Below are 575,331 nucleotides of genomic sequence, written 5' to 3'. Positions count from 1 at the left end.
AAACACCTTCCATCGCTGCCAAGGTCTCAGATTCTTATGTGTGACATTTTCATAATTTCAATGTAAATGTGAGTGACATTTCAATGACTATGAGTGACACTTCCGCGCGAGCAAAATTAAGCAATGAAGACGACTGAAGCACAGTAAATATAGGAAATTGCACCCATTTGAGCAACAAGAAACTGTAAGAAGATCTGGAAACTGCTGCAAATGACCTGTGTCTTTGCTGTTACTCAGTATTTGTGATGGCCGCCATTTCTATTCGTCTGCGCTTTGTCTATCGTATATGGCCCAGCGCCATTGTGCGGTATCATTTATGTGTCTTATATCTTTATTTGTAAAGCACTCTAACATCTTTCAGCCCCTCTCTCACACATTGTTCATTTGATTTCTCGTGCTGCTCATACCACTGTAGGGTGCCAGAGCACTTTACACCAGACACACATTGTACCACACAATGACTCTTTCGAGGGTACTCCAGTCGAGCAACATGTGGTTTGTAGCACACCTCCCCTGACAGCAGCTGAAGTGGGTTCATAGGTAGTTATGCAACTGAAGTGATGTGCAGTGCTCACAAGCATGTTGCCTGGTGTACTGCAAGAAGTAGAGCAAACGTTTGAAAAGACCAACTGGGGGCCCAGGCCAGCAGGATATTTGAAAATGAACATATCCCGCAGTGTCACTTTAGTACTAACACAGGCAGCACGCACAGGCTTTAACCCACCGCGCTATCTCACCCATACTATTTTTTTTGTCTAAATCTAGATGCTTATGTGGCGCGAGGGTTTAAGGCTGCTTGAAGAGATGTGTGTGTTGCGTCGCCGTGGTTACGCGCTTGTAATGTGCAAAAGGTCAATTCAAATGATATCATCAGTATCCGAATGACCATTATTAAAACTTCAAAAAGCGTTTCTATTTTGGCCACAATTTTGAACAAGACAAAGACAAAAGGGCGCCAGATATCACTGACTGAGAAAGAGTTCTAACATCATCACCTCACAATCATCTCCCTGCCTGACCGCGCCGCTCGCCGCCATTTATAGAGGCTGGTGGCTCTTACTTGGGCAGTGGTCGCAAGGTCCGGAGGAGTGTGGCGGTGGCGCTCCAAGAATTACTTGATGACACAGCGTCTCTCATGGCAGTGGCTGCGGGCTCAATCAGGCCACTACTGCGCGCTGTGATAATTCGGGTTTGCCGGCCGTCTCATTTAACAGTCACCCTCCTGGCTGGCAGGCCAGTGAGTCCCTGGGTGGGCGGGGCTGTCTAGTGACCCGCAAACTATGTCCTGGCGACCACTGCCCCCGGGTCACTCACTTGATTTCTCTTAGACTCCCCTCAGGTCTGGCATTATTAAATTGAGGGGGTTTAAGGAAAACGGCTGGTGATAGGACCCGTTGGGACTGGTGCGAGTGGCATGCAGCAGTCGCGACGCTGCAAGCACCATATTTGAATACATTTGCGGAGCCGCGCACATTCAGTGGCAGCAGGTTAACCAAGTCTCTTAATTCAGCGTTGTATAAGACATGGACTCCGGTCCGCACTCTGCAGAGGTGCGCGCAAGGCTGGCTGCAGGCAGGTTCAGGCCGTGAGTAACAGCGGGCCCCGGCCACGGCAATTTGATTTTGCCGCCCGGGTCCGCCCGCCTCCAGTGATACTCGTGCCGGCGAGCGCGTGCGTGGTGGTGCAGCGCGTGACTCGCGCGAGGGCTTGCCAAACATTGTGCCCAGGGCCTTCATTGGTAGCGCTTTCGCGCGTGCTCTACAAGATTGACGGCCCTGGGACAGGATGCACTGACAACCACAAACGGGGTAAGACGCGCATGCTGCACTGCAGGCAGCATTTACAAGGTGCGCCTACTCTTCACACGGGGGCCGCGCGGCACTGGCGGAGGCCTTTTTAATTTATTTGGGGACACTGACACTACTGCAGTGTCAGTCAGTGAGTGTCCCTAAATAAATTATAAAGGCCGCTGCCCCCAAAATAGTGCCGCCTGGGGCGGACCGCCCCCCCTTAGCAATGCCACTGCTTAGGACCTCGCCTCAGAGACCGGACAGCACCACATAGGACTTCACCTCAGAGCCCCGACAGTCCAACCTAGGACCTCGCCTCAGAGCCCCGACAGTCCAACCTAGGACCTCGCCTTGGAGGCCGGACAGCACCTCATAGGACCTCTCCTCGGAGCCCGAACAGCACCACATAGGACCTCTCCTCGGAGCCCCTACTGCACCACATAGGACCTCACCTCGGATGCCGGACAGCACCACATAGGACCTCGCCTCAGAGACCGGACAGCACCACATCAGACCTCTCCTCAGAGCCCAGATAGCACCACATAGTACCTCGCCCCAGAGCCTGTACAGCACCATAGAGGACCTCCCCTCAGAGCATGAACAGCACCCCATTGGACCTCGCCTCGGAGCCCGGACAGCACCACATAGGACCTCGCCTCGGAGCCCGGATAGCATCACAAAGGACCTTCCCTCAGAGCCCGAACGGCACCCCATTGGACCTCGCCTCGGAGCCCAGACAGCACCACATAGGACATTGTATCGGAGCCCAGACAGCACCACATAGGACCTCGCCTCGGAGCCCGGACAGCCCCCCATTGGACCTTGCCTCGGAGCCCGGACAGCACCACATAGGACCTTGCCTCGGAGCCCGGACAGCACCACATAGGACCTCTCCTCAGAGCCCGGACAGCACCACATAGGACCTCTCCTCAGAGCCCAGACAGTACCACATAGGACCTCACCACAGAGCCCGGACAGCACCACATAGGACCTTGCCTCGGAGACCGGACAGCACCACATCAGACCTCTCCTCAGAGCCCAGACAGCACCACATAGGACCTCACCTCAGAGCCCCGACAGTCCAACCTAGGACCTCACCTCAGAGCCCCGACAGTCCAACCTAGGACCTCGCCTCAGAGCCCCGACAGTCCAACCTAGGACCTCGCCTTGGAGGCCGGACAGCACCTCATAGGACCTCTCCTCGGAGCCCGGACAGCACCACATAGGACCTCGCCTCAGAGACCGGTCAGCACCACATAGGACCTCGCCTCGGAGACCGGACAGCACCACATAGGACCGTGCCTCAGAGCCCAGACAGAACCACATAGGACCTCACCTCAGAGCCCAGACAGCACCACATAGGACCTCACCTCAGAGCCTGGACAGCACCACATAGGATCTTGCCTCAGAGCCTGGAAAGAGGCACACAGGACCTCGCATCAGTGCCCCTACAGCACCACATAGGACCTCGCCTCGGATCCCGGACAGCACCACATAGGACCTTGCCTCAGAGACCGGACAGCACCACATCAGACCTCGCCTCAGAGCCCGGATAGCATCACAAAGGACCTTCCCTCAGAGCCCGAACGGCACCCCATTGGACCTCGCCTCGGAGCCCAGACAGCACCACATAGGACATCGTATCGGAGCCCGGACAGCACCACATAGGACCTCGCCTCGGAGCCCGGACAGCCCCCCATTGGACCTTGCCTCGGAGCCCATACAGCACCACATAGGACTTCGCCTCAGAGCCCCGACAGTCCAACATAGGACCTCGCCTTGGAGGCCGGACAGCACCACATAGGACCTCTCCTCGGAGCCCGATCAGCACCACATAGGACCTCTCCTCTGAGCCCATACTGCACCACATAGGACCTCACCTCAGAGCCCCGACAGGTCCACATAGGACCTCGCCTCAGAGCCCCGACAGCACCACATAAGACCTCTCCTCAGAGCCCGAACAGCACCACATAGGACCTCACCTCAGAGCCCGAACAGCACCACATAGGACCTCGCCTCAGAGCCCCGACAGCACCACATAGGACTTTGCCTCAGAGCCCAGACAGCACCACATAGGACCTCACCCCAGAGCCCGGACAGCACCACATAGGACCTCGCCTCCGAGCCCTGACAGTACCACATACGACCTCACCTCAGAGCCCGTACAGCACCACATAGGACCTCCCCTCAGAGCCCATACAGCACCACATAGGACCTCACCTCAGAGCCCCGACAGTCCAACCTAGGACCTCACCTCGGAGCCCCGACAGTCCAACCTAGGACCTCACCTCGGAGCCCGTACAGCACCACATAGGACCTCTCCTTGGAGCCCGAACAGCACCACATTGGACCTCTCCTCGGAGCCCCTACTGCACCACATAGGACCTCACCTCAGAGCCCTGACAGCACCACATAGGACCTCACCTAAGAGCCCGTACAGCACCACATAGGACCTCTCCTCAGAGCCCGAACAGCACCACATAGGACCTCACCCCAGAGCCCGAACAGCACCACATAGGACCTCGCCTCAGAGCCCTGACAGTACCACATAGGACCTCACCTCAGAGCCCGTACAGCACCACATAGGACCTCCCCTCAGAGCCCATACAGCACCACATAGGACCTCGCCTCAGAGCCCCGACAGTCCAACCTAGGACCACGCCTTGGAGGCCGGACAGCACCTCATAGGACCTCTCCTCGGAGCCCGAACAGCACCACATAGGACCTCTCCTCGGAGCCCCTACTGCACCACATAGGACCTCACCTCAGAGCCCCGACAGCACCACATAGGACCTCACCTTAGAGCCCGAACAGCAACACATAGGACCTCTCCTCAGAGCCCGAACAGCACCACATAGGACCTCACCTCAGAGCCCGAACAGCACAACATAGGACCTCGCCTCAGAGCCCGGACAGCATCACATAGGACCTTGCCTCGGAGCCCGGACAGCACCACATAGGACCTCGCCTCAGAGACCGGTCAGCACCACATAGGACCTCGCCTCAGAGACCGGACAGCACCACGTAGGACCGCGCCTCAGAGCCCAGACAGCACCACATAGGACCTCACCTCAGAGCCCAGACAGCACCACATAGGACCTCTCCTCAGAGCCTGGACAGCCCCCCTTTGGACCTTGCCTCGGAGCCCAGACAGTGCCTCATAGGACCTCACCTCAGAGCCCGTACAGCACCACATAGGACCTCGCCTCGGAGCCCGGACAGCACCACATAAGACCTCGCCTCAGAGACCGGACAGCACCACATCAGACCTCTCCTCAGAGCTCAGACAGCACCACATAGTACCTCGCCCCAGAGCCCGTACAGCACCATATAGGACCTCCCCTCAGAGCCCGAACAGCACCCCATTGGACCTCGCCTCGGAGCCGGGACAGCACCACATAGGACCTCGCCTCGGAGCCCGAACAGCACCCCATTGGACCTCGACTCGGAGCCCAGACAGCACCACATAGGACCTCGCCTCGGAGCCCGGACAGCCCCCCTTTGGACCTTGCCTCGGAGCCCAGACAGTGCCACATAGGACCTCACCTCAGAGCCCGTACAGCATCACATAGGACCTCCTCTCAGAGCCCATACAGCACCACATAGGACCTCGCCTCAGAGCCCCGACAGTCCAACATACGACCTCGCCTTGGAGGCCGGACAGCACCACATAGGACCTCTCCTCTGAGCCCCTACTACACCACATAGGACCTCACCTCAGAGCCCCGACAGCACCACATAGGACCTCGCCTCAGAGCCCCGACAGCACCACATAGGACCTCACCTTAGAGCCCGAACAGCACCACATAGGACCTCACCTCAAAGCCCGAACAGCACCACATAGGACCTCGCCTCAGAGCCCCGACAGCACCACATAGGACTTCGCCTCAGAGCCCAGACAGCACCACATAGGACCTCACCCCAGAGCCCGGACAGCACCACATAGGACCTCTTCTCAGAGTCCAGAAAGCACATCATAGGACCTTGCCTCGTAGCCCATACAGCACCACATAGGACCTCACCTCAGAGCCCGGACAGCACCACATAGGACCTCGCCTCAAAGCCCGGACAGCAACACATAGGACCTCGCCTCAGAGCCCGTCACACTGCAGCAGCTGATGTAAGTCTTCTCGGATCTCTCTGAGAATCATGTTGGCCCGCTTAGCTAAGTTGTCACAGTCTGTATGATTCTGAGTCACCGCTGCCCTCTCACATCTGGGTGTTTGCTCCTCTGGACAGATGCAGACTTAGGGCTTGACTTTGATCTTGGTGGATGGTATAGTCCGTCACAAACATGATGGATATCCCGTCCGCCCTATGACAAGTTCCATAGGATATAACGGGATTGTATTTTGGCGTACTTACTGGATACGTCACTGTTAGACCTGTCAGCCCTAGGGTGGTCTTTCCCAGTGTTTTTGCCTCATTTTTTCCACCCTCTTTTTCGTTGGCCTTAGGTCTCCGAGCGCCTTCCCATTGCTAATCAATGCTAAGGGGCAGGTGCTCTCTTCTCCCAACATGGCTGCCACAGGCCCCTGCTACTGCGGAGTGGTCTTTTTAGTAGCACCCTAGTCGCCAGGAGCTGGCTGGGACCCTACAACATTGTTGCCACACCAGCCGCCTTTTTCTCCCATAGTTAGAGTAGGGAAGCTCCTAGAACCTTCTAGAACAAGGGTGGGGTCTGTTTTTGCCGCCTTAGAGAGTGGTCACCTGACCTGGGCATACATAAGGCAAGGAGGGAAACTTTTTAGTCAGTTGGAGCGACGCTGACCTGGGGTAACCTACGCAGGAGACTTAGGCTGTAGGGCCTAGTCAGGGACCTATACCACTGGGAGTGACAGGGCTTAGGTGCTGCCTGCCAAGCTGTGTGAGGAACACTGGACAAGCCCACTGAACTGGCCCGGCGGGAGGGGAACCCAGGGACGACCTGCAGTGACAGACTAACCTGCCTTCAGCCACCAACTCAACCCCCCCTCCCTCAAGAAACCAACTACTAAGGGCGCAGGAACCAGCAAGCGCCGAAGAAGATCTCATAAATTCCCACAGGACTGCTGGGGGATGACCAGGTATTAGCGCTGTGCCACCCCTGCGCTCTCTGACTCCACCTGGGACGCCTGTTCTGAACTGGCACTGTCGTGTGGCCTGTCCCACCTCAACCTGCACTGCCCTGAGTCTCTGCGCTCCCCCGCTGGGCTTCGGGGAGCGCTGGGTACCGGCGATATCGCCTAAACTGCGGCCCGGGCCTGGAAGTCCCCCACCCTTGTTGGTGCGCTAAAAGCAAACTCACCGCCGCAGCCCGGCGCCTCTGCCATCTCCAGGGCTCCTGGGGGGTGTGGGGCCCCGCCATCGCCGTCACGACCGCCCCCCCCCCGACCTGGGCCCAGTGGCTGGTGATCCCCCCGCGACGGCCCTCGAGCAAGGAGAGGGCCGCCGGACGCAGGAGTAGGCCGCGCTAGGCCCCGAAGCCGTTGCCCTCATCACGTGACGGGCGGTCTCCTGGACGCCGCCCCTGCCGCCTGCCGATTGGTGCTTGAGGCCGCGCCCCCGCAGGCCGCGCTGCTGTTGGCGGGTTCGGGCGCGCCTCTACTGTGGCCATCACCACCGGTCCCCGGGCCCCAGGAGCCCTCGGAGGGCCCGGGACCGGCCTCTTGTCAGCGCGGGGCTCCCCGACAGCCCCCAGACCCGCCGGAGGCCCCACGAAGCTCTGCTCACCTCGGGGCCTCCCCCGAAGCCCCCTCTCGTCTCAGGCTCACCGGAGAGCCTGCACTGCTGGCGGGGGGGGGCTCCACGAGGAGCGAGCCCCCGCCCTGCCTGGGACCCGCTGCCAGGGCCTTCGCGAGGCCGGAGAAACAGGTAACCCCCGGAGAGGAGGGCGGAAGGCCAGAGGAAGGCCTGGAGCTCGCCCCTCCCCCGGGGAAGGCTGTCATTGAGGCCCCCACTTGTCCCAGGAGCAGGGGAATAGTCCCCGAGAGAATTGGCCAAGTGAAATACTGTGTGCTACTGCAACCCAGGCTGCGGGGGATGTTAACTCTTGCCTGACAGGAAGTTAATGCTTGCCTAATGAAACGCTGATCTTGGCCTCATGAACTGGTCATTTTTGTCTCAGTGGATATTGTTTGCTAATACTTAAAGTTGATTAGTTGCTTTAAATGGCATGTTCATTCTTGCTGAAATGCCCTAATGAAATGCCATGTTTAGCGCCCTAATGAAATGCCATATTTAGCGCTCTAATGAAATGCCATGTTTAGCGCCCTAATGAAATGCCATGTTTAGCGCTCTAATGAAATGCCATGTTTAGCGCTCTAATGCAATGCCATGTTTAGCGCTCTAAGGAAATGCCATGTTTAGCGCTCTAAGGAAATGCCATGTTTAGCGCTCTAATGAAATGCCATGTTTAGCGCTCTAATGCAATGCCATGTTTAGCGCTCTAATGCAATGCCATGTTTAGCGCTCTAAGGAAATGCCATGTTTAGCGCTCTAAGGAAATGCCATGTTTAGCGCTCTAAGGAAATGCCATGTTTAGCGCTCTAATGAAATGCCATGTTTAGCGCTCTAATGAAATGCCATGTTTAACGCTCTAATGAAATGCCATGTTTAGCGCTCTAATGAAATGCCATGTTTAGCGCTCTAATGAAATGCCATGTTTATGTCTAATGAAATGCTCTAATGAAATGCCATGTTTAGCGCTCTAATGAAATGCCATGTTTAGCGCTCTAATGCAATGCCAAGTTTAGCGCTCTAAGGAAATGCCATATTTAGCGCTCTAATGAAATGCCATGTTTAGCGCTCTATTGCAATGCCAAGTTTAGCGCTCTAAGGAAATGCCATGTTTCACGCTCTAATGAAATGCCATGTTTAGCGCTCTAAGGAAATGCCATGTTTAGCGCTCTAAGGAAATGCCATGTTTAGCGCTCTAATGAAATGCCATGTTTAGCGCTCTAAGGAAATGCCATGTTTAGCGCTCTAATGAAATGCCATGTTTCACGCTCTAATGAAATGCCATGTTTAGCGCTCTAAGGAAATGCCATGTTTAGCGCTCTAATGAAATGCCATGTTTAGCGCTCTAAGGAAATGCCATGTTTAGCGCTCTAATGCAATGCCATGTTTCACGCTCTAATGAAATGCCATGTTTAACGCTCTAATGAGATGCCAGGTTTATTTCTAATGAAATGCTCTAATGAATACCAGGATTGTTGATTACCCTGACTCGAAGCTAGATAAAGGCTATTTGATTTCTACTCAAACACCCTGGTGTGGTGTCAGTCATTGCATGCGTTTCCTGTCTCAGTGGATGTGTGTGCTGTATGGTCACTTTACACCTAAGCTTTCGGGTGCCTACCTGCTCGCGCCAAGCTACCCCCAGGGGGACTGGTGACCCCAGTTCCTACAGTCACATTTGTGTCAGAGTAACCCTGTCTGCCAAGATCGTAATCAGCCCTTACTGTCTGCGGGACAGACCTGCAGAAGGGTTCATCTGGCTCAGCGTGCCCACCCCAAACACCAGCCCCTCGGCCTGTCAGCTTCTTGACGGACATGATCGTTTGGAAACGGGTGGCAAATGAGTAGCGATCTCCGCTGGCACATTCGACTTACCTGAGGAGGGCATAGCTGCCCTCATGCAGCATGACAGACTGAGGCCACGCCCCTGGAGTCCCTCCGCTGTAGTCGCTGCCCAGCGCCTGTGCTGTGTGAGACAGCCTTCGCCCAGCCCTGCACGGGTTTGGCAAGCATCACTTTGGCTTCAGATTCTTACACTTAAATTCCACATTTGAAAAGTCGAACTACAAGTCCCAGAATGCAGTGACTGTAGATTGAAGAGTCAGAACTGGCAAGATGTGTCACACATAAGTGGTAACTGTTAATTGTAAATAAATTCTGATGTATTCATGACATAAAAAGGAGCAACAGGAAAGGCCTTTGTTACTGCTGAATGCTACGGATTTGATATTCCTTTCCAGTTTTAATAAACCCCAGTCAGTGACTCCAAGGAACGTTTCGTCGAGAGGCCTTTAAGGAAAGACACAGCACGAGTGTTTTAAGTAGGTGGGGGGGGGGGTGCAAGGGTCCTTCTGTGGAATGAGTCCTGCAGGGTCCGCAGTAGAATCATTCTTGCTGCTGTTAAGGCACGTCCTCTGCTGTGGGGTAAATACTGCCCCTAGTGGATGAATCGCCACTAGCTGAGTCAGTGACTACATTTGCAATACAATGTCACTCAAAGTCTCACACCTGAGTCCAGGAAATGTCACGCATTAGCAAACTCCAAATATAGAAATGTCACTCATAAGCAGATCGGAAGCTTGGCAGCCATTGTGCGGGTGGCCAAGGAGGACCTCTCAGAAGCAGGTTGGGGAGGGAGGGAGGGAGGAGGGAGCCCACCTCTCAGCAGCAAGTGGAAGGAGGGACAGAGCCCACCTCTCAGCAGCAAGTGGAAGGAGGGACAGAGCCCACCTCTCACTTGCAGGTGGGAGGGACAGAGCCCACCTCTCACCTGTAGGTGAGAGGGACGGAGCCCCCCTCTCACCTGTAGGTGGGAGGGACAGAGCCTCCCTCTTACCTGTAGGTGGGAAGGACAGAGCCTCCCTCTCACCTGTAGGTGGGAGGGACAGAGTCCACCTCTCACCTTCAGGTAGGAGGGACAGAGCCCATCTCTCACCTTCAGATAGTAGGGACAGAGCCCACCTCTCAGCAGCAGGTGGGAGAGGAGGGACGGAGCCCACCTCTTACCTTCAGATAGGAGGTACAGAGCCCACCTCACAGCAGCAGGTGGGGAAGGAGGGAGGGACAGAGCCCACTTCTCACCTGCAGGTGGGAGAGGAGGGACAGAGCCTACCTCTCACCTTCAGGTAGGAAGGTCAGAGCCCACCTCTCAGCAGCAGGCAGGAGAGACAGAGCCCACCTCTCACCTGCAGGTGGGGGAGGGACAGAGCCCATTTCTCACCTGTAGGTGGGGGAGGGACAGAGCACACCTCTCACCTGCAGGTGGTGGAGGTACAGAGCCCACCTCTCAGCAGCAGGCAGGAGAGACAGAGCCCACCTCTCACCTGCAGGTGGGGGAGGGACAGAGCCCATTTCTCACCTGTAGGTGGGGGAGGGACAGAGCACACCTCTCACCTGCAGGTGGTGGAGGTACAGAGCCCACCTCTCAGCAGCAGGTGGGGCAGGAGGGAGGGACGGAGCCCACCTCTCATCTGCAGGTAGGAGGGACAGAGCCCACCTCTCACCTGCAGGCTGGGGAGGGACAGAGCCCACCTCTCAGCAGCAGGTGGAGGGAGGGACAGAGCCCATTTCTAAGCTGCAGGTGGGCAAGGAGGACATGTCATGTACAGTTGAGGGAGGAGCAGAAAAATAAGAGAGCAGTGTGGGAGGTACTGAAAAGAAAGATCTAGACTAGTGGTGGGCGGAATTTGCGAAATCCACTTTCGCAAATTATCGCGAAAATGTTAAAAATTATCGCAAACACGCGGAAATATCGCGAAGATGCGGAAGTTTTTTTCCCGCATGTTCGCGAGATTTTCTGCATGGTTGCGGCTCGCCAACTTACCCATGTGGTTGCTCGCGGGAGCGGCCATCTTGTTTTCAGTTGTCTCGCGGTGCATGATCGCGAGAAGAAAGACGTGATCGTGCGACGCATGACGTCACTGCGGGCACGAACTGTCGCGAGACAGAGCAAATGGCTAAAAACAATACAACATCTCATGGAGAACGCGACCGGATCAAGAAAACTTGTCGGCGAACGCAGGGATTCAGGTAAGGCGATCGCACGCGCGTGAGAATGTATTATTTTACAGCGCGAGCAAGAACCAAATTATCGCTAAGCTGCGGAATACGGAAATTTTGACATTTTCGCGCTTTCCGTGGAACGCGAAAATGTCAAATTATCGCAATTTCCGCGAACGGAATGAAATTTTCGCCCAGGCCTAATCTAGACAGAGCTTTAAGTGGGCTGAGTCCGTCGGGGTCTCAAACCTGGTAGTAATTAAAAATTACCCAAAGCAAGAGAGAAAGACATAAAGGGAAGAAAGGAGAGAGATAAGAAAACGATAATGAAGGCAGAAAAGGGGATGAAAAAAGAACCTGTAAGATTAAGCAATTTTAGGGTAGTGAAAGAAACAGGTTATACCAACCTTGGCACCCAGCAATAGGACCCTAAGAAAACGTTTGGGGCCCTCTTATATGCTTTTACAATTTACACACTGACCCATAAAATGTCACCCCCATATTTAGCAGCAGACATCCCTCATGTACTTATTGTTGGCGTAACTATGTCTAAACAACCCTCACATTTACCAGCGCAACCTGACAGCTCACCCTGGAATCAGCTCCACCAGAATCCCGAGACAAAGAACGGACCATACATTTCAAAGTAAGAGGTATCAGCTCGACACCAAAATAAGTGTCAGCCGCACGGTATACAAGGATGAGAACGACATGGTGACAAAGGTAACTCACAAGAGAACATCACATGCAGTTCCAGTCCGAGCTAGCACTTTCAAGAAGACATTGGCCCTCACAAGGAAATATGACAAGTTTGCACAGAAGACGACCAGATTTGTTGTGATTGGAACTGGTAAAAAAAGCACACAATTTCAAATGTTTGGAAATCATTTGTTGTTGTGGTGTGACAGATTTTGATACGTCCGCACAAAACTGATATATGTGGGTGATGAAGGAGCAAGCAGGATTATGCAAGGCGGCCCTTATTCGAAGCGAAACGCGCACAAGTGCAGCATATGCCCGCGCCCACGCGCCAACCACACGTGCCAAGAATTAAAGACAAAGCATTGACCTTTGATGTAAAACAGAAGAAATAAAGAGATGTCCATCTAATGGCAGCAGAAAACCTTGTTTCACTCCCGGCTTCCCAGCTTGACCAAATGTTGTGATCCTAGGCAAGTCTCTCTTGTGATAGATTTAATAGGTTCACAGCCAGGAAGTGACGTTTGATGAAAGTTTGACTACAAGGTCCACCTGCCTCCCTAACCTCATGATAAGACGCTACTAAAGAAATACTAACACAGTGACCAAATGGGTCGGTATGTATGACATGTATGAGGATGGTGAATGGAAGTTTCACAACTGAATGCAAACAAATAGCATACTAATGGGATCCTTCTGACTTCCTGATGAATGCCAGCTAGCATTGGTGTGATGGCTGAAACATGTTGACCCAAAGTTACCGAGGATACTAGTTTCTTTAGTGCATCCACGCCTGTTTTTAACTCCGCAGGGGCCCTTTGGAAATAAAATTAACCTTCAGGACACCATAGACTATTTTAAATCTGGGATCCCACCCAATAACCAAAGACCTTCCTCTGCAACCAAGGTTGAGTCCAACCAGATACACTAGCTACGTGGTGAGAGCCCTTTTAATACCATCGGGTGATCCCCTTTTGGTGATATGGAGAGAGGGTCTAAGCATGGAGGAGGTTTGTTCCAGTTGTTTTTCTATGGTGAAGTGTTTGGGAATGTGAGCAAACCCTGTGTCACTTCACACTCACTCCTTCGTGGAATATAGTCATAAGAATCTAAGCCACATATATAACGCATTGACACGTGGCTTTCATGTGGCTTCTGCCAGCCAGCCACACTCTAACCTCATGCACGAAGAGCTAAAGACAAACATTGACCTTTGACGTGAAATAGGAAAAATAAAGAGATGTCTATTTAGTGACTGAATAGCACAAAGTGAATACCGAAAACCTGTGTGCCGCCCATCACCGCAGTCAGCCAGGTGGGGGCCGCAGTGATGATTGAGGGCTGTCGTCCTGGTGCATTGCTCTATCAAGAAGAGGGCTGTAGCACTGTGTTATACCCTACTTAATTGTATAACATGTAGTCCAGCGCTGCTGCCACTCGCTGCTCAGCCAGAGTGTGAGATGGTCATGGAATGTTGGTGTGCCTGTGATGCGTGGAATGCCTGGGTGTCTGAGTGGATGAGTGTTGGCAGTTGAAGATGGGCTGAGCAGCTAGGGAGGCTGCTCCTGGTGGGGCGGGTACCACACTAGGCTGGCTGGAGTAGAGACAGCTGTAACCTGAACTGGAAGATGAATAAAGAAGACTGATAATACATACTGGCTCCAGGTGTCTTTCTACAGAGATTATAACACACTGTGCAACGCTGTGACCAGAAGGAGATATTTTCCTGTGAGCGCTGTCACAAACCCTATATGCCAGGAGGAACGTCATGGTGATGTGAGAGGGCTGTCACCCTGGAGCAGCGTGCAGCTTTGAAAAAGAAACAAGCCATGACCCGCGGAGGAAGAGCAACGATTCAACTACCCAACAATACAAGAGGACCCAAGACCACCGGCCGGACGCAGAGAGGCTGGAGGAGCGTGTGGACGCCTACCGCCTCTACCGTAGCATCCAGCGTTCTGCTCAACACCGGGCCGCAGACGCGAGGCTGGGCCCTCTGACCCTCCACTCCGGCGAGAGTGAGTAAGACTGAATACTGGGCCGCAGATACTGGCCTTGCTACAGCGCGGAGGCACGTTGACTTTCTCAAAGCCATCATGGAACTTCTAAGACTTGAACCGCTAGAATGCGGTCTCACATTAATGGGGAATAACCTTGATCCTTTTATAGGGAAGTGGATCTTGAGAGCTGAGTTAAGGAAAGCTAGTGTGCCCGCCGTTAGAAGACTGCATATAATATTTGCAGACAAGATGTACAGAGATGCCAGTGCGCCACCCATGTAAAACCTACGGGACGTAAGGTAACGCAAGGCAGCGCAATGGGCAGCCTTGCATATTCCTCCACCTCAAAGCCAGGCAAAAACTATCCTATGAGCTATTTCCTCTTTGCATGTGCGCTTGTTATATCCGGAGTCCAATGCTACTCATGCCCTGCCTGCAGAATCTCACTGTGATGACGTGTTATAGAATGTTGTGGGTCAAATAGTCACAGTTGACTGGGCTGAAGAGCATGCTGGCTGCTCCTGGTGGGGTCTTGATATACTCTTGATCCGTCTGTTGTACCATCTTGAATAAAACTACCTGAAACCCATCTTGCGTACCTGACTCAACCACTACAGTGCTGCAGAATGCGGCACACATGCCAAGAGGAAGTAACGCGGAGACATAGATATATGTCTCCTTGTTACGCCAGCCTCAGGTAGACTCACCAGTTTGGTGCAAACCCTATGTTTACAAGTCTTTGTAAATATGTGTTTGCATCAAAATACATCGATGCATGCACAGGGACGCCCTAGCACCACCCATGTAATGCCCACCTGTCAAAAGGTAAAGAAAGGCAGGCCAATGTGCTGCATTGCGTTAGGGGATTTGTGCGGCATTGCAAATCCCAAAATAGATTTTACATCAGGGCTGTGCCAGAAAAGTGACTTAACCCTGACACAAAATCTGGGCCTCAACTTATGCATCTCTTTTTAAACTGCCACAAAGAAAGTGGCAACAAGAAGAAACTGAAAGTAAATCTGTTCTGGTTAATTGGTTGTAAAAACGGTATTTTGAAAATATCTTATGGGGTTAAGGCACCTGCTGCAGAGCTTGTGTGTTCTCAGTAAATCTGAGTGAAGAATAATTGTTAGATAACTCTGGAGGTTAATGCACTTGCTGGAAAGGTCTGTGTTTTGTCGAGCCTCAGTTTTGACTCAAAGTAGCATAGAGGGTTAATGCAAAGCACATCTTGTAACATGCAGATGAATATTGCACAGTCAGCTATGGAAGCTATGTGACTTCTACACCTTGTAATCCCCCACTGTTTTATGTAACACATCCTGTACATTCATTAACAAACATATAACATATAATTTATTGTACATGTAATAGGCACGTGTTGATGTAAAGCGCTCTGACACCCTACATTGGGATGAGTAGCGCTATACAAGATATAATAGTGGTACTTACATTATTTCAACGCCTCCTCAGGGGAAGTAAGCTTTATATAAATGACATTTGTTTTGTTGTGAATACTGGGAAAGACCAACGCATCTGACCTTCTTGCAGCCCGTGCATCTCTCCTCAACAGGGCCTGAAGGCAGTGAAACTCCGCCTCTCTTGAGTATGTGTGAGGGGCTCTCAAGGGGTGAGCCTTTGTTTCCCCTCTGCTGCAGTCCAGGCTCCTGACTGCTCCCAGCCAGGAGACTGAACACAAGGAGGCCCGATGACCCCTCAGATGCGGCCTTTGTCACGGGCCCAGCAGGAGTCTGAACTGAGAGAGCCCCTCCCCCCCCCCCCCCCTTGCACCTTGTTGGATCGAAAGAAAGGCGCCGGCGCTGCTGGAAGTGTCCCTGTGTTCGGAAATGACCCCGGGGCGAGTTCAGCACAGTATTCGGTGGGGCCGCACTTCCTGGCAGTATCTGTCCACCCTCATACCCCCCACTGGCGCCCTGCTTTTCCTACTCGCTAAATGGGTTTAGTATTAACCAAAACACTATTTGGTGGTGGCAACCCCCCCCCCCCTCCCCCATAGTGTGAATTACAGGGTTTGTGTCTGCAAAATGGCTCTAGGTCTGTTCTCATTTCAACCCGTTGGCGTACTGCCACCTAGCGGCCAGACTGGAAAGTGCTCCAATAGTTGCTCACCTGGTGCTTTGCCCAGTGGTATTAAGCATACATACATGAGGTGTGTATTTACACAGGGCGTGCTCCACCTCAGCGTGATGAAGGAACAGGTGCCCGGATGTACTGAGGGATCCCAGGTGCAGCAAACACGGGCTGAAACGCTGCTTTTGTGACTTGCTTTATCTGAAGGTCCCTAGAGGGGGCGGAGCCCACAGCAACCCCTGAGATTCTTCCGGCTCTTGAAGCCGATTGGTGCAGCTCTCAGAGACCCTTCACTGTGCTAGAGTCACAAGTTGTGTTGAGTTTACGGTGGTTCTTTAACATCCACTGATCGACGGGGGTCAGGCCGCCCCCTAGCTTGAAAACTAGCAGGTCAGGAGTTGTTTCCGTTGTAAAGATGACCAGAATGTCATCGTCAGAGCGGGCGCGTGGGGGGGTGAATCGATTGAATGTGTTCTGGCGGTGGACGGATGTGTACGTTGAGAAGGTGTTTGATGATTGACCCTTGCGGTACTCCTACCTTGAGTTTGTACGATGTGGAGGTGAACGGAGGCATGTGTTGGAGAGTAGGATCTGCTTCACATGTTTACCCCCACTTTTTGCTGGTGTTTCACTGTTTGTCGCCTTTAGTCTGGCTGGGGCCCTGCTATCCAGGACCCCAGCCTAGCTGCTTCCTCTCTAAATTGATTCCTAGTACCTTAGGTACACAACAGATTGGATTCTGAGTGTGAGAAGGTGGCCTGATATATGCTGTCCACTAGTTCCAGTGAGCACCTTGTATCAGTCCAAACAACCCCTTATGGTGATAGGTTAAAGACAACCTTTATTGAAAGCTATCCTAGTGGTAGCTATGGAGAGCAGCCTTCAGGCTAAGTCTTGAAGGAGTGTAAAGCAGCTTGTTTTACCAGTCTATAATCTCTTGAATGATCAAATGAAAGGACAACCACACCAGGTATATATTCAAAATATATTTATTTAGTATAAAACACACCCCTCTAGTCTCTTTATGAGACTGGAGTTCGAAGTACTTAGTTTACAAGTCAGCAATTATCAGTAATTCCACAAATACACGTTTGGGCCCTAGGGGCGTACCAAACCATATACCAAAAAAGTGGTATAAGAACCACGACTGGGATAGACACAAGGCCTAGAGCCTGTAGAATCGCTGCGACCCCAAAGAACCACCCAAGGTAGTGACACAGGGGACCCACGGGGACTGTATGCAGTGTGTAAACACAACCGCAGGTTCCCGTTAGCTTCTATGGGCAATGTCGCGGTTGGAAATTTAAAGATTAGGGACACTTCTAATCGAGACAGGACCAAACCCTTTTGGACTTAAGAAGTTCTAGGGCTAGCACCCACGTGGGCACCAGAGTACTCGAGTTACCTCACCCAGGGAAGCCGGGTGCATAGGTGTCTTTTGGTGTCGGGTCGCGTTGTCGATTTCAATGGGAGCCTTCAAAGAACTGCTGCTACCGTGAAGAGGAGAAGTGTCCGCAGATATCCAAGCCTGGATCTGGGATGGAAGGAACCTGAAAGCAGAGGGGACAGAGTCTGGGTCACTTGCCAGTGACCTAGGGCAGGATGGACCAATGCCCACAGATGTTAGGTGCTTCAGGTGAGTTGATAGGTGTCTTGACTCTTCAGCCACGAGGTCCAGGAGGTGTCGACGAAGTCCGCAAGCCGGATTTGAGCTGTCCCACAAAGTTTGTCGAGTGCTGCAGTATCGGCGACCAGAAAGGACCCAACAAGCCTTGGCAACGGCAAGTCACTGGAATTTAGAGAAAGGACTGTGGTGCAGACCAGCAAGGTCTGAGGGACTCACCCAGTGAGGGTAAGTCAGGGCACATCTGGAGCAACCAGGAACACACAATCAAAAAAGGAGTTGCCTTCGTGGGGACCTGCTAGCCAACGTGCTAGTGATCGCAAAGGAGCCTCAAGCAGTCGCACTTGGAGCTGGGTCACTCGTGGAGTGGAGGCCAATAATCTTCGGTGCAGGAGGTGCTCAAGGCTGGGACTACTCAGAGCCCAATGCACAACTTCGAGGAGGACAAGGAAGATAGTGTTCCATGTCACCCACGATAGCCACGGGCCTCAGCTTTGCTGTGGACTCAAGGTAGCCTCGGGGAAGTCTGGAAATCCACCTCTGATGATGCAAAGACTTCGGCGTCCGGTGGGAGCTTCAGCGATGCAGACCGGTCAGTTGCTTCTTTGGTGCCTGCCAAGCAGGGGAGTAACTCCTTGACCCCAAGGGAGATCTCTTCAGTCTTCTAGTCAGGATAGAACGCCGAAGGTCCAGGATGTATGTTGCAGAGTTTCGTCCAGGGTAATCTCAAGTCCTAGGGACTGGATTCCTATACTTATAGTAAGTTTAGGGGATGGACTAACTCTAAGGCCCCACCTATGGGTGGGCCTGGAAAGAGGGGTGGTTACACCTGTAGGAAGGTGGAATCTGACTATATGGTTGCCCCCACTTTTTTCCTGGTGTTTGAATGGTTTTTGACTAGTCTGGCGGGGATCCTGCTATCCAGGACCCCAGCCTATCTCCTTACTCCCTTAAATGATTGGTGTGCATATTAGATGCACTAGTGATTGGATACTGTGGTACCTTATGAGCCCCTAGTATATGGTACCTTAGGTACCTAGGGCATTGGTACTCCACAGGCCTACCAGGGGCTGCAGCATGTATTATGCCACCCCTGGGAAGCATTCTCAATCTGACACCACAGGCCTGCTACTGCAGCCTGTGTGAGGTAGTGTTAGCACTCCTCACTGAGGTATAGGTTCCTATATCTCACCATACACACACATATAAACCTATCAGCCACCCCTATTGCAGGCCCTATCAATACTGAGGGCAGGGTGCTTGGTTTACTATGTGAGGGGGTGCTTCTGCATGAGCAGGACCTCTCTGCAGCTGGCAGAGTCTATTCTCTGCTGCTGTTTGTGGATGCGGTTAAACCATATACTCTTAAGGGCATTATAACCTCGCGGTAAATGCTAACTTTGGAATGACTGCATCAAAACATGTCGTGTTTGGTGTCAAACAACTTGGAATCATACCCCCATACCAGTAACTGGTGTGGGAGTATGATCCCACCCTTCTAGAGGGGATGACATGTACCCACTGTACTAAACGGTAGAAATCTCCTAGAACCCCGGCATCGAAAAAATGGATGCCACCAGCACAGACACTGGGCTGCCCTCCTGCTGCTGACCAAAACTCGCAGTGGAGGAAGCCACACAAAAGGCATCCTGTCACAGGGAGGTGTCACCACCTCCCAGACAGGATTTAGTGGATTGGAGCTGGGTGGGTGCACTCTTAGAGTGCTTTGAAGTCCTGCACTGGGGGAGCAGTAGGCTCCTCTGTGCATATGCCAGCTCAAACCGGTTCAGGGGCTACCTGCCCCTGCTCTGGCACGAAACTGGACAAAGGGAAGTGGGTGTAACCACCCCCTACCCTGACCCTCCTAGAGGAGTGGTCATAGAGCTAGTCCCTCCCCTATCTTCATTATAAGATAGCAAGCATTGCCAATGCAATTCAGATTACCCTGGACGACGCTCTACAAAGAAGAATCCTGGCCTTTCGACGTTCCACTATCTCTGGAAGACTGAAGAATCTCCCTTGGAGTCAAGGAGTGACTCCCCTGTTTGGCAGGCACCTGTAACTTCAATCGACGGTTGCAAACTTCACCGCTCCCGCCGGAGTCCGAAGTCCCTGCATCCCCTGAAGGGGATTTCCTGACCTCTCGACGGCCATTTTGAGTCCCCAGCAAAGCTGTGGCATCTGGACCCCACGAGTGACGAGGAACAGCAATACCAGGGAACCGTGCACTGATTTTGAGTGCAAACCCTAAACAACGTTCTACGAACTTGTGCTTTGGACCATTTGTAGTACAAGTCCCTAACAGATCTGGTTCCGAAAATCAATGGCCTACCCCGTCTTGAGTGACCGTGGGCTCCTGTGGAACTTTTACTGCAAAGGCGTCTTTGTGGTTACTTGCCTGTTGGCTAGTGACTCACCCGAAGACTTTCTCACCAACTTCAAGGGCTCTCCTGATTGCTCCGGGCCTGCCCCCACTTACCTTTGCTGGGTAAGTCCATCAGACCTTGCTGGTCTGCATCACCGACTATCTTCAGTTCACACAAGACTTGCAGTTGCCAAGGCTTGTTGGCTCCAATCCGGTTTCCGACACCGTCATCAGCTGCAGACAATGTGGGACACTCCGAATCCAGCTGCTGGTCATCGTTGATCCCTCCTGGACCTCGTGAGTGAAGAGACAAATCACCATCGATGACCTGAAACAACGCGACATCTGTGGTCATCCATCTTGCTGGCCACCGGTCACTGGCAAGTGACTTTGAACATTGTCCCCTCAATTTTCAGGTCCTCTTCATCTTCAATCCACCTTCGGATTCCAGCGGACACCTCTCCAGTCGTCACAAGCAGCAAGTCTTCATTGGTCTCCATTGAAAACAGCATCGCGACCCGACACCAAAAGACACCTATGCACCCGGCTTCCCTGGGTGAGGTAACTCGTGCACTCCGGTGCCCAAGTGAGTGTTGGCCCTCGAAATACTTACCATTAAGTGTCTTGCTTGTTGACTTCTTCGAAGTGCCCTAAAACTTTAAAATACAAACCGCGACTTGCTCCATTGTAAGCTATAGGAAACCCGCAGCTGTGTTTAGACACTGCACGCGTCTCCCGTGGGCTTGTTACTTACCTGCTAACACTGCAGTAGTGAAGCCCCAGCGATTCCCAAGGCCCTAGGCTTTGTCATTTTGCAAGTCGACTTGTTAAACCATTTTCTTAGTATATGGTCTGGTACGCCCCTAGGGCTACAGCCATATTTGTGCTTAATTTATTGAGAACTGTTGACATTTGAATGTGTATCTGGGTTCTAATCTCATAAAGAGATTAGTAGAGTGTATCTAGAAATAAATACATATATATTTGATATATATACCTGTGTGGTGTCCTTTTCATTTGGTAATTCAAGAGATTATAAGGTAAAACAAGCTGCTTTACATTCCTCAGAGACTTAGCCTGAAGGCTGCTCTCCACAGCTACCACTAGGATAGCTTTCTTTAAAAGGTTGTCTTAAACCTATCTACCATAAGAGTCGAAATGGACTGGTGCAAGGTGGCCACTATAACTAGGGACCAGCATATGCCAGGCCAACTTCTCACAACACCCATTTCCTTTGTCCAGTTTCATGCCAGAGCAGGGGCAGGTAGCCCCTGCAACCGGTTTGAACTGGGCTATGCACAGGGACAGCAAACGTACCCCCAGTGCAGGACTTCAAAGCACCAGAGAGTGCTCCCGCCCAGCCCCAATACACATCAGCCTGTCTGGGGAGGTGGTCACACCTCCCTTCGACAGGAAACCTATTGCCCAGGCCTCCCCTGCCGGAGTTTCGGTCAGCAGCAGGAGGCCAGACCCATGTCTGTGGCAGAGGCATCCATTTTGTGATGCCAGGGCTCAGGAAAGTCCTACCGGGTTTAGCCAGTGTGAACATGTCTCTCCCTCTAGAAGAGTGGAATGCTACCCCCGCCACCAGAACTGGCGGGGGGGGGGGGTAGTATTCCAAAGCGTTTTTCACCAAACACGACATGTTTTGATGCAGCCATCCCAAAGTTAGCATTTAACAGCCATAAGGAAGTATTTCCGAAAGCTGCAGAGGGGCTCAGCTCATGCTTGGGCACCCTCTCACATAAAACCAAGCACTCTGCCTTCAGGATTGTAAAGGCCTGCCATAGGAGTGGCTTATATGTTTATATGTGTCAGTTTAGGGCAGTGATATAGGTAGCCTATACGACAGTAAGGGGTGCAAGCACACCCTTACTCCGGCTGCAGTAGCAGACCTGTGGTGCCATTTTGGAGTGCTTCCCAGGGGTGGCATAATACATGCTGCAGCCCCTGGTAGGCCTCTGAGGTACCTATGCCCTAGGTACATAGTATACCATATACTAGGGGCTTATAAGGCACTCCAGAATCCAATTAGATATGTACCTAATGTACATGGAAACCATTTTAGAGAGGAAGCAGCTTGGCTGTGGTCCTGATTAGCAGGTCCACAGCCAGACTAAGGTAAAAAAAACAGTGAAACACCAGCAAAAAGTGGGGGTACCCATGTGAAGCAGATCCTACTCTCCTACACTGAGGTGCCCTTATAAGTCCCTAGTATATGGTATACTATGTACCCATGGCATAGGTACCTCAGAGGCCTACCAGGGGATGAAGCATGTATTATGCCACCCCTGGGAAGCCCTCCAAAATGACACCACAGGTCTGCTACTGCAGCTGGGTAAGGTGGTGCATGCACCCTTACAGAGATATAGGTTCACTATATCTATCCATATCACTGCACATATAAACCTATCAGTCACCCCTATGGCAGGCCTTATCAATCCTGAAGGCAGGGTGCTTGGTTTAGTGTGAGAGGGTGCCCCTGCATGAGCAGAGCCCCTCTGCAGCCTTGGGAATCTCTTCTCCGGGGTTGTCTGTAATGCAGCCTGACCATATACTCTTAAGTGTATTATAAACAAACGGTAAATGCTAACATTGGACTAGCTGCACGGAAACATGTCGTGTTTGGTGTCAAACACCTTGGAATCATACCTCCCCGCCAGTAACTGGTGTGGGAGCATGATCCCACCCTTCTAGAGGGAGAGACATGACGGCACCGGTATATCCGGTGCCAGCTTAAAAGAGCCCTGGCATCACAAAATGGATGCTGCAGCCACAGACACAAGTCTGGCCTCCTGCTACTGACCGAAACTCCGGCAGGGGAGGTCTGGACAATAGGTTTCCCGTCGCAGGGAGGTGTTACCACCTCCCAGACAGGCCTTAGTGGATTAGGGCTGGGTGGGAGCACTCTAGGAGTGCTTTAGTCCTGCACTGGGGGCACATTTGGTGTCCCTGTGCATAGTCCCGCTCAAACCGGTTGCAGGGGCTACCAGCCCCTGCTCTGGTGTGAAACTGGACAAAGGAAATGGGTGTAGCCACCCCTCTTTCCAAACCCTCCCATAGGTGGGTCCCCTGAGTCTAACCCCTTCCTTGGGTATAAAGAAGGAACCTCTGTAACCAGAACTTTAGATATTCCTGGGCGAAACTCTGATACTGAATCCTGGACCTTCGACGATCTGTTCAATGCCAGATGACTGAATAATATCCCTTGGAGTAAAGGAGTTACTCCCCTGCTTGGCAGGCACCAAAGACGCATCTGTCCGGTCTGCATCTCTGAAGCTCCCGCCAGATTCCGAAGACTTTGCAACACCAGAGGTGGATTTCCAGACTTCCCAGATGTTGACCGGAGTCCCCAGGATAGCTGAGACCCGTAGCCCTCGTGGGTACCGTGGAACCAGAACCCCTGGACACCATGCACACTTGCAAGTGCATCAGCTTCCCGATGACTCTCGAGACTGTGCATTGGGTTGCTTGTAGCCCAGACCCCGAGCACCTTTTGCACCGAAGATTGTGGGCCTACACTCCACGAGTGTTCCGTGAGCCCGCACTTTGCATTCCCGCTTGAGGTCCCTTTGCGATCCCTGGTCCGTCAACTGGTGGGTCCCTGTGAAGGTAACTCTGACTTTCTTTGGGCTTCCCTGGTTGCTCCAGACGTGCCTCACTCCTCCTCGCTGGAGAAGTCCCTCAGACCTTGCTGGTCCGGACCGAAGCATCTTTCTCCTTTCTGCATGGGTTGCTGTTGCCAAGGCTTGTTGTGTCCAATCCAGGCACCAATGCTGCAGCGCTCGACATGCTTTGTGGGACATCTCGAATCCAGCTCCTGGTTGTCCTCGACGTCTCCTGGTCCTCGTGGCTGAAGAGTCAAGCTTCACCTTCTTCACCTGAAACACCCGACATCTGTGGGCATTGGTCCATCCTGCCCCTGGTCACCGGCAAGTGACCCAGACTCTGTCCCCTCTGCTTTCAGGTTCTTCCCATCTCTGATCCAGGCTTCCCGGCAGCAGGACTTCTTTGCCAGCGGCCATTGAAAACAACGACGCAACCGACACCATTTGACACCTATGCACCCGGCTTCCCTGGGTGAGGTAACTCGAGTACTTCGGTGCTCCCGTGGGTGGTGACCCTAGAACTGTCTAAGTCCAAGAGGGTTTGGTCCTAGTCCATTCCTAAGTGACCCTTAACTCTAAAAATCTAACCGCGTCTTTCCCCGTAGAAGCTAACGGGAGCTCGCGGCTGTGTTCTCACACTGCACACGGCCCCCGTGGCTCTCCTGTGTCACTACCTTGGGTGGTTCCTTGGGGTCCCAGCTATTCAACAGGCTCTAGGCCTTGTGTCTAGTTAAGTTGTGGTTCTTATACCATTTTCGTAGTATATGGTTTGGACCGCCGCTAGGGCCTAACGTGTATTGTGCTATTTTACTGTAATATTTGAAGTGTAACTTATGTGCTTTGACCTCTAGCCTCATAAGGAGACTAGAGGGGTGTGTTTAGGAATAAATACATATATATTATATATATATATATACCTGGTGTGGTCTCCTTTGATTTAGCTACTCAGAGATTATAGACTGGTCAAACAAGCTGCTTTACATTCCTTCAAGACTTAGCCTGAAGGCTGCTCTCCAAAGCTACCACTAGGATAGCTTTCACATAAGGTTGTCTTTAACCTATCATCAATAAGGGGTTGTTTGGACTGGTACAAGGTGCCCACTAGAACTAGTGGACATGATATACCAGGCCAACTTCTCACAGCATGGATGTGATGCTTGGCCGTGGTGATACTCCTACCTTGAGCCTGTACGCTGTCAAGTTGAACGGAGGCATGGATGCGATGCTTGGCCCTGGCGGTACTCCTGCCTTGAGTCTGTACGATGTTGAGGTGAACGGAGGCATGGATGTGATGCTTGGCCCTGGCGGTACTCCTGCCTTGAGTCTGTACGATGTTGAGGTGAAAGGAGGCATGGATGTGATGCTTGGTCCTGGCGGTACTCCTGCCTTGAGCCTGTACGATGTCGAGGTGAATGGAGGCATGGATGCGATGCTTGGCCCTGGCGGTACTCCTGCCTTGAGTCTGTACGATGTCGAGGTGAATGGAGGCATGGATGCGATGCTTGGCCCTGGCGGTACTCCTACTTTGAGTCTGTACGATGTCGAGGTGAATGGAGGCATGGATGCGATGCTTGGTCCTGGCGGTACTCCTACTTTGAGTCTGTACGATGTCAAGGTGAATTGAGGCATGGATGCTGTTGGACCCGGCCTCGTGGCGTGGTCCTGACTTCCCTGGGGTTGGGCCCGTTCCCCGCCCTGGCCTCCACGGGCCACCCGTTCGAGCCGCACGAGGTCGCATACACCTCGGGGCTCCACCATTTTGTTGCCTGCCACGTGACCCTGCACACCAGTCCACCTGACTCCGCTCAACCCGGCCTCGGCCCCAGCGAGGCCCAGAGATTGAGGCACCAAGAACTGGCCAGGGGGTATCACGTGAACACTTCATCGCCCTGGCGGAGGGCGGTATCGATGGGACCCCCAACCGTCCCCACACACCGAGGTGCGATCGGCCTCCATCTCTCCTGGGCCCGGCGCCTCTCCTGCTGGGCGTCTGGCCGCTCCCAACACGGCCTCTCCGCCCCTCCGGGCGCAAGGGTCCGGACTTCAAAGGGCTCCAGGCCTATATCTGGGGCGACCCCGCAACAGACCGGCAGTTGTATCCCGGAGTCGAGAGCCCTGCTGATTGAATCGCGGCCGACCCTACGGAGAAGAACTCTTGCTTGAAACCACCACGAGCCCTGCAGACTGCGTCGCGGCTCCTTCTTGCTGAAACCTTGAAGCCCCCCGGAACATCGGGGCCCTGCTGACGCTGACGCGGCCCAACTTCGCTGAAACCTCCCTTGGAGCCCTGCTGACGACGTCGCGGCTCGAGCTGAGCAGAAACCATCTTGAGAGCCCCGCTGACCTGGTCGCGGCTCTCCACGAACTGAACGCCAGAGCCCTGCTGACGCCGTCGCTGCTCGACCCCTCCGAGTTCCGGAGGCCCTCCAGCTTGAGGATAAGAACTGGGCCCCAGGTACCCTCGTACCAAGCTCCTGCCAAAGACTGTCCCGCTACCCCTTCCCTTCTAAAGAGACACTGAGACTTTTGTGGATCCCTTGATCCCTTTTCGTGTAAATATTGATCCCGTAACCTTTAAGTGCTGATAAAGAATTGCTCGTCTTGAGACAACCTCCTTGAGTCCTGTGTGGTGGTGTTACTGTGCTAGTACATAATAGGAGAAGGATCTCCCAGGAGGCTTCTCTGCAGCGCTCGGCTACTTCGTACAGTGTGGGGGCCCCCCCCCTGAGTGGTCTCGCCGACTTCTCGGGGTCCGCCTTCCAACATTTGGTGGCCAGCGACGGGATCCGAGCCGAACGCAGTACGTACCAGCCAGTAACCCACTAGCTACCCATCCAGACAAACAGAAGTCATGAGCAACCAAGGAAACAACGCGACCACGGAGTTCCAGCCCGAACGGTTGGAGGAATACACGCACAAAGAATTGAAACAGTTCTGCAAGGACAAAGGCCTTGCAACCACCGGCCTAGGTACCAAAGAGGAGATGCAGAAAGCCCTGAGGACCTGGCTGGAGGCCGAGGCAGGCCACTCCCAGGAAGAAGGTCCCCTGCCCCTGACGGTGGCCACATCAACCGCACCGACTCCGGCAACCGGAGGAGGAAAGAGCCTAGAAACCGGCCTCTCCGAAGAGGAGATACGAGAGCGGGAGAAGGTCCGGAACCACGAACTAGAGCTCGCACGACTGCGGCTGGACGGCGAACTCCAGCTGGCGGAAAAGAAACTGGCCCTAGAGCAGCTACGGCTACAAGAGGAGATAGAAGAGAAGAGACGGCACCGAGAGTTGGAGGAAAAAAGACTGACCCTTGAGCACGAGCGAAGTCTCAAAGAGCTCGAAATCAAGGCAAAGAACGGAGGGACCAACGCCCCCAGTAATAGAGACACCCTACCGCCTGCCGAGGCCAAGGTATATATCCCGAAAGATGTCGTCAGGGAGTACTATAAGAATGACGACATCCAACAATGGTTCAAGGCATACGAGGTGGCCATGACCTCCCATCGGGTGCCCCGAAAGGACTGGGGCGCTGGCCTGTGGGGTCGGTTCCTGAGTGAAGGTCGAGACACACTGCTCCAGCTGCCAGAGGAGGTGATGACCTCCTACGACCACATGAAGGAGGCCCTGCTCACCCGCTACGGGCTAACCGCGGAAATGTACCGCCAGCGGTTCAGAGACTGCAAGAAGATCCCGGGTACTACCTGGGTGGAATATGTGGACTTTTTCAGCCGGGCCCTAGAAGGATGGATCAAGGGTAGCAAAGTCACCACCTACGGGCAGCTGGTCGACCTCATTGTTTGGGAACATCTCTCCAATAATTGCTTCGTGGAGCTAAGGCAACACCTCCTCGACAGCAAGATGACCGACCCACGAAAACTCGCCGTCGAGGCCGATCGATGGGTCAACACCCGAGTCCCCCGGAACTCGATGGGAGAGTACCGGAGGAACCCCACCGGACCTCCCCGCCAACGCGGTGGAGGGGGAGGGCCGAACAGGAACCGGGACCCCCCCGCCGGGGCCCCCAGGAGCCCACCTCGAGGGCCGCTGCAGCAACCCCTCTCCCCGAGCATAGCCCGAAGAGGGGCGACCCCAGCCAGAACCGGACCACGGCCCCCAGTAACATGCTACGGCTGCCAACAAACCGGACACTATGCCAGCGATCCGGTCTGCCCCCTGAACCGAAGAAGCGGGGCCGGCGGGCCCCCGCCCGACAGCTGGCGGCCGCCGCCCTGGGGGAAGGAGAAGAAGAAGAAGAAACCCTCGACCGAGGAACCACCGAATGGGAACCGGCGGCCATGTCCCTGGTCTGCCTGGGCAGCCGAGAAATGGTGCCCCGCACCCCCATCCCAAGCAACACCCAGAAGTACCGGCAGCAGGTCACCGTCAATGGACAACGGGCCGAAGCCCTTCGTGACACCGGCGCCAGTGTCACCGCTGTCCGCTGCCACCTGGTGACCCCCGAACAGATCCTACCCAATGTGCTGTGCCCCGTCCGGACGGCCGACAACAGCGAAAGCCTGTGCCAGATGGCCCTGGTCCCCTTCGAGTGGGGAGGGGTGACAGGCCTACTAAAAGTGACTGTCCGCGACGATGCACCAGTAGACTGCCTCCTGGGGAACGACCTGGAGAGTTCCCCCTGGGCTCAAGTGGAGCGACGAGAGCACCTCCGAATGCTGGGACTATCCGAATGGGCCTGCGCCATCACCCGGTCCATGACCGCCCAGGCCCCCCGCTCGTCCTTGGCCCCCGGTGCCGCCCAGCCCGAGGGGCTCGCACCACCCCCCGCCTGCAGCGAGGGGGAGGCGGACACCGACACTGGACCTACTGAACCCTCCCCCGAAGAGATTGCTTCCCTCGGCGCCCTACCAGAACTTGCACAATGGCGCCACGAAGGGGGCCCCACCCGTGAGCAGTTCCAGCAAGAACAGCAGTCCTGTCCCTCTCTCGAAGGGGTCCGACAACAAGCGTCCGCACAAGCCAACGGGGACCAGACCGGCACCCACTGGATCTACTGGGCCGAGGGCCTGTTGTACAGTGAACAGAAAGTGGCAGAACTCGGGGCCAGCCGCGTGTTGGTGGTCCCCCTCCGCTTCCGGGAGTTCCTTCTCAACCTGGCACATGACGTGCCCCTCGCCGGACACCTAGGGCAAGACAAAACGTACAGCCGTCTGGTGACCCACTTCTACTGGCCCCGGATGCGGAGAGACGTGGACAACCACTGCCGGTCCTGCCGGACCTGCCAAGCCAGCGGGAAGACGGGGGGTTGGGTCAAGGCCCCCCTCCAGCCCTTTCCAGCCGTCAGCACCCCGTTCGAACGGGTCGGGATCGACATCGTGGGGCCCCTGGACCCCCGGACCGCCCTGGGCCACCGCTTCATCCTGGTCCTCGTGGACCACGCCACCAGGTACCCGGAGGCGGTCCCGCTAAGAACTGTAACGGCCCCGTGGTAGGCCGGGCCTTGATGGGGATCTTCTCCCGAGTGGGGTTCCCCCGCGAAGTGGTGAGCGACAGGGGCACAAACTTCATCTCCAAGTACATGCGGTCCCTGTGGCAGCAGTGCGGGGTCACGTACAAATTCACAACCCCCTATCACCCTCAGGGGAACGGGCTGGTCGAGCGCTTTAACAGAACCCTGAAGGGGATGATTCAGGGCTTGGAAGAGCCCCTCCGGCGGAGATGGGATGTCCTACTACCATGCCTCCTGTTCGCCTATCAGGAGGTCCCGCAGAAGTCCCTGGGGTTCAGCCCGTTTGAACTATTGTACGGACATCCGGTCCGCGGACCGCTCAGCCTGGTCAAGGAGGGCTGGGAGACGAAGCTCCAAGGCGCCCCTCCTGACGTCTACCGATACCTCCTGACCCTACGAAACCAGACCCGCAAGTTCCGAGCCATGGCCGAAGCCAACCTCGAGGCCAGCCAGGAGGACATGAAGCGGTGGTACGATCGGAACACCTCTACCATCGAGTTCGAGCCAGGCCAGCGAGTCTGGGTCATGGCCCCTGTTGAGCCCTGCGCCCTCCAGGACAAGTGGACTGGGCCCTTCAAGGTGGTGGAAAAGAAGAGCCCCGTCACCTACCTAGTTGACCTAGAGTCCCCCCGGAACCCCCTCCGGGTTCTACATGCTAACAGGCTCAAACCCTACTTCGCCCGGACCGAACTGAGCCTGCTGCTGGCGACCGACGAGGGGGGCGAGGACGACTCCGAGCCCCTACCCAACCTCTTGCAGAACGACGTCCACGACGGATCCATCAAAGGTGTCCAGCTCGCCTCCTCCCTGACCCCGGAACAGCGCATCGACTGTCAACAACTGCTGCAGGACTATGCAGCCCTCTTCTCCCTCACCCCGAGGGTGACCCACTGGTGCGTCCACAACGTCGACACCGGGGACAGCCCCCCCTTGCGGCACCGAGCCTACAGGGTACCCGACCGAGTACGGGCATGCATCCAGGCCGAAGTAGCGAAGATGTTGGCCCTCGGGGTCATCGAGCCCTCTGACAGCCCGTGGGCCAGCCCTGTCGTCCTAGTACCAAAGGCCGCAGCCCCCGGCCATCCCCCGGAGCTGCGATTTTGTGTAGACTACCGGGCCCTGAATGCTGTGACCAAAACAGACGCCCATCCTATACCCCGGGCCGACGAACTCATCGATCGCTTGGGGTCCGCCCGCTACCTGAGCACGCTGGACCTCACCGCCGGGTACTGGCAGATTCAGCTTACCCCCGGCGCCCGAGAAAGATCCGCCTTTTCTACCCCTGATGGGCATTACCACTTTCGGGTGATGCCCTTCGGCATGAAGAATGCCCCGGCCACTTTTCAGAGACTCGTAAACAAGGTCCTGGCCGGGCTCGAGGCCTTCAGCGCGGCCTATTTGGATGACATCGCCGTGTACAGCAACCACTGGGCTGAGCACCTAGTTCACCTCAAGGCCGTCCTGGCCGCCCTCCAAAGGGCTGGGCTCACGATTAAGGCCAGCAAATGCCAGGTCGGCCAAGGATCGGTGACCTACCTGGGCCATCAGGTGGGAAGCGGTCAGGTGGCCCCCCTGCAGCCAAAAGTCGATGCCATCCAGGCATGGGAACCTCCCACTACCCAGACCGCTGTGCGGGCCTTCCTTGGCCTCACCGGATACTACCGGCGGTTCATCCGGGACTATGGGAGCATTGTGGGGCCTCTCACGGAGCTCACCTCGAAGAAGCAGCCCAAGAAGGTGCACTGGACTCCCCGCTGCCAATCAGCTTTCGAGACTCTCAAGGCCGCGATGTGCACTGCCCCTGTGCTCCAGGCCCCTGACTACAGTAAAGAGTTTATCGTACAGACAGACGCCTCCGAATATGGGATCGGGGCCGTCCTGTCTCAGGTTGATGAGAAGGGACTCGACCGCCCAGTGGCCTTCATCAGCCGACGGCTGCTGCCCCGGGAGCAACGATGGAGCACCATCGAGCGCGAGGCCTTCGCGGTAGTGTGGGCCCTTAAGAAGCTCCGGCCCTATCTCTTCGGTACCCACTTTCGGGTCCAGACCGACCACCGGCCTTTGCGGTGGTTAATGCAAATGAGAGGCGAGAATCCCAAGCTGCTGCGACGGTCCATTGCCCTGCAAGGTATGGACTTTTCGGTTGAGCACCGACCCGGCAATGACCACGCCAACGCTGACGGCCTGTCCCGCTTCTTCCGCCTTGACGAGGAGAATCCCCAAGAAGATGGGTGACTCTCCCTGCCTTCGGCTGGGGGGGACGCCTGTTGGACCCGGCCTCGTGGCGTGGTCCTCCTGACTTCCCTGGGGTTGGGCCCGTTCCCCGCCCTGGCCTCCACGGGCCACCCGTTCGAGCCGCACGAGGTCGCATACACCTCGGGGCTCCACCATTTTGTTGCCTGCCACGTGACCCTGCACACCAGTCCACCTGACTCCGCTCAACCCGGCTTCGGCCCCAGCGAGGCCCAGACATTGAGGCACCAAGAACTGGCCAGGGGGTATCACGTGAACACCTCATCGCCCTGGCGGAGGGCGGTATCGATGGGACCCCCAACCGTCCCCACACACCGAGGTGCGATCGGCCTCCATCTCTCCTGGGCCCGGTGCCTCTCCTGCTGGGCGTCTGGCCGCTCCCAACCCGGCCTCTCCGCCCCTCCGGGCGCAAGGGTCCGGACTTCAAAGGGCTCCAGGCCTATATCTGGGGCGACCCCGCAACAGACCGGCAGTTGTATCCCGGAGTCGAGAGCCCTGCTGATTGAATCGCGGCCGACCCTACGGAGAAGAACTCTTGCTTGAAACCACCACGAGCCCTGCAGACTGCGTCGCGGCTCCTTCTTGCTGAAACCTTGAAGCCCCCCGGAACATCGGGGCCCTGCTGACGCTGTCGCGGCCCAACTTCGCTGAAACCTCCCTCGGAGCCCTGCTGACGACGTCGCGGCTCGAGCTGAGCAGAAACCATCTTGAGAGCCCCGCTGACCTGGTCGCGGCTCTCCACGAACTGAACGCCAGAGCCCTGCTGACGCCGTCGCGGCTCGACCCCTCCGAGTTCCGGAGGCCCTCCAGCTTGAGGATAAGAACTGGGCCCCAGGTACCCTCGTACCAAGCTCCTGCCAAAGACTGTCCTGCTACCCCTTCCCTTCTAAAGAGACACTGAGACTTTTGTGGATCCCTTGATCCCTTTTCGTGTAAATATTGATCCCGTAACCTTTAAGTGCTGATAAAGAATTTCTCGTCTTGAGACAACCTCCTTGAGTCCTGTGTGGTGGTGTTACTGTGCTAGTACATAATGGGAGAAGGATCTCCCAGGAGGCTTCTCTGCAGCGCTCGGCTACTTCGTACAGTGTGGGGGCCCCCCCCTGAGTGGTCTCGCCGACTTCTCGGGGTCCGCCTTCCAACAGATGCGATGCTTGGCCCTGGCGGTACTCCTACTTTGAGTCTGTACGATGTCGAGGTGAATGGAGGCATGGATGCGATGCTTGGCCCTGGCGGTACTCCTACTTTGAGTCTGTATGGTGTGGAGGTGAATGGAGGCATGGATGCGATACTTGGCCCTGGCGGTATTCCTACTTTGAGTCTGTACGATGTGGAGGTGAATGGAGGCATGGATGCGATGCTTGGCCCTGGTGGTAATCCTACTTTGAGTCTGTACGATGTGGAGGTGAATGGAGGCATGGATGCGATGCTTGGCCCTGGCGGTAATCCTACTTTGAGTCCGTATGGTGGGGAGGTGAATGGAGGCATGGATGCGATGCTTGGCCCTGGCGGTACTCCTACTTTGAGTCTGTATGGTGTCGAGGTGAACGGATGCGTGGACTTATGGAAAGTCATTGTAACGACTTGCGTGGTGAAGGGATGTGTTGTAAAGACTCATTCATGGTTCAGAAGGCGCTGTAAAGGCACAGCATGTTTGAGGCGCGCTGTAAAGGCACAGCATGTTTGAGGCACGTTGTAAAGGCACAGCATGTTTGAGGCGCGCTGTAAAGGCACAGCATGTTTGAGGCGCGTGTTGTAAAGGCACAGCATGTTTGAGGCGCATTATAAAGGGACAGCATGTTTGAGGCACGCTGTAAAGGCACAGCATGTTTGAGGCGCGCGTTGTAAAGGCACAGCATGTTTGAGGCGCATTGTAAAGGCACAGCATGTTTGAGGCACGTTGTAAAGGCACAGCATGTTTGAGGCGCATTGTAAAGGCACAGCATGTTTGAGGCACGTTGTAAAGGCACACCATGTTTGAGGCACCCTGTAAAGGCACAGCATGTTTGAGGCGCGCGTTGTAAAGGCACAGCATGTTTGAGGCGCATTGTAAAGGCACAGCATGTTTGAGGCATGTTGTAAAGGCACAGCATGTTTGAGGCACATTGTAAAGGCACAGCATGTTTGAGGCACGCATTGCAAAGGCACAGCATGTTTGAGGCGCGTTGTTCAGGCACAGCATGTTTGAGGCACGTTGTAAAGGCACAGCATGTTTGAGGCGCATTGTAAAGGCACAGCATGTTTGAGGCACGTTGTAAAGGCACAGCATGTTTGAGGCGCGCTGTAAAGGCACAGCATGTTTGAGGTGCGTTGTAAAGGCACAGCATGTTTGAGGCTCGCCGTAAAGGCACAGCATGTTTGAGGCGCGTTGTAAAGGCACAGTATGTTTGAGGCACGTTGTAAAGGCACGGCATGTTTGAGGCGCGTTGTATAGGCACAGCATGTTTGAGGCGCATTGTAAAGGCACAGCATGTTTGAGGCGCGTTGTAAAGGCACAGCATGTTTGAGGCGCGTTGTAAAGGCACAGCATGTTTGAGGCGCGCGTTGTAAAGGCACAGTATGTTTGAGGCGCGTGTTTTAAAGGCACAGCATGTTTGAGGCGTGTTGTAAAGGCACTGCATGTTTGAGGCACGCTGTAAAGGCACAGCATGTTTGAGGTGCGTTGTACAGGCACAGCATGTTTGAGGCGAGTTGTAAAGGCACAGCATGTTTGAGGCGCGCGTTGTAAAGGCACAGTATGTTTGAGGCGCGCGTTGCAAAGGCACAGCATGTTTGAGGCGTGTTGTAAAGGCGCTGCATGTTTGAGGTGCGTTGTACAGGCACAGCATGTTTGAGGCGAGTTGTAAAGGCTGTTTCCCGACTCTGTGTGGTACAGAGCTGAGCGGCGGCGTAGAGGTGAATACTGGCCTGGAGGTCCAGTCAAGGGCGCTTTCTTCAGTGTCCGCTTCTTCTAATCCAGCGCTGACTCATGATGCTCCTTGTGTCGACGGTGCTCAACAGGGTAATAGGGGTTATACCCTGCTTCCATCCATCGTCCTTGTAGCTCATCCCAAATGAAATCAGGCAGATTCAGGCCCCTCCCCGGACACACAGCTCATTTATTGGTCAAAAAGGAGTAAATTCTCTTCCCGGAAGTGTGAGATTAGGGGTGACGCTGATGCTGTGGTTTGGTTTCTGAGGAACAGAAGCTCTGGCATTGGTCTGAAGTTGCTAGAGTCAGTCAGGTCCAAGGAATCCCTCCTCGAGGGTCATCGTCTCCAAGACTCCTTGAGTTCTGGCGCAAACGTGTCCATGGTTAGAGCTGTGGCTACATGCATTGTTGGGGCTGCAGCCACGGTTGGCCGCAGTAGTCCCTTGAACGCTTGCGGAGGACGGGTGTGATGGTGACCCAGCAGGGCCACAGGTGAAGGGTCCATTCCTAATAAGGAGTTAAGATGGGGCCTTTCTCCGGAGCCTCGCCTGTGTCCTGGGGTTCAGATGGTTGTTGTGTTCAGCAGAGGTGCAGTGTTTCTGCTTCTGTCACAGAATCCTGGGGTTCAGACCGTTGTTGTGTTCAGCAGAGGTGCAGTGTTTCTGCTTCTGTCACAGAATCCTGGGGTTCAGATGGTCGTTGTGTTCAGTGGAGGTGCAGTGTGTCTGCTTCCGTCACAGAATCCTGGGGTTCAGACGGTTCTGTGTTCAGCAGAGGTGCAGTGTTTCTGCTTCTGTCACAGAATCCTGGGGTTCAGATGGTCGTTGTGTTCAGCAGAGGTGCAGTGTTTCTGCTTCTGTCACAGAATCCTGGGGTTCAGATGGTCGTTGTGTTCAGTGGAGGTGCAGTGTGTCTGCTTCCGTCACAGAATCCTGGGGTTCAGACGGTTCTGTGTTCAGCAGAGGTGCAGTGTTTCTGCTTCTGTCACAGAATCCTGGGGTTCAGATGGTTGTTGTGTTCAGCAGAGGTGCAGTGTTTCTGCTTCTGTCACAGAATCCTGGGGTTCAGATGGTCGTTGTGTTCAGTGGAGGTGCAGTGTGTCTGCTTCCGTCACAGAATCCTGGGGTTCAGACGGTTCTGTGTTCAGCAGAGGTGCAGTGTTTCTGCTTCTGTCACAGAATCCTGGGGTTCAGATGGTCGTTGTGTTCAGCAGAGGTGCAGTGTTTCTGCTTCTGTCACAGAATCCTGGGGTTCAGATGGTCGTTGTGTTCAGTGGAGGTGCAGTGTGTCTGCTTCCGTCACAGAATCCTGGGGTTCAGACGGTTCTGTGTTCAGCAGAGGTGCAGTGTTTCTGCTTCTGTCACAGAATCCTGGGGTTCAGATGGTCGTTGTGTTCAGCAGAGGTGCAGTGTTTCTGCTTCTGTCACAGAATCCTGGGGTTCAGATGGTCGTTGTGTTCAGTGGAGGTGCAGTGTGTCTCCTTCCGTCACAGAATCCTGGGGTTCAGACGGTTCTGTGTTCAGCAGAGGTGCAGTGTTTCTGCTTCTGTCACAGAATCCTGGGGTTCAGACGGTTGTTGTGTTCAGCAGAGGTGCAGTGTTTCTGCTTCTGTCACAGAATCCTGGGGTTCAGATGGTCGTTGTGTTCAGTGGAGGTGCAGTGTGTCTGCTTCCGTCACAGAATCCTGGGGTTCAGACGGTTCTGTGTTCAGCAGAGGTGCAGTGTTTCTGCTTCTGTCACAGAATCCTGGGGTTCAGATGGTCGTTGTGTTCAGCAGAGGTGCAGTGTTTCTGCTTCTGTCACAGAATCCTGGGGTTCAGATGGTCGTTGTGTTCAGTGGAGGTGCAGTGTGTCTGCTTCCGTCACAGAATCCTGGGGTTCAGACGGTTCTGTGTTCAGCAGAGGTGCAGTGTTTCTGCTTCTGTCACAGAATCCTGGGGTTCAGATGGTTGTTGTGTTCAGTGGAGGTGCAGTGTTTCTGCTTCTGTCACAGAATCCTGGGGTTCAGACGGTTGTTGTGTTCAGCAGAGGTGCAGTGTTTCTGCTTCTGTCACAGAATCCTGGGGTTCAGATGGTCGTTTTGTTCAGCGGAGGTGCAGTGTTTCTGCTTCTGTCACAGAATCCTGGGGTTCAGATGGTTGTTGTGTTCAGTGGAGGTGCAGTGTTTCTGCTTCTGTCACAGAATCCTGGGGTTCAGATGGTCGTTGTGTTCAGCGGAGGTGCAGTGTTTCTGCTTCTGTCACAGAATCCTGTGACAGAAGCGCGGTCAGGACTGCACATTTCAAGGCACGTTGTGAAGCTCCTTTGTGGCCCTTGGCTTCAGATGCCCTGTTCGAGCCCTGAGCTCTCTGCTTTTTGATGGACCATGTATAGATTGTGTTGTGTCTTTGAGGCGTCGCGCATGCAGATTGCTTGCGCCGTTGAAGGGTGTGCTTTTGTGCACTTATCTTTTCTTTGTTGTCTTTCATCCAAGGTGTCTTCCAAGCCCTTCTTGCTGCGTGGAAGTTTGCGGGGGATCCCCCTCTTGCATCTGTATCTGTCCTGCAGGTGTTTTGCGGGGGTTCTCTGCCCTGGGATGAGGTGGGTTCCAGGCCCTTCTTGCTGCATGGAAGTTTGCGGGGGATCCCCCTCTTGCATCTGTCTCTGTCCTGCAGGTGTTTTGCGGGGGTTCTCTGCCCTGGGATGAGGTGGGTTCCAGGCCCTTCTTGCTGCATGGAAGTTTGCGGGGGATCCCCCTCTTGCATCTGTATCTGTCCTGCAGGTGTTTTGCGGGGGTTCTCTGCCCTGGGATGAGGGGTCTTCCACGCCCTTCTTGCTGCATGGAAGTTTGCGGGGGATCCCCCTCTTGCATCTGTCTCTGTCCTGCAGGTGTTTTGCGGGGGTTCTCTGCCCTGGGATAGGGTGGGTTCCATGCCCTTCTTGCTGCATGGAAGTTTGCGGGGATCCCCCTCTTGCATCTGTATCTGTCCTGCAGGTGTTTTGCGGGGGTTCTCTGCCCTGGGATAGGGTGGGTTCCAGGCCCTTCTTGCTGCATGGAAGTTTGCGGGGGATCCCCCTCTTGCATCTGTATCTGTCCTGCAGGTGTTTTGCGGGGGTTCTCTGCCCTGGGATGAGGTGGGTTCCAGGCCCTTCTTGCTGCATGGAAGTTTGCGGGGGATCCCCCTCTTGCATCTGTATCTGTCCTGCAGGTGTTTTGCGGGGGTTCTCTGCCCTGGGATAGGGTGGGTTCCAGGCCCTTCTTGCTGCATGGAAGTTTGCGGGGATCCCCCTCTTGCATCTGTATCTGTCCTGCAGGTGTTTTGCGGGGGTTCTCTGCCCTGGGATAGGGTGGGTTCCAGGCCCTTCTTGCTGCATGGAAGTTTGCGGGGATCCCCCTCTTGCATCTGTATCTGTCCTGCAGGTGTTTTGCGGGGGTTCTCTGCCCTGGGATGAGGTGGGTTCCAGGCCCTTCTTGCTGCATGGAAGTTTGCGGGGGATCCCCCTCTTGCATCTGTCTCTGTCCTGCAGGTGTTTTGCGGGGGTTCTCTGCCCTGGGATGAGGTGGATTCCAGGCCCTTCTTGCTGCATGGAAGTTTGCGGGGGATCCCCCTCTTGACATCTGTCTCTGTCCTGCAGGTGTTTTGCGGTGGTTCTCTGCCCTGGGATGAGGTGGGTTCCAGGCCCTTCTTGCTGCATGGAAGTTTGCGGGGATCCCCCTCTTGCATATGTCTCTGTCCTGCAGGTGTTTTTCGGGGGTTCTCTGCCCTGGGTAGGGTGGGTTCCACGCCCTTCTTGCTGCATGGAATTTTGCGGGGGATCCCCCTCTTGACATCTGTCTCTGTCCTGCAGGTGTTTTGCAGGGGTTCTCTGCCCTGGGAAGAGGTGGATTCCAGGCCCTTCTTGCTGCATGGAAGTTTGCGGGGGATCCCCCTCTTGACATCTGTCTCTGTCCTGCAGGTGTTTTGCGGTGGTTCTCTGCCCTGGGATGAGGTGGGTTCCAGGCCCTTCTTGCTGCATGGAAGTTTGCGGGGATCCCCCTCTTGCATCTGTCTCTGTCCTGCAGGTGTTTTGCGGGGGTTCTCTGCCCTGGGTAGGGTGGGTTCCACGCCCTTCTTGCTGCATGGAATTTTGCGGGGGATCCCCCTCTTGACATCTGTCTCTGTCCTGCAGGTGTTTTGCAGGGGTTCTCTGCCCTGGGATGAGGTGGATTCCAGGCCCTTCTTGCTGCGTGGAAGTTTGCGGGGGATCCCCCTCTTGACATCTGTCTCTGTCCTGCAGGTGTTTTGCGGGGGTTCTCTGCCCTGGGATGAGGTGGATTCCAGGCCCTTCTTGCTGCGTGGAAGTTTGCGGGGAATCCCCCTCTTGACATCTGTCTCTGTCCTGCAGGTGTTTTGCGGGGGTTCTCTGCCCTGGGATGAGGTGGATTCCAGGCCCTTCTTGCTGCATGGAAGTTTGCGGGGGATCCCCCTCTTGACATCTGTCTCTGTCCTGCAGGTGTTTTGCGGTGGTTCTCTGCCCTGGGATGAGGTGGGTTCCAGGCCCTTCTTGCTGCATGGAAGTTTGCGGGGATCCCCCTCTTGCATCTGTCTCTGTCCTGCAGGTGTTTTGCGGGGGTTCTCTGCCCTGGGTAGGGTGGGTTCCACGCCCTTCTTGCTGCATGGAATATTGCGGGGGATCCCCCTCTTGACATCTGTCTCTGTCCTGCAGGTGTTTTGCAGGGGTTCTCTGCCCTGGGATGAGGTGGATTCCAGGCCCTTCTTGCTGCGTGGAAGTTTGCGGGGGATCCCCCTCTTGACATCTGTCTCTGTCCTGCAGGTGTTTTGCGGGGGTTCTCTGCCCTGGGATGAGGTGGATTCCAGGCCCTTCTTGCTGCGTGGAAGTTTGCGGGGAATCCCCCTCTTGACATCTGTCTCTGTCCTGCAGGTGTTTTGCGGGGGTTCTCTGCCCTGGGATGAGGTGGATTCCAGGCCCTTCTTGCTGCATGGAAGTTTGCGGGGGATCCCCCTCTTGCATCTGTATCTGTCCTGCAGGTGTTTTGCGGGGATTCTCTGCCCTGGGATGAGGTGGATTCCAGGCCCTTCTTGCTGCATGGAAGTTTGCGGGGGATCCCCCTCTTGCATCTGTATCTGTCCTGCAGGTGTTTTGCGGGGGTTCTCTGCCCTGGGATGAGGTGGGTTCCAGGCCCTTCTTGCTGCATGGAAGTTTGCGGGGGATCCCCCTCTTGCATCTGTATCTGTCCTGCAGGTGTTTTGCGGGGGTTCTCTGCCCTGGGATGAGGTGTCTTCCACGCCCTTCTTGCTGCATGGAAGTTTGCGGGGATCCCCCTCTTGCATCTGTATCTGTCCTGCAGGTGTTTTGCGGGGGTTCTCTGCCCTGGGATGAGGTGGGTTCTAGGCTCTTCTTGCTGCATGGAAGTTTGCGGGGGATCCCCCTCTTGCATCTGTCTCTGTCCTGCAGGTGTTTTGCGGGGGTTCTCTGCCCTGGGATAGGGTGGGTTCCAGGCCCTTCTTGCTGCATGGAAGTTTGCGGGGGATCCTCTTGCATCTGTATCTGTCCTGCAGGTGTTTTGTGGGGGTTCTCTGCCCTGGGATGAGGTGTCTTCCACGCCCTTCTTGCTGCATGGAAGTTTGCGGGGGATCCCCCTCTTGCATCTGTCTCTGTCCTGCAGGTGTTTTGCGGGGGTTCTCTGCCCTGGGATGAGGTGTCTTCCACGCCCTTCTTGCTGCATGGAAGTTTGCGGGGGATCCCCCTCTTGCATCTGTATCTGTCCTGCAGGTGTTTTGCGGGGGTTCTCTGCCCTGGGATAGGGTGGGTTCCAGGCCCTTCTTGCTGCATGGAAGTTTGCGGGGATCCCCCTCTTGCATCTGTATCTGTCCTGCAGGTGTTTTGCGGGGGTCTCTGCCCTGGGATGAGGTGGGTTCCAGGCCCTTCTTGCTGCGTGGAAGTTTGCAGGGGATCCCCCTCTTGCATCTGTCTCTGTCCTGCAGGTGTTTTGCGGGGGTTCTCTGCCCTGGGATGAGGTGTCTTCCACGCCCTTCTTGCTGCATGGAAGTTTGCGGGGGATCCCCCTCTTGCATCTGTATCTGTCCTGCAGGTGTTTTGCGGGGGTCTCTGCCCTGGGATGAGGTGTCTTCCACGCCCTTCTTGCTGCATGGAAGTTTGCGGGGGATCCCCCTCTTGCATCTGTATCTGTCCTGCAGGTGTTTTGCGGGGGTTCTCTGCTCTGGGATGAGGTGGGTTCCAGGCCCTTCTTGCTGCATGGAAGTTTGCGGGGGATCCCCCTCTTGCATCTGTCTCTGTCCTGCAGGTGTTTTGCGGGGGTTCTCTGCCCTGGGATGAGGTGGGTTCCAGGCCCTTCTTGCTGCATGGAAGTTTGCGGGGGATCCCCCTCTTGCATCTGTCTCTGTCCTGCAGGTGTTTTGCGGCGGTTCTCTGCCCTGGGATAGGGTGGGTTCCAGGCCCTTCTTGCTGCATGGAAGTTTGCGGGGATCCCCCTCTTGCATCTGTCTCTGTCCTGCAGGTGTTTTGCGGGGGTTCTCTGCCCTGGGATAGGGTGGGTTCCAGGCCCTTCTTGCTGCATGCAAGTTTGCGGGGGATCCCCCTCTTGCATCTGTATCTGTCCTGCAGGTGTTTTGCGGGGGTTCTCTGCCCTGGGATGAGGTGGGTTCCACGCCCTTCTTGCTGCATGGAAGTTTGCGGGGGATCCCCCTCTTGACATCTGTCTCTGTCCTGCAGGTGTTTTGCGGGGGTTCTCTGCCGTGGGATGAGGTGTCTTCCACGCCCTTCTTGCTGCATGGAAGTTTGCGGGGGATCCCCCTCTTGCATCTGTATCTGTCCTGCAGGTGTTTTGCGGGGGTTCTCTGCCCTGGGATGAGGTGTCTTCCACGCCCTTCTTGCTGCATGGAAGTTTGCAGGGATCCCCCTCTTGCATCTGTATCTGTCCTGCAGGTGTTTTGCGGGGGTTCTCTGCCCTGGGATGAGGTGGGTTCCAGGCCCTTCTTGCTGCATGGAAGTTTGCGGGGATCCCCCTCTTGCATCTGTATCTGTCCTGCAGGTGTTTTGCGGGGGTTCTCTGCCCTGGTATGAGGTGGATTCCAGGCCCTTCTTGCTGCATGGAAGTTTGCGGGGATCCCCCTCTTGCATCTGTCTCTGTCCTGCAGGTGTTTTGAGGGGGTTCTCTGCCCTGGGATAGGGTGGGTTCCAGGCCCTTCTTGCTGCATGCAAGTTTGCGGGGGATCCCCCTCTTGCATCTGTCTCTGTCCTGCAGGTGTTTTACGGGGGTTCTCTGCCCTGGGATGAGGTGTCTTCCACGCCCTTCTTGCTGCATGGAAGTTTGCGGGGGATCCCCCTCTTGCATCTGTATCTGTCCTGCAGGTGTTTTGCGGGGGTTCTCTGCCCTGGGATGAGGTGGATTCCAGGCCCTTCTTGCTGCATGGAAGTTTGCGGGGATCCCCCTCTTGCATCTGTATCTGTCCTGCAGGTGTTTGGCGGGGGTTCTCTGCCCTGGGATGAGGTGTCTTCCATGCCCTTCTTGCTGCGTGGAAGTTTGCGGGGATTCCCCTCTTGCATCTGTATCTGTCCTGCAGGTGTTTTGCGGGGGTTCTCTGCCCTGGGATGAGGTGGATTCCAGGCCCTTCTTGCTGCATGGAAGTTTGCGGGGGATCCCCCTCTTGCATCTGTATCTGTCCTGCAGGTGTTTTGCGGGGGTTCTCTGCCCTGGGATAGGGTGGGTTCCAGGCCCTTCTTGCTGCATGGAAGTTTGCGGGGATCCCCCTCTTGCATCTGTATCTGTCCTGCAGGTGTTTTGCGGGGGTTCTCTGCCCTGGGATGAGGTGGGTTCCAGGCCCTTCTTGCTGCATGGAAGTTTGCGGGGGATCCCCCTCTTGCATCTGTATCTGTCCTGCAGGTGTTTTGCGGGGGTTCTCTGCCCTGGGATGAGGTGGGTTCCAGGCCCTTCTTGCTGCATGGAAGTTTGCGGGGGATCCCCCTCTTGCATCTGTATCTGTCCTGCAGGTGTTTTGCGGGGTTTCTCTGCCCTGGGATGAGGTGGGTTCCAGACCCTTCTTGCTGCATGGAAGTTTGCGGGGATCCCCCTCTTGCATCTGTATCTGTCCTGCAGGTGTTTTGCGGTGGTTCTCTGCCCTGGGATGAGGTGGGTTCCAGGCCCTTCTTGCTGCATGGAAGTTTGCGGGGGATCCCCCTCTTGCATCTGTATCTGTCCTGCAGGTGTTTTGCGGGGGTTCTCTGCCCTGGGATGAGGTGGGTTCCAGGCACTTCTTGCTGCATGGAAGTTTGCAGGGGATCCCCCTCTTGCATCTGTATCTGTCCTGCAGGTGTTTTGCGGGGGTTCTCTGCCCTGGGATGAGGTGGATTCCAGGCCCTTCTTGCTGCATGGAAGTTTGCGGGGGATCCCCCTCTTGCATCTGTATCTGTCCTGCAGGTGTTTTGCGGGGGTTCTCTGCCCTGGGATGAGGTGTCTTCCACGCCCTTCTTGCTGCGTGGAAGTTTGCGGGGGATCCCCCTCTTGCATCTGTCTCTGTCCTGCAGGTGTTTTGCGGGGGTTCTCTGCCCTGGGATAGGGTGGGTTCCAGGCCCTTCTTGCTGCATGGAAGTTTGCGGGGGATCCCCCTCTTGCATCTGTATCTGTCCTGCAGGTGTTTTGCGGGGGTTCTCTGCCCTGGGATGAGGTGTCTTCCACGCCCTTCTTGCTGCATGGAAGTTTGCGGGGGATCCCCCTCTCGCATCTGTATCTGTCCTGCAGGTGTTTTGCGGGGGTTCTCTGCCCTGGGATAGGGTGGATTCCAGGCCCTTCTTGCTGCGTGGAAGTTTGCGGGGGATCCCCCTCTTGCATCTGTCTCTGTCCTGCAGGTGTTTTGCGTGGGTTCTCTGCCCTGGGATAGGATGGGTTCCAGGCCCTTCTTGCTGCATGGAAGTTTGCGGGGGATCCCCCTCTTGCATCTGTATCTGTCCTGCAGGTGTTTTGCGGGGGTTCTCTGCCCTGGGATAGGGTGGGTTCCAGGCCCTTCTTGCTGCGTGGAAGTTTGCGGGGGATCCCCCTCTTGCATCTGTATCTGTCCTGCAGGTGTTTTGCGGGGGTTCTCTGCCCTGGGATGAGGTGGATTCCACGCCCTTCTTGCTGCATGGAAGTTTACGGGGGATCCCCCTCCTGCATCTGTATCTGTCCTGCAGGTGTTTTGCGGGGGTTCTCTGCCCTGGGATGAGGTGTCTTCCACGCCCTTCTTGCTGCATGGAAGTTTGCGGGGGATCCCCCTCTTGACATCTGTATCTGTCCTGCAGGTGTTTTGCGGGGGTTCTCTGCCCTGGGATAGGGTGGGTTCCAGGCCCTTCTTGCTGCATGGAAGTTTGCGGGGATCCCCCTCTTGCATCTGTATCTGTCCTGCAGGTGTTTTGCGGGGGTTCTCTGCCCTGGGATGAGGTGGATTCCAGGCCCTTCTTGCTGCATGGAAGTTTGGGGGGATCCACCTCTTGCATCTGTATCTGTCCTGCAGGTGTTTTGCGGGGGTTCTCTGCCCTGGGATGAGGTGTCTTCCGCGACCTTCTTGCTGCGTGGAAGTTTGCGGGGGATCCCCCTCTTGCATCTGTCTCTGTCCTGCAGGTGTTTTGCGGGGGTTCTCTTCCCTGGGATGAGGTGTCTTCCACGCCCTTCTTGCTGCGTGGAAGTTTGCGGGGGATCCCCTCTTGACATGTGTATCTGTCCTGCAGGTGTTTTGCGGGGTTCTCTGCCCTGGGATAGGGTGGGTTCCAGGCCCTTCTATCTGCATGGAAGTTTGCGGGGGATCCCCCTCTTGCATCTGTATCTGTCCTGCAGGTGATTTACGGGGGTTCTCTGCCCTGGGATAGGGTGGGTTCCAGGCCCTTCTTGCTGCATGGAAGTTTGCGGGGGATCCCCCTCTTGCATCTGTCTCTGTCCTGCAGGTGTTTTGCGGGGGTTCTCTGCCCTGGGATGAGGTGGGTTCCAGGCCCCTCTTGCTGCATGGAAGTTTGCGGGGGATCCCCCTCTTGCATCTGTATCTGTCCTGCAGGTGTTTTGCGGGGGTTCTCTGCCCTGGGATAAGGTGTCTTCCAAGCCCTTCTTGCTGCGTGGAAGTTTGCGGGGGATCCCCCTCTTGCATCTGTCTCTGTCCTGCAGGTGTTTTGCGGGGGTTCTCTGCCCTGGGATAGGGTGGGTTCCAGGCCCTTCTTGCTGCATGAAAGTTTGCGGTGGAAACCCCTCTTGCATCTGTATCTGTCCTGCAGGTGTTTTGCGGGGGTTCTCTGCCCTGGGATAGGGTGGATTCCATGCCCTTCTTGCTGCATGGAAGTTTGCGGGGATCCCCCTCTTGCATCTGTATCTGTCCTGCAGGTGTTTTGCGGGGGTTCTCTGCCCTGGGATGAGGTGGGTTCCAGGCCCTTCTTGCTGCATGGAAGTTTGCGGGGATCCCCCTCTTGCATCTGTATCTGTCCTGCAGGTGTTTAGCGGGGGTTCTCTGCCCTGGGATGAGGTGGATTCCAGGCCCTTCTTGCTGCATGGAAGTTTGCGGGGATCCCCCTCTTGCATCTGTCTCTGTCCTGCAGGTGTTTTGCGGGGGTTCTCTGCCCTGGGATAGGGTGGGTTCCAGGCCCTTCTTGCTGCATGTAAGTTTGCGGGGATCCCCCTCTTGCATCTGTATCTGTCCTGCAGGTGTTTTGCGGGGGTTCTCTGCCCTGTGATGAGGTGGGTTCCAGGCCCTTCTTGCTGCATGGAAGTTTGCGGGGATCCCCCTCTTGCATCTGTCTCTGTCCTGCAGGTGTTTTGCGGGGGTTCTCTGCCCTGGGATGAGGTGTCTTCCACGCCCTTCTTGCTGCGTGGAAGTTTGTGGGGGATCCCCCTCTTGCATCTGTATCTGTCCTGCAGGTGTTTTGCGGGGGTTCTCTGCCCTGGGATGAGGTGTCTTCCACGCCCTTCTGGAGGTCTGTGGCCAGTGGAGGCCTGTGGCCAGTGGAGGTCTGTGGCCAGTGGAGGCCTGTGGCCAGTGGAGGTCTGTGGCCACTGGAGGTCTGTGGAGGCCTGTGGCCAGTGGAGGCCTAAGGCCAGCGGAGGCCTGTGGCCAGTGGAGGTCGGTGGCCAGCGGAGGCCTGTGGCTAGTGGAGGTCTGTGGCCAGTGGAGGCCTGTGGCCAGCGGAGGTCTGTGGCCAGTGGAGGTCTGTGGCCAGTGGAGGCCTGTGGCCTGTGGAGGTCTGTGGCCAGTGGAGGTCTGTGGAGGCCTGTGGCCAGTGGAGGTCTGTGGCCAGTGGAGGTCTGTGGCCAGCGAAGGACTGTGGCCAGTGGAGGCCTGTGGCCAGTGGAGGTCTGTGGCCAGTGGAGGCCTGTGGCCAGTGGAGGTCTGTGGCCAGTGGAGGTCTGTGGAGGCCTGTGGCCAGTGGAGGCCTGTGGCCAGCGGAGGCCTGTGGCCAGTGGAGGTCTGTGGCCAGTGGAGGTCTGTGGCCAGTGGAGGTCTGTGGAGGCCTGTGGCCAGTGGAGGTCTGTGGAGGTCTGTGGCCAGTGGAAGTCTGTGGCCAGTGGAGGTCTGTCGAGGCCTGTGGCCAGTGGAGGTCTGTGGCCAGTTGAGGTCTGTGGCCAGTGGAGGTCTGTGGCCAGTGGAAGCCTGTTGCCAGTGGAGGTCTGTGGCCAGTGGAGGCCTGTGGCCAGTGGAGGTCTGTGGCCAGTGGAGGTCTGTGGAGGCCTGTGGCCAGTGGAGGCCTAAGGCCAGCGGAGGCCTGTGGCCAGTGGAGGTCTGTGGCCAGCGGAGGCCTGTGGCTAGTGGAGGTCTGTGGGCAGTGGAGGCCTGTGGCCAGTGGAGGTCTGTGGCCAGTGGAGGTCTGTGGAGGCCTGTGGCCAGCGGAGGTCTGTGGCCAGTGGAGGTATGTGGCCAGCGGAGGCCTGAGGCCAGTGGAGGTCTGTGGCCAGTGGAGGCCTGTGGCCAGTTGAGGTCTGTGGCCAGTGGAGACCTGTGGCCAGTGGAGGTCTGTGGCCAGTGGAGGCCTGTGGCCAGTGGAGGTCTGTGGCCAGTGGAGATCTGTGGATGCCTGTGGCCAGTGGAGGTCTGTGGCCAGTGGAGGTCTGTGACCAGCGGAGGTCTGTGGCTAGTGGAGGTCTGTGGCCAGTGGAAGCCTGTGGCCAGTGGAGGTCTGTGGCCAGTGGAGGTCTGTGGCCAGTGGAGGTCTGTGGCCAGTGGAGGTCTGTGGCCAGTGGAGGTCTGTGGAGACCTGTGGCCAGTGGAGGCCTAAGGCCAGCGGAGGCCTGTGGCCAGTGGAGGTCTGTGGCCAGCGGAGGCCTGTGGCTAGTGGAGGTCTGTTGCCAGTGGAGGCCTGTGGCCAGTGGAGGTCTGTTAGAAATGGGATTTCTGGTTGGCTAGGGCTTGCGCCAAAGCCAGACAGAAACCACCACTCTAGTCAGGGCTGGGGAGTTACACGCCAAAGATAACCCCTGCTCACCCCCTTGGTAGCTTGGCACGAGCAGTCAGGCGTATCCCTGAGGCGATGTGTAAGGCGTTTGCGCGCGCACCCAGCAACAACACCCAAGGCCCACCACAAAGGAAACTCCACACAAGGTATTCTATAAAAATAGCCTTTGTATTATACACAACACATTAGATAAAAACACACACTCTACAATGTGCCAACAGGCACGGGCAGAATTTACAAGGGATTATATATACAGGGGACAGGGCCACCTGGACCACTGTCCGGAATTAGCACTCTTAGAACATAGGAAATAAAATTACTGTTGCACAAAATTACACCTAGCACACAACCAGTCACTACTGGTATCAGGTAAGTACCACCTACGCAACCCTAACCACCTTAGGAAAATATTGCGCAGGGAATCAGGACCTCACTGGCACCACCTGTACTAGGGAGAAAACAACCACCTAAGTATCACAATACCTGTAGGGGTCTAAGCACATGAACACATGATGCATAACATTCAGAGGTGTAAAGCAAAGCACATGACGCAAAAACACATTCAGAGGTGCAGAAGAGGTACAATGGCGCCAGAACTCACATTAGCCACCACTGTGGCAGTCCCTAGGCCAACTGGCCGTGGAGGGGTAAGGACGCCCTGCGTCCAGAAAAGTCAGGGCGCGCCGGCGCAGGCTGCGCAAACCAGCGCGCACCAAGCACCACCTAAACGTGGCAGTTGCCCACTAAGTGCTGGGCAACTGGAGAAATGCTGGGGCACCACTGTGCCTTCCTAAACAAATATGTAGTACTCACGTGGAGCCTCTCCTGGGCTCTAGCTGTACAAAATGCCCCCTAGAGCCTTCGTGGCTCTGAACGTCACTGTGGGGCAAGGTGGGAGTGGCCCGCTGCCATCTGGGGCCACTCAGTCACAAAAGAAATGCCCCCAGAGCCTCGCAGGCTCTACAAACAATGGGCCCACGTGTTGGAGCCTCACAGGCTCTATCGGAAGAATGCCCCCAACGTTGGAGCTACACGGAGCTCTTAGGCACACCAGGCCCGTGGGAGTCCCTCTGGACTCTAAACAAATAATGCTGGCCGGCGGGGGAGTCCCTCTGGACTCTACAAAATAATCATGCCCCCAGCGATGGAGCTACACGGAGCTCTTATCCAAAATGCCCCCGTTTGTTGGAGCGTCTAGCGCTCTATGCAAATCCTGCCCCCGACGTCGGAGTTCCACTCTGGGGAACTCGTGAGCCTCACGGGCTCTACAAGGGCAAGACCCCCGGTGGAGCTCACTCGCTCTGAGCACGACCCGGGCCGCCCCCACTCACCAGTACTCTGGTTGCGCTTGCGGGGCTCCCTTGAGGGACTCTCGGCGCATCTCCTCCCGTCCTCCGGCTGGGCTCGGCTTCCGCCCGCGAGCCAGGCGACGGACTTCCTTTGCTCCGAGCCAGGCCCCGCCCACGTCTCAGCGCGGGTTGCCTGGCTTCCTGGATGTCCCGGGCAGCGGCGGTGATTCTCTTCGTCACAAGAGGGGTAGGCTCCCTCGTTACAGTGGATGTACGGCGGGGTGGGCACCCGCCGTAAAATAAACAAATAAGCGGGGTGGGCACCCGCCAACGAGCACACAATGCGGGGTGGGCTCCCGCTCGATCCGATGCCCCAGGGGGGAATCCCTACGCCGGGGATTCCCTCGGTTGTGACGGGGCGACACCGGAGCGCGCTGGCAGCGCTCGGGCCTCAAAACGAAGCGCTCCTAGCGCTATGCAGTAAATCCCAGCGCTCCCAGGCGCTACAAGCAAAAGGGTCCAGCAATAAAGCGCTCCTGGCGCTAAACGGCAAATAAAAGCGCTTCCAGGCGCTTGAGGGACACCATAAAGCGCTCCCAGCGCTTTGGGGCAAATTACCAAGTCCAGCAAAGTTCTTCCCTGCATGCAGCAGGGCAGGGGTGGGGGGGGGCAAGGCTGGACCCAGAGCCAGCTCACTGGGCCTCCAGGCAGGGAGGTAGTCCAGGTGGCGGTCCTCTGGTCCAGCAGCAGCAGCAGCCCCCCTCAGGTAAGATCCTGGCAGAGAACAGTTTCTGTGGGGACACAGCCCCATTTTTATACAGGCAAACCCTTTGTTCTGGGTTCAGGGTGAGGGGGAAAACCAGTCGCAGCTGGTTGGGGAGCACCCTTGATGTGCTCAGCCCCTCACTCTATTCACTGGCAGGGCTAGGGTCGTCAGTGTCACCACAGGGGGCGGGGCCAGCATTGTGTGTGGAAAACCCTGTCCTATTCAGGACCCAGGTGTACTCCTCCCACCCATCTAGCTGCTGATCTCCCCATTCACCACTGGGTGACTCATCCTGACTCTGGGGAATCCCTAGCCCGTCACATGACACGACCAGCCAATCACGCGACAGACACACTGCACACAGAAGTGCCCACTTCTAGAAGTGGCACTTCCACACTAGGTACATGCACGCCGCACACATCATCGCGCAGCATTCACTCCCACGAGTCCGCACATACCAAACTCGGGCCTGCACACCCCACGCATCAGGAACTACTAGGGACACATACACTCCCCATGCATTCCTATGGGAGGGCAGGCCTATCTCACCACATGCACTCAGAGCACGCACGCACTTTACCCTGGGACACAGGGAAAGTGCGCAGAGACCAAACAATTACCACACCAAGTCATCAGTAAAAAGCAAAAAAAAGTTCAGGGGTGAACCTGCCAGAAGGGCCAAGTCCAACAAGGTCTGTGGCCAGTGGAGGTCTGTGGAGGCCTGTGGCCAGTGGAGGTCTGTGGCCAGTGGAGGTCTGTGGCCAGCGGAGGTCTGTGGCCAGCGGAGGTCTGTGGCCAGTGGAGGTCTGTGGCCAGTGGAAGCCTGTGGCCAGTGGAGGTCTGTGGCCAGTGGATGCCCGTGGCCAGTGGAGGTCTGTGGCCAGCGGAGGTCTGTGGCCAGCGGAGGTCTGTGGCCAGTGGAGGCCTGTGGCCAGTGGAGGTCTGTGGCCAGTGGAGGCCTGTGGCCAGTGGAGGTCTGTGGAGGCTTGTGGCCAGCGGAGGCCTGTGTAACGCCCTGAACGTCTCAGGATCGTTTAACAGACACGATAATGAGAACGCAACCACTTGTGAAGGTTTAGTTATTTTAATGAAGGCAAAAATAATACAAGGAATAAACAAAGGTTATAGTCACTGGAATCCTCCAGGCTAAGTACGTTACCAGCCCACAGCACGGATGGTCCTAGCCGTCCTCTGCATATATGCCGATCCCGGCGTATGCCAACAGAGGGCAGAAATGAAATGGCCGACAATGCCAATCGGTAGGCTGTGAGGGGCACGAAGAGTGTTGGGGAGAATCGAGGAGTCAGGGAAACACCCAGCCGGGGTCTCTACCTGAAGGGAGCAGCCGCTCAACCTCTTCCTCAGACTGCACCGGGACGCGGAGTCACCTCCTGGTGATGCGTCACCGATACCCCAATCACAAGCAAAGAAGACTGAACCGAGAGCAGCCGCTCGATCGATCCTGTGGACTTCCGAGTCTGTAACGCGGCAAACACCTCCTGGTGTGCGTTACAGCTGGCAGTCCCTGTATCTCTGGTCGGGCTGGGAGTTACGACTCCAACCAGCAAAAGCGCCACTGCGCTTTGACTCAGCCGAGTCTAAAAGCGAAGCTCAATGGTTATCCGGTAGAGCTTCCGGGTCCTTCACAGGTGACGATGGGGCAAGACACGGCCCAGGGAGTAACGACTCGACCTACCTCCGTTCTTGCCTTACTGGAGCACCACTCCGGAACACTGCTCTTCACTAAGCAGGTAGGTCGGTGTAAACACAATATCCGACAGCGTTGTACCTCCCGGTTCCTCCCTTTATAGGGCGTGTTTTCCTTGAGTTATGTAACAGCTCTCCTGTTTACATAAGGGCGTGTTTTCCTTGAGTTATGTAACAGCTCTCCTGTTTACATAAGGGCGTGTTTTCCTTGAGTTATGTAACAGCTCTCCTGTTTACATAACCTCTCAACCGCTAAGCATCCTGGGAGATGTAGTCCGTTTTCGCTGGTTACCGTTTTCCTCCCCTCGCATGACAGGAATTCTTGACAGTACATCCTCCCTCTCAGCGGCTCCCCACGGGTCCAGCGCTGGCAGGAAAACGCCGATGGAACAAGGAGACCAAGCGCGGAGCATGAACCCCTTCAGCCGGTTCCCATGACTGCTCCTCCGGGCCATAGCCTTTCCATGCAACCAGGTACCACAGCTTCCCCCCGCGCCATTTGGACGCCCGTATGCCCGACACTTCATACTCCACCTCCGACTCCACGCATACCGGCCTAGGTGTCCCAGACGGCTTGGAGGGCGCTGGTTTGAGCAATGATACATGAAAGACAGGGTGTATCCGCAATGACTGGGGCAAGCACACCTTCACGTTCACGGGACCCATACACTTGGTAATTCGATAGGGGCCCATGTACTTAGGATGGAACACACTGTTCTTTCGAAACCTCATGTTTCTTGTGGATATCCAGACGTAGTCTCCAGTGCGGTACAGTGGCCCGGGCCTTCTCTTCCTGTCTGCCGCAGCCTTGTATCTTCTCTTGGCCTCTATTAGAACAGCCCTTGAGCGCATCAACGTGTCTTTTATGTGTGCCACCCTGTCCGCTGTGGCGGGAATCCTGTCCTCTCTGAACGGATGTAGAAATGGCAAGAACCTGGGATGTTGGCCATAGTTGCTATAGAACGGAGATGCCTGTGTGGAGCTGTGAGTGGCGTTGTTATAGGCTATCTCTGCAACCCATAGCAAGTCGACCCATTCTTCCCTGCCCTGGTCCACAAAACATCGCAGATACTGTTTGAGCGTTTGGTTCAGGCGCTCGGTTTGGCCGTCCGTTTGAGGGTGGTAGCTGGTGGACAGGGCGGTCTTAACATGCAGCGCAGTGCACCAAGTCTTCCAGAATTGCGCAGTAAACTGCGACCCCCGGTCCGACACGATCACCCCAGGTAATCCATGCAGTCGTACCACATTCTTTAGGAGTAGTGACGCCAATTCCCCGGCCGTAGGGACTCTCTTGCAGGGGATGAAGTGCCCCATTTTCGTCAAGTAATCCACCACCACCAGTATTGCCGTCATCCCCTGGTCTACCGGTAGGCCCACCACGAAGTCCAGTGATATGCTATCCCATGGTCTATCCGGGGTCGGAAGTGGATGTAAGAGCCCTTGGGTTCGGCCATGGTCGGCCTTCATGGTAGCACACGTAGGACACTCCTGACATCCACTCTCATGGTTGGCCACCAGAAATGCCGTCCCATGCTAGCCACCGTTTTTTCAAAGCCCAAATGACCTGCGCATGGAGAGTCATGGCACCAGATGAATGCTTGTTTCCTTAGCCTAGGCGTGGGTATCAATAGGCACCTGCCCTTCAGGGGTATCCCGTCCTTCAGCTGCCATTCTCTGTGACTGAGGAGCCACCTCCGCCATGCGAATGACCTGATCCCTCTCTTTATTCCCCTCAGGAAAGTATCCGGTTGGATAACCCCCAATACCATCCTCGGGGAAATGATGGGATGCTCGGTCGCAGGCAATGGTTCCTTAACTGCAGATTGACGGGACAGGGCGTCCGCCTTCCAGTTTTCCGTCCCCGGCCGATATGTGATGCGGAAGTTGAACCCCGCAAAGAAGATCATCCACCGCAGCTGTCTGGGAGAAAGGTGTCTTGTGGCCGTCATGAACTGTAGGTTCCGATGGTCCGTGTACACCGATACCACATGTCTTGCCCCCATCAACCAATGCCTCCATTCGGTGAAGGCGTCCTTGATTGCGAGAAGCTCCTTCTCCGCAATATGGTAGTTGCGTTCGGCGTCGTTGAGTTTGCGGGACATGTACGCAACGGGATGAAGCACCCCTGTGTCATGGTTGCGTTGGGACAAGATAGCCCCCAGCGCCACATCCGATGCGTCCGCTTCCACCACGTAGGGGAGATCCGGATCGGGGTGAGCCAACACCGGCGCCTTACCAAAGGCGCTTTTCAGGGCCTCAAAGGCTTTGTTCGCTTCAGGGGACCAGACAAACTCCTTGGACTTCCTCAGTAGCTGTGTGATTGGGGCCACCAATCCTGAAAATCCATCTATAAACCGCCTGTAAAAGTTGGCGAAGCCAATGAAACTTTGGACGTCCTTCACGCTTTGGGGCACCGGCCATTCTTTCACCGCCTTGATCTTTCGTTCTGCCATCTCCTGTCCCTCTGGACTCAGCATCACTCCGAGGAATTCCACGGATGTGACGTGGAAGTCACACTTGCTGAGTTTACAAAACAGCATGTTTTCCCTCAGCTTTTGGAGCACAGCTTTGACGTGGTGTACGTGCTCCTCCACACTGGACGAATAGATGAGGATGTCGTCGATATATACGACCACGTAGATATCCAACTCCTCTCTGAATACCTCATTCAAAAAGTACTGAAAGGCTGCCGGGGCGTTGCACAGACCGAACGGCATGACGAGGTACTCAAAAAGGCCGAACCTGGTCTTAAAGGCGGTCTTCCACTCGTCTCCGTCCCTCATGCGCACCAGATGGTATGCCCCTTTCAAATCCAACTTGGTGTAGATACGAGCTTTCTTGACCTGTTCCAGAAGTACACCGATGAGAGGCAAGGGGTACCGATTCTTTACGGTTATCGCATTCAATGCCCTAAAGTCCACACAGGCTCTCAGCTCCCCATTAGCCTTCGGGATGAAGAAGAGTGGCGAGGCGGCCGGAGACTTGGACGGGCGGATGAATCCTAGCTTGAGGAGTTTATCCAGGTACCCCCGGAGATGCACGTTTTCAGGCTCCGTCAGGGCATACAGCCTGCCGCTGGGAACGCTGGCCCCTGGCACCAGGTCGATCTGGCAGTCAAACTGTCTATGTGGTGGTAGCACTTCCGCCTTCACCTCATCAAATACATCCTCAAAACTGTGATAAGCCTGGGGGAGAGCCACATCTTTTTCTGCCGCTGTAGCCACCGTCTGGCTCCCGCTCTCATCTGCGTCAAGGGATTCCGTTCTTATTCCACAATGCAGGATGCAATACGGTGACGTCAGTTCGATGCGATGTGTTGGCCAATCCACAGAGGGGTTGTGTTTCTGTAGCCACGGCAATCCCAATATGACGCCATATTGGGGCGCTCGGATGATGTTAAAATCGATTTGTTCCAAATGGTTCCTCCCACATCTCATCGGAAGGACCCCCGTGTGCTGCCCGATGGGCCCCGTCACCAATCGCCTTCCGTCTACAGCATAGACGTCTTCGGGTACTGCTTTGGGAAGAAGCACTAGCCCTAGCCTGCATGCCTCGTTGTGGTCCATAAACATGCCAGTGGCCCCTGAATCCACCATGGCCACAACGGGTATCCACTGGATGCACTCCCACGTGCACCGTGAGAAACAGGTGTCGTTGTCCCTTAGTGACCGAGTTGGAAAGTGAAGGGATGGATGAGTGACTCCGAGATGCCCCTTCTTTGGTCTGGGAGTCCTCTAGTTTTCCGCCGGTACGTCCACCACGGCTGTTACCGACCGGTTGGCCCGATAACGTGACGTCTTCGGTTTGGCAGGGCATTCACGTACGTAGTGGCCTTTTTTGCCACAATATAGGCACAATCCTTGTTTACGGCGTGACTCTTTCTCCGTGGCTGTGAGGCTCGCTCGTATTGCGCCGATGTCCATGGGTTCTCCCTTGGATGCGGTGGAAGTTTCAGGACTTCCCACTGTCACATAGGATGGACGGGAGTTTCCTTTTCTCCCATGATCCCCCTTTCTTTCACTTAGCCTATGTTCCAGCCGTAATACCAGGTTGATAAGGCCCTCACATGTCTTGGGTTGTGGGTCAATATGAGCCACGGCGTCCTTGAGCTCATCGCACAGCCCGTGATGGAAGAGCGCCGTCTGTTTAGCAACAGGCCACTTGGTTTCCGCAACCAGCCTTCGGAACGCGTTGAGATACTGCACCAGGTCGTTGGATCCCTGTCTCAACTCAAGCATTTCACGGTCCGCCGTGTACGAGTCAGCCCTTCTGTCGAAGACTTTCAGGAATTCCTCGCGAAAAGCACCCCAATCACATAAGATGGGGTCGTCCCTGCTCACCAGAGGTACGGCCCATTGTGCCGCGTTTCCAGCCAAATAGGATATAAGGAAAGCCACACGAGCCTGACTCGTGGGGAACGCCCTTGGTTTGCACGATAAATGTAGCGCCACTTGTGTGAGGAATACCTGCACTGTGTTAGGATCCCCACTGTACCTCTCTGGTGTTGCCAAGGGGACGGCTACCGGCATTTCCACTACTACCGCAGGGGTCTGGTTCGTGAGGGAGGTGCTGGGCGTGAGCGGGTCCAATTGGATAGCATCCAATCTGGCTTTTACATCGGCTGTTTCTTGCCTGGAGGCAGCCAATTCAATTTGCACGGTCGCTAAAGCAGCCAGCACATCATCAAGTGTTGCCATGTCTGTTATCGACCGGGAGACAGTTAGTGTTATTAAGGTCGGATATTTTGTAACGCCCTGAACGTCTCAGGATCGTTTAACAGACACGATAATGAGAACGCAACCACTTGTGAAGGTTTAGTTATTTTAATGAAGGCAAAAATAATACAAGGAATAAACAAAGGTTATAGTCACTGGAATCCTCCAGGCTAAGTACGTTACCAGCCCACGGCACGGATGGTCCTAGCCGTCCTCTGCATATATGCCGATCCCGGCGTATGCCAACAGAGGGCAGAAATGAAATGGCCGACAATGCCAATCGGTAGGCTGTGAGGGGCACGAAGAGTGTTGGGGAGAATCGAGGAGTCAGGGAAACACCCAGCCGGGGTCTCTACCTGAAGGGAGCAGCCGCTCAACCTCTTCCTCAGACTGCACCGGGACGCGGAGTCACCTCCTGGTGATGCGTCACCGATACCCCAATCACAAGCAAAGAAGACTGAACCGAGAGCAGCCGCTCGATCGATCCTGTGGACTTCCGAGTCTGTAACGCGGCAAACACCTCCTGGTGTGCGTTACAGCTGGCAGTCCCTGTATCTCTGGTCGGGCTGGGAGTTACGACTCCAACCAGCAAAAGCGCCACTGCGCTTTGACTCAGCCGAGTCAAAAAGCGAAGCTCAATGGTTATCCGGTAGAGCTTCCGGGTCCTTCACAGGTGACGATGGGGCAAGACACGGCCCAGGGAGTAACGACTCGACCTACCTCCGTTCTTGCCTTACTGGAGCACCACTCCGGAACACTGCTCTTCACTAAGCAGGTAGGTCGGTGTAAACACAATATCCGACAGCGTTGTACCTCCCGGTTCCTCCCTTTATAGGGCGTGTTTTCCTTGAGTTATGTAACAGCTCTCCTGTTTACATAAGGGCGTGTTTTCCTTGAGTTATGTAACAGCTCTCCTGTTTACATAAGGGCGTGTTTTCCTTGAGTTATGTAACAGCTCTCCTGTTTACATAACCTCTCAACCGCTAAGCATCCTGGGAGATGTAGTCCGTTTTCGCTGGTTACCGTTTTCCTCCCCTCGCATGACAGGAATTCTTGACAGCCTGTGGCCAGTGGAGGTCTGTGGCCAGTGGACGTCTGTGGAGGCCTGTGGCCAGTGGAGGTCTGTGGAGGTCTGTGGCCAGTGGAGGTCTGTGGCCAGTGGAGGTCTGTGGAGGCCTGTGGCCAGTGGAGGTCTGTGGCCAGTGGAGGTCTGTGGCCAGCAGAGGTCTGTGGCTAGTGGAGGTCTGTGGCCAGTGGAGGTCTGTGGCCAGTGGAAGCCTGTGGCCAGTGGAGGTCTGTGGCCAGTGGAGGCCTGTGGCCAGTGGAGGTCTGTGGCCAGTGGAGGCCTGTGGCCAGTGGAGGTCTGTGGCCAGTGGAGGTCTGTGGCCAGTAGAGGTCTGTGGAGGCCTGTGGCCAGTGGAGGTCTGTGGCCAGTGGAGGTCTGTGGCCAGCAGAGGTCTGTGGCTAGTGGAGGTCTGTGGCCAGTGGAGGCCTGTGGCCAGTGGAAGCCTGTGGCCAGTGGAGGTCTGTGGCCAGTGGAGGCCTGTGGCCAGTGGAGGTCTGTGGCCAGTGGAGGTCTGTGGTCAGTGGAGGTCTGTGGAGGCCTGTGGCCAGTGGAGGCCTAAGGCCAGTGGAGGCCTGTGGCCAGTGGAGGTCTGTGGCCAGCGGAGGCCTGTGGCTAGTGGAGGTCTGTGGGCAGTGGATGCCTGTGGCCAGTGGAGGTCTGTGGCCAGTGGAGGTCTGTGGAGGCCTGTGGCCAGTGGAGGTCTGTGGCCAGCGGAGGTCTGTGGCCAGTGGAGGCCTGTGGCCAGTGGAGGTCTGTGGCCAGTGGAGGTCTGTGGCCAGCGGAGGTCTGTGGCCAGCGGAGGCCTGTGGTCAGTGGAGGTCTGTGGAGGCCTGTGGCCAGTGAAGGCCTAAGGCCAGCAGAGGCCTGTGGCCAGTGGAGGTCTGTGGCCAGCGGAGGCCTGTGGCTAGTGGAGGTCTGTGGGCAGTGGAGGCCTGTGGCCAGTGGATGAGCAGAGATGGGTGATGCGTTTTGTGTCATTAAAAGCTCACAAAGTGGACTGAAGGTAGAGAGAGGAGGGAGAAGCCGGGCGGCCGAGAGGAACAGTCACACATTCTCTGATTTCCTTTAGTGACAGGACAAAGCACCTTGTGGTGCCGCGGAAAAGGCGGGATACGGCTGGAGCGCCAAAGAGGGTATATTTAATACAAAGTCACACAGCACAGGGCAACGCAGCATGCCACCTTCCTGCGCTGCTCGACAGGGCAAGGATAGGAACGCACTGGGGCAGATTTACAAGCCCCTTGCGCCACTTTTGCGTCACTTTTCCCATGTTAAAAATATCGCAAAAGTGGCACAAGGGGCTTGTAAATCTGCCCCACTGTATTTAACATCATACGGCGCATTCCTGCCTTTTCCCTGCACAGGTCCCTATTGGCAGCCTAGAGCCAACACAGGCCCCCTTGCACTGTCGGGGCCCCAGGGCCGGCCACACGGGCAGCAGTGACCGGCAGGAGCGCATGGATCCTTGGACGCATTGGATGGTTCTGGGCTGCACCGGCATTTTATTCCCTCAGCCCAGTCCTTGAAGGCCCAGGGGTGCTGCTGTCACCTCTGTCACTTTCTTCAGCTCCCTGGGGTTCATTTCAGCAGGCACGGGGGGGGGCTACAGGAGAGAGAACGTGGAACAAAGGAGAGAGAGACAAAGTGGAACGAAGGAGAGAGAGCGAGAGAAGGAGAGAGAGAAACAAAGGAGAGAAAGAGAGAAAGAAAGTAGAACGAAGGAGAGAGAGAGAGAGAGAGAGAGAGGTGGATGGAAAGAGATAGAAAGAGGGAGCAAAGGAGCAGGGTAAATCCTCTGATAATTATCCCAGAAAAGTGAGGTTAAAGGTACTTTCTGGACACTCATCAGCGCCTTGAATGATCCAATCACACAAACACGCTGAGGGCAGGTTTTTGATGCGCGAGTGAAGATGGAGTCTGAAAAGCACTTAAGAAAGAAGTAAATCGTCCTCCTATGTGCAGCCTTTACAGCGCGCTTCAACGCCCCGTTGTGCCTCACAGTCTTGATGTATCACTGCGAGGCTGAGCAGAGGAGAGCTCCTGCGTGAGGCCTCGCAGCGCTACACCCTGGCTGCAGTGCTGGGGAGCGGGCATCAACCTCTCCACCACCCCAAGAACTCACCCCCCTCCAGCGCTCTCCTCAGTATAAGAAGCTAGAGGGGGCCCTACAGGCCTGCGCTGAACTCACCCCCCTCCAGCGATCTCCTCAGTATAAGAAGCCAGAGGGGGCCCTACAGGCCTGCGCTGAACTCACCCCCCCTCCAGCGCTCTCCTCAGTATAAGCCAGAGGGGGCCCTACAGGCCTGCGCTGAACTCACCCCCCCTCCAGTGCTCTCCTCAGTATAAGAAGCCAGAGGGGGCCCTACAGGCCTGCGCTGAACTCACCCCCCCCTCCAGCGCTCTCCTCAGTATAAGAAGCCAGAGGGGGCTCTACAGGCCTGCGCTGAACTCACACCCCCCTCCAGCGCTCTCCTCAGTATAAGAAGCCAGAGGGGGCCTACAGGCCTGCGCTGAACTCACACCCCCTCCAGCGCTCTCCTCAGTATAAGAAGCCAGAGGGGGCCCTACAGGCCTGAGCTGAACTCACACCCCCTCCAGCGCTCTCCTCAGTATAAGAAGCCAGAGGGGCCCTACAGGCCTGCGCTGAACTCACCCCCTCCAGCGCTCTCCTCAGTATAAGAAGCCAGAGGGGGCCCTACAGGCCTGCGCTGAACTCACCCCCCTCCAGCGCTCTCCTCAGTATAAGAAGCCAGAGGGGGCTCTACAGGCCTGCGCTGAACTCACCCCCCTCCAGCGCTCTCCTCAGTATAGGAAGCCAGAGGGGGCCCTACAGGCCTGAGCTGAACTCACACCCCCCTCCAGCGCTCTCCTCAGTATAAGCCAGAGGGGGCCCTACAGGCCTGCGCTGAACTCACCCCCCCTCCAGCGCTCTCTTCAGTATAAGAAGCCAGAGGGGGCCCTACAGGCCTGCGCTGAACTCACACCCCCTCCAGGGCTCTCCTCAGTATAAGAAGCCAGAGCGGGCCCTACAGGCCTGCGCTGAACTCACACCAGAGGCGGCCCTACAGGCCGGTGCTGAACTCACCCCCCCCCCCTCCAGCGCTCTCCTCAGTATAAGAAGCCAGAGGGGCCCTACAGGCTTGCGCTGAACTCACGCCCCCTCCAGCGCTCTCCTCAGTATAAGAAGCCAGAGGGGCCCTACAGGCCAGCGCTGAACTCACACCCCCTCCAGCGCTCTCCTCAGTATAAGAAGCCAGAGGGGGCCCTCCAGGCCTGCGCTGAACTCACGTCACCCTCCAGCGCTCTCCTCAGTATAAGAAGCCAGAGGGGCCCTACAGGCCTGCGCTGAACTCACACCCCCTCCAGCGCTCTCCTCAGTATAAGAAGCCAGAGGGGGCCCTCCAGGCCTGCGCTGAACTCACGTCACCCTCCAGCGCTCTCCTCAGTATAAGAAGCCAGAGGGGCCCTACAGACCTGCGCTGAACTCACACCCCCTCCAGCGCTCTCCTCAGTATAAGAAGCCAGACGGGGCCCTACAGGCCTGTGCTGAACTCACACCCCCTCCAGCGCTCTCCTCAGTATAAGAAGCCAGAGGGGGCCCTACAGGCCTGCGCTGAACTCACACCCCCTCCAGCGCTCTCCTCAGTATAAGAAGCCAGAGGGGCCCTACAGGCCTGCGCTGAACTCACGCCCCCTCCAGCGCTCTCCTCAGTATAAGAAGCCAGAGGGGGCTCTACAGGCCTGCGCTGAACTCACCCCCCCTCCAGTGCTCTCCTCAGTATAAGAAGCCAGAGGGGGCCCTACAGGCCTGCGCTGACCTCACACACCCTCCAGCGCTCTCCTCAGTATAAGAAGCCAGAGGGGGCCCTACAGGCCTGCGCTGACCTCACACCCCCCTCCAGCGCTCTCCTCAGTATAAGAAGCCAGAGGGGGCCCTACAGGCCTGCGCTGAACTCACACCCCCTCCAGCGCTCTCCTCAGCCAGAGGGGCCCCTACAGGCCTGCGCTGAACTCACACCCCCTCCAGCGCTCTCCTCAGTATAAGAAGCCAGAGGGGGCCCTACAGGCCTGCGCTGAACTCACCCCCCCCCCTCCAGTGCTCTCCTCAGTATAAGAAGCCAGAGGGGGCCCTACAGGCCTGCGCTGAACTCACCCCCCCCCACCCCTCCAGCGCTCTCCTCAGTATAAGAAGCCAGAGGGGGCCCTCCAGGCCTGCGCTGAACTCACCCCCCCCCCACCCCTCCAGCGCTCTCCTCAGTATAAGAAGCCAGCGGGGGCCTTACAGGCCTGCGCTGAACTCACACCCCCTCCAGCGCTCTCCTCAGTATAAGAAGCCAGAGGGGGCCCTCCAGGCCTGCGCTGAACTCACACCCCCTCCAGCGCTCTCCTCAGCCAGAGGGGGCCCTACAAGCCTGAGCTGAACTCACACCCCCTCGAGCCCTCTCCTCAGTATAAGAAGCCAGAGGGGGCCCTCCTGCCCTGCGCTGAACTCACACCCCCCTCCAGCGCGCTCCTCAGCCAGAGGGGGCCCTCCTGGCCTGCGCTGAACTCACCCCCCTCCAGCGCTATCCTCAGTATAGGAAGCCAGAGGGGGCCCTACAGGCCTGTGCTGAACTCACCCCCCCTCCAGCGCTCTCCTCAGTATAAGAAGCCGGAGGGGGCCCTACAGGCCTGAGCTGAACTCACCCCCCCTCCAGCGCTCTCCTCAGTATAAGAAGCCAGAGGGGGCCCTACAGGCCTGCGCTGAACTCACCCCCCCTCCAGTGCTCTCCTCAGTATAAGAAGCCAGAGGGGGCCCTACAGGCCTGCGCTGAACTCACCCCCCCCTCCAGCCCTCTCCTCAGTATAAGAAGCCAGAGGGGGCCTACAGGCCTGCGCTGCACTCACACCCCCCTCCAGCGCTCTCCTCAGTATAAGAAGCCAGAGGGGCCCTACAGGCCTGTGCTGAACTCACACCCCCCCTCCAGCGCTCTCCTCTGTATAAGAAGCCAGAGGGGCCCCACAGGCCTGTGCTGAATTCACCATCCTCCAGCGCTCTCCTCAGTATAAGAAGCCAGAGGGGGCCCTACAGGCCTGTGCTGAACTCACACCCCCCTCCAGCGCTCTCCTCAGTATAAGAAGCCAGAGGGGCCCTACAGGCCTGTGCTGAACTCACCCCCCCTCCAGCGCTCTCCTCAGTATAAGCCAGAGGGGGCCCTCCAGGCCTGCGCTGAACTCACCCCCCCCCCCCTCCAGTGCTCTCCTCAGTATAAGAAGCCAGAGGGGGCCCTACAGGCCTGAGCTGAACTCACACCCCCTCCAGCGCTCTCCTCAGTATAAGAAGCCAGAGGGGGCCCTACAGGCCTGCGCTGAACTCACCCCCCCTCCAGTGCTCTCCTCAGTATAAGAAGCCAGAGGGGGCCCTACAGGCCTGCGCTGACCTCACACCCCCTCCAGCGCTCTCCTCAGTATAAGAAGCCAGAGGGGGCCCTACAGGCCTGCGCTGAACTCACACACCCTCCAGCGCGCTCCTCAGTATAAGAAGCCAGAGGGGGCCCTACAGGCCTGCGCTGAACTCACACCCCCCTCCAGCGCTCTCCTCAGTATAAGCCAGAGGGGGCCCTACAGGCCTGCGCTGAACTCACACCCCCCTCCAGCGCTCTCCTCAGTATAAGAAGCAAGAGGGGGCCCTACAGGCCTGCGCTGAACTCACACCCCCTCCAGCGCTATCCTCAGTATAAGAAGCCAGAGGGGGCCCTACAGGCCTGCGCTGAACTCACCCCCGTCCAGCGCTCTCCTCAGTATAAGAAGCCAGATGGGGCCCTACAGGCCTGCGCTGAACTCACCCCCCCTCCAGTGCTCTCCTCAGTATAAGAAGCCAGAGGGGGCCCTACAGGCCTGAGCTGAACTCAAACCCCCTCCAGCGCTCTCCTCAGTATAAGAAGCCAGAGGGGGCTCTACAGGCCTGCGCTGAACTCACACCCCCCTCCAGCGCTCTCCTCAGTATAAGAAGCCAGAGGGGGCCTACAGGCCTGCGCTGAACTCACACCCCCTCCAGCACTCTCCTCAGTATAAGAAGCCAGAGGGGGCCCTACAGGCCTGAGCTGAACTCACACCCCCTCCAGCGCTCTCCTCAGTATAAGAAGCCAGAGGGGCCCTACAGGCCTGCGCTGAACTCACCCCCTACAGCGCTCTCCTCAGTATAAGAAGCCAGAGGGGGCCCTACAGGCCTGCGCTGAACTCACCCCCCTCCAGCGCTCTCCTCAGTATAAGAAGCCAGAGGGGGCTCTACAGGCCTGCGCTGAACTCACCCCCCTCCAGCGCTCTCCTCAGTATAGGAAGCCAGAGGGGGCCCTACAGGCCTGAGCTGAACTCACACCCCCCTCCAGCGCTCTCCTCAGTATAAGCCAGAGGGGGCCCTACAGGCCTGCGCTGAACTCACCCCACTCCAGCGCTCTCCTCAGTATAAGAAGCCAGAGGGGGCCCTACAGGCCTGCGCTGAACTCACACCCCCTCCAGGGCTCTCCTCAGTATAAGAAGCCAGAGGGGGCCCTACAGGCCTGCGCTGAACTCACACCAGAGGGGGCCCTACAGGCCTGTGCTGAACTCACCCCCCCCCTCCAGCGCTCTCCTCAGTATAAGAAGCCAGAGGGGCCCTACAGGCCTGCGCTGAACTCACGCCCCCTCCAGCGCTCTCCTCAGTATAAGAAGCCAGAGGTGCCCTACAGGCCTGTGCTGAACTCACACCCCCTCCAGCGCTCTCCTCAGTATAAGAAGCCAGAGGGGGCCCTCCAGGCCTGCGCTGAACTCACGTCACCCTCCAGCACTCTCCTCAGTATAAGAAGCCAGAGGGGCCCTACAGGCCTGCGCTGAACTCACACCCCCTCCAGCGCTCTCCTCAGTATAAGAAGCCAGAGGGGGCCCTCCAGGCCTGCGCTGAACTCACGTCACCCTCCAGCGCTCTCCTCAGTTCAAGAAGCCAGAGGGGCCCTACAAGCCTGCGCTGAACTCACACCCCCTCCAGCGCTCTCCTCAGTATAAGAAGCCAGACGGGGCCCTACAGGCTTGTGCTGAACTCACACCCCCTCCAGCGCTCTCCTCAGTATAAGAAGCCAGAGGGGGCCCTACAGGCCTGCGCTGAACTCACACCCCCTCCAGCGCTCTCCTCAGTATAAGAAGCCAGAGGGGCCCTACAGGCCTGCGCTGAACTCACGCCCCCTCCAGCGCTCTCCTCAGTATAAGAAGCCAGAGGGGGCTCTACAGGCCTGCGCTGAACTCACCCCCCCTCCAGTGCTCTCCTCAGTATAAGAAGCCAGAGGGGGCCCTACAGGCCTGCGCTGACCTCACACCCCCCTTCGGCGCTCTCCTCAGTATAAGAAGCCAGAGGGGGCCCTACAGGCCTGCGCTGACCTCACACCCCCCTCCAGCGCTCTCCTCAATATAAGAAGCCAGAGGGGGCCCTACAGGCCTGCGTTGAACTCACACCCCCTCCAGCGCTCTCCTCAGCCAGAGGGGCCCCTACAGGCCTGCGCTGAACTCACACACCCTCCAGAGCTCTCCTCAGTATAAGAAGCCAGAGGGGGCCCTACAGGCCTGCGCTGAACTCACCCCCCCTCCGGTGCTCTCCTCAGTATAAGAAGCCAGAGGGGGCCCTACAGGCCTGCGCTGAACTCACCCCCCCCCCACCCCTCCAGCGCTCTCCTCAGTATAAGAAGCCAGAGGGGGCCCTCCAGGCCTGCGCTGAACTCACCCCCCCCCCCACCCCTCCAGCGCTCTCCTCAGTATAAGAAGCCAGCGGGGGCCCTACAGGCCTGCGCTGAACTCACCCCTCCTCCAGCGCTCTCCTCAGTATAAGAAGCCAGAGGGGCCCTACAGGCCTGCGCTGAACTCACACCCCCCCCAGCGCTCTCCTCAGCCAGAGGGGGCCTTACAAGCCTGAGCTGAACTCACACCCCCTCGAGCGCTCTCCTCAGTATAAGAAGCCAGAGGGGGCCCTCCTGGCCTGCGCTGAACTCACACTCCCCTCCAGCGCGCTCCTCAGCCAGAGGGGGCCCTCCTGGCCTGCGCTGAACTCACCCCCCTCCAGCGCTCTCCTCAGTATAGGAAGCCAGAGGGGGCCTACAGGCCTGCGCTGAACTCACCCCCCCTCCAGCGCTCTCCTCAGTATAAGAAGCCAGAGGGGGCCCTACAGGCCTGTGCTGAACTCACCCCCCCTCCAGCGCTCTCCTCAGTATAAGAACCCAGAGGGGGCCCTACAGGCCTGAGCTGAACTCACCCCCCCTCCAGCGCTCTCCTCAGTATAAGAAGCCAGAGGGGTCCTACAGGCCTGTGCTGAACTCACCCCCCCCCCCCCTCCAGCGCTCTCCTCAGTATAAGAAGCCAGAGGGGGCCCTACAGGCCTGCGCTGAACTCACCCCCCCTCCAGTGCTCTCCTCAGTATAAGAAGCCAGAGGGGGGCTACAGGCCTGCGCTGAACTCACCCCCCCCCTCCAGCGCTCTCCTCAGTATAAGAAGCCAGAGGGGGCCTACAGGCCTGCGCTGAACTCACCCCCCACCCCTCCAGTGCTCTCCTCAGTATAAGAAGCCAGAGGGGGCCCTACAGGCCTGTGCTGAACTCACACCCCCCCTCCAGCGCTCTCCTCTGTATAAGAAGCCAGAGGGGCCCTACAGGCCTGTGCTGAACTCACCCTCCTCCAGCGCTCTCCTCAGTATAAGAAGCCAGAGGGGGCCCTACAGGCCTGTGCTGAACTCACACCCCCCTCCAGCGCTCTCCTCAGTATAAGAAGCCAGAGGGGCCCTACAGGCCTGCGCTGAACTCACCCCCCCTCCAGCGCTCTCCTCAGTATAAGCCAGAGGGGGCCCTCCAGGCCTGCGCTGAACTCACACCCCCTCCAGCGCTCTCCTCAGTATAAGAAGCCAGAGGGGGCCCTACAGGCCTGCGCTGAACTCACCCCCCCTCCAGTGCTCTCCTCAGTATAAGAAGCCAGAGGGGGCCCTACAGGCCTGAGCTAAACTAACACCCCCTCCAGCGCTCTCCTCAGTATAAGAAGCCAGAGGGGGCCCTACAGGCCTGCGCTGAACTCACCCCCCCCCTCCAGCGCTCTCCTCAGTATAAGAAGCCAGAGGGGGCCCTACAGGCCTGCGCTGAACTCACCCCCCCTCCAGTGCTCTCCTCAGTATAAGAAGCCAGAGGGGGCCCTACAGGCCTGCGCTGAACTCACCCCCCCTCCAGTGCTCTCCTCAGTATAAGAAGCCAGAGGGGGCCCTACAGGCCTGAGCTGAACTCACACCCCCTCCAGCGCTCTCCTCAGTATAAGAAGCCAGAGGGGGCCCTACAGGCCTGCGCTGAACTCACCCCCCCCCCTCCAGCGCTCTCCTCAATATAAGAAGCCAGAGGGGGCCCTACAGGCCTGCGCTGAACTCACCCCCCCTCCAGTGCTCTCCTCAGTATAAGAAGCCAGAGGGGGCCCTACAGGCCTGCGCTGACCTCACACCCCCTCCAGCGCTCTCCTCAGTATAAGAAGCCAGAGGGGGCCCTACAGGCCTGCGCTGAACTCACACACCCTCCAGCGCGCTCCTCAGTATAAGAAGCCAGAGGGGGCCCTACAGGCCTGCGCTGAACTCACAACCCCCTCCAGCGCTCTCCTCAGTATAAGCCAGAGGGGGCCCTACAGGCCTGCGCTGAACTCACCCCCCCCCCCCCCTCCAGCGCTCTCCTCAATATAAGAAGCCAGAGGGGGCCCTACAGGCCTGCGCTGAACTCACACCCCCTCCAGCGCTCTCCTCAGTATAAGAAGCAAGAGGGGGCCCTACAGGCCTGCGCTGAACTCACACCCCCTCCAGCGCTCTCCTCAGTATAAGAAGCCAGAGGGGGCCCTACAGGCCTGCGCTGAACTCACCCCCCTCCAGCGCTCTCCTCAGTATAAGAAGCCAGATGGGGCCCTACAGGCCTGCGCTGAACTCACCCCCCCTCCATGCTCTCCTCAGTATAAGAAGCCAGAGGGGGCCCTACAGGCCTGAGCTGAACTCACACCCCCTCCAGCGCTCTCCTCAGTATAAGAAGCCAGAGGGGGCTCTACAGGCCTGCTCTGAACTCACACCCCCCTCCAGCGCTCTCCTCAGTATAAGAAGCCAGAGGGGGCCTACAGGCCTGCGCTGAACTCACACCCCCTCCAGCGCTCTCCTCAGTATAAGAAGCCAGATGGGGCCCTACAGGCCTGAGCTGAACTCACACCCCCTCCAGCGCTCTCCTCAGTATAAGAAGCCAGAGGGGCCCTACAGGCCTGCGCTGAACTCACCCCCTCCAGCGCTGTCCTCAGTATAAGAAGCCAGAGGGGGCCCTACAGGCCTGCGCTGAACTCACCCCCCTCCAGCGCTCTCCTCAGTATAAGAAGCCAGAGGGGGCTCTACAGGCCTGCGCTGAACTCACCCCCCTCCAGCGCTCTCCTCAGTATAGGAAGCCAGAGGGGGCCCTACAGGCCTGAGCTGAACTCACACCCCCCTCCAGCGCTCTCCTCAGTATCAGCCAGAGGGGCCCCTACAGGCCTGCGCTGAACTCACCCCCCCTCCAGCGCTCTCCTCAGTATAAGAAGCCAGAGGGGGCCCTACAGGCCTGTGCTGAACTCACACCCCCTCCAGGGCTCTCCTCAGTATAAGAAGCCAGAGGGGGCCCTACAGGCCTGCGCTGAACTCACACCAGAGGGGGCCCTACAGGCCTGTGCTGAACTCACCCCCCCCCCTCCAGCGCTCTCCTCAGTATAAGAAGCCAGAGGGGCCCTACAGGCCTGCGCTGAACTCACGCCCCCTCCAGCGCTCTCCTCAGTATAAGAAGCCAGAGGTGCCCTACAGGCCTGCGCTGAACTCACACCCCCTCCAGCGCTCTCCTCAGTATAAGAAGCCAGAGGGGGCCCTCCAGGCCTGCGCTGAACTCATGTCACCCTCCAGCGCTCTCCTCAGTATAAGAAGCCAGAGGGGCCCTACAGGCCTGCGCTGAACTCACACCCCCTCCAGCGCTCTCCTCAGTATAAGAAGCCAGAGGGGGCCCTCCAGGCCTGCGCTGAACTCACGTCACCCTCCAGCGCTCTCCTCAGCATAAGAAGCCAGAGGGGCCCTACAAGCCTGCGCTGAACTCACACCCCCTCCAGCGCTCTCCTCAGTATAAGAAGCCAGACGGGGCCCTACAGGCCTGTGCTGAACTCACACCCCCTCCAGCGCTCTCCTCAGTATAAGAAGCCAGAGGGGGCCCTACAGGCCTGCGCTGAACTCACACCCCCTCCAGCGCTCTCCTCAGTATAAGAAGCCAGAGGGGCCCTACAGGCCTGCGCTGAACTCACGCCCCCTCCAGCGCTCTCCTCAGTATAAGAAGCCAGATGGGGCTCTACAGGCCTGCGCTGAACTCTAACCCGTGCCAGGCTCTCTTCACGGAGCCTCTGGGAGGAGGAGGAGGACTTTCCAGCATCTTCAGACCCTATCTGTTTGCAAGTCCAAGGCCCCTTCCAGTGTCACCTGTAGAGGGCGCTCGAGGGCTATGTTGGACCGTTCTTTGTTATGTGAGGCAGAGTCATCCGCGTGCTCTGGGGCTGGAGCGCCTCCTGAATCTGGCGCCTCTGAGATAACACCTTGGTAGGAAAGTGTCCGAGGATGAGCTGGGCCCATGTTCAAAGGTTGTGTCTATCGGGGGTGTATGAGGCGTGGCCCCGGCTGTCGAGGCGCTGTACGTGCACCACAGGACCATCTCCTGGGTATTCCACCCACGATGGATGGGGTATATGTACCGCCCTACACCTCGAAATGGTAATTCTACTGGGTTTGCTGGGTCTACATGGAAGAGAATAGGGGCTTACACCCAGAATAAAGAAACACATGGAATGGCTCCCCTCTATGCTGTGCACTTCTGCTTGTGAATTCTTGAATAGTCTGGAGAAGCTCTACGGTAGCGCCACTTCTAAAGGTGCGACATGACGAGACGATTGGGGAAATATTCTTTAAATTATTTCTACTGCTAAGATAAAAACGTTTCTAGAGAGCAATGCTCTAACCCCCCTAGGACTGTAAGTAGACTGCAAGCGCCCCCACCGGCCCCAATACACCAAACCCTGTCTGGGAGGTGGTCACACCTCCCTGTGACAGGAAACCTATTGTTCTGCCTTCCCCCGCTCAAGCTTGGCTCAGCAACATGAGGGCAGAAACGTGTCTCTGGCGGTCAGCAGCCCTAGCTTGCTGTCTGGATCTGGAAGACTGGTACTGGGAGCACTGAGGGCCTCCCGGAGGAGCTTTACAGAGCATGGAATCATACTTCCCAGGGTTATGATTGCAACATGTTTGATACTAAACATGACAGGGTTTGTTGCAGCCAGTTTAGAGATGGTCATTGTCAGTTTAGATATTGTCATCATGTAATGACTCATGGCCACTCTGTAGGAGAGTAGGATCTGCTTCACATGGGTACCCCCACTTTATGCTGGTGTTTCACTGTTTTTCGACCATAGTCTGGCTGTGGCCCTGCTAATCAGGACCCCAGCCTAGCTGCTTCCTCTCTAAAATGGTTTGCATGTACATTAGGTACATATCTAATTGGATTCTGGAGTGCCTTATAAGCCCCTAGTATATGGTATACTATGTACCTAGGGCATAGGTGCCTCAGAGGCCTACCAGGGGCTGAAGCATGTATTATGCCACCCCTGGGAAGCACTCCAAAATGGCACCACAGGTCTGCTACTGCATCCTGGGTAAGGGTGTGCTTGCACCCCTTACAGTGGTATGGGCTACCTATATCCACATATATATATACAGGCACATATGAACCTATAAGCCACTCCTATGGCAGGCCGTGACAATCCTGAAGGCAGAGTGCTTGGTTTTGTGTGAGAGGGTTCCCAAGCATGAGCTAAGTCCCTCTGCAACTTTCGGAAATGGCTGTTCTGTGATACAACATTTACGATTCTTTTATGTTTTGTCTTGTGTATGTACGTCCTTTTTCATTATAGAGTAAACTCGTTTCTCTCCACCATCATATCTCTTGGCGGATTTTCACCTGTGTTTATAAATAATTTTTCACACAGCAGCCCACGGTAGGGTGAACCTTAGCGCGTTCATACCTTCGGGGCCCCCACACCCCCACTCTGGTCCTGATGAAAGCCTGTAGATCACACATAAAGGCAGAAACATGTTGACCGCCATGGAGTGAACCCGGTCTGTTATTTTTTGACCCTCACTCCTTTTTATTTTTTAATTTTCCAATTAGCAAAACTATTAAACAATTTTTTTGACTCAATTGGGAATTTTAAATTCACTGTCACCACACACAATCCCGCTCCGCAGTAACCTGGCGTTGCAGCACACTGGGATGGCATTCGGCCATGCCCGGTGGAGCCCGATGATGAAGCATGTCACCAACCAGGTTGGTGAGTGAGGGCTTTCCATACATAACTTGTATTACCTCCTTAGGTCTGTTTTCCTCCCTGTAACATATTGGGTAGGCTCTGACTCTGGAGACCCGTGCCTTCTTGGATGGTTAGTGCATTCTTGAGACTACACTGACTTCGTTGGTTTATATACTTTCCCTTGAGGGGACCAGTCGTGTTATTACCCTCCCTCTTTTGTTGTTACTTTACATTTTGGCAGCGCACAGCTGTGAGAGCTCATTTGTTCTCCCTTACACAAAGGGGCTCTTTTTTGTCTTAACTTTATCGTTTCCCGGATACTGACAATATGGCCGCTCTCGGTCTCACTTTCTCTGACTCTGACTCTGAGGTCGATGCCATCTTAGCACGTCCCTCCCTATTTGCAGATCCCACTATTTCACAGACGGTTACATATGCCAGTGAATGGGAACAACTCTCGGAACTAAAGAAAAACCGTATACGCACGATACTACACGGCACAATCCTAACGGAATACTTGAGGACTAATACAGCCCCTAGGGGCCTACTAGTTACCAATGCGCCCCGCATCTTCCTCGAGGATGCCACCTTTAGAAAAGAATGGGCCATGATTGCATGGCACTGTACTCGAGACTGGCTCGTCTTGATCATTAAAACAGCAGTACGATTATCAGAGGCAATCATGATTGAGATCACTCAAACAGAGACACAATTCAAGGCCACCCTAACGGGGTTCAAAAAACGGTTAGATGAACTTAACAAAGACATCAATGAATATAAGGAAAATCTAACCCAAAGCAAGGTGAACCAATTTCAAAAAGATCTCAAAAAGTTTGAATTCAACAAGATCTACCCTTACGCAGACCCCTCTTTCGTGGCATTGCGTAAAACCGAGACCTACACTTATGGCTCTGATGATGAGTCATCAAATAGTAGCGGCTCGAGCAATAATAGCTTCAGACAGGCAAGAAGAGGTAGACAAAGGGGTAGAACACGCCCCCCTTTCAATCAATCCCCTTGGCTGAACTTCCCTCCCCAACAAGGTATCATGGGGACACATCCGATGCAGTTCCATTACCCATTCAATCCACAAATAGGTTGGAACCCTGCGTACACGGCCCCCATGTATCCACAAAACCACTTTACACAACCTCCTTTTTTAGAGAGAGGTCAAAGGGGCAAAGGTCGGCGGAGAGGGCCCAACCAAAGGGTCCATTGGATACAAGACGACCCGGTGGGCAACCATACCCGGAGCAAACAACTACAGGATCAAGTGATCGCAGGCCCGAGCACCTCGACAGCCTAATTGTCAACTTATCTGACAAGATTCTAACTACCCATGAGACGACAATATTGGAAAAAGGATTGGGTTTTGTTCCGTCAGCCCGTCCCGACAAATTCCGCCTCCATTGTGAACTCTCGGCTTTCTTTAGAAAATTGAAATTGAAAGCCTTTTTTGAGGAACATTCTTCAGAGGTAGCAGACTCTGATGTAGGTGACACACCTCTACGACCCAAGTCAACGTTCACACCCCCCCCCACACACTATACCAGTGGAGATTGTTACTTTTGAACGTGCTGTATTTACTGAGATTGAGAACATGGACCTTCCCCCCACTTTCAAAAATCTCAAAGCCGATGAATTCAGAGCCATCAACTCTTTACGACAGGACCCGAATCTCACCATCAAACCGGCAGACAAGGGCGGAGCAGTGGTCCTAATGAATACTGCTGATTACGATCATGAGTGCCGTAGACTCCTCAGTGACCGCAAGAACTATACACCACTTCCCAATGACCCCTCTAACGATCTTAAAACCCAGATCGAGAGGGTAGTCGAAGAAGCACTCACTGAAGGCACCATCACCAGACCAGAAGCACGATTCCTTACCGAGAGCCAAGGTACCATTCCATATTTCTATACACTCCCCAAAATTCACAAGGGCAGTCTCCCTCCCCCTGGGCGCCCGATTGTATCGGGGATTGGCTCCCTCCTGGAACCATTATCACGGTTCTGCGACCATTTCCTTAAGCCTCTGGTCCAACAATCATCGACGTATCTTAAAGATACCAAGGACCTGCTCAAACTATTGAACAGTATTCAATGCTCAGAGAACACAATCCTGGTCACACTGGATATTGAGAGCTTATACACCAGCATCCCCCAGGATGAGACCATCCGGGTCCAGGGGGAATCTCTCAATTCCCATCCTTGGGAGTATAGGACTTCTAAGAACTTTATTATCCAATGTGCCACTCTGGCTTTGAAAAGGAACTTTTTCGAGTATCAGGGACACCTATATCTGCAATCCACGGGTACTTCCATGGGGAGTACCTTTGCTCCGAGTGTAGCGGGATTATATGTGTACGATTTCGAACAGAAGTTCATTCTCCCTGATACCAATCCTCATCTACCCTCCATAGGCCTATGGAGACGCTATATAGATGACGTGCTCCTCATTTGGCACGGTGATACCAACGCCCTTGAAACTTTCTTCCAGTGGGTCAACACCTTAGATCCAAATTTGAGATTCACGTATACTTATGACTTTCATGAAGTCATATTCCTTGATGTCCTGATCACTAAGAAACATGGATCCCTTCACACCAGGACACACTACAAGCCTACCTCCAGAAATAACCTTCTGGAGTTTACAGGCTTCCACCCCCGTGCACTGAGGGAGAATCTGCCTTACGGGCAATTCCTCCGTCTTCGACGGAATTGTACCGCTCTGGCAGATTTCAAGGCCCAGTCCAGTGACCTTACTTCTAAAATGACAGCTAGAGGGTATCCTCTCCCCCTCCTTTCAAGGAGTTATAAACGGGCTAGAAACCAACCCAGAGAAGTCCTTCTGGAGGACTCTGTTAAAGACGTCATGTCCATACCACTCACATGCGTCACTACTTACAGCACCCTGTCCAATGCCATGAAGAAAGTCGTCATGAAACATTGGCGTATCATCAACAGCAATAACCGGAGATGGGAAAAACCTTTGTTCTCCTTCAAACGAGCTCAGAGCCTGCGCAACAGCCTAGTACAGACACGCCCCATTACCCAACCTAACACTGCTCAGAGATCCATCACAGAAGCATGGGGTCTCCCCAAGATCACGGGTCATTTTCCTTGCTCAGATTGCAGTATATGCCATCTGACTTCTCACACTACCAGTCTTAATCTGGAACCAGGCAAGGTTTGGACCCAAAATGGCCACACCAACTGCAACACGCCTAATGTCATCTACCTTATCAGTTGTCCTTGTGGTCTACGCTATGTAGGGATGACCACTAGGAAAGTGAAACTCCGTATTTGCGAACATCGGAGCAACATTAGGTGCAAAAGAATCACTACTAAACTTAGTGAACATTTCCTGTCTGCTAATCATACCACTAATGACCTGCACTGGACGGTAATTGAAGCAATTACAACACGCAGAAACACTCAAAAAATCCTTTTCGAGAAGGAACAAAGATGGGTGTACCGTCTGGGTACCAACCTCGTGGGTCTTAACGATAATATACCCTGGGTCAACATACTGTAAGCACGTTTGCATTTACCTATATGGTACCGCTAGCCAACTGAGACCTTTACACCTACTCGGCTGGACCTTATAGGGTCACTTTGTGTGGTTTTACAACATTTCCACCTAGTACATAGTCCTTGTCTGGACCGCCTTGCGCTGTACCCCATAACCCGATCAGCGAAGACCGACAATTGGGGGTTCATGACATGCAGCGTCTCCTGCACACTTTGTCTCCCGCATTGACATTGGCATTTTCCTCTGAGTGAACCTTTGAGCTTTTGTTTCACACCAAAAACCGTCTACTTATTCTGCATCTAGAGCTCCTCCACCCAGGCACACGTTCCTGATGTGCCCAGCGTGTAAAATGATCACTCTCTAGGTACCGCATAAAGTTTTCATCGACGATTTGTCAATGGAAAACAGCGGACGAGCCTCTTTCTTTCCACGCATTCTATTGGCTGTGGCTCAACCAATCACCGCACAGCATTAAGGTCTTGCCCTATCACTGATGGGCTTCCTTTCCCCCTCTGACTCATCGAGGCCCTCCTCTCTTTGCTTATATGTGCCTCACTTCAGATCTCTATACTTCCTGGACCCGGTGGCTTGAGGCATTGCAGGTTCCGAACGGGTGCCGAGCAGCGAGGGCGTAAGTGTACCTTCGGCCTCCTGTATCCTTATGGTAAGGTTTGCAGTGCTTTTCGGCTTGTGTTTTTGTTACCTAGCCGCCCGTGGCCGTTCTTTCTTTCTTTTCCCTTCTAGGGTGTGCCATATTTGCTCGCACCTTCACCCCGGGATCCCTGAGGCGACGAACGGTCTTGCCTCACAGTAAGAACCTTTCTACTCCCCTTGGCATTTCTACCTCCCAGGAATGCTACACGGGCCGCGTTCATTTGTTTCCTGGCCCTCGTTAGTTCTAGTCTCTCACGTAGCATCGAGACTCCACGTTCATTTCGTTATACAGTATTAGTCACGCTATTCAGGCGAAGTCTTGTTTTACTTCCCTGACACCAGTATCTGGCTAATTCTAGGTGCACGGACAGCACGTCTTTTATGCACCTGAGGTACTGATTATTGGCACAGTCCCCATCCATGCACTATGTTTGAGCCTGTAACTGTGGCGCTTTATAATGTTATGACCACGCACATTTACGATTCTTTTATGTTTTGTCTTGTGTATGTAGGTCCTTTTTCATTATAGAGTAAACTCGTTTCTCTCCACCATCATATCTCTTGGCGGATTTTCACCTGTGTTTATAAATAATTTTTCACACAGCAGCCCACGGTAGGGTGAACCTTAGCGCGTTCATACCACCGGGGCCCCCACACCCCCACTCTGGTCCTGATGAAAGCCTGTAGATCACACATAAAGGCAGAAACATGTTGACCGCCATGGAGTGAACCCGGTCTGTTATTTTTTGACCCTCACTCCTTTTTATTTTTTAATTTTCCAATTAGCAAAACTATGAAACTATTTTTTTGACTCAATTGGGAATTTTAAATTCACTGCCACCACACACAATCCCGCTCCGCAGTAACCTGGCGTTGCAGCACACTGGGATGGCATTCGGCCATACCCGGTGGAGCCCGATGATGAAGCATGTCACCAACCAGGTTGGTGAGTGAGGGCTCTTCATACATAACTTGTATTACCTCCTTAGGTCTGTTTTCCTCCCTGTAACATATTGGGTAGGCTCTGACTCTGGAGACCCGTGCCTTCTTGGATGGTTAGTGCCTTCTTGACACTACACTGACTTCGTTGGTTTATATACTTTCCCTTGAGGGGACTAGTCGTGTTATTACCCTCCCTCTTTTGTTGTTACTTTACATGTTCTGTGATACAGCCATACCATATACTCTTAAGTGCATTATAACCTCGCGGTAAATGCTAACTTTGGAATGGCTGCATCAAAACATGTCGTGTTTGGTGTCAAATGCTTGGGAATACTACCCACCCCCCACCAGTTCTAGCAACGGGGGTAGCATTCCACCCTTCTAGAGGTAGAGACATGTTCACACTGATCAAACCCGGTAGGACTTTCCTGAGCCCTGGCATCACAAAATGGATGCCTCTGCCACAGACACGGTCTGGCCTCCTGCTGCTGACCGAAACTCCGGCAGGGGAGGCCTGGACAATAGGTTTCCTGTCGAAGGGAGGTGCAACCACCTCCCCAGACAGGCAGATGTGTATTGGGGCTGGGCGGGAGCACACTCTGGTGCTTGGAAGTCCTGCACTGGGGGCACATTTGGTGTCCCTGTGCAGAGTCCAATTCAAACCGGTTGCAGGAGCTACCTGCCCCTGCTCTGGCACGAAACTGGACAAAGGAAATGGGTGTAACCACCCCTCTTTCCAAACCCACCCATAGGTGGGGCCTTAGAGTTAGTCCATCCCCTAAACTTGGTATAAGTATAGGAATCCAGTCCCTAGGACTTTAGATTACCCTGGACGAAACTCTGCAACATATATCCTGGACCTTCGACTGTCTATCATGACTAGAAGACGGAAGAAATCTCCCTTGGGGTCAAGGAGTGAATCCCCTGCTTGGCAGCACCAAAGAAGCAACTGACCGGTCTGCATCGCTGAAGCTCCCGCCGGACACCGAAGTCTTTGCATCACCAGAGGTGGATTTCCAGACTTTCCCGAGGCTACCCTGAGTCCATAGCAAAGCTGAGGCCCGTGGCTATCGTGGGTGACGTGGAACCTTGACCCCTGGACACCTCGAAGTTGTGCTTTGGGCTCCGAGTAGCCCCAGCCTTGAGCACCTTTGGCCTCTACTCCACGAGTGACCCGTGGGCCAGCTTCAAGTGCAACCACTTGAGGCTCCTTCGCGATAACTAGCCCGTTGGCTAGCAGCTCCCCACGAAGGCAACTCCTTTTCTAATAGGGCTTTCCTGGTTGCACCACATGTGCCCTGACTTGCCCTCACTGGGTGAGTCCCTCAGACCTTGCTGGTCTGCACCGCAGTCCTTTCTCTGAATTCCAGTAACTTGCCGTTGCCAAGACTTGTTGGGTCCATTCTGGTCGCCGACACCGCAGCACTCGACAGACTTCATGGGACAGCTCAATTCCGGCTCGTGGACTTTGTCGATGCCTCCTGGACCTCGTGGCTGAAGAGTCAAGACACCCATCCACTCACCTGAAGCACCCGACATCTGTGGGCATTGGTCCATCCTGCCCTTGGTCACTGGCTCATGACCCAGACTCTGTCCCCTCTGCTTTCAGGTTCCTTCCATCCTAGATCCAGGCTTGGATCTCTTTGGACACTTCTCCTCTTCACGGCAGCAGCAGTTCTTCGCAGGCTTCCATTGAAATCGATGACGCGACCCGACACCAAAAGACATCTATGCACCCGGCTTCCCTGGGTGAGGTAACTCGAGTACTCCGGTGCTCCCGTGGGTGCTAGCCCTAGAACTTCTTAACCCCTTCAGTGCCCATGACGAGCTGGACTCGTCATGGGCTGCGGTGGCGCTGTGCCCATGACGAGTCCAGCTCGTCATGAACTCCGCCCGCTAATACAAAGCGCGGCACTGGGCGGGGAAAGGGGCGGGCATGCAAGGGGTTAAGTCCAAAAGGGTTTGGTCCTGACTCGATTCTAAGTGTCCCTAATCTTTAAATTTCCAACCGCGACATTGCCCATAGAAGCTAACGGGAACCCGCGGTTGTGTTTACACACTGCATACAGTCCCCGTGGTTCTCCTGTGTCACTACCTTGGGTGGTTCCTTGGGGTTCCAGCGATTCTACAGGCTCTAGGTCTTGTGTCTATTCCAGTTGTGGTTCTTATACCACTTTTTTGGTATATGGTTTGGTATGCCCCTAGGGCCCAAACGTGTATTTGTGCTATTACTGATACTTCCTAACTTGTAAACAAAGTACTTCGAACTCCAGTCTTATAAAGAGACTAGAGGGGTGTGTTTTATCTTAAATACATATATTTTGAATATATACCTGGTGTGGTTGTCCTTTCATTTGATCATTCAAGAGATTATAGACTAGCAAAACAAGCTGCTTTACATTCCTTCAAGACTTAGCCTGAAGGCTGCTCTCCTTAGCTACCACTAGGATAGCTTTCAATAAAGGTTGTCTTTAACCTATCACCATAAGGGGTTGTTTGGACTGATACAAGGTGCCCACTAGAACTAGTGGACAGCATATATCAGGCCACCTTCTCACATTGGAGTGCAGCGTGTGGGATTCCAGCTTGCTATTGTTTTACCAGATAATCTCAATTGAATTGATCAACTGAAAACAACTAAAGGTACCTAAGGTACATATAATATCAAGTTTAGCTACAGTAAGTTCTACTGAACTTAGAGTTGTGTGTTAAGGGATAGCACACCCTTTCTACACCTCAAGAGAGTTTAGTAGGCCACACTAGTGTAGGTAGTGCAATACACCACACCACATTAGTAATGTCTAACCAGCCAGGAACCAGTGGGTACCTACCAGGAACCAGTGAGCTCCTCCCCTATAAATATGAGGATCTCTAGTTTGCACAGCTTTAGGGCCTTATGTTCAATTACGAAGCTGAAGACACGCAAAAGTCCATCCACCCAGCATCTCATAAAGATACTGAAACTGGATGATACTACAGGGCCTAGTCGGCCTGATGATGTAGACAGTGTGGGTGGGGCAGCACCTGAGGGTGGGCCTAGGGGTGGAAACTCCCCTGACCCTACCTCTAATGCTGACCAGACTGGTGACAATGACCAGACTCTGGTGAACACAGACCTCCAGGATGAGGAGGATGACATTAATAATGCTCCTTCCTTTATTCCTCCAGATAGGCCTGACAACAGGGCTAGAAGGGATAGATCTCTGTCAAGGGGATCTGTCCAGTCTAATTCCTCTATAGGGACCTCTGTCTCTTCTCACAGAGGGAGGGAAACCTCCCAGGAGAGGAGAGAGAGACTGCTGAAGTATGAGCAAGACAAGTTCAACCCCAGAAAGCAGCAGATGGCCTTAGAAAGGGAAGCCCTGGAGCTCTACAGAGCTAGTATAAAGGAGGGACTAGAGTCCCTTGGTGGCAGCAATTTCCCTACAGATAGGGAGAGGTCTTATGACCATAGAAACCTAAGTAAGATTGTCCCTCCCTACCAGAGTGGGGATGACATCCACAAATGGATAACTGCCTTGGAGAGGGCCTGTAAAGTACAGAAGGTCCCTCAAGGTCAGTGGGCAGCAATCTTATGGCTCTCCTTTGCATACAAATGTAGAGACAAGCTCCTCACTGTAAGAGAAGAGGATGCTGATGACTACAAAGTCTTGAAAAGTGCACTGATAGATGGGTTTGGCCTAACCACTGAGCAATACAGGTTAAGGTTCAGAGACACCCAAAAGGCACATAATCAGGACTGGGTTGACTTTGTTGACTGTGCTGCTAAGGCTCTGGAAGGTTGGTTATTGGGCAGTAAAGTGTGTGACTTCAAAGGATTGTACAATCTGATAATGAGGGAGCAGATTCTTAATAACTGTCAAAATCAGCTGTTGCACCAGTACCTGGTAGACTCTGATCTGACCTCTCCCCAAGAATTGGGAAAGAAAGCAGACAAAAGGGCCAGAACCAGGGTGAGACAGAAGGTACAGAACCAAGGTGGTGACCCAAAGAAGAAAGATTCTAAAAACTCTGACAAGGGTGGTGACAAGGGTAAAGACCAGAAGTCTTCTCAATTGCCCCAAAAATCTTCTTCAGGTGGGGATTCACAGGCTAACAAAGGGAAAGGCCAAAAGAAACCTTGGTGCAAAATCTTTAAGCAGAAAGCTCACTGGACCAGTGACTGCACCAAGGCCAAAGAAAATACTCCAGCCACCACCAATGCCCCCAATGCACCTGCTCCCCCTAGTGCAGTTACAATTGGAGTGGGAATACACAGAATAAGGGTGTAGAAGGGTTGACCCTCGGTTCTGAGATGGACTCTGGCCTAGTCAGAGTACCAACTCAGGCTGTGCTTGTCTGTGATGGGGGCATGGATATGTCCCCCTTTGTGAACCCCAGTAACCTGGGCAAATACAGACAGCAGCCTTTAATTAATGGAGTAGAAGCTTGAGCATTCAGGGACAAATGAGCAAGTGTCACAATGGTGACAAAAGATCTTGTGGATCCTGGGCAGATTATACTTAGTGAAATGTACTAAGTGACCAATGCTAGCAATGTCAGAACAAACCATTCTCTAGCAGTTTTTAACTTCTCCTGCGGAGGGGTAACTGGCCTTAAGAAGTTTGTGGTAAGTGCAGACCTACCAGTACAATGCTTGCTTGGCAATGATCTAGAGACTTCAGCTTGGGCTGAAGTGGAGCTCAGGACACATGCAGACATGTTAGGGATCCCTGCACATGTCTTTGCTGTGACCACGTCACAGGCAAAAATGTCTAAAGCTGGACAGGCCCTGGATTCTGGAATAATGGACCAGGTGCCTCACAAGAGGAGGAGCAGTAGGGTTAAGGCAGAGCCTTCCCACCTGACTCAGAATGCTGATCAGTCTCCTCAGGGTGATGATCTTGAGCCTGAAGAAGGAACTGTCCCAGAGGAGCTTGAACCTGACCAGGTTGAGTTCTTGGGGACAGGGGGCCCTTCCAGGTCTGATCTGAGCCAGGAGCAGAAAACCTGCCCCTCTCTTGAAATCCTCATACAGCCAGCTGCTGATGGGGCTGCTGGGAATGCTAGTGGCACCCATAATGTTTATTGGGATGATGGACTCCTATACTCAGAGAGTAGAGACCCCAAGCCTGGTGCATCCAGGAGGTTGGTTATACCTCTGAAGTTTAGGGGTTTCCTATTGACACTAGCCCATGATATTCCCCTAGCAGGACACCTAGGCCAGAACAAGACTTGGACAGAATTGTTCCTCACTTTCACTGGCCCCACATGTCTGAAGACACAAATGAGTTTTGTCTCTCCTGTGTAACCTGCCAAGCCAGTGGCAAAGCAGGTGGCACTACAAAGGCCCCCCTGATACCACTACCTATGGTGGGGGTGCGGATCCCCAGACAACATCTGGGCACAGATGTTTGCTGGTGGTAGTGGATCATGCCACCAGGTATCCAGAAGCAATTCCCCTAAGGACCACTACAGCACCTGCAGTGGCAAGAGCTCTCTTGAGTGTGTTCTCAAGAGTAGGCTTTCCTAAGGAGGTAGTATCTGACAGGGATGCAAACTTCATGTCTAGTTACTTGACTGCTACGTGGAAGAAGTGTGGCGTGAACTACAAGTTCGCTGCACCCTATCAGCCACAATGCAATGGTTTAGTTGAGAGATTCAACAAAACCTTAAAGGGCATGATCAAAGGACTCCCAGAGAAGCTTAGGCAAAAATTAGACCTGCTCTTGCCCGCCTTTTATTTGCATACAGGGAGGTGCCTCAAAAGGGGGTTGGTTACAGCCCATTTGAACTTTTGTTTGGACACCCTGTCAGGGGTCCATTGTGTTTGGTGAAGGAAGGATGGGAGTTACCTCTCAAGCCCCCAAAGGAAGACATAGTGGACTATGTACTTGGTCTCAGCTCCAGGATGGCTGAGTACATGAAAAAGGCAAACAAAAACCTTGAGGTTAGCCAGGAACTGCAAAAAGCCTGGCATGAACAAAAGGCCGTACTGACTGTTTACCAGCCAGGACAGAAAGTGTGGGTGTTGGAGCCTGTGGCCCCATCAGCTCTCCAGGACAAGTGGAGTGGACCCCACACCAGAGGCGCAACTAGAGCCAAATTTCGGGGGGGGGCTAAGAAAAAGTTTCGGGGGGGGGGCTGAAACTTTAAGCAATAGGCAGAGTGGAGCTGCAGGGGCTCTTAGAAGGGGTGAAACAACAGCGAGGCCTCATTAACATACAAATGGTCTTTTTAAAGACCTGTGAAGTGCTCGGGTGCGGCTGTGTGTGCCCGGGAAGCTGTCTCATCCCGGGCTGCCACACACGACGGGGGGGGGGCTGAAGCCCTTTGAGTCCAATGGGTGTTGCGCGCCTGCCCCACACTATTGTTGAACAGAAAGGTTACCTACTTGGTAGACCTTTGAACCCCTAGGAGTCCCCACAGGGTACTTCATGTCAACAGACTTAAACCATATGTCGACAGGGCAGATGAGCTCGCTCATGGCTACTGATGAAGGACAGGAGGAAGAGAGTGACCCACTCCCTGGCCTGCTTTTTCAGAACCCTGATGATGGGTCAGTTGAAGGTGTAGCCTTGGCAGGCAGCCTCACTGCCCAGCAGCAAACTGACTGCAGGAATCTCCTCAGCCAGTTTAGACATATGTTTTCTCTGACTCCAAGTCAGACCACCTGGTGCACTCATGAAGTGGACACTGGGGACAGCCTGCCTGTGAAGAATAAGATCTACAGGCAACCTGACCATGTCAGGGACTGTATAAGGACATAAGTCCAAAAGATGTTGGATCTGGGTGTGATAGAACCCTCAGTTAGCCCTTGGGCTAGCCCAGTAGTCCTGGTACCAAAACCTCACACCAGTGGTGGAAAAAGAGAGATTAGGTTTTGTGTAGACTACAGGGGTCTAAATGCAGTCACTAGGACTGATGCCTATCCCATCACCAGGGCAGATGAACTGATACATACTTTGGCCTCAGCCAAGTTTCTAAGCACATTTGACCTGGCAGCTGGCTACTGACAGATCAGACTAGCTGATGATGCAAAGCCAAAGACAGCATTTTCTACCCCTGTTGGGCACTACCAATTTGTGGTAATACCCTTTGGTTTGAAGAATGCACCTGCCACTTTCCAAAGGTTGGTGAATCAAGTCCTTACAGGCCTGGAAGACTTTAGTGCAGCATATCTAGATGATATTGCTGTCTTTAGCTCCACCTCGGGGGATCACCTGGTCCACCTGAGGAATGTTTTGGAAGCCCTGCAAAGGGCAGGCCTCACTATCAAGGCTACTAAGTGCCAGATAGGGCAGATTCAGGTTGTGTACCTGGGCCACCTTGTAGGTGGAGGCCAGGTTCAACCATTACCGAGCAAAATCCAGACCATAATGGACTGGGTTGCTCCAACTACCCAGACTCAGGTGAGAGCCTTCTTAGGCCTGACTGGGTACTATAGGAGATTTGTCAAGGGGTATGGATCAATAGTGACACCCCTGAATGACTTAACTTCTAAAAAGATGCCTAAAAAGGTTCAGTGGACAGCTAGCTGTCAAAAGGCATTTGATGACCTGAAGCAGGCCATGTGCACTGCTCCCATTCTGCAGAGTCCTGACTACTCCAAGAAGTTCATTGTCCAAACAAATGCATCTGAATTGGGGGTAGGGGCTGTACTGTCACAATTGAATGATGCAGGTCAGGATCAGCCAGTAGCTTTCATAAGCAGTAGGCTGACCCCTAGAGAGAAACGTTGGTCAGCCATTGAGAGGGAGGCCTTTGCTGTGGTTTGGGCTCTGAAGAAGTTGAGGCCATACTTGTTTGGTACTCACTTCCTTGTTCAAACAGACCATAAGCCCCTCTTATAGCTAAAACAAATGAAGGGTGAAAACCCCAAACTGCTTAGGTGGTCCATTTCCCTACAGGGGATGGACTTTACAGAGGAACAGAGACCTGGGAGTAACCATGCCAATGCAGATGGACTCTCTAGGTATTTCCACTTAGAACATGAAGACTCAACTGGTCAAGGTTAGTTTAATGTCCCTGTGTTTGGGGGGGGGGGGTAGGAGAGTAGGATCTGCTTCACATGGGTACCCCCACTTTTTGCTGGTGTTTCACTGTTTTTCGACCATAGTCTGGCTGTGGCCCTGCTAATCAGGACCACAGCCTAGCTGCTTCCTCTATAAAATGGTTTGCATGTGCATTAGGTACATATCTAATTGGATTCTGGAGTGCCTTATAAGCCCCTACTATATGGTATACGATGTACCTAGGGCATAGGTACCTCAGAGGCCTACCAGGGGCTGAATCATGTATTATGCCATCCCTGGGAAGCACTCCAAAATGGCACCACAGGTCTGCTACTGCAGCCTGGGTAAGGGTGTGCTTGCACCCCTTACAGTGGTATAGGCTACCTATGTCCACATTTATATACAGACACATATAAAACTATAAGCCACTCCTATGGCAGGCCTTGACAATCCTGAAGGCAGAGTGCTTGGTTTTGTTTGAGAGGGTGCCCAAGCATGAGCTGAGCCCCTCTGCAGCTTTGGGAAATCCTTCCTTATGGCTGTTCTGTGATACAGCCATACCATATACTCTTAAGTGCATTATAACCTCGAGGTAAATGCTAACTTTGGAATGGCTGCATCAAAACATGTCGTGTTTGGTGTCAAATGCTTTGGAATACTACCCCCCTGCCAGTTCTGGCGGCGGGGGTAGCATTTCACCCTTCTAGAGTGAGAGACATGTTCACACTGGTCAAACCCGGTAGGACTTTCCTGAGCCCTGGCATCACAAAATGGATGCCTCTGCCACAGACACGGGTCTCGCCTCCTGCGGCTGACCGAAACTCCGGCAGGATAGGCCTGGACAATAGGTTTCCTGTCGAAGGGAGGTGTAACCACCTCCCCAGACAGGCAGATGTGTATTGGGGCTGGGCGGGAGCACTCTCTGGTGCTTGGAAGTCCTGCACTGGGGGCACATTAGGTGTCCCTGTGCATAGTCCAGTTCAAACCGGTTGCAGGGGCTACCTGCCCCTACTCTGGCGCAAAACTGGACAAAGGAAATTGGTGTAGCCACCCCTCTTTCCAAACTCACCCATCGGTGGGGCCTTAGAGGTAGTCCATCCCCTAAACTTGGTATAAGTACAGGAATCCAGTCCCTAGGACTTTAGATTACCCTGGACAAAACTCTGCAACATATATCCTGGACCTTCGACGTTCTATCATGACTAGAAGATGGAAGAAATCTCCCTTGGGGTCAAGGAGTGACTCCCCTGCTTGGCAGGCACCAAAGAAGCAACTGACTGGTCTGCATCGCTGAAGCTCCCGCCGGACGCCGAAGTCTTTGCATCACCAGATGTGGATTTCCAGACTTCCCCGAGGCTCCCCTGAGTCCACAGCAAAGCTGAGGCCTGTGGCTATCGTGGGTGACGTGGAATCGTGACACTTGGACACCGTGAACTTTTGCAGCAACACTATCTTCCTGGTCCTCCTCGAAATTGTGCTTTGGGCTCCGAGTAGCCCCAGCCTTGGGCACCTCCTGCACCGAAGATTGTTGGCCTCAAATCCACGAGTGACCCGTGGGCCAGCTTCAAGTGCGACTGCTCGAGGCTCCTTCACGATCACTAGCCTGTTGGCTAGCAGGTCCCCATGAAGGCAACTCCTTTTCTAATTGGGCTTTCCTAGTTTCTCCAGATGTGCCCTGACTTACCCTCGCTGGGTGAGTCCCTCAGACCTTGCTGGTCTGCACCGCAGTCCGTGCTCTGTATTCCAGTAACTTGCCGTTGCCAAGGCTTGTTGGGTCCATTCTGGTCGCCGACACAGCAGCACTCGACAGCCTTCATGGGACAGCTCGAATCCGGCTCGTGGACTTCATCGACACCTCCTGGACCTCGTGGCTGAAGAGTCAAGACACCCATCCACTCACCTGAAGCACCCGACATCTGTGGGCATTGATCCATCCTGCCCTTGGTCACTGGCTAGTGACCCAGACTCTGTCCCCTCTGCTTTCAGGTTCCTTCCATCCCAGATCCAGGCTTGGATCTCTTCGGACACTTCTCCTCTTCACGGCAGCAGCAGTTCTTTGCAGGCTTCCATTGAAATCGACGACGCGACCCGACACCAAAAGACACCTATGCACCCGGCTTCCCTGAGTGAGGTAACTCGAGTACTCCGGTGCTCCCGTGGGTGCTAGCCCTAGAACTTCTTAAGTCCAAAAGGGTTTGGTCCTGACTCAATTCTAAGTGTCCCTAATCTTTAAATTTCCAACCGCGACATTGCCCATAGAAGCTAACGGGAACCCGCGGTTGTGTTTACACACTGCGTACAGTCCCCGTGGGTCCCCTGTGTCACTACCTTGGGTGGTTCTTTGGGGTCCCAGCGATTCTACAGGCTCTAGGCCTTGTGTCTATTCCAGTCGTGGTTCTTATACCACTTTTTGGTATATGGTTTGGTAAGCCCCTAGGGCCCAAACGTGTATTTGTGCTATTACTGATACTTCCTAACTTGTAAACAAAGTACTTCGAACTCCAGTCTTAGAAAGAGACTAGAGGGGTGTGTTCTATCTTAAATACATATATTTTGAATATATACCTGGTGTGGTTGTCCTTTCATTTGGTCATTCAAGAGATTATAGACTGGTAAAACAAGCTGCTTTACATTCCTTCAAGACTTAGCCTGAAGGCTGCTCTCTATAGCTACCACTAGGATAGCTTTCAATAAAGGTTGTCTTTAACCTATCACCATAAGGGGTTGTTTGGACTGGTACAAGGTGCCCACTAGAACTAGTGGACAGCATATATCAGGCCACCTTCTCACACACTCTATATGTTATAATGGCTGATGCACGTACAACCCGGGGGAATGGACTCCGAAGGTTGCATCTCTCACAGCACAGAGGTGCAGCTGTGAGAGCCGCATTAGAAAGTACATCTCCCAAGGCTTAAGTAACGTTCTCCTGGCTTCACTGTGAGCACCACTCGCCCAGACATTAGCGATGCTTCTCTGGCTCTCCTAGCTTCACTGCGAGCACCGCTCACCCAGACCTTAGCGATGCTTCTCTGGCTCTCCTGGCTTCGCTGCGAGCACCGCTCACCCAGACCTTAGCCATGCTTCTCTGGCTCTCCTGGCTTCACTGCGAGCACCACTCGCCCAGACCTTAGCGATGCTTCTCTGGCTCTCCTGGCTTCACTGCGAGCACCGCTCACCCAGACCTTAGCGATGCTTCTCTGGCTCTCCTGGCTTCGCTGCAAGCACCGCTCACCCAGACCTTAGCCATGCTTCCCTGGCTCTCCTGGCTTCACTGCGAGCACCACTCGCCCAGACCTTAGCGATGCTTCTCTGGCTCTCCTGGCTTCACTGCGAGCACCGCTCACCCAGACCTTAGCGATGCTTCTCTGGCTCTCCTGGCTTCACTGCGAGCACCACTCGCCCAGACCTTAGCCATGCTTCTCTGGCTCTCCTGGCTTCACTGCGAGCACCACTCGCCCAGACCTTAGCCATGTTTCTCTGGCTCTCCTGGCTTCACTGCGAGCATCGCTCGCACAGACCTTAGCCATGCTTCTCTGGCTCTCCTGGCTTCACTGCGAGCACCACTCGCCCAGACCTTAGCCATGTTTCTCTGGCTCTCCTGGCTTCACTGCGAGCATCGCTCGCACAGACCTTAGCCATGCTTCTCTGGCTCTCCTGGCTTCACTGCGAGCACCACTTGCCCAGACCTTAGCCATGTTTCTCTGGCTCTCCTGGCTTCACTGCGAGCATCGCTCGCACAGACCTTAGCCATGCTTCTCTGGCTCTCCTGGCTTCACTGCGAGCACCACTCGCCCAGACCTTAGCCATGTTTCTCTGGCTCTCCTGGCTTCACTGCGAGCACCACTCACCCAGACCTTAGCGATGCTTCTCTGGCTCTCCTGGCTTCACTGCGAGCACCGCTAGCCCAGACCTTAGCCATGTTTCTCTGGCTCTCCTGGATTCACTGCGAGCACCGCTCGCACAGACCTTAGCCATGCTTCTCTGGCTCTCCTGGCTTCACTGCGAGCACCACTCACCCAGACCTTAGCGATGCTTCTCTGGCTCTCCTGGCTTCACTGCGAGCACCGCTCACCCACCCCTTAGCCATGCTTCTCTGGCTCTCCTGGCTTTGCTGCGAGCACTGCTCACCCAGACCTTAGCGATGCTTCTCTGGCTCTCCTGGCTTCGCTGCGAGCACCGCTCGCCCAGACCTTAGCGATGCTTCTCTGGCTCCCCTGGCTTCGCTGCGAGCACCGCTCGCCCAGACCTTACCCATGTTTCTCTGACTCTCCTGGCTTCACTGCGAGCATCGCTCGCCCAGACCTTAGCCATGCTTCTCTGGCTCTCCTGGCTTCACTGCGAGCATCGCTCGCGCAGACCTTAGCCATGCTTCTCTGGCTCTCCTGGCTTCACTGCGAGCACCGCTCGCCCAGACCTTAGCCATGCTTCTCTGGCTCTCCTGGCTTCACTGCGAGCACCGCTCGCCCAGACCTTAGCCATGCTTCTCTGGCTCCCCTGGCTTCACTGCGAGCACCACTCACCCAGACCTTAGCCATGCTTCTCTGGCTCTCCCGGCTTCACTGCGAGCATCGCTCGCGCAGACCTTAGCCATGCTTCTCTGGCTCTCCTGGCTTTGCTGCGAGCACCGCTCACCCAGACCTTAGCCATGCTTCTCTGGCTCCCCTGGCTTCACTGCGAGCACCGCTCGCCCAGACCTTAGCCATGCTTCTCTGGCTCCACTTCAGGTGCTCTGCACACAATGCCTTTTCCTGTGTTCCCTCAGCCCTCACAGCCATGACCAAGCCCTGTGGGGCCCAAGAGAGGGGGCAAAGGTGCTTTGATGCCACCTAATTGTAAATGAACACTAATAGTATTAGAACTTTTAGAGGCTGTAGAATAGGCTGGCAGGGGTCTCACAATCTCCAGGGTCTCTCCACACAGCGACAGCCAGGACACCTTCAGCAGGGGTCTTGTAGCCATGGCTCAGGGATGGACCAATAAAATCTTTTAGCCTACACATCATTGCATTCTGGTAGATTTACATTCACCAATATAGGTTTGGGATGAAAAATCCCAGAATTCTCATTACTGTCAGAGAAATCCCTCAATAATAATGCTTTGTTTGTGCAGCACTCGGGTGCCCTTTTGCTAGGTTTAGCCTGTACCTTATAACAGTTGAAATACAAATGTGACAAATACAAGCGTGACGTGAGTGGCGCCTCTCATTGGACTCTAGCTATTTTCAAAAGTTCTTTCTTTTCATGTATTTCTTGCTCAAACGTCCTCTGTGCCTCACACCTTCTCTCTCACTGGGTATCTGGGAAACTATATTGAAATGTTAACCCACACTTACCACCCCTTAAGGGCACTGTCCATGCTGCACCATGCCTCATCAGGGCTGGAGACATATGCCCACATCACCCCCCCTGATTGAACTCCGGTGGCCCCCCTTGGCGGCCAGCACCCCCGCCTGCTTGGATGTCCAGCTCACACTCTCCAGGGTCTCTCCGCACAGCGACAGCCAGGACACCTTCAGCAGGGGGCAAAGAAGTGCAAGGAACAAGGCAAAGATGCTCTCCATCCGTACACCAAGGATCTGGAAGGACACCCCTGCGTCCGTCTGCACACCCCCAGCCCGGCTCCAATCTAGGAAGCAGCCGAACACTGAGCCCTTTGAAGAACACTCACCATGATCGTATGACAGTCGACTGAGCACATACCCCGCACATACCCCTTCTCACACACATTGAGTGTGTATTTTACCCTCTACAGCTCTTCACTGCCTTTGTCTTAGGTTTACACCATATAAATACCACATAACTAGACATAGAATAACGTACTAGCCAGAAAAAATGTAAAAATTGGATTAATAATATATGTTTGTAGAAACCTGGGCCAAGCCTTTCCACCCGGAGTGAATAATATAGCGTAGTTCCACTTAATGTGGTTTTAAAATATTTCAGCCTATTTTATCAGTGCGATTGTCTTTCTGTTGTTTTTCTAATATTGTATCAGTAAAGTTGATTCATGCAGAATCCCTTTAATAATGCCATAGGATTTTTGTCAATTTATAGTATTTCATGTGATGTCACGCCATACGCAGATTAGGGGGGCCTCTCCATTTCCGCAATGGGCAACAACAACCCTAGAAACGGGCGCGTCATTTTCTCGTAAATATGCAACCATTTTATAGGTTGAGCCTGGGCAGCGCATGCGCTGTTCTGCGAGGCATGCTGTATTCGAGTATGGGCTTGAAGCCCCGCCAACTCCCCGCCCATATTTGTTATTGGCTTGTATTGTATTGTGTCATTGTTCTTCCTAGACGCTGGCTTCTGATTCATCAATAGGCTTTTTATTCCCTCCTTCGTACCGCTGTGTCTTCCTTTGTAACCTCCCATGTGGACTGGCCCTTTTACTTGTGTTGTTACACGGTAGGTCTTATTTAGTCGGTATTTTCTTTAAATAGTTTCTCCTACTGTATAGGCACGACATGCTTTCCTGCAACATTCAGCGCACCATGCGTACTTTCACTTTCCAAGCAGCCGGGGAGAATGATGTCCACAAGGTTAGTCTAGCTTTTTTTCGGGACAGCCTTAGTCGAACAGTATGTTATTTCTGGTGGCGCCTTGGTCTCTCCATCCATGCCTTCTTGGTGGTGTGTGTGTTTTAAGTCCAGCTAACCCTGTGGCCGAACTTCTCGGAGGACGGCTCGGGACACTCTGGACTCGGGACACTCTGGACTCGGGACACTCCGGGCTCTGGACACTCCGAGCTTGGGACAATCTGGGCTCGGGACACTCTGGTCTCGGTACACTCTGGGCTCGGGACACTCTGGGCTCGGGACACTCTGGGCTCTGGACACTCCGTGCTTGGGACAATCCGGGCTCTGGACACTCTGGGCTCTGGACACTCTGGGCTCGGGACACTCTGGGCTCTGGACACTCTGGGCTCGGGACACTCCGGGCTCCAGACACTCCGAGCTCGGGACAATCTGGGCTCAGGACACTCCGGGCTCGGTACACTGCGGGCTCGGGACACTCTGGGCTCCGGACACTCTGGGCTCCGGACACTCCGTGCTTGGGACAATCCGGGCTCCGGACACTCTGGGCTCCGGACACTCCGGGCTCCAGACACTCCGAGCTCGGGACAATCTGGGCTCGGGACACTCTGGGCTCTGGACACTCCTGGCTCCGGACACTCTGGACTCGGGACACTCCGGGCTCTGGACACTCCGAGCTTGGGACAATCTGGGCTCGGGACACTCTGGGCTCGGTACACTCTGGGCTCGGGACACTCCGGGCTCTGGACACTCCGAGCTTGGGACAATCTGGGCTCGGGACACTCTGGGCTCTGGACACTCCGGGCTCTGTACACCCCGGGCACGGTACACTACGGGCTCGGGACACTCTGGGCTCCGGACACTCTGGGCTCCGGACACTCCGTGCTTGGGACAATCCGGGCTCTGGACACTCTGGGGTCCGGACACTCTGGGCTCGGGACACTCTGGGCTCGGTACACTCTGGACTCCGGACACTCCAGGCTCTGGACACTCCGAGCTCGGTACACTCCGGGCTCCGGACACTCTGGGCTCCGGACACTCTGGGCTCCGGACACTCCGTGCTTGGGACAATCCGGGCTCCGGACACTCTGGGCTCTGGACACTCTGGGCTCGGGACACTCCGTGCTTGGGACAATCCGGGCTCGGGACACTCTGTTCTCCGGGTACTCTGGGCTCGGGACACTCTAGGCTCCGGACACTCTGAGCTCGGGACAATCTGGGCTCAGGACACTCCGGGCTCGGTACACTGCGGGCTCGGTACACTGCGGGCTCGGGACACTCTGGGCTCCGGACACTCTGGGCTCTGGACACTCCGTGCTTGGGACAATCCGGGCTCCGGACACACCGAGCTCGGGACAATCTGGGCTCAGGACACTCCGGGCTTGGTACACTGCGGGCTCAGGACACTCTGGGCTCCGGACACTCTGGGCTTCGGACACTCCGTGCTTGGGACAATCCGGGCTCCGGACACACCGAGCTCGGGACAATCTGGGCTCAGGACACTCCGGGCTCGGTACACTGCGGGCTCGGGACACTCTGGGCTCGGGACAATCTGGGCTCGGGACACTCTGGGCTCTGGACAATCTGGGCTCTGGACAATCTGGGCTCCGGACACTCTGGGCTCCGGACACTCCGGGCTCCGGACAATCTGGGCTCGGGACACTCCAGACTTGGGACACTCCTCGCTCCGGACACACCGGGCTCCGGACACTCCGGGTGCCGGACATTAAGTTGGAGTGGACTCTTTTTCACTGTAAGTCTGAGAGTTGTAAGAGTCCATCTGGGTTCCAATGGTCAATGGAACAAAAGTGCAAAAAGAGAGATTACCACAGGGCGGGATCCGTAGAGTTTTAATTTCGAGCAAAAAATGGTAGTTGGTGTGTTTGATAAAAAGAGAAGCGGACGTGGGTTCATGAAGGTGTAATGAAAATATTAGCATATTCGCTGGAGCGGCCCGACATAGAGGACAATACGGGTCATGATGGCTAACATTCGGGAGCAGTGAAAGGGGAATCTTGGAATAGATCATGGGGAAACTAAGTTCCCAATTGATTTGTGTTGAAGTAGAAGTTTTCTTAGAAAATGAATGTCAAAATGGAGCCATTTTGCATAAAAAGTGTTGACAGTATCGCCGGAATGAGCAGTGTTAGCATGTATGATGTCACTCTTGTGCAGTGTTTTTGTTCACTGCTTGAAAGCCATAGTTTTTTTTAAGTTTGTACGGAAATTCGCTTTACAAAAACAACCAGAAAAGTACCTTAAGACATCACGTCAAATGAAATATTCAAGAGATGTTCCTGTATGTGTCCACCATCATCGTTTTAGAACTCTATTCTCATCTTTATTATGTTTCACAAATTAATGTTAGGACATTTTTGGATGACAGAAGGGAGTTTTACTTTCTTTTTCTATGCATCCGGGGTGTTATTTAACAAAAGTTTACACTACGTGCACAGAGAGATACTATGTTTAAAACAACTGTCTTCAAGGCTTCCGCTGTTCACCCGTGCATCTCAAAGTACCTCTTTTCATATCTCTGTGGATGGTTAGTACACAATGTACTAACACCGAGGAGCAGAGACCACATTTGTATCCTTTGTAGGACTGACAATGTGTCTGGCTGACTTCTTTTGGTATTATGCGAGTTAAGTTAGCATTTGCTGGACCATTTTGTATTTAGCTGCCATTTTGTGCCATGATCGAAAATAGGCTTCTGTCTCACACCGTCTGCCTCAGCGGAAAACAGCCTCGATTGTTCTCTTTTTTATTCAAGGTGGAGCTTTGTTGCACTAATGAATAGCTCGTCTTCTGTCTGCATTTCTTTCCTGATATGTCGCCCTGCTCCCACCTCAGAGAGTCGGGCAGGGGCTGAGTAACCTTGAAGCTAAGATGTTGTGTACCCGGTCTCAGGATGGTAGCACATCCTTCTGTAACTCCTTTGTTCATCTGTGCCCAGGCTGGAAAATTCCAGTCTGGGCGTGTCTTAGGGGTGTTGGAAATGTATATCTGATCTTACCTTGTGGACGGGGGTCAGTCCCTCTGCAACTATCTTTGGAGGCTGGTCAGACCGGACTCTGCTCGAGCGAATACAATTAAAATACCTTTGGTTCGTATTCTCTCCTGTCTGACCGACTCTTCATTTGTATGGAAGGCTGAGAGGTGGTCGCGAGTGACCCGGGTGGCCCTAATAGGGTCACTTCCTTCACCTTAGTACTGGAGTGTGCCACGTTCGATGTTGTGATGTTCACCAACACACACACTGACAGGGCGCTATTTTGAACATTGTGTACAATGGTGAATACATGTATGGTGCTTGTGTTACCAGAAATGATCCTGTTGGCCCTTGCTCCGGCTGCTCCATAGATGTTTTTTTTGCCAATAGTTTGATTATGTCGCAAGCATCCCCGGCACATTTTATTAACGCATATCTCTGCGTCGGTACCGGATTCAGACCAGCAGAGGAGAGCATTGCTTGAGAAGAAGGGCCTTATTAAAGAATTATTGCCTTAAACCCACAGCCGCTCCTTTGTGCGCCCCATAGCCTGGTCGCACTACTGCAGCTTGGTTGAAGGCAAAACAATTACAAATACATTTCACAGTTTCAAAACAAATTCAAACGGAGCGTAAATGTATTTGACTAATATATGGAAGAACAGAAATGTTCCAAGCTCCTCCCTTATGTGCGTGGGCGACGGAAGAAGCAACAGAAAAGCATTTTGTGCTTCAAACAACCTGCTGGACAGTAAAGCGCATTCGAGCTCTCCATCAGATTGACGTATTATAGGTTTGGTGTTTTCCATTTTGATGTGTGAGAGGCTATTGTGCGCGTTGGGTCGGTGCGTCGGTGCCAGGATTTCTAATACAGGACTGGGGTGCTAGATTATATCGGTAAGACGGAAGAGAAGCGCGGCTCCTGTGCACGCCATACTATTGGAAGTTATTACACAGTGAACAGGCTGCTGAAAATAAGTAACCTGTGAGTGTACCAGTTTGTTTTTAGGTAATATATTCTAGAAGCTCTGATTGGCTTAGAATTTATCGCACAGGCTAATGCTAGCCCAGTGAAGACCCTCTTAACTCCGCTTCCGTTGCTTCTCGGTGGCCTTGCTTCTTCTGCTTCCCAGCCGAAGGTGCAACTCTCATAGTGCCACTTCTAAATTCGGGTTCCTGATCGCAGTCCTTACCTTCCCTATTCCCCTACGATCATTTACATCCCCCCCGCCCCTTTCCTGCCTTCATTCTTCCTGGTGTGCATTACTGCTGAGTGTCATATCAGGTTATTGATCGTGTTCTTTTTTTATGTGTACGGTCCCCTTGTTTTTCTGCAGCTGGGCTACAACCCTTTCCCACAACCTTGTGCCGATGCTTTAGTGGGTTTTTGGGTCTCGCCTAGGCTGCGCTTGCACTGTCTCTTTGAGACATGCTGCATTCAGGATATGGGCTTTAAGCTCCACCCATGTTTTTAATTGGCTCCTTTGACTGTCGTTTCCAAATGCTTTTGTTTTTTTGGTTAATATCTTTACTAGTCCCTCCTTAGTACCGTCTTTTCTCATGCTGTACCCTCCCATGAGGACTGCGCTTGTTACATGTTTTGTTACTCGTGAGCTGTAATTGACACTTTGCGAGAACTATTTTTCGAATTACATTATCGGAGCATAGCAGCGTGGCATGCCACGCTTCACCTTTTAACAATGGCAGCCGCACAATGTTAGTTTTATTATGCGCGGCTCGCCAAACTTTTGTAAGCAGACTGGCATTCACTCTTTGATCTTGAACCATGGTGGCTGCGTGCCTTTCTTATAGCGCGGCTCGCCCAAATGCTTTGTTTTCAAAATTGTGTTTTTTATATAGTGCAGCATGCCGCGCTTGATCTTTATGGCAGCGGCGCGTCTTGCTTTTATTTTGGCCGGCAAACCCAGCTGTCTTTTTAAATATTCTCTTTTTGAAACAAGAGTGGCACACTGCACTTGTTTTTGTGTGGGGCAGCGGCCCCCTGGTTGTGGATAGCTCTGAGCCAAGGGGCCATGTTTTAGCAGGTCTGGTGCCCAAAGGCTCCTCCCATCCCAAGCAATTCCTTCTCCCTCCCTGGACTGTGGAGGCAGTATCTGGAAGCAACCACTGGTCTTGGAGGGGGGAGACAGTCCTCTCACCAGGCATTTTCTCACTTGCAGTACTTGTGCAGAGCTGGTGAGGGGGCATTCTTAAGGGGGTGGGAGGGTCCCCGGTGAGATGCCATGGGGGTGGGAGGGTCCCCGGTGAGATGCCATGCTACCCCACAGCACCCGATATGAGACCCTGTTCCTATGTATCCATTCTTATTATTTTCGTGTACCTACCTTCTGGTTCTTCTTCCTAATGGTGAAATCCAAGATCTCCGGTGGGATTGGTGCATCCTTAATCTACATGCAAGGCAGGTAGTCTAGAGGGCTATCGAGCGTGCGGCGCTGCACAGGGCGCATGTGCTCCCTGGAGCAGGTGCAGAGCACACAGGGGCGATGTACTACTGTGCCTTCCTACAGACTATACAACCCATAGATTAGGTGCTGTCCCCTTTTAAACATTCTCTGCCCACTTCATATAGGCTCGTTCCTGCTTTATACAGGCTCTGTCCCATTGTGCATGCTCTTCCCACCTTTCTACAGACTCCTTCCCTGTCACAGAGGCCCTGCAACCTCCTTCATACATGCCCTGCCCCCCTACATTGAGGCGCAGCGCCCCTTGTAGAAGGCTACTTCCTCCCCCCACCTTAATACAGGCTTTGCACCTTCATACACGCCCTATCCCACTTCGTTGATGCTCTTTCCCCCCCTACAGGTTTTGCCTCTTCATTCAGGCTCTGCCCCCTTTGATACAAGCACTGCCCCCCTATACAGGCTCTGTCTCCTTCTTTACAAGCTCTGCCACCTTTGATACAGGCTCTGCCCCCCTATACAGGCTCTGCCCCCTTTGATGCAAGCACTGCCCCCCTATACAGGCTCTGTCTCCTTCTTTACATGCTCTGCCACCTTTGATACAGGCTCTGCCCCCCTATACAGGCTCTGCCCCCCCTATACAGGCTCTGCCCCCTCTGATACAAGCACTGTCCCCCTATACAGGCTCTGTCTCCTTCTTTACAAGCTCTGCCACCTTTGATACAGGCTCTGCCCCCCCTATACAGGCTCTGCCCCCTTTGATACAAGCACTGCCCCCTATACAGGCTCTGCCCCCCCTATACAGGCTCTGCCACCTTGGATACAAGCACTGCCCCCTATACAGGCTCTGTCTCTGTTGGAAGGCGGACCCCGAGGAGTCGGCGAGACCACCCAGGGGGGCCCTCACACTGTACGAAGTAGCCGAGCGCTGCCGAGAAGTCTCCTGAGAGATCCTTCTCCTATCACGTACTAGCACAGTAACACCACCACACCGGACTCAAGGAGGTTGTCTCAAGACAAGCAATTCTTTATCAGCAATAAAAAAGGTTACGAGGTCAATATTTACACGAAGGGATCGAGGGATCCACCAAAAGTCTCAGGGTCTCTTTGGATGGGTAGGGGTAGCGGGACAGTCTTTGGTAGGAGTGCGGTACGAGGGTACCTGGGGCCCAGTTCTTATCCTCAAGCTGGAGGACCTCCGGGTCTCGGAGGGGTCGAGCCGCGACGGCGTCAGCAGGGCTCTGGCGTACAGTTCGTGGAGAGCCGCGATCCAATCAGCAGGGCTCTCAAGATGGTTTCTGCTCAGCTCGAGCCGCGACGTCGTCAGCAGGGCTCCGAGGGAGGGTTCAGCGAGGTTGGGCCGCGACAGCGTCAGCAGGGCTCCGATGTTCCAGGTGGCTTCAAAGTGTTCACAAGAAGGAGCCGTGACGCAGTCAGCAGGGCTCGTGATGGTTCCGACAAGAGTTCTTCTCCGTAGGGTCAGCCGCGATTCAATCAGCAGGGCTCTCGACTCCGGGATACAACTGCCGATCTGTGGCGGGGTTGCGGGGTTGCCCCAGATATAGGTCTGGAGCCCTTTGATGTCCGGACCCAGGCGCCCGGTGGGAGAGGCGCCAGGCCCAAGGGAGTTGCAGGGTGATCACACCTCGAGAGAGGAGGACAGTTTGGGGTCCCATCGATACTGTCCTCCGCCGGGGGCGATGAATGGTTCCTGCGGCACCCCCTGGCCAGTTCGTGGTGCCTCGAAGTCGGGGCTTCGCTGGGGTCGAGGCCGGGTTGAGCGGGGTCGCGCTGGCTGGTGCACAGAGTCACGTGGGTGCCAACAAGATGGCGGAGCCACGAGGGGTATGCGACCTCGTGCAGCTCAGGATGAAGGGCCTCGGTGCAGTTCAGAAGGGTGGCCCGTGAAGGCCGGGGCGGGGAACGGGCACAATCCACGGGGGTAAGGACCATGCCACGAGGCCGGGTCCAACAGGCGTCCCCCCCAGCCGAAGGCATGGAGAGTCACCCATCTCCTTGGGGATTCTCCTCGTCAAGGCGGAAGAAGCGGGACAGGCCGTTGGCGTTGGCGTGGTCATTGCCGGGCCGGTGTTCAACGTCAAAGTCCATCCCTTGTAGCGAGATGGACCACCGCAGCAGCTTGGGGTTCTCGCCCCGCATTTGCATTAACCACCGCAGGGGCCGGTGGTCGGTCTGGACCCGGAAGTGGGTACCGAAGAGGTAGGGCCGGAGTTTCTTAAGGGCCCACACCACAGCGAAGGCCTCACGCTCGATGGTGCTCCATCGTTGCTCCCGGGGCAGTAGCCGTCGGCTGATGAAGGCCACTGGTCGGTCGAGCCCCTTTTCATCGGCCTGGGACAGGACGGCCCGATCCCATACTCGGAGGCGTCCGTCTGCACCACAAACTCCTTATTATAGTCAGGGGCCTGTAGCACCGGGGCAGTACATATTGCGGTCTTTAGGGTGTCGAAGGCTGCTTGGCAGCGGGGTGTCCAGTGCACCTTCTTGGGCTGCTTTTTGGACGTTAGCCCTGTGAGGGGGCCAACAATGCTCCCATAGTCCCGGATAAACCGCCGGTAGTATTCGGTGAGACCCAGGAAGGCCCGGACAGCGGTCTGGGTAGTGGGGGGTTCCCAGGCCTGGATGGCATCTATTTTGGGTCGGAGAGGGGCCACCTGCCCGCTCGCCACTTGATGGCCCAGGTAGGTCACGGATCCGTGGCCGATCTGGCATTTGCTGGCCTTGATTGTGAGCCCGGCCCGCTGGAGGGCGGCCAGGACGGCTTTGATGTGAAGGAGGTGCTCTGCCCAGTGGTTGCTGTACACGGCAATGTCATCTAGGTAGGCCGCGCTGAAGGCCTCAAGCCCGGCCAAAACCTTGTTCACCAGTCTTTGAAAAGTGGCCGGGGCGTTCTTCATTCCGAAGGGCATCACCCGAAAGTGGTAATGCCCATCCGGGGTCGAAAAGGCGGATCTTTCTTGGGCGCCGGGGGTGAGCTGGATCTGCCAGTACCCGGCGGTGAGGTCCAGCGTGCTCAAGTAGCGAGCGGCCCCTAAGCGGTCGATGAGTTCGTCGGCCCTGGGTATAGGGTGGACGTCCGTCTTGGTCACTGCATTCAGGGCTCGGTAGTCCACGCAGAATCGCAACTCCGGGGGGTGGCCGGGAGCTGCAGCCTTTGGCACCAGGACGACAGGGCTGGCCCACGGGCTGTCGGAGGGTTCGATGACCCCCAGGGCCAGCATCTTCGTTACTTCGGCCTGGATGCATGCCCGCACTCGGTCGGGTACCCGGTAGGCTCTGTGTCGCACGGGGGGGCTCTCCCCGGTGTCGACATCGTGGACGCACCAGTGGGTCACCCCCGGGGTGAGGGAGAAGAGGGCTACGTAGTCCTGCAGCAGTTGCTGGCAGTCGTTGCGCTGTTCCGGAGTCAGGGAAGAGGCGAGTTGGACGCCCTCGATTGTTCCATCATGGACGTTGGACTGCAAGAGGTCGGGCAGGGGCTCGGAGTCGTCCTCGCCCCCCTCGTCGGTCGCCAGTAGCAGGCTCAGTTCGGTCCTGGCAAAGTGGGGTTTTAGCCTGTTAGCATGTAGGACCCGGAGGGGGTTCCGGGGGGACTCCAGGTCGACCAGGTAGGTGACGGGACTTTTCTTCTCCACTACCTTGAAGGGCCCGGTCCACTTGTCCTGGAGGGCGCCGGGTTCAACCGGGGCCATGACCCATACCTTCTGACCTGGCTCGAATTCTATGGTAGAGGAGTTCCGATCGTACCACCGCTTCATGTCCTCCTGGCTGGCCTCGAGGTTGGCTTCGGCCATGGCTCGGAACTTGCGGGTCTGGTTTCGGAGGGTCAGGAGGTATCGGTAGACGTCAGGAGGGGCGCCTTGGGGCTTCGTCTCCCAGCTCTCTTTGACCAGGCTGAGCGGTCCGCGGACCGGGTGTCCGTACAATAGTTCAAACGGGCTGAACCCCAGGGACTTCTGCGGGACCTCCCGATAGGCAAACAGGAGGCACGGCAGCAGGACATCCCATCTCCGCCTGAGGGGCTCTTCTAGGCCCTGGATCATTCCCTTTAATTTTCTGTTGAACCGCTCAACCAGTCCATTCCCCTGAGGGTGATAGGGGGTCGTGAACTTGTATGTGACCCCGCACTGCTGCCACAGGGACCGCATGTATCTGGAAATAAAGCTCGTGCCTCTGTCGCTCACCACTTCGCGGGGAAATCCCACTTGGGAGAAGATCCCCATTAAGGCCCGGCCTACCACGGGGGCCGTTATAGTTCTTAGCGGGACCGCCTCCGGGTACCTGGTGGCGTGGTCCACGAGGACCAGGATGAAGCGGTGGCCCAGGGCGGTCTGGGGGTCCAGGGGCCCCACGATATCGATTCCGACCCGTTCGAACGGGGTGCTGACGGCTGGAAAGGGTTGGAGGGGGGCCTTGACCCGACCCCCCGTCTTCCCGCTGGCTTGGCAGGTCTGGCAGGACCGGCAGTGGTTGTCCACGTCTCTCCGCATCCGGGGCCAGTAGAAGTGGGTCACCAGATGGCTGTACGTTTTGCCTTGCCCCAAGTGTCCGGCGAGGGGCACATCATGTGCCAGGTTGAGCAGGAACTCCCGGAAGCGGAGGGGGACCACCAACACTCGGCTGGCCCCGAGTTCTGCCACTTTCTGCTCACTGTATAGCAGGCCCTCGGCCCAGTAGACCCAGTGGGTGCCGGTCTGGTCCCCGTTGGTTTGGGCGGACGCTTGTTGGCGGACCCCTTCGAGAGTGGGGCAGGACTGCTGCTCTTGTTGGAACTGCTCCCGGGTGGGGCCCCCTTCGTGTCGCCATGGTGTCAGCTCTGGTAGGGCGCACGGGGAAGCCATCTCTTCGGGGGAGGATTCACTAGGTCCAGGGTCGGTGTCCGCCTCCCCCTCGCTGCTGGCGGGAGGTGGTACGAGCCCCTCGGGCTGGGCGGCCCCGGAGGCCGAGGATGAGCGGGGGGCCCGGGCGGTCATGGACCGGGTGATGGCACAGGCCCAGTCAGATAGTCCCAGCATTCGGAGGTGCTCTCGTCGCTCTACTTGAGCCCAGGGGGAACTCTCCAAGTCGTTCCCCAGGAGGCAGTCGACAGGGGCGTCATCGCGTACCGTCACCTTCAGCAGGCCCGTCACCCCTCCCCACTCGAAGGGGACCAGGGCCATCTGGCACAGGCTTTCGCTGTTGTCGGCCGTCCGGACGGGACACAGCACATTCGGTAGGATCTGTTCGGGGGTCACCAGGTGGCAGCGGACAGCGGTGACACTGGCGCCGGTGTCACGAAGGGCTTCGGCCCGTTGTCCATTGACCGTGACCTGCTGCCGGTACTTCTGGGTGTTGCTTGGGATGGGGGTGCAGGGTACCATTTCTCGGCTACCCAGGCAGACCAGGGACATGGCTGCCGGCTCCCATTCAGTGGTCCCTCGGTCGAGGGTCTCCTCTTCCTCTTCTCCTTCTCCCAGGGCGGCGGCCGCCAGCTGTCGGGGCGGGGGCCCGCCGGCCCCGTTTCTTCGGTTCAGGGGGCAGACCGGATCGCTGGCATAGTGTCCGGTTTGTTGGCAGCCATAGCACGTTACTGGTGGCCGTGGTCCGGGTCTGGCCGGGGGCGCCCCCCTTCGGGCTAGGCTCGGGGAGAGTTGTTGCTGCGGTGGCCCTCGAGGGGGGCTCCTGGGGGCCCTGGCGGGAGGGTCTCGGTTCCTGTTCGGCCCTCCCCCTCCACCGCGTTGGCGGGGGGGTCCGGTGGGGTTCCTCTGGTACTCCCCCATTGAGTTCCGGGGGACCCGGGAGTTGACCCATCGATCGGCCTCGACGGCGAGTTTTCGCGGGTCGGTCATTTTGCTGTCGAGGAGGTGCTGTCTCAGTTCCACGAAGCAATTGTTGGAGAGATGTTCCCACACGATGAGGTCGACCAGCTGCCCGTAGGTGGTTACTTTGCTACCTCCGATCCACCCTTCTAGGGCCCGACTGAAAAAGTCCACATATTCCACCCAGGTGGTGCCCGGGATTTTCTTGCAGTCTCTGAACCGCTGGCGGTACATTTCTGCGGTTAGCCCGTAGCGGGTGAGCAGAGCCTCCTTCATGTGATCGTAGGAGGTCATCACCTCCTCCGGCAGCTGGAGCAGTGTGTCTCCACCCTCACTCAGGAACCGCCCCCACAGGCCCGCGCCCCAGTCTTTTCGGGGCACCCGATGAGAGGTCATGGCCACCTCGTAGGCCTTGAACCATTGTTGGATGTCGTCATTCTTGTAGTACTCCTTGACGACCTCTTTCGGGATATGTACCTTGGTCTCGGCAGGCGCTAGAGTGTCTCTAGTACTGGGGGCGTTGGTCCCTCCGTTCTTGGCCTTGATTTCGAGCTCCTTGAGACTGCGCTCGTGCTCAAGGGTCAGTTTCTTTTCCTCCAACTCCCGGTGTCGCCTCTTCTCCTCTATCTCCTCTTGAAGCCGTAGCTGCTCTAGGGCCAGTTTCTTTTCCGCCAGCTGGAGTTCGCCGTCCAGCCGCAGTCGTGCGAGCTCTAGCTCGTGGTTCCGGACCTTCTCCCGCTCTCGTATTTCTTCTTCGGAGAGGCCGGTTTCTAGGCTCTTTCTTCCTCCGGTTGCCGGAGTCAGTGCGGTTGATGTGGTCTCAGTCAGGGGCAAGGGACCTTCTTCCTGGGAGGGGCCTGCCCCGGCCTCCAGCCATGTCCTCAGGGCTTTCTGCATGTCCTCTTTGGTACCTAGGCCGGTGGTTTTAATGCCTTTGTCTTTGCAGAACTGTTTTAACTCTTTGTGCGTATATTCTTCCAGCCGTTCGGGCTGGAACTCCATTGTCGCGTTGTTTTCCTGGCTGCTCATGATTACTGTACGTTTGGATGGGTAGCTAGTGGGTACTGGCTGGTACGTACTGCGTTCGGCTCGGATCCCGTCGCTGGCCACCAAATGTTGGAAGGCGGACCCCGAGGAGTCGGCGAGACCACCCAGGGGGGCCCTCACACTGTACGAAGTAGCCGAGCGCTGCCGAGAAGTCTCCTGAGAGATCCTTCTCCTATCACGTACTAGCACAGTAACACCACCACACCGGACTCAAGGAGGTTGTCTCAAGACAAGCAATTCTTTATCAGCAATAAAAAAGGTTACGAGGTCAATATTTACACGAAGGGATCGAGGGATCCACCAAAAGTCTCAGGGTCTCTTTGGAAGGGTAGGGGTAGCGGGACAGTCTTTGGTAGGAGTGCGGTACGAGGGTACCTGGGGCCCAGTTCTTATCCTCAAGCTGGAGGACCTCCGGGTCTCGGAGGGGTCGAGCCGCGACGGCGTCAGCAGGGCTCTGGCGTACAGTTCGTGGAGAGCCGCGATCCAATCAGCAGGGCTCTCAAGATGGTTTCTGCTCAGCTCGAGCCGCGACGTCGTCAGCAGGGCTCCGAGGGAGGGTTCAGCGAGGTTGGGCCGCGACAGCGTCAGCAGGGCTCCGATGTTCCAGGTGGCTTCAAAGTGTTCACAAGAAGGAGCCGCGACGCAGTCAGCAGGGCTCGTGATGGTTCCGACAAGAGTTCTTCTCCGTAGGGTCAGCCGCGATTCAATCAGCAGGGCTCTCGACTCCGGGATACAACTGCCGATCTGTGGCGGGGTTGCCCCAGATATAGGTCTGGAGCCCTTTGATGTCCGGACCCAGGCGCCCGGTGGGGACGGAGAGGCCGGGTGGAGGTGGCCAGACGCCCAGCAGGAGAGGCGCCAGGCCCAAGGGAGTTGCAGGGTGATCACACCTCGAGAGGGGAGGACAGTTGGGGGTCCCATCGATACTGTCCTCCGCCGGGGGCGATGAATGGTTCCTGCGGCACCCCCTGGCCAGTTCGTGGTGCCTCGATGTCGGGGCTTTGCTGGGGTCGAGGCCGGGTTGAGCGGGGTCGCGCTGGCTGGTGCACAGAGTCACGTGGGTGCCAACAAGATGGCGGAGCCACGAGGGGTATGCGACCTCATGCAGCTCAGGATGAAGGGCCTCGGTGCAGTTCAGAAGGGTGGCCCGTGAAGGCCGGGGCGGGGAACGGGCACAATCCACGGGGATAAGGACCATGCCACGAGGCCGGGTCCAACAGTCTCCTTTTTTACAAGCTCTGCCACTTTTGATACAGGCTCAGCCCCCTATACAGGCTCTGCCCCCCTATACAGGCTCTGCCCCCCTATACAGGCTCTGCCCCCTTTGATACAGGCCCTGCCCCTCCTATACAGGCTCTGTCTCCTTCTTTACAAGCACTGCCCCCCTATACAGGCTCTGTCTCCTTCTTTACAAGCTCTGCCACCTTTGATACAGGCTCTGCCCCTCCTATACAGGCTCTGCCCCCTTTGATACAGGCTCTGCCCCTCCTATACAGGCTCTGCCCCCTTTGATACAGGCTCTGCCCCTTCATACATGCCCTTCATATAGGCCACACTCAACCCCAGCCCCCTTTTATAGAGGAGCTGTCCTCTTTACAGAAGTACTGTGCCCATCTTACAGACTCTGTCCCCCCTTTATACACGCTGTCTCCCTTCACACAGGTTCTCTCCCCCTTAATACAGGCTCTCCCCTTTCTATAAGCTCTGCCCCTTCACACAGGCGCCGTTGTCTGTATACAGGTTTTGTCCAACTGTATACAGGCTCCGCTCCACTCCACCCGCACCAGTCTCCCAGAGACAAAAGGAACCAGACACAGGATGCGAATACAAGATTTTACTGATAAAGTTAGTTAAAAATATACATCAACTCTGCTAGAAATACTGACGTAGGTCTGTGAAAAGCACAGAAGACCCCTGACCTCGGCAGGGGCCGGAAGGGGGCTGGGGGGCCCGGGGTGCAGGTGGTACTGGGGAGTAAGAGAGGGTGACAGGATAGTGAAGGGGAGAGGAGCGGGTAAGGAGGGAAGGCAGAGAGGGCCTGGACGAGAAGGAAATCATGAACACGACAAACAGGCCGGCAGGGCTGGGGCAGAGTCACGTGGTGTGTATGCCTATATGTAGGGAGGGGGTTATGTGGGATCCACTGACACCCAGCAGCTGCTCTGTGTGAATCCAGTGGTGGTGGGGGCAGTGCTTGAAGTGGGCCGGTTCCTGCCGGGGCTCAGCGCCGGCAGTCCTAAAAAGCAGGTGCTGAGACGGGTCCTATTGGGCTCTCCATTTTTGCCCTCACCCTCAGGGTGGAACAAATCTTAGCTCTGCAGCAGCGCCCCCTTCACTGCCTTTGATGTAACTTCAAGAGACTCGGAGTAGATCTCTCGCAGTTACGTCATTTCAGGACTGAAGCATTTTCAATATTCTTTACAAGGAAGCCATGGCTCAGAAGGTGCTCCTGTGACATCATAACCCGGGCCACCACTGGCTGTCATTGGCTGAGGGGCACTGCCTGTGACGTCATGACACAGGGAGGAGGCGTCATCACTGGTGACGGCGCTAGAAGATCTCACCAGCACCCACCTCCCACCCAAGGCTCCGGGACGGGGCGTGGCCAGAGTGGGTCCAGGAAACGAGGGTGGTCCAGGCCAGACCCCATCAGGGCCACAACTGCGTCTCCCAGACATTTCCGACACAAGGGGACCCTGGCACTGCTCTGTGGACCCACGGGAACGGTGGTCCCCACAGCAGAGTTCACACCTGTCAGAAGGTTTAGACTTGCCCACGAGTGAAGGTGCGCGGGGCAGCCTCTGATAGGCTGGAAGGGCTGGGGCACATGTGCCAGGCAGGCGCTGGTGGAGCAGAGACCTTTGGGGGTAGTTGAATGTGGGACGTTTGAAATCAATGAGCAGCGGCCCCGCCCTCCACAGGGGCGTAACGTAGGCCCCCGCAGCCCTCGCGGTGCTGGGGGGTGCAGGGTTTCTTGCTTTGGAGGGGGCCCTCACCCTCTAAGTCATGCCATTGCATTGCAATGGTGTGGAATAAGAAACAGTCAAGCGCTCGGGAAAGCCACTCTGCTTTCCTGAGCAGGCCCCCACAGTGAAGGGAGGGGGCCCAACTGTTTAGGGGGCCCCATTGAGCCCATTCTGCAAGGGGGCCATCGTTTTGCATTACGCTACTGGCCCTCCAGTCCCATGGCCACCGCCCTCACTTAGGGTTGGGGGATCTGCCCGGTTTCTGACAGTGAATTCTCAGCCAGCTCTGCCCTCAGGAACCTCCCGCCTAAGACCGGCCAATCACAGCCTGTTAAGGGTCAGAGGGCAATAACCAGTGCTTAATTTGAGCCGGTGGTTTCTGGTGTTCAGCACTGGCACTTAAATGCCAGCACGGCTCTTGTGACAGTCTGCCACAGGGTGGCGCTGTCTGCCTAATTTAGAGATGAGAACAACAACAGTTGTTTATTAATCAAATATAGATTAACAACGACAGATGCCGCCACGCAAGCCGCCCGTACAGCTTTGGGGCCTGGAATAATCTGAATTGAAGGACGGTGATGGTCAGTGGTTGAGTTGTTATTATCAGTGGCGGGGATGGCAGGGCCGGGGTGGTTGAAGCTCAGTGTTCCCCTCACAAAAGCCCCGGCACTCACTCTTCTACAAACTAAGCCCGGGCGTGAACATCGTAAAGTTGAGAACAGGAGACAGATAAACGCCGCCACAGTCTGACACAAACCCCCTGTCCATCACACACAGGAAACAAATCCCCAGGGCAGTGCAATGTTTCTCAATAGACCTGACCACTGAGAGGTGAAACCGTGATAGAGAGAGAGTGACAGAGTGACAGACAGCGAGAGACAGCGAGAGAAGAGACGACAAGAGAGGAATGGAAGAGAAAACAGCATACTGTTAAGAGAATGCCGCTGCCCGCGTCCCACGCAGAGGGACATCAGCAGGGCAGCCTTCTAGTGGCCGCCCGTCGGAGCCCTCCCCCCCCCCTGCTCCGCCTCGCTAGCGAGGCCGCGCCTCGGGGAGGGGAGGCCCCCAATGGGTTTGCCTTAGGGAGGCGTGCCAATAGGGTGGGCGAGGCTAGACCCCCCTTTTTAGGCGCCTCACCCCCTCAGTTCTTCCTCTGCTTGGCAGTTAGCAGTTTTATCGATTGTTCATTTATTTGGACTGGCATGCTGTAGGAAGGTGGGATTGTCCCAGCGAATCACTTGCCAACAATGCTGTCACCAGCTACGGTTTGTAGCAGTAACCATTCAGAGACAGTGACATGAAGCAGCCAGGGACAGTGAGCTTATGTTTCCCGTGTGCTGGGTGAGAGCACATAGACAGAGGCTGTTGCCCCCATACTTTCTGATGCTCACAGCTTTTAAGGGCCCATCCCCTCATTAGATACCCGTGATGTCAGCTTGTGTTTATATACGTAGGGAAAGCGGTGAACTCACACGTTACCTTCACCCTGCTTATTGTGCTGTAGCTGTTGGGAACACAATTCTAAGCCAGGAAGGCCCCATATGTGGCCAATTGAAAATTCTTAACAGGATTGCAGGTCCATAAGCGCCTAGTTCACCAATGCCTTGTTACCGGTGCCATATTTTCCAGCCTGAGAAACAGATTTAGGTGTTGCTCTTCTCGCTCAGCCTTTCCTTGAAGCCAGGGAGTTGGGAAACGTTCACAAATTTGGGTCCTCGAGCTGAGAGATATATTCGTCGGCAGCTCAGTCAGTCATATTGGCTTTATCGGGAGTCATGATAAAAGGCGCCCATATAGCAGTTACGTTCAATGTTTTGCCCTGGCGAGAAATCATGCACCCCTCGCAGCAGCAGCAGCAATTCGGGAACCATGATGCTATCAATACATCACCTTTGTAGACGAAGTGGAAATTAAAACTTTCTCCGTGCTAGGATATGATGGGAATCGATGGAATGAAGAATTTCAGCTATGGTTCAATTCTGGCTCCATATGTAGGTGCCAGATCTTCCCATAATTACGTTAGGAAGATCTGCAGTGGCATCGCTAAGAAAGTTAGGAACACCATTCACGTCTAAGCTGAACGGCAGTGGGGCCAAAAGACATCCTTTGTTAGTCTGCCCTGGGCTCCTGAGTAATGTTGCAAATTAATGCCGTCATTTACGGGTTACAGAACAGGACCCATAATTTAGCCCATTATAAGCTGGCTCGCAGGGGCAGGGCACCTATAACAGCGAAGGGAGGAATGGGGGCTCTGGCAGCGACGGAAGCCTCCCCAGAGCTGTGGCGGAGTTACAGGGCGATCTGGAGGCAGAAGGGTAGAGTAAGGGTACCTCTGCGACAGGCGGTACAGTAAGGGTACCCCTGTCAGGCACAGTAAGGGTGCCCGAGCCAAGGTCCGGGAGCCGAAGGAGGTTCTGGGAAGACCGCGACGGCGCCCCATTAGTCCTTCGGGCGGTTGGGGGGCCTGACCAACCGGGGGTGTGCCACAACACGCTCCGCCCCCGTCAAAAGGGACGGGAGTAGTAAACAGATCACGTGATCCAGTGGATGATCTGAAAATATGTGCCGCACTGCCGGGCATCGACCCACCGTGCGTGCTGGCTCGCCAGGCGGGCGGAGCAGCGAGGGGCTGCTTGCCCTGGATCGCCCGTAAGATAACCCACTTATCATCATACTTATGTTGTATGAAATAAATCTGCAGCAGTTCTTCACCCACAATAAAAGTGTCAGTGTAATCCTTGGGTGACGTTGGTGCATGCGTGTTGAGTGGAGCGGATGACGGTGTGGTCACTATGCCGCTGCCCGCGTCCCACGCAGAGGGACATCAGCAGGGCAGCCTTCTAGTGGCCGCCCGTCGGAGCCTGCCCCCCCCCCCCCCTGCTCCGCCTCGGGGAGGGGAGGCCCCCAATGGGTTTGCCTTAGGGAGGCGTGCCAATAGGGTGGGCGAGCCTAGACCCCCCTTTTTAGGCGCCTCACCCCCTCAGTTCTTCCTCTGCTTCCTGCGCCGCTCCTCCTGGCCACGCGAATTCCCACCCTTTCCGCTTACCCTGCGCGGCGGAGGCAGCGCGCTATTGGAATGTTTTAATGTTTTTTCTTGCGTTGCAGGCGGAGTTACAGGGCGATCTGGAGGCCGAAGGGTACAGTAAGGGTACCTCTGCGACAGGCGGTACAGTAAGGGTACCCCTGTCAGGCACAGTAAGGGTGCCCGAGCCAAGGTCCGGGAGCCGAAGGAGGTTCTGGGAAGACCGCGACGGCGCCCCGTTAGTCCTTCGGGCGGTTGGGGGGCCTGACCAACCGGGGGTGTGCCACAACACGCTCCGCCCCCGTCAAAAGGGGCGGAAGTAGTAAACAGATCACGTGATCCAGTGGATGATCTGAAAATATGTGCCGCACTGCCGGGCATCGACCCACCGTGCGTGCTGGCTCGCCAGGCGGGCGGAGCAGCGAGGGGCTGCTTGCCCTGTATCGCCCGTAGGATAACCCACTTATCGTCATACTTATGTTGTATGAAATAAACCTGCAGCAGTTCTTCACCCACAATGAAAGTGTCAGTGTAATCCTTGGGTGACGTCGGTGCATGCGTGTTGAGTGGAGCGGATGACGGTGTGGTCACTAAGAGTGACAGGAGATAAAGAGAGAGGGGACAGAGTGAGATGGGAGACGACTGAAGAGTGAGGGGTGTGTGGGTGGACAGCGAGAGACAGGCGGAGAGAGAGAGAGAGCAGGAGAAGAATGTGAGACAGAAAGACAGAATGTGGTGAAAGAAAAAAGAGAAGTGTGTGTGGGAGTCAGCGAGAGACAGATGGAGAGAGTAAGAGAACAAGAGAGGGGTGTGTGGGGGGACAGCGAGAGACAGGCAGAGAGAGAGAGAGAGCAGCAGAAGAATGTGAGAGAGAAAGACAGAGTGTGGTGAAAGAAGAAAGAGAAGTGTTTGTGGGAGACAGCGAGAGACAGAGTGAGAGAACAAGAGATGGGTGTGTGTGGGGACAGCGAGAGACAGGCGGAGAGAGAGAGCAGGAGAAGAATGTGAGACAGAAAGACAGAGTGTGGTGAAAGAAGAAAGAAAAGTGTGTGTGGGAGACAGCGAGAGACAGATGGAGAGAGTGAGAGAACAAGAGAGGGGTGTGTGGGGGGGACAGTGAGAGACAGGCGGAGAGAGAGAGCAGGAGAAGAATGTGAGACAGAAAGACAGAGTGTGGTGAAAGAAGAAAGAGAAGTGTGTGTGGGAGACAGCGAGAGACAGATGGAGAGAGTGAGAGAACAAGAGAGGGGTGTGTGGGGGGGACAGTGAGAGACAGGCGGAGAGACTACAGGATATAAAAATAGAGAGCTCGGGAGGGCCCGACGGACATAAAGAAACAGAGAGGCATGGGGTGAAAGAGATGCGGGCCAGGGAGGGGGAGTGAGATGTGCTGGGGAGGAGGAGGGACCGGAGAGCGGCCCCACGGAGGGACAGGAGTGTGGCCCCACTGAGCCCCCCACCGTGTCTCAGTGGTGGAGGAATGGCCCCACTGAGGGACAGGAGTGTGGCCCCACAGAGCCCCCCGCCATGTCTCAGTGGTGGAGGAATGGCCCCACTGAGGGACAGGAGTGTGGCCCCACAGAGCCCCCCGCCGTGTCTCAGTGGTGGAGGAGTGGCCCCACTGAGGGACAGGAGTGTGGCCCCACGGAGCCCCTCCCCTCCCGTGTCTCAGAGGTGAAGGGACAGGAGTGTGGCCCCACGGAGGGCCCCCGTGTCTCAGAGGTGGAGGGACAGGAGTGTGGCCTCACGGAGCCCCCCCCGTGTCTCAGAGGTGTAGGGACAGGAGTGTGGCCCCACGGAGGGCCTGTGTCCCCGAGGTGGAGGGACAGGAGTGTGGGCCCACAGAGGGCCCCCATGTCTCACAGGTGGAGGGACAGGAGTGTGGCCCCACGGAGGACCCCCGTGTCACAGAGGGGCAGGAGTATGACCCCACGGAGGGCCCCGTGCCTCAGGGATGGAAGGACAGGAGTGTGGCCCCACAGAGTCACCCCCCCCGTGTCTCAGAGGTGAAGGGACAGGAGTGTGGCCCCACGGAGGGCCCCCGTGTCTCAGAGGTGGAGGGACCGGAGTGTGGCCCCACGGAGCCCCCCCCCCGTGTCTCAGAGGTGAAGGGACAGGAGTGTGGTCCCACGGAGGGCCTGTGTACCCGAGGTGGAGGGGCAGGAGTGTGGCCCCACAGAGCTCCCCGCCGTGTCTCAGAGGTGAAGGGACAGGAGTGTGGCTCCACGGAGGCCCCCCGTGTCACAGAGGGGCAGGAGTATGACCCCACGGAGGGCCCCGTGCCTCAGAGATGGAAGGACAGGAGTGTGGCCCCTCGGATGGCCCCGTGACGGGAGGGGGCCCTCTCTCACCACACGGCCTCCCACTTCTCCCTCTCGCCACCTTCCGTGCCCAAGAAGCCCCCTGCGAAGCCCCCCTCTGCCCGCCGCTCCTGGGGGAGGCTGCCGCCCTTGCGGAGGGTGCGAGAGAGGCGCTCAGGGCTGGGCACAAGCCAGGGGCCCGCCTCCACCGAGGGCCTCAGCCGGGGCCCTAGAAGGCTGTTGGCGCCCCTGAGGGGCCCTGTCCCCGACACCCTGTTCCTCTGGGGCGAGAGGGACTTGCACTCCCTGGGGGGCTGCTGTGGCAGGGCCTGGTTCTCTCCCCTGACCTCTGACCTGCGGCCCCAGGGCCGCCCCTCACGAGCTGAGGTCTCTCTTCTGCCACCTTGGTGGCTGCTTTGGTCCTCTTTGGGGGTCTTTGGGGTCCCACGGTGGTCTCTGCTGGCGTGGGGTGCGCTCTTCCGCGTGTTGGCATCAGGGGGCCCCTGGCCACGCGAACCTTCCGGGGGCTCCGGGTCCCTCCGACTAGGTTTGGCACCAGCCTCTGGCAGCGCCTCGGAGCTGGGACTTCGGGGCGCCTGGGTATCTGAGGGGAGAGAAATCAAACATGAGCATTCAGCTTAGAGTCAGGGGCTCACTGAACCCCGAGATCACTCAACTTAGGTACTCACTGAACCCCGAGACCACTCAACTTAGGTACTCACTGAACCACAGGACAATTTAACTCATGCAGACAGGTATTCACGGAACCAATCAGCATAAGGAGTCAGGTACTCACTGAACCACTCAATTTAGGGAGTCAGGTACTCACTGAACCACTCAGTTTAGGGAGACAGGTACTCACTGAACCAATCAGCTTAGGGAGTCAGGTACTCACTGAACCTGGTACTCACTGAACCAATCAGATTAGGAAGTTGGGTACTCACTGAACCAATCAGCTTAGGGAGTCAGGTACTCACTGAACCCCAGGACCACTCAGCTTACTGAACCGCAGGACCACTCAGGTCATGCACTCAACTCATGGAGGCCTGGAAGCCTTAGGCATGAAAAGTACAGCCTTGGAGGTAATTAAATCCTTTCTGGAGAACGGGAAAATACAGTGACGCTGGACAACTTTAGCCGCAGCACATTCTCCCTGCCTGGTGGAGTGCCGCAGGGATCGTCACTCGGGAGTGCCGCAAGAATCGTTACTCAGGAGTGCCGCAGGCAGCGTCACTCAGGAGTGCCGCAGGGATCGTCACTCAGGAGTGCTGCAGGCAGCGTCACTCGGGAGTGCTGCAGGGATCATCACTCAGGAGTGCCGCAGGCAGCGTCACTCAGGAGTGCCGCAGGGATTGTCACTCAGGAGTGCCGCAGGGATCGTCACTCAGGAGTGCTGCAGGCAGCGTCACTCGGGAGTGCCACAGGGATCGTCACTCAGGAGTGCCGCAGGCAGCGTCACTCAGGAGTGCCGCAGGGATCGTCACTCAGGAGTGCCACAGGGATCGTCACTCAGGAGTGCCGCAGGGATCGTCATGCAGGAGTGCCGCATGCAGCGTCACTCGGGAGTGCCGCAGGGATCGTCACTCAGGAGTGCCGCAGGCAGCGTCACTCAGGAGTGCCGCAGGGATCGTCACTCAGGAGTGCCACAAGGATCATCACTCAGGAGTGACGCAGGGATCGTCACTCAGGAGTGCCGCAGGAATCGTCACTCAGGAGTGCTGCAGGGATTGTCACTCGGGAGTGCCGCAGGGGTCATCACTTGGGAGTGCCGCAAGGATCGTCACTCAGGAGTGCCGCAGGCAGCGTCACTCAGGAGTGCCGCAGGGATCGTCACTCGGGAGTGCCGCAGTCAGCGTCACTCAGGAGTGCCGCAGGGATCGTCACTCAGGAGTGCCGCAGGGATCGTCACTCAGGAGTGCTGCAGGCAGCGTCACTCGGGAGTGCCACAGGGATCGTCACTCAGGAGTGCCGTGGGCAGCGTCACTCAGGAGTGCCGCAGGGATCGTCACTCAGGAGTGCCGCAGGGATCGTCATGCAGGAGTGCCGCAGGCAGCGTCACTCAGGAGTGCCGCAGTGTTCATCACTCAGGAGTGCCGCAGGCAGCGTCACTCAGGAGTGCCGCAGGGATCGTCACTCAGGAGTGCCACAAGGATCATCACTCAGGAGTGACGCAGGGATCGTCACTCAGGAGTGCCGCAGGGATCGTCACTCAGGAGTGCTGCAGGGATCGTCACTCGGGAGTGCCGCAGGGGTCATCACTTGGGAGTGCCGCAAGGATCGTCACTCAGGAGTGCCGCAGGCAGCGTCACTCAGGAGTGCCGCAGGGATCGTCACTCGGGAGTGCCGCAGGCAGCGTCACTCAGGAGTGCCGCAGGGATCATCACTCAGCCCCACCCTTTTTAACTTATATGCAAGAGAACTCGTTCCTTTTGATTCAATCCTACGGCTTCTTTCTCACCTCATACGTGGATGATACGCAGATTGCTTTATCGGCCTCTAATGATGCCAACTACACCAGTCTGCCACTTCACAACTGTATGAGAGAAATTGGCCCCCGGATGAGCAAGCGTTACCTCAAACTGAGGTCTGATAAAACAGAAGTGATCCTTCTGGGAAATAATCCCCAATTCTGGTCTGCCGCTAGCGGGCCATCAGAGGTGGGCACGCTTCCCCTGCCCGCTACAAAAGCCAAAAGTCTGGGGGTGATGCTCGGTGACAAGCTAAGTTTTAGCAAGCAACGCAGTCCAATCATCTTCTTATAATACCCTCAGAAGCATAAGACAAATTGTACATCCTCTCCAGATTGGATTACTGGAATGGTCTATACATTATTCTTCGGGTGCAATATATTGAGAAACTCCAGGCACTGTAGGACTCAACCGCTAGGTGACTTCTTGCCCTCCCAGGCCGTGGAAAATTTGCACCGTCTGACGGCCAGGGGCCGGATCACATTCAAAACACTCCACCCTGCCTCACATGGAAGGCCGTGCACGCTTCAGGACATGGTTTTCTGAGAGAAGCTACTTCTTGTTTGTCCCCAACAGGAACCTCAGACGAAAGGAATCCTACAAAGTTACCGCTTTCAAATTCAATCAAACGAAATGGGGTGGAAGACGCTTCATTGCGGGAGCAACATGCAGTGGAATCTCCTGCCCATACCCAGTAGGTCCGACCCTTCTCCACAGGCCTTCAGAAAGCTTCTAAAAACCTGGCTTTTCACTCATTAGTCCTCTCTCTGCTTCACCTGTGCTCTTTTTAAAACCAGAGCCAAGACACCCCAGGGTATACGTAGCGCTTTACAAATCTTTTAACATAACAAAACACTCAACTGACGTACTCACTGAGTCTTAGGGCTACTAAACTCAGGTACTCAATGAACCATGAGGCCACTCAACTTATGGGGGTCAGGTACTCACTGAACCACTCAGCTAAGGCAGTCAGGTACTCACTGAACCACTCGATTTAGGGAGTCAGGTACTCACTGAACCACAGGACAATTCGAATCATGCAGCCACGTACTCCCTGGACCATTCAACTTAGGGAGTCAGGTGCTCACTGAACCCTAAGACCACTGAATTCATGGACTCAACCCATGGAGTCAGGCACTCACTGAACCACAGGACCACTCATCTGATGTACTCACTGGGTCATAGTGCCACTAAACTCATAGATACTCACTGAACCTCAGGACCACTCCACTTAGTTACTCACTGAACCATGACATCACTCAACTCATGGGGCCAGGTACTCACTGAACCACAGGACCACTCAACGTGTAGAGTCAGGTACTCACAGGACCACTCAACTCATTGGATCAGGTAGTCAGTTATTCAGAAACTGAGGGGCATATTCACAAGGATTTATCTCCGAATAATCCCCACTTTAACGCATCAAAAGTGGTGATAGAATTAACACCCCATTCACAAGCTGGTGCAAACTGCAGACAACACCGGTATTCCCACGATAACTGCCCCCAAATTTATCTTCACGGCGGACACCACTAACTAACACTAATGAGATGCAGAGTAGGCGTTCCCGTGCAAAAACACACGAGAAAACCACAAAACCACATTTACAACGAATAGCCAGACCTGGAAGCGAAGCAAAAACAGGGGACAGACCGCGGTAGCACCAGGGGTTTAACACCTGCCTTTTGCTGGTGTTAAGCCGGACGACTACCCGCAGAATGGAAGGGAACACAGCCAGGAGCCTTTTAAGATGCAGGTGTTCCAGATGGAAGGTGGCTGCCTAAGTTAGAACCACTAAAAGGACAGTATTTTTGGATAAAACAAATGGTCAGACTTCGAGGAGGCAGATTGCCGCGGTCACCATGCTGCCAGCCTCGCAGTGACACCTGGCTTCCAGCAGGGGCAGTGTTGGGCCGGGAGCTAAAAGTAGTGACGATGGGACTTCTCAGCCGATTATCGGCCATTCACAACGTATCGCCGGCTAACGCAGGATTTTAAATCGCCATCACGATGATTGGTACGTGAGTTTTGACACCCCTTCCCTGTTACTATCGCCATGTACCGCAGGCTTGAAAATACCCCGCAAACATGGCGATATTAATCAGGGTTTGGCAGCGTTAACCTTCCTTGCGATGACTGACGGTGGCGATAGTTGTCGCCCGTCTTTGTGAATATGGCCCTGAGTATCTGAAGGAGATACAGTGAACACAACTCCTACAAAGACACCTCAAGCACTCATTCAACACCTGAAGCACCCCCTCAGCTCAAAGAGACGTTCACATGAGGTGCTCAGTGGCCCCCGAGACCCAATCAGCACCTCAGGAACCTCATCAAGTAATGGACTCTTACCTCAAGCACTCATCAAAGTCAAGGCCTCACTCATTATTAGCAACCACTCAGCTCCAGGAAAAATCACTTTCAGAACTCACTCACCTTAAGCCCTAAAGCATTGATTCAAGAACTCTCCCCTAAACCAGAACCGATAATAGCCACCGCCCCATCTAAATCACCCCCTTCATGACCCTCAGAGATGAACACACCATGGAGTCTGAGGACATGATCATCTGATGAGGGTGCAAGAGTCTGTCTGTGCACCACTAAAGGAAGCAGGGCAGAGGAACTCCACAAGAAACAAACACCATAGACTCACCGACCCCTGCACCACTAAAGGAAGCAGGACAGAGGAACTCCACAAGTAACACACCATAGACTCACCAACGCCTGCACCACTAAAGGAAGCAGGGCAGACCATCTCCACAAGAAACAAACACCATAGACTCACCGACCCCTGCACCACTAAGGGAAGCAGGGCAGACCATCTCCACAAGAAACAAACACCATAGACTCACGACCCCTGCACCACTAAGGGAAGCAGGGCAGACCATCTCCACAAGAAACAAACACCATAGACTCACCGACCCCTGCACCACTAAGGGAAGCAGGGCAGAGAAACTCCACAAGTAACACACACCATAGACTCACCAACGCCTGCACCACTAAAGGAAGCAGGGCAGACCATCTCCACAAGAAACAAACACCATAGACTCACCGACCCCTGCACCACTAAGGGAAGCAGGGCAGAGAAACTCCACAAGTAAGACACCATAGGCTCACCAACGCCTGCACCACTAAAGGGAGCAGGGCAGACCATCTCCACAAGAAACAAACACCATAGACTCACCGACCCCTGCACCACTAAGGGTAGCAGGGCAGAGAAACTCCACAAGTAACACACACCATAGACTTACCAACCCCTACACCACTAAAGGGAGCAGGGCAGAGGATGTCCACAAGTAACACGCACCGTAGACTCACCAACCCCTGCACCACTAAAGGAAGCAGGGCAGACCATCTCCACAAGAAACAAACACCATAGACTCACCGACCCCTGCACCACTAAGGGTAGCAGGGCAGAGAAACTCCACAAGTAACATGCACCATGGACTCGCCCCCCCCCCCCTGCACCACTAAAGGAAGCAGGGCAGACCATCTCCACAAGAAACAAACACCATAGACTCACCGACCCCTGCATCTCTAAAGGAAGCAGGGCAGACCATCTCCACAAGAAACAAACACCATAGACTCACCGACCCCTGCACCACTAAGGGAAGCAGGGCAGAGAAACTCCACAAGTAACACACACCATAGACTCACCAACGCCTGCACCACTAAAGGAAGCAGGGCAGACCATCTCCACAAGAAACAAACACCATAGACTCACCGACCCCTGCACCACTAAGGGAAGCAGGGCAGAGAAACTCCACAAGTAACACACCATAGACTCACCAACGCCTGCACCACTAAAGGAAGCAGGGCAGACCATCTCCACAAGAAACAAACACCATAGACTCACCGACCCCTGCACCACTAAGGGTAGCAGGGCAGAGAAACTCCACAAGTAACACACACCATAGACTTATCAACCCCTACACCACTAAAGGGAGCAGGGCAGAGGATGTCCACAAGTAACACGCACCGTAGACTCACCAACCCCTGCACCACTAAAGGAAGCAGGGCAGACCATCTCCACAAGAAACAAACACCATAGACTCACCGACCCCTGCACCACTAAGGGTAGCAGGGCAGAGAAACTCCACAAGTAACACACACCATAGACTTACCAACGCCTGCATCACTAAAGGAAGCAGGGCAGACCATCTCCACAAGAAACAAACACCATAGACTCACCGACCCCTGCACCACTAAGGGTAGCAGGGCAGAGAAACTCCACAAGTAACACACACCATAGACTTACCAACCCCTACACCACTAAAGGGAGCAGGGCAGAGGATGTCCACAAGTAACACGCACCATAGACTCACCAACCCCTGCACCACTAAGGGTAGCAGGGCAGAGAAACTCCACAAGTAACACACACCATAGACTTACCAACCCCTACACCACTAAAGGAAGCAGGGCAGAGGAACTCAATAAGTAACACCCACCATAGACTCACCAACCCCTGCACCACTAAAAGAAGCAGGGCAGAGGATCTCCACAAGTAACATGCACCATGGACTCGCCCACCCTGCACCACTAAAGGAAGCAGGGCAGACCATCTCCACAAGTAACACAGACCGTAGACTCACCGACGCCTGCACCTCTAAAGGAAGCAGGGCAGAGGATCTCCACAAGTAACATGCACCATAGACTCACCGACCCCTGCACCACTAAAGGAAGCAGGGCAGACCATCTCCACAAGTAACACAGACCGTAGACTCACCGACCCCTGCACCACTAAAGGAAGCAGGGCAGAGGATCTCCATAAGTAACACACGCAGATCTGGTACAATCACAGCACTCATACCTCACCACCCCATACCTCCTCGTACCTCACCAGCCCCGTACCTCCTCATACCTCACCAGCCCCGTACCTCCTCGTACCTCACCAGCCCCGTACCTCCTCGTACCTCACCAGCCCGGGATCCTCACAGGACACACCTCTAGACACACCTCAGTCATTAATGTCCCTGGAGAAATCTTGGGTCAAACATGGAGAAGAGAGTTTGGGGTGTGGAATGGGGGGACAACATTAAATCAGAAAAGCACAAACCATTTGCAATCCGTGCGTCCAATGAGGTAGAAGCAAGGGTCCCCGCGCCTGGAGTTAGTGACGCAGAGAGAGAGGCTGCAGAGATCCGACCCTGAGGAGAGAGGGCGAGGCACAGAGGGGGGTACATGGAGTGGGAGGGAGCGGCAATGTCAGAGGCGAGGAGATAGGACAGAGGAGAGGGGGAAGCGTGACCCAGGAGGAAAGAGAAGCGAAGAGAGGAGATTGACAGAGGAGGGTAGGGGAGAGGGGGGGGGGGGGGTAGTGACAGAGGAGAGGGGGAAGCGCGACCCAGTAGGAAGGAGAAGCGAAGAGAGGAGATTGACAGATGAGAGGGAGAGAGGCAGAGAAGATGGTGAAGAGCGACCCAGAGGGAAGAGAGGGAGGAGAGAAGATCGACAGAGGAGGGTAGGGGGGAGGGGGGGAGACAGTGACAGAGGGGGAAGCGCGACCCAGAGGGAAGAGAGGGAGGAGAGAAGATCGACAGAGGAGGGTGGGGGGAGACAGTGACAGAGGAGAAGGGGAAGCGCGACCCAGGAGGAAAGAGAAGCGAAGAGAGGAGATTGACAGAGGAGGGTAGGGGAGAGGGGGGGGGGGGTAGTGACAGAGGAGAGGGGGAAGCGCGACCCAGTAGGAAGGAGAAGCGAAGAGAGGAGATTGACAGATGAGAGGGAGAGAAGCAGAGAAGAGGGTGAAGAGCGACCCAGAGGGAAGAGAGGGAGGAGAGAAGATCGACAGAGGAGGGTGGGGGGAGACAGTGACAGAGGAGAAGGGGAAGCGCGACCCAGGAGGAAAGAGAAGCGAAGAGAGGAGATTGACAGATGAGAGGGAGAGAAGCAGAGAAGAGGGTGAAGAGCGACCCAGAGGGAAGAGAGGGAGGAGAGAAGATCGACAGAGGAGGGTGGGGGGAGACAGTGACAGAGGAGAAGGGGAAGCGCGACCCAGGAGGAAAGAGAAGCGAAGAGAGGAGATTGACAGATGAGAGGGAGAGAAGCAGAGAAGAGGGTGAAGAGCGACCCAGAGGGAAGAGAGGGAGGAGAGAAGATCGACAGAGGAGGGTGGGGGGAGACAGTGACAGAGGAGAAGGGGAAGCGCGACCCAGGAGGAAAGAGAAGCGAAGAGAGGAGATTGACAGATGAGAGGGAGAGAAGCAGAGAAGAGGGTGAAGAGCGACCCAGAGGGAAGAGAGGGAGGAGAGAAGATCGACAGAGGAGGGTGGGGGGAGACAGTGACAGAGGAGAAGGGGAAGCGCGACCCAGGAGGAAAGAGAAGCGAAGAGAGGAGATTGACAGATGAGAGGGAGAGAGGCAGAGAAGAGGGTGAAGAGCGACCCAGAGGGAAGAGAGGGAGGAGAGAAGATCGACAGAGGAGGGTGGGGGGAGACAGTGACAGAGGAGAAGGGGAAGCGCGACCCAGGAGGAAAGAGAAGCGAAGAGAGGAGATTGACAGATGAGAGGGAGAGAAGCAGAGAAGAGGGTGAAGAGCGACCCAGAGGGAAGAGAGGGAGGAGAGAAGATCGACAGAGGAGGGTGGGGGGAGACAGTGACAGAGGAGAAGGGGAAGCGCGACCCAGGAGGAAAGAGAAGCGAAGAGAGGAGATTGACAGATGAGAGGGAGAGAAGCAGAGAAGAGGGTGAAGAGCGACCCAGAGGGAAGAGAGGGAGGAGAGAAGATCGACAGAGGAGGGTGGGGGGAGACAGTGACAGAGGAGAAGGGGAAGCGCGACCCAGGAGGAAAGAGAAGCGAAGAGAGGAGATTGACAGATGAGAGGGAGAGAAGCAGAGAAGAGGGTGAAGAGCGACCCAGAGGGAAGAGAGGGAGGAGAGAAGATCGACAGAGGAGGGTGGGGGGAGACAGTGACAGAGGAGAAGGGGAAGCGCGACCCAGGAGGAAAGAGAAGCGAAGAGAGGAGATTGACAGATGAGAGGGAGAGAGGCAGAGAAGAGGGTGAAGAGCGACCCAGAGGGAAGAGAGGGAGGAGAGAAGATCGACAGAGGAGGGTAGGGGGGAGGGGGGGAGACAGTGACAGAGGGGGAAGCGCGACCCAGAGGGAAGAGAGGGAGGAGAGAAGATCGACAGAGAAGGGTAGGGGGGAGGGGGGGGAGACAGTGACAGAGGAGAGGGGGAAGCGCGACCCAGAGGGAAGAGAGGGAGGAGAGAAGATCGACAGAGGCAGTCATGGGGAGGGGGAATCGAGAGGAGAAATGAACCAGATGAGAAAAGGGACAGGAAAACAGGGATGAAAAGGGATATAAAAAAATTAAAATCATACAAAAGAGAATAAGAGACAGATCAGTAAAAGAGTGCCCAGTGGAGAGACTCGAGGTCAGAGGGCACCTTTGGGGCATCAGTGGGGGTATGCGCCTGACCTAGAGCTTAATGGACGATCCCCCGGAGGGCACTGAGCAAGGGTACCCTGGGATTAGAAAGAATGTACTCTGGGAACCCATAAATTGGGGGTCACGGTGTGGCAGAGCAAAGGGGGTGGAGTCATGAGGGGCGGGGCCTGGAAGCAGAGTCTGAGGGTCAAGGTTCACATGTATGTGAGGCAGCGCCTCTTTTTGTCTGGCCACTCCCACGTTTTTCAACTGATGCTGCTGGTTTTTTGACTCTGAGAGAGACCTCGCTGCCAGTGCCCGGACCCAAGAGGGTGTGTCATGTTGGTTATCCTCAACTGGAAATGGCCAACTTACCTGTAAGTCCCTAGTAAATGGTACCCTCATACCCAGAGCATGCAGGTTAGAGGTGTACCCAGCGTTGCAGCACTGACTGTGCCACCCTGGAGGTCCCCCAAGTAAAACAAGTCCCCCAGTCCACCACTGCAGACTGGCAGAGCAGTCCTCCACTGCAGACTGGCAGAGCAATCCTCGACTGGAGACTGGCAGAGCAGTCCACCACTGCAGACTGGCAGAGCAGTCCTCCACTGCAGACTGGCAGAGCAGTCCTCCACTGCAGACTGGCAGAGCAGTCCTCGACTGGAGACTGGCAGAGCAGTCCACCACTGCAGACTGGCAGAGCAGTCCACCACTGCAGACTGGCAGAGCAGTCCTCCACTGCAGACTGGCAGAGCAGTCCTCCACTGCAGACTGGCAGAGCAGTCCTCGACTGGAGACTGGCAGAGCAGTCCACCACTGCAGACTGGCAGAGCAGTCCACCACTGCAGACTGGCAGAGCAGTCCTCCACTGCAGACTGGCAGAGCAGTCCTCCACTGCAGACTGGCAGAGCAGTCCTCCACTGCAGACTGGCAGAGCAGTCCACCACTGCAGACTGGCAGAGCAGTCCGGCAGAGCAGTCCACCACTGCAGACTGGCAGAGCAGTCCTCCACTGCAGACTGGCAGAGCAGTCCACCACTGCAGACTGGCAGAGCAGTCCACCACTGCAGACTGGCAGAGCAGTCCTCCACTGCAGACTGGCAGAGCAGTCCACCACTGCAGACTGGCAGAGCAGTCCGGCAGAGCAGTCCACCACTGCAGACTGGCAGAGCAGTCTACCACTGCAGACTGGCAGAGCAGTCCTCCACTGCAGACTGGCAGAGCAGTCCACCACTGCAGACTGGCAGAGCAGTCCTCCACTGCAGACTGGCAGAGCAGTCCTCCACTGCAGACTGGCAGAGCAGTCCTCGACTGGAGACTGGCAGAGCAGTCCACCACTGCAGACTGGCAGAGCAGTCCACCACTGCAGACTGGCAGAGCAGTCCTCCACTGCAGACTGGCAGAGCAGTCCTCCACTGCAGACTGGCAGAGCAGTCCACCACTGCAGACTGGCAGAGCAGTCCGGCAGAGCAGTCCACCACTGCAGACTGGCAGAGCAGTCCTCCACTGCAGACTGGCAGAGCAGTCCACCAATGCAGACTGGCAGAGCAGTCCACCACTGCAGACTGGCAGAGCAGTCCTCCACTGCAGACTGGCAGAGCAGTCCACCACTGCAGACTGGCAGAGCAGTCCGGCAGAGCAGTCCACCACTGCAGACTGGCAGAGCAGTCTACCACTGCAGACTGGCAGAGCAGTCCTCCACTGCAGACTGGCAGAGCAGTCCACCACTGCAGACTGGCAGAGCAGTCCACCACTGCAGACTGGCAGAGCAGTCCACCACTGCACACTGGCAGAGCAGTCCTTCACTGCAGACTGGCAGAGCAGTCCACCACTGCAGACTGGCAGAGCAGTCCTCCACTGCAGACTGGCAGAGCAGTCCTCCACTGCAGACTGGCAGAGCAGTCCACCACTGCAGACTGGCAGAGCAGTCCTCCACTGCAGACTGGCAGAGCAGTCCTCCACTGCAGACTGGCAGAGCAGTCCTCCACTGCAGACTGGCAGAGCAGTCCACCACTGCAGACTGGCAGAGCAGTCCTTCACTGCAGACTGGCAGAGCAGTCCACCACTGCAGACTGGCAGAGCAGTCCTCCACTGCAGACTGGCAGAGCAGTCCTCCACTGCAGACTGGCAGAGCAGTCCACCACTGCAGACTGGCAGAGCAGTCCTCCACTGCAGACTGGCAGAGCAGTCCTCCACTGCAGACTGGCAGAGCAGTCCTCCACTGCAGACTGGCAGAGCAGTCCTCCACTGCAGACTGGCAGAGCAGTCCACCACTGCAGACTGGCAGAGCAGTCCGGCAGAGCAGTCCACCACTGCAGACTTGCAGAGCAGTCCACCACTGCAGACTGGCAGAGCAGTCCTCCACTGCAGACTGGCAGAGCAGTCCACCACTGCAGACTGGCAGAACAGTCCGCCACTGCAGACTGGCAGAGCAGTCCACCACTGCAGACTGGCAGAGCAGTCCTCCACTGCAGACTGGCAGAGCAGTCCACCACTGCAGACTGGCAGAGCAGTCCACCACTGCAGACTGGCAGAGCAGTCCTCCACTGCAGACTGGCAGAGCAGTCCTCCACTGCAGACTGGCAGAGCAGTCCACCACTGCAGACTGGCAGAGCAGTCCTCCACTGCAGACTGGCAGAGCAGTCCTCCACTGCAGACTGGCAGAGCAGTCCACCACTGCAGACTGGCAGAGCAGTCCACCACTGCAGACTGGCAGAGCAGTCCTCCACTGCGAGCGTGACTTTGCGATTGGAAGCGATGGCAAAGCCACTGATCCCCCAGTACATCTGGGTACGTCACCCCCTGGCAGGCATCCCGACTCCTAAAAGCAGGGTGCGACATTTGACACAGGCAGGACATGTAATTTACATGTCCTGAAAGTAAACGACGAGAAATTGAAATTTTACTGTGGAAGGACTTGGGGGCATATGTACAAGGGAATGGCAGAGTGTGGCGTCAAGCACAAAATGTTAACGCCACGCTCCGCCATTCCAAAAACGCAGGCATGAGCTGGTTTTACAAAGAAACGCACATCCCTGCGTTTTCCCTAGCCCTGGCACTAAATTAAGCTTCCTAACGCCAACGAAGGCGCCCTTGCATGATAGTGCAAGGGTTTCTGCATTGATGGAAGGATTATTTATGTGCAGGAAGGTGTCCTTTCCTGCTCATAAACCATCACAAATGGCGTTTTGTCACTTTTATGTGTGCGGCATTGTGCAGCACACATAGAAGTTGCAAATCGTCATTTTTGTAATAATTATTCATGTGCAGGAAGGGACACCTTCCTGCACATAAACAATCATTCATAGCGTTCTACGTTCTTTGTGTGTGCTGCACAATGCAGCACACATATAAACAGCAGAAACGAGGACAAATAAAGCATTTCTCCTCGTTTTGCCATTTTAAGACCAGGTTTTCCCTGGTCTTAATGTTGGGACCGTCTCCCATTTACATCACTCTTGTAAATAGGGAGCAGCGTCAAAATCAACGGGTGTTGCGACAGAACGCCCACCGCAACACCCACTGCCCTCCCCCTTCACGCTCAGTACAGAGTGAAAGGGGGCCTTATGTACAAGGCGGTGTTAAGCCTCGCTAAGTGGCTTAGTGCCACCTTGTAAATAAGGCAAAGCCCCTATCGCCACAGGAACGTCGTTAAAAGTGACATTCCTGTGGCGATAGCGGCTTGTAAATATGCCCCTTGGTTGCCTAACTGGTGAGGGAAGGTTTACACGCTGACCCATCAGCTGTGCTAACTCCTGAACGGCCTGAAGTGGGCCGTTCAAGGTATCAAACAACTCGTCACCTGAAGCCCGACTTGTAACTCAATTTGAAATGAATGTAACTTGCTGTGCGCAGCTCGAGCAAAGCTGCCACTTTGTCACCTTTAAAACCCCTGCGCCTTCCCGGGCACACATGAAGCCTGTTCCATGAGACAGCTTTCTGCCCTCCAGGAGAGACTGTCATTGACTCTCAGGAGGAAGAACAATGGGGGATTACAGGCCAGGGGGTGTTAACTCCCTCCTGCAGGAAGCCACTCAGGTGTTATCCCCCACCTTTGGAGGGCAGATGTGTAACACTAGGAGGAAGAGCTGCCCTATTGCCGAGGTAGACAGGCTGGCACGGGGAGCAGAGAGGGGAAACCAGTTGCCAAGCCAGTTTCCTCAGAGGTGTTTAGCCCAGGTACCCACACCCCATGGGTGGGTTAGGGAGGTCTAAACACCAAGAGAGAGGTCTCGCCATCTTGGGAACTGTACTCGGCATCCAGATTGAACGGTGGCGTCGGGAAATTGAAAATCTGCAACGCGACGAGATCAGAGAGGATTTGAACACGAAGACTTATATACCTATTTAACTCATCGAACATTGACGCCACCACCCCAGAAACCCTATGTGGGTCGGAATTATCACCACATAAATAAATATATTCTTCACACCAATTAGCCTTGAGAAAGTCGCGGGACGACCTCCCGGTTGCGACGAAACACGTGTTGGCTGTAGAGAACAACTTGTGAAGATTGACATGTATTAAATCAAGCGATACAGAAGAAAGAAGAACTATCACCTGCGCCATGTAGCACAGAGGACCCAGGAAGGATTGGCCGGTGACTGCGACAACGGGCAACTGGTAGTCCAGTGGTGCCTGGACTACAGTCAGACTGGGGAGGACTTAGCGGTATGTCGACCCTGCAAACAGGACCCTCTCATCCTCTTTGTTGGCTGAGGAATCCCTGCAGGAAGAACCTGTCGACCGCGTCACATACACAGCATCCTTAGAGCATCTTCAGCATCTTTTATCCCTTGCATCAGGACCACTCCATAGAACACATTGCAACGCAAATACAGTGCCTGGAACTGCCGAAGGACTGCGTCCCATGTGAAGGTGACTGTTCTTGTGGACCCCGCTGGCCCCACTGAATAGCTACCTGCCGGAGTTGGTCACCCCAAGTACTTCTAACCATCCGCGGTGACACTTACCTAAGATTCCTTTGAAAAAATTACCAAGTGTCCAATTTGTTGCCTTTGCCAAAGCTTGTTCATGGTTGAGTAAAAGTGCATTGATTTATTTTTGGTTGTAAAATCTATGTCTCCGGAATCCGCCAGTGGATCTTTGTAGGGTCTCAATTCTTATAGAGATCCAGTCTATTTTTAGACGTTGGCTCCAGCTCTCTTGAGTGGTGCGTTGATTTCTGGCTCTTTAAATGCTTAACACTTGTTCCTCCAAATAGGCCGGGCTGCTGCGTCCCACGGCTACGAAGGGTTGAGCTGAGGGTTTGACAGATTCAACTCAAGGGTCCTACAGGAGTTGGTAAGTCTATTACACTGTGAGGTTGCACTACCACACAAAATATATTACACCCCATTTCATCACAATTGAGTTTAAAAATCTGCTACAAAGAAACTGGCAAAGTGGACATAAGTGATGGTAGATCTGCTCGAGATCACTCCATTGACCACAAACCGGCTGCATTTTAAAATATCTTCCAGGGTTAAGACACCTGCTGCAGAGATATCCGTGCGCCCAACAATCATCAGAGGATTATGATAGCAGTGAGATATCGCGGGAAGTTAATGCAGCTTTGGGAGAGTTCTGTGGTGTGCCAGTCACAGCTGAGTCATAAAGTCGCATGGAGGGTTAACGTGCCTGCTACTAAGCACATTGTGTGACGTGTAAACCACAGATTTGTATTGTACGTAGAGAGGTGAGTGAGTTACTGCTTTTGACAGTGAGGTCATTTTGTATCTTCCTGTTCATCTAATATAACCCCGCAGGTCTGTGTACGAGCGTCAAGAAGCTGCGGGCAAACTGTACACCTGGGGTTTGTGTGTTTTCTCAATCTGTTGTTGTGCTAAGTGTAGGAGAGTAGGATCTGCTTCTTATGGCTACCCCCACTTTTTGCTGCTGTATCACTGTTATTTTACTTTAGTCTGGCTGGGGCCCTGCTAACCAGGACCCCAGTCTAGCTGCTTCCTCTCTAAATTGATTGCATGTACTTTAGGTACACTCCAGATTGGATTCTGGGGTACCCTAATAAGTCCCTAGTATATGGTATACTATGTACCCAGGGCATAGGTACCCCAGAGGCCTACCAGGGGCTGAAGCATGTATTATGCTACCCTTGGGAAGCACTCCAAAATGACACCACAGGTCTGCTACTGCAGCCTGGGTAGGGGTGTGCTTGCACCCCTTACTGAGATATAGGTTCACTATATCTCTCCATATCAATGCACAATGTTTGAAGGGTGTTCTCCGGGCGGCTTCAGAATATGTTCCTGACAACCCTTTGACCCACCTTTCCTAAGTTAGGCCGAGCGTGGGTGAAGAGGCCCTTCCTAGAAGGGTCTCGTTCCTAGGATCGTACCCGCTGAGCTCACACTATTCAACAGAGGGACACCACACAGTAGTTCTCAGGGAGATATTATTCTTTATCGATAAGTTCCGGGGATCTTTATGATCCGTGATACAGCCGTTGAATCAATGCCACCAGCAGTGGTGGTGTCGTGATGGGGGTAGTGGGGTAGCGGGACAGTCTGTGGGTCAGTGTCTCTTGTGGAGTATCCGTCGCGCAGCTCTCAGTCCTCGAGCTGGGGGATTCGGGTGCACTCGGCAATCTCTGCCGTTCCTTCTGGATAGAAACGCCGCGAGTCTCTCAGGAGGCACAGGTGGTATCCGATTCTCGGGAGCCGCGACGGCGTCAGCAGGGCTCCGATGGTTTCAGGGGTCGAGGAGCCGCGACAGCGTCAGCAGGGCTCAGATGGTTTCAGAGTTCGAGGAGCCGCGACAGCGTCAGCAGGGCTCAGATGGTTTCAGAGTTCGAGGAGCTGCGACAGCGTCAGCAGGGCTCAGATGGTTTCAGAGTTTGAGGAGCCGCGACAGCGTCAGCAGGGCTGAGGTGGTTCCAGAGTTCGAGGGGCTGCGACAGCAGGGCTCCGGTAGCGTCCTTGGGTTCAGATGTCGGTCGAGCCGCGACCAGGTCAGCAGGGCTCTCGGAGGTCCAGGTCTTCTCTGCCGCCTGTCCCTCCAGCACCCCTTGTTATACTCCCCCTCCTCTTTGAAGTCCGGAGCTCTCGCAGAGAGGGGTCTGGGTGCCCGGGGGCGGTGTGTTGGGATTTCCTGCCGCTCGGCCCTTTGATCTGTTCACGTTGGTCTAGGAGGGACTCCAGACGCCCAGCATGCGAGGCGCCCGCTCACCGGGGGCCTGGTGGTCGATCGAAACCCTCCTTGGGAAGGAGATCAGGGGTGTGACAGAGACGGCGCCTCCCGGTCTTGCTTGGGGGGTTTCTCTCTCCCTTGGCCGGCATGCGTGGTAGTGTCTTGGGTTTTGCTGTGGCCCGGGCCGGTCATCGGGTTTATTGGGCCATGGTGGCCGGAAGTCTGTGATACCGGGGTGGATCAGGGGTGGTTGCAGGGTTGCTTACTGGTCGGGAGGGTCCACGCCACGAGGCCGGTCTCACACGTGCCCCCCCCAGCTGAAAGGCGGGGAGAACTACCCATCCACTTGGGGGTTCTCCTCGCTGAAGTGGAAGAATCGGGACAGGCCGTTGGCGTTGGCGTGGTCAGCCCCGGGGCGATGCTCTACAGTGAAGTCCATCCCCAGGAGGGAGATTGACCATCGTAGCAGTTTGGGGTTTTCTCCTCTCATTTGCATCAGCCACCGTAAGGGTCGATGATCCGTTTGAACTCGGAAGTGGGTTCCGAACAAATAGGGCCGTAGCTTCTTGAGGGCCCAGACTACTGCGAAGGTCTCTCTTTCAATGGTGCTCCACCGTTGTTCCCGAGGTAGTAACCTTCGGCTGATGAAGGCGATGGGCTGATCTATGCCTTTGTCGTTGAATTGTGAGAGGACTGCCCCGATGCCGTGCTCCGAAGCGTTCGTCTGAACCACAAATTCCTGAGAGTAGTCGGGGGCTTCGAGTACCGGAGCGGTACATATCGCGGCTTTCAAGGCGTCGAACGCTTCTTGGCACGGGGGAGTCCACTGCACTTTCTTCGGGTGTTTTTTGGAGGTTAACTCTGTGAATGGGCCGGCGATGCTGCCATAGTTTTTAATAAACCTCCGGTAGTAACCGGTGAGGCCTAGGAAGGCCCGGACTTCTGTTTGGGTCGTGGGGGGTTCCCAGGACAAGATGGCGTCGATCTTCGGCTGGAGGGGGGCGACCTGCCCGCTTCCTACCTGGTGTCCCAGATAGGTCACTGAGCCCTGTCCAATTTGGCACTTGCTGGCTTTGATGTTTAGGCCTGCTTGGCGCAGGGTCATCAGTACTTGTCGGAGGTGCTGGAGGTGTTCGGTCCATTGGGAGCTGAATACGGCGATGTCGTCTAGGTACGCTGCGCTGAACCCCTCTAGCCCGGCCAGAACCCGGTTCACCAGCCGCTGGAAGGTGGCCGGGGCATTTTTCATCCCAAAAGGCATGACTCTGAAGCGGTAGTGCCCATCCGGAGTGGAGAAGGCGGACCGCTCCTTGGCTCCCTCGGTGAGCGCAATTTGCCAGTATCCGCAGGTCAGGTCGAAGGTGCGGAGGTAGCGAGCAGCCCCGAGGCGGTCAATGAGTTAGTCTGCGCGGGGGATAGGGCGAGCGTCCGCTCGGGTGACCGCATTGAGTCCCCGGTAGTCTACGCAGAATCTTAGTTCGGGGGCGACACCAGGGGCTGCTGCCTTAGGGACCAGTACTACCGGGCTGGCCCATGGGCTGTCGGAGGGTTCAATCACCCCTAGGGCTAGCATCTTGGCTACTTCTTTCTGGATGCAGGTCCGGACACGGTCAGGGACTCAGTAGGCTCGGTGTCTGACCGGCGGGCTGTCTCCGGTGTCCGCGTCGTGGACGCACCAGTCGGTGACACTAGGGGTGAGGGAGAAGAGGTCTGTGAATTGTCTCAATAGCTGGCGGCAGTCCACGGAGCCATCTTTCTCCTTGGCACACAGGGGGTCCGGAAGGGGCTCTGTGTCTTCTTCAGTTCCATCGTCGGTGGCTAGGAGCAAACTCAACTCCGTCCTCACGAAGTGGGGTTTGAGGCGGTTCACGTGGAGGACCCGGAGGGGGTTCCGAGGAGACTGAACGTCCACTAGATACGTGACTTAGCTCTTCCGCTCGACCACTTTGAAGGGTCCAGTCCATCTGTCTTGGAGGGCGCAGGGTTTCCCCGGGGCCATTACCCAGACCTGTTGGCCCGGCTGAAACTCGACCAGCGTGGCATTTTGGTCATACCAGCGCTTCATCTCTTCTTGGCTAGCCTCGAGGTTTGCCTCGGCGAGCTCCCGGCACTTCCGGGTCTGGTTGCGGAGCGCCAGGATATAGCGGAATACATCGGGAGGGGTTCCCCGGGGAGCCGTCTCCCAGCCTTCTTTGACCAGGCTCAGGGGTCCCCGGACGGGGTGTCCGTAGAGTAATTCGAATGGGCTGAACCCCAGGGATTTTTGGGGAACTTCCCGGTAGGCGAACAGGAGGCAAGGGAGGAGGACGTCCCATTTCCGGCGAAGGGGTTCTTCGAGGCCCATGATCATTCCTTTGAGGGTCCGGTTAAATCGTTTGACTAGGCCATTGCCTTGGGGGTGGTATGGGGTGGTGAATTTGTATGACACCCCGCATTGTTGCAACAAGGACCTCATGTACTTGGAGATAAAGTTCGTGCCACGATCACTCACAACTTCGCGAGGGAACCCCACGCGGGAGAAGATCCCCATCAAGGCCCGGCCCACCACGGGGGCCGTCACGGTGTGGAGGGGAATGGCCTCGGGGTAGCGGGTGGCATGGTCCACCAGGACGAGGATGAAACGGTGGCCCTGGGCGGTTCTGGGATCCAGGGGTCCCGCGATGTCGATCCCCACCCGCTCAAAGGGGGTACTAACCACGGGGAAGGGTTGTAGCGGAGCCTTGCGCTTCCCACCACTTTTTCCGCTGGCTTGGCACGTGAGACATATAAACCTATCAGTCACCCCTATGGCAGGCCTTACTAATCCTGAAGGCAGGGCGCTGGGTTTCATGTGAGAGGGTGCCCCTGCATGAGCAGAGCCCCTCTGCAGCTTTCGGAACCTTTATTCCGGGGTTGTTTGTGATGCAGCCAAACCATATACTCTTAAGTGCATTATAACCAAACGGTAAATGCTAACTTTGGACTGGCTGCACGGAAACATGTCGTGTTTGGTGTCTAACACCTTGGAATAATACCCCCACACCAGTAACTGGTGTGGGAGTATGATCCCACGCGTCTAGAGGGAGAGACATGACAGCACCAGTATACCCGGTACCAGCTAACAGAGTGCTTTGAAGTTCAGCACTGGGGGCACATTTGGTGTCCCTGTGCATACTCCAGCTCAAACCAGTTGCAGGGGCTACCTGCCCCTGCTCTGGTGCAAAACTGGACAAAGGAAATGGGTGTAGCCACCCCTCTTTCCTGACCCTCCCATAGGTGGGTCCCTAGAGTTTGTCCCACCCCTTCCTTGGGTATAAGATAGGAACCCCTGGCAACAGGACTTTAGATTTACCTGGACGAAACTCTGATACTGAATCCTGGAACTTCAACAATCTGCATTTAACTAGATGACAGAAGAATCTCCCTTGGAGTAGAGGAGTTACTCCCCTGCAAGGCAGGCACCAAAAACGCATCTGTCCGGTTTGCATCTCCGAAGCTCCTGAGAACTCCGAAGAACTTTGCAGCACAGGAGGTGGGTTTTCTGTGGTCTTAAAGGTCGATCAGTGCCCACAGCAAGTCTGAGGCTCGTATCCCTCGTGGCGACCGTGCAACCCGAACCCCCGTCACTTTGCAGAAGCATCAGCTTTCCAGTGACTCCTGCAGCTGAGCTTTGGGTTACTTGTAGCCCTGACCCGAGCAGTAATTCCACAGAAGATTGCCCGCCTACACTCCATGAGTGTTCCATGAGCTGGCCCTTTGTGTTTTCTCTCGAGGTCTCTTCGCGATCCCTGGTCCGTCGACTGGTGGGTCGATGTGAAGGCAGCTTTAATTCTGATTGGGCTTCCCTGGTTGCATCAGACGTGCCCTGACTCTCCATCGCTTGGGGAGTCCCCAGGACCTTGCTGGTCCGCACCAAAGCATCTTTTCTCTTCCTGCGTGGGTTGCTGTTGCCAAGGCTTGTTGTGTTCAATGCTAGCACCGACACCGCAGCACTCGACATCCTTCGTGGGACAGCTCGAATCCAGCTCCTGGTCATCGTCGATGCCTCCTGGTCCTCGTAGCTGCAGAGTCAAGCTTCACCTCTTCGCACCTGAAGCACCCGGCATCGGTGGGCATTCGTCTATCGTGCCCCTGGTCACTGGCAAGTGACACAGACTCTGTCCCCTCTGCTTTCAATATCTTCTGATCTTCAATCCTAGTTTGGATCACACCGGACACTTTTCTTCTTCCCGGCAGCAGCACTTTGCAGCAGATCGCCATTGAAATCAACGACGATTCCCGACACCTATGCACCCGGCTTCCCTGGGTGAGGTAAGTCGAGTACTCCGGTGCTCCCGTGGGTGCTGGCCCTAGAACACCCTAAGTCTACAGGGGTTTGCTTAAAGTCCTCTCCTAAGTCTCCTTAACTTCTAAAATTCCAACTGTGACTTTCCCATAGAATAGTACAGGGCTCGCACCTGTGTTCTCACACTGCACGCATCCCCCATGGTTCTCCTGTGTCACTACCTTGGGTGGTTCCTTGGGGTCCTAGCGATTCTACGTGCTCTAGGCACTGTGTCTAGTCAAATCGTGGTTCTTATACCACTTTCTTAATATATGATTTGGTCCGCCCCTAGGGCCCATTGTATATTGTGCTATTTACTGTCGTTTTAGAACTGTATTATTGTGTATCTTGGACTCTAATCTCATAAAGAGATAAGTAGTGAGTGTTTAGAAATAAATACATATATTTTATATATACCTTGTGTGGTTCTTCTTTTATTTAGTGATTCAAGAGGTTATAATCTGGTAAACCAAGCTGCTTTACACTCCTTGAAGACTTAGCCCGAAGGCTGCTCTCCATAGCTACCACTAGGATAACTTTCAATAAAGGTTGTCTTTAAACCTATCATCAAAAAGGTTTGTTTGGACTGGTACAAGGTGCCCACTATAACTAGTGGACAGCATATGCCAAGCCAACTTCTAACAAGGAGACCTTTGGTCAACAATGGCCAACACATAGCACACAAGGAGGCATTTGGTCAATGATGTCCGACACATAGCATGCGAGGAGGCGTTTGGTCAATGATGGCCAACACACAGCTCACAGGGAGGCGTTTGATTATTGATGGCCAACACATAGCACACAAGGAGGCATTTGGTCAACGATGGCCAACACATACCACACAAATAGGCGTTTGGTCAACAATTGCCAACACATAGCACACAAGGAGGCGTTTGGTCAATGATGGCCAACACATGGGACACAAGGAGGTGTTTGGTCAATGATGGCCAACACATGGGACACAAGGAGGCGTTTGGTCAATGGTGGCCAACACATGGGACAAAAGGAGACATTTGGTCAATGATGGCCAACACATGGGACACAAGGAGGCGTTTGGTCAATGATGGCCAACACATGGGACACAAGGAGGCGTTTGGTCAATGGCAGCCAACACATGGGACACAGGGAGACATTTGGTAAATGATGGCCAACACATGGGACATAAGGAGGCCTTTGGTCATCGATGGCCAACAAATAGCACACAAGGAGACGTTTGGTCAACGATGACTAACACATGGGACACAAGAAGGCATTTGGGCATTGATGCCAACACATGGGACACAAGGAGGCATTCGGTCAATGATGGCCAACACATGGGACACAAGGAGACATTTGGTCAATGATGGCCAACACTTGGGACACAAGGAGACGTTTTGTCAATGATGGCCAACACATGGGACACAAGGAGGCTTCGGTCAATGAAGGCCAACACATGGGACACAAGCAGACATTTGGGCAATGATGGCCAACACATGGGACACAAGGAGACGTTTGGTCAATGATGGCCAACACATGGGACACAAGGAGGTTTCGGTCAATGATGACCAACACATGGGACACAAGGAGGCGTTTGGTTATCAATGGCCAACACATGGGACACAAAAATGCGCTTGATCAATGATGGCCAACACATGGGACACAAGGAGGCTTCGGTCAATGATGGCCAACACATGGGACACAAGGAAGCTTCGGTCAATGATGGCCAACACATAGGACACAAAGAAGCTACGGTCAATGATGGCCAACACATGGGACACAAGGAGACGTTTGGTCAATGATGGCCAACACATGGGACGCAAGGAGGCGTTTGGTCAATGATGGCCAACACATGAGATACAAGGAGACTTTTGGTCAATGATGGCCAACACATAGCACACAAGGAGGTGTACGGTTATCAATGGCCAACACAAGGGACACAAAAAGGCACTTGATCAATGATGGCCAACACATGGGACACAAGGAGGCGTTTGGTCAATGATGGCCAACACATGGGACACAAGGAGGCTTCGGTCAATGATGGCCAACACATATCACACAAGGAGGCGTTTGGTTATCAATGGCCAACACATGGGACACAAAAATGTGCTTGATCAATGATGGCCAACACATGGGACACAAGGAGGCTTCGGTCAATGATGGCCAACACATGGGACACAAGGAAGCTTCGGTCAATGATGGCCAACACATAGGACACAAAGAAGCTACGGTCAATGATGGCCAACACATGGGACACAAGGAGACGTTTGGTCAATGATGGCCAACACATGGGACGCAAGGAGGCGTTTGGTCAATGATGGCCAACACATGAGATACAAGGAGACTTTTGGTCAATGATGGCCAACACATAGCACACAAGGAGGTGTACGGTTATCAATGGCCAACACAAGGGACACAAAAAGGCACTTGATCAATGATGGCCAACACATGGGACACAAGGAGGCGTTTGGTCAATGATGGCCAACACATGGGACACAAGGAGGCTTCAGTCAATGATGGCCAACACATGGGACACAAGGAAGCTTTGGTCAATGATGGCCAACACATAGGACACAAAGAAGCTACGGTCAATGATGGCCAAAACATGGGACACAAGGAGACGTTTGGTCAATGATGGCCAACACATTGGACACAAGGAGGCGTTTGGTCAATGATGGCCAACACATGGGACACAAGGAGGCGTTTGGTTAATGGCAGCCAACACATGGGACACAAGGAGACATTTGGTCAATGATGGCCAACACATGGGACAAAAGGAGGCCTTTGGTCAACGATGGCCAACATATAGCACACAAGGAGACGTTTGGTCATCGATGGCCAACACATGGGACACAAGGAGGTGTTTGGGCATTGATGGCAAACACATGGGACACAATGAGGCATTTGATCAATGATGGCCAACACATGGCACACAAGGAGACATTTGGTCAATGATGGCCAACACATAGGACACAAGGAGACGTTTGGTCAATGATGGCCAACACATGGGACGCAAGGAGGCGTTTGGTCAATGGTGGCCAACACATGAGATACAAGGAGACTTTTGGTCAATGATGGCCAACACATAGCACACAAGGAGGGGTTTGGTTATCGATGGCCAACACATGGGACACAAAAAGGCGCTTGATCAATGATGGCCAACACATGGGACACAAGGAGGCTAACACATAGGACACAAGGAGACGTTTGGTCAATGATGGCCAACACATGGGACGCAAGGAGGCGTTTGGTCAATGATGGCCAACACATGAGATACAAGGAGACTTTTGGTCAATGATGGCCAACACATAGCACACAAGGAGGCGTTTGGTTATCGATGGCCAACACATGGGACACAAAAAGGCGCTTGATCAATGATGGCCAACACATGGGACACAAGGAGGCTTCGGTCAATGATGGCCAACACATGGGATACAAGGAAGCGTTTGGTCAATGATGGCCAACACATGGGACACAAGGAGGCGTTTGGTCAATGATGGCCAACACATAGCACATAAGGAGGTGTTGGTCAACTACGGTCGAAACATTGAGGTGATTGGTCAACCTGGATTAACTGATAGTCCATAGAGAGACCTTTCGTCAGTGGTGTTTGGTCATCCTTATTCTACAGGTCACCCAGAAGCAGATATGGGGAGCCTTGGCTAGGATTCATTATTGTTGTAATTTGGGGTGAAATGAAGATTATTTTTGATACCTGGTATCTCAGCTCTGAGGATTACAATCTGAGTGATCAGATTCTGGTCGTTGGGTGTTACAAGTCAGAATTACTGGGTGGTTATGGAGTGTGGGGTTCCTTGGCTGTGAAGAAGCAGGTACTGGCTGCTATGTGGGTGTCATATAGATGGGTGAGTAGGTGTATTTAGACTCTGGGCAACTTTACTTGAGGGGAGTAAGCATTTAGAATAATAATTTTGATAGAGGAGGTATCGACTGGAAACAGACTGCAAGAGAGTTAGTGGACATAAGGCGTCACGTGGACTCCAGGGAACAGAAGCCACAGAGGTCACCCCAGCCTCCTCCGCTGCTTCCTCCACTTTGCTCTCCTCCAGACCTCACCCCGCAGCCCCCTAGCGTTCATTCCCCCCAACTCACCCCAGGCTCCTCTGGTGACCACCCCGCACTTTCCTTCAGACCACACCTCAGGCTTCCCCAGTGCTCACTCCCCAGCGTTCACCCCCAAAGTAGACCTCACTCCAGGCTCCACCTGGCGCTCATGCGCAGCACTCACCAGAGTCAGGTATATAGCCATTTCCTCTCCTCAAGACTAATTTGATCTTGTTGCCCCCGCTGCGGATCTGCTCCACGGCCTCGGCGTGGCTCATGCCCGCTGTGCTTGTGCCATTGATCTCCATGAGCTGGTCACTGACCTGCGAGAACATGGGAAGAGACACAGGGACATCTTAGAAACCTCAGGACATGAGGAGAGACACAGAAACAAGTTAGAGCCCCAGAAGAAGGTGGGAGACACAGGGGCACATCCCTGCAGATGGGGAGATACACAGAGAACATGTTAGAGGCTTCTGCACAAGTGGAGAGACATGGGGACATGGTACAGACTCTTAAAGAAGGTGAAAGATATAGGGACACAATAAAGACACTTGCAAAAGGGATGAGACACATGTACACCATAGAGACCGTCTGGACATGGAGAGAGACAGCCGCACAATAGAGATCCCTGCACAAGGTGAGAGGTACAAGCTGGAGACCCTGGTTGAAAGGGTGAGACACAGGGACACCATAGACGCCCTTGCACAAGGATAGACACATAGGGGCACGATGGGGACCCCTGCATGAGGGGAGAGAGGAAAGGATATGTTAAAGACGTCTGCAGGGTTTACTATGCTCTACTTTCGGCTATCTGTCCATCATCCTTATAACTTGCCCCCTCTCACTTGGTATGGATAAGTGGGGTGTCCTTGTCAAGTGGGGTGTGCATGTGTTCTGCAATCCCACTAGGATGCCCTGAAAGGACAGGTCACAGCAGAATGTGGGAACGTACATCATCGAAGGGCCTTTTCCCATGCCGAACCATCACACTAGAGTTTACGCCTACGAAGGTCCTTATCCCGTATTGAACCATCACACTAGAGTTTACGCCTAGGAAGGTCCTTATCCCGTATTGAACCTTCACACCAGAGTTTACGACTATGAAGGGCCTTTTGCTGTACTGAACCATCAGTGCTAGAGTATAGGAATGTGAAGGGTCTTATTCCATGCCGAACCATCACACTAGAGTTTACGCCTATGAAGGGCCTTATGCGGTACTGAACCATCAGTGCTAGAGTTAAGAACTACGAAGGGTCCTCTCCCATACTGAACCATCACACTAGAGTTTAGCTCTTTAAAGGGTCTTACCCCATAATGAACCATCAGCACTAGAGTTTAGTCCTACGAGGGGTCTTACCCCATATTGAACTGTCAGTGCTAGAGTTTAGCCTACAGGGGGTCTTACCTCTACACTAAGGGGCCGATTCCGATCCGGGTCGGAAGGGCACCGAACGCGATCCGGCCGGAAAACTACGAGCCGTACGCGTGTTTTATGGCCGACTTGTACAGCTGTACGAGCGAGCCAGTACGATGCGAGCTACATGAAATTCACTGACCGAGTCGTTTCCGGGTCCGAACTGCTCCGTGCGTCTCGGTCGTAAGCTAACCGTGGCGTGCAATGGATGCGATTCATGACCGAGCCAGTACGATGCACGCGTCGGACAGCCTGTGCGAGCCGGAGTGTCCGGCTCGCAAAAGCTCCCGGAGTCAGACTTCGGGTGTCCGCGTCGGACCCCCCGACACCCGCAGCCGTACGACTCGCACACTGGGTCTCCCCAACACAGGCATGTACGGTGCGGATGGCACCAATGCGTACCCACTGTAGGGAGCGCACTTGTTCGAGACGTACCCATTCAGTCAATGGGAGAGTGTGAGACCGGCCTCACGGCGTTGCCCTCCCAATCATCCAGCCAACCTGCAACCACCCTCAAGACACGACATCTCCGACTCCGGCCGCCCCAGCCACCCAGATCCGAGGGCCGGCCAGAGCCCTGACAGATTCGACACCCTACCACGCATGTCCGACCGGGGAAGCGGGAACCCTCGAGCCAGACCCAAAGGCGCCAGCCCAGTCACACCTCGGGTCGCCTTCCCCGGGAAGACTCGATCGGCCACCAGGCCCCTGGGGAGCAGGCGCCTCCCCTGCCGAGCGTCTGGGGTCCCTCCCAGACCCACCTGAAAAGACCAAAGAAGTGAGCGGCAGGAAATCCTGCCGAACCCCCTCCGTCACCCCAGTCTCCCCTATGCGAGGACCCCGGACTTCAAAGAGCAAGCAGAGTATAACAAGGGGTGCCGGAGAAACGAAGGGAGAGAAGACCTGGAACCATCCGAGCCTGCTGACACTGTCGCGGCTCCTGAACGCTGAAGTCACCTGGGCCTGCTGAGTGACTCGCGGCCTCTTGCTATTGAACCATCTGAGCCCTGCTGACGAGGTCACGGCTCCCGAGCACGGAACCACCTGGGCCTGCTGAGTGACTCGCGGCCTCTTGCTATCGAACCATCTGAGCCCTGCTGACGAGGTCGCGGCTCCCGAGCACTGAACCACCTGGGCCTGCTGAGTGACTCGCGGCCCCCAGCTATTGAACCATCTGAGCCTTGCTGACGGAATCGCGGCTCCCGAACTCCGACCACCTGTGCCTGCTGAGAGACTCGCGGCGCTCCCCTTGAGGACGACTCGGTAAGAGATCGCCCAGAGAATCGACACCCTCCAGCTCGAGGATTGTGAGCTATCCGCAGGGTATTTCGCAGGGACACTATCTTGAAAGACGGTCCCGCTACCCCCATTCCCCACGACCGATTTGTGGTACTTCGTGCCACTGCTGTACTACTTGCATCTTGGATCATAAAGATCCCTTGAAAATCATCGATAAAAAAAGACCTATCGTCCTACAAAGAATACGTGTGGTGTCACTCTGTTCGTAGTGTATATCAGGGTGTGCGCGCCTAGTTCGGCCTACGTGGGAGAGGTGGGTCAAAGGGGTGGGCAAGACGGGCATCGAACCCCCCTCCGGCGAACGCCTTTCCAACATTTCGTGGCAGACGACGGGATCCGAGCCGACACCGAAAGAGAGCGTGCAGTAAACGACTGACACACTACCAAACAGAGATGGAAGGAGAAACCTCCCTGGGTGCCGCAGGTACCGAAATAAGCTCACCGTTCCGAGAGGATCAATTGGACTATTACACACATAGAGAATTAAAACAGTTTTGCAAAGACCTTGGCATCGCTACCACCGGATTAAGCACAAAGGAAGACTTCCAGAAAGTATTGAAAACCTGGGTCGAGACGGGGGCGCCCCCGACCCAAACGGAAGGAGACTCTGCCCATGAACCACAAAGCATCCCGGCGAGAAACAACGGGCCAGAGGGGAACCTGTCCCCCGAGGAGCTAGCGGACCGAGAGAGAAGCCGCAACCACGAACTTGAACTGGCAAAACTAAAAATCGAGGGAGAACTAAAACTAGCAGAGAAGAAGTTGGCCGTCGAGCAGTTACGGCTACAAGGGGAACTCGAAGAGAAGAGACGCCAAAGAGAGCACGACGAAAAGAAGCTCCAGCTAGAACATGAACGCAGCCTGAAGGAGATCGAGTGGCGGGCTAAAAACGAAAAGTCACAGCCACCCGGGAATCCACCGCCCGCTCCCACCGGGGAAACCAAAGTCCACATCCCCAAGGATGTGGTAAAAGAGTATTACAAGAACGACGATATCCAGCAGTGGTTTAAGGCCTACGAAGTCGCCATGACCTCTCACCGAGTCCCGCAGAAGGATTGGGGGGCTGGCCTATGGGGCCGGTTCTTAAGCGAAGGAAGAGACACCCTGCTAGATCTGCCCTCCACGGTCATGAACTCCTACAGCCACATGAAGGAAGCCCTCGTGGGCCGGTATGGACTCACCCCCGAAATGTACCGACAACGGTTCCGAGATTGTAAGAAGATACCGGGCACCACGTGGGTAGAATACGTGAACTTTTACAGCCGAGCCTTGGACGGGTGGATCAAGGGCAGCAAGGTCTCCACCTTCGAAGAACTGTTTGATCTGATTGCCTGGGAATATTTAGCGGGCAATTGCTTTGTAGAACTGTGCCAGCATCTCCTGGACAGCAAACTCACCGACCCTCGGAAACTGGCCGCTGAGGCTGATCGTTGGGTGAATACCCGAGCCACCCGAGGCCCCGTGGGGGACTACGGCCGCCACAATCAAGGCCCCCCCCCCGCCAGAGGGGCGGAGGGAACCACGGCCGACCAAGAGACTTCCCCGGGGGGTCCTCAACCAGCCCCCCCAGCAGCCCACCAGCGGCGGGTTCAGCCCCGTCTCCAGCAAGCACCGGAGTCGCAGGACGGCTAGGTCCACGAGCTAGGATCACCTGCTTCCGCTGCCAACGGCCCGGACACTACGCCAATGACCCCCAGTGTCCCCAGTATCAGCGAACCACAACGACCAACCCCCCGGCCCGGCAGATGGCCTCCGTAGCTCTGGGGGAAGAGATGGAGGACTCCGAAGAATGGGAACCGGCGGCCATGGCCCTGGTCTCCCTTGGTGATCGAGAAATGGTCCCCGGGACACCCTTGCCCGCCAAAACAAAGAAATACCGACAGCAAGTGACCATCAACGGCCACCGAGTCGAGGGCCTCCGCGACACCGGGGCGAGTGTCACCGATGTCCACCGCAGCCTAATTTCCGAAGACCAGATCCTAACCGGTGCCCTCTGTCCGGTCGTATCCTCCGACAATTCTGAGAGCCTCTGCCAGATGGCGCTGGTGCCCTTCGAGTGGGGAGGGGTCTCCGGAGAACTGAAGGTAGCGGTCCGGACATCACAGCCCGTAGACTGCCTCCTGGGCAATGACCTGGAGAGTTCCCCGTGGTGGCAAGTAGAACGAAGAGCCCATCTGTAGATGATGGGCCTACCAGAATGGGTCTGCGCCACCACGCGCTCCATGACCGCGCGATTGCCTCTCTCCGAGGGCAGTGAGGCCCTCCTACCGAACACTATCCCCGAGAGCCGGGACACTCTACCAGAAGCGGACAACCCTCCTTCGGAGGGAGAAGAGGACACTAACCCGGGAGAAGGGCCAGAACCTTCCGCCCCGGAGGCCCTGACTGAGCTCGGAGAACTGCCCGAGATGGGCCAGTGGCGCTGTGAGGGGGGGCCCTCCCGGGAAGAATTCTGCCAGGAACAGGCCACTTGCCCCTCCCTCGTGGGACTCAGACAACAAGCCGAAGCCCAGGCCGCCGGTGACCGAACCGGAACCCATTGGTTCTATTGGGACAATGGCCTCCTATACAGCGAGCAAAAGTCCGCCGAGCTAGGCGCAGCCCGGGTACTGGTGGTACCCCTGCGTTTCCGGAGCTTCCTCCTGGGCCTGGCCCACGATGTACCCTTGGCAGGACACTTAGGCCAAGACAAGACATATCAGCGATTGGTTACCCACTTCTATTGGCCCAAGATGCGAGCGAATGTAGAAGTACACTGCAAATCCTGCCTCACCTGCCAGGGCAGTGGGAAGAGTGGCGGAAAACGCAAAGCTCCCTTACAACCGTTCCCCGTTGTGAGTACCCCGTTCGAGCGGGTCGGCATCAACATCGTGGGACCCCTGGATCCGAAGACCGCCCAGGGCCACAGGTTCATCCTTGTCCTGGTGGACCATGCCACCCGCTACCCCGAGGCCATCCCCCTCCGCACCGTGACGGCTCCCGTGGTGGGCCGAGCTCTCATGGGGATCTTCTCCCGTGTCGGATTTCCCCGCGAGGTTGTGAGTGATCGCGGCACTAACTTTATATCCCGCTACATGAAGTCCCTGTGGCAGCAGTGGGGAGTCACGTATAAGTTCACGACCCCCTACCACCCCCAGGGCAACGGCCTAGTGGAACGCTTCAACCGTACCCTAAAGGGAATGATCCTGGGCCTCGAAGAGCCCCTGCGCCGGAAATGGGACGTCCTCCTCCCTTGCCTCCTGTTCGCATACCGAGAAGTTCCCCAAAAGTCTATGGGGTTCAGCCCTTTCGAACTGCTATACGGACATCCCGTCCGAGGGCCCCTGAGCCTGGTCAAAGAGGGCTGGGAGACAAGCCCCTGGGGGACACCCCCTGATGTGTTCCGCTACATCCTGGCGCTCCGCAACCAGACGAGGAAATTCAGAGAACTCGCAGAGGCTAACCTCGAGGCCAGCCAAGAAGAAATGAAGCGCTGGTATGACCAGAACGCAACCCTGGTCGAGTTCCAGCCGGGCCAGCAGGTTTGGGTCATGGCCCCGGTGAAGCCCTGCGCCCTACAAGACAAATGGACTGGTCCCTTCAAGGTGATCGAGCGGAAGAGCCAGGTCACGTACCTGGTCGATGTACAGTCCCCCCGGAACCCCCTCCGGGTTCTCCACGTGAACCGTCTCAAGCCCCACTTTGTGAGAACGGAATTAAGTTTGCTACTGGCCACCGATGATGGGGCGGAAGAAGACACCGAACCCCTGCCTGACCCCCTGTGCGCTAAAGACCTGGATGGCTCCGTGGAGGGAGTACGACTTTCAACCACCCTCACTCCCCAACAGTCCGACGACTGCCGCCAGCTGCTCAGACAATTCGCAGACCTCTTCTCCCTCATTCCAAGGGTCACCGACTGGTGTGTCCACAACGTGGACACCGGCGACAGCCCGCCTGTGAGACACCGAGCCTACCGGGTGCCTGACCGGGTCCGCACCTGCATCAAGACCGAGGTACAGAAGATGCTCACCCTTGGAGTAATCGAACCCTCCGACAGCCCCTGGGCCAGCCCGGTGGTCCTGGTCCCGAAGGCGGCTTCCCCGGGGGTCGCCCCCGAACTAAGATTCTGTGTGGACTACCGGGGGCTCAATGCGGTCACCCGGGCAGACGCTCACCCTATCCCCCGCGCCGACGAACTCATCGACCGCCTGGGGGCCGCCCGGTTCCTCAGCACTTTCGACCTGACCTGCGGATACTGGCAGATTGCTCTCACGGAGGGAGCGAAAGAACGCTCTGCCTTTTCCACACCAGATGGCCACTACCGCTTCAGGGTCATGCCGTTCGGGATGAAGAACGCCCCGGCCACATTCCAGCGGTTGGTGAACAAGGTCCTGGCCGGACTCGAGGAGTTCAGCGCAGCATACCTTGACGACATCGCCGTATTCAGCTCTCAATGGCACGAGCATCTCCAGCACCTCCGACAAGTACTCATGGCCCTGCGCCAAGCCGGCCTAACAGTGAAAGCCAGCAAATGCCAGCTCGGGCAAGGCTCCGTGGTCTACCTGGGGCATCAGGTGGGCAGCGGCCAGGTCGCCCCCCTCCAACCGAAGATCGACGCCATCAAGTCCTGGGAGCCCCCCACCACGCAGACGGTGGTCCGGGCCTTCCTGGGCCTTACAGGGTACTACCGGAGGTTCATTAAAAACTATGGTAGTATCGCGGGGCCCCTCACGGAGTTGACCTCCAAAAAGCTTCCGAAGAAGGTGCAGTGGACCACCCCGTGCCAGCAGGCGTTCGACGCCTTGAAAACCGCCATGTGCACCGCCCCCGTACTCAAGGCCCCCGACTACTCCCAAGAGTTTGTGGTCCAGACCGACGCCTCCGAACACGGCATCGGGGCCGTCCTCTCGCAGTTCGATGACAAGGGCATCGATCAGCCCATAGCCTTCATCAGCCGAAGGCTGCTGCCGCGAGAGCAGCGTTGGAGTACTATAGAACGAGAGACCTTTGCCGTAGTCTGGGCCCTCAAGAAACTACGGCCCTACTTGTTCGGAACCCATTTCCGAGTACAGACGGACCACCGGTCCTTGCGGTGGCTCATGCAGATGAGGGGGGAGAACCCCAAGCTACTACGATGGTCCATCTCTCTCCAAGGGATGGATTTCACTGTCGAACATCGCCCCGGGGCGGATCATGCCAACGCCGACGGCCTGTCCCGGTTCTTCCGCTTCGGCGAGGAGAATCCCCCAGTGGATGGGTAGTTCTCCACGCCTTTCAGCTGGGGGGGCGCGTGTGAGACCGGCCTCACGGCGTTGCCCTCCCAATCATCCAGCCAACCTGCAACCACCCTCAAGACACAACATCTCCGACTCCGGCCGCCCCAGCCACCCAGATCCGAGGGCCGGCCAAAGCCATGACAGACTCGACACCCTACCACGCATGTCCGACCGGGGGAGCGGGAACCCTCGAGCCAGACCCAAAGGCGCCAGCCCAGTCACACCTCGGGTCGCCTTCCCCGGGAAGACTCGATCGGCCACCAGGCCCCTGGGGAGCAGGCGCCTCCCCTGCCAAGCGTCTGGGGTCCCTCCCAGACCCACCTGAAAAGACCAAAGAAGTGAGCGGCAGGAAATCCCGCCGAACCCCCTCCGTCACCCCAGTCCCCCCTCTGCGAGGACCCCGGACTTCAAAGAGCAAGCGGAGTATAACAAGGGGTGCCGGAGAAACGAAGGGAGAGAAGACCTGGAACCATCCGAGCCTGCTGACGCTGTCGCGGCTCCTGAACGCTGAAGTCACCTGGGCCTGCTGAGTGACTCGCGGCCTCTTGCTATTGAACCATCTGAGCCCTGCTGACGAGGTCACGGCTCCCGAGCACGGAACCACCTGGGCCTGCTGAGTGACTCGCGGCCTCTTGCTATCGAACCATCTGAGCCCTGCTGACGAGGTCGCGGCTCCCGAGCACTGAACCACCTGGGCCTGCTGAGTGACTCGCGGCCCCCAGCTATTGAACCATCTGAGCCTTGCTGACGGAATCGCGGCTCCCGAACTCCGACCACCTGTGCCTGCTGAGAGACTCGCGGCGCTCCCCTTGAGGACGACTCGGTAAGAGATTGCCCAGAGAATCGACACCCTCCAGCTCGAGGATTGTGAGCTATCCGCAGGGTATTTCGCAGAGACACTATCTTGAAAGACTGTCCCGCTACCCCCATTCCCCACGACCGATTTGTGGTACTTCGTGCCACTGCTGTACTACTTGCATCTTGGATCATAAAGATCCCTTGAAAATCATCGATAAAAAAAGACCTATCGTCCTGCAAAGAATACGTGTGGTGTCACTCTGTTCGTAGTGTATATCAGGGTGTGCGCGCCTAGTTCGGCCTACGTGGGAGAGGTGGGTCAAAGGGGTGGGCAAGACGGGCATCGAACCCCCCTCCGGCGAACGCCTTTCCAACAGAGAGCATGTACGCGTCGTACAACTGGCTCCCATTGACTTCTATGGGAGTCCGACCGAACCGAGTCTGACAGCATACGTGCGCATCGTACTCGCTCGGTCGGACTGTAGGGGTCCGGCTCGGTCAGAAAACACTCTGGATCCGACTCGGTTGGAGTGCTTTCCGACCCGGATCGGAATCGGCCCCTTAGGGATGGATTTCCCGTAATTTACTCAGCATTGCTAAGCTGCAAGCTGCTTTTGGTTCTATAAAATCCTAGTTAGGGATCCATTCTCTCAACAGTATATAAGGAGCACATGTTGTGATGCTCACCTTTCAGAATGCATCGTCGATAACGAGGAGCGGCTCCCATATCTAAAGGGCGGCCCAGGCTGTCATCAGGCGGCGGCCATTTTGATTCACAAATCTGGTGCAAGTAGGTCCCAAGTGGTCTTCACTGCAAGCGGAAGATGTGCAAGCGGTGTTGGGATGAATGGATCATGCCAAGCAGGAGTGAGCAAAGGTGGGACAGTCAGTCAGGAGGAAATGCCAATGGGTCACCCCAGCCACCAACGGGCACTGTGGCACCTGCTCCATATGTGACACTAGGACTTGGGAGACAGTAAATGGGTGCCATGGAAGCCCTGTCAGTACTGCTGGTGGAGGCAACAAGGCAGATGCAGGACTAGTCACAGGTGTGGGCAGTTTTCCGCCTCTCAGGGCAGGTGAAGAAACAACCAAGGGGCATGTTATCAAGGGCAATATCGCCGCTTTTGCGGCACTTTTTGCCGAAAAAGCGGCGATATCTTCATCGCCCTAGTAGCAAGCCTGCGCTAACATGCGTTAGCGCAAGCTTTCAGGCACTTTTTCCATCGCCTTGCTTGTCAGCGATATTTACCGCTAATGACATGCAAGGCAGGCGTTCCTTACTTAAACTCCATTAAAATAGTCGCAAACTCAACATTGCCCTATTATCAATGCAGCCCCTGACCCGCCAGGCGATAATAAAACTCGCGCTAACCGCGGTTATCGCAGAAATTTAACTTCTGTTGAAAACCTGACTTAACCATCTTTCCAATGGGAGGTGGATTGATGGGTTAAGACTACACTTGCGTATTAGCAAGCTTTTTCATATCGCTATATTTTTATCGCAGGATTTCTCCCGCTATCGCAGGTTATCACCCCTATCGCTGGATTTTACATCGCCTATTGTCGGCGAGTTGATAATACGCCGCTAACAGGGCGATGTAATCCAGCGATAATAGAAACCTCGCTAAACGAGGATTGCGATAATTATCGCATTTTGTTGCTAATATGCCCCCAAGTTAGAATGTCTTCTACTGTCCCAGGGAAGGAGGCAGAACTTGAGCTGGAGACCCCTCCCGGGTAGGTCCAGTCAAGACGTCTGGTGCACCCCTTCCACAGGAGCCCACACGGGACACAAAGCACGGCCTGGGACAACTCAGGCCAGAGACTTTCATAGGGTCCGCACAATGGCCAACAGCTGGCCCTCGTGACCACAGCTTGGGCCACTGATGCAAGCGAAGGGTCTTCAGAGGAGCTGGTGGAGCAACGCAGGAGAAGCGACTGCCCAGCACGGAGCGCGGCAGAGCACCAGCACTCGGGCAGGATACCAGAGACCCTGATGTCTTGGAGCTGGCATCGGGCCTGGCTACTTGGGTGCCCTGAATGAGGTACCACCTTTGATGAGCGAAGACTGCCTTGAGGTGGGTTTTAGGCATTCGTGGCAGCGCAGACAGTGAGCCCACTTGACCAGCCTGACCCCTTCGAGCAAGCCCTGGGTGAGGGCACGAGGCATCTTGCAGTCTGAGGCACTGGCACCGGATGTGTGGGCAGCACACATATTTACCCACGTTCTCCCACTGGGTAGATTGGTTCCTTATGGGGCTTCTATGGCCCATATGCAGACTGCCCACCCCTGCCCGCTGTGGACCCCATACTCTCCGCACTATCATGAGGCTTCTGCCGCCATGTTCGGCTCTGGATTCCTTATAAGGGGTGAGGAGCCTGACCCCTGTACTGGAGAAGGATCCGTACACGACAGTACTGAGCCTTGTAACGCCACAGAGACCACAGACACAGGACAGGCCACAGCTCGAGGGTGGGCCGGGGCTTCAGAGAGGAGGCAGGAACCGGAAGTAGAAAGAGGGCTGGATGCTTACTCCGGATAGACGCACAGAGTCAGCTGACCTGATTTCACCCAGAACAGAGAGCGCTCCCCTAATGGGGGGTACATCGAGAGTATCCCTCCTGAGCACAGGTGCATGCTGGGTGCACAGAGTGAACTGCTCCTGAGCACAGGTGCATGCTGGGTACACATAGGATACCCCTCTGGAACACAGGTGCATGCTGGGTACACACAGAGAACTGCTCCTGAGCACAGGTGCATGCTGGGTACACAGAGTGAACTTCGCCTGAGCACAGGTGCATGCTGGGTACACAGAGTGAACTGCTCCTGAGCACAGGTGCATGCTGGGTACACAGAGTGAACTGCTCCTGAACACAGGTGCATGCTGGGTACACAGAGTGAACTGCTCCCGAGCACAGGTGCAGCTGGGTACACATAGGATACCCCTCTGAAACACAGGTGCATGCTGGGTACACAGAGTGAACTGCTCCTGAGCATGGGTGCATGCTGCTGGGTACTCAAACATGCCACTCCCTGAGGACAGATGGATGTTGCACAACACGAAGGCACCCCTCTTGGGCACCGGTGCATCCTGGGACACAAAGGAAGCCGCCATGAGCACGGTGCCTGTAGGGTAGACAGGGGGATTGTTCCTGAGCGCAGGCTGGTCCAGGGCACACAAAGGATCCCGTTCTGGGCAGAGTGCATGCTGGGTACACAGCAGGCTCACCCCTCGCGCCCAGGTGCATTATGGGTACACTGCAACCTTGTCCAGCGCAGTGCATTTGAGCACTGAACCTGCACTCCTGAGCAGGGTGTATTCGGGTGCACAGAGCCCGCCCCGCCCCTTGGCACGTGTGCATGCTGGGTACAGAAGGGAATGGCACCAGCTGGCACTTCGTGGCACTGATGAAAAGCATGGCCAGCTGCCAGGGCCAGATAAACACGCACAGGTCTACAACAGCATGAGGGTGGGTGGGGAGGGGAGAGAGGGGGGCAGACAAACGGGAAGAAATAGGAGAAGGAACGGAAGAGGAGGAAGCAATAAATGGACGACAGAGTGGAGCGAGAGGGTGGTGGAAGGAGCAGAGAGAGAGAGGAGAGAAGAGAGGATTATTGAGACGGGGTTGGGAGGGGAGAGAAGAGGGGTTGGGAGGGTCAGGAAGTCAGAGGGGAGAGAAGAGATATAAGAGAGCGTTAGAGAGAAAGGGAAGAGTGTGTGTAAGAGGGTGCTGGGGTTGTGTTGAGGGTGTATCAGGGTTGTGTTGAGGATGAGTTGGGTTGTGTTGAGGGTATCTCGGGGTTGTGTTGAGGGTGTGTCTGGGTTGTGTTGAGGGTAAGTTGAGTTGTGTTGAGGGTGTATTGGAGTTGTGTTGAGGGTGTGTTGAGGGTGTATTGGAGTTGTGTTTAGGGTGAGTTGTGTTGTGTTGAGAGTTAGATGTGTTGTGTTTAGGGTGTATTGGGGTTGTGTTGTGGGTGTATTGGGGTTGTGTTGAGGGTGTGCTATTGTGTGTAGAGGGTGTATCAGGGTTTCTGTTGAGGTTGTGTTGAGAGTGCACTGGGGTTATTTTGAGAGTGAGTTGGGTTGTGTTGAGGTTGTGTTGAGAGTGCACTGGGGTTATTTTGAGAGAGAGTTGGGTTGTATTGAGGTTGTATCGGGGTTTCTGTTGAGGTTGTGTTGAGAGTGCACTGGGGTTATTTTGAGAGAGAGTTGGGTTGTGTTGAGGATGTATCAGGGTTTCTATTGAGGTTGTGTTGAGATTGCACTGGGGTTATTTTGAGAGAGAGTTGGGTTGTGTTGAGGATGTATCAGGGTTTCTGTTGAGGTTGTGTTGAGATTGCACTGGGGTTATTTTGAGAGAGAGTTGGGTTGTGTTGAGGATGTATCAGGGTTTCAGTTGAGGTTGTGTTGAGATTGCACTGGGGTTATTTTGAGAGAGAGTTGGGTTGTGTTGAGGGTGTATCAGGGTTTCTGTTGTGGTTGTGTTGAGATTGAACTGGGGTTATTTTGAGAGAGAGTTGGGTTGTGTTGAGATTGTATCATGGTTTCTGTTGAGGTTGTGTTGAGAGTGCAATGGGGTTATTTTGAGAGAGAGTTGGGTTGTGTTGAGGTTGTATCAGGGTTTCTGTTGAGGTTGTGTTGAGAGTGCACTGGGGTTATTTTGAGAGAGAGTTGGGCTGTGTTGAGGGTCTATCAGGGTTTCTGTTGAGGTTCTGTTGAGAGTGCACTGGGGTTATTTTGAGAGAGAGTTGGGTTGTGTTGAGGTTGTATCAGGGTTTCTGGTGAGGTTGTGTTGAGAGTGCACTGGGGTTATTGTGAGAGAGAGTTGGGTTATGTTGAGGTTGTAACAGGGTTTCTGTTGAGGTTGTGTTGAGAGAGCACTGGGGTTATTTTGAGAGAGAGTTGAGTTGTGTTGAGGTTGTATCAGGGTTTCTGTTGAGGTTGTGTTGAGAGAGCACTGGGGTTATTGTGAGAGAGAGTTGGGTTGTGTTGAGGTTGTATCAGGGTTTCTGTTGAGGTTTTGTTGAGATTGCACTGGGGTTATTTTGAGAGAGTTGGGTTGTGTTGAGGTTGTATCAGGAATTCTGTTGAGGTTGTGTTGAGAGAGCACTGGGGTTATTGTGAGAGAGAGTTGGGTTGTGTTGAGGTTGTATCAGGGTTTCTGTTGAGGTTGTGTTGAGAGAGCACTGGGGTTATTTTGAGAGTGAGTTGGGTTGTGTTGAGGTTGTATCAGGGTTTCTGTTGAGGTTGTGTTGAGAGTGCACTGGGGTTATTTTGAGAGAGAGTTGGGTTGTGTTGAGGGTGTATCAGGGTTTTTGTTGAGGTTGTGTTGAGATTGCACTGGGGTTATTTTGAGAGAGAGTTGGGTTGTGTTGAGGTGGTATCAGGGTTTCTGTTGAGGTTGTGTAGAGAGTGCACTGGGGTTATTTTGAGAGAGGGTTGGGTTGTGTTGAGGTTGTATCAGGGTTTCTGTTGAGGTTGTGTTGAGATTGCACTGGGGTTATTTTGAGAGAGAGTTGGGTTGTGTTGAGGTTGTATCAGGGTTTCTGGTGAGGTTGTGTTGAGATTGCACTGGGTTATTTTGAGAGAGAGTTGGGTTGTGTTGAGGTTGTATCAGGGTTTCTGTTGAGGTTGTGTTGCGAATGCACTGGGGTTATTGTGAGAGAGAGTTGGGTTGTGTTGAGGTTGTATCAGGGCTTCTGTTGAGGTTGTGTTGAGAGAGCACTGGGGTTATTTTGAGAGAGAGTTGGGTTGTGTTGAGGTTGTATCAGGGTTTCTGTTGAGGTTGTGTTGAGAGTGCACTGGGGTTATTTTGAGAGTGAGTTGGGTTGTGTTGAGGTTGTATCAGGGTTTCTGTTGAGGTTGTGTTGAGAGTGCACTGGGGTTATTTTGAGAGAGAGTTGGGTTGTGTTGAGGGTGTATCAGGGTTTCTGTTGAGGTTGTGTTGAGAGTGCACTGGGGTTATTTTGAGAGAGAGTTGGGTTGTGTTGAGGGTGTATCAGGGTTTCTGTTGAGGTTGTGTTGAGAGTGCTCTGGGGTTATTTTGAGAGAGAGTTGGGTTGTGTTGAGGGTGTATCAGGGTTTCTGTTGAGGTTGTGTTGAGAGTGCACTGGGGTTATTTTGAGAGAGAGTTGGGTTGTGTTGAGGGTGTATCAGGGTTTCTGTTGAGGTTGTGTTGAGAGTGCGCTGGGGTTATTTTGAGAGAGAGTTGAGTTGGGTTGTGTTGAGGGTGTATCAGGGTTTCTGGTGAGGTTGTGTTGAGAGTGCACTGGGGTTATTTTGAGAGAGAGTTGGGTTGTGTTGAGGTTGTATCAGGGTTTCTGGTGAGGTTGTGTTGAGAGTGCACTGGGGTTATTGTGAGAGAGAGTTGGGTTGTGTTGAGGTTGTAACAGGGTTTCTGTTGAGGTTGTGTTGAGAGAGCACTGGGGTTATTTTGAGAGAGAGTTGAGTTGTGTTGAGGTTGTATCAGGTTTTCTGTTGAGGTTGTGTTGAGAGAGCACTGGGGTTATTGTGAGAGAGAGTTGGGTTGTGTTGAGGTTGTATCAGGGTTTCTGTTGAGGTTGTGTTGAGAGAGCACTGGGGTTATTTTGAGAGACAGTTGGGTTGTGTTGAGGTTGTATCAGGGTTTCTGTTGAGGTTGTGTTGAGAGAGCACTGGGGTTATTGTGAGAGTGAGTTGGGTTGTGTTGAGGGTGTATCAGGGTTTCTGTTGAGGTTGTGTTGAGATTGCACTGGGGTTATTGTGAGAGAGAGTTGGGTTGTGTTGAGGTTGTATCAGGGTTTCTGTTGAGGTTGTGTTGAGAGAGCACTGGGGTTATTTTGAGAGTGAGTTGGGTTGTGTTGAGGTTGTATCAGGGTTTCTGTTGAGGTTGTGTTGAGAGAGCACTGGGGTTATTTTGAGAGAGAGTTGGGTTGTGATGAGGGTGTATCAGGGTTTTTGTTGAGGTTGTGTTGAGATTGCACTGGGGTTATTTTGAGAGAGAGTTGGGTTGTGTTGAGGTGGTATCAGGGTTTCTGTTGAGGTTGTGTTGAGAGTGCACTGGGGTTATTTTGAGAGAGAGTTGGGTTGTGTTGAGGTTGTATCAGGGTTTCTGTTGAGGTTGTGTTGAGATTGCACTGGGGTTATTTTGAGAGAGAGTTGGGTTGTGTTGAGGTTGTATCAGGGTTTCTGGTGAGGTTGTGTTGAGATTGCACTGGGTTATTTTGAGAGAGAGTTGGGTTGTGTTGAGGTTGTATCAGGGTTTCTGTTGAGGTTGTGTTGCGAATGCACTGGGGTTATTGTGAGAGAGAGTTGGGTTGTGTTGAGGTTGTATCAGGGTTTCTGTTGAGGTTGTGTTGCGAGAGCACTGGGGTTATTTTGAGAGAGAGTTGGGTTGTGTTGAGGTTGTATCAGGGTTTCTGTTGAGGTTGTGTTGAGAGTGCACTGGGGTTATTTTGAGAGTGAGTTGGGTTGTGTTGAGGTTGTATCAGGGTTTCTGTTGAGGTTGTGTTGAGAGTGCACTGGGGTTATTTTGAGAGAGAATTGGGTTGTGTTGAGGGTGTATCAGGGTTTCTGTTGAGGTTGTGTTGAGAGTGCACTGGGGTTATTTTGAGAGTGAGTTGGGTTGTGTTGAGGTTGTATCAGGGTTTCTGTTGAGGTTGTGTTGAGAGTGCACTGGGGTTATTTTGAGAGAGAGTTGGGTTGTGTTGAGGGTGTATCAGGGTTTCTGTTGAGGTTGTGTTGAGAGTGCACTGGGGTTATTTTGAGAGAGAGTTGGGTTGTGTTGAGGGTGTATCAGGGTTTCTGTTGAGGTTGTGTTGAGAGTGCACTGGGGTTATTTTGAGAGAGAGTTGGGTTGTGTTGAGGGTGTATCAGGGTTTCTGTTGAGGTTGTGTTGAGAGTGCACTGGGGTTATTTTGAGAGAGAGTTGAGTTGGGTTGTGTTGAGGGTGTATCAGGGTTTCTGGTGAGGGTGTGTTGAGAGTGCACTGGGGTTATTTTGAGAGAGAGTTGGGTTGTGTTGAGGGTGTATCAGGGTTTCTGGTGAGGTTGTGTTGAGAGTGCACTGGGGTTATTTTGAGAGTGAGTTGGGTTGTGTTGAGGGTGTATCAGGGTTTCTGTTGAGGTTGTGTTGAGAGTGCACTGGGGTTATTTTGAGAGAGAGTTGGGTTGTGTTGAGGGTAAGTTGAGTTGTGTTGAGGGTGTATTGGAGTTGTGTTGAGGGTGTGTTGAGGGTGTATTGGAGTTGTGTTTAGGGTGAGTTGTGTTGTGTTGAGAGTTAGATGTGTTGTGTTTAGGGTGTATTGGGGTTGTGTTGTGGGTGTATTGGGGTTGTGTTGAGGGTGTGCTATTGTGTGTAGAGGGTGTATCAGGGTTTCTGTTGAGGTTGTGTTGAGAGTGCACTGGGGTTATTTTGAGAGTGAGTTGGGTTCTGTTGAGGTTGTGTTGAGAGTGCACTGGGGTTATTTTGAGAGAGAGTTGGGTTGTATTGAGGTTGTATCGGGGTTTCTGTTGAGGTTGTGTTGAGAGTGCACTGGGGTTATTTTGAGAGAGAGTTGGGTTGTGTTGAGGATGTATCAGGGTTTCCATTGATGTTGTGTTGAGATTGCACTGGGGTTATTTTGAGAGAGAGTTAGGTTGTGTTGAGGATGTATCAGGGTTTCTGTTGAGGTTGTGTTGAGATTGCACTGGGGTTATTTTGAGAGAGAGTTGGGTTGTGTTGAGGATGTATCAGGGTTTCAGTTGAGGTTGTGTTGAGATTGCACTGGGGTTATTTTGAGAGAGAGTTGGGTTGTGTTGAAGGTGCATCAGGGTTTCTGTTGAGGTTGTGTTGAGATTGAACTGGGGTTATTTTGAGAGAGAGTTGGGTTGTGTTGAGGTTGTATCATGGTTTCTGTTGAGGTTGTGTTGAGAGTGCAATGGGGTTATTTTGAGAGAGAGTTGGGTTGTGTTGAGGTTGTATCAGGGTTTCTGTTGAGGTTGTGTTGAGAGTGCACTGGGGTTATTTTGAGAGAGAGTTGGGCTGTGTTGAGGGTCTATCAGGGTTTCTGTTGAGGTTCTGTTGAGAGTGCACTGGGGTTATTTTGAGAGAGAGTTGGGTTGTGTTGAGGTTGTATCAGGGTTTCTGGTGAGGTTGTGTTGAGAGTGCACTGGGGTTATTGTGAGAGAGAGTTGGGTTGTGTTGAGGTTGTAACAGGGTTTCCCTTGAGGTTGTGTTGAGAGAGCACTGGGGTTATTTTGAGAGAGAGTTGGGTTGTGTTGAGGTTGTATCAGGGTTTCTGTTGAGGTTGTGTTGAGAGAGCACTGGGGTTATTGTGAGAGAGAGTTGGGTTGTGTTGAGGTTGTATCAGGGTTTCTGTTGAGGTTGTGTTGAGAGAGCACTGGGGTTATTTTGAGAGACAGTTGGGTTGTGTTGAGGTTGTATCAGGGTTTCTGTTGAGGTTGTGTTGAGAGAGCACTGGGGTTATTGTGAGAGTGAGTTGGGTTGTGTTGAGGGTGTATCAGGGTTTCTGTTGAGGTTGTGTTAAGATTGCACTGAGGTTATTTTGAGAGAGTTGGGTTGTGTTGAGGTTGTATCAGGGTTTCTGTTGAGGTTGTGTTGAGAGAGCACTGGGGTTATTGTGAGAGAGAGTTGGGTTGTGTTGAGGTTGTATCAGGGTTTCTGTTGAGGTTGTGTTGAGAGAGCACTGGGGTTATTTTGAGAGTGAGTTGGGTTGTGTTGAGGTTGCATCAGGGTTTCTGTTGAGGTTGTGTTGAGAGTGCACTGGGGTTATTTTGAGAGTGAGTTGGGTTGTGTTGAGGATGTATCAAGGTTTCTGTTGAGGTTGTGTTGAGATTGCACTGGGGTTATTTTGAGAGAGAGTTGGGTTGTGTTGAGGGTGTATCAGGGTTTCTGTTGAGGTTGTGTTGAGATTGCACTGGGGTTATTTTGAGAGAGAGTTGGGTTGTGTTGAGGTGGTATCAGGGTTTCTGTTGAGGTTGTGTTGAGAGTGCACTGGGGTTATTTTGAGAGAGAGTTGGGTTGTGTTGAGGTTGTATCAGGGTTTCTGTTGAGGTTGTGTTGAGATTGCACTGGGGTTATTTTGAGAGAGAGTTGGGTTGTGTTGAGGTTGTATCAGGGTTTCTGGTGAGGTTGTTTTGAGATTGCACTGGGTTATTTTGAGAGAGAGTTGGGTTGTGTTGAGGTTGTATCAGGGTTTCTGTTGAGGTTGTGTTGCGAATGCACTGGGGTTATTGTGAGAGAGAGTTGGGTTGTGTTGAGGTTGTATCAGGGTTTCTGTTGAGGTTGTGTTGCGAGAGCACTGGGGTTATTTTGAGAGAGAGTTGGGTTGTGTTGAGGTTGTATCAGGGTTTCTGTTGAGGTTGTGTTGAGAGTGCACTGGGGTTATTTTGAGAGTGAGTTGGGTTGTGTTGAGGTTGTATCAGGGTTTCTGTTGAGGTTGTGTTGAGAGTGCACTGGGGTTATTTTGAGAGTGAGTTGGGTTGTGTTGAGGTTGTATCAGGGTTTCTGTTGAGGTTGTGTTGAGAGTGCACTGGGGTTATTTTGAGAGAGTGTTGGGTTGTGTTGAGGGTGTATCAGGGTTTCTGTTGAGGTTGTGTTGAGAGTGCACTGGGGTTATTTTGAGAGAGAGTTGGGTTGTGTTGAGGGTGTATCAGGGTTTCTGGTGAGGTTGTGTTGAGAGAGCACTGGGGTTATTGTGAGAGAGAGTTGGGTTGTGTTGAGGTTGTATCAGGGTTTCTGTTGAGGTTGTGTTGAGAGAGCACTGGGGTTATTTTGAGAGACAGTTGGGTTGTGTTGAGGTTGTATCAGGGTTTCTGTTGAGGTTGTGTTGAGAGAGCACTGGGGTTATTGTGAGAGTGAGTTGGGTTGTGTTGAGGGTGTATCAGGGTTTCTGGTGAGGTTGTGTTGAGAGAGCACTGGGGTTATTTTGAGAGAGAGTTGGGTTGTGTTGAGGTTGTATCAGGGTTTCTGTTGAGGTTGTGTTGAGAGAGCACTGGGGTTATTGTGAGAGAGAGTTGGGTTGTGTTGAGGTTGTATCAGGGTTTCTGTTGAGGTTGTGTTGAGAGAGCACTGGGGTTATTTTGAGAGACAGTTGGGTTGTGTTGAGGTTGTATCAGGGTTTCTGTTGAGGTTGTGTTGAGAGAGCACTGGGGTTATTGTGAGAGTGAGTTGGGTTGTGTTGAGGGTGTATCAGGGTTTCTGTTGAGGTTGTGTTGAGATTGCACTGGGGTTATTTTGAGAGAGTTGGGTTGTGTTGAGGTTGTATCAGGGTTTCTGTTGAGGTTGTGTTGAGAGAGCACTGGGGTTATTGTGAGAGAGAGTTGGGTTGTGCTGAGGTTGTATCAGGGTTTCTGTTGAGGTTGTGTTGAGAGAGCACTGGGGTTATTTTGAGAGTGAGTTGGGTTGTGTTGAGGTTGTATCAGGGTTTCTGTTGAGGTTGTGTTGAGAGTGCACTGGGGTTATTTTGAGAGTGAGTTGGGTTGTGTTGAGGATGTATCAAGGTTTCTGTTGAGGTTGTGTTGAGATTGCACTGGGGTATTTTGAGAGAGAGTTGGGTTGTGTTGAGGGTGTATCAGGGTTTCTGTTGAGGTTGTGTTGAGATTGCACTGGGGTTATTTTGAGAGAGAGTTGGGTTGTGTTGAGGTGGTATCAGGGTTTCTGTTGAGGTTGTGTTGAGAGTGCACTGGGGTTATTTTGAGAGAGAGTTGGGTTGTGTTGAGGTTGTATCAGGGTTTCTGTTGAGGTTGTGTTGAGATTGCACTGGGGTTATTTTGAGAGAGAGTTGGGTTGTGTTGAGGTTGTATCAGGGTTTCTGGTGAGGTTGTGTTGAGATTGCACTGGGTTATTTTGAGAGAGAGTTGGGTTGTGTTGAGGTTGTATCAGGGTTTCTGTTGAGGTTGTGTTGCGAATGCACTGGGGTTATTGTGAGAGAGAGTTGGGTTGTGTTGAGGTTGTATCAGGGTTTCTGTTGAGGTTGTGTTGCGAGAGCACTGGGGTTATTTTGAGAGAGAGTTGGGTTGTGTTGAGGTTGTATCAGGGTTTCTGTTGAGGTTGTGTTGAGAGTGCACTGGGGTTATTTTGAGAGTGAGTTGGGTTGTGTTGAGGTTGTATCAGGGTTTCTGTTGAGGTTGTGTTGAGAGTGCACTGGGGTTATTTTGAGAGAGAGTTGGGTTGTGTTGAGGGTGTATCAGGGTTTCTGTTGAGGTTGTGTTGAGAGTGCACTGGGGTTATTTTGAGAGAGAGTTGGGTTGTGTTGAGGGTGTATCAGGGTTTCTGGTGAGGTTGTGTTGAGAGTGCACTGGGGTTATTTTGAGAGAGAGTTGGGTTGTGTTGAGGGTGTATCAGGGTTTCTGTTGAGGTTGTGTTGAGAGTGCACTGGGGTTATTTTGAGAGAGAGTTGGGTTGTGTTGAGGGTGTATCAGGGTTTCTGTTGAGGTTGTGTTGAGAGTGCACTGGGGTGTTTTTGAGAGAGAGTTGAGTTGGGTTGTGTTGAGGGTGTATCAGGGTTTCTGGTGAGGTTGTGTTGAGAGTGCACTGGGGTTATTTTGAGAGAGAGTTGGGTTGTGTTGAGGGTGTATCAGGGTTTCTGGTGAGGTTGTGTTTAGAGTGCACTGGGGTTATTTAGAGAGACAGTTGGGTTGTGTTGAGGGTGTATCAGGGTTTCTGGTGAGGTTGTGTTGAGAGTGTACTGGGGTTATTTTGAGAGAGAGTTGGGTTGTGTTGAGGGTGTATCAGGGTTTCTGGTGAGGTTGTGTTGAGAGTGCACTGGGGTTATTTTGAGAGAGAGTTGGGTTGTGTTGAGGGTGTATCAGGGTTTCTGGTGAGGTTGTGTTGAGAGTGCACTGTGGTTATTTTGAGAGTGAGTTGGGTTGTGTTGAGGGTGTATCAGGGTTTCTGTTGAGGTTGTGTTGAGAGTGCACTGGGGTTATTTTGAGAGAGAGTTGGGTTGTGTTGAGGTTGTATCAGGGTTTCTGTTGAGGTTGTGTTGAGAGAGCACTGGGGTTATTGTGAGAGAGAGTTGGGTTGTGTTGAGGTTGTGTTGAGAGTGCACTGGGGTTATTTTGAGAGAGAGTTGGGTTGTGTTGAGGGTGTATCAGGGTTTCTGGTGAGGTTGTGTTGAGGGTGTATCAGGGTTTCTGTTGAGGTTGTGTTGAGAGTGCACTGGGGTTATTTTGAGAGTGAGTTGGGTTGTGTTGAGGGTGTATCAGGGTTTCTGGTGAGGTTGTGTTGAGGGTGTATCAGGGTTTCTGTTGAGGTTGTGTTGAGGGTGTATTGGGATGTGTTGGAGCTGAGCTATGAGAGGGAGGCAGAGCGGATACGGAGCAGAGGAGAGAGAGAGATAAGCTGAAGGTGACAGAGAAGGGAGGGTGGAAGAGACCATAAGAGAGTTGCTAGAGAGGGGGGAGGGAGGGCAGGAAGATACCAAGGGAAACCAGGAGAGGTGGGTGGACCCTCCCCCATGCCCTCTGACACTGCCTTAAATATACATGTGAACCAATAATTGTCCCCAATAATGCATTTTTAAATTGAACTGGAAAAGGAGTTGGGCGGGTGTTGGGGGTCTGAGAGGGAGAGGAGGGGGTGGGAATGAGGGTGCTCAGAGGCGCATCCCACAATGCACTGGACTAGAGGGATTTTTTCAGGATCACAGGAGGGAATGTTCACTAAAGGTGAGGGTTGGGCTCCAAACTTTGCTCAGATATTTGTCAGACAGTGGCCTTCTTGGAGACCCCTCACCTGCTTTTCTAAATGATGCCTCCATGGGAAGGTGAGAGCTGTCTCCTGGTGCCTCCTGGCCACGGCGGTGCCTCGGGCCATGCACAAAGGAGGGTTAGCCACAGGGCTTGGACTCAGGTCAGGCACTGCACTCAACTTCAGCGAACGTCCACCTGTGGCCATGCCCTGCACCCAACCCCCGTGAACGTCCATCTGTGGCCATGCCCTGCACCCAACCCCCTCGATCGTCCACCAGTGGCCAAGCCCTGCATCCAACCCCTGTGAACATCCACCTGTGGCTGTGTCCTGCACCCAACCCCCTCAAACGTACACCTGTGGCCATGCCCTGCATCCAACCCCCGTGAACATCCATCTGTGGCCGTGCCCTGCACCCAACCCCCCGTGAACGTCCATCTGTGGCCATGCCCTGCACCCAACCCCCTCGATCGTCCACCGGTGGCCAAGCCCTGCATCCAACCCATGTGAACATCCACCTGTGGTTGTGTCCTGCACCCAACCCCCTCAAACGTACACCTGTGGCCATGCCCAGCACTCAACCCCTGTGAACGTCCACCTGTGGCCATGCCCTGCATCCAACCCCCGTGAACATCCATCTGTGGCCGTGCCCTGCACCCAACCCCCGTGAACGTTCACCTGTGGCCATGCCCTGTACCCAACCCTGTAAACGTCCACCTGTGGCCATGCCCTGCACCCAACCCCTGAGGACGGGGAACAACCTTTACAACGCAACTTTTACAACGCACTACCTTTACAACGCATTTTTTACAACGCATAATCCATTACAACGCATGACATTACAACGCATGACACTACAACGCATTTTTAAAAACTACCTTTACAACGCATTCCAAACAACGCATACTACCATTACAACGCATACCATTACAACGCATAATATTACACTACACTATCCAACACTTACCCTACTGTTGCACCCCCTGGAGTTAGAATAGTAATTTGTACCCCTATACTATCCAACACTTACCCTACTGTTGCACCCCCTGGAGTTAGAATAGTAATTTTTACCCCTATACTATCCAACACTTACCCTACTGTTGCACCCCCTGGAGTTAGAATAGTAATTTTTACCCCTATACTATCCAACACTTACCCTACTGTTGCACCCCCTGGAGTTAGAATAGTAATTTTTACCCCTATACTATCCAACACTTACCCTACTGTTGCACCCCCTGGAGTTAGAATAGTAATTTTTACCCCTATACTATCCAACACTTACCCTACTGATGCACCCCCTGGAGTTAGAATAGTAATTTTTACCCCTATACTATCCAACACTTACCCCACTGTTGCACCCCCTGGAGTTAGAATAGTAATTTTTACCCCTATACTATCCAACACTTACCCTACTGTTGCACCCCCTGGAGTTAGAATAGTAATTTTTACCCCTATACTATCCAACACTTACCCTACTGTTGCACCCCCTGGAGTTAGAAAAGTAACTTTTACCCCTATACTATCTAATACTTACCTTAAATGCAATTTAATATTATGCGTTGTAATGGTATGCGTTGTAAAGGTAGTATGCGTTGTAATGGAAATGCGTTGTAAAGGTAGTTTTTAAAAATGCGTTGTAGTGTCATGCGTTGTAATGTCATGCGTTGTAATGGATTATGCGTTGTAAAAAATGCGTTGTAAGTGCATGCGTTGTAAAAGTGTGCGTTGTAACGTCATACATCCCCTGAGGACATCCGCATGGGGCCATGCCCTGCACCCAACCCCCGTGAACATCCACCTGTGGCCATGCCCTGCACTCAACCCCCGTGAACGTCCATCTGTGGCCATGCCCTGCACTCAACCCCCGTGAACGTCCATCTGTGGCCATGCCCTGCACTCAACCCCCGTGAACGTCCATCTGTGGCCATGCCCTGCACCCAAGCCCCGTAAACGTCCACCTGTGGCCATGCCCTGCACCCAACCCCCATGAACATCCATCTGTGGCCGTGCCCTGCACCCAATCCCCTCAAATGTACACCTGTGGCCATGCCCTAAACCCAACCCCCTCAAACGTACACCTGTGGCCATGCCTTGAACCCAACCCCCTCAAACGTACACCTGTGGCCGTGCCGTGCACCCAATCCTCGTGAACGTCCACCTGTGACCATGCCCTGCACCCAACCCCCGTGAACGTCCACCTGTGGCCATGCCCTGCACCCAACCCCCGTTAACGTCCATCTGTGGCCATGCCCTGCACCCAACCCCGTGAACCTCCACCTGTGGCCGTGCCCTGCACCCAACCCCCGTGAATGTCCATCTGTGGCCATGCCCTGCACCCAACCCCCGTGAACGTCCACCTGTGGCCATGCCCTGCACTCAACTCCCGTGAACGTCCACCTGTGGCTGTGCCCTACACCCAACCCCCGTGAACGTCCATCTGTGGCCATGCCCTGCACCTGTTGGAAAGGCGTTCGCCGGAGGGGGGTTCGATGCCCGTCTTGCCCGCCCCTTTGACCCACCTCTCCCACGTAGGCCGAACAAGGCGCGCACACCCTGATATACACTACGAACAGAGTGACACCACACGTATTCTTTGTAGGACGATAGGTTCTTTTATCGATGATTTTCAAGGGATCTTTATGATCCAAGATGCACGTAGTACAGCAGTGGCACAAAGTACCACAAATCGGTCGGCGGGAATGGGGGTAGCGGGACAGTCTTTCAAGATAGTGTCTCTGCGAAATACCCTGCGGATAGCTCACAATCCTCGAGCTGGAGGGTGTCGATTCTCTGGGCGATCTCTTACCGAGTCGTCCTCAAGGGGAGCGCCGCGAGTCTCTCAGCAGGCACAGGTGGTCGGAGTTCGGGAGCCGCGATTCCGTCAGCAAGGCTCAGATGGTTCAATAGCTGGGGGCCGCAAGTCACTCAGCAGGCCCAGGTGGTTCAGTGCTCGGGTGCCGCGACCTCGTCAGCAGGGCTCAGATGGTTCAATAGCAAGAGGCCGCGAGTCACTCAGCAGGCCCAGGTGACTTCAGCGTTCAGGAGCCGCGACAGCGTCAGCAGGCTCGGATGGTTCCAGGTCTTCTCTACCTTCGTTTCTCCGGCACCCCTTGTTATACTCCGCTTGCTCTTTGAAGTCCGGGGTCCTCGCAGAGGGGGGACTGGGGTGACGGAGGGGGTTCGGCGGGATTTCCTGCCGCTCACTTCTTTGGTCTTTTCAGGTGGGTCTGGGAGGGACCCCAGACGCTCGGCAGGGGAGGCGCCTGCTCCCCAGGGGCCTGGTGGCCGATCGAGTCTTCCCGGGGAAGGCGACCCGAGGTGTGACTGGGCTGGCGCCTTTGGGTCTGGCTCGAGGGTTCCCGCTCCCTCGGTCGGACATGCATGGTAGGGTGTCGAGTCTGTCAGGGCTCTGGCCGGCCCTCGGATCTGGGTGGCTGGGGCGGCCGGAGTCGGAGATGTCGTGTCTTGAGGGTGGTTGCAGGTTGGCTGGATGATTGGGAGGGCAACGCCGGGAGGCCGGTCTCACAGCACCCAACCCCTGTGAACGTCCATCTGTGGCCATGCCGTGCACACAACCCCCGTGAACATCCATCTGTGGCCATACCCTGCACCCAACCCCAGAGAACGTCCATCTGTTGGCCGTGCCCTGCACCCAACCCCCGTGAACGTCCATCTGTGGCCATGCCGTGCACCCAACCCTCGTGAACGTCCATCTGTGACCATGCCCTGCACCCAACCACAGAGAACGTCCATCTGTGGCCGTGCCCTGCACCCAACCCCGTGAACGTCCACCTGTGGCCATGCCCTGCACCCAACCCCCGTGAACGTCCACCTGTGGCCATGTCCTGCACCCAACCCCCTCAAATGTCCACCTGTGGCCGTGTCCTGCACCCAACCCCTGTGCTCTGCCGCCAAACCCTCACTGTGCAGGTTTCAGCCGTGTGCAGGGAGGGGCGCTAGCCACCCGTGGTAGGTTGGGTGCAGGGACTGGTCGCTGGCCAAGCCCTGTGGCAATCCCCCCCGGACATAACCCCCCACATGGGCAGCCAAGGCCCCCCCCACTGGACATGACCTTTGACTGCACAAGGTGAGGTTGCCCACCTGCTGAGTTTTGGGCGAGGGTCTATTCTGAGGCCAGGCCCTGCAGCCAAGGCCTGCACATGGGCTAAGGCTGTGCACAGCAGGAGGGTGGCTGCCTGTGGGGTGTGAGGGGCAGGGCCGAGGGGAGCCTTGGCAAACCCCACTGTGCACAGCAGCCTGCAGAGACTGTGGCTGCCCACGGCCCACGCAGGGGGCCCCCATAAGAGGGTGGCCGCTTTAGTGCCACATGATGGCACACGGCGACAGTCTAGTGTTTTGGGGACCCCCTCTGGGTCGGGCGCGCCCCACGTCATTTTGGCGCGCTGGTGGGCGGGGAGCCAGGTATAAATACCTTTCCTGCCCAGCTGGCGCTCTTTTTGTGGCAATCCTTCACGCTGTTGGAGAGGCTGCTGCAGACACACACAGAGGCTGCTGCGGTCACAGAGAGGCTGCTGCACACACAAACACACACACAGAGGCTGCTGCAGACACACACAGGCTGCTGCACACACAGAGGCTGCTGCGGACACAGAGAAGCTGCTGCACACACACACACACACACAGAGGCTTCTGCAGACACACAGAGGCTGCTGCACACACAGAGGCTGCTGCAGACACAGAGGGGCTGCTGCACACACACAGAGGCTGCTGCACAGACAGAGGCTGCTGCACAGACAGAGGCTGCTGCAGACACACAGAGGGTGCTACACACACAGAGGGTGCTGCACACACAGAGGCTGCTGCGGACACAGAGAGGCTGCTGCACACACAAACACACACACAGAGGCTGCTGCAGACACACACAGGCTGCTGCACACACAGAGGCTGCTGCGGACACAGAGAAGCTGCTGCACACACACACACAGAGGCTGCTGCACACACACACAGAGGCTGCTGCAGACAGAGAGTCTGCTGCACACACACACACACACACACAGAGGCTGCTGAGGACACAGATAGGCTGCTGCACACACACACACACACAGAGGCTGCTGCAGACACAGATAGGCTGCTGCAGACACACACAGACTGCTGCACACACAGAGGCTGCTGCAGACACACAAAGGCTGCTGCACACACAGAGACTGCTGCGGTCACAGAGAGGCTGCTGCACACACAAACACACACACAGAGGCTGCTGCAGACACACACAGGCTGCTGCACACACAGAGGCTGCTGCGGACACAGAGAAGCTGCTGCACACACACACACACACACAGAGGCTTCTGCAGACACACAGAGGCTGCTGCACACACAGAGGCTGCTGCAGACACAGAGGGGCTGCTGCACACACACAGAGGCTGCTGCACAGACAGAGGCTGCTGCACAGACAGAGGCTGCTGCAGACACACAGAGGGTGCTACACACACAGAGGGTGCTGCACACACAGAGGCTGCTGCGGACACAGAGAGGCTGCTGCACACACAAACACACACACAGAGGCTGCTGCAGACACACACAGGCTGCTGCACACACAGAGGCTGCTGCGGACACAGAGAAGCTGCTGCACACACACACACAGAGGCTGCTGCACACACACACAGAGGCTGCTGCAGACAGAGAGTCTGCTGCACACACACACACACACACACAGAGGCTGCTGAGGACACAGATAGGCTGCTGCACACACACACACACACAGAGGCTGCTGCAGACACAGATAGGCTGCTGCAGACACACACAGACTGCTGCACACACAGAGGCTGCTGCAGACACACAAAGGCTGCTGCACACACAGAGACTGCTGCACACACACACAGAGGCTGCTGCAGACAGAGAGTCTGCTGCACACACACACAAAGGCTGCTGCGGACACAGAGAGGCTGCTGCACACACAAACCCACACACAGAGGCTACTGCAGACACACACAGGCTGTTGCACACACAAAGGCTGCTGCAGACACAGAGGGGCTGCTGCACACACACAGAGGCTGCTGCACAGATAGAGGCTGCTGCACAGACAGAGGCTGCTGCACAGACAGAGGCTGCTGCCGACACACAGAGGGTGCTGCACACCCACAGAGGGTGCTGCACACACAGGGGCTGCTGCAAACATGGACAGGCTGCTGCACACACACAGAGGCTGCTTCACGGACAGAGGCTCCTGCAGACACACAGAGGCTGCTGCACACACACAGAGGGTACTGCACACACACAGAGGCTGATTCACAGACAGAGGCTGCTGCACAGACAGAGGCTGCTGCAGACACACAGAGGGTGCTGCACACACACAGAGGGTGCTGCACACACAGAGAGGCAGCTTCACAGACAGAGGCTGCTGCACACACACAGAGGGTGCTGCCCACACACAGAGGCTGATTCACGGACAGAGGCTGCTGCACACACAGAGGGTGCTGCACACACACAGAGGCTGCTGCACACAGAGGCTGCCGCACACACACAGAGGTTGCTTCACAGACAGAGGCTGCTTCACAGACAGAGGCTGCTGCACACACAGAGGGTGCTGCACACACACAGAGGCTGCTTCACAGACAGAGGCTGCTGCACACACACAGAGGGTGCTGCCCACACACAGAGGCTGCTTCACAGACAGAGGCTGCTGCACACACACAGAGGCTGCTTCACAGACAGAGGCTGCTGCACACACACAGAGGCTGCTTCACAGACAGAGGCTGCTGCACACACACACAGAGGGTGCTGCACACACACAGAGGGTGCTGCACACACACAGAGGCTGCTTCACAGACAGGCTGCTGCAGACACACAGAGGGTGCTGCACACACACAGAGGCTGCTGCACACAGAGGCAGGGTGCTCAGACAGAGACAGACTGCTGCACACACAGGGGCTGCTGAGACAGAGACAGTTACCTGAATGCGGCCGCTCTTCTCGGCGGGCCCCCCCTCCATCATGCCTCGCACGTAGATGTTCATTTTGTACTCACTGCCCCCCCGCAGGCTGAAGCCGAAGCCGGTGGGGCCCCTATGAAGCTCCACCTGGTACTGTCCGCCCTCCGGGGCCAGCTCTACCTGCAACCAGAAGAGGGCAGTGGGTGGGTGAGTGCTCTGGACAGCCCCACCCCTTGAGATCCGAGCTGCCATTGGAGTCAGTGAGGGGTCTGCCCCGCGGTACCCGTGGTACTGTCCTGGCTGCATCTGCTACTGCCCATTGGTACTTAAGGCACTGCCCTGGCTGCAACTGGTACTGCCCATTGGTACTTATGGCACTGCCCTGGCTGCACCTGGTACTGCCCATTGGTACTTAAGGCACTGCCCTGGCTGCACCTGGTACTGCCCATTGGTACTTATGGCACTGCCCTGGCTATGCCTGGCACTGTACAAGCTACACCTCGCACAGCTGAGACTACACCTGGCTCAGTCCTGGTGCACAGACATAATATCGACCTACATTAATATCGAGTTTAAAATATCGTAGGGACAGAATATAGACATCAAGAATATCGGTGACCAGAATATCGACCTGAAGGTAAGAAATATTGTTTTTGTTAATATCGAAGTTAGTAATATTGATAGCCGAAATGTCGATGTTAATAATATCAATGTTTATGTTAGTGTTCTGTATTTTATAAGTATGTGTTCCACACGTTTTGTTATATTTTGTATTTTTTTTTAAATAAATGTATTAAATGTTTAGAAGTTAGTAAAAAAAATGTAAGTACATTTTGCATTTTAGTACTGTAGCAGGTTGTGGGTTTATAGGGGAATAGGGTGGGAAGTAATTTAATTGTAATTAAGTAATGATTACTTTTTATTTATTGGTATTGATAATTAATTTATTGTTAATTAATTATTAATTGGTAATTAATTTTTATTAACCGATTAATTGATAATTATATTAATTGTGTTAACTTTTATGCAGAGCAGGTTGTGGGTTTATTGCGGAATAGGTTGGGAAGTAATTTAATGTTATTAAAGTATTTTTTAATTTTAATTTATTGGTATTTATAATTAATTTTTTGTTAATTTATTACTGATTCATTATTTAATTAAAAAAATAATTTAATTGATAAGTTTGTTATTTTTGCCCTCCTGCTATCCAACGCTTTCCCTACTGTTGCACTCTCTGGAGTTGGAATAGTAATTTTTACCCTCCCGCTATCCAAACGCTTTCCCTACTGTTGCACTCTCTGGAGTTGGAATAGTCATTTTTACCCTCACGCTATCCAACACTTTCTCTTCTGTTGCACTCACTGGAGTGGGAATAGTAATTTTATTTCCTTCTGCTATCCAATATTTTTCTGTATTGTTTTAGTTAATGTTGTGTATAATTTATTTTAAAAAGATTAAAAATATTGTAGTTTTTAAATTTGTTATATATATTTTTTATATTTGTATTTATATTATTTGTGTATGTGTATATATGTACTTATAATTTATAAAATGTTTTTAACAATTTAAGTTATTAAAATATTTATTTATGAATAGTATTAAGTAAGTATATATATTATATTTTATATGTATATGTTTAATTAATTTTAACATTATATGTATTATTTACTTTATTTTACATTTTTTTTAACATTTAAAAAAAACGATATTTTTTACAACAATATTTTGGACCTCGATATGTTTTCGATATTGTGGTAGTCGATATTTTGTGGGTGATTCCTCAGTCCCATTCCACCTCACACTGTCCTAGCTACAGCTGACTGTGCCCCTGCAATGCCTGGCACTTTCCTAGCTACAGCTGGCTCTGCCCCACCTGCACCTGCCAATGCCCTTGCTACACCTAGCACTGCTCTGACTACAGCTAGCTCTACCCCACCTGTACCTGCCACTGCCCTTGCTACACCTATCACTGCTCGAACTACAGCTAGCTCTACCCCAGTGGTGCATGGCCCTTTCGTACCTATGGTGCTGCCCTAGCTGTGCCTGGCACTATACCAGCTACACCTGACACGGCTGTGGCTGCACCTGGCTCAGTCCAATTCCGTCTGGCACTGCCCCGGCTACAGCTGGCTCTGCCCCTGCTATTTCTGGCACTGCTCTTGCTACACCTTGTGCTCCTCTGGCTACAGCTAGCTCTGCCCTAGGCATGCATGGCACTGCCCTAGCCACTCCTGGCAATGCTCTGGCTACAGCTGGCTGTCTGGCTCTGCCCTTGCTATCCTTGGCACTGGCCTTTGGTACACCTGGCACTGCCCTGGCCACTCCTCCAATACTCTGGCTACAGCTGGGTGCCTGGCTCTGCCCTTGCTAGCCTTGGCACTGTCCACCAATACATCTGGCACTGCCCTAGCCACTCCTGGCCAAGCCCTGGCTAGAGAGGGTTGCCTGGCACTGCCCTTGCTAGCCTTGCACTGTCCTTTGGAACACCTGGCACTGCCCTCGCCACTCCTCCAATACTCTGGCTACAGCTGGCTGCCTGGCTCTGCCCTTGCTAGCCTTGGTACTGTCCTTTGGAACACCTGGCACTGCCCTCGCCACTCCTAGCCATGCTCTGGCTACAGCTGGCTGCCTGGCACTTCCCTTGCTAGCCTTGGCACTGTCCTCCAATACATCTGGCACTGCCCTAGCCACTCCTGGCCATGCCCTGGCTAGAGAGGGCTGCCTGGCACTGCCCTTGCTAGCCTTGCACTGTCCTTTGGAACACCTGGCACTGCCCTCGCCACTCCTGGCCGTAACCCTTGCTAGCCTTGGCACTGTACTTTGGAACACCTGGCACTGTTCTGGCTACACCTGGCTCTGATAGTTATAAAAGTGCCTGAGGTGTGGTGCCTTTATGTCCTTAGAGCAGAGACCCCAGGGTTATTCTAGCACTTTAATATCTAGGCACTAGAAGAGTACCTGGGCTCGAGGGCCGGACTGGGAATCCAAAGAAGCCCTGGCAAGTTTATCAGACCAGCCCCTGGTGAAGCACGGCCCGGCCCCCGGAAGCTGCAAAGGCTTGTTTGCTGCTTTTGTTACTGGGGCCGATATTGAAGCACTACTGCAAAACCGCCCCCCAGTAACGAAACCGGCCGCACTGGTGCAAAACCAGCCCCCAGTAACGAAACCGGCCCCACTGCTGCAAAACCAGCCCCCGGTAACAAAATTGGCCTTCAGCAACAAAACCAGCCCCCCCAGTAACAGAACCAGCCCCCAGCAACCAAACCAGCCCATAGCAACAAAACCGGCCCCCACTGCTGCAAAACCAGCCCCCAGTAACAAAACTGGCCTCCAGCAACAAAACCAGCCCCCAGTGACAAGACCGGCCTCCAGCAACAAAACCAGCCCATAGCAACAAAACCAGCCCATAGCAACAAAACCAGCCCCCAGCAACAAAACCAGCCCATAGCAACAAACCAGCCCATAGCAACAAAACCAGCCCCCAGCAACAAAACCAGCCCATAGCAACAAAACCGGCCCCCACTGCTGCAAAACCAGCCCCCAGTGACAAGACCGGCCTCCAGCAACAAAACCAGCCCATAGCAACAAAACCAGCCCATAGCAACAAAACCAGCCCATAGCAACAAAACCAGCCCATAGCAACAAACCAGCCCATAGCAACAAAACCAGCCCCCAGCAACAAAACCAGCCCATAGCAACAAAACCGGCCCCCACTGCTGCAAAACCAGCCCCCAGTAACAAAACTGGCCTCCAGCAACAAAACCAGACCCCAGTGACAAGACCGGCCTCCAGCAACAAAACCAGCCCATAGCAACAAAACCAGCCCATAGCAACAAAACCAGCCCCCAGCAACAAAACCAGCCCATAGCAACAAAAACAGCCCCAAGTAACAAAACCAGCCCCCCAGTACCAAAACCGTCCCGCCGCTGCAAAACCGGCTCCACCCTTCCAGCCTTCTGGGCAGACGCCCAATGCCTGCTAGGGCCAGACCCGCCCTGCTGGGCTCCTATCTCGGCCCCAGGTGGTGAAAGAGCCTCACGCCGTTCTGCAGTTTATCATTTGTGCTGCCACACATGTCCATCAGGTGACTCAAAGCCCATTCTTTTAAAGCCACAGCTCTAGCGACCATTGGCCGTACTGGGTGTAATCCGCTGTGTCCAATAGTATCTAAGGGCCAGATGTACGACCATTTCATTTAGCGCCTCTCAATTTGTGACACATTGCGTGTCGCAAATTGCGAGGCGCTAAATGAAATGTACAACAGTGTGTTTAACACTGTTTGCATTTCCCAATGGGGGTCGCAAAGTGCGAGGCTCATGAATATTAATGAGCCTCTCGCAATTTGCAACCCCATTAGGTATGCCAGCCCTCCAAGGGACGGTGGCCTGCTGGGCTCAGCAGACCACCATGTCTGGGACAGCTTTTAAATGAAGCAGTTATTTTTTTAAAAGCAGCCCGTTTTCCTTAAAGAAAAACGGGGTGCATTTAAAAAAAAAGAAAAGGAAACATTTTCATTTCATTTTTTAAGGACAGTCAATGGTCCCTGAAACCACTGCCTGCCCTTAAAAAATAGTTGCGCATGCATTTGCGGAGGGGAAGGGGTCCCCTGGGGACCTTTTCCCATTTGCAAATGCATTACCACCTACTTGAAGTAGGTAGTAATTGTGAGTGTTTGCGACCGCAATTGCGGTCGCAAAACATTTGTACATGGTTTTGAGACTCGCTATTTGGAAGGGAACGCGCCTTTGAAATAGCAAGTCGCAAAACCTATTTAGCGAGTCGCATAAAAATTGTGACTCGCTAAATAGGCTATGTACATGGCCCAATAGGTTTTTGCATGCGCAAATGGGTTTGTAAACCCGTTTGCGCATGCAAAAACGGGTTGTATACCTGGCCCAAAGTTTCTAGCGAGCACCACCTCCCAGAGGGAGCCTTGGCTGCTCGTCCCCACCACCCTGAGAGAGTCAAGAAGCCAAAAGAAGTCAAGTGCCCGTGCAGTTGGAGGGCACCAGTATTGTGGCACTGGGACACCCGGGGTAAACAAGAGTGCCCACTCAGAGACTGCCTGTGCTTCATTTGTAAAACAGCATACAGCCCAAGATATTCCTCAGGAGGCCACCGCAGTTTTCACCACAGACAGGCCCTGTTGAAGCTGCCCAACTCCAGTATTAACAGCACCTCCTACCCATCAAACGCCACTTGCTACCCATCGGACGCCACATACTACCCATCAAACTCCACCCACGAACCATCAAACTCCAAATACGTACCATCGAAGCCACCCACTAACCATCAAACTCCACCACTAACCATTGAACGCCACCTACTAACCATCGAACGCCACTCGCTAACCATTGAACGCCACCTACTACCCATCAAACACTTCCTGCTACCCATCAAATGCCACCCACTAACCATCGAACACCATCTACAAACCATTGAACGACACCTGCTACCCAGCGAACGCACCTACTAACCATCAAACACCACCAACTAGCCAACGAATCGCCACCTACTAACCATTGAACACCACCCACTAACCATCAAACACCACCCACTAACCATCGAACGACACCTACTAACCATTGAACACCACCCACTAACCATCGAACACCACCCACTAACCATCAAATGTCACCTACTACCTATCGAACACTACCTACTACCCATTGTACACCTCCCACTAACCATGAGAATGCCTGCTGTGGTCTTGTGTTTTCTTGTCCCTCTAGAGAAGCAATGAGTACCTCTAGTTAGACGACTCCGATAGTTGGTGGTCTGTACCTGGCCTTGTGGTTCTCTGGACCCCACTGGTTGTGGGGACCGGGGCCCCTGGGTCACAGGACTGGACGGCGTTCTCTTTTCATCCACTTCGATCTCTGCGGCTTCGGAAATACTATCCCCATCTGAGGTAAAACAAAGGACACCAAATCAGTGAGGTGCATCGTTGGCCAAGAAGAGACAAAAACCAGCGACAACACTTAGTGACCAAAGAGAGACAAACACAAGAACCAGCGACAAGAGTCAGTGACCACAAAGACACGAACAGAAGAACAAGCAACAAGCCTTAGTGACCACAGAGAGACAAACACAAGAACCAGAGACAAGACTTAGTGACCACAGAGAGACAAACAGAAAAAGCAGCGAGAAGCCTTGGTGGCAACAAAGACACAAACAGAAGAACAAGTGACAAGCCTCAGTGACCACAGAAAGACAAACAGAAGAACAAGCGACAAGTCTCAGTGACCACAGAGAGACAAACAGAATGACCAGCAACAAACCTTAAAGACCGCAGAGACACAAACAGAACAAGCAACAAGCCACAGAAATCACAGAGAGACAAGCAGAAGAACCAGCAAGAAGACGTAGTGGTCACAGAGGGACAAACAGACCACAGAGACACTAACAGAAGAACCAGCAAGAAGCCTTGGTGACCACAGACACACAAACAGAAGAACCAGTGACAAGCCTTAGTTACAGCAGAAACACAAATGGAAGAAATAGTGGCAAACCCCAGTGACCACAGAGACAGAAATGTGAGAAACTGGGTTCTTGTTGCAGTAGCCCCCACTTTTTGCCTGGTTTTTGATGCAACTTTGAGTGAGGTGTACGGGGTCCCTGCTAATCAAGTTCCCAGTACCAGTGTTCTTTCTCTTAAACTGTACCATAATCCGCAGCACTTCAGCAACCTCTATAAGTCCCTAGTTAAAGGTACCCCTGGTACCAGGGGATTGGCCCTGAAGCAGGTGAAGAAGGGGCTGCAGCACAATTTGTGCCACCCCAGGGTCCCCTCACCAAGAGCATGCACACTGCCATTGCAGGCTGTGTGTCTTGGTGCAGAGAAATCTGAAGAGTCGACTTGGCGCACATGCGAACCAGGCAGCTTCAGGCAGTGGAGGATGCGAGCCCTCTTTCCTGATCCACACTTGGCAGGAGGACAGGTGAGAAAATCTGGTAAATTAGGAGGTGGGTCCCAATTCAGCCATCGTCACCCCTAAGGTGGGGCAGGCGATGTGGGCCCCACTTTTCATTTCCCTCCATCTTGGTTTGAGGGGTAATTAGCCAATTAGGGTCAGTGTAGTGTCCCTTTCCACAAGAAATGGTCACTTAGAGGGTGTTGACACCCTAAAGGTAAGTAGCCCATTGGCTACCTCCTGTCACTCCCTTTAATGCCCCTAAATGTAGCATTTAGGTGGCATCCCTGGACCTTGCAACTTAGATTCAGCTGATACAGAGAAGAAAAGGACAAAGAAGAGCTGCTGGCCCGAAGACTGAAGCCCTGCTGATGAAAATTGGCGCTAAAACCTGTCTGCTACCTTAAGGACTCGACAATCGTGGTGTGACGTCTCGTCCTGCAACTGTGATGCTTCCAATAACTCTGGAGCTCCTCCAGCATTTGACAAATCGCCAAAGAACTCCCTTGGAGTAGAGGTACTGTTCCCCTGCAGTCTGCAGGCACTGAACCCGCGAAGTTAGGTTTGTCGACTTGCTGCTCCTCGGCGACTCTGATGCAGCACTTAAAACAAAAGTGGTACACCAGCTTCGGAGGATCAGATCTGTCTCTCCACCAAGTTTGGAGACACCAGGATCTACCAGAGCCATGCCGCACCAATACCCGGGGTACCGCACCCCATACAGCATCCAGCGAAATGAAGATTCCAATCCGGATTCCAACTGCCAGGAAGCAAGCACCCATCAAGGGACATCGAGACCCCTGAGACCCACTTCGTGAGTGGCCCAGCTGTCCCGAAATTGCCTCTCCAGGCCGCCTACTCCTGACAACAAGGACATCTTGACACACGCCACCTGGCTGACCTAGCTGCTCTGCACCAGGCCGAACAACCTTGGCAACGTTGATCCAGCGGTACTCCAGTGGTCCTGAGGCTCTTGCGGCCTGCTTTCTCAAGTGGGACCCCTCGGGCTTACCTCTAGTCCCTTTGTGCAGTGTGCTTCCAAGTGGCCCCTTCTTCATAGCACATTGGGCCTGGTCTTGTCACCTACTTACATTCTGAAGGGGATCCCTCCGTATGATTTTATATGCCTTTTGTTCTTTTCTCCCATTGACTTCAATGGTGCGTCATTGCACACAAAAGTAATTCATTTTGCGAACTTGAAAAATTCATAACTTAAAAAGTACTTACTGTAGAACGAAGTTCTTGGTCTGAAAAATCACACACAAATCGGTTTTAAGGGGAATGTTAATGTTATGTCTGCTTATAAAGCACTCTAATGCCAAAATAAGGTGTCTAAGCGCTAGTTTGATGCTTCTAGTCACTGAATAACCCAGCAAATGAAATGGAAGAGAAAATCCAGGTCTTCAAGCGTTTTCTGAATGCTAAATGATCAGATGTAGCTCTGAGATAGGGGGGTAGGCCATTCGAGGCCTTGGATGCTTCCAGCACAAATCCTCTTCCCTCCCACTTCAGCGATGAAATCTAGGGATGACCACCAAGTTGGCAGAGGACGAGCGTAGGGGTCTACTCAGTGTGTACCAGGAAATACTCTTCCTTAAAAAGAGGGGCCCTGCTGGTGAAGTGCCTTGTGCACCAAGCAAAGAGCTTTAAAGATGATTCTCACTCGCACTCGATGTGGCGGACCAGCCGAAACACCACGTGACGCCAGGATCCTCACCATCCACAGAGGCCATATCTACAGGCCCTGGTCGCCGTAGGCAGGCCTGCGGAGGCTGGTTGCACGGTGTAGATGGTGCCGGCGATTTGAGGCAGGTGGCTGGGGCAGGGGCTCCATGGTTCCATAGCATCGCAACAGAAGTTACGAGACGCCTGTCTCTCTCGGCCTGCTCCACAGGTTTGGCGCTGAGCACAGACCGGCATCATCCGCTGGCAAACTGCGGACGCAAGGACATTCAGTAGCGTACAGAATTAATGCACTTCTTCCTCATTGCCAGACGCTGCAGGGGGTTGAGGGTCGAGAAACCCGAAAGGCCGCGCGCTGCGCACGATAGCACGGCAAGCGGCGGTGACTACCGCCCCTCCCCCCTCCTCTCCCGCAAGACTTGGAGGATCAACCGACAGAGACAGAGACCCCACCACAGCAAGCAGCTGACTCGGTTACACTCACGGACATCATGGTCACCCTACAGCTAATCCAGTCTTCGATAGGCACGATCTCCACTGATATCTCTCTGATCCGCGCTGATTACTCCAAGCTTTCAGGGAGACTGACGGAAGTGAAGTCCACAACGACGGTGCTGACCACTGACACAGCACAACTCCAACGCCAGGTAAGTCAGCTAGAAATAGACAGCAAACATATCCTCGCCAAGCTGGATAATCAGGAAGGCCGGGCAAGGCGCAACAATATACGCATCATTGGAGTGCCAGAAACTGCAGGTGGTCCGGCCCTAGACCTTTTCATCGAAGACCTGGTCAAAAACCAACTGCAGCCGTGAGGTCTATCGAGCTTCTTGTCGGTTGAGAGGGCACACCGAGTACCTGGTGGGAGGCCCAGGCCTGGAGCTCCTCCCCAGACCTATCCTGGCACGCATCTTTAATTTTCGCGACCGAAACGTAATCCTGCAGGCGGACAGAATCGCCCCGCCGATTTGTTTGGACAACCAAGTGATCACGATGTACCCGGATTACACAGCGGCAGTATCCAAGCAACGTCGAGGGTTTATGGATGTTAAAAAGGAACTAAGAGCCAGGGACTTCAAATACTCCATGCTCTTTCTGGCAAAACTAAGAGTGGAGGCGGAGGGGAAGGCTTGGTTTTTCCTAACGCCGGAGGAGGCCCGAGACTGGCTGGACAGATGGCGCCCAGCGGTTAAACCTGCAAAGACCAGAACCCAGCAACAGCACCAACGCCAGGACTCGCAAAGATCCGGATCGGGGGAATCCAGTGGTAAGGGGGACTAAAACAATTGCGAGACGGTGGTTAGAGACTCTTTGTTGACTTGTGGAGTATATGGTCCCCCCCAACGGGGGCCGCACTGTTCTTTTCAGCAGTATGCAACTTGCGCACCCAGTGCGCCTATGGACCACACCATGAATCTGTGGGCAAGAATTGAGACTCAGGGGAAGAAGTAAGCCGTTGCTACGACGTCAAATGAGGGGGCCACAGCTGCTCTTGGACAATCTCTCACCCCCCCACGCAAGTACTTGTTATGGGATCAAAGCACTCTGCTCAGTTGGGGAGGCAGGTAGTTTGGGATCTGCCGGGCAGGGAGGCAGGGAGGAGGGGGGGGTGAAGAAAGGGACGCTTCTTGGTTTGTTATTTTTAATCGATTTCTACAATGACACACACATCGATCGGCTAGGGCATACATCTCATGCAATTCCCATCCCCAGTACCGCTATAACATAACTGGCACACACTAACCGGCAGACGGTCGCCGCGGATAGTCTGACCCACAGCCCAATGGGCCCGGCCCCCCCTAACGGTGCTCTCATGAAACGTAAATGGCCTGGGAGATAAGATCAAAAGAGGGCTTATCCTGCAATATATCAAGCGCAAAGGTCCAGCAATAGTCCTGATGCAAGAGACGCACCTAACAGGTTCGGCCACTAAGGCCCTTGATAGATGGGGATATACCATGGTGGTCCACTCGGAATTCACCTCAAGCTCCCGAGGGGTGGGGATTCTACTTAATAAACGATTCCCACTTATACTCACTGACGCCAAGACGGACGACCAAGGGTGCTTTGCGGGACTAACATGCCAATGGGAGGGGAGGACATATAACCTGGTGTTGGTGTATGTACCGCCAGCGTTACACCATACAGCCCTCCCAGCCCTCGGTACATGTCTATTATCCTTACCGGTGGGCGACACTATTATAGGGGGAGATTTCAATGCGGTGAGGGATGCCTCCCTTGACAAACATCCCCCCAGAGACTCCCCTCACGCTCATGTCAAGTTGACAGGATTTACCGAGGCCATTGGTTTAACAGACGTGTGGAGAACAACCCACCCAGACAATAAGGAATACACATTTCACTCTGGCGTACACAATAGCCTCTCCAGGATTGATTCCATATTCATGCTCACGGCAGGGCTGGATCACGTAGCGGGGATCCAACACCTACCCCGCGGAATATCGGACCACTCATCACTATACATGGCGCTCTCCTCTCCTCATATTCTGCGTCAGAGAGTGTTCCCCATACACCCGGGTTACCTCCAAGACCCCACGATAGGCAAGGGACTCAGTGCAACCACGAACCACTATTTGCCGAAAATGTGAAATCCGTGTCCTCCCCCGTAACACTCTGGGAAGCCTATAAAACAGTACTGCGAGGACAGGCAATCTCATTGATAGCCGGGCACAAGAAAACGCAGAGACAGCAAATGGAAGATCTTGAGAGGGAGGTGGCGGACGCAGAGGCGACTCACGCACTAGATTTGACAACTGACTCCTTACATGCGCTGAGTCTCGTACAGCAGGAATTTAAAACATTCGCATAAGAGGTGGCGCCGGCAAAACTCACGGCCACAGGACATACTATATATGAAGCAGGGGACAAGGCAGGTAAGCTACTGGCCTGGCTAGCCAAACAGGATCGAGCCAGTAGGTGGATAGCTCAGATCCATAGGGAGAACGGAGAGATAGCTAGGGACCCGCAGCAAATAGTGGACTCACTCGCCACTTATTAGAGAGAGGTATACACACCGACAGCCACTAACACATTAGAAGATAACCTCGCATTCCTGAAAGATGTTCGCATGCCCTCTTTGCCAGACGATGCGGTCTCGGCGCTTGAAGCCGAGCTAACTGAGGACGAACTAGCATCTGCCATTGCGACGCTCCAACCTGGGAAGGCATTGGGCCTGAATGGCGTGCCGGTTGAACTCTATAAAAAAATGACAACACACCTTACGCCACATCTCCTAAATATGTACCACGCCAGTCTAGAAAAGGGCGAGCTCCCAGAGGACCAGTCGCAATTCACAAGACTGGGAAACCACAGCAAGAATGTGCCTCTTACAGGCCAATCTCCCTTATTGATGCTGAGGCAAAAATCCTGGCCAAGGTGCTGGCGCTTCGCCTCCAGCCATACCTCACTGCCTTGATCCACTGTAACACGGCCCTCAATCTTCGTAGACTTTACGGAGTAATAGCTCGTAGTCCCACAATCGCGGAGGATGCGGTCATGCTCTCATTGGACGCCCGCATGGCGTTCGACATGGTAGAATGGCCCTTCCTTTTTGCAGTGCTCCGGCACATGGGGTTTGGCCCCAAGTTCTGCGCCTGGGTACATCTACACCAAACCCATGGCACATGTCGTGGCCAATGGTCGCACTTCAGAGAACTTCCCTCTGGGCAAAGGAATGAGACAGGGATGCCCGCTCTTCCCCCTCCTGTTCGCTATAGTACTCGAACCACTGGCGGCGTGGATCCGCCAAGACCCTGTCATCAGGGGACTCAAGTAGCCGATGGGATGGGAGGGCCGCATATCACTGTATGCGGATGACATCCTACTCTATATGGCGTCTCCCACTAGATCGCTGAACTGTCTCCTTGACATCTGTGCGGCCTATGGCAAAGCCTCGGGCTACACCATTAACTGGTCGAAATCATCGCTTTTTCTCCTCCATGGCCCCCCTCCTAAACTGCTGTGGAGTTGTGACATTCACATAGCAGAAAGAGGCTTTAAGTACCTCGGCATATATATATAACCCCACAGGAGTCACACTTCATCGAAGAAAATCTCATGAAACCGCTGACACGCCTCCGCCGCGATGTGAAGCACTGCGCTCTCTTTCACTTACATTGCTGGGCAGAGCGGCGCTTTTTAAAATGATGTCATTGCCCAGATTTCTATACGTCCTTCAAAATACCCCCTTCCACGTCTCCCCCTCCTTTTTTACCTTGATTAACGCCGCAGTAACCAAACTTCTCTGGGACGGCGGAACAGTTCTCATCGCCATGACCAAACTCGTTAGGGGATGGTACGATGGAGGGATCGTTCTCCCAAACATAAACACTTACTACAGGGCATCGCAACTCACGGCAATAAACCAGTGGCTTCCCGCACCACAAGACGATCCCGCATTCCGTATGGATCGCCACCTCCTTGACACAGAAGGAATAATGGGAGCCCTATATAACAACCCCAAGAAACAACATTACACGGCCCCACGGCTCACACACTACAAGTTTGGCATGAGACACAGAGGAAGATGGGGTGGGCGGGGATTCTCACACAGGTGACACCACTGTGGGACACTCGGAAACTCGGGAGGCTGAGAAACACAAAGGTATTCCAACAATGGGACCTAATCGGGATCTCCAGGGTGGGAGACTTGTGGCAGAAGGGCGGGGTTGTCCCTTTCACCCAACTACAGGACACATAAACTGGCACAAACCGAACGCTATAGATACACTCAAATAAGACATGCCTTACAGGCAGCGATCCCACCAGGCACACAACTACCTGAATCCTCCTCATTAGAGGACAGGCTTCTCACAGACCACCTCCAAACAAAAGCCATCTCCTTGACGTATCGTAAAATAATAAACAACCAATCTGATCCGACAGCAGTCCTTAAGGAGAAATGGGAGGCAGAGGTCGGCGACCTAGACGAGGAGAAGTGGCAGACGGCCCTGATGTCCCCGAGGGAGGTGGCGATACCCTCCACCCTTAGATTACTCCAATTAAAAATCCTACACCGAATCTATTATACAAGGACCCTGCTTCACAAAATAGGTAAGGCGCAAACTTCACTTTGCCTCCGACAATGCGGTGCCGAGGGTACTTTCTGGCACACACTTTGGATCTGCCCACGGATCGCATCTTACTGGACCTCGGTGGTACGACCATGTCCCAGGTCACCAACATAGTCATCCCGCTCACTCCAAAATCTTGTCTAGTTAATATCTGGGAGCCCACAGACTTGAATCATGCAGACCGTGACTGGGTGACATTAGGGATGACTCTGGCCAAACGCAATATAGCACGGCGTTGGGGTTCGGAGCCACTCCGACGTCACGGCAATGGTGTCTAGACATGGACCACACAATGGTGACAGAGAAATCAGTGTACATACACAGAGGATGCCCTAAGAAATGGACTCGGATTTGGGGTAAGTGGAATCACTATCAGGGTGACATCTGCGAACCTCCCCCACTCGTGCAGGTATCTGGGGATAGCGACTGACCAATACGAAGGAGCGAGACAGGGCTAGCTACATTACATTACATTACACCCAAGGGACGCGGGCGGGTAGCTGGAGGTATTATCAAGTGCATGATGGTATGTCATATATATGTATGTTTGGATTATTGCTGAGATATGCCAATGACTACACGTTATTCTACTGGAATTGTATTGATGTATGCCAAATATTCAATAAAACTTTTTCCCCCCCCAAAAAAAAAAGATGATTCTCTTCCTAGCTGGAAGCCGGTGAAGTTTCTTGATTGCCTGGGAGGCCGACTGGTACTTGGAAATCTTAAAAAGACCAGAGCTGCCACATTTAGTAAGGTCTGTAGATTATTCAAAATGCACTGGTGTGCGTGGAAGTAGCGCCCGTTACAATAATCTATCCATGATAGTACCAGTGCCGTAATCACGGTCTTCCGTAAATCAGGCGGAATGAAAACCCAGACCTTCTTTGCCATATATAAGATTGCAAAGGCAGGTGAAGTGGCCGCAGTGACCTGATCTGTGTAAGACAATTTGTCATTCAGGACGACTCCCAGGTTCCTGGCTGGCTTAACTGGAAACGGAGGAGTTCCAAGCTCTGAAGGCCACCACAGTGGAGACCAGAACGAGGGCTGAGCCCGACCAGCACCACCTCGGTCTTCCTGGCATTAAGCTTAAGACAATTCGAAGCCATCCAGCAAATACATTCTCTCATACAGTGGCAGAAATAGCTGGCAACCTCCTGGTCACCTGGAGTGACCGACACCACAATCTGTGTGTCATCGGCATAGGACGTTAATGTAAAGCCAAAAGGGCGCATTCATTCTATGAGGGGCGTAACCTAAATGTTAAAAAGTGTCGGACTCATCGGGGATCCCCGCGGGACCCCGCAAGGGAGAGAGAAAGCAGCTGAGGATATGACAGATTGCTCCTGGTCTGTGAGAAAGGAGTTGATCAAGTTCCATGCTGAACCAGTCACCCCGATCCTGCCTAACCGATGCTTCAGCAGCCCATGGCTCACCGTGTCGAAGGCTGCCGACAGATCAAGCAGGATAAGGTCGGCTCTCCCTCCCTGGTCGAGGGACATCCGGATCTCCTCTGTAGCCTTGATAAGGGCTGTCTCCGTGCTGTTTCCTGATTGAGACCCGTATTGGGTAGCGTCTAGCAGACTATTTTTCTGGACATTGTCCACTAGCTGCTCGTTCGTGGCTCTATCAATGATTTTTGAAGGTTGGCATATGCAAGAAATAGGTCGATAGCTGCCTGTATCTGAGGAGTCAAGTGCAGCTTTCTTTTTTAGCAAAGGTCTGACCGACACTATCTTCCAGACCGAGGGAAAAGTTCCAGATGGACACAGCAGACTAGAAATATCAGCAAGCGTTGGCCCTGATCTCAGCAGCCACAGATGCGACTCGAGGAGGACGTGGGTCTCCTGGCGAGCCAGATTTAGAGGATTCTATCCTTTTACTGACTTCTTGCGATGAAGGGGAATACAATGAGATAGTGACGGAGCTGCCACGACTTGTGAACAAGGCTCTGTGACTCGTGAGAAGCAGGAGTTACAGATGGAAAACGTGTTGTAAACCTCCTGTACTTTGCTTGCGGCAGAATGCAGGCGCTAACGAGTCGCGAAAGGATTGACTATATTCTGTTGTCACCAAGGATGTGTCAGCAGTATGTGTGTTTTTTATAGTTAGAAACTGTTATTTTGAAGAATTCCCTGCGTCTTTAATGTTCCCAGTAAAAGAAGACTTTGCTTTGGAGATCATGGCTTTGTATATAGCAGACCACCCTTGTCTCTGGCCCTCTCCTCCTCACTATAACTCATTCTCCACTTTCTTTCATGTTTTCAGCATGACTGCCTAAGAGCCATGAGTTCATCAGAGAACCAGAGTGCCGCTGGATGCCGTCGCTTCATTCTGGAACACTTTCATGGGTATTTTTGTATAAATTGGTCTCAGATTTATTCTTGAGTGCGTGTCTCATTTATTGCCTCTGTGAGTACAAGTGCTCAGCATCGCTTTCTGATGAGCCCAACTGCTCGCCCGCACCACCACAAAAGACAGCGTTCGTATTATCTAGTTTCGCCAGTGTACAAATCTGCGTCTCCCTGGACACTCGGCACACTGTACTTCGGTTTAGTGCAGTATATAGAGAGCCAGCGTCCTACACAGAAACACAAGAACCCGCGAGAAGCCCTAGTGACCACAGAGACACAAACAGAAGAACCAGTGAGAAGCCTCAGTGACCACAGACACACAACAAAGAACCAATGAGAAGCCCTAGTGACCACAGCGACACAAACAGAAGAAACAGTGAGAAGCCTCAGTGACCACAGAGACACCACAGAGACACAACGAAGAACCAGTGAGAAGCCTCAGTGGCCACGGAGACACAAAGAAGAACCAATGAGAAGCCCTAGTGACCACAGCGACACAAAAAGAAGAACCAGTGAGAAGCCTCAGTGACCAGAGAGACACAAACAGAAGAACCAGTGAGCAGCCTCAGTGACCACAGAGACACAACAAAGAACCAATGAGAAGTCCTAGTGACCACAGCAACACAAACAGAAGAAACAGTGAGAAGCCTCAGTGACCACAGAGACACAAACAGAAGAACCAGTGAGAAGCCTCAGTGACCACAGAGACACACGAAGAACCAGTGAGAAGCCTCAGTGACCACGGAGACACAAAGAAGAACCAGTGAGAAGCCTCAGTGACCACGGAGACACAAACAGAAGAACCAGTGAGAAGCCTCAGTGACCAGAGAGACACAAACAGAAGAACCAGTGAGAAGCCTCAGTGACCAGAGAGACACAACAAAGAACCAATGAGAAGTCCTAGTGACCACAGCAACACAAACAGAAGAATCAGTGAGAAGCCTCAGTGACCACAGAGACACAAACAGAAGAACCAGTGAGAAGCCTCAGTGACCAGAGAGACACAAACAGAAGAACCAGTGAGAAGCCTCAGTGACCAGAGAGGCACAACAAAGAACCAATGAGAAGTCCTAGCGACCACAGCAACACAAACAGAAGAACCAGTGAGAAGCCTCAGTGACCACAGAGACACAAACAGAAGAACCAGTGAGAAGCCTCAGTGACCAGAGAGACACAAACAGAAGAACCAGTGAGAAGCCTCAGTCACCACAGAGACACAGCGAAGAACCAGTGAGAAGCCTCAGTGACCACAGCGACACAAAAAGAAGAACCAGTAAGAAGCCTCAGTGACCAGAGAGACACAAACAGAAGAACCAGCGAGAAGCCTCAGTGACCACAGATCACACTGAGGAACCAGTGAGAAGCCTCCCGCACCCAACATGGACGCGAGGATGCATCTTGCGAATGGCGAGCAGGAGCCGCCGCCCGGGCTCGCGGAAAGTGTTCTTGGGGAAGGACTTTCCGCGAACCTACTACCAGCCTTTATTGCTGTTTTCTTAATATAAGATGCCCCCTCGCATCCAAAAGACCCGCGCCGGCACCGCGCAGGAAGAAACAGCACCACACGCGGCAGAGCGCGCATAGTGATCATGTGGTTTGCGTATGAAAAATGTATATTTGAATCCAAGATTTTACCTGAGCTATGAGTGAAAAAGAGGGCGTGTAAGGGTGCGACAGCCCTCCCTATGATGGCGACGTGTCACGTGACACCGCTGCACAGTGCCTCTGCTGAGTATTCCAGCACCTCTTTCTTCAGGACTTGTTCTCTGAATGAAGAGTGCTTGGAAGCCCGCTGGTGACCACTTGGCGCTATATAACATGAATGAGCCAGTTTGTGGTTCTGGTGTGAGCGGTGGAGTGTGTTTGCTCAGGGCACCCCATCCCAGAGGCCACTGGGCCTCCATGGAGCTGATCATGGGATCCGGAATTGAAACCCCAGTCATTTGGTGACTCTGGTACCGGGGCACCCCAGGACAGCGCCTGCTAGAAACCCCCGCCAGAGCCCAAACACGACAGGCAGCGGCGGGGGGTCCTCGGGCATGATGAGGGGGTATCTTTGTGGGCAGCCCTTCTGGGGGCGGATTTCACAGCTTCGCCCCAAAGACAAAGAGCTGGCACCCTACGGATGCTTTACAGCAGCTTCACTGCTGGCCACAGGAGGGCGCCAGAGTGCAAAACATGGTCTCAAAATGGCCAAGTTCGAGGAGGAAGGCAGCACACACTCGGGAAAGGATAACTTTGGGGGGCTCAAAATCTTTGTACCAGGGCTGAAACTGTTCTATCCCCTCACCTGAGACGGTTCATCCTGGGCGCAGGCAGGGGGCGCTCGTCTCGAGGAGAGGGGCTCACGCAGTGTTACCCCCTCACCTGAGACAGTTCATCCTGGGCGCAGGCAAGGGGCGCTCGTCTCCAGAAGAGGGGCTCACGCAGTGTTACCCCCTCACCTGAGACAGTTCATCCTGGGCGCAGGCAGGGGGCGCTCGCCTCCAGGGGATGCACTCACGCAGTGTGGTCCCCTCACCTGAGACGGTTCATCCTGGGCGCAGGCAGGGGGTGCTCGTCTCCAGGGGAAGCTCTCTCGCAGTGTTGTACCCTCACCTGAGACGGTTCATCCTGGGCGCAGGCAGGGGGTGCTCGTCTCCAGGGGAAGCTCTCTCGCAGTGTGGTCCCCTCACCTGAGACGGTTCATCATGGGCGCAGGCAAGGGGCGCTCGTCTCCAGAAGAGGGGCTCACGCAGTGTGGTCCCCTCACCTGAGACGGTTCATCCTGGGCGCAGGCAAGGGGCGCTCGTCTCCAGAAGAGGGGCTCACGCAGTGTTACCCCCTCACCTGAGACAGTTCATCCTGGGCGCAGGCAGGGGGCGCTCGCCTCCAGGGGATGCACTCACGCAGTGTGGTCCCCTCACCTGAGACGGTTCATCCTGGGCGCAGGCAGGGGGCGCTCGTCTCCAGGGGAAGCTCTCTCGCAGTGTGGTCCCCTCACCTGAGACGGTTCATCCTGGGCGCAGGCAGGGGGTGCTCGTCTCCAGGGGAAGCTCTCTCGCAGTGTTGTACCCTCACCTGAGACGGTTCATCCTGGGTGTAGGCAGTGGGCGCTCGTCTCCAGGGAAAGCTCTCTCGCAGTGTGGTCCCCTCACCTGAGACGGTTCATCCTGGGCGCAGGCAGGGGGCGCTCGTCTCCAGGGGCAGCACTCTCGCAGTGTGGTCCCCTCACCTGAGACGGTTCATCCTGGGCGCAGGCAGGGGGCGCTCGTCTCCAGGGGAAGCTCTCTCGCAGTGTGGTCCCCTCACCTGAGACGGTTCATCCTGGGCGCAGGCAGGGGGCGCTCGTCTCCAGGGGAAGCACTCACGCAGTGTGGTCCCCTCACCTGAGACGGTTCATCATGGGCGCAGGCAGGGGGCGCCCGTCTCCAGGGGAAGCTCTGACGCAGTGTGGTCCTCTCGCCTGAGACGGTTCATCCTGGGCGCAGGCAGGGGGCGCTCGTCTCCAGGGGAAGCACTCACGCAGTGTGGTCCCAGGTCCCCTCACCTGAGACGGTTCATCCTGGGCGCAGGCAGGGGGCGCTCGTCTCCAGGGGAAGCTCTCTCGCAGTGTGGTCCCCTCACCTGAGACGGTTCATCCTGGGCGCAGGCAGGGGGCGCTCGTCTCCAGGGGAAGCGCTCACGCAGTGTGGTCCCCTCACCTGAGACGGTTCATCCTGGGCGCAGGCAGGGGGCGCTCGTCTCCAGGGGAAGCACTCACGCAGTGTGGTCCCCTCACCTGAGAGAGTTCATCCTGGGCGCAGGCAGGGGGCGCTCGTCTCCAGGGGAAGCTCTCTCGCAGTGTGGTCCCCTCACCTGAGTCGGTACATCCTCGGTGCAGGCAGGGGGCGCTCGTCTCCAGGGGTTGGGCTCACGCAGTGTGGTCCCCCCACCTGAGGCGGTTCATCATGGGCGCATGCAGGGGGCGCTCGTCTCCAGGGGAAGCACTCACGCAGTGTGGTCCCCTCACCTGAGACGGTTCATCATGGACGCAGGCAGGGGGCGCCCGTCTCCAGGGGAAGCTCTGACGCAGTGTGGTCCTCTCGCCTGAGACGGTTCATCCTGGGCGCAGGCAGGGGCCGCTCGTCTCCAGGGGAAGCACTCTCGCAGTGTGGTCCCCTCACCTGAGACGGTTCATCCTGGGCGCAGGCAGGGGGCGCTGGTCTCCAGGGGAAGCTCTCTTGCAGTGTGGTCCCCTCACCTGAGACGGTTCATCCTGGGCGCAGGCAGGGGGCGCTCGTCTCCAGGGGAAGCACTCACGCAGTGTGGTCCCCTCACCTGAGACGGTTCATCATGGGCGCAGGCAGGGGGCGCCCGTCTCCAGGGGAAGCTCTGACGCAGTGTGGTCCTCTCGCCTGAGACGGTTCATCCTGGGCGCAGGCAGGGGGCGCTCGTCTCCAGGGGAAGCACTCACGCAGTGTGGTCCCAGGTCCCCTCACCTGAGACGGTTCATCCTGGGCGCAGGCAGGGGGCGCTCGTCTCCAGGGGAAGCTCTCTCGCAGTGTGGTCCCCTCACCTGAGACGGTTCATCCTGGGCGCAGGCAGGGGGCGCTCGTCTCCAGGGGAAGCGCTCACGCAGTGTGGTCCCCTCACCTGAGACGGTTCATCCTGGGCGCAGGCAGGGGGCGCTCGTCTCCAGGGGAAGCACTCACGCAGTGTGGTCCCCTCACCTGAGAGAGTTCATCCTGGGCGCAGGCAGGGGGCGCTCGTCTCCAGGGGAAGCTCTCTCGCAGTGTGGTCCCCTCACCTGAGTCGGTACATCCTCGGTGCAGGCAGGGGGCGCTCGTCTCCAGGGGTTGGGCTCACGCAGTGTGGTCCCCCCACCTGAGGCGGTTCATCATGGGCGCATGCAGGGGGCGCTCGCCTCCAGGGGAAGCTCTCTCGCAGAGTAGTAACCGTGGAGTAGACCAGCAAGTGCAGATGGTCTGAAGTTCTCTCAGGCCTTGTGAAGATGGTGACAGCCTCACACTTGTTACCCAACTCCACTGGGATCCAGTGTTACCCTCTCTACACAGAGATTCTCTTTTCTCTGTGGCCATTAGTTGCACGTTTTTGGGGTGCGAAAACCATACTCACGTTATCACGCCCAAAGGGAGTGGGTGTGTAACAAGCATGTTTCGACACCACAGTGTGTCTTCCTGGAGCTAGGAACAGGTGTCCAGATGTCTGTGAAAGAACATTTTATTTTCCTTGTCCTGGCACGAGGGCCGTGACCCATTCCAAAACCCGTGGAGGCCGACCACAGAACACGCTTTGGTGAAATGTGGAGCCTTTGAGGAGTGTCTCGTGGCCTAGGTGTTCACTGCTGTTGTAGTGAGACACTTGGTGGATAAAAGCATGGCTGTGAGTCACTTCGCGGGTGATGTCAGGACTTTGAACCCACCATGCGGGCACTCGGTACCCAGTGGGTGAGCCGACACTGGTAATGCACTGCCTCCGTGACCGGGAAGCTACAAGAACCATCCAAGATGCAAGCAGGAGGACCTGGTGAAGGCCACCGCTCAGGCACTGCGCCGCCACGTGTATATCCCCGCTTGTACTAAGGAACACATGGGATGCGTTCCCCCCTGGATTTGAGGTGATAAGAGTGGTCTATGTGTCAGAAGGGATTTGGGCGCCGCTCAGATCAGTGTTGTTAGAAATGGGATTTCTGGTTGGCTGAGGCTTGCGCCAAAGCCAGGCAGAAACCACCACTCTAGTCAGGGCTGGGGAGTTACACGCCAAAGATAACCCCTGCTCACCCCCTTGGTAGCTTGGCACGAGCAGTCAGGCTTATCTCTGAGGCGATGTGTAAAGCGTTTGCGCGCGCACCCAGCAACAACACCCAAGGCCCACCACAAAGGAAACTCCACACAAGGTATTCTATAAAAATAGCCTTTGTATTATACACAACACATTAGATAAAAACACACACTCTACAATGTGCCAACAGGCACGGGCAGAATTTACAAGGGATTATATATACAGGGGACAGGGCCACATGGACCACTGTCAGGAATTAGCACTCTTAGAACATAACACAAATTACCAAGTGTACATGTAGAACATAACCAGTCTCTACTGGCGCAATAATGACCTCAGCGTCATCACACTAGCATCAGGTATAAAACCTATCCTGCATCTATCACAGGGGCATAAATCACATTTAGAAAAATATTGCGCAGGGAATCAGGACCTCACTAGCACCACCTGTGTTAGGGAGAAAACAACCACCTAAGTATCACAATACCTGTAGGGGTCTAAGCACATAAACACATGATGCATAACATTCAGAGGTGTAAAGCAAAGCACATGACGCAAAAACACATTCAGAGGTGCAGAACAGGTACAATGGCGCAAAAAAACTCACATTAGCCACCATTTGTGGCAGTCCCTGGGCCAGCTGGCCGTGGAGGGGTAAGGACGCCCTATGTCCAGAGAAGTTAGGGCACGGCTGCGCCAGCTGCGCCAGCCAAAACACAGAGGCTACAACCTAAACGTAGCAGTTGCCCACTAAGTGCTGGGCAACTGGAGAAATGCTGGGGCCAACGTTGGAGCCTCCCAGGGCTCTGAATCAATACTGTGCCCCTTGAGCCTCGCAGGCTCTAAAGAATAATATGCCCCTTCGTTGGAGCCTCTGGGGCTCGAAATGGCCAATAGAAATGCCCCCGGGGAGCCTCCTAGGCTCCTGAAGAATGCGCCTGGGTGGAGCCTCGTGGGCTCTGAGGACGAGAATGCCCCGTAACGTTGGAGCCTTCTCGGGGCTCAGGGCAAACCAATGCAGGCCGTTGGAGCACACAAGTGCTCGAGAAAATAATGCGGGCCCCTTCGTTGGAGCGGCCCGCTGCCTTCCGGGGCCGCTCTGACTGCAGGAGAAATGCCCCCGTAGTTGGAGCGCCACTCGCGCTCTGGCCTGCTCCAGAATACTGCCCCCAGAAGGTTGGAGTCCCACTCTGGGACTCGAGCATAGACAGGCCCCCGCTGGGGCGGGAGCGAAATGCGGTCCGGACCCCCCCCCTCGGAGCCTCACTCACCGGGACTCCGGCGACGCTTCTCGTGGAGCCTCCGAGGCTCCAGGCTCACTGGACGCGTCGGGGTCAGGGCGGCCGGCACTAGAGAGCTCCCGCTCCTCGGGGGCTCTCTCTCTTCCCCGGCAGCCTCCTCTCGTTCCTCCAGGAAGCCGTCCAGTGCGGAGTGGGCTCCCGCCTGGACTTCCGTTGCAGGTCGAGGCTCCGCCCCCGTCCCACGAGCCGTTGCCTGACTTCCGGTTTGAGAACCGGGCCGCCGCGGTGATTTCTCCGGGGATAAGAGGGGTGGGCTCCCTCGATATGCAGTACACGGCGGGGTGGGCACCCGCCGTAGGAATACTTCAATAAGCGGGGTGGGCACCCGCCAACAAGCACACAATGCGGGGTGGGCACCCGCTTCGAATATAGCACAATAGCAGGGAATCCCTACGTCGGGGTTCCCTTGCTGATAATCGCAGCGTTGCGCTGCCGGCCTCAATTAAAGCGCTTCCAGGCGCTTAGGGGACCCAAACAAAGCGCTCCCAGCGCTATGAAGCCAAGAAAAGCGCCCCCAGCGCTATGAGGGAAAGGAAAGCACTGCCTGGTGCTTTAGGATAGAAAGAACCACAAAGTCCAGCAAAGTTCTTCCCTGCATGCAGCAGGGCAGGGGTGGGGGCAAGGCTGGACCCAGAGCCAGCTCACTGGGCCTCCAGGCAGGGAGGTAGTCCAAGTGGCGGTCCTCTGGTCCAGCGGCAGCAGCAGCAGCCCCCCTCAGGTAAGATCCTGGCAGAGAACCGTTTCTGTGGGGACACAGCCCCATTTTTATACATGCAAACCCTTTGTTCTGGGGTCAGGGTGAGGGGGAAAACCAGTCGCAGCTGGTTGGGGAGCACCCTTGATGTGCTCAGCCCCTCACTCTATTCACTGGAAGGGCTAGGGTCGTCAGTCGCACCACAGGGGGCGGGGCCAGCATTGTGTTTGGAAAACCCTGTCCTATTCAGGACCCAGGTGGACTCCTCCCACCCATCTAGCTGCTGATCTCCCCATTCACCACTGGGTGACTCATCCTGACACTGGGGAATCCCTAGCCCGTCACATGACATGACCAGCCAATCACGCGACAGACACACTGCACACAGAAGTGCCCACTTCTAGAAGTGGCACTTCCACACTAGGTACATGCACGCCGCACACATCATCGCGCAGCATTCACTCCCACGAGTCCGCACATACCAAACTCGGGCCTGCACACCCCACGCATCAGGAACTACTAGGGACACATACATTCCCCATGCATTCCTATGGGAGGGCAGGCCTATCTCACCACATGCACTCAGCGCACGCACGCACTTTACCCTGGGACACAGGGAAAGTGCGCAGAGACCAAACAATCACCATACCAAGTCACCAATAAAAAGCCAAAAAGTCCAGGGGTGAACCTGCCAGAAGGGCCAAGTCCAACACAACCCCCTTCCAGCCAAAACGCAGGGCAGACCAATCACCACCGTGATGGACTTCCCTGCTTGGGGCGATAGAACACGGACGCGGGCCCGCAACTGCATGGACACCCTCCGGTTCTACGCCACGGTGAACCCATGGAATTCTTTTTAACACCACTGTCCGGACCAACTGGGCTACCCCACTGGTACTCCCAAGCTGTCCGCGGCCAAGACCAGGCCCTAGGCCACCCAGGTGCCACTGGTCTTTGCCTAACCACAGAGTGGGGGGTAGTAACCCCTGGCACATAGCGGCCATTCTCCACTCTTCCTCTCTGAAAGACAGGACTAGACTGCCACTGGTTCTCCAGCCTAGGGTCTACACCCTCAGGCGGACCAGGAGTCTCAGGGAAGGCTCTCCTCCCCCTACCTCTTCTCCTAGGGTTCCTCCTCCTCTGGCGAGGGGTACACCTAGAACGCCATTCCAACCCAGGGTTTAACCCCTCAGGTTGTACCGGGGGCAGAGGTGGGCTCTCCCACCCTCTGCACCCCCTTCCAGAACCCTGCTCCCTACCAACTGGGGCGGTACCTCTGGAAGAAGAACTGGTCGGGACGCTGATTACAGACGTCCCACCCTTCAGGTCAGGCTGATCCTGAACCTGGCCTCCCAACCTCCGGCCTAGAACCTTTGGTGGAATAATTGCCTGGCACTCCAGGACTTCTGGGGATTTCCACTCCATCCCCCTGAGGCTATCAAAGGACACATACGTCAAGCGACTGTCTGTCTGGCGCTGATCTCCCGTCCCCTGTCCACCTGACAGTGCGCGGAGATCCCCCAGAACAGAAGTGGTGCCACCCTGGTCACTACACGGGATCCTAGCCCAACTGGGTAGTCCCTGACCCACAGGCTCTTCCACTGGGAAACTCATCCCCCAATCACTCCTCACACTGGACTCCTGTACCCTCCCTACCGGAGCGGTACTGCCAGACTCTAGAACCACAGGAGCCCTGGTTACAGGTGCTCCAGGTCCTCTACTCACCAGGAGATCTCCCTCAAATGGGCTAACAGGACAGCCTAGGTCCCCAACTTGGTGTTCCCTCATGGAACCATCCAAGTCCTGAGGCAGGGTTTCGTACGTTAGGGGACCCTCGGTCACCCTCTCACTCCTGCTCCACTGAGCCAGGCAGTGAGCCCCTACACCCTCCTCGCTATCCTGGGACCTAGCTGGGCTACACTGAGCCTCTTCCACCACGCTGGGCTGGAAGATACCTGACCCACTACTTTTGGAGTCACTCCCTAATGACTCTAGAGAACCTCTAGCCCTTTCCCAGCGCTCTGCTTCCTCCGCCAGGTCAAATGGCTCAGACAATCCACACCCCAACAGGTGTTGGCGCAGCCCCGGCACACAACAACTGAGCAGGTGTTCTTTGAGAACCAGATTACACAGTATATCAAAATCACTTGCTGTGGAAATCCAATCAAACATTGCATCCTCACATCCATCCACAAACTCCTCCCAAGTCTGGTGAGACAGTTTCCTACTGCCCCTGAATTTCAACCGTAACTCCTCCTCCTGGGGAACAGGTACCAGACTGGGGGAACTGGGACTGGGATTTCCTACACTGGAATCTACATCGCTACTACCACTGGACTCAACCCTCCCTGGGGAGCCCAGAAAATTAAAACTGCGCGCAGGGGATATTCTACCCTCCAGAGCTACTTTGCCTCTGGTGGAGGCCCTCTCAGCCTCCTCTACCCTCTCCCGCGCCAAGACCCACTCAGTCTCTCGCTGTTGCTTCCTGGCCTCCAGCTGCGTCATAGCCTGAGCATGCTCTAACCTGAGCTTCTCTAACGCCAGCTGGTGCTCCCTTTCTTTCCTCCTATCTTCCCACTCCTCTGGGGACAGGGAAAGGGATGAGGCGCTGCCTCCTACGCTGGACCCAGCACGGGACGCCCTACCTATGGGGTCCTCACTCTCTACTGGCGTCCAGGTATTGTCATCCTCTACCTCCTCTTCTGACTCTTCCTCTGTACAGTACCTTTCTAACTCCTGCCTCTGGCGCCAAGCTAGCTCATAGGGATCACAAGCAGGCTCCATTCTGGCGGACGTTATGGTAACAATTATACAGGGAACCTAGGGGTCTGAGTTTCACACAGGAGCACACAATTCACAAAAAGATTCAGCAAGCTCTCTAACCCAGAGAACTCACACTCACTTGCCTAGTGCCACACACCATTCATCCACACACACAACCCTCCCCTCGGACTGGTAAGGCAGTTTCTACCACCCCTGATTCCTCAACCTGACCACCACGTGACACAGGTACCAACTCTGGGCGCAGGGCGGGGGACAAATGTACAGGACACTATTACGCTGCCACCACTGGATCCCACCCTCTGGTGAATCCAGAAACACAAAATGCACTAAGGGGGATGATCTACCCTCCCGAGCTAGGGACACCTAACTCACAGTGCACAAAAACACATTTCCAAAGAAATGACAATTAAAAGCAATTTTAAAACAATAATCCCTATACCATGTGATTTATCTAAATGCAGAGTTTTGTAGTGCGGCCAGTTGCCGCTGCGGTACAGCGCAAACGCAAGTCCAAATCCCACCGCTGATCACCAATGTTAGAAATGGGATTTCTGGTTGGCTGAGGCTTGCGCCAAAGCCAGGCAGAAACCACCACTCTAGTCAGGGCTGGGGAGTTACACGCCAAAGATAACCCCTGCTCACCCCCTTGGTAGCTTGGCACGAGCAGTCAGGCTTATCTCTGAGGCGATGTGTAAAGCGTTTGCGCGCGCACCCAGCAACAACACCCAAGGCCCACCACAAAGGAAACTCCACACAAGGTATTCTATAAAAATAGCCTTTGTATTATACACAACACATTAGATAAAAACACACACTCTACAATGTGCCAACAGGCACGGGCAGAATTTACAAGGGATTATATATACAGGGGACAGGGCCACATGGACCACTGTCAGGAATTAGCACTCTTAGAACATAACACAAATTACCAAGTGTACATGTAGAACATAACCAGTCTCTACTGGCGCAATAATGACCTCAGCGTCATCACACTAGCATCAGGTATAAAACCTATCCTGCATCTATCACAGGGGCATAAATCACATTTAGAAAAATATTGCGCAGGGAATCAGGACCTCACTAGCACCACCTGTGTTAGGGAGAAAACAACCACCTAAGTATCACAATACCTGTAGGGGTCTAAGCACATAAACACATGATGCATAACATTCAGAGGTGTAAAGCAAAGCACATGACGCAAAAACACATTCAGAGGTGCAGAACAGGTACAATGGCGCAAAAAAACTCACATTAGCCACCATTTGTGGCAGTCCCTGGGCCAGCTGGCCGTGGAGGGGTAAGGACGCCCTATGTCCAGAGAAGTTAGGGCACGGCTGCGCCAGCTGCGCCAGCCAAAACACAGAGGCTACAACCTAAACGTAGCAGTTGCCCACTAAGTGCTGGGCAACTGGAGAAATGCTGGGGCCAACGTTGGAGCCTCCCAGGGCTCTGAATCAATACTGTGCCCCTTGAGCCTCGCAGGCTCTAAAGAATAATATGCCCCTTCGTTGGAGCCTCTGGGGCTCGAAATGGCCAATAGAAATGCCCCCGGGGAGCCTCCTAGGCTCCTGAAGAATGCGCCTGGGTGGAGCCTCGTGGGCTCTGAGGACGAGAATGCCCCGTAACGTTGGAGCCTTCTCGGGGCTCAGGGCAAACCAATGCAGGCCGTTGGAGCACACAAGTGCTCGAGAAAATAATGCGGGCCCCTTCGTTGGAGCGGCCCGCTGCCTTCCGGGGCCGCTCTGACTGCAGGAGAAATGCCCCCGTAGTTGGAGCGCCACTCGCGCTCTGGCCTGCTCCAGAATACTGCCCCCAGAAGGTTGGAGTCCCACTCTGGGACTCGAGCATAGACAGGCCCCCGCTGGGGCGGGAGCGAAATGCGGTCCGGACCCCCCCCCTCGGAGCCTCACTCACCGGGACTCCGGCGACGCTTCTCGTGGAGCCTCCGAGGCTCCAGGCTCACTGGACGCGTCGGGGTCAGGGCGGCCGGCACTAGAGAGCTCCCGCTCCTCGGGGGCTCTCTCTCTTCCCCGGCAGCCTCCTCTCGTTCCTCCAGGAAGCCGTCCAGTGCGGAGTGGGCTCCCGCCTGGACTTCCGTTGCAGGTCGAGGCTCCGCCCCCGTCCCACGAGCCGTTGCCTGACTTCCGGTTTGAGAACCGGGCCGCCGCGGTGATTTCTCCGGGGATAAGAGGGGTGGGCTCCCTCGATATGCAGTACACGGCGGGGTGGGCACCCGCCGTAGGAATACTTCAATAAGCGGGGTGGGCACCCGCCAACAAGCACACAATGCGGGGTGGGCACCCGCTTCGAATATAGCACAATAGCAGGGAATCCCTACGTCGGGGTTCCCTTGCTGATAATCGCAGCGTTGCGCTGCCGGCCTCAATTAAAGCGCTTCCAGGCGCTTAGGGGACCCAAACAAAGCGCTCCCAGCGCTATGAAGCCAAGAAAAGCGCTCCCAGCGCTATGAGGGAAAGGAAAGCACTGCCTGGTGCTTTAGGATAGAAAGAACCACAAAGTCCAGCAAAGTTCTTCCCTGCATGCAGCAGGGCAGGGGTGGGGGCAAGGCTGGACCCAGAGCCAGCTCACTGGGCCTCCAGGCAGGGAGGTAGTCCAAGTGGCGGTCCTCTGGTCCAGCGGCAGCAGCAGCAGCCCCCCTCAGGTAAGATCCTGGCAGAGAACCGTTTCTGTGGGGACACAGCCCCATTTTTATACATGCAAACCCTTTGTTCTGGGGTCAGGGTGAGGGGGAAAACCAGTCGCAGCTGGTTGGGGAGCACCCTTGATGTGCTCAGCCCCTCACTCTATTCACTGGAAGGGCTAGGGTCGTCAGTCGCACCACAGGGGGCGGGGCCAGCATTGTGTTTGGAAAACCCTGTCCTATTCAGGACCCAGGTGGACTCCTCCCACCCATCTAGCTGCTGATCTCCCCATTCACCACTGGGTGACTCATCCTGACACTGGGGAATCCCTAGCCCGTCACATGACATGACCAGCCAATCACGCGACAGACACACTGCACACAGAAGTGCCCACTTCTAGAAGTGGCACTTCCACACTAGGTACATGCACGCCGCACACATCATCGCGCAGCATTCACTCCCACGAGTCCGCACATACCAAACTCGGGCCTGCACACCCCACGCATCAGGAACTACTAGGGACACATACATTCCCCATGCATTCCTATGGGAGGGCAGGCCTATCTCACCACATGCACTCAGCGCACGCACGCACTTTACCCTGGGACACAGGGAAAGTGCGCAGAGACCAAACAATCACCATACCAAGTCACCAATAAAAAGCCAAAAAGTCCAGGGGTGAACCTGCCAGAAGGGCCAAGTCCAACAAGTGTAAACAAGCATTGGCCTGAAAATATCACCCAGCTGCTTACCCCATTGGGCAGAGCGTGGACAGTCCCTCACAAAGGCGGCCGGGGGAACAGGGACAGGGTAAGGACATAAGTCCACTCGCGCAGCCACATGGCCGCCACTACTCTTCCCTTTATCCCTACACGTTCCCCGTAATTTTACAGGACAGGGCAGTCCCCGGGACAGGGCGCTCCCCAGGACAGAGCAACCTCAGGATAGGGTGCCCCCAGGACAGGGTGCCCCCCCCCCTCAGGATAGGGCAGTCTCCAAGACAGGGCGCCTCCCCAGGACAGAGCGGTCCCCAGGACAGGGCACTGAGGGCAGTCCCCAGGAAAGGGCAGTCCCCAGGACAGGGCACTAGGACAGGACACTCCCCAGGACAGGACAGTCCCCAGGACAGGGTGCTTCCAAGGACAGGGCAGTCCCCAGGACAGGTCGCCCCCCCAGGACAGGGCACCAGGACAGGGCACTCCCCAGGACAGGGCAGTCCCCAGGACAGGGCGCCCCCAGGACAGGGCAGTCCCCAGGACAGGGCGCCCCCCAGGACAGGGCAGTCCCCAGCACAGGACAGTTCCCAGGACAGGGCGGTCCCCAACAGAAGCGGACAATGGCTGCAGTGGGAGCCTCTCCCAGAGGGCGGAGGGGGCGGGGCGTTCATAGCAGGGCTTGGCCCGCTCAGACCTCTAAGGCCAAGATCACAGATCTCTTTGTTGTTGCCAAGACGCTCAGGAATGTGATCTGCTCCGGTGCGCACCGGATCCTGTGGGGGGTCGGTGGGTTATAGCTCGAGCTGCCCTGCATTAAGAGTACTGACAGGGGCCCTTGCAGCACCGGTGAGGCTGTGATCAACTCAGGGGGGCTCTGCAGCTCTAGGCCTACCCTACGGTCTCCAGGCCCCGGTCCATGGGGCCCTTACATGGGACAGAGGGGCCCTCAGCTCACAGCCCACCCTATGATCTCCGGGCCCGGGGCATGGGCCCTTACATAGGACAGAGGGTCCCCGCAGCTCACAGACCACCCTACGGTATCCAGGCCCCGGTCCATGGGGCCCTTACATGTAACAGAGGGGCCCTCAGCTCACAGCCCACCCTATGATCTCCGGGCCCCGGGGCATGGGGCCTTACATAGGACAGAGGGTCCCCGCAGCTCACAGCCCACCCTACGGTCTCCAGGCCCCTGTCCATGGGTCCATAAAGGCCCAGCCAAGGGGGCGCCGCAGCTCACAGCCCAGCCTTCTGGTCTCCGGGGCCCTCACCCTGTCCCATGGGCCCTTACAGGGGACACAGGGAAACAGAGGTAGATTTTAGACAGAACAGAGTGGGGAGGGTGTGGACTAGAGGCGAGGCTAGAGGAGACCAGGAGCTCACTCTGCCAGGAGGGACGGCTCCCACATTAAATAGAGAACACGTGGCATACAGGGTAAGAAGAGGGTGCGCTGCACAAGGCGCTTTAACCAACGGGTCTATCTGACCAGGACCAGCACCTCTGAGGAACGCCTCACACACAACTCTGTACAGTGGAAGCCGCAGACCCTGTTCGGGAGGAAGCAGAGAGCAGACAGGGGTGACGTGGGGTACTCAGTCCCAACAGTGGTGCTTGAAGTCCCGGGCACTGATGTCCTGGGGCTGCCCTACTATGGTTCTGCAGAATGGACCAAGTACAGACCTCTTGGCACTTCACTCTCAGGATTGAGAGGCCAAGCAGTCTCAGGCTCCTCGGGGAGGGGTGCGGCAGCGAGGCCGAGGGGTCACAGGCTCCTCGGGGAGGGGTGCAGCAGCGAGGGCGAGCGGTCACAGGCTCCCCGGGGAGGGGTGCGGGAGCAAGGCCGAGGGGTCTCAGGCTCCTCGGGGAGGGGTGCGGCAGCGAGGCCGAGCGGTCACAGGCTCCTCGGGGAGGGGTGTGGCAGCGAGGCCGAGGGTGTGGTATCGTGGGTGATAGGGCAGGCCTAAGGACAGGGGGTAACTACGGGACAAACAGGACACAGCAGTCAGGGTCACTGGTGTGGGCCGAAGACCACGAGCGGTCTTGCGCCCGTTTATTTATGCCTTCGGGCGTGCCCGCCCTCCGGGTGTGTGGGTGCGTGCTCAGCGTGGCTGAACGGGCCGGGTGGCTCCGTTACCACATCCCTCCAATCTTTCAGATACAGAGATCAGTTATCACAGAACAGTTCGGCTCTTGCGCACACCACGCAAAGTCTCTCAGTCTCTGATTAGGGGCCGGGTTTGGCCGAAGGCCGTACGGCTGGCTCCGGGGGACGTCTCCTCGTCCGGTCCCGCAGGCTCCTTTCTCACAGGGTACCCCCACATCTTCGGAGGACCCGTTCTCTCGTTCTCCCACGCCGGACAGTGGGGGCGCGCTCCGCGATGTGCTCGCCTGCCCTCCTGGTGAGCTGCCCCCTTCTCTGGCCTCGAACTCCTCCTCCTGCGGGTCGGTCTCGGGGGGAGCTGAGGTGACCTGTTTGAACCAGGACGCATTTCGAGTCACTGTCCGTGTTCCTCTCCGGACTGACACCATGGTGCCCTGCACTCTGGTCACCTCCCACACTTCCGGTTCAAACGGGGTGCGATACTTCCAATTTGGGTAACGGTCTCTCATGATGACCACGTCCCCCACCTGGAGACTCCTCGCTTGGGCTCTCCTCGCCCGACTGGCCTTCTCGTTGGATGTCCGCCTTCTCTCTTGAGCCGCCCCTTGGTTCAGCGGCCGAGGCCGCCACACTTGGCTCGCCGGGATGTTGTCCCTGGGGGCCTTCTTGAAGAGAAGATGCGCTGGCGCACACTGAGTGGTGCAGTGAGGTGTCCGGCAGTACGCGCTGAGAAACTGTGAGAGGCATTGATCCGCGTCTTCCCCTTGTTCGACTCCGATCCTCAGCGCCCGGTTCATCGTGCGCATAAACCGCTCTACCTCTCCATTCGCCTGGGGCCATTGCGGGGTGATCTTCCTGTGCCTGACCCCTCGAGCTGCTAAGTAGTCTTGGAATTCTCTTCCTTGAAAAGGTGGCCCATTGTCCGACCGGACTTCCTCAGGTAGTCCCATCATGGCAAATATGCGGTCCAACGCCGCTCTCACCTGGCTGAACGCTGTGGAGGAAACCACTTCCACCACCGGGAACTTGGAGTGCGAATCCACCACCACCAAGGTGTGTCGCCCGTCCAGGAAGGATCCAAAATCCACACACAGCTTGGACCAGGGTTCTAGGCATGGTTCTTCCGTGATTACCGGATGAGGCGCCGGCTCGCCCCCGGTGATGTTGCACGAGTGACAGTTGCGGACGACTTCCTCAACCATGGCATCCATCCGAGGGAACCACACCTTGCTCCGCAGCCTGGCCTTGGTCTTGGAGACGCCTTGATGCCCTTGGTGCGCCAACCGAACCACCTCCCCTTGGAGACTCCTCGGAATGACGAGTGTTGCGCCTCTCATGACCACGCCATGCGGCCCTTCGCTGAGCTCACTCTGCGCATTCCACACTTGCTGTCGAAAGACTCTCTCGTCTTCGGTGAGGGCTTGCACCCCATCCAGGAAGTTCCGCCAATTGCGGTTCGCCAACGTGCGCTTCACCTTTACGAGGCACTCATCCAGCTCCGTGGCCCTGCCGATGTCCTCCAGCGTGAGTGCCACCGGGCACGCTGCCTGCGACACCATCCTGACGAACTCTTCCGTGCCGCGCTCATCCGACTGATCAGGGTGTGATGGGGCCGGCCCCGGGTGCCGGGACAGGAAATCCGCCGGGTTGTTGGCACCAGGTCGGAAGACGACCTCAAATCGGTAAGCTTGCAATTGGACTGCCCATCTCTCGATCCGCGGGGGGCCCAGACGTGCCGTGCCAGCGAAGAGCGGGACAAGGGGTTTGTGGTCGGTGACCACCCGGAAGTCGTGACCATACAAGTAGAGATGAAAGTGCTGACAGGCCCACTTGATGGCCAGCGCCTCCCGCTCAATCTGCGCGTACCGCATCTCGGTGGCCGTCAGGGCTCTGCTGGCGTATGCGGTCGGGACCCATTCCTTCGCCTCCGTTTCCTGCATCAGGACTGCGCCCAGCCCAACAGGGCTCGCGTCCACCACCACCTCTGTCCGCCTATGAGGCCGGAAGTACGCCATGACCTTGTCGTCGATTAGCGCGTCCTTGACCGCCTGGAACGCGAGATCTTCCTTGGCTGCCCAGGTCCAGGGCTGGCCACTCTTCGTGAGAAGCCGGAGCGGCTCCGACAGGGACGCCAAGTTGGGAATGAAGCGTCCACAGTAGGTTGCCATCCCTAGAAAACTCCTGACCTCGGTGGCGGAGGTGGGCCTCGGGGCTGCTCGGATTGCTTCCGCCTTCTTCGGATCCACTCTCAGGCCTTCCCTCGAGAAGACATAGCCGAAGAACTCGACCGACTCCTGGTAGAAGGAGCACTTGGCCTCGTGCAAGGTGAGGCCACTGTCCGCCAGCCGCTGCAGCGTGTCCCGAAGATGCCGATGGTGCTCTTCCAGAGTCTTCGAGAACACCAAGATATCGTCGCTCAAATTGATGACTCCCTGGAGTCCCGAGAGAGTCTCCCGTATGGCATTTTGGAACACTTCAGCCGCTGACGAAATCCCGAAACTCAGCCGCTTGTATCTCCGCAAGCCAACGTGGGTGGAGAAAGTGGTGATGTTGCGGCTGTCCGGGTGGAGTTCTAGCTGATGGTATCCCGCGTTGAGGTCCAGTTTTGTGAACCACTGTGCACCATTGAGGTCAGCCACGATATCGTCCATGGTGGGCGTGAGGTGTCTTTCGCGCTTTACTGCCTTGTTCGGGAGGCGCATATCGACGCACAAACGGATGGCGCCTGGCTGCTTGGGTTTGGGCGCCACGACTAGGGGGGACACCCACAGGGTGGGGCCGGATACCTTTTCGATCACCCCCAGGTCTTCCAACTTCTTCAACTCCTCCTCCACTCGTGGTCTCAGGAGGAATGGTATTCTCCTGTGGCGCAGCGCCATGGGCCGGACTGTCGGGTCCACGTGTAGTTTGAACTGTTTCCCGCGTAGGCACCCTAGACCTCGGAACAGCATGGGAAAGTCCTTCAACATCTCCCTGGCATGCAAGTCATGCACTTGATTCGCGAAAAACACCAGCGCCAGATCTTCGGCAGTGTGACAGCTCAGTAAGGTGCCCCTCTTGCCTTCGGCCACGTGGAACGTCGTGGCCAGCTTCCTGCCGTCACTGACGACTTCAACGTCAATCACCCCTCGCAGGGACAGCGGCTTGTCACTGTCATATGTGAAGATTTGGGCTTTGGAGGGCCTCAGGGGCGGTCGTGGCGACAGCCTCTCATACTGGCAGCTGTCCATTACGTTCACTGACGCCCCCGTGTCGATGAGAGCGCTCACCGGGGATCCGGCCACCATGATGTCACACATGGGCGGCGGCCTTCGCCTCGTGCCTTCCCGGCCAACGAACGAGACGAAGAATACTTCATCATCCTCTACCTCTTCCACGAATTCCGCCTTGGTGTTGTCTCTCAGGGCGGCGGATTCTTCCTCTGTCAGTTGGTGCACGCTCGCCGCTGCACCTCGCGGGCCCCCAGTACCGCCGCGCATCCTTCCGCCTCGGCAGACCTTCGCGAAATGGTTCGCTCGTCCGCACTTCAGACACGTTTGTCCTCTTGCGACGCACCGCCCGCCAGGCGGGTGACCTAGGCCGCAGTTGCCACAGGTGTCTCTTTGTGGAGCCCTCGCGGCTCCGCGCTGCTGGTTCGGCCGCCTCTGCAGCACATCCACCCTCTCCTCCTTGACTGCCGGCGGTTTCGGGGCCACAGCCGGCCGGTTGAGGGCTGCTTCCATCACGTCCGCCCGAGCGTTCAATAGCTCGTGAGACCGGCCCAGGATTAAGATATCATCCAGGGAGATGCCTGGCTGCCGTAGGATTAGGCGCCGCAACGGGACCGACCTGCACCCCTGGATGAGCTGCGCCCGAATCTCTGCTCTCTGGTCCGGTAGTTCGCATGACAGCGAGAGTTTTCGAAGGCGGGCGTAGAAAACGTCGATGCTCTCTGTTTCCTCTTGTCGCGCCTGGCGGAGCTTGAACCACTCGAAGTCGGGGTTGGTTTGGGGGTCAAAATGGCGATTCAGGGCCCTTATGGCGCCCGCATAGTCGTTGTCGTTCCCTCTATCTGGTAGGGTCTCGAAGAGGTTGTACAGCTCCTCGCCACCGTAGCACATGAGGAGAGACCTCTTGACTGTATTGTCCGTCTCCCGCACCCCGACAAAGTAGTGCTCCAGCCGTCCGATCCATGATCGCCATCGCACCGCCGCCGTGGAGGGATCCGACAGCTCGCTGAACGGTGGCAACGGGGCTACCGCACTGTGTCCAGGTGCGGCGGCCGCTGGCTGCGGGGCCCGCTGCTGTGGTGGCTGCGCGGTGCCACCTCCGCTGGTGACAGGGGTGGTCATGCTTGCTGCCCCTCTCCGTCACCTCCCACCACACAGGCCGTGGCTGCAGGTCTGTTCTCCAGGCGAGACCACTGTCACTCTCCTCCCCCGCTTAGGGATGATGCAGGCTGCCTGGTTGTCGCTGCGCGCAGGCGCGACCAACGGCTGTGCACCGTGACGCAGATAGGCTGCCTGGCTGGTGCTGCGCGAGGGCGAGACCACCGGAGCCCTTCTTTTTTTTCACAAAGCTTTATGCAGACGATCTCCCCCTGCAGGCACTTTCATGGACGCCCCTGCCACTCGTCTCTCTCTCGGGGCCTTGCACACCAGAGCTGTAATGTGCTCTCCTCACGCAGACGCGGGCCGGGCTCACGAGGGCCGACTCCCCCCTCCGACAGAGCTTACCAGCACAGCACAGGACGCTGGAATCCCCTCCAGGCACCAGAATAGCGCGCGCGCGGCCCAGCCAGCCAACGCGAGGGCGCGCCTTGGAAAGTCCTTCGTGTTCCGCCTCCGCGGACAGCCTGGAGCACCGCCAGCCGGATCAGCAGGTGCGCGGGGGGGCGAGGCGCGGGTAGGCTCCGCTCTCGTCGCCAATGTGGTATCGTGGGTGATAGGGCAGGCCTAAGGACAGGGGGTAACTACGGGACAAACAGGACACAGCAGTCAGGGTCACTGGTGTGGGCCGAAGACCACGAGCGGTCTTGCGCCCTTTTATTTATGCCTTCGGGCGTGCCCGCCCTCCGGGTGCGTGGGTGCGTGCTCAGCGTGGCTGAACGGGCCGGGTGGCTCCGTTACCACAGAGGGGTCACAGGCTCCTCGGGGAGGGGTGCAGCAGCGAGGCCGAGGGGTCTCAGGCTCCTCGGGGAGGGGTGCGGCAGCGAGGCCGAGGGGTCACAGGCTCCTCGGGGAGGGGTGCGGCAGCGAGGCCGAGGGGTCACAGGCTCCGCGGAGAGGAGTGCGGCAGCGAGGCCGAGGGGACTCAGGCTCCCCGGGGAGGGGTGCAGCAGCGAGGCCGAGGGGTCTCAGGCTCCTCGGGGAGGGGTGCGGGAGCGAGGCCGAGGGGTAACAGGCTCCTCGAGGAGGGGTGCAGCAGCGTGGCCGAGGGGTCACAGGCTCCTCGGGGAGGGGTGCGGCAGCGTGGCCGAGGGGTCACAGGCTCCTCGGGGAGGGGTGCGGCAGCGAGGCCGAGCGGTCACAGGCTCCTCGAGGAGGGGTGCGGGAGCGAGGCCGAGGGGTCACAGGCTCCTCGGGGAGGGGTGCGGCAGCGAGGCCGAGCGGTCACAGGCTCCTCGGGGAGGGGTGCGGCAGCGAGGCCGAGGGGTCACAGGCTCCACGGGGAGAGGTGCGGCAGCGAGGCCGAGGGGTCACAGGCTCCTCGGGGAGGGGTGCGGGAGCGAGGCCGAGGGGTCACAGGCTCCTCGGGGAGGGGTGCAGCAGCGAGGCCGAGGGGTCTCAGGCTCCTCGGGGAGGGGTGCGGGAGCGAGGCCGAGGGGTCACAGGCTCCTCGAGGAGGGGTGCAGCAGCGAGGCCGAGGGATCTCAGGCTCCTCGGGGAGGGGTGCGGGAGCGAGGCCGAGGGGTCACAGGCTCCTCGGGGAGGGGTGCAGCAGCGAGGCCGAGGGGTCTCAGGCTCCTCGGGGAGGGGTGCGGGAGCGAGGCCCAGGGGTCACAGGCTCCTCGGGGAGGGGTGCGGCAGCGAGGCCGAGGGGTCACAGGCTCCTCGGGGAGGGGTGCGGCAGCGAGGCCGAGGGGTCACAGGCTCCACGGGGAGAGGTGCGGCAGCGAGGCCGAGGGGTCACAGGCTCCTCGGGGAGGGGTGCGGGAGCGAGGCCGAGGGGTCACAGGCTCCTCGGGGAGGGGTGCGGCAGCGAGGCCGAGCGGTCACAGGCTCCTCGGGGAGGGGTGCGGCAGCGAGGCCGAGGGGTCACAGGCTCCTCGAGGAGGGGTGCGGCAGCGAGGCCGAGGGGTCACAGGCTCCTCGGGGAGGGGTGCGGCAGCGAGGCCGAGCGGTCACAGGCTCCTCGGGGAGGGGTGCGGCAGCGAGGCCGAGCGGTCACAGGCTCCTCGGGGAGGGGTGCAGCAGCGAGGCCGAGGGGTCTCAGGCTCCTCGGGGAGGGGTGCGGGAGCGAGGCCCAGGGGTCACAGGCTCCTCGGGGAGGGGTGCGGCAGCGAGGCCGAGCGGTCACAGGCTCCTCGGGGAGGGGTGCAGCAGCGAGGCCGAGGGGTCTCAGGCTCCTCGGGGAGGGGTGCGGGAGCGAGGCCCAGGGGTCACAGGCTCCTCGGAGAGGGGTGCGGCAGCGAGGCCGAGCGGTCACAGGCTCCTCGGGGAGGGGTGCGGCAGCGAGGCCGAGGGGTCTCAGGCTCCTCGGGGAGGGGTGCGGGAGCGAGGCCCAGGGGTCACAGGCTCCTCAGGGAGGGGTGCGGCAGCGAGGCCGAGCGGTCACAGGCTCCTCGGGGAGGGGTGCGGCAGCGAGGCCGAGGGGTCACAGGCTCCTCGGGGAGGGGTGCGGCAGCGAGGCCGAGCGGTCACAGGCTCCTCGGGGAGGGGTGCGGCAGCGAGGCCGAGCGGTCACAGGCTCCTCGGGGAGGGGTGCAGCAGCGAGGCCGAGGGGTCTCAGGCTCCTCGGGGAGGGGTGCGGCAGCGAGGCCGAGGGGTCACAGGCTCCTCGGGGAGGGGTGCGGCAGCGAGGCCGAGGGGTCACAGGCTCCTCAGGGAGGGGTGCGGCAGCGAGGCCGAGGGGTCACAGGCTCCTCGGGGAGGGGTGCGGCAGCGAGGCCGAGGGGTCACAGGCTCCTCGGGGAGGGGTGCAGCAGCGAGGCCGAGCGGTCACAGGCTCCCCGGGGAGGGGTGCGGCAGCGAGGCCGAGCGGTCACAGGCTCCTCGAGGAGGGGTGCGGCAGCGAGGCAGAGGGGTCACAGGCTCCTCGGGGAGGGGTGCAGCAGCGAGGCCGAGGGGTCTCAGGCTCCTCGGGGAGGGGTGCAGCAGCGAGGCCGAGCGGTCACAGGCTCCTCGAGGAGGGGTGCGGCAGCGAGGCAGAGGGGTCACAGGCTCCTCGGGGAGGGGTGCGGCAGCGAGGCCGAGGGGTCACAGGCTCCTCGGGGAGGGGTGCAGCAGCGAGGCCGAGCGGTCACAGGCTCCCCGGGGAGGGGTGCGGCAGCGAGGCCGAGCGGTCACAGGCTCCTCGAGGAGGGGTGCGGCAGCGAGGCCGAGGGGTCACAGGCTCCTCGGGGAGGGGTGCGGCAGCGAGGCCGAGGGGTCACAGGCTCCTCGGGGAGGGGTGCGGCAGCGAGGCCGAGGGGTCACAGGCTCCTCGAGGAGGGGTGCAGCAGCGAGGCCGAGGGGTCACAGGCTCCTCGAGGAGGGGTGCGGGAGCGAGGCCGAGGGGTCACAGGCTCCTCGGGGAGGGGTGCGGGAGCGAGGCCGAGGGGTCACAGGCTCCTCGGGGAGGGGTGCGGCAGCGAGGCAGAGGGGTCACAGGCTCCCCGGGGAGAGCGGCACAAGGGGTTACTTGTGGGATGATCAAATCAACCTGGAGAAATATCTGGATGGGGGCGAGTCAATGGCACTATTTTTTCTTCTTGATGAGTCGGCGACAAGAAACTCAGGTGACCGTCCTTTACAGATAAGGCAAGCCTGTGACAGGCCCTGCCTTGAACAGGTGCAGCACATGCTGCCCCCCTGAGGGTCACCAATACCCTGCATCTCTCGAAGAGCCGCCGCAATGAGCAGCGCTGTGGAACTAGGCTGACCAGAATTTTAAAGCTAAAAACCGGGATATTTCCCAAAAATAGAAGAAGGACTACAACTTTACTTCAACCCAGCGCACAAAATGACAGTGCTCCTTAGCAGAGAATTACAGATGAGGCAGTAAGAACATTCATAAAATGCCCTTTTAAAGCCAGTAGCATGCCTGTTAATTAAATTGCTTTCTTATAACAGCTGCTAACTCTCCCTGCTTTGCAAAACATACAAAGATACCTCCTACCGTTTTCAGCCAACCCTTTCGAAAAAAAAAACAGGACATGAACTTACTTTCCTGTATTCTGCCGGGACAGCTGGCCAAAAACCGGGACTGTCCAGGCAAATCCAGGACGCCAGGTCACCCTACGTGGAACTCATTCTTTGTGCTTTGGGATTGGTACTTCTTTCTCAGTGTCTTGGCTCTAGGCTTAGCTCTCACTCAGACCCCTAGCATTACGCCCTTCAGCTCTCAATCAGTGTATAGGAGCTAGACATGCGGCTCTCAATCAGTGTCTCTGCACTAGGCCCTGCGGCTCTCAATCAGTGTCTCAACGCTAGGCCCTGCGGATCTCAAACAGTGTCTCAACGCTAGGCCATGCAGCTCTCAATCAGTGTCTCGGCGCCAGGCCCTGCGGCTCTCAATCAGTGTCCCAATGTTAGGCCCTGCGGCTCTCAATCAGTGTCTCGGCGCCAGGCCCTGCGGCTCTCAATAAGTGTCCCAATGTTAGGCCCTGCGGCTCTCAATCAGTGTCTCAATGTTAGGCCATGCAGCTCTCAATCAGTGTCTCAGCACTAAGCCCTGCGGCTCTCAATCAGTGTCTCGGCGCAAGGCCCTGTGGCTTTCCATCAGTGTCTCAACGCTAGGCCATGCAGCTCTCAATCAGTGTCTCGGCGCTAGGCCCTGCGGCTCTCCATCAGTGTCTCAACACTAGGCCCTGCGGCTCTCCATCAGTGTCTCAGGACTAGGCCCTGTGGCTTTCCATCAGTGTCTCAGCACTAGGCCCTGCGGCTCTCAATCAGTGTCTCGGCGCTAGGCCCTGCGGCTCTCCATCAGTGTCTCAACACTAGGCCCTGTGGCTTTCCATCAGTGTCTCAACGCTAGGCCATGCAGCTCTCAATCAGTGTCTCAGCACTAGGCCCTGCGGCTCTCAATCAGTGTCTCGACGCTAGGCCCTGCGGCTCTCAATCAGTGTCTCAATGCTAGGCCATGCAGCTCTCGATCAGTGTCTCAATGCTAGGCCCTGCGGCTCTCAATCAGTGTCTCGGCGCTAGGCCCTGGGGCTTTCCATCAGTGTCTCAACGCTAGGCCATGCAGCTCTCAATCAGTGTCTCAGCACTAGGCCCTGTGGCTTTCCATCAGTGTCTCAGCACTAGGCCCTGCGGCTCTCAATCAGTGTCTCGGCGCTAGGCCCTGCGGCTCTCAATCAGTGTCTCGGCGCTAGGCCCTGCGGCTCTCAATCAGTGTCTCTGCACTAGGCCCTGAGGCTCTCAATCAGTGTCTCGGCGCTAGGCCCTGCGGCTCTCAATCAGTGTCTCGGCGCTAGGCCCTGTGGCTCTCAATCAGTGTCTCAATGCTAGGCCATGCAGCTCTCAATCAGTGTCTCAGCACTAGGCCCTGCGGCTCTCCATCAGTGTCTCAGCACTAGGCCCTGCGGCTCTCAATCAGTGTCTCGGCGCTAGGCCCTGCGGCTCTCAATCAGTGTCTCAATGTTAGGCCATGCAGCTCTCAATCAGTGTCTCAACGCTAGGCCCTGTGGCTTTCCATCAGTGTCTCAGCACTAGGCCCTGCGGCTCTCCATCAGTGTCTCGGCGCTAGGCCCTGCGGCTCTCAATCAGTGTCTCGGCGCTAGGCCCTGCGGCTCTCAATCAGTGTCTCTGCACTAGGCCCTGTGGCTTTCCATCAGTGTCTCAGCACTAGGCCCTGCGGCTCTCAATCAGTGTCTCGGCGCTAGGCCCTGCGGCTCTCAATCAGTGTCTCAACGCTAGGCCATACAGCTCTCAATCAGTGTCCCAATGCTAGGCCATGCAGCTCTCAATCAGTGTCTCAGAACTAGGGCCTGCGGCTCTCCATCAGTGTCTCAGCACTAGGCCCTGCGGCTCTCATTCAGTGTCTCTGCGCTAGGCCTTGCGGATCTCAATCAGTGTCTCAATGCTAGGCCATGCGGCTCTCAATCAGTGTCTCTGCGCTAGGCCCTGTGGCTTTCCATCAGTGTCTCAGCACTAGGCCCTGCAGCTCTCAATCAGTGTCTCAACGCTAGCTCATGCAGCTCTCAACTAGTGTCTCAGCACTAGGCCCTGCGGCTCTCAATCAGTGTCTCGGCGCTAGGCCCTGCAGCTCTCAATCAGTGTCTCTGTGCTAGGCCCTGCGGCTCTCCATCAGTGTCTCGGCGCTAGGCCCTGCAGCTCTCAATCAGTGTCTCTGTGCTAGGCCCTGGGGCACCCCATCAGTGTCTCAGCACTAGGCCCTGCGGCTCTCAATCAGTGTCTCGGCGCTAGGCCCTGCGGCTCTCAATCAGTGTCTCGGCGCTAGGCCCTGCAGCTCTCAATCAGTGTCTCAACGCTAGGCCATGCAGCTCTCAATCAGTGTCTCAACGCTAGGCCCTGCGGCTCTCAATCAGTGTCTCGGCGCTAGGCCCTGCGGCTCTCAATCAGTGTCTCTGCACTAGGCCCTGAGGCTCTCAATCAGTGTCTCGGCGCTAGGCCCTGCGGCTCTCAATCAGTGTCTCGGCGCTAGGCCCTGCGGCTCTCAATCAGTGTCTCAATGCTAGGCCATGCAGCTCTCAATCAGTGTCTCAGCACTAGGCCCTGCGGCTCTCCATCAGTGTCTCAGCACTAGGCCCTGCGGCTCTCAATCAGTGTCTCGGCGCTAGGCCCTGCGGCTCTCAATCAGCGTCTCAATGTTAGGCCATGCAGCTCTCAATCAGTGTCTCAACGCTAGGCCCTGTGGCTTTCCATCAGTGTCTCAGCACTAGGCCCTGCGGCTCTCAATCAGTGTCTCGGCGCTAGGCCCTGCGGCTCTCAATCAGTGTCTCAATGCTAGGCCATGCAGCTCTCAATCAGTGTCTCAGCACTAGGCCCTGCGGCTCTCCATCAGTGTCTCAGCACTAGGCCCTGCGGCTCTCAATCAGTGTCTCGGCGCTAGGCCCTGCGGCTCTCAATCAGTGTCTCAATGTTAGGCCATGCAGCTCTCAATCAGTGTCTCAACGCTAGGCCCTGTGGCTCTCCATTAGTGTCTCAGCACTAGGCCCTGCGGCTCTCAATCAGTGTCTCGGCGCTAGGCCCTGCGGCTCTCCATCAGTGTCCCAATCCTCTGCCATGCAGCTCTCCATCAGTGTCTCAGCACTAGGCCCTGTGGCTTTCCATCAGTGTCTCAGCACTAGGCCCTGCGGCTCTCAATCAGTGTCTCAATTTTAGGCCCTGCGGCTGTCAATCAGTGTCTCGGCGCTAGGCCCTGCGGCTCTCAATTAGTGTCTCAACGCTAGGCCCTGCGGCTCTCAATCAGTGTCTCGGCGCTAGGCCCTGCGGCTCTCAATCAGTGTCTCAATGTTAGGCCATGCAGCTCTCAATCAGTGTCTCAATGCTAGGCCTCTGCGGCTCTCAATCAGTGTCTCGGCGCTAGGCCCTGTGGCTTTCCATCAGTGTCTCAACGCTAGGCCATGCAGCTCTCAATCAGTGTCTCAGCACTAGGCCCTGTGGCTTTCCATCAGTGTCTCAGCACGAGGCCCTGCGGCTCTCAATCACTGTCTCGGCGCTAGGCCCTGCGGCTCTCAATCAGTGTCTCGGCGCTAGGCCCTGCGGCTCTCCATCAGTGTCTCAGCACTAGGCCCTGAGGCTCTCAATCAGTGTCTCTGGACTAGGCCCTGCGGCTTTCAATCAGTGTCTCGGCGCTAGGCCCTGCGGCTCTCAATCAGTGTCCCAATCATAGGCCATGCAGCTCTCAATCAGTGTCTCAACGCTAGGCCCTGCGGCTCTCAATCAGTGTCCCAATGCTAGGCCATGCGGCTCTCAATCAGTGTCCCAATGCTAGGCCCTGCGGCTCTCAATCAGTGTCTCAACGCTAGGCCATGCAGCTCTCAATCAGTGTCTCAGCACTAGACCCTGCGGCTCTCAATCAGTGTCTCGGCGCTAGGCCCTGCGGCTCTCAATCAGTGTCTCAATGCTAGGCCATGCAGCTCTCAATCAGTGTCTCAATGCTAGGCCCTGCGGCTCTCAATCAGTGTCTCGGCGCTAGGCCATGCAGCTCTCAATCAGTGTCTCAATGTTAGGCCCTGCGGCTCTCAATCAGTGTCTCAGCACTAGGCCCTGCGGCTCTCAATCAGTGTCTCGGCGCTAGGCCCTGCGGCTCTCAATCAGTGTCTCTGCGCTAGGCCCTGCGGCTCTCAATCAGTGTCTCAATGCTAGGCCCTGCGGCTCTCAATCAGTGTCTCGGCGCTAGGCCATGCAGCTCTCAATCAGTGTCTCAACGCTAGGCCCTGCGGCTCTCCATCAGTGTCTCAGCACTAGGCCCTGCGGCTCTCAATCAGTGTCTCGGCGCTAGGCCCTGCGGCTCTCAATCAGTGTCTCTGCGCTAGGCCCTGCGGCTCTCAATCAGTGTCTCGGCACTAGGCCCTGCAGCTCTCAGTGTCTCGGCGCTAGGCCCTGCGGCTCTCAATCAGTGTCTCGGCGCTAGGCCCTGCGGCTCTCAATCAGTGTCTCGGCGCTAGGCCCTGCAGCTCTCAATCAGTGTCTCAATGCTAAGCCATGCAGCTCTTAATCAGTGTCCCAATGCTAGGCCATGCAGCTCTCCATCAGTGTCTCAGCACTAGACCCTGCGGCTCTCAATCAGTGTCTCTGCGCTAGGCCCTGCGGCTCTCAATCAGTGTCTCTGCGCTAGGCCGTACGGCTCTCTATCAGTCTCTCTGCGCTAGGCCCTGCGGCTCTCATTCAGTGTCTCTGCGCTAGGCCCTGCGGCTCTCAATCAGTGTCTCTGCGCTAGGCCCTGCGGCTCTCAATCAGTGTCTCAACGCTAGGCCATGCAGCTCTCAATCAGTGTCTCAGCACTAGGCCCTGCGGCTCTCAATCAGTGTCCCAATGCTAGGCCATGCAGCTCTCAATCAGTGTCTCTGCGCTAGGCCCTGCGGCTCTCAAACAGTGTCTCAACGCTAGGCCCTGCGGCTCTCAATCAGTGTCTCGGCGCTAGGCCCTGCGGCTCTCAACCAGTGTCTCGGCGCTAGGCCATGCAGCTCTCAATCAGTGTCCCAATCCTAGGCCCTGCGGCTCTCAATCAGTGTCTCAGCACTAGGCCCTGCGGCTCTCAACCAGTGTCTCAGCACTAGGCCCTGCGGCTCTCAATCAGTGTCTCAGCACTAGGCCCTGCGGCTCTCCATCAGTGTCTCTGCGCTAGGCCCTGCGGCTCTCAATCAGTGTCTCAGCACTAGGCCCTGCGGCTCTCCATCAGTGTCTCTGCGCTAGGCCCTGCGGCTCTCAATCAGTGTCTCAGCACTAGGCCCTGCGGCTCTCAACCAGTGTCTCGGCGCTAGGCCCTGAGGCTCTCAATCAGTGTCTCAACGCTAGGCCATGCAGCTCTCAATCAGTGTCTCAGCACTAGGCCCTGCGGCTCTCAATCAGTGTCTCAGCACTAGGCCCTGCGGCTCTCCATCAGTGTCTCAGCACTAGGCCCTGAGGCTCTCAATCAGTGTCTCGGCGCTAGGCCCTGCGACTCTCAATCAGTGTCTCAACGCTAGGCCCTGCGGCTCTCAATTAGTGTCCCAATGCTAGGCCATGCAGCTCTCAATCAGTGTCTCGGCGCTAGGCCCTGCGGCTCTCCATCAGTGTCCCAATCCTATGCCCTGCGGCTCTCAACCAGTGTCTAAGCACTAGGCCCGGCGGCTCTCCATCAGTGTCTCGGCGCTAGGCCCTGCGGCTCTCAATCAGTGTCTCAGCGCTAGGCCATGCAGCTCTCCATCAGTGTCTCAGCACTAGGCCCTGCGGCTCTCAATCAGTGTCTCGGCGCTAGGCCCTGCGGCTCTCAATCAGTGTCTCTGCGCTAGGCCCTGCGGCTCTCAATCAGTGTCTCAGCGCTAGGCCCTGCGGCTCTCAATCAGTGTCTCTGCGCTAGGCCGTACGGCTCTCTATCAGTCTCTCTGCGCTAGGCCCTGCGGCTCTCATTCAGTGTCCCTGCGCTAGGCCCTGCGGCTCTCAATCAGTGTCTCAGCACTAGGCCCTGCGGCTCTCAATCAGTGTCTCAGCACTAGGCCCTGCGGCTCTCAATCAGTGTCTCAGCACTAGGCCCTGCGGCTCTCCATCAGTGTCTCAGCACTAGGCCCTGAGGCTCTCAATCAGTGTCTCGGCGCTAGGCCCTGCGACTCTCAATCAGTGTCTCAACGCTAGGCCCTGCGGCTCTCCATCAGTGTCCCAATGCTAGGCCATGCAGCTCTCAATCAGTGTCTCGGCGCTAGGCCCTGCGGCTCTCCATCAGTGTCCCAATCCTATGCCCTGCGGCTCTCAACCAGTGTCTAAGCACTAGGCCCTGCGGCTCTCCATCAGTGTCTCGGCGCTAGGCCCTGCGGCTCTCAATCAGTGTCTCAACGCTAGGCCATGCAGCTCTCAATCAGTGTGTCAGAACTAGGGCCTGCGGCTCTCCATCAGTGTCTCGGCGCTAGGCCCTGCGGCTCTCAATCAGTGTCTCTGCGCTAGGCCTTGCGGCTCTCAATCAGTGTCTCAATGCTAGGCCATGCGGCTCTCAATCAGTGTCTCTGCGCTAGGCCCTGCGGCTCTCAATCAGTGTCTCAACGCTAGGCCATACAGCTCTCAATCAGTGTCCCAATGCTAGGCCATGCAGCTCTCAATCAGTGTCTCAGAACTAGGGCCTGCGGCTCTCCATCAGTGTCTCAGCACTAGGCCCTGCGGCTCTCATTCAGTGTCTCTGCGCTAGGCCTTGCGGCTCTCAATCAGTGTCTCAATGCTAGGCCATGCAGCTCTCAATCAGTGTCTCAGAACTAGGGCCTGCGGCTTTCCATCAGTGTCTCGGCGCTAGGCCCTGCAGCTCTCAATCAGTGTCTCTGTCCTAGGCCCTGCGGCTCTCCATCAGTGTCTCAGCACTAGGCCCTGCGGCTCTCAATCAGTGTCTCGGCGCTAGGCCCTGCGGCTCTCAATCAGTGTCTCGGCGCTAGGCCCTGCAGCTCTCAATCAGTGTCTCAACGCTAGGCCATGCAGCTCTCAATCAGTGTCTCAACGCTAGGCCCTGCGGCTCTCAATCAGTGTCTCGGCGCTAGGCCCTGCGGCCCTCAATCAGTGTCTCGGCGCTAGGCCCTGCGGGCCTCAATCAGTGTCTCGGCGCTAGGCCCTGCGGCTCTCAATCAGTGTCTCAATGCTAGGCCATGCAGCTCTCAATCAGTGTCCCAATGCTAGGCCCTGCGGCTCTCAATCAGTGTCTCTGCGCTAGGCCGTACGGCTCTCTATCAGTGTCTCTGCGCTAGGCCCTGCGGCTCTCATTCAGTGTCTCTGCGCTAGGCCCTGCGGCTCTCAATCAGTGTCTCTGCGCTAGGCCCTGCGGCTCTCAATCAGTGTCTCAACGCTAGGCCATGCAGCTCTCAATCAGTGTCTCAGCACTAGGCCCTGCGGCTCTCAATCAGTGTCTCTGCGCTAGGCCCTGCGGCTCTCCATCAGTGTCTCTGCGCTGAGCCCTGCGGCTCTCAATCAGTGTCTCTGTGCTAGGCCCTGCAGCTCTCAATCAGTGTCTCAGCACTAGGCCCTGCAGCACTCAACTAGTGTCTCAGCACTAGGCCATGCAGCTCTCAATCAGTGTCTCGGCGCTAGGCCCTGCGGCTCTCCATCAGTGTCCCAATCCTCTGCCCTGCGGCTCTCAACCAGTGTCTCAGCACTAGGCCCGGCGGCTCTCCATCAGTGTCTCGGCGCTAGGCCCTGCGGCTCTCAATCAGTGTCCCAATGCTAGGCCATGCAGCTCTCAATCAGTGTCCCAATGCTAGGCCATGCAGCTCTCAATCAGTGTCTCAACGCTAGGCCATGCAGCTCTCAATCAGTGTCCCAATGCTAGGCCATGCAGCTCTCAATCAGTGTCTCAGAACTAGGGCCTGCGGCTCTCATTCAGTGTCTCTGTCCTAGGCCCTGCGGCTCTCCATCAGTGTCTCAGCACTAGGCCCTGCGGCTCTCAATCAGTGTCTCGGCGCTAGGCCCTGCGGCTCTCAATCAGTGTCTCGGCGCTAGGCCCTGCAGCTCTCAATCAGTGTCTCAACGCTAGGCCATGCAGCTCTCAATCAGTGTCTCAACGCTAGGCCCTGCGGCTCTCAATCAGTGTCTCGGCGCTAGGCCCTGCGGCCCTCAATCAGTGTCTCGGCGCTAGGCCCTGCGGCCCTCAATCAGTGTCTCGGCGCTAGGCCCTGCGGCTCTCAATCAGTGTCTCAATGCTAGGCCATGCAGCTCTCAATCAGTGTCCCAATGCTAGGCCCTGCGGCTCTCAATCAGTGTCTCTGCGCTAGGCCGTACGGCTCTCTATCAGTGTCTCTGCGCTAGGCCCTGCGGCTCTCATTCAGTGTCTCTGCGCTAGGCCCTGCGGCTCTCAATCAGTGTCTCTGCGCTAGGCCCTGCGGCTCTCAATCAGTGTCTCAACGCTAGGCCATGCAGCTCTCAATCAGTGTCTCAGCACTAGGCCCTGCGGCTCTCAATCAGTGTCTCTGCGCTAGGCCCTGCGGCTCTCCATCAGTGTCTCTGCGCTGAGCCCTGCGGCTCTCAATCAGTGTCTCTGCGCTAGGCCCTGCAGCTCTCAATCAGTGTCTCAGCACTAGGCCCTGCAGCTCTCAACTAGTGTCTCGGCGCTAGGCCCTGCGGCTCTCCATCAGTGTCCCAATCCTCTGCCCTGCGGCTCTCAACCAGTGTCTCAGCACTAGGCCCGGCGGCTCTCCATCAGTGTCTCGGCGCTAGGCCCTGCGGCTCTCAATCAGTGTCCCAATGCTAGGCCATGCAGCTCTCAATCAGTGTCTCAACGCTAGGCCATGCAGCTCTCAATCAGTGTCCCAATGCTAGGCCATGCAGCTCTCAATCAGTGTCTCAGAACTAGGGCCTGCGGCTCTCATTCAGTGTCTCTGCGCTAGGCCTTGCGGCTCTCAATCAGTGTCTCAATGCTAGGCCATGCGGCTCTCAATCAGTGTCTCTGCCCTAGGCCCTGTGGCTCTCAATCAGTGTCTCTGCGCTAGGCCCTGCGGCTCTCAATCAGTGTCTCAACGCTAGGCCCTGCGGCTCTCCATCAGTGTCTCAGCATTAGGCCCTGCGGCTTTCAATCAGTGTCTCGGCGCTAGGCCCTGCGACTCTCAATCAGTGTCTCAACGCTAGGCCATACAGCTCTCAGTCAGTGTCTCAACGCTAGGCCCTGCAGCTCTCAATCAGTGTCTCAACGCTAGTTCATGCAGCTCTCAATCAGTGTCTCAGCACTAGGCCCTGCGGCTCTCAATCAGTGTCTCGGCGCTAGGCCCTGCGGCTCTCAATCAGTGTCTCGGCGCTAGGCCCTGCACCTCTCAATCAGTGTCTCAACGCTAGGCCATGCAGCTCTCAATCAGTGTCTTGGTGCTAGGCCCTGTGGCTCTCAATCAGTGTCCCAATGCTAGGCCATGCGGCTCTCAATCAGTGTCTCAACGCTAGGCCCTGCGGCTCTCAATCAGTGTCTCAACGCTAGGCCATGCAGCTCTCAATCAGTGTCTCAGCGCTAGGCCCTGCGGCTCTCAATCAGTGTTCCAATGTTAGGCCCTGCGGCTCTCAATCAGTGTCTCTGCACTAGGCCCTGAGGCTCTCAATCAGTGTCTCAGCACTAGGCCCTGCGACTCTCAATCAGTGTCTCGGCGCTAGGCCCTGCGGCTCTCAATCAGTGTCTCGGCGCTAGGCCCTGCGGCTCTCAATCAGTGTCTCAACGCTAGGCCATGCAGCTCTCAATCAGTGTCCCAATGCTATGCCATGCAGCTCTCTATCAGTGTCTCAACGCTAGGCCCTGCGGCTCTCCATCCGTGTCTCAGCACTAGGCCCTGCAGCTCTCAATCAGTGTCTCGGCGCTAGGCCCTGCGGGTCTCAATCAGTGTCTCGGCGCTAGGCCCTGCAGCTCTCAATCAGTGTCTCAGCGCTAGGCCCTGTGGCTCCAAATCAGTGTCTCAGCGCTAGGCCCTGCGGCTCTCAATCAGTGTCCCAACGCTAGGCCATGCAGCTCTCAATCAGTGTCTCGGCGCTGGGCCCTGCGGCTCTCAATCAGTGTCTCGGCGCTAGATGGCGACTCTCACACACTTACCTGTATCGCTCTTGGACAGAATTCGTAGCCGTATCTTGTTGCCCGCCTGTCTGAAGAGCTGGGTGATGTCCCGTGGGGACATATGGGCGATAGATCGCCCGTCAACACCCTCCACACGGTCGCCCACCTTCAGGTGCCCATCACGGCCAGCTGGGCTGTCCTTTCGCACCTCGCTCACCTTGTGTGGCACCAGAGACCGAGCTGCAGGTGGGGGGGCAAGAGAAACAAGAGGTTAGAGAGGCTGATCTACATAGCACCTAAAAACCTTTACATGTGTAGAGGGAGCTTTACTATTGAGACAGGTCAGTGCTTCCACAAGGACCACAGTCAGCCATATGTCAGGCTTTCCCTCCCTTAAGCGGTCCCATCTGATGTCTTTGGCTCTGCCCTTCTGTCAAGAAAGGGAAAATACTCCTTGACCATAGAGCATGGCTTCACCCTCCCCCCACCATCTTCAACATCTGTTCTGAAACTCCGAAACCTGCTGGGATCTCGCTCTATCCCCAGCACTGACCCAAAACTCAACCCATTGAAGGCAGAATTCCTCCTGTTCACCAACAGCAACAAACGACCTTAACTTCCGGCCTCCCTCTGAGAAATGAACCTGTATAGCTTCACCTCGCCAATGCTATGTGTATTTGTAGAGCGCAATGTCCCCTGCGAGGGTGCCCTGGCACTGAGCAGGTGTGTGTGCCTAGCCGTGCCTAGGGTAGGAAGGTTCATCGCCCGATAGGGTGCCGGGCACTGAGCAGGTGTGTGTGCCTAGCCCTGCCTAGGGTAGGATGGGTACTCACCCACAAGGGTATCCTGGCGCTGAGCAGGTGTGCGTCTAGCCCTGCTAGGGTAGGATGGTTCATCACCCGCGAGGGTATCCTGGCACTGAGCAGGTGTGTGTGCCTACCCCTGCCTAGTGAAGGATGGTAAATCACCCGCGAGGGTATCCTGGGGCTGATCAGGAGTTTGTGTGCCTAGCCCTGCCTCTGGTGGGTTGGTTAATCACCCACAAGGGCATCCAGACGCTGAACAGGTGTATGTGCCTACCCCTTGCCACAGTAGGATGGTTCATCACCGCGAGGGTATCCTGGCACGGAGCAGGTGTGTGCCGAGCCCTGCCATGGGTAGGATGGTTCATCACCCGCGAGGGTATCCTGGCGCTGAGCAGGGGTCTGTGCCTACCCCTGCTAGGGTAGGATGGTTCATCACCCGCGAGGGTATCCTGGCACTGAGCAGGTGTGTGCCGAGCTCTGCCTAGGGTAGGATGGTTCATCACCCGCGAGGGTATCCTGGCACTGAACAGGTGTGTGCCTACCCCTGCCTAGGGTAGGTTGGTTCATCACCCGCAAGGGTATCCTGGAGCTGAGCAGGGATGTGCCTAGCCCTGCCATGGGTAGGATGGTTAATCCCCCGCGAGGGTATCCTGGTGCTGAGCAGGTGTGCGTCTACCCCTGCTAGGGTAGGATGGTTCATCACCCGCGAGGGTATCCTGGCGCTGAGCAGGTGTGCGTCTACCCCTGCTAGGGTAGGATGGTTCATCACCGCGAGGGTATCCTGGCTCTGAGCAGGTGTGTGCCGAGCCCTGCCTAGGGTAGGATGGTTCATCCCCCGCGAGGGTATCCTGGCGCTGAGCAGGTGTGTGCCGAGCCCTGCCTAGGGTAGGATGGTTCATCCCCCGCGAGGGTATCCTGGCGCTGAGCAGGTGTGTGCCGAGCCCTGCCTAGGGTAGGATGGTTCATCCCCCGCGAGGGTATCCTGGCGCTGAGCAGGTGTGTGCCGAGCCCTGCCTAGGGTAGGATGGTTCATCCCCCGCGAGGGTATCCTGGCGCTGAGCAGGTGTGTGCCGAGCCCTGCCTAGGGTAGGATGGTTCATCACCCGCGAAGGTATCCTGGCGCTGAGCAGGTGTGTGCCTAGCCCTGCCATGGGTAGGATGGTTCATCACCCGCGAGGGTATCCTGGCACTAAGCAGGGGTGTGCCGAGCCCTGCCTAGGGTAGGATGGTTCATCCCCCGCGAGGGTATCCTGGCGCTGAGCAGGTGTGTGCCGAGCCCTGCCTAGGGTAGGATGGTTCATCCCCCGCGAGGGTATCCTGGCGCTGAGCAGGTGTGTGCCGAGCCCTGCCTAGGGTAGGATGGTTCATCACCCGCGAAGGTATCCTGGCGCTGAGCAGGTGTGTGCCTAGCCCTGCCATGGGTAGGATGGTTCATCACCTGCGAGGGTATCCTGGCGCTGAGCAGGTGTGTGCTGAGCCCTGCTAGGGTAGGATGGTTCATCACCCGCGAGGGTATCCTGGCGCTGAGCAGGGGTGTGCCGAGCCCTGCCTAGGGTAGGATGGTTACTTGAAAAGCCGGCTCTTTGGCTTCTTGCAGAATTCATGAAGGGAGGAGAACGCTCTGATGTGCAGTGCGAGTCGTTCCACGCTTTAGGAGTGATGTGAGAGAACGCCCGTCCTCCTGATCTGGTTCTGTGTACGCATGGGATGTGTGTGAGTCGGAGCCCTGTAGACCCACCGCCTGCTCCTTCACCAGGAAACCCAAGGCTCCATGGTGAAACCTCTCCTGTCCTAGCCAAGGAACACTTTCCCTGCCCCAAGACGACCTCAGAGGCAACACCCTGCTGAAGGGTCTCTTCCACACCACACTGCTCTGTCCGACCCGCTCATCACCCGACCCTGCAGCGACTGCTCTGGCCGCATCACCTACAGAGCCCTCTGGTCACTCTCCTGTCCACCTGGCTGAGAAAATAACTTGAGCTAGACAGTGCCCCTGCCTAGCATTACCCAACGTGTGATTGACTCTGCCTCAGCCCGGCCTGACTATACCCAACATGTGACTGACTCTGCCACAGCCCTGCCTGACTTTACCTGACAAGTGACCGACTCTGTCCCAACCCTGCCTGACTTTACCAAACATGTGACTGACTCTGTCCCAGCCCTGCCTGACTTTACCTGACATGTGACCGACTCTGTCCCAACCCTGCCTGACTTTACCAAACATGTGACTGACTCTGTCCCAGCCCTGCCTGACTTTACCGGACATGTGACCGACTCTGTCCCAGCCCTGCCTGACTTTACCTGACATGTGAATGACTCTGGCTGAGCCCGGCCAGACTTTACCTGACATGTGACCGACTCTATCCCAGCCCTGCCTGGGTTTACCAAACATGTGACTGACTCTGTCCCAGCCCTGCCTAACTTTACCTAACATGTGACTGACTCTGTCCCAGCCCTGCCTGACTTTACCTGACATGTAACTGACTCTGCCTCTGTCTGGCCTGACTTTACCTGACATGTGAATGACTCTGCCTCAGCCCTGTCTGACTTTACCTGACATGTAACTGACTCTGCCTCAGCCCGGCCTGGCTTTACCTGACATGTGAATGACTCTGCCTCAGCCCTGCCTGACTTTACCTGACATGTGACCGGCTCTGTCTCAGCCCTGCCTGACTTTACCAAACATGTGACTGACTCTTTCCTAGCCCTGCCTGACTTTACCTGACATGTGACTGACTCTGGCTCAGCCCTCCCTGGCTACACCTGTAATGGGAAAGACCCTGGCCCAGCCCTGCTGTAACACAGAAGCACTTGCCTGTAAGAATACTTTTGATGCACTCACAGGGGACACTCACACTCACCTGGTGTGCGCTCACACCTGCACCTGCTGTCACCGTGAAGCCCACCCAGTTACCAACTCATTGTATGTGGTCAGATGTGAGTTAAGGATCACCAGCCTGGTGCATTCTGGGATTACAGCCTTGATTGACTGACTCCCCTGGTGACCTTGATTTGTGACAGGAAGACCCAGGCGTGGAAGCAGGGTGTCCTGTTGATGTACAGGGTGGGCGGGGTAACCCTGACCCCCCCTACATTCATCCTACACAGCTGCCAGGTTGCCCAGGTCCGTGCCTGAGGCTCGAGTTCCGGTCCCTGTGCCTGGTTTAGAGACACCCCAAGCTGCCTCACAGCCTCGTGCAATCAAACAATTCGTAATTAATGTTTGCATAAAATAAATCCATTCAAAGGGAGGCGTTGGGTCCGCCCCCTTCATCTATTGGCCCGCTCAGCCGTCAGCATTGTGCTGCCCCATCACCGCATACAGCGTGGGGCAATGGGTCCGCCCCCTTTATCTATTGGCCTATTTAGCTGTCACTAGCATTGTGCTGCCCAATCACTGCATACAGCGTGGGGCAATGGCTCCGCCCCCTTCATCTATTGGCCTGCTCAGCCATCAGCATTGTGCTGCCCAATCACTGCATACAGCATGCTGCAATGGCTCCGCCCACTTCATCTATTGGCCTGCTCAGCCGTCAGCATTGTGCTGCCCAATCACTGCATACAGCGTGGGGCAATGGCTCCGCCCACTCCAGCCTCCGGCCCTCTTGCACTGTGAGTGACAGCAGAAGTGCACATTCACCCAGGCACTCGTCACCAGCTAACTGGACTACGGGAACACCCTCCACGCGGGAACCACAGCCAAACTACAGAAAAGACTCCAGCGCATACAGAACGCCTCCGCACGACTCGTCCTGGACATCCCCCGCCACAACCACATCTCCGCCCACCTGAGAGACCTGCACTGGCTCCCCGTCAGCAAGAGGATCACGTTCAGACTCCTCACCCACGCACACAAAGCCCTCCACGACCTGGGCCCCAGCTACCTCAACAACCGCCTCACTTTCTACACGCCCACCCGCCAGCTGCGATCGACCAGCCTCGCCCTCGCCACCGTTCCACGCATTCGCAGAGCCACCGCCGGAGGAAGATCCTTCTCCTACCTGGTAGCCAAGACATGGAACTCCCGCCCCATCCACCTACGGCTGACCCAGGACCAACTCTCCTTCAGGAAGCAACTCAAGACCTGGCTTTTCGAGCAGTAACGGACCCCCCCCCCCCCCCCGCGCCTTGAGACCCTTGCGGGTGAGCAGCGCGCTATATAAATTGATTGATTGATTGATTGATTGATGGACAATTCTTGTCTTTACTGATGCGTTTTCTTTCCATTCTTTGTCCCTTATTATGTGACATCCTTTTGTGTTGATAATATTTCTTCAGATTACGTTAATTTAAAGCCAATAATACCTTTTTTGCATTAATAGGAATCTAACCTTCCTGTGGAAAAATGGGTGCAAACTTGTTCAAAGCCTCGCCGCCAGCAAGGAAGCCCCACCCTGCACTATCACAATTATATGCAAACGTTATGTTTTTTAAAGATGTAAAATCTGTGTTGTAAGCCGTGCCCGTTTAGGGGGTGTGTTTTGCTTTATAATGTTTTATGTTGTGGAATATACTTAAAATACCCAAAAAACTGTAGCCACTGATCAGCTGGCCAAGACCAAACCTTTTGGCATTGCCAATGCTTGGGACTTGTATTGTTGGTTTTATAATAGGATTAAACAAGACTACAAGATCCAAAATACAACAGAAAAAAACCTGGACTGACACGGCGAGGCATGCGCGGTCCTGGAATACTCTACAGCTGGAGCATTATTAGGCCTGGGCGGTGAACTTCGCTCCGTTCTCAGAGTTTGCCGAGTTTTCGGCAAACTCTAATTTGCGATGTGCGGCAGAGTTTTTTCCCCACTCGCGAACGGTAAGTTTGCAGTCGCGAAAAGTACGTTCGGGAGCACGAGCTGACACTCGGGTACAATTTCTACCCAAGCGGCAGGAATACCAGCACAAACTGCAGTTCGCACTGCACTCCGCCACTCGCGGTTCTTTGCGCAGTTTTTTGGTAACTTTGCAGAGTTCTGCATAGCAAAACTCCACGAACTACACCCAGGCCCTAAGCATTATACAGGACACTGTAGCAATAGCCCGTTCTCACTTTTGTTGGACGTATTGGAAGGACCTTATCCAGCCGCGGTTCACGCGAGCGCCCTCGCTCGGTGCTTCCGTGAAACAACTGCTGCGGCACCGCTAAGCATACTACCAGTTATAAGAGTAGAAACATTTTCATAGAAATTTCAGATAGCGTCGAAGGTGAAACAAGTTGTGATTAATCCCAAATATGATTTTGTTTAAAGGATAAGGGTACGAAGAAAATATAACTGACATCGCGGGGTGCGCAGTGATATATTTTGTTCAAGAATATACGTGAAACTGGGAAACGGGGGAGTGCACACGGCTTCCGTTATGAGACTTTGGGTCATAAGTGTGATAATGTTGAAGTCTGGGGGTAGTTTTTCATGTTTGCAGAAAATACCCACAGAAGTATTATGTCCATACCAGGAACTACAAACGGCTTTCAGGTATGGTTCCCCAATATCGAACAGATAAGAGTTTTAGTAAAGATAATACCAAGTGGGAGTAAAACTTTGATAATTCACGGTGGCCTCCCGTCTCTCCTGTTTTTATCTCCTTGCTTTGACCAGGAACCTTTGTGACATAGAAACAGGTACCTATCAATGTTGACCATAAGATTCTCCAGCGATGCGGATCGCACCCTCATATAACACACTAGGGTCGGAGCGGCACAGAATTAGAGTTCATTTTGCACGTGATGTAGAAACACAATTTGGGGGTGCGATCTCTACACCGGGCCAATCAGTGCCTATGATTGGGTACGAGGTATGGACAATGTATCATGTACTCTTACATACAACACGGCTTGGGAATTGAGGAACGGTATATTATATGAATGCACACGGGTTTCCACTAACATGTCACTAAAAAGAACCACAAATCCGGCCATGAGCCACAACCATGTAACCGCCATTAAGGTGCAAATGATTCGAAAATATAGTGTCACATCACAATGGAATGTGTTCTCTGTATTCCTTTAGCCCTGAGGGAGTCGCGGCTTGAATCCTTGTGCGACGAAACACGTGTTGGCTAAGGAACTGAACAAAAGGACTGAAAGAATAAAAAGAAACGTGAAAATCTCAAATACTAATGAACCCTTTGCATTTGAGGCTAGTGTGTGCTGGAGGATAACATAACATAACATGTGTATTTGTAAAGCGCACGTTCACCCAGCAACAGGGCATCTTGGCACTGAATGACAGATGTATATCGTTACCCAACTCAATGGTACTCATTTTATCGACCACAATTGGATGAAAGGCTGAATGAACCCGCCGGGATTTGAACCTGTGACCATGAGGTCGAGCACAGGCCCCTGCAGTGGATGCATTACTCCACTGAGCAGCCAGACCCGGATAAAAGTATGCGACATTGGTGATTGTATTGGGTCACGTGTTGGGGAGGGGACGGGGAGGGGGCGGGTCTCCCTACCTTATAAGCACCGCACTCATAGTTAGAGGAGAATGAATAACGTGTGGAATTCGTTTAGAGCGCCAACTTCCTTGAATTAATCACCCATTCAGTCAGTAAATACTTGACAGATATACTCCCGCGAGTATGCTCCTACCATTACACACCTGTGATCTCACTCGTGCACCCATGCACCGCCGCTCACACCTGAAGAATGAAACACTAATACATTCCATCCCAAATTCACATCTGCACAAACACACACACACATCTACATTCAATCACCTGCTTGTTCACTGTCAGCAGCACTCACAGCAGCAAGTTCAGCAGAGCCTGTAATCACAGGCATGCGCAATCACTCTTACAGTCCCTCCTGCGCTACTCGCCTGTAATCACAGGCATGCGCAATCACTCTTACAGTCCCTCCTGCGCTACTCGCCTGTAATCACAGGCATGCGCAATCACTCTTACAGTCCCTCCTGCGCTACTCGCCTGCACACACAGCCATGTGCAATCACTCTTACAGTCCCTCCTGCGCTACTCGCCTGTAATCACAGGCATGCGCAATCACTCTTACAGTCCCTCCTGCGCTACTCGCCTGCACACACAGCCATGTGCAATCACTCTTACAGTCACTCCTGCGCTACTCGCCTGCACACACAGCCATGTGCAATCACTCTTACAGTCACTCCTGCGCTACTCGCCTGCACACACAGCCATGTGCAATCACTCTTATAGTCACTCCTGCGCTACTCGCCTGCACACACAGCCATGTGCAATCACTCTTACAGTCACTCCTGCGCTACTCGCCTGCACTCACAAGTCTGGGAAATCATTCTTACAGTCACAGCTGCACTCACTCAGCTTCACTCACAAGCCTGGGAAATCATTCTTACAGTCACACCTGCACTCACTCAGCTGCACTCACAAGCCTGGGAAATCATTCTTACAGTCACACCTGCACTCACTCAGCTGCACTCACAAGCCTGGGAAATCATTCTTACAGTCACACCTGCACTCCCACACCTGCACTCACACGCATGTGCATTCATTCTCACAGTCACACCTCTGCTCATACACATGCACTCACAGGCTTGTGCACTCACACTTACAGTCACACCCGTGCTCACTCACCTGCACTCACAGCCCTGGGAAATCAGTTTTAGAGTAACACTTGCCCTCACTCTCCTGTACTCACAGACATGTGCAATCACTCTTACAGTCACAGCTACCCTCATTCACCTGCACTCACAGGCATATGCAATCACTCTTACAGTCACACCTGCACTCGCAGACTGGTGCAATCACACTTACAGTCACCCCTGTGCTCACTCACCTGCACTCATGGGCCTGTGTATTCATTCATACAGCCACCTGTGCTCACAGTCCCATCAATTGCTCTTACGGTCATACCTGCGCTCATTCACCAGAACTCACAGGCTGGTGCAATCACTCTTATAGGCATACTTGTGCTCACTCACCTGCACTCACAGCCCTGGGAAATCAGTCTTAGAGTAACAGTTGCCCTCACTCACCTGCAGTCACAGGCATGTTCAATCACTCTTACAGTCAAAGCTGTGCTCACTCATCTGCACACACAGCCTGGGCAATTACTCTTACATTCACACCTGTGCTCTCTCACCTGCACTCACAGGCATTTGCAATTACACTTACAGTCACACATTCGATCACTCACTTGCATTCACAGGCCTGTGTACTCACTCTTACAGTCACACCTGCACTCACAGGCCCATGCAATCACTCTTACAGTCATACCTGCGCTCACTCACCTGCACTCAAGCTGGGCAATCACTCTTACAGTAACACCTGCGCTCCCTCACCTGCACTCACAGACATGTGCAATCATACTTACAGTCACACCTGCACTCACTCACGGGTCTCTATAATCACTCTTTTAGTCATACCTGCGCTCACAGGGTGGTGAAATCACACAGTCACACCTGTGCTCACTCACCTCCAAAGGGCATCGAGCCCGCTGTACATTGGCACTCAAACACAGTGTGCCACCTGCACAAACTCACACCTGCACTCACACACCTGCAAAGGGACTCGAGCCTCTCGGTATGTGTGGCATGCAAACACAGTGTCTCACCTGCACTCATACACCTGCAAAGGGACTTGAGCCTCTTGGTATGTGTGGCATGCAAACACAGTGTCTCACCTGCACTCACACACCTGCAAAGGTACTCAAGCCTCTCGGTATGTGTGGCATGAAAAACAGTGTCTCACCTGCACTCACACACCTGCAAAGGGACTCGAGCCTCTCAGTATGTGTGGCACTCAAAGACCTGCACGGAGTGTCGCCTGCACAAACTCACACCTGCACTCACACACTCCTGCAAGGGGCGTCGAGCCTGAGGTGGATCACTGACAAAATATCGAGAAGGAGAATATTGACCTACCAAAATATCGAGGAAAAAATATAGAATGCCAAAATATGGAACCCCTATCTCCAAACAGGTAAGTACAAAAATATAGAATACAAAATATCGTTGTAAAAAATATAGTTAGTCAAAATATCTAATTTTTTAAATGTCTTAAAAGTAATGTAACATTAATGAAATAATACACATAATTAACTGAAACATACTTAAAAATACTTAAATAACTTTAACATTAATAAATAATTAATGTAAGTAAAAAAATTAAATTAATACATATATATTAACGTAATATTAATTAAAAATATTCAATATTTTTTGCGTAGGATAGCGGGCGGGTAAAATTTACTATTACCACTCCAGTAAGTGCAATAGTAGGGAAAGCGTTGGATAGCGGGAGGGTAAAAATTACTATTCCCACTCCAGAGAGTGCAACAGTAGGGAAAGCGTTGGATAGCGGGAGGGTAAAAATTACTATTCCCACTCCAGTGAGTGCAACAGTAGGGAAAGCATTGGATAGCGTAGGGGTAAAAATTACTATTCCCACTCCAGTGAGTGCAACAGTAGGGAAAGCGTTGGATAGCGGAGGGGTAAAAATTACTATTCCAACTCCAGAGAGTGCAACATTAGGAAAAACGCTGCATCGCGTAGGGTTAAAAATTACTATTCCCACTCCAGAGAGTGCAACAGTAGGGAAAGCGTTGGATAGCGGGAGGGCAAAAATTACTATTCCCACTTCAGAGAGTGCAACAGTAGGGAAAGCGTTGGATAGCGGGAGGGCAAAAATTACTATTCTCACTTCAGAGAGTGCAACAGTAGGGAAAGCGTTGGATAGCGGGAGGATAACATTTACTATTCCCACTCCAGAGAGTGCGACAGTAGGGAAAGTGTTGGATAGCGTAGGGGTAAAAATTACTATTCCCACTCCAGAGAGTGCAACAGTAGGGAAAGCGTTGGATAGCGGGAGGGCAAAAATTACTATTCCCACTCCAGTGAGTGCAACAGTAGGGAAAGCGTTGGATAGCGTAGGGGTAAAAATTACTATTCCCACTCCAAAGAGTGCAAAAGTAGGGAAAGCGTTGGATAGCGTAGGGGTAAAAACTTACTATTCCCACTCCAGAGAGTGCAACAGTAGGGAAAGCGTTGGATAGCGGGAGGGTAAAAATTACTATTACCACTCCAGAGAGTGCAATAATAGGGAAAGCGTTGGATAGCGTAGGGGTAAACATTACTATTCCCACTCCAGAGAGTGCAACAGTAGGGAAAGCGTAGGATAGCGTAGGGGTAAAAATTACTATTCCCACTCCAGTGAGTGCAACAGTAGGGAAAGCGTTGGATAGCGTAGGGGTAAAAACTTACTATTCCCACTCCAGAGAGTGCAACAGTAGGGAAAGCATTGGATAGCGGGAGGGTAAAAATTACTATTCCCACTCCAGAGAGTGCAACAGTAGGGAAAGCGTTGGATAGCGTAGGGGTAAAAATTACTATTCCCACTCCAGAGAGTGCAACAGTAGGGAAAGCGTTGGATAGCGGGAGGGCAAAAATTACTATTCCCACTCCAGTAAGTGCAATAGTAGGGAAAGCGTTGGATAGCGGGAGGGCAAAAATTACTATTCCCACTCCAGTGAGTGCAACTGTAGGGAAAACGTCAGATGGCGTAGGGGTAAAAATTACTATTCCCACTCCAAAGAGTGCAACAGTAGGGAAAGCATTGGATAGAGTAGGGGTAAAAATTACTATTCCCACTCCAGACAGGGCAACAGTAGGGAAAGCGTTGGATAGAGAAGGGGTAAAAATGACTATTCCCACTCCAAAGAGTGCAACAGTAGGGAAAGCGTTGGATAGCGTAGGGGTAAAAATTACTATTCCCACTCCAAAGAGTGCAAAAGTAGGGAAAGCGTTGGATAGCGTAGGGGTAAAAACTTACTATTCCCACTCCAGAGAGTGCAACAGTAGGGAAAGCGTTGGATAGCGGGAGGGTAAAAATTACTATTACCACTCCAGAGAGTGCAATAATAGGGAAAGCGTTGGATAGCGTAGGGGTAAACATTACTATTCCCACTCCAGAGAGTGCAACAGTAGGGAAAGCGTAGGATAGCGTAGGGGTAAAAACTACTATTCCCACTCCAGTGAGTGCAACAGTAGGGAAAGCGTTGGATAGCGGGAGGGTAAAATTTACTATTCCCACTCCAGTGAGTGCAACTGTAGCGAAAGCGTTGGATAGCATAGGGGTAAAAATTACTATTCCCACTCCAAAGAGTGCAACAGTAGGGAAAGCGTTGGATAGCGTAGGGGTAAAAATTATTATTACCACTCCAGTGAGTGCAATAGTAGGGAAAATAATAATTTAATATTTTATTCAAAAGAAATTAATTATTACTACCAAAAAAAAGTATTACAATTATTTACCAATCACACAATATTTAATAATTAATTAATTATAAATACCAATAATGCTTTTTTCTTAATTACCTATTAATAATTAATTAACAACCAACTAATTTTCAATACCAAGAATTAATAAATACAAATAATACCAATTAATAATTAATTAATAATAAATTAATTATCAATATACAAAAATTATTTCAATAATTTATTAGTTACAATTAAATTACTTCCCACCATATTCCCCTATAAACCCACAACCCGCTACAAATAATAAATTAATACAATTAACATAATTATCAATTAAACAATTAATACAAATTAATTACCAATTAATACAAATTATTTACCAATTAATAATTAATCAACAACCAATTAATTTACAATACCAATTATAATTACCTAATAACAATTAAATTACTTCCCACCCTACTCCCCTATAAACCCACAACCCGCTACAGAAGTAAAATGCAAAATTAAATTAAAAATAATTATTAATTCCTAAAAATTATTATTTAATGTACTATAATTAAATTACCTCCCACCCTAATCCCCTATAAACCCACAACCCGCTCCGGAATAAAATTACACAAAAATTAAATAACATAAAATTAATTACTTTAAAAATATTCAAACATACATTCCAAAATTAATACATACTTTTAACACATATACTAACACTTAAAACACTATAAAAAAAATCGATATTTTTAACAACTATATTATGACTGTCGATATTACTTACTTCTATATTATTTAAATCAATATTTCTTACCTGATTTTCGATATTCTTCACCACTATATTTAGGCAATTCGATATTCTGTCCATTTTATATTAAAAACTCGATATTCTGTCCAGTCGATATTTTTTATTCGATATTATGTCTGTTTACCGCCTGGGGTACATGGGCACTCAAACACACCTGTGCAGTGTCACGCCAGCACGCTCACCTGCACAGACTCACACACCTCCTCACACACCTGGCCTGTAGCTCATGCATGCGCCTGCACTCTCACACTTGCATGGGAAGGTGCGCGCGCGCACACCAAGTCACACTCACCTGCACTCCTGCACTCACACACCTCCAAGGTCACTCACCTGCACCCCCACCGTTACACAGTCACTCCCACCTGCACACTAATGACGTCACGCCCACTTGTCACCACCTGCAACCCCCCCCCTCCCCCCCACCCCGGCCCCGGATCAAGAGTGAGTTACCGTTGAAGTCCTTGGCCGTCCTCAGCGCGGATTGCACCCGCTCGAACATGGCGGCTGGAGGGGGCTCCGGGGTGGGCCTCACTCCTTCTCCGGGGAGGCCCTCACTCCCTTCCGATGAGTGTCCCTTACTCCCGCTCTGGTCAGTGTCCCTCACTCCCGCTCAGGTGAGTGTCCCTCACTCCCTCTCTGGTGAGAGTCCTTCACTCCTTCTCCGATGAGTGCCCGTGAGCGTCCCTCACTCCCTCTCCGATGAGTGCCCGTCAGTGTCCCTCAGTCCCTCTCCGATGAGTGTCCTTCACTCCCTCTCCGGTGAGAGTCCCTCACTCCTTCTCCGATGAGTGCCCGTGAGCGTCACTCACTCCCTCTCCGATGAGTGCCCGTCAGTGTCCCTCAGTCCCTCTCCAGTGAGAGTCCGTCAGTGTCCATCAGTCCCTCTCGAGTGAGTGCCCGTCAGTGTCCCTCACTCCCTCTCCGCTGAGAGTTCCTCACTCCTTCTCCGAAGAGTGCCCATGAGCGACCCTCACTCCGGTGAGAGTCCTTCACTCCCTCTCCGATGAGAGTCCCTCACTCCCTCTCCAGTGAGTGTCCTTCACTCCCTCTCCGGTGAGAGTCCCTCAGTCCCTCTCAGGTGAGAGTCCCTCACTCCTTCTCCGGTGAGAGTCCGTCAGTGTCCATCAGTCCCTCTCGGGTGAGTGCCCTCGGCGGACGCCCTCTCCCGTCACTGGCTCCGGATCCCGGGCCCTCCCTCCCCGAGGGCCCCCGCCGGGCCCCCGCCCTCGGCCCTCCTCCCCCCGCCGCTCTCGGTGGAATGCTCCGGCCGGCGGGGCCGAAACTGGGCAGTGAGGGGCTTAACCCTGGCACTGCCAGGCGGGAGCCAGGAGGGGAGGGAGGGCCCAGGTCCCTGGAGGAGGGAGGGAGCGTCCTGGAGGAGAGAGAGGGAGAGGCAGGAGGGAGAGAGGGGGGGGGGGATCCTGGAGAGAGAGAACGAGAGAGAGAGGGAGCCTGGAGAAGGGAGAGAGGAGGGAAGGGAGCACAGAGGGAGAGGAGAGGGAGGGAGGAGGAAAGAGAAGGTCCTGGCGGAGAAAGGAGAGGGAGCAGGGAGAGGGGGGAGAAGGGAGAGAGGGGGAGAGGGAGGAGGATCCTGGAGAGAGAGCGAGGGAGAGAGGGAGCCTGGAGAAGGCAGAGAGGAGGGGTGGGAGGGCCCTGGAGGAGAGAGGGAGCGTCCTGGAGGGAGAGAGGGGGAGAGGGAGACTCCGAGAGGAGAGAGGAGGGGAGGGGGAGTCCTGAAGGAGAGAGGGCGAGAGGAGGGAGGGAGAGAAAGAGGAGGAAAGAGAGGAGAAGAGGGAGCCTGCAGCAGGGAGAGAGGGAGCGTCCTGGAGGACAGAGAGAGAGAGCAGAACTGACAGTGGCCTCTAGACAGAGAGGGAGCTCCGTGAGAGAGAAATGAAAAAGGAATTGTGCAACTTTTTAGACAGATTCTTAAGATAAATACAGAGACCCTTGAGACATCAGACTGGTGCCTACAGTGACCCTTGAGACATCTTGCAGGTACCTACAGTGACCCTTGAGACACCTGGCAGGTTCCTAGAGTGACCCTTGAGACACCTGGCAGGTTCCTAGAGTAACCCTTGAGACACCAGACAGGTACCTGCAGTGACCCTTGAGACATCTGGCATGTACCTACAGGGACCCTTGAGACACCTGGCTGGTACCTAGAGTGACCCTTGAGACAGTAGGTACCTACAGTGACCCTTGAGACAGCTGGCAGGTACCTACAGTGACCCTTGAGACAGGCAGCTACCTACAGTGACCCTTGAGACAGGTAGGTACCTATAGTGACCATTGAGACACCTGGCAGGCACCTACAGGGACCCATGAGACATCAAGCAGGTACCTACAGTGACCATTGAGAAATCAAGCAGGTACCTACAGTGAGCCTTGAGACAGGCAGGTACCTAGAGTGACCATTGAGAAATCAAGCAGGTACCTACAGTGAGCCTTGAGACAGGCAGGTACCTAGAGTGACCCTTGAGACATCAGGCAGGTACCTACAGTGACCCTAGAGACACCTGGCAAGTACCTACAGTGACCCTTCAGACACCTGGCAGTTACCTACAGTGACCCTTCAGACACCTGGCAGGTACCGACAGTGACCCTTAAGGCAGTAGGTACCTACAGTGACCCATGAGACACCTGGCAGGTACAGTGACCATTGAGACACCTGGCTGGTACCTACAGTGACCCTTGAGACAACTGGCAGGTACCTACAGTGACCCTTGAGACAACTGGCCTACAGTGACCCTTGAGACACCTGGCAGGTACCTACAGTTTCCCTTGAGACAGTAGGTACCTACAGTGACCCTTGAGACAGCTGGTAGGTACCTACAGTGACCCTTGAGACAGGCAGCTACCTACAGTGACCCTTGAGACAGTTAGGTACCTATAGTGACCATTGAGACACCTGGCAGGCACCTACAGGGACCCATGAGACATCAAGCAGGTACCTACAGTGACCCTTCAGACACCTGGAAGGTATCTACAGTGACCCTTGAGACATCAGGCTGGTACCTACAGTGACCCTTGAGACACCTGGCAGGATCCTAGAGTGACCCTTGAGACAGTAGGTACCTACAGTGACCCATGAGACATCAAGCATGTACCTACATTGGCCCTTCAGACACCTGGAAGGTACCTACAGTTACCCTTCAGATACCTGGCAGGTACCTACAGTGACCCTTGGGACAGGCAGGTACCTAGAGTGATCCTTGAAACATCAGGCGGGTACCTACACTGACCCTTGAGACAGTAGGTACCTACAGTGACCCATGAGACAGTAGGTACCTACAGTGACCCTTAAGACAGTAGGTACCTACAGTGACCCATGAGACACCGGGCAGGTACCTAGAGTGAACCTTGAGACAGGCAGGTACCTACAGTGACCCTTGAGACACCTGGCTGGTACCTATAGTGACCCTGGAGACATCTGGCAGGTACCTAGAGTGACCCTTGAGACACCTGGCAGGTACCTAGAGTGACCCTTGAGACAGGCACGCACCTAGAGTGACCCTTGAGACAACAGACTGGTACCTACAGTGACCCTTGAGACAGAAAGGTGCCAACGGTGACACTTGAGACACCTGGCAAGTACCTACAGTGACCCTTGAGACACCTGGCAGGTACCTAGAGTGACACTTGAGACACCAGACTGGTACCTAGAGTGACCCTTGAGACAGGTAGGTACCTAGAGTGACCCTTGAGACAAAAGACTGGTACTTAGAGTGACCCTTCAGACAGGCAGGCACCTAGAGTGACCCTTGAGACAACAGACTGGTACCTACAGTGACCCTTGAGACAGAAAGGTACCAACGGTGACCCTTGAGACAGTAGGTACCTACAATGACCCTTGAGACAGCTGGCAGGTACCTACAATGACCCTTGAGACAGTAGGTACCTACAATGACCCTTGAGACAGCTGGCAGGTACCTACAGTGACCCTTGAGACAGTAGGTACCTACAGTGACCCTTGAGATAGGCAGGTACCTACAGTGACCCTTGAGACAGGTAGGTACCTAGAGTGACCACTGAGACAGCTGGCAGGTTCATACAGTGACCCTTGAGACATCAGGCTGGTGCCTATAGTGACCCTGGAGACATCTGGCAGGTACCTAGAGTGACCCTTGAGACACCTGGCAGGTACCTAGAGTGACCCTTGAGACACCAGACTGGTACCTAGAGTGACCCTTGAGACAGGCAGGCACCTAGAGTGACCCTTGAGACAACAGACTGGTACCTACAGTAACCCTTGAGACAGAAAGGTGCCAACGGTGACACTTGAGACACCTGGCAAGTACCTACAGTGACCCTTGAGACACCTGGCAGGTACCTAGAGTGACACTTGAGACACCAGACTGGTACCTAGAGTGACCCTTGAGACAGGTAGATACCTAGAGTGACCCTTGAGACAAAAGACTGGTACTTAGAGTGACCCTTCAGACAGGCAGGCACCTAGAGTGACCCTTGAGACAACAGACTGGTACCTACAGTGACCCTTGAGACAGAAAGGTACCAACGGTGACCCTTGAGACAGTAGGTACCTACAATGACCCTTGAGACAGCTGGCAGGTACCTACAGTGACCCTTGAGACAGTAGGTACCTACAGTGACCCTTGAGATAGGCAGGTACCTACAGTGACCCTTGAGACAGGTAGGTACCTAGAGTGACCACTGAGACAGCTGGCAGGTTCATACAGTGACCCTTGAGACATCAGGCTGGTACCAACAGTGACCCTTGAGACACCTGGCAGGTGCTTCTGTGAGAGGACAGGGGTGGTTATCAGCGGGGCACTGGAATTACGGGAAATCTCAAGTTATATTCGATCTTTGTACCCCACTGCCCTTCTCACAACCACCACAGGACAAGGGGGTGTTGGCACTATCCGGCCGACACCGTGTGTGACCCTCGGCAGACGTGTCTGTGCCTCTGGTGAAACCTCCAAATAAACATAGTGGGGCAGATTTACAACTTCTGGCGAATCTCTGCAAATCAGCACGGATGCGCCAGAACAGATGCGTCACGTAATCCCCCCCTTGCGCCACCACGGATGCGTCGCATTTACAATGCGGCGCACCATGGTGCAACGAGGGGAAGATGCGTGTTCATCTTGTGGCGTATGGGCGGCGCATTGCTGGAGTCGCATCGCAAGCGCGACGCAACTCCTGCAATGCACAGGGGCCGCCCATACTTCACGTGGTGCGTCACTCTTTACGCCTGCTTGAAGCAGGCGTAAGGATTTGACGCAGCAGCGTCGTAAAATTGACTCCGTGAAATCTTGTAGATTTCACTGCGTCAGTTTTACGGGGCTTGCCTGCGAGGGAACGCCCACCCTGTGACAGAACGCCCACATGAAACCTGACGCAGGTTTCATGTGGCGCAGGGCTTTACAACCGTGACGCATCTGCCTAGATGCATCACGTTGTAAATAAGTCGCAATGTGGCGCATGGTTTACGCCGCCGCTGTGTCACAAAAGTGACGCAACGGCGGCGTAAAAGTGTCACAAGGGGCCTGTAAATCTGCCCCAGAGTGTCAAAGGATGCTTCTGGGGAGGGGGGGGGGCATATAATGTCAAAGGATCCCTCTCTGGGGGTGGGGGCGGGACATATAATGTCAAAGGATGCCTCTGGGGGTGGGCATATCATGTCAAAGGATGCCTCTCTGGGGGTGGGTGTGGGGGCGGGACATATAATGTCAAAGGATGCCTGGCGGGAGGGGCATATAATGTCAAAGGATGCCTCTCTGGTCTGGGGGTGGGGGCGGGACATATGATGTCAAAGGATGCCTCTGGGGGGGGGCATATAATGTCAAAGGATGCCTCTCTGGGGGTGGGTGTGGGGGCGGGACATATAATGTCAAAGGATGCCTGGCGGGAGGGGCATATAATGTCAAAGGATGCCTCTCTGGTCTGGGGGTGGGGGCGGGACATATGATGTCAAAGGATGCCTCTGGGGGGGGCATATAAGGTCAAAGGATGCCTCTCTGGGGGTGGGGGCGGGACATATAATGTCAAAGGATGCCTCTGGGGGGGCATATAATGTCAAAGGATGCCTCTGGGGGGCATATAATGTCAAAGGATGCCTCTCTGGTCTGGGGGTAGGGGCGGGACATATGATGTCAAAGGATTCCTCTGGGGGGGGGGGCATATAATGTCAAATGATGCCTCTCTGCTGGTGGGGCGGGACATATAATGTCAATGGATGCCTCTCTGGGGGTGGGGCGGGACATATAATGTCAAAGGATGCCTTTAGGGGTGGGGGCGGGACATATAATGTCAAAGGATGCCTCTCTGGGGGTGGGGCGGGACATATAATGTCAAAGGATGCCTCTCTGGTCTGGGGGTAGGGGCGGGACATATGATGTCAAAGGATGCCTCTGGGGGGGGGCATATAATGTCAAAGGATGCCTCTCTGGGGGTGGGGCGGGACATATAATGTCAAAGGATGCCTCTCTGGGGGGGGGGGGGGGGGGCTGCCCGTCACCGTGGGAGTCCAGTGCACTGGGCTGGGACAGCCCTGTGGTGAACGGCCCTTGACACCATACATTTCACCACAGCCGCACGAGTGCCCTCGCGGTTACTGGACTCTGCACACTTCCAGTGGAGAGTCTAGTGACAGTGAACGATTGGACTCGGGGTTTAAGCTGATTACAAGCTGGGGGCGGGGCTGATTACAAGCTGGGAGAGGGGCGGGGCCGCGCTGTCTTCAAAACAACACTGCGAGCTTGAGAAGCCGCCAAGAGGCGCTATGTTGAAAGGGCGCCTCCCGGGCCCTGGCCCGGTCCGATAGGCCCGGCTGGTACCGCCCGCGGGGCCGCCCTTGATGCTTGTTTTCTTTTTTCAGGAGATTTCCTGCACACTGTGTCCTCTCGCAGGGGCAGCCCTGCTTGAAGTACAGTCCTGAGTGCACCAACAGGCCGGGAGGAGGGGCCTAGGGCAGTGCCAGGGGTCTCAAGGGGCAGTGCCAGGGGTCTCAAGGGGCTGTGCCAGGCGTCTCAAGGGGCAGTGCCAGGGGTCTCAAGGGGCAGTGCCAGGCGTCTCAAGGGGCAGTGCCAGGCATCTCAAGGGGCAGTGCCAGGGGTCTCAAGGGGCAGTGCCAGGCATCTCAAGGGGCAGTGCCAGGGGTCCTAAAGAGTTATCCCAGGCATCTCAATCGGCAGTGCCAGGCGTCTCAAGTGGCAGTGCCCAGACGTCTCAAGGGGCAGTGCCAGGGGTCTTAAGGAGCAGTGCCAGGCGTCTCAAGGGGCAGTGCTAGGTATCTCAAGGGGCAGTGCCAAGGGTCTCAAGGGGTAGTGCCAGGCATCTCAAGGGGCAGTGCCAGGGGTCCTAAAGAGTTATCCCAGGCATCTCAATTGGCAGTGCCAGGCGTCTCAAGTGGCAGTGCCCAGACGTCTCAAGGGGCAGTGCCAGGGGTCTCAAGGGGCAGTGCCAACCGTCTCAAGGGGCAGTGGCAGGCATCTCAAGGGGCAGTGCCAGGAGTCTCAAGGGGCAGTGCCAGGAGTCTCAAGGGGCAGTGCCAGGGGTCCCAAAGAGTTATCCCAGGTATCTCAATCGGCAGTGCCAGGCGTCTCAAGGGGCAGTGCCAGGCATCCCAAAAAAATATACCAGGGGTCACAAGGGGTAGTGCCAGATGACTCAAGGGGCAGTGCAGGGGTCTCAAGGGGCAGTGCCAGGGGTCTCAAGTGGCAGTGCCAGGCATCTCAAGTGGCAGTGCCAGGCGTCTTAAGGGGCAGTGTAGGGTTCTCAAGGGTCAGTGCCAGGAGCCCCAAAGAGTTATACCAGGGGTTTTGAGGGGCAGTGTCAGGCGCCTCAAGGAGCAGTGGCAGGGGTCCCAGACTGCTAAAACAGGGATCTCAAGGGGCAGTGTCAGGTGTCTCAAGGGCCAGTGCCAGGGGTCTCAAGGGGCAGTTCCAGGGGTCCCAAAGAGTTATACCAGGGGTCTCAAGGGCCAGTGACATGCATTTCAATGGGCAGTGCCAGGGGTCTCAAGGGGCAGTGCCAGGGGTTTCAAGGGACAGTGCCAGGGGTCCCAAAAAGTTATACCAGGGTTCTCAAGGGGCAGTGCCAGGAGTCTCAATTGGCAGTGCCAGGCATCTCAAGGGCCAGTGCCAGGGGTCTCAAGGGCCAGTGCCAGGGATCCCTAAAAGTTTTACCAGGGGTGTTAGACGGACCGGGAGGGTCGGCCGAGGACAAGGGGAGAGGTCTCCGGGGAGAGCCGTCTCCAGCGATCGTACAGATGAATAACTTCCCCCCCACAGATATACCCCACACAAGGATAGGATTTAGCGTTCTTTATAGGTGATTTCTTAAGGTACGATGAAATGGTACAAGGAGGTCTGGACTCAGGGGTCCCCTCGATTCGAGTCTCTTGGTTTGGGGAAAGGGGGTAGCGGGACAGTCTGGTTACCAATCTGGTAGCTGAAATGGTATGGTGGATAGCTCACAATCCTCGAGCTCGGTGTTCTAGCTTGGACGGGCCGCGGCAGCGGCAGCAGGTCCCGGTGAAGATGGTCGTTACACGGTCCGCGGCAGCGCCAGCAGGTCCCGATGGAGGTGGTCGTTACACGGTCCGCGGCAGCGCCAGCAGGTCCCGATGAAGGTGGTCGTTACAACGGTCCGCGGCAGCGCCAGCAGGTCCCGACGAGGATGGATGATGCAGAAGGCCGCGGCAGCGCCAGCAGGCAAGACGATAGTTCACAAGGCAGGGCTACGGCAGCGCCAGTAGTCCGTCAAGGCTGAGTTCTCTCGGTGTCTCTCGACTCCAGGATACAACTGCCCTCCTGCTCTGGAGCTGCCCTAGTTATAGGTCTGGCGCCCTTTGATGTCCGGACCCTCGCACGTGGAGGTCGGGGGGTCCGGGATGAGGGAGTCCAGACACCCAGCAGGGGGTGGAGCCAGCGCCTGGGGGAGCTGGAGGGTGATCGGCACCTGGCGGGGGAGAGCCATCGACACTTCTTTCTCCCATTGACCTGACAAGTGGGCCGCTCACCTCCTGGGTGGATGGTGGTGCCGGGATGTCGGGGCCGGCCAGGCCCAGGGTTAGGGTCGAGCCGAGGCCACGCGGCCTCGTGGCGCAGCGCCCAAGATGGCGGCTGATCCGGCCGAGGGAGCCGGTGGTGGTTCGGCCCCATGATACATGGCTGTCCGGGGGCAGGAGTTCCGTTGGGAGACGGGGTGCGGGTTGCCCTTGTGGGTAACACCTGGGAGTCCGGGGCTTGGGCCCTGTCATGCGGGGAGGGAGCAAGCCCTTTATGTGGCCTGTCCAACATGCGTCCCCCCCAGCTGAAGGCGGGGAGAGTCACCCATCCTCTTGGGGACTCTCCTCGTCGAGGCGGAAAAAGCGTGACAGGCCATCTGCGTTGGTGTGGTCTTGGCCCGGTCGATGTTCCACAGTGAAGTCCATTCCCTGCAGGGAGATGGACCAGCGCAATAGTTTTGGGTTTTCCCCCCGCATCTGCATTAGCCACTGCAGGGGTCGATGATCCGTTTGCACCCGGAAGTGGGTACCGAAGAGATAGGGCCGGAGCTTCTTGAGGGCCCACACCACTGCGAAGGCCTCCCTCTCGATTGTGCTCCAGCGCTGTTCTCGGGCCGGGAGGCGTCTGCTGATGAAGGCCACCGGCTGGTCAAGACCCTCGGGGTTCAGCTGGGAAAGAACCGCCCCGATGCCGTGGTCGGAGGCGTCCGTTTGTACAATGAATTCCCGACTGTAATCGGGGGCCTGGAGCACAGGGGCGGTGCACAGGGCGGCCTTCAGCTTCTCGAAGGCCGCTTGACAGTCGGGGGTCCAGTTAATCTTCTTCGGGTGGTTTTTGGACGTGAGACCCGTGAGGGGCCCCACAATGCTGCCATAGTCCCTCACGAACCGCCGGTAGTAGCCTGTGAGTCCCAAGAAGGCTCGGACCTCGGTCTGCGTGACTGGGGGTTGCCAGGACTGGATGGCAGCAATTTTGAGTTGCAGAGGGGCCACCAGACCGCTTCCCACCTGGTGTCCGAGGTAGGTCACGGACCCCTGACCAATTTGGCACTTGCCGGCCTTAATCGTGAGGCCGGCCCGCTGGAGGGCTTGCAGGACCTCTCGGAGGTGGTGGAGGTGGTCGGACCAGTGGCGGCTGTATACAGCGATGTCGTCCAGGTAGGCGGCGCTGAACTCTTCGAGCCCCGCCAAGACCTGGTTCACTAGACGCTGAAAAGTAGCTGGGGCATTCTTCATGCCGAAGGGCATGACCTTGAAGTGGTAGTGGCCATCGGGGGTAGAAAAGGCGGACCGTTCTTGGGCCCGGGGTGTGAGACCGATCTGCCAGTAGCCCGCTGTCAGGTCGAAGATGCTGAGGTAGCGGGCGGCCCCCAGGCGGTCGATCAATTCATCCGCTCGGGGGATAGGATGAGCGTCGGTCCTGGTGACAGCGTTCAAGCCCCGATAGTCGACGCAGGACCGGAGTTCAGGAGTGGTGCCGGGGGCAGCGGCTTTGGGGACCAGCACGACCGGGCTGGCCCAGGGGCTGTCCGAGGGCTCGATGACCCCGAGCGTGAGCATCTTGGATACTTCCTCTTGGATGCAGGCCCGCACCCGATCTGGTACGCGGTAGGCCCGGTGTCGGATAGGGGGACTGTCCCCGGTGTCCACGTCGTGCAAGCACCAAGGGGTGATCCCTGGGGTGAGGGAAAACAGAGTAGCAAACTGCAGCAGGAGGTACCGGCAGCCCTGGCGTTGCTCTGGGGTGAGGGCATCGGAGAGCCGGACCCCGTCCACGGAACCGTCTTTCTCCTGGGTCTTCAGGAGATCAGGGAGGGGCTCGGAGTCTTCTTCCGCCCCACTGTCTGTAGCCATCAGGAGGCTGAGTTCCGAGCGCACAAAGTGGGGTTTGAGTCTGTTGGTGTGGAGGACCCGGAGGGGGTTCCGGGGGGACTCCATGTCGATGAGATAGGTGACGGGGCTCTTGCGTTCGACCACTTTGAAGGGCCCCGTCCACTTATCTTGTAAGGCACATGGTTCGGTGGGGGACATCACCCACACTTGTTGACCAGGTTCGAATTCGACGGAGGAGGCATTCTGATCGTACTATTTTTTCATGTCCTCCTGACTGGCCTCAAGATTCGCTTTTGCCATTTCCCTGAAGCGCCGGGTCTGATTGCGTAGTGCCAGGAGGTACTTGAAGACGTCTGGAGGGGTCTTTAGGGGGGCCATCTCCCAACCTTCTTTGACTAGGCTGAGGGGTCCTCGAAGAGGGTGCCCGTACAGGAGTTCGAAAGGGCTAAAGCCGAGGGACTTCTGGGGAACTTCTCGATAGGCGAAGAGGAGGCACGGAAGTAGTACATCCCACTGGCGACGGAGGGGCTCTTCCAATCCCCCAATCATTCCCTTGAGTGTGCGGTTGAATCGCTCAACTAGTCCGTTCCCTTGAGGGTGATAGGGGGTCGTGAATCGGTAGCTGACCCCGCACTGTTGCCAGAGGGACTTCATATATTTCGAGATAAAGTTTGTGCCTCGGTCGCTGACGACTTCTCGGGGGAAGCCCACCCGGGAGAAGATCCCCATTAGGGCCCGGCCGACCACCGGAGCTGTTACAGTTCGCAGGGGCACAGCTTCGGGGTAGCGGGTGGCGTGGTCCACCAGTACCAGGATGAACCGATGTCCTTGTGCTGTGCGGGGGTCCAGGGGCCCCACAACGTCTATTCCTACCCTCTCGAACGGGGTGGTGACCACTGGGAAGGGTTGCAGAGGTGCTTTGAGCTTGCGGCCGCTCTTCCCGCTGGCCTGGCACGTGGGGCAGGACCGGCAGTGGTTGAGGACGTCGTTTCGCATCCTCGGCCAGAAAAAGTGGGTCACCAGGCGACTGTAGGTTTTGTCCTGGCCCAGGTGTCCAGCCAGGGGGACATCGTGGGCCAAATTTAGCAGGAAGTCTCTGAAACGGAGGGGCACCACCAGCACTCGACTGGCCCCTAACTCCGCGATTCTTTGTTCACTGTATAGCAGGTCGTTATCCCAATAGACCCAATGGGTTCCGGTGGAGTCCCCTGCGCTCTGGGCGCTGGCTTGCTGGCGGAGTCCCTCGAGGGAGGGGCAGGTCTTCTGCTCCTGGCGGAACTGTTCCTGGGTGGGCCCCCCTTCTTGACGCCACTGAGCCAGGCCGGGAAGGTCCTGGGGCGGGGCGACCCCTTCGGGGGTTGGCTCTGGGGGGTCGGTATAGTCGTTGTCCTCTACTGGAGCGACCGGGGGAGGAGGTGCTGGCCATTCTAGTTCTTCTGGTCGGGGGATGGCACGGGCGGCCATGGACCGGGTGGTTACGCATGCCCAGTCCGGGAGGCCCAGCATCCCCAGGTGCTCTCTTCTTTCGACGGCGGCCCACGGGGAACTCTCAAGGTCGTTCCCCAGGAGACAGTCCACGGGGGCATCATCCCGGACCGTCACCTTCAACATGCCGGAGACCCCTCCCCATTCGAAGGGGACGCAGGCCATCCGACATAGACTTTCGGAATTGTCGGCTGAGCGGACGGGGCAGAGAATGTTCGGCAGGATCTGCTCTGGTTTTACCAGGTGACAGCGGACGGCCGTCACACTGGCCCCTGTGTCACGTAGGGCTTCGGCCCGGCGCCCATTAATGTTCACCCACTGGCCATATTTCCTGGTGTTGGCGGGTAGGGGAGCCCGCGGGACCATGTCCTTTCCCCCTAGGCACGCTAGAACCATGGCGGCCGGTTCCCACTCTTGTTGTGCCTGCTCATATTCTTCTTGTTCCTCGGAGATTTGTTCTCCCCCCAGGGCGGCGGCAGCTACCTGGCGGGGCTTTGGCGTTTGGTTCTGCGGGCAGCTCGGGTCATTGGCGTAGTGGCCGACTCGCTGGCATCGGTGACACGTGACATTGGCTCGGAACCCCGGCCGCATCGGGGGATTGCCCCGGCCGGCCGGGGGCGGGGTGCTGGCCGCGGGAGTGGCCCGGACGGTGTCTCTCCCTCGCCCCTGGCCTCCTCCTCCTCCTCGGGGACGGTGCTGACCTTGGTTGTTTCGGTTTTGTTCGTGTGGCCCTCTCCGGCCCACTCGGGTGCTTTCCCACCGGTCAGCTTCGGCGGCGAGTTGCCGTGGGTCAGTCAATTTACTGTCGAGGAGGTGCTGCCTGAGCTCGACGAAGCAGTTGTTAGACAGGTGCTCCCACACCATGAGATTAAAGAGTTGCTCGTAGGTCGTTACGTGGCTTCCCTTGATCCAACCCTCGAAGGCTCGGCTGAAATAGTTGACATATTCCACCCAAGTTGTACCCGGGATCCGGGTGCAGTCTCGGAACCTCTGGCGGTACATTTCGGGTGTGAGCCCATATCGGGTGAGGAGGGCAGCCTTCATGTGGTCATAGGATGACATCTGATGGTCTGGGAGCTGCAGTAGGGCATCGCGGCCTTCGTTGACGAACCTCCCCCATAGGCCGGCTCCCCAGTCACTCCGATCGATCCGGTGGGAGGTCATGGCGATCTCGTAGGCTTTGAACCACTGTTGTATGTCGTCCTCTCGGACATACTCTCGGACAACATCCTTGGGGATGTGGACTTTCTTCTCGGTTGCTCCCGGGGTGCGCGGTCGCTCAGGCACCTCCGGTTCTTTATTCTGTTTCCGAAGTTCTATTTCCGCCACTTTGCGCTCGTGTTCGAATGTTAGTCTTTTTTCTTCGAGCTCTCTCTGCCTCTGTTTTTCTTCCCGTTCTTCTCGGAGCCGCAGATGTTCTAGGTTCAGTTTTTGCTCGGCTAATTTTAGTTCACCGTCCATCTTGAGTCGTGCCATTTCCAACTCATGTAATCTGTTTCTTTCTCTTTCTTGGATCTCTTCCTGCGAGAGGCCCGTTCCTCGCTCCTCGGGAGCTGTGGCGTTCCCCTTCGATGCTGCACCGTTTTGGTCTGGGGATCCGGCGACCCCGGTTTCCGCCCACGACTCAATGGCGTGCTTCAAATCGTCTTTGGTACTCAGGCCGGTGGTAGCAATGCCTAGTTCCATGCAGAATTGTTTAAGTTCACGATGGCTATACTCTTCCAATTTATCCATCTGGAATTCCTCAGTGGATCCGCTCTCTTTGGTTGACATCGTGGTTTTGTCGTGGGGTGAGCTACTCTCTGTACGATTACGCGTTGATTCGGATCGCGCCGCTGGCCACCAATGTTAGACGGACCGGGAGGGTCGGCCGAGGACAAGGGGAGAGGTCTCCGGGGAGAGCCGTCTCCAGCGATCGTACAGATGAATAACTTCCCCCCCACAGATATACCCCACACAAGGATAGGATTTAGCGTTCTTTATAGGTGATTTCTTAAGGTACGATGAAATGGTACAAGGAGGTCTGGACTCAGGGGTCCCCTCGATTCGAGTCTCTTGGTTTGGGGAAAGGGGGTAGCGGGACAGTCTGGTTACCAATCTGGTAGCTGAAATGGTATGGTGGATAGCTCACAATCCTCGAGCTCGGTGTTCTAGCTTGGACGGGCCGCGGCAGCGTCAGCAGGTCCCGGTGAAGATGGTCGTTACACGGTCCGCGGCAGCGCCAGCAGGTCCCGATGGAGGTGGTCGTTACACGGTCCGCGGCAGCGCCAGCAGGTCCCGATGAAGGTGGTCGTTACAACGGTCCGCGGCAGCGCCAGCAGGTCCCGACGAGGATGGATGATGCAGAAGGCCGCGGCAGCGCCAGCAGGCAAGACGATAGTTCACAAGGCACGGCTACGGCAGCGCCAGTAGTCCGTCAAGGCTGAGTTCTCTCGGTGTCTCTCGACTCCAGGATACAACTGCCCTCCTGCTCTGGAGCAGCCCTAGTTATAGGTCTGGCGCCCTTTGATGTCCGGACCCTCGCACGTGGAGGTCGGGGGGTCCGGGATGAGGGAGTCCAGACACCCAGCAGGGGGTGGAGCCAGCGCCTGGGGGAGCTGGAGGGTGATCGGCACCTGGCGGGGGAGAGCCATCGACACTTCTTTCTCCCATTGACCTGCCAAGTGGGCCGCTCACCTCCTGGGTGGATGGTGGTGCCGGGATGTCGGGGCCGGCCAGGCCCAGGGTTAGGGTCGAGCCGAGGCCACGCGGCCTCGTGGCTCAGCGCCCAAGATGGCGGCTGATCCGGCCGGGGGAGCCGGTGGTGGTTCGGCCCCATGATACATGGCTGTCCGGGGGCAGGAGTTCCGTTGGGAGACGGGGTGCGGGTTGCCCTTGTGGGTAACACCTGGGAGTCCGGGGCTTGGGCCCTGTCATGCGGGGAGGGAGCAAGCCCTTTATGTGGCCTGTCCAACAAGGGGTCTCAAGGGGCAGTGCCAGGCATCTCAATGGGCAGTGCCAGGCATTTCAAGGGGCAGTGCCAGGGGTCCCAAACAGCTATTCCTGGGGTCTCAAGGAGCAGTGCCAGGCATCTCAAAGGGCAGTGCCAGTCTCAAGAGGCAGTGCCAGGGTCCCAAAGAGTTATACCATGGGTCTTAAGAGGCAGTGCAGGTATCTCAATGGGCAGTGCCAGGGGTCTCAAGGGGCAGTTCCAGGGGTCCCAAAGAGTTATACCAGGGGTCTCAAGGGCCAGTGACATGCATTTCAATGGGCAGTGCCAGGGGTCTCAAGGGGCAGTGCCAGGGGTTTCAAGGGACAGTGCCAGGGGTCCCAAAAAGTTATACCAGGGTTCTCAAGGGGCAGTGCCAGGAGTCTCAATTGGCAGTGCCAGGCATCTCAAGGGCCAGTGCCAGGGGTCTCAAGGGCCAGTGCCAGGGATCCCTAAAAGTTTTACCAGGGGTCTCAAGGGGCAGTGCCAGGCATCTCAATGGGCAGTGCCAGGCATTTCAAGGGGCAGTGCCAGGGGTCCCAAACAGCTATTCCTGGGGTCTCAAGGAGCAGTGCCAGGCATCTCAAAGGGCAGTGCCAATCTCAAGAGGCAGTGCCAGGGTCCCAAAGAGTTATACCATGGGTCTTAAGAGGCAGTGCAGGTATCTCAATGGGCAGTGCCAGGGGCCTCAAGTGGCAGTGCCAGGGGTCTCAAGGGGCACTGCCAGGAGTATCAAGGGGCAGCACCAGGGATCTCATGGGGTAGTGCCAGTGGTCCCAAAGAGTTATACTAGGGGTCTCAAGGGGCAGTGCCAGGCATCTCAATGAGCAGTGCGAGGCATCTCAAGAGGCAGTGCCAGGGGTCCCAAACAGCTATTCCAGGATTCTCAAGGGGCAGTGCCAGGCATCTCAATGGGCAGAGCCAGGGGTCTCAAGGAGCAGTGCCAGGGGTCTCAAAGGGCAGTGCCAGGGGTCTCATAGGGCAGTGCCAGGGGTATCAAGGGGCAGCACCAGGGGTCTCAAGGGGCATTACCTAGTATCTCAAGGGCCAAGTCCAGAGATCCCTAAGAGGTTTAGCAGGGGTCTCCAGGGGCAGTGCCAGGCATCTCAATGGGCAGTGCCAGGCATCTCAAGGGGCAGTGCCAGGGGTCCCAAACAGCTATTCCAGGGGTCTCAAGGGGCAGTGCCAGGCAACTCAATGGGCAGTGCCAGGGGTCTCAAGGGCCAGTGCCAGGGGTCTCAAGGGGCAGCGCCAGGGGTCTCAAGTGGCAGCGCCAGGAGTCTCAAGGGGCAGTGCCAGGTGTCTCAAGGGGCAATGACAGGGGTCTCAAGGGGCAGTGCCTGGGGTTTCAAGGGGCAGTGCCAGGGGTCCCAAAGAGTTATACCAGGGGTCTCTAGAGGCAGCGTCAGGCATCTCAATGGACAGTGCCAGGGGACTCAAGGGGCAGTGCCAGGGGTCTCACGGGGCAGTGCCAGGCATCTTAGTGGGCAGTACCAGGGGTCTCAAGGGGCAGTGCCAGGCATCTCAAGGGGCAGTGCCAGGCGCCTCAAGGGGCAGTGCAGGTGTCTCAAGGGGCTTTACCAGGGGTCTCAAGGGGCAGTGCAGGGTGCCCCAAGGGACAGTGCCAGGCAACTGGATGGGCAGTGGCAGGTGTCTCAAGAGGCAGTGCCAAGGGTCTGAAGGCGCAGTGCTAGGTGTCTCAAGGGGAAGTGCCATGCATCTCAATGGGCAGTGGCAGGTTTCTCAAGGGGCAGAGACAGGTGTCCCAAAGAGCTATACCAGGGGTCTCAAAGGGCAATGGCAGGCGTCTCAAGTGGCAGTGCTGGGAGTCTCAAGGTTAGTGCCAAGCATCTCAAGCGGCAGTGCTAGGAGTTTCAAGGGGCTGTGCCAGGGGTACCAAAAAGCTACACCACAGGTCTCAAAGGCAGTTCGGGCTGGACTGTTCGCATGAGGAGCAGGGTCAAGACTTATTTGCATAGGACTGGGTCTGATCTGAGGTGGCATGGTGGGCAGATGAACAATGGGTTGGACTGCTACCCCGAGCGATCGCCAGTGGTTAGCCTTATTGCAAGCAGCAGCTCCATCACCTTTGTGTGTTTCTCAAAAGGGCTTTAACAGGGGTCTCAAAGAGCTTTACCAGGATTCTCAAAGAGCTTTACCAGGGGTCTCAAAGTGCAAACCAAGGGTCTCAAAAAGTCTTGCCAGGGGTCTCAAAGATCTTTACCAAGGGTCTCAAAGAGCTTTACCAGGGGTCTCAAAGTCCAAGCCAGGGGTCTCAAAAATCTTTACCAGGTGTCTCAAGGAGCTTTACCAGGGGTCTCATAGTGCTTTACCAGGGTTCTCAAAGGGCTTTACCAGGGGTCTCAAAAAGCTTTAGCTAGGGTCTCCAAGAGCTTTACCAGGGATCTCAATGTGCAATCTAGGGGTCTCAAAAAGCTTTGCCAGGGATCTCAAATAGTTTACCAGGGGACTCAAAGAGCTTTAACAGGGGTCTCAAAGAGCTTTATCAGGGGTCCCAAGGTGCAAGCCAGGGGTCTCAAAAAGCTTTGCAAACACGATGATGGACAGAGTGCTGAAACTTTTCAGACCTTCACCTCAGTCACGTGTCTGGGTAGACTCCATCATCGTTCTTCTGCTCACTTCGCCACCCCAGTTTGGATCCAGCCATGTGCAAATCAGTATTGACCGTGTGCCTCATGGGAACAGTTCAGACCGAACTGCCAGGCCAGGTCCTTCTTGGACCGGTAATGTGAGAAGCTGGCATGGTATATGGCGCTCACATATGTATGTGTAGCACCCTGGACTAATCTAGACAACCTTTATGGTGATTTTAGTGGTCTTAGACAACCTTAGAAAGCTCTCTAAGTGGTATCTGTGGAGAGCAGCCTTCAGGCTTAGACCAGAAGGAGTGTGAAACAGCTTGTTTTACAAGAACATAATCTTATGGTGTAGGTTAAGTGAAAAAGAACCACACAGTGTAGTTATAAAAATATGTATTTATTATTAACACTTGCTAACACAATGTATTATCCCCTACTCGGAGATATAACACAATACTTTGTAAATAGAATACATGAATAGCACAGAATGCACAGTGGTCTCCAGGGGGAGACCAAAGCATATACTACAATAGTGGAATGCGAACCACGACCTAAGTTGAGAATAGACCCAGAAGACGTAAAAGAGCCGGGACCAAAGGAATAACCAAAGGTAAGTATTCAGGAGCCCCACCGAGGTCGTGTGCGGAGTGGGAAAACGTCTGCATGCTCAATGTTAGTCAACAGGTAAGTTGCAGTTGCAATTTTAAAGAAGAAGGACCCTTACCAGCGGACCCCGAGGAAACCCCATGGAAGATGGAAGTTTGGAGAGTCACCCCACCCATGGATACCCCAGGAACCAGGATACCTACACCAGGGAAGCCGGGTGCATAGGTGTCAAGTGACGTTGGAAACCGCCATAGACTACAATGAAGGACTTCGGAAAAGATGCCTCTGGCGAAGGAGGTGAAAGTGTCCGCTGCAACCCAAAGGTGGATTCAAGATAAGAGGTACCTGCGAGCACAGGGGACAGAGTCTGTACCACTCAGGAGTGACCAGGAGGCACAGGAGACGAGTGCCCACCGATGTCGAAGATGCAGGAGAGGTTGACGGTGCCATTGAAGTTGCAGCTGTACGGACCAGGTAATGTTGAGGAAGACCATGAGCCGTTCACAAACTGTCCCACGCTGGGTGTCAAGAGCCAAGGGGTCAGTGTCCAGCAAGGGCCCCAAAAAGTCTTGGTAACAGCAACCAACGTAGTTGAAGAAAAAGGTGCAGTGTCGGGACCAGCAAGGTCCACTTGACTCACAACGAGCAAGTAAGACAGTGGCTGAGCAAGCAGGGGAGCCCACTGGAACCAAAGAAGACCCTCGAGAGGACCCACTGGCCGAAGGCATAGGAGTCGCTAGAGGACCTCGAGCAGCTCACCAAAGATGAAGGCCCATGATGCAGGGGATGCGATGCAGGCAAAGATCTTCGCTGAAGGAGATACTTGAGGTTAGAGCTTCTTGGAGCCCAAAGATCTCTGGAGGAGAGAGTCAACAAAAGTTTGCTCCAGCAAATCGACACAGTGCACAGGGTTGAGTTCCAGTGGTCCCGACAAGGGATACTGGCCTCAAACTCGGTGAGAAGACAGTGCAGGCCTCGAGGAAGTTGCAGAAATACCACTTGCTGAGACTTTCGGAGTCCGTGGGAGCCCGGGATCAGCAGACCGGTCAGCTGCGTTGCAGTGCCTACAGATGCAGGGGAGTGACTCCTTCACTCCAACGGAGATTCCTTCAGGTGTCTTGGATGTCCATGGGCCTTGTTGCAGCAGACTTGCACGACGACAAGACCAGAAGCAGCAGGAGTCTTCCCAGTTGCAGTCTCGATTCCCAACGCTAAGTCCAGCTAAGTCCAGCGAGGTCCAGAGTGCCCAGGCGGTTGAAGTTGAAGTGGTATGTGATCTTGTCCAGTGACGAATCTAGGTATCCACTCACAGGTAAGCCCTTAAGTATCCTAGAGAAAAGGTTGGAAAGACTCAGAGGTCCCTCCCAGAGGAGGGGCTGGACAATGAGGAGGAGGCTCCCAAGTCCTTTGTCCAGATTTGTGCCAGAGCCAATGGCTCCCTGAACTGGTTTGGACTGGAGTAGGCAAGGAGGGCACCAAATGTGCCCTTAAAGCAGTCTGAGTGGCGCTGGCAAGCGCCCCCACCCTGTCCCAATACTATAAACCCTGTCTGGGAGGTGGTCTCACCTCCCTGTGACAGGAAACCTATTGTCCTGCCTCCCCTGCTCGAGCTTGGCACAGCAGCTGGAGGGCAGAATCGTGTCTCTGGTTGGCGGCAGCCGCAGTTTGCTGTCCAGGTCTAGAAGACTGGGACAGGGAGCACAGAGGGCCTCCTGGAGGAGCTTTACAGTGCATGGAATCATGCTTCCCACACCCCACGGTGTGGGGACATGATTCCAACATGTTTGATACCAAACATGACAGGGTTCATTAAAGCCAGTTTAGAGATGGTCATCACATAATGATGCATGGCCACTCTATGTATTGTAATGGCTGATGCACTTACAGCCTGGGTGAAAGGACACCTTAGGGGTGACGTATAGGTTTTAAGTGCAGTGACCTCATAAGGAAACTTATATCTGTCCTAAGTGGTGCTAGCGCCAGCTTACACAAGCTGCAATGGCAGGCCTGTAGTTACAAAGTGAGTGGTCTCCCATAGGTGGCATAATACATGCTTCAGCCCATGGGGGACCCCTGGTGTACCTATGCCCTGGGTACCTTAGTACCATAGACTAGGGACTTACAAGGGTACACCAGTAGCCAATCTGGGAGGTACCCAAGTACTCACCAAGGTCCAATTTCGGGAAGAAGCACAGAGACTGGGGTCCTGATTAGCAGGATCACAGTCAAGACTAGTCAGAAAAACATAACGACACCAGCAAAAAGTGGGGGTGACCATGAAAGCAGATCCTACTTTCCTACTGGAAACAAGCATCCTGGGACCGGTTTCAGTGTATCACCCCTCATCAGCAAGGCTAGCTTGAGTCCAGTGGCAAAGTGAGCAAGGGACCCATGTCTGGGCATACCCTGGACACTTAGGGTGAATATAGCAAACACATTAAGATGATGGACAGAGTGCCGAAACCTTTCAGACACTCACCCCCAGTCACAGATCTGGGTAGAATTCATCATAGTTCTTCTGCTCACTTCGCCGCCACAGTTTGGACCCAGCCATATGCAAATCAGTCTAGAGCCTGCTCCTTGTGGGAACAGTTCAGCCCGAACCGCCAGGCCATGTAATCCTGGGACTGGTTTAAAAAACTTTACCAGGGGTCTCAAAGACCTTTACCAGGGGTCTCAAAGTGAAAGCCAGGATGTCTTTTTTTCAGAAGATTTCCTGCACGCTGTGTCCTCTCGCAGGGGAAGCCCTGTTTGAAGTACAGTCCTGAGTGCACAAACAGGCTGGGAGAAGGGGCCTAGGGCAGTGGCAGGCATCTCTTTGGGCAGTGCTAGGGGTCTCAAGGGTCAGTGCCAGGTATCTTAGTGGGCAGTGCCAGGGGTGTGAGAAGGTGGCCTGATATATGCTGTCCACTAGTTCTTGTGGGCACCTTGTATCAGTCCAAACAACCCCTTATGGTGAATTAGTTAAAGACAACCTTTATTGAAAGCTATCCTAGTGGTAGCTATGGAGAGCAGCCTTCAGGCTAAGTCTTGAAGGAATGTAAAGCAGCTTGTTTTACCAGTCTATGATCTCTTGAATGATCAAATGAAAGGACAGCCACTCCAGGAATATATTCAAAATATATGTATTTAGTATAAAACACACCCCTCTACTCTCTTTATGTGACTGGCGTTCGAAGTACTTAACTTACAAGTTAGCAATCAACAGTAATAGCACAAATACACGTTTGGACCCTAGGGGCGTACCAAACCATATACCAATAAAGTGGTATAAGAACCACGACTGAACTAGACACAAGGCCTAGAGCCTGTAGAATCGCTGGGACCCCAAGGAACCACCTAAGGTAGTGACACAGGGGACCCACGGGGGCCGTGTGCAGTGTGTAAACACAACCGTGGGTTCCCGCTTCTATGGGCAATGTCGCGGTTGGAAATTTAAAGATTAGGGACACTTAGAATCGAGTGAGGACCAAACCCTTTTGGACTTAAGAAGTTCTAGGGCTAGCACCCATGGGAGTACCGGAGTACTCGAGAAGCCGGGTGCATAGGTGTCTTTTGGTGTCGAGTCGCGTCGTCGATTACAATGGAAGCTGGCAAAGAACTGCTGCTGCCGTGAAGAGGAGAAGTGTCCGAAGAGATCCAAGCCTGGATCTAGGGTGGAAGGAACCTGAAAGCAGAGGGGAACAGAGTGTGAGTCACTAGCCAGTGACCGAGGGCAGGATGGACCAATGCCCACTGATGTCGGGTGCTTCAGGTGAGTTGGTGGGTGTCTTGACTCATATACAAAAATCAAAAGGGAGTGGGTCACTAGTCCCAAAGAACCAGGGTGTGCAAAAGCAGTATAAGGTACTGTTTAAAAAACCCTCAATCACGTTATAAACGTTTCAGATGTTAGCGGTATATTTTCATTCTCCGCTTCGTTATTGGTAACGTGACAGCATCATCATTGGGTTTGTTGTAATGCTTTCTCCACCTGGAGATCGTACCACTGGTTGTATTGGTAGTGATCGTAAATGAAAAAGAGTGAGTTTGGTGAAGTGTTTAGTGGTGAGAAAAAAAGGAAATATTTAAAATCCAACAGAGCTAGTAAAAATTCTTTAATTGTACTGGATGTTGGAGAGTTTTGTAGATTCCTCAGTGTGCACTCAGGGGTGAGTTAGGACCCTGTGCATTCTACAAAAGTGTCTTTAAAAAAGGTCGACATGTTTCAGCCCTTGTTATGCCCCGAAGGGTCACACGGGCTTTCTTCAGGACCTAGGAGGTGAGATAAAGACCTGAATATTCACAGGATCTTTAAGGTGAAAGAATTTGGGTTAATTAATCCCAACGGTAACTGTTCATTTGAACCTGTTTCCCGTTTCTGTGGGCAACAGCGGGTATAAAGTAGGGCGGTCGCTCGCGCTCTCTTCGGCGCTGAACGAGGGTTCTGTGCTGACTCTGCCCTGGTTGACCCGGTGTCTTGACTCTTCAGCCACGAGGTCCAGAGGGCATCGATGAAGTCCACGAGCCAAATTTGAGCTGTCCCACAAAGTCTGTCGAGTGCTGCAGTGTCGGCGACCAGAATGGACCCAACAAGCCTTGGCAACGGCAAGTCACTGGAAATTAGAGAAAGGACTGTGGTGCAGACCAGCAAGGTCTGTGAGACTCACCCAGCGAGGGTTCAGGGCATGTCTGGAGGAACCAGAACAGTCCAAGTGGAAGAGGAGTTACCTTCGTGGGGACCTACTAGCCAATGGGCTAGCGATCGCGAAGGAGCCTCAAGCGGTCGCACTTGAAGACCAGGAAGATAGTGTTGCTGCAAAAGTTCACGGTGTCTAGGGGTCACGGTTCCACATCACCCTTGATAGCCACGGGCCTCAGCTTTGCTGTGGACTCAGGGTAGCCTCTGTGAAGTCTGGAAATCCACCTCTGGGGATGCAGAGACTTCGGCGTCCAGCGGGAGCTTCAGCGATGCAGACCGGTCAGTTGCTTCTCTGGTGCCTGCCAAGCAGTGGAGTCACTCCTTGACCCCAAGGGATATTTCTTCAGTCTTCTAGTCAAAGTAGAACGTCGAAGGTCCAGGATATATATTGCAGAGTTTCGTCCAGGGTAATCTAAAGTCGCATGGACTGGGTTCCCATACTTATACTAAGTTTGGGGGTTGGACATACTCTAGGGACCCACCTATGGGAGGGTTTGGAAAGAGGGGTGGTTACACCCATTTCCTTTGTCCAGTTTCGCACCAGAGCAGGGGCAGGTAGCCCCTGCAACCGGTTTGAACTGGACTATGCACAGGGACACCAAGTGTGCCCCCAGTGCAGGACTTCAAAGCACCAGAGAGTGCTCCCGCCCGGCCCCAATACACATCTGCCTGTCTGGGGAGGTGGTTACACCTCCCTGGGACAGGAAACCTATTGTCCAGGCCTCCCCTGCCGGAGTTTCGGTCAGCAGCAGGAGGCCAGACCCGTGTCTGTGGCAGAAGCATCCATTTTGTGATGCCAGGGCTCAGGAAAGTCCTACCGGGGTAGACCAGTGTGAACATGTCTCTCCCTCTAGAAGGGTGGAATGCTACCCCCGCCGCCAGAACTGGCGGGGGGGTAGTATTCCAAAGCGTTTGACACCAAACACAACATGTTTCCGTGCAGCCATCCCAAAGTTAGCATTAACCGCAAGGTTCTAATGCACTTAAGAGTATATGGTATGGCTGCACCACAAACAGCATCAGAGGAGATACTCTGAACGCTGCAGAGGGGCTCTGCTCATGCAGGGGCACCCTCTCACATAAAAACCAAGCACTCTGCCTTCAGGATTGTTACGGCCTGCCATAGGAGTGACTTTTAGGTTTTATATGTGTGTGCAATGGTAGTGATATAGGTAGCCTATACCACAGTAAGGGGTGCAAGCACACCCTTACCCAGCCTGCAGTATCAGACCTGTGGTGCCATTTTAGAGTGCTTCCCAGGGGTGGCATAATACCTGCTTCAACCCCTGGTAGGCCTCTGAGGTACCTATGCCGTAGGTACATAGTATACCATATACTAGGGGCTTATAAGGCACTCCAGAATCCAGTTATAGATGTAACGAATGTACATGGAAACCATTTTAGAGAGGAAGCAGCTAGGCTGTGGTCCTGATTAGCAAGGCCACAGCCAGACTAAGGTCGAAAAACAGTGAAACACCAGCAAAAAGTGGGGGTACCCATGTGAAGCAGATCCTACTCTCCTACAAGGGGACTCAAGGGGCAGTGCCAGGCAACTCAAGGGGCAGTGTCATGTGTCTCAAGGGGCAGCGCAGGTGTCTCAAGGGGCAGTACAAGGCGTCTCAAAGAGCTTTACCAGGGGTCTCAAGGGGCAGTGCCGGGAGTCTCAAGGGACAGTGCTTGGCAACTCGACGGGCAGTGGCAGGTGTCTCAAGAAGCAGTGCCAGGCATCTCAAGGGGCATTGGCAGGTGTCACAAAGAGCTCTACCAGGGGTCTCACAAGGCAGTGCCAGGTGTCTCAAGTGACAGTGCTGGGAGTCTCAAGGGTAGTGCCAAGCATCTCAAGCGGCAGTGCTGGGAGTCTCGAGGGGCTGTGCCAGGGGGTCCCAAAAAGCTACACCACGGGTCTCAGAGGCAGTTCGAGCTGTACTGTTGGCATGAGGAGCAGGGTCAAGACTGATGAATGACGCAGAACCATCAAGAGCTCAATAACAGAAGGGCAGAGATTGTGACCTGCGGACAAGGGCAAAAGTAGGAGCCGACCGCCGTATAGCCTAGGAAACCCGAAGCCCCTCCGACAACATCGAGAGAAGTAAGAAACGTAGGAGTAACCATGGATTCAGACTTCTCCTTGATACCTCATGCTAACAGGCACAAGGAGTGCCTTCTGCAATGAGAGCACTGCGTCGCACCTTCCCATCCCTTCACACCAGCTTAGACTGCGAGCCATCCTCATGCTCATAATCGCCAAGCTTGGCTAAGCCAACAGCCTATACCTTGGAGTTCCTGCTCCTACTTAAACACACAATAAAACGAATCCAAAATGCTGCCGCAGGCTTCTTTTCCACCTTCACCCACGAGAACGCTTGTCTCCAGTCCTGCAATCTCTCCACCGGCGGCCTATAGCGAGAAGAGCAATGTTGAGGGCACTCGGCACTGGCCACAGAGCCTGCCAAGGCAAAGAACCGCTACACCAACAAGTTAAAGTCAAGCAATCTAAACCCAACCGATCACTGCACTCCAGGCTCGCACTACAAGTCACCGTACCACCCGTAGGAGGCACAGCTGTCTCAGTACAAGCCGCCGAGCTCTAGACATCGCTACCAGCCAACGTTAGAAGCACCCGGGAGCATGCACTCTTACGAAGACGGATGAAAACATGGCTGTGTCGTAGGTAAGTGCACCACCCACATCCTGGCAACAAAGCCCAGGAAACAGTCCCCCCTCAAGTGCAATCCTCAGCTTACAACCCACAAACAGCGCAACCAACAAACTGCTTTCGATATGCCGATAAGCTCAGAAGGGCCGAGTGGTGTTGCACCGGGCCGTTATATAATTATGTACTTCATATAAAACTGCTATGACCCACAATAATACCAAAACCATAATATGCAGCTTCAACAACACATTATAACTTCACAGAAGACATATCTGCTATGAGGGTTGTCCATCACCAGCACTGAACAGCCAAAAAACAAAGGATCGGTCACACATCACTGGACAGAGGACTTTAATATTCCCCATTTCCTGCAGACCCCAAATAAATGCACAATCTGACCGCTTCTTTACATCTCACAAAGAAACCCAGATATGGGATGACAGTAAAAACGCCCATCCCAACAGATCGCCCCTTCTCTCTCCTCCGACCATGCCAGCTCAGGACCACAGCCCTACACCAGGTCTACGAATGGATACCCAGCGCCGTAGCTAGCAAAGCCGACTATATCATGAGCGATACCACGAAGGGCCCTACAGAGCTGTCCAAAGGTACCAGCTACCGAAAACCAAAAAACTGTGCATCTGTCTCTCACTCATCATCATCCGCCACACCGCTACTCGCTGCGTTCCATAACACGATTACTGCACGCACTGCGATCCATAACAAGATAACCGCACGCGCTGCGTTCCATAACACAATAACTGCACGCACTGCGATCCATAACACGATAACTGCACGCACTGCTATCCATAACACGATAACTGCACACACTGCGTTCCATAACACGATAACTGCACGCACTGCGATCCATAACACAATAACTGCACACACTGCGATCCATAACACGATAACCACAAGCGCTGCTATCTATAACACGATAACTGCACGCACTGCGATCCATAACACGATAACTGCACACACTGCGATCCATAACACGATAACCACAAGCGCTGCTATCCATAACACGATAACTGCACGCACTGCGATCCATAACACGATAACCGCACGCGCTGCGTTCCATAACACAATAACTGCACGCACTGCGATCCATAACACAATAACTGCACACACTGCGATCCATAACACGATAACCACAAGCGCTGCTATCCATAACACGATAACTGCACGCACTGCGATCCATAACACGATAACCGCACGCGCTGCGTTCCATAACACAATAACTGCACACACTGCGATCCATAACACGATAACCGCACGCGCTGCGTTCCATAACACAATAACTGCACACACTGCGATCCATAACACGATAACCGCACGCGCTGCGTTCCATAACACAATAACTGCACACACTGCGATCCATAACACGATAACCGCACGTGCTGCGTTCCATAACACAATAACTGCACACACTGCGATCTATAACACGATAACCGCACGCGATGCGATCCATAACACGATAACCAATACGCTCTGCATTCCAAAACATGATAACCACACCCGCTGCGATCCATAACACGATAACTGCATGCACTGCGATCCATAACACGATAACTACTATGCGCTGCGTCCCATAACACAATAACCACTATGTGATGCGTCCTATAACATGATAACCTCTACACGTGCGTCCCATAACACGATAACCACTATGTGATGCGTCTTATAACATGATAACCTCTACACGTGCGTCCCATAACACGATGACCTCTACGCGCTGCGTTCCAAAACACGATACCTGCACCTCGCGGGTCATCAAACACAGCACGGAAGCACTAACCACATAGGATCAAAACAAAGACAACAACCTTCCAACCACACACCCTACAAGGTGTAGCGTGCTACTCAGGTAGGCAAAAGCCTCAGCGACCCAGGTAGGGGTAGTAAGCACTATAAAAATGCTTAAATGCAATACAAAACAACTCCCCTTTCTGCACCCCATTCCGCACAGAGAGACGGCGGGGGAGAGTGAGGCAGGGACCAAGCACCCCAAAAGGAACTCAAAAACACCCCAAGAATACAGCAGATGTGGCCCAACGCCTGAGCTGCCCACTTAGAACTGAGGCACCAGGTTCGAATCTCAGCGTCCGCTCAACAACCTGTGTTTCTGGGCAAATCACTTAATCTCCCTGTGTCTAAAAAAATCCGGCCTTGTGTAACATAATCTGGTGCTCGTGTAAAAGCGCCCTGATGCCCTTGGGCCAAGATTGCGCTATATAAAAACAAAAAAAGGTGGCTCAAGAAATCCTCCACTGTGAACTGCCCCAGGGCACAGAGGGCAAACAGAAGGCATGCAGCAGGAGGAGGGGCATGGAGGGAGGGGTATAGAGTGGGACAAGAGAGGGCACGGCTCAGGAGGAGGCGGGGGTGGGGGGCGGAGGGTGAGAGGGATTACAATCTTATTAAGTCTAGAGCTTGAAGGGAAATGAGAGAGGAGCAGCTGGAGGGGGGCTCTGTTCAAGGGAGAGGGGATGGGAGGCAGGGAGGGCCACACGACACGAGGGGACACAAGGAACTGAGGGTTCAGTACAAGAGGGGGATCTATGCACAAGGGACTGAGGGCTCAGCACAAGAGGGGGGTCTCTGCACAAGGGACTGAGGGTTCAGCTCAAGAGGGGGGTCTCAGTACAAGAGGGGGGTCTCTGCACAAGGGACTGAGGTCTCAGTACAAGAGGGGGGGGTCTCTGCATAAGGGACTAAGGGCTCAGCACAAGAGGGGGGTCTCAGCACAAGGGACCGAGGGCTCAGCACAAGAGGGGGGTCTCAGCACAAGGGACTGAGGGCTCAGCACAAGAGGGGGGAGACTGCGCAAGGGACTGAGGGCTCATTACAAGAGGGGGGGTCTCTGCATAAGGGACTAAGGGCTCAGCACAAGAGGGGGGTCTCAGCACAAGGGAACGAGGGCTCAGCACAAGAGGGGGGTCTCAGCACAAGGGACCGAGGGCTCAGCACAAGAGGGGGGTCTCAGCACAAGGGACCGAGGGCTCAGCACAGGAGGGGGGTCTCAGCACAAGGGACCGAGGGCTCAGCACAAGAGGGGGGTCTCAGCACAAGGGACCGAGGGCTCAGCACAAGAGGGGGGTCTCAGTACAAGAGGGGGGTCTCTGCACAAGGGACTGAGGTCTCAATACAAGAGGGGGGATCTCTGCACAAGGGACTAAGGGCTCAGCACAAGAGGAGGGTCTCTGCACAAGGGACTGAGGGCTCAGCACAAGAGGGGGGATCTCTGCACAAGGGACTGAGGGCTCAGCACAAGAGGGGGGGGTCTCAGCACAAGGGACCGAGGGCTCAGCACAAGAGGGGGGTCTCAGCACAAGGGACTGAGGGCTCAGCACAAGAGGGGGGCCTCAGCATAAGGGACTGAGGGCTCAGCACAAGAGGGGGGAGACTGCGTAAGGGACTGCAGGCTCATTACAAGAGGGGGGTCTCTGCACAAGGGACTGGGGCTCAGCACAAGGTGGGTCTCTGCACAAGGGACTGAGGGCTCAGCACAAGGTGGGTCTCTGCACAAGGGACTGAGGGCTCAGCACAAGGTGGGTCTCTGCACAAGGGACTGAGGGCTTAGCACAAGAGGGGGGATCTCTGCACAAGGGACTGAGGGCTCAGCACAAGGTGGGTCTCTGCACAAGGGACTGAGAGCTCAGCACATGAGGGGGGTCTCAGCACAAGGGACTGAGGGCTCAGTACAAGAGGGGGGTCTCTGCACAAGGGACTAAGGGCTCAGCACCAGTGGGGGGTCTCTGCACAAGGGACCGAGGGCTCAGCACAAGAGGGGGGTCTCTGCACAAGGGACCGAGGGCTCAGCACAAGGTGGGTCTCTGCACAAGGGACGGAGGGCTCAGCACAAGGTGGGTCTCTGCACAAGGGACTGAGGGCTCAGAACAAGAGGGGGGGGTCTCTGCACAAGGGACTGAGGGCTCAGTACAAGAGGGGGGTCTCTGCACAAGGGACTGAGGGCTCACTACAAGAGGGGGGTCTCTGCACAAGGGACTGAGGCCTCAGTACAAGAGGGGGGGTTTCTGCACAAGGGACTGAGGGATCAGCACAAGGTGGGTCTATGCACAAGGGACTGAGGACTCAGCACAAGGAGGGTCTCTGCACAAGGGACTGAGGGCTCAGCACAAGGTGGGTCTCTGCACAAGGGACTGAGGGATCAGCACAAGAGGGGGGTGTAGGAGAGTAGGATCTGCTTCACATGGGTACACCCACTTTTTGCTGGTGTTTCACTGTTTTTCGACCTTGGTCTGGCTGTGGCCCTGCTAATCAGGACCACAGCCTAGCTGCTGCCTCTCTAAAATGGTTTCCATGTACATTAGGTACATATCTAATTGGATTCTGGAGTGCCTTATAAGCCCCTAGTATATGGTATACTAAGTATCTAGGGCATAGGTACATCAGAAGCCTACCAGGGGCTGAAGCATATATTATGCCACCCCTGGGAAGCACTCCTAAATGGCACCACAGTTCTGCTACTGCAGCCTGGGTAAGGGTGTGCTTGCACCCCTTACAGTGGTATAGGCTACCTATATCCACACCTATATACAGACACATATAAACCTATAAGCCACTCCTATGGCAGGCCTTGACAATCCTGAAGGTAGAGTGCTTGGTTTTATGTGAGAGGGTGTCCAAGCATGAGCTGAGCCCCTCTGCAGCTTTCGGAAATACTTCCTTATGTCTGTTCTGTGATACAGCCATACCATATACTCTTAAGTGCATTATAACCTTGTGGTAAATGCTAACTTTGGAATGACTGCATCACAACATGTCGTGTTTGGTGTCAAACGCTTTGGAATACTACCCCCCCCCCCGCAAGTTCTGGCGGCAGGGGTAGCATTCCACCCTTCTAGCGGGATAGACATGCTCACACTGGCTAAATCCGGTAGGACTTTCCTGAGCCCTGGCATCACAAAATGGATGCCTCTGCCACAGACACGGGTCTGGCCTCCTGCTGCTGACCGAAACTCTGGCAGGGGAGGCCTGGACAATAGGTTTCCTGTCGAAGGGAGGTGTGACCACCTCCCCAGACAGGCAGATGTGTATTGGGGCTGGGCGGGAGCACTCTCTGGTGCTTTGAAGTCCTGCACTGGGGGCACGTTTGCTGTCCCTGTACATAGCCCAGTTCAAACCGGTTTCAGGGGCTACCTGCCCCTGCTCTGGCGCGAAACTGGACAAAGGAAATGGGTGTAACCACCCCTCTTTCCAGGCCCACCCATAGTTGGGGCCTTAGAGTTAATCCATCCCCTAAACTTACTATAAGTATGGGAATCCAGTCCCCAGGACTTTAGATTACCCTGGACGAAACTCTGCTACAGATATCCTGGACCTTCGACGTTCTATCCTGACTAGAAGACTGTCAGGATGAAGCTCCCGCCGGACGCCGAAGTCTTTGCATCACCAGAGGTGGATTTCCAGACTTCCCTGAGGCTACCCTGAGTCCACATCAAAGCTGAGGTCCGTGGCTATTGTGGGTGACGTGGAACTGTGATCCCTGGATACCGTGAACTGTTGCAACAACACTATCTTCCTGGTCCTCCTCGAAGTTGTGCTTTGGGCTTCGAGTAGCCCCAGACTTGAGCACCTCCTGCACTGAAGATTGCTGGCCTCCACTCCTCGAGTGATCCGTGGGCCAGCTTCAAGTGCGACCACTCGAGGCTCCTTCACGATCCCTAGCCCATTGGCTAGCCGGTCCCCATGAAGGCAACTCCTTTTTTGCTTGGGCTTTCCTGGTTGCTCCAGACGTGCCCTGACTTACCCTCACTGGGTGAGTCCCTCAGACCTTGCTGGTCTGCACAGCAGTCCTTTCTCTAAATTCCAGTGACTTGTCGTTGCCAAGGCTTGTTGGGTCCATTCTGGTCGCCGACACCGCAGCACTTGACAGACTTTGTGGAGCAGCTCGAATCCGGCTCGTGGACTTCGTCAACGCCTCCTGGACCTTGTGGCTGAAGAGTCAAGACACCCATCAACTCACCTGAAGCACCCGACATCTGTGGGCATTGGTCCATCCTGCCCTCGGTCACTGGCAAGTGACCCAGACTCTGTCCCCTCTGCTTTCAGGTTCCTTCCATCCTAGATCCGGCCTTGGATCTCTGCAGACACTTCTCCTTCTCCTCTTCACGGCAGCAGCAGTTCTTTGCAGGCTCCCATTGAAATCGACGACCTGACCCGACACCAAAAGACACCTATGCACCCGGCTTCCCTGGGTGAGGTAACTCGAGTACTCCGGTGCTCCCGTGGGTGCTAGCCCTAGAACTTCTTAAGTCCAAAAGGGTTTGGTCCAGACTCGATTAGAAGTGTCCCTAATCTATAAATTACCAACCGCGACATTGCCCATAGAAGTTAATAGGAACCCGCTGTTGTGTTTTCACACTGCATACAGTCCCCGTGGGTCCCCTGTGTCTCTACCTTGGGTGGTTCCTTGGGGTCCCAGCGATTCTACAGGCTCTAGACCTTGTGTCTATCCCAGTCGTGGTTCTTGTACCACTTTTTTGGTATATGGTTTAGTACGCCCCTAGGGCCCAAACGTGTATTTCTGCTATTACTGATAATTGCTGACTTATAAACTAAGTACTTCGAACTCCAGTCTCATAAAGAGACTAGAAGGGGTGTGTTTTATACTAAATACATATATTTTGAATATATACCTGGTGTGGTTGTCCTTTCATTTGATCATTCAAGAGATTATAGACTAGCAAAACAAGCTGCTTTACATTCCTTCAAGACTTAGCCTGAAGGCTGCTCTCCATAGCTACCACTAGGATAGCTTTCAATAAAGGTTGTCTTTAACCTATCACCATAAGGGGTTGTTTGGACTGATACAAGGTGCCCACTAGAACTAGTGGACAGCATATACCAGGCCACCTTCTCACAGGGGGTCTCTGCACAAGGGACTGGGGGCTCAGTACAAGAGGGGGGTCTCTGCACAAGGGACCGAGGGTTCAGTACAAGAGGGGGTCTCTGCACAAGGGACCGAGGGCTCAGCACAAGAAGGGGGGCCTCTCCACAAGGGACCGGGGCTCAGCACAAGAGGGGGGTGTCTCTGCACAAGGGACTGGGGGCTCAGTACAAGAGGGGGGTCTCTGCACAAGGGACCGAGGGCTCAGCACAAGAGGGGGGTGTCTCTGCACAAGGGACTGGGGGCTCAGTACAAGAGGGGGGTCTCTGCACAAGGGACCGAGAGCTCAGTACAAGAGGGGGTCTCTGCACAAGGGACCGAGGTCTCAGTACAAAAAGGGGGGTCCCTGCACAAGTGACTAAGGGCTCAGCACAAGGGGGGTCTCTGCACAAGGGATCGAGGGCTCAGTACAAGAGGGGGGAGACTGCGCAAGGGACTGGGGGCTCAGTACAAGAGGGGGGTCTCTGCACAAGGGACCGAGGGCTCAGCACAAGGTGGGTCTCTGCACAAGGGACTGAGGGCTCAGTACAAGAGGGGGGTCTCTGCACAAGGGATCGAGGGCTTAGTACAAGAGGGGGGTCTCTGCACAAGGGATCGAGGGCTCAGTACAAGAGGGGGGTCTCTGCACAAGGGACCGAGGGCTCAGTACAAGAGGGGGGTCTCTGCACAAGGGACCGAGGGCTCAGCACAAGGGGGGTCTCTGCACAAGGGACCGAGGGCTCAGTACAAGAGGGGGGGTCTGTGCACAAGGGACCGAGGGCTCAGCACAAGAGGGGGGTCTCTGCACTCTCCTCCTCATGCCCTGCTCTCCCCTCTCTCGGTGACCTTTCTGTCCATCGCCCCTCCCCCCCTTGACTCCGCCCCTCCTGATTAGTTTATTTAACATAAAGTGCTTTACTGGCGCAGGAGCTCGACAGGCTCTGGTACAGTAAACACGCCGAGTACACTGTGATCCGGGATTCCAGCAGGACGTGTGTGCGTGCGTGTGCGTGTGTGTGCGCGCGCGCACCTCCAGCACTTCCTCGTGTTTGCACTATGCACGAGTGCCCCCCATGCCTCCTTCCGGTGGTCTCGCCTGCAGGTCCCACGCACGCCCAGGGTCACCCCAGACTTTCTATTAGGAGTAAAGTCCTAGGAGGGGCCCAGGGCTGCAGCCCTACGGTCAGAGTTCAAGGGTCAAAGGTCAAGGGTCAGAGGTCCCCAGGACTGTCCAGCTCTGTGAGCTGGAAGGTTGCTGCCAGTGACAGGTGTCACAGAGTGTTCATTCGTCACAGTGCCAGGTAAGTGGCATCGCACACCCTTTGACCCCTATTGACATCACAGAGGGGCTGGGACTCGGAGGAGGGTAGGGAGATGAACCTAGAGTTTGAGGGGTCCTCTGACTTCTGTTCCACTCACCCCTTCATAGCTACTGAAGGGACTGATGGGGGTCCCAGGGGCGGGAGGAACTGATGGGGGTACCAGGGGGCAGGCCAGGGGCGGGAGGAACTGTTGGGGGTACCAAGGGCAAGGCCAGGGGCGGAAGGAACTGATGGGGGTACCAGGGGGCAGGCCAGGGGCGGGAGGAACTGATGGGGGCACCAGGGGGCAGGCTAGGGGCGGGAGGAACTGATGGGGGTACCAGGGGGCAGGCCAGGGGCGGAAGGAACTGATGGGGGTACCAAGGGGGCAGGCCAGGGGCGGAAGGAACTGATGGGGGTACCAGGGGGCAGGCCAGGGGCGGGAGGAACTGATGGGGGCACCAGGGGGCAGGCCAGGGGCGGAAGGAACTGATGGGGGTACCAGGGGGCAGGCCAGGGGCGGGAGGAACTGATGGGGGCACCAGGGGGCAGGCCAGGGGTGGAAGGAACTGATGGGGGTACCAAGGGGGCAGGCCAGGGGCGGAAGGAACCGATGGGGGTACCAAGGGGGCAGGCCAGGGGCGGAAGGAACTGATGGGGGTACCAAGGGGGCAGGCCAGGGGCGGAAGGAACTGATGGGGGTACCAGGGGGCAGGCCAGGGACGGGAGGAACTGATGGGGGTACCAAGGGGGCAGGCCAGGGGCGGAAGGAACTGATGGGGGTACCAAGGGGCAGGCCAGGGGCGGAAGGAACTGATGGGGGTACCAGGGGGCAGGCCAGGGGCGGGAGCCGCTGACGCCCACGCCCGGGGGCATCGGTCTCCGGTGCTGGTTCCGTCGGTTCTTGTCCCCCCCCTGGGGTTTCTCTCACTGCTGCCTCTGTGCCCGGGTCTTCCTTGGCATCGCAGGTGGCGCGAGGCCGCTGTTGATTTATTGGGAAGTTTCACATAGCGCCGCACGGACAGTGCTGGGATTGGGAAGTAGAGGGGACCCGCCAGACCTGGGCCCCAGCAGCTGTTTCTGGGCCGGGTCTCCAGACAGACATGATGACGTGTCCTGGTGACAATCAGCAGCTCCTGCCCTCGCCTGCATTCTATTCCATCAGCAGCCTGCTGGCCCCGAGTGAGGGGGCAGTTCATGTTTTTACTTCTGAAACCAGGCCTAAAACAAAGGCCTGCTTTAAAGGGTCAACAGCCCTTCTTTTGTTCAGCTGTCGGCGTGGCTGGGAGCCAACTGGAGCCAATCTAGATGCCAAGGAAACAGAGGCGTCCAGCTTACCACTTCACAATCAAGAGACTGGGGCTCGGAGGCAGGTTTTTGACTTAGCTCACACCCCTATGTCAGAGATGGGCATGCACAGGAATGTATGAGAAATGACACGACAATGATTGAAAAGGCACCTATTTTTAATTAAATTTAATAGTGCTACTTCTCCCATTGTAGGGTGTCAGAGCGCTTTACATCACACACAGAGGCACAAAAAATCATACAAGTGTGCACATAAGGGTCCAGGAAATGTAACTAAAGACAGTGAGGGTTTTAAGGGAAGGACTCGTCCATACTTCTAGTCCTTATATGTTCATGGTGAATGGTCGGGAAAAAAGCTTGGTCGGGATTTAACATGTAGCGCACTGACTGTCTGCACTAACAAGACGCTATTACTTCCCGAATGCACCCTTCTTTGTAATCTTAAAATAACAACAGGCTGAGAAAACCAAAACCAGCGAGGATCTAAGCCCGTGATGCACAGTTTGCACGCGGCTCCTTGATGCTGGCGGAGAGATCGCTGTGCTATATTTGAAGTCCTGCAATTTATGAACTAAAATCATCTCGGCGTCAGAAGCAGCAGCCACTTACCGATCGACATAAAATACAAATCTGTGATCTGCATGTTACACGATGGGCTTAGCAGCAGGCACATTAACCCTCTCTGCTACTTTAGGATTAAAAACTGTGACTCTGAGAACTGTGTTAACCCCTAGAGTCGTCTCACAGCAATTACAATCTCTCAGAATTGCTGGGCACCAAGATCTCTGCAGCAGGTGTCTTAACCCTGTGAGATATCTTAAAATACACCCGGTTTGTGACCAATTCAGTAAGCTGGAACAGCTTTACTGTTACATATGTGCTGTTAGACGGACCGGGAGGGTCGGCCGAGGTCAGGGGGAGAGGTCTCCGGGGAGAGCCGTCTCCAGCGATCGTACAGACAAGTGACTTCCCCCCCACAGACGGACACCACACAAGGATAAGATTTAGTGTTCTTTATATGCACTTCTTAAGGTACGATGAAATAGTACAAGGAGGTCTGGACTCAGGGGTCCCCTCGATTTCGGTCTCTTAGGATAGGGAAGGGGAAGCGGGACAGTCTGTTTACCAGTCAGGTAGTTCGGATGAGATGATGGTTAGCCCACAATCCTCGAGCTTGGTGGTGTAGCTGGTACGGGCCGCGGCAGCGCCAGCAGGTCCCGGTGGAGATGGTCGGTACACGGTCCGCGGCAGCGCCAGCAGGTCCCAGTGAAGATGGTCGAGGTACGGTCCGCGGCAGCGCCAGCAGGTCCCGGTGAAGATGGTCGTTACAACGGGCCGCGGCAGCGCCAGCAGGTCCCGACGAGGATGGATGTTGCAGAAGGCCGCGGCAGCGCCAGCAGGCAGGACGATAGTTCGCAAGATAGGGCTACGGCAGCGCCAGTAGTCCGTCAAGGCTGAGTTCTCTCGGTGTCTCTCGACTCCAGGATACAACTCCCATCCTGCTCCAGAGCTGCTCCAGTTATAGGGCAGGCGCCCTTTGATGTCCGGGCCCTCGCACTTGGAGGTCGGAGGGTCCGGGATGAAGGTGTCCAGACACCCAGCAGGGGGTGGAGCCAGCGCCTGGGGGAGCTGGAGGCGATCGGCACCTGGCGGGGGAAGAGCTCTTGACGCTTCGTTCTCCCATTGACCTGCCAAGTGGTCCGCTCACCTCCTGGGTGGATGGTGGTGCCGGGATGTCGGGGCCGGCCAGGCCCAGGGTTAGGGTCGGGGGGAGGCCACGCGGCCTCGTGGTGCAGGGCCCAAGATGGCGGCTTGACCCGGCCGGGGAAGCCGGTGGGGGCTGGGGCCCGTGATGCATGGAGGTCCGAGGGCAGAAGTTCCGTCGGGAGACGGGGTGCAGGTGCTTTTCGTGGGTCACGCCTGGCGGGCCGGAGCTTGGGCCCTATCGTGCGGGGAGGGAGCAAGCCCTTCGTGTGGCCTGTCCAACATGCGTCCCCCCCAGCTGAAGGCGGGGAGAGTCACCCATCTTCTTGGGGACTCTCCTCGTCGAGGCGGAAAAATCGTGACAGGCCATCCGCGTTGGCGTGATCTTGGCCCGGTCGGTGCTCCACGGTGAAGTCCATTCCCTGCAGGAAAATGGACCAGCGCAATAGTTTTGGGTTCTCCCCCCGCATCTGCATCAGCCACTGCAGGGGTCGATGGTCGGTTTGTACCCGGAAGTGGGTACCGAAGAGGTAAGGCCGGAGCTTTTTGAGGGCCCATACCACTGCGAAGGCCTCCCTCTCGATGGTGCTCCAGCGCTGTTCTCGGGCCAGGAGACGCCGACTGATGAAGGCCACCGGCTGGTCATGACCCTCGGGGTTTAATTGAGAAAGAACGGCCCGATGCCGTGGTCGGAGGCGTCTGTCTGTACCACGAATTCCCGACTGTAATCGGGGGCCTGGAGCACAGGGGCGGTGCACAGGGCGGCCTTCAGCTTCTCGAAGGCCGCTTGACAATCGGGGGTCCAGTTAATCCGTTTTGGTTGGTTCTTGGACGTGAGACCCGTGAGGGGCCCCACGATGCTGCCGTAGTCCTTCACGAACCGCCGGTAGTAGCCGGTGAGCCCCAAGAAGGCTCGGACCTCGGTCTGCGTGACGGGGGGCTGCCAGGACTGGATGGCAGCAATCTTAAGTTGCAGCGGGGCCACCAGCCCGCTTCCCACTTGGTGCCCAAGGTAGGTCACGGACCCTTGGCCAATTTGGCATTTGCCGGCCTTAATTGTGAGGCCGGCCCGCTGGAGGGCCTGTAGGACCTCTTGGAGGTGGAGGATGTGGTCGGACCAGTGGCGGCTGTATACAGCGATATCGTCCAGGTAGGCAGCGCTGAACTCTTCGAGCCCCGCCAAGACCTGGTTCACAAGGCGTTGAAACGTGGCGGGGCATTCTTCATGCCGAAGGGCATGACCTTGAATTGGTAGTGGCCATTGGGGGTAGAGAAGGCTGACCGTTCCTGGGCCCGGGGTGTGAGACCGATCTGCCAGTAGCCCGCTGTTAGGTCGAAGATACTGAGGTAGCGGGCGGCCCCCAGCCGGTCGATCAGTTCGTCCGCTCGGGGGATCGGATGAGCGTTGGTCCGGGTGACAGCGTTCAAGCCCCGGTAGTCGACGCAGAATCTCAGTTCAGGTGTGGTGCCGGGGGCAGCGGTTTTGGGAACCAATACAACCGGGCTGGCCCAGGGACTGTCCGAGGGCTCGATGACCCCGATCGTGAGCATTTTGGCCACTTCCTCCTGTATGCAGGCCCGTACCCGATCTGGTACGCGGTAGGCCCGGTGTCGAATAGGGGGACTGTCCCCGGTGTCCACGTCGTGCAAACACCACGGGGTGACCCCGGGGGTGAGGGAGAACAGTGCAGCGAACCGCAGCAGGAGGTTTCGGCAGCCCTGGCGTTGCTCCGAGGTGAGGGCGTCAGAGAGTCGGACCCCGTCCACGGAGCCGTCATTCTCCTGAGTCTTCAGGAGATCCGGGAGGGGTTCGGAGTCTTCCTCTGCCCCACTGTCCGTAGCCATCAGGAGGCTGAGTTCTGAGCGCACAAAGTGTGGTTTGAGCCGGTTGGTGTGGAGGACCCGAAGGGGGTTTCGGGAGGTCCCCATGTCGATGAGGTAAGTGACGGGGCTTTTGCGCTCGACCACTTTGAAGGGCCCCGTCCACTTATCTTGCAAGGCACATGGTTCGGTGGGGGACATCACCCACACTTGTTGACCAGGCTCGAACTCAACGGAGGAGGCATTGTGATCATACCATCTCTTCATGTCCTCCTGGCTGGCCTCGAGGTTCGCCTTGGCCATCTCCCTGAAGCGCCGGGTCTGATTGCGTAGGGCCAGGAGGTATTTGAAGACGTCTGGAGGGGTCTTTAGGGGGGCCATCTCCCAACCTTCCTTGACTAGGCTGAGGGGCCCTCGCACAGGGTGCCCGTACAGGAGTTTGAAAGGGCTAAAGCCGAGGGACTTCTGGGGGACTTCTCGGTAGGCGAAGAGGAGGCACGGGAGTAGTACATCCCACTGGCGACGGAGGGGCTCTTCCAATCCCCCAATCATCCCCTTGAGAGTGCGGTTAAAACGCTCCACTAGTCCGTTCCCTTGGGGGTGATAGGGGGTCGTGAATCTGTAGGTGACCCCGCATTGTTGCCAGAGGGACTTCATGTATTTGGAGATAAAGTTCGTGCCTCGGTCGCTGACGACTTCTCGGGGGAAGCCCACCCGGGAGAAGATCCCCATTAGGGCCCGGCCAACCACCGGAGCTGTCACGGTCCGTAGGGGCACCGCCTCGGGGTAGCGGGTGGCATGGTCCACTAGTACCAGGATGAACCTGTGTCCTTGTGCCGTGCGGGGGTCCAGAGGCCCCACAATGTCTATTCCTACCCTTTCGAACGGGGTGGTGACCACAGGGAAGGGTTGCAGAGGGGCTTTCAGCTTCCGACCACTCTTCCCGCTGGCTTGGCATGTGGGGCAGGACCGGCAGTGGTTCAGGACGTCGTTCCTCATTTTCGGCCAGAAAAAGTGGGTCACTAGGCGACTGTAAGTTTTGTCCTGGCCCAGGTGTCCAGCCAGGGGGACATCGTGGGCCAGGTTGAGTAGGAAGTCTCTGAAGCGGAGAGGTACCACCAGCACTCGACCGGCCCCTAGCTCTGCGATTCTTTGTTCGCTGTATAGCAGGTCGTTATCCCAGTAGACCCAGTGAGATCCGGTGGAGTCCCCTGCGTTCTGGGCGCTGGCTTGTTGGCGGAGTCCCTCGAGGGAGGGGCAGGTCTTTTGTTCCTGGCGGAACTGTTCTTGGGTGGGCCCCCCTTCTTGACGCCACTGAGCCAGGCCGGGAAAGTCCTGGGGTTGTGCGTCCCCTTCGGTCGTTGGCTCTGGGGGGCTGGCCTCGTCGTTGTCTTCTACTGGGGCGACCGGGGGCGGAGGTGCTGGCCATTCCGGTTCTTCTGATCGGGGGACGGCATGGGCGGCCATGGACCGGGTGGTTATGCAGGCCCAGTCCGGGAGGCCCAGCATCCCCAGGTGCTCTCTTCTCTCGACGGTGGCCCACGGGGAACTTTCGAGGTCATTCCCCAGGAGGCAGTCCACGGGGGCATCGTCCCGGACCGTCACCTTCAACAGGCCGGAGACCCCTCCCCATTCGAATGGGACGCAGGCCATTTGACACATACTTTCAGAATTGTCGGCTGAGCGGACGGGGCAGAGAATGTTCGGCAGGATCTGCTCGGGCTTCACCAGGTGACAGCGGACGGCCGTCACACTGGCGCCTGTGTCACGCAAGGCCTCGGCCCGATGTCCATTAATGGTCACCCACTGACCGTATTTCCTGGTGTTAGCGGGTAGGGGAGCCCGCGGGACCATGTCTCTTCCCCCTAGGCACGCCAGGACCATGGCGGCCGGTTCCCACTCTTGCTGGGCCGGCTCATACTCTTCCTGTTCCTCTGATAGTCGCTCTTCCCCCAGGGCGGCGGCAGCTACCTGGCGGGGCTTGGGTGTTTGGTTCTGCGGGCAGCTCGGGTCATTGGCGTAGTGGCCGACTCGCTGGCATCGGTGGCACGTGACGTTGGCTCGGAACCCAGGACGCATCGGGGGGTTGCCCCGGCCGGCCGGAGGCGGGGTGCTGGCCACGGGGGTTGCCGGCAAGGCTTCTCTCCCTCGCCCCTGGCCTCCTCCTCCTCCCCGAGGACGGTGCTGGCCTTGGTTGCTTCGGTTCTGCTCGTGTGGCCCTCTCCGGCCCACTCGGGTGCTTTCCCATCGGTCAGCTTCGGCGGCGAGCTGCCGGGGGTCAGTCAGCTTGCTGTCGAGGAGGTGCTGCCTGAGCTCGACGAAACAGTTGTTCGACAGGTGCTCCCATACCATAAGGTTAAAGAGTTGCTCGTAGGTCGTGACATGGCTCCCCTTGATCCAACCCTCGAAGGCACGGCTGAAATAGTTAACGTACTCCACCCAAGTTGTACCCGGGATCCGGGTGCAATCTCTGAACCTCTGGCGGTACATCTCGGGTGTGAGGCCGTAGCGGGTGAGGAGGGCAGCCTTCATGTGGTCGTAGGACGACATTTGGTGATCTGGGAGCTGTAGCAGGGCATCGCGACCTTCGTTGACGAACCTCCCCCATAGTCCGGCTCCCCAATCACTCCGGTCGATCCGGTGGGAGGTCATGGCGATCTCGTAGGCTTTGAACCACTGTTGTATGTCGTCTTCTCGGACATACTCGCGGACAACATCCTTGGGGATGTGGACTTTTTTCTCGGTTGGCCCCGGGGTGTGCGGTCTCTCAGGCACCCCCGATTCTTTATTCTGTTTCCGAAGTTCTATTTCCGCCAGTTTGCGCTCGTGTTCGAGTGTTATTCTTTTTTCCTCAAGCTCTCTCTGTCTCTGCTTTTCTTCTCGTTCTTCTCGGAGCCGCATATGCTCTAGATTTAGTTTCTGCTCGGCTAACTTGAGTTCACCGTCCATCTTGAGCCGTGCCATTTCCAACTCGTGTAATCTGGTTCTTTCCCTTTCCTGGATCTCCTCCTGCGAGAGGCCCGTTCCCCGCTCCTCGGGAGCCGTGGCGTTCCCCTCTGGTGCGACACTGTTTCGGTCAGAGGGCCCGGCGATCCCAGTTTCTGTCCACGACTCAAGGGCGTGCTTCAAATCATCTTTGGTACTCAGGCCGGTGGTAGCAATGCCTAGTTCCATGCAGAATTGTTTCAGTTCGCGGTGGCTGTATTCTTCTAACTTATCCATTTGGAATTTTTCAGTGGAACCGCTATCTTTGGCCGACATCGTGGTTTTGTCGTGGGGTAAGCTACTCTCTGTACGATTACGCGTTGATTCGGATCGCGCCGCTGGCCACCAATGTTAGACGGACCGGGAGGGTCGGCCGAGGTCAGGGGGAGAGGTCTCCGGGGAGAGCCGTCTCCAGCGATCGTACAGACAAGTGACTTCCCCCCCACAGACGGACACCACACAAGGATAAGATTTAGTGTTCTTTATATGCACTTCTTAAGGTACGATGAAATAGTACAAGGAGGTCTGGACTCAGGGGTCCCCTCGATTTCGGTCTCTTAGGATAGGGAAGGGGAAGCGGGACAGTCTGTTTACCAGTCAGGTAGTTCGGATGAGATGATGGTTAGCCCACAATCCTCGAGCTTGGTGGTGTAGCTGGTACGGGCCGCGGCAGCGCCAGCAGGTCCCGGTGGAGATGGTCGGTACACGGTCCGCGGCAGCGCCAGCAGGTCCCAGTGAAGATGGTCGAGGTACGGTCCGCGGCAGCGCCAGCAGGTCCCGGTGAAGATGGTCGTTACAACGGGCCGCGGCAGCGCCAGCAGGTCCCGACGAGGATGGATGTTGCAGAAGGCCGCGGCAGCGCCAGCAGGCAGGACGATAGTTCGCAAGATAGGGCTACGGCAGCGCCAGTAGTCCGTCAAGGCTGAGTTCTCTCGGTGTCTCTCGACTCCAGGATACAACTCCCATCCTGCTCCGGAGCTGCTCCAGTTATAGGGCAGGCGCCCTTTGATGTCCGGGCCCTCGCACTTGGAGGTCGGAGGGTCCGGGATGAAGGTGTCCAGACACCCAGCAGGGGGTGGAGCCAGCGCCTGGGGGAGCTGGAGGCGATCGGCACCTGGCGGGGGAAGAGCTCTTGACGCTTCGTTCTCCCATTGACCTGCCAAGTGGTCCGCTCACCTCCTGGGTGGATGGTGGTGCCGGGATGTCGGGGCCGGCCAGGCCCAGGGTTAGGGTCGGGGGGAGGCCACGCGGCCTCGTGGTGCAGGGCCCAAGATGGCGGCTTGACCCGGCCGGGGAAGCCGGTGGGGGCTGGGGCCCGTGATGCATGGAGGTCCGAGGGCAGAAGTTCCGTCGGGAGACGGGGTGCAGGTGCTTTTCGTGGGTCACGCCTGGCGGGCCGGAGCTTGGGCCCTATCGTGCGGGGAGGGAGCAAGCCCTTCGTGTGGCCTGTCCAACATGTGCCTATTGTCAATTTTTAGCAGCATATTTTTTTAGAATAAATGTATAAGCTGACTATCGAACTGCTTTTCAAGCTCTGTAGCTCCTAACTCCACCCCTTTCCTGGTCCTGTCTTTTATCATTAATTGTTGTCGTGTTTTGACCTGGCTGCGTCATTCTACCGGCCTCTTAGCTGCACGTGGTATTCTGCACTTGACTCTTTCTATAAATTCGCCCTCTTTGGCGCCATCTTTCTTGTCTGGCATGGGCTGACGTGGTGCACTCCTCAGCGTGGCGCCATTTTCCCTCCTTCATTGTTGCACGGATTATGGCGCTAATTGTTAGAGCTCTAGACATTTTACTGTTTATTTCTGTCTGCTGTGCAGCTGCGTGCACCGGGCGCACCGCTGGCATACGGAAGGCACACCAAACGCAAGTCCATCTGTGCACCTGCCACACGCAGCGGGCACACCGCCGGAACACAAAGGGTGCATCAAAGGCACGCTCATTTGCACGGTGGTTGCACTGGCAGCACATTGAAGGCGCACCAAAGGCAAGCCCATAGGCGCACTGGCTGTCATTAGTGGGCACGCCGCCTGAACACCAAAGGTGCACCAAAGGCAAGCTCACCTGCTCACCGGCCGCGCACAGCGGATGCACCGCAGGCACATCAAAGACACAGCATAGGCAAGACCATCTCTGCACCAGCCACGCACAGCAGACGCATCACCGGCACACCAAAGACGCACAGTAGACAAGCCTATCTGCGCACCGGCCACGCACAGCAGACACCGGCACGGCACACCGAAGATGCACCGTAGGCAAGCCCATCTGCGCAACGGCTGTGCACAGCAGGTGCACCGCCGGCACACTAAAGACGCAAGGCAGGCAAGACCATCTGTGCACTGGCCGGGCACAATGGTTGCACCACCGGCACACCAAAGACACACCAAAGAAAAGATCATCTGCGCACCGGCTGTGCACAGCAAACGCACCGCCGGCACACCGAAGACGCACTATAGGCAAGACTATCTGCACACCAGCTGCACACAGTGGACGCACCACTGACACACCAAAGAAATACCAAAGGTAAGACCATCTGCGCACTGGCAGTGCACAGCTGATGCACCACCGGCACACCGAAGATGCACCATAGATAAGCCCATCTGCGCACCGACCACGCACAGCAGACACACGGCCGGCACACTGAAGATGCACTGTAGGCAAGACCATCTGCACTCCGGCTACGCACAGAAGACGCACTGCCGGCACACTAAAGGGAAGACCATCTGCACACCGGCTTTGCCCGGCAGATGCACCGCCGGCACACCGAAGATGCACCATAGGCAAGACCATCTACGCACCGGCCACACACAGCGGACGCACCGCTAGCACACTGAAGATGCACCATAGGCAAGACCATCTGTGCACCGGTCGAGCACAGCGGTTGCACCACTGCCACACCAAAGACACACCAAAGGCAAGACCATCTGCGCACCGGCTGTGCACAGCAGTGTGAGAAGTTGGCCTGATATATGCTGTTCACTAGTTATAGTGGGCACCTTGTATCAGTCCAAACAACCCCTTATGGTGATAGGTTAAAGACAACCTTTATTAAAAGCTATCCTAGTGGTAGCTAAGGAGAGCAGCCTTCAGGCTAAGTCTTGAAGGAATGTAAAGCAGCTTGTTTTTAACCAGTCTATAATCTCTTGAATGATCAAATGAAAGGACAACCACACCAGGTATATATTTAAAATATATGTATTTAAGATAAAACACACCCCTCTAGTCTCTTTATGAGACTGGAGTTCGAAGTACTTAAGTCACAAGTCAGCAATCAACAGTAATAGCACAAATACACGTTTGGGCTCTAGGGGCGTACCAAACCATATACCAATAAAGTGGTATAAGAACCACGAATGAGCTAGACACAAGGCCTAGAGCCGTTAGAAGTTCTTGGACCACAAGGAACTGCCCAAGGTAGTGACACAGGGGACCCACGGGAGACGCGTGCAGTGTGAGAACACATCCGCAAATCGCCGTTTACTTCTATGGGGAATGTCGCGGTTGGAAATTTAGAGTTTAAGGACACTTAGAAGATATCTATGAGCGAACCCTTTTGGACTTAGAGGTGTCTAGTGCCAACACCCACAGGAGCACCGGAGTACTCGAGTTACCTCACCCAGGGTAGCCGGGTGCATAGGTGTCAAATGGTGTCAGGTCGCGTCGCTGTTTTCAATGGAAGCTGCTCATGAAGTAATGCTGCAGTGAAGAGAAGTGGTGTCCGGAGAGATCCAAGCCCGGATCTAGGATGGAAGGAACATGTAAGCAGAGGGGACAGAGTCTGGGTCACTTACCAGTGACCAAGGGCACGATAGACCAATCCTCACAGATGTCGGGTGCTTCAGGTGAGTTGACTGGTGTCTTGACTCTTCAACCATGAGGTCCAGGAGGTGCCGATGATGACCAGGAGCTGGATTCGAGCTTTTCCACGAAGTCTGTCGAGTACTGCGGTGTCGGCGACCAGATTGGACCCAACAAGCCTTGGCAACGGCAAGTCACTTGGAATCAGAGAAAGGACGTTGGTGTAGACCAGCAAGGTCTGGGGGACTCACCAAGCGAGGGTAAGTTGGGACACGTCGGGAGCAACCAGGAAAGCCAAATCAGAAGAAGAGTTGCCTTCGTGGGGACCCACTAGCCAACGGGCTAGCGATCGCGAAGGAGCGTCAAGCAGTCGCACTGGAAACTGGCCCACGGGTCACTCGTGGAGTGGAGGCCAGAAATCTTCACTGCAGGAGGTGCTCAAGGTTGGGGCTACGCAGAGTCCAAAGCACAACTTCGAGGAAGACCAGGAAGATGATGGATCAGCAAAAGATCACGGTGTCCACGGGTAACGGTTCCACATCACCCACGATAGCCACGGGCCTCAGCTTTGCTGTAGACTCAGGGTAGCGTCGGGGAAGTCTGGAAATCCACCTCTGGTGATGCAAAGACTTCGGCGTCCGGCGGGAGCTTCAGCGATGCAGACCGGACAGTTGCTTCTTTGGTGCTTGCCAAGCAGGGGAGTCACTCCTTGACCCCAAGGGAGATTTCTTCAGTCTTCTAGTCAAAGTAGAACGTCGAAGGTCCAGGATATATATTGCAGAGTTTCGTCCAGGGTAATCTAAAGTCGCAAGGACTGGGTTCCCATACTTATACAAAGTTTGGGGGTTGGACATACTCTAGGGACCCACCTATGGGAGGGTTTGGAAAGAGGGGTGGTTACACCCATTTCTTTTGCCCAGTTTCGCACCAGAGCAGGGACAGGTAGCCCCTGCAACCAGTTTGAACTGGACTATGCACAGGGACACTAAGTGTGCCCCCAGTGCAGGACTTCAAAGCACCAGAGAGTGCTCCTGCCCAGCCCCAATACACATCTGCCTGTCTGGGGAGGTGGTTACACCTCCCTGGGACAGGAAACCTATTGTCCAGGCCTACCCTGCCAGAGTTTCGGTCAGCAGCGGGAGGCCAGACTCGTGTCTGTGGCATCCATTTTGTGATGCCAGGGCTGTAGAAAGTCTTTACCGGGTTAGACCAGTGTGAACATGTCTCTCCCTCTAGAAGGGTGGAATGCTACCCCCACTGCCAGAACTGTCGGAGGGGGGGGTAGTATTCCAAAGCGTTTGACACCAAACACGACATGTTTCCGTGCAGCCATCCCAAAGTTAGCATTTACCGCGAGGTTATAATGCACTTAAGAGTATATCGTCAGGCTGCACCACAAACAGCATCAGAGGAGGTACTCCGAACGCTGCAGAGGGGCTCTGCTCATGCGTGGGCAACCTCTCACATAAAAACCAAGCATTCTGCCTGAAGGATTGTCAAGGCCTGCCATAGGAGTGGCTTATAGGTTTATATGTGTCTGTATAAGGTAGTGATATAGGTAGCCTATACCACAGTAAGGGGTGCAAGCACACCCTTACCCAGGCTGCAGTAGAAGACCTGTGGTGCCATTTTGTAGTGCTTCCCAGGGGTGGCATAATACATGCTTCAGCCCCTGGTAGGCCTCTGAGGTACCTATGCCCTAGGTACATAGTATACCATATAGTAGGGGCTTATAAGGCACTCCAGAATCCAATTAGATATGTACCTAATGTACATGGAAACCATTTTAGAGAGGAAGCAGCTAGGCTGGGGTCCTGATTAGCAAGGCCACAGCCAGACTAAGGTCGAAAAACAGTGAAACACCAGCAAAAAGTGGGGGTACCCATGTGAAGCAGATCCTACTCTCCTACAAGCAGGACACTGCCAGCACACCAAAGACGCACATTAGCAAGCCCATCTGTGCACTGGCCGCTCACAGCAGACACAGGCCCGGCACACCGAAGATGCACCGTACGCAAGCCCATCTGCGCTACAGCCGTGCACAGCAGGTGCACCGCTGGCACACAGAAGACGCACCATCGGCAAGACCATCTGCACACCAGCTGCACACAGCAGACACACTGCTGACACTCCAAAGGTAAGACCATCTGCGCACTGGTCGTGCACAGCTGGCGCATCATTGGCACACCAAAGGCAAGACCATCTGCGCACCGTCTGTGCCCTGCAGACGCACCGCAGGTACACCGAAGACACACCAAAGGCAAGACCATCTGCACACCGGGTGCACACAGAAGATGTACCACTGGCACACCGAAGGTAAGACCATCTACGCACCGGCTGCACACAGCAGGACAATGCCAGCACACCAAAGACGCACCAAAGGCAAGACCATCTACGCACCAGCCGCGCACAGCGGACGCACCTTCGGCCCACCGCTGGCACACCAAAGGCAAGACCATCTGCTCACCGGCTGCGCACAGTGCCAGCCATGCTCCTGATTGGCTGACTGTATAATCCGTGAGCATGCTGACTGGAGCAGATTAAGTCCCTCTAGAGAGCAGCTGCTGAAGTCATGTCATACCTGCCCCTGCCTCTTTATACAGACATGTCTGTCAGTCTGTCTGTCCCTTCTGAGAGCCAGGGAGCACGGCTGGCACACAGCACCGGTCACGGCTCCCTCACCCTCACCATCAGGACTCCAAGGTGCAGCCGATGAATGCTCACTCACCTCTAAAGGATGTGGGGGGAGATGATGCCTCACTGCTGTCGGCTGCCTGGACCTTTCATGTGTAAGGGATCCGCGCTGTGCCTGCGCCTCACGCCTGATGAGGGACCTGCAGGTACTGATGCTTACAACATGTTCAATCCCGCGTCCTCTTCAGAGGGGGATGGGGGGGCAGGTCAGCACTGACCCTCTGGGACTCGATCACTTTGAAATCATTTCAACTGGCAGATGTCCCTGCAGCCGAACTCTCAGATCTGTCTGTCCCTGCAGCCGAACTCTCAGATCTGTCTGTCCTTGCAGCCAAACTCTCAGATCTGTCTGTCCCTTGCAGCTGAACTCTCAGATCTGTCTGTCCCTGCAGCTGAACTCTCAGATCTGCCTGTCCCCTGCAGCTGAACTCTCAGATCTGTCTGTCCCTGCGGCTGTACTCTCAGATCTGTCTGTCCCTGCAGCTGAACTCTCAGATCTGTCTGTCCCTGCAGCAGAACTACGGCATCTGCATTGGCTCCCTATGAAACAACGGGTCCATTTTAAGGCCCTGTTAGAAATGGCGATTTCTGGTTGGCTGAGGCTTGCGCCAAAGCCAGGCAGAAACCACCACTCTAGTCAGGGCTGGGGAGTTACACACCAAAGATAACCCCTGCTCACCCCCTTGGTAGCTTGGCACGAGCAGTCAGGCTTATCCCGGAGGCAATGTGTAAAGCGTTTGCGCGCGTACCCAGCAACAACACCCAAGGCCCACCACAAAAGAAACTCCACACAAGGTATTATATAAAAATAGCCTTTGTATTATACCAAAACACATTAGATAAAAACACACAATGTACACTGTGCCAACTGGCACTGGGCAGAATTTTACAAGGGATTATATGTACAGGGGACAGGGCCACATGGACCACTGTCAGGAATTAGCACTTTTAGAACTTAGCACTTAGAACATAGGATATAAAATTACTGTAGCACAAAATAACACATGTAGCACACAACCAGTAACTACTGGTAACAGGTAAGTACCACCTACGCAACCCTAACCACCTTAGGAAAATATTGCACAGGGAACCAGGACCTCACTAGCACCACCTGTACTAGGAGACAAACAACCACCTAAGTATCACAATACCTGTAGGGGTCTAAGCACATTACACATGATGCATCACAACACATTCAGAGGTGTAGGGAAGGAAAACACATGATGCATAACATACATTCAGCGGTGTAAAACAAGGCACATGACGCATAAAAACACATTCAGAGGTGCAGGTTAGGAACAATAGCGCAAAACTCACATTAGCCACCACCTGTGGCAGTCCCTAGGCCAACTGGCCTTGTTGGGGCCAGGACGCCCTGTGTCAGTGTCAGGGGCCAAAACGGAGCAGCTGCCCACAAAGTGCTGGGCAGCTGTAAACAATGGGGGGGGGCCAACGCTGGAGCCTCGCTGGGCTCAAAACACAAGAAATGCCCCCTAGAGCCTCCGTGGCTCTGAACAACCAATGCGCCGTCGTTGGAGTCCCTCTGGACTCTGAGCAACAAGTAATGCCCGGCGTGGGAGCCTCGTGGGCTCTGGACCCAAATGTGGGGGCAACGTTGGAGCGGCCCGCTGCCTTCCGGGGCCGCTCTTACTAGTCGACAAATGCCCGGTAGGTTGGAGCGCCTAGCGCTCTAAAACAAATAAGCCCCCAAACGGTGGAGCCTTCTCGGGGCTCAAGCAATAAATAATGCCCCCGGGGTTGGAGTTCCACTTCGGGAAACTCGCAGGCTCTAGAAACAATGGGCCCCTTCGTTGGAGCCTCTCGGGGGCTCAAGGACACTGCCCCCTATGTTTGAGTCCCACTCGGGGGACTCGTGACACACCGAGGCACGCGTTGGAGCCTCACAGAGCGTCAGGCGCTCTGCAAACAAGAATGCTGCCCCCACTCACCGGGACTCTGGCGGAGGCTGTGCTGACGTCTCCGAAGGCGGCGGGGCTCTCTTCTTCCTCACGAGAGCCCCGCTCGGGCAGCCAGTACCTCGGGGACCCTTCTCTCCTCGGGCGAGGGCACCGGGGCGCAGGGTCGGCTCTTGCCTGCTCCGGGGCCCAATAGCAGCCGCGAGTCTTCGGAGGGAGGCGGGGTAGGCTCCCGCCCTCCTATTTCCTATTTCCTGTTCCGGTTGTCCTGGAGGCCTGCCCCCGGCCCGCCTGACTTCCTGGTTGGGTGCCGGAGGGCGAGGATTTCGAAATTTCGGCAATAAGAGGGGTAGGCTCCCTCGCTTTAGGAGATACACGGTGGGGTGGGCACCCGCCGTGAGATACAACAAAATAGCAGGGAATCCCTACGTCGGGGTTCCCTCGCTAGTAATTGCAGCTCCGCGCTGCTGGCCCCAATACTACAGCTCCTAGCGCTATAAGTGAAAGAAAAGCGCTTCCAGGCGCTTTAGGGGAGAAATAAAGCGCTCCCAGCGCTTAAAGGAGGATACAAACAAAGTCCAGCAAAGTTCTCCCCTGCATACAGCAAGGCAGGGGTGGGGGGCAAGGCTGGACCCAGAGCCAGCTCACTGGGCCTCCAGGCAGGGAGGTAGTCCAAGTGGCGGTCCTCTGGTCCAGCAGCAGCAGCAGCCCCCTCAGGCAGGATCCTGGAAGAGAACAAATTGTAAGGGGACACAGCCCCTTCTTATACTGTAAAACCCTTTGTTCTTGGTTCAAAGTGAGGGGGAAAACCAGTCGCAGCTGGTTGGGGAGCACCCTTGATGTGCTCAGCCCCTCACTCTATTCACTGGCAGGGCTAGTGTTGGAAGGCGGACCCCGAGGAGTCGGTGAGACCACCAAGGGGGGGCCCTCGCACTGCACGAAGTAGCCGAGCGCTGCCGAGAAGTCTCCTGAGAGATCCTTCTCCTATCACGTACTAGCACAGTAACACCACCACACCGGACTCAAGGAGGTTGTCTCAAGACAAGCAATTCTTTATCATCAATAAAAGGTTACGAGTTCAATATTTACACGAAGGGATCGAGGGATCCACCAAAAGTCTCAATGTCTCTTTGGAAGGGTAGGGGTAGCGGGACAGTCTTTGGCAGGAATGTGGTACGAGGGTACCTGGGGCCCAGTTCTTATCCTCAAGCTGGAGGACCTCCGATCTCGGAGGGGTCGAGCCGCGACGGCGTCAGCAGGGCTCTGGCGTACAGTTCGTGGAGAGCCGCGATTCAATCAGCAGGGCTCTCAAGATGGTTTCTGCTCAGCTCGAGCCGCGACGTCGTCAGCAGGGCTCCGAGGAAGGTCTCAGCGAGGTGGGGCCGCGACGGCGTCTGCAGGGCTCCGATGTTCCAGGTGGTTCAGGAAAGGTTCACAAGAGGGAGCCGCGACGCAGTCAGCAGGGCTCGTGATGGTTCCGACAAGAGTTCTTCTCCGTAGGGTCAGCCGCGATTCGATCAGCAGGGCTCTCGACTCCGGGATACAACTGCCGAGCTGTGGTGGGGTCGCCCCAGATATAGGTCTGGAGCCCTTTGATGTCCGGACCCTTGCGCCCGAGGGGGCGGAGTGGCCGGGTGGAGGTGGCCAGACGCCCAGCAGGAGAGGCGCCAGGCCCATGGGAGTTTGCAGGGCGATCACACCTCGAGAGGGGAGGACAGTTGGGGGTCCCAACGATACCGTCCTCCGCCGGGGGCGATGAATGGTTCCTGCGGCACCCCCTGGCCAGTCCGTGGTGCCTCGAGGTCGGGGCTTCGCTGGGGTCGAGGCCGGGTTGAGCGGGGTCGCGCCGGCTGGTGTACGGGGTGACGTAGATGCCAACAAGATGGCGGAGCCATGAGGAGCATGCGACCACGTGCAGTTCCAGGTGAAGGGCCTTGGAGCAGTTCAGACGGGTGGCCCGTGAAGGCCGGGGCGGGGAACGGCCACAGTCCAGGGGGGTTAAGGACCACGCCACGAGGCCGGGTCCAACAGGCGTCCCCCCCAGCCGAAGGCATGGAGAGTCACCCATCTCCTTGGGGATTCTCCTCGTCAAGGCGGAAGAAGCGGGACAGGCCGTCGGCGTTGGCGTGGTCATTGCCGGGCCGGTGTTCGACGTCAAAGTCCATCCCTTGTAGCGAGATGGACCATCGCAGCAGTTTGGGGTTCTCGCCCCGCATTCGCATTAACCATTGCAAGGGCCGGGGGTCGGTCTGGACCCGGAAGTGGGCGCCAAAGAGGTAGGGCCGGAGCTTCTTGAGGGCCCACACCACAGCGAAGGCCTCGCGCTCAATAGTGCTCCAGCGTTGCTCCCGGGGCAGTAGTCGCCGGCTGATGAAGGCCACTGGTCGGTCGAGCCCCTTTTCGTCAGTTTGGGAGAGAACGGCCCCGATCCCATACTCGGAGGCGTCCGTCTGTACCACGAACTCCTTCTGGTAGTCCGGGGCCTGCAGCACCGGAGCAGTACACATGGCCGTTTTGAGGGTGTCGAAGGCTGTTTGGCAGCGGGGTGTCCAGTGTACCTTCTTGGGCTGCTTTTTGGACGTTAACTCTGTGAGGGGGCCGACAATGCTCCCATAGTCCCGGATAAACCGTCGGTAGTATCCGGTGAGGCCCAGGAAGGCCCGGACAGCGGTCTGGGTAGTGGGGGGTTCCCAGGTCTGGATGGCATCTATCTTTGCTTGGAGGGGGGCCACCTGCCCGCTCCCCACTTGATGGCCCAGGTAGGTCACGGATCCGTGGCCGATTTGGCATTTGCTGGCCTTGATTGTGAGCCCGGCCCGCTGGAGGGCGGCCAGGACGGCCTTTAGGTGGAGGAGGTGCTCGGCCCAGTGGTTGCTGTACACGGCAATGTCATCTAAGTAGGCCGTGCTGAAGGCCTCAAGCCCGGCCAAAACTTTGTTCACCAGTCGCTGGAAGGTGGCCGGGGCGTTCTTCATTCCGAAGGGCATCACCCGAAAGTGGTAATGCCCATCCGGAGTCGAAAAGGCGGATCTTTCTTGGGCGCCGGGGGTGAGCTGGATTTGCCAGTACCCGGCGGTGAGGTCCAGCGTGCTCAGGTAGCGAGCGGCCCCTAGGCGGTCGATGAGTTCGTCGGCCCGGGGTATCGGGTGTGCGTCCGTCTTGGTTACTACATTCAGGGCTCGGTAGTCCACGCAGAATCGCAACTCCGGGGGGTGGCCGGGAGCTGCGGCCTTGGGCACCAGGACGACAGGGCTGGCCCACGGGCTGTCGGAAGGCTCGATGACCCCCAGGGCCAGCATCTTCGCTACTTCGGCCTGGATGCAGGCCCGCACTCGGTCAGGCACCCGGTAGGCTCTGTGTCGTATGGGGGGGTTCTCCCCGGTGTCGACGTCGTGGACGCACCAGTGGGTCACCCCCGGGGTGAGAGAGAAGAGGGCTGCGTAGTCCCGCAGTAATCGCTGGTAGTCGTTGCGCTGTTCCGGGGTCAGGGACGAGGCGAGTTGGACCCCTTCGATCGATCCATCGTGAATGTCGGCTTGCAAGAGGTCGGGCAGGGGCTCGGAGTCGTCCTCGCCCCCCTCGTCGGTCGCCAGCAGCAGGCTCAGTTCGGTCCGGGCGAAGTGGGGTTTTAGCCTGTTAGCATGTAGGACCCGGAGGGGGTTCCGGGGGGACTCCAGATCGACCAAGTAGGTGACGGGACTCTTCTTCTCCACCACCTTGAAGGGCCCGGTCCACTTGTCCTGGAGGGCGCCGGGTTCGACCGGGGCCATGACCCATACTTTCTGACCTGGCTCGAATTCTACAGTAGAAGTGTTGCGATCGTACCACCGCTTCATGTCCTCCTGGCTGGCCTCGAGTTCTGCTACTTTCTGTTCACTGTACAACAGGCCCTCGGCCCAGTAGATCCAGTGGGTGCCGGTCTGGTCACCGTTGGCTTGCGCGGTCGCCTGCTGCCGGACCCCTTCGAGAGAGGGACAGGACTGTTGCTCTTGCTGGAACTGCTCTCGGGTGGGGCCCCCTTCGTGTTGCCATTGCGTCAGCTCTGGTAGGGCGCTCGGAGAAGTCATCTCTTCGGGGGAGGATTCGCTGGACCCAGGGTCGGTGTCCGCCTCCTCCTCGCTGCTGGCGGGAGGGGGTGTGAGCCCCTCGGGTCGGGCGGTCCCGGAGGTCGAGGATGAGCGGGGGGCCTGGGCGGTCATGGACCGGGTGATGGCGCAGGCCCAATCAGCCAGCCCCAACATTCGGAGGTGCTCTCGTCGTTCTACTTGAGCCCAGGGGGAACTCTCCAAGTCGTTCCCCAGGAGGCAGTCGACCGGGGCGTCGTCGCGCACTGTCACCTTCAGCAGGCCCGTCACCCCTCCCCACTCGAAGGGGACCAGGGCCATCTGGCATAGGCTTTCACTGTTGTCGGCCGTCCGGACAGGGCACAGCACATTCGGTAGAATCTGTTCAGGGGTCACCAGGTGGCAGCGGACAGCGGTGATACTGGCGCCGGTGTCGCGAAGGGCTTCGGCCCGTTGTCCGTTGACCGTGACCTGCTGCCGGTACTTCTGGGTGTTGGTTGGGATGGGGGTGCAGGGTACCATCTCCCGGCTACCCAGGCAGACCAGGGACATGGCTGCCGGCTCCCACTCAGTGTTTTCTCGGTCGAGGGCCTCTCCTTCCTCTTCTCCTCCCCCCAAGGCGGCGGCTGTCAGCTGCCGGGGCGGGGGCCCGCCGGCCCCGTTTCTTCGGTTCAGAGGGCAGGCCGGGTCGCTGGCAAAGTGTCCGGTTTGTTGGCAGCCATAGCAGGTCACTGGTGGCCGTGGTCCGGGTCGGGCCGGGCCCACCCTTCGTGCTAGGCTCGGGGAGAGATGTGGCTGCGGTGGCCCTCGAGGGGGGCTCCTGGGGGCCCCAGCGGGAGGGTCTCGGTTCCTGTTCGGCCCTCCCCCCCCACCGCGCTGGCGTGGGGGTCCGTTGGGGTTCCTCTGGTACTCCCCCATTGAGCTCCGGGGGACCCGGGAGTTGACCCATCGATCGGCCTCGACGGCCAGTTTCCGCGGGTCGGTCATTTTGCTGTCGAGGAGGTGCTGTCTCAGCTCCACGAAGCAATTGTTGGAAAGATGTTCCCACACGATGAGGTCGACCAGCTGCCCGTAGGTGGTTACTTTGCTGCCTTTGATCCACCCTTCTAGGGCCCGACTAAAAAAGTCCACATATTCCACCCATGTGGTACCCGGGATTTTCTTGCAGTCTCGGAACCGCTGGCGGTACATCTCCGCTGTTAGCCCGTAGCGGGTGAGCAGGGCCTCCTTCATGTGATCGTAGGAGGTCATCACTTCCTCCGGTAGCTGGAGCAGCGTGTCCCGCCCTTCACTCAGGAATCGCCCCCACAGGCCTGCGCCCCAGTCTTTTCGGGGCACTCGATGGGAGGTCATGGCCACCTCATAGGCCTTGAACCATTGTTGGATATCGTCATTTTTGTAATACTCCTTGACGACCTCCTTCGGGATCTGTACTTTGGCCTCGGCAGGCGGTAGAGTGTCTCTCGTACTGGGGGTGTTGGTCCCTCCGTTCTTGGCCTTGATCTCGAGCTCCTTGAGGCTGCGCTCGTGCTCAAGGGTGAGCTTCTTTTCCTCCAACTCCCGGTGTCGTCTCTTCTCTTCTATCTCTTCTTGAAGGGGTAGCTGCTCGAGGGCCAGTTTCTTTTCTGCCAGCTGGAGTTCGCCGTCCAGTCGCAGTCGGGCGAGCTCTAGCTCGTGGCTCCGGACCTTTTCCCGCTCTCGTATTTCTTCTTCGGAGAGGCCGGTTTCTAGGCTCTTTCGTCCTCCGGTTGCCGGGGTCAGTGCGGTTGCTGTGGTCTCCGTCAGGGGCAAGGGCCCTTCTTCCTGGGAGGGGCCTGCCCTGGCCTCCAGCCATGTCCTCAGAGCTTTCTGCATCTCTTCCTTGGTACCGAGGCTGGTGGTTGCAATGCCTTTGTCTCTGCAGAACTGTTTTAATTCTTTGTGCGTATATTCTTCCAGCCGTTCGGGCTGGAACTCCATTGTCGCGTTGTTTTCCTGGCTGCTCATGATGCTATTCGTTTGGATGGGTAGCTAGTGGGTACTGGCTGGTACGTACTGCGTTCGGCTCGGATCCCGTCGCTGGCCACCAAATGTTGGAAGGCGGACCCCGAGGAGTCGGTGAGACCACCAAGGGGGGGCCCTCGCACTGCACGAAGTAGCCGAGCGCTGCCGAGAAGTCTCCTGAGAGATCCTTCTCCTATCACGTACTAGCACAGTAACACCACCACACCGGACTCAAGGAGGTTGTCTCAAGACAAGCAATTCTTTATCATCAATAAAAGGTTACGAGTTCAATATTTACACGAAGGGATCGAGGGATCCACCAAAAGTCTCAATGTCTCTTTGGAAGGGTAGGGGTAGCGGGACAGTCTTTGGCAGGAATGTGGTACGAGGGTACCTGGGGCCCAGTTCTTATCCTCAAGCTGGAGGACCTCCGATCTCGGAGGGGTCGAGCCGCGACGGCGTCAGCAGGGCTCTGGCGTACAGTTCGTGGAGAGCCGCGATTCAATCAGCAGGGCTCTCAAGATGGTTTCTGCTCAGCTCGAGCCGCGACGTCGTCAGCAGGGCTCCGAGGAAGGTCTCAGCGAGGTGGGGCCGCGACGGCGTCTGCAGGGCTCCGATGTTCCAGGTGGTTCAGGAAAGGTTCACAAGAGGGAGCCGCGACGCAGTCAGCAGGGCTCGTGATGGTTCCGACAAGAGTTCTTCTCCGTAGGGTCAGCCGCGATTCGATCAGCAGGGCTCTCGACTCCGGGATACAACTGCCGAGCTGTGGTGGGGTCGCCCCAGATATAGGTCTGGAGCCCTTTGATGTCCGGACCCTTGCGCCCGAGGGGGCGGAGTGGCCGGGTGGAGGTGGCCAGACGCCCAGCAGGAGAGGCGCCAGGCCCATGGGAGTTTGCAGGGCGATCACACCTCGAGAGGGGAGGACAGTTGGGGGTCCCAACGATACCGTCCTCCGCCGGGGGCGATGAATGGTTCCTGCGGCACCCCCTGGCCAGTCCGTGGTGCCTCGAGGTCGGGGCTTCGCTGGGGTCGAGGCCGGGTTGAGCGGGGTCGCGCCGGCTGGTGTACGGGGTGACGTAGATGCCAACAAGATGGCGGAGCCATGAGGAGCATGCGACCACGTGCAGTTCCAGGTGAAGGGCCTTGGAGCAGTTCAGACGGGTGGCCCGTGAAGGCCGGGGCGGGGAACGGCCACAGTCCAGGGGGGTTAAGGACCACGCCACGAGGCCGGGTCCAACAGCTAGGGTCGTCAGTCGCACCACAGGGGGCGGAGCCAGCATTGTGTGGGGGAAAGCCCTGCCCTATTCAGGTCCAAGGTGCACTCCTCCCCAGCCATCAGCATGCTAACCTCACACTCACCACTGGGGCAGACCCACCCAGACTCCTGGAGCCAGGCTCACCAGCCAGCTCCAACCAATCACACGCCAGACACATTTTACACTAATATGCCAACTCCTAGAAGTGGCACTTCCGCACATGACATAATCACGCATTATACATCATTGCGAAGCATTCAATCAGACGAGTCCGCACATACCAAACTCGAGCCTGCACACCCCATGCATCAGGATCTACCAGGGACACATACATTCCCCATGCATTCCTATGGGAGGGTAGGCCTATCTCACCACATGCACTCAGAGTGCGCACACACTTTACTCTGGGACACAGGGAAAGTGCGCAGAAACCAAAAATCACTACCACCAGGTCACCAGTAAAAGCCAAAAGTTCAGGGGTGAACCTGCCAGAAGGGCCAAGTCCAACAGGCCCTATGTATAGCTCATAAATCATTATATGGAGCTGGACCACAAGACCTTAGAGAACGCTTCCAGTGGTACATCCCGGGGAGAGCTCTTCGCTCTAGGGATGCTAAACTGGCTGTTGTCACCAGGGCAAAAAAGGCCAATTGGGGTGGTAAGAGTATTGTGCGTAAGGCCTCCTATGCCTGGAACGAACTTTCTTTTTTTCTCAGGTCCACCTCTGATCTCCTTTCCTTCAGAAAGGGCCTGAAGACCTGGCTGTTTTCAGTCTAGGCACGGACATCGCTTCTGGCCGTGAGTCCTGTTCATTTCCTCTCCAGACATTCTGCTATAGCGCTAGGACACCTTCGGGTATTAGTGCGCTCTATAAGCTGATATAACATAACATAACTCTCAGATCTATCTGTCCCTGAGGCTGAACTCTAAGGTCTGCCTGTCCCTGCGGCTGAACTCTCAGATCTGTCTGTCCCTGCAGCTGGACTCTCAGATCTGTCTGTCCCTGCGGCTGAACTCTCAGGTCTGTCTGTCACTGCGGCTGAACTCTAAGATCTGCCTGTCCCTGCAGCTGAACTCTCAGATCTGTCTGTCCCTGCGGCTCAACTCTCAGATCTGTCTGTCCCTGCAGCCGAACTCTCAGATCTGTCTGTCCCTGCAGCCGAACTCTCAGATCTGTCTGTCCCTGCAACCGAACTCTCAGATCTGTCCCCGAGGCTCTCCGCATCTTGTTCCACTGCGGGGGCTTTGCTGGCGCCCCCAGGATGGGCATGGATTTCGCTCAATCACTCGCAGACTTTGACGCACCTTTTGATCTCACGCATCTTTCTTCATTCTGGGGGATTTGCACATCTGGGCCGAGGAGCCCCACCCGAGCCCCTGGGACCCAGTGCCATCCCTGGCCGCTCTGGGTCTCCAGCAGTCACTCACAGGCCCGCTGACGTCACTCACACAGGACCCGACTTTGGCTGCAGGAGATTTGATTCCTGTGTCACATGTCCCACCTGAGTCTGGACAGAACACTCTCTCATCAACTTTACAACTCGAACTGATCATTCCTGGTTTAATGGTCTAAAGGTTTGATTCAGTTAGGCCTCTGCACCCTGTGGCCACCTCACCTCAAACAGTCCTTAGGGAGCTTTCACCCTCCCAGTCCCCACGCCCCCCACCCCATCCTGGCCGCTCCATCCAGAAGAGTTCGACAACCATCAAACCTGGTGCCCTGGGGTGCTCCTGGGTGTGCTGGAGGGGCCCATTGGTTGAACAACAGCCCCGCAATGCTGCACACGGGCGGTGGCCCCTGTCCTGAGGGCTCCTAACTGGGTCCAGAGCATAGGGGGCCCCTTCGGCACTGTGCACAGATGGCGGGTCCCTGTCCTGAGAGGTCCCCACTGGGGCATGGCAAAGGAGATGATGGACGGAGCGCTGAAACTTTTCAGACACTCACCCCCAGTCACAGATCTGGGTTGAATCCATCATCATTCTTTAGCTCACTTCGCCACCCCAGATCAGACCCAGATATATGCAAATCAGTCTTTACCCTGTGCCTCATGGGAACAGTCCAGCCCGAACTGCCAAGATAGGTCTTCTTTGGACCGGAAACAAGCACCCTGTGACCGGTTTCTGGGTAGCACACCTCATCAGCCAGGCATGCTTGAATCCAGTGGCAAAGTGAGCAAGGGTCCCACGTCTGAGACTGGTTTCTAGGTAACACCACTCATCAGCCAGGCTATCTTGAATCCAGTGGCAAAATGAGCAAGGGACCCACGTCTGGGACCGGTTTCTAGATAACACCCCTCATCAGCCAGGCTATCTTGAATTCAGTGGCAAAGTGAGCAAGGGACCCACGTCTGGACATACTCTGCCAACTTAGGGTGAACAAAGCAAATAGCTGCAGCATGAGGGCCTCCTCCAGCACTGTGCACAGATGGCGGGCCCATGGCCTGAGAGCTGGGGCCGGAGCATGAGGGGCCCCCTTCGGCACTGTGCACAGATGGCGGGCCCATGGCCTGAGAGCTGGGGCCGGAGCATGAGGGGCCACCTTTGGCACTGTGCACAGATGGCGGGCCCATGGCCTGAGAGCTGGGGGCAGAGCATGGGGTCTCCTCCAGCACTGTGCACAGATGGCGGGCCCATGGCCTGAGAGCTGGGGCCGGAGCATGGGGGCCTCCTCCAGCACTGTGCACAGATGGCGGGCCCATGGCCTGAGAGCTGGGGCTGGAGCACGGGGGCCTCCTCCAGCACTGTGCACAGATGGCGGCCCCATGGCCTAAGAGCTGGGGCCGGAGCATGGGGGCCTCCTCCAGCAATGTGCACAGATGGCGGGCCCATGGCCTGAGAGCTGGGGCCGGAGCATGGGGGCCTCCTCCAGCAATGTGCACAGATGGCGGGCCCATGGCCTGAGAGCTGGGGCCGGAGCATGAGGGGCCCCCTTCGGCACTGTGCACAGATGGCAGGCCCATGGCCTGGGAGCTGGGGCCAGAGCTTGAGGGGCCTGCTCCAGCACTGCGCACAGATGGCGGGCCCATGGCCTGAGAGCTGGGGCCGGAGCATGAGGGGCCCCCTTCGGCACTGTGCACGAGGGGCAGGCTCATGGCCTGAGAGCCGGGGCCGCAGCATGGGGGCCTCCTCCAGCACTGCGCACAGATGGCGGGCTCATGGCCTGAGAGCTGGGGCCGGAGCATGGGGGCCTCCTCCAACACTGTGCACAGATGGCGGGCCCATGGCCTGAGAACTGGGGCCGGAGCATGAGGGGCCTCCTCCAGCACTGTGCACAGATGGCGGGCCCATGGCCTGGGAGCTGGGACCAGAGCATGGGGCCTCCTCCAGCACTGTGCACAGATGGCGGGCTCATGGCCTGAGAGCTGGGACCAGAGCATGGGGGCCTCCTCCAGCACTGCGTACAGATGGTGGGCCCATGGCCTGAGAGCTGGGGCCGGAGCATGAGGGGCCCCCTTCGGCACTGTGCACAGATTGATTGATTGATAGGGAATTTATAATGCGCTACTTTGCCCGAAGGCGTCAAGGCGCAACTGATGGAAAGCAATCAGCCAGATCCAAGATAAGGAGAGGAAGAAGCATTAAGGGTAAGCTTTAGAGAAAAGCAAAGTTTTAAGGCCTCTGCGAAACAGAGTAAGAGATTCCTGATTCCTGAGATCAAGGGGAAGCTCGTTCCAAAGTCTGGGGGCAAGAGCGAAGAAGGCCCTGCCACCCCACCTTGCTTTCGCAATGCGTGGGACGGTTAGCAACTTCTGACTGGCGGATCGCAGGGCCCTACCTGGGGTGTAGTACTACAGCAGAGACCTAATGCCCTCGGCCCCTGCGTCATGAAGAGCCCGGTGGATGATAATCAGGGTTTTAAATTTTATTCTGGCATGCACCGGGAGCCAATGAAGATGTTTCCTGATCGCAGTTCCTGAGGAGCGACTAGGGGCATTAACGACAAACCTTGCTGCCACGTTCTGGACCACTTGCAGCTGATGAACCAGTTTGTTGCTCATCCCAAGATAGAGGGCGTTGCAGTAGTCCAAGCGCGAAGATAGGAGGGCAACCGAGACTTGTTTCCGGGCGTCAGGGGTGAGGTAATGGGTGAGCTTTCTCAGCACCCTTAGGACCCCACAGCAGGTGGAAACGGTCCTATTCACTTGCTTATCAAAGGCAAGTGAGGTGTCAAATAGGACTCCCAGATTTCGGGCAACGGGGGATGGCTGGGGGCATACTCCCAGAGTCGATGGCCACCAATCGGCTGACCAAACCTCCTTGTTTCCCCCGAACACAAGGATCTCAGTCTTCTCCCCATTCAACTTTAGAAAGTTTGACGTCATCCAACCTGCCACGGCCCCCATACAGTTCCTAAAGTTTAGGGCCGTGGACCCAACAGATTGTGACAGGGAGACCATGATTTGGGTGTCATCGGCGTACGAGAGAACTTCCAGTCCAAAAGACCTGACAAGCCTAGCGAGTGGGGCCACATAAACGTTGAAAAGTGTAGGGCTCAAAGAAGAGCCCTGAGGGACCCCGCCCTGCAAAGGCTTGGCGGTGGAGAGGAAGTCACCCAATTTAACCCTTTGCTCCCTGTTGTTAAGAAAGGAGGTAAGGAGACTAAGAGCCAGACCCTCCACCCCCATCTCACTGAGACGGGAGGCCAAGATAGTGGGGGACAGGGTGTCAAACGCGGCTGTAAGGTCGAGCAGGATCAGAAGGGTGGTCTGACCCCTGTCGACCTTAGCGCGGATATTATTGACCACTACTGTGATAGCTGGCTCAGTACTATGCGCCTTTCTGAAACCGTGCTGAGATGGATCAAGCAGGCAGGTTTTATCAAGAAAGGCGCTGAGATGGAAATTCAGATGAGCCTCCAACATCTTGGCCGGGGCAAGGAGAAGGGAGATGGGACGAACGTTCTTTAAAGTCCCAGGGTCCAAAGTGGCCATTTTTAAGAGGGGCTTTACAATAGCTGTTTTCCAGGAGGCTGGAAAAGCACCACTGGATATAGCCCTGTTCATAACTGCCAACAGGGGGGGATTAGAGTTGCCCTACAGTTTTTTAAGACTTTGAGCGGACAGGGGTCAAGAGGAGAGCCTGACCTAAGAGAATCCAAGAGTTTATCAAGGTCCTTGGCCATGAGAAGGGGGAAACTGGGGTAGGTTTCGATAGGGAGAGTAGTATTCCCCGAATCAGGAGAGAAGGCCCGAGTCAAATTGTCCGTCTGGAGGGCTGTGTAAATGTCTAAAATTTTGGTGTGGAAAAAGGAAGAAATCTGATCACAGAGTTCTTGTGAAGGGACTATGGGGTCTGGGTGATGGACAAGAGATAAGGTGTCTACAATTTTAAACAGGTCTCCAGGGGAAGTAAGAGAGGAAGTGAGGTTAGAGAAATAAGATTGCTTTTCAACCAGCACCGCCGCTTTATAGCTCTTAAGGAGATTTCTATGCTTAGTCCGACCTTCCGCATCGGCTGTGCTCTCCAGAGCCTTTCTTGCCTCCTACATGCCTGCCTCTGAACTCTGAGAGAGTCGGAGTACCAGGGCGCTGAGAGGCGCTTCCTGGCGCTATATAGAGATTTGAGGGGGGCAAGAGTGTCCACTGCCTTTGCGATAGTGCTCGCAAGCTCCCGTGCCGAAGAGTCGATATCCTGAAAGGGAAGAGACTTGAAATTGGCAATGAGGGGACCCAGGGATTGATCAGTCAACCCCCGGAAGCTCCTCTTCTGCACCCAACAGTTTATATCTTTTCTAGGGGCGAGAGAGGCACAGGGAGTGAATTCCATAGAAACTGCGTTATGATCGGACCAAGAGAGGAGAAAGGAAGGACCCAACTCCAATCTAGGGTCATTCGTAAAGACTCCATCTAGCGTATGGCCGGCAGTATGGGTAGGAGATAATACCTTTTGAAAAAGATTGAGGGAGGCCAGCAGATCCACGAGGAATAGCGTATCACTAGAATTACTATTTTCCAAGTGGAAATTGAAACCCCCAAGAATAGTAAGGGAGGGCCTATTTAGAAAAGGCTCTATAGCTTCCAGAAGGTCGGAGCCAAACAAGGATCTGGAGCCTGGGGGTCTGTAAATAAGAATACCAGAGACATTTTCCATGGGAGAGGAGCTGAGGGAAAAGAACATGGCCTGAAAGGAATTATAGGGAGAAGGAAGAGACTCCATGCGACCGGTAAAGGCGTTCTTATAAATAATACCTATTCCCCCCCCCCTTTACGGCCCTCTCTATCCTGTCTTACCATGGCATAGCCGTCAGGGAGAGCGTTAACCAAATTAGGGCCTGCTGAGTCCGAACCCCACGTTTCAGTTACAAAAACCCAGGAGGGTTTCCATTGAGATACAAAGTCTCTGAAGGCTAAATTATTTTTGACCAGAGAACGGCATTGATGAGAAAGCCTAATTCTTTCAAGGGAGGTGGGGGCTCCTGTGTCCCGAATTTCCTGACTGAGTTAGTAACAGGTGCCGGGAGTTCTGTCCCAGACTCCTTCAGACATCTACAGTTCAGACTACGGCGCAGTTGCCCAGGTGAAAGTTTATGATGACATTTTAACAGGGGGGGTCTGAGAGATTTAAGGGTGCTGATTGAGTTCAGCCGGTTAATAGGCGGAGAGCTAAGACACCGGACAGCATCCCTGGCCCCTTGCGCCTCCTTAACGCTGACGGGCGCTGACGGGCATGACTCTGGCATGACTCTGGCATGACTCTGGCATGACTCTGGCATGACTCCGGCCTGAGTCTGGCCCGTCCGCCAAGCGCGTCCGCTGCGCGGGGGAGAGGTCATCCCCTTATATAGACGACTAGAGCGCGTCCGCGCGCTGGAATACCCCCAATATGGCCGCCAAAACCAGGTTCGCCTCCCCGGGGCCGAGCTCTTAGCGTCAATGCTCAGCTGAGAGCGGCCCGGGCAGCGACTGGTTGGGGAAGCACCTTGGCAGGTGACAAGGCAAATTACAGTCTCTGGGGGAAGTTTCAGACACAAAGCACAAATGCTGATAAAAACGCAATTTTAAAACAAGCAGAGTAAAAGCTTCGTAAAACAAGCAAATCAAACAGTGAAAATTAATTAAACAGGGCAGGAGTGCAAGGAAGGACCTCCCGGCTTTTCGCCTCAAGAGGGGGAAATGTGACTGGCTAACAGATGGCGGGCCCATGGCCTGAGAGCTGGGGCCGGAGCATGGGGGCCCCCTCCAGCACTGTGCACAGATGGCGAGCCCATGGCCTGAGAGTTGGGGCCGGAGCATGAGGGGCCTCCTTCAGAACTGTGCACAGATGGCAGGCCCATGGCCTGAGAGCTGGGGCCGGAGCATGGGGGCCTCCTCCAGCACTGTGCACAGATGGCAGGCCCATGGCCTGAGAGTTGGGGCCGGAGCATGAGGGGCCTCCTTCAGAACTGTGCACAGATGGCGGGCCCATGGCCTGAGAGCTGGGGCCGGAGCATGGGGGCCTCCTTCAGAACTGTGCACAGATGGCGGGCCCATGGCCTGAGAGCTGGGGCCGGAGCATGGGGGCCTCCTCCAGCACTGTGCACAGATGGCGGGCCCATGGCCTGAGAGCTGGGGCCGGAGCATGGGGGCCTCCTCCAGCACTGTGCACAGATGGCGGGCCCATGGCCTGAGAGTTGGGGCCGGAGCATGAGGGGCCTCCTTCAGAACTGTGCACAGATGGCGGGCCCATGGCCTGAGAGCTGGAGCCGGAGCATGGGGGCCTCCTCCAGCAATGTGCACAGATGGCGGGCCCATGACCTGAGAGCTGGGGCCGGAGCATGAGGGGCCCCCTTCGGCACTGTGCACAGATGGCGGGCCCATAGCCTGAGAGCTGGGGCCGGAGCATGAGGGGCCTCCTCCAGCACTACGCACAGATGGCGGGCCCATGGCCTGAGAGCAGGGGCCGGAGCATGGGGGGCCCCCTTCGGCACTGTGTATTGACGTTATGCCGGTACTCGCATTTGGAGTCTGGCGTGAGGAGGAAGCTGCGTCATTCGGCAGCGCATTTTATACAGTCCAGAGGTAAGGAAACATAGCATATTCTGACTTGTACACGTTAGAACGTGTAATAGAAGATCTCCAAAAATACAAAGTGAAATCTCGCTTAAACTACAATGCTACAATCCACTAAAGCTAAGACATGCTATATTTGTCTTTCTCTAAAATTAGATTGGGACCACAAGTTTAAATATTTTGAAGTCTTCGTGATATCCAAGTGCAGCCCTCATTAGGAATTCCCCTCACGCCACAGGATTAGTGTGGCTTGGAAACATCGTCGCACTATAAGTACGTATATACTCACGGATCGTTTAAACAGAGTGTCATCACTTGACAGCTTTTATTTTAAGCTCGAAGTCTGAGAGATCAACACAGAATTGTATTTACACGGTTTTGTTTCTTTTTCTCCCTTCTCTCCTTCTTATATATATTTACAGACCGCAATACGAAAAAGGTGTTCAGGTCAGTGAGTCCTGATTGAATAAGTTAGGTAGGGTAAAGAGTAATCTTGACTTACTTAACTTTTGGACTATATTGTTGCGTTTAAGGTTGTGTCACTGGGAGACCCCTGTAGAACTTAAATTGAAGAAACCAATGGAACAATCCATATAGAAAATATTTCCGACGCACAATCGGCCACTATCATGCGCACTTCTCACCATTCAGCACTAATGAATATTTCGGTATAACTTTTTTTCAAAGTGTGACGCGACACCTGATTACATGTCACGGATGGCATCTTTTGCATGAACAAACACCGAACTATGTGGTGTTAACAAATCAATTAGCACATTGTCTTTGTAATCACCCTGGGAGCACATTTGTTTGTAACAATAACAAATGTTTGCGAGGAATCATTATGACAACAAACTAATGTAAAATATCCTATCACTCTCGACCCAGCCGTGAACAAATCGCATGTATGATCACACGAAGGCGACGAAACACGTGTTGGCTTGGGAACTACTGTACAAACGGAATTATTAAAAAGAAGAAAGATACGAGAAAGAAACCAAAGATTGATTTATTGTGTTTCATGTGTAATCTAATTCACTAACTGTAAAACTGAAATTTTGCGTGTGCTTGGGTACATACATGACTCTTTGTTGCTTTTGCCACAATAACTGAGGGAGGCAGGTGGTTCTCCCTAACCCTTGAGCACCGTTACTAATATAATCTCCACAAATATCTGGTGAATTACCTACAGGCGCCTATTACCTATTACCAATACCACCGTATTTAGTAAAATTATGCGAGGGGCAGGCCCCTGGCCTGAGAGGTCCTCACTGGGTCCAGATCTGAGGGGTTGGCCCCACTGGAGGATGGGTGGGATGTGCGGGGGTTGCTCGTGCACAGTTCAGCTCCTGGTGCTTGCTGAGGAGAGGACAGTGGTCGAGAGTGAGGGACACGTGGCCCTATACCCTGGCTGGCTGGGGGTGCTGACCCTCCTGCCTTGCTGGTAGGGGAGTAGTCACTGCTGGGAGCGACGCCTGCTGGTGGCCCTGTGTGATGCTCGGTGGCACTAAGACAATGGGCAGAACTAGACAGAAGGACGGAGGCTCATCTGCGAACACATAGGGAGGGTCCCGGGCAGGGGGTCGCTCCCCGGGGACTGGTTCGGAACCCCTGCCACATGCCCTGGCACGGCATGGCACGGCACGGCATTGTGTCTCATTCGCCGGCCTACAGGACAAGCGGAGCTTCCACCAGGTCTGCGTCCTTCAAGCAGAGGTTCGAGCATTCCCTTCATGAGAAGAATATCGCGACTGACCTGCTGGGAAAGATCGAGAAGAAACGGGGGTGACCAGGATTGACATTGCAGCGGCCGCCATCGCTGTCCTGTCCCTGGACCTGGTCATCGGCGATGGCGCCCCCTGCTCTGCAGCCTCATTGGATTCGTGTACCCCTCATACATGTCTATAGAGGCCACTGAGAGTCCCAACAAAGAGGGCGACCCCTGTGGCTGACCTGCTGGTGGTGTCTGGCGCTTTTAGCATCTCCCATTTCTCTTTCTACTACTTGCTAAAGGGTGGTTTTCTGGGGTGGTTCGTGGCCCCAAGTCCAGCCCATGGGGCTGAGAAACTGAATGCAAAAGTCATTCGCCCTTTGTTCCTGAAGCATGGAGCTGTGATGGACCGTGTGGTGGAAGATCTGGAGGACAGAGCTCCAGAGACCCCACGCACCCATGAGGGTAAGCGGGTGACGTTTAACCTGTTGAGTGAAGAGAAAAAAAGCCCCTCAAACGGTGGAGCAGAAGTGAAGATGCCATCACTCTTGTGACACAATCATGTTCTCTGGAATGTCCCCGTGTAATCTTATAATAATGTTGCCTTGGACACAGTTCTGATATGAAACAGGAATGTGTTGTATTGTGCTTACTTTTCTGATGTTGTCTGTACAGAAAGTAAGCATTTTATTTAAATGCAGTTCAGTCAGAACAGTGTACAAAGTGTCTTTAAACCTATTTTAGTCATCTCCTGAAGGAAGGAAGGCCCCGTGTTGTCTCTCCGTGCACTAAAACGCACTCGAATAAGACTGCGTACCCTACGAGCCTTGCATTTACTGTTTATTGATCGGCATGTTTGTGTAGTAATAAGGGATTCACGGATTGGTCTGTATTATTGTTCAGGTCTTGTATGAAAGACATGGGCCACATAAGAGTTCCATTGTGAATTGTGCACGCAGAGGTTAAAAGAGCTTTCAGTGTCTCATCTCAAAGAAGGAGCAGTCAGTTGGCAGAAGCTTCTCTTACATTGTGGCCAGACCTGGAAGACAATATCTCATGCTTTGCTGAGCATGCCAGTGAGGAAGTACCAGCTAAAAACGAAGACATGATTGTTGAACCCCGAGAGGTGGCATTTTATAGAAGCGGCAGCTAATTCGGTGTTAGGAGACACTGTGTTGTGAGAGAGAAGCCAATGAAGGTTTTGGGACCCTGTTGGGTACGTGCTAGCCATCTCTGTTCCTTATGATGAAATTGCCCACAATCTTAGGGGCAAATAAGCTTTCCTGCAGTGCAATTCATGGTGCTTTTTGAAAGCTGTATGTTATTGCATCTGAATGCACGCTATATCCCACTTACACTACTTTAAGATGCATCTCAATGCTCACTGTATCCCACTTGCATTATTTGAATGCACCTTTACGCAAGCTGTATCCCACTTGCATTATTTTGAGGTATACTTACGCAAGCTGTATCCCACTTGCATTATTTTGAGGTATATTCATGCAAGCTCTATCCCACCTGCATTATTTTGAGGTATATTCACGCAAGTTGTAGCCCACCTGCATTGTTTTGAGGTATATTTACGCAAGCTGTATCCCACTTGCATTATTTTGAGGTATATTTACGCAAGCTGTAGCCCACTTGCATTATTTTGAAATATATTCACGCAAGCTGTATCCCACCTGCATTATTTTGAGGTATATTTACGCAAGCTGTATCCCACTTGCATTATTTTGAGGTATATTCATGCAAGCTCTATCCCACCTGCATTATTTTGAGGTATATTTACGTAAGCTGTATCCCACTTGCATTATTTTGAGGTATATTTACGCAAGCTGTATCCCACTTGCATTATTTTGAGGTATATTTACGTAAGCTGTATCCCACTTGCATTATTTTGAGGTATATTTACGCAAGCTGTATCCCACTTGCATTATTTTGCGGTATATTTACGGAGGCTGTATCCCACCTGCATTATTTTGAGGTATATTTAAGCAGGCTGTTTCCCGTCGGGTCATTTTCCCTTGGGCTTTGCACTGCAGTATACTCTGAATCTAAAAGGTGCGGGTCAGTCGCCGTGCACCCACTTGAATACAAGATACATGGAAAGGACCATAAACCCGTCGTGCAATAACAGCCCGTCATATCCCTTCTGCAGTTTATTTCATTCATTATCAGCTGGGACTACCATACGTTTGACACCAAATCCAATGGGAAGATCCCTATTTTCTTTTTAGATGTTGGCATTACTGTGAGCCAGTGTCAATGCCAGGCTCACCACTCATCAGCACTGGCATTGCCAAACCGACCAAAGCACAAAGCTGATCTCCACGCTCAGTCGCTCATAGTTTCTGTAGGAGAGTAGGGTCTGCTATCCTATGGTCACCCCAAATTTTTGCTTTTTGCTTTTTGCTTCACTGGTTTTTGACATATTGAGGCTGTGGGCCCGCTAATCAGACCCCCAGCCTGCTGTTCTCTCTGCTAAATTGACACTAAGCACTTTAGGTGCATAACCCATTGGAACTAGATCACCCTGTGAGCCCCTGTACCAGTGTACACTAGGTACCCAGGGCATTGGTGTATCTAAGGCCTACCAGGGGCTGAAGCATGTATTATGCCACCCCAGGCCTGGCCTAGCAATTTGACACAACTGGCTGATCACTCAGCTGGGGTAAGTTGGTGTATCCACCTCTTACTTAGGTGTAGTATACCTATACCTAACCTTAAATGGGACACATGTTAACCTATAAGTCACTCCTATGGCAGGCCTTAACAATCCTGAAGGCAGAGTGCTTGGTTTCATGTGAGATGGTGCTCTGGCATGAGCTGAGCCTGTCTGCAGTGGTCGGAACAACTTCCTTCTACCGTTTCCAGATATCGCCATACCATATACTCTTAAGTGCATTATGAACCTCGCGGTTAAATGCTATCTTTGGTTTGGCTTTATCAAAACATGTCGAGTAAGGTGTCATACGAATTGGAATACTAACCCCTCGCCAATTCTGGTGACGGGGTTAGCATTCCACCCTTCTAGAGGGACACGACATGTACAGAACCTGAAACCCGGGTAAAATCAGACATAGCCTCAGCTCCACAAAATGGACGCTGCCACCACAGACACAAGTCTGCCCTCCTGCTGCTGGGAGTCCTTCCAGCTTGGGAGATGTGGACAAAGGGTTTCCTGCCAGGAGAGGTGCGAGCACCACCCCAGACAGGAGTTTGTGTATTGGTCAGGTAGGGCTTGAATGGAATCAGACATGCCTGAGGCTCACAAGGAGCCTCGGTGCATATGCCAGTTCAAACCGGTCCTGGGGCACACCAGCCCCAAATCTGGGGCGAGCTGGACAAAGGATTGGGGGTGTAACCACCCCCCTTCCTGGTCCCACCCTTAGGGAGGGACCTAGCAGGTAGTCCGGCCCCTAGAATCCGCTTAAAGGTAGGAGCTGTGTCCTAAGACTTCAGACATCCTGGGATCAACTTGAAACTAAGAAGAAGACAGGAACTTCGACGTTCTGCTGCACAGAAGACTGAAGGAAATCTCCCCTATGGTCAGGGAGTGACCATCTTGCTAACGCAAGCACCATCCAGCGAATCGACGTCTGCTTTGCCGCCGCCTCACGCTGGAGCCCGAGCCCAGAGACCGACAAGAACTGGACCTCCAGACCTCTCACAGCCCGATCCACAGTCCCTGCAAAGCAGGAACCCGTGGAGGCACGAGACACGTGGAGCCAGCCATCTTGGAAGACACTCGACAAGCTGCAAGCGCGACAACCGAGGTTTCCTCCAAGTTGTGCTTTGGGTCCTGAGAAGCCCAACATCCGAGCAGCATCTGCACCAAAGGTGAGCCCTCCAGCATCTCCACGATCTGCGTGGGGCCCCTCTGCACTTTGCGACTCGACGCGCCTGCCCGGTCCCTGGCCCGTTGGCTAGTGGCCATCTTGGCGAACCTTTTTGAAAACTACGATGCTGGTCTGGTTGCTCCAGACTGGCCCCTGCTTCCCTCCAAAGGAGCAGCCCCTCTGACCTTGCTGGTCAGAGCCAACAGCTTTCTTCGACTCCTGCTTTTGCCAAGGCTTGTTTGCTTCTTTTGAGTCGCCGACACCGCCGACAGCGAGAGCCTGCGTGGGACAGCTCGTGAACCGACTCCTGGACGTCGTCGACCTTCAGGGACCACGTGGCTGCGGAGACAAGCTACCCCTCATCACCTGTTTGCACCCGACATCGCCTGGTACCTACCTGGTGCCACGCCGGTCACTGGCTAGTGACTGTGAACACTGTCCCCTCTGCTTACAGGTCTTCTACAACTCCGATCCATCCTTGGATCCACCGCATCTCTTCTGGACCGACCGCCTGCAGCATCTTTGTCATCAGGCTCCATTGAACAGATAGACGAAACCCGACGCACTTCGAGACCTATGCACCCGCTTCCTGTGGGTGAGGTAAAGCTGGCACTCCGGTGCACAAGTGTAGAGTAACATCTCTAATGTCTAGGTTTGAAGTCTTAAGTTCGTAGTCCATCCAGAAGACCCTTCTAGCAGTAACTTTTGAACATTTACGCACCCATTGAAAACCTATGGGAGCCCGCGTGTAACTTTCCTCACTGCACACGCGACCCGTGGACCTCCTGGTCACTAACTGAAGTTAGCTCCTTGTAGGCCCAGCGATTCTAGAGGCCCGAGGCCTTTTCCCTTTCCTGTTCGTGGTACTTATACCACTATTTTAGTATATGGTTTGAGCGGCCACCAGGGCCTATCCATATAAAGTGCAACTTCTGTATATTGTGATACTTTCTTGTTTAACGATTTGTGCTCCTGTGCTCATAAAGAGTCTAGGGGATACTTTGAGTAATAAATACATATATATTTTGAATATATATCTGTGTGGTGTCCTTTCATTGGTATAAAAGGGGGTTACATGAGGTAAAACAGCTTGCTTCACATGCCTAAACGAGTTTAGCCTGAAAGACTGCTTAGCCTACGCTACCACTAGGGCAGCTGGTCCGAAAAGGTTGACTTACAACCACACCATAAGGGTTGCTTGGCATGGTACAAGGTGGTCACTTTAATTAGTGAACATCATATACCAGGCCAACTTCTCACAGTTTCCCTCACAGATTACATTCTGATGTTGCTAATGGGAAGTGTCGCCATTTAGTGTCTGTAGATTTGGTGCAATTGTTTTATTGGCAGATACGTACGTCATGGCACATTAGACACCAGTTTGAGGTTCCCTTAGTTAACCATCATCCATGACATAATACATGTATTCCACCATTGGCGTTATCTGCTGCAGGTATGTTCCTTTCCCTCCCCAGCCTCAAGGGACTTGATCCTCAGGAGACTCCTTTTACTCCCTCTCCCTCAGCCCAGCTCCATCTCTTATTGCGGCCCGACGCTACAAGGATTTTCAGATCTGATATGGGTGATCATGGGATCTCCACCGGTTTTGTCTGAGTCTGACTCTTCTGGTGTCCCCTACTTGTTCTTTTCCCCATTACCTTTCTGCTGATTCCTGATCCGCACTCAAACCCCTTACTTTTCCCCCTATTACCCTCTTTACTCCATAGGTCTGGTTTTACTATGTTTATTGAATGCACTAGCAATAGATGTAACTGTAATGTAACTGAGTTAATGCAGTAACACATCTTAATCCTCATGTAAAGCGCTCTGATACCACCAGGTCTAGCCAGCGCTATATAAAACTCAAATAAATAAATAAACATAAATAAAAACTGCACCTATCGCTGGATAAAATACTGGCTGCTATTGCGGACGCCAAGGAAAAACTCAGCACCAGATTGGTGTGGTGGCGATGGAGCTGGGTCTTCTCAGGGTGGACCACCACAAACAGCCAATAAAGTTAAAGCCACCGACCCGCTTGTGGAGGAACAACGACCGGCGCAGCACTCTTCACAATATCAAATGACGGATGTAACTAAGAGGGTGCGGATCTTGGAGCACATGCCGAGGACATGGAGGAGCGGAATCAGCGCAACAAAGTCCATATTATGGGGTTACCTGAGGGGGCAGAGAGCAGCAACATGGTCACCTACTTAGAGCATGGGGTGAATGCTAGTAGCGCAACAAGTACCAGGCTAAAGTACCTGACAACTACAGGGTATCTGAAGCACTAAAGATACTGATGGCTTAAAAAGTAACAGTCTGTAGTACTAAAGTACCTGACCACTACAGGGTATCTGAAACACTAACGATACTCGCATCGTAATAAGTACCAGACATTGGAGAAGGTGTCAGACACCTCAGAATTAATTACAAGACATCTGATGTACTAAAGTACCTGACAACTAAAGGGCATCTGAATCATGAAAGATACTGGCAGCGTGGCAAGTACCACTGTTAGACCTGGCACCTTGGCGTGAGTCTCCCTTCCACTTTTTGTCACTGTGCCTCATGTGTTTTTATGGTGTTGGCCGCTCAGAGCACTGTGCCACTGCCAACCAGTGCCACAGTGCAAGTGCTCCCTATGTAAAATGTATATGTTGGTTGGATTCCATGATTGGCTTATTTGGTTTACTATCAGACCCCAGTAAATTGCGCCAGGAGTGCCAGGGCGTGTAAATACAAATACCGCTGGTGGGCTCGCAGCACTGGTTGTGCCACCAACAGAAGCGGCCTGGTAAAATGTATCTAAGGTCTGCCATTGCAGAACCTGCGTGCAGTCTGGTACTGACATGCTGACTGGGCAAGTGCACACACTTGCCAGTCCCTAAAACCTTCCCTTAACTTCATATTAGTCACCCCTATGGTAGGCCCCAGGGCAGGGTGCATTGTAAGCATCATAAGGTAGGACAAGCCCTCATGTGTGTGGCATGTCCTAATAGTGAATTACAGCCATTTTCGTTTTTCACTATTGTAAGTCTACCCTGTTCTCATAGGCCAGAATGGGCTGTTAAGATTGTTACATCCTATGAGCCTAACAGGCCCAGGGAACATGGTAGAAGATCGAGTTTAGTATGCCTGAACTCAGAATAATAAGGTACACCTTTTAGTAAGGTTTATTTTAATATTCCGCGTTTGCAAATGCCGCTTTTAGAAAGCTGGCCTTTGCTTGCCTAACCATTTCAGCCCGCCTCTGCGTGATGTGAATCTGCTGTCTGGCTTGCGTGAGTGACAGGGCTGGGGAAACCCAGATGGGCAGGGCTAGGTAGCCTGGTGGAGAATAGGACGATTGGCAGGTAGATGGGTGGGAGGAGCGCACCTGGGCTCTGAATAGGACTGTGCTCTGCCACCACAATGCCGGCTCCGCCCCCTGTGAAGCGTCTGATGACTCTGCCCTGCACCCTGAATGAAGAAGCCTGCATCGCATAAACAAAGTGCTCCAGAACTGGACTGAACTAGGCAAGGGCCCCCCTGGCCTGGGAGAACAAAAGAAATGTAGTATAAATGTAGGAGCCCTGCTCCTAAGAAATCAGATCCTGCTACAAGACGAACCTCTGCCTGAGGAGAAGGAACCGGGAAAGCTGTGGGAGGAATACTGTACCTGACCTGGGGGATTGGCCTGCAGTGGTTGCCCTGCTACTGAAGGAGAGGAGAAAGATTGCTGATAAACTTTGCCTCAACTTGTGCTGTTTAAGATCTCCAAGGGCTTGTGCTGAGCTTGCCCCCTGAATGAAGTCCCAGGACCAGTGGACTTCACCGCCGTGTGAGAGAGCAGGAAAACGGACCGTTTTCCCTGGAATCTGGAAGTGAACTGCTGCATGCGCTTCCCGAACGAAGCGTACTTTCCCTGAAGCTTGCACCCGCTGTCCGGCCCGAACAACGTGATTGTGGCCCCTCTACGAGCCGTAGCTCGCACCGCAAAGGAGGGTCTCACACCGCCTGAGCATCGTGACTATTGGCCCCTCGAGTCGCAACTCGCACCGTAACGGAAGGACTGTGACCGTACGGCTTCACCCCCCCTAACGAACCACCTTGCCTGCGTACGCGCCTTCCCTCTGCTTTGGGGAAAGCCGCGGCGCGTGTGGTGATCCCGTGCGTCTCCCCTGTGAGGAGTGTACGAGTGTTTGTGCCCCGCAGCGTGATCTTCAAGCATCAGAGATCGCACTGACTGCTGCGCAGCCTTCGCGCCAACTTCCACAAAATAAAGGTACTGTGCCCGATCGCACCTCGAGGTGCACGCTCCACCTTGGAGCGCCCGCAGAGCGAGTGAGACCCGCTGCCCCAACCGAACCGGGAACTAAGTGCATGGACCTTGTAACAATACGCTGAACTAAGAACTCTTTTTGCCAATAATATTGTGGACCCGCTTACACGTTATTGGGTCTTGTGATAATTCTGAATTCTATAAACAAAGTATATTTTTGATACGCCCAGTGTGGAGTCCATTTGTGGGGGTGACATTGGATTGTTGTATGTGATCACAAATGCTTAACCATTACGCCTAAAATAATGTCTTGTCTGATCGCGCCAAGCTACCTAGAGGGTGAGCAGGGGTTATTGTTAGAGTATACCCCCTTACCCTGACTGGAAGAAGGACCCCCTGGTTGTCCCAGGTACTCACCTGTGTCACCCAGGGAATCCGGATTCTAACATTGGTGGTCAGCGGTGAGGATTCTGAATTTGCATTTGTGATTTATGTACAGCAATTTTTTGTGAAACACCACATATTGAGTTCAGACCCATAACGTAGCCACATACTTGTTTAAATTTTCGTTTTGCTGGAAATCGCCATTGTTGGAAGAAACCATGCCTGATTCAGTCATTATGGAGAGAGCAGCAGCTGTCGTCTCTGAAATTGAGGATGTTGAATGGGAAGAGGAGAGACTAGAGAGCTACACCAAGGCCCAGCTGAAGGGCTTCTGTAAAAAGTTCAAAGTCCCCACTGTTGGATGTAAGCTCAAGGCAGATCTACTCAAGGCACTGAGAGCCTGGATTGAGTCAAGGGCACCTGGAGATGTAGTAGTTGTTGAACCAGCAGAAAGTGTCCGGAGTTTTGGAAGAGGCCTGTCGCCAGGAGAATTGGCAGACAGGAAAGAAACCAGGATGCATGAAATGGAGATGGCAAAACTTAAATTGAGTGGACAACTGGAGCTAGAACGCAAAAAGCTGGCTCTGGAAGAGAGAAGAATCCAAATGGAGCATGAAATGAAGTTATGGGAGTTTGATCTGAAAGCTAAAAGTTTAGAGTCCACTCCCTCTGGTGGCAGCACACCATCAGTGCAGGCAGAATCAAGGGTGTACATACCCAAGGATGTGGTTAAGGAATTTTTTAAGAATGATGACATAGGGCAGTAGTTCAAGGCCTATGAGGTAGCCATGTCCTCCCACCGGGTCCCTGAGAAAGATTGGGGAGCGAGGTTGAGGGGACGGTTCCTTAGTGAGGGGCGGGACACACTGCTAGACTTACCTTCAGATGTTTATAATTCTTATCCCCATATGAAGGCAGCATTGATGTCTAGGTATGGGTTGACCCCTGAGTTGTATAGACAAAGGTTCAGGGGTTGCACTAAGATTTCTAACAGTACGTATGTGGAGTATGTAACTTTTTTTTGCAGAGCACTGGATGGTTGGGTGAAGGGTAGCAAGGTTGATGATTTTCAAGGGCTTCTTGACTTAATGGCTTGGGAGCACTTGTCCAGTAATTGTTTTCCTGAGCTACGCAAACACCTGATTGATAGTAAGCTGACTAACCCTAGGAAGCTTGCTGAGGAGGCGGACCGCTGGATCAGTACCAGGGTCCACAAGGGTCACGTGGGAGATTCCGCCAAAGGTGGGCAGGGTCCCCAGCAGAAGAGTGGGGGGGGACAGGGGTAACCAGAGGGAGTTCCCAAAAAGGCCCCAAAGTAATCCCCAAGGGAACCAAGGGAAAGGTTCTCAGCCGAAACCGACCGGGGCCCCGACAGGTCCTCCTGTTCAGAAGGGGCCCATCAAATGTTACAAGTATGGTAACATAGGTCATCATGCCTCTGATTTAAAATGTCCTTTGTTTGGTAAACCAGCACCCACTGGTGCTCCACCCCGGCAGGTGACTAGTGTAGCCTTGGGGGAGGAGATAGCAGTCCAAGGTGGGTGGGGTCCTGCAGAGATGTCCCTTGTCTCATTAGGAGACTGTGAAGTGGTCCCCCAAACCCAGCTGCCTGATAACACTAAGAAGTACAGGCAGTGGGTGACCATCAATGGCCGTAGAGTGGAAGCTCTGAGAGATACAGGAGCCAGTGTGACAGCTGTCAAGTGTCACCTGGTGACTCAAGAGCAGGTTGTCCCAGGAGCATTATATCCAGTTGTTGCAGCTGACTACACAGAGAGTCACTGCAAGGTGGCTCAGGTTCCCTTTGAGTGGGGGGGGGGGTCTCTGGTATTCTTCAGGTAGCTGTGAGGCCTGCCATGCCTGTAGACTGTCTGCTAGGGAACGATTTGGAGAGCTCACCTTGGGCTAAGGTGGAGCGGAGTGCTCACCTGGAGATGTTGGGCATGCCGGATTGGGCGTGTGTCACCACACGGTCCATGGCAGCAAGTAGAGGTGCTCAAGAGGTCCTGGAGCCTGAGAGGGAGGCCCAGGGACCGGCCTTAGAGAGAAGGAGCAGGAGGCGTGGGAAACCGGCCCCTGAAGTTCCCCTGGTCCAGGAGGAAGTAGACCTTGAGGGGGATGCCCTGGAGCCTACAGGGGAACAGATAGCTGAACTGGGGGACCTGCCTGAGCTGACCCATTGGCAGCAGGAATGAGGTCCCACCAGGGAGGACTTTTGCAAGGCGCAGAAAGAATGCCCTTCTCTCGTGGGTGTGCGGCAGCAGGCTGCAGACCAGGCCAACGGTGATCAGTCTGGAACACATTTCATTTACTGGGAGAACGACCTCCTGTATTCAGAGCCAAAGGTTGCTGAGCCTGGGTCAGCCCGTGCGCTGGTGGTACCCCAGGACTTCAGAGCCTTCCTACTGGGGCTGGCTCACGATGTGCCATTGGCAGGACATTTGGGGCAGGACAAGACCTTTGAAAGGCTTGTCACCCACTTTTATTGGCCTCAAATGCGCAGGAGTTCAGACACTCACTGCAGGACCTGTCAGACTTGCCAGGCAAGTGGAAAGAGTGGGAGGAAGCAGAAGGCTCCTCTCCAGCCATTCCCTGTGGTCGGTACCCCATTCCAGCGAGTGGGGATTGACATTGTAGGGCCACTGGACCCCAGGACAGCGATGGGCAATAGGTTCATCCTGGTCCTGGTGGACCATGCCACCCGGTACCCGGAAGCCATCCCTCTGAGGACAGTGACGGCCCCCATGGTGGGACGTGCACAGATGGGAATTTTCTCCAGAGTGGGATTCCCTCTAGAGGTGGTGTCTGACCGAGGTACCAGTTTCATGTCCAAATACATGAAATCCCTTTGGCAAGAGTGTGGTGTAACCTACAAGTTCACCACACCTTACCACCCCCAAGGAAACGGATTGGTTGAGAGATTCAACAGAACCCTCAAAGGCATGATAATGGGCCTAGAAGGACCCATGAGGCATAAGTGGGACGTCCTCTTACCATGCCTTCTCTTTGCTTACCGTGAGGTGCCACAGAAGTCTCTAGGGTTCAGCCCCTTTGAGCTCCTGTACAGCCACCCAGTGCGAGGACCTCTAAGTCTGGTCAAGGAAGGCTGGGAGCAATCTCCCAGGAAACCTCCCCAGAATGTATATAGTTACATGCTGGCCTTCAGGAATCAGACTAGGCGATTCAGGCAACTTGCTGAGGCAAATCTGGAAGCCAGCCAGGAGGAGATGAAGCGGTGGTACGACCAGAATGCCACTCTGGTAGAGCTTCAGCCTGGACAAAAGGTATGGGTCTTGGCCCCAGTGGAGCCCTGTGTGCTCCAGGATAAGTGGACCGGTCCCTTTGAGGTGGTGGAGCGCAAGAGTCCTGTTACCTACTTGGTGGACTTGCGGTCTCCAAGGAACCCCCTTAAGGGTCCTTCATGTCAACCGCCTCAAGCCCCACTTGGAGAGGTCCTAAGTGGGCATGCTCTTGGCAACAGATGCTGGGATGGAAGAGGAGACCGAGCCTCTTCCTGACCTCCTGTCAGCCCAGGAGCAAGATGGGTCAGTGGATGGTGTCATCCTCTCTTCCGCCCTGACCCCTGAGAAACAGAATGATTGTCGCCAGCTGCTGGGACAATTCTCTGATCTGTTTTCCCTGTTTCCCAGTGTCACTGATTGGTGCGTCCATGATGTGGACACTGGGGATAGTACCCCCGTGAGGCACAAGGCCTACAGGGTGACTGACAGGGTGAGGGCCTGCATCAAAGAGGAGGTCTCCAAGATGTTTGCCCTCGGGGTAATTGAGTCCTCAAGCAGTCCTTGGGCCAGCCCAGTGGTCTTGGTCCCAAAGGCTGCAGCGCCGGGAGCCACACCCGAACTCCGGTTCTGTGTGGACTACGGAGGACTCAATTCGGTCACCAGGACTGACGCACACCCCATCCCCAGAGCTGATGAGCTCATAGATCGGCTTGGGGCTGCCAACTACCTCAGCACGTTTGATTTAACGTCTGGGTACTGGCAGATCGCCTTGACCGATGGGGCCTGTTAGAAAGGGTAGACGGACCGGGAGGGTCGGCCGGGGTCAGGAGGAGAGGTCTCCGGGGAGAGCCGTCTCCAGCGATCGTACAGACAAGTAACTTCCCCCCCACAGACAGATACCACACACGGATAAGGTTCAGTGTTCTTTATAAGCACTTCTTAAGGTACGGTTGAATGGTACAAGGAGGTCTGGACTCAGGGGTCCCCTCGATTCAAGTCTCTCAAAGCAGGGTAAGGGGTAGCGGGACAGTCTGTCTACCAGTCAGGTAGGTCGGATGAGATGATGACTAGCTCACAATCCTCGAGCTTGGTGGTTTAGTTGGTACGGGCCGCGGCAGCGCCGGCAGGTCCCGGTTGAGATGGTCGGTACACGGTCCGCGGCAGCGCCAGCAGGTCCCGGAAAGATGGTCGATGTACGGTCCGCGGCAGCGCCAGCAGGTCCCGGTGAGGATGGTCGATACAACGGGCCGCGGCAGCGCCAGCAGGTCCCGACGAAGATGGTCGTTACAACGGGCCGCGGCAGCGCCAGCAGGTATCGACTAGGATGGATGTTGCAGAAGGCCGCGGCAGCGCCAGCAGGCAGGACGATGGTTCACAAGAGCGGGCTACGGCAGCGCCAGTAGTCCGTCAAGGCTGAGTTCTCTCGGTGTCTCTCGACTCCAGGATACAACTGCCTTCCTGCCCCGGAGCTGCCCCAGTTATAGGGCAGGCGCCCTTTGATGTCCGGACCCTCGCACTTGGAGGTCGGAGGGCCCGGGATGAAGGTGTCCAGACACCCAGCAGGGGGTGGAGCCAGCGCCTGGGGGAGCTGGAGGCGATCGGCACCTGGCGGGGGGAAGAGCTCTTGACACTTCGTTCTCCCATTGCCCTGCCAAGTGGTCCGCTCACCTCCTGGGTGGAGGGTGGTGCCGGGATGTCGGGGCCGGCCAGGCCCGGGGTTAGGGTCGGGCCGAGGCCACGCGGCCTCGTGGTGCAGGGCCCAAGATGGCGGCTTGAACCGGCCGGGGGAGCCGGTGGGGCTGGGCCCCGTGATGAGTAGAGGTCCGAGGGCAGAAGATCCGTCGGGAGACGGGCCACAGGTGCTTTTCGTGGGTTATGCCTGGTGGGCCGGAGCTCGGGCCCTGTCGTGCGGGGAGGGAGCAAGCCCTTCGTGTGGCCTGTCCAACATGCGTCCCCCCCAGCTGAAGGCGGGGAGAGTCACCCATCTCCTTGGGGACTCTCTTCGTCGAGGCGGAAAAAGCGGGACAGGCCATCCGCGTTGGCGTGGTCTTGGCCTGGTCGGTGCTCCACAGTGAAGTCCATTCCCTGCAGGGAAATGGACCAGCGCAGGAGTTTTGGGTTCTCCCCCGCATCTGCATCAGCCACTGCAGGGGTCGATGGTCGGTTTGTACCCGGAAGTGGGTACCGAAGAGATAGGGCCGGAGCTTTTTGAGGGCCCACACCACTGCGAAGGCCTCCCTCTCGATGGTGCTCCAGCGCTGTTCTCGGACCAGGAGACGTCGACTGATGAAGGCCACCGGCTGGTCATGACCCTCGGGGTTTAGCTGAGAAAGGACGGCTCCGATGCCGTGGTCGGAGGCGTCGGTCTGTACCACGAATTCCCGACTGTAATCGGGGGCCTGGAGCACAGGGGCGGTGCACAGGGCGGCCTTCAGCTTCTCGAAGGCCGCTTGACAATCGGGGGTCCAGTTAATCCGCCTCGGCTGGTTCTTGGACGTGAGACCCGTGAGGGGCCCCACGATGCTGCCGTAGTCTTTCACGAACCGCCGGTAGTAGCCGGTGAGCCCCAAGAAGGCTCGGACCTCGGTCTGGGTGGCGGGGGGCTGCCAGGACTGGATGGCAGCAATCTTAAGTTGTAGCGGGGCCACCAGCCCGCTTCCCACTTGGTGCCCAAGGTAAGTCACAGACCCTTGGCCAATTTGGCACTTGCCGGCCTTAATTGTGAGGCCGGCCCGCTGGAGGGCCTGTAGGACCTCTTGGAGGTGACGGAGGTGGTCGGGCCAGTGGCGGCTGTATACAGCGATATCGTCCAGGTAGGCAGCGCTGAACTCTTCGAGCCCCGCCAAGACCTGGTTCACGAGGCGTTGAAACGTGGCGGGGGCATTCTTCATGCCGAAGGGCATGACCTTGAATTGGTAGTGGCCATCGGGGGTAGAGAAGGCTGACCGTTCCCGAGCCCTGGGTGTGAGGCCGATCTGCCAGTAGCCCGCTGTTAGGTCGAAGATACTAAGGTAGCGGGCGGCCCCCAGCCGGTCGATCAGCTCGTCTGCTCGGGGAATCGGATGAGCGTCGGTCCGGGTGACAGCGTTCAAGCCCCGGTAGTCGACGCAGAATCTCAGTTCAGGTGCGGTGCCGGGGGCAGCGGCTTTGGGAACCAATACAACCGGACTGGCCCAGGGACTGTCCGAGGGCTCGATGACCCCGATTGTGAGCATCTTGGCCACTTCCTCCTGTATGCAGGCCCGTACCCGATCTGGTACGCGGTAGGCCCGTTGTCGGACAGGGGGACTGTCCCCGGTGTCCACGTCGTGCAAACACCAAGGGGTGACCCCGGGGGTGAGGGAGAACAGGGTAGCGAACTGCAGCAGGAGGTTCCGGCAGCCCTGGCGTTGCTCCGAAGTGAGGGCGTCAGAGAGCCGGACCCCGTCCACGGAGCCGTCATTCTCCTGAGTCTTCAGAAGATCCGGGAGGGGTTCGGAGTCTTCCTCTGCCCCACTGTCCGTAGCCATCAGGAGGCTGAGTTCTGAGCGCACAAAGTGTGGTTTGAGTCGGTTGGTGTGGAGGACCCGGAGGGGGTTCCGGGAGGTCCCCAGGTCGATGAGATAAGTGACGGGGCTTTTGCGCTCGACCACTTTGAAGGGCCCCGTCCACTTATCTTGCAAGGCACATGGTTCGGTGGGGGACATCACCCATACTTGTTGTCCGGGCTCGAACTCAACGGAGGAGGCATTGTGATCATACCACCTCTTCATGTCCTCCTGGCTGGCCTCGAGGTTCGCCTTGGCCATCTCTCTGAAGCGCCGGGTCTGGTTGCGTAGGGCCAGGATGTATTTGAAGACGTCTGGAGGGGTCTTTAGGGGGGCCATCTCCCAACCTTCTTTTACGAGGCTGAGGGGCCCTCGCACAGGGTGCCCGTACAGGAGTTCGAAAGGGCTAAAACCGAGGGACTTCTGGGGAACTTCTCGGTAGGCGAAGAGGAGGCACGGGAGTAGTACATCCCACTGGCGACGGAGGGGCTCTTCCAATCCCCCAATCATCCCCTTGAGAGTGCGGTTAAAACGCTCCACTAGTCCGTTCCCTTGGGGGTGATAGGGGGTCGTGAATCTGTAGGTGACCCCGCATTGTTGCCAGAGGGACTTCATGTACTTGGATATAAAGTTCGTGCCTCGGTCGCTGACGACTTCTCGGGGGAAGCCTACCCGGGAGAAGATCCCCATTAGGGCCCGGCCAACCACCGGAGCTGTCACGGTCCGTAGGGGCACCGCCTCGGGGTAGCGGGTGGCATGGTCCACCAGTACTAAGATGAATCTGTGTCCTTGTGCCGTGCGGGGGTCCAGAGGCCCCACAATGTCTATCCCCACCCTCTCGAACGGGGTGGTGACCACAGGGAAGGGTTGCAGAGGGGCTTTTAGCTTCCGGCCACTCTTCCCGCTGGCTTGGCATGTGGGGCAAGATCGGCAGTGGTTCAGGACGTCGTTCCTCATTTTCGGCCAGAAAAAGTGGGTCACTAGGCGGCTGTACGTTTTGTCCTGGCCCAGGTGTCCAGCCAGGGGGACATCGTGGGCCAGGTTGAGCAGAAAGTCTCTGAAGCGGAGAGGTACCACCAGTACTCGACCGGCCCCCAGCTCGGCGATTCTTTGCTCGCTGTATAGCAGGTCGTTATCCCAGTAGACCCAGTGAGTTCCGGTGGAGTCCCCTGCGTTCTGGGCGCTGGCTTGTTGGCGGAGTCCCTCGAGGGAGGGACAGGTCTTTTGTTCCTGGCGGAACTGTTCTTGGGTGGGCCCCCCTTCTTGACGCCACTGAGCCAGGTCAGGGAGGTCCTGGGGTTGCGCGTCCCCTTCGGTCGTCGGGTCTGGGAGGCTGGCCTCGTCGTTGTCTTCTACTGGGGCGACCGGGGGCGGAGGTGCTGGCCATTCCGGTTCTTCTGATCGAGGGACGGCACGGGCGGCCATGGACCGGGTGGTTATGCAGGCCCAGTCCGGGAGGCCCAGCATCCCCAGGTGCTCTCTTCTCTCAACGGTGGCCCACGGGGAACTCTCGAGGTCATTCCCCAGGAGGCAGTCCACGGGGGCATCGTCCCGGACCGTCACCTTCAACAGGCCGGAGACCCCTCCCCATTCGAATGGGACGCAGGCCATTTGACACATACTTTCAGAGTTGTCTGCCGAGCGGACGGGGCAGAGAATGTTCGGCAGGATCTGCTCGGGCTTCACCAGGTGACAGCGGACGGCCGTCACACTGGCGCCTGTGTCACGCAAGGCCTCGGCTCGCTGTCCATTAATGGTCACCCACTGACCGTATTTCCTGGTGTTAGCGGGTAGGGGAGCCCGCGGGACCATGTCTCTTCCCCCCAAGCACGCCAGGACCATGGCGGCCAGTTCCCACTCTTGCTGGGCCGGCTCATACTCTTCTGGTTCCTCCGATGATCGCTCTTCCCCCAGGGCGGCGGCAGCTACCTGGCGGGGCTTGGGTGTTTGGTTCTGCGGGCAGCTCGGGTCATTGGCGTAGTGGCCGACTCGCTGGCATCGGTGGCACGTGATGTTGGCTCGGACCCCAGGACGCCACGGGGGGTTGCCCCGGCCGGCCGGAGGCGGGGTGCTGGTCACGGGTGTTGCTGGCAAGGCGTCTCTCCCTCGCCCCTGGCCCCCTCCTCCTCCCCGAGGACGGTGCTGGCCTTGGTTGCTTCTGTTCTGTTCGTGTGGCCCCCTCCGGCCCACTCGGGTGCTTTCCCATCGGTCAGCTTCGGCGGCGAGCTGCCGGGGGTCAGTCAGCTTACTGTCGAGGAGGTGCTGCCTGAGCTCGACGAAACAGTTGTTCGACAGGTGTTTCCATACCATAAGGTTAAAGAGTTGTTCGTAGGTGGTGACATGGCTCCCCTTTATCCAACCCTCGAAGGCACGGCTGAAATAGTTCACGTATTCTACCCAAGTTGTACCTGGGATCCGGGTGCAATCTCTGAACCTCTGGCGGTACATCTCGGGTGTGAGGCCGTAGCGGGTGAGGAGGGCAGCCTTCATGTGGTCGTAGGACGACATTTGGTGATCTGGGAGCTGCAGCAGGGCATCGCGACCCTCGTTGATAAACCTCCCCCAAAGTCCGGCTCCCCAATCACTCCGGTCGATCCGGTGGGAGGTCATGGCGATCTCGTAGGCTTTAAACCACTGTTGTATGTCGTCTTCTCGGACATACTCGCGGACAACATCCTTGGGGATGTGGACTTTTTTCTCGATTGGCCCCGGGGTGTGTGGTCGCTCAGGCACCCCCAGTTCTTTATTCTGTTTCCGAAGTTCTATCTCCGCTAGTTGGCGCTCGTGCTCGAGCGTTATTTTTTTCTCCTCCAGCTCTCTCTGTCTCTGCTTCTCTTCTCGTTCATCTCGGAGCCGCATATGCTCGAGGTTGAGTTTCTGTTCAGCTAACTTGAGTTCCCCATCCATCTTGAGTCGTGCCATTTCCAACTCGTGCAATCTGGTTCTTTCTCTTTCTCGGATCTCCTCCTGCGAGAGGCCCGTTCCCCGCTCCTCGGGAGCCGTGGCGTTCCCCTCTGGTGTGATGCTGCTTTGGTCGGAGGGTCCGGCGACCCCAGTCTCTGTCCACGACTCTAGGGCGTGCTTTAGATCCTCCTTGGTACTCAGGCCGGTGGTAGCAATGCCAAGTTCTATGCAGAATTGTCTCAGTTCGCGGTGGTTGTATTCTTCTAATTTATCCATTTGGAATTTCTCGGTGGAGCTGCTATCTTTGGCTGACATCGTGTTTTTGTCGTGGGGTGAGCTACTCTCTGTACGATTACGCGTTGATTCGGATCGCGCCGCTGGCCACCAATGTTAGAAAGGGTAGACGGACCGGGAGGGTCGGCCGGGGTCAGGAGGAGAGGTCTCCGGGGAGAGCCGTCTCCAGCGATCGTACAGACAAGTAACTTCCCCCCCACAGACAGATACCACACACGGATAAGGTTCAGTGTTCTTTATAAGCACTTCTTAAGGTACGGTTGAATGGTACAAGGAGGTCTGGACTCAGGGGTCCCCTCGATTCAAGTCTCTCAAAGCAGGGTAAGGGGTAGCGGGACAGTCTGTCTACCAGTCAGGTAGGTCGGATGAGATGATGACTAGCTCACAATCCTCGAGCTTGGTGGTTTAGTTGGAACGGGCCGCGGCAGCGCCGGCAGGTCCCGGTTGAGATGGTCGGTACACGGTCCGCGGCAGCGCCAGCAGGTCCCGGAAAGATGGTCGATGTACGGTCCGCGGCAGCGCCAGCAGGTCCCGGTGAGGATGGTCGATACAACGGGCCGCGGCAGCGCCAGCAGGTCCCGACGAAGATGGTCGTTACAACGGGCCGCGGCAGCGCCAGCAGGTCCCGACTAGGATGGATGTTGCAGAAGGCCGCGGCAGCGCCAGCAGGCAGGACGATGGTTCACAAGAGCGGGCTACGGCAGCGCCAGTAGTCCGTCAAGGCTGAGTTCTCTCGGTGTCTCTCGACTCCAGGATACAACTGCCTTCCTGCCCCGGAGCTGTCCCAGTTATAGGGCAGGCGCCCTTTGATGTCCGGACCCTCGCACTTGGAGGTCGGAGGGCCCGGGATGAAGGTGTCCAGACACCCAGCAGGGGGTGGAGCCAGCGCCTGGGGGAGCTGGAGGCGATCGGCACCTGGCGGGGGGAAGAGCTCTTGACACTTCGTTCTCCCATTGCCCTGCCAAGTGGTCCGCTCACCTCCTGGGTGGAGGGTGGTGCCGGGATGTCGGGGCCGGCCAGGCCCGGGGTTAGGGTCGGGCCGAGGCCACGCGGCCTCGTGGTGCAGGGCCCAAGATGGCGGCTTGAACCGGCCGGGGGAGCCGGTGGGGCTGGGCCCCGTGATGAGTAGAGGTCCGAGGGCAGAAGATCCGTCGGGAGACGGGCCACAGGTGCTTTTCGTGGGTTATGCCTGGTGGGCCGGAGCTCGGGCCCTGTCGTGCGGGGAGGGAGCAAGCCCTTCGTGTGGCCTGTCCAACAGGGCCAAAGAGAGGTCAGCATTTTCCACCCCAGATGGGCACTACCAGTTCCGGGTCATGCCCTTTGGGATGAAGAATGCCCCTGCCACCTTCCAGAGGTTGGTCAACCAGGTGTTGGTTGGACTGGATTCGTTCAGCGCAGCCTACCTGGATGACATCGCAGTGTTCAGCTCCACTTGGGAAGAACACCTGCGCCACCTCTGGGAAGTGTTGATGGCGCTGCGCAAGGCAGGCCTCACGATCAAGGCGAGTAAGTGCCAGATCGGGCAGGGTTCCGTGGTGTACTTGGGACACCAAGTTGGGAGTGGCCAGGTGGCACCCCTTCAGCCCAAGATAGAAACCATCCTGAATTGGGAGGCGCCCAAAACCCAGACGGAGGTGAGAGCCTTCCTAGGTCTCACCGGGTACTACAGGAGGTTTGTCAAGGGGTATGGCAACATTGTTGCCCCCTTGACAGCGCTGACTTCCAGGAAGCAGCCCAGGAATGTGATTTGGACTGACACCTGTCAGAAGGCTTTTGAGGCCCTGAAAGCTGCTATGTGCACGGCGCCCGTGCTCTTGACTCCCAACTTCTCCAAAGAGTTTATCATTCAGACAGACGCTTCAGAGCATGGTGTGGGGGCTGTTCTTTCACAGATTAATGAAGATGGCCTAGATCAACCTGTAGCCTTTCTTAGCAGGAGGTTACTTCCACGGGAACAAAGATGGAGTGCTATTGAGCGTGAGGCATTTGCTGTGGTCTGGGAGCTGAAGAAGCTAAGACCCTATCTGTTTGGGTCTCACTTCCGGGTTCAGACAGACCACAGGCCCCTCAGATGGTTGATGCATATGAGGGGTGAGAATCCAAAGCTGTTGAGGTGGTCCATTTCCCTACAGGGTATGGATTTCAGGATGGAACATCGCCCTGGTACAGATCACGCCAATGCTGACGGTCTGTCCAGATTTTTCCGCCTTAGTGATGAGGAACTCCCTGGGGTAGGGTAGTTCTCCCCACTTTTCAGCTGGAGGGGAAACGTGTTAGACCTGGCACCTTGGCGTGAGCCTCCCTTCCACTTTTTGTCGCTGTGCCTCATGTGTTTTTATGGTGTTGGCCGCTCAGAGCACTGTGCCACTGCCAACCAGTGCCACAGTGCAAGTGCTCCCTGTAGGACCGGGGGTCACCAGGCCCTAAGGGGGTAACGTGACTCGAGCAGGTAGGCACCCGAAGGCTTAAGTGTAAAGCGACCATACAACACACACATCCCCTGAAGCAGGAAGCGCACGCAATAACTGACACCACACAGTAGGTTCAATGAAAATGAATCAGGTTTATCTAAATCACGTTCGATTCAAAAGCAGTTCATTATGGTTCAACTGGCAATACCTGAATACATTAACCCTGGTATGGGACCAAGATGCGACAGACACCTGGTGATCCTGGGGAGCGTCAAACACAGTGGTTCAAGATAGCGCTGCGCGTAGCAACTAAACAGCGTTTAAAATCAGGCATAGGAACATAGCGCTGACCATAGCAATTGAATAGAGCTTTAACTCAGGCCTAGGAACATAACGCTGCACATAGCAATTGAATAATGCTTTTAATCAGACCTAGGACCATAGCGCGGCACATAGCCAATTTCTAGCGCGTTAAAACATGGCCTAGGGACATGGGCACATTCAACGGGGCTTTCAGGGAGCGTAGCACCTCAAATAGGCCCTCCAGCAGAGTGGTGTTTCCGTATATCACGAGCGCTTCAGGACTGGCGCCTCAGCCTAGCGACTAACTACTCCAGAGGGCCCCAAAGTACTTTCCGGGAGCCCTTCAGAGGGCGACAGGTGCTAGGGCAAGGGTTCTGGGCCAGTGTTTCACGCCTCATCGGCCAATTGGTAAGTTAGTGGGCCCTGCAGGGGTAAGGGACACGAGCCAGCGTTTCGCGCCTCATCGGCATCAGTGGGGGCCCACTCGAGTCTCACGCGGGCCTCCCCCAGGGGGAAGGGCACGTCCAAGGCCTCTGCACGGCCGTCCGCCCGCCTCCCCAGGGGGGTTACCTGGATTCTTAGTCCCTCGGTGTGGCAGGCCCTCCGGCGCTCCCGGCGATGTCCGGGTCGATGGCCGAGGGCGCGGGGGCTCCCCGTACGGGCCAGACGTGGCCGGGGAGCTCCGCGTGAACGACGCTGCTCCGGGGGAATTCCTTCCTTGATTCAGGGGCCCGCCCCCGCAGCCACCAATGGCAGTGCGGCCTGCGGGGACGCGGCCCAGGGGGACGAGTTGCTGAGCGGCGGAGGCGGCGTCGCGCAGTTCGCCCCCGTCACGTGAGGGTGGAGGGCGGCTTCACGGCCTCTCAAGGCCTTTCCCGAACTCCGGCTGCAGGCGGCAGGCTGCGACGTCAGCGGCGGGGCACCGGGCTTCTCCGTGGGCCCCGGTGACGACGGAGGCAGGCTTCTTGGCCCTGGGCCGCAGCGGTGAGTGCACCTCTGGTCCCCGCAACATGGACTGACTTGGGGGATCCCAGGCAAGGTCGAGGAGCGCAGGGGTCTCAGCGCTAGTACCTGGTCGATCCCCCAGCAGTAATTCTCAGCTTTCAGTTTCAGCATTCAGTTTCAGCAGTAGCTTTCAGCAGTAAGCTTCAGCAATAGGTTTCAGCAGTAAGCTTCAGCAATAGGTTTCAGCAGTAAGCTTCAGCAATAGGTTTCAGCAGTAAGCTTCAGCAATAGGTTTCAGCAGTCTTAATGGCGCAGATGGCTCTGGCGCCCTCAGGGGTTCTGTTCCTTGGGGGGGGGGGTTGAGTTGGTGACTAGTTCCCTCCTAGTCAAGCTTGGCAGATGGCCCCTGGGTTCCCCTACCGCTGGGCTAGATCAGTGGGCTAGTACAGGATCCCTCACTCACTTAAAAGGCAGCACCTAAGCCCTGTCACTTTCAGAGGCATAAGTCCCTGACTAGGCCCTACCGCCTAAAACTCCTGCGTGGGTTCCCCAGGTCTGCGTTACTCCAACTGCCTAGAAAAAGTTCCCTCCCTCTGTTAAGTAGCCCTAGGTCAGGTGACCACTCTCTAAGGCGGCAAAAGTAAAACCCCACCTCCCTTCTAGAAGGTTCCAGCACATTCCAGGAGCTTCCCCATTCTAACTGTTGGACTTGGCCCTTCTGGCAGGTTCACCCCTGGACTTTTTGGCTTTTTATTGGTGACTTGGTATGGTGATTGTTTGGTCTCTGCGCACTTTCCCTGTGTCCCAGGGTAAAGTGCGTGCGTGCTCTGAGTGCATGTGGTGAGATAGGCCTGCCCTCCCATAGGAATGCATGGGGAATGTATGTGTCCCTAGTAGTTCCTGATGCGTGGGGTGTGCAGGCCCGAGTTTGGTATGTGCGGACTCGTGGGAGTGAATGCTGCGCGATGATGTGTGCGGCGTGCATGTACCTAGTGTGGAAGTGCCACTTCTAGAAGTGGGCACTTCTGTGTGCAGTGTGTCTGTCGCGTGATTGGCTGGTCGTGTCATGTGACGGGCTAGGGATTCCCCAGTGTCAGGATGAGTCACCCAGTGGTGAATGGGGAGATCAGCAGCTAGATGGGTGGGAGGAGTCCACCTGGGTCCTGAATAGGACAGGGTTTTCCAAACACAATGCTGGCCCCGCCCCCTGTGGTGCGACTGACGACCCTAGCCCTTCCAGTGAATAGAATGAGGGGCTGAGCACATCAAGGGTGCTCCCCAACCAGCTGCGACTGGTTTTCCCCCTCACCCTGAACCCAGAACAAAGGGTTTGCCTGTATAAAAATGGGGCTGTGTCCCCACAGAAACTGTTCTCTGCCAGGATCTTACCTGAGGGGGGCTGCTGCTGCTGCTGGACCAGAGGACCGCCACTTGGACTACCTCCCTGCCTGGAGGCCCAGTGCGCTGGCTCTGGGTCCAGCCTTGCCCCCCCACCCCTGCCCTGCTGCATGCAGGGAAGAACTTTGCTGGACTTTGTGGTGCTTTTCATCCTACAGCGCTGGAAGCGCTTTATTTGTGTCCCCAAAGCGCCTGGAAGCGCTTCTTATTTGCCTTAGCGCTAGGAGCGCTTTATTTGGTGCCCCCAGTGCTTCTAGAGCGCTTTACGTTGGCCGTAGCGCTAGGAGCGCTTTATTCTGGAGGCCGGTGCCCACCCGGCATTGTGGTGCGCTTGCGGGTGCCTACCCCGCTTATTTAATTATTTTCTTACGGCGGGTGCCCACCCCACCGTATATTACTTATTACGAGGGAGCCTACCCCTCTTTGTGCCGAAGTTGGGATCACCGCCGCGGCCCGGGCTGGGACAGGAAGTCAGGCTGTCCTGGTTGGGACGTGGGCGGGGCCTCATTCAAAACAGGAAGCGGACGGGAGCCTACCCCGCGCTCCTGTGATCAGCAAGACGAGCGTCAGCCGGAATCCGGACGGAGGGCGGGAGCCTACCCCGCCTCCGTCGGTGAAGGAGAGCCCCGCGTCGCCCGGAGGGAGCCTTCATCCCGGTGAGTGGTTGTCCTGAGTCCCAGAGGGGGACTCCAACGTGGTGCTGCCGGTGAGTGGGGCTCGGCCACTGGGTGGTTGGGGGTGTGTCGGGGCATGCTTCTCGGTGCCCGCCCCCCCCCCCCGTATCGAAGTCCAGGTCGGCGAGCGTAGTCCTCATTCCCCCTCCCCGCTGCCCCGCCTGACAGTGGGCAGCGGCCGCCGTGCCAGCAAAGGCATCATCTTCGAGTCCAAAGGGACTCCCACGAGTAGGGCACATTGGATTTCGAGCCCACGAGGCTCCAACTACTAGGGGGCATTTTTATTTTATCAGCAGAGCGGCCCCGGAAGGCAGCGGGCCGCTCCAACGTCGCCCCCACCTTTTGCTAGAGCCCGTGAGGCTCCAACAAGGGGGCACATTATTACTTAGAGCCTGCGAGGCGCTAGGGGGGGCATTTCAGTTGTTCAGAGCCCTGGGAGGCTCCAACGTTGGCCCCAGCATTTCTCCAGTTGCCCAGCACTTAGTGGGCAACTGCCACGTTTAGGTTGGGGATAATTTACATTTTGGCTGGCGCAGCTTTACTGGGACATAGGGCGTCCTAGCCCCTTCAAGGCCAGTTGGCCCAGGGACTGCCACAGATAGTGGCTAATGTGAGTTTTTGCGCCATTGTACCTTTCCTGCACCTCTGAATGTGTTTATGCGTCATGTGCTTTGCTTTACACCTCTGAATGTTATGCATCATGTGTTTAGGTGCTTAGACCCCTACAGGTATTGTGATACTTAGGTGGTTGTTTTCTCCCTAACACAGGTGGTGCTAGTGAGGTCCTGATTCCCTGCGCAATATTCTCCTAAGGTGGTTAGGGTTGCGTAGGTGGTACTTTCTGGTTACCAGTAGTTACTGGTTGTGTGCTACATTTGCTATTTTGTACTACAGTATTATGCCTATGTTCTAAAAAGTGCTAATTCCTGACAGTGGTCCAGGTGGCCCTGTCCCCTGTATATATAATCCCTTGTAAATTCTGCCCGTGCCTGTTGGCACATTGTAGAGTGTGTGTTTTTATCTAATGTGTTGTGTAATACAAAGGTTATTTTTATAGAATACCTTGTGTGGAGTTTCCTTTGTGGTGGGCCTTGGGTGTTGTTGCTGGGTGCGCGCGCAAACGCTTTACACATCGCCTCAGAGATAAGCCTGACTGCTCGTGCCAAGCTACCAAGGGGGTGAGCAGGGGTTATCTTTGGCGTGTAACTCCCCAGCCCTGACTAGAGTGGTGGTTTCTGTCTGGCTTTGGCGCAAGCCCTAGCCAACCAGAAATCCCATTTCTAACACTAACTATAGGACAAAAAAGGCGGGCTGGTGTCGCAACATTGTTGTGGGGTTCCAGCCAGCTCCTGGCAGCTAGGGTGCTACTAGAAAGGCCACTCCGCAGTAGCAGGGGCCTGTGGCAGCCATCTTAGGGGAAGGGAGCACCTGCACCTTAACACTGATTGGCAATGAAAAGGCGCCCGGGACCTAAGTCCAACACAAAAATGAGGGTGGAAAAAATGAGGCATGGTCAAAAATACAGGGGGAGTCCACCCTAGGGCTGACAGGTCTAACACTCCCTATGTAAAATGTATATGTTGGTTGGATTCCATGATTGGCTTATTTGGTTTATTATCAGACCCCAGTAAAGTGCGCCAGGAGTGCCAGGGCGTGTAAATACAAAAAACGCTGGTGGGCTCGCAGCACTGGTTGTGCCACCCACAGAAGCGGCCTGGTAAAATGTATCTAAGGTCTGCCATTGCAGAACCTGCGTGCAGTCTGGTACTGACATGCTGACTGGGCAAGTGCACACACTTGCCAGTCCCTAAAACCTTCCCTTAACTTCATATTAGTCACCCCTATGGTAGGCCCCAGGGCAGGGTGCATTGTAAGCATAAGGTAGGACAAGCCCTGATGTGTGTGGCATGTCCTAATAGTGAATTACAGCCATTTTCGTTTTTCACTATTGTAAGGCTACCCTGTTCTCATAGGCCAGAATGGGCTGTTAAGATTGTTACATCCTATGATCCTAACAGGCCCAGGGAACATGGTAGAAAATCGAGTTTAGTATGCCTGAACTCAGAATAATAAGGTACACCTTTTAGTAAGGTTTATTTTAATATTCCGCGTTTTCAAATGCCGCTTTCAGAAAGCTGGCCTTTGCTTGCCTAACCATTTCAGCCCGCCTCTGCGTGATGTGTATCTGCTGTCTGGCTTGCGTGAGTGACAGGGCTGAGGAAACCCAGATGGGCAGGGCTAGGTAGCCTGGTGGAGAATAGGACGATTGGCAGGTAGATGGGTGGGAGGAGCGCACCTGGGCTCTGAATAGGACTGTGCTCAGCCACCACAATGCCGGCTCCGCCCCCTGTGGAGCGTCTGATGACTCTGCCCTGCACCCTGAATGAAGAAGTCTGCATCGCATAAACAAAGTGCTCCAGAACTGGACTGAACTAGGCAAGGGCCCCCCTGGCCTGGGAGAACAGAAGTAATGTAGTATAAATGTAGGAGCCCTGCTCCTAAGAAATCAGATCCTGCTACAAGACGAACCTCTGCCTGAGGAGAAGGAACCGGGAAAGCTGTGGGAGGAATACTGTCCCTGACATGGGGGATTGGCCTGCAGTGGTTGCCCTGCTACTGAAGGAGAGGAGAAAGATTGCTGATAAACTTTGCCTCAACTTGTGCTGTTTAAGATCTCCAAGGGCTTGTGCTGAGCTTGCCGCCTGAACGAAGTCCCAGGACCAGTGGACTTCACCGCCGTGTGAGAGAGCAGGAAAACGGACCGTTTTCCCTGGAATCTGGAAGTGAACTGCTGCATGCGCTTCCCGAACGAAGCGTACTTTCCCTAAACTTGCACCCGCTGTCCGGCCCGAACAACGTAATTGTGGCCCCTCTACGAGCCGTAGCTCGCACCGCAAAGGAGGGTCTCACTCCGCCTGAGCATCGTGACTATTGGCCCCTACGAGTTGCAACCCGCACCGTAACGGAAGGACTGTGACCGTACGGCTTCACCCCCCCTAACGAACCACCTTGCCTGCGTACGCGTCTTCCCTCTGCTTTGGGGAAAGCCGCGGCGCGTGTGGTGATCCCATGCGTCTCCCCTGTGAGGAGTGTACGAGTGTTTGTGCCCCGCAGCGTGATCGTCAAGTTACCCATCACCGGCACGGCGCGAACGCCGCAACCCGCTGGAAAGTGCCCCCGGATGTCCATCCCCTGAGCCTGTACGCCCAAGGTCGCCGAGTACCGTAGTACGCATCGCCAGGACGACCCCGCATCAGAGATCGCACTGACTGCTGCACAGCCTTCGCGCCAACTTCCAAAAGATAAAGGTACTGTGCCCGATCGCACCTCGAGGTGCACGCTCCCCCTTGGAGCGCCCACAGAGCGAGTGAGACCCGCTCCCCCAACCAAACCGGGTACGAAGTGCATGGACCTTGTAACAATACACTGAACTAAGAACTCTTTTTGCCAAGTAATATTGTGGACCCGCTTACACGTTATTGGGTCTTGTGATAATTCTGAATTCTATAAACCAAGTATATTTTTGATACTCCCAGTGTGGAGTCCATTTGTGGGGGTGACATTGGATTGTTGTATGTGATCACAAATGCTTAACCATTACGCCTAAGATAACGCCTTGTCTGCTCGCGCCAAGCTACCTAGAGGGTGAGCAGGGGTTATTGTTAGAGTGTATCCCCCTACCCTTACTGGAAGAAGGACCCCCTGGTTGTCCCAGGTACTCACCTGTGTCACCCAGGGAATCCGGATTCTAACAACCACACATTGGAGAAGGTGCCAGGCACCTCAGAATTAATTACAAGCTATCTGACGTACTAAGGGTCCTGGAGGCATCACAATTCGAGGCTTTCTACGACACCGAGGGTACTGGAAATGCAACAACTACAGGGTATCCTAAGTACTGATCGTACATACGCACTCAAGGAGTAAGTATACACCTGTGAGGTTATAATACCAGGGGTTCACACCCTTTTCCTCTGGCAGGCAAAGCTGATGTCACTGAAGTAAGGAAGTTTCCTGATCCGCAGGCCCAGCCCTGACCCCCCTCGCATGATGTTCATGACGCTTTAAGTTCCTCTCATTCCTTGAAGCAGTCATAAGCTGTACTTACCACCCACAGTGGTCCCTTCGCATGGGCACAGTGCCAGGCCCCAGTGTGGCATGTGCGTGGGCTGGTCACAGAAATATGTATTGTGCCCACGCGCCAAAGACAGTTGAATGCATTGAAGATTGTGCCCGAGCGAGGGGTGGGCACCAGTGAGTGCAGCACTACCTGGCATCAGCAGCTAGAAGGGCCACAGCCCCTCGGGCTAACAGAGGGGCCCCAGTTCAGAGGCTGAGGGAGGGGCCACAGCACAGAGGCTGAGGGAGGGGCCACAGCACAGAGGTTGAGAGAGGGGCCACAGCACAGGTCCTGAGAGAGGGGTCGCAGCACAGAAGCTGAGAGAGGCCACAGCATAGAGGTGAAGAGAGGGGCCACATCACAGAGACTGGGAGAAAGGCCACAGCTCAGAGGCTGAAAGAGGGGCCACAGAACAGAGGCTGATAGAGGGGCCACAGCACAGAGGCTGAGCGAGGGGCCGCAGCACAGAGGCTGGGAGAAGGGCCGCAGCACAGAGGCTGAGAAAAGGGCAGCAGCACAGAGGCTGTGAGAGAGGGGCAACATCACAGAGGTGGAGAGAGGGGTCGCAGCACAGAGATGGAGAGAGGCCACAGCACAGGTCCTGAGAGAGAGGCCACAGCAAAGTGGTGAAGAGAGGGGCCACAGCACAGAGGCTGAGAGAGGGGTCACAGCACAGAGGCTGAGAGAGAGGCCGCAGCACAGAGGCTGAGAGAGAGGCCGCAGCACAGAGGCTGGGAGAGAGGCCGCAGCACAGAGGCTGAGAGACAGGCCGCAGCACAGAGGCTGAGAGACAGGCCGCAGCACAGAGGCTGAGAGAGGGGCCACAGCACAAAGGCTGAGAGAGGGGCCACAGCACAGAGGCTGAGAGAGGGGTCACAGCACAGAGGCTGAGAGAGAGGCCGCAGCACAGAGGCTGAGAGAGAGGCCGCAGCACAGAGGCTGGGAGAGAGGCCGCAGCACAGAGGCTGAGAGAGGGGTCACAGCACAGAGGCTGAGAGAGGGGCCACAGCACAGAGGCTGAGAGAGGGGTCACAGCACAGAGGCTGAGAGAGAGGCCGCAGCACAGAGGCTGAGAGAGAGGCCGCAGCACAGAGGCTGGGAGAGAGGCCGCAGCACAGAGGCTGAGAGACAGGCCGCAGCACAGAGGCTGAGAGACAGGCCGCAGCACAGAGGCTGAGAGAGGGGCCACAGCACAAAGGCTGAGATAGGGGCCACAGCATAGAGGTGGAGAGAGGTCACAGCACAGAGACTGAGAGAGAGGCCACAGCACAGAGACTGAGAGAGAGGCCACAGCACAGAGGCTGAGAGGGGGGCCACAGCACAAAGGCTGGGAGAGAGGCCGCAGCACAGAGGCTGAGAGACAGGCCGCAGCACAGAGGCTGAGAGACAGGCCGCAGCACAGAGGCTGAGAGAGGGGCCACAGCACAAAGGCTGAGAGACAGGCCGCAGCACAGAGGCTGAGAGACAGGCCGCAGCACAGAGGCTGAGATAGGGGCCACAGCATAGAGGTGGAGAGAGGTCACAGCACAGAGACTGAGAGAGAGGCCACAGCACAGAGGCTGAGAGGGGGGCCACAGCACAAAGGCTGGGAGAGGGGCCACAGCACAGAGGCAGACAGAGGGGTCACTGCACAGAGGCTGGGAGATGGGTCACAGCACAGAGGCTGAGAGAGGGGCCACAGTACAGGTCCTGAGAGAGGGGCCACAGCACAGAGGCCGAGAGAGGGACCAAGGCACAGAGGCTGAGAAAGGGGTCGCAGCACAGAGGCTGAGAGGGGGGCCACAGCACAGAGGCTGAGAGAGGGGTCGCAGCACAGAGGCTGAGAGAGGGGCCACAGCACAGAGGCTGAGAGAGGGGTCGCAGCACAGAGGCTGAAAGGGGGACCACAGCACAGAGGCAGACAGAGGGGGCCACAGCACAGAGGCTGAGAGATGGGCCACAGCACAGAGGCTGGGAGATGGGTCACAGCACAGAGGCTGAGAGAGGGGTCGCAGCACAGAGGCTGAGAGAGGGGGCCACAGCACAGAGGCTGGGAGAGGGGCCACAGCACAGAGGCTGGGAGAGGGGCCACAGCACAGAGATGGAGAGGGGCCACAGCACAGAGGTGGAGAGAGAGGGGCCACAGCACAGAGGCTGGGAGAGGGGCCACAGCACAGAGGCTGGGAGAGGGGCCACAGCACAGAGATGGAGAGGGGCCACAGCACAGAGGCTGAGAGAGGGGCCACAGCACAGAGGCTGGGAGAGGGGCCACAACACAGAGGCTGGGAGAGGGGCCACAGCACAGAGATGGAGAGGGGCCACAGCACAGAGGCTGGGAGAGGGGCCACAGCACAGAGGCTGAGACAGGGGCCACAACACAGAGGCTGGGAGAGGGGCCACAGCACAGAGATGGAGAGGGGCCACAGCACAGAGGCTGGGATAGGGGCCACAGCACAGAGGCTGAGAGAGAGGCCGCAGCACAGAGGCTCAGAGAGGGGGCACAGCACAGAGGCTGAGAGAGGGGGCACAGCACAGAGGCTGACAGAGGGGTCACAGCACAGAGGCTGAGAGAGAGGCCGCAGCACAGAGGCTGGGAGAGGGGCCACAGCACAGAGACTGGGAGAGGCCACAGCACTGAGGCTGAGAGAGAGGCCACAGCACAGGTCCTGAGAGAGGGGGCACAGCACATAGGCTGAGAGAGGGGGCACAGCACAGAGGCTGAGAGAGGGGCCACAGCACAGAGACTGAGAGAGGGGGCACAGCACAGAGGCTGAGAGAGGGACCACAGCACAGAGGCTGAGAGAGGGGCCGCAGCACAGAGGCTGAGAGAGGGGCCACAGCACAGAGGCTGAGAGAGGGGCTACAGCACAGAGGCTGAGAGAGGGGTCGCAGCACAGAGGCTGAAAGGGGGACCACAGCACAGAGGCTGGGAGAGGGGCCACAGCACAGAGGCTGAGAGAGGGGCCACAGCACAGAGGTGGAGAGAGAGGGGCCACAGCACAGAGGCTGGGAGAGGGGCCACAGCACAGAGGCTGGGAGAGGGGCCGCAGCACAGAGGCTGAGAGAGGGGGCACAGCACAGAGGCTGAGAGAGGGGGCACAGCACAGAGGCTGACAGAGGGGGCCACAGCACAGAGGCTGGGAGAGGGGCCACAACACAGAGGCTGGGAGAGGGGCCACAGCACAGAGATGGAGAGGGGCCACAGCACAGAGGCTGGGAGAGGGGCCACAGCACAGAGGCTGAGACAGGGGCCACAACACAGAGGCTGGGAGAGGGGCCACAGCACAGAGATGGAGAGGGGCCACAGCACAGAGGCTGGGAGAGGGGCCACAGCACAGAGGCTGAGAGAGAGGCCGCAGCACAGAGGCTCAGAGAGGGGGCACAGCACAGAGGCTGAGAGAGGGGGCACAGCACAGAGGCTGACAGAGGGGTCACAGCACAGAGGCTGAGAGAGAGGCCGCAGCACAGAGGCTGGGAGAGGGGCCACAGCACAGAGACTGGGAGAGGCCACAGCACTGAGGCTGAGAGAGGGGCCACAGCACAGGTCCTGAGAGAGGGGTCGCAGCACAGAGGCTGAGAGAGGGGGCACAGCACAGAGGCTGAGAGAGGGGCCACAGCACAGAGGCTGAGAGAGGGGCCACAGCACAGAGGCTGAGAGAGGGGTCGCAGCACAGAGGCTGAAAGGGGGACCACAGCACAGAGGCAGACAGAGGGGGCCACAGCACAGAGGCTGAGAGATGGGCCACAGCACAGAGGCTGGGAGATGGGTCACAGCACAGAGGCTGAGAGAGGGGTCGCAGCACAGAGGCTGAGAGAGGGGGCCACAGCACAGAGGCTGGGAGAGGGGCCACAGCACAGGTCCTGAGAGAGGGGTCGCAGCACAGAGGCTGAGAGAGGGGGCACAGCACAGAGGCTGAGAGAGGGGCCACAGCACAGAGGCTGAGAGAGGGACCAAGGCACAGAGGCTGAGAGAGGGGCCACAGCACAGAGGCTGAGAGAGGGGTCGCAGCACAGAGGCTGAAAGGGGGACCACAGCACAGAGGCAGACAGAGGGGGCCACAGCACAGAGGCTGAGAGATGGGCCACAGCACAGAGGCTGGGAGATGGGTCACAGCACAGAGGCTGAGAGAGGGGTCGCAGCACAGAGGCTGAGAGAGGGGGCCACAGCACAGAGGCTGGGAGAGGGGCCACAGCACAGAGGCTGAGAGAGGGGCCACAGCACAGAGGTGGAGAGAGAGGGGCCACAGCACAGAGGCTGGGAGAGGGGCCACAGCACAGAGGCTGGGAGAGGGGCCACAGCACAGAGGCTGGGAGAGGGGCCGCAGCACATAGGCTTAGAGAGGGGGCACAGCACAGAGGCTGAGAGAGGGGGCACAGCACAGAGGCTGACAGAGGGGTCACAGCACAGAGACTGAGAGAGAGGCCGCAGCACAGAGGCTGGGAGAGGGGCCACAGCACAGAGATGGAGAGGGGCCACAGCACAGAGATGGAGAGGGGCCACAGCACAGAGATGGAGAGGGGCCACAGCACAGAGGTGGAGAGAGAGGGGCCACAGCACAGAGGCTAAGAGAGGGGCCACAGCACAAAGGCTGAGAGAGGGGCCACAGCACAGAGGCTGGGAGAGGGGCCACAGCACAGAGATGGAGAGGGGGCACAGCACAGAGGCTGAGAAAGAGGGGCCACAGCACAGAGGTGGAGAGGGGCCATGTTAGACCTGGCACCTTGGCGTGAGTTTCCCTCCCACTTTTTTTTGATGGTGTGCCTCGATTGTTTTGCTGGTGTTGTCTGCTCAGGGCACTGCGCCACGGCTAATCCGTGCCGCAGTGCAAGTGCTCCCTAGGTAAAGTGTACCTGTAATGGATGTCCATGATTGGTTTATTGGATTCACTGTCAGTCCCCAGTAAAGTGCACCAGGGGTGCCAGGGCTTGTGAATGCCAATGCTGCTGGTGGGCTTGCAGCGCTGGTTGCGCCACCCACAGAAAGCGGCTTTGTAAAGTGTGTCTAGGGTCTGCCACCGCAGACCCTGTGCGCGGTCCGGGACCGTCACGCTGACTGCGCAAGTGCCCCCACTTGCCAGTCCCTAAACCTTCCCTTACCTACATATTAGCCACCCCTCTGGTAGGCCCAAGGGCAGGGTGCATTGTAGGCATAAGGTAGGACATGCCCTGATGTGTGTGGCATGTCTTAGTAGTGAATTACAGCCATTTCCGTTCTTCACTATTGAAGGCTACCTGCTCTCCATAGGCCAGAATGGGCTGCCGGGATCACGCCAACGCTGTGACCCCAGTGGACTCAGAGAGCATGGTAGAAGTGTCAAGTTTAGTATGCCTGAACTCAGGATGATAAAATACTTCTTGTAGTCAAGTTTATTTTAATATCCTGGGTTTGTAAATACTACTTTTAGAAAGTTAGTATTTACTGACCTGACCATCTCAGTCCGCCTCTGCTGTGTGTGTGTGTGTTCTGCCTGGCAACAGTAGGAGCAGGGTGGGGGGGATCCCCAGAGACAGGTTGGCTGCCAGGTGGTGGGTAGAGAGATTACACCTGGATGGGTGGGAGGAGTACACCTTGACTCTTGAATAGACCTGTGCTCTACCACCACAAAGCCGGCGCCACCCCCTGTGGGGCGGCTGATGTCTCTGCCCTGCTGCTGAAAGGAAAGAGCAGAGTCACCATAACAAAGTGCTCCAGAACTGGACTGAGCCAGGCCTAGGCCCCCTGGCGCTAAAGAACAAAAGAATCATGGTATAAAAGTAGGAGCCTGGCTCCTAAGAAATCAGAATCCTGTTTACCACAAAGAACCTCTGCCCGACTAGAAGGAGAAGAAGACGCTGGAGGAGCTGGCCTTCTGCTTGCCTTGCTGAGAAAGGAGAGGAAGAGACTTACTGAAAAGACTTTGCTACTTTGTGCTTGAACATTCTCCAAGGGCTTGATCTGAGCTTGCCCCCTGAACTGAACCCCAGGACCAGTGGGTTCTCTGTGCTTTTGCTCGTCCTCCAATTCGAGCCGTGTGTGCATCCCGCTGGAAAAGAGACTGCGCCCCTCATCGCCCCTCCTAGGGCCGTGACACTCAGAAGCTCGCCTGCCTCCAACCCGTGAGAGCCCCGCTCCGTCCGGAGCCGCTCTCTGTTCCCGGGCCAGGCCGCCTGCATCCCTGTCACCGCCTGCCATTGGAGTGCGCTGAACGTGCTATCACCCCTCCTGCCGGAAGCCGTCCGACGACTGTGATCTACGCCGGGTCATCCAGCTGCACTGACCGTGCCCTGCGACCCCGCTTCGCTATCCCCGGACATCTCAGGCCGCGCCGCCCCCGCTGTGGAGACCCTCCTGCACCGCCGTGCTAAAGGGTCGCTGGCCGCGCCTGCCTACGTGCCCACACCTGCTGATTGAGGACCCAAGAACACTTCCCAAGCTGAGAGTCGCACCGACCTGTGCCGACTCTCCACATCACGAAAGAAGTTCCAGTATCGGGCTCGGGGCCCGCAACGCCTTATTTCCCCGTTCGCAGGAACCGATCTCTGTGAGTACTGGAACTACAAGTAAAGAACCTACGAACTATCCATTTGAAACTACGAACCAAGAACATTTGCCTGCTGTATAACCTGGTGGCATAGCGAAAACGCTATTGGTCTTGTGATAAGTCTGCTGAGATATATATACCTATTTTTACATAAAGAATCGTATTTTTATATATATCCAAGTCTGGTGTCCGTTTCTGGGGGGATTGATGTATTTACTGTGTGTACGATTGTAAGTGCTTAACCACCAACGCCTGAGGAATCGCCTTGGCTGCTCACGCCACGCACCTAGAGGGTGAGCAAGGGTCATTCGCGAGGGGTTATCCTGCGCCCTGACGTGGAGGAGAGGGTTCCTGCTTGACACAAGGGCAACCTTGCGCCAACCAGAGATCCCCGACTCTAACATTGTTGGCAGCGGTTGGGATTTCGGATTTGCACTTATAATTTGCATACAGTGAATTATTAATCACCAGATAGTGAGAGCAGACCAAGTAACGCAGCCACAGGTTTTCATTTTTGGAACTTTGTTGAGACATCTGCCATTACTGCAACCATGCCTGGCTCACTCTCTGCTGGAAGAGCGCTCTCCGTGATTTCTGGAATAGATGAGGTGGATTGGGAGAGACTGGAAGGTTACACAACGGAGCAATTGAAAGGCTACAGTGTAAAATTCAGAGTCCCCCATGCTGGATTCAGGAAGAAGAACCAGTACCTCAAGGCGTTGAGAGCCTGGAAGGAGTCACGAGACCCACGGAATGCGGGGGACATCGTTCCACCCGACAACCTTGAGGAACCCAGCAGAGTCCGGTCGCCAGAGGAGCTGGCAGACAGGGCAGCCGACAGGGCGCATGCAATGGAGATGGCAAAGTTGGCCGGACAAATGGAAATGGAAAAGCAGAAGTTGGCCCTGGAGGCACAACAACGCCAAATGGATCATGATATAAGATTGAAGGAGTTGGAGCTGAAGGCGAAAAGTTTGGACACCGCTCCTTCTGGTGGCAGCACTCCACCAGCGCAGGTAGAGTCCAAGGTGTACATCCCCAAAGATGTAGTAAAGGAGTATTTTAGAAAGGATGACATAGGGCAGTGGTTTAGAGCCTACGAGGTGGCCATGTCCTCACACCGGGTCCCTGAGAAAGACTGGGGAGCGGGGTTGTGGGGAAGGTTCCTTGCGGAAGGGCGGGACACACTGTTAGATTTGCCCTTAGAAGTCCAGACCTCATACCCCCATATGAAGGAAGCTTTAATGACCAGGTATGGGTTAACTCCTGAGCTATATAGACAGAGGTTCAGGGAGACCAAGAAGATCCCTGAGAGTACGTATGTGGAATATGTGACCTTTTTCTGCAGAGCGCTGGATGGTTGGGTGAAGGGTAGCAAAGTGAATGATTATCAAGGGCTGCTTGATTTAATTGCATGGGAGCACTTGTCCAGTCAATGTTTTCCTGAGCTACGCCAGCACCTGATAGATAGCAAGCTGTCCAACCCGCGGAAGCTTGCTGAGGAGGCGGACCGCTGGCTCAGCACCAGGGTCCACAAGGGTCAAGTGGGAGACTCCGCCAAAGGTGGGCAGGGTCCCCAGCAGAAGAGTGGGGGGGACAAGGGTAAACAGAAGGGGTTCCAAAAAGGCCCCCAAAGTAATTCCCAAGGGAACCAGCAGAAGGGTTCTCAGCCTCCCCCAACCCCGCAGCAGAACGGGGCCCCGACAGGTAGACCTGTTCCAAAGGGGCCCTTCAATTGTTATAGGTGTGGTGACCCGGGTCACATTGCCTCTGATCCTAAGTGTCGCCTGTTTGGTAAAACCGCACCCACTGGTGCTCCACCCCGGCAAGTAGCTAGTGTTAACTTTGGGGAGGAGGTAGCAGTCCAGGAGGGTGGGGGTCCCGGGCAGATGACCCTAGTCTCGCTAGGAGACAGTGAGATGGTCCCTGTAACCTACCTGCCCTCTAACACTAAGAAATATGGGCAAGTAGTGACCATCAATGGAAAGAAGGTTGAGGCTCTTAGAGATACAGGAGCCAGCGTGACCTCGGTGAGGCAACACCTGGTGTCTCAAGAGCAGATTGTACCCAATGCCTACTGTAGGGTTGTCAATGCTGACAACATAGAGAGCCGTTGTCCAATGGCTCAAGTTCCCTTTGAGTGGGAGGAGGTCTCTGGTACTCTACAAGTCGCTGTGAGAACTGACATGCCTGTAGACTGTCTGCTAGGGAACGACCTGGAGAGTTCCCCTTGGGAAAAGGTGGAGAAGACCACGCATCTGAGGATGGTGGGTCTACCCGACTGGGCGTGCGTGACCACCCGGTCCATGGCAGCCAGTAGGGGTGTTGAGAGGGTCCTGGAGCCTGAGGGAGAGGTCCAGGAACCGGCCTTAGGGAGAAGGCGCAGGAGGCGCGGGAAACCGGCCCCCGAAGTTCCCACGGCCCAGGAGGAAGTAGACCCGGAGGGGGATGCTCTGGAGCCTACCGGGGAACAGATTGCCGAACTGGGAGATCTGCCTGAGCTGACCCATTGGCAGCAAGAAGGAGGTCCCTCCAGGGAGGAATTCTGCAGGGAGCAGAAAGAATGCCCTTCTCTCGTGGGTATGCGGCAACAGGCTGCGGACCAGGCCAATGGTGTTCAGGCCAAAACGCACTACGTGTACTGGGAGAGTGACCTCCTGTATTCCGAGCCTAAGGCTGCTGAACCTGGGTCAGCCCGTGTGCTGGTGGTACCCCAGAAGTTCAGAACCTTCCTACTGGGGCTGGCTCACGATGTGCCTTTAGCAGGACATTTGGGGATGGACAAGACCTATGACAGGCTTGTCACCCACTTTTACTGGCCCCAAATGCATAAGAATTCAGATTCCTACTGCAGAACCTGTCAGACTTGCCAGGCAAGTGGTAAGAGCGGAGGGAAGCACAAGGCTCCTCTGCAACCTTTCCCTGTGGTCGGTACGCCATTCCAACGAGTGGGTATTGATATTGTGGGGCCTCTGGATCCCAAGACAGCCCTGGGCAACAGGTTCATCCTGGTCTTGGTGGACCATGCCACCCGGTACCCTGAAGCCATCCCTCTGAGGACAGTGACGGCCCCCGTGGTGGGACGGGCATTGATGGGAATTTTCTCCCGAGTGGGATTCCCTCTAGAGGTGGTGAGCGACAGGGGGACCAATTTCATATCCACATATATGAAATCCCTGTGGAAGGAGTGTGGGGTAACTTACAAGTTCACCACTCCTTACCACCCCCAAGGAAATGGGTTGGTTGAGAGATTCAACCGAACCCTCAAAGGCATGATCATGGGCCTGGACGGTCCAATGAGGCGTAATTGGGACGTCCTCTTGCCATGCCTGCTCTTCGCTTACCGAGAGGTGCCGCAGAAGTCTCTAGGGTTCAGCCCCTTTGAGCTTCTGTATGGTCACCCGGTAAGAGGACCTCTGAGTTTGGTAAAGGAAGGCTGGGAGCAATCTCCCAGGAACCCTCCCCAGAATGTATATAGTTACATGCTGGCCTTCCGAAACCAGACTCGGCGTTTCAGGCAACTTGCTGAGGCAAATCTGGAAGCCAGCCAGGAGGAGATGAAGCGGTGGTGCGACCGGAATGCCACTCTGGTAGAGCTTCAACCTGGACAAAAGGTGTGGGTCTTGGCCCCAGTGGAGCCGTGTGCACTTCAGGATAAGTGGACAGGTCCATTTGAGGTTGTGGAGCGCAAAAGTCCTATCACCTACTTGGTGGACATGCAGACTCCCAGGAACCCTTTGAGGGTCCTACATGTTAACCGCCTTAAGCCCCACTTAGAGAGGACCGAAGTGGGCATGCTGCTGGCCACTGATGATGGAATGGAAGAGGAGACCGAGCCTCTTCCTGACCTCTTAGTGGCCTCTGAGAAAGATGGGTCAGTGGATGGAGTTAACCTCTCACCCACCCTGACGCCCGAACAACAGGAAGATTGCCGCCACTTGCTGGGACAGTTTTCCGACCGATTCTCCCTGGTTCCTGGTGTCACAGATTGGTGCGTCCATGATGTGGACACAGGAGACAGCTTACCGGTGAAGCACAAGGCTTACAGGGTAACTGACAGGGTCAGAGCTTGCATCAAGGAGGAGGTCTCCAAGATGCTTGCGCTAGGGGTGGTTGAGTCCTCCAGCAGTCCTTGGTCCAGCCCCGTGGTCTTGGTCCCAAAGGCTGCTGCGCCGGGAGCCACACCTGAACTCCGGTTCTGTGTGGACTACAGAGGACTCAATTCAGTAACAAAGACTGACGCGCACCCCATCCCCAGAGCTGATGAGCTCATTGATCGGCTGGGGGCTGCCCGGTTCCTCAGCACGTTTGATTTAACGTCTGGGTACTGGCAGATCGCCTTGACCGATGGGGCCAAAGAGAGGTCCGCATTCTCCACTCCAGATGGGCACTTCCAGTTCCGAGTCATGCCATTTGGAATGAAGAATGCCCCTGCCACCTTTCAGAGGTTGGTCAACCAGGTACTGGTTGGGCTGGATGCGTTCAGTGCCGCCTACCTGGATGACATCGCAGTGTTCAGTGCCACCTGGCCCGAACACCTGCACCACCTCTGGGAAGTGTTGATGGCTCTGCGCCGAGCAGGCCTCACGATCAAGGCAAGCAAGTGCCAGATCGGGCAGGGTTCCGTGGTGTACTTGGGACACCAAGTGGGGAGTGGCAAGGTGGCACCCTTGCAACCCAAAATTGAGACCATCCTGGCTTGGGAACCCCCCAAGACGCAGACCGCAGTGAGGGCCTTCCTGGGGCTCACTGGGTACTACAGGAGGTTTGTCAAGGGCTATGGAACGATCGTTGCCCCCTTGACAGAGCTGACTTCCAAGAAGCAGCCCAGGAACGTGATTTGGACTGACACCTGTCAGAAAGCTTTCGACACCCTGAAGACTGCCATGTGCGCGGCGCCCGTGCTCTTGGCCCCTGACTTCTCCAAGGAATTCCTAGTACAGACAGACGCTTCAGAGCATGGTGTAGGGGCTGTTCTCTCACAGATGACTGAGGAGGGCTGGGACCAACCCGTAGCCTTCATCAGTAGGAGGTTACTTCCACGGGAAAGTAGGTGGAGTGCAATTGAGCGAGAAGCATTTGCTGTGGTCTGGGCGCTGAAGAAGCTAAGACCCTACTTGTTTGGGTCTCACTTCCGGGTTCAGACGGACCACAGGCCCCTCAGATGGTTGATGCAAATGAGGGGTGAGAACCCGAAGCTGTTGAGGTGGTCCATCTCCCTACAGGGTATGGACTTTACGGTGGAACACCGTCCTGGTACAGATCACGCCAACGCTGACGGTCTGTCCAGGTATTTCCGCCTTAGTGACGAGGAACCCCCTGGGCAAGGGTAGTTCTCCCCACATTTCAGCTGGAGGGGACACGTGTTAGACCTGGCACCTTGGCGTGAGTTTCCCTCCCACTTTTTTTTGATGGTGTGCCTCGATTGTTTTGCTGGTGTTGTCCGCTCAGGGCACTGCGCCACGGCTAATCCGTGCCGCAGTGCAAGTGCTCCCTAGGTAAAGTGTACCTGTAATGGATGTCCATGATTGGTTTATTGGATTCACTGTCAGTCCCCAGTAAAGTGCACCAGGGGTGCCAGGGCTTGTGAATGCCAATGCTGCTGGTGGGCTTGCAGCGCTGGTTGCGCCACCCACAGAAAGCGGCTTTGTAAAGTGTGTCTAGGGTCTGCCACCGCAGACCCTGTGCGCGGTCCGGGACCGTCACGCTGACTGCGCAAGTGCCCCCACTTGCCAGTCCCTAAACCTTCCCTTACCTACATATTAGCCACCCCTCTGGTAGGCCCAAGGGCAGGGTGCATTGTAGGCATAAGGTAGGACATGCCCTGATGTGTGTGGCATGTCTTAGTAGTGAATTACAGCCATTTCCGTTCTTCACTATTGAAGGCTACCTGCTCTCCATAGGCCAGAATGGGCTGCCGGGATCACGCCAACGCTGTGACCCCAGTGGACTCAGAGAGCATGGTAGAAGTGTCAAGTTTAGTATGCCTGAACTCAGGATGATAAAATACTTCTTGTAGTCAAGTTTATTTTAATATCCTGGGTTTGTAAATACTACTTTTAGAAAGTTAGTATTTACTGACCTGACCATCTCAGTCCGCCTCTGCTGTGTGTGTGTGTGTTCTGCCTGGCAACAGTAGGAGCAGGGTGGGGGGGATCCCCAGAGACAGGTTGGCTGCCAGGTGGTGGGTAGAGAGATGACACCAGGATGGGTGGGAGGAGTACACCCTGACTCTTGAATAGACCTGTGCTCTGCCACCACAAAGCCGGCGCCACCCCCTGTGGGGCGGCTGATGTCTCTGCCCTGCTGCTGAAAGGAAAGAGCAGAGTCACCATAACAAAGTGCTCCAGAACTGGACTGAGCCAGGCCTAGGCCCCCTGGCGCTAAAGAACAAAAGAATCATGGTATAAAAGTAGGAGCCTGGCTCCTAAGAAATCAGAATCCTGTTTACCACAAAGAACCTCTGCCCGACTAGAAGGAGAAGAAGACGCTGGAGGAGCTGGCCTGCTGCTTGCCTTGCTGAGAAAGGAGAGGAAGAGACTTACTGAAAAGACTTTGCTACTTTGTGCTTGAACATTCTCCAAGGGCTTGATCTGAGCTTGCCCCCTGAACTGAACCCCAGGACCAGTGGGTTCTCTGTGCTTTTGCTCGTCCTCCAATTCGAGCCGTGTGTGCATCCCGCTGGAAAAGAGACTGCGCCCCTCATCGCCCCTCCTAGGGCCGTGACACTCAGAAGCTCGCCTGCCTCCAACCCGTGAGAGCCCCGCTCCGTCCGGAGCCGCTCTCTGTTCCCGGGCCAGGCCGCCTGCATCCCTGTCACCGCCTGCCATTGGAGTGCGCTGAACGTGCTATCACCCCTCCTGCCGGAAGCCGTCCGACGACTGTGATCTACGCCGGGTCATCCAGCTGCACTGACCGTGCCCTGCGACCCCGCTTCGCTATCCCCGGACATCTCAGGCCGCGCCGCCCCCGCTGTGGAGACCCTCCTGCACCGCCGTGCTAAAGGGTCGCTGGCCGCGCCTGCCTACGTGCCCACACCTGCTGATTGAGGACCCAAGAACACTTCCCAAGCTGAGAGTCGCACCGACCTGTGCCGACTCTCCACATCACGAAAGAAGTTCCAGTATCGGGCTCGGGGCCCGCAACGCCTTATTTCCCCGTTCGCAGGAACCGATCTCTGTGAGTACTGGAACTACAAGTAAAGAACCTACGAACTATCCATTTGAAACTACGAACCAAGAACATTTGCCTGCTGTATAACCTGGTGGCATAGCGAAAACGCTATTGGTCTTGTGATAAGTCTGCTGAGATATATATACCTATTTTTACATAAAGAATCGTATTTTTATATATATCCAAGTCTGGTGTCCGTTTCTGGGGGGATTGATGTATTTACTGTGTGTACGATTGTAAGTGCTTAACCACCAACGCCTGAGGAATCGCCTTGGCTGCTCACGCCACGCACCTAGAGGGTGAGCAAGGGTCATTCGCGAGGGGTTATCCTGCGCCCTGACGTGGAGGAGAGGGTTCCTGCTTGACACAAGGGCAACCTTGCGCCAACCAGAGATCCCCGACTCTAACAGGCCACAGCAGAGAGGCTGAGAGAGGGGGCACAGCACAGAGACTGAGAGAGGGGCCACAGCACAGAGACTGAGAGAGGGGGCACAGCACAGAGGCTGACAGAGGGGTCACAGCACAGAGACTGAGAGGCCGCAGCACAGAGGCTGGGAGAGGGGCCACAGCACAGAGATGGAGAGGGGCCACAGCACAGAGATGGAGAGGGTCCACAGCACAGAGGCTGAGAGAGAGGGGCCACAGCACAGAGGCTGAGCGAGGGGGCACAGCACAGAGGCTGAGCGAGGGGGCACAGCACAGAGGCTGAGAGAGGGGGCACAGCACAGAGGCTGACAGAGGAGTCACAGCACAGAGTATGAGAGAGGGGCCACAGCGCAGAGGCTGAGAGAGAGGCCACAGCACAGAGGCTGAGAGAGAGGCCGCAGCACAGAGGCTGGGAGAGAGGCCGCAGCACAGAGGCTGGGAGAGAGGCCGCAGCACAGAGGTGGAGAGAGAGGACACAGCACAGAGGCTGAGAGAGGGGACCACAGCACAGAGGCAGACAGAGGGGTCACTGCACAGAGGCTGGGAGAGGGGCCACAGCACAGAGGCTGAGTGAGAGGACACAGCAAAGAGGCTGGGAGAGGGGCCACATCACAGAGGTGGAGAGAGAGGGGCCACAGCACAGAGGTGGAGAGAGAGGGGCCACAGCACAGAGGCTGAGAGAGGGGCCACAGCACAGAGATGGAGAGGGGCCACAGCACAGAGGCTGAGAGAGGGGCCACAGCACAGAGGCTGGGAGAGGGGCCACAGCACAGAGATGGAGAGGGGCCACAGCACAGAGGCTGAGACAGGGGCCACAACACAGAGGCTGGGAGAGGGGCCACAGCACAGAGATGGAGAGGGGCCACAGCACAGAGGCTGGGAGAGGGGGCACAGCACAGAGGTTGAGAGAGGGGCCACAGCACAGGTCCTGAGAGAGGGGTCTCAGCACAGAAGCTGAGAGAGAGGCCACAGCATAGAGGTGAAGAGAGGGGCCACAGCACAAAGGCTGGGAGAGGGGCCACATCACAGAGACTGGGAGAAAGGCCACAGCTCAGAGGCTGAAAGAGGGGCCACAGAACAGAGGCTGATAGAGGGGCCACAGCACAGAGGCTGAGAGAGGGACCACAGCACAGAGGCTGAGAGAGGGGCCGCAGCACAGAGGCTGGGAGAAGGGCCGCAGCACAGAGGCTGAGAAAAGGGCAGCAGCACAGAGGCTGTGAGAGAGGGGCAACATCACAGAGGTGGGAACTCTTCACCATCGTCTGAGGGGTCTCCTGCTCCTCAGCCACAAAAGGCATGAACCCTACCTTTCAAGAACTCTGCAACTCCCTCACTGGCCACTTCCAAATCAAGATAGCAACCATCTACACAAACTTGGAACCCCAACCTTCTGACATCCTCAGCCACTCATCGACCACAACCAGCAACCCATGGAACACAACTAGCAACCACTCGCTCACCACATGGGAACATCTCAGCACATCAACTACGACCACCCTGATGAAATCCATCCTCTCTGGAGCACTCACCGACCCCAGCCCACATTGGGTCTTCAATCCCGGAAGCAACAAGATCAGCCACCAGCTCACCAGCATCCTCAATGCCTCCATCACTACAACCATGGAAGCACCTCTCCCTCTGTAGGTCGATGTGGGCACGTCTCCCTCTGTGGGTGGATGTGGGCGCGTCTCCTTCTGTGGGTGGATGTGGGCGCGTCTCCTTCTGTGGGTGGATGTGGGCGCGTCTCCCTCTGTAGATGGATGTGGGCACGTCTCCCTCTGTGGGTGGATGTGGGAGTGTCTCCCTCTGTGGGTGGATGTGGGCGCGTCTCCTTCTGTGGGTGGATGTAGGCGCATCTACCTCTGTGAGTCCTTTTTAGGTCTCGCCTGAGCCAGCGCTTTAGTGCTGCTCTGGCGAGAGTTTTAGTAAGCGGGATTTGGAAATGCAGACTAGTGGCTTTTCAGGCCTCTAGCTACATTGCATGTGCGCCGGGTGCGCGCACCATTTGTCATCCTGCGTGATCACTTTCACGGCCGCTTTTATGTTCTCAGTGAGCCGCGCGGCCACTGAGAACATCAAAGTGGCCGCGAAAGTGCACACCATATACTCTGCTCGCATCTCCCTCCTCCCTTTTTGGAACATGGTTCGTGTGTGCTCGCTTTCGTGACTTATTTTCTGTGATGTCTCATTTCTATGTCTAATAATTTGAACATGGCGGCAATGGTGCGAAGGTGACAGTTTCTCCTGGACTATTTTCTGGCTTCTGTTCTTCCCCCCCCTTGCTCGGGGATGTGGACGCTGCGGCTTCCTGGTGGGATTGGAGGCCTGTGTAGCTTCTGTAGGCCGTGGTTGAAGACGTGTGTCAGATTTGACCCTTTACACACAGGGAGGCTGCATGGCTTTCTGTGTCTATGGCAGCCGGTGCGAGGTTTGCAAGGGCGGAACCCATTCACCCGTGGCCAGTAGCGGGAGTGGAAGAGCCGAAATAAAACTGTGCTAACTTATATTGCAGCAGCAGCCGTGGGCATGGTGGGGATGTCCTATGCAGCAGTGCCGCTTTATCGATTGTACTGCCAGGTACTACTCTCAATTGCTTCCTTAATCTGTCGGCTTCTTTATACCACCACATAACTTCATTTTTTTTTGTAATTCTTTTTTTATTTAATGCGATTTTATATAGGACGAACTTTACCTAAAGGTGTCAGAGCACTTTACTAAAGGACCAGTTACATTACATAAGGAGATCCGAGTACAAGTTACATAAAAGATACAAACACTCCTTGAGATTTATTTCACTGCCACCCCAAGAACCTATGCTGGGTGGACGACTGATCCATCGCATTCGTGAGTGACCGAGACCATTACCAGGAACCACCGTAAGCAAAAGGGAGGTACGTGTAAACGCCCATTGCAATCAAAACAAGCATTGGCATAGCCAATAGGTCTCGCCTTTGGGACCTTATAAGTGTTTAGCCATGCAACAGTTGATGTTGTTGCACCAAGGATATTCTGCTGCATAACTAAATACTTATAAGGTCCCAAAAGCGAGACCTATTGGCTATGCCAATGCTTGTTAGGTCTGGTTGACAGCACAGCTGTCCGTTCTATCTATTGCTACCAATTATTTCAAATGTACACAGAGCGGCCTTTGGCTCCGCCCATTGGAGGGCTCTCTTGTCCAATCCGCCTTTTTTGGTGTATCATTCCCGCACTATGGAGTGGGTGCCTTGCAATCCACGAGGGGCTGTGTTCTTTATTATTTCAAACATACACTGAACCTCCACTATCTACCTATCTTATACCACGGGTGCTTTCACTAGAGAAAGAAATCGCTTTTTGGTTGACTTTTTTCACTGCAGCAGAATACTTGCTTTTAACGTTTTAGTAAAAACATGAATGTAAGCCGACGTGAGCTTTGTCAGTGCTTGTTTTTAAAGAAAGCACAACAGAAGGTTGCACACTCCACCTCTGCTTCAATGGACGCACAGGCACCGGCCTGGATTCTGTGCAGGAGCTGTAGGGCTCGGCGAGTAGGAGCAGCCACGGGTGCCAGGACACTGGCCCACGCCCAGGGGCCCCTCACCCCAATCAGGGTGACCACCCATTCGGGTTTCACCCCCAGGGTCTGTCCCTGTGTGAACGCTGCCCAGCCATAAGTGACATGACACCTGTATCTGTAAAGCGGAAGGGTATCTTGGTGCTGAATAACAGATGCTTATTGTTACTCAATGGTACTCATTTTACCCACCTCAGAAGGATGAAAGGCTGAGTGGACCTGCCGTGATTTGAACCTGTGACCATGAGGTCGCACACAGGCCCCTCCAGTGGGCACATACGTCCACTCAGCCACCAGACCTGGCCTAAGCCCCAGTGGAAAGGTGTGTGGGGTTCAGCGGCTGGGGGGCTGGACGAGGCAGGGGTATCAGTTTGTACCGGATGCAGGAATGTCTCTCAAATGCAAGGGCCCACAGGGTAAGGTCCGTGCCTTCATATCCCATCAGAGGTGGGTGGGTGCCACCTGTAGAGATGCCCCCAGCATGCTTTAGCTGGACGGCCCCATCCTGGAGAGCCCAGCGTGAGTGACGTCAAAGAGTGGGGCCCCCACTGTGCTCTCAGGAGACCCAAAACCCCTCCTTCTGGGCTCATCCCCTGCTGAGTTGTAGCCAGGGGTCTTGTGGACTGTGTGTATGAAAGCTCCACCTCGCCATCTGCTGGGGCCACCGTGGAGGCCAGTCGATGCTGTATGTCCTGTCCAAAGGTGCCCTGCGTCCACAAGACCCCCATGACCACAAGTATCCAGTGACCACAAGACCCCCATGACCACAAGTATCCAGTGACCACAAGACCCCCATGACCACAAGTACCCTGAGTCCACAAGACCCCCGTGATCACAAGTATCCAGTGACCACAAGACCCCCGTGACCACAAGTGCCCTGAGTCCACAAGACCCCCATGTCCACAAGTACCAGTGTCCAAACGTACCCTGTGTCCACATGTACCTGTTGTCCGCAAGTACCCCGTGTCGACAAGTACCTACTGTCCACAAGTACCTCAGTGTCCACAAGCACCCTCCATCCAAAAGTACCCAGTGGCCACAACTACCCAGTGTTCAGAAGGACCCCATGTCCAAAAGTACCCAGTGTACAGAGTATCTTGTGTCCCCAAGTACCCCAGTGTTCACAAGTACCCTCATGTCCACAAGTACCCCAGTGTTCACAAGTACCCTCATGTCCACAAGTACCCAGTCTCCACAAGTACCAGTGTTCAAATGTACCCCCATGTCCACAAGTACCCAGTCTCCACAAGTACCAGTGTTCACATGTACCCCATGTCCACAAGTACCCAGTCTCCACAAGTACCAGTGTTCACATGTACCCCCATGTCCACAAGTACCCAGTCTCCACAAGTACCAGTGTTCCAATGTACCCCCATGTCCACAAGTATACAGTCTCCACAAGTACCAGTGTTCACATGCACCCCATGTCCACAAGTACCCAGTCTCCACAAGTACCAGTGTTCACATGTACCCCATGTCCACAAGTACCCAGTCTCCACAAGTGCCAGTGTTCACATGTACCCCCATGTCCACAAGTACCCAGTCTCCAGAAGTACCAGTGTTCACATGTACCCCCATGTCCACAAGTACCCAGTCTCCACAAGTACCAGTGTTCACATGCACCCCATGTCCACAAGTACCCAGTCTCCACAAGTACCAGTGTTCACATGCACCCCATGTCCACAAGTACCCAGTCTCCAGAAGTACCAGTGTTCACATGTACCCCATGTCCACAAGTACCCAGTCTCCACAAGTACCAGTGTTCACATGTACCCCCATGTCCACAAGTGCCCAGTCTCCAGAAGTACCAGTGTTCACATGTACCCCATGTCCACAAGTACCCAGTCTCCACAAGTACCAGTGTTCACATGTACCCCATGTCCACAAGTGCCCTGTGTCCTAAAGTGCCCAGTGTCCAGAAAAACCCAGTGTCCACAAGTACCCAGTGTACACCAGTGCAGAGTGTCCACAAGTACCCCAATGTCCAGCAGTATTCATTGTGCACAAGTACCCAGCCTCCCCGGAAGCCTCCCGATATCCTTGGTCTGGGCTGGAAAGCGGAGCAAAGCCAAATTAGATATACTAAAACTTGACATGGAGGGGGGTTCCCTGCAGAAATGCCTAATGATGGGCTCAAGGGTCCCAAAAACGTGCCCGCATATAATGGCCCTTGGGAGCAGCCTCTGCACCGGTGCAATGAGTGGGAGCGCTGTGTGCGGCCGCCCCTGGGAGCAGCCTTTGCACCGGTGCAATGAGTGGGAGCGCTGTGAGCGGCCGCCCCTGGGAGCAGCCTCTGCACCGGTGCAATGAGTGGGAGCGCTGTGTGCAGCCGCCCTTGGGAGCCGCCTTTGCACCGGTGCAATGAGTGGGAGCGCTGTTTGCGGCCGCCTTTGGGAGCAGCCTTTGCACCGGTGCAATGAGTGGGAGCGCTGTGTGCCGCCGCCCCTGGGAGCAGCCTCTGCACCGGTGCAATGAGTGGGAGCGCTGTGTGCGGCCGCCCTTGGGAGCAGCCTTTGCACCGGTGCAATGAGTGGGAGCGCTGTGAGCGGCCGCCCCTGGGAGCAGCCTTTCCACCGGTGCAATGAGTGGGAGCGCTGTGTGCAGCCACCCCTGGGAGCAGCCTCTGCACCGGTGCAATGAGTGGGAGCGCTGTGTGCAGCCACCCCTGGGAGCAGCCTCTGCACCGGTGCAATGAGTGGGAGCGCTGTGTGCGGCCGCCCTTGGGAGCAGCCTCTGCACCGGTGCAATGAGTGGGAGCGCAGTGTGCGGCCGCCCCTGGGAGCAGCCTTTCCACCGGTGCAATGAGTAGGAGCGCTGTGTGCGGCCGCCCTTGGGAGCAGCCTTTGCACCGGTGCAATGAGTGGGAGTGCTGTTTGCGGCGGCCTTTGGGAGCAGCCTTTGCACCGGTGCAATGAGTGGGAGCGCTGTGTGCCGCCGCCCCTGGGAGCAGCCTTTGCACCGGTGCAATGAGTGGGAGCGCTGTGTGCCGCCGCCCCTGGGAGCAGCCTTTGCACCGGTGCAATGAGTGGGAGCGCTGTGAGCGGCCGCCCCTGGGAGCAGCCTCTGCACCGGTGCAATGAGTGGGAGCGCTGTGTGCGGCCACCCTTGGGAGCAGCCTTTGCACCGGTGCAATGAGTGGGAGCGCTGTGTGCGGCTGCCCTTGGGAGCAGCCTCTGCACCGGTGCAATGAGTGGGAGCGCTGTGTGCGGCCGCCCTTGGGAGCAGCCTCTGCACCGGTGCAATGAGTGAGAGCGCTGTGTGCCGCCGCCCTTGGGAGCAACCTTTGCACCGGTGCAATGAGTGGGAGCGCTGTGAGCGGCCGCCCCTGGGAGCAGCCTTTCCACCGGTGCAATGAGTGGGAGCGCTGTGTGCGGCCGCCCTTGGGAGCAGCCTCTGCACCGGTGCAATGAGTGGGAGCGCTGTGTGCGGCCGTCCTTGGGAGCAGCCTCTGCACCGGTGCAATGAGTGGGAGCGCTGTGTGCGGCCACCCTTGGGAGCAGCCTTTGCACCGGTGCAATGAGTGGGAGCGCTGTGTGCGGCCACCCTTGGGAGCAGCCTTTGCACCGGTGCAATGAGTGGGAGCGCTGTGAGCGGCCGCCCCTGGGAGCAGCCTCTGCACCGGTGCAATGAGTGGGAGCGCTGTGTGCAGCCGCCCTTGGGAGCCGCCTTTGCACCGGTGCAATGAGTGGGAGCGCTGTTTGCGGCCGCCTTTGGGAGCAGCCTTTGCACCGGTGCAATGAGTGGGAGCGCTGTGTGCCGCCGCCCCTGGGAGCAGCCTCTGCACCGGTGCAATGAGTGGGAGCGCTGTGTGCGGCCGCCCTTGGGAGCAGCCTTTGCACCGGTGCAATGAGTGGGAGCGCTGTGAGCGGCCGCCCCTGGGAGCAGCCTTTCCACCGGTGCAATGAGTGGGAGCGCTGTGTGCAGCCACCCCTGGGAGCAGCCTCTGCACCGGTGCAATGAGTGGGAGCGCTGTGTGCAGCCACCCCTGGGAGCAGCCTCTGCACCGGTGCAATGAGTGGGAGCGCTGTGTGCGGCCGCCCTTGGGAGCAGCCTCTGCACCGGTGCAATGAGTGGGAGCGCAGTGTGCGGCCGCCCCTGGGAGCAGCCTTTCCACCGGTGCAATGAGTAGGAGCGCTGTGTGCGGCCGCCCTTGGGAGCAGCCTTTGCACCGGTGCAATGAGTGGGAGTGCTGTTTGCGGCGGCCTTTGGGAGCAGCCTTTGCACCGGTGCAATGAGTGGGAGCGCTGTGTGCCGCCGCCCCTGGGAGCAGCCTTTGCACCGGTGCAATGAGTGGGAGCGCTGTGTGCCGCCGCCCCTGGGAGCAGCCTTTGCACCGGTGCAATGAGTGGGAGCGCTGTGAGCGGCCGCCCCTGGGAGCAGCCTCTGCACCGGTGCAATGAGTGGGAGCGCTGTGTGCGGCCACCCTTGGGAGCAGCCTTTGCACCGGTGCAATGAGTGGGAGCGCTGTGTGCGGCTGCCCTTGGGAGCAGCCTCTGCACCGGTGCAATGAGTGGGAGCGCTGTGTGCGGCCGCCCTTGGGAGCAGCCTCTGCACCGGTGCAATGAGTGAGAGCGCTGTGTGCCGCCGCCCTTGGGAGCAACCTTTGCACCGGTGCAATGAGTGGGAGCGCTGTGAGCGGCCGCCCCTGGGAGCAGCCTTTCCACCGGTGCAATGAGTGGGAGCGCTGTGTGCGGCCGCCCTTGGGAGCAGCCTCTGCACCGGTGCAATGAGTGGGAGCGCTGTGTGCGGCCGTCCTTGGGAGCAGCCTCTGCACCGGTGCAATGAGTGGGAGCGCTGTGTGCGGCCACCCTTGGGAGCAGCCTTTGCACCGGTGCAATGAGTGGGAGCGCTGTGTGCGGCCACCCTTGGGAGCAGCCTTTGCACTGGTGCAATTAGTGGGAGCGCTGTGTGCGGATGCCCCTGGGAGCAGCCTTTGCACCGGTGCAATGAGTGAGAGCGCTGTGTGCCGCCGCCCTTGGGAGCAACCTTTGCACCGGTGCAATGAGTGGGAGCGCTGTGAGCGGCCGCCCCTGGGAGCAGCCTTTCCACCGGTGCAATGAGTGGGAGCGCTGTGTGCGGCCGCCCTTGGGAGCAGCCTCTGCACCGGTGCAATGAGTGGGAGCGCTGTGTGCGGCCGTCCTTGGGAGCAGGCTCTGCACCGGTGCAATGAGTGGGAGCTGGGAGCGCTGTGTGCGGCCACCCTTGGGAGCAGCCTTTGCACCGGTGCAATGAGTGGGAGCGCTGTGTGCGGCCACCCTTGGGAGCAGCCTTTGCACTGGTGCAATTAGTGGGAGCGCTGTGTGCGGATGCCCCTGGGAGCATCCTTTGCACCGGTGCAATGAGTGGGAGCGCTGTGTGCAGCCGCCCTTGGGAGCAGCCTTTGCACCGGTGCAATGAGTGGGAGCGCTGTGTGCGGCCGCCCTTGGGAGCAGCCTTTCCACCGGTGCAATGAGTGGGAGCGCTGTGTGCGGCCGATCCTTGGGAGCAGCCTTTGCACCGGTGCAATGAGTGGGAGCGCTGTGAGCGGCCGCCCCTGGGAGCAGCCTTTCCACCGGTGCAATGGAACTTTTAGTCAATTCATTGTTTTGTGTGAGGAAACTCGTTCCCTCCCACTCCATCCCAGTTCGGGGGCAGGGACTTACCATTCCCGCCGATGGGACAGATGTTCTCCTGTGTTTGGCAGAAGTGCACAGCTGGCTCTTTCCAGGGCGGGGATGGCTGGTGGAGACATTTTGGGATACTCACAAACTGACGCACGTGGGTGTTCCCAAACTTTCTAGGGCGTGACTGGAACTCTCACTCCCCGTCCCTGGAGAGATTTACTCACACATAATACCACATCATACATTATGCACGGGAAATGCAGGTTGCACCTTTCTGTGCCAAGTGTGGGCAGGCAGACCGGGCATTATGTTTATTTTTTTATTTTTTTTATTTTAAAAGTTTTATATAGCGCTAGCTTGACCCGTGGGTATCAGAGCGCTTTACACATACATACTGTAAAGAAAAACAGACGGAATTGCATTACATAGTAGGCAGGCAGTAAGGAAGCAAAACCGGGGATAGAAAAAAGACAGCATGAAAGACAAGGTGGTTAACACAGTCCGGTCACCAACTATCCTTGAATGTCAAGCGAGAGGAGTAAACTCGGATATTGAAGTCTAGGTTAGTTGACGTTGGTCAGGAAAGTATTTGTTCAGGAGATGGATTTTCAGGTCCCTTTTGAAACAGGAGAAGGAGGGGTTGCATCTGAGGACTCTAGGGAGAGCATTCCACATCCTGGGAGCGTTGCCAGAGAACGATCGGTATTGTGTGGTTTTCTTTTTCAGTTTCAGAGGAATAAGAAGGAGTGAGTTGGAGCTTCTCAGCGTTCTGGATTGACCTGCTCTTACCAGTTTGTTGTTCAGGTAGTTAGGGGCCGGAGAGTGAAGGGTTTTGTGTGTGATGCAGGCCAGTTTGTAAATACACCTCCCTTCCATGGGAAGCCAGTTGAGGGAGTTGAGAGCTGGAGTGATGTGATCAAATCTTTTTACTCCAGATACGAGTTGAGTGGCCATGTTCAACACTGCCCTTAGAGGGGCTAGGTAAGCTTTTGGAGTCCCTGTTGGGATGGCGTTCCCGTAGTCGATTTTAGAGAGAACTAGGGATTGGACTACTGTCTTGAGGTCATCATGGGGAAGAAAAGGTTTCAATTTCTTGAGGTGTTTTAGAGAGAAAAGAGCACTTTTTGCAGAGTTTTTGATGTGGGCCTCCAAAGATAAGTTCTTGTCAAGGGTGATGCCTAGAGACTTAACTGAGTCGGATAGGACGATGGGGCAGTTTAGGGCGACCAGATTCTTGAGCCACTCTTGGATTGGACGATGGTTGCTTTTTGGAGAGAATAGGATTAGTTCTGTTTTATCTGGATTGAGTTTTAAGTGGTTCGCGTTGAACCAAGTTTGGAGCTCGGCTAGAGTGGCATTGAGGTGTTTGATGTCGCTGGGAGACTTGATTTTGAAATAGATTTGGGTGTCATCAGCGTAAAGGTGGTAATTCACTCCAGCTTTTTTCAAGATGATTGTGAGGGGCTCCATGAAAAGATTGAAGAGGGCCGGGGAGAGGATCGAGCCTTGCGGGACCCCAAGTGTGACTTTTTTTGGCTTCGAGAGACAGGAGTTGATTTTAATTTGTTGCGAGCGGTGTTGAAGGAAGGAGGTGAACCATTTTAGTACTGTGCCATTGATGCCGGAGCGCTTCGACAAGGTCTCCAGAAGCGCTGGATGATTTACTGTGTCGAATGCCGCAGATAGGTCAACAAGGATGAGTAGGCAGGCATCACCTTCATCTAAAGCCTTGTGAATATCGTCAGAGACGTTGAGCATAGCTGTTTCCGTGCTACAGCCTTTCCTGAATCCTGATTGAAAGGTGTCGAGGAGGTTGAACTCAATGTGTTTGTTGAGTTGGTGGAGAACGCATTTCTCCAATGTTTTTGCAAGGAACGGGAGGTTGGAGATAGGTCTGAGGTTGTTGAGATCATTAGGGTCGGCCCCTGGGTTTTTGAGAATGGGTGTGATTTGTCCAAGTTGAAGGGAGTCTGGGACACAGCCTGAGGTGAGAGAGGCATTGATGATTTTAGTCCAGGAAGGGGAAATGGTGTGGTTAAGTTCTTTTATGATTGTGGATGGGATGGGGTCCATAGTGTGGGAGGAAGGTTTTAGGTTAGAAATTATACTGAAAACCTAATTTCCCGACATTAGCTCAAAGTTGGACCAATGCGCATTGTTTTTTAGCTGGAGGCAGACCTGATTGTCCTTGGTAAGAACTCTTTCTGAATGATCAGGGGTGGTTAGAGTGGGGCAGGTTAAGAGGGAAGGAGGGTTAGAGGTTTGGATGAAGTATTGATCAATTTTAGAGACTTTATTAGTGAAGAAGGTGGCAATGTCTTCACATCGCTCATTGGTGGCTTTGACTTCTTGAGAGGGAGTGCAGTTAGTTTGGCTTTTGACAATGTTGAAGAGTTCTCGCGGTCTGTTTTTTGCCAGATCTAGTTGGCTGCAGAAGAAAGGCGCCTTTTCACTGAAAATGTGTTTTTTGTATGCTTGCCGAGCAGATCTAAGTTGCGCTAGGTGTAAGGTCGAGGGGTTTAGTCTCCAAGACCTTTCCGTTTGTCTGAGTTGACGCCTTTCCTCATTCAGATCCACGTTAAACTAGGGTTTAGATTTGGTTTGCCTCAATTGTTTGAGTTTGAGAGGAGATACTTGGTCTAGAACCTCTGTCATTTTTGAGTTAAAGTGTGTAGTGAGGTCATCGGCCGTCGATGATGAGGGTTGGAGTTGAAGATGGGCATGAATCCTGGATTCAAGTTCGGATAAAGGGACTGCTTTGATATTTCTGGTCCAGTGTTTAGGTTTGTCATCATGAATAGGTTGGTGGAAGACAAGTGCATCAATCTTGAACAGAATGAGGTGGTGGTCGGACCAGTCAATGGGAGAAATCGCTGTCAGAGAGACCAGATCATAGTTGGTAATGATCGCATCCAGTGTTGCACCTTTGATGTGAGTTGGTTTGTTGCAGAGTTGTTTGAGGTTATATATTTCAAGTAGGTTGGATAGGTTCTGGGCAGTGGAGTCTTCTGGGTCATTCCAGTGGATTTTGAGGTCACCCAGGAACACGTCTTTAGTGTCTGTCATGGAGAACCGTGATATTAGGTCTGTTAGTTCTTCGGGGAAAAGGGTACGCTCTCCAAGAGGATGGTAGATGGTGTGGAATTTGATGGGTGAGGTGCCCTTGGCAATGAGTACGACACCCAGGTATTCAAACGATAGGTATTCTGCAGGTTTCAGTTTCGTAATCTGTATTCCTGCCTTGTGGATGATGGCTAGTCCTCCTCCCGTTTTGATCAGTCTGTCTTGTCTGATGATGGTGTACCCTGGAGGGGTGAGAATGTCAAGAATGGGGGTGGAGTGGACATTGAGCCAGGATTCAGTGAGGAAAGCGATGTCAATTTATTCAGCGAGTAGAGCTTCAGCAATGTCTGTGGCGTGTTGTACTGCTGATCTGCAGTTGAGGAGCATGCAAGAGAGGACGGGGAGCCTCGATGATGGGGGGGAGTAAGGTGGATAGAGGAGTATTGAGCAGGTGGTCTAGGCGAGTGGACATTTTTAGGGATTCTGTTAGTGACGATAATAACAGGGATGGGGAAAGGGGCTGACTTTTGGCTCAAAGTGAGGTAAGAGTTGTTGATCTCATCAGGTTTCGGTATCAAAAAGGTTTGGCGATCCCGGTTGGGTCAAAGTGCCTGACTCCCTGATGGACTGGAGGGACGAGGGGTGCACTGAGTGGGCCAAGGGAGCGGTATTGAGCGGGGTGGGAGGAAATCTACCCGGGGAGAGGGAGCACGGCGGCTTGGTCCTGTTGAGAGGATCTTGTTGTAAGTATAGGAAATCCGCAGCAAGGGAGTTAATTTTCAGCTCCATTCTGTTCAGTTGCTGTGCTATTGAGCTGAAAAAGTTTAAGGTTTTAGGCAGGGGCCGAGAATGACTTGGGTCTTTGGAGGGAGAGTGAACAGGGATCGGGGATTGGACAGAATCAGTGGGGTTAGGAGAGGGGAGAGGTTGGACGCGGGGAGCCGGATTAGTAATGCTCCCATTCAAGGGGTTCAAAGGAGGAGTAGAGGGTCTACTGTCCAAGTGACGAGGGAGAGAAATTCTAGGTAAATCAGATTTCCGGGGAATGTCAATGAGATTAGCGGTGGAGGCAGGTTGTGTATGAGGGTGTGCGATGGCGCCCCACCCCTGGGTAGAGGGAGGCCTCATTTAAAGCTGTAGAACACGTGTGCAAGGGCACACGAAAACTCACTTCCAAAACCCGAAGATTCATTCTGTAAAACCAAGCAGAGCAGGACGTGCAGTGCTCTGTCCAGTCACCAGAGGGCAGTCTCAAGCTGTAACCAGCAGCAAGGAGGCTTTCTAAGGAGGCGAGGCCAGACTTTGATCCATGTATGTCTGGAACTCTCAGCGCCCAATGAGAGAGCTCCTCTCTTCCAGATTCAGCAAACCTGGTGCCAGGGTGGCCTTCATTTTAGAAGCAACCAGCAATGATGGTAAATAGTAAAGTTTTGTGTAATTTTGAAACAATTTGTAATAAAGCGTTTACTTTAAATGACATATAAATTGCATAACATAATTTATTTGTTGCCAATACTCTAGAAGGTTTTGTACAGGAGCAGACACAAAATGTGGAGAAGCACTGATGCTGAAAAAAATCTTTAACAGAAGTTCGCCCATCCACAATCTGCTGCAAATATATATATATTTTTACAGACCGTTTCGTACGGGCAACAGCTTTCGTATTGCAGTTAATGTGGGACAGCAATGGCCGCCAATGACTCTGGACAGCTGGAAGATCAGATCTGCTCTCTCTAATGCATTCTGGACAATTCAGCTGCAGACGAATTGGCGAAACTCAACTTCTTGAACCGCATCAGTCCAATGCAGGGGAGGATGTTGATAATGATTTGGGCTCTTTTTGGAGCTGGAGCTGATAGGAAAGTGTTTACGTCGAATTTGGAGACAAACTGTGTCCAAACAATATCTCCAATGATGTTTTCAGTTCTTGGTGTGACAGGCAGCTTTAGCACGAAGACCTATTAGGAGCCTGATATCTACGCATATGCGTGCTTTCCCCCTGTGTAGGGAATTTTTCATGACAAAAATCAGTGTGACCCAAGCAGTGGGAATTTTGACCATCTCAATGATGTCCAGATCTTCTATTCTTGTCTTCACTTTAGAGCGAACATGAAAGGAACACTTGTCAAACTGTCTCATATTTGAACGGCTCAACTTTATTCTCACAGAGATACTACATTCTAGTAAAAAGATATTGGTTATGGATCACTTTCATTTCACTGGTATTCACTATTAGCACAAAGTCAATGAGTTGTTCTGGCTCACCTGTGCTACAGTTAAGTAGCATGCCAGCCCCAGTCTCTATTAGCATACAATTCTCAATCACTTCACTGTTCCTTGCTGTATCTAGACTTAATGCCTTCCTCTAACTTTTATGTGTTTCGCATCCCACATGCACACGTTTCTTGCAATGTGGCTGAGCCACAGCCTTGGTATCTGCCAGTTAAACTCCCCTGCTGCCACAGTGTAAACCACTGCTCCAGTGTCTAAAAAGCTGAGATTTTCAGGCATCAGACAGCTGCTTTGCATTGCTGGCGTATCTTGACCTCAATAGCTCTTTTCCCACAAAGAAAATCACAAATATGTCCAGAGTTGATGTCACTGGATCCCAATATCTGTCAAGTCATTTAAGGATTGTGTATCGCTAATCGCGGCTCAGAGCATCTGACCTCCCCCTCATGGTATCAATGAATCTCATGTAGACAGACCCGGGCACTTGTATACACACCAAACTTCTTCCATACTTGTTCATTATCCCTTCAATATTTACAAAAGACAATCTCTGCACCTAACTGAAGTCTCATGCACTGCCTCAAATTCGAAGCTTTCCTCTCTCTCACTCACACCCAACGTATATGGTATCAAAGGTTATCTCTCACATATTTTCCCAAAAAACATTTTGTCTGTATTGAGGTGGCCATATAATGGGAGCTTGAGATATGAAACCTCACCACTAGTATAATGCACTTCCACCTTGTTTTCTTCAAAGACCATTGAATGGATCGTTGAATGAGAGAAGAAAGAAACTTGAGAGAAGGGGCATGATTATTCCTTGAGGTGGGGAGTCAACACCCCAAATAATATTCAGATTTATAACAACATACATTACCGCCATCAATATAAATATTGGGGCCTGTTCACAAAGAACATTTTGTGATACGTTTTTGTAGTATACGATAGTACTACGAAAATTCCACAAAATGCTATTCACAAACCTACATGTGGAGTTTACGCCTCGGCCTGTCCTACCTTTGTATGTGCGGAGATCTCCACCCGACTGCAGAGTATCCGTATACATAGGATATGTTTTAGTAGTGAATATGGGAGGGATAGGATAGAGCGGCAGTAAAATGGGAAACACTTACTACTAAAGGGGAAGTGTTAGAATCCGGGTTCTCTGGTTGGCACAGGTAGGTACTTGTGTCAAGCAGGGAACCTTTCCTCTAGTCAGGGTAGGGGGGTACACTCCAACAATAACCCCTGCTCATCCTCTAGGTAGCTTGGCGCGAGCAGACAAGGCCTATCTCAGAGCGTTTAGGTTAAGCATTTGTGAGCACACACACAGTTACTCAGTGACAACCCCACAAATGGACTCCAAACTGGGATATATAAAAAATAGTACTTTATGTATATAGATTAGGCTTAGCACAAGACCAGATAACGTTTAAACGGCCCACAATACTTATTAGAAAAAGAGTTCTTGGGTTTACCGTAGTTTTAAAGTTCTGTGCGCATCGTTCCTTTCCGTACACTTCGTACGTGGTCAAAACTGCTTGGGAACGGGTCTCACACGCACTGTAGGCGCTTCGGGATGAAGCGTACACCCTACGGTGCGAACAGGCATAGTACCTTTATCTTTTGGTGAGTTTGTCACGGGGGCTGCGCTGACATCAAGTGCGATGCACGGTGCATTGTCCTCCTGGTGCGGTGCGTACTACGGTACATTGGACCTTGGGTTTACAGGGCTCCGGGGGACGGTGCGTAGGTGCGGTGCTTTCAATGTTCGTCGCGGCGTAAGCGCCGTACCGTGAGATCGGCAATCTTGATTTGAAGTGCTGGACACAAGCGAACAGTACGCTCCGCTCAGGGGAGACGTACACGACTACCGTACGCACCGCAGCCTTCCCAAAGCTGGGGAAAGGAGCGTATGCTGGGCAGTACAGTTCGTAGGTGTGAGAAGTTGGCCTGGTATATGATGCTCACTAGTTAAAGTGATCACCTTGTACCATGCCAAGCAACCCTTATGGTGTGGTTGTAAGTCAACCTTTCTGGACTAGCTGCCCTAGTGGTAGCGTAGGCTAAGCAGTCTTTGAGGCTAAACTCGTGAAGCGTGTTAAGCCAGCTGTTTTACCAAATGCAACCCCCTTTTATACCAATGAAAGGACACCACACAGATATATATTCAAAATATATATGTATTTATTTCTCAAAGTAACCCCTAGTCTCTTTATGAGCACAGGAGCACAAATCGTCAAACAAGATTACAGTAGAATACACAGAAGTTGCACTTTATATGGATAGGCCCTGGTGGCCACTCGAACCATATACTAAAATAGTGGTATAAGTACCACGAACAGAAAAGGGAAAAGGCCTAGGGCCTCTAGAATCGCTGGGCCTACAAGGAGCTAACGTCAGTTAGTGACCAGGAGGTCCACGGGTGGCGTGTGCAGAGCAAATAGTCACACGCGTGCTCCCATAGGTTTCAATGGGTGCGTAAAAAGTACAAAGTTACTGCAAAGAGGATCTTCCGGATGGACTAGGAACTCAAGATTTGGAACACAGGCACTAGAGATGTATTACTACACTTGGGCACAGGAGTGCCAGCTTTACCTCACCCACAGGAAGCGGGTGCATAGGCCTCGAAGTGCGTCGGGTTTCTTCTATCTGTTCCGTGGAGCCTGAAGACACAGATGCTGCAGGCGGTCGGTCCGGGAGAGATGCAGTGGATCCAAGAGTGGATCGGAGATGTTGAAGACCTGTAAGCAGAGGGGACAGTGTTCACAGTCACTAGCCAGTGACCGGCGTGGCACCAGGTGGGTACCAGGCTATGTCGGGTGCAAACAGGAAGAAAGGTGTAGCTTGTCTCTGCAGCCACATGGTCCCTGGAGGTCGACGACGTCCAGGAGTCGGTTCACGAGCTGTTCCATGCAGGCTCTCGCTGTCGGCGGTGTCGGCGACTTGATCAAAGCAAACAAGCCTTGGCAAAAGCAATTGTTGTAGGAGATGAAATAAGCTGATGGTTCTGACCAGCAAGGTCAGAAGGGCTGCTCCTTTGGAGGGGAGCAAGGGCCAGTCTGGAGCAACCAGACCAGCGGTGTATTTCTTGAAGTTCGTCGCCAAGATGGCTACTAGCCAGCGGGCCAGCAACCGGTTAGGCGCGTCGAGTGGCAAAATGCAGAAGGGCCCCACGCAGATCGTGGAGATGCTGGAGGGCTCACCTTTGGTGCAGATGCTGCTCGAGGGTTGGGCTTCTCAGATCCCAAAGCACAACTTGGAGGGAGCCTCGGTTGTTGCACTTGTCAGCTTGTCGTGGTCGTTTCAAGATGGCTGGCTCCACGTGTCTCGGTGCCTCCACGGGTCTCTTCTTTTCAGGGACTGTGGATCGGGCGGTGAGAGGTCTGGAGGTCCAGGTCTTGTCAGTCTCTGGGCTCGGGCTCCGGCGGGAGGCGGCGGCAAAGCAGACGTTGATTCGCTGGATGGTGCTTGCGTTAGCAAGGTGGTCACTCCCTGACCACAGGGGAGATTGGCTTCAGTCCTCTGTGCAGCAGAGCGTCGAAGTTCCCGTCTTCTTCTTAGTGTTAAGTTGATTCCAGGATGTCTGAAGTCTTAGGACACAGCTCCTACCTTTAAGCGGATTCTAGGGGCCGGACTACCTGCTAGGTCCCTCCCTATGGGTGGGACCAGGAAGGGGGGTGGTTACACCCCCAATCCTTTGTCCAGCTCGCCCCAGGCCCGGGACTGGTGTGCCCCAGGACCGGTTTGAACTGGCATATGCACCGAGGCTCCTTGTGAGCCACAGGCATGTCTGGTTTCTTTCAAGCCCTACCTGACCAATACACAAAATCCTGTCTGGGGTGGTGCACGCACCTCCCCTGGCAGGAAACCCTTTGTCCACACCTCCCAAGCTGGAAGGACTCCCAGCAGCAGGAGGGCAGACTTGTGTCTGTGGTGGCAGCATCCATTTTGTGGAGCTGAGGCTATGTCTGATTTTACCCGGGTTTCAGGTACTGTACATGTCGTGTCCCTCTAGAAGGGTGGAATGCTAACCCCGTCGCCAGAATTGGCGAGGGGTTAGTATTCCAATTCGTATGACACCTTACTCGACATGTTTTGATAAAGCCAAACCAAAGATAGCATTTAACCGCGAGGTTCATAATGCACTTAAGAGTATATGGTATGACGATATCTGGAAACAGTAGAAGGAAGTTGTTCCGACCACTGCAGACAGGCTCAGCTCATGCCAGAGCACCATCTCACATGGAACCAAGCACTCTGCCTTCAGGATTGTTAAGGCCTGCCATAGGAGTGACTTATAGGTTACCAGGTGTCCCATTTAAGGTTAGGTATAGGTATACTACACCTTAGTAAGAGGTGATTACACCAACTTACCCCAGCTGAGTGATCAGCCAGTTGTGTCAAATTGTTAGGCCAAGCCTGGGGTGGCATAATACATGCTGCAGCCCCTGGCAGGCCTTGGGTACACCAATGCCCTGGGTACCTAGTGTACACTGGTACAGGGGCTGACAGGGTGATCCACTTCCAATTGGTTATGCACCTAGGGTGCATAGTTTTAATTTAGTAGAGAGAACAGCAGGCTGGGGGTCTGATTGGCAGGCCCACAGCCTCAATATGTCAAAAACCAGTGAAGCAAAAAGCAAAAATTTGGGGTGACCATAGGATAGCAGACCCTACTCTCCTACACAACCCCCCCCCCCAAACGCTGGGACATTAAACTAGCCTTGACCAGTCTCGTCTTCATGTCCTAAGTGGAAGTACCTGGAGAGACCATCTGCATTCCCATGGTCAGTACCTGGCCGGTGCTCCACTGTAAAGTCCATCCCCTGTAGGGAAATGGACCACCTAAGCAGTTTGGGGTTTTCACCCTTCATCTGATTTAGCCACAAGAGGGGCTTATGGTCGGTCTGAATCTTGAAGTGAGTGCCAAACAAGTATGGCCTCAGCTTCTTCAGGGCCCACACCACAGCAAAGGCCTCCCTCTCAATAGCTGACCAATTCTTCTCTCTGGGGGTCAACCTTCTGCTAATAAAAGCAATGGGTTGGTCTTGACCATCTACATTAAGTTGTGACAGCACAGCTCCCACACCCAACTCAGAAGCATCTGTTTGGACAATAAACTCTTTGGAGTAGTCAGGACTTTTCAGGATAGGTGCAGAGCACATGGCCTCCTTCAGGTCATCAAATGCCTTTTGACAGCTTACTGTCCATTGAACCTTTTTGGGCATCTTCTTGGATGTCAGATCATTAAGAGGAGTCACAATGGACCCATAGTTCTTAACAAACTTCCTGTAGTACCCAGTCAAGCCCAAGAAAGCTCGAACTTGAGTCTGGGTGGTTGGAGGGGACCAGTCCTTGATGGATTGTATCTTACTCTCCAGTGGTTGAACTTGGCCTCCACCTACAAGGTGGCCCAAATATACAACCTTACTCTGCCCTATCTGGCACTTAGTAGCCTTGATAGTGAGGCCTGCCCTTTGCAGAGCCTCAAGAGCCTTCTTCAGGTGGATCAGGTGATCCTCCCAGGTGGAGCTAAAGACAGCAATGTCATCCAGATATGCTGCGCAAAAGTCATCCAACCCAGTAAGGACTTGGTTCACCAGCCTTTGGAAGGTGGCAGGTGCATTCTTCAGACCAAAGGGCATCACCACAAACTGGTAGTGCCCACCTGGGGTTGAGAATGCTGTTTTGGCCTTAGACTCCTCAGCTAATCTGATTTGCCAATAGCCAGCTGTTAAGTCAAATGTGCTCAAAAACTTTGCAGAAGCTAGTTTGTCTATGAGCTCATCTGCCCTTGGAATAGGGTGTGCATCTGTCCTGGTGACAGCATTGAGACCCCTGTAGTCCACACAGAACCTCATCTCTCTCTTGCCATCTTTGGTGTGAGGTTTGGGAACCAGAACCACTGGGCTAGCCCAGGGGCTCTCTGAGGGTTCAATGACACCTAATTCCAGCATTTTATGTACCTCAGCCTTTATACAGTCCCTGACGTGGTCAGGTTGTCTGTAAAGCTTGTTCTTTACAGGCAGACTGTCACCAGTGTCCACCACATGGGTACACCAGTTAGTTTGACTAGGTATCAAGGAAAACATATGTGAAAATGATTGTAGAACCTGTCTACATTCAGTCTGCTGATGGGCAGTGAGGTTGCCTCCAAGGGTCACTCCTTCAACTGAGCCATCTTCAGGGTTCTGAGACAACAGGTCTGGGAGAGGGTCACTCTCTTCCTCCTGTCCCTCATCTGTAGCCATGAGCAAGCCCATGTCTGCCCTGTCAACATATGCTTTAAGCCTGTTAACATGGAGTACCCTGTGGGGACTCCTGGGAGTTCCTAGGTCGACCAAGTAGGTGACCTCTCCCTTCTTTTCCAGGATTGTATGGGGTCCAGACCATTTGTCTTGGAGTGCTGCTGGGGCCACTGGCTCCAACACCCATACCTTCTGTCCTGGCTGAAACTCAACCAAGACAGCCTTTTGGTCATGCCAAGCTTTCTGTAAGGCCTGGCTTGCCTCAAGGTTTTTGGATGCCTTCTCCATATACTCAGCCATCCTGGAGCGGAGACCAAGTACATAGTCCACTATGTCTAGCTTAGGCTTTTTGAGAGGTAACTCCCATCCTTCCTTCACCAAACACAGTGGGCCTCTCACAGGGTGCCCAAACAACAATTCAAAGGGGCTGTAGCCAACTCCTTTTTGTGGGACCTCTCTGTAAGCAAACAGAAGGCAGGGTAGAAGGATGTCCCATCTTCGCCTGAGCTTTTCAGGTAATCCTTTGATCATACCCTTTAGGGTCTTGTTGAATCTCTCAACAAGCCCATTGCATTGTGGGTGATAAGGGGTGGTGAACTTGTAGTTGACACCACATTCCTTCCACATAGCTGTCAAGTATCCTGACATAAAGTTGGTACCTCTGTCAGATACTACCTCCTTAGGAAACCCCACTCTGGAGAATACTCCCAGCAGGGCCCTGGCCACAACAGGAGCTGTAGTGGTCCTAAGGGGAATTGCCTCTGGATACCTGGTGGCATGATCCACTACCACCAGTATAAATCTGTGCCCAGATGCAGTGGGAGGATCCATGGGACCCACTATGTCTATTCCCACTCTTTCAAAGGGGACCCCCACCACAGGTAGTGGTATTAGGGGGGCCTTTGTTGTGCCACCTGATTTGCCACTGGCTTGGCAGGTCACACAGGAGCGACAAAACTCCTTTGTATCTTCATTCATGTGAGGCCAGTGAAAGTGAGGGACAAGCCTGTCCCAAGTCTTATTCTGGCCTAAGTGTCCTGCTAAAGGAATGTCATGGGCCAAGGTAAGAAGGAAGCCCCTAAATTGCAGAGGTATAACCAACCTCCTGGTAGCACCAGGCTTGGGGTCTCTAGCCTCTGAATAAAGGAGCCCTTCATCCCAATACACTTTATGGGTACCTTGAGCATTCCCAGCAGCCTCAGCAGCAGCCAGCTGTCTGAGGGGTTCAAGAGAGGGACAGGATAACTGAGCCTGCCTCAAGTCAGCCCTTGAAGGTCCCCCTGTCCCCAGAAACTCAACCTGATCAGGTTCAAGCTCTTCAGGGACAGTTCCTTCAGGGTCCTCTAGATCAGCTTCCTGGGAAGGCTGATCATCACTCTGAGGCAGGGGGGAAGGCACAGCCTTGACCCTCCTGTTCTTCTTCTTGGTAGGTGCTTGGTCCATTGTTCCAGGATCCAAGACCTGAGGTTCAGTGAGGCACTTTTTGGCCTGTGACCTGGTCACAGCAAGGACATGTGATGATATACCTAACATCTCTGCATGAGTCCTGTACTCCACTTCTGACCATAGAGAACTCTCTAGGTCATTGCCCAACAAACATTCTACTGGGAGGTCTGCACTAACCACAACCCTTTTGAGGCCAGTTACCCCTCCCCATGAGAAGTTAACAACTGCCACACTATGTGAAGTAGTGGCATTGCTGGCATTGGTCACCAGGTAGTTCTCACCTGGTATGTACTGTCCAGGGTCCACAAAGCCTGGTGTCACCATAGTGACACTGGCACATGTGTCCCTGTAGGCTTGAGCCACTTTGTCATTAATTAAAGGAGTCTGTCTGTACTTGCCCAGGTTACTGGGGCTCACAGTCAGGGACAAATCAATGTCCCCATCACAGATCAAGACTGCCTGTGTCAGGGTTCTGTCTAAGTCAGAATCTCCTTCAGTTCCCATAGTGATTCCCACTACACCCTTTGTCTGGGGACCAACACTGCTAACAGTAGTACTGGGAGCAGGTGCCTTAGGGGCAACAGTGTTGGGGGCTCCACCCTTTTTGCAATCACTAGTCCAGTGAGTTGTATTTTTGCAATGATTGCACCAGGGTTTCTTTTGACCTTCTTTCTTCTTTTTGGACTGTTGTTGGGACCCACCCTCCTTAGCAGTAGTTTGGGGCCCTGTTGAAGACTTCTGGTCTTTAGATTTCTGATCTCCACCCTTTTGGTCTGTTTTCTTCTGATCACCCCCTTGGCCCTGGTTCTGGTTCTTTTGCTTAACCCTGGTTCTGACCCATTTGTCTGCCTTCTTTCCCAATTCTTGGGGAGAGGTCAGATCAGAGTCAACCAAGTGTTGATGCAGTTGCTGGTTTTGACAGTTATTTAAAATCTGTTCTCTCATCATCAAATTATACAATCCTGTAAAATCAGATACCTTACTTCCCAGCAACCAACCCTCCAAAGCCTTAGTGGCACATTCAACATATTCAGACCAGTCCTGAGTCTGTGTCTTTTGGGTGTCTCTGAACATTAACCTGTACTGTTCAGTGGTTAAGCCTAACCCATCTACCAGAACACTCTTCAGGACTCTGTAGTTTCTGACATCCTCCTCCCGAACAGTGAGGAGTCTGTCTCTGCCTCTTCCTTCAAAGGAGAGCCAGAGGATTGCTGCCCACTGGTCTTCAGGAACCTGCTGTACTTTGCAGGCTCTCTCAAGAGCAGTCATCCATTTGTGGATGTCATCCCCACTTTTGTAGGGGGGCACAACCTTAGACAGGTTCCTATTATCAAAGACCCTATCTTTGTCCTTAGGGACAATGCTGCCACCAGTGGGTATAGAACCACTCTCTCTAGGTTGCCTAGCCTTGTTCAGTTTTTCTTCCATCAGGGCTACTTCTAGCTCCTGCTTCCTGATCCTCAGCTGGGCTTCCTGCATTCTGGCCTCATGTTCCCTCCTCTGAGGGGTGGTCATCCTTTTCCTGGAGTGACCTTGAGAGCCTCTAGAGCCATGAGAAGCATTGGAGTCACCTGAGCGATTCCTTTGCCTCCCAAGCCCTGTGTTAAGTCCACTGGGGAGATCCAATGGGGTAAACCCATTGTCAGTCCCCAATAGCCTTAGTTTAGCTGGGCCAAGTATAACACTTGGCACTGGGCTAGTTCTTCCTTCATCATCACTACTTTCTGTATCCTCACCACTTTCCTCCCCTGTAGTATGATTCTCATCTAAGGGATGGCTATTGGAACTGGGTACCTCTGTAGCATCTTCAGCAGGGGGGCCTCCTGTTCCTGACCCTAAGGGGGCTAACTGGGAAGCTTTCCTGAGTTCTCTCTGATTCTCATCATTCTGTAAGAGTTCTCTGAGCTCAGCAGAGGTAGGGTTCTTGGGCTGTTTAAGGCCTCTAAGAGTTGCCAAATGCCTGAGCTCATTCTGGTTAAGGGTAGCAAAGCTGGATGGTGCCCTCTGGGGGTCACTCTCAACAGAGATGGGTACAGTGGACCCCTCTGCCCCGGCCATTGCTCTTAAGTGTGGGTGGATGTGTTGCAATCTACCTACACTTGGGTTTACCTACTAAACCTATCTAGTAGTTGTAGTCAGGGTGTGCTACTCCCTTTGCTCTACAACAACTAAGTTCAGTAGAACTTATGTATATCTAATCTTGTTTTATATGTACCTACAGGTACCTATGTGATCTTTCAATTGGTAACCAAGAGATTACAATGGTAAAACACAGCAAGCTCAAATCCAACCGCTGCTCACCAATGTGAGAAGTTGGCCTGGTATATGATGCTCACTAGTTAAAGTGATCACCTTGTACCATGCCAAGCGACCCTTATGGTGTGGTTGTAAGTCAACCTTTCCGGACTAGCTGCCCTAGTGGTAGCGTAGGCTAAGCAGTCTTTGAGGCTAAACTCGTGAAGCGTGTTAAGCCAGCTGTTTTACCAAATGCAACCCCCTTTTATACCAATGAAAGGACACCACACAGATATATATTCAAAATATATATGTATTTATTTCTCAAAGTAACCCCTAGTCTCTTTATGAGCACAGGAGCACAAATCGTCAAACAAGATTACAGTAGAATACACAGAAGTTGCACTTTATATGGATAGGCCCTGGTGGCCACTCGAACCATATACTAAAATAGTGGTATAAGTACCACGAACAGAAAAGGGAAAAGGCCTAGGGCCTCTAGAATCGCTGGGCCTACAAGGAGCTAACGTCAGTTAGTGACCAGGAGGTCCACGGGTGGCGTGTGCAGAGCAAATAGTCACACGCGTGCTCCCATAGGTTTCAATGGGTGCGTAAAAAGTACAAAGTTACTGCAAAGAGGATCTTCCGGATGGACTAGGAACTCAAGATTTGGAACACAGGCACTAGAGATGTATTACTACACTTGGGCACAGGAGTGCCAGCTTTACCTCACCCACAGGAAGCGGGTGCATAGGCCTCGAAGTGCGTCAGGTTTCTTCTATCTGTTCCGTGGAGCCTGAAGACACAGATGCTGCAGGCGGTCGGTCCGGGAGAGATGCAGTGGATCCAAGAGTGGATCGGAGATGTTGAAGACCTGTAAGCAGAGGGGACAGTGTTCACAGTCACTAGCCAGTGACCGGCGTGGCACCAGGTGGGTACCAGGCTATGTCGGGTGCAAACAGGAAGAAAGGTGTAGCTTGTCTCTGCAGCCACGTGGTCCCTGGAGGTCGACGACGTCCAGGAGTCGGTTCACGAGCTGTCCCACGCAGGCTCTCGCTGTCGGCGGTGTCGGCGACTTGATCGAAGCAAACAAGCCTTGGCAAAAGCAATTGTTGTAGGAGATGAAATAAGCTGATGGTTCTGACCAGCAAGGTCAGAAGGGCTGCTCCTTTGGAGGGGAGCAAGGGCCAGTCTGGAGCAACCAGACCAGTGGTGTATTTCTTGAAGTTCGTCACCAAGATGGCTACTAGCCAGCGGGCCAGCAACCGGTTAGGCGCGTCAAGTGGCAAAATGCAGAAGGGCCCCACGCAGATCGTGGAGATGCTGGAGGGCTCACCTTTGGTGCAGATGCTGCTCGAGGGTTGGGCTTCTCAGATCCCAAAGCACAACTTGGAGGGAGCCTCGGTTGTTGCACTTGTCAGCTTGTCGTGGTCATTTCAAGATGGCTGGCTCCACGTGTCTCGGTGCCTCCACGGGTCTCTTCTTTTCAGGGACTGTGGATCGGGCGGTGAGAGGTCTGGAGGTCCAGGTCTTGTCAGTCTCTGGGCTCGGGCTCCGGCGGGAGGTGGCGGCAAAGCAGACGTTGATTCGCTGGATGGTGCTTGCGTTAGCAAGGTGGTCACTCCCTGACCACAGGGGAGATTGGCTTCAGTCCTCTGTGCAGCAGAGCGTCGAAGTTCCCGTCTTCTTCTTAGTGTTAAGTTGATTCCAGGATGTCTGAAGTCTTAGGACACAGCTCCTACCTTTAAGCGGATTCTAGGGGCCGGACTACCTGCTAGGTCCCTCCCTATGGGTGGGACCAGGAAGGGGGGTGGTTACACCCCCAATCCTTTGTCCAGCTCGCCCCAGGCCCGGGACTGGTGTGCCCCAGGACCGGTTTGAACTGGCATATGCACCGAGGCTCCTTGTGAGCCACAGGCATGTCTGGTTTCTTTCAAGCCCTACCTGACCAATACACAAAATCCTGTCTGGGGTGGTGCACGCACCTCCCCTGGCAGGAAACCCTTTGTCCACACCTCCCAAGCTGGAAGGACTCCCAGCAGCAGGAGGGCAGACTTGTGTCTGTGGTGGCAGCATCCATTTTGTGGAGCTGAGGCTATGTCTGATTTTACCCGGGTTTCAGGTACTGTACATGTCGTGTCCCTCTAGAAGGGTGGAATGCTAACCCCGTCGCCAGAATTGGCGAGGGGTTAGTATTCCAATTCGTATGACACCTTACTCGACATGTTTTGATAAAGCCAAACCAAAGATAGCATTTAACCGCGAGGTTCATAATGCACTTAAGAGTATATGGTATGACGATATCTGGAAACAGTAGAAGGAAGTTGTTCCGACCACTGCAGACAGGCTCAGCTCATGCCAGAGCACCATCTCACATGGAACCAAGCACTCTGCCTTCAGGATTGTTAAGGCCTGCCATAGGAGTGACTTATAGGTTACCAGGTGTCCCATTTAAGGTTAGGTATAGGTATACTACACCTTAGTAAGAGGTGATTACACCAACTTACCCCAGCTGAGTGATCAGCCAGTTGTGTCAAATTGTTAGGCCAGGCCTGGGGTGGCATAATACATAATGCAGCCCCTGGCAGGCCTTGGGTACACCAATGCCCTGGGTACCTAGTGTACACTGGTACAGGGGCTGACAGGGTGATCCACTTCCAATGGGTTATGCACCTAGGGTGCATAGTTTTAATTTAGTAGAGAGAACAGCAGGCTGGGGGTCTGATTGGCAGGCCCACAGCCTCAATATGTCAAAAACCAGTGAAGCAAAAAGCAAACATTTGGGGTGACCATAGGATAGCAGACCCTACTCTCCTACAGTAGGGGATGGAAGCAAGTACGGTTCACAGTCCTTTTGTTACAGTGCGAGCTACAGCTCGTAGGGGCCTGTTAGTCGCATCGCTTAGGCCGGACGATACCTGCCTTTGCGTTGCGAACTACGGTTCGTAGGGGGGCCCTAGTCACGTTGTTCGGGCCGGACAGCTTGGTGCAGGCTTCCAGGGGGGGTACGCTTCGATCATCGAGGCGTACACAGCAGTTCGCTTCAGGATTACGGGGAAAACGGCGGTGAAGTCCACTGGTCCTGGGACTTCGTTCAGGGGGCAAGCTCAGTCACAAGCCCTTGGAGATCTTAAACAGCACAAGTGGAAATGAAGTTTGTCAGCAATCTTTCTCCTCTCCTTCAGCAGCAAGGCAACCACTGCAGGCCAATCCCCCAGGTCAGGGACAGTACTCCTCCTACAGCTTTCCCGGTTCCTTCCCCTCAGGCAGAGGTTCGTCTTGTAGCAGGATCTGATTTCTTAGGAGCAGGGCTCCTACATTTATACGCCATTTCTTTTGTTCTTGCAGGCCAGGGGGGCCCTTGCCTAGTTCGGTCCGGTTTCTGAGCACTTTGTTGACATGATGCAGGCTTCTTCTTTCAGTGTGCAGGGCAGAGTCATAAGACGCTCCGCATGGGGGCGGAGCCAGCATTGTGGTGGCAGAGCACAGCCCTATTCAGAGTCCAGGTGTACTCCTCCCACCCATCTATATGTCGATCTCTCTATTCACCACCAGGCTACCTAGCCCTGCCCATCTGGGATTCCCCAGCCCTGTCACTCACACAAGCCAGACAGCAGATACACATCAGCGCAGAGGCGGGCTGAAATGGTTAGGCAAGCAAATGTTAACTTTCTAAAAGTGGCATTTGCAAAAACAGAACATTAAAATAAACTTTGCTAAAAGATGTATTTTATTATTCTGAGTTCAGGCATACTAAACTCGATTTTCTACCATGTTCCCTGGGTCTGTTAGGATCATAGGATGGAACAATTCTAACAGCCCATTCTGGCCTATGGAGAGCAGGTAGCCTTACAATAGTGAAAAACGAAAATGGCTGTAATTCACTATTAGGACATGCCACACACATCAGGGCTTGTCCTACTTTATGCTTACAATGCACCCTGCCCTTGGGCCTACCAGAGGGGTGACTAACATGAAGTTAAGGGAAGGTTTAGGGACTGGCAAGTGGGTGCACTTGCCAGTCAGCATGACAGCACCAGACTGCACGCAGGTTCTGCAGTGGCAGACCTAGACACATTTTACCAGGACGCTTCTGTGGGTGGCACAACCAGTGCTGCAAGCCCACCAGCGGCATTCGTATTTACACCCCCTGGCACCCCTGGTGCACTTTACTGGGGTCTGACAGTAAACCAAATAAGCCAATCATGGAATCCAACCAACATATACATTTTATACAGGGAGCACTTGCACTGTGGCACTGGTTGGCAGTGGCACAGTGCTCTGAGCGGCCAACACCAGCAAAACACATGAGGCACAGCGACAAAAAGTGGAAGGGAGACTCACACCAAGGTGCCAGGTCTAACAGGAAGGGCTTTAGGACAAGTAAGGAGGGGCTAAGGGAAGGTCAGATGAGGGGTTTACAGTGGGATGCGTACTCACTCACAAACAAGTAAGCCCCTTGCTATTCACAAGCTTCACTTCTATAGTTACTAAAGCCAAAAGGGACGTAAACTCTAGTAAATTACTCCAGTTCACAGCTGAAGTAAGTCTAGTACCACACATCACCGATAATCACGGCATCAGGGTTCCCTCAATTGGGGCCTGACAATTCGGGAGCTTATTTATTCTTCCGGGGATTGATTTTACATATCATATACATTCGACAAGTTTGATAGCCAATTGGAGGAGGACTATATTCTGTCGATTCCACTACTGGATTTTGACATATCTACGCAGAACGTTGGTTTATGCTGAAAGTTTGAACGTTTGACATTCTAATCGACATTGGTTTTAGGAGGTCTATATATTCGACCGCATTGAGACCAAAGCCCTGAGGAAGTCGTAGGGGTGACACCCCCAAGCAACGAAACGCGTTGGCTAAGGCTAAAATAAGTGGATGGAATAAAAGTAACACACAAGAAGATACTGAATTCTGTCATTGTGTTATGATACTCTATCACTGTACTACACCGTAACTGATTTAACCTCTTCGACGCCGATGACGGAACGGTTCCGTCATGCACGTCGGTTGGGCTGTGCTTATGACGGAACCGTTCCGTCATGGCCCCGCCCGCACTCAGATCTTTCAGCACCGCGCGGGAATCCGCGCAGCGCTGAAGAGGTTAAGCACCATGTGCTTCGAACTTTGTGCATTCTCTTCTTCAATCCTCGATTGATAAATGGGGAAGTAGGGTGCATCTTCCCATTCTGAATGCACCGCTATAAATAATTGTATTGGTAGATACTTTTTTGTGATTTCTATACGAGTGCCTGAAACCTTATGCACCCAGTTCAGTAGCCACTACCACACATGGCCAACCACTGGTAGTGCAACACCCTCCCATTGAAAATAATTGATGTAGGAAATAATATTAAATTAGATCAAATCTTTTAAATAGTTAAACGTATCAACACATTTAATTTAAAGTAAAAAAATATAGAAAATGGTACATACACCAATTTTTTGAAGGGGGAGTTTTTTTATATAGCGTGAACTACAACGCTTTACATGAGCACCAGTTTTGTTACAGATGGGCACATTCATTGTGGTTGGCACGGGGAGATTAAGTGATTTTCTCAGAATCACAGGATGTTGAGCGTCATTCCTGAGACTCGAACCCGGTTCCCCAGCTTCGAGGTCAACCTCTCTAGCCATAAGGATACACCCCCTCCCCAATTAATTTAATTATAAAATATTTGAATGACTTTTTGCATTAAAAAATGAATGTAAGAATACATTTTATTAAATATAATTAAATGACATTTTTAATAATTATTAGTGGATAGTACAAAATATTTTTGTACTTTAGGTGAGAACGTATTTTTTATTTTAAACTTGGGAAAAATAATTTTAATTTAATATATTTACATTAATTAAATATCTATTTCAAAATGTAGCAGAAAATAATAATTATTTTTGTATCTAGTTATACATTTAAAATAAATATATAAAATTAATTTACATTAATATTTAACATAAACATATTTTTAAAACTTTTTTCAAGTTTAATAAACTTTTTTACATTTCAATCAGTCATATTGGAGATCTCCACATGGTAAAGCACAGGGGAAAGTAAGCAAGCTTATTAAACTTAGGAAACATTTGTACAAATATTTGATACTAAATATTAATATACATTTATTGTTTATATTTAATAAATATAGAACTAAATAAAATAATGGTACAGTACTAATAACTAAAATTGTGTGGTAAAAATAACATTATTTAAAATATATTAAAATACATTGCAATTAGTTTCACAGTGGCAGGAACTTTTAGCCCTACATGTAGTCATACCTGAGTTCTAAAACAAAAAGAGTGCTCAGATAAGACAACTTGTGTATTCAAAAATTCAACTGAGTACTTGTGGCAAAGATTTGTGCATTCACACCCGATCGCTAGGGTATTTGCGGCTAACTTCAAGTACTCACATCTGACCTTTCGAGCACTTATAACTTCAAGTACTCACACCAACCTTTCGAGCACTTATAACTTCAAGTACTCACACCGACCTTTCAAGCACTTATAACTTCAAGTACTCACACCGACCTTTCGAGCACTTATAACTTCAAGTACTTTCGAGCACTTATAACTTCAAGTACTCACATCGACATTTCGAGCACTTATAACTTCAAGTACTCACACCGACCTTTCAAGTACTTATAACTTCAAGTACTCACACCCGACCATTCGAGCACTTATAACTTCAAGTACTCACACCCGAACTTTCGACCACTTATAACTTCAAGTAGTCACAACCGACATTTTAAGCACTTATAACTTCAAGTACTCACACCCTACCTTTCGAGCACTTATAACTGCAAGTACTCACACCCGACATTTCGAGCATTTATCATTTCAAGTACTCACGCCCGGCCTTTCGAGCACTTATAAGTTCAAGTACCCACACCCAACCTTTCGAGCTCTTATAACTTCAAGTACCCACACCCAACCTTTCGAGCTCTTATAACTTCAAGTACTCACACCCACCTTTTGAGCACTTATAACTTCAAGTACTCACACCAACCTTTTGAGCACTTATAACTTCAAGTACTCACACCCGACCTTTCGAGCACTTATAAGTTCAAGTACCCACACCCGACCTTTCGAGCACTTATAACTTCAAGTACTCACACCCACCTTTTGAGCACTTATAACTTCAAGTACTCACACCAACCTTTCGAGCACTTATAACTTCAAGTACTCACACCAACCTTTTGAGCACTTATAACTTCAAGTACTCACACCTGACATCTTGTGTACTTACAACTGACCTCTCGTATATCTATATCTGACCTCTTGTACTCACATCTGACTTTAAATATGCTCACACTTCAACTTCTCTACTCAGAGATTACCCATCATGTACTCACAGTGTGTGCCGCTCTCACCTTCTTTTCCAGAGGCGGGAATTTCACTGATGATGACGAAGCCAAAGCCTTCACGCTCCTTCCGTTCCAGCTCCACTTCGGCCAGCCTGGATGGCCGGTGCGGCCTGTCTGCCAGACCTGTGACCTGATTGCGAGTTGGTAAGGGACGAGGCGCCACAGGTGTCGGGCAGGTGACTGGACTGGAGTCTGAGGAGGAATGAGGAGCCATTGGTGTCAGCCCGGTGACTGGACTGGAGTCTGATGAGGGATGAGGAGCCACTGGTATCGGGCCGGTGATTGGACTAGAGTTTGATGAGTAGTTGTGGGCTGCTGTCCCTGGGCCGGTGGCTGGACTGGAGTTTGAGGAGGACATGGGAGCTGCCGTCCTAGAGCTGGTGGCTGGGCTGGAGTTTGAGGAGGACATGGGGGCTGCCGTCCCTGGACCGGTGGCTGGACTGGAGTTTGAGGAGGACATGGGGGCTGCCATACGTCGTCCAGTGGCTGGACTGCAGGTCGGTGAAGGGATGGGGTCCACTGTCCCCAGGGAGGTGAGTGCTAGAGTCTGCCTTGACACCTGAACCAGGTCTTGCAGGCTCTTCTGGCACAGCACGAGGTCGCAGGGCACTGGGTCCATGAAGCTGGTAGCCTTGATGACATCTTCTGGGGCAGCCCATCCCTCAGAAGACTCCAGAAGGTGCTGGGAGGGTCTTGCCATCACCGGCCTGCCGCGCTGAGCGCATAGCTTGTGGCCTCTGTTCTGTTCCTTGTCTCCACCTGAGCTGCGACCTTCACGTTGGGTGGCCTGAGTCCTGGGGGCTCCTCCCTCGGTGGGAGCCCTGACCATCTTGGAGGACCCCTGATCCACCATGCGGCCGTCCTTTCCTTCCCGGCCTCGAGTTGTGGCACCAGGAGATTGCAGGCATGGTGGACCCTTGCTGGGAGCCGTTTCATCTTCCACAACAGTTTTGAGCAGGTGAGGCCTGTGACTGGCGGTGTGGGACAGGGAGGTTGTTGCCACATCAGGCAATGGTATCGTCGGGGGCACAGGGACCCTCAAAGCTGGAAGATACAAACAAAAAAAAACACTAGAAGTACACTCACCATATACATGGAGCAGAAATGGGATGGGGTGGGGTCTAATGACAGTGCCATGATCTGCCCGCACTGTGGGTGAACGGCATGGCATGGCAATCACCTCTTACCAGTGTGCGATCTGGTCCATTGCACTCTCACCACAGAAGTGCGATGTTTGTGAACCGCACGGCCAGCACCTAGGATTTCCGGAGTCACGATGGGCTGGTCCCTCCCTGGCTTTGCTCAGTTCACCTTAACTCCCACTCTGGCCATGCATCCATCCCAACATCGAACATGTACTTCTACATAACAGTTTCACACGATACAGTGCACAACCCCAGAACGCGGATCCATAACCATTACACGTGGATGGAATCTACAGTTTATAGGGCAAAAAGGGGTTCAGAAGGCACCATTACGCACTAGCACTGCTAGAAAAGGTGCGTGTTATGATGTATGATAACATGTCATCCCCATTGTAATTGTAAATTGTCTTTATATAGCGCTTACTACCCCAGACAAAGTATTGAAGCACTTTCCAGTGAGTAGCACGCTACGCTGGAACACAAGGTTAGAAGCGAACCGGTGAGAGGTCAGTGTCAGGTGCTTTCTTTTTCTTGTAGGGTTAGTTTTTGTAAGTTTGTGCTGGTGAGAGTTCATGTATGTAAGGTTCTAAAGAAAGATTGATTAATTAAAGTGGATGAATAAAGGGAAGACGTGCGATGTTGCTGGGAGTGCCGGACACGTGCGAAGAGTCGGTCGAAAGAGAGACGCGCTTGGAAGGATGTCCGGGGTCCACTGAAGTCGGTAAGGTTTGGGATGGGTCCGAGAGTGGGCGGAAAAGGAAAACGTGGACGGTTTCTCTTTTCATTTTTCTCATATAAAAAATGAGTGTATACCTATGTATTGACTTTATCCGTAGTCATATCTCTATGCAAGGCATGGACCCATATATACACCCAAATGCACATACATGTAATATTATTGAAATGGTCAGAGATACATGTCTGCGTAGTGCATAAATATGCTCGCACTGTTCTATACATTGTTTTGGAAGTAACTAGTTATTAGTCTTGAGAAGGGAACATATGGCTGGTACTGCAGCACTTGTGCTCAGGTCACCACACACCTCCAGCCCTGGCTGCTCTTCTGCAAGCCTTACCAGTACCCACACCCGGCGACAAGGCGTCCCAGCTCCGGCGACCCAGCAAAGAAAATGAGCTGATCCTGGTAGAAAGCAGAAAAAGCAGCCTGGAGCCACATTTGGCCAAACTAAGAGGTCATTTCAAAAATGTTGACGCAGCGCAGCAAGTCACTTTGCTGTGCTGGCCTGCGTCACAAGAAAAGGGCGGGAATGCGCCGTATCTATGAGATCCGTGCTACAGCACCTGCGTCACAAGAAAAGGGCGGGAATGCGCCGTATCTATGAGATCCGTGCTACAGCGCCTGCGTCACAAGAAAAGGGCGGGAATGCGCCGTATCTATGAGATCCGTGCTACAGCGCCTGCGTCACAAGAAAAGGTCGGGAATGCGCCGTATCTATGAGATCCGTGCTAGAGCCTGCGTCACAAGAAAAGGGCAGGAATGCGCCGTATCTATGAGATCCGTGCTACAGCCCCTACGTCACAAGAAAAGGGTGGGAATGCGCCGTATCTATGAGATCCGTGCTAGAGCCTGCGTCACAAGAAAAGGGCAGGAATGCGCTGTATCTATGAGATCCGTGCTACAGCGCCTGCGTCACAAGAAAAGGGCGGGAATGCGCCGTATCTATGAGATCCGTGCTACAGCACCTGCGTCACAAGAAAAGGGCGGGAATGCGCCGTATCTATGAGATCCGTGCTACAGCACCTGCGTCACAAGAAAAGGGCGGGAATGCGCCGTATCTATGAGATCCGTGCTAGAGCCTGCGTCACAAGAAAAGGGTGGGAATGCGCCGTATCTATGAGATCCATGCTACAGCGCCTGCGTCACAAGAAAAGGGCGGGAATGCGCCGTATCTATGAGATCCGTGCTACAGCGCCTCCGTCACAAGAAAAGGGCGGGAATGCGCCGTATCTATGAGATCCGTGCTAGAGCCTGCGTCACAAGAAAAGGGCGGGAATGCGCCGTATCTATGAGGTCCGTGCTACAGCGCCTGCGTCACAAGAAAAGGGCGGGAATGCGCCGTATCCATGAGATCCGTGCTAGAGCCTGCATCACAAGAAAAGGGCGGGAATGCGCCGTATCTATGAGGTCCGTGCTACAGCCCCTGCGTCACAAGAAAAGGGCGGGAATGCGCCGTATCTATGAGATCCGTGCTACAGCGCCTGCGTCACAAGAAAAGGGCGGGAATGCGCCGTATCTATGAGATCCGTGCTACAGCGCCTGCGTCACAAGAAAAGGGCGGGAATGCGCCGTATCTATGAGATCCGTGCTAGAGCCTGCGTCACAAGAATAGGGCGGGAATGCGCCGTATCTATGAGAGCCGTGCTACAGCGCCTGCGTCACAAGAAAAGGGCGGGAATGCGCCGTATCTATGAGATCCGTGCTACAGCGCCTGCGTCACAAGAAAAGGGCGGGAATGCGCCGTATCTATGAGATCCGTGCTACAGCGCCTGCGTCACAAGAAAAGGGCGGGAATGCGCCGTATCTATGAGATCCGTGCTACAGCACCTGCGTCACAGGAAAAGGGTGGGAATGCGCCGTATCTATGAGATCTGTGCTACAGCGCCTGCGTCACAAGAAAAGGGCGGGAATGCGCCGTATCTATGAGATCCGTGCTACAGCACCTGCGTCACAAGAAAAGGGCGGGAATGCGCCGTATCTATAAGATCCGTGCTACAGCACCTGCGTCACAAGAAAAGGGCGGAAATGCGCCGTATCTATGAGATCTGTGCTACAGCGCCTGCGTCACAGGAAAAGGGCGGAAATGCGCCGTATCTATGAGATCTGTGCTACAGCGCCTGCGTCACAGGAAAAGGGCGGGAATGCGCCGTATCTATGAGATCCGTGCTACAGCACCTGCGTCACAAGAAAAGGGCGGGAATGGGCCGTATCTATGAGATCCGTGCTACAGCACCTGCGTCACAAGAAAAGGGCGGGAATGCGCCGTATCTATGAGATCCGTGCTACAGCACCTGCGTCACAAGAAAAGGGCGGGAATGCGCTGTATCTATGAGATCCGTGCTACAGCGCCTGCGTCACAAGAAAAGGGCGGGAATGCGCCGTATCTATGAGATCCGTGCTAGAGCCTGCGTCACAAGAAAAGGGCGGGAATGCGCCGTGTCTATGAGATCCGTGCTACAGCACCTGCGTCACAAGAAAAGGGCGGGAATGCGCCGTATCTATGAGATCCGTGCTACAGCACCTGCGTCACAAGAAAAGGGCGGGAATGCGCCGTATCTATGAGATCCGTGCTACAGCACCTGCGTCACAAGAAAAGGGCGGGAATGCGCTGTATCTATGAGATCCGTGCTACAGCGCCTGCGTCACAAGAAAAGGGCGGGAATGCGCCGTATCTATGAGATCCGTGCTAGAGCCTGCGTCACAAGAAAAGGGCGGGAATGCGCCGTGTCTATGAGATCCGTGCTACAGCACCTGCGTCACAAGAAAAGGGCGGGAATGCGCCGTGTCTATGAGATCCGTGCTACAGCGCCCCAGCTTGGTCCAAACTGGGGTGGCGTGGAGAGCAAAAGAACGATGGATTAAACCCAGATCTCCGTGACGGGGGTGAATGTTTGCATTGTTCAGCATTCCGTCCATCATTTGTTCCTTCTGCTTGTATCTATGAGATACAGCGCACTCCTGTCCTCTTTCCCTGCAATGATGCACAATTGCCTGCCATTCGCCAACGCAGGCACCATGGCGCCATGGTGCAAGGGTGTCTGCGTTGTAGGAATTCATATTTTTGTGCAAGAAGCGCACCAAAGCAATAAATGGAGGCGTTTCCCTCCTTCTATGTGTACTGCATCCTGCGGCACACATAGAAAGTGGAAACAACAAGCAGAAATAACGTTATTTCTCCGCATTCTGCGTCTCATGAGGACGCGTAGGATTTTGATGCATTGCCAGGTTTGCAAGTCCTTGTAACTCTGGGAATGCTTTAAAATCCATGGGTGTTGCGTGGGAACACCCACCGCAACACCCATGGAACGCCTCTTCGATGCAGAATAAGGCAACGCAGCGACTTGCGCTTCTTTGCCATTCTCCATATTTACGAGGCCATGAAAAGCCTCAGAAAGTGGTTTTGGGGGGCCTCATAAAAATGGGGCTTCACTCTGCTCTGTCGAATGTCAAGAAAAGTGATGCGCGGGCGGCGCAATTGGCTTGTAAATGAGCCCCTAAGTGTGTTTTACGGGTATTTCTCTGTCGTGGAGAAGCCCCCTGGACAGGAGAACTGGTCAAAAAGTCACAGTCCATCATAGAGCTTATGAGAAGCAAGGGCGGCAAGCCTCCCATTTCCATCATAGAGCTTAGGAGAAGCAAGGGCAGCAAGCCTCCCATTTCCATCATGGAGCTTAGGAGAAGCAAGGGCAGCACGCCTCCCATTTCCATCATAGAGCTTAGGAGAAGCAAGGGCAGCACGCCTCCCATTTCCATCATAGAGCTTAGGAGAAGCAAGGGCAGCAAGCCTCCCATTTCCATCATAGAGCTTAGGAGAAGCAAGGGCGGCAAGCCTCCCATTTCCATCATAGAGCTTAGGAGAAGCAAGGGCAGCACGCCTCCCATTTCCATCATAGAGCTTAGGAGAAGCAAGGGCAGCACGCCTCCCATTTCCATCATAGAGCTTAGGAGAAGCAAGGGCGGCAAGCCTCCCATTTCCATCATAGAGCTTAGGAGAAGCAAGGGCGGCAAGCCTCCCATTTCCATCATAGAGCTTAGGAGAAGCAAGGGCAGCACGCCTCCCATTTCCATCATAGAGCTTAGGAGAAGCAAGGGCAGCACGCCTCCCATTTCCATCATAGAGCTTATGAGAAGCAAGGGCAGCACGCCTCCCATTTCCATCATGGAGCGTAGGAGAAGCGAGGGCAGCAAGCCTCCCATTTCCATCATAGAGCTTAGGAGAAGCAAGGGCGGCAAGCCTCCCATTTCCATCATAGAGCTTAGGAGAAGCAAGGGCAGCACGCCTCCCATTTCCATCATAGAGCTTATGAGAAGCAAGGGCAGCAAGCCTCCCATTTCCATCATAGAGCTTATGAGAAGCAAGGGCAGCACGCCTCCCATTTCCATCATAGAGCTTAGGAGAAGCAAGGGCAGCACGCCTCCCATTTCCATCATAGAGCTTATGAGAAGCAAGGGCGGCAAGCCTCCCATTTCCATCATAGAGCTTAGGAGAAGCAAGGGCAGCAAGCCTCCCATTTCCATCATGGAGCGTAGGAGAAGCAAGGGCGGCAAGCCTCCCATTTCCATCATAGAGCTTAGGAGAAGCAAGGGCAGCACGCCTCCAATTTCTATCATAGAGCTTATGAGAAGCAAGGGCAGCAAGCCTCCCATTTCCATCATAGAGCTTAGGAGAAGCAAGGGCAGCAAGACTCCCATTTCCATCATAGAGCTTAGGAGAAGCAAGGGCAGCACGCCTCCAATTTCTATCATAGAGCTTATGAGAAGCAAGGGCAGCAAGCCTCCCATTTCCATCATAGAGCTTAGGAGAGGCGAGGGCAGCACGCCTCCCATTTCCATCATAGAGCTTATGAGAAGCAAGGGCAGCACGCCTCCCATTTCCATCATAGAGCTTATGAGAAGCAAGGGCGGCAAGCCTCCCATTTCCATCATAGAGCTTATGAGAAGCAAGGGCAGCACGCCTCCCATTTCCATCATAGAGCTTAGGAGAGGCAAGGGCAGCACGCCTCATATTTCCATCATAGAGCTTAGGAGAAGCTGCAGGCAGCACGCCTCCCATTTCCATCATAGAGCTTAGGAGAAGCAAGGGCAGCAAGCCTCCCATTTCCATCATAGAGCTTATGAGAGGCAAGGGCAGCAAGCCTCCCATTTCCATCATAGAGCTTAGGAGAGGCGAGGGCAGCAAGCCTCCCATTTCCATCATAGAGCTTAGGAGAGGCGAGGGCAGCAAGCCTCCCATTTCCATCATAGAGCTTAGGAGAGGCAAGGGCAGCACGCCTCCCATTTCCATCATAGAGCTTAGGAGAAGCTGCGGGCAGCACGCCTCCCATTTCCATCATAGAGCTTAGGAGAAGCAAGGGCAGCAAGCCTCCCATTTCCATCATAGAGCTTAGGAGAAGCAAGGGCAGCACGCCTCCCATTTCCATCATAGAGCTTATGAGAAGCAAGGGCAGCACGCCTCCCATTTCCATCATAGAGCTTAGGAGAAGCAAGGGCAGCAAGCCTCCCATTTCCATCATAGAGCTTAGGAGAAGCAAGGGCGGCACGCCTCCCATTTCCATCATAGAGCTTAGGAGAAGCAAGGGCAGCACGCCTCCCATTTCCATCATAGAGCTTAGGAGAAGCGAGGGCAGCAAGCCTCCCATTTCCATCATAGAGCTTAGGAGAAGCAAGGGCGGCAAGCCTCCCATTTCCATCATAGAGCTTAGGAGAAGCGAGGGCAGCACGCCTCCCATTTCCATCATAGAGCTTAGGAGAAGCGAGGGCAGCAAGCCTCCCATTTCCATCATAGAGCTTAGGAGAAGCAAGGGCGGCAAGCCTCCCATTTCCATCATAGAGCTTAGGAGAGGCAAGGGCAGCAAGCCTCCCATTTCCATCATAGAGCTTAGGAGAAGCAAGGGCAGCACGCCTCCCATTTCCATCATAGAGATTATGAGAAGCAAGGGCAGCAAGCCTCCCATTTCCATCATGGAGCTTAGGAGAGGCAAGGGCAGCAAGCCTCCCATTTCCATCATGGAGCTTAGGAGAAGCAAGGGCAGCACGCCTCCCATTTCCATCATAGAGCTTAGGAGAAGCAAGGGCAGCAAGCCTCCCATTTCCATCATAGAGCTTAGGAGAAGCAAGGGCGGCAAGCCTCCCATTTCCATCATAGAGCTTAGGAGAAGCAAGGGCAGCACGCCTCCCATTTCCATCATAGAGCTTAGGAGAGGCGAGGGCAGCAAGCCTCCCATTTCCATCATAGAACTTATGAGAAGCAAGGGCGGCAAGCCTCCCATTTCCATCATAGAGCTTAGGAGAGGCGAGGGCAGCAAGCCTCCCATTTCCATCATAGAGCTTAGGAGAGGCGAGGGCAGCAAGCCTCCCATTTCCATCATAGAGCTTAGGAGAGGCAAGGGCAGCACGCCTCCCATTTCCATCATAGAGCTTAGGAGAAGCTGCGGGCAGCAAGCCTCCCATTTCCATCATAGAGCTTAGGAGAAGCAAGGGCAGCACGCCTCCCATTTCCATCATAGAGCTTAGGAGAAGCAAGGGCAGCAAGCCTCCCATTTCCATCATAGAGCTTATGAGAAGCAAGGGCAGCACGCCTCCCATTTCCATCATAGAGCTTAGGAGAGGCGAGGGCAGCAAGCCTCCCATTTCCATCATAGAGCTTAGGAGAAGCAAGGGCAGCAAGCCTCCCATTTCCATCATAGAGCTTAGGAGAAGCTGCAGGCAGCACGCCTCCCATTTCCATCATAGAGCTTAGGAGAGGCGAGGGCAGCAAGCCTCCCATTTCCATCATAGAGCTTAGGAGAAGCAAGGGCAGCAAGCCTCCCATTTCCATCATAGAGCTTAGGAGAAGCAAGGGCAGCAAGCCTCCCATTTCCATCATAGAGCTTAGGAGAGGCAAGGGCAGCAAGCCTCCCATTTCTTTACATTTTCTTTGCCGACATCCCTTACGCTTCGCCACTTCGATGGGATACATGGTTGTATAATGTTTATCCACAGTGAGGGAGGAAAAGCACTTTGAAAGTCCTCGAGGATGGTGACAAAAAAACAAATAAACCAATCACCTCCCAGGTGTGGAATAAAAAAATCTTTCTGTTCCAAAAAATCACTATCAACATTTTAAGTCAGTGTCACTCTTGTATCTTGGACACACTCTGAAGAACTCTTGCACACTTGGCAACATACCACAACGCGTCTGCTCACATCTCTTTCACAGCGCCCACAAGTGACGTGGGTTTGGGATTTAAAGTCAGCAAGTGAAGGGCGTGTTTGTACTTTCACCGGTTGTGTCACCGCAGGAGCTCTAATGCTGGTGACGCTGCTTGTGTCGACCTGTTACGCTGATATGGACAGACCTGTTTTAATATATATTACTTTTAATGACTGCGTGTGCTGAGCCCTGGGCGGACCTGCGGCTGCCACACTTAGAGCAGCACGTCCAGCCATCGGGCGTGATGGCGTGGGCCGTGCACGGTTTTAAGAGAGGGTTTAATACCTACTTCCGGCCTGATTACGAGGGAGAAGTTATTTCTGACCCCGTGTAAACCCTGGTCTGCAGAGTGATCTGTATTATGAGCTTGGATATATTTAACATATATGATAATTATTGGATGCATTAAATACCTCAACCTTCATTACATTCCGTCGAGTCAAACCTGCCCAAATGTAACAGGGAAAAATCATATGTTATTTACCATTTAAAGTAGATTTTGGATCAAAATCCACGTGTTATTCCCCACAAGATCATTCTAGGTGCTATCTATGGCGCCTGATAAATTACGTACACTGTAGACTTGTTATTTACAGGTGCGATGCTAGTAATGGAGGCCTTAGGAGAGAGAAGTGACCAAAAGTCAGAGAAGCCATCGGCGCGCATAGGAGATCTCTGGCGCAGACGAGATCCCTGGCGCAGACGAGATCCCTGGCGCAGACGAGATCCCTGTGCCAAGCAATGCCGAGCATTCTGCGTTTGTGATGGAGTAACCCGTCCGCCAAGCTCTACATCCGGCCCTTGGCACACTTACACCTGCAAACTCAGACCTCTGGAACAGCCTGTGCCTGGCTCCTCCGTGGGTCCGCGCCCGCCCGGCGCCTTCTCCACAGGAAGGAATCCGGGACTCCGTTTAGATCCCGCCCTCGCCCTCAAGTGACCACAGAGAGTCGCCAGCTGCTGCTTTTTCATCTGAAGACTTCTTCCTTTTTTAGATTCTCACCTTGACGTACGGTCATCAATGCCTTAATCCAATCAAGGGTGGATTACCGCAAGGCCACCGGGCCGGACTGGCCTTTCATGCCACCGGGCATTTCCCCGGTGGGACCCTGCAGGCCGCTTATGGCGCCTCTGTCACTCTCCCCAGCTCCATGAGGGGAACTACAGCAGGCACTGGAGCCTGCAAGAGACAGGGTGGGAGGGAGGGGAAAGGAAGAGAGAGCGAACAGAGAGGGAGAAGAGAGAGAGAAAAGAGAAGAGGAGAGGGAGGGAGGGGAAGGGAGAAGAGAGAATAAGAGAGAGGGAGAGAGAGAGCGAAACAGAGAGGGAGAAGAGAGAGAAAAGGAGAGGAGAGAGAGAGAGAGGGAGGTAGAGAGGGGAAAGGAGAGAGTGAACAGAGAGGGAGAAGAAAGAGAAGGAGAGAGGGAAGGAAGGGAGAGAGGGAGGGAGGGAGAAGAGAGGGAACAGAGAAGGGGGAGAGGGGAGAGGAGAGAAGGAGGTAGGGTAAAGGGAAAGAGAGCGAACAGAGAGGGAGCAGAGAGAGAAGAGAAGAGGAGAGAGAGGGAAGGAAGGAAGGGAGGGAGAGCGAGAGAGAGAGAGGAAGAAGAGAGAGAGGGAAGGAAGGGAGAGAGAGTGAACAGAGAGGAAGAAGAGAGACATGAGAAAAGGAGAGTGAGGGGAAGAGAGAGAGAGAGAGAGAGAGAGCGAAGAGAGAGAGAGGGAGAGAGCGAAGAGAGAGAGAGGAGAGAGAGAAAAGGAGAGAGAGGGGAAGGGGGAGAGAGAGAGCGCGAACAGAGAGGGAGGAGAGAGAGAAGAGAAAAGGAGAGAGAGAGGGGAAGGGGGAGAGAGAGACAGCTAGCGAACAGAGATGGAGAAGAGAGAGAAGAGGAGAGAGGGAGGGAGAGAAAGAGAGAGAGAGAGAGAAGAGGAGAGTCGGAGAGAGAGAGAGAGAGAAGAGGAGAGAGGGAGAGAGAGAGAGAAGAGGAGAGACGGAGAGAGAGAGAGAGAAGAGGAGAGAGGGAGGGAGAGAGAGAGAGAAGAGGAGAGAGTGAGGAGAGAGAGAGGGGGAGGAAGGGAGAGAGAGCGAACAGAGAGGGAGGAGAGAGAGAAGAGAAAAGGAGAGAGAGAGATTACAGCAGGAGACGAGGCAGCGCCTCTGGTTTGATCCCCAGCTCTGCTCCTCGGTCCCCAGCCGGGCCCTGATGCCATCTTTATGAAGAACACCAGCTAAGGTCCTTCAACGGTTCTAGTTTGGATAAAATGCTGCCGCCCCCCTGTTGAAGGCTGCGCGACCCTCCCCTGGCTGCCCATTCTAAGGGGGGTTCTTGGGAAGTCTGTGAGGACAGTCCATAAAGACCCCGGTGGAGAGACCACCGCGGTGCCAGCGTTCACATTATCACGGTCTGGCTGTGGGCACCCTCCCCACACCTCCTGCGGGCACACCACTGCTGATGCCAGGCTGAGGCCACCCACCCCCTAAGCCAGGCTGTGGGTACCCACCCTGATGCCAGGCTGAGGGCACCCACTTCACTCCTGCTGTGGGCACACCACTGCTGGTGCCATGCTGTGGGCACCCACCCCGATGCCAGGCTGAAGGCACCCACCCCACATGTGCTGTGGGAGCATCACACCGATGCCAAGCTGTGGGCACCCTTCCAGGCCCTGAGTTCCATTGTGCATGAGCGATGCAAAAAAGCAAAGCCGAGCGCCACGCCATGAATCTGACGTCTGGAGAGACCAGTGGTCACAGGCCTGTAAGTGCACATGTACCCTGGACCCAAGGGCTTCACCAAACAGAACCCTGAGCTCGCTAAGAGCAGTTGAGGCGGAAACAGGCTTCAGGCAAGCCATCAGAGCACGAGAAGGCAACGCAACAACACTCTGACCCACAAGCGGAAGACGCAGTGTCACCTGGTGGTCGGCCAATGGGCTTTTGGCTTCGCCACGAGCTTCCAGCACGCGGCTGGCCACACAGCAAACAGTAAGACGCCTCGGGCCAGGTTTATCAAGGCTTTGAGACGCCCCCGCAAGGGCGACGTAAAACCTAAGTGAGATGTACCAAGCCAGCCGTGCCTAGCCCTGGGTGGCTTGATAAATCCAGAGCAATGCAACGCAGCACCAATCACTGCCGTGCGTCCGTCTGCGGCAGGAGGCGTTCCATGGGCGTTCCCACACACCACCCATGGAATCCAGCGCAATGCAACGCAGCACAAATCACTGCCGTGCGTCAGTCTGCGGCAGGAGGCGTTCCCACACACCATCCATGGAATCCAGCACAATGCAACGCAGCACAAATCACTGCCGTGCGTCAGTCTGCGGCAGGAGGCGTTCCCACACACCACCCATGGAATCCAGCACAATGCAACGCAGCACAAATCACTGCCGTGCGTCAGTCTGCGGCAGGAGGCGTTCCATGGGCGTTCCCACACACCACCCATGGAATCCAGCACAATGCAATGCAGCACAAATCACTGCCGTGCGTCAGTCTGCGGCAGGAGGCGTTCCATGGGTGTTCCCACACACCACCCATGGAATCCAGCGCAATGCAACGTAGCACAAATCACTGCCGTGCGTCAGTCTGCGGCAGGAGGCGTTCCATGGGCGTTCCCACACACCCCCCATGGAATCCAGGACAATGGAACGCAGCACAAATCACTGCCGTGCGTTCGTCTGCGGCAGGAGGCGTTCCATGGGTGTTCCCACACACCACCCATGGAATCCAGGACAATGCAACGCAGCACAAATCACTGCCGTCCGTCAGTTTGCGGCAGGAGGCGTTCCATGGGCGTTCCCACACACCCCCCATGGAATCCAGGACAATGCAACGCAGCACAAATCACTGCCGTCCGTCAGTTTGCGGCAGGAGGCGTTCCATGGGCGTTCCCACACACCCCCATGGAATCCAGCGCAATGCAACACAGCACAAATCACTGCCGTGCGTCAGTCTGCGGCAGGAGGCGTTCTATGGGCGTGCCCACACACCCCCCATGGAATCCAGTGCAATGCAACGCAGCACAAATCACTGCCGTGCGGCAGTCTGCGGCAGGAGGCGTTCCTTGGGCGTTCCCACACACCCCCCATGGAATCCAGCACAATGCAACGCAGCACAAATCACTGCCGTGCGTCAGTCTGCGGCAGGAGGCGTTCCATGGGCGGTCCCACACACCACCCATGGAATCCAGCGCAATGCAACGCAGCACAAATCACTGCCGTGCGTCAGTCTGCGGCAGGAGGCGTTCCCACACACCACCCATGGAATCCAGCACAATGCAATGCAGCACAAATCACTGCCGTGCGTCAGTCTGCGGCAGGAGGCGTTCCCACACACCACCCATGGAATCCAGCACAATGCAACGCAGCACAAATCACTGCCGTGCGTCAGTCTGCGGCAGGAGGCGTTCCATGGGCGTTCCCACACACCACCCATGGAATCCAGCACAATGCAACGCAGCACAAATCACTGCCAAGCGTCAGTCTGCGGCAGGAGGCGTTCCATGGGTGTTCCCACACACCACCCATGGAATCCAGCGCAATGCAACGTAGCACAAATCACTGCCGTGCGTCAGTCTGCGGCAGGAGGCGTTCCATGGGCGTTCCCACACACCCCCCATGGAATCCAGGACAATGGAACGCAGCACAAATCACTGCCGTGCGTCCGTCTGCGGCAGGAGGCGTTCCATGGGTGTTCCCACACACCACCCATGGAATCCAGCGCAATGCAACACAGCACAAATCACTGCCGTGCGTCAGTCTGCGGCAGGAGGCGTTCCATGGGCGTTCCCACACCCCCCCCCATGGAATCCAGGACAATGCAACGCAGCACAAATCACTGCCGTCCGTCAGTTTGCGGCAGGAGGCGTTCCATGGGCGTTCCCACACACCCCCATGGAATCCAGCGCAATGCAACACAGCACAAATCACTGCCGTGCGTCAGTCTGCGGCAGGAGGCGTTCTATGGGCGTGCCCACACACCCCCCATGGAATCCAGTGCAATGCAACGCAGCACAAATCACTGCCGTGCGGCAGTCTGCGGCAGGAGGCGTTCCATGGGCGTTCCCACACACCGCCCATGGAATCCAGCGCAATGCAATGCAGCACAAATCACTGCCGTGCGTGAGTCTGCGGCAGGAGGCGTTCCATGGGTGTTCCCACACACCACCCATGGAATCCAATGCAATGCAACGCAGCACAAATCACTGCCGTGCGTCCGTCTGTGGCAGGAGGCGTTCCATGGGCGTTCCCACACACCCCCCATGGAATCCGGCGCAATGCAACACAGCACAAATCACTGCCGTGCGTCCGTCTGCGGCAGGAGGTGTTTCATGGGTGTTCCCACACACCCCCCATGGAATCCAGCGCAATGCAACGCAGTACAAATCACTGCCGTGCGTCAGTCTGCGGCAGGAGGCGTTCCCACACACCACCCATGGAATCCAGCACAATGCAACGCAGCAAAAATCACTGCCGTGCGTCAGTCTGCGGCAGGAGGTGTTCCATGGGCGTTCCCACCCCCCCCCCATGGAATCCAGCGCAATGCAACACAGCACAAATCACTGCCGTGCGTCCGTCTGCGGCAGGAGGTGTTCCATGGGTGTTCCCACACACCACCCATGGAATCCAGCGCAATGCAATGCAGCACAAATCACTGCTGTGCGTCAGTCTGCGGCAGGAGGTGTTCCATGGGCGTTCCCCCCCCCCCATGGAATCCAGCGCAATGCAACGCAGCGCAAATCACTGCCGTGCGTCAGTCTGCGGCGGGAGGCGTTCCATGGGCGTGTGCACCAGTCTGCGGCAGGAGGCGTTCCATGGGCGTTCCCACACCCCCCCCATGGATTCTGGGGCATCCCCAGATTCACCTATGAGTAGAAATGTGTCAGAATGCTACGCCGCCCCAGGTGAGGTGCAACAAGGAGAAATAACTTTATTTCTCCTCATTTCTTCGTCTTTCTATAGGTGCACAGAGCACAGAAAGAGGAGAATGACGACCAGGATTGCTGGAAGGGATCCCTTCCTGTACATAAACAATCCTGTCTATAAGGCAGGCACCCTTGCACCATGACACAAGTGTAGGAGAGTAGGGTCTGCTATCCTATGGTCACCCCAAATTTTTGCTTTTTGCTTCACTGGTTTTTGACATATTGAGGCTGTGGGCCTGCCAATCAGACCCCCAGCCTGCTGTTCTCTCTACTAAATTAAAACTATGCCCCCTAGGTGCATAACCAATTGGAAGTGGATCACCCTGTCAGCCCCTGTACCAGTGTACACTAGGTACCCAGGGCATTGGTGTACCCAAGGCCTGCCAGGGGCGGAAGCATGTATTATGCCACCCCAGGCTTGGCCTAACAATTTGACACAACTGGCTGATCACTCAGCTGGGGTAAGTTGGTGTAATCACCTCTTACTTAGGTGTAGTATACCTATACCTAACCTTAAATGGGACACATGGTAACCTATAAGTCACTCCTATGGCAGGCCTTAACAATCCTGAAGGCAGAGTGCTTGGTTCCATGTGAGATGGTGCTCTGGCATGAGCTGAGCCTGTCTGCAGTGGTCGGAACAACTTCCTTCTACTGTTTCCAGATATCGTCATACCATATACTCTTAAGTGCATTATGAACCTCGCGGTTAAATGCTATCTTTGGTTTGGCTTTATCAAAACATGTCGAGTAAGGTGTCATACGAATTGGAATACTAACCCCTCGCCAATTCTGGCGACGGGGTTAGCATTCCACCCTTCTAGAGGGACACGACATGTACAGTACCTGAAACCCGGGTAAAATCAGACATAGCCTCAGCTCCACAAAATGGATGCTGCCACCACAGACACAAGTCTGCCCTCCTGCTGCTGGGAGTCCTTCCAGCTTGGGAGGTATGGACAAAGGGTTTCCTGCCAGGGGAGGTGCGTGCACCACCCAGACAGGATTTTGTGTATTGGTCAGGTAGGGCTTGAAAGAAACCAGACATGCCTGTGGCTCACAAGGAGCCTCGGTGCATATGCCAGTTCAAACCGGTCCTGGGGCACACCAGTCCCGGGCCTGGGGCGAGCTGGACAAAGGATTGGGGGTGTAACCACCCCCCTTCCTGGTCCCACCCATAGGGAGGGACCTAGCAGGTAGTCCGGCCCCTAGAATCCGCTTAAAGGTAGGAGCTGTGTCCTAAGACTTCAGACATCCTGGAATCAACTTAACACTAAGAAGAAGACGGGAACTTCGACGCTCTGCTGCACAGAGGACTGAAGCCAATCTCCCCTGTGGTCAGGGAGTGACCACCTTGCTAACGCAAGCACCATCCAGCAAATCTGCTTTGCCGCCGCCTCCCTCCGGAGCCCGAGCCCAGAGACTGACAAGACCTGGACCTCCAGACCTCTCACCGCCCGATCCACAGTCCCTGAAAAGAGGAGACCCGTGGAGGCACCGAGACACGTGGAGCCAGCCATCTTGAAACGACCACGACAAGCTGACAAGTGCAACAACCGAGGCTCCCTCCAAGTTGTGCTTTGGGATCTGAGAAGCCCAACACCAGAGCAGCATCTGCACCAAAGGTGAGCCCTCCAGCATCTCCACGATCTGCGTGGGGCCCTTCTGCATTTTGCCACTCGACGTGCCTAACCGGTTGCTGGCCCGCTGGCTAGTAGCCATCTTGGCGACGAACTCTACAAAATACACCGCTGGTCTGGTTGCTCCAGACTGGCCCTTGCTCCCCTCCAAAGGAGCAGTCCCTCTGACCTTGCTGGTCAGAACCCTCAGCTTATTTCATCTCCTACAACAATTGCTTTTGCCAAGGCTTGTTTGCTTCGATCAAGTCGCCGACACCGCCGACAGCGAGAGCCTGCGTGGGACAGCTCGTGAACCGACTCCTGGACGTCGTCGACCTCCAGGGACCACGTGGCTGCAGAGACAAGCTACACCTTTCTTCCTGTTTGCACCCGACATCGCCTGGTACCCACCTGGTGCCACGCCGGTCACTGGCTAGTGACTGTGAACACTGTCCCCTCTGCTTACAGGTCTTCAACATCCCCGATCCACTCTTGGATCCACTGCATCTCTCCCGGACCGACCGCCTGCAGCATCTTTGTCTTCAGGCTCCACGGAACAGATAGAAGAAACCCGACGCACTTCGAGGCCTATGCACCCGCTTCCTGTGGGTGAGGTAAAGCTGGCACACCTGTGCCCAAGTGTAGTATTACATCTCTAGTGCCTGTGTTCCAAATCTTGAGTTCCTAGTCCATCCGGAAGATCCTCCTTGTAGTAACTTTGTACTTTTTACGCACCCATTGAAACCTATGGGAGCACGCGTGTGACTATTTGCTCTGCACACGCCACCCGTGGACCTCCTGGTCACTAACTGACGTTAGCTCCTTGTAGGCCCAGCGATTCTAGAGGCCCTAGGCCTTTTCCCTTTTCTGTTCGTGGTACTTATACCACTATTTTAGTATATGGTTTGAGCGGCCACCAGGGCCTATCCATATAAAGTGCAACTTCTGTGTATTCTACTGTAATCTTGTTTGACGATTTGTGCTCCTGTGCTCATAAAGAAACTAGGGGTTACTTTGAGAAATAAATACATATATATTTTGAATATATATCTGTGTGGTGTCCTTTCATTGGTATAAAAGGGGGTTGCATTTGGTAAAACAGCTGGCTTAACACGCTTCACGAGTTTAGCCTCAAAGACTGCTTAGCCTACGCTACCACTAGGGCAGCTAGTCCGAAAAGGTTGACTTACAACCACACCATAAGGGTTGCTTGGCATGGTACAAGGTGATCACTTTAACTAGTGAGCATCATATACCAGGCCAACTTCTCACATTGGTGAGCAGCGGTTGGATTTGAGCTTGCTGTGTTTTACCATTGTAATCTCTTGGTTACCAATTGAAAGATCACATAGGTACCTGTAGGTACATAAAAAACAAGATTAGATATACATAAGTTCTACTGAACTTAGTTGTTGTAGAGCAAAGGGAGTAGCACACCCTGACTACAACTACTAGATAGGTTTAGTAGGTAAACCCAAGTGTAGGTAGATTGCAACACATCCACCCACACTTAAGAGCAATGGCCGGGGCAGAGGGGTCCACTGTACCCATCTCTGTTGAGAGTGACCCCCAGAGGGCACCATCCAGCTTTGCTACCCTTAACCAGAATGAGCTCAGGCATTTGGCAACTCTTAGAGGCCTTAAACAGCCCAAGAACCCTACCTCTGCTGAGCTCAGAGAACTCTTGCAAAATGATGAGAATCAGAGAGAACTCAGGAAAGCTTCCCAGTTAGCCCCCTTAGGGTCAGGAACAGGAGGCCCCCCTTCTGAAGATGCTACAGAGGTACCCAGTTCCAATAGTCACCCCTTAGATGGCAATAATACCACAGAGGATGAGAGTGATAAAGGGGCTGATACAGAAAGTAGTGATGATGAAGGGAGAACTAGCCCAGTGCCAAGTGTTATACTTGGCCCAGCTAAACTAAGGCTATTGGGGACTGACAATGGGTTTACCCCATTGGATCTCCCCAGTGGACTTAACACAGGGCTTGGGAGGCAAAGGAATCGCTCAGGTGACTCCAATGCTTCCCATGGCTCTAGAGGCTCTCAAGGTCACTCCAGGAAAAGGATGACCACCCCTCAGAGGAGGGAACATGAGGCCAGAATGCAGGAAGCCCAGCTGAGGATCAGGAAGCAGGAGCTAGAAGTAGCCCTGATGGAAGAAAAACTGAACAAGGCTAGGCAACCTAGAGAGAGTGGGTCTATACCCACTGGTGGCAGCATTGTCCCTAAGGACAAAGATAGGGTCTTTGATAATAGGAACCTGTCTACGGTTGTGCCCCCCTACAAAAGTGGGGATGACATCCACAAATGGATAACTGCTCTTGAGAGAGCCTGCAAGGTACAGCAGGTTCCTGAAGACCAGTGGGCAGCAATCCTCTGGCTCTCCTTTGAAGGAAGAGGCAGAGACAGACTCCTCACTGTTAGAGAAGAGGATGTCAGAAATTACAGAGTCCTGAAGAGTGTTCTGGTAGATGGGTTAGGCTTAACCACTGAACAGTACAGGTTAATGTTCAGAGACACCCAAAAGACACAGACTCAGGACTGGTCTGAATATGTTGAATGTGCCACTAAGGCTTTGGAGGGTTGGTTGCTGGGAAGTAAGGTATCTGATTTTACAGGATTGTATAATTTGATGATGAGAGAACAGATTTTAAATAACTGTCAAAACCAGCAACTGCATCAACACTTGGTTGACTCTGATCTGACCTCTCCCCAAGAATTGGGAAAGAAGGCAGACAAATGGGTCAGAACCAGGGTTAAGCAAAAGAACCAGAACCAGGGCCAAGGGGGTGATCAGAAGAAAACAGACCAAAAGGGTGGAGATCAGAAACCTAAAGACCAGAAGTCTTCAACAGGGCCCCAAACTACTGCTAAGGAGGGTGGGTCCCAACAACAGTCCAAAAAGAAGAAAGAAGGTCAAAAGAAACCCTGGTGCAATCATTGCAAAAATACAACTCACTGGACTAGTGATTGCAAAAAGGGTGGAGCCCCCAACACTGTTGCCCCTAAGGCACCTGCTCCCAGTACTACTGTTAGCAGTGTTGGTCCCCAGACAAAGGGTGTAGTGGGAATCACTATGGGAACTGAAGGAGATTCTGACTTAGACAGAACCCTGACACAGGCAGTCTTGATCTGTGATGGGGACATTGATTTGTCCCTGACTGTGAGCCCCAGTAACCTGGGCAAGTACAGACAGACTCCTTTAATAAATGAAAAAGTGGCTCAAGCCTACAGGGACACATGTGCCAGTGTCACTATGGTGACACCAGGCTTTGTGGACCCTGGACAGTACATACCAGGTGAGAATTACCTGGTGACCAATGCCAGCAATGCCACTACTTCACATAGTGTGGCTGTTGTTAACTTCTCATGGGGAGGGGTAACTGGCCTCAAAAGGGTTGTGGTTAGTGCAGACCTCCCAGTAGAATGTTTGTTGGGCAATGACCTAGAGAGTTCTCTATGGTCAGAAGTGGAGTACAGGACTCATGCAGAGATGTTAGGTATATCATCACATGTCCTTGCTGTGACCAGGTCACAGGCCAAAAAGTGCCTCACTGAACCTCAGGTCTTGGATCCTGGAACAATGGACCAAGCACCTACCAAGAAGAAGAACAGGAGGGTCAAGGCTGTGCCTTCCCCCCTGCCTCAGAGTGATGATCAGCCTTCCCAGGAAGCTGATCTAGAGGACCCTGAAGGAACTGTCCCTGAAGAGCTTGAACCTGATCAGGTTGAGTTTCTGGGGACAGCGGGACCTTCCAGGGCTGCCTTGAGGCAGGCTCAGTTATCCTGTCCCTCTCTTGAACCCCTCAGACAGCTGGCTGCTGCTGAGGCTGCTGGGAATGCTCAAGGTACCCATAAAGTGTATTGGGATGAAGGGCTCCTTTATTCAGAGGCTAGAGACCCCAAGCCTGGTGCTACCAGGAGGTTGGTTATACCGCTGCAATTTAGGGGCTTCCTTCTTACCTTGGCCCATGATATTCCTTTAGCAGGACACTTAGGCCAGAATAAGACTTGGGACAGGCTTGTCCCTCACTTTCACTGGCCTCACATGAATGAAGATACAAAGGAGTTTTGTCGCTCCTGTGTGACCTGCCAAGCCAGTGGCAAATCAGGTGGCACAACAAAGGCCCCCCTAATACCACTACCTGTGGTGGGGGTCCCCTTTGAAAGAGTGGGAATAGATATAGTGGGTCCCATGGATCCTCCCACTGCATCTGGGCACAGATTTATACTGGTGGTAGTGGATCATGCCACCAGGTATCCAGAGGCAATTCCCCTTAGGACCACTACAGCTCCTGTTGTGGCCAGGGCCCTGCTGGGAGTATTCTCCAGAGTGGGGTTTCCTAAGGAGGTAGTATCTGACAGAGGTACCAACTTTATGTCAGGATACTTGACAGCTATGTGGAAGGAATGTGGTGTCAACTACAAGTTCACCACCCCTTATCACCCACAATGCAATGGGCTTGTTGAGAGATTCAACAAGACCCTAAAGGGTATGATCAAAGGATTACCTGAAAAGCTCAGGCGAAGATGGGACATCCTTCTACCCTGCCTTCTGTTTGCTTACAGAGAGGTCCCACAAAAAGGAGTTGGCTACAGCCCCTTTGAATTGTTGTTTGGGCACCCTGTGAGAGGCCCACTGTGTTTGGTGAAGGAAGGATGGGAGTTACCTCTCAAAAAGCCTAAGCTAGACATAGTGGACTATGTACTTGGTCTCCGCTCCAGGATGGCTGAGTATATGGAGAAGGCATCCAAAAACCTTGAGGCAAGCCAGGCCTTACAGAAAGCTTGGCATGACCAAAAGGCTGTCTTGGTTGAGTTTCAGCCAGGACAGAAGGTATGGGTGTTGGAGCCAGTGGCCCCAGCAGCACTCCAAGACAAATGGTCTGGACCCCATACAATCCTGGAAAAGAAGGGAGAGGTTACCTACTTGGTGGACCTAGGAACTCCCAGGAGTCCCCACAGGGTACTCCATGTTAACAGGCTTAAAGCATATGTTGACAGGGCAGACATGGGCTTGCTCATGGCTACAGATGAGGGAAAGGAGGAAGAGAGTGACCCTCTCCCAGACCTGTTGTCTCAGAACCCTGAAGATGGCTCAGTTGAAGGAGTGACCCTTGGAGGCAACCTCACTGCCCATCAGCAGACTGAATGTAGACAGGTTCTACAATCATTTTCACATATGTTTTCCTTGATACCTAGTCAAACTGACTGGTGTACCCATGTGGTGGACACTGGTGACAGTCTGCCTGTAAAGAACAAGCTTTACAGACAACCTGACCACGTCAGGGACTGTATAAAGGCTGAGGTACATAAAATGCTGGAATTAGGTGTCATTGAACCCTCAGAGAGCCCCTGGGCTAGCCCAGTGGTTCTGGTCCCCAAACCTCACACCAAAGATGGCAAGAGAGAGATGAGGTTCTGTGTGGATTACAGAGGACTCAATGCTGTCACCAGGACAGATGCACACCCTATTCCAAGGGCAGATGAGCTCATAGACAAACTAGCTTCTGCAAAGTTTTTGAGCACATTTGACTTAACAGCTGGCTATTGGCAAATCAGATTAGCTGAGGAGTCTAAGGCCAAAACAGCATTCTCAACCCCAGGTGGGCACTACCAGTTTGTGGTGATGCCCTTTGGTCTGAAGAATGCACCTGCCACCTTCCAAAGGCTGGTGAACCAAGTCCTTACTGGGTTGGATGACTTTTGCGCAGCATATCTTGATGACATTGCTGTCTTTAGCTCCACCTGGGAGGATCACCTGATCCACCTGAAGAAGGCTCTTGAGGCTCTGCAAAGGGCAGGCCTCACTATCAAGGCTACTAAGTGCCAGATAGGGCAGAGTAAGGTTGTGTATTTGGGCCACCTTGTAGGTGGAGGCCAAGTTCAACCACTGGAGAGTAAGATACAATCCATCAAGGACTGGTCCCCTCCAACCACCCAGACTCAAGTTCGAGCTTTCTTGGGCTTGACTGGGTACTACAGGAAGTTTGTTAAGAACTATGGGTCCATTGTGACTCCTCTTAATGATCTGACATCCAAGAAGATGCCCAAAAAGGTTCAGTGGACAGTAAGCTGTCAAAAGGCATTTGATGACCTGAAGGAGGCCATGTGCTCTGCACCTATCCTGAAAAGTCCTGACTACTCCAAAGAGTTTATTGTCCAAACAGATGCTTCTGAGTTGGGTGTGGGAGCTGTGCTGTCACAACTTAATGTAGATGGTCAAGACCAACCCATTGCTTTTATTAGCAGAAGGTTGACCCCCAGAGAGAAGAATTGGTCAGCTATTGAGAGGGAGGCCTTTGCTGTGGTGTGGGCCCTGAAGAAGCTGAGGCCATACTTGTTTGGCACTCACTTCAAGATTCAGACCGACCATAAGCCCCTCTTGTGGCTAAATCAGATGAAGGGTGAAAACCCCAAACTGCTTAGGTGGTCCATTTCGCTACAGGGGATGGACTTTACAGTGGAGCACCGGCCAGGTACTGACCATGGGAATGCAGATGGTCTCTCCAGGTACTTCCACTTAGGACATGAAGACGAGACTGGTCAAGGCTAGTTTAATGTCCCAGCGTTTGGGGGGGGGTTGTGTAGGAGAGTAGGGTCTGCTATCCTATGGTCACCCCAAATTTTTGCTTTTTGCTTCACTGGTTTTTGACATATTGAGGCTGTGGGCCTGCCAATCAGACCCCCAGCCTGCTGTTCTCTCTACTAAATTAAAACTATGCCCCCTAGGTGCATAACCAATTGGAAGTGGATCACCCTGTCAGCCCCTGTACCAGTGTACACTAGGTACCCAGGGCATTGGTGTACCCAAGGCCTGCCAGGGGCTGAAGCATGTATTATGCCACCCCAGGCTTGGCCTAACAATTTGACACAACTGGCTGATCACTCAGCTGGGGTAAGTTGGTGTAATCACCTCTTACTTAGGTGTAGTATACCTATACCTAACCTTAAATGGGACACATGGTAACCTATAAGTCACTCCTATGGCAGGCCTTAACAATCCTGAAGGCAGAGTGCTTGGTTCCATGTGAGATGGTGCTCTGGCATGAGCTGAGCCTGTCTGCAGTGGTCGGAACAACTTCCTTCTACTGTTTCCAGATATCGTCATACCATATACTCTTAAGTGCATTATGAACCTCGCGGTTAAATGCTATCTTTGGTTTGGCTTTATCAAAACATGTCGAGTAAGGTGTCATACGAATTGGAATACTAACCCCTCGCCAATTCTGGCGACGGGGTTAGCATTCCACCCTTCTAGAGGGACACGACATGTACAGTACCTGAAACCCGGGTAAAATCAGACATAGCCTCAGCTCCACAAAATGGATGCTGCCACCACAGACACAAGTCTGCCCTCCTGCTGCTGGGAGTCCTTCCAGCTTGGGAGGTGTGGACAAAGGGTTTCCTGCCAGGGGAGGTGCGTGCACCACCCCAGACAGGATTTTGTGTATTGGTCAGGTAGGGCTTGAAAGAAACCAGACATGCCTGTGGCTCACAAGGAGCCTCGGTGCATATGCCGGTTCAAACCGGTCCTGGGGCACACCAGTCCCGGGCCTGGGGCGAGCTGGACAAAGGATTGGGGGTGTAACCACCCCCCTTCCTGGTCCCACCCATAGGGAGGGACCTAGCAGGTAGTCCGGCCCCTAGAATCCGCTTAAAGGTAGGAGCTGTGTCCTAAGACTTCAGACATCCTGGAATCAACTTAACACTAAGAAGAAGACGGGAACTTCGACGCTCTGCTGCACAGAGGACTGAAGCCAATCTCCCCTGTGGTCAGGGAGTGACCACCTTGCTAACGCAAGCACCATCCAGCGAATCAACGTCTGCTTTGCCGCCGCCTCCCGCCGGAGCCCGAGCCCAGAGACTGACAAGACCTGGACCTCCAGACCTCTCACCGCCCGATCCACAGTCCCTGAAAAGAGGAGACCCGTGGAGGCACCGAGACACGTGGAGCCAGCCATCCTGAAACGACCACGACAAGCTGACAAGTGCAACAACCGAGGCTCCCTCCAAGTTGTGCTTTGGGATCTGAGAAGCCCAACACCCGAGCAGCATCTGCCCCAAAGGTGAGCCCTCCAGCATCTCCACGATCTGCGTGGGGCCCTTCTGCATTTTGCCACTCGACGCACCTAACCGGTTGCTGGCCCGCTGGCTAGTAGCCATCTTGGCGACGAACTCTACAAAATACACCGCTGGTCTGGTTGCTCCAGACTGGCCCTTGCTCCCCTCCAAAGGAGCAGTCCCTCTGACCTTGCTGGTCAGAACCCTCAGCTTATTTCATCTCCTACAACAATTGCTTTTGCCAAGGCTTGTTTGCTTCGATCAAGTCGCCGACAGCGAGAGCCTGCGTGGGACAGCTCGTGAACCGACTCCTGGACGTCGTCGATCTCCAGGGACCACGTGGCTGCAGAGACAAGCTACACCTTTCTTCCTGTTTGCACCCGACATCGCCTGGTACCCACCTGGTGCCACGCCGGTCACTGGCTAGTGACTGTGAACACTGTCCCCTCTGCTTACAGGTCTTCAATATCCCCGATCCACTCTTGGATCCACTGCATCTCTCCCGGACCGACCGCCTGCAGCATCTTTGTCTTCAGGCTCCACGGAACAGATAGAAGAAACCCAACGCACTTCGAGGCCTATGCACCCGCTTCCTGTGGGTGAGGTAAAGCTGGCACACCTGTGCCCAAGTGTAGTATTACATCTCTAGTGCCTGTGTTCCAAATCTTGAGTTCCTAGTCCATCCGGAAGATCCTCCTTGCAGTAACTTTGTACTTTTTACGCACCCATTGAAACCTATGGGAGCACGCGTGTGACTATTTGCTCTGCACACGCCACCCGTGGACCTCCTGGTCACTAACTGACGTTAGCTCCTTGTAGGCCCAGCAATTCTAGAGGCCCTAGGCCTTTTCCCTTTTCTGTTCGTGGTACTTATACCACTATTTTAGTATATGGTTTGAGCGGCCACCAGGGCCTATCCATATAAAGTGCAACTTCTGTGTATTCTACTGTAATCTTGTTTGACGATTTGTGCTCCTGTGCTCATAAAGAGACTAGGGGTTACTTTGAGAAATAAATACATATATATTTTGAATATATATCTGTGTGGTGTCCTTTCATTGGTATAAAAGGGGGTTGCATTTGGTAAAACAGCTGGCTTAACACGCTTCACGAGTTTAGCCTCAAAGACTGCTTAGCCTACGCTACCACTAGGGCAGCTAGTCCGAAAAGGTTGACTTACAACCACACCATAAGGGTTGCTTGGCATGGTACAAGGTGATCACTTTAACTAGTGAGCATCATATACCAGGCCAACTTCTCACATTGGTGAGCAGCGGTTGGATTTGAGCTTGCTGTGTTTTACCATTGTAATCTCTTGGTTACCAATTGAAAGATCACATAGGTACCTGTAGGTACATATAAAACAAGATTAGATATACATAAGTTCTACTGAACTTAGTTGTTGTAGAGCAAAGGGAGTAGCACACCCTGACTACAACTACTAGATAGGTTTAGTAGGTAAACCCAAGTGTAGGTAGATTGCAACACATCGACCCACACTTAAGAGCAATGGCCGGGGCAGAGGGGTCCACTGTACCCATCTCTGTTGAGAGTGACCCCCAGAGGGCACCATCCAGCTTTGCTACCCTTAACCAGAATGAGCTCAGGCATTTGGCAACTCTTAGAGGCCTTAAACAGCCCAAGAACCCTACCTCTGCTGAGCTCAGAGAACTCTTGCAAAATGATGAGAATCAGAGAGAACTCAGGAAAGCTTCCCAGTTAGCCCCCTTAGGGTCAGGAACAGGAGGCCCCCCTTCTGAAGATGCTACAGAGGTACCCAGTTCCAATAGTCACCCCTTAGATGGCAATAATACCACAGAGGATGAGAGTGATAAAGGGGCTGATACAGAAAGTAGTGATGATGAAGGGAGAACTAGCCCAGTGCCAAGTGTTATACTTGGCCCAGCTAAACTAAGGCTATTGAGGACTGACAATGGGTTTACCCCATTGGATCTCCCCAGTGGACTTAACACAGGGCTTGGGAGGCAAAGGAATCGCTCAGGTGACTCCAATGCTTCCCATGGCTCTAGAGGCTCTCAAGGTCACTCCAGGAAAAGGATGACCACCCCTCAGAGGAGGGAACATGAGGCCAGAATGCAGGAAGCCCAGCTGAGGATCAGGAAGCAGGAGCTAGAAGTAGCCCTGATGGAAGAAAAACTGAACAAGGCTAGGCAACCTAGAGAGAGTGGGTCTATACCCACTGGTGGCAGCATTGTCCCTAAGGACAAAGATAGGGTCTTTGATAATAGGAACCTGTCTAAGGTTGTGCCCCCCTACAAAAGTGGGGATGACATCCACAAATGGATAACTGCTCTTGAGAGAGCCTGCAAGGTACAGCAGGTTCCTCAAGACCAGTGGGCAGCAATCCCCTGGCTCTCCTTTGAAGGAAGAGGCAGAGACAGACTCCTCACTGTTAGAGAAGAGGATGTCAGAAATTACAGAGTCCTGAAGAGTGTTCTGGTAGATGGGTTAGGCTTAACCACTGAACAGTACAGGTTAATGTTCAGAGACACCCAAAAGACACAGACTCAGGACTGGTCTGAATATGTTGAATGTGCCACTAAGGCTTTGGAGGGTTGGTTGCTGGGAAGTAAGGTATCTGATTTTACAGGATTGTATAATTTGATGATGAGAGAACAGATTTTAAATAACTGTCAAAACCAGCAACTGCATCAACACTTGGTTGACTCTGATCTGACCTCTCCCCAAGAATTGGGAAAGAAGGCAGACAAATGGGTCAGAACCAGGGTTAAGCAAAAGAACCAGAACCAGGGCCAAGGGGGTGATCAGAAGAAAACAGACCAAAAGGGTGGAGATCAGAAACCTAAAGACCAGAAGTCTTCAACAGGGCCCCAAACTACTGCTAAGGAGGGTGGGTCCCAACAACAGTCCAAAAAGAAGAAAGAAGGTCAAAAGAAACCCTGGTGCAATCATTGCAAAAATACAACTCACTGGACTAGTGATTGCAAAAAGGGTGGAGCCCCCAACACTGTTGCCCCTAAGGCACCTGCTCCCAGTACTACTGTTAGCAGTGTTGGTCCCCAGACAAAGGGTGTAGTGGGAATCACTATGGGAACTGAAGGAGATTCTGACTTAGACAGAACCCTGACACAGGCAGTCTTGATCTGTGATGGGGACATTGATTTGTCCCTGTGAGCCCAAGTAACCTGGGCAAGTACAGACAGACTCCTTTAATAAATGAAAAAGTGGCTCAAGCCTACAGGGACACATGTGCCAGTGTCACTATGGTGACACCAGGCTTTGTGGACCCTGGACAGTACATACCAGGTGAGAATTACCTGGTGACCAATGCCAGCAATGCCACTACTTCACATAGTGTGGCTGTTGTTAACTTCTAATGGGGAGGGGTAACTGGCCTCAAAAGGGTTGTGGTTAGTGCAGACCTCCCAGTAGAATGTTTGTTGGGCAATGACCTAGAGAGTTCTCTATGGTCAGAAGTGGAGTACAGGACTCATGCAGAGATGTTAGGTATATCATCACATGTCCTTGCTGTGACCAGGTCACAGGCCAAAAAGTGCCTCACTGAACCTCAGGTCTTGGATCCTGGAACAATGGACCAAGCACCTACCAAGAAGAAGAACAGGAGGGTCAAGGCTGTGCCTTCCCCCCTGCCTCAGAGTGATGATCAGCCTTCCCAGGAAGCTGATCTAGAGGACCCTGAAGGAACTGTCCCTGAAGAGCTTGAACCTGATCAGGTTGAGTTTCTGGGGACAGGGGGACCTTCCAGGGCTGCCTTGAGGCAGGCTCAGTTATCCTGTCCCTCTCTTGAACCCCTCAGACAGCTGGCTGCTGCTGAGGCTGCTGGGAATGCTCAAGGTACCCATAAAGTGTATTGGGATGAAGGGCTCCTTTATTCAGAGGCTAGAGACCCCAAGCCTGGTGCTACCAGGAGGTTGGTTATACCTCTGCAATTTAGGGGCTTCCTTCTTACCTTGGCCCATGATATTCCTTTAGCAGGACACTTAGGCCAGAATAAGACTTGGGACAGGCTTGTCCCTCACTTTCACTGGCCTCACATGAATGAAGATACAAAGGAGTTTTGTCGCTCCTGTGTGACCTGCCAAGCCAGTGGCAAATCAGGTGGCACAACAAAGGCCCCCCTAATACCACTACCTGTGGTGGGGGTCCCCTTTGAAAGAGTGGGAATAGATATAGTGGGTCCCATGGATCCTCCCACTGCATCTGGGCACAGATTTATACTGGTGGTAGCGGATCATGCCACCAGGTATCCAGAGGCAATTCCCCTTAGGGCCACTACAGCTCCTGTTGTGGCCAGGGCCCTGCTGGGAGTATTCTCCAGAGTGGGGTTTCCTAAGGAGGTAGTATCTGACAGAGGTACCAACTTTATGTCAGGATACTTGACAGCTATGTGGAAGGAATGTGGTGTCAACTACAAGTTCACCACCCCTTATCACCCACAATGCAATGGGCTTGTTGAGAGATTCAACAAGACCCTAAAGGGTATGATCAAAGGATTACCTGAAAAGCTCAGGCGAAGATGGGACATCCTTCTACCCTGCCTTCTGTTTGCTTACAGAGAGGTCCCACAAAAAGGAGTTGGCTACAGCCCCTTTGAATTGTTGTTTGGGCACCCTGTGAGAGGCCCACTGTGTTTGGTGAAGGAAGGATGGGAGTTACCTCTCAAAAAGCCTAAGCTAGACATAGTGGACTATGTACTTGGTCTCCGCTCCAGGATGGCTGAGTATATGGAGAAGGCATCCAAAAACCTTGAGGCAAGCCAGGCCTTACAGAAAGCTTGGCATGACCAAAAGGCTGTCTTGGTTGAGTTTCAGCCAGGACAGAAGGTATCTGTGTTGGAGCCAGTGGCCCCAGCAGCACTCCAAGACAAATGGTCTGGACCCCATACAATCCTGGAAAAGAAGGGAGAGGTTACCTACTTGGTGGACCTAGGAACTCCCAGGAGTCCCCACAGGGTACTCCATGTTAACAGGCTTAAAGCATATGTTGACAGGGCAGACATGGGCTTGCTCATGGCTACAGAAGAGGGACAGGAGGAAGAGAGTGACCCTCTCCCAGACCTGTTGTCTCAGAACCCTGAAGATGGCTCAGTTGAAGGAGTGACCCTTGGAGGCAACCTCACTGCCCATCAGCAGACTGAATGTAGACAGGTTCTACAATCATTTTCACATATGTTTTCCTTGATACCTAGTCAAACTGACTGGTGTACCCATGTGGTGGACACTGGTGACAGTCTGCCTGTAAAGAACAAGCTTTACAGACAACCTGACCACGTCAGGGACTGTATAAAGGCTGAGGTACATAAAATGCTGGAATTAGGTGTCATTGAACCCTCAGAGAGCCCCTGGGCTAGCCCAGTGGTTCTGGTCCCCAAACCTCACACCAAAGATGGCAAGAGAGAGATGAGGTTCTGTGTGGATTACAGAGGACTCAATGCTGTCACCAGGACAGATGCACACCCTATTCCAAGGGCAGATGAGCTCATAGACAAACTAGCTTCTGCAAAGTTTTTGAGCACATTTGACTTAACAGCTGGCTATTGGCAAATCAGATTAGCTGAGGAGTCTAAGGCCAAAACAGCATTCTCAACCCCAGGTGGGCACTACCAGTTTGTGGTGATGCCCTTTGGTCTGAAGAATGCACCTGCCACCTTCCAAAGGCTGGTGAACCAAGTCCTTACTGGGTTGGATGACTTTTGCGCAGCATATCTTGATGACATTGCTGTCTTTAGCTCCACCTGGGAGGATCACCTGATCCACCTGAAGAAGGCTCTTGAGGCTCTGCAAAGGGCAGGCCTCACTATCAAGGCTACTAAGTGCCAGATAGGGCAGAGTAAGGTTGTGTATTTGGGCCACCTTGTAGGTGGAGGCCACGTTCAACCACTGGAGAGTAAGATACAATCCATCAAGGACTGGTCCCCTCCAACCACCCAGACTCAAGTTTGAGCTTTCTTGGGCTTGACTGGGTACTACAGGAAGTTTGTTAAGAACTATGGGTCCATTGTGACTCCTCTTAATGATCTGACATCCAGGAAGATGCCCAAAAAGGTTCAGTGGACAGTAAGCTGTCAAAAGGCATTTGATGACCTGAAGGAGGCCATGTGCTCTGCACCTATCCTGAAAAGTCCTGACTACTCCAAAGAGTTTATTGTCCAAACAGATGCTTCTGAGTTGGGTGTGGGAGCTGTGCTGTCACAACTTAATGTAGATGGTCAAGACCAACCCATTGCTTTTATTAGCAGAAGGTTGACCCCCAGAGAGAAGAATTGGTCAGCTATTGAGAGGGAGGCCTTTGCTGTGGTGTGGGCCCTGAAGAAGCTGAGGCCATACTTGTTTGGCACTCACTTCAAGATTCAGACCGACCATAAGCCCCTCTTGTGGCTAAATCAGATGAAGGGTGAAAACCCCAAACTGCTTAGGTGGTCCATTTCCCTACAGGGGATGGACTTTACAGTGGAGCACCGGCCAGGTACTGACCATGGGAATGCAGATGGTCTCTCCAGGTACTTCCACTTAGGACATGAAGACGAGACTGGTCAAGGCTAGTTTAATGTCCCAGCGTTTGGGGGGGGGGTTGTGTAGGAGAGTAGGGTCTGCTATCCTATGGTCACCCCAAATTTTTGCTTTTTGCTTCACTGGTTTTTGACATATTGAGGCTGTGGGCCTGCCAATCAGCCTGCTGTTCTCTCTACTAAATTAAAACTATGCCCCCTAGGTGCATAACCAATTGGAAGTGGATCACCCTGTCAGCCCCTGTACCAGTGTACACTAGGTACCCAGGGCATTGGTGTACCCAAGGCCTGCCAGGGGCTGAAGCATGTATTATGCCACCCCAGGCTTGGCCTAACAATTTGACACAACTGGCTGATCACTCAGCTGGGGTAAGTTGGTGTAATCACCTCTTACTTAGGTGTAGTATACCTATACCTAACCTTAAATGGGACACATGGTAACCTTTAAGTCACTCCTATGGCAGGCCTTAACAATCCTGAAGGCAGAGTGCTTGGTTCCATGTGAGATGGTGCTCTGGCATGAGCTGAGCCTGTCTGCAGTGGTCGGAACAACTTCCTTCTACTGTTTCCAGATATCGTCATACCATATACTCTTAAGTGCATTATGAACCTCGCGGTTAAATGCTATCTTTGGTTTGGCTTTATCAAAACATGTCGAGTAAGGTGTCATACGAATTGGAATACTAACCCCTCGCCAATTCTGGCGACGGGGTTAGCATTCCACCCTTCTAGAGGGACACGACATGTACAGTACCTGAAACCCGGGTAAAATCAGACATAGCCTCAGCTCCACAAAATGGATGCTGCCACCACAGACACAAGTCTGCCCTCCTGCTGCTGGGAGTCCTTCCAGCTTGGGAGGTGTGGACAAAGGGTTTCCTGCCAGGGGAGGTGCGTGCACCACCCCAGACAGGATTTTGTGTATTGGTCAGGTAGGGCTTGAAAGAAACCAGACATGCCTGTGGCTCACAAGGAGCCTCGGTGCATATGCATACACAAGGTACTCAGGGCATTGGTGCATCTAAGGCCTACCAGGGGCTGAAGCATGTATTATGCCACCCCTGGCCTGGCCTAACAAATTTGACACAACTGGCTGATCACTCAGCTGGGGTAAGTTGGTGTAACCACCTCTTACTTAGGTGTAGTATACCTATACCTAACCTTAAATGGGACACATGTTAACCTATAAGTCACTCCTATGGCAGGCCTTAACAATCCTGAAGGCAGAGTGCTTGGTTCCATGTGAGATGGTGCTCTGGCATGAGCTGAGCCTGTCTGCAGTGGTCGCAACAACTTCCTTCTACCGTTTCCAGATATCGTCATACCATATACACTTAAGTGCATTATGAACCTCGCGGTTAAATGCTATCTTTGGTTTGGCTTTATCAAAACATGTCGAGTAAGGTGTCATACGAATTGGAATACTAACCCCTCGCCAATTCTGGTGACGGGGTTAGCATTCTACCCTTCTAGAGGGACACGACTTGTACAGTACCTGAAACCCGGGTAAAATCAGACATAGCCTCAGCTCCACAAAATGGATGCTGCCACCACAGACACAAGTCTGCCCTCCTGCTGCTGGGAGTCCTTCCAGCTTGGGAGACGTGGACAAAGGGTTTCCTGCCAGGGGAGGTGCGGGCACCACCCCAGACAGGATTTTGTGTATTGGTCAGGTAGGGCTTGAATGGAATCAGACATGCCTGAGGCTCACAAGGAGCCTTGGTGCATATGCCAGTTCAAACTGGTCCTGGGGCACACCAGCCCCGGACCTGGGGCGAGCTGGACAAAGGATTGGGGGTGTAACCACCCCCCTTCCTGGTCCCACCCTTAGGGAGGGACCTAGCAGGTAGTCCGGCCCCTAGAATCCGCTTAAAGGTAGGAGCTGTGTCCTAAGACTTCAGACATCCTGGAATCAACTTAACCACAAGAAGAAGACGGGAACTTCGACACTCTGCTGCACAGAGGACCGAAGGAAATCTCCCCTATGGTCAGGGAGTGACCATCTTGCTAATGCAAGCACCACCCAGCTATTCGACGTCTGCTTTGCCGCCGCCTCCCGCTGGAGCCCGAGCCCAGAGCCCGACAAGACCTGGACCTCCAGACCTCTCACAGCCCGATCCACAGTCCCTGCAAAGAAGGAACCCGTGGAGGCACCGAGACACGTGGAGCCAGCCATCTTGAAAGACCGACGACAAGCTGCAAGCGCGACAACAGAGGCTCCCTCCAAGTTGTGCTTTGGGTCCTGAGAAGCCCAACACCCGAGCAGCATCTGCACCAAAGGTGAGCCCTCCAGCATCTCCACGATCTGCGTGGGGCCCCTCTGCACTTTGCATCTCGATGCGCCTGCCCGGTCCCTGGCCCGTTGGCTAGTGGCCATTTTGGCGACGAACCTTGAAATCTACGACGCTGGTCTGGTTGCTCCAGACTGGCCCCTGCTGCCTCCAAAGGAGCAGGCCCTCTGACCTTGCTGGTCAGAACAATCAGCTTTCTTCATTCTTCACGACTTCTGCTTTTGTATAACACACGAAACACAGGGGGTCTAACAGCCAAATTTGAGAGGCTACACTGTCGATACTGAGTCAACAAGATCTCAAAATATCTTTATCGCACACACATAACGTATTAATAAAGATAAAGAAGGAAAAAAGGCTAACACTACATGCATAGAGGAGACCGGTACATCATCGATTATTCGTAAAATGGCTGATTAATCCACAACAGATTGTAAAGGGTTTCCATCAAATTAGACTCAATGATCAGTCCTATCATTTGGCCAAACCCATGTGCAAATGAGGCTGGTCCCCTGATCAGTGGGACACTCAGCTCCGCACCTTATTGTTGTATCAGGATTTGGTCCACCAAATACACAAACCGTCCATGATGACTGATCTTTTGATGGTAAAGTAAGAAGAGATAGTGCAACGAACAAAAAAGTGATTTAAAATAGGATGGAATGTCCTCCTTCTAAATACTTTATTCTACGGACTGGACACGCCTCCTAATTAAAAAACAGAACAGTGCAAAAGAAGACACTGACAATTATCTGTCTACATAAGGGCCAACATGTTTCTGCCTAACGGGTATTTAATCCCTTGGTATTCGTCAGGGCCTCTGTTCGTATAATAGTTGCACTCCTAATAGTGAAATATAGAATTCACCACCATCACCAAAAACAAATTATAATAAAACTGGTTTGAAACGGTACAAACTGTAACAACCATGGACATTAACCCTCCGATTCACAATGATTACTGTGAATTCTGTGAAGGAAAACTTTATATCATTAGTACTGTATTCGATGCATCAGTCTCATGTGCATAGTGTGGCACCAAACCAACCAATAATGTGTGTCAGAAAATTAATTTTTATGCTTACCCTTTGTGGTAGGGCAATAGACCTCACCTCACCTGGACACTGCTCAGGTACTAAGAGGCCCCGCACTACAAAGATATAGGGAAAACAAAAGAATGTGGCAAAGTACTATAAAGAAATTGTTTTGCTTTATACCCTGCCTATGATCATTCCTATAACCAAATGCCCTGTATCTAGAGGCAAAACATGTGAGGTAGATAAACACCCCAAACTCAGTGTACTAAGCCTCAAAATGACCCAGAAACTGGACTAAGACACCAAACTTTAAGGAAGATTAAAACTCCCTTGTATGCTCATTCAGGAATTTTACAACATACTGATCTACAAAACCTGTTATTTGCTAAAGTTTACAACATAGTATAGCTAAAAATATTCTAAAAATATTCTGTGGTAGCTGCTCACCTTTCCGTCGGTACCTCAAGCTCCCATCTGAGACTTGGGGGAGGCACCGATCTGTAGGAGATGCTAGTATAAATAGTCTAGTGAGGGTTTGTTAGTGAAGTATCCCTCCACCTTTAGGATGTATTCTAGATAGTGGCGATCTTATCATGTGTCCCTTCAATTGGTATATATTAATGGCAAGGACACTATTATCAGACATTTATTGTGAAGTAAGCCTTATTGGTCTTTATTTTCAAAAGAAAACTAAGGGCACTACTTTACGCTCGAAATCTCGCGAGAGGAAGTGCTCAGAACTACCATATGATGTCATATCGGCCATCTTTGTAGTTCCTAACACTATGATCTGGTCATCATTAAACAGTCATTATTCCTCACGTGCATATGATGTTAGAATGCCCCCAGTGTTGTGAGTCACTGCCTATTTTTCTCCATAATAAGCCTGCTTGAGCTTGTTTTCTTAGGAACAAGAGCGCACTACTTAGCGCTCGAAATCACGTGGGAAGATGCGCTCAGAACTACCCGATGACAACATATCGGCCATCTTTGTAGTTCTGAAGGCTCCAACCTGTATATCATAGAATCACGATTGACCATGTGTTGTTTTTGAAAAAGTACCAGTCATTGGGCAATGACATTTGCCCAATGATGTCATTTCGGACATCTTTGTAGTGCAATGACTGCAACCTATTGGTCCGTGATATTCCAATGTTGTTTTTGGGAACACAAATGCTCTAGGTAGTAAGCCAAGAGTGGCCTCAGAGTGTATTCAATGGGCATAACTATGCAGATGCTCCAAAATCTTAAAATGTGGGAACCATCCTAATGGTTGTGCATAGCTATATGTCACCGTCCAGTGTATGTCAGAAAACTCCCATAATCAAACCTATTTGTGATATTATGAGAAGAGTGTGAGCAAAGTAATTCAGGCATGAATCGATATATACAACATGTTTATATAGACCCCCCCTATTACAGTCAGTATATCCCAGTTATCACTCACTAGTGCCAAGGCTACAGGGAGGTCCAAGGAATATCATCATTTAATCCTTCTGTATCTGTCCGAAGTTTATAAATCCATTTTTGCTCTTTTCTAAAAAGGTAACCCGACACATCACTTATGTGACTGGGTATATATGGCTTCTCCAGGGGGAACAGACCCTACTCATATGGCAATCAACATATTGATCCATACCAGCAATGGTGGCCACCCACCCCTTGGGGTTTTCCACCGAACCAACAGCCTTACCCTGTACCTCCACCTCCGCCAAATTTCCAAGGGTTTCCAAATGCCTACAATTCTCAACATTTTTTAGGGTTTGGCCCACGCCGACCAAGAGGCAAAAGGCGAGCAGCACAAAACACAGTTGTACAATGGGAAGACCAGACAGGCCCACATGCAGGTACACGGAGCCAAACTGCCAAGAACCAGAAAGCAGGCCCATCGAACAATCCCTCGTAGTCAACTTATCTAACAAGATACTAACTCCACTTGAAGAACAAGTACTGAATAAAGGCTTGGGTTTCGTCATGACGAATCATGGGGACCCATTCACTTTCCAATGCGAATTGAGTCCGTTTTTCAGGAAACTTAGATTACACTATCTCTTCAAGGATCAGATGAATGCTGATTGCGACACAAACACCGGTCTTAGACCAAAATCTAAATTCCAGCCACCTATTCACACGGTTCCTCCACAGGTCTTAGCCTTTGAGCAAGCTGTTGCGGGTGATATTGCTTCACTGTGGAGCACAACAGTCAGGTCATTTAACAACCTTACCAAATCAGAACAAATGACACTGAAATCACTTTCAGAGGATCATTTAATAACTATAAAGCCTGCAGATAAGGGCGGCTCTATAGTTATTTTAAATACCACGGATTACCAGACTGAGTGCTATAGACAACTAAACAATAGACAGGCATACTCTCCCTTGTCTACAGATCCTACAGAAGAGGTGACTAAACAGATACAGGATATGGTTGAAGAAGCTTTATCTGAGGGTTGGATCACTCAAAGTGAGGCGACTTATTTGGTTGCTAAACACCCAACCACTCCTTATTTCTACCTTTTACCAAAGGTACATAAACCACAGAGGCCACCGCCTGGTAGGCCTATTATTTCAGGAATAGGGTCTCTCCTGGAGCCATTGTCAACTTTTGTCGATCATTTTCTGCGGCCAATTGTACAGAAAATGCCTACATATGTGCAGGACACTAAAGATGTCTTGCGGGTCCTTCCAGAAATTGATTATGATATTGAAAGGGATGTATGTCGTTACAACGCACACTTTTACAACGCATGCACTTACAACGCATTTTTTACAACGCAAAATCCATTGCAACGCATTCCATTACATAGCATGACACTACAACGCATTTTTAAAAACTACCTTTACAACGCATTCCATTACAACACATACTACCTTTACAACGCATACCATTACAACGCATAATATTAAATTGCATTGAAGGTAAGTATTAGATAGTATAGGGGTAAAAATTACTTTTCTAACTCCAGGGGGTGCAACAGTGTTTGATAGTATAGGGGCATAATAATAAATTGCATTTAAGGTAAGTATTAGATAGTATAGGGGTAAAAATTACTATTCTAACTCCAGGGGGTGCAACAGTAGGGTAAGTGTTGGATAGTATAGGGGTAAAAATTACTATTCTAACTCCAGGGGGTGCAACAGTAGGGTAAGTGTTGGATAGTATAGGGGTAAAAATTGCTATTCTAACTCCAGGGGGTGCAACAGTAGGGTAAGTGTTGGATAGTATAGGGGTAAAAATTGCTATTCTAAGTCCAGGGGGTGCAACAGTAGGGAAAGTGTTGGATAGTATAGGGGTAAAAATTACTATTCTAACTCCAGGGGGTGCAACAGTAGGGTAAGTGTTGGATAGTATAGGGGTAAAAATTACTATTCTAACTCCAGGGGGTGCAACAGTAGGGAAAGTGTTGGATAGTATAGGGGTAAAAATTACTATTCTAACTCCAGGGGGTGCAACAGTAGGGAAAGTGTTGGATAGTATAGGGGTAAAAATTACTATTCTAACTCCAGGGGGTGCAACAGTAGGGTAAGTGTTGGATAGTATAGGAGTAAAAATTACTATTCTAACTCCAGGGGGTGCAACAGTAGGGAAAGTGTTGGATAGTATAGGGGTAAAAATTACTATTCTAACTCCAGGGGGTGCAACAGTAGGGTAAGTGTTGGATAGTATAGGGGTAAAAATTACTATTCTAACTCCAGGGGGTGCAACAGTAGGGTAAGTGTTGGATAGTGTAGTGTAATATTATGCGTTGTAATGGTATGCGTTGTAAAGGTAGTATGCGATGTAATGGAATGCGTTGTAAAGGTAGTTTTTAAAAATGCATTGTAGTGTCATGCTATGTAATGGAATGCGTTGTAATGGATGTTGCGTTGTAAAAAATGCGTTGTAAGTGTAGTGCGTTGTAAAAGTTGCGTTGTAAAGGTTGTTCCCCATTGAAAGAGACCTCCTGGTCTCTTTCGATGTAGAATCACTGTATACTTCTATCCCTCAGGATGAGACTTTGGAAGTCGTAACATCCATCCTGAGGGATAGTATATGTGAAACTATCACCCCTGTACCATTTATAATGGCTTTGGCAACTATAGCCATGAAAATGAATTTCTTCAAGTATGAGGACAAGCTGTTTCTCCAGATCTCGGGTACGAGTATGGGCAGCATTTTCGCGCCGAGTCTGGCAAATTTATACGTGCACCAGTTCGAACAACAACACGTACTGACACCCACCAACCCCTTCCACACCTCTATTAGGTGGTGGAAGCGTTATATTGACGACGTGTTGGTGGTGTGGAGAGGCACGGTGAATTCCGTAAATGAATTCCACCAATGGCTAAACAGTAGAAACCAGTTTCTTAAATTTACCATGGAAACAAATAAGGAAAGAATTGCATTCCTAGATCTGTCGATCTATGTCACTACTGCAGGATTGCAGAGTGAACTGTACAAGAAACCTAAGGCGCGGAACTCACTTCTCCTTTACGAGAGCTACCACCCGAATTCCCTGCGCCAGAATCTACCATATGGCCAGTTCCTACGGGTTCGCAGGAACTGCTCCAATAGAGAGGACTTTGAGGTGCATGCTAGGAATCTTTGTGGACAATTACGGGACAGACACTATCCTAATTCACTCATAAAAAGATCAAAAAAGAGAGCGGTTAACAACAATAGGGAGGCCCTCCTGGAAGCTCCAATCCCTAAACCACCTCTGACTAGACTCACTTTCGTGAGCACCTTCAATACTAGAAGCAATGCCATCCAGAAGATTGTCAAAAGACACTGGCGCCTTCTGAACCATGGGAGAGAGAAAATTGCGCAACCCTTGTTTGCGTTCAAAAGGGCAAGCAGCATTCGGGATCGACTTGTTCACACACGCCCAAAAGAGCTCCCTAGGAAACTTGGTGGAACACTGTGGAACCTTCCACCAGCTGTTGGGCATCACCCTTGCGGCATTTGCTCAGTCTGCCCTCAGACCAAACATACGAAGGAGATAGATATAGGCACCACGAGACCTTGGTTGCAGAGTAACTATAGTAATTGCAATAGTACCAATCTGATTTATATGCTGACATGTCCTTGCTCCACACGATATGTGGGTATGACGACCCGCAAAGTCCGCACCAGGATGTTGGAACACAAGAGTTCTTTTCGTTGCAAGAAAAACAACACTAAACTTACGAGACATTTCCTGGAGCATGCACATCTAGAAACAGATTTCCAATGGACTGTCCTGGAGAAGCCATATATACCCAGTCACATAAGTGATGTGTCGGGTTACCTTTTTAGAAAAGAGCAAAAATGGATTTATAAACTTCGGACAGATACAGAAGGATTAAATGATGATATTCCTTGGACCTCCCTGTAGCCTTGGCACTAGTGAGTAATAACTGGGATATACTGACTGTAATAGGGTGGGTCTATATAAACATGTTGTATATATCGATTCATGCCTGAATTACTTTGCTCACACTCTTCTCATAATATCACAAATAGGTTTGATTATGGGAGTTTTCTGACATACACTGGACGGTGACATATAGCTATGCACAACCATTAGGATGGTTCCCACATTTTAAGATTTTGGAGCATCTGCATAGTTATGCCCATTGAATACACTCTGAGGCCACTCTTGGCTTACTACCTAGAGCATTTGTGTTCCCAAAAACAACATTGGAATATCACGGACCAATAGGTTGCAGTCATTGCACTACAAAGATGTCCGAAATGACATCATTGGGCAAATGTCATTGCCCAATGACTGGTACTTTTTCAAAAACAACACATGGTCAATCGTGATTCTATGATATACAGGTTGGAGTCTTCAGAACTACAAAGATGGCCGATATGTTGTCATCGGGTAGTTCTGAGCGCATCTTCCCGCGTGATTTCGAGCGCTAAGTAGTGCGCTCTTGTTCCTAACAAAACAAGCTCAAGCAGGCTTATTATGGAGAAAAATAGGCAGTGACTCACAACACTGGGGGCATTCTAACATCATATGCACGTGAGGAATAATGACTGTTTAATGATGACCAGATCATAGTGTTAGGAACTACAAAGATGGCCGATATGACATCATATGGTAGTTCTGAGCACTTCCTCTCGCGAGATTTCGAGCGTAAAGTAGTGCCCTTAGTTTTCTTTTGAAAATAAAGACCAATAAGGCTTACTTCACAATAAATGTCTGATAATAGTGTCCTTGCCATTAATATATACCAATTGAAGGGACACATGATATGATCGCCACTAACTAGAATACATCCTAAAGGTGGAGGGATACTTCACTAACAAACCCTCACTAGACTATTTATACTAGCATCTCCTACAGATCGGTGCCTCCCCAAGTCTCAGATGGGAGCTTGAGGTACCGACGGAAAGGTGAGCAGCTACCACAGAATATTTTTAGAATATTTTTAGCTATACTATGTTGTAAACTTTAGCAAATAACAGGTTTTGTAGATCAGTATGTTGTAAAATTCCTGAATGAGCATACAAGGGAGTTTTAATCTTCCTTAAAGTTTGGTGTCTTAGTCGAGTTTCTGGGTCGTTTTGAGGCTTAGTACACTGAGTTTGGGGTGTTTATCTACCACACATGTTTTGCCTCTAGATACAGGGCATTTGGTTATAGGAATGATCATAGGCAGGGTATAAAGCAAAAAAAATTCTTTACAGTACTTTGCCACATTCTTTTGTTTTCCCTATATCTTTGTAGTGCGGGGCCTCTTAGTACCTGAGCAGTGTCCAGGTGAGGTGAGGTCTATTGCCCTACCACAAAGGGTAAGCATAAAAATTAATTTTCTGACACACATTATTGGTTGGTTTGGTGACACACTATGCACATGAGACTGATGCATCGAATACAGTACTAATGATATAAAATTTTCCTTCACAGAATTCACAGTAATCATTGTGAATCGGAGGGTTAATGTCCATGGTTGTTACAGGTTGTACCGTTTCAAACCAGTTTTATTATAATTTGTTTTTGGTGATGGTGGTGAATTCTATATTTCACTATTAGGAGTGCAACTATTATACGAACAGAGGCCCTGACGAATACCAAGGGATTAAATACCCGTTAGGCAGAAACATGTTGGCCCTTATGTAGACAGATAATTGTCACTGTCTTCTTTTGCACTATTCTATTTTTTAATTAGGAGGCGTGTCCAGTCCGTAGAATAAAGTATTTAGAAGGAGGACATTCCATCCTATTTTAAATCACTTTTTTGTTCGTTGCACTATTTCTTCTTACTTTACCATCAAAAGATCAGTCATCATGGATGGTTTGTGTATTTGGTGGACCAAATCCTGATACAACAATAAGGTGCGGAGCTGAGTGTCCCACTGATCAGGGGACCAGCCTCATTTGCACATGGGTTTGGCCAAATGATAGGACTGATCATTGAGTCTAATTTGATGGAAACCCTTTACAATCTGTTGTGGATTAATCAGCCATTTTACGAATAATCGATGATGTACCGGTCTCCTCTATGCATGTAGTGTTAGCCTTTTTTCCTTCTTTATCTTTATTAATACGTTATGTGTGTGCGATAAAGATATTTTGAGATCTTGTTGACTCAGTATCGACAGTGTAGCCTCTCAAATTTGGCTGTTAGACCCCCTGTGTTTCGTGTGTTATACATTCAGTTGGTGCTGGGGATAAAATCAGGTGTGGGTCTTTAAAATATATATCCCTTGGACCCTATTTTAAATGGTTTTGTTTAATCCGACTTCTGCTTTTGCCAAGGCTTGTTTGCTTCCTTCGAGTCGCCGACACTGCCGACAGCGAGAGCCTGCGTGGGACAGCTCGTGAACCGACTCCTGGACGTCGTCGACCTTCAGGGACCACGTGGCTGCGGAGACAAGCTACAGCTCCTCACCTGTTTGCACCCGACATCGCCTGGTACCTACCTGGTGCCACGCCGGTCACTGGCTAGTGACTGTGAACACTGTCCCCTCTGCTTTCAGGTCTTCTACAACTCCGATCCACTCTTGGATTCACCGCATCTCTTCTGGACCGACCGCCTACAGCATCTTTGTCATCAGGCTCCATTGAATCGATAGAAGAAACCCGACGCACTTCGAGACCTATGCACCCGCTTCCTGTGGGTGAGGTAAAGCTGGCACTCCGGTGCCCAAGTGTAGAGAAACATCTCTAGTGTCTGTGTTTTAAGTCCTAAGTTCGTAGTCCATCCAGAAGACCCTTTCTGCAGTAACTTTTAAACTTTTACGCACCCATTGAAAACCTATGGGAGCCCGCGTGTAACTTTCCTCACTGCACGCGCGACCCGTGGACCTCCTGGTCACTAACTGAAGTTAGCTCCTTGTAGGCCCAGCGATTCTAGAGGCCCTAGGCCTTTTCCCTTTCCTGTTCGTGGTACTTATACCACTATTTTAGTATATGGTTTGAGTGGCCACCAGGGCCCATCCATATAAAGTGCAACTTCTGTGTATTATAACGTTGTCTTGTTTAACGATTTGTGCTCCTGTGCTCATAAAGAGTCTAGGGGATACTTTGAGTAATAAATATATATATATTTTCAATATATATCTATGTGGTGTCCTTTCATTGGTATAAAGGGGGGTTGCATTTGGTAAAACAGCCTGCTTAACACGCTTTAACGAGTTTAGCCTCAAAGACTGCTTAGCCTACGCTACCACTAGGGCAGCTAGTCCGAAAAGGTTGACTTACAACCACACCATAAGGGTTGCTTGGCATGGTACAAGGTGGTCACTTTAACTAGTGAACATCATATACCAGGCCAACTTCTCACATTGGTGAGCAGCGGTTGGATTTGAGCTTGCTGTGTTTTACCTCTGTAATCTCTTTGTTACCAATTGAAAGATCATACAGGTACCTTTAGGTACATATAAAACAAGATTAGATATACTTAAGTTCTACTGAACTTAGTTGTTGTAGAGCAAAGGGAGTAGCACACCATGACTACAACTACTAGATAGGTTTAGTAGGAAAACCCAAGTGTAGGTAGTTGCAACACATCCACCCACACTTAAGAGCAATGGAGGGGGCAGAGGGGTCCATTGTACCCATCTCTGTCGAGAGTGACCCCCAGAGGGCACCAACTCTCTTTGCTACCCTAAATCAAAATGAGCTCAGGCAGTTGGCAAATATCAGGGGCCTTAAACAGCCCAGGAACCCTACCTCTGCTGAGCTCAGAGAACTCTTACAGGCTGATGAAGATCAGAAAGCTCTCAAGAAAGCCTCCCAGTTAGGCCCCTTAGGGACTGGAACAGGAGGCCCCCCTTCTGAAGATGCTACTGAGGTACCCCTTTCCAATAGTCACCCCTTAGATGAGAATCATACTACAGAGGATGAAAGTGAGAAGGGTACTGATACAGAGGGTAGTGGGGATGAAGGGAGAACTAGCCCAGTGCCAAGTGTTATACGTGGCCCAGCTAACCTAAGGCTACTGGGGACTGACAATGGGATCATCCCATTGGATCTCCCTAGTGGACTTAACCAGGGGTTTGGGAGGCAGAGGAATCACTCAGGTGACTCTAATGCTTCTCATGCCTCTAGAGGCTCTCAAGGTGGACCCAGAAGGGGGATGACCAGCCCTCAGAGGAGGGAGCATGAGGCCAGAATGAAGGAAGCTCAGCTGAGAATCAGGAGACAGGAGCTAGAAGTAGCTCTGATGGAAGAGAAACTGAGTAAGGCTAGGCAACCTAGAGAGAGTGGGTCTATACCCACTGGTGGCAGCATTGTCCCTAAGGACAAAGATAGGGTCTTTGACAATAGGAACCTGTCCAAGGTTGTGCCCCCCTACAAAAGTGGGGATGATATCCACAAGTGTATGACTGCTCTTGAGAGAGCCTGCAAAGTGCAGCAGGTTCCTGAAGACCAGTGGGCAGCAATCTTATGGCTCTCCTTTGAAGGAAGAGGCAGAGATAGACTCCTCACTGTTAGGGAGGAGGATGTCAGAAACTACAGAGCCCTGAAGAGTGTCCTAGTTGATGGGTTAGGCTTAACCACTGAACAGTACAGGTTAATGTTCAGAGACACCCAGAAGACACAGACTCAGGACTGGTCTGAATACATTGAATGTGCCACTAAGGCTTTGGAGGGTTGGTTGCTGGGAAGTAAGGTATCTGATTATACAGGATTGTACAATTTGATGATGAGAGAACAGATTTTAAATAACTGTCAGAACCAGCAACTGCATCAACACTTGGTTGACTCAGATCTGACCTCTCCCCAAGAATTGGGAAAGAAGGCAGACAAATGGGTCAGAACCAGGGTTAAGCAAAAGAACCAGAACCAGGGCCAAGGGGGTGATCAAAAGAAAACAGACCAAAAGGGTGGAGATCAGAAATCTAAAGACCAGAAGTCTTCAACAGGGCCCCAAACTAGTACTAACGAGGGTGGGTCCCAGCCTAAAGGGAAGAAGAAAGAAGGTCCAAAGAAACCCTGATCAAATCTTGCAAGAATACAACTCACTGGACTAGTGATTGTAAGAAGGGTGGAGCCCCCAACACTGTTGGCCCTAAGGCACCTGCTCCCAGTACTACTGTTAGCAGTGTTGGTCCCCAGACAAAGGGTGTAGTGGGAATCACTATGGGAACTGAAGGAGATTCTGACTTAGACAGAACCCTGACACAGGCAGTCTTGATCTGTGATGGGGACATTGATTCGTCCCTGACTGTGAGCCCCAGTAACCTGGGCAAGTACAGACAGACTCCTTTAATAAATGAAAAAGTGGCTCAAGCCTACAGGGACACATGTGCCAGTGTCACTATGGTTTGTGGACCCTGGACAGTACATACCAGGTGAAAACTACCTGGTGACCAATGCCAGCAATGCCACTACTTCACATAGTGTGGCAGTTGTTAACTTCTCATGGGGAGGGGTAACTGGCCTCAAAAGGGTTGTGGTTAGTGCCGGCCTCCCAGTAGAATGTTTGTTGGGCAATGACCTAGAGAGTTCTCTATGGCCAGAAGTGGAGTACAGGACACATGCAGAGATGTTAGGTATATCACCACATGTCCTTGCTGTGACCAGGTCACAGGCCAAAAAGTGCCTTACTGAACCACAGGTCTTGGATCCTGGAACAATGGACCAAGCACCTACCAAGAAGAAGAACAGGAGGGTTAAGGCTGTGCCTTCCCCCTGCCTCCAAGTGATGATCAGCCTTCCCAGGAAGATGATCTAGAGAACCCTGAAGGAACTGTCCCTGAAGAGCTTCAACCTGATCAGGTTGAGTTTCTGGGGACAGGGGGACCTTCCAGGGCTGACTTGGGGCAGGCTCAGTTAACCTGTCCATCTCTTGAACCCCTCAGACAGCTGGCTGCTGCTGAGGCTGCTGGGAATGCTCAAGGTACCCATAAAGTGTATTGGGATGATGGGCTCCTTTATTCAGAGGCTAGAGACCCAAAACCTGGTGCAACCAGGAGGTTGGTTATACCTCTGCAATTTAGGGGCTTCCTTTTTACCTTGGCCCATGATACTCCTCTAGCAGGACACTTAGGCCAGAACAAGACTTGGGACAGGCTTGTCCCTCACTTTCAGTGGCCTCACATGAATGAAGATACCAAGGAGTTTTGTCGCTCCTGTGTGACCTGCCAAGCCAGTGGCAAATCAGGTGGCACAACAAAGGCCCCCCTAATACCACTACCTGTGGTGGGGGTCCCCTTTGAAAGAGTGAGAATAGATATAGTGGGTCCCATGGATCCTCCCACTGCATCTGGGCACAGATTTATACTGGTGGTAGTGGATCATGCCACCAGGTATCCAGAGGCAATTCCCCTTAGGACCACTACAGCTCCTGTTGTGGCCAGGGCCCTGCTAGGAGTATTCTCCAGAGTGGGGTTTCCTAAGGAGGTGGTTTCCGACAGAGGTACCAACTTCATGTCAGGATACTTGACAGCTATGTGGAAGGAATGTGGTGTCAACTACAAGTTCACCACTCCTTATCACCCACAATGCAATGGGCTTGTTGAGAGATTCAACAAGACCCTAAAGGGTATGATCAAAGGATTACCTGAAAAGCTCAGGCGAAGATGGGACATCCTTCTACCCTGCCTTCTGTTTGCTTACAGAGAGGTCCCACAAAAAGGAGTTGGCTACAGCCCCTTTGAATTGTTGTTTGGGCACCCTGTGAGAGGCCCACTGTGTTTAGTGAAGGAAGGATGGGAGTTACCTCTCAAAAAGCCTAAACAAGAAATAGTGGACTATGTACTTGGTCTCCGCTCCAGGATGGCTGAGTATATGGAGAAGGCATCCAAAAACCTTGAGGCAAGCCAGGCCTTACAGCAAGCTTGGCATGGCCAAAAGGCTGTCTTGGTTGAGTTTCAGCCAGGACAGAAGGTATGGGTGTTGGAGCCAGTGGCCCCAGCAGCACTCCAAGACAAATGGTCTGGACCCCATACAATCCTGGAAAAGAAGGGAGAGGTTACCTACTTGGTGGACCTAGGAACTCCCAGGAGTCCCCACAGGGTACTCCATGTTAACAGGTTAAAAGCATATGTTGACAGGGCAGACATGGGCTTACTCATGGCTACAGATGAGGGACAGGAGGAAGAGAGTGATCCTCTCCCAGACTTGTTGTCTCAGAACCCTGAAGATGGTTCAGTTGAAGGAGTGACCCTTGGAGGCAACCTCACTGATCATCAGCAGATTGAATATAGACAGGTTCTACAATCATTTCAGCGTGTGTTTTCATTGATACCTATTAAAACTGACTGGTGTACCCATGTGGTGGACACTGGTGACAGTCTGCCTGTGAAGAACAAACTTTACAGACAACCTGACCACGTCAGGGACTGTATAAAGGCTGAGGTACACAAAATGCTGGAACTGGGTGTCATTGAACCCTCAGAGAGCCCCTGGGCTAGCCCAGTGGTTCTGGTCCCCAAACCTCACACCAAAGATGGCAAGAGAGAGATGAGGTTCTGTGTGGATTACAGAGGACTCAATGCTGTCACTAGGACAGATGCACATCCTATTCCAAGGGCAGATGAGCTCATAGATAAACTGGCTTCTGCTAAGTTTTTGAGCACATTTGATTTGACAGCTGGCTATTAGCAAATCAGATTAGCTGAGGAGTCTAAGGCCAAAACAGCATTTTCAACCCCAGGTGGGCATTATCAATTTTGGTGATGCCCTTTGGTCTGAAGAATGCACCTGCCACCTTCCAAAGGTTGGTGAATCAAGTCCTTACTGGGTTGGATGACTTTTGTGCAGCATATCTTGATGACATTGCTGTCTTTAGCTCCACCTGGGAGGATCACCTGATCCACCTGAAGAAGGTACTTGAGGCTCTGCAAAAGGCAGGCCTCACTATCAAGGCTACTAAGTGCCAGATAGGGCAGAGTAAGGTTGTGTATTTGGGCCACCTTGTAGGTGGAGGCCAAGTTCAACCACTGGAGAGTAAGATACAATCCATCAAGGACTGGTCTCCTCCAACCACCCAGACTCAAGTTCGAGCTTTCTTGGGCTTGACTGGGTACTACAGGAAGTTTGTTAAGAACTATGGGTCCATTGTGACTCCTCTTAATGATCTGACAACTAAGAAGTTGCCCAAAAAGGTTCAGTGGACAGTAAGCTGTCAAAAGGCATTTGATGACCTGAAGAAGGCCATGTGCTCTGCACCTATCCTGAAAAGTCCTGACTACTTCAAAGAGTTTATTGTCCAAACAGATGCTTCTGAGTTGGGTGTGGGAGCTGTGCTGTCACAACTTAATGTAGATGGTCAAGACCAACCCATTGCTTTTATTAGCAGAAGGTTGACCCCCAGAGAGAAGAATTGGTCAGCTATTGAGAGGGAGGCCTTTGCTGTGGTGTGGGCCCTGAAGAAGTTGAGGCCATACTTGTTTGGCACTCACTTCAAGATTCAGACCGACCATTGTGAGAAGTTGGCCTGATGTATGATGTCACTAGTTCTAGTGTACACCTTATATCAGTCCAAATACCCTTATGGTGATTGGTTGTAAAGTCAACCTTATAGACCAGCTATCCTAGTGGTAGCATGGACAAGAGCAGTCTTAGGCTAAACTCTGAATGGCATGTGAAGCCAGCTGTGATACCATATATAATCCCTTGAATACCAAATGAAAGGACACCACAACAGATATATATATAAAATAAAGTGTATTTATTCTAGTCAAACCCTCAGCACTCTTTATGAGATTAGAGGTAAGTACAACACAGTCTTATTTATGCATACATTAAGTCACACAGGTAAGTAATACAGTTAGGCCCTAGGGGCCACGCAAACCATATACTAAGTAAGTGGTATAAGGACCACTGTCACGGAAATAGGATAGGCCTAGGCCTAGGGAATCGCTGGGGCTACACTATACTACCAAAGGTTAGGAAGTGGGAGGCCCACGGGATTCAGGTGCAGAGTGGAAACACTCACGCGTAATGCGTAAAAGTCACTAGCAATAGTACAGTTTAGAAATAGATAGATTTAGGACACTTCCGGAGTAGCTAGGAAGTCGAGACTGGAAAACTAGACACTAGGATAGTCACTATCCTGATGAGCACCGGAGTACCCAAGTTACCTAGCCCACAGGCTGCGGGTGCATAGGGGTGAAGTTGCGTCGGGTTTCGTCGTCGACTCCTATGGATGCCTGAAGAAAGATGCTGACAGGCAGTCAGTGAAGAGTGTCCGGTGGATCCCAAGGCTGGGATCAAGAAGAGAGGAGACCTGCAAGCAGAAGGGACAGAGTCAAGGTCACTAGCCAGTGACCACGTGGAACCAGGAAGGAACCAGGCGATGTCGTGAAGATTGCAGGTGAAGGGGGAGGAGCCTAGCGCGCAACCAAGATGGCCGCGTAGGTGCGAGGCTCCCGAGGACCTCCGCAACCTCCTACGATTATCCAGAAATTATCCTGCCCTGGATGAGGGGACTATGTTGGTGAACCTGAGCTGAGGTGGCACCCGTTTCCCGCTTCCGAATCGGACCTCGGACACCGGAGTGAGCACCGATTGAGGTTTGCGGCCTTCCCCTCGTCGGACCCCGGATTTGCGCTGTGGGGTGGTCCAGTGACAAAGTGAACAACAGCGGCAGGCAGGGCCTGGCGACTCGCGTACCCCGCACTTTCACTTTCGCATTCACACCCCCTTGTCGTCTCTGCGAGGTTGGGTCGCGGAGCCCTTGGTGTTGGTGTGGCCTTGCTGGGAGACCCTGCCTGCCTGCAGGCTGTGATCCACCCCGCTGCTCTGAGGGGGCCCCCCCGGAGCTCGTGGCCCTGCTTTCCTGCCCTACACGACGTGGCTGGTGCGACTGGGAGACTGGTGGCCATGGCCACGAAACAAGATGGAGACCGGGCAAAGACCAAATCGACCCGGCGTGGCGCCGTCCATCAGGCCAACAGTATGGACCGCTATACCCTCCAGAAGGGATCTCCCGATGGACCGCGCAAGTCCCCTGAGAGCCCTCCTGATGCCCCAGACCTGCCCGCAGATCTGACTCTGCGTGATGTCATGGGCGCCATTGCCGAGATGAAGGCCTCGGTGGGCCAGCGGTTTGATACACTGGCGCAGAAGATCGACTCGGTCCTCGTGGATGTTGGCCTGGTGAGGGCCGATCTTTCCAAAACCAACGACCGAGTAGATTCTTTGGCCCACACCGCATCGGGCCTAACGACAGATGTGGCGGCCTTGCAAACAGAGGTGCGCCGGCTTAGTCAGGCGAGTGCGCTTATGGATCGACGCCTGGAGGACTCCGAGAGTCGGGCACGGAGGAACAACATCCGCATTATCGGGGTGCCCGAGGGACGCGAGGAGGCGGCGGCGGATCTCTTTGTGGAGGACCTGATTGCTACCCATCTCCAGCCACGGGGGCTGAGCAAACTCTTCGCTGTGGAGAGGGCCCACAGGGTTCCCGGGGGAAGGCCGAAGGTCGGAGCCCCTCCGAGACCTCTCATCGCCCGGATTTTCAATTTTCGGGACAGAGACGCTATCCTGCAAACCTCCAGACTGCATGGACCGGTCAAGCTTGACAATATGGAGGTTAATTTTTATCCTGATTTCACCCCAGCGGTCCAGAAGCAGAGACTGAGCTTCCTAGGCGTCAAACGCCGTCTTCGGGACCTAAACCTCAAATACGCCATGCTCTTCCCAGCCAAGCTGCGAGTGGAGGTGGATGGTCGCACGCACTTCTTTGATCGTCCCGAAGCGGCCGGGGACTGGCTGCATCCTCTGCCCGGGGATCATGATCGGGGGGGCGGGGGGGGGGCGGCGGGGGGAGACGGCACGCTGGATCGGGACTGAGGGTCTAATATTGGGCCCCACTCTGGACGAAAATGATGCCACTTTCGATTCTGCGTCAATTTTTGTAAGTTCCCCTCCTATGGAGGTTGTGTTGGGTCTATTGGGGGTTCTCCCTCCTCCTCTAGAGGGTCTAGTTAGTCTAACTATATATGGGGCGACAGGCACACTGCACATTGGGGGGGCTATTCGGGCTCATGCAGGGGTGCAGGGAGGGGGGAGTTCTGTTGGGGTGGGTGGGTAGGGATGGGGTGTTGTTCGTTTTTATCACAAGGCAAACGTATTTTTGTGTTAGTTCTAAAGTGCTCTCCGGGGGACGAATGATGGCTTCTGTATATGATGGGGGGTAGGGAATTAACTTTGTTGTCTTGGAATGTGAATGGACTGGGGGACAGGATCAAACGAGGTGTGGTCCTGCAGTTTTTGAAGCGAATCTCACCCGATGTAGTCTTTCTGCAGGAGACACACCTCATTGGCAACTCCTTCTGCGCCATGAATCGGCGTGGCTATCGCCTAGTGGCTCACTCGGGCTTCACGTCTGGCTCAAGGGGTGTGGGCATCATGGTGAAGAACTCGCTCCCATTGGAGATTGATGAGGTGCTCCACGATGACAGGGGATGTTACACGGTCTTGGTGGGAAGACTGGAGGGCAAAGTGGTTGTCTTTGTGTCAGTATACATCCCACCGGGGCTGCAGTCGACCACCTTTGTGGACCATGGGCGCCTTCTCCTTGGCCTTCCGGGGGGGCTTTTAGTTGTGGGGGGGAATTTTAATGCGGTGGTATCTGGGACTGTGGATCGTCACCCCCCTAGGGACCTCCCCCGGGCACAGGCGTGGCTACCCGGCCTCTTGGATACATTTGGATTAGTGGACTGCTGGCGTTTAAAACACCCCACGCAGCTGCAGTACACCTTCCACTCGGGAGCCCATGGTAGTCTCTCACGACTAGACTATGTCCTTGTCCCGGCGGCCTATGTTGGGAGGGTGGGAGAGGTGCGCCATTTGCCACGGGGTATTTCGGACCACTCCCCGCTCCTACTGCACTTTGATGTCTTTCCGAGGGGTGAGGGTAGGGTGGTCCCAATCAATCCTTGGTACCTGCGCGACCCCACCATTCGCGCTGCATTGATTAAATCCCTTCAGCGATATTTTGATGAGAATGTGGGGTCCGTGCCTTCGGCTGTACCGCTATGGGAGGCCTTCAAGACAGTACTCCGAGGGGAGGCCCTATCCCTTATTTCCCACGCCCGGAGGCGCGAGCGGGAGGAGGTGACCCGGATGGAGGCTGAAATAGCCGAGTTGGAGGGTAATTTAGAAGGTGGGGTGACGGATGCCGCATTACATGTCCTCCAACTCAAGCAAGCGGCCTATAGGGCCCTCGTCACGGAGGCGGCCAGGGGCCTCAGTAGAGAGCAACAGGGGCGACTGTATGATGTGGGTGATAAGGCTGGTAAACTTATAGCGTGGTTGGACAAAAAAGAGAGAGCGAATCGTGTGGTCCCGCTGATTGAGAAAACGGATGGTGTGTGTGTAACTGAGCCAGAAGAAATCGTCTCCTGTTTCGCGGATTATTTCCGTGGGGTGTATTCCCCGGTGTCTCCCTGCTCGGAAGAGGATTCCCGTGCCCTGCTCAGTGATATCGCGCTGCCGTCCCTTTCCGGGGATGACAGGGTGTCGTTGGACGCCGCTCCCACCTCCGACGAGATCGCCCTCGCCATACGCTCGGTCGCTTCCGGCAAGGCCATGGGTCCGAATGGTCTCCCTATCGAGTTGTACAAGTTGCGACCGGATACGCTGGCACCCCACCTCCGGGCTATGTTCCTGGCGGCACACTCGGTGGGCTCCCTCCCGCTGGACCAGCGTCTGGCTACAATCGTGGTCATCCACAAGGAGGGGAGACCTCGGGACCGGGTTACATCCTATCGGCCCATTTCGCTACTGAATGCGGAGCCCAAGATTCTCGCCAAGGTACTGGCCAATCAGCTGGTCGGCGTGGTGGGCGATTTGGTTCATCAGGACCAGTCTGGCTTTATTCCCCATCGCAACACAGCCCTTAATCTGCGGCGTTTGCACGGTGTGCTCGCACGTGCCCCGTTCATACGGGAGCCGGCCATTTTGGCGTCCTTAGACGCCACCATGGCTTTTGACACGCTTGAATGGCCATATATCTGGGCGATGCTTGCGAAGTTTGGATTTGGCCCAGGGTTCATCAGTTGGGTCAAATTGCTGTATTCGGGCCCATTGGCGCAGGTGGTGGTGAACGGAAGAGTATCGGCTCCGTTCGAGCTGGGCCGGGGCACACGGCAGGGCTGCCCCTTATCGCCGCTCCTCTTTGCACTTGCCTTGGAGCCCCTGGCGGAGTGGCTGCGGTGGGAGCCTTCCATCCGTGGTCTCCGCTGGACCCCTGAGTATGAGGACCGCGTATCCCTATACGCTGATGACATCCTCTTGTACCTAGCTTCCCCACGTAAATCACTCATAGTACTGGTTGATGTTTTGCATTCATTCGGTCGTAACTCCGGTCTGGTCATCAACTGGGCTAAATCGTGTGTGTATGTTCTCTCCGGGGAGGCTCCTATCCTCCCGCGGGGCTGTCCGATCCAGGTCGCCCCGCAGGGATTTAGGTACCTGGGTGTCTTCATTACTCTGGACCCGGAGGCTCGGTATGATCGGAACTTGCTTCCCCCCCTCCAGCGTCTGAAAGAGGATGTCGCGCGCTGGCGGCGTTTGCCGCTTTCGCCGCTCGGCCGGGCGGCATTGTTTAAAATGATGTCGCTGCCGCGTTTCCTGTACGCGTTGCAGAACACTATGGACCTCGTCCCAGCGCGCTACTTCCGCGAAGTGGAGAGTTTGCAGCGTCTCCTGTTCTGGGACGGGAGGCCACGTATTGCCCTGGCTAAGCTTACGCTCCCATGGTATGACGGGGGGATTGCCCTCCCGGATATCAAACGGTACTATTGGGCCTCCCAGCTAGCTGCGATTAATCAGGGCCTATATGGGCCCGCCTTAAACCCGGCGTTTGAAATGGATAGGATGCTACTTCCAGGTGGTGACCATAATCGAGCGCTCTACTCTAGCGCGCCCGACGCTCGCCTAACGGGCCCCATGCGTGTCATGGTGCGAGTGTGGCACGCGGCCAATGCAGCTATGAGGTGGAAGGACCGTTTGACCCGGGCGTCACCACTATACGCGTCCGAGCGGTTGGGCTCCTTGTGGACCTCGAAGGGCTTTGAGAAGTGGGACTTAATAGGTATTAGCAAAGTGGGGGATCTCTGGACGAGGGGAGGCTTTAAAACGTTCGAGATGCTGCAGACGGAATTTCAGTTGCAGGGCAGCGAGTACTTTCGGTATTTGCAGGTCCGGCATGCGCTGGGCTCCGTCTTTCCGGACGTTGCCTCCATCCCGGAGTGTTCCCCCCTGGAGGATAGAGTGCTGGATGGACACGTCCCTGACAGCACGATCTCACTGATCTACAAAAAACTGATCAACGACCGCTCGGACTTGTTGACGGCCCTTCGTGAGGCTTGGGTAGCCGATGGGCTGGAGCTGGACGACGAGGACTGGATCGCCGCGGTGGCCTCCCCGAAAGAGGTGGCCATACCGGCTCGCCTTCGTTTCGTCCAGCTCAAGATACTCCACAGGGTCTACATGACGGGGCCAAAGCTCCTGCGTATGGGCTATGCTGAGGACGGTTTGTGTAAGCGTGGGTGTGGTGCGCTGGGGACTTTTCTGCATATCTTGTGGGAGTGCCCGGAGGTGGAGGGGTTCTGGCGTGGTGTGCATGAGGTGCTGCGAGTGGTCACGCATGTGGCGCTGTTGCCCGAGGCGAGGAGATGCCTGTTGAATGTGTGGGAGCCTACCGATTACTCGGTGCCGCAGACGTGGTGGGTGACTCTGGGGTTTATGGTTGCCAAGCGTGATATTGCCCAGCTGTGGGGATCCCAGAGGCCCCCGACTGTCTCGGCCTGGAAGGAACATATGGATTGGTGCATGTTTCGGGAAAAGGTGGTGTATGTGGCGAGAGGTAAGCCTGCGACATGGGTGAAAGTGTGGGGCCCCTGGAACGCCTACCGCGGGGGAATCTGTGCTCCACCGTTATTGCCTGATCCGTCGCCGGCCCCGTCCCCTTAGCCAACTCATCCCCCCGGTACCTGGGCATTAGGTGTACCCAGCCCTAGTTCTGATCTCTACCCCCTCTTGAGATTCCTATGGATGGCTAGGATCCCCCCTCTAGGGGAGCACGTGTTGCTATTTCCGATTGAGGATTGCCTTGTGGGTTTGTTTGTATTTGTTGTTCTTTAAGTTTAAAATGGAACCGTATAGTGGGGTCTGGATAGTGTGGCTCGCAACGATGTTACCTCCTGTGCATGCTCAGCCGCAGCACCATGTGTTTTATAAATGTATATCGTATGCTCCTTTCATTGCTAGCGGCCGGCCGGAAGGTTGTAGGCCCATATTTGTATATTTTTGAGTCTTGTAATAAACGGTTTCGAAAAAAAAAAAAAAAAAAAAAAAAGATTGCAGGTGAAGGTGAAGCTTGTCGCTGCAGCCACGAGGACCAGGGAACGTCGAGGACGACCAGGACCAGGAGGCGAGCTGTCCCACGAAGGCTCTTGCTGTCGGCGGCGTCGAAGTTGGACTACGACCCACCAAGCCTTGGCAAGCGGAACCCACGCAGAACGGAGGACTTGCTTCTGGTGCAGACCAGGAAGGTCTGGGGTGCTTCTCTTTTTCAAAGAAGCAGGAGCCAGTCTGGAGGAGCCAAACCAGCGGTGAAGATTTCAGGATGCGTCGTCACAAAGGCCACTAGCCAGCGGGCAAGCAACCAGACAGACGCGGCAAGCAGGAAAATGCAGAAGGGCCCCCACGCAGGACTCGTGGAGTGTGGGGGGCTGGTCTTCGGTGCAGATGGTGCTTGGGGGTGGGGCTTCTCAATCCCCGGTGCACAACTTCGAGGGTGCCTCAGAAGCTGCGCTTGAAGATACTAGCCACTTTTCCCAGGTAGCCGGTCCCACGTCTCTCGTCGCCTCCACGGATCTCAGCTCTGCTGTGGATGTGGATCAGGGTCGGAGAAGTCTGGAAGTCAAGGATCTGGTCGGGCTCTGCAGTCGGTCCCTCGTAGAACTTTAGCAAAGCAAAGAGTAGTCTCTTGATGGTGCCTGTTTTCACAGGGTAGCCACTCCTTGGCCACAAGGGAGATTCTTCAGTCTTCTTCTTTCGTCGAATGTCGAAGGTCCAGAGTTTCTGTTCAAGTTGCAGGTTCAGGATAATCTAAAGTCTTGAGGCCTAACTCCCACTCTTATACTAATCTGGGGGGCTGGGATACCTGCTAGGTCACGCCTTATGGGTGGGACCTGGGAGGGGGTGGTTACACCCACTTCCCTTTGTCCAGTTTCGCGCCAGGACTGGGGCTGGAGTGCCCCAGCACCGGTTTGAACTGGACTATGCATGGGACACCTTGTGTTCCCCAGGCATGTCTCATTCCTTTCAGCCCTCCCTGCCCCAATACACTAAAGTCTGTCTGGGGAGGTGCTAGCACCTCCCCAAGCAGGAAACCTATTGTCCAAGCCTCCCTTGCCGGGATCACTCCCAGCAGCAGGAGGTCAGACTTGTGTCTGTGGCAGCAGCATCCATTTTGTGATGCTGAGGCTTTGGTTAGAGTTAAACAGCAAAGTAGGATTTTAACATGTCTCTCCCTCTAGAAGGGAGGAATAATATCCTCATCACCAGAAATGGTATGGGGGTATTATTCCAAAGTGTTAGACACCTTACACGACATGTTTTGATAAAGCCAAACCATAGTTACCATAACCGTTTAAGATTATAAGGCACTTTAAGAGTATATGGTAGGCTATATCATAGAACAGCTATAAGGACATGATTCCGAAAGCTGCAGACAGGCTCAGCTCATGCTAGAGCACCATCTCACATGTTACCAAGCACTCTGCCTCCAGGATTGTTAAGGCCTGCCATAGGAGTGACTGATAGGTACACATGTGTCTATATATAAGGGTAGATATAGGCATACTATATCTAAGCAAGGGGTGATTACACGACCTTGCCCCAGCTGAGTGATCAGCCAGTTGTGTCTGATTGGAAGGCCAGACCAGGGGTGGCATAATACATGCTGCAGGCCCTGGGAGGCCTAGGGTACACCTATGCCCTGGGTACCTAGGGTACACTGTACAGGGTCCAATAAGGTGATCCTTACCAATTGGGAATGTACCTAGGGTACATGGAGTCCATTTTAAAGAGAGAGCAGACAGCCTGAGACCCTGAATGGCAGGATCTCAGGCCAACTAAGTCGAAAAACCAGCTAGACACTAGGCAAAAAGTTGGGGGTAACCATAGTCAGATATCCACCTTCCTACAACCATAAGCCCCTCTTGTGGCTAAATCAGATGAAGGGTGAAAACCCCAAACTGCTTAGGTGGTCCATTTCCCTACAGGGGATGGACTTTACAGTGGAGCACCGGCCAGGTACAGACCATGGGAATGCAGATGGTCTCTCCAGGTACTTCCACTTAGGACATGAAGACGAGACTGGTCAAGGCTAGTTTAATGTCCCTGCGTTTGGGGGGGGGGGGTTGTGTAGGAGAGTAGGGTCTGCTATCCTATGGTCACCCCAAATTTTTGCTTTTTGCTTCACTGGTTTTTGACATATTGAGGCTGTGGGCCTGTTATCAGACCCCCAGCCTGCTGTTCTCTCTAACTAAATTGACACTATGCACCCTAGGTGCATGACCAATTGGAATTGGATCACCCTGTGAGCCCCTGTACCAGTGTACACTAGGTACCCAGGGCATTGGTGCATCTAAGGCCTACCAGGGGCTGAAGCATGTATTATGCCACCCCTGGCCTGGCCTAACATATTTGACACAACTGGCTGATCACTCAGCTGGGGTAAGTTGGTGTAACCACCTCTTACTTAGGTGTAGTATACCTATACCTAACCTTAAATGGGACACATGTTAACCTATAAGTCACTCCTATGGCAGGCCTTAACAATCCTGAAGGCAGAGTGCTTGGTTCCATGTGAGATGGTGCTCTGGCATGAGCTGAGCCTGTCTGCAGTGGTCGAAACAACTTCCTTCTACCGTTTCCAGATATCGTCATACCATATACTCTTAAGTGCATTATGAACCTCGCGGTTAAATGCTATCTTTGGTTTGGCTTTATCAAAACATGTCGAGTAAGGTGTCATACGAATTGGAATACTAACCCCTCGCCAATTCTGGCGACGGGGTTAGCATTCCACCCTTCTAGAGGGACACGACATGTACAGTACCTGAAACCCGGGTAAAATCAGACATAGCCTCAGCTCCACAAAATGGATGCAGCCACCACAGACACAAGTCTGCCCTCCTGCTGCTGGGAGTCCTTCCAGCTTGGGAGACGTGAACAAAGGGTTTCCTGCCAGGGGAGGTGCGGGCACCACCCCAGACAGGATTTTGTGTATTGGTCAGGTAGGGCTTGAATGGAATCAGACATGCCTGAGGCTCACAAGGAGCCTCGGTGCATATGCCAGTTCAAACCGGTCCTGGGGCACACCAGCCCCGGACCTGGGGCGAGCTGGACAAAGGATTGGGGGTGTAACCACCCCCCTTCCTGTTCCCACCCTTAGGGAGGGACCTAACAGGTAGTCCGGCCCCTAGAATCCGCTTAAAGGTAGGAGCTGTGTCCTAAGACTTCAGACATCCTGGAATCAACTTAACCACAAGAAGAAGACGGGAACTTCGACGCTCTGCTGCACAGAGGACAGAAGGAAATCTCCCCTATGGTCAGGGAGTGACCATCTTGCTAACGCAAGCACCAACCAGCTATTCGACATCTGCTTTGCCGCCGCCTCCCGCCGGAGCCCAAGCCCAGAGCCCGACAAGACCTGGACCTCCAGACCTCTCACAGCCCGATCCACAGTCCCTGCAAAGAAGGAACCCGTGGAGGCACCGAGACACGTGGAGCCAGCCATCTTGAAAGACCGACGACAAGCTGCAAGCGCGACAACAGAGGCTCCCTCCAAGTTGTGCTTTGGGTCCTGAGAAGCCCAACATCCGAGCAGCATCTGCACCAAAGGTGAGCTCTCCAGCATCTCCACGATCTGCGTGGGGCCCCTCTGCACTTTGCATCTCGACGCGCCTGCCCGGTCCCTGGCCCGTTGGCTAGTGGCCATTTTGGCGACGAACCTTGAAATCTACGATGCTAGTCTGGTTGCTCCAGACTGGCCCCTGCTTCCCTCCAAAGGAGCCACCCCCCTGACCTTGCTGGTCCGAGTAAACAGCTTTCTTTATTCTTCACGACTTCTGCTTTTGCCAAGGCTTGTTTGCTTCCTTCGAGTCGCCGACACTGCCGACAGCGAGAGCCTGCGTGGGACAGCTCGTGACTCGACTCCTGGATGTCGTCGACCTTCAGGGACCACGTGGCTGAGGAGACAAGCTACACCTCATCACCTGTTTGCACCCGACATCGCCTGGTACCTACCTGGTGCCACGCCGGTCACTGGCTAGTGACTGTGAACACTGTCCCCTCTGCCTACAGGTCTTCTACAACTCCGATCCACTCTTGGATCCACCGCATCTCTTCTGGACCGACCGCCTGCAGCATCTTTGTCATCAGGCTCCATTGAACAGATAGACGAAACCCGACTGTTGGACAGGCCACAGGAAGGGCTTGCTCCCTCCCCGCATGACAGGGCCCGAGCCCCGGCCCTCCAGGTGTTACCCACAGCAACAACCCGCACCCCGTCTCCCGACGGAACTCCTGCCCCCGGACATCCAGGTATCATGGGGCCGAACCACTACCGGCTCCCCCGGCCGGACCAGCCGCCATCTTGGACACTGCACCACGAGTCCGCATGGCCTCAGCTCGACCCTAACCCTGGGCCTGGCCAGGCCCCGACATCCCGGCACCACCATCCACCCAGGAGGTGAACGGACCACTTGGCAGGTCAATGGGAGAAAGAAGTGCCAATGGCTCTCCCCCGCCAGGTGCCGATCGCCCTCCAGCTCCCCTGGGCGCTGGCTCCACCCCCCTGCTGGGTGTCTGGACTCCCTCATCCCGGACCTTCCGACCTCCAAGTGCGAGGGTCCGGACATCAAAGGGCGCCAGACCTATAACTAGGGCAGCTCCAGAGCAGGGAAGCAGTTGTATCCTGGAGTCGAGAGACACCGAGAAGAACTCATCCTTGACGGACTACCGGCGCTGCCGTAGCCCTGCCTTGTGAACTATCGTCCTGCCTGCTGGCGCTGCCGCGGCCTTCTGCAACCTCCATCCTCGTCGGGACCTGCTGGCGCTGCCGCGGACCGTTGTGCCTACCACCTTCGTTGGGACCTGCTGGCGCTGCCGCGGCCCGTTGGAACTACCACCTTCGTCAGGACCTGCTGGCGCTGCCGCGGACCGTGTAACGACCACCTTCATCGGGCCCTGCTGGCGCTGCCGCGGACCGTGTAACGACCACCTCCACCGGGACCTGCTGGCGCTGCCGCGGCCCGTCCAAGCCCGAACACCGAGCTCGAGGATTGTGAGCTATCCATCATCGCATCTACCAGATTGGTAACCAGACTGTCCCGCTACCCTTTTTCCCAAACCAAGAGACTAGAATCGAGGGGACCCCTGAGTCCAGACCTCCTTGTACCATTCCATCGTACCTTAAGAAATCGCCTATAAAGAACGTTAAAACCTATCCTTGTGTGGTGTACATCTGTGCGGGGGAAGTTACTCGACTGTACGATCGCTGGAGACGGCTCTCCCTGGAGACCTCTCCCCTTGTCCTCGGCCGACCCTCCCGGTCCGTCTAACATTGGTGGCCAGCGGCGCGATCCGAATCAACGCGTAATCGTACAGAGAGTAGCTCACCCCACGACAAAACCACAATGTCAACCAAAGAGAGCGGATCCACCGAGAAATTCCAGATGGAGAAATTGGAAGAGTACAGCCATCGTGAATTGAAACAATTCTGCATGGAACTAGGCATTGCTACCACCGGCCTGAGTACCAAAGATGATTTCAAACACGCCATTGAGTCGTGGGCAGAAACCGGGGTCGCCAGATCCCCAGACCAAAACAGTGCAGCAGCAGAGAGGAACGCCACGGCTCCCGAGGAGCGAGGAACGGGCCTCTCGCAGGAAGAGATCCAAGAAAGAGAAAAAAACAGACTGCACAAGTTAGAAATGGCACGGCTCAAAATGGACGGTGAACTAAAATTAGCCGAGCAAAAACTAAACCTAGAACATCTGCGGCTCCGAGAAGAACGGGAAGAAAAACAGAGGCAGAGAGAGCTCGAAGAAAAGAGATTAGCATACGAACACGAGCGCAAACTGGCAGAAATAGACCTACGAAAGCAGAACAAAGAACCGGAGGTGCCCGAGCGACCGCGCACCCCGGGAGCGACAGAAAAGAAAGTCCACATCCCCAAGGATGTCGTTCGAGAGTATGTGCGAGAGGACGACATACAACAGTGGTTCAAGGCCTACGAGATCGCCATGACCTCCCACCGGATCGACCGAAGTGACTGGGGAGCCGGCCTATGGGGGAGGTTCGTCAACGAAGGCCGCGATGCCCTGCTACAGCTCCCAGACCATCAGATGTCATCCTATGACCACATGAAGGCTGCCCTCCTCACCCGATATGGGCTCACACCCGAAATGTACCGCCAGAGGTTTCAGGACTGCACCCGGATCCCGGTTCAACTTGAGTGGAATATGTCAACTATTTCAGCCGAGCCTTCGAGGGTTGGATCAAGGGGAGCCACGTAACAACCTACGAGCAACTTTTTAATCTCATGGTGTGGGAGCACCTCTCTAACAACTGCTTCGTCGAGCTCAGGCAGCACCTCCTCGACAGTAAATTGACTGACCCACGGCAACTCGCCGCCGAAGCTGACCGGTGGGAAAGCACCCGAGTGGGCCGGAGGGGGCCACACGAGCAGAACCGGAACAATCAAGGTCAACACCGTCCCCGAGGAGGAGGAGGAGGCCAGGGGCGAGGGAGAGACACCGTCTTGGCCGCTCCCGCTGCCAGCACCCCGCCCCCGGCCAGCCGGGGCAACCCCCCGATGCGCCCGGGGTTCCGAGCCAATGTCACGTGTCACCGATGCCAGCGAGTCGGCCACTATGCCAATGACCCGAACTGTCCACAGAACCAAACCCCAAAACCCCGCCAGGTAGCTGCCGCCGCCCTGGGGGGAGAACAAATCTCCGAAGAACAAGAAGAATACGAGCAGGCACAACAAGAGTGGGAACCGGCCGCCATGGTTCTAGCGTGCCTAGGGGGGAAAGACATGGTCCCGCGGGCCCCCCTACCCGCCAACACCAGAAAGTATAGCCAGTGGGTGAACATTAATGGGCGCCGGGCCGAAGCACTACGTGACACAGGGGCCAGTGTGACGGCCGTCCGCTGTCACCTGGTAAAACCAGAGCAGATCCTGCCGAACATTCTCTGCCCCGTACGTTCAGCCGACAATTCAGAAAGCCTATGTCGAATGGCCTGCGTCCCCTTCGAATGGGGAGGGGTCTCCGGCATGTTGAAGGTGACGGTCCGAGATGATGCCCCCATGGACTGTCTCCTGGGGAATGATCTCGAGAGTTCCCCGTGGGCCGCCGTCGAAAGAAGAGAGCACCTGGGGATGTTGGGCCTCCCGGACTGGGCGTGTGTAACCACCCGGTCCATGGCCGCCCGTGCCATCCCCCGACCAGAAGAACCAGAATGGCCTGCACCTCCTCCCCCGATCGCTCCAGTAGAGGACACCGACTATACCGACCCCCCGGAGCAAACCCCCGAAGGGGTCGCCCAGCCCCGGGACCTTCCCGACCTGGCTCAGTGGCGTCAAGAAGGGGGGCCCACCCAAGAACAGTTCCGTCAGGAGCAGAAGACCTGTCCCTCCCTCGAGGGACTCCGCCAGCAAGCCATCGCCCAGAGCGCCGGGGACACCACCGGAGCCCATTGGATCTATTGGGATAACGATCTGTTATACAGTGAACAGAGAATCGCGGAGTTAGGGGCCAGTCGAGTGTTGGTGGTGCCCCTCCGTTTCAGAGACTTCCTGTTAAATTTGGCCCACGATGTCCCTCTGGCTGGACACCTGGGCCAGGACAAAACCTACAGTCGCCTGGTGACCCATTTTTTTTGGCCGAAGATGAGAAGCGACGTCCTCAACCACTGCCGGTCCTGCCCCACGTGCCAGGCCAGCGGGAAGAGCGGCCGCAAACTCAAAGCACCTCTGCAACCCTTCCCAGTTGTCACCACCCCGTTCGAGAGGGTGGGGATAGACATTGTGGGGCCCCTGGACCCCCGCACAGCACAAGGACATCGGTTCATCCTGGTACTGGTGGACCACGCCACCCGCTACCCCGAGGCTGTGCCCCTGCGAACTGTGACAGCCCCGGTGGTCGGCCGGGCCTTAATGGGGATCTTCTCCCGGGTGGGCTTCTCCCGAGAGGTCGTCAGCGACAGAGGCACAAACTTTATTTCGAAATATATGAAGTCCCTCTGGCAACAGTGCGGGGTCACCTACCGATTCACGACCCCCTATCACCCTCAAGGAAACGGACTGGTTGAGCGATTCAACCGCACGCTCAAGGGAATGATTGGGGGATTGGAAGAACCCCTCCGTCGCCAGTGGGATGTACTACTTCCGTGCCTCCTCTTCGCCTATCGAGAAGTTCCCCAGAAGTCCCTCGGTTTTAGCCCTTTCGAACTCTTGTACGGGCACCCTGTACGAGGGCCCCTCAGCCTAGTCAAAGAAGGTTGGGAGATGGCCCCCCTAAAGACCCCTCCAGACATCTTCAAGTACCTCCTGACACTACGCAATCAGACCCGGCGATTCAGGGAAATGGCAAAAGCAAATCTTGAGGCCAGTCAGGAGGACATGAAAAAATGGTACGATCAAAATGCCTCCTCCGTTGAGTTCGAACCTGGTCAACAAGTGTGGGTGATGTCCCCCACCGAACCATGTGCCTTGCAGGACAAGTGGACGGGCCCCTTCAAAGTGGTCGAACGCAAGAGCCCCGTCACCTATCTCATCGATATGGAATCTTCCCGGAACCCCCTCCGGGTCCTCCACACCAACAGACTCAAACCCCACTTTGTGCGCTCGGAACTCAGCCTCCTGATGGCTACAGACAGTGGAGCGGAAGAAGACTCCGAGCCTCTCCCTGATCTCCTGAAGACTCAGGAGAAAGATGGTTCCGTAGACGGGGTCCGGCTCTCCGATGCCCTCACCCCCGAACAGCGCCAAGGTTGCCGGGACCTCCTGCTGCAGTTTGCTACCTTGTTTTCCCTCACCCCAGGGGTCACCCCCTGGTGCATGCACGACGTGGACACTGGGGACAGTCCCCCTATCAGACACCGGGCCTACCGCGTACCAGATCGGGTGCGGGCCTGCATCCAAGAGGAAGTAGCCAAGATGCTCACGCTCGGGGTCATCGAGCCCTCGGACAGCCCCTGGGCCAGCCCGGTCGTGCTGGTCCCCAAAGCTGCTGCCCCCGGCACCACTCCCGAACTCCGATTCTGCGTCGACTATCGGGGCTTGAATGCTGTCACCAGGACCGACGCTCATCCCATCCCCCGAGCGGATGAATTGATCGACCGCATGGGGGCTGCCCGCTACCTCAGCATCTTCGACCTGACAGCGGGCTACTGGCAGATCGGTCTCACCCCCCGGGCCCAGGAACGGTCCGCCTTTTCTACCCCCGATGGCCACTATCACTTCAAGGTCATGCCCTTCGGCATGAAGAATGCCCCCGCTACTTTTCAGCGACTAGTGAACCAGGTCTTGGCGGGGCTCGAGGAGTTCAGCGCCGCCTACCTGGACGATATCGCTGTGTACAGCCGCCACTGGTCCGACCACCTCCACCACCTCCGAGAGGTCTTGCAGGCCCTCCAGCGGGCCGGCCTCACAATCAAGGCCGGCAAGTGCCAAATTGGTCAGGGATCCGTGACCTACCTCGGACACCAGGTGGGAAGCGGTCTGGTGGCCCCTCTGCAACTCAAAATCGCTGCCATCCAGTCCTGGCAGCCCCCAGTCACGCAGACCGAGGTCCGAGCCTTCTTGGGGCTCACCGGCTACTACCGGCGGTTCGTGAAGGACTATGGCAGCATTGTGGGGCCCCTCACGGGACTCACATCCAAGAACCACCCGAAGAAGATTAACTGGACCCCAGACTGTCAAGCGGCCTTCGAAAAGCTGAAAGCCGCCCTGTGCACTGCCCCTGTGCTCCAGGCCCCCGATTACAGCCGGGAATTCATTGTGCAAACGGATGCCTCCGACCATGGCATCGGGGCGGTCCTCTCCCAGCTGAACTCCGAGGGGCTTGACCAGCCGGTGGCCTTCATCAGCAGACGCCTCCTGGCCCGAGAACAGCGCTGGAGCACAATCAAGAGGGAGGCCTTCGCAGTGGTGTGGGCCCTCAAAAAGCTCCGGCCCTATCTCTTCGGCACCCACTTCCGGGTGCAAACAGATCATCGACCCCTGCAGTGGCTAATGCAGATGCGGGGGGAAAACCCCAAACTATTGCGTTGGTCCATCTCCCTGCAGGGGATGGACTTCACTGTGGAACATCGACCGGGCCAAGACCACGCCAACGCGGATGGCCTGTCACGCTTTTTCCGCCTCGACGAAGAGAGTCCCCAAGAGGATGGGTGACTCTCCCCGCCTTCAGCTGGGGGGGACGCATGTTGGACAGGCCACAGGAAGGGCTTGCTCCCTCCCCGCATGACAGGGCCCGTGCCCCGGCCCTCCAGGTGTTACCCACAGCAACAACCCGCACCCCGTCTCCCGACGGAACTCCTGCCCCCGGACATCCAGGTATCATGGGGCCGAACCACTACCGGCTCCCCCGGCCGGACCAGCCGCCATCTTGGACACTGCACCACGAGGCCGCATGGCCTCAGCTCGACCCTAACCCTGGGCCTGGCCAGGCCCCGACATCCCGGCACCACCATCCACCCAGGAGGTGAACGGACCACTTGGCAGGTCAATGGGAGAAAGAAGTGCCAATGGCTCTCCCCCGCCAGGTGCCGATCGCCCTCCAGCTCCCCCGGGCGCTGGCTCCACCCCCCTGCTGGGTGTCTGGACTCCCTCATCCCGGACCTTCCGACCTCCAAGTGCGAGAGTCCGGACATCAAAGGGCGCCAGACCTATAACTAGGGCAGCTCCAGAGCAGGGAAGCAGTTGTATCCTGGAGTCGAGAGACACCGAGAAGAACTCATCCTTGACGGACTACCGGCGCTGCCGTAGCCCTGCCTTGTGAACTATCGTCCTGCCTTCTGCAACCTCCATCGTCGTTGGGACCTGCTGGCGCTGCCGCGGACCGTTGTGCCTACCACCTTCGTTGGGACCTGCTGGCGCTGCCGCAGCCCGTTGGAACTACCACCTTCGTCGGGACCTGCTGGCGCTGCCGCGGACCGTGTAACGACCACCTTCATCGGGCCCTGCTGGCGCTGCCGCGGACCGTGTAACGACCACCTCCACCGGGACCTGCTGGCGCTGCCGCGGCCCGTCCAAGCCCGAACACCGAGCTCGAGGATTGTGAGCTATCCATCATCGCATCTACCAGATTGGTAACCAGACTGTCCCGCTACCCTTTTTCCCAAACCAAGAGACTAGAATCGAGGGGACCCCTGAGTCCAGACCTCCTTGTACCATTCCATCGTACCTTAAGAAATCGCCTATAAAGAAAGTTAAAACCTATCCTTGTGTGGTGTACATCTGTGGGGGGGAAGTTACTCGACTGTACGATCGCTGGAGACGGCTCTCCCCGGAGACCTCTCCCCTTGTCCTCGGCCGACCCTCCCGGTCCGTCTAACACCGACGCACTTCGAGACCTATGCACCCGCTTCCTGTGGGTGAGGTAAAGCTGGCACTCCGGTGCCCAAGTGTAGAGAAACATCTCTAGTGTCTGTGTTTTAAGTCCTAAGTTCGTAGTCCATCCAGAAGACCCTTTCTGCAGTAACTTTTAAACTTTTACGCACCCATTGAAAACCTATGGGAGCCCGCGTGTAACTTTCCTCACTGCACACGCGACCCGTGGACCTCCTGGTCACTAACTGAAGTTAGCTCCTTGTAGGCCCAGCGATTCTAGAGGCCCTAGGCCTTTGCTCTTTCCTGTTCGTGGTACTTATACCACTATTTTAGTATATGGTTTGAGTGGCCACCAGGGCCCATCCATATAAAGTGCAACTTCTGTATATTGTAATACTTTCTTGTTTAACGATTTGTGCTCCTGTGCTCATAAAGAGTCTAGGGGATACTTTGAGTAATAAATACATATATATTTTGAATACATATCTGTGTGGTGTCCTTTCATTGGTATAAAGGGGGGTTACATATGGTAAAACAGCCGGCTTAACACGCTTTAACGAGTTTAGCCTCAAAGACTGCTTAGCCTACACTACCACTAGGGCAGCTAGTCTGAAAAGGTTGACTTACAACCGCACCATAAGGGTTGCTTGGCATGGTACAAGGTGGTCACTTTAACTAGTGAACATCATATACCAGGCCAACTTCTCACAGCAGCCCAAAGTGCACCAGCGCTAGGAAAGCACAGGAATGCGCCGTATAACGTTGAATACCGGCCCTTCACATTACACACAGCGCAGCGCGGTTGCCCGCTGCATTGCCCTGCGTGAAAAATGAAAACTAAGAGCCCTAATGCTTAAAGTGAGAGCGTCACATCAGTTTATGTTAACACACAACACACCGGCAGACCTGAGGGACGGCGGATGCAAAAGAGAAAGACACGAAAGATACCCTACAACAACAAGGACAAGACTGGAACCCCCAATTCCGGACTCCCCGAGAACGGCGGAGTCTGAGACCAATGGACATATGTATTCCATACTCCAGAGACTGAACTCTACGTGGGCCGACCCAAAGGACAACAAGTAATACCGCTGCACTCTGAATCGATAGGTCTAAGGAATCACATGAAGAGGCCGCATCGACAACCAGCCACTAGAAGAGGCCTCAAGTCGCGACAGCGGGAAGCAGCGACAACAACAAAACAAGATAACCAGGCTGGAGAGGGAAGTCACAGAGCCGGAAAATAGACAATAGAATAGAAAATAGAGCCACGAGCTATGGAAGCCCGCAAGTCCAACAGCGACTCGCCCGAACAGCGACTCGCCCGAACAGCGACTCGCCTGAACAGCGACTCGCCCGACCAACGACTCGCCCGAACAAGGCAAAGTCGCTCTAGTGTTCGGGATGGGCGGGTAGAGAAGAGTGTCACAAAGCGGCTATGTACAGGTAAGTGGGGTTTCAGGGTAGTTTTCGGGGGGTAGGGGTTTGGGGTAATTTTTAGGGGGGTTCGGGGTAGTTTTTAGGGGTGGGTAGTTTGGGGTAGTTTTTAGGGGAGGTAAGGTTTTGGGGTAGTTTTCAGGGGTGGGGGAGGTTCTGGGTAGTTTTTAGGAAGTGGGGGGATTGGGGTAGTTTTAAGGGGTGGGGGTTTAGGGAAGTTTTTAGGGGAGGTGGGGTTTCGGGGTAGTTTTTAGGGGTGGGGGTTCTGGGTAGTTTTGAGGGGTGAGGGATGTTTGGGGTAGTTTTTAGGGGGTTGGTGGTTAGGGGTAGTTTTCCGGGGTGGAGGGGGGTTCAGGGTAGTTTTCAGGGGTGGGGGATTGGGGTAGTTTTCACTGGTGGTGGGGGTTCTGGATAATTCAGAGGTAGTTTTTGAGGGAGGTGGGGTTTCGGGGTAGTTTTCAGAGGGTGATGGGGGTTTGTGGTCGTTTTTTAGGGGTGGAGGGGGGTTCTGGGTATTTTTCAATGGTAGAGCGGGGTTTGTGGAAATTTTCAGGGGGTGTTCGGGGTATTTTTCAAAGGGGTTGCTTTTAGGGCTCAGGGAGGGAGATGGGGGTAATTTTTAGGGATTAGGGGAGGGCAGAGTTGTATTTAGGGCTCAGGTGGAGGGGGAGTGGGGTGGTAACTTTAGCCAAGCATACCCCTTTGCCAACATGCCGTTGCCACGAAAATGTGGGGTAAAGGCATGCCTGGTAAAGCAATTGGTGGTTAAGACGCGGTCATTATAGAGACCGCGTTGTTCAGGTATGCAGGATAGAGGAACTCGTTGTTCCGACATACAACCTACTAGAACAGATGAGTAGAATTAAAACTGTTACGTGGAATGAAAAAAATGGGATATTACAAGACTAAACCAAAGAAACTGTCAATCTTAGCCCTCGGAAGAAGGGTAAATTCATTAAATATTGCTTTCTCCTTCACAGGATGCTCAAGAAGAAAGATTCTTCCATGAGGAGAGAAACGCCTACTTCCACAGACCTGACGATCTAGAGTCTGAGGTATAGGGTAGTGACGTAGAGCAGAGTAGAGTGTTGTACAGAGGGGTGGAGTAGAGTGAAGTCAGTGAAGTAATATGACGCAGGCTGACGTGGAGTGTTGTGGAGAGTCATGAAGTGTGTAGAGTGTGGTGGAATGGAGGAATGGAGAGTGGAGGGTCATAGAGTAGAGTGCTGTGGAGTGGCATAAACTGTTGCAGAGTGGAGCAGTGTGTCGTACAGTTGGCTGGGTACAATGGAGCAGAGTGGAGTGGAGTAGAGTGGAGTGAAGTGGTATGGAATGGCGTAGAGGGAGTTGCATGGAGAGGAGTAGGATGTTGTAGAGTAGACGGGCGTAGAGTGTTGTAGAGTGGAATGGCATAGAGTGTCGTTGACTGTTGTAGAATGGAGTGTTGTAGAGCAGAGTAGAGTAGAGTGTAGTGGAATAGGGTGTTGTAGAGTGTTGTAGAGTGGAGTGTTATAGAGTGGAGTAGAGTGGAGTAGAGTAGAGAGGCGTAGACTGGCGTAGTAGAGTAGAGTGGAGTAGTGTCATACAGTAGAGTGGAGTAAAGTGGCATGGAATGGCATAGAGGGAGTTGCATGGAGAGGAGTAGGATGTTGTAGAGTAGACGGGCGTAGAGTGTTGTAGAGTGGAATGGCATAGAGTGTCGTTGACTGTTGTAGAATGGAGTGTTGTAGAGCAGAGTAGAGTAGAGTGTAGTGGAATAGGGTGTTGTAGAGTGTTGTAGAGTGGAGTAGAGTGGAGTAGAGTAGAGAGGCGTAGACTGGCGTAGTAGAGTAGAGTGGAGTAGTGTCATACAGTAGAGTGGAGTAAAGTGGCATGAAGTGGCAGAGATAAAGTTGTGTGTCATATAGTGGCTTAAAGTGGAGTAGAGTGTTATAAGGGGAGGGGCGTAGAGTGGCAGAGTGGAGTATAGTGTCATAGAGTGGAGTTGACTAGAGTGGAGTAGAGAGTAGTGCTGTAGCATGAAGTGGAGTAAAGTGTCAGAGGGGAGTGGCGTAGAGTGTTGTGGTGATGAGTGGAGGGGTGCAGAGTGGGGTGCGCTGAGTGTAGGGGTGTACAGTGATGTATAGTGGGGGGGCGCAGAGAGGAGGGGCATATCATAGAGTGAAGTGGCATGTCATAGAGTAGAGTGGCATATCGTAGAGTGTCTTAGAGTGGAGGGGCATAGTGTGGAGCACAGTGGAGCAGCTTGTCATAGAGTAGAGTGGCATGTCGTAGAGTGTCTTAGAGTGGAGGGGCATAGAGTGGATGGAGCACAGTGGAGCAGCTTGTCATAGAGTAGAGTGGCATGTCGTAGAGTGTCTTAGAGTGGAGGGACATAGAGTGGAGTACAGTGGAGCGGCATGACATAGAGTGCAGTGGCATGTCGTAGAGTGTCTTAGAGTGGAGGGGCATAGAGTGGAGTACAGTGGAGCGGCATGTCAGAGTAGAGTGGCATGTCGTAGAGTGTCTTAGAGTGGAGAGGCATAGAGTGGAGTACGGTGGAGCAGCTTGTCAAAGAGTAGAGTGGCATGTCGTAGAGTGTCTTAGAGTAGAGAGGAGTAGAGTGGCGTAGTAGAGTAAAGTCGAGTAGTGTCATAGAGTAGAGTGGAGTAAAGTGGCATGGAGTGTCAGAGATAAAGTTGTGTGTCATATAGTGGCTTAAAGTGGAGTAGAGTGTTATAAGGGGAGGGGCGTAGAGTGTCAGAGTGGAGTATAGTGTCATAGAGTGGAGTTAACTAGAGTGGAGTAGAGAGTAGTGCTGTAGCATGAAGTGGAGTAAAGTGTCAGAGGGGAGTGGCGTAGAGTGTTGTGGTGATGAGTGGAGGGGTGCAGAGTGGGGTGCGCGGAGTGTAGGGGTGTACAGTGATGTATAGTGGGGGGGCGCAGAGAGGAGGGGCATTTCATAGAGTGAAGTGGTGTGCCATAGAGTAGAATAGCATGTCGTATAGTGTCTTAGAGTGGAGGGGCATAGAGTGGAGCACAGTGAAGCAGCTTGTCATAGAGTAGAATGGCATGTCGTAGAGTGTCTTAGAGTGGAGGGGCATAGAGTGGAGTACAGTGGAGCAGCATGTCATAGAGTGCAGTGGCATGTCGTAGAGTGTCTTAGAGTGGAGGGGCATAGAGTGGGGCACAGTGGAGCGGCATGTCATAGAGTAGAGTGGCATGTCATAGAGTGTCTTAGAGTGGAGGGGCGCAGAGTGGGGTACAGTGGAGCGGCATGTCATAGAGTGCAGTGGGATGTCGTAGAGTGTCTTAGAGTGGAGGGGCATAGAGTGGGGCACAGTGGAGCGGCATGTCATAGAGTAGAGTGGCATGTCATAGAGTGTCTTAGAATGGAGGGGCGCAGAGTGGGGTACAGTGGAGCGGCATGTCATAGAGTGCAGTGGGATGTCGTAGAGTGTCTTAGAGTGGAGGGGCGCAGAGTGGAGTACAGTGGAGCGGCATGTCATAGAGTGCAGTGGCATGTCGTAGAGTGTCATAGAGTGGAGGGGCATAGAGTGGAGTACAGTGGAGCGGCATGTCATAGAGTAGAGTGGCGTGTTATAGAGTGTCTTAGAGTGGAGGGGCGCAGAGTGGAGTACGGTGGAGCGGCATGTCATAGAGTGCAGTGGCATGTCGTAGAGTATCTTAGAGTGGAGGGGCATACAGTGGAGTACAGTAGAGCAGCTTGTCATAGAGTTGAGTGGCATGTCTTCTTAGAGTGTCTTAGAGTGGAGGGGCGCAGAGTGGAGTACAGTGGAGCAGCTTGTCAAAGAGTAGAGTGGCATGTGGTAGAGTGTCTTAGAGTGGAGAGGCGCAGAGTGGAGTACAGTGGAGCAGCTTGTCATAGAGTAGAGTGGCATGTCGTAGAGTGTCTTAGAGTGGAGGGTCATACAGTGGAGTACAGTGGAGCAACTTGTCATAGAGTAGAGTGGCATGTCGTAGAGTGTCTTAGAGTGGAGGGGCATAGAGTGGAGTACAGTGGAGCAGCTTGTCATAGAGTAGAGTGGCATGTGGTAGAGTGTCTTAGAGTGGAGGGGCGCAGAGTGGAGTACAGTGGAGCAGCTTGTCATAGAGTAGAGTGGCATGTCGTAGAGTGCAGTGGCATGTCGTAGAGTGTCTTAGAGTGGAGGGGCATAGAGTGGAGTACAGTGGAGCAGCTTGTCATAGAGTAGAGTGGCATGTCGTAGAGTGTCTTAGAGTGGAGGGGCATAGAGTGGAGTACAGAGAAGCGGCTTGTCATAGAGTAGAGTGGAATGTCGTAGAGTGTCTTAGAATGGAGGGGCGCAGAGTGGGGTACAGTGGAGCGGCATGTCATAGAGTGCAGTGGGATGTCGTAGAGTGTCTTAGAGTGGAGGGGCGCAGAGTGGAGTACAGTGGAGCAGCTTGTCATAGAGAAGAGTGGCATGTCGTAGAGTGTCTTAGAGTGGAGGGGCATAGAGTGGAGTACGGTGGAGCGGCATGTCATAGAGTGCAGTGGCATGTCGTAGAGTGTCTTAGAGTGGAGGGGCATAGAGTGGAGTACAGTGGAGCAGCTTGTCTTAGAGAAGAGTGGCATGTCGTAGAGTGTCTTAGAGTGGAGGGGCATAGAGTGGAGTACGGTGAAGCGGAATGTCATAGAGTGCAGTAGCATGTCGTAGAGTGTCTTAGAGTGGAGGGGCATAGAGTGGAGTACAGTGGAGCAGCTTGTCATAGAGTAGAGTGGCATGTCGTAGAGTGTCTTAGAGTGGAGGGGCATAGAGTGGAGTACAGTGGAGCAGCTTGTCATAGAGTAGAGTGGCATGTCGTAGAGTGCAGTGGCATGTCGTAGAGTGTCTTAGAGTGGAGGGGCATAGAGTGGAGTACAGTGGAGCAGCTTGTCATAGAGTAGAGTGGCATGTCATAGAGTGCAGTGGCATGTCGTAGAGTGTCTTAGAGTGGAGGGGCATAGAGTGGAGTACAGTGGAGCAGCTTGTCATAGAGTAGAGTGGCATGTCGTACAGTTTATTAGAGTGGAGGGGCATAGAGTGGGGTACAGTAGAGCGGCATGTCATAGAGTGCAGTGGCATGTCGTAGAGTGTCTTAGAGTGGAGGGGTGCACAGTGGAGTACAGTGGAGCAGCTTGTCAAAGAGTAGAGTGGCATGTTGTAGAGTGTCTTAGAGTGGAGGGGCATAGAGTGGACTACAGAGGAGTGGCTTGTCATAGAGTAGAGTGGCATGTCGTAGAGTGTCTTAGAGTGGAGGGGTGCAGAGTGGAGTACAGTGGAGCAGCTTGTCATAGAGAAGAGTGGCATGTCGTAGAGTGTCTTAGAGTGGAGGGGCATAGAGTGGAGTACGGTGGAGCGGCATGTCATAGAGTGCAGTGGCATGTCGTAGAGTGTCTTAGAGTGGAGGGGCATAGAGTGGAGTACAGTGGAGCAGCTTGTCATAGAGAAGAGTGGCATGTCGTAGAGTGTCTTAGAGTGGAGGGGCATAGAGTGGAGTACGGTGGAGCGGCATGTCATAGAGTGCAGTGGCATGTCGTAGAGTGTCTTAGAGTGGAGGGGCATAGAGTGGAGTACAGTGGAGCAGCTTGTCATAGAGTAGAGTAGTATGTCGTAGAGTGTCTTAGAGTGGAGGGGCGCAGAGTGGAGTACAGTGGAGCGGCATGTCATAGAGTGCAGTGGCATGTCGTGGAGTGTCTTAGAGTGGAGGGGCATAGAGTGGAGTACAGTGGAGCAGCTTGTCATAGAGTAGAGTGGCATGTCGTAGAGTGTCTTAGATTGGAGGGGCGCAGAGTGGAGTACAGTGGAGCAGCTTGTCATAGAGTAGAGTGGCATGTCGTAGAGTGTCTTAGAGTGGAGGGGCGAAGAGTGGAGTACAGTGGAGCAGCTTGTCATAGAGTAGAGTGGCATGTCGTAGAGTGTCTTAGAGTGGAGGGGCGCAGAGTGGAGTACAGTGGAGCAGCTTGTCATAGAGTAGAGCGGCATGTCGTAGAGTGTCTTAGAGTCGAGGGGCGCAGAGTGGAGTACAGTGGAGCGGCATGTCATAGAGTGCAGTGGCATGTCGTAGAGTGTCTTAGAGTGGAGGGGCGCAGAGTGGAGTACAGTGGAGCAGCTTGTCATAGAGTAGAGTGGCATGTCGTAGAGTGTCTTAGAGTGGAGGGGCGCAGAGTGGAGTACAGTGGAGCAGCTTGTCATAGAGTAGAGCGGCATGTCGTAGAGTGTCTTAGAGTGGAGGGGCGCAGAGTGGAGTACAGAGGAGCAGCTTGTCATAGAGTAGAGTGGCATGTCGTAGAGTGCAGTGGCATGTCGTAGAGTGTCTTAGAGTGGAGGGGCGCAGAGTGGAGTACGGTGGAGCAGCATGTCATAGAGTGCAGTGGCATGTCGTAGAGTGTCTTAGAGTGGAGAGGCATAGAGTTGGGCACAGTGAAGCGGCATGTCATAGAGTAGAGTGGCATGTCGTAGAGTGCAGTGGCATGTCGTAGAGTGTCTGAGAGTGGAGGGGCATAGAGTGGAGTACAGTGGAGCAGCTTGTCATAGAGTAGAGTGGTATGTGGTAGAGTGTCTTAGAGTGGAGGGGCGCAGAGTGGAGTACAGAGGAGCAGCTTGTCATAGAGTAGAGTGGCATGTCGTAGAGTGCAGTGGCATGTCGTAGAGTGTCTTAGAGTGGAGGGGCGCAGAGTGGAGTACGGTGGAGCGGCATGTCATAGAGTGCAGTGGCATGTCGTAGAGTGTCTTAGAGTGGAGGGGCGTAGATTGGAGTACAATGGAGCAGCTTGTCATAGAGTAGAGTGGCATGTCGTAGAGTGTCTTAGAGTGGAGGGGCATAGAGTGGAGTACAGTGGAGCGGCTTGTCATAGAGTCGAGTGGCATGTCGTAGAGTGTCTTAGAGTGGAGGGGCGGAGAGTGGAGTACGGTGGAGCGGCATGTCATAGAGTGCAGTGGCATGTCGTAGAGTGTCTTAGAGTGGAGGGGCATAGAGTTGGGCACAGTGAAGCGGCATGTCATAGAGTAGAGTGGCATGTCATAGAGTGTCTTAAAGTGGAGGGGCGCAGAGTGGAGTACGGTGGAGCGGCATGTCATAGAGTGCAGTGGCATGTCGTAGAGTGTCTTAGAGTGGAGGGGCGTAGAGTGGAGTACAGTGGAGCGGCATGTCATAGAGTACAGTGGCATGCCGTAGAGTGTCTTAGAGTGGACTACAGTGAGCGGCATATCATAGAGTGCAGTGGCATGTCGTAGAGTGTCTTAGAGTGGAGGGGCATAGAGTGGATTACAGTATTGCGGCATGTCATAGAGTACAGTGGCATGTCGTAGAGTGTCTTAGAGTGGAGGGGCGTAGAGTGGAGTACAGTGAGCGGCATGTCATAGAGTGCAGTGGCATGTCGTAGAGTGGCTTAGAGTGGAGGGGCATAGAGTGGAGTACGGTGGAGCGGCATATCATAGAGTACAGTGGCATGTCGTAGAGTGTCTTAGAGTGGAGGGGCGTAGAGTGGAGTACGGTGGAGCGGCATGTCATAGAGTACAGTGGCATGTCGTAGAGTGTCTTAGAGTGGAGGGGCGCAGAGTGGAGTACAGTGGAGCGGCATGTCATAGAGTGCAGTGGTATGTCGTAGAGTGGAGGGGCATAGAGTGGCGTACAGTGGAGCGGCATGTCATAGAGTAGAGTGGCATATCATAGAGTGTCTTAGAGTGGAGGGGAGCAGAGTGGAGTACGGTGAAGCGGCATGTCATAGAGTGCAGTGGCATGTCGTAGAGTGTCATAGAGTGGAGGGGCGTAGAATGGAGTACAGTGGAGCAGCTTGTCATAGAGTAGAGTGGCATGTCGTAGAGTGCAGTGGCATGTCGTAGAGTGTCTTAGAGTGGAGGGGCGCAGAGTGGAGTACAGTGGAGCAGCTTGTCATAGAGTAGAGTGGCATGTCGTAGAGTGTCTTAGGGTGGAGGGGCGCAGAGTGGAGTACAGTGGAGCAGCTTGTCATAGAGTAGAGTGGCATGTCGTAGAGTGTCTTAGGGTGGCGGGGCGCAGAGTGGAGTACAGTGGAGCAGCTTGTCATAGAGTAGAGTGGCATGTCGTAGAGTGTCTTAGAGTGGAGGGTCATAGAGTGGAGTACAGTGGAGCAACTTGTCATAGAGTAGAGTGGCATGTGATAGAGTGTCTTAGAGTGGAGGGGAGCAGAGTGGAGTACAGTGGAGCAGCTTGTCATAGAGTAGAGTGGCATGTCGTAGAGTGCAGTGGCATGTCGTAGAGTGTCTTAGAGTGGAGGGGCATAGAGTGGAGTACAGTGGAGCAGCTTGTCATAGAGTAGAGTGGCATGTCGTAGAGTGTCTTAGAGTGGAGGGGCATAGAGTGGAGTACAGTGGAGCGGCTTGTCATAGAGTAGAGTGGCATGTCGTAGAGTGTCTTAGAGTGGAGGTGCATAGAGTGGAGTACAGTGGAGCAGCTTGTCATAGAGTAGAGTGGCATGTTGTAGAGTGTCTTAGAGTGGAGGGGCATAGAGTGGAGCACAGTGAAGCAGCTTGTCATAGAGTAGAATGGCATGTCGTAGAGTGTCTTAGAGTGGAGGGGCATAGAGTGGAGTACAGTGGAGCGGCATGTCATAGATTGCAGTGGCATGTCGTAGAGTGTCTTAGAGTGGAGGGGCATAGAGTGGAGTACAGTGGAGCAGCTTGTCATAGAGTAGAGTGGCATGTCGTAGAGTGTCTTAGAGTGGAGGGCGCAGAGTGGAGTACAGTGGAGCGGCATGTCATAGAGTGCAGTGGCCTGTCGTAGAGTGCAGTGACATGGAGTTGAGTGTCATAGAGTGGAGTGAAGTGCCGGATTAGAAATCTGGATGCACGTTTGCACCTGTGCTGGAGCAGAGTTTTCTGTTTGAAAATTCGTTGGTTTTTGAAGCTCTGGTATGTCTATTTGTCATATTAATTTATTAATTACTAGTAATTAATTATTTGTCTTGTGCAAGTGTGTTTATATTAATAAATCCGTTTGTCCTAATAAGAGAGAGTTACACGTGGGTACGCATAAATGTGCTGTTTAATAATAACGTGCGTGTTTTCATGTTTAAACGTTGCTATGTGCTGTTTATTTTTGAGCACAAAACGCTTTCCGAATTAATGCTTTTCTATGTTGCAAGTGCTAGATAGATACATACACATAAGGGTATTAGTGGGATTAGCACTGTTTAATCACTATGCTGTGGTAACGTTGTTTTTGTTTCTTTTAATTAAGATGGTCTATTGTGGCCTATGGTGGCCTAGACAAAGATGGCCGATTTTGTAAGCCTGGCCTCGATTTGAAAGTAGAAAACCGTGATGGGAGAGAGCCCTGCTGAATATGGTCCTGAAGTCAGCTGACCACAGTCCTTGCTTGCCTTGTTAAAATTTCCGTGAGGACAGCAGCAGCCTGGGTAATCTCCAAGTGAAATGGAACGTCCTTGGCAGCCTTGGGAAACAAAGGAGCCTTAGAGAAAGACTCTGAACTATGGTCTTATTGCCGAGGAGAAGTAGAACTAACAAGATACATTTATGTTTCTTGGTTCCTGTTCCGTAGTCTTTATTTTGTGATTTTTCCTGAGCGGAGATTTTCAAATGTAGCAATGTTACATCCTTTCCTTCTCGCTCTGCTCAGCGGTCCAGCGGATATTACAACTTTTCTATGTATCTTTCCTTTGTTCGATTCATTATAAGAATTGTTAGCCTAGAGAGGCCACTTGCCACTTGCCATTTGCCTTTGCCGCGTACCGAATCTGCGTTGCTGAGGATTGATGCTGAAGAGACTTCGTCTTGAGAGACTTTACCGAGAGACTTGTCCTGACCCGTTCTGACATTTAGCTAGAATAGGTAACTATGAGAAAAATGATTTATTCTGATTGATTTCCATTTTGACTAATTTTAGATAAAGCAATATAATTTGAACATGGTGTTGGATATTATTTCTTGTCAATTATTGAGTATTATATTTTGATTATTGCCGTATAGGTTGTATAGATTATGTTTATGGACAGTCATAATAACAAGGTCTTATCGACCTCGATATAGATGCAGGGTGACTAGGAGTTTTCTTTCCACAGGTTTATTGCTGGTAGAGTATTTGAGCGTATGTTAGTGAAATGGGCCCTAGCGTATGATGAATGTATGTGCGTGTAACTGTGAGATTACTCTATCTGTGGTAGTGGGAATATTATACACACCCTGATCTCTATCAATTTCCTGGTAGCAGAGGATGGTTATTGATGATTGTCTTGATCTGATAAGATTGCTTGTACATTAGCTTATTGATTATTGATTATTGGTTGATGTTGGTATATGTACTAATACTATATGTTGGAGTCGTAATGTTGAGTTATATGTAGTGCTTCTGGAACTTGGGAGCTGGTAGCAGTTCCGTAGTAGGGCAGAGGGAAGTATATGCTGCTCTCGGGAAAGACGGAATTGTAAGGAATAACGTGTGACAATTGAAGTTGCGCGTCACATTGTCTGGGTTCGGAATCAGTGACATTGTCGTATGTTACTATTAGATATTTCTGGTATATAAAGAGTGTGTATGATAGTGAAGGTTATCTGTGAAACTCTGGTCTTCAGTCCCAGGGATCCGTAAGGATTACCGTTAAAACTTATCGCGGGAGAAGTAATAGGTATTCTCTGAGCTTGTTTGAGAAACTGGGCAGAGGAAAGCTGTTTAGTTGATGTATGTTATAATTCTGTAGTGGGACAGATTATTCGCTGTTCTCGGGAAGCAGGATTCTGTGTGTATGTACTATATTTTTTTGTATGAATGTGTGTAAATGTATATACATTTAATTGATTGTAAGACTCTTTGGACAAGTCCTAGAGGAAACAGTTAAGAGATGTATGAAAGTTTGTTGACTCTTGAGGAATAGACTCTCTTTTACTATTCTGTGGTTAGCGAAGCAAACAATGGAGATGTTTTTATGTTGTAACTAATAGATTTTGTAGAAATTTTGACACGAAGTCTACTGAGAAGATTTTGTAAAGGAGGGGTAGACGAGTGACAGAAGACAGGAGACAAGCGACTGCAGCGACTGTTGACGTCAGAAAGACCGCGCTCTGATTGGATAGTGGATCAGAATAGTGTTCGCGCTAGGATTGGTGCGTTGGTGTGAGCCGCGCAAGGATTGGAAGAGTTATTTAGTGACGTAGACGCTCCAGGATTGGTGCGTTGGTGTGAGTCGCGCTGCTATTGGTTGAAAATTCGTATTGTATATTTATAATACGGAAAGAGTAGAGAGTTTTTGGTAAACGCTAAAATGTATTACCAAGAAGAGAAAAAGAAGAAAACATTTTTTGGTAAAATTAAAAAGTGGTTTAACAAGGATAAAGATGTTAAAACGAGAAAGGGTGAGTTGTTACCTCCAACGAAAACACCTGCATTCTTCATGGCTGCAAGACATGGGTTTCATACCTGTATATGGTTGGAGAATTGGGTTAGGTATACTAAAGAAGATGGTGTTCTAGCATTTCCAGAACATGGTTCATTTAATCTGGCCGTGTTGAGAAATTTACGGGAAAAGATGTTATGTCTAGACCCGAAACCAAGACCTACACAGTTCGAGGCTTTAGTGGAATGGGAAGAGGAAGTACATGAGCGAGAAAAACAGAGATCTGGAGGGTACTACAGGTATATGTTTGGGAGGAGACATGATCGTGAGACTCATCATGATCGAATGAAAAGGTGGCGAGATGTTAGTATGTCAGAGGGATTATATCCGATGAGAACAGTTGAAGGAGGAGCAGAAAAGGTTCCTGAGTCAGAAATGAGAAAATATGGAGTTAATGAGTATGAGGATGAGGTCTTGAATGACATGATTTACAAGAGACCACCTCCAAATAGACCAGAACCGGATAAGAGTACACCAGTTGTTTCTCCGATAAGAGATACAGTTTGTGTCAATGAGACAGAAAATGAGACACCTGAGTTAGGAAGTGATTACTACCTTGATGAGAATGCCAGACAATTAGCCAGAACTACAACAGAGTTGACTGAGAAGATTAGGGAGTTAACGAAGAATCTGGAAGCTGTTACGGTGCCTGTAACTATAGGTCCGGTTATGCCTGTGTTTGACAAACAGAGGACAGGTGAAAATGGACTGGTGATTCCATATGTTGGGAATAATTTGACAAATTCAGTTGGTCCTTCAGGAGATTCAGGCAAAAGAGCAGAAAGAAGTGACCTGAGACAATCAAGACATGACATATGTAGTGAAATATTGGATACTAGTGAAGCTAGTTGTTCAGGGATGCCAATTTTAGAACCGCAGAAGAGAGTGGTTCCAGTGAGAAAAACTGCTGAAATAACAGTTGAAGATTTGAATGATTGGATGAAAGTTCTACAGAAAAAGGATAAAGATTCACAAGTAATTGACGTGGCTAGGTTGCGTGTAGAACTAGAAGAGCTTGTTACAGGGACAGTTCCAACAGAAATTCTGAAGAGTCATCATGATGGTGAGTTAATGTTTATGTGCAAGAACATTACCTGGAGAGCAAGAAATACACATGACAGGCTAAGAGCAATAGCGAATGAGCAGGGAGTTGACATTGATAAAGTGAAAGCTTTACAAAAAACCTACAGGATGGATTTTACAGAGAAGGATATTGAAAATTTGAATGCTACTGGTAGAACAGGACAGATTAAGGAAATGGTAGCATTATTGCGAAGATGGGGTGATGTAGAAAAGTGGAAGGATAGGTGGTATAAGAAAAGAGAGGAAGCTGAAGATAGAACAACTTATTCAGCATTTCCAGTGAGAGAAAAAGAGAAACCGGTGGATAATTATCCTATGAGAGAAATACCTGGAGGAGGATATGTACATGTTCCATGGACCAGACAGGATATTTTATCATTCACGAATGATTTCCCTCGATTGAGAGAAAAGCCCGTCGAGTGGTATAGGCAGGTAGATAGGTTTGTGAAATTGTCAAAAGTGCTGTGGGTTGACCTGAATAGTCTGTTTGATATAATTGTTCCAGCAGACTTGTGGACTGAGTGTAAAATAGTTGTGAGTTGGCCTACTGAGGAATATCCAAGAGACCCAAGAACAGGGGCACCAGATCCAGAGGTAATGAGAAAGTATGATCAGGTGATGGTATACCTGAAGAGTAAAGTTCCTGCAAAACAGACAGACTGGGTAAAGATAGATCGAACACAACAGGAAGCGAAAGAATCAGTTCATGCTTTTTACGAGAGGCTGATACTAGCATTTAAACAATTCAGTGGAGATGAACACCTGGGTGACAAAGATTTGAGTCATTTTGTATACAGATTTGTATATGGCCTTAGACCTGAAATTGGTGAGAGAATTCGTGAGCATACAGTGGATTGGCAGAGTAAGAAAGTAGATGAGATTCTGAGACATGCGAAATACTTCAGTGATGAAATTGAAGCGAAACAAAGAAAGCTGAAAGAGAAAGCAATGTGGGCACAAGTGAAAGTTGCGGAAAGACAGGAAGCACAGTTAGTGGAACAGGCGAATAATCCAGGAAACAATGCAGGGAATAGACCTAGATATGCAGGGAAAGGAAAAGGAAGTCTTGAGGAAGCGAAAAAAAAGTTTCCTTGTCACAACTGTGGCCATTTGGGGCATTGGAGATCAGAATGTCCTAATCCACCATTAGTGAGTAATGAGAATAAATCCTTAAATCAACAGGTGCAGAACGAAGGAAATAATCAACAGCAGCAACAACAGAAATTTGTGAGACAGCAGAGTCAAGAGCCAAAACCGCCCTTGCCGCAGAATAAAGGGTTGCAAAAGTATAATAAGGATTCAGGATTCTACAATGATGAACAGGTAAACAAACCAAGACGTTCAAACAAGGTACAACAGTACTTGTTAAAGAGTGAAGGGAGTGAATCTGAGGGTGATTATTGACGGTGCCGAGGAGAGGAAGAAGAGTGCATACTTGGTGCAACTCTAGAAATAGACCAGGCAGGACCATTTGTGGATGGGAAAATAAATGAGGAGAGTGTTACTTTTTTGGTAGACACAGGTGCGACAAGATCAACTGTCAGGTCAACAGATGTTAGAAATCTTCCTCTCTCGTATGAAGCAATCCAAGTAGTTGGTGTAGCCAATACGCAAATCAGAACACGTCTTACTGAACCAGTAAGAGTACAGATAGGGAAATTTTCAGACATGCACAGATTCATTGTCTGTGACACGAGTCCAGTGAACCTGTTAGGTAGGGACTTGTGCAAGATGAACTGCACAATTTTTTGTACACCGGATGGAATAGCCTTTGAGACACCAGATGAGGATGTTTTGTACCGAGTGACTCTAGAGAATAGAGAAAGTGAGTTAATTGGTGCATTTGCTGTGTTTAATCCGGAGGATTTGCCTCGAGAGCTGAGAGACACAGTGAAAAGGACAGTTTGGGATTTTACTGGAGAGGATGTGGGATTGAAGAATAATGTAGATCCAGTGAAAATTGCAGTAAAAGAGGGAATTACATATCCTAACATTCCTCAATACAAAATGACACCAGAAATAATTGAAGGAATAACTCCTATAATTGAGAAAATGATTCAGCAGGGAGTCCTGAGAGAACTACTGAGTAGTCCGTGTAATTCACCGATAATGGGACTAAAAAAGCCTAATGGGAAATTTAGGATCGTACAGGATTTGAGAAAAGTTAATCAAATTGTGGTGGCATGTTGTCCTATCGTGCCAAATCCATCAGTGATCCTGTATCAAATTCCACATGATGCCGAGTGGTATACAGTAATTGATTTGTGTCATGCGTTCTTTTCAATTCCATTACATCATGATAGCCAGCCGATTTTTGCATTTAGGTTTGGCCAGCGTATTTTAGCATGGTGTCGTATCCCACAGGGGTATACGGAGAGTCCTTCGATATTCAATCAGTTATTGAAGAAATCGTTGGAGAGTTTGATCAGGCCTGAGAGCTCAGTACTAGTGCAGTATATTGATGACCTACTTGTGGCATCAAAGACACGTGAAGCTTGTGAAGTAGATACCATAGCTTTACTGAATCATCTGGCCGATGGAGGGTTAAAGGTATCTCCAGCTAAATTGCAATTTTGCAAGAAAGAGGTGCATTATCTTGGACACAATATTGAAAAAGGTCTAAGAAAAGTGACGGATGACAGGATCAGAATAATCAGAGAAATGAAAGCCCCAAAAACTCAGTGGGAAGTGAGAATGTTCCTGGGTATGGTGGGTTATTGTCGTCAGTGGATAATTAATTTTTCTTTGATAGCAAAGCCACTGATTAAACTGACAAAAAGTGAGATGACAGACCCATTGGATCTAGATGCAGAACAAATGGCAGCATTTGAAGAGTTCAAAAGTAAAATGTGTGAGGCTCCAGCTTTGGGTATGCCTGACTATGAAAAGGAGTTTGAGTTGTACTGCAGTGAGAGAAATGGATGTGCACTTTCAGTGTTAATTCAGAAGCATGGATTACTGAGAAGGCCTATTGCGTACTTCTCATCGACACTTGACCCTGTAGCTGTGGGTTTACCAGGTTGTCTGAAATCTGTGGCTGCAACATGCAGAAGTCTGGAACAAAGTGAGGGAATCATAATGGGATATCCTGTAAGGGTATTCGTACCTCACAATGTGGCAATTCTTTTGACAAGAAGCAGAACCCAGTACATGTCACATAGTCGGTTGACTAAATATGAGAAAGTGATTCTGGGAGCATCAAATGTGACTCTTGAAAGATGTGTGAATGTGAATCCAGCGACACTCTTGCCGGATATGGAAAACGTGGGTGTGAAGACAGAAGATGATCATGATTGTTTGGATGTGCTTGATTATTGTACAAAACCGAGACCAGACATAAGGGATCTTCCCTTGCATGAGAGTGATCATGTGTTGTTTGTGGATGGATCATGCCTGAGGAATGATGAGGGTGTGCTATGTGCAGCATATGCAGTGTGCAAAGTTTCAGAGGTCATGGAAGCATCATCATTGAAAGGAGTGAAATCTGCGCAAGTTGCTGAATTGATGGCATTGACAAAAGCTTGCGAAATTGGGAAAGATTTGAGGACAACTGTGTTGACTGATAGTCAGTATGGATTTGGAGTTGTGCATGATTTTGGCCAGCTTTGGCTACAAAGAGGTTTCTTGACATCGAGTGGAACTCCAATAAAGAATGCTGAAATGATTGGGAAATTGCTTGAGGCGATACAGCTGCCTAAGGAGTTAGCAGTTGTAAAATGTGCTGCCCATGGACCAGGAGAAGATTTTATCACGGTTGGAAACCGTTACGCCAATGATGTTGCGCAATACTGCGCCAAAACAAATCAGTCCATTAATCGGGACCGAGAGGGGGAAATGTCTTTTCTCTCTGTGATGTTTACTAATGTCTTAGAAACATGGGATGAAGTGAAACAGTTGCAAGATGAGGCAGGAGAGGAAGAGAAAAAAGATTGGATTAAGGCAGGATGTGCTCCAAGAGAAACAGACCATGTTTGGGTCTACAGAGATGGCAGACCAGTGATGCCTAACTCAATCTTGTCGTCAATGGCATGGATGTATCATGGCCAGGGACATTTGGGGAGGGATGCGATGGTTAGGTCGTTCAAGCAGACCTGGTACAATGCAAAGTTCAGGACAATTGCAGAAAGCATCTGTCAGAGGTGTTTGGTTTGTCAGCAATTTAACACTGGGAAAAAGACAGTGGTGAGTTTGGGAACAATAGGCAGAGAAGGAGGTCCTTTCACAAGAATGCAGATTGATTTCATTGAAATGCCCCAAGTAAACAGACTGAGGTATGTTCTAGTGGTAGTCTGTTTGTTTTCAAGATGGGTGGAAGCTTATCCGACTAGAAGAAATGATGGAGTAACAGTGGCAAAGTTACTGTTAAGGGAGTTGATTCCTAGTTATGGGTTTCCAGTGACAGTTGAGTCTGATAGAGGTGGACACTTTCAAAATGAACTCATGGGTTTGATTTGTGAAGCATTGAAAATACAGCAGAAGCTACATTGTGCATACCGACCAGAGGCTTCTGGTGTGGTTGAGCAGATTAATGGCACAATCAAGAACAGGATTGGAAAAATGTGCTTAGCCACTGGCATGAAATGGACAGATGTTTTACCTCTAGTGCTGATGACTATTAGATCTACTCCAGATAGAACTACTGGCTTGAGTCCGCACGAAATAATCATGGGACGTGCAATGCGCCATGCATTTGTGCCTGTCAATAAGTTGGTGACAATAACTGATGACATGATTTTGGATTACTGTAAAGGCCTGGCTGACGCAGTTCATTCTGTGTTTCACCAGGTTGGAGAAGAAGCTACCACACTTGAGAAGAAGCAAGCCCATGATCTGAGTCCAGGAGACTGGGTGAGGATTAAGGTACACAGAAGAAGAAATTGCTTGGTTCCAAGGTGGGGAAGGCCGAGACAAGTTATTCTGACTACGACAACTGCAGTAAAGTGTGCTGGAGTGAAACACTGGGTACATGCAAGTCATACTCTGAGAGTTCCAAACCCAAAAGAAGGGACTGGTAAAGAGTATTTTGAAGAGTCAGATTCCAGTGATGATGAAGATACAGAATCAGTGAGGAAAGAAGCAGGAAAAGCTTCAAATGAACCACTGCGAGTATCAGAGGAAAGATCAGATTCTGTAAGAAAGCCTGAAGTTTCAAAAAGCAGTGAAGGAAAAAGAAAAGAAAAGAGAAATTTCACAGAGACTACTCCTGAATCAGAAGAGGAGGAGATTGAGGAACCACTTGAGATTATACTTGAAGAAGTAGGGTCAGAAGAAGATAGAGAGGGACAGATTGCGGAAGACCCCCGAGGAGGTGTAGGGAACATTCTTGATGAGCTAGGTGAAGGGACAAGTAGACAGCAAGAAGATTGCGTGTCGGAGACTCGAGGAGGGACAGAAGTAGGGAAATCTCAAACAGTGGTGAAAGAGTCTGTGGAAAAGAAGAAAACTGCTAGAAAACGAAAACAGAAGGCACTTGAAGCAGAATTGGATGATGAGAATGAACAAACAGAGGGTCGAGTTCTGAAAAAGAGAACTTGGATTGGAGAAAGAAGTAATAAAGAAATAAAGCCGAAAAAGGTGATAAAAGGAGATCGTTGGCCTAACAACAGAGTTAAGAGGCTGAGATACAGAATAATAAGAGCAAATACATCAAAAGCTGAACAAGTGAATGAAGTATCGAGTCAAAGTTCAAAAGCTGAAGGAGAAGAATCAAAGGAATCAAAACAACCAGTAGAAATAAAAAGAGTAAGAAGACCCAACCAAAAGTACAGATCACCGGAATGGTCTTATGTGGCACTGTCTGAAGAAGGAAAAGAAGAAACAGTGACTCGAGATAATCCGGAAGAGATCTTGAGAGAAGTGGTTGAGGAAGATACTGGTGAAATTCTGAAAGTACTCTTGACTGACATTGGAGAAGAGTCAAATACTGAGGATTTTGATGTTGGAGATCTAATACAATTTGATGTTGAAGAAATTGAAGTGAAGAATGACAAGTATCCAAACTGAATAAAGGAAGGATTCACTTGGATTAAGTGAACGAAAAGATCATTTGGAAAAACTGAAGAGGAAAAAAAAAATTTTGGAAAGAATTGTTGAAGAATTTAAGAGTTCCAATTTCAGTAGGGGAGTAGTAGAGGCTATATTAAAGTAGTAAAATGGCTAACATAGAGGTTAATCGAAATAGATGTGCCTTCTTTAAAAGGTGGTGTAGAATGTGCTGCTGCTGTACTGGATTATTAATGCTTCTATGGGGTGTTTTAGTTTTATTAGTTACTTTTAAAGTTGAGTTTGAGATGCATACAGAGAATGTGACAAATGTAGAGAAGAATTCGCAAAAAGTAGTTCCGATTAGAATTAGTAATACTTACATACACAAAGATAGGTCAATTAATAACTTTTCTAGTAATGTTTTTTCAAAATTGTTATATGAATATGTGAAAACAATGGAAGTGAGGGATTGCTACGTTTGTATGCAATTACCTGCATCCGTTTCAGAGGGTGTTACTTATCATCATTTACCAGCTACATATGGTATTTCTTGTAGTATTTTAAGTAGTGTTTTTTATTTGTTAGGGAAAGTAGATTATAAGATGTCTAACAGAGATAGTATTTTTGGGCATTTGCCAATGAGCAAGGAGCTGAATCCAGCTAAAGAAGCTAACACTTTTGGTGAAATTTTTATTGAAGAAAAAGGATTAACATTAGATTACATTTTTAAGAATAATTTAACTTGCAGTCTGAAAGGAGAGGAGAAAGCTTTCCTGGATATGGTAGAGGAAAGGAGATTGAACATGCCGGAGAAAGCAGGAAAATATAAAGTGAGTGAGACAATTTGGGACATTGAGATGGGAAAAGAGTTGAAGAATGGGGCTAGTCCAACTTTAGCTTTAGATGCACCACAGAAGGGTAAACTTTGCATTACAAGAAGGAAATCCCAATATGATACATATTTTGTTGGGACTAGTGAGTGCCATGATACATACTTCATTGCAACAGGTTGGGGTTTCAGAGGTGGAGAAGATACAATTTTTCCAGGAGTATACTATGTTTGTGGGAACAAGGCTTATTACAAGTTGCCTGACCATTGGTATGGCACGTGTTATGTGGGCCTGGTTTTTCCAAAGATTTTTCATATAGATAAGATAAGAGATGTGGAACATATTAATTTACTAATGCGTTTTAAGAGAGAAACTTGGTCTGAAATAGTGGGTGATATTTTTGGAGTTTTGATTCCAGCAGTGGGAATTTCTTTGAATGCTTATGGAATTCGGAAACTGTCCACAGTGGTTGATCGCTTATCGACAAATACCGCTGGAGGGTTTCTTTTGGTGAATACGGAATTAAGTGCCGTACGTGCCATGGCTATGCAAAATCGACTTGCCCTTGATATTCTATTGGCCAAGGAGGGTGGAGTCTGTGGAATGCTGAAAGTTCAACATTGTTGCACTTACATTCCAGACGAAAGCAAAGACCTGAAGGTCTATATCAAAAATATTACTGATTTGCATGAAGAATTAGTACCACTTGAAGCTGAGAATTTATGGACTAAAATAGCTAATAAAATGATAGCTGTTAAGGATTTTATTGCAAAAATAGGTAGTACTATTATAGGTAGAATATTGTTTCCTTTAACTTGTATAATTGTTGCTTTATTGATACTGAGATTAGTGTGTGTGTGTTGTAAAAACAGGGGAGGGAAGAAGAAATTGAATAAAGAGAAGAATAACAAGAGGTTGAAAAGAGAACCGCAAGAAATTGAATTGGAAGAATTGAGGGAGAGTGTTTACTTAGAGACAAAGAGGGATGATGAAAGAGTGACTGGTGTGTAATGTTGTGTAAGGGGAAAAAGACATTTCCGATTTCTCCTAAAATGGGACTAAATTTTCACTAATTTTTTTTGGGGGGTTTATTTGGTGATAAAATCACCAAAGGGGGGATTGCTGGAGCAGAGTTTTCTGTTTGAAAATTCGTTTGTTTTTGAAGCTCTGGTATGTCTATTTGTCATATTAATTTATTAATTACTCGTAATTAATTATTTGTCTTGTGCAAGTGTGTTTATATTAATAAATCCGTTTGTCCTAATAAGAGAGAGTTACACGTGGGTACGCATAAATGTGCTGTTTAATAATAACGTGCGTGTTTTCATGTTTAAACGTTGCTATGTGCTGTTTATTTTTGAGCACAAAACGCTTTCCGAATTAATGCTTTTCTATGTTGCAAGTGCTAGATAGATACATACACATAAGGGTATTAGTGGGATTAGCACTGTTTAATCACTATGCTGTGGTAACGTTGTTTTTGTTTCTTTTAATTAAGATGGTCTATTGTGGCCTATGGTGGCCTAGACAAAGATGGCCGATTTTGTAAGCCTGGCCTCGATTTGAAAGTAGAAAACCGTGATGGGAGAGAGCCCTGCTGAATATGGTCCTGAAGTCAGCTGACCACAGTCCTTGCTTGCCTTGTTAAAATTTCCGTGAGGACAGCAGCAGCCTGGGTAATCTCCAAGTGAAATGGAACGTCCTTGGCAGCCTTGGGAAACAAAGGAGCCTTAGAGAGACTCTGAACTATGGTCTCATTGCCGAGGAGAAGTAGAACTAACAAGATACATTTATGTTTCTTGGTTCCTGTTCCGTAGTCTTTATTTTGTGATTTTTCCTGAGCGGAGATTTTCAAATGTAGCAATGTTACATCCTTTCCTTCTCGCTCTGCTCAGCGGTCCAGCGGATATTACAACTTTTCTATGTATCTTTCCTTTGTTCGATTCATTATAAGAATTGTTAGCCTAGAGAGGCCACTTGCCACTTGCCATTTGCCTTTGCCGCGTACCGAATCTGCGTTGCTGAGGATTGATGCTGAAGGGACTTCGTCTTGAGAGACTTTACCGAGAGACTTGTCCTGACCCGTTCTGACATTTAGCTAGAATAGGTAACTATGAGAAAAATGATTTATTCTGATTGATTTCCATTTTGACTAATTTTAGATAAAGCAATATAATTTGAACATGGTGTTGGATATTATTTCTTGTCAATTATTGAGTATTATATTTTGATTATTGCCGTATAGGTTGTATAGATTATGTTTATGGACAGTCATAATAACCAGGTCTTATCGACCTCGATATAGATGCAGGGTGACTAGGAGTTTTCTTTCCACAGGTTTATTGCTGGTAGAGTATTTGAGCGTATGTTAGTGAAATGGGCCCTAGCGTATGATGAATGTATGTGCGTGTAACTGTGAGATTACTCTATCTGTGGTAGTGGGAATATTATACACACCCTGATCTCTATCACCTGTAGCGGTCTCTATTCTTCTTGTTGTGCACACACAGCTATGGGTATAACACACAGTGCCCTCCTTCAGTGGCCTGTCCTCGGCCTCTTGCTGAATTGAGGGGGAGAAGGAAGCTCTGCTGTGCAGTGGGAGTCCATTCCACTCTCTGGGAGCGATGCAAGAGAGCGCCCGTCCTCCTGATCTGGTTCTGTGCATGCGTGGGACGTGTGCGAGTCGGAGTCCTGCGGAGCAGAGGTGTCTGAGCCGCTGGTGGAAGCACATGTGCTCCTGTAGGTGGCGCTGAGTTGAGTAGTGCCTTGAATGTGTGTGAGGAGTTTGAAAGGAGTGTGTTTGTGTCTCCAGATCCAATGGAGCTCTCTAAGGTGTGGTGTGATGAGGATGCCAGAGATGGGTCTGTAGTTGAGGGGCGTGCGTGGCTGAGTCGGTGGATGGTTTCTTGAGCAGGGGTGACCAACGTGCGCATGTTCACACCTCCAATGACCTGTAGTGGGCACTGTGTGCACCTACACTGATCTGTAAGCAGCGCATTCACAGCTATTGTGGTTCCTAGTGCGCTCGGTCTGCACCTACAGTCATCTTTAGTGGGCATGTATACAGCCACAGTGGTCTGTAGTGAGAGTGGTGTACACCTACAGTCATCTTTAGTGGGCATGTGTACAGCCACAGTGGTCTGTAGTGAGAGTGGTGTGCACCTACAGTCATCTATAGTGGGCATGTATACAGCCACAGTGGTCTGTAGTGAGAGTGGTGTACACCTACAGTCATCTTTAGTGGGCATGTGTACAGCCACAGTGGTCTGTAGAGAAAGTGGTGTACACCTACAGTCATCTATAGTGGGCATGTATACAGCTAGAGTGGTCTGTAGTGGGAGTGGTGTACACCTACAGTCATCTTTAGTGGGCATGTGTACAGCCACATTGGTCGGTAGTGAGAGTGGTGTACACCTACAGTCATCTTTAATGGGCATGTGTACAGCCACAGTGGTCTGTAGTGAGAGTGGTGTACACCTACAGTCATCTTTAGTGGGCATCTATATAGCTAGAGTGGTCTGTAGTGAGAGTGGTGTACACCTACAGTCATCTTTAGTGGGCATGTATACAGCTAGAGTGGTCTGTAGTGAGAGTGGTGTACGCCTACAGTCATCTTTAGTGGGCATGTATACAGCCATAGTGGTCTGTAGAGAGAGTGGTGTACACCTCAGTCATCTTTAGTGGGCATGTGTACAGCCACAGTGGTCTGCAGTGAGAGTGGTGTGCACCTACAGTCATCTTTAATGGGCATGTGTACAGCTACAGTGGTCTGTAGTGAGAGTGGTGTGCACCTACCGTTATCTTTAGTGGGCATGTATACAGCTAGAGTGGTCTGTAGTGAGAGTGGTGTGCACCTACAGTCATCTTTAGTGGGCATGTATACGGCTAGAGTGGTCTGTAGTGAGAGTGGTGTACACCTACAGTCATCTTTAGTGGGCATCTATATAGCTAGAGTGGTCTGTAGTGAGAGTGGTGTACACCTACAGTCATCTTTAGTGGGCATGTGTACAGCCACAGTGGTCTGTAGTGAGAGTGGTGCACACCTAGAGTCATCTTTAGTGGGCATGTGTACAGCCACAGTGGTCTGTAGTGAGAGTGGTGTACACCTACAGTCATCTTTAGTGGGCATGTATATAGCTAGAGTGGTCTGTAGTGAGAAATTGGTGTATACCTACCGTCATCTTTAGAGGGCATGTATACAGCTAGAGTAGCCTATAGTAAGAGTAGTGTACAGCCACAGTGTTCTGTAGTGAGAGTGGTGTACACCTACAGTCATCTTTAGTGGGCATGTGTACAGCCACAGTGGTCTGTAGAGAGAGTGGTGTACAACTACAGTCATCTTTAGTGGGCATGTATACAGACACAGTGGTCTGTAGTGAGAGTGGTGTACACATACAGTCATCTTTAGTGGGCATGTGTACAGCTAGAGTGGTCTGTAGTGAGAGTGGTGTACACCTACAGTCATCTTTAGTGGGCATGTGTACAGCCACAGTGGTCTGTAGTGAGAGTGGTGTACACCTACAGTCATCTTTAGTGGGCATGTATACAGCTAGAGTGGTCTGTAGTGAGAGTGGTGTACACCTACTGTCATCTTTAGTGGGCATGTATACAGCTGGAGTGGTCTGTAGAGAGAGTGGTGTACACCTCAGTCATCTTTAGTGGGCATGTGTACAGCCACAGTGGTCTGTAGTGAGAGTGGTGTGCACCTACAGTCATCTTTAATGGGCATGTGTACAGCTACAGTGGTCTGTAGTGAGAGTGGTGTGCACCTACCGTTATCTTTAGTGGGCATGTATACAGCTAGAGTGGTCTGTAGTGAGAGTGGTGTGCACCTACAGTCATCTTTAGTGGGCATGTATACGGCTAGAGTGGTCTGTAGTGAGAGTGGTGTACACCTACAGTCATCTTTAGTGGGCATCTATATAGCTAGAGTGGTCTGTAGTGAGAGTGGTGTACACCTACAGTCATCTTTAGTGGGCATGTGTACAGCCACAGTGGTCTGTAGTGAGAGTGGTGCACACCTAGAGTCATCTTTAGTGGGCATGTGTACAGCCACAGTGGTCTGTAGTGAGAGTGGTGTACACCTACAGTCATCTTTAGTGGGCATGTATATAGCTAGAGTGGTCTGTAGTGAGAAATTGGTGTACACCTACCGTCATCTTTAGAGGGCATGTATACAGCTAGAGTAGCCTATAGTAAGAGTGGTGTACAGCCACAGTGTTCTGTAGTGAGAGTGGTGTACACCTACAGTCATCTTTAGTGGGCATGTGTACAGCCACAGTGGTCTGTAGAGAGAGTAATGTACAACTACAGTCATCTTTAGTGGGCATGTATACAGACACAGTGGTCTGTAGTGAGAGTGGTGTACACATACAGTCATCTTTAGTGGGCATGTGTACAGCTAGAGTGGTCTGTAGTAAGAGTGGTGTACACCTACAGTCATCTTTAGTGGGCATGTGTACAGCCACAGTGGTCTGTAGTGAGAGTGGTGTACACCTACAGTCATCTTTAGTGGGCATGTATACAGCTAGAGTGGTCTGTAGTGAGAGTGGTGTACACCTACTGTCATCTTTAGTGGGCATGTATACAGCTGGAGTGTTCTGTAGTGAGAGTGGCGTACACCTACAGTCATCTTTAGTGGGCATATGTACAGCCACAGTGGTCTGTAGTGAGAGTGGTGTACACCTACAGTCATCTTTAGTGGGTATGTATAGAGCTAGAGTGGTCTGTAGTGAGAGTGGTGTACACCTACAGTCATCTTTAGTGGGTATTTATACAGATAGAGTGGTCTGTAGTGAGAGTGGTGTACACCTACAGTCATCTTTAGTGGGCATGTGTACAGCCACAGTGGTCTGTAGTGACAGTGGCGTACACCTACAGTCATCTTTAGTGGGCATGTATACAGCCACAGTGGTCTGAAGTAACAGTGGCGTACACCTAAAGTCATCTTTAGTGGGCATGTGTACAGCCACAGTGGTCTGTAGTGACAGTGGCGTACACCTACAGTCATCTTTAGTGGGCATGTATACAGCCACAGTGGTCTGTAGTGACAGTGGTGTACACCTACAGTCATCTTTAGTGGGTATTTATACAGCTAGAGTGGTCTGTAGTGACAGTGGTGTACACCTACAGTCATCTTTAGTGGGCATGTGTACAGCCACAGTGGTCTGTAGTGAGAGTGGTGTGCACCTACCGTTATCTTTATTGGGCATGTATACAGCTAGAGTGGTCTGTAGTGAGAGTGGTGTACAGCTACAGTCATCTTTAGTGGGCATGTATACAGCCACAGTGGTCTGTAGTAGGCCTGGGCTAAAATTCCGCTCCGCTCGTGCTGTAAAAAAACTACATTCTCGTGTGCGCGCGATCGCCTTACCTGAATCCCCGCGTTCGCCGACAAGTTTTCCCGATCCGGTCGCGTTCTCCACAAGATGTTGGATTGTTCGTAGCCATTTGCGCTGTCTCGCGACAGTTCGCGCCCGTGTTAACGTCATTTGTCACGCGATCACGTCATTCGTCGCGCGATCACGTCTTTCTTCTCGCGATCATGCACCGCAAGAGTATGTAATGATTGAGATCTCGTACCCGTGAGCAACCGCATGGGTAAGTTGGCGAGCCGCGATCATGCAGAAAATACCACGAACGGGCGGGAAAAAAACTTCTGCGTCTTCGCGATATTTCCGCGTGTTTGCAGAGATTTTTAACATTTTCGCAATAGTTTGCGAAAGTGAATTTCGCAAATTCCGCCCACCCCTAGTCTGTAGTGAGAGTGGTGTACACCTACAGTCATCCTTAGTGGGCATGTATACAGCCAGAGTGGTCTGTAGTGTGAGTGGCGTACACCTACAGTCATCTTTAGTGGGCATGTGTACAGCCACAGTGGTCTGTAGTGAGAGTGGTGTACACCTACGGTCATCTTTAATGGGCATGTGTACAGCTAGAGTGGTCTGTAGTGAGAGTGGTGTACACCTACAGTCATCTTTAGTGGGCATGTGTACAGCTACAGTGGTCTGTAGTGAGAGTGGTGTACACCTACAGTCATCTTTAGTGGGCATGTGTACAACCACAGTGGTCTGTAGAGAGAGTGGTGTGCACCTACAGTCATCTTTAGTGGGCATGTATACAGCCACTGTGGTCTATAGTGAGAGTGGTGTGCACCTACAGTCATCTTTAGTGGGCATGTATCCAGCTAGAGTGGTCTGTAGTGAGAGTGGTGTACAGCCACAGTGGTCTGTCGAGAGAGTGGTCTACACCTACAGTCATCTTTAGTGGGCATGTGTACAGCCACAGTGGTCTGTAGTGAGAGTGGTGTACACCTACAGTCGTCTTTAGTGGGCATGTATATAGCTAGAGTGGTCTGTAGTGAGAGTGGTGTGTGCCTACAGTCAGCTTTAGTGGGCATGTATACAGCTAGAGTGGTCTGGAGTGAGAGTGGTGTACACCTACAGTCATCTTTAGTGGGCATGTGTACAGCCACAGTGGTCTGTAGTGAGAGTGGTGTACACCTACAGTCATCTTTAGTGGGCATGTATACCGCTAGAGTGGTCTGTAGTGAGAGTGGTGTACACCTACAGTCATCTTTAGTGGGCATGTATACAGTCACAGTGGTCTGTAGTGAGAGTGGTGTACACCTACAGTCATCTTTATAGGGCATGTATACAGCTACAGTGGTGTGTAGTGAGAGTGGTGTACGCCTAGAGTCATCTTTAGCGCGCATGTGTACAGCCACAGTGGTCGGTAGTGAGAGTGGTGTGCACCTACAGTCAGCTTTAGTGGCCATGTATCCAGCCACAGTGGTCTGTAGTGAGAGTGGTGTACACCGACAGTCATCTTTAGTGGGCATGTATATGGCTAGAGTGGTCTGTAGTGAGAGTGGTGTACACCTACAGTCATCTTTAGTGGGCATGAATACAGCTAGAGTGGTCTGTAGTGAGAGTGGTGTACACCTACAGTCATCTTTAGTGGGAATGTGTACAGCCACAGTGGTCTGTAGAGAAAGTGGTGTACACCTACAGTCATTTTTAGTGGGCATGTATACAGCTAGAGTGGTCTGTACCTAGAGTAGTGTACACCTACAGTCATCTTTAGTGGGCATGTATACAGCTAGAGTGGTCTGTAGTGAGAGTGGTGTACGCCTACAGTCATCTTTAGTGGGCATGTATACAGCCATAGTGGTCTGTAGAGAGAGTGGTGTACACCTACAGTCATCTTTAGTGGGCATGTGTACAGCCACAGTGGTCTGTAGTGAGAGTGGTGTGCACCTACAGTCATCTTTAATGGGCATGTATATAGCTAGAGTGGTCTGTAGTGAGAGTGGTGTACACCTACAGTCATCTTTAGTGGGCATGTGTACAGCCCCAGTGGTCTGTAGTGAGAGTGGTGTACACCTACAGTCATATTTAGTGGGCATCTATATAGCTAGAGTGGTCTGCAGTGAGAGTGGTGTGCACCTACACTTATCTTTAGTGGGCATGTGTACAGCCACAGTGGTCTGTAGTGAGAGTGGTGTGCACCTACACTCATCTTTAGTGGGCGTGTATCCAGCCACAGGGGTCTGTAGTGAGAGTGGTGTACACCAACAGTCATCTTTAGTGGGCATGTATATGGCTACAGTGGTCTGTAGTGAGAGTAGTGTACACCTACAGTCATCTTTAGTGGGCATGTATACAGCTCGAGTGGTCTGTAGTGAGAGTAGTGTACACCTACAGTCATCTTTAGTGGGCATGAATACAGCTAGAGTGGTCTGTAGTGAGAGTGGTGTACACCTACAGTCATCTTTAGTGGGCATGTATACAGCCACAGTGGTCTGTAGAGAGAGTGGTGTACACCTACAGTCATCTTTAGTAGGCATGTGTACAGCCACAGTGGTCTGTAGTGAGAGTGGTGTGCACCTACAGTCATCTTTAATGGGCATGTGTACAGCCACAGTGGTCTGTAGTGAGAGTGGTGTGCACCTACCGTCATCTTTAGTGGGCATGTATACAGCTAGAGTGGTCTGTAGTGAGAGTTGTGTACACCTACAGTAATCTTTAGTGGGCATGTATGCGGCTAGAGTGGTCTGTAGTGAGAGTTGTGGACACCTACATTCATCTTTAGTGGGCATGTATACAGCTAGAGTGGTCTGTAGTGAGAGTGGTGTACACCTACAGTCATCTTTAGTGGGCATGTATACAGCTAGAGTGGTCTGTAGTGAGAGTGGTGTACACCTACAGTCATCTTTATAGGGCATGCATACAGCCAAAGTGGTCTGTAGTGAGAGTGGTGTACATCTACAGTCATCTTTAGTGGGCATGTGTACAGCCACAGTGGTCTGTAGAGAGAGTGGTGTACAGCTACAGTCATGTTTAGTGGGCATGTATACAGACACAGTGGTCTGTAGTGAGAGTGGTGTACACCTACAGTCATCTTTAGTGGGCATGTGTACAGCTAGAGTGGTCTGTAGTGAGAGTGGTGTACACCTACAGTCATCTTTAGTGGGCATTATTACAGCTGGAGTGGTCTGTAGTGAGAGTGGCGTACACCTACAGTCATCTTTAGTGGGCATGTGTACAGCCACAGTGGTCTGTAGTGAGAGTGGTGTACACCTACAGTCATCTTTAGTGGGTATGTATACAGCTAGAGTGGTCTGTAGTGAGAGTGGTGTACACCTACAGTCATCTTTATTGGGCATGTATACAGCTAGAGTGGTCTGGAGTGAGAGTGGTGTACACCTACAGTCATCTTTAGTGGGCATGTATACAGCCACAGTGGTCTGTAGTGAGAGTGGTATACACCTACAGTCATGTTTAGTGGGCATGTGTACAGCCACAGTGGTCTGTAGTGAGAGTGGTGTACACCTACAGTTATCTTTATTGGGCATGTATACAGCTAGAGTGGTCTGTAGTGAGAGTGATGTACAGCTACAGTCATCTTTAGTGGGCATGTATACAGCTACAGTGGTGTGTAGTGAGAGTGGTGTACACCTAGAGTCATCTTTAGCGGGCATGTGTACAGCCACAGTGGTCGGTAGTGAGAGTGGTGTGCACCTACAGTCATCTTTAGTGGGCATGTATACAGCTAGAGTGGTCTGCAGTGAGAGTGGTGTACTCCTACAGTCATCTTTAGTGGGCATGTATACAGCCAGAGTGGTCTGTAGTGAGAGTGGTGTACACCGACAGTCATCTTTAGTGGGCATGTATACAGCTAGAGTGGTCTGCAGTGAGAGTGGTGTACTCCTACAGTCATCTTTAGTCGGCATGTATACAGCCAGAGTGGTCTGTAGTGAGAGTGGTGTACACCTACAGTTGTCTGTTACAGAGAGCGAACACACCTTTAGTGCTCTGTAGTGGGCATGTGTCACCTAGAGTGTTCAGTGGTGGCCACGGAGTACACCTTTCGTGGAGTTGTTTGCAGTTGGTATGGTGGTCGGTAGAGAGCATAGTGTACACCTACAGTGGTCTGTAGAATACATGTTCACATCTATAGTAGTCTGTAGTAGGCACAATTTACACCTGTAGTGGTCCTTAGTGGCACGGTGGCGAACACCAACAGTGATCTGTATACATATGTTCGTACCTATAACCATCTGTAGTACGCAAGCTCACACCTATAGCCATCTGTAACTATGCATGCTCATACCTAGCCTCTCTGCTGAACACCCCTTACCTTGCCTCTGCACCAGTAGGACCATGTATCCTTCCAGGGTACACATGCTCATAACTTTAGTGGCCTCTCTGCTGAGTGCCCCTTACCTTGCCTCTGTACCAGCAGGACCATGTCTCCTTACAGGGTGCGCATACTCATACCTATAGTGGCCTCTCTGCTGAACGCTCCTTACCTTGCCTCTTCACCAGTAGGACCATGTCTCCTTCCAGGGTGCGCATGCTCATACCTATAGTGGCCTCTCTGCTGAACGCCCCTTACCTTGCCTCTTCACCAGTAGGACCATGTCTCCTTCCAGGGTGCGCATCCTCATAACTATAGTGGCCTCTCTGCTGAACGCCCCTTACCTTGCCTCTGCATCAGCAGGACCATGTCTCCTTCCAGGGTACCCATGCTCATACCTATAGTGGCCTCTCTGCTGAACGCCCCTTACCTGGCCTCTGCACCAGCAGGACCATGTCTCCTTCCAGGGTGCGCTTGCGCAGGACGTCTTGCACCTGCGCTGCGGTGAGGTGCCGCAGGTCCGCCCCGTTGGCCTTCACAATCTTGTCCCCTTCAGCCAGGAGTGGGCAGGCCCGGCGGTCCCAGATGTCTCCCACTGCAGCGCCCCCTGCAGGACCCACATCGGTCAGTTGGAAGCCCAAGCCGAGGCTGCTCCTGCCCAGTGGCACCGGGGTCAGCCTGGCAGCAGTTGTTGGGGAGTCGAGGTTCCACTCAGTGGGGTGGTCTGAGGTTGGCTTGCTTCCTTCATGGCCCACCTTCTGTTGCCCCACTGGCTTCCTTGGAAGGCTGGGCTCTTCCTTGGCAGACAGGCGAGAGGTGAGGGCGCTGTAACTGGGCAGCGGCAGGCGGGGGGGCCCCACATGGGGGGCAGTCACAGTGGGCTTTGTGGGGGACAAAGCAGGCGCGGTTCTTTGAGGGTGCCTCGGTTCAAGCTGAGAAGGCTCCAGGGGTCTCTTTCTGGGACTTTCTACCTCAGTCCCAGCTCCCGCTTCCTGCCCACAGGCGGGGACTCTGGAGGGGGGCAGGGGAGGGTGCAGCTGCTCCTGGGATCCAGAGGTGTCCCCCGCATCACCCCTGGGCACAGCCGGGTGCAACGTCAGCCGCTCTCCCTTCGAATACTCCACGATGCAGTTTCCATGCACCACAACCAGGAAGTCTCCTGTCAGGAATGGAAAGGAGAGTCACTGCAGAGTCCTGAGAGGGAACTGAAGAAGGAATGAGTCTAAAGGGACCAGGAATGAGCGCTCAGAGACAGAGACCCAGAGAGAGCTGAAAGGAAGGTGGGAGGTATGCCCTGTCTGGGCCCTGAGTGGCTAAGCATTCAAAGTTATCAGACACACAAAATATAATTAAACTGATATGTGTATTTAGGACATGGCATCAACTGGAGAAACATATTTGTCTCAATGCATTCAAATGCAATACGCAGTTGCAGGGAAATTAACGTATCTGTTAGGTGTCTGCTTTTTTAATTTAAAGCGTACCATCCTTCTTCCACAAGCAACAGCTTCTCTATAACAAAATGACAAAACAAACATTCCTTTAACCATCCAGGAAATGATTGCATGCTAGAAGTCAATGTCAATGCCACTTTAGCCCTGAAGAAGACCAAATGAAAAAAAATTGGGATGGGTCGAAACATGTCAACATATAAAACAAACTCAGACAAAAGAAAAATTAACTATATGGAATTGTTGTGTGACAGCTTAAGGTCCTATACGATGATAAATGAGATATGATAAAAGGGTAAATCAGTTCATTCATTTCTATTAAACCCTGTAATCTGTTTGGTGAGTGGGATAATGAACAGGTGGGCGTCCCACACCCTCCCCTTCCTATGTGAGAGCCACTTCCCTTGTATCTAAATTATGAACCTTTGAATAAAATTTGCTAGTGTCGGAAACATCTTTTTATTTCTAATAGTGATGTAAGACCACACACACATTTGCTTTTTAACCATTAAAATTGCTAACTCTGAAGTTTTATCTTTGGAGAATGACAAATAAAGTTTCCAGTTTGCTACTTTATTTGGAAAGGGCCATACAAGAACCAGAAGCAAGGGACTTCTGGTTGAAGAAGTTTCTAGATACATTATTTCCCAAATTAGTTAATAAACAGGCTAAACTTCCATCAATTAGACAAGATATTGAAGATTTAAGTAAAGAATTGCATATCCCAATTGATGACCATTGATGACCGAGGTTCTTATCGTCCAATATCATCAATAAATGCAGACGCAAACAAAAATTCCAAGATCTTGGCTTCAGGTTTAGCTTCTCTGATTCATAAGTTAGTATCGGAGCAACAGCACGCTTATGTCCCAGGGAGAGACACAACATCTCATATTAATACTGCTGTTTCCGCCTTCGATGTTTCTGGCAAACTCAAAAATTGCATATCAAGTTGTCCCTGGGCAGAGGGTTCCACATTATCTCAACCAACCTTGGCCACTGGAACGGAAATTGCATTCTTGAGGTACCGCTTTGGGCTGGTCCCCTTGAGGGCGTTTTGGCGCGGAGAGCTTGGGCGAGGCTCAGACTGTTTATATGGCGCAAAGTCTGAGTGACTGAGTCATGTCATGGGTACCAGCCCTCGCCGCCTCCTGTCTCAAAGATGCTGGCTGGGACCAAGGTACAGATGCTTATCTATTACAAGTTGTCAGATAGCAGTTGAAACTTGTCTCATGGGTGAATCTTAAATCCATGGAATGTGTTTGTAATGAAATTAATAATTGCGAGTCATTTCTCCCTTGATTTATAAATTAGAATTTCTATTTCAATTTGCCTGTATCGATCATTTTAATGAATGTTATTTATTTGACTGTACGATTTCTCTTTGGTCCCTTCTGGGACGTAATCCTTTTTGCCGATGCGGTTTTTATTACGATAGATTATATATGTAATACCACGATTGCACCTTCGAACTTTGGTCCTATTCACATGAGAAAATGGGCCAGATGTACGATGATTGCATTTAGCGACTCGCAAAAGTGAATGTACAACAGAGTCTCAGACACTGTTTGCGATTCCCAATGGGGTCGCAAATTGCATACCTCATTAATAGTCATGAGACAGGAGCTATTTGCGACACCATTTGGAATGGCTAGCACTGCCAGGGATGGTGGCCTGCTGGGCTCCGCAGACCACCATGTCTGGGACTGCTTTTTAGGTCTCGGCTAGTGAAGGCTGCGCTTGCGCAGTCTCGCTCGTGAGATTTAATGATTTCAGAAGTGGGGCTTGAACCCGCCCCTCTTCTTCCCTCTTCTCCATTGGCTGGCATCTTAAATGCTGGTCAGCCATTGGAGAAGAGCTTTGTCTCTCCAAACAACCCCGTCTTTTTCCGATTCGGGGGCATGTTTTTTCACTCCTTTCGTGTTTTTAAGCTCCGACCCTTACCGCCCCTTTTACATGTGGTGGGCGTGGTTTTTTTTTTTTAGCTTCGGAAGATTCGTCCATTTTGTGCGCGGTCGGAGCGGGATGTGGGGTCGCCTCTTCCTTGCTGCTGGATCGGCGTTTCAAGTCCGGTGAGTAAAAGCGTTAACGTAACAATGTTGTTCCTGCTTGCATTTCACATGGTTCACGGGCGGCAGAGAAGTAACAGCACTCTGTCTTTTCCTTCTTACTAGAAGAAAAATACAGTGTCTGCTTCTGCTCTGCCGCTTCAGCTGCCCCCCCCCCACTCTTTCCCCTCCTCCTCACCCCTCAAGCTCGGCGTTTCCTGGCGTTCGAGGACGGGCGGCAGAGAAGTAACAGGACTCTGTCTTTTCCTTCTTACTTAGAGAAGGAAAATACAGTGTCCGCTTCTGCTCTACCGCTTCAGCTGCCCCCCTCCCCACTCTTTCATTCCTCCCTCTATTTCTGTCTGGCAGTTCTTCTCTTACTGAAAACCTTGACTTCAGGATGGGGTTCTCACTCTCTTTCCTCTACTTTCTTTTATTTGCGCACCCTGTGAAATGGATCCAAAAAAGAAAATCATTTTTGCTGGGAATGTCGTATTTTAATTCTAAGGTGCAGCATCTGGAATAGCAGTCAAGTAACTAGACATGAAGTTTGCACCCCTGTCAGATACTACCTCCTTAGGAATGCCTACTCTTGAGAACACACTCAAGAGAGCTCTTGCCACCACAGGTACAGTGGTGGTCCTTAGGGAAATTGCGTCTGGGTACCTGGTGGCGTGATCCACCAGTATAAATCTGTGCCCAGATGCTGTTTGGGGATCCATGGGACCAATAATGCCAATCCCTACCCTTTCAAAGGGCACCCCCACCACAGGTGGTATCAGGGGGTGGGCCTTTGTAGTGCCACCTGCTTTGCCACTGGCTTGGCAGGTTACACAGGAGCGACAAAACGCCTTTGTGTCTTCAGACATGTGGTGCCAGTGAAAGTGAGGGACAATTCTGTCCCAAGTCTTGTTCTGGCCTAGGTGTCCTGCTAGGGGAATATCATGGGCTAGTGTCAATAGGAAGCCCCTAAACTTCAGAGGTATAACCACTCTCCTGGATGAACCAGGCTTGGGGTCTCTACTCTCTGAGTAAAGGAGTCCATCATCCCAATAAACTTTATGGGTGCCACTAGCATTCCCAGCAGCCTCATCAGCAGCTTGCTTTCTGAGGGGTTCAAGAGAGGGGCAGGTTTTCTGCTCCTGGCTCAGATCAGACCTGGAAGGTCCCCCTGTAGCCAAGAACTCAACCTGGTCATGTTCAAGCTCCTCTGGGACAGTTCCTTCTTCAGGCTCAAGATCATCTCCCTGAGGAGACCGATCAGCATTCTGAGTCAGGTGGGAAGGCTCTGCCTTAACCCTACTGCTCCTCCTCTTGTGAGGCACCTGGTCCATTATTCCAGAATCCAGGGCCTGTCCAGTTTTAGACATTTTGGCCTGTGACCTAGTCACAGCAAAGACATGAGCAGGGATCCCTAACATTTCTGAATGTGTCCTGAGCTCCACTTCAGCCCAAGCTGAAGTCTCTAGATCATTGCCAAGCAAGCACTGCACTGGTAGGTCTGCACTTACCACAACCTTCTTAAGGCCAGTTACCCCTCCCCAGGAGAAGTTAACAACTGCGAGAGAATGGTCTGTTCTGACATTGCTAGCATTGGTCACTTGGTATATTTCACCAAGTATAATCTGCCCAGGATCCACAATTGTGACACTTTGTACTGTGTCCCTGAATGCCCAAGCTTCTACTCCATTTATCAAAGGCTGTTGTCTGTATTTGCCCTGATTACTGGGACTCACAAAGTGGGACATATCCATGCCCCCGTCACAGACAAGCACAGCCTGAGTTGTAACTCTGACTAGGCCAGAGTCCATCTCAGAACCCAGGGTCAACCCTACTACACCCTTATTCTGCACATTGCCACCACCTATTGTAGCTGTACTAGGGGGAACAGTTGCCTTAGGGGCAATGGTGCCTGGAGTAGATTCTTTGGACTTGGTGCAGTCACTGGTCCAGTGAGTTTTCTGTTTACAGATTTTGCACCAAGGTTTATTTTGGCCTTTTCCCTTGTTTGACTGTGACTCCCCATTAAAAGAAGATTTTTGGGGCCCTTGAGAAGACTTCTAGTCTTTACCCTTGTCCCCACCCTTGTCAGAGTTCTTAGAATCCTGCTTCTTTGGGTCACCACCTTGGTTCTGTACCTTCTTCCTCACCCTGGTTCTGACCCATTTGTCTGCCTTCTTTCCCAATTCTTGGGGAGAGGTCAGATCAGAGTCTACCAGGTACTGATGCAACAGCTGATTTTGACAGTTATTAAGAATCTGCTCCCTCATTATCAGATTGTACAATCCTATGAAGTCACACACTTTACTGCCCAATAACCAACCTTCCAGAGCATTAGCAGCACAGTCAACAAAGTCAACCCAGTCTTGATTTTGTGCTTTTTGGGTATCTCTGAACTTTAACCTGTATTGTTCAGTGGTTAGGCCAAACCCATCTATCAGTGCACTTTTCAAGACTTTGTAATCATCAGCATCCTCTTCTCTTACAGTGAGGAGCTTATCTCTACCTTTGTCTGCAAAGGAGAGCCATAGGATTGCTTCCCACAGACCTTGAGGGACCTTCTGTACTTTACAGGCCCTCTCCAAGGCAGTTATCCATTTGTGGATGTCATCCCCACTCTGGTAGGAAGGGACAATCTTACTTAGGTTTCTAAGGTCATAAGACCTCTCCCTATCTCTAGGGAAATTGCTGCCACCAAGGGACTCTAGTCCCTCCTTTTGACTAGCTCTGTAGAGCTCTAGGGCTTCCCTATCTAAGGCCATCTGCTGCTTTCTGAGGTTGAACTTGTCTTGCTCATACCTCAGCAGTCTCTCTCTCCTCTCCTGGGAGGTTTCCCTCCCTCTGTGAGAAGAGACAGAGGTCCCTATAGAGGAGTTAGACTGGACAGATCCCCTTGAGAGAGATCTATCCCTTCTAGCCCTACTTTCAACTCTTCCTGGAGGAATAAAGGAGGGAGCATTGTTGTCATCCTCCTCATCCTCATCCAGGAGATCTGTGTTCACCAGATCCTGATCATTGTCACCAGTCTGGTCAGCAGGAGAGGTGGGTCAGGGGAGTATCCACCCCTAGGCCCACCCTCAGCTGCTGCCCCACCCACACTGCCTACCCCATCAGGCCCACTAGGCCCTGAGATATCATCCAGCTTAAATATCTTTATGAGATGCTGGGTGGATGGACTTTTGCCTGTCTTCAGCTTCCTAATGGTACATAAGGCCCTTAGCTGATCAAAGGAGAGATCCTCATATTTATTAGGAAGGAGCTCACTGGCTGCTGGCAGGGACCCACTGGTTCCTGGCTGATTGGACATTACTAATGTGGTGTGGTGTATCGCACTACCTACACTAGTGTGGCCTACTAAACTCTCTTGAGTTGTAGAAAGGGTGTGCTATCCCTTAACACACAACTCTAAGTTCAGTAGAACTTACAGTAACTAAACTTGATATTATATGTACCTAAGGTACCTTTAGTGGTTTTCAGTTGATCAATTCAACTGAGCTTATCTGGTAAAACAATAGCAAGCTGGAATCCCACACGCTGCACACCAATGTGAGAAGGTGGCCTGATATATGCTGTCCGCTAGTTATAGTGGGCACCCTGTATCAGTCCAAACAACCCCTTATGGTGATAGGTTAAAGACAACCTTTAGTGAAAGCTATCCTAGTGGTAGCTATGGAGAGCAGCCTTCAGGCTAAGTCTTAAAGGAATGTAAAGCAGCTTGTTTTACCAGTCTATAATCTCTTGAATGATCAAATGAAAGGACAAACACACCAGGTATATATTTAAAATATATGTATTTAAGATAAAACACACCCCTCTAGTCTCTTTCTGAGACTGGAGTTCGAAGTACTGATTTTACAAGTTAGCAATCAACAGTAATAGCACAAATACACGTTTGGGCCCTAGGGGCATACCAAACCATATACCAATAAAGTGGTATAAGAACCATGACTGAACTAGACACAAGGCCTAGAGCCTGTAGAATCGCTGGGAACCCAAGGAACCACCCAAGGTAGTGACGCAGGAAACCCACGGGGGCCGTGTGCAGTGTGTAAACACAACCGCGGGTTCCCGTTAGCTTCTATGGGCAATGTCGCGGTTGGAAATTTAAAGATTAGGGACACTTAGAATCGAGTCAGGACCAAACCCTTTTGGACTTAGGAAGTTCTAGGGCTAGCACCCATGGGAGCACCGGAGTACTCGTGTTACCTTACCCAGGGAAGCCGGGTGCATAGGTGTCTTTTGTTCTCAGGTCGCGTCATCGATTTCAATAGTAGCTGGCGATGAAGTGCTGCTGCCGTGAAGAGGAGAAGTGTCCGAAGCGATTCAAGCCTGGATCTAGGATGGAAGGAACCTGAAAGCAGAGGGGACAGACTCTGGGTCACTTACCAGTGACCGTGGGCAGGATGGACCAATGCCCACAGATGTCGGGTGCTTCAGGTGAGTTGACGGGTGTCTTGACTCTTCAGCCACGAGGCCCAGGAGGTGTCGACGAAGTCCACGAGCCGGATTCGAGCTGTCCCACAAAGTCTGTTGAGTGCTGCGGTGTCGGCGACCAGATTGGACCCAACAAACCATGGCAACACCAAGTCACTGGAAATCAGAGGAAGGACTGCGGTGCAGACCAGCAAGGTCTGTGGGACTCACCTAGCGAGGGTAAGTTGGGGCACGTCTGGAGCAACCAGGAAAGCCCAATCAGAAGAGAAGTTGCCTTTGTGGGGACCTACTAGCCAATGGGCTAGCGATCGCAAAGGAGTCTCGAGCAGTCACACTGGAACCTGGCCCACGGGTCACTCGTGGAGTGGAGGCCAGAAATCTTCGGTCCAGGAGATATCCAAGGCTGGGGCTACTCGGAGCCCAAAGCATAAATTCGAGGAAGACCAGGAAGATGATGGTGCTGCAAAAGTTCACGGTGTCCAGGGGTCAGGGTTCCACGTAACTCATGATAGCCACGTGTCTCAGCTTTGCTGTGGACTCAGGGTAGCCTCGGGGAAGTCCGGAAATCCACCTCTGGTGATGCAAAGACTTCGGTGTCCGGTGGGAGCTTCAGCGATGCAGACCAGTCAGTTGCTTCTTTGGTGCCTGCCAAGCAGGGGAGTCACTCCTTGACCCCAGGGGAGATTTCTTCAGTCTTCTAAGCAAAGTAGAACATCGAAGGTCCAGGATATATGTTGCAGAGTTTCGTCCAGGGTAATCTAAAGTCGCAAGGACTGGGTTCCCATACTTATACAAAGTTTGGGGGTTGGACATACTCTAGGGACCCACCGTTGGGAGGGTTTGGAAAGAGGGGTGGTTACACGCATTTCCTTTGCCCAGTTTCGCACCAGAGCAGGGGCAGGTAGCCCCTGCAACCGGTTTGAACTGGACTATGCACAGGAACACCAAGTGTGCCCCCAGTGCAAGACTTCAAAGCACCAGAGAGTGCTCCGGCCCAGCCCCAATACACATCTGCCTGTCTGGGGAGGTGGTTACACCTCCCTGCGACAGGAAACCTATTGTCCAGGCTTCCCCTGCCGGAGTTTCGGTCAGCAGCAGGAGGCCAGACCCGTGTCTGTGGCAGAAGCATCCATTTTGTGATGCCAGGGCTGTAGAAAGTCCTACCGGGTTAGACCAGTGTGAACATGTCTCTCCCTCTAGAAGGGTGGAATGCTACCCCCGCCGCCAGAACTGGTGAGGGGGTAGTATTCCAAAGCATTTGACACCAAACACATGTTTCCGTGCAGCCATCCCAAAGTTAGCATTTACCGCTAGGTTATAATGCCCTTAAGAGTATATGGTCAGGCTGCAAACAGCATCAAAGGAGGTACTCCGAATGCTGCAGAGGGGCTCCGCTCATGCAGGGGCACCCTCTCACATAAAAACCAAGCACTCTGCCATCAGGATTGTTAAGGCCTGCCATAAGAGTGACTTATAGGTTTTATATGTGTGTGCAAGGGTAGTGATATAGGTAGCCTATACCACTGTAAGGGGTGCAAGCACCACCTTACCCAGGCTGCAGTAGCAGTCCTGTGGTGTCATTTTGGAGTGCTTCCCAGGGGTGGCATAATACATGCTTCAGCCCCTGGTAGGCCTCTGAGGTACCTATGCCCTAGGTACATAGTATACATATACTAGGGGCTTATAAAGCACTCCAGAATCCAATTAGATATGTACCTAATGTACATGGAAACCATTTTAGAGAGGAGGCAGCTAGGCTGTGGTCCTGATTAGCAGGGCCACAGCCAGACTAAGGTCGAAAAACAGTGAAACACCAGCAAAAAGTGGGAGTACGAATGTGAAGCAGATCCTACTCTCCTACATTGGGCATATGATATTCACTCTACCGAAAAAAAAGCAACAACTTGTGGAGCTCATGACCTCCCCCAATCCGGCGCAACATATAAATAAAGCTGCGCATCAGAAGGGCCACGTTCTTGATTGCGTGTGGACCTCTGAGTGCTCTGTGGGTAGCTGCATCATTGAACCATGGGCCCGGTTAGACCATCATCTCATACAATTTCATCTTTTGATCCCTTATACAAAGAGCGATCGAATACAGGGCCCTACGGTTGTGAGTGAATGGGATCCAATGAACAAGGAGCAAGTGATGGAGACGCTGGAAGGGACCGGGCCAATCCTCTGGACTGATATGAGTGAAGCCACCCGCTCTGTCTATCGCTGGCTGGATCGCCCCGGGCAGAGGGTCGTTCCCCGTAGTAATGTTATGTTATGTTATCTGTTCTTATAAAGCGCATGGCTGCCCCCGCAACAGGGCGTCCCCGCGCTAAACTAACAGGAGCATACAGTGGAGAGAGTTAAACTAGAGGTGGGAGAAATGCCACGTTTTGATAATTTTTATGAAAGCCCAATCTTGCGTGCCCCGGGCAGCAAGAGGAATAGAATTCCACAGGGCAGGTGCCATAGCCCTGTAATAGCGCCCCCCTGCTCTTAACCTGCGCACCCGCTGTGAGAAGTTGGCCTGGTATATGTTGTCCACTAGTTCTAGTGGGCACCTTGTACCAGTCCAAACAACCCCTTATGGTGATAGGTTAAAGACAACCTTTATTGAAAGCTATCCTAGTGGTAGCTATGGAGAGCAGCCTTCAGGCTAAGTCTCAGAGGAATGTAAAGCAGCTTGGTTTACCAGAATGCAACCTTATAGTATTGGTTAAATGAAAGGGAAACCACACAGTAGTTACAAAAATATGTATTTATTATCTATAACACTCTCTAGTATCCTCTACACGAGGATAGAACACAAATCAAATAATGCAGTTGCAAAGAATCAAACGTAAGTAGCTCAATACACAGTGGCTCCAGGGGGAGATCAAACCATATACTAAATAAGTGGTATAAGAACCACGACTCGGGAATAGACCTAGTCTAGAAGGTGTAGAATTGCTGGGACCCCAGAGAACCACCCAAGGTGAGAGAATCGGGACCCCATGGAGAACGGGTGCAGAGTGAGAACACGACCGCGTGCTCCGTACAATTCAATGGGAAAGTCGCGGTTGGAAATTTAGAGATTAAGGACCCTTCCGAGCAGATTAGGAAGACAACCCTTGGAACTTAGAAGGTTGAAGAGCCACCCCACTCGTGGATTCCTTTGTACCAGACTTACCTATCCCAGAGGAGCCGGGTGCATAGGCACGAAGTGGCGTCGGAAACCCTTGTCGTTCTCTATGGGTGTCGACAAAGAAATGCTGCTGCTGGAAGTAAGAAAAGTGTCCGGTGGAATCCAAACGTGGATTCTAGATGAAAAGAACCTGAAAGCAGAGGGGACGGAATCTGGGTCACTTTGGAGAGACCAGGGGCTCGGTAGACGAATGCCCACCGATGTCGGGTGCTTCAGGTGTGTTGACGGTGGTCTTGACTCTTCAGCCGTGCAGACCAGGAGATGTCTTGGATGACCAGGAGCCGGATATGAGCTGTCCCACGAAGGATGTCGAGTGGTGAGGGCTCGGTGTCCGGCGGGAGCACCAACAAGCCTTGGCAGCGGCAAGCAACGTAGATGGTCAAATTTGTTGTCGACCTGGCCCAGCAAGGACCAGGAGACTCACAACAGCAAGGGGAGTCAGGGCAGGCCTTGACAAACCAGGGGAGCCCAAATAACGCAAAGTTAACCCTCAAATGGACCCACAGGCCAGAGGCACAGGAGTCGCGAGGGGACCTCAGGCGGTTTCACAGAATACCAGCTAGAAGGGTACAGAGTACAAGGATGCCGCTATTCTTCTCAGAAAAGATGCGCTAGGGTCAGGGCTACAAATAGCCCAATACACGGAATTGTTGCACAACAACAAGCATATACAGCTGCAAGTGAACAGGGTGCACAGGGGTACAGGTTATGCAGTTCCCATGGGGATATCTGCCTCAAACTGGGTAAGAGGGCAGCTCAACCTCAGAGACCTTTAGAAACCCACCTCCTGTGTTGCTGGAGCCTTCGGAGTCCACAGGAGCTCAGGATCAGCAAACAGTCAGATGCGTTACGGTGCCTGCGTTTACAGGGGAGTGACTCCTTCACTCCAAGGGAGATACTTCTGTGGTCTTGGAGGTCCACAGGGTCCTGCACGGAGCCTGTATGGATCACGGAGAGTGGCGAGACTGGGGACAGCAAGAGAAGATGAAGTCAAGCCCAAGGGAGGTCCAGCGAAGTCCAGCATGTCCAGATGGTCAAAGCATAGTTGTATCTTCTTGTAGAATCTTGTCCACGTAAAATCTGATGTACTGTAGCCAGGTAACCCATTTTATACCCACTGGAGAGGGTTGGACACATTCTAGGGACCCTCCTCTGGGAGGGACAGGACAGGGGTTGGCTACTCCCATGTCCTTTGTCCAGTTTCGCGCCAGAGCGGGAGTCAACGGCTCCCTGAACTGGTTTGAGATGGACTGTGCACAGGGACACCAAATGTGCCCCTGAGCCAGACTTTCTAGCACTGAGATAGTGCACCCACCCAGCCCCAATACACTAAATCCTGTCTGGGAGGTGGTCACACCTCCCTATGACAGGATACCTATTCTGCTGCCTTCCCCTGCTCGAGCTTGGCTCAGCAGCAGGAGGGCAGACTTGTGTCTGTGGCTGGCAGCATCCATTTTGTGCTGTAAGGCTCGAGAAAGTTGGTACCGGTAGACTTAGGTACCCCCAGAACCTTGGTTCTCAGGGGAGGAATCTTACCTCTGGTGTGGAGGTATGATTCCAAGGTGTTTGACACCAAACACGACATACTTCGTTACAGTCGTTTTCGAGATAGCATTTACCACGAGGTTATTATGCATCTCTACCTATATGTCTGGTAGTATCACGTACAGCCGGGATAATGGTCTCTGAAGGCTGCAGAGGGGCTCTGCTCATGCATGGGCACCCTCTCACATAAAACCCAGCACCCTGCCTTCAGGATTGATAGGGCCTGAGAGAGGGGTGACTTACAAAGTTTTAAGTGTAGTGATATGTGTAGATATAGTGAACCTATATCTAAGGTAAGTGGTGCAAGCACCATCTTACACAGGCTGTAGTAGCAGACCTAGGGTTCCATTTTGAATGGCCTCTCATGGGTGGTGTTGGAAAGGCGTTCGCCGGAGAGGGGCTCGATACACGTCTTGCCCACCCCTTTGACCCACCTCTCCCAAGTAGGCCGAACCAGGCGCGCACACCCTGAGCTTACACTACGAACAGAGGGACACCACACGTGTTTCTTCGTAAGACGATAGGTTCTTTTATCGAAGGGTTCAAGGGATCTTTATGATCCAATTTGCAAGTAGTACATCAGTGCCACAAGAGACTACAAATCGGTGGTAGGGGAATGGGGGTAGCGGGACAGTCTTTGAATATAGTGTCTCGGCAAAGTACCCTGCGGACAGCTCACAATCCTCGAGCTGGAGGGTGTTGTTTCTCTTGGCGATCTCTTGCCAATCTTCCTTGAGGGGAGAGCCGCGAGTCACTCAGCAGGCACAGGTAGTTCAGAGTTCGGGAGCCGCGACCTCGTCAGCAGGGCTCAGGTGGTGCAATGGTCGGGGGCCGCGAGTCACTCAGCAGGCACCGGTGGTTCGGAGTTCGGGAGCCGCGACCGCGTCAGCAGGGCTCAGATGGTTCAACGGTTGGAGGCCGCGAGTCACTCAGCAGGCCTAGGTGGTTCGTGTTCGGGAGCCGCGACAGCGTCAGCGGGGCTCCGATGGTTCCAGGTCTGCTCTGCCATTCGTCCCTCCGGCACCCCTTATTATACTCCCCATGCCCTTTGAAGTCCGGAGTCCTCGCAGAGAGGGGTCTTGGTGACTGAGGGGGTTCGGCGGGATTTCCTGCCGCTCGCTCCTTTGGTCTTTTCAGGTGGGTCTGGGAGGGACCCCAGACGCTCGGCAGGTGAGGCGCCTGCGCCACAGGGGCCTGGTGGCCGATCGAGCCCTCCCGGGGGAAGGCGATCCGAGGTGTGACTGGGCTGGCGCCTCTCGGTCTGGCTCGGGGGGTTCCCGCTCCCTTGGTCGGACATGCGTGGTAGGGTGTCGAGTCTGGCGGGGGCTCTGGCCGGCCCTCGGGTCTGTGTGGCTGGGGCGGCCGGAGTCGGAGATGCCGTGTCTTGGGGGTGGTTGCAGGTTGGCTGGATGATCGGGAGGGCCTACGCCGTGAGGCCGGTCTCACACGCGTCCCCCCCAGCTGAAAGGCGTGGAGAACTACCCATCCACTGGGGGGTTCTCCTCGCTGAAGCAGAAGAATCGGGACAGGCCGTCGGTGTTGGCATGATCCGTCCCGGGGCGATGCTCGACAGTGAAGTCCATCCCTTGGAGGGAGATTGACCATCGTAATAGCTTGGGGTTCTCTCCTCTCATCTGCATCAGCCACCGCAAGGGCCGGTGGTCCGTCTGCACTCGGAAGTGGGTTCCGAACAAGTAAGGCCGTAGTTTCTTGAGGGCCCAAACTACGGCGAAGGTCTCTCGTTCTATGGTACTCCAACGCTGTTCTCGAGGCAGTAGCCTTCGGCTGATGAAGGCTATAGGCTGATCTATGCCCTTGTCGTTGAACTGCGAGAGGACGGCCCCGATGCCGTGTTCGGATGCGTCGGTCTGGACCACAAACTCCTGGGAGTAGTCGGGGGCCTTGAGTACTGGGGCGGTGCACATGGCGGTTTTCAAGGCGTCGAACGCTTGCTGGCACGGGGGGTCCACTGCACCTTCTTCGGGAGCTTTTTGGAGGTCAACTCCGTGAGGGGCCCTGCGAGGCTACTATAGTTTTTAATGAACCTCCGGTAGTATCCTGTGAGGCCCAGGAAGGCCCAGACTTCCGTCTGAGTGGTGGGGGGCTCCCAGGACTTGATGGCGTCGATCTTTGGTTGGAGGGGGGCGACCTGCCCGCTGCCCACCTGATGCCCCAGATAGACCACGGAGCCTTGCCCGAGCTGACATTTGCTGGCCTCCACGGTTAGGCCGGCTTGGCGCAGGGCCAGCAGTACGTGCCGGAGGTGCTGGAGATGCTCGTGCCATTGAGAGCTGAATACTGCTATGTCGTCAAGGTACGCTGCGCTGAACTCCTCGAGTCCAGCCAAGACCTTGTTTACCAACCGCTGGAAGGTGGCCGGGACGTTTTTCATTCCGAACGGCATGACCCTGAAGCGGTAGTGTCCATCGGGTGTGGAGAAGGCGGAGCGTTCCTTTGCTCCCTCCGTGAGCGCAATCTGCCAGTACCCGCAGGTCAGGTCGAAGGTGCTGAGGAAACGAGGGGCCCCAAGGCGGTCGATGAGCTCGTCGGCGCGGGGGATAGGATGGGCGTCCGCTCGGGTGACCGCATTGAGCCCCCGGTAGTCCACACAGAATCTTAGTTCGGGGGCGACCCCAGGGGCGGCCGCTTTCGGGACCAGGACTACCGGGCTGGCCCAGGGGCTATCGGAGGGTTCGATCACTCCCAGGGTCAACATCTTCTGTACTTCGGTCTTGATGCAGGTGCGGACCCGGTCAGGCACCCGGTAGGCTCGGTGTCTCACAGGTGGGCTGTCGCCGGTGTCCACGTCGTGGACACACCAGTCGGTGACCCTTGGGATTAGGGAGAAGAGGTCTGCAAATTGTCTGAGCAGCTGGCGACAGTCGTCGGACTGTTGGGGGGTGAGGGTGGTCGACAGTTTCACTTCCTCCACGGAGCCATCTATTTCTTTAGCGCACAGGGGGTCGGGCAGGGGTTCAGTGTCTTCTTCCGCTCCATCGTCGGTGGCCAGGAGCAAACTCAACTCCGTTCTCACAAAGTGGGGCTTGAGACGGTTCACGTGGAGAACCCGGAGGGGGTTCCGCGGGGACTGCACATCGATCAGGTACGTGACCCGACTCTTCCGCTCGATCACCTTGAAGGGGCCAGTCCATTTGTCTTGTAGGGAGCAGGGTTTCACCGGGGCCATGACCCAAACCTGCTGGCCCGGCTGGAACTCGACCAGAGTTGCGTTCTGGTCATACCAGCGCTTCATTTCTTCTTGACTGGCCTCGAGGTTAGCTTCTGCGAGTTCTCTGAACTTCCGGGTCTGGTTGCGGAGCGCCAGGATGTAGCGGAACACATCAGGGGGGGTCCCCCGGGGGCTTGTCTCCCAGCCCTCTTTGACCAGGCTCAGGGGCCCCCGGACGGGGTGTCCGTATAGTAGTTCGAATGGGCTGAACCCCAGGGACTTTTGGGGAACTTCCCGGTACGCGAACAGGAGGCAAGGGAGGAGGACGTCCCATCTTCGGCGCAGGGGCTCCTCGAGGCCCAGGATCATCCCCTTCAGGGTTCTGTTAAAGCGTTCCACCAGGCCGTTGCCCTGGGGGTGGTAGGGGGTCGTGAACTTATATGTTACTCCGCACTGCTGCCACAGGGACTTCATGTAGCGGGATATGAAGTTAGTGCCGCGATCACTCACAACCTCGCGGGGGAATCCTACACGGGAGAAGATCCCCATGAGAGCCCGCCCACCACTGGAGCCGTCATGGTGCGGAGGGGAATGGCCTCGGGGTAGCGGGTGGCATGGTCCACCAGGACGAGGATAAATCTGTGGCCCTGGGCGGTCTTCGGATCCAGGGGTCCCACGATGTCGATGCCAACCCGCTCAAACGGGGTACTCACAACGGGAAAGGGTTGTAATGGAGCCTTGCGCTTTCCGCCACTTTTCCCACTGCCCTGGCACGTGAGGCAGGATTTACAGTGGACCTCTACATTTGCTTGCATCTTGGGCCAATAGAAGTGGGTAACTAACCGCTGATATGTTTTGTCTTGGCCTAAGTGTCCTGCCAAGGGTACATCGTGGGCAAGGCCCAGGAGGAGGCTTCGGAAGCGCAGGGGTACTACCAGTACTCGGGCTGTGCCTAGCTCGGCTGACTTTTGTTCGCTGTATAGGAGGCCATTGTCCCAATATACCCAGCGGGTTCCGGACCGGTCACCGGCGGTCTGGGCTTCGGCTTGCTGTCGGAGTCCCACGAGGGAAGGGCAGGTGGCCTGTTCTTGGCAGAACTCTTCACGGGAGGGACCTCCCTCACAGCGCCACTGGGCCATCTCGGGGAGTTCTCCGAGCTCAGTCAGTGCCTCAGGGGCGGAAGGTTCCGACCCCTCGCCCGGGTTAGTGTCTTCTTCTCCTTCCGGAGGAGGGCTGTCCGTCTCTGGTAGGGTGTCCCGTTTCTCGGGGACAGTGTTCAGTGGGAGAGCCTCGACGCCCTCGGAGAGAGGCAATCGCGCGGTCATGGAGCGCGTGGTGGCGCAGACCCATTCGGGTAGGCCCATCATCTCGAGATGGGCTCTTCGTTCTACTTGCCCCCACGGGGAACTCTCAAGGTCGTTGCCCAGGAGGCAGTCTACGGGCTGGGATGTTCGGACGGCTACCTTCAATTCTCCGGAGACTCCTCCCCACTCGAAAGACACCAGAGCCATCTGGCAGAGGCTCTCGGAATTGTCGGAGGATATGACCGGACAGAGGGCATTTGGTAGGATCTGGTCTTCAGAGATTAGGTTGCGGTGGACCGCGGTGACACTCGCCCCGGTATCGCGGAGGCCCTCGACTCGGTGGCCGTTGACGGTCACCTGCTGTCGGTACTTCTTCGTGTTGGCGGGCAAGGGTGTTCCGGGGACCATTTCTCGATCCCCAAGGGAGACCAGGGCCATGGCAGCTGGTTCCCACTCTTCGGAGTCCTCTATCTCTTCCCGCAGGGCCACGGAGGCCATCTGCCGGGCCGGAGGGTTGGTCGTTGCGGGTCGTTGATACAGGGGACACTGGGGGTCATTGGCGTAGTGTCCGGGCTGTTGGCAGTGGAAGCAGGTGGTCCTGGTTCGGGGCCCCAGCCGCCCCGGGGCTCCGGTGCTGGCTGGGGACGGGGCTGGACCTGCCGCCGGTGGGCTGTTGGGAGGGCTGTGCGGGGGCCCCCCTTGGAAGTCTCTCGGTCGGCCTTGGTTTCCTCCCCCCCTCTGGCGGGGGGGTCCTTGACTGTGGCGACCGTAGTCTCCCACGGGGCCTCGGGTGGCCCGGGTGTTCACCCAACGGTCAGCCTCGGCGGCCAGCTTTCGAGGGTCGGTGAGTTTACTGTCCAGGAGATGTTGGCGCAGTTCTACAAAGCAATTGGCCGCTAAATGTTCCCAAGCTATCAGATCAAACAGCTCTTCGAAGGTGGAGACCTTGCTGCCCTTGACCCACCCGTCCAAGGCCCGGCTGTAAAAGTTCACGTATTCTACCCATGTGGTGCCCGGTATCTTTTTGCAATCTCGGAACCGTTGCCGGTACATTTCGGGGGTGAGTCCATATCGGCCCACGAGGGCTTCCTTCATGTGGCTGTAGGAGTTCATGACCGTGGAGGGCAGATCCAGCAGGGTATCTCTTCCTTCGCTTTAGAACCGGCCCCATAGCCCAGCCCCCCAATCCTTCTGCGGGACTCGGTGAGAGGTCATGGCGACTTCGTAGGCCTTAAACCACTGCTGGATATCGTCGTTTTTGTAATACTCCTTTACCACATCCTTGGGGATGTGGACTTTGGCTTCCCCGGTGGGAGCGGATGGTAGATTCCCGGAGGGTCGTGACTCTTCACTTTTAGCCCTTAACTCGATCTCTTTTAGGCTGCGTTCATGTTCCAGCTGGAGTTTCTTTTCTTCGTGCTCTCTTTGGCGTCTCTTTTCCTCGAGTTCCCCTTGTAGCCGTAACTGCTCGACGGCTAACTTTTTCAAGGACAGTTTTATTTCTCCCTCGATTTTCAGTTGGCCAGTTCAAGTTCGTGGTTGCGGCCTCTCTCTCGGTCTGCTAGTTCCTCGGGGGACAGGTTCCCCTCTGGCCCGCTGTTTCTCACCGGGATGCTTCGTGGTTCATGGGCGGAATCTCCTTCTGTTTGGGTCGGGGACGCCCCTGTCTCGACCCAGGTCTTCAATACTTTCTGGAAGTCTTCCTTTGTGCTTAATCCGGTGGTAGCGATTCCAAGGTCTTTGCAAAATTGTTTTAATTCTCTATGCGTATAATAGTCTAATTGATCCTCTCGGAACGTCGAGCTCATTTCGGTACCTGCGGCACCCAGGGAGGTTTCTCCTTCCATCTCTGTTTGGTAGTGCGTCAGTCGTTCACTGCACGCTCTCTTTCGGTGTCGGCTCGGATCCCGTCGTCTGCCACCAAATGTTGGAAAGGCGTTCGCCGGAGAGGGGCTCGATACACGTCTTGCCCACCCCTTTGACCCACCTCTCCCAAGTAGGCCGAACCAGGCGCGCACACCCTGAGCTTACACTACGAACAGAGGGACACCACACGTGTTTCTTCGTAAGACGATAGGTTCTTTTATCGAAGGGTTCAAGGTATCTTTATGATCCAAGTTGCAAGTAGTACATCAGTGCCACAAGAGACTACAAATCGGTGGTAGGGGAATGGGGGTAGCGGGACAGTCTTTGAATATAGTGTCTCGGCAAAGTACCCTGCGGACAGCTCACAATCCTCGAGCTGGAGGGTGTTGTTTCTCTTGGCGATCTCTTGCCAATCTTCCTTGAGGGGAGAGCCGCGAGTCACTCAGCAGGCACAGGTAGTTCAGAGTTCGGGAGCCGCGACCTCGTCAGCAGGGCTCAGGTGGTGCAATGGTCGGGGGCCGCGAGTCACTCAGCAGGCACCGGTGGTTCGGAGTTCGGGAGCCGCGACCGCGTCAGCAGGGCTCAGATGGTTCAACGGTTGGAGGCCGCGAGTCACTCAGCAGGCCTAGGTGGTTCGGTGTTCGGGAGCCGCGACAGCGTCAGCGGGGCTCCGATGGTTCCAGGTCTTCTCTGCCATTCGTCCCTCCGGCACCCCTTATTATACTCCCCATGCCCTTTGAAGTCCGGAGTTCTCGCAGAGAGGGGTCTTGGTGACTGAGGGGGTTCGGCAGGATTTCCTGCCGCTCGCTCCTTTGGTCTTTTCAGGTGGGTCTGGGAGGGACCCCAGACGCTCGGCAGGCGAGGCGCCTGCGCCACAGGGGCCTGCTGGCCGATCGAGCCCTCCCGGGGGAAGGCGATCCGAGGTGTGACTGGGCGGGCGCCTCTCGGTCTGGCTCGGGGGGTTCCCGCTCCCTTGGTCGGACATGCGTGGTAGGGTGTCGAGTCTGGCGGGGGCTCTGGCCGGCACACGGGTCTGTGTGGCTGGGGCGGCCAGAGTCGGAGATGCCGTGTCTTGGGGGTGGTTGCAGGTTGGCTGGATGATCGGGAGGGCCTACGCCGTGAGGCCGGTCTCACAGGTGGCATAATACATGCTTCAGCCCCTGCGAGGCCTCTGGGGTACCTATGCCCTGGGTACATGGGTACCATATACTAGGGACTGATAAGGGTACCCCAGAATCCAATCTGGAGTTTTACCACAGTACATACATATCAATTTAAGGGAGAAAGCAGATAGGCTGGGGCCCTGGATAGCAGGATCCCAGCCAGATTAGTCAAAACAGTGGGTGCAAAAAGCAAAAAGTGGGGGTAACCATAAGAAGCAGATCCTACCTTCCTACAGTAAGTAAAATTTCACTATATATAACTCCACACGTAGGTACCTTGATGGTATATATCAGTGCCGGAGGGCCCCCATGCTCTGTCTCCAGTCATGAGCTCTCAGGCCAGGGGCCCATCGCCCGTGCACAGTGCCAGAGGGCCCCTCATGCTCCAGCCCCAGTCAGGAGCTCTCAGGCCAGGGCCCACTGCCTGTGCACAGTGCCAGAAGGGGCCCCCACGCTTCAGGCCCAGTGGAGCTCTCAGGCCAGGGGCCCGCCGCCCGTGCACAGTACAAGAGGGCCCCTCATGCTCCAGTCCCAGTCAGGAGCTCTCAGGCCAGGGGCCTCCAGTCCATGCACAGTGCCAGAAGGGGCCCCATGCTCTGTCCCCAGTCATGAGCTCTCAGGCCAGGGGCCCATCGCCCGTGCACAGTGCCGGAGGGCCCCTCATGCTCCAGCCCCAGTCAGGAGCTCTCAGGCCAGGGGCCCGCTGCCCATGCACAGTGCCAGAAGGGGCCCCACGCTTCAGGCCCAGTGGAGCTCTCAGGCCAGGGGCCTGCCGTCCGTGCACAGTGTGAGAGGGCCCCTCATGCTCCAGCCCCAGTCAGGAGTTCTCAGCCCAGGGGCCTCCTGTCCATGCACAGTGCCAGAAGGCCCCTCATGCTCCAGCCCCAGTCAGGAGCTCTCAGCCCAGGGGCCCGCCACCCGTGCACAGTGCCAGAGGGGGCCCCCACGCTCCGGACCCAGTCAGGAGCTCTCAGCCCAGGGGCCTCCAGTCCATGCACAGTGCCAGAGGGGGCCCCCACGCTCCGGACCCAGTCAGGAGCTCTCGGCCCAGGGGCCTCCTGTCCATGCACAGTGCCAGAGGGGCCCCCACGCTCCAGACCCAGTCAGGAGCTCTCAGCCCAGGGGCCTCCAGTCCATGCACAGTGCCAGAGGGGATCCCCACGCTCCGGATCCAGTCAGGAGTTCTCAGGCCAGGGGCCCGCTGCCTATGCACAGTGCCAGAGGGGGCCCCCACGCTCCGGATCCAGTCAGGAGCTCTCAGGCCAGGGGCCTCCTGTCCATGCACAGTGCCAGAGGGGGCCCCCACGCTCCAGATCCAGTCAGGAGCTCTCAGGCCAGGGACCCGCCACCCATGCACAGTGCCAGAGGGCCCCTCCTACACCGCGGGGGCTGCAGGGGCTCTTGCTAGGACCCTGAAGCTGAGGCCTCCTGGTGTCCGGACCAGCGCCCTGTATGCACTCATCCACACACGCTGATTCTTCGGCTTCGTAGCGCTTGCTCCAGTACAAGGCGCACTGACTCAGAGGGTCCCATCAGGCGGTTTTCAGATGCGGCACCGTCACGCACAGCTGCCAAGTGGGCCGGCGTCATGCGTGACACCTGGAGCCTGGTCTGGCATTTCACTCAATAGTCGCCTCTTAAATCCCATAATGCAAAGCGCTGCTGGCTAAAGGTGTGAGATGACGTCACGTGGGGGCACCGGTGATTCCCCCTCGGGCTCACTGGGGGCTGTCTCTAAAAGGACGGAAGGGCTGGGGTGGGTCAGGCAAGCTGGCCCCTCAAAGAAGATTATCGCTGGAGTTACTCACACCACCCTTAACTGCGGGCGCCTCTGGAGAGCCAGCAGGGCTGGGGCAGAGCAGTCACTGTGGGGACTCCCTTACACGAGAGGGGTTCTTCCACTGCCTCTCAGAGGGGCCCTAGCGGGAGCTGCTTGCCCGCGGCAGGTGAGATGCACAAGGGCCAGTCTCAAGCTCTGCAGTTGCGCAAGAGCACACGTGCAGTCACCGGGATCTCCGCAGCACACACCCACCAAACAGCAAGCGAAATATTCCATCCCGGGCAGAGGCAGCAATTAACTGAGCCATAAACAGCAGGAGGCGCCACGCCCAGGGCGGGGCCGGAGCCGCCCCAGCCGTCCAGGGAGCGCCCAGAACAGGCCCCGGGGCTTCTTGGCACGGAGGGGGGCAGGTGGCAGCAGGCTGCGGAGAAAGCGGGGGCTCCGCGGTTCAACATCTAAGGCGACAATTTACCAGGAAATGAGGCGTGAAAAAGGATAGAGAAAAGGGAAAACAGACAGCTGGCTCAAGAGATGAGAACAGAAATAAAGCAACAGGCAGGGGACCAGTGAGGATGGAAGAGCTGCCCACAGGCTAGGTGGGAGGATACGAAGCCCCGAAGGAAATGTAAATTACGATGGAGTAAATTATACAATTTCAGTAATATTGCGTTACGCATAATTACGCCCCATGCGCTGTAAGATAATTTACGCAAACGGTGCGTCTGACAGTAAAAACTCGCAAGGAGCGCCGAGAAACAGAGGGGCATATTATCAAGCACGGCGTTAACATTATCGCCGCTTTAGCGACAGGAAACTGCCGCTAAAGCGGCGATAATGGGCTTGATAATATCCCGCAGAGAATTCCCATAGAAGCCCAGGTTGACACCAGAACATGGGCTACTATGGGAATTCTCCAGGGCATATTATCAAGCCCATTATCGCCGCTTTAGCGGAAGTTTCCTGTCGCTAAAGCGACGATAATTTTAACGCCATTTCTTGACAATATGCCCCAGACTGCGAGCGGCTGTTCTTTGTCGCACTTTTATTTAAATGTGATGCACTTCTGCTGGTACATGTCCCGAAATGACGGATTTGCATTTCCCATCATTTTACCAATGATTTTGCATAATTACGCAACAGCGAAATATGCGAATTTCGAACCCCTTTACCAAATGGTGGTGAGTGTGACTGAGCGATGGGGGAGCGTGAGGTGACAGGTTATTTTCAAGGCCACACAAGGGTTGGTTTGCGTAAATGGGGCACATATACTGAAAACGAGGGAGAAAGAGACTGACTGCTGTGTGATCATGAGACGGTGTCCAGGCTCCCCCTGCTGGAAGAACGGCTCACTGCGCCCTGCTCTCAGTCACTCACTAGGCCTGGGCACCCATGCCAACATGAAGTGGGATATTTTAGAAAATATAATCGGGAGAATGAGTTTCTCCCACTGACTATCATTGAAGAAGAGGCAGTTTGAGGCGCGAGGCGCCAGAATGAAGCCCGTCGCTGCTGTGTGCCGACCCCTCCTGAGCCTCAGCCCCTCCTCTGCCACCCACAAGCACCTCTTCCACAGCTCCTATGGGGCTGAAGGTGTCAGAATAGCCAGGGCACAAGTCCTTAAACAAGCATTTGCAATGCAATAGGTCTCGCATTAATTAAGTTTGAGCTCTTGGCATTGCTAAATATTGCAACACCAAATTGCAACAAGAGTCTATAAATTGTAGGCCAAAAAAATGTGTATTTATTTTTGTAGCAATGGTGGAATGCTGCGCTTTAGATGAATATGTTTAAAAGTAAAGTGCGCCATACTGCGATTGCTACAATAGTTAATTGTGGATGTGTTAACAATTGATGTGTGCACCGATGGCTGGTGGCGTGTGTGCCTGTAGAAATTGTGCACTGATGGCTGGTGGTGTGTGTGCCTGGTGGAAGTCTGCACTGCCAGCTGGTGGTGTGTGTGCCTGGTGGAAGCATGCACTGACGGCTGGTGGTGTGTGTGCCTGGTGAAAGCGTGCACTGACGGCTGGTGGTGTGTGCCTGGTGAAAGCGTGCACAGACAGCTGGTGGAGTGTGTGTGCCTGGTGAAAGCGTGCACTGACGTCCGGTGGTGTGTGCCTGGTGGAAGCGTGCACTGATGTCTGGTGGTGTTTGTGCCTGTAGAAACTGTGCACTGATGGCTGGTGGTGTGTGTGCCTGGTGAAAGCGTGCACTGACATATGGTGGTGTGTGCCTGGTGAAAGCGTGCACTGACGGCTGGTGGTGTTTGTGCCCGGTGAAAGTGTGCACTGACTGATGGTGTCTGTGCCTGGTGAAAGTGTGCACTGACGGTGTGGTTGTGTGTGTGGTTGTATGTGGTTTTGTGTGTGTGGTTTTGTGTGTGGTTGTATGTGTGGTTGTATGTGTGGTTGTGTGTGTGGTTGTGTGTGTGTGTGTGCTTGTGTGTGTGTGCGGCTGTGTGTGTGTGTGTGTGCGGTTGTGTGTGTGTGCGGTTGTGTGTGTGTGTGGTTGTGTGTGTGGTTGTGGTTGTGTGTGCGGTTGTGTGTGTTGTGGTTGTGTGTGTGTGTGGTTGTGTGTGCTTGTGTGTGTGCTTGTGCTTGTTTTTGTGTGGTTGGGTGGTTGTGGTTGTGTGTGGTTGTGTGTGTGGTTGTGTGTGTGGTTGGGAAGCGGGGACTATCAGTTGTGCGATATCTATCATTGCACCTATAAAAGGAGTGTGGAGGTGTAAAGCCACGGGAACTGTCGCGAGACCCTCTGTATCATTCCAGTGGGCTGTGGCAGGCCTGGAGTCGGACTTGTGTTCGGTGTTTGCCGCAGGGCATGTCGGACAAAGCTGGCAGTCACCACAGCCACTGCCCTCGTCCGGCCTTGCTGTCTTTGATGTGCCTCTATAGGTTGCTTTCATCTTTCCTGCTCTCTGCTTTCAGTTGTTTTTCTCTGCTTCCTCTACTTGCAGCCACCCATTTGTCCGAGTCTCTTGATCTTTAGTTTCCCCTCTCCCTGTGATCTTTGATAAATGGTATCTTCCTCTGCTGCACCAAAGTCTCTATCGTTAAACCAATGGGGAAAGGGCTGCATTTGTCGCAGAAAGCAAAGCCGGCAGTGAGTCACTGGGATGAAGCGTTACTTGAAAATCTTCCAGGAGCTGGAAAATGAGACATTACAAAAGCGACACCGAACCGAACATATATGTCAGAAGATTGATTTTCACAAGGTCTGCCATTCTGCCGCATCTGATACGACACTGCGGATGTCTCTTATGTTCATGCTACGGTTGTTTCTCGCATGTTTTCAGTGGTCTCGATTAGATAATTCTGCTCCTTTGGACCAGTGAAAGGTGATATTGTGACTGACCATCCAACAGTACAGTTTGTGCACAATATTCATCCAGAGTCATCATTGCACTAGTCTTCTGTAAACATCTGCAACAAAGGCAAATGAGTGAGGTACTTTTATTTTGTTAATGAGCATTGACAAAGCCAATAGGCCTGACTTGCATTTGGAGCCCATGATTGCTACGGTGAAAATACAAAGAATGCAACAACTGCTTTTCGTGTCAACGTATGTATAAGATAAACAGTTTAATGTCTGAAGATTCAATTTCCCTTTAAGATGCAGAATAGTCCCTTCTGCACTGCAGTCTAAGCACCCCATAGGAGGCGAAATGATCCACTGAACAGTCCTGACCGTACTTCTGTGGGGCAGAGACAAAGACCCCTCTATGTATATGGTAGAGAATTGTTAACCATAGGTCTTATAGACTGATGCACTGTCAAGCCAGAGCTAAAAATAAAGGTATAGTGGGATATCGATTCTATGCACACAATAAAAAAAAAACTGCCCATTCCAATCGCCAGCAGAAAGTCAAAGACGCCTCTGGTAGGTCTGTCAGACTCCAGCGCAAAATTTCATGCGAGTCTATCCATGCCTCCGAACTAGTGGCACAGCACGGGCGTCGTGCGCCCTACGAAAAGGAAGAAAATGCCGCAATTGGGAGGCGGCTCCTCGAAGCCATGGGCCCCTGTGCTACTCAACCTGCTGCACCATTGATAGCTGCACCCCAGCTCTGAACTTTGCCTTAATGTTGTTAACAGCCCAATGTCGCACCCACCAACTTCAGTGGTTATGAAATACACGTGTAGCGCCTAGACAGCTGGTTTGGATGCTATGAGCCTTGAACCTGATCCATCACTTTACTGATACCGGCCTGAGATATTTGGGCTACGAAAAAGTCAAAATTTCAATGGCATCTTAATAAAATGCATCGTTGTATTATGGATCCCGGCCTTCTCAGACTCCATCTGCGTGCCTACGGCGGAGCTCTTTCATTGTAACCCCAATGGAGATAATGGATTCCAGACGAAGCTATTTCTTCCCCAAACCCAGCAACTGTAGCATGAATGCGCCCTTCACTGGAAGTACTATGTAAAGATGCACCTGTTTTTGTAATTTTTTTTAAACCTGTAAAACATTGAAAATACCTCAATGACAATCCGATATGACTGGGACTGTAAAGTCACTTAAAGTTTTGGACGGCAGGACGAAACACGATTCCAGTGTCTGAGTTTTTTGTAATAAATGTCACCAGATCCCTGCGGTTTCGATGTGGGTCTAGGATATTCCATTACTTGTAATATAATTTTGATGTGATATTAACCAAACGATGGTTTATGTAAATATACTTTTTGCGATTCACGTAAATGGGTTTAGTGTTTTTATCTGCTGTTTACTGGCTGTGTGTGGTAGAAATGGACGTTTGCATGCGTTTTATGTTTATTATTGACAGAGAACCCATAATTCAGAGTAATGATGTCATGGCTGTGAATTACGGGTTTTATATATGTAAAGATTAGTTAAAGGAAATCTTAACAGGCTGGGACTTTAAACGCAAGTCTTGTTTTGATGACTTAACATATGAACGTCGGGATGCAGAGCCGCGAGCTTTACTTTTAACGTAAAACATAAGGTACAGAGAGAGAGAGAGAGAGCGAGAAAGGGGAAGAGAGAGCACGAGAGAAAGAGATAGCGGGAGAGACAGAGAGAAATAGAGAGAGAAAGCGAGAGGAGAGAGAGACTGCAATCTGAGTTTCTGTCGACCAACTGGAAGAAGCATTGGCCGCGCGGTTGTGAAATTAACGCCGCGCGGCCATGAAAGAGAAAGTGAGCCACATGGGGTAACATGGAAGGGGGGTTGGGGGGCGGTGAGTGCTAAAGCAACACAGGGAAGGGTGAGGGGGGGATGCGAGAAGCAACATGCAGGCTGGCAAATGGTGTGCACTTTTGCGGCTGCTTTGATGTTCTCAGTGGCCGCGCGGCTCACTGAGAACATCAAAGCGGCCGCGAAAGTGATCAGCAGGCTGACAAATGGTGCGCGCGCCCGGCGCACATGCACTGTAGTTGGAGGCCTGAAAAGCCACTAGTCTGCACTTCCAAATCCCGCTTTCTAAAGAAAGCTCTCGCCAGAGTAGCGCTAAAGCGCTGGCTCAGGCGAGACCTTAAAAGAAGTGGGGGGACGGTGACGTCACAACAGGAAGTGACGTCACGAAAGGTGGCTTGCACCATCAGACTCATTGCCTCCCCTTGCTCACCCCTTAGATGCGATTGCATCAGAGAATCCAGCGCGTAAGCAGCGTTCTAAATGAGCTCCGATCTTGCCCCAGAGCGGCCAAAGAGTGAATGTGTGGCTCCATTTGCTCCAGTTATCGAGCTCCCGCTAAAATAAGTGGGGGGATGCCGTCCACCCGCGCGGTACCCCGACTCAAGCCCTGAGAATAACTCGGGGGCTGAGAGTTAAACAGTGCATACTGTAAAGTGCTGACATGGGTGTCTCACAATGGCAGAAGGCCTAATTGCAGGACAAAATGTGTCTCCTTGCAACTGGCACAAGATGAAGTGTTCCCCTCCCCTAGGCCTTCCCACACCATTTCTCAGAGGCCCAGGGAGGGGGGGGGGGCTCCTATAAGCTCAATTGCAAACAGACACCTTTCTTCAATGGGTTCCGCAGGGGCGCAAGAGGTTTGGTTGTGTGTTGCACTGGTGTGGAGCCCAATGCTGGTGGGCTGAGTGCGAGGCCCTGGGCTGCTGTTCACGCTGCCCAAACCTAGCACCAGCCCTAGCAAGCCTCAGAGGTCAAGGGTGGGCACAGGCTCACCCCTCGGATCGGTTCTCACACCGCCAGGGTCTGTCTCAGAGGTCAAAGGTGGGCACAGGCTCACCCCTCGGGTCTGTACTCACACCCGCCAGGGGGCCTGTCTCAGAGGTGAAGGGTGGGCACAGGCTTACCCCTCGGGTTTGTATTCACACTGTTAGAAGGCGACCTCAGAGGGGCCTGGAAGGGGCTCTGACTGCCCTGAGACCCACCCTCGAGGTATCGTAGCCGGACAATGGCGGAAGACTCCTCAGGGGAGGAACCTCGTATCTAGGATCGTACACTCGGCACCACACGACAGAGAGACAGTACACGAGAGTTCTTAAGAGCAAATCTTTATCAGATCGGAGTTGTGGGATCTTTATGATCAGCAAGGCAAAATATATACAAGTAGAGCGCGGGCTCACAAAGTCTTGGAGGGGGGTTAGGAGGTAGCGGGACAGTCTTTGGGGATAGAATCAAATGCAGGAGCGTACCCGGCGCACAGCTCACGATCCTCGAGCTGGGGGATACGCTTTGTCGTCGTGGGGTCCGGCGGGACCAAGAGAGTCTGTGGGAGCCGCGAGTCACTCGGCAGGCTCGAGTATAAGTTCGGAGGTCTTATGATCTTCGGGGAGCCGCGAGTCACTCAGCAGGGCTCAAGCACAAGTTCGGAGGTCTTACGATCTTCAGGGAGCCGCGAGTCACTCAGCAGGGCTCAAGCACAAGTTCGGAGGTCTTACGATCTTCAGGGGAGCCGCGAGTCACTCAGCAGGGCTCAGGTGTTCCAAGGCGAATCTACCGGACAGTCCCAGAGCACCCCTTGTTATAGGGCGACTCCTTTTTGATGTCCGGAGTCTGTGCAGGCAGGGGTCTTGTCACCTGGGGGTCGCTTGTTGGGGGTTTCCTGCCATTGTCCTTTGATCCTTTCAGGGCCGGGTCTGGAGGAGCCCCAGACACCCAGCAGGCGTGGAGCCAGCCCTCGGGGAGGCCGGCGGGTCGATTGAAACCCACCTTCCCAGGGAAGCGCAGAGGTGTGATGGGAACTGCTCCTCCCTTTCTCATCCCAAGGGGAGCGCGATGTCCTCCAGCCGGAGTGGCGCCTCTAGGCCAGGGTCGCGCTGGGGCCGGGCGGCCATCTTGGTGCATGAAGTGGGCACGCTGGCCCGGGGTGGCCGAAGGAGGAAGGCCACGGACGGGGGAAGTCCGGGTCGGGTGTGTGTGTTCTGGTGGGAAGGATCGGCTAGGCCGTGGGCTCGGGGCTGGTGTGAGGTGCAGGGGTCAGGTCTGACTATGTTACGAGGGCCGGGTCTAACACACACCAGCCAGGGGGCCTGCCTCAGAAGCCAAGGGTGGGCACAGGCTCGCCCCTTGGGTCTGTACTCACATCCGCCGGTGGGGCTGCCTCAGAGGTCAAGGGTGGGTACAGGCTCACCCCTCGGATCTGTACTTACACCAGCCAGGGAACCTGTCTCAGAAGCCAAGGGTGGACACCGGCTCACCCCTTGGGTCTGTACTCACACCCGCCGGGGGGCTGCCTTAGAGGTCAAGGGTGGGCACAGGCTCACCCCTCGGATCTGTACTTACACCAGCCAGGGAACCTGTCTCAGAGGTCAAGGGTGGGCACAGGCTCACCCCTTGGGTCTGTACTCACACCCACCAGGGGGCCTGTCACAGAAGCCAAGGGTGGACACAAGCTCACCCCTTTGATCTGTACTCACACCCGCTGGGGGGGCTGCCTCAGAGGTCAAGGGTGGGCACAGGCTCAACCCTCAGATCTGTACTTAAACCAGCCAGGGAAGCTGCCTCCGAGGTCAAGGGTGGGCACCGGCTCACCCCTTGGGTCTGTACTCACACCCACCAGGGGTCCTGTCTCAGAAGCCAAGGGTGGACACAGGCTCACCCCTTGGATCTGTACTCACACCAGCCAGAGGGCCAGCCTCAGAGGTCAAGGGTGGGCACAGGCTCACCCCTCGGATCTGTACTTACAGCAGCCAGAGGGCCAGCCTCAGAGGTCAAAGGTGGGCACAGGCTCACCCATCGGGTCTGTATTCACACTAGCCAGAGGGCCTGTCTCAGAAGCCAAGGGCGGGCACAGGCCCACTCCTCGGTCGGTACTCACACCCGACAGGGGGCCTGTCTCAGAGGCCAAGGGTGGGCACAGGCTCACCCCTCGGATCTGTACTCACTGGGCAGAGCCAGGCTGTGCCAACTGGCTCTTTGGAAGGAAGCCTCCTGCCCCCCCAGCGTAATCCCCACACCTACCTCACCCCATAGCCGCACCGACCCCCTTTCCACAGATGTGTTAAAAATGTCACTTCTAGATTTGAGGGCCCTGTAGTAGTGTTAAACTGCCTTGCACCCAGTGGTGGCTGGTGACAGTTGAAAGTGGTGAGGCGTAAAATTATTGTCGTACTGCACTGTGGCGAGCGTAGCAAGACTTTTTTAAAAAAAGAGGAAGCAGGAAGGTTAATACAGCAATACGATTGAATTACTTATCATTTAAGAAACTGAAAATTTGTTATGAGCTATAGAGGAGAATCTTTGCATATGCTGAAGTAAATGTGCACAGCTGTTTACAAAGGTGTGTCTGGGATCCCAAGCACAGGCGACACGGAGAAGAAAAGGCGGGAAGATTGAACGGGCCACAGGCACCCCTGGAATAAATGGGATGCGTTTCACTCGTGGAAAGGAGGGGTGGGGAAGTGTTGGACAGGCCACATGAAGGGCTTGCTCCCTCCCCGCATGACAGGGCCCGAGCCCCGGCCCCCCAGGTGTTACCCACAGAAGCAACCCGCACCCCGTCCCAAGACGGGATTCCTGCCCCCGGGCATCTCTGTATCATGGGGCCGAACCACTACCGGCTCCCTCGCCCGGCCCGGCCGCCATCTTGGACACTGCACCACGAGGCCGCATGGCCTCAGCTCGACCCTAACCCTGGGCCTGGCCAGGCCCCGACATCCCGGCACCACCATCCACCCAGGAGGTGAACGGACCACTTGGCAGGTCAATGGGAGAAAGAAGTGTCGATGGCTCTCCCCCGCCAGGTGCCGATCGCCCCCAGCTCCCCCGGGCGCTGGCTCCACCCCCCTGCTGGGTGTCTGGACTCCCTCATCCCGGACCTCCCGACCTCCAAGTGCGAGGGTCCGGACATCAAAGGGCGCCAGACCTATAACTGGGGCAGCTCCAGAGCAGGAAGGCAGTTGTATCCTGGAGTCGAGAGACACCGTGAAGAACTCATCCTTGACGGACTACTGGCGCTGCCGTAGTCCTGCCTTGTGAACTATCATCCTGCCTGCTGGCGCTGCCGCAACCTTCTGCATCCTTCATCCTCGTCGGGACCTGCTGGCGCTGCCGCGGACCGTTGTAACTACCATCCTCGTCTGGACCTGCTGGCGCTGCCGCGGACCGTTGTAACTACCATCCTCGCCGGGACCTGCTGGCGCTGCCGCGGACCGTTGTAACTACCACCTTCACCGGGACCTGCTGGCGCTGCCGCGGTCCGTCCATCTCGAACGCCGAGCTTGAGGATTGTGAGCTATCCATCATACCATCGCATCTACCTGATTGGTAACAAGACTGTCCCGCTACCCCCTTTCCCAACCAAGAGACTAGAATCGAGGGGACCCCTGAGTCCTGACCTCCTTGTACCATTCTATCGTACCTAAAGATTGCTTATAAAGAACGTTAAACCTTATCATTGTGTGGTGTATCTCTGTGGGGGGGAAGTTATTCGTCTGTACGATCGCTGGAGACGGCTCTCCCCGGAGACCTCTCCCCTTGTCCTCGGCCGACCCTCCCGGTCCGTCTAACATTGGTGGCCAGCGGCGCGATCCGAATCAACGCGTAATCGTACAGAGAGTAACTCACCCCACGACGAAACCACAATGACAACCAAAGAGAGCGGATCCACCGAGAAATTCCAAATGGAGAAATTGGAAGAGTACAGCCATCGTGAGTTGAAACAATTCTGCATTGAACTAGGCATTGCTACCACCGGTCTGAGTACTAAAGACGATTTCAAGCACGCCATTGAGTCGTGGGCAGAAACCGGGGCCGCCAGACCCCCGGACCAAAACATTGCAGCATCAGAGAGGAACACCACGGCTCCCGAGGAGCGAAGAACGGGCCTCTCGCAGGAAGAGATCCAAGAGAGAGAGAAAAACAGACTACATGAGTTAGAAATGGCACGGCTCAAAATGGACGGTGAACTAAAATTAGCCGAACAAAAACTGAACCTAGAACATCTGCGGCTCCGAGAAGAACGGGAAGAAAAACAGAGGCAGAGAGAGCTCGAAGAAAAGAGATTAGCGTACGAGCACGAGCGCAAACTGGCAGAAATAGACCTACGGAAGCAGAACAAAGAACTGGAGGTGCCCGAGCAACCGCGCACCCCAGGAGCGACAGAAAAGAAAGTCCACATCCCCAAGGATGTCGTTCGAGAGTATGTCCGAGAGAACGACATACAACAGTGGTTCAAGGCCTACGAGATCGCCATGACCTCCCACCGGATCGATCGAAGTGACTGGGGAGCCGGTTGATTGATTGATGAGGAACTTATATAGCGCAACTATCGCCCTACGGGCATCCTGGCGCTTAGACTGAGGAACGACAACAGAGATAACAAAAAGGAGTCATGAAAGCTTGCCTGGTTTAAGCTTTGGGATATAACCAGGTCTTGAGTCCCTTACGGAATTCAAGAAGGGAATTGCACTGCCGCAAGTTCACCGGTAACTTGTTCCACATGCCGGAGGCTACTGTGCTGAAGGCTCTTCCACCCACCCTAACATGCTTGTACCTCGGAGGCCAGCTGTAGAGGAGTGCAATTGCCTACTTGGTAGGTAGTGGGCGAACTTATCCTGTAAGGGGGCTGGGCCTAGTCCATGCACTGCTCGAAAGGAAATGCACATGGACTTAAAAAGGACCCTTTCCCTTACAGGAAGCCAGTGTAGATCCTTTAGTGCTCTGGTGGACGAGGCACAGCGTCGCCTCTCAAGTATCAATTTAGCTGCGGCAGACTGTATCCTCTGCAATCCTTGAAGAATATACTGCGGAGCCCCCAAGTAAAGGGAGTTGCAGTAATCGAGTCTGCTTAATACCGTGCTTCGCACCACTGTGGCTCGCGACTCCCTAGGGAGCAGAGGTAGAATACTACGAAGCAGCCGCAGCAAGGCAAAGCAGACATTAGCACTCTTACTTGCCTGGGATACCATCTGAAGGTCGTCGTCAATGATCACCCCAAGATTACGGACCTTCCTAACTGGTGTGAGGGGTCCTTCCTCCGGTGTAAGACAGAATTCGGAGGGGAGATGTTTAGGGATCCTAAATGGTGAACAGAAGACCACCTCTGTTTTACCGCTATTAAATTGGAGCGAGTTCTTTCTCAGCCAGTCCTTAGTCTGGTTCATGCATTGATGGAAATGATCCATAGATAGAGCGTCTTCCCCCTCAAGAGAGAAGGCCAGCTGCGTATCGTCAGCATAGTTCACCAAGCTGACTCCGAAAGATTTTATTAACGGGAATAAGGGCCGCAGGTATATGTTAAAAAGGATGGGGCTAATTGCGGATCCCTGCGGCACCCCATACGCAACTGGAGACCTGCTAGAAGAGAACGGTGCCAAGGTAACTACCTGCTGCCTGTCTTCTAGATAGGATTGAAGCCATTGCAGCGCTCTACCCTTTACACCTATCTGCCTCAGCCTCTCCAGCAGGACAGGGTGGCTAACCGTGTCAAATGCTGCTGACATATCAAGGAGCACCAAAATCATGGCATTCCCTTTGTCCGCCCGCATTCGAAGGTGATCCAGCATGGTGGTTAAAGCTGTTTCGGTTCCGTGGCCGGGACGGAAACCGAATTGGTCCCTATCCAACAGAAGGTTCTCTTCCAGAAACTGAGATAAGATCTTGCTTACGGATTTCTCCAATAATTTCACTGGATAAGGTAGGAGAGAAATAGGCCTGAAGTTGGCTGGCACCAAAGGGTCCAGATTCGGCTTCTTTATCAGTGGAGTTACCACTGCTAGTTTCCAGCAGTCTGGAACGGATCCATCTGTTAAAGATTGATTACAGATCATCCTTAGCCAAGGGAAGGTATGATGTCCGTACAGCTTCCAGATCTTGTGGGGTATAGGATCTAGAGGTGAGCCCGACGACACGCTTTCTGTCAGGTTATCAAAAGTTTCCTGAGAGAAGAGTTGAAAGCTGTCTAAAAAGGCGATCGTTTTAAGATCTCCGTTGGCCGGGCTGGTTGCTTCCTCAGAGCCATGCTGGTGGATGTTAACCTGTAAATTATTTACAATATTAAAGATCTTCTCCTGGAAAAAGGAGGCGATTTCATTGCATAGAGTTTGCGAGGGGGCGACTCTATTGCTCATACAGTCTGGGTTAGTAAGGTCTCGGACGATCTTAAAGAGAGCTTTAGACCCATTAGACGCCTGTGTGATGGAATTGGCATAGAAATCTGCCTTAGATCTCAGGATAAGAGTTTTATATTGTAGTTGTACCTGTCTTAGATCTTTTTTATCTACCTCAGAGTAGCTTCTCCTCCATTTCCTCTCTGCCTGTCTACGAGAGAGTCTGAGAAGGCGCAGCTTCTCATTGTACCAGGGCGCTGATCGCTTCCTTGCCTTCTTTAGTGGCTTTATAGGGATACAATGATCTAAAACCTTAGTTATGTGATCTGTGAATAACTTATAGTTATCCTCCACAGACTTATTGGGATGGAAAAGATTGACATCGAGAGAGGTGATCAAAGAGTCAACCTTAGCCAGTTTGGCCCATTCTCTATCCATCCTACAAAAGCCCTGCTGTCTGGGCAAGTTCTTCTGGTGCGGCATCTCCAGACTCAAGCGAATAAGAAAGTGATCAGTCCAATTCAAAGGTGTTATATTGATCACTTTCATTATATCTGGACTGGAGAAGACCAAATCCAGAATACGGCCCTTCTGATGGGTAGGGCTACACACCAGTTGATGGAGATTCAAGGAGGAACAAGTAAATAGAAGGTCTCTCAGTTGACTGCTAAGGCTCCCGTCCTCGCTGAGATTAAAATCACCTAAAATGACCATGTTGGTGTGGGCAAGTTTTAGATTGGTGATGGTTTCCGCGAGAAGATGGAATTGGGTAATCGCGCCCGGTGGCCTATAGCAGAGCATCCCCGTAAGTAGGCTTCCGCCAGGGGACTGAAGAGAGAAGCCCAAGATTTCTATCCCCTCAACTGCATCAATTTGACATAGTCTGAAGTCTAGGGTGTCCCTAAAAATCAGACCCACTCCTCCCCCTCTGCCCACGCTACGAGGCTTGTGGATAGTTTTGTACCCACTGGGGCAGGCCCCGCTCAAAGCAGTGATAGACTCTGTGTTAGCCAAGGGTTCTGTCATGAAAAGTACATCTAATTCCATGTCTTCCAAGAGGCTATACACTTCCGTGAAGTGTTTAACAAGTGAGCGGCTATTGATTAGACCGCAGGCAAGATCAACACCTGCTGGTTTGTTGCCCTTTGGAGGATTTAACTGTAGCAATTGTGATCTGCTATAGCTTACTCGTTTTAGCTCGCAGTTTAACCGTGTAGGGTTACTGGCGCTGGCGACGTCCGAGGCGCGGACGGGCGCAGACGGGCGCAGACGGGCTTGCCTCTGGCGCGCCTCCGGCGCGCCATCGGCGCGCCCGCTGCGCGCGCGCGCTGCGCGCTTGCATGGGGTGATTTAAATAAGGTCTCAGCAGGAATGCCCCAACCACTAGAGTGCGACCAAAAATGGCGGCTAGAAATGGCACAATAAAATATCAATACACCCAAAATGGCGATAAGAGGAGACAGAAGAGGTCGTCACGCTAAAGCAGCGTGTGCCGGTCTATGGGGGAGGTTCATCAATGAAGGCCGCGATGCCCTGTTACAGCTCCCAGACCATCTGATGTCATCCTATGATCACATGAAGGCTGCCCTCCTCACCCGATATGGGCTCACACCCGAAATGTACCGCCAGAGGTTCCGAGACTGCACCCGGATCCCGGGTACAACTTGGGTGGAATATGTCAACTATTTCAGCCGAGCCTTCGAGGGTTGGATCAAGGGAAGCCACGTAACGACCTACGAGCAACTTTTTAATCTCATGGTGTGGGAGCACCTCTCTAACAACTGCTTCGTCGAGCTCAGGCAGCACCTCCTCGACAGTAAATTGACTGACCCACGGCAACTCGCCGCCGAAGCTGACCGGTGGGAAAGCACCCGAGTAGGCCGGAGAGGGCCGCACGAACAGAACCGGAACAATCAAGGTCAGCACCATCCCCGAGGAGGAGGAGGAGGTCAGGGACGAGGAAGAGACACCGTCCCGGCCGCTCCCGCTGCCAGCACCCCGCCCCCGGCCAGCCGGGGCAACCCCCCGATGCGCCCGGGGTTCCGAGCCAATGTCACGTGTCACCGATGCCAGCGAGTCGGCCACTACGCCAATGACCCGAACTGTCCACAGAACCAAACTCCGAGACCCCGCCAGGTAGCTGCCGCCGCCCTGGGGGGAGAACAAATCTCCGAAGAACAGGAAGAATGCGAACAGGAACGACAAGAGTGGGAACCGGCCGCCATGGTTCTAGTGTGCCTAGGGGGAAGAGACATGGTCCCGCGGGCTCCCCTACCCGCCAACACCAGAAAATATAGTCAGTGGGTGAACATTAATGGACGCCGGGCCGAAGCACTACGTGACACGGGGGCCAGTGTGACGGCCGTCCGCTGTCACCTGGTAAAACCAGAGCAGATCCTGCCGAACATTCTCTGCCCCGTCCGTTCAGCCGACAACTCGGAGAGTCTATGTCGGATGGTCTGCGTCCCCTTCGAATGGGGAGGAGTCTCCGGCATGTTGAAGGTGACGGTCCGAGATGATGCCCCCGTGGACTGTCTCCTGGGGAATGATCTTGAGAGTTCCCCGTGGGCCGCCGTAGAAAGAAGAGAGCACCTGGGGATGTTGGGCCTCCCGGACTGGGCGTGCGTAACCACCCGGTCCATGGCCGCCCGGGCCATCCCCCGATCAGAAGAACCAGAATGGCCAGCACCTCCTCCCCCGATCACTCCAGTAGAGGACACCGACCATACCGACCCCCCAGAGCAAACCCCCGAAGGGCTCGCTCAGCCCCAGGACCTTCCCGACCTGGCTCAGTGGCGTCAAGAAGGGGGGCTCACCCAGGAACAGTTCCGTCAAGAACAGAAGACCTGTCCCTCCCTCGAGGGACTCCGCCAGCAAGCCCTCGCCCAGAGCGCAGGGGACACCACCGGAGCCCATTGGATCTATTGGGACAACGACCTATTGTACAGTGAACAGAGAATCGCAGAGTTAGGGGCCAGTCGAGTGCTGGTGGCGCCCCTCCGTTTTAGAGACTTCCTGTTAAATTTGGCCCACGATGTCCCTCTGGCTGGACACCTGGGCCAGGACAAAACCTACAGTCGCCTGGTGACCCACTTTTTCTGGCCAAAGATGAGAAACGACGTCCTCAACCACTGCCGGTCCTGCCCCACGTGCCAGGCCAGCGGGAAGAGCGGCCGCAAACTCAAAGCACCTCTGCAACCCTTCCCAGTTGTCACCACCCCGTTCGAGAGGGTGGGAATAGACATTGTGGGGCCCCTGGACCCCCGTACCGCACAAGGACATCGGTTCATCCTGGTACTGGTGGACCACGCCACCCGCTACCCCGAGGCTGTGCCCCTGCGAACTGTAACAGCCCCGGTGGTCGGCCGGGCCTTAATGGGGATCTTCTCCCGTGTGGGCTTCCCCCGAGAAGTCGTCAGCGACAGAGGCACAAACTTTATTTCGAAATATATGAAGTCCCTCTGGCAACAGTGCGGGGTCACCTACCGATTCACGACCCCCTATCACCCTCAAGGAAACGGACTAGTCGAGCGGTTCAACCGCACGCTCAAGGGAATGATTGGGGGGTTGGAAGAGCCCCTCCGTCGCCAGTGGGATGTGCTACTTCCGTGCCTCCTCTTCGCATATCGAGAAGTCCCCCAGAAGTCCCTCGGCTTTAGCCCTTTCGAACTCTTGTACGGGCACCCTGTGCGAGGGCACCTCAGCCTAGTCAAAGAAGGTTGGGAGATGGCCCCCCTAAAGACCCCTCCAGACGTCCTCAAGTACCTCCTGACCCTACGCAATCAGACCAGGCGATTCAGAGAAAAGGCGAAAGCGAACCTTGAGGCCAGTCAGGAGGACATGAAAAAATGGTACGATCAAAATGCCTCCTCCATCGAATTCGAACCTGGCCAACAAGTGTGGGTGATGTCCCCCACCGAGCCATGTGCCTTGCAGGACAAGTGGACGGGGCCCTTCAAAGTGGTCGAGCGCAAGAGCCCCGTCACCTATCTCATCGATGTGGAATCTCCACGGAACCCCCTCCGGGTCCTCCACACCAACAGACTCAAACCCCACTTTGTGCGCTCGGAGCTCAGCCTCCTGATGGCTACAGACAGTGGAGCGGAAGAAGACTCCAAGCCTCTCCCTGATCTCCTGAAGACTCGTGAGAAAGATGGTTCCGTGGACGGGGTCCGACTCTCAGATGCCCTCACCCCGGAACAGCGCCAAGGCTGCCGGGACCTCCTGCTGCAGTTTGCGACCTTGTTTTCCCTCACCCCAGGGGTCACCCCCTGGTGCTTGCACGACGTGGACACTGGGGACAGTCCCCCTATCAGACACCGGGCGTACCGCGTACCAGATCGGGTACGGGCCTGCATCCAAGAGGAGGTATCAAAGATGCTCACGCTCGGGGTCATCGAGCCCTCGGACAGCCCCTGGGCCAGCCCGGTCGTGCTGGTCCCCAAAGCTGCTGCCCCCGGCACCACTCCTGAGCTCCGATTCTGCGTCGACTATCGGGGCTTGAATGCTGTCACCAGAACCGACGCTCATCCCATCCCCCGAGCGGATGAACTGATCGACCGCATGGGGGCTGTCCGCTACCTCAGCATCTTCGACCTGACAGCGGGCTACTGGCAGATCGGTCTCACACCCCGGGCCCAAGAACGATCCGCCTTTTCTACCCCTGATGGCCACTACCACTTCAAAGTCATGCCATTCGGCATGAAGAATGCCCCAACTACTTTTCAGCGACTAGTGAACCAGGTCTTGGCGGGACTCGAGGAGTTCAGCGCCGCCTACCTGGACGATATCGCTGTGTACAGCCGCCACTGGTCCGACCACCTCCACCACCTCCGAGAGGTCCTGCAGGCCCTCCAACGAGCCGGCCTTACAATCAAGGCCGGCAAGTGCCAAATTGGTCAGGGGTCCGTGACCTATCTCGGACACCAGGTGGGAAGCGGTCTGGTGGCCCCTCTACGACTCAAGATCGCTGCCATCCAGTCCTGGCAGCCTCCAGTCACGCAGACCGAGGTCCGAGCCTTCTTGGGGCTCACCGGCTACTACCGGCGGTTCATGAGGGACTATGGCAGCATTGTGGGGCCCCTCACGGGACTCACATCCAAAAACCACCCGAAGAAGGTCAACTGGACCCCAGACTGTCAAGCGGCCTTCGAGAAGCTGAAAGCCGCCATGTGCACTGCCCCTGTGCTCCAGGCCCCCGACTACAGTCGGGAATTCATCGTACAAACAGATGCCTCCGACCATGGCATCGGAGCGGTCCTCTCCCAGTTGAACTCCGAGGGACTTGACCAACCAGTGGCCTTCATCAGCAGACGCCTCCTGGCCCGAGAACAGCGCTGGAGCACCATCGAGAGGGAGGCCTTCGCAGTGGTGTGGGCCCTCAAAAAGCTCCGGCCCTATCTCTTCGGTACCCACTTCCGGGTGCAAACAGATCATCGGCCCCTGCAGTGGCTAATGCAGATGCGGGGGGAAAACCCCAAACTAATGCGTTGGTCCATCTCCCTGCAGGGGATGGACTTCACTGTGGAACACCGACCGGGCCAAGACCACACCAACGCGGATGGCCTGTCACGCTTTTTCCGCCTCGACGAGGAGAGTCCCCAAGAGGATGGGTGACTCTCCCCGCCTTCAGCTGGGGGGGACGCATGTTGGACAGGCCACATGAAGGGCTTGCTCCCTCCCCGCATGACAGGGCCCGAGCCCCGGAACCCCAGGTGTTACCCACAGAAGCAACCCGCACCCCGTCCCAAGACGGGATTCCTGCCCCCGGGCATCTCTGTATCATGGGGCCGAACCACTACCGGCTCCCTCGCCCGGCCCGGCCGCCATCTTGGACACTGCACCACGAGGCCGCATGGCCTCAGCTCGACCCTAACCCTGGGCCTGGCCAGGCCCCGACATCCCGGCACCACCATCCACCCAGGAGGTGAACGGACCACTTGGCAGGTCAATGGGAGAAAGAAGTGTCGATGGCTCTCCCCCGCCAGGTGCCGATCGCCCCCAGCTCCCCCGGGCGCTGGCTCCACCCCCCTGCTGGGTGTCTGGACTCCCTCATCCCGGACCTCCCGACCTCCAAGTGCGAGGGTCCGGACATCAAAGGGCGCCAGACCTATAACTGGGGCAGCTCCAGAGCAGGAAGGCAGTTGTATCCTGGAGTCGAGAGACACCGTGAAGAACTCATCCTTGACGGACTACTGGCGCTGCCGTAGTCCTGCCTTGTGAACTCCTGCCTTGTGAACTATCATCCTGCCTGCTGGCGCTGCCGCAACCTTCTGCATCCTTCATCCTCGTCGGGACCTGCTGGCGCTGCCGCGGACCGTTGTAACTACCATCCTCGCCGGGACCTGCTGGCGCTGCCGCGGACCGATGTGACTACCACCTTCACCGGGACCTGCTGGCACTGCCATGGTCCGTCCATCTCGAACGCCGATCTCGAGGATTGTGAGCTATCCATCATACCATCGCATCTACCTGATTGGTAACAAGACTGTCCCGCTACCCCCTTTCCCAACCAAGAGACTAGAATCGAGGGGACCCCTGAGTCCTGACCTCCTTGTACCATTCTATCGTACCTAAAGATTGCTTATAAAGAACGTTAAACCTTATCATTGTGTGGTGTACCTCTGTGGGGGGGAAGTTATTCGTCTGTACGATCGCTGGAGACGGCTCTCCCCGGAAACCTCTCCCCTTGTCCTCGGCCGACCCTCCCGGTCCGTCTAACAGGAAGATTGAGTGAGGAGCGACGAACATGATGTACCATTATATGTGTGAATGGAGCCACCAGCGTGGCGTGGCATTTGGGCAACTATCCTCCGGTGCCAAGGGTGAAAGTCCAGGGGAAGCCCCACCATACCGAATCTGCACCTCCAGTCCATTCTTAAAAGTAGGGGCTCTGTCTGGTCCTCAAGAGAAAGAGCAAGAGAAACCTGAGCCCCAAAAATCCCAGTGACACGAGACACACAGGATACCCTTAGACATGGAACACACCCCAGAGCTGGGCCTATGTCATGGAACATCCAACCAATCAATCAATCAATCAGACCATTTATAGAGCGTGCTACTCACCCGTGAGGGTCTTAAGGCGCTGAAGGGAGGGGGGGGGGGGCTGCTACTGCTCAAACAGCCAGGTCTTGAGGTGTCTCCTGAAGGCAAGATGGTCATGGGTCATTCGTAGGTGTGCGGGGAGGGAGTTCCATGTCTTGGCTGCCAGGTAGGAGAACGATCTTCCTCCGGCGGTGGTTCTGTGAATCCGTGGAATGGTGGCGAGGGCAAGGCTGGCGGAGCGGAGTTGGCGGGTGGGGGTGTAGAATGAGATGCGGCTGTTGAGGTATTCGGGGCCCATGTCGTGGAGCGCTTTGTGTGCGTGGGTGAGGAGCCTGAACGTGATCCTCTTGCTGACGGGGAGCCAGTGCAGGTTTCTCAGGTGAGCGGATATGTGGCTGTGGCGAGGGATGTCGAGGATGAGTCGTGCGGAGGTGTTCTGTATGCGTTGTAGTCATTTCTGAAGTTTGGCAGTGGTTCCTGCGTAAAGGGCGTTTCCGTAGTCCAGTCGGCTGGTGACGAGGGCCTGGGTGACTGTCCTTCTGGTTTCGGTGGGGATCCACTTGAAGATTTTTCGGAGCATGCGCAAGGTGTTGAAGCAGGAGGACGAGACGGCGTTGACTTGCTTGGTCATCGTGAGGGAGGAGTCCAGGATGAATCCCAGGTTGCGTGCGTGGTCCGAGGGTGTCGGTGCGACGCCCAGCGCTGAGGGCCACCAGGAGTCGTCCCAGGCGGATGGGGATTGTCAGAGGATGAGGACCTCCGTCTTGTCTGAGTTCAGCTTCAGGCGGCCGAGCTTCATCCATTCTGCGACGTCTTTCATTCCTTCCTGGAGGTTGGTTTTGGCGGTGGTTGGGTCTTTGGTGAGAGAGAGTATCAGCTGGGTGTCGTTGGCGTAGGTGATGATGTTGATGTTGTGTTTGCGTGCGATGGCGGCGAGGGGGCTCATGTAGATATTGAAGAGGGTGGGGCTGAGCGAGGAGCCCTGGGGTATGCCGCAGATGATCTCGGTGGCCGCCGAGCGGAAGGGAGGGAGGCGGACTCTCTGGGTTCTGTCGGAGAGGAATGAGGTGATCCAGTCCAGGGCCTTTCCTTGGATCCCAGTGTTGAGAAGGCGGGTTATTAGGGTGCGATGGCATACAGTATCGATGGCTGCCGAGAGGTCCAGGAGGATGAGAGCGGTTGTTTCTCCGTTGTCCATTAGGGTCCTGATGTCGTCGGTGGCTGCGATGAGGGCGGTCTCGGTGCTGTGGTTGGCCCGGAATCCGGACTGGGATGGGTCGAGCGAGTTGTTTGCCTCGAGGAATGCAGTCAGCTGTTTATTGACGATCTTCTCAATGACTTTAGCCGGGAAGGGGAGAAGAGAGATAGGGCGGAAGTTTTTTAGGTCTTTGGGGTCCGCTGGGGGTTTCTTCAGAAGGGTGTTGATTTCTGCGTGCTTCCAGCTCTCAGGGAAGGTGGCTGACGTGAAGGAGTTGTTTATGATGTTCCGGAGGTGGGGTGCGACGATGGTGTCGGCTTTGTTGAAGATATGATGGGGGCAGGGGTCCGAGGGGGAGCCGGAGTGGATGGTGTTCATGACGAGGGTGGTGTCTTCAGTGCTGATGGGGGCCAGGCGTTGAGGGTGGTGGTGGGGGTCGTTGGGTCGGTGATTGGAGGTGGAGCTTGGGGTCCGAAGCTGTCGTGTATGTCTGCGATCTTGTGGTGGAAGTACGTGGCGATGGAGTTGCAGAGGTCTTGTGACGGTGTGATGTTGTTGTTGCTGGCGTTGGGGTTGGAGAGCTCTTTGACGATGTTGAAGAGTTCCTTGCTGTTGTGGGTGTTGCTGTCTAGCCGCTCTTTGAACGATGACCTTTTGGTGGTGTGGATCAGCTGGTGGTGTTTGCGAGTAGCGTTCTTGAGGGCTGTCATGTTTTCTGTTGTCCGTTCGTGGCGGCAGGATTTTTCGAGGGTTCGGCAGGATCTCTTTGATTCTTTGAGGGCGTCTGTGAACCAAGGGGTTTTCCCGTTGCTGGTCTTGCCTGGGGGGGTTCTTCAGTGGGGCGAGGTCGTCTGTGCAGTTGGTGATCCATTGTGCCCGGTTGTGGGATGCGACGTTGGTGTCAGCGGTGTAGGCTGGCGGGTTCTGGCTCAGCGATGAGAGGAGCTGGTCTGTGGTGATTTTGCTCCAGCTTCTGCGGAGTATTTGTTGCGTGCGGTGGTGGGATGTGTTCTTTTTTAAGGTGAAGTGGATGCATCTGTGGTCGGTCCAGTGTAGTCTGGTGGAGTGGCTGAAGGAGACGTGGTTGCTGGTGGAGAAGATGGGGTCGAGCGTGTGGCCAGCGAGGTGGGTGGGGGAGCTCACCAGTTGTTTGAGTCTGAGGTTGGCGAGGTTGGCGAGCAGGGTGGTGGTGTTGTTGTCGTTGTTTTTCTCTAGGTGGAAGTTTAGGTCCCCTAGGAGGATGTATTCTAGTGAGGCTAGGGCTTGCGGGCTGATGAAGTCGGCGATGGTTTCGTTGACCCCAGCCCAAAGAATGCTTGATCTCTGACACCCAGGGTTGGATTGGTAAGGCAGGCACTGGGGCAATGGGCCGGTTTCCGAGTTCCAGATGTGGGCCACTTTTTTGGACAGGGGGGGGGGGGCGATTTTGGTTGTGTCTGTGCAGTTCAGATGCCGCCACCAGCACAGTGGGGGGCCTAAGCAGCCTTTGTGGAGGCAGATGGGCTTCTAGACCAGCCCTTTTACCAACGGGGCGGAGGTGTATGCAGATTCAACAGGGGGCCTGAGCACCTATATTCAGGTGTGATTCACCATTGTGAGCTAATCCGTGCTCAAGGGGCCACCGCAGCCTCCTGATAGTGCCAGGAGGGTCTTGGGGCACCTGTCCTGGGCAACTGAGCTCCCAGGTGACTAAGTGTAACTTGATAGGAACAGATGTTATTCCAAGGATAGCAGAGGCAAACCAATTGGGTAAGTTTACTTGTGTAGCGCTCTTTACTGCGAGGCATTGTCTAGGAGCTTAAAACTACTTCTCTCATCCTTACAGAGGCAGTGGGTGGAGCTAAGGTCTCGGATGCTTTACAATATTATAATTAATGTTTCTGGAGATGGATTTGGGGTGGCAGTAGGATGGTTGTGTATTCTTACCTCAGCCCTCTGCCCCATCCTTCACACGTTTCACATTATACAGCGCCGCTCGTCCTCACAGCGCTTGCAGACACGTTCTCCATTACCCCTAGTACCCCCTTTTAACCCTAGTGTTCACAGCACTTTATGGACAGGTTCTGCTTTAGACAGCTCCACTCTGTACAGAGACATTCAGTGATAAAACAGCACCGTATGTCCTCAGACCTCACAGCACTTTATTGACAGGCGCTGGAGCTCCTTCTATCCCCAGATCGCAGTGTGCTTTACGGGCGCGTGCAATGTCGAATGCTCATTTTGTCACCACGGCGCTTTATCCAGCGGTTCTCATTATACAGCCACTACTATCCTCAGACTTCACAGCACTACATGGACAGCTCTGTACCATACAGACAGCTCTTCTATCCTCAGATGTCGTGGCGCTTTACAGTCGCATTCAAAGCTAAACGCCCTCTTCTGAGCCCGACCGTCACGGTACTTTCCGCAGACCTCAATGCGCTTTACAGGCAGGTTCCACGCTGCAGAGCCCCTTGAAATCCTCGGGTGTCGCGGTGCGTTCCACATCATGCAGCGCCGGTGCTGCGACCTCACAGCACTTTACAGACAGGTTGTATGTTACACAGCCGACTGACCCGCGCAAGATCGATGCATTCATTCACCAAGGCCGATGCATGCATGAGCCATGTTCAATGCTCCACCAGTAAAGAATGTGCGGGCAGGCGGATCGCCGCCCGCCTGTCTCCATTTTGTATCTCTTACAAATATGTCCCCCAAGAGGGGCTAACACAAAATATCTACGCACCAACAAACTGCTAATAGGAAAGGCAATACGGAGAGTACTCTAGAGTAAGAGCAAAAAACAAGATGCAATACATTGGAAGCATCGGCAAACCAGATGGATTTAGTAAAAAAACAATACAAATGCGCATCAACAAAATGTGCTCCAGTTATTACGTGGAGGATATTGCGCACATAAAATATGCAGGACAGAGTGCAATTTCCTGCAAAAGTGGTATTTAAACTCCGGAGCGGGCTTCACGCGTCTTTAAACTCCAGCATTTGGAAGCAGCCGCAAGGGTGGTAATGAAGGTGAGAACCACCATGGTCTTCGGTACACAGGACTTCTGCACTTGCCATCTACCCCAACTAGACTGCTAAAACCTCCTCACTCACCACAATCAGACTTCACAGCACACATCTGACCTGGAACAGTCTGGAATCAACCTAAAGAGTGCTGAGAAGGAAACCCGTGCCCTCCTTGGCAGCATTGTCATAGGTGCGGACGGCGCCTGTAGAAAGGCCATTTTCTCGATGCAGCTTACGTAGCGAAAAAGGGAGAGTGCGCATGACTGCTTTGGACGGCCCCAGGGGGCCCGACCAAATACTTAGGGCCCACTACAGAGGGCAACCACTGCCCCTGCCATCGAGCAGGACCGCCCACCCGCCCGCGGCCCGCCCCCAACAAGGCACTTCTGCTTTCTCGCAGTGCAAGAAAGCAGTGGGGTGACGCCCCCACGCCCCAGTGGAGGAGCCGCCGCTGGGGGTCGCACCGCTTTGTACCCTTAGTGCCTCCCCAAACCCCCTCTCAAATCCATGAGCCCAGTTTACAGATCTTACGTCATTTACGTCACTACTCTTGGATGACCTATTCCAAAATGTAACATTCATCGTGACCCACGATACCCCGTTGAGTACAGTCGTGTCTTACCACACGTGGTCGTCCCACGGTCTGTACCAGGCAGCCCTTGGGGGGTCCTCACCACCTGCAGCAAAGGAGTGGCATGAGCGCTGAAACTGGAGAGAGAGAGAGTGAGAGACAGGGAGAGAGAGGGAGAGAGAGAGAGTGACAGAGAGAGAGGGAAGAAAGAGAGATGGAGTGGAGAGGAGGGAGAGAGAGAGAAAGGAAGAGAGAGAGACAAAGAGAGAAGGGGGGTGGTAGAGGCCGTGACACATTGAGAGGGAGAGGGAGGGGGCAAGCGTGAGAGAGACAAACAAAGAGGAAGATAAAGTGCGTTTGTGAAAGAGAAAGAAAGGGAAAGAAAGAGAGGGTGAGAGAGAGAGTGACAGAGAGAGGAAGAGAGAGAGTGTGTGTGAGAGAGAGAAACAAAGGGAGAGGGGAAGAGACAGTGAGAGAGCGAGAGAGGGGAAGATAGAGTGAGAGAGCGAGAGAGAGAAGGAGTGAGACAGAGAGAGAGAGAGGGAGAGAGAGAAAGAGGAACAAAAAGTGTGTGTGAGAAAGAGGGTGAAAGAGGGTGAGCAAGACAGAGAGAGAGAAAGAGGGAGGAAGAAAGAGGGAGTGAGAGAGGAAAGGAGAGAAAAAGAGAAAGGGAGTGGTAGAGGGAGGGGTGAAAAGGGAGGGAGAAAGAGAGGAACAGAGAGAGGGAGAGAAACAGTGAGTGTGAGAGAGAGAGAGTGATGGAGAGGGAGAGAGAGAGGGTGAGAGTAAAGTGGGAAAGAGGGGACACACACAGTATAGAGGGAGGGGCACACACAGTATAGAGGGGAAGAGAGGACACACAGGATAGAGGTGAGAGGGGACACACATTAAAGAGGGGAGGGGGCACACACAGTAGAGAGGGGGAGGGGCACACACAATAGAGAGGGGGAGGGGGCACACACAGTAGAGGGGGCAGAGGGGGGCACACACAGTATAGAGTGGTGGTGAGGGGGCACACACAGATTAGAGGGGAAGAGGGGGCACACACAGTAGAGAGGGGAGAGGGGCACACACTGTATAGAGGGGGAGAGGGGCACACACTGTATAGAGGGGGAGAGGGGGCACACACAGTATAGAGGGGGAGATGGGGCACACACAGTAGAGAGGGGGAGGGGGCACACACAGTATAAAGGGGGTAAACATAGTATAGAGGGGGAAAGGGGGCACACACAGTATAGAAGGGGAGAGGGAGCACACACAGTATAGAGGGGGAGGGGGCACACACAGTAGAGAGGGGGAGAAGGGACACACAGGAGAGGGGGAGGGGCACACAGTATAGAGGGGGAGAGGGGCACACACAGTAAAGAGGGGGAGAAGGGACACACAGGAGAGGGGGAGGGGCACACAGTATAGAGGGGGAGAGGGGGCACACACAGTATAGAGGGGGAGGGGGCACAACCAGTAGAGAGGGGGAGAAGGGACACACAGGAGAGGGGGAGGGGCACACAGTATAGAGGGGGAGAGGGGCACTCACAGTAGAGAGGGGGAGAGGGGACACACAGTATAGAGGTGGAGAGAGGACACACAGTAAAAAGGGGGAAAGGGCTACACACAGTGTAGAGGTCGAGAGAGGGGCACACACAGTATAGAGGGGGAAGGGGCACACACAGTATACAGGGAGAGGGGCACACACAGTATAGATGGGGAGGAGGCACTCACAATATAGACGGGGTAGAGGGGCACACACGGTATAGAGGGATGTATGACATTACAACGCACACTTTTACAACGCATGCACTTACAACGCATTTTTTACAACGCATAATCCATTACAACGCCTGACATTACAACGCATGACACTACAACGCATTTTTAAAAACTACCTTTACAACGCATTTCCATTACAACGCATACTACCTTTACAACGCATACCATTACAACGCATAATATTAAATTGAATTTAAGGTAAGTATTAGATAGTATAGGGGTAAAAGTTACTTTTCTAACTCCAGGGGGTGCAACAGTAGGGTAAGTGTTGGATAGTATAGGGGTAAAAATTACTATTCTAACTCCAGGGGTTGCAACAGTAGGGTAAGTGTTGGATAGTATAGGGGTAAAAATTACTATTCTAACTCCAGGGGGTGCAACAGTAGGGTAAGTGTTGGATAGAATAGGGGTAAAAATTACTATTCTAACTCCAGGGGGTGCAACAGTAGGGTAAGTGTTGGATAGTATAGGGGTAAAAATTACTATTCTAACTCCAGGGGGTGCAACAGTAGGGTAAGTGTTGGATAGTGTAGTGTAATATTATGCGTTGTAATGGTATGCGTTGTAATGGTAGTATGCGTTGTAATGGAATGCGTTGTAAAGGTAGTTTTTAAAAATGCGTTGTAGTGTCATGCGTTGTAATGTCATGCGTTGTAATGGATTATGCGTTGTAAAAAATGCGTTGTAAAGGTAGTGCGTTGTAAAAGTTGCGTTGTAAAGGTTGTTCCCCGGTATAGAGTGATGGTGAGGGGGCACACACTGTATAAAGGGACTGAGGGGTCACACACAGTATAGGGGAGAAGGGGCACACACAGTAGAGAGGGGAGAGGGGAGAGGGGCACTCAGTATAGAGGGGGAGGGGGCACATAGTATAAAGGGGGAGAGGGGCACACACAGTATAGAGGGGGAGAGGGGCACACACAGTATAGAGGGGGAGAGGGGGCACACACAGTATAGAGTGGTGGTGAGGGGCACACGCAGTACATCCTCATCCTGTACACTCCCTGGGGTAGCACTGAGGGTTAACCGAGGGACCTCTGGAGGGGCCACGGTAAAGGATGAGCACTCACTTCAGACCCAGGTTCTCCACAGCCTCCTTCTTCCAGTTTGAGGACAGGGCACTGGAAGCCTTATTTGCACTCGAAGGGTCCACACAGCCAGGTACCTCCCTCCGTAGGCCCAGGCCGCCATTCTGCAGCCTCAGACTGGGACAGCCCCCGGAAGTCGCGGTGCGAAGTCCTGCCCAAAAGAAAGATACTCAGGTATAAACAACATCTTGCATCGGTAACCATTACCTGGTGTAACCATCATGTGTCTTCCAGGCTGGCGGGTATCTAGCCAGTAACAATCTCTCTAACACTGCTCTTGGTTGACTGCAGCTCTCACCACTGAGCATTGGCTGGTATGTTCTGTCAAAGCATGCCAGTTGTTGGCAGATTCTGTCAGAGCTCTTTATTGGCTGGCAAAGCCCTTCAGTGGTGGCAGTTGCTTGGTCGGGTTTTCCAAACTGGCCATTGGTTGAGAGACTCTGTTAGAGCTTGAGGTCAAATGTCAGAGGTTTTCCGGAGCTCAACAGGTGCTGGTAGGGTCCTTCAAGGCTGTGCAGGGATGATTGGTCTTTCTGAGCTAGCTGTTGGTTGGAGGCCTTCTCTAGATTGGATAGATTCTCTCTGGAGTGCGCATTGGCTGGTAGGATTTTTAAGATCTGGGCATTGATTGGTAGGATCTCTTGTACTGGGCATTGGCTGGTAGAATCTGTCACAGCTGCGCGTTGACTGGTAGGATCTCTCAGAGCTTGGCATTGGCTGGTAGGATCTCTCAGAGCTTGGGATTGGCTGGTAGGATCTCTCAGTGCTGGGCATTGGCTGGTAGGGTCTGTTAGAGATGGGCATTGGCTGGTAGGATCTCTTGTCCTGGGCATTGGATGGTAGGGTCTGTCAGTGCTGGGCATTGGCCAGTAGGATCTCTCAGAGCTTGGCATTGGTTGCTAGGGTCTGTCAGAGCTGGACACTGGCTGGAAGGATTTCTCAGAGCTGTGCATTGGTCGGTAGAATCTTTCTGAGCTGGGTATTGGCTGGTAGGATCTGTCAGAGCTGGGCGTTGGCTAGTAGGATCTGTCAGAGCTGGACATTGGCTGGTAGGGTCTGTCAGAGCTGGGAATTGGCTGATAGGGTCTGTCAGAGCTGGCCCTTTGCAGATAGAATCTCTAGAATTTGGGCATTGGCTGGTAGGATCTCTCAGAGCTGGGCATTGGGTGGTAGGGTCTGTCAGAACTGGGCATTAGCTGGTAGGATCTGTCAGAGCTGGGCATTGGCTGGTAGGGTATGTCAGAGCTGGGCATTGAGTGGTAAGGTCTCTCAGAGCTGGGCATTGGCTGGTAGGGTCTGTTACAGCTGGGCATTAGCTGGTAGGGTCTGTTAGAGCTGGACATTGGCTGGTAGGATCTCTCAGAGCTGGGCATTAGCTGGTAGGGTCTGTTAGAGCTGGGTATTGGCTGGTAGGTTCTCCCAGAGCTGGGCATTGGCTGGTAGGATCTCTCAGAGCTGGGCCTTGTAGAAAATCTGTTTTTTTGCATGGTTCCTGTCCTTTTTCTCTGCTATGCTTCCTATAAAATGTGAAGAGAAATTGTAAGGCTCATTCTATGAGTGCTTGTCAGTGCACTTAGAGGTGATGTATTTAGTTTCTCAGCCGCAGGCACACAACCTGCTGGTCAGATGCCCAAGACTGGTCCCGGGAACCCGGAGTTCCTATGTACACTCCCACCCTTACCATCTGTACCTTTACTGCTTTGCGCAAGCACGCTGATGCCAGGTAGGTGATGAGAAGCGCGTTATAAAGTCCCTAAACACAGTCCAGCCTTGGTGTTCCATGGGAGGGAAGCAATCCACACGGCCTAAACAAGAGCAGGCCAGTCCTTAAACGTCACAAGACGAACCTTTGAAAACTTTGAGCTAACCACTGGCATATCAGGGTCTTTGCTGTGAACGAGAGACTGTGGTAAACAGTTTGCGGAGGGAATTACATCTGCGTCCCCTCCATCTGCGGGGGCTGTATAGTGACAGCACCACCTTCCCTCTGAGGGTGCTGTATGGTGACACCACCCCCTCCCCTCTACGGGTGCTGTATAGTGACAGCACCCCCTCCCCTCCGCGGGTGCTGTATCGTGACAGCACCCCCTCCCCTCCACGGATGCTGTCCAGTGACTGTGCCCCCTCCCCTCCGCGGGTGCTGTACAATGACAGCACCCCCTCCGGTCCGCGGGTTCTGTAAGGTGACAGCACCCCCTCCGCGGGTGCTGCATAGTGACTGTGCCCCCTCCGCAGGTGCTGTAAGGTGACAGCATCCCCTCCCCTCTGCGGATGCTGTACAGTGACTGTGCCCCCTCCGCGGGTGCTGTAAGGTGACAGCACCCCCTCCCCTCTGCGGGTGCTGTATACTGACAGCATCACCTCCCCTCTGCGGGTGTTGTGTAGTGACAGCACCCCCTCCCCTCCACGGATGCTGTCCAGTGACTGTGCCCCCTCCCCTCCGCAGGTGCTGTATAGTGACATCACCACCTCCCCTCCATGGGAGCTGTACAGTGACAGCACCCCCACCCCTCAGCGGATGCTGTACAGTGACAGCACACCCTTACCTCCACGGGTGCTGTATAGTGACAGCACCACCTCTCTCCACGGGTGCTGTATAGTGACAGCACCCCCTCCCCTCCGCCAGTGCTGTATAGTGACAGCACCTCCTCCCCTCCACCGGTGCTGTATAGTGACAGCACCCTCTCCCCTACCCTCTGCAGGTGCAGTACAGTGACTGTGCCCCCTCCCCTCCACGGGTGCTGCACAGTGACAGCACTCCCTCCCCTCCACGGGTGCTGTATTATAGTGACTGCGCCCCCTCCCCTCCCCTCCGCGAGTGCTGTATTATAGTGGCTGTGCCCCCTCCCCTCCATGGGAGCCCTATAGTGACAGGACTCCCTCGCCTCCACGAGTGCTGTATAGTGACAGCACCCCCTCCCCTCCGCGGGTGCTTCATAGTGACAGCACCCCCTCCCCTCTGAAGGTGCTGTACAGTGACTGCGCCCCCTCCCCTCCGCGGGTGCTGTATAGTGACTGTGCCCCCTCCCCTCTGCAGGTATAGTAACCGCATCCCCTCTCCTTCATAAATGCTGATTTGTTAATAGGCCTGTTGGTCCCTCCTTAGTACAGCCTTGACTTCATTTGTAACCTCCCATGAGGGCTGGCCCTTTTACTTCTGTTGTTACACGGTATGTCTTAGTCTGTAAGCGCTATTTTCTTTAATGTGTTTCTCCTCCTGCAGGCACGACGTGCTTTCCTGCAACATTCTGCGCATTCAGCGCGCCACGCGCTCTTTCATGGGTCATTTTTACAAAAAAAAGCATTTGTTTGTCACGGCTCGTCTAAAGAAAGGGGCGTGGCCACTATTAACGTGAAAGCTCCGCATGGGGTGCTTGTAAAAAACAAGCATTTGCAATGCAATAGGTCTCGCATTGTAGAAACATTGACCTACTGGTTTGTAAATGACGATGCCTTTTATTATTGCAGGTTTTTAAAACACATAAATAAAAGGCGCTGTCATTCACAACGCCAACAGCTCCAAATCTCACTATTGTGAGACCTACTGCATTGCCAATGCTTGTTTCCTTGAATCCAAGGAGCCTGCTTACCCATCATCACCCCAGGCCGTTCGTCCTCCTCTTCCTCTTGCTCGCCTTCATCACTCAAGTCGCCAACACCTTCTTGAGCACTAATGGATAAATAGCGGGGGTCGGGACCCCAGAGGCGACGTCTTAGCTCTCTGTAGGTCATGGCGCAGTCTTCAGTCACGGGTGCAGGGCGGCGAGTCCCATAGTAGTGTCCTGGAAGCAAGGAGGCAGAGGTACAGAAGGGCAGCAACCACTCCAAGCCGCCCACCTCCACCCTCTGATCTGCCTCAAATCCTGCCTCTACCACGTCCACCCTCTGGCCTGCCTCAACCACCTCCACCCATTGATCTGCCTCAAATCCTACCTCTACCACGTCCACCCTCTGGCCTGCCTCAACCACCTCCACCCTCTGATCTGCCTCAAATCCTGCCTCAACCACCTCCACCCTCTGATCTGCCTCAAATCCTGCCTCAACCACCTCCACCCTCTGATCTGCCTCCAATCCTGCCTCTACCACATCCACCCTCTGGCCTGCCTCAACCACCTCCACCCTCTGATCTGCCTCAAATCCTGCCTCTACCACATCCACCCTCTGGCCTGCCTCAACCACCTCCACCCTCTGGCCTGCCTCAACCACATCCACCCATTGATCTGCCTCAAATCCTGCCTCAACCACCTCCACCCTCTGATCTGCCTCAAATGCTGCCTCAACCACCTCCTCCCTCTGATCTGCCTCAAATCCTGCCTCTACCACATCCACCCTCTGGCCTGCCTCAACCACCTCCACCCTCTGGCCTGCCTCAACCACATCCACCCATTGATCTGCCTCAAATCCTGCCTCTACCACGTCCACCCTCTGGCCTGCCTCAACCACCTCCACCCATTGATCCGCCTCAAATCCTGCCTCTACCACATCCACCCTCTGGCCTGCCTCAACCACCTCCACCCATTGATCCGTCTCAAGTTCTGCCTCAACCACCTCTACCCAGACGGTAGGTCGGCTCTACCCAGACCCTTCCTCAACCCCCAACTCAGATACAGCTTCACCGGCACATCTCAAACCCCGGGCCCAGGCCCTACCTCAACCAATGCCTCACCAGAGGCCGAACGCTCTACCCAAACCCCTTCCCTAAATCCCAACCCAGCCGCCACCTCGCCTGAATCTCTCGAGCTCCTGCCAAACCCCGTCCCAAATCCTGTGCCAAGGAAAGCCGTAGAAATGTTCGTGAATGTACATCTCACAGCACATCAGTAGCAGATGAAGGGTCGAATGAAGGGTCTGTGATTTGATAAACAGCAATGGGTCCTATGTACAAACTGCATTTTGTAGTACGCAGAGTAGAACAACTACAGGCCACTCGCTTACTTCACAATGCTACTCACAGACCTACATGTCTGTGTCTGTACTGAGCTGGCTGCCCCAGCCGCGGAGTCTCTGCACGTGTAAGTATAGGTAGGACGGCCAGAGAGGGGTGGATGGAAAAGGGGGATTACCATCTGCAAACTGGGAGGGGTTAAGGGAGGAGTAAGGAGGGGTTTAGGGAGGGCTAGGGAGGGGTTCAGGGAGGGGCATGCTCCCACCCACAGAAGAGTTAGCCCACTCCTATTCACAAACTGCACTTCTAAAGTTTAAACAGCCAAAGAGGGCCGAAAACACTTATAAATGCCCTCCAGCTGGGAGCTGGAGTGAGACCAGCGCCACACGTGATGAACCATTGGTATGGCTGGTACCGGTTCAACCAGAACTACCCACAGCTGGGCACTGTGCTGGGGTGACTAGTGTAGCCCTAGGGTAGGTGATTTCTGGGAGAGGCTAGAGCGTGCCCTAGTATCCCCTAGTCCAGAGGTGGGTCCAGAGGGTAAGCTGGTGATCCCCGAGGGTGGCTGACACCACTCCCAGGAGGTCACAGGGAATGGGGTCCCTGTCACTGCTCTGCGGGATACCGGTGCCGCTGGACCATGGTGATGGCAAAGGCTGGTTTCCCCAGAACAGAATCTGCCAGCAGAGGTGTGCAGGATCCTGCCGCCCCTGGGCAGGAGTGCGTCCCCTCTAAGGCCATGGTATTCTTGGGATGGGAGGGAACAGTTGCCCAGAGTAAGGGTATTGTCAGTCCTCAATTGCCCATTAGCTGCTTTCTTGGCAATGAGCTCCCACTAGTGAGGAGAGAGCTGGGAGGGGCAGTCCCCCGAGATGCCCAGAAAACACATATCTCTGGGGGTACTGTCCCTAAATGGAGGGTACAGAGGCCCAGATGAAACTTAAGGGGTAGGAGGCGGAGGCCATCAATAGCGGGAGGACAGAGGGTCAGGGGTTACCTGCTCTGAGAGGAGAGCACCCCAAGACTGATCCTGGTGTGGCCACGTCTTACGTGGAGGAGATGCCTCAAGGGACTGACTATTCTACCCTGGTTCTTGGCGGCCATTTCGACTTTGTCACTCCGGATATTTCCCCTTTTGCTGGACCCAATATGTAAGCTGGTGTTAGAACTGTGTGCACTTTACCCCTGCTAACCCAGAGTAGAGTGGAAGTGTTCCCCCTTTAAACATGATTACATTGGCTTATCCTGAATGGCAAATTTAACTTGCTGGGTCGTCCCTAGTATATATATATATGGGCAGAAAGTTCGCCCAGAGCCTGGAAGCCAAATGCCACTTGGTGGCTGCAGCACCTATTGTGCCATCCGCTCTAGTGGCAGAACGAACTTGTCTTCAGGCCTAGCCCTTCTAACCTGACTGCCACAGTTTAAAACCGGCAGTAAAACCCTTGTTGACAGGTAAAGACCTCCCTTTTAAATATTGGTCACTGCCCCTATGCAAACCTTGTAGCCAACAAGGCAGGGAGCATATTATTTAAAAGGCACTAAATTTTAAAAAAAACATCATGGATCGAACTTCCAGGCCAGGTCCCCCCTGAAGCGAACGCAAGCAACCCAGGACCGGTTTCACCCTGTTTATGGGCTTATCAGCCTGGTATTGCTTGGTTTCAGTGACACAGTGTGCAACGAACCCACGTTAGGGCATACCTGTCTCACTTAGGGCAACACACTAATGTATAAAAAAGTGATGGATGAAATGCTTGAATTAATCTCGGCCACTGGTAATTATTTGGGCCGCATTCCAATCCATTGTTATTAGGCACACCATGTCACCTCAGTTTGGACCCAGCCATATGCAAATCAGTCTTGACCCTGCTCCTCATGGGAACAGTCCAGCCAGAACTGCCAGGCCAGGTCCTCCCTGAAGCGAACACATGCAACCCAGGACCGGTTTCACCCTATTTATGGGCTTATCAGCCGAGTACAGCTTGGTTCCAGTGACACGGTGAGCACAGAACCCACGTACGGGCATACCCATGCCACTTAGGGAGGTACAAGAAACACACAAAAGGTGATGGGAGGCTGTTGGCAATACGTCTAACCACTGGCAATAGGTTGGGTAGCAGTCCAACCAGTTGTTCTTTTTCTCAGCATGCCACCTCAGTTTGAACCCAGCCATATGCAAATCAGTCTTGACCCTGTGCCTCATGGGAACAGTCCAGCCCAACCTGCCAAGGCAGGCCCTCCCTGGACTGGAACAGTTTCGCCCTAGTTATGAGATCATCAGCCAGGTACAGCCTGGTTCCAGTGACACTGCGCAGGGGACCCACATCTGGGCAGAACCATCCCACTTAGTCTAACCACTGGCAATAGCTCAGGGTAGCAGACCAACCCATCAGTAAAAATCATTAAAATAATTTTAAAAACTATATTTTTAGAACTGTATTACTGAAAACTATATTAAAAACAATGATATTCTTAAAAACGATTTTCTAATCTATACTATTCTTGCATCACAACATTTTTGTTCCAATATTTTTGAGTTTCGATATTTCAAACTCGATATTTTTTCCAAACACCCAGAACTATCATTGGCTCTTTGTGCTTTTTGCCGCTGTTTCTACTGAAAGCTGTCGCGATTCATGACTCCAGATGCACATACTGGACTTTTGTCATTTTGTTTACTCATTTTTACTCTGTGTTCTTAATTTGGTTTGGGATTTTTGTTGTTTGGTGTTTTGACTTTATTCCTGCTTTGGTTCTGCGCACATTCCTTACACATTGTCCTAAGTTTCAACTGGACCCTGCTAGCGCCTGGATACCCTCCCCGGAGACCAGAAGCGCTCTATAAATCTACTGATTGATTGATTAAGGGAAGAGGAGATAGGATAGACCGAGGGTATGGCGAGCACAGGAGGACACATGGAGGGTTAAGAGAAGGGAGAGAAAGGAAACGAGAGAGGGGGAAAGAAACAGGGCCGTACAGGGGACAAAATGTTTGGGACAAAGGACATCACAGAAAGAAGACAGGGGAGAGAGAGAGGTGACTGCTTGAGAGCACCAGAAATCCCCAGGGACTCAATGCAGCTCATGCTGGGCGTGCTGGACGAGGTGTGAGGAGGTGGCGGTGCAGCACAGCGCCACGAAGCGCGGTCAGTACTGTTCGCAAACATGGAAGACCTACAGTCCTGCCAGTAGGGTCAGAGTAGAAGCCAAAACCCTCCCTGGCAAAAACATTCACACCAGTGCCACGCTCCTGCAGGCCGCGACTAGGACAGAGCCATTGTGGCATGGGGGTTCATGCCAGCTAATGCTTCACTGAGGGTACCCCGCAGCCTGCAGCCCATGGGGGGACGCGAGAGGGCGCACTACTGCGATGTATTACGCAAACCAAAGAACGGCACCCTATTAGCATCATCACATTATTGTCTGAGCTCCTCAGAGGTACCCCTCAATGTGGACCCTTTGTCCTGAATGTGTCCAGAATCTGCCAGATGGGCACCGACCTCCCATCTCCCTGAAGAGCACTGCTTCGTACCCCTGACAGACCACCTCGTCCCCCGACCCTCAGAGACGGGCAGTGTGTGAGAGCAGGGCCACTGCCCCTCCTAGCCCCCCTGGGTGCCCAGTCCCACCCCTCACCTTTATGGGTGCCGCTCTCGAGCAGGAGCCCGGCTCGCTGCAGGGTCAGGAAGTCTGGGGTGCTGATGAACTTGTAATCCACGCCCGAAATCTCTCCCTCGTGGGGCTCTCTCGTGGTGCCTGCGATGGAGACAAGGCATGTCAGAGGGCAAAGTCAGGGGGTTAGAGGGCACAGTAAACGGGATGGAGTACATAGTGAAAGGTTCAGAAGGCACAGATGATGAGTCAGAGGGCACAGTAAAGGGCATAGAGGGCACAAGTGAGGGGTCAGAGGGCACAAGTGAGGGGTCAAAGGGCACAGTACAGGAGATAGAGGGTACAGGTGATGTGTCAGAGGGTACAGTATAGGAGGTCGGAGGGCACAGGTGAGGGGTCACAGCCGGCAGTAGAGGGTTCACAAGGCATAGCCTAGGGGTCATGCTGCACAGTAAAAGGGTCAGAAGGTAAACTCAAGGGGTCATAGGGCATAGTAGAGAGGTCATAGGGCACATTCAGGGGGTCAGAAGGAATAGTCAGGGGGTCATACAACAGAGACAAGGCTGGTCAAAAGGCAAAGTCGGGGTCAGAGGGCACAGTAGAGGGGATAGACGACACAGGTGAGGAGTCAGAGAGCATAGAGAGGGGATAGAGGGCACAGGTGAGAGTCATAGGACACAAGTGAGGGGGTCAGAAGGCACAGGTAAGGGGTCAGAGGGCACAGTAGAGGGGTCAAAACTCACTGTCGAGGGTTAATACAGCACACTAAAGGGGTCAGAAGGCAAACACCAGGGGTCATTGGGCATAGTAGAGGGGTCACAAGACACAGTCAAGGGTCATATGACAGACACATGGCAGGTAAGAAGGCAAAGTTTGGAGTCCGAGGACACAGCAGCAGGGTCAGAGGGCACAGTCAAGGGGTCAAACACACAGTAAAGGGTCCAGAAGGCAAACTCAATGGGTCGTTGGGCACAGTAGAGGGCTCAGGGAGCACAGTAGAGGGATCAGTGGGCACAGTCAAGGGGTCAGAAGGAAAAGTCTAGGGGTCAGAGGGTACAGTCAAGGGGGTCAGATGTCAAAGTCAAGCGGTCTGAAGGAAAAGTCAGTGGGTCAGAGGGCACAGTAGAGGTGGTCAGAGGGCACAGGTGAGGGGTCAGAGGCCACAGTAGAGGGGTCACAAGGCATAGTAAGGGAGTATACAGCACAGTAAAAGGGTCAGAAGGTAAGCTCAAGGGGTCACAGGGCATAGTAGAGGAGTCTTGGGGCACAGTCAGAGAGTCAGACGACAGAGACAACGTGAGAGAAGTTGGCCTGGTATATGCTGTCCACTAGTTATAGTGGGCACCCTGTATCAGTCCAAACAACCCCTTATGGTGATAGGTCAAAGACAACCTTTATTGAAAGCTATCCTAGTGGTAGCTATGGAGAGCAGCCTTCAGGATAAGTCTGTGAAGGAATGTAAAGAAGCTTGTTTTACCAGTCTATAATCTCTTGAATGATTAAATGAAAGGACAACCACACCAGGTATATATTTAAAATATATGTATTTATTACTAAACACTCTCTAATAACCTCTTTATGAGATTAGAGAACAAGGTACACAATATTAAAGCACTAGAACGACAGTAAATAGCACAATACACAGTGGGCTCCAGGGGGAGACGGAACCATTTACAAAGAAAGTGGTATAACAACCACGACTTGACTAGACACAGTGCCTGGAGCACGTTGAATCACTGGGACCCCAAGGAACCACCCAAGGTAGTGACACAGGGGACCCACGGAGGACGGGTGCAGTGTGAGAGCACAGCCTTGAGCTCCGTACAACTCTATGGGAAAGTCGCGGTTGGAATTTTAAAGATTAAGGACACTTAGGAGAGGACTTCAAGCAAACCCTTTGGAACATAGAAGCTTCTAAGGCCAGCACCCTTGTGAGTACCAAGGTACCCGTGTTACCTATCCCAGGAGAGCCGGTGCATAGGGGTCAAGTGGTGTCGGAAACGCTCGTTGATTTCAATGGCATGATGCGAAGAAGTGCTGCTGCCGGGAAGGAGAGAAGTGTCCGGTGGGATCCAAGCCTGGATCAGAGATGTGAAGAACCTGAAAGCAGAGGGGACAGAGCCTGGGTCACTTGCCAGTAACCAGGGGCACGGTAGACCAATGCCCGCCAATGTCGGGTGTTTCAGGTGAGACGAGGTGAAGCTTGACTCTGCAGCCACGGGGACCAGGAGGCGCCGACAATGACCAAAGTCTGCAGGTGAGCTGTCCCATGAAGGATGTCGAGTGCTGGCGGGTCAGTGTCTGGATTGAAGACCAACAAGCCATGGCAGCTGCAACCCACGCGGTCAAAAGATGCTTCGGTGAGAACCAGCAAGGTCGTGAGGACTCCCCCAAGCGATGGAGAGTCGGGGCACATCTGGAGCAACCAGGAAAGCTCACTGAAAGTTAAAGTTATCTTCACAGGGACCCACAGGTCGACGGACCAGGGATCGCGAAGGGACCTCGAGCTGAATCACAAAATACCAGCCCACGGAACACTCGTGGAGTGTAGGCCGGTAATCTTCAGTGAAAACACTGCTCGGGGTCAGGACTACAAGTAGCCCAAAGCACAGCCTCAGGGATCGACAAAAAGCATATGCTGCTACAAATGTACACGGTGCCCAGGGGTTTGGGTTGCACGGTCTCCACGAGGGATGTGGATCTCAGAATTGCTGAGAGCACAGATCAACCTCAGAGACCACGGGAACCCACCTCCTGTGTTGCAGAAATGTTAAGGGTCCATCAGGAGCTGCGTAGATGCAAACCGGTCAGATGCGTTTCAGGTGCCTGCCTTGCAGGGGAGTAACTCCTTTACTCCAAGGGAGATTCTTCAGTTATCCAACGAAGTGTAGATAGTCGAAGTACTTGGTTTCTGTAGCAGAGTTTCATCCAGGTAAATCCAAAGTCCTATAGCCAGGGGTTCCTATCTTATACCCAAGGAAGGGGTGGGACAAACTCTAGGGACCCACCTATAGGAGGGTCAGGACAGAGGGGTGGCTACACCCATGTCCTTTGTCCAGTTTCGCGCCAGAGCAGGAGCAAATAGCTCCTGCAACCGGTTTGAGCTGGACTATGCCCAGGGACACCAAATGTGCCCCCATTGCAGACGTCAAAGCACTCTTGGAGTGCACCCACCCAGCCCCAATACACTAAAGCCTGTCTGGGAGGTGGTTACACCTCCCTGTGACAGGAAACCTATTGTCCAGCCTTCCCCTGCCGGAGTTTCGTCCAGCAGCAGGAGGCCAAACTCGTGTCTGTGGCTGGCAGCATCCATTTTGTGATGCCAGGGTCAAGAAAGCTGGTACCGCGTGTACCTGTGTTGTCATATTTCTCCCTCTAGGAGGATGGAATCATACCTCCCACACCAGGTACTGGTGTGGAGGTATGATTCCAAGGTGTTTGACACCAAACACGACATGTTTCCATGCAGCCGTTTTAAAGTTAACATTTACCGCAAGGTTATAATGCACTTAAGTATATATGGTTGGCTGCATCACAGACAACCCCGGAATAGAGGTTCCAAAGGCTGCAGAGGGGCTCTGCTCATGCAAGTGCACCCTCTCACATAAAACCCAGCAACCCTGCCTTCAGGATTGATAAGGCCTGCCATAGGGGTGACTGATAGGTTTATATGTGCAGTGATATGGAGTAGATATAGTGTACCTATATCTAAGTAAGGGGTGCATGCACCACCTTACACAGGCTGCAGTAGCAGACCTGTGGTGTCATTGTGCATGGTCTCCTAGGGGTGGCATAATGCATGCTGCAGCCCCTGAGAGGCCTCTGGGGTACCAATGCCCTGGGTATATAGTATACCATATACTAGGGACTCATAAGGGTACCCCAGAATCCAATCTGGAGTACACCTAAAGTACATGCACAACCAATTTAGGAAGAAAGCAGATAGACTGGGGTCCTGATAAGCAGGATCCCAGTCAGACTAAGTCGAAAACCAGCACACCAGAAAAAAAGTGGGGGTAACCATGCAGTCAGATTCCACCTTCCTACACAAGGCAGGTCAGAAGGCAAATTCAGGGGGTCAGAGGTCAAAGTATATTAGAAAGAGGGCACATGTGAGGGATCAGAGGGCACAGTAGAGTGGAAAGAGGGCACAGGTGAGGGGTCAGAGGGCACGGTAGAGTGGAACAAGGGCACAGGTGAGGGGTCAGAGGGCACAGTAGAAGGGTCAGAAGGCATATTCATGGGGTCATACAGCACACTAAAGGGGTTAGAAGGCAAACCCAAGGGGTCATAGGGCATAGTAGAGGGGTCACAAGGAACAGTCAGGGGTCATACTACAGAGACAAGGCAGGTCAGAAGGCAAAGTCCGGGGGCCGTAGGTCACAGCAGTGGGGTCAGAGCGCACAGTTGAGGGGTCAGAAGGCATAGTCGGGGGGTCATACACACAGTAAAGGGGTCAGAGACAACAGGCAAGGGGTCAAAGGGAAAGGGCAAGGGGTCAGAGGGCACAGTAATGGGTCAGAGAGCACAGGTGAGGGGTCAAAGGGCACAGTCAAGGGGGTCAAAAATCAAAGTCAAGGGGTCAGAAGATACATAGAGGGTGTTACAGGGCACAGTTAAGTGGTCGGAAGACACAGGAGAGGAGTCAGAGAGCACAGATAAGGGGTCAGAAGGCAGAGTAGAGTGGTCAGACGACACAGTTTAAGGCTCACAAAGCTTAGTGAATAAAGTCGAAGGACTTAGTTGAGGGGTGAGAGTGTAAGTATGCATGCGGTCGAGTAAATAAAGCTGTGCAGAGGGTCAGAGGGCACGGGGCATGTGAGGGCAGAGGGAACATGAGATGGGCTCAGAGCCAAAAAAACAGAAGTGCCAGGCTATGAGACATCTAGTGTGCACACATCCCCTGGTCGACTCTAGGTGTAGGCGTGTGTGTATGGGGCGGGGGCTCAACTGCTTCTGGTGGGCAACTAACACAAACAGGTCTGGACTACTAGCCATGCCCAGTTCTGGAGCTCTACTTTCCAGGTGGTGATCTGTGCTCAGGAGCTATGGCCATCCCAAGGCGCAACAATTTGGAGCGTGGGGGGGCAGAACATGGAGGGGTGTATTTCACAAGACTCACCATGGGTAGCTTCAGTCTAGAAGGGGTACAGGTCAGGCAGGAGTAAGACCAGGGACTCACACCTTGCCTTGCCCTTTACTCATATGGTACAGGCCTTGGCACAGACTCACCTCTGACTCCCCTTTTACTAATATGGTACAGGCCTTGGCACAGACTCACCTCTGACTCCCCTTTTACTAATATGGTACAGGCCTTGGCACAGACTCACCTCTGACTCCCCTTTTACTAATATGGTACAGGCCTTGGCACAGACTCACCTCTGACTCCCCTTTTACTAATATGGTACAGGCCTTGGCACAGACTCACCTCTGACTCCCCTTTTACTAATATGGTACAGGCCTTGGCACAGACTCACGTCTGCCCCTCCCTTCACTCACATGGTACAGGCTCAGCTCGGCCATATTATGGCTCATAAAAAGAACATCAGTAGCCTAATTCTATGTCAGGACCGGAGGCTCCGATTACTCTTCTCTCTCTACTGCATAAAATAAACAGAAGCCAATCACAACAATATAAGGCAAAAAACTACATGTCCCATGAACCTCTAGTCCATAATCATATGCTCCAATCACCATCAACCAAGTCCTTTAAGAACCGGTACCTCCATTTTGTACCCTTTCTTTCTTTGCTGCTTCGCAGCCAGTTAAGTGCCAATAATTTTGCTGCCTTCTTAAATGTATAAATGTTAGTGTTTTTATTGCTTTAATAAGTACCTCAGAAAGAGTTTGTGTGGGACACACAGCTGCACTGCTACTGTTCTCCTGTGACGTGGTTACAATTCCTCTGAACGTTTTTTTCCCTCCCAATCGGGAAGCGCCACCCATCATAACTAATTGTGCCTCACACGTCTTCTTTCCCTTTAAAGGGAGCACTTCTAGCGTTCCAGCCCCCGCGGTCCTCTCAGCGGTCTAAATACAGTGGAGCAGGAGCGGGTCGCTGCAGTTGTATTCGACGGCCGCAGTCCTGCGCATGAGCGAGGCCGCCGCGCATCACTTGAACGCGGTGGCTGATTCAATTCGCAGCAGCTAGAGGCGCGTCTCTCCACTGGTCGCCAGCTATTCGGATATTTTACACTGTTTGGTGCCCATTTTTATAGTGATTTTGCTCCCAATATGCCATGCTACACCACAGTGGGACCAGGGTTATAAAATCTGGCATAGGCTCTGCCTAGAGTGCTTCTGCAAGATGTTGTGAAGGGCCTCCTCTTGGGAGGCGGGAACTGTTATGCAGGGTCTCCTCTTCGGAGGAGGGAGCTGTTGTGCAGGGCCTCCTCTTGGGAGGCAGGAGCTGTTGTGCAGGGCCTCCTCTTCGGTGGTGGGAGCTGTTGTGCCTCCTCTTGGGAGGCGGGAGCTGTTATGCAGGGCCTCCTCTTGGAAAGCGGGAGCTGTTGCGCAGGGCCTCCTCTTGGGAGGCGGGAGCTGTTATGCAGGGCCTCCTCTTCGGAGGCGGGAGCTGTTATGCAACGCCTCCTCTTCGGAGGTGGGAGCTGCTGCACAGGGCCTCCTCAGCAGAGGTGGGAGGTGTTATGCAGAGCCTCCTCTTGGGAGGCGGGAGCCGTTATGCAGCACCTCCTCTTCAGAGGTGGGAGCTGTTGCACAGGGCCTCCTCTGTGGAGGCGGGAGGTTTTATGCAGGGCCTCCTCTTGGGAGGCGGGAGCTGTTATGCAGCGCCTCCTCTTTGGAGGAGGAGCTTCTGCGCAGGATCTCTTCTTGGGAGGCATGAGCTGTTGCGCTGGACCTCCTATTTGGAGGTGGGAGCTGTTGTGCAGGGCCTCTCCTTTGGAGGCGGGAGCTGTTGCACAGGGCCTCCTCTTCGGAGGAGGGAGCTGTTGAGCAGGGCCTCCTCTTTGTGGCCAATTTGTTAAAGATCTAGCCACGTTTGCTGCAATGTATAACATCTTCGACAAGCTCTCATTGAAAAAGGTTTTTTACAACACCCTTTTGTGCATGGCTGCACGATTTAGGGGCTGATCGTCAGACCAAGGTTACTATCAAGGTACCCAACGAGACGGCCGCATACCATGGCTATGGTAATTGGCAGGACCAGTTCGCAGGCAATACCATTTACGCCCACCGATCGCGTGAGGGATGCCAACGTTCCTGCAGAGGTCAACAAGGAGCCTTTCAAGACCCGGCTACACAGGTGAGAATTATTTCTCTTTCCGAAGTAATTTTGTAGGGAAGGGCACGACTATTTTTACACAATTGGCAAATTCTGACACAGGACCCTTGGGTGCTCGAATCCACCCAAGGTTACAAACTGGAGTATTACAGTGCCCCCCTCCAGTCATGGCCCCTGCAGGAGCTATCTTGTTCCCTATGAGAGTAAGAGCTCATATTAGCGGAAATTGAAACGCCTGTAGAAAGACACCATTTGTCCTTCCTTTCCACACCCGGGGTTTTCATCAGCACCGTTTTCTTGGTCAACGAGAGGGGGGGCGGGTCTCGCCTAGTCTTAAATCTGAGGGATTTCAATGCCTGGATAGTCTGCAATCGTTTCAAGATGGAGAGTATTCACCTTGTCCGAGACATCGTTCAAGAGGGAGACTGTATAGGCCGACTGGACCTGAAAGACGTGTACTTGACGATCCCCATATTTCCCCTTCATCGTTGATTCCTTAAATTCTTTTGACTGGGTTGCTGCTTCGAGTACAAGCTTCTCCTCTGTGGCCTCTCATCAGTTCCTTAGTGCTTCACCAAGCTGATGAGACCTATAGTGGAGAACCTGCGAGCCAAAGGGGTGCGGTTGATCATTTTCCTCGTCGACCTGATTCTCTGGGCCCAATACCCTCAGACAGGAACTCTCCACCTATCCTGGACGATTGGACTCCTACATAACCTGGGGTTTGTCATGAATCAACTGAAGTTTTGTCTGATTCCCTTGTCAACAGATGGAATTTTGGGGCTTTCAAATAGATTTGGTGCTAAACCAGCTGGTTTTTCCAGCACAGAAAATTTGAAATATCAAGAGTGAATTGAGGTCTGCATTGTGGGTCTCCTGGCGTCTTCCATCCACGCCATATTTCCTGCCCCCCCCCCCCACTGCAGGGCCCTGCAGAGGCTCAAAATTCAACATCTGCAGAAGGGCCTTTCTTCCTCGGGCCGGGTTTGCCTTTCAGAGGAGGCCAAGATGGAGATGACGGTGTGGCTCGACCACCGCGTGGAATGGCCAGGCGGTCTTCTGCAGCTCTCCAGACATACTTCTGGAATCAGATGCCAGCAGATGGGGTTGGGGAGCCAGATGAGGACCCATTTCCATGGGGGGTCATTGGTAGGAGACCGAACCTCAACTCCATATCAACTGTCGGGAGCTTCTAGTGGGCTCCTTTTGCGATCAAGAGCCTTTCCCCAACTCGGACGGATTGTTGCAGACTCCCGAGGATGGACATCTCAGCAGTGCAGTATGTCAACAAGTTGAGCGGTCCAAAATATCGGATGTTGGCAGAGATTGCCAAGGATTTTTGGCACTTCTACCTTCCACACCAGATCTCCGTGATAGCGGAGTATCTCCCTGGGGAGAACAAAGCAGTGGAGACTGGCACCGCTATCTCCAAGAGGTCAACCATTGCAGGCTTCCTCTGAGGATCTTCTTCAACCTCCAGCAGAGGTGGGGACCTTGCTCTGTAGATCTGTTTGCCTCTTGCCTCAATTGACAGATCCCACTTTGGTGAGCAGACCCAGAGGGGACAGCAACGGATGCTTTCCTTCAGGACTTGTCTCTCTATTTGGGGTATGCATTTCCCCCGTTCAACATGATTCCCAGAGTCCTGTCTCAAGTGCCTCGTCAGAAAGCGGAGATAATTCTTGTGACTCTGCTCTGGAGAGCGCAGCCGTGGTTTTCCATGACTCTGAAGTTTGCTTGCGACTCTCCGCTCTTGATTCTATTTCGCAGGAACTTGTTGCAGGACCCAGTGGGACTCTCACGTCTGTTGGTCCTCTCGGAGCAGCCTAGGCTAGTTGCCTGGAAGATTTCCAGAGTAGATGGGAGATGATGGGCATTTCTCAGCAAGCTTCAGCCTATATCAAGCAGCCTTGGGCAGCAGGGACCCACAAACACTATGCTTCGGCTTGGCCTGTGGTGCACCCAACTCTACCTACCCATTTCCTCACATGGTACAGCCTGTGGTACACCCATCTTTGGGCCCCCCTTCCATTTACTCACATTGTATGGCCTGAACTACACCCATCTCTTGCCCTCATTTATTCACATTGTACGGCCTGCGGTACACCCATCTCTAGCCCTCATTTATTCACATTGTACAGCCTGCAGTACCCCCATCTCTAGCCCTCATTTATTCACATTGTACAGCCTGCAGTACACCCATCTCTAGCCCTCATTTATTCACATTGTACGGCCTGCGGTACACCCATCTCTAGCCCTCATTTATTCACATTATACGGCCTGCGGTACACCCATCTCTAGCCCTCATTTATTCACATGGTACAGCCTCCGGTACACCCATCTCTAGCCCCCATTTACTCACATGGTACAGTCTGCGGTACACCCATCTCTCGCCCCCCCATTTACTCACATGGTAGAACCTGCGTTTCACCCATTTCTAGCCCCCATTTACTCACATGGTATGGGCTGCAGTACACCCATCTCTACCTCCTCATTTTCCCAAATGGTATCCCCTGCAGTACACCCATCTCTGGCCCCCCATTTACTCACATGGTATGGTCCACAGGTACACCCTTCTGTAGCTCCCCCTATTTACTCACATGGTACGCCTGCGGTACACCCATCTCTACCTCCCCGTTTACTCACATGGTATGCCCTGTGGTACATCCATCTCTGCCCCCCATTTACTCACATGGTATGGCCCACAGGTACACCCTTCTCTAGCCCCGCTATTTACTCACATGGTATGGCCTGCGGTACACCCATCTCTACCTCCCCATTTACTCACATGGTATGGCCCACAAATACACCCTTCACTAGCCCCCCCTATTTACTGATTTGGTACGGCCTGCGGTACACCCATCTCTACCTCCCCAATTACTCACATGGTGCCCCCTGCAGTACACCCATCTCTACCTCCCCATTTACTCACATGGTGCCCCCTGCAGTACACCCATCTCTAGCCTTCCCCCATTTACTCACATGGTATGGCCCACAAATACACCCTTCACTAGCCCCCCTATTTACTGATTTGGTACGGCCTGCGGTACACCCATCTCTACCTCCCCAATTACTCATATGGTACGGCCTGCGGGACACCCATCTCTACCTCCCCATTTACTCACATGGTGCGCCCTGTGGTACACCCATCTCTAGTACCCCCATTTACTCACATGGTACGGCCCGCAGGTACAGGTTCTCCCTCACGATCCTCTGCAGGTCGCTGTCCCGGGAGTCACATGAGCAACCTTTCTGTAGAAATTCACTGAGGTCTCGTGACAGGTCAGCACCTGTGAGAGTGAAGGCAGACAGACTTAGCACCTGTGAGGGTGAAGACAGCCAAACTAAGCACTTGTGAGAGTGAAGACAGACAGACTGATCTCCTGTGAGAGTAAAGACAGACAGACTGAGCACCTGTGAGGGTGAAAACAGAGAGACCGAGCACCTGTGAGATTGTGTAGACAGACAGACTGACCACCTGTAAGAGTGAAGACAGACAGACTGAGCACCTGTGAGGGTGAAGACAGCCAAACTAAGCACATGTGAGAGTGAAGACAGACAGACTGAGCACCTGTGAGAGTAAAGACAGACAGACTGAGCACCTGTGAGGGTGAAAACAGAGACACCGAGCACCTGTGAGATTGTGTAGACAGACAGACTGACCACCTGTAAGAGTGAAGACAGACCGACTGAGCACCTGTGAGGGTGAAGACAGCCAAACTAAGCACTTGTGAGAGTGAAGACAGACATACTGAGCACCCGTGAGAGTAAAGACAGACAGAGTGAGCACCTGTGAGGGTGAAAACAGAGAGACCGAGCACCTTTGAGATTGTGTAGACAGACAGACTGACCACCTGTAAGAGTGAAGACAGACAGACTGAGCACCTGTGAGGGTGAAAACAGAGAGACCGAGCACCTTTGAGATTGTGTAGACAGACAGACTGACCACCTGTAAGAGTGAAGACAGACAGACTGAGCACCTCTGAGGGTGAAGACAGCCAAACTAAGCACTTGTGAGAGTGAAGACAGACAGACTGAGCACCTGTGAGAGTAAAGACAGACAGACTGAACACCTGTGAGGGTGAAAACAGAGAGACCGAGCACCTGTGAGATTGTGTAGACAGACAGACTGACCACCTGTAAGAGTGAAGACAGACAGACTGAGCACCTGTGAGGGTGAAGACAGCCAAACTAATCACTTGTGAGAGTGAAGACAGACAGACTGAGCACCTGTGAGAGTAAAGACAGACAGACTGAGCACCTGTGAGGGTGAAAACAGAGAGACCGAGCACCTGTGAGATTGTGTAGACAGACAGACTGACCACCTGTAAGAGTGAAGACAGACAGACTGAGCACCTGTGAGGGTGAAGACAGCCAAACTAAGCACTTGTGAGAGTGAAGACAGACAGACTGAGCACCTGTGAGAGTAAAGACAGACAGATTGAGTACCTGTGAGAATGAAGACAGACAGACTTATCACCTGCAAGAGTGAAGACAGACAGACTGAGCACCTGTGAGAGTGAAGACAGACAGACTGAGTACCTGTGAGGGTGAAAACAGAGAGACCGAGCACCTGTGAGATTGTGTAGACAGACAGACTGACCACCTGTGAGAGTGAAGACAGACAGACTGAGCACCTGTGAGGGTGAAGACAGCCAAACTAAGCACATGTGAGAGTGAAGACAGACAGACTGAGCACCTGTGAGAGTAAAGACAGACAGACTGAGCACCTGTGAGGGTGAAAACAGAGACACCGAGCACCTGTGAGATTGTGTAGACAGACAGACTGACCACCTGTAAGAGTGAAGACAGACCGACTGAGCACCTGTGAGGGTGAAGACAGCCAAACTAAGCACTTGTGAGAGTGAAGACAGACATACTGAGCACCCGTGAGAGTAAAGACAGACAGAGTGAGCACCTGTGAGGGTGAAAACAGAGAGACCGAGCACCTTTGAGATTGTGTAGACAGACAGACTGACCACCTGTAAGAGTGAAGACAGACAGACTGAGCACCTGTGAGGGTGAAAACAGAGAGACCGAGCACCTTTGAGATTGTGTAGACAGACAGACTGACCACCTGTAAGAGTGAAGACAGACAGACTGAGCACCTCTGAGGGTGAAGACAGCCAAACTAAGCACTTGTGAGAGTGAAGACAGACAGACTGAGCACCTGTGAGAGTAAAGACAGACAGACTGAACACCTGTGAGGGTGAAAACAGAGAGACCGAGCACCTGTGAGATTGTGTAGACAGACAGACTGACCACCTGTAAGAGTGAAGACAGACAGACTGAGCACCTGTGAGGGTGAAGACAGCCAAACTAATCACTTGTGAGAGTGAAGACAGACAGACTGAGCACCTGTGAGAGTAAAGACAGACAGACTGAGCACCTGTGAGGGTGAAAACAGAGAGACCGAGCACCTGTGAGATTGTGTAGACAGACAGACTGACCACCTGTAAGAGTGAAGACAGACAGACTGAGCACCTGTGAGGGTGAAGACAGCCAAACTAAGCACTTGTGAGAGTGAAGACAGACAGACTGAGCACCTGTGAGAGTAAAGACAGACAGATTGAGTACCTGTGAGAATGAAGACAGACAGACTTATCACCTGCAAGAGTGAAGACAGACAGACTGAGCACCTGTGAGAGTAAAGACAGATACTGAGCACCTGTGCAAGTGAAGACAGACAGACTGAGCACCTGCAAGAGTGAAGACGGATAGACTGAGCACCTGTGAGAGTGAAGACGGATAGACAGAGCACCTGTGAGAGTGAAGAGAGACAGACTGAGCACCTGTGAGAGTGAAGACAGACAGACTGAGCACCTGCAAGAGTGAAGACGGATAGACTGAGCACCTGTGAGAGTGAAGACGGATAGACAGAGCACCTGTGAGAGTGAAGACAGACAGACTGAGCACCTGCAAGAGTGAAGACGGATAGACTGAGCACCTGTGGGAGTGAAGACAGACAGACTGAGCACCTGTGAGAGTAAAGACAGACAGATTGAGTACCTGTGAGAATGAAGACAGACAGACTTATCACCTGCAAGAGTGAAGACGGATAGACTGAGCACCTGTGAGAGTGAAGACAGACAGACTGAGCACCTGTGAGAGTGAAGACAGACAGACTGAGCACCTGTGAGAGTGAAGACAGACAGACTGAGCACCTGTGAGAGTGAAGACAGACTGACTGAGCACCTGTGAGAGTGAAGACAGACTGACTGAGCACCTGTGAGAATGCAGCGGAGGCTGAGGGTACACCGTTGGACATTGCAGAGGTCTGAGGGGTGTGAAGACGAAGTGGTGCCGAAGCTGTGGGTGATGGTCCGCACCACCGGCTATCGGTAGATATATAGCCGGCCTCAAGTGGGGCGCTCACACCAGCATTGGCTTCAATGGGACTATTTGGGACATTCTCACCCATAAAATGTAACTGTATTCGATTGGATATGGGTCCATTTCTTACTTGCATGATGCCGCTAGATACTTCATTTAGTAATTAATGTCACTGGGATGGATGTACGGGGACGCAACTATTGAAGGGGCGTGGACATGCTTCACTGCAGCAACCCCTCACATTAGCCCCTTTTTAGGTCTCGCCTAGGCAGCGCTTGTGCTGTCTCTGCGAGACATGCTGTATTCAGGATAGGACGGGTATGCCCAGACGTGGGTCCCGTGCTCTCCATGCCACTGGAATCAAGCTATCCTGGCTGAAGAGGGGTGAAACCCCGAAACCGGTCCGAGGATGCTTGTTTCCAGTCCAGGGGGGGCTGGCTTGGCAGTTCGGGCTGGACTGTTCCCATGAGGCACAGGGTTAAGACTGAGTTGCATATGGCTGGGTTCAAACTGGAATGGTATGGTGAGCAAAATAAACAATGGATTTAGGTCCAGATTTCTGTACTGGGGTGAATGTATGACATTGTTCTGCGTTCTGTCCATCAACTGTTGTTTTTGCATTTGTCACCCCGAGTGGGACGGGTATGCTCAGACGTGAGTCCCGTGCTCTCCATGCCACTGGAATCAAGCTATCCTGGCTGAAGAGGGGTGAAACCCCAAAACCGGTTGGAGGATGCTTGCTTCCAGTCCAGTGGCGGCCTGGCTTGGCAGTTCGGGCTGGACTGTTCCCATGAGGCACAGGGTCAAGACTGATTTGCATATGTTATGTTAAAATTATTTGTATTAAATATTCAAGCATGGAATGTTACATAAGTATTCCTCCATAGGTAATCTTTGTCACCCAATGCATTTTGGGCCTTTTTCAGCCCTTCATCAGGGGTTATCTACAAATTTAAAACACTTCTGTTAGACTCTTTCTTACATTATTCATGCTTGAAAACATTGTTGTTAATCCAAATGTCTCTTTTAGACAGACCTGCTAAAGCCAGCCATTACCGTAAGCAAACTTTTTGGCGACTGGTTTCATCCTGTTCTAAACCATTCTGAGTACCCGGCTGTCTCACTCTATTTCACACACCTGTGTCATGACCCCGCCCCTTCATAGTCATTTCCTCTCCCGCTTGTTCTTAAACTACACAGTCCAAAGTGCACTACAAAAACATTTAAGTGAACCCTTTTATTTCCTGTTCTGCCGCCTGTGCTTCAACTCGTATGTTATACTTTCTCAAGACTTTATTAATCGTGGTGATAAACACAAAGGAGGAATGTGGAGTGAAGGAGTCTCACTAAAAACAGCATGACATAAATTAAATAAAAGCCATGAGATGGTATAACATACGAGTTGAAGCACAATGTTTTCAAACATGTGAATTGAGTAGCGTGTGTAAAAAGTGATGGTAAAAAAACGAGAGAAGGTTAAGGGGAGGATAGAGCGGACATTTCATTTAGAATTGGGTGACCAAGATTATCTATGGAGGAATACTTATGTAACATTCCATGCTTTAAGATAAGGCCAGGAGGCATGTCTACAGCATTAAGGACAATACGTAACCATAAGTGTCTATCATGTGACCGGATGAACAATGATGAACTGATGAAAAGTTGTGGATAAAATTTGAATAAAACTTTTGACTAAGTGGATTAATTGTAGCATTAATGTTATGCATCAAGCAACGCTGTGCAGCCGGAATGGGGCGCAACGACGCAACATTATCTTAAGTATACTAAAATGCACAGGAAACTGGCAGGTTGCCAGACGCTCTTTGCGAATCCTTACTGGTGTCTTTGCCTAAACCACACAAAGATACGGAACTGATTGGTTCTTATTGACCGTTAGCACTTCTTAAAACGGTTTAGAAGGTATCGGAGAAAATTCTGGCAAATAGGCTCGCCCCATTGGTACCTCAGCTGGTCCACGTAGATCAGAATGGGTTTGTGCCCGCTCGCCATACATCGCTGAACCTGCATCGGCTCTTCAGAGTGGCACATTATTCAGGAAACGACTGACCGTGTGCCAGATGCCTGGCCTTAGACCTTGAAAAGGCCTTTGAAACCCTGGAATGGGGTTTCTTATTCACCGTGTTGCAAATATATGAGCTGAGACATGTATTCTTGGGCCTTGTGCGGCTGTTGTACACAGGCCCAATGGCCAGAGTTAAGACAGGTTGTTACGTCTCGGATCAGGTGCCTATTGGTAGTGGCAAGCGGCAGGGCTGCCCACTCTCCCCTCTACTGTTCGCTCTGGCGGTCAAGCCGCTAGCAGTGACACTGCGTAGCACTCAAGACAAATGGGGGATCCCCCTGGGAGATGGCACACATGCTGTCTTGCTGTACGCCGACGACCTTCTCATCTACCTCAGAGATGTTGGACACTCTTGCACGGCAATTGAGAACACGCTGGTCATGCCTATATCCCTTTGCGGACACTGCTCCAGACCCACACTTAATCATTAGCGACAAACCAGTGCACTGGCAAACTACAGCGTTCCGATACCTCGAAGTCCATATATATCGGGAACAGCAGGATCTCCTCGAAGGTAACCTGACACGCACTGTCAGAGCAGTGCGGACACAAATGACCTTCTGGAAAACCCTGCCGCTGGCGGTCATGGACAGGATAGCGTTAATAAAAATGGTGGTCCTGCCGCGTTTACTTTATCACTTCACGAACCTACCGCTCTACCTCAGGCCACCACTGTTCAGGGACCTAGAGTCAGATGTACGACAGTTCATACGACATGGATCGCGAAGCAGAGTGGCAATGAGTAAAATGTACCCGTCGACCACTCGGGGAGGACTGTCGCTACTAAATATGGAACATTATTATCTGGCGGCGCAACTCCAGTGGGTAGCGCGCTGGTTAAGTGCACGGAACCTCGGCGACACGGCGACACAGACGCCTGGGTACACCCAGCCGCAGATAACGGCACTTTTCCATCCCAACAGGACAGGCAGTCCTCCCACGCCGTTACTACTAAAGGTGGCTTATCAGTGTTCTCGCCTCTGCCTTCGACTCACACAGCAGCTCACACTATATGCACCATCTTTCCCCATACTAGGCACCCCCAGACGGCATCCGGCGATATCTAGCGTGGAACTCACACAATGGGAGGAAGAGGGCATCCTCACAGTAGGGGATCTTATTCAAACAAAATGTTGATTCATCGCATACTGGATTTGTAATATCATGTCGATGATAATCCTGAAAACATTTCACGCATACATTGTAGTGTAAAGATACCCTCCGAATGGAGATGTATGGTATACACATTGGCTGTCATGTATTGTTTAAAAGTTCAAACCTAATAATAACAATAAAAACAAATGTAAACAAAACAAGCATTGGCATAGCCAATAGGTCTCGCCTTTGGGACCTTATAAGTGTTTATCCAGAGATATTGACTTTGCCTATCTCTTTAAGCTGTGCAGTACAGAAGTCTGCAGCATGCTGAAAAGTTATAATAAAGAAGTGTCAGAAGCATTTTTGTTACCATATATATGACCAAGAAAGCATTATGTACAACTGAACAACCATATTAAAAAAGTATTAACAATAAATAATGTCTTGAGTTTTTTTGTTATCCTTTCAATGCTGGCAACTTCTATCTGCCTGTCCCAATGGTTGCTTGATATGTTTTCTTTGTTATGGGGGCATAAATAACAGGAGGGTGAAGGTTGGGAAATAGTACCTGTATAACAGTCGGTGAGAGAGTCAGTCAGTTAGTCAGTCAGTCAGTGAGAGAGTCAGTTAGTTAGTCAGTCAGTGAGAGAGAGAGATGAGTCAGTCAGAGAGTCTGTTAGTCTGTGAGAGAGTCAGTCTGTCAGTGAGAGAGAGTGAGAGTCAGTCAGTCAGTGATGGAGTCAGTCAGTGAGAGAGAGAGTGAGAGAGTCATTTATTTAGTCAGTCAGTCAGCGAGAGAGTCAGTCAGTCAGTGAGAGTCAGTCAGTTAGTTAGTGAGAGAGTCAGTCAGTGAGAGAGTCAGTCAGTCAGTGAGAGAGAGAGTGAGAGAGTCATTTATTTAGTTAGTGAGAGAGTCCTTCAGTCAGAGAGTCAGTCAGTTAGTTAGTGAGAAAGTCAGTCAGTCAGTGAGTCAGTCAGTGAGAGAGTCAGTCAGAGAGAGTGAGAGAGTCAGTCGGAGTCAGTCAGTTAGTGAGAGAGTGAGAGAGTCAGTCAGTCAGTAAGAGAGAGAGTGAGAGAGTCAGGCAGTCATTAATTTGGTAAGTCAGTGAGAGAGTCAGTCAGTCAGTGAGAGAGAGAGTGAGAGAGTCATTTATTTAGTTAGTTAGTGAGAGAGTGAGAGAGTCCTTCAGTCAGAGAGCCAGTCAGGTAGTTAGTGAGAGAGTCAGTCAGTCAGTGAGTCAGTCAGTGAGCGAGTCAGTCAGTCAGAGAGAGTCAATCGGAGTCAGTCAGTTAGTGAGAGAGTGACAGAGTCAGTCAGTCAGTGAGAGAGAGAGAGTGAGAGAGTCAGGCAGTCATTCAGTCGGTCAGTCAGTGAGAGAGAGAGAGAGTGAGAGAGTCAGTCATTTAGTCAGTCAGTTAGTGAGAGAGAGAGAGTGAGAGAGTCTGTCAGCCAGTGAGCGAGTCAGTCAGTCAGTTAGTGAGAGAGTGAGAGTCAGTCAGTCAGAGAGAGAGTGAGAGAGTCAGTCAGTTAGTGAGAGAGTCAGTCAGTCAGTGAGAGAGAGATTGAGAGAGTCAGGCAGTCATCCAGTCGGTCAGTCAGTGATAGAGTCAGTCAGTGAGTGAGAGAGTCAGTCATTTAGTCAGTCAGTTAGTGAGAGAGAGAAAGTGAGAGAGTCTGTCAGTCAGTGAGCGAGTCAGTCAGTCAGTCAGAGAGAGAGTGAGAGTCAGTCAGTCAGTTAGAGAGCCAGTGAGCCGAATCAACTGGAGGAATTGTATCCATTTAATCACCAAGAGTCAGACACGACTAAATGGATAAAGACAACTGTGATTTTGAGAAGTAACCACTACGCACTTGAAACTGATAATATACGCTTAAAAGAGGCGACGCAACAAAACATCTAAAAAAACAAACCTGTATTTTGCGGACAACTGTAGCACGGCTGGAAGCATCGGGAACTGATGTTGGCAGTTTATTCCCTGTGGATGTTTCTACAACCAATTTTTATTCGAGGATGCATGCTTCATGGCAGCATGTACATGCATTGCCAAAGTCCAACATAAGAAGTATGCACGTATGTAGCAGCAGCGGTTACAAACATGCCACGCGTGTTTGGAATTCTTTTTACAGATCTGCAAGGCGCAAGGAAGGAAACATTTAAGGCCCTCGTATCCTGGTACCCCTAAATCATGACCTCGAGGGACCAGCTGGTCATGAACAAGCTTTTCACAACAAACCTGATGGCAAAAGGAACAGGAAACAGTTCCTATAAGATGACAGACTACACAATCAGTAACTTACAGAAAACGTCTACAATGGAAATGGAATTTTTTCGTACTCTATATTTCCATGAAACATCGTACTAGGATGAGGTTTCGACGAGTGTTTAAGAGTCTACCAAAAAAAATGTTTACGCTTCAACAAAAAGAACAATTAGGAAGAGATAAGTGTCTTTATTTTAAACGTATTCTTCATTGGTGTTATGGTGGCGCGTCGAGCAATGCGCGCAAACATGAACTGTACAGAAAGTGCATTTTTCAAAGTATTGTTGTGGCCAAAAGAACATACGAAACGTTCTTGATAGTCAAATGTTAACCCCTCCTTCCTTGAGACAGGACATCCCCACCGCTCAACCAACGAACGCTGAGCTGGGTGCGGCCCTAAGCTGTCTGTAGGGCCTTCTTCAGGAGCGAGACTGGTGTCAAATGTAAGAAATCAACACACAAGTGATAGCGATGCCGCCCGCAACCACAGGCCACAGCCACCACAACAGTCTCATCGAAGATGCAGAAACTGAGGATGGCAAAAGGAACACCGCGCCAGAGCACAGGACCGATGCCGCGTGGCAGCTCGCAAGGGCCACGGGCTTCCAGGACCACGCTCAATGGCCAGGATGATAGTGATTAGGGTGGAGCCAGCAAGATCACACAGTTTAGGAGACATCACAATAAGACAACCATCACCATCACCATCACCATCACCATCACCATCGCCATCGCCATCGCCATCGCCATCGCCATCACCATCACCATCACCATCACCATGCAGGAGCAGCAGAGACTGTGCCGGGGCAGATGACGGAAAGGATAGGGTTGCATTATTGGGTGCAAGGAGGGGAAATCCACAATGCAAAGAATTTGAGGGATTCATTCACTGCAAGATGGAGGCGGGGAGGAGAGTCACATTTGGTAGATGGAGGCAGAGAATTGCACTGGACAAGGACACGGCAAAGGAAGGAGTCTGCACTGTGGGGGAAGTTAAACATGAGTCCGAAGTACAGCGGCAGCTGTTGAATTCAGGGGTTAAAGAGGTGGTTCATGTCAACTATCCCCCATTTCATCTCGTGCTAGATTTCAGGCCACATAACTGGACAGTGGTTAGATTCTGACTAATCATTGAGGCAAGAGCTGCGGAACCTTGAGCAAACCTTCGGAGAAACCCTGCACCGCACTTCCGTAGGGCGCACCCCTAAAGCCACTCCCTTTGAACAGTGGGATTTGTAGCCGGGGAACCTGGTCAGAAGTGATTGGGAGACCCCCCACACATTGCACACTGCAAACCATGCATGGACAAAACATAGCACTTTCCACGACTAGAATCATCACAAAAACAACAGCTGTAATGTCACCCCACACCTCTGTCCCCTCTTCATTATACCTCAATGTAAGCAATGTGAAAAACTGCCCCTTCTCCGTCTGCCAGCCGTCTACTGCACTGGACCCAGAGAAAAGTTTGCAAAAGATTGGAGAGGGAACTTTCAAATAGCTAGGCTATTGCTTATTTTGAGGAATCCTCCTACGCAATAGCCAACGGGTTTCGTTCCCTCAAAGACTGCTTCATCAGGGCACGAAAATATGTAACTGGAAAATCCTTCATGCAAAAACCTTTGCCTTCAAGCAGATACGCACAATTCATATTTAACACAATAGCTAAACACAGAACAAATGACAAACAATTCCTTTGGTCCGATATACGAAAAGAACTGTATGATTGTACACAAAGAAATATTGTTAAAATAGAGGATTTTACATTTGAAATCATACCTCAGACATATTCTTGTGTGTACTTGGGATATGGAATATGTGCACCACATATGGACATGCGTGATTGTCCCTCCTTCGCAGCGCAAATTGCCTGCTGTTAATTTATTCTCAACCAGATGCAGAAGCTAGAAGGCTTTCACTGTTGGGTGATGTGTGGGGGCAGTGTGGGGTTGTACCTGTCTGCAACTTATCTGGGCAACATCACTTTCTAATACGGTATTTCAAAAATTTCCCTAGAAAGCCAGAATTGCGGCGCATAAATTGCTAGCACCCTAAAGCAGCTGCAAACGCTAAGGCAAAAAAACCCAAAATAAATAGGGAAAAGAGAGTTTCACGCAGAAGCGCGCACATAAAAACCAGAGGAAAGTATGCCAAGTTGGCACGCAGGCAGGCACGGCTGGCTGGACCCGCACTGAAAATATGTCCTTCTTTTGGGGCACACTAACAAACAGAAGGGCCTGCTGGCTGCCGCACACACACAGAAAGTAGGCCTCGGCTTAGCCTGCACATTTTCAAATACCTGGCATTTTCCCCCAGCCCCCAAACCTCCGCACACGCTCTCGCCTTCTCTAAATAAACAAGAGCCGCCTTCGTTTAAATTAGAAAAAAGCCATCTTGCAGGGTACAATTACATCATCAACAGATTTTCTTTTTCTCCTTTTGGTTTGCTGTATCAATCATGCATTGCTCAGGGCCTGGCGTGGAAGGAGGGTCTCCTCTCTGTGTTCAGCTCTACTCTTTGATCTCAGGATTCATCACTCCAGGCCTGGAGCACGGACAGCTATTCGCTGGCTGTGAGGTAGGGCGTGTACTGTACACATACTAGCCGGAGAGTGTGTGTACACATGAGATTAAGAGGCAGAGGCCAAGAATGAGTGAGTGTGTGAGAGAGACCCGTAAATGGGAACTAGAAAAAAAACGTGTTTACACAACGTAGAGGGAAAAAAATTCACTTAATATGCGTGCATGGCACAGGCAGAGCTGAGAGTGTGTATACACACACACACAAACGATGACATAAAATAAGCTTAAAATAGATAGTAAATGAAATAGTGACACCATGAGAGAGAGAAACAAGCAATACGAATAAAGCATGTTACAAACGTACTACCAGTTAAATAATCTAAGTCACCGCTGCATTTAACAAGTAATAACCACCTCAATCACAGCTTTATAAGATAGTTAAAATCGCACGCACAGGGAGAGCGAGAGGAAAGCCAGATGGCGCCTCTGTGCTGCGAAAGTGAAAGTGATCGTCACTTAATGACCCGTGAAAGGCAGATGGTGGCTGCGCGCGTGCACGCTCGCGTGAACATAAGCGCTGGGCCAGCCAAAGCGTGGGGGTAGCACTTGCAAAACCCACCTACTAAATGTCTCGCAGCGCATGCGCTGGCTCAGGCGAGACCTAAAAATGAGTTTGGGTACTGAACATGTGTCGTGATAGGAGCATGAATGAAGTGACGCTGATGAGAGCCTGTACGAAGTGACGCTGATGGAAGCCTGTATGAAGTGACGCTGACGGGAGCCTGTATGAATTGACACTGACAGGAGCTTGTATGAAGTGACACTGACGGGAGCCTGTACAAAGTGACACTGAAGGGAGCCTGTGTGAAGTGACGTTGATGGGAGCCTCTACGAAATGACACAGATGGGAGCCTTTATGAAATGAGATTAACGGGAGCCTGTATGAAGTGACACTGACGGGAGCCTGCATGAAGTGACGCTGATCGAAGCTTGTATGAAGTGACACTGAGGGGAGCCTGAATGAAGTGACTCTGACAGGAGCCTGTACGACGTGACACTGACAGGAGCCTGTATGAAGTGACACTGACGAGAGCCTGTATTAAGTGACACTGACGGGAGCCTGTATGAAGTGACACTGATGGGAGCCTGTATGAAGTGACACTGACGAAAGCCTTTATGAAGTGACACTGACGGGTGCCTGTATGAAGTAACACTGACACGAGCCGGTATGAAGAGACACTGGCGGGAGCCTCCTGTATGAAGTGACACTGACGGGAACCTGTATGAAGTGACACTGACAGGAGCCTTTACAAGGTGAAACTGATGTGAGCCTGTACGAAGTGACACAGATGGGAGCCTGTATGAAGTGACACTGACGAGAGCCTGTATGAAGTGACACTATTGAAAGCCTCTATGAAGTGACACTGATGAAAGCCTGTATGAAGTGACACTGATGGGAGCCTGTATGAAGTGACACTGACGGGAGCCTGTATGACGTGACGCTGACAGGAGCATGTATGAAGTGACACTGATGGGAGTCTGTATGAAGTGACACTGACGGGAGCCTGTACAAAGTGACACTGAAGGGAGCCTGTGTGAAGTGACATTGATTGGAGCCTCTACGAAATGACACCGACGGGAGCCTGTATGAAGTGACGCTGATCGAAGCTTGTATGAAGTGACACTGAGGGGATCCTGAATGAAGTGACACTGACGGGAGCCTGTATGAAGTGACACTGACGGGAGCCTGTATGAAGTAACACTGACACGAGCCGGTATGAAGAGACACTGGCAGGAGCCTCCTGTATGAAGTGACACTGACAGGAACCTGTATGAAGTGACACTGACAGGAGCCTTTACAAGGTGAAACTGACGTCAGTCTGTACAAAGTGACACAGATGGGAGCCTGTATGAAGTGACACTGATGGGAGCCTGTATGAAGTGACACTGATGAAAGCCTGTATGAAGTGACACTGATGGGAGCCTGTATGAAGTGACACTGATGAAAGCCTGTATGAAGTGACACTGATGGGAGCCTGTATGAAGTGACACTGATGAAAGCCTGTATGAAGTGACACTGATGAAAGCCTGTATGAAGTGACACTGGCGGGAGCCTCCTGTATGAAGTGACACTGACGGGAGCCTGTATGAAGTGACACTGACAGGAGTCTGTACAAGGTGAAACTGACGTGAGCCTGTACGAAGTGACACTGATGGGAGCCTGTATGAAGTGACTCTGATGGGAGCCTGTATGAAGTGACTCTGATGGGAGCATGTATGAAGTGATGCTGATGGGAGCCTATATGAAGTGACTCTGACGGGAGCCTGTATGACGTGACACTGACAGGAGCCTGTATGAAGTGACACTGACAAGAGCCTGTACGAAGTGACGGGAGCCTGTATGAAGTGACACTGATGGGAGCCTGTATGAAGTGACACTGACGAAAGCCTGTATGAAGTGACACTGACGGGAGCCTGTATGAAGTGACACTAACAGGAGCCTGTATGAAGTGACACTGACGAGAGTCTGTAAATAGTGACATTGACGGGACCTTACAGGAGCATGTATGAAGTGACACTGATGGGAGCCTGTATGAAGTGACACTGACGAGAGCCTGTAAATAGTGACATTGACGGGACCTTACAGGAGCATGTATGAAGTGACACTGATGGGAGCCTGTATGAAGTGACAATGATGGGTGCTTGTATGAAATTACACTTACTGGAGCCTGTATGAAGTGACTCTGACAGGAGCCTGTAAATAGTGACATTGACGGGACCTGTACAGGAGCCTGTACGAAGTGACACTGATGGGAGCCTGTATGAAGTGACACTGACGGGAGCCTGTACGAAGTGACACTGACAGGAGCCTGTACGAAGTGACACTGACGGAAGCCTGTATGAAGTGACACTGACGACAGCCTGTATGAAGTGACGCTGATGAGAGCCTGTATGAAGTGACACTGGCGAGAGCCTGTATGAAGTGACACTAACAGGAGCCTGTATGAAGTGACACTGACGAGAGCCTGTAAATAGTGACATTGACGGGACCTTACAGGAGCATGTACGAAGTGACACTGACAGGAGCCTTTACAAGGTGAAACTGACGTCAGTCTGTACAAAGTGACACAGATGGGAGCCTGTACGAAGTGACACTGATGGGAGCCTGTACGAAGTGACACTGACAGTACAGTCCGGTGCTATAGAGTATGACACGGACCAGTGCAGTACAGGCCGGAGATACAGGGTGTGATACACACCACTATAGTAGACCTGGCAGTTCGGGCTAGAGTGTTCCCATGAGGCACTGGGTCAAGACTGATTTGCATATAGCTGGGTCTGCACTGAGGTGGCGAAGTGAGCTAAAGAATGATGGTTCAACCCAGATCTCTGACTGGGGGTGAGTGTCTGAAAAGTTTTAGCGCTCCGTTCATCATCTTCCTGTGTTTGCTTTGTTCACCCTAAGTTGGCAGGGTATGCCCAGACGTGGGTCCCTTGCTCACTTTGCCACTGGATTCAAGCTAGCCTGGCTGATGAGGAGGGTTTCCCCGAATCCAGTCCCAGGATGCTTGTTTCCGGTCTAGGAAGGACATGGCTTGGCAGTTTGGCTGGGCTGTTCCCATGAGGCACAGGGTCAAGACTGATTTACATATAACCATGTCTACACTGGGGTGGGGAAATGAGCTAAAGAACAATGATGGATTCAACCCAGATCTGTGACTGGAGGTGAGTGTCTGACAAGTTTCAGTGCTCCGTACAGTCGCAGACCAGTATAGTACAGTCCGAGTGCTACAGGGTGTGACACTAGTGCAGTACAGGGTGTGACACTGACCAGTATAGTACAAGCTGGTGCTATGGGGTGTGACGGAGAATAGTACAGCACAGGCTGGTGCTACAGGGTGAGATGTGGATCAGTACAGTACATGCCGGTGCTAGAGGGTGTGATGCTGAGCAGTATAGTACAGGCCGATGCCACAGGGAGGGACGTGGGCCAGTTTAGTAAAGGTCTGTGATCCAGGGCGTGCCGCAAACAGTATATTACAGACCGGTGCTACAGGGCGTGTCGCAGACCAGTATAGTACAGGCCGGTGCTAAAGGGCGTGTCGCAGACCAGTATAGCACAGGCCGGTGCTACAGGGCGTGTCGCAGACCAGTATAGTATAGGCCGGTGCTACAGGGTGTGCCGCGGACCAGTATAGTATATGCCGGTGCTACAGGGTGTGCCGCGGACCAGTAAAGTACAGGCCGGTGCTACAGGGTGTGCCGCGGTCCAGTATAGTACAGGCCAGTGCTACAGGGTGTGCCGCAGACCAGTATAGCACAGGCCGGTGCTACAGGGCGTGCAGCGGACTAGTATAGTACAGGCCGGTGCTACAAGTCATGCCGTGGACCAGTATAGTACAGGCCGGTGCTACAGGGCGTGCCGCGGACCAGTATAGTACAGGCCGGTACTACAGGGTATGCTGCGGTCCAATATAGTACAAGCCAGTGCTACAGGGTGTGACACAGACTAGTACAGCACAGGCAGGTGCTACAGGGCCTACCGTAGACCAGTATAGTACAGGCCGGTGCTACAGGGCGTGCCGCGGACCAGCATAGTACAGGCTGGTGCTACAGGGCGTGTTGCAGGCCAGTATAGTACAGGCCCGTGCTACAGGGTGTGCCGCAGACCAGTATTGTACAGGCCGGTGCTACAGGGTGTGACGCAGACCAGTACAGCAGAGGCAAGTGCTACAGGGCCTGCCGCAGACCAGTATAGTACAGGCCGGTGCTACAGGATGTGCCGCAGACCAGTATAGTAAAGGCCGGTGCTACAGGATGTGCCGCAGACCAGTATAGTACAGGCCGGTGCTACAGGATGTGCCGCACACCAGTATAGTACAGGCCGGTGCTACAGGGTGTGACGCAGACCAGTACAGCAGAGGCAAGTGCTACAGGGCCTGCCGCAGACCAGTATAGTACAGGCCGGTGCTACAGGATGTGCCGCAGACCAGTATAGTACAGGCCGGTGCTACAGGGCCTGCCGCACACCAGTATAGTACAGGCCGGTGCTACAGGGTGTGACGCAGACCAATACAGCACAGGCCGCTTGTACAGCGTGTTGCACACATGGTACAGGCTACAGTGTAAAGGGGGCTTCTCAGAACCCCTCCCTCCATGATGACTTACCTGGTGCAACGGTGCGAAGCCTGATGGGGTCTTTGCAGCTCCGCAGGATGCCCCATGTGTCGCCCAGCGTCAGCCCAAACACCGGGGCACCATTCACCTCCAGCAGCAGGTCCCCCTTGTGCACAGCCCCGTTCAGCTGAGGTCCACCGGGCACGGTGGCCAGGTAGGGAAACTGGCCCCGGTCAGCTCCACCACCAAGGGTCACCCCCAGCTCTCCGGCTGGACCTCGCGAGAGCCGGCTCTCTCGCACGCGCTTCCACCAGGGTGTCATGGGAGATGGTGGTGTCAGGGGCAGTCCTTTGGCATGCCGTCACAGGGGGTGGTCTGGGGACAAGTACAGCAGCAAGCTTGGTGCAACATCACTGCTTCCAGGTACCTGCAAGAGATCAAGAGTGTCAGTTAGTCGAGGTGAGGCCATGTCTGCCGCGCTCTTGTGCAAAGATAACCACTAGTGGAAAGATAATCGCTGCTGCAAAGGTAACCACTGGTGCAATTGTAACTGCTTGTGCAAATGTAACCACTAGTGCAAAGGTAAACATTGAAGCAGAGGTAACCACTGGTGCAGACGTAACCACTGGTGCAAAGGCAACCACTGGTGCAAAGGTGATCGCTGGTGCAAAGGTGACCGCTGGTGCGAAGGTAACCGCAGGTGCAAAGGTAAGCACTGGTGCAGAGGTAACTTCCGGTGCAAAGATAACCACTGGTGCAAAGGTAACCACTGCTGCAAAGATAACCACTGGTGCAAAGGTAATCGCTGATGCAAATGTAAGCACTGGTGCAAAGGTAGCCGCCGGTGCAAAGATAACCACTGGTGCAAAGGTAACCACTAATGCAAAGGTAACCGCTGATGTAAAGATAACCACTGGTGCAAAGGTGACCGCTGGTGCAAAGATAACCACTGGTGCAAAGGTAATCGCTGATGCAAATGTAAGCACTGGTGCAAAGGTAGCCGCCGGTGCAAAGATAACCACTGGTGCAAAGGTAACCACTGGTGCAATGATAACCGCTGGTGCAGAGGTAACCACTTGTGCAATGGTAACCACTGGTGCAAAGGTGACCGCTGGTGCAAAGATAACCACTGGTGCGAAGGTAACCGCAGGTGCAATGATAACCACTGGTGCAAAGGTAATCGCTGATGCAAATGTAAGCACTGGTGCAAAGGTAGCCGCCGGTGCAAAGATAACCACTGGTGCAAAGGTAACCACTGGTGCAATGATAACCGCTGGTGCAGAGGTAACCACTTGTGCAATGGTAACCACTGGTGCAAAGGTGACTGCTGGTGCAAATATAACCACTGGTGCGAAGGTAACCGCGGGTGCAATGATAACCACTGGTACAAACGTAACCACTGCTGCAAAGATAACCGCTGGTGCAAATGTAATCGCTGATGCAAATGTAAGCACTGGTGCAAAGGTAACCGCTGGTGCAATGATAGCCACAGAAGCAAAGGTAACCACTGATGCAAAGGTAACCACTGATGCAAAGGTAACCACTGGTGAAAACGTAAAAACTGGGGCAAAGGTAACCACTGATGCAAAGATAAGCACTAGTGCAAAGGTAACCACTGATGCAAAGATAACCACTGGTGCAAATGTAACCACTGGTGCAAAGGTAACCACTGGTGCAATGATAACCGCTGGTGCAGAGGTAACCAATTGTGCAAAGGTAACCACTGGTGCAAAGGTAACCGCTGGGGCAAAGGTGACCGCTAGTGCAAAGGTAACCGCTGGTGCAAAGGTAAGCACTGGTGCAAAGGTAACCCCGCGTGCAAAGATAACCACTGGTGCAAATGTAACCACTGGTGCAAAGGTAACCACTGGTGGCAAGTTAACCACTGGGGCAAAGTTAACCGCTGGTGCAAAGGTAACCACTGGTGCAAAGGTAACCACTGGGGCACAGGTAACCGCTGGTGCAAAATGTAACTGCTGGGGCAAAGGTAACCACTGGTGCAAAGGTAACCGCTGGTGCAAAGGTAAGCACTGGTGCAAAGGTAACAACTCGTGCAAAGATACCCACTGGTGCAAATGTAACCACTGGTGCAAAGGTAACCACTGGTGCAATGATAACCGCTGGTGCAGAGGTAACCAATTGTGCAAAGGGAACCACTGGTGCAAAGGTAACCACTGGGGCAAAGGTGACCGCTAGTGCAAAGGTAACCGCTGGTGCAATGATAACCACTGGTGCAATGATAACCACTGATGCAAAGATAAACACTGATGCAAAGGTAACCACTGGTGAAAACGTAAAAACTGGGGCAAAGGTAACCACCGATGCAAAGATAAGCACTAGTGCAAAGGTAACCACTGGTGCAATGATAACCGCTGGTGCAGAGGTAACCAATTGTGCAAAGGTAACCACTGGTGCAAAGGTAACCACTGGGGCAAAGGTGACCGCTAGTGCAAAGGTAATCGCTGGTGCAATGATAACCACTGGTGCAATGATAACCACTGATGCAAAGATAAACACTGATGCAAAGGTAACCACTGGTGCAAAGGTAAAAACTGGTGCAAAGGTAACCCCTGATGCAAAGGTAAGCACTGGTGCAAAGGTAAGCACTGGTGCACAGGTAAGCACTAATGTAAAGGTAAGCACTGATGCAAAGGTAAGCACTGATGTAAGCACTGATGCAAACGTAACCACTGGTGCAAAGGTAACCTCTGGTGCAAAGGTAATCGCTGATGCAAATGTAAGCACTTGGCAAAGGTAACCGCTGGTGCAATGATAACCACAGGAGCAATGGTAACCACTGATGCAAAGGTAACCACTGATACAAAGGTAACCGCTGGTGCAAAGGTAACCGCTGGTGCAATGATAACCACTGATACAAAGGTAACCACTGGTGCAAAGGTAACCGCTGGTGCAATGATAACCATTGGTGCAAAGGTAACCACTGGTGCAAAGGAAACCACTGGTGCAAAGGTAACTGCTAGTGCAATGATAACCACAGGAGCAAAGGTAACCACTGATGCAAAGATAACCACTGGTGCAAAGGTAACCACTGGTGCAAAGGTAACCGCAGGTGCAATGATAGCCGCTGGTGCAAAGGTAGCTGCTGGTGCAAAGGTAACCGCTGATGCAAAGGTAACCACTGGGGCAAAGGTAACCACTGGGGCATAGGTAACCGCTGGTGCAAAGGTAACCACTGGTGCAAAGGTAACCGCTGGTGTAAAGGTAACCGCTGGTGCAATGATAACCACTTCTGCAAAGGTAACCACTGATGCAAAGGTAAGCACTGGTGCAAAAGTAAGCACCGTTGCAAAGGTAACCACTGTTTAAAACATAACCACTGGTGCAAAAGTAACCACTGGTGAAAAGATAACCACTGGGGCAAGGTTAACCGCTGGTGCAAAGGTAACCACTGGTGCAAAGGTAACCACTGGGGCACAGGTAACCGCTAGTGCAAAAGGTAACTGCTGGGGCAAAGGTAACCACTGGTGCAAAGGTAACCGCTGGTCCAATGATAACCACTGGTGCAAACGTAACCACTGGTGCAAAGGTAAGCACTGGTGCAAAGGTAACCACTCGTGCAAAGATAAAAACTGGTGCAAATGTAACCACTGATGCAAAGGTAAGCAGTGATGCAAAGGTAACCGCTGATGTAAAGGTAACCACTGGTGCAAAGGTAACCACTGGTGCAAAGGTAACCACTGATGCAAAGGTAACCGCTGGTGCAAAGGTAAGCACTGATGCAAAGGTAACCGCTGGTGCAAAGATAACCACTGGTGCAAAAGTAACCACTGGTGCAAAGGTAAGCACTGATGCAAATGTAACCACTGGTGCAAAGGTAACCGCTGATGCAAAGGTAACCACTGGTGCAAAGATAACCGCTGGTGCAAAGATAACCACTGGTGCAAATGTAACACCTGATGCAAAGGTAAGCACTGATGCAAAGGTAACCCCTGATGCAAAGGTAACTACTGGTGCAAAGGTAACCGCTGGGGCAAAGGTAACCACTGGTGCAAAGGTAAAAACTGGTGTAAAGGTAACAACTGATACAAAATGCAAAGGTAACCACTGATGCAAAGGTAACCTTTGGTGCAAAAGTAATCGCTGATGCAAATGTAAGCACTGGTGCAAAGGTAACCGCTGGTGCAATGATAACCTCAGGAGCAAAGGTAACCACTGATGCAAAGGTAACCACTGGTGCAAATGTAAAAACTGGGGCAAAGGTAACCACTGATGCAAAGATAAGCACTTGTGCAAAGGTAACCACTGATGCAAAGATAACCACTGGTGCAAAGGTAACCACAGGTGCAAAGGTAACCGCTGGTGCAATGATAACCTTGGGTGCAAAGGTAACCACTGATGCAAAGGTAAGCACTGATGCAAAGGTAACCACTGGTGCAAAGGAAACCACTGGTGCAAAGGTAACAGCTGGTGCAATGATAACCAAAGGAGCAAAGGTAACCACTGATGCAAAGATAACCACTGGTGCAAAGGTAACCACTGGTGCAAAGGTAACCGCAGGTGCAATGATAACCGCTGGTGCAAAGGTAGCTGCTGGTGCAAAGGTAACCGCTGATGCAAAGGTAACCACTGGGGCAAAGGTAACCACTGGGGCATAGGTAACCACTGGTGCAAAGGTAACCACTGGTACAAAGGTAACCGCTGGTGCAAACTTAACCGCTGGTGCAATGATAACCACTGGTGCAAAGGTAACCAATGATGCAAAGGTAAGCATTGGTGCAAAGGTAACCACTGGTGCAAACGTAAGCACCGTTGCAAAGGTAACCACTGTTTAAAACATAACCACTGGTGCAAAATAAACCACTGGTGAAAAGATAACCACTGGGGCAAAGTTAACCGCTGGTGAAAAGGTAACCAATGGTGCAAAGGTAACCACTGGGGCACAGGTAACCGCTGGTGCAAAAGATAACCGCTGGGGCAAAGGTAACCACTGGTGCAAAGGTAACCGCTGGTGCAATGATAACCACTGGTGCAAACGTAACCACTGATGCAAAGGTAAGCAGTGATGCAAAGGTAACTGCTGATGTTAAGGTAACCACTGGTGCAAAGGTAACCACTGGTGCTAAGGTAACCACTGATGCAAAGGTAACCGCTGGTTCAAAGGTAAGCACTGATGCAAAGGTAACCGCTGGTGCAAAGATAACCACTGGTGCAAAGGTAAGCACTAATGCAAATGTAACCACTGGTGCAAAGGTAACCGCTGATGCAAAGGTAACCACTGATGCAAAGGTAACCGCTGATTCACAGGTAAGCACTGATGCAAAGGTAACCGCTGGTGCAAAGATGACCACTGGTGCAAAGGTAGGCACTAATGCAAATGTAACCACTGGTGCAAATGTAACCACTGGTGCAAAGGTAAGCACTAATGCAAATGTAACCACTGGTGCAAAGGTAACCGCTGATGCAAAGGTAACCACTGGTGCAAATGTAACAACTGATGCAAAGGTAAGCACTGATGCAAAGGTTACCCCTGATGCAAAGGTAACTACTGGTGCAAAGGTAACCACTGGGGCAAAGGTAACCACTAGTAAAAAGGTAAAAACTGGTGTAAAGGTAACCACTGATGCAAAATGCAAAGGTAACCACTGGTGCAAAGGTAACCTCTGGTGCAAAGGTAATCGCTGATGCAAATGTAAGCACTGGTGCAAAGGTAACCGCTAGTGCAGTGATAACCACAGGAGCAAAGGTAACCACTGATGCAAAGGTAACCACTGATGCAAAGGTAACCACTGGGGCAAACGTAAAAACTGGGGCAAAGGTAACCACTGATGCAAAGATACGCATGGTATTCCCAGCGCTTGGACGCCTCCGGGCAGCAATTCGCGCTCTACAAATGTACATCCAATCCAATCCAAAGATAAGCACTAGTGCAAAGGTAACCACTGATGCAAAGATAACCACTGGTGCAAAGGTAACCACTGGTGCAAAGGTAATTGCTGGCGCAATGATAACCATGGGCGCAACGGTAACCACTGATGCAAAGGTAAGCACTGATGCAAAGAAGACCACTGCTGCAAAGGAAACCACTGGTGTAAAGGTAACCGCAGGTGCAATGATAACCGCTGGTGCAATGATAACCACTGATGCAAAGGTAACCACTGATGCAAGGGTAAGCATTGGTGCAAAGGTAACCACTGTTTAAAACATAACCACTGGTGCAAAAGAAACCACTGGTGAAAAGATAACCACTGGGGCAAAGTTAACCGCTGGTGCAAAGGTAACCAATGGTGCAAAGGTAACCACTGGGGCACAGGTAACCGCTGGTGCAAAAGGTAACCGCTGGGGCAAAGGTAACCACTGGTGCAAAGGTAAAAACTGGTGTAAAGGTAACAACTGATGCAAAATGCAAAGGTAACCACTGGTGCAAAGGTAACCTCTGGTGCAAAGGTAATCACTGATGCAAATGTAAGCACTGGTGCAAAGGTAACCGCTGGTGCAATGATAACCTCAGGAGCAAAGGTAACCACTGATGCAAAGGTAACCACTGGTGCAAAGGTAACCACTGGGGCACAGGTAACCGCTGGTGCAAAAGGTAACCGCTGGGGCAAAGGTAACCACTGGTGTAAAGGTAACCGCTGGTGCAATGATAACCACTGGTGCAAATGTAACCACTGGTGCAAAGGTAAGCACTGGTGCAAAGGTAACCACTCGTGCAAAGAGGACCACTGGTGCAAATGTAACCACTGGTGCAAAGGTAACCACTGATGCAAAAGTAACCGCTGATGTAAAGGTAAGCACTAATGCAAAGGTAACCGCTGGTGCAAAGATAACCACTGGTGCAAAGATAACCGCTGGTGCAAAGATAACCACTGGTGCAAATGTAACAACTGATGCAAAGGTAAGCACTGATGCAAAGGTAACCCCTGATGCAAAGGTAACTACTGGTGCAAAGGTAACCGCTGGGGCAAAGGTAACCACTGGTGCAAAGGTAAAATCTGTTCTAAAGGTAACCACTGATGCAAAATGCAAAGGTAACCACTGGTGCAAAGGTAACCACTGGTGCAATGATAACCACTGATGCAAAGGTAACCACTGATGCAAAGGTAGCCACTTGTGCAAAGGTAAGCACTGGTGCAAAGGTAACCACTGGTGCAAAGGTAACCGCTGATGCAAAGGTAACCACTGGTGCAAAGATAACCGCTGGTGGAAAGATAACCACTGGTGCAAAGATAACCGCTGGTGCAAAGATAACCACTGGTGCAAATGTAACAACTGATGCAAAGGTAAGCACTGATGCAAAGGTAACCCCTGATGCAAAGGTAACTACTGGTGCAAAGGTAACCGCTGGGGCAAAGGTAACCACTGGTGCAAAGGTAAAATCTGTTCTAAAGGTAACCACTGATGCAAAATGCAAAGGTAACCACTGGTGCAAAGGTAACCACTGGTGCAATGATAACCACTGATGCAAAGGTAACCACTGATGCAAAGGTAGCCACTTGTGCAAAGGTAAGCACTGGTGCAAAGGTAACCACTGGGGCAAAGGTAACCGCTGGTGCAAAGGTAACCACTGGGGCAAAGGTAACCGCTGGTGCAAAGGTAACTACTGGGGCAAAGGTAACCACTGGTGCAAATGTAACCGCTGGTGCAATGATAACCACTGGTGCAATGATAACGAATGGTGCAAAAGTAACCACTGATGCAAAGATAACCACTGGTGCAAAGGTAACCACTGGTGCAAAGGTAACCGCTGGTGCAAAGTCAACCACTGGTGCAAAGGTAACTGCTGATGCAAAGATAACCACGGATGCAAAGATAAACACTGATGCAAAGGTAAACACTGGTGCAAAGATAAACAAAACTTGTGCAAAGGTACCCACTGATGCAAAGGTAACCACTGATGCAAAGGTAAGCACTGATGCAAAGGTAACCACTGGTGCAAAGGTAACCGCTGGTGCAATGATAACCACTGGTGCAAACGTAACCACTGGTGCAAAGGTAAGCACTGGTGCAAAGGTAAGCACTGGTGCAAACATAACCACTGGTGCAAATGTAACCACTGATGCAAAGGTAAGCAGTGATGCAAAGGTAACCGCTGATGTAAAGGTAACCACTGGTGCAAAGGTAACCACTGGTGCAAAGGTAACCACTGATGCAAAGGTAACCGCTGGTGGAAAGGTAAGCACTGATGCAAAGGTAACCGCTGGTGCAAAGATAACCACTGGTGCAAATGTAACCACTGGTGCAAAGGTAAGCACTGATGCAAATGTAACTACTGGTGCAAAGGTAACTGCTGATGCAAAGGTAACCACTGGTGCAAAGATAACCACTGGTGCACTAATAACCACTAATGGAAAGGTAACCACTGATGCAAAGGTAAGCACTGATGCAAAGGTAACCCCTGATGCAAAGATAACCACTGGTGCAAATGTAACCACTGTTGCAAAGGTAACCACTGGGGAAAGGTGACTGCTGCTGCAAAGTTAACCACTGGGGCAAAGGCAACCGCTGGTGCAAAGGTAACCGCTGGTGCAATGATAACCGCTGGTGCAAAGTTAACCACTGATGCAAAGATAAACACTGATGCAAAGGTAACCACTGGTGCAAAGTTAAAAACTGGTGCAAAGGTAACCACTGATACAAAGGTAAGCACTGGTGCAAAGGTAAACACTGTTGCACAGGTAAGCACTGATGCACAGGTAAGCACTGATGTAAGCACTGATGCAAAGGTAACCAGTGGCTCAAAGGTAACCTCTGGTGCAAAGGTAACCACTGGTGCAAAGGAAACCGCTGGTGCAATGATAACCATGGGTGCAAAGGTAACCACAGATGCAAAGGTAAGCACTGATGCAAAGGTAACCACTGGTGCAAAGGTAACCACTGGTGCAAAGGAAACCACTGGTGCAAAGGTAACCACTGGTGCAATAATAACAACAGGAGCAAAGGTAACTACTGATGCAAAGATAACCACTGGTGCAAAGGTAACCACTGGTGCAAAGGTAACCTCAGGTGCAATAATAACCGCTGGTGCAAAGGTAGCCGCTGGTGCAAAGGTAGCTGCTGGTGCAAAGGTAACCGCTGATGCAAATGTAACCACTGATGCAAAGGTAACCACTGGGGCACAGGTAACCGCTGGTGCAAAGGTAACTGCTGGTGCAAATGTAACCACTGGAGCAAAGGTAACCGCTGGTGCAAAGGTAACCGCTGGTGCAAAGGTAACCGCTGGTGCAAAGGTAACCGTTGGTGCAATGATAACCCCTGGTGCAAAGGTAACCACTGATGTAAAGGTAAGCACTGGTGCAAAGGTAACCACTGGTGCAAAAGTAAGCACTGTTGCAAAGGTAACCACTGTTTAAAACATAACCACTGGTGCAAAAGTAACCACTGGTGCAAAGATAACCACTGGGGCAAAGGTAACCACTGGGGCAAAGGTAACCACTGGGGCAAAGGAAACCGCTGGAGCACAGGTAACCGCTGGTGCAAAGGTAACTACTGGGGCACAGGTAAACGCTCGTGCAAAGGTAACCGCTGGTGCAATGATAACCTCTGGTGCAAACGTAACCACTGATGCAAAGGTAAGCACTGGTGCAAAGGTAACCACTGGTGCAAAGGTAACCACTGGGACAAAGATAACCACTGGTGCAAATGTAACCACTAATGCAAAGGTAAGCACTGATGCAAAGGTAACCGCTGATGTAAAGGTAACCACTGGTGCAAAGGTAACCACTGGTGCAAAGGTAACCACTGATGCAAAGGTAACCGCTGGTGCAAAGGTAACCACTGATGCAAAGGTAACCGCTGGTGCAAAGATAACCACTGGTGCAAATGTAACCACTGGTGCAAAGGTAAGCACTGATGCAAATGTAACCACTGGTGCAAAGGTAACCGCTGATGCAAAGGTAACCACTGGTGCAAAGGCAACCACTGGTGCAACGATAACCACTGGTGCAAGGGTAACCACTGATGCAAAGTTAACCACTGATGCAAAGGTGACCACTTGTGCAAAGGTAAGCACTGGTGCAAAGGTAACCACTGGTGCAAAGGTAGCCACTGGTGCAAAGATAGCCACTGGGGCAAAGGTGACCGCTAGTGCAAAGGTAACCACTGGGGCAAAGGTAACCACTGCTGCAAAGGTAACCACTGATGCAAAGGTAAGCACTGGTGCAAAGGTAAGCACTGATGCAAAGGTAACCAGCGGTGCAAAGGTAAGCACTGATGCAAAGGTAAACACTGGTGCAAAGGTAAGCACTGGTGCAAAGGTAACCACCGGTGCAAAGGTAACCACCGGTGCAAAGGTAAACACTAGTGCAAAGGTAAGCACTGATGCAAAGGTAAGCACTGGTGCAAAGGTAAGCACTGCTGCAAAGGTAACCACTGATGCAAAGGTAACCACTGATGCAAATGTAAGCACTGGTGCAAAGGTAACCACCGGTGCAAAGGTAAGCACTGGTGCAAAGGTAACCACCGGTGCAAAGGTAACCACCGGTGCAAAGGTAAGCACTGGTGCAAAGGTAACCACTCGTACAAAGATAACCACTGGTGCAAATGTAACCACTGATGCAAAGGTAAGCAGTGAAACAAAGGTAACCGCTGATGTAAAGGTAACCACTGGTGCAAAGGTAACCATTGGTGCAAAGGTAACCACTGATGCAAAGGTAACCGCTGGTGCAAAGATAACCACTGGGGCAAAGGTAACCACTGGGGCAAAGGTAACCACTGGGGCAAAGGAAACCACTGGAGCACAGGTAACCGCTGGTGCAAAGGTAACTACTGGGGCACAGGTAAACGCTCGTGCAAAGGTAACCGCTGGTGCAATGATAACCTCTGGTGCAAACGTAACCACCGGTGCAAAGGTAAGCACTGGTGCAAAGGTAACCACTCGTGCAAAGATAACCACTGGTGCAAATGTAACCACTGATGCAAAGGTAAGCAGTGAAACAAAGGTAACCGCTGATGTAAAGGTAACCACTGGTGCAAAGGTAACCATTGGTGCAAAGGTAACCACTGATGCAAAGGTAACCACTGGTGCAAAGATAACCACTGGGGCAAAGGTAACCACTGGGGCAAAGGTAACCACTGGGGCAAAGGAAACCGCTGGAGCACAGGTAACCGCTGGTGCAAAGGTAACTACTGGGGCACAGGTAAACGCTCGTGCAAAGGTAACCGCTGGTGCAATGATAACCTCTGGTGCAAACGTAACCACTGATGCAAAGGTAAGCACTGGTGCAAAGGTAACCACTCGTGCAAAGATAACCACTGGTGCAAATGTAACCACTGATGCAAAGGTAAGCAGTGAAACAAAGGTAACCGCTGATGTAAAGGTAACCACTGGTGCAAAGGTAACCATTGGTGCAAAGGTAACCACTGATGCAAAGGTAACCGCTGGTGCAAAGGTAAGCACTGATGCAAAGGTAACCATTGGTGCAAAGATAACCACTGGTGCAAATGTAAGCACTGGTGCAAAGGTAACCGCTGATGCAAAGGTAACCACTGGTGCAAAGGTAAAAACTGGTGTAAAGGTAACCACTGATGCAAAATGCAAAGGTAACCACTGGTGCAAAGGTAACCACTGGTGCAAAGGTAACCACTGATGCAAAGTTAACCACTGGTGCAAAGGAGACCGCTGATGCAAAGGTAACCACTGGTACAAAGGTAACCACTGATGCAAAGGTAACCACTGGTGCAAAGGTAACCGCTGGTGCAAAGGTAACCACTGGTGCACAGGTAACCGCTGGTGCAAAGGTAACCACTGGTGCACAGGTAACCGCTGGTGCAAAGGAAACCACTGGGGCAAAGATAACCACTGGGGCAAAGGTAACTGCTGGTTCAAAGGTAACCGCTGGTGCAAAGGTAACCGCTGGTGCAAAGGTAACTACTGGTGCAAAGGTAACCTCTGGTGCAAAGATAACCACTGGGGCAAAGGTAACTGCTGGTGCAAAGGTAACCAGCGGTGCAAAGATAACCACTGGGGCAAAGGTAACTGCTGGTGCAAAGGTAACCACTGATGCAAAGCTAACCACTGGTGCAAAGGTAAGCACTGATGCAAAGGTAAGCTCTGGTGCACAGGTAAGCGCCGGCCAAAAGTAACCTCTGGTGGAAAAGTAACAGCTGTGTCACTGAAAATACATTTAGATATTCCTCTGTGCGCTGAAGAAGTCCAGGCTCACAGGGGTTTTTTTGTGAAACTAAAGCTTTGTTTAAAGGAGGGCATGTATTATAATTTTGACAGGTCCACCAGGAGATCGAGCCACGCTGACAAGGCTCAAAGGCAGAAAGGCTCCCTTTCTCTCGTTGGGCCGGCCCATTAATGTATGCATACCTAGCAGGGCAGGGGCCTGAGCAGAAGCGGCCTCACTTGCTTTCAGGTGTGTTTCACCAGTGTCAACTAATCTGTGCGTTTCCCCCCTCCCCTTTTTTTTTAAATAAAATGTCAACGAAGTAGTGTTTTGAGGAAGACAATATGCAAATGTGGGCCACTTTTTTTTAGAGTGCCCGAGCCGATTTTTAATCCCATTCCAACCCTAGATCTCACTCACACTTACTGAGATGAAGCGATGCGGGGTCAGGACGTCCTCCCAGCAGAGGGGGAGCCCTCCTCTGCTACTCAGTTGAAGTGAGAGGCCCGCCTCTGCTCTTTGGCTGAAGTGAGGGGCCCTCCCCTGCTCTGAAGTGAGGGGTCTTCCTCTGCTCCTCGGTTAAAGTGAGGGACCGCCCTCCAGTCTGCATGCAGCAGAGCCCCGCTCCACTATCGTGGACCGGCTGTCATCGGTTCCACCTGGTTACTCACAAGGCTGCCAAGTTTCCCAGGCCCATGTGGGCTGTTTCAGTCCGGGTATTTGCGTTGAATTCTGGGACTTGTAGTCATCGTTTTATAATGAATTAAACAAGACTCCAAGTCACAGAATTCAAAGAAAAGACCTGGGCGGGGGCAGTAGGTAATGCATGGCCCTGGGAAACGTGGCAGGGCGGCGCACCTCACCTGGACGAGGTGGTGAGCATTCCCCAAAGCCCTGCGGTGTCCAGGGCTGGTGTTTCACCCGTGCCCTCCAGTGCCCACGTCTGGTCATTCACTAATGCCCACGGTTTTCAGGGCTCCACGGTGGTGAGAGAGAGAGGTAAGAAGAGAGAGTTAGTGAGAAACAGAAATAGAGAGAGAAGGGGGAGAGAGGAGAGAGAGAGAGAGAGAGAGACAGAGAGAAAGCGAGAGAGAGAGAAGAGGAAGAGTGAGAGGGGGAGACAGAGACAGCGAGAGAGGGGAGAGGCGAGAGAGAGAGCGACAGAAAGAGAGAGAGGGGGAGAGGAGTGTGTGTGAGATAGAGAGTGACAGAGAGAGAGAGAGAGGGGAGAGGGGAGAGAGAGACAGAGAGAGAGAGGAGAGAGAGAGAGACAGAGAGAGAGCGAGAGAGAGCGGGGGAGAGAGAGGGAGAGAAGTGCGTGTGTGAGAGAGAGTGACAGAGAGAGAGAGGGGGAGAGAGGGGAGAGAGAGCGAGAGATGGATAAAGAGACAGAGAGAGAAAGAGAGGGAGAGAGAGAGGAAGAGAGAGAGAGGGAGACAGAAACGGAGAGAGAGGGGGAGAGAGAGGGAGAGGAGTGTGTGTGTGTGAGAGAGAGAGAGAGAGAGAGAGAGGAGAGAGAGACAGAGAGAGACAGCGAGAGAGAGATAGAGGGAGAGGAGAGAGAGAGAGGGGGGGAGAGGAGAGAGAGGGGGAGAGGAGAGAGAGAGGGAGACAGAGAGAGAGGGGAGAGGCGAGAGAGAGAGCGACAGAAACAGAGAGAGAGGGGGAGAGAGAGGGGGAGGAGTGTGTGTGTGAGAGAGTGACAGAGAGAGAAAGAGAGGAGAGAGAGAAGAGAGAGAGAGAGGAGAGAGAGAGGGGAGAGAGAGAGAGGAGAGAGAGAAGGGAGAGAGAGAGAGAGAGAGAGAGAGAGAGAGAGAGGGGAGAGGCGAGAGAGAGAGCGACAGAAACAGAGAGAGAGGGGGAGAGAGAGGGAGAGGAGTGTGTGTGAGAGAGAGTGACAGAGAGAGAAAGACAGGAGAGAGAGAAGAGAGAGAGAGAGGAGAGAGAGAGGGGAGAGAGAGAGAGGAGAGAGAGAAGGGAGAGAGAGAGAGGAGAGAGAATCAGAGGGGAGAGAGAGAGGAGAGAGAGAGAGACAGAGAGAGAAGAGGGAGTGAGAGGGAGGGACAGGGAGGGGGGTGGGGGGAACCCACTCTGTCCAGTCCCTGGCCCCTCTCCCCGCCCCTCCCTCTCACTCCCTCTTCTCTCTCTGTCTCTCTCTCTCCCCTCTTCTTCTCTCTCCCCTCTCCTTCTCTCTCTCTCTCTCGCTCTCTCTCCTCTCTGTCCCTGTTCCAAACTCCCGTCCCAGTATCCCATCAACGGATTCTGTCCCTCGCTCTGTCCGCTCCCTGTCACCTCTGCCCAACCCGCCTCTGTGCCTCAGCCCTCTGGTCACCCTCCCCCACCCACCCCCTCTCTACCCTCATGCCTATCACACCTCCATGCCGGTGTCTCTGACCCCGCTCCTTTCTCCCTGCCCCAAGCTGCACTGTCGGTCACTGTCCCTATCCTCTTCCCATGGGTTTCTGCTCCCCCCCCCCCCCATTCCACTGCCCCCGTGATTCTGCCCCACTCTCTCTTACCCCTCCTCTCCTCTTCTCTCTGCCCCTCCCTCTGCTCCACCCCCTGCCTCGTGGACAGTGAATAGGGGGGGGGGGGGGCAGGCAGACTGTCCCGAAAACCCCAGCCGCTCTGTCCCCTTCTTCTGCCCCAGCTCCTGTCCTAACCCCCCCACCCCTTCACGCACCAACCGTTGTCCTCCTAGCCCAAGAGCATGTCTGTCCCCGTACATCGGCCTCTCTGCCCCATCCAACGTCCAATGTCTCCCTGTCCCCTCAGCCTTTCTCTGTCTCTATTCATGGGCCTCTCTGCCCCCTTCTCCTGCCCTCATCGCCCTGTCTCTCTGCCCCATTCTCCTGCCCTATTACCGTTCCGTGCTTCCTTGTCCCCCCACCTGTCTCCATCCATGAGCCTCTCTGTCCCTTTCTGCAGTCTATCTGCCCCATGCTCCTGTCCTATTACCTGTCCCGTGCCTTCCTGCCCCCACAGCCTGCGTCTATCTCCTTCCATGGGCCTCTCTGACCCCTTTCCCTACTCTCACCGCCCCTCTCTCTGTCCGGTGCTCCTGTCTATTACCGTCTTGTGCCTCCCTGTCCCAGTGCCTGTCCCTTCCTCTGCACTCACCTCTTGATAATCGGATTACCCTCGCCCCGGTGATCCAGGCCTCCCGTCGTCCTCATGCTGCACCAGGCTGGCACTGCCCACCTGCCCGGAAGACTTGTGCCCACTGGAGCACCGAGCGACCCCACTGCCCGCGGGTACCCGGCAACAAGCAGGAGGCAGGTAGCCTAGTAATAAGCACATCACGTGGTTACCATGGAAACCGGCAGATCCCGTCCGAGGATGCTGGAGGCTGGACAACTTTCAGGAGTGACAGGTGCAGCCAGCAGTGAGGAGGAGAGGTCCCAGGAGGGGCGGGGCAGAGTCAGGAGTGACAGGTCCAGCTAGCAGGCAGTGAGGAGGACAGGTCCCAGGAGAGGGTGGGGCAGAGTCAGGAGTGACAGGTCCAGCCAGCAGTGAGGAGGAGAGGTCCCAGGAGGGGGCGGGGCAGAGTCAGGAGTGACAGGTCTAGCCAGCAGTGAAGAGGAGAGGTCCCAGGAGGGGGCGGGGCAGAGTCAGGAGTGACAGGTCCAACTAATAAGCAGTGAGGAGGAGAGGTCCCATGTGGGGGCGGGGCAGACTCAGGAGTGACAGGTCCAGCTAACTGGCAGTGAGGAGGAGAGGTCCCAGGAGGGGGCAGGACAGAGTCAGGAGTGATAGATCCAGCCAGCAGTGAGGAGGAGAGGTCCCAGGAGGGGGCGGGGCAGACTCAGGAGTGACAGGTCCAGTCAGCAGTGAGGAGAAGAGGTCCCAGGAGGGGGCGGGGCAGAGTCAGGAGTGACAGTTCCAGCTAACAGGCAGTGAGGAGGAGAGGTCCCAGAAGGGGGCGGGGCAGAGTAAGGAGTGACAGGTTCAATTAGCATTCAGAAGACAGAGGCACCAGGAGAGGGCGGGGCAGAAAGAGAGTGACAGGCACAGGAAGCAGTGAGAAAGCAGGGCCCCCAGCTCAAGGTGGGACAGTGTCAGGAGTGACTGATATTGCAACCCAATAGAAGCTTTTATCCTTATCCACAGGACATGGACAGGGCGAACATCTCCTGCCACCAATGGGAGAGCAGAGAGCCTGGAGGAGGGCGGGGCATTGTCATGAGTGGCAGCTTCAGCAGCAATGCCAGCCGGTGATTAGAGGAGGGGGCGGGGATTCTACCTTGTAGTACTTTATATGCTGCTGGTGGGTCTGCCCCCCCCCCCTCCAGCCCCCACCCCCCGCAGCACTGGCATCTCCGGCCATCGCAGAGTTTTTGAATGCCTGAGGCTGTCTGCCACAATCTCTGAAGCTCTGTCTCTGCTCATGTTTGGTGCACGAGACAGAGTTGGTGTCGCCTTGTGTGATCGCCATGTTGTGTTGTTTGCGCCCCCCCATTCCCCCGTTGTTCAGGTCTGTATCCGCAGCCCGGGCTCTGCCTGTCTTTGGTCACTGGGTGTGAGTGTGTTTCCGCTCACTAGGGGTCCTGCGAGGTCGCAGCCCCTGTGTAAGGGTCTCCACTCTCCAGCATGCCATCTTGTGTTGTGTTGTGTGCCTTCCCCCGTTGGTCAGGTCTGCGTGTATCCTCCTGGGCTGGTTGTATCCGCAGCCCGGGCTCTGCCTGTCTTTGGTCACTGGGTGTGAGTGTGTTCCTCTCACTAGGGGTCCTGCGAGGTCGCAGCCCCTGTGCAAGGGTCTCCAGCATGCCATCTTGTGTTGTGTGCCTTCCCCCGTTGGTCAGGTCTGCGTGTATCCTCCTGGGCTGGTTGTATCTGCAGCCCGGGCTCTGCCTGTCTTTGGTCGCTGTGTGGTGAGTGTGTTTCCTCTCAAAAGGTGTGAGAAGGTGGCCTGATATATGCTGTCCACTAGTTCTATTGGGCACCCTGTATCAGTCCAAACAACCCCTTATGGTGATAGGTTAAAGACAACCTTTATTGAAAGCTATCCTAGTGGTAGCTATGGAGAGCAGCCTTCAGGCTAAGTCTTAACCCTTTCGATGCGCATGACGGAACGGTTCCGTCATGCGCATCGGTCGCGCTGTGCGGATGACGGAACCGCTCCGTCATGGGCCCGCCCGCGCAACGCACCTTCAGCACGGTGCGGTAATCCGCGCCGCGCTGAAGGGGTTAAAGGAATGTAAAGCAGCTTGTTTTACCAGTCTATAATCTCTGAAAAGACAACCACACCAGGTATATATTTAAAATATATGTATTTAGGATAAACACACCCCTATAGTCTCTTTATGAGGCTAGAGTTCGAAGTACTTAAGTTACAAGTCAGTATTCAACAGTTAAAGCACAAATACATGTTTGGGCCCTAGGGGCGTACCAAACCATATACCAATAAAGTGGTATAAGAACCACAACTGAACTAGACACAAGGCCTAGAGCCTGTAGAAGTGCTTGGACCACAAGGAACCACCCAAGGCAGTGACACAGGGGACCCACGGGGGACGCGTGCAGTGTGAGAACACAGCCGCGAATCGCCGTTAACTTCTATGGGAAAAGTCGCGGTTGGAAATTAAGAGTTTTATATCTATAAGATTTATTATAAATGGTTACAGGTACTGTTTTTGTAAACTCTTTTTGTTGGCATTTATTATTACAGTTGTTACATATTGGTATTTGACGGCAGTATCATGAGATATGCGTGTCCAATCACCTGGTATCATTATTGACATTTACGATTACTTTGACTTCATTTATATGCTGTATGTACCATAGCAGGTATTTGCCAAGTAAAGAACAGACCGGGGGAGGAAATCAAACTAGGGGTCGTCATGGACTATTAGATGGGACAGCCGGACTAGGGCACATATGCAGGCACATGCATCAAGAAAAGCTTTTGCGAGTCCTTAATTGCGAATATTAAGGAATCGCAATTAAGGACTCGCAAAAGCCTATGCATGTAGGAATCGCTATTAAAATAGCGATTCCTTAACATTCATTAATTGCGACTCACAAATTGCGAGTCACAATTAATGAATGGCTTCCCATTCATTCCTATGGGCCTCCAGGCCCATAGGAATGCATTGGAGATTGTGGGAGTAATTTGCGAGTACCAGTAGGTACTCGCAAATTGCTCCCGCAATTTCTAGGGTGCAAGGGTGTCAAAATGACACCCTATTGCACCCATGTATTTGAACTCTGCACACATGTTGCATACACACATGCTCTAAGGGCATGTGTGTGCGCAACATGAAACTTAGAAAAATGCAAATAAGTGCATTTTTCTAAGTTTTAGCAAATTACCATGAAGTCCAGCTTCATGGTAATTTGCTCCCGCTAGTAGCGAAATCGCTATTTTTTAAACTTTAATGCATTGCATTTAAGGAATCTCAATTAGGGATTCCTTAAATGCAATCACTATTTAAGGAATCGCTATTTTGAGATTCCTTAAATTGCGATTTTTGCATTTGGGATGATGCATCCCAAATGCAAAAATACCGGTCGCAAAGGGGCAGATTCTGAGAATCTGCCCGTTTGTGACCGGTTTTGTGGTTGATGTATGTGCCTGATGGTCCTTCAGGTAACTAAGTAACAGCACAGTGGCATCCCCCTGCCAAGAATATGGGTGCGCAGGCGGACATGTGGTATAGGTGAATGAGACGGGGTGGTGGGGACAGGAACCCAGCCATCCCCGGATAGGTGTGAATTGTCAGGAGGGAGCGCCATCTGTGTGGGCTTGCATCGCAAATGGCTGTGTGATATTAGGGGTTATTGCACTCGCGCTCGGGTCATCCTGGGACTGAGACTGTTTGAATTGATGTAGCATAAGCGGGTTGGAAATTAAGAGTTTAAGGACACTTCAATCAATCATTTGTAAAGCGCACTACATACCCGCGAAGGTATCAAGGCGCTGGGGGGTTGGGGGGCCGCTACTCATCGAACAGCCAGGTCTTGAGCATCCTCCTGAAGGTCAGCAGGTCTTGGGTCTGTCGTAGGCTCAGTGGGAGGGTGTTCCATGTCTTGGTGGCGAGGTGAGAGAAGGATCTCCCGCTGGTGTTTGTTCTTCGGATGCGCGGGACGGTGGCGAGTGAGAGGTCGGCGGAGCGTAGTTGGCGGTTGGGGATGTAGAAGGAGTGCCGTCTGTTGAGGTAGGCAGGGCCGGTCTTGTGGAGTGCCTTGTGTGCGTGGATGAGGAGCTTGAAGGATATTCTCTTGCTGACGGGGAGCCAGTGCAGGTCCCTCAGGTGGGGGATGATGTGGCCGTGGCGTGGTACATCGAGGATCAGTCGTGCCGAGGCGTTTTGGATGCGTTGTAGTCATTTGATGAGCTTGGTCGGGGCTCCCACGTAGAGGGCGTTTCCGTAGTCGAGTCTGCTGCTGACGAGGGCCTGGGTGACTGTCTTTCTTGTATCTGTAGGGATCCATCTGTAGATCTTGCGGAGCATGTGGAGGGTGTAGAAGCAGGAGGAGGAGACTGCGTTGACCTGCTTGGTCATTGAGAGCATTGAGTTGAGGATGATGGGTGTCGGGGCTGCTCCCAGTGCCGTCGGCCACCAGGAGTCGTCCCAGGCTGAAGGGTTGGAGCCGAGGATGAGGACCTCCGTATTGTCCGAGTTCAGCTCCAGGCGGCTGATCTTCATCCAGTCGGCGACGGCCTTCATTCCTTCGTGGAGGCTGGCTTTGGCGGTGATGGGGTCCTTGGTGAGGGAGAGGATCAGTTGAGTGTCGTCGGCGAAGGAGATTATGTTGAGGTCGTGCTGTCGGGCGACGTGTGCGAGCGGGGCCATGTAAATGTTGAACAGTTTCGGGCTGAGGGAGGATCCCTGGGGTATGCCGCAGATGATCTCGGAGGCTTTCGTTCCGGAATGGGGGGAGGCAGACGCTCTGGGTTCTGCCGGAGAGGAAGGAGGTGGTCCATTCCAGAGCCTTGTCTCTGATCCCTGCGGTGGGAAGCGTGCGCGTAGTGTGCGGTGGCAGTCGGTGTCAAAGGCGGCGGAGAGGTCTAGAGTGCTGTGGTCTCGCCGTTGTCCAGCAGGGTCCTGATGTCAGTGGCGGCGATGAGGGCGGTCTCGGTGCTGTGGTTGCTGCGGAACCCTGGGAAGGGTCCAGGATTCTGTTTTCTTCGAGGTATCGGGTTAGCTGTCTGTTGATGATTTTCTCGATGACCTTGGCCGGGAAGGGGAGCGGAGAGATGGGCCGGAAGTTCTTGAGGTCTCTTGGGTCAGCCTTGGTTTTTTTCAGTAGGGCGTTGATCTCGGCATGTTTCCAGCTCTCTGGGAAGGTTACGGTCTCGAGGAAGAGATTGATGACGTTGCGCAGGTGGGGTGCGATGGAGCGGCTTGCTTTGTTGAAGACGTGGTGCGGGAAGGGATCTGACGGAGAGCCGGAGTGGATTGTGCTCATGGTCTTGACGGTGTCATCGATGCTCACGCTGGCCCAGGCTAGCAGGGGGTCATGGTCGATGGTGTGCGGAGGGTCTGTTGTGTTGCTGTCTGTCGGGTCAGTCTGGGTGTTGAAGCTGTTGTGGATGTCTGCTATCTTGCAGTGGAAGAAGGTGGTGAGGGAGTTGCACAGGGCTTGTGACGGTGGGATGTCATTGGTGTTGGAGCTGGGGTTGGAGAGTTCCTTCACGATGTTGAAGAGCTCCTTGCTATTGTGTGCGTTGTTGTCGAGGTGGTCTTTGAACGAGGTTCTCTTGGCGGCCTTGATGAGGTGGTGGTGGTTGCGGATGGCATCCTTGTGTGCTGCGCGGTTGTCCGGAGTTTGTTTGCTGTGCCATTTCTTCTCTAGTTTCCAACAGGCTTGCTTGGAGGCTAGGAGTTCTGGGGTGAACCAGCTGGCCCTCTTGCTGGTGTCTCTGTGGGGGGGTTTCTTCAGCGTGGCGAGGGTGTTGGCGCAGTCTTCGATCCAGCGTCTGAGGCTGTGGGCAGCGTCGTCGGTGTTGGAGGGTTCGGTGGGTGGGCTGAGAGCGAGTTTCGCATGTAGTTGGTCTTCGGTGATTTTGCTCCAGCAGCGGTGGGGAATCTGTTGGGTGCGGTGGTGTGTGGTGGGTTTCTGGAAGGTGAAGTGGATGCAGCGTTGGTCGGTCCAGAGTTCGGTGGTGTGGCTGACGGAGACATGCGGGCTTGAGGAGAAGACGGGGTCGAGCATGTGGCCGGCGGAGTGGGTGGGCGTTGTGACGAGTTGCTTTAGTCCGAGGTTGGTGAGGTTATCGATCAGGGTTGTGGAGTTGTTGTCGTTGTTGTTCTCAAGGTGAAAGTTCAGGTCTCCGAGGAGGATGTAGTCGGTGGAGGTCAGGGCGTCCGTGCTGATGAAGTCGGCGATGGAGTCGCTGAACTGGGGGCGGAGTTCGGGTGGTTGGTAGACGAGGGTGCCTCTGAGGGTGGAGTTGGGGTCTGTGTGGATCTGGAAGTGCATGTGTTCGGCGGTGCTGAGCGCGTTGTCGGTGTTAGTCGAGACCCTGATGGTGTTCTTGTGGACGATGGCGATTCCTCCTACGACTCCGTTGGTGCGGTCTCTGTGGGTGATCTTGTAGCCGTCTGAGATGGCTATGGCGATGTCGGGTGCGGAGGAGTCGTACAACCAGGTCTCTGTCAGGAAGGCGACGTCCGGGGATGTTGTGTCGAGCAGGTCCCAGAGCTCGACGGCATGTTTGCGCGCGGAGCGGGTGTTCAGTAATATGCATCGCAGGTGTGTGCGGTCTTTTTTGGCTGGTGGTTCGTCGGGTCTGAGGCTGGTGTAGCAGCAGTTCCGGCAGGTGAAGGGACCGTGTGTGCGTTTCGGGGCGGCCTTGAAGCAGGTGTGGGTCCGTCTGGGGGTGAGGGCGTGGAGTGTGCTGGCATCGTAGCGGCGGCAGTCGTTGTGGCGGGAGCGGGGGCCAGGGGTTCTGGCGCTGGGCGTGGTCCAGGCGCGGACAGGCGCAGACAGGCTTGCCTTAGGTACGCCATTGGTGCGCCAGCGGTGCGGCCGCGCAGCGGCTGGCATATATGGGGAGGTGGGAGGGAGGAGCAGCTGGGAGGCGGGGGCAGCGAATGGGCGCAGCGGTGGGGGCGGAGAGGGACGGCGAAGGGAACAGAAGGCAAAAGGACACAAAGTCAAGGGGGAAACGAGTGGCACAGAAGGCAAAAGGGACACAGAATCAGTAAAACTAGTGGCACAGAAGGCAAAAGGGACACAGAATCAGTAAAACGAGTGGCACAGAAGGCAAAAGGGCGCAAAATCAGTAAAACGAGTGGCACAGAAGGCAAAAGGGACACAGAATCAGTAAAACGAGTGGCACAGAAGGCAAAAAGGCGCAAAATCAGTAAAACGAGTGGTACAGAAGGCAAAAGGGACACAGAATCAGTAAAACGAGTGGCACAGAAGGCAAAAGGGTGAAAAATTAGTAAAAACGAGTGGCACAGAAGGCAAAAGGGACACAGAATCAGTAAAACGAGTGGCAGAGAAGGCAAAAGGGACACAGAATCAGTAAAACGAGTGGCACAGAAGGCAAAAGGGTGCAAAATCAGTAAAACGAGTGGCACAGAAGGCAAAAGGGACACAGAAACAGTAAAACGAGTGGCATGAAGGCAAAAAGGGCGTAAAATCAGTAAAACGAGTGGCACAGAAGGCAAAAGGGACACAGAATCAGTAAAACGAGTGGCACAGAAGGCAAAAGGGACACAGAATCAGTAAAACGAGTGGCACAGAAGGCAAAAGGGTGCAAAATCAGTAAAACGAGTGGCACAGAAGGCGAAAGGGACACAGAAACAGTAAAACGAGTGGCATGAAGGCAAAAAGGGCGTAAAATCAGTAAAACGAGTGGCACAGAAGGCAAAAGGGACACAGAATCAGTAAAACGAGTGGCACAGAAGGCAAAAGGGACACAGAATCAGTAAAACGAGTGGCACAGAAGGCAAAAGGGTGCAAAATCAGTAAAACGAGTGGCACAGAAGGCGAAAGGGACACAGAAACAGTAAAACGAGTGGCATGAAGGCAAAAAGGGCGTAAAATCAGTAAAACGAGTGGCACAGAAGGCAAAAGGGACACAGAATATGGGGCAGCAGGGAAACAGAAGGCGAAGCGGGCAGAGAGGCACGGGTACAGCAAGGGGAACAGAAGGGAAACCGGGCAGAGGGACACGGGGCAGCGAGTGGTATAGAAAGGAAACCGGGCAGAGATACGAGGGTAGCGAGGGGTACAGAAGGAGAGAAACGGGCAAGGACTACGGCAGGCAGCTGGGGAAACAGTAAACAGCGGTCACAGATACAACAGAGAGAATACAGGCAATATAGTGGTGCAGTAGGCGGGAGATGAGCAAACTTACGATTCGTCGGTGGCGGCAGCTGGGGCAGGGACACACGGGCGGAGCTGTGCGGAGGGGGAGTGACCTAACTGGAGGGGTCAAGGGTCGCTCTCCTCACCGCGCAGTGGCCGGCATATATGGGGAGGTGGGAGGGAGGAGCAGCTGGGAGGCAGGAGGCGAGGGCAGCGAATGGGCAGTAGGGGGGTGGGGCTGCAGGGGACGCAGTGGCGGGGGCGGAGAGGGACGGCGAAGGGAACAGAAGGCAAAAGGGCACAGTCAAGGGGGAAACGAGTGGCACAGAAGGCAAAAGGGACACAGAATCAGTAAAACGAGTGGCACAGAAGGCAAAAGGGACACAGAATCATTAAAACGAGTGGCACAGAAGGCAAAAGGGTGCAAAATCATAAAACAAGTGGCACAGAAGGCAAAAGGGACACAGAATCAGTAAAACGAGTGGCACAGAAGGCAAAAGGGCGCAAAATCAGTAAAACGAGTGGCACAGAAGGCAAAAGGGACACAGAAACAGTAAAACGAGTGGCATGAAGGCAAAAAGGGCATAAAATCAGTAAAACGAGTGGCA

The 575,331-nt window shown here is 53.7% G+C and overlaps 1 protein-coding gene and 1 pseudogene across 2 annotated transcripts; one reads left to right on the top strand and one right to left on the bottom strand.

Annotated features, from left to right (window-relative positions):
* Nucleotides 1-103,585: 103,585 nt before the first annotated feature.
* On the bottom strand, nt 103,586-566,832 carry MAGIX (MAGI family member, X-linked). Of its 2 annotated transcripts, XM_085629880.1 has the most exons (15): nt 566,579-566,832; nt 551,439-551,814; nt 535,144-535,260; nt 524,752-524,871; nt 519,815-520,006; nt 516,207-516,375; nt 513,421-513,506; nt 467,563-468,291; nt 369,258-370,295; nt 215,082-215,282; nt 170,499-170,620; nt 164,736-164,894; nt 135,565-135,703; nt 117,576-117,666; nt 110,522-110,658 (listed from the first exon to the last, which is right to left on the bottom strand). In XM_085629880.1, coding segments are annotated over exons 2-15 (3,435 nt in total). In that variant the 5' UTR covers nt 551,710-551,814; nt 566,579-566,832; the 3' UTR covers nt 110,522-110,657. The 2 variants fall into 2 exon arrangements, with proteins under 2 accessions (XP_085486005.1, XP_085486006.1); XM_085629879.1 differs by lacking the exon at nt 117,576-117,666 and having other exon boundaries at nt 103,586-110,658; nt 566,579-566,822.
* LOC146797175 (receptor expression-enhancing protein 5 pseudogene) lies at nt 294,998-295,629 on the top strand (annotated as a pseudogene).
* Nucleotides 566,833-575,331: the final 8,499 nt, after the last annotated feature.

This window comes from Triturus cristatus, chromosome 10 (genome assembly GCF_964204655.1).
Source record: "Triturus cristatus chromosome 10, aTriCri1.1, whole genome shotgun sequence".
NCBI lineage: Eukaryota > Metazoa > Chordata > Amphibia > Caudata > Salamandridae > Triturus > Triturus cristatus.
This window is presented reverse-complemented; position numbering and strand designations above follow the sequence as displayed.

What these genes read in the sequence shown, in the direction of transcription:
- MAGIX (XM_085629879.1), bottom strand. Translation starts at nt 551,709, where the DNA reads ATGACACCCTGGTGGAAGCGCGTGCGAGAGAGCCGGCTCTCGCGAGGT. An exon ending in TCTGTCCAAGAGCGATACAG is followed by an intron (nt 170,621 to 215,081) that starts GTAAGTGTGTGA and finishes GTTTTACCTCAG; the next exon opens with ATGGGGATAGTATTTCCGAA. An exon ending in TGGCTATATACCTGACTCTG is followed by an intron (nt 110,659 to 135,564) that starts GTGAGTGCTGCG and finishes CTCTCCCCTCAG; the next exon opens with ATACCCAGGCGCCCCGAAGT.